This window comes from Ochlerotatus camptorhynchus, unplaced genomic scaffold (genome assembly GCF_037179485.1).
Source record: "Ochlerotatus camptorhynchus isolate MF236.1 unplaced genomic scaffold, CSIRO-AGI_Acam_v1.1 ptg000193l, whole genome shotgun sequence".
Classification (NCBI taxonomy): Eukaryota; Metazoa; Arthropoda; class Insecta; order Diptera; family Culicidae; genus Ochlerotatus; species Ochlerotatus camptorhynchus.
This window is the reverse complement of record NW_027040683.1, coordinates 4,424,596-5,001,311: the sequence shown is the minus strand read 5'-3', so window position 1 is coordinate 5,001,311 and position 576,716 is coordinate 4,424,596. Positions and strand designations below refer to the sequence as shown.

At 40.6% G+C, this 576,716-nt stretch overlaps 16 protein-coding genes across 18 annotated transcripts; 7 read left to right on the top strand and 9 right to left on the bottom strand.

The window, feature by feature from the left end:
* Positions 1-88,764: 88,764 nt before the first annotated feature.
* Positions 88,765-136,579, bottom strand: LOC135702510 (putative uncharacterized protein DDB_G0284695). Its single transcript, XM_065223582.1, has 3 exons — positions 135,315-136,579; positions 103,595-103,762; positions 88,765-89,629 (listed from the first exon to the last, which is right to left on the bottom strand). The coding sequence occupies exon 3, from the start codon at positions 89,408-89,410 to the stop codon at positions 88,916-88,918; it is 495 nt and encodes a 164-aa protein (XP_065079654.1). The 5' UTR covers positions 89,411-89,629; positions 103,595-103,762; positions 135,315-136,579; the 3' UTR covers positions 88,765-88,915.
* A 201,812-nt stretch (positions 136,580-338,391) lies between these two features.
* Positions 338,392-340,025, top strand: SecS (Sec synthetase). The gene is made up of 3 exons (XM_065223570.1): positions 338,392-338,612; positions 338,677-338,806; positions 338,865-340,025. The coding sequence occupies exons 1-3, from the start codon at positions 338,496-338,498 to the stop codon at positions 340,019-340,021; spliced, it is 1,404 nt and encodes a 467-aa protein (XP_065079642.1). The 5' UTR covers positions 338,392-338,495; the 3' UTR covers positions 340,022-340,025.
* A 64-nt stretch (positions 340,026-340,089) lies between these two features.
* Positions 340,090-465,506, bottom strand: LOC135702511 (sex-regulated protein janus-A-like). Of its 2 annotated transcripts, none has more exons than XM_065223584.1 (2): positions 465,498-465,506; positions 340,090-340,543 (listed from the first exon to the last, which is right to left on the bottom strand). In XM_065223584.1, exon 2 carries the CDS (start codon positions 340,515-340,517, stop codon positions 340,146-340,148), a length of 372 nt encoding a protein of 123 aa, XP_065079656.1. In that variant the 5' UTR covers positions 340,518-340,543; positions 465,498-465,506; the 3' UTR covers positions 340,090-340,145. The 2 variants fall into 2 exon arrangements, with proteins under 2 accessions (XP_065079656.1, XP_065079655.1); XM_065223583.1 differs by lacking the exon at positions 465,498-465,506 and adding an exon at positions 340,603-340,662.
* LOC135702430 (pseudouridylate synthase TRUB2, mitochondrial) lies at positions 340,845-342,317 on the top strand. Its single transcript, XM_065223469.1, has 4 exons — positions 340,845-341,052; positions 341,346-341,537; positions 341,598-341,951; positions 342,008-342,317. The coding sequence occupies exons 1-4, from the start codon at positions 340,923-340,925 to the stop codon at positions 342,295-342,297; spliced, it is 966 nt and encodes a 321-aa protein (XP_065079541.1). The 5' UTR covers positions 340,845-340,922; the 3' UTR covers positions 342,298-342,317.
* On the bottom strand, positions 352,312-356,844 carry LOC135702489 (heat shock 70 kDa protein cognate 4). Of its 2 annotated transcripts, none has more exons than XM_065223537.1 (2): positions 356,661-356,844; positions 352,312-354,662 (listed from the first exon to the last, which is right to left on the bottom strand). In XM_065223537.1, exon 2 carries the CDS (start codon positions 354,481-354,483, stop codon positions 352,705-352,707), a length of 1,779 nt encoding a protein of 592 aa, XP_065079609.1. In that variant the 5' UTR covers positions 354,484-354,662; positions 356,661-356,844; the 3' UTR covers positions 352,312-352,704. The 2 variants fall into 2 exon arrangements, with proteins under 2 accessions (XP_065079609.1, XP_065079608.1); XM_065223536.1 differs by having other exon boundaries at positions 352,312-354,669; positions 356,665-356,844.
* LOC135702429 (transmembrane protein 185B) lies at positions 368,214-370,373 on the top strand. Its single transcript, XM_065223468.1, has 6 exons — positions 368,214-368,442; positions 368,688-368,758; positions 368,823-368,928; positions 368,992-369,199; positions 369,262-369,646; positions 369,750-370,373. The coding sequence occupies exons 1-6, from the start codon at positions 368,405-368,407 to the stop codon at positions 369,986-369,988; spliced, it is 1,047 nt and encodes a 348-aa protein (XP_065079540.1). The 5' UTR covers positions 368,214-368,404; the 3' UTR covers positions 369,989-370,373.
* LOC135702428 (uncharacterized) lies at positions 381,060-381,705 on the top strand. Its single transcript, XM_065223467.1, has 2 exons — positions 381,060-381,323; positions 381,390-381,705. Exons 1-2 carry the CDS (start codon positions 381,281-381,283, stop codon positions 381,665-381,667), a joined length of 321 nt encoding a protein of 106 aa, XP_065079539.1. The 5' UTR covers positions 381,060-381,280; the 3' UTR covers positions 381,668-381,705.
* On the top strand, positions 382,063-385,053 carry LOC135702470 (WD repeat-containing protein 3). The gene is made up of 2 exons (XM_065223503.1): positions 382,063-382,346; positions 382,407-385,053. The coding sequence occupies exons 1-2, from the start codon at positions 382,189-382,191 to the stop codon at positions 385,003-385,005; spliced, it is 2,757 nt and encodes a 918-aa protein (XP_065079575.1). The 5' UTR covers positions 382,063-382,188; the 3' UTR covers positions 385,006-385,053.
* On the bottom strand, positions 385,123-386,366 carry Prp38 (pre-mRNA processing factor 38). The gene is made up of 2 exons (XM_065223504.1): positions 385,462-386,366; positions 385,123-385,395 (listed from the first exon to the last, which is right to left on the bottom strand). The coding sequence occupies exons 1-2, from the start codon at positions 386,265-386,267 to the stop codon at positions 385,158-385,160; spliced, it is 1,044 nt and encodes a 347-aa protein (XP_065079576.1). The 5' UTR covers positions 386,268-386,366; the 3' UTR covers positions 385,123-385,157.
* Snr1 (SWI/SNF related, matrix associated, actin dependent regulator of chromatin, subfamily b, member 1) lies at positions 389,475-390,824 on the top strand. Its single transcript, XM_065223465.1, has 2 exons — positions 389,475-389,629; positions 389,711-390,824. Exons 1-2 carry the CDS (start codon positions 389,549-389,551, stop codon positions 390,737-390,739), a joined length of 1,110 nt encoding a protein of 369 aa, XP_065079537.1. The 5' UTR covers positions 389,475-389,548; the 3' UTR covers positions 390,740-390,824.
* Positions 390,941-396,288, bottom strand: Pbp95 (proximal sequence element A Pbp95). Its single transcript, XM_065223502.1, has 4 exons — positions 396,108-396,288; positions 393,116-396,014; positions 391,633-393,048; positions 390,941-391,572 (listed from the first exon to the last, which is right to left on the bottom strand). The coding sequence occupies exons 1-4, from the start codon at positions 396,189-396,191 to the stop codon at positions 390,974-390,976; spliced, it is 4,998 nt and encodes a 1,665-aa protein (XP_065079574.1). The 5' UTR covers positions 396,192-396,288; the 3' UTR covers positions 390,941-390,973.
* Positions 415,387-440,677, top strand: LOC135702480 (nucleolar protein 6-like). The gene is made up of 6 exons (XM_065223524.1): positions 415,387-415,422; positions 415,482-416,380; positions 437,908-439,403; positions 439,470-440,092; positions 440,161-440,451; positions 440,525-440,677. Exons 1-6 carry the CDS (start codon positions 415,402-415,404, stop codon positions 440,654-440,656), a joined length of 3,462 nt encoding a protein of 1,153 aa, XP_065079596.1. The 5' UTR covers positions 415,387-415,401; the 3' UTR covers positions 440,657-440,677.
* On the bottom strand, positions 440,767-512,238 carry LOC135702488 (myogenesis-regulating glycosidase-like). Its single transcript, XM_065223535.1, has 5 exons — positions 511,841-512,238; positions 442,067-442,940; positions 441,444-442,008; positions 441,110-441,266; positions 440,767-441,033 (listed from the first exon to the last, which is right to left on the bottom strand). The coding sequence occupies exons 1-5, from the start codon at positions 512,040-512,042 to the stop codon at positions 440,834-440,836; spliced, it is 1,998 nt and encodes a 665-aa protein (XP_065079607.1). The 5' UTR covers positions 512,043-512,238; the 3' UTR covers positions 440,767-440,833.
* On the bottom strand, positions 474,773-479,507 carry LOC135702426 (histone H2B-like). Its single transcript, XM_065223464.1, has 2 exons — positions 479,376-479,507; positions 474,773-475,015 (listed from the first exon to the last, which is right to left on the bottom strand). The coding sequence occupies exons 1-2, from the start codon at positions 479,505-479,507 to the stop codon at positions 474,779-474,781; spliced, it is 369 nt and encodes a 122-aa protein (XP_065079536.1). The 3' UTR covers positions 474,773-474,778.
* A 17,963-nt stretch (positions 512,239-530,201) lies between the features above and the next one.
* On the bottom strand, positions 530,202-552,913 carry LOC135702554 (uncharacterized). Its single transcript, XM_065223624.1, has 2 exons — positions 552,318-552,913; positions 530,202-531,314 (listed from the first exon to the last, which is right to left on the bottom strand). Exons 1-2 carry the CDS (start codon positions 552,911-552,913, stop codon positions 530,267-530,269), a joined length of 1,644 nt encoding a protein of 547 aa, XP_065079696.1. The 3' UTR covers positions 530,202-530,266.
* A 1,206-nt stretch (positions 552,914-554,119) lies between these two features.
* LOC135702513 (uncharacterized) lies at positions 554,120-568,779 on the bottom strand. The gene is made up of 2 exons (XM_065223586.1): positions 568,257-568,779; positions 554,120-554,561 (listed from the first exon to the last, which is right to left on the bottom strand). Exons 1-2 carry the CDS (start codon positions 568,447-568,449, stop codon positions 554,338-554,340), a joined length of 417 nt encoding a protein of 138 aa, XP_065079658.1. The 5' UTR covers positions 568,450-568,779; the 3' UTR covers positions 554,120-554,337.
* Between the last annotated feature and the right edge of the window lie 7,937 nt (positions 568,780-576,716).

Here is a 576,716-nt window from a genome sequence, read left to right as displayed (position 1 = left end):
TTTCTTCATAATAGCCTCTAGGAAAAACATTGTTATTATGTGTAGATACTGATGCAAGCTGAAAACGTTTGTCTACGTTCAAACAACGTCATCCTTTTATTTAGACATTCAGTAGTAACGAGAAGCATAGTGTTATAACTTATACCGTCGTTAAGTTTTCTTTTTCCCAGATCATCAAGAACTATTCTGGTTTAAGTGAGCGTCAACACAAACATGTAAATAAGGAGAGAAACCTGTTCAAGTTTGTTGTTCCAATGTACATGTAGTTACGGCCCTAAAACCGATTGAGCCACCTGCACATCCCTATGAAATAACCACATATCGAAACAGTTCCAGTACAACCTCAGAATTTGAAATGAATTTTGACAATAACCTATAACTCATATAAACACATCCTTTCGTCTTTCGAATATGTTCATCATGTGTAAGCAGGTAGCAGCAGCAGCAGCAGCAGCAGCAGTAGCAGTAGTAGCAGCAGTAGCAGCAGCAGCAACAGCAGAAGCATTAGGCTGGCGGTTCCTGTCAAGTGCGCAGAGTTCGAGTTTTGCACCTCGAACTTTGCGCGTCGTTCCCGTCGAGATCATTGGCTGCTGGTAGCGGCGTCGCCTCGATGGCGCAAGCGCTCCTTGCCTGAATGATAACTACAAATCTCGATTACTTTTCGGAAGGACATATCAGCTTTTGTAAACAACGCATTTTATCGTCGGTTTGGCATAACTAATAGCTCGCCCCACATAGGGGAAACGCTCCTATAGTTGCGGTACGTTAGAAGCGTTAGGTTCCTATAGTTGTGCATGGAGACTCAATACACAACTATAGGAACCTAACGCTTCTAACGTACCGCAACTATAGGAGCGTTTACCCTACTAACACCGCTAACAGGTTGGGAAAATTTTCCCCTATCTGATGGTAGTAAATACTAGCATGCGTGGACGAGCTACCAGCTCGTTTATTTCTGCGTGTATATGGCCGGTCCCAACTTCTGAAACCCCTCTCCTCCCTCAACTACTACGTTATTTATGAAAGTTCCCCTTTATCATTGGGCAACACTGAAAGACAGCAGCACACACCACACAAAATGGGTTGGACATTTATGCGAAATTTCGGTATTGATAGTCAATATTTCACGATCAGAACATTTTAGCTTGAAATCCCTCCATTCCCTCTCTCGGTACATCTTTAATCTATTGATTGAATTAAAAAAAAATCTTAATATGGTTTTTAAGATTTCGTGCATTTTGTGAACGCACATTCATTATTTTGCATAAGAAAACGGGAACGGGGTGTTTCTGTGGTGATAAAAAGGATTTTCCTACACAGATTACAGTTTTCTGTACCAAGCACTGAAATTATCAGACGGTGCCTCTATTTATGCTTTTAGATCAACAATCAATACGAAACTAACGATTTAAAATTGGCACACTACTTGACTAGCCTTTTGGTCCCAAGCAAACGATTAACGTACCCCATTCTAGTCGAAATTCTACTACTACACAATCTTTGTTTTGATTCGCTATGAAAGTTTGACAGATAAAATGAGGGGTTAGTGGATTTTACCATGTTTCGAGGGGTGCATCGATTAGCTTGGGACCGAAGAGAGTACCAGAGCTGAGCCAAAAAGTTGAGCACGTTATTTCGGGACCTTCTTGTCTTAGAGTTACCTCTATGTTTAGATTAGCTATGAAAGTCCCTCCTACTTGGAAAATTATGCTATAGAACGGTTTATACAACCCCAGTTTTTTTTTTGCATAATTCTTCAAGTAGGAGGGACTTGCAATGCTTATCTCTTAGCATAAATAGAGGTACCGTCGAGTTTTTTTCAGTGCTAGGTTCTGAAATTCGACAGTTGTAGCTTATTTAACATTAATTTCCGGGAAAAAAGTGAACGACAAAGTCCCTTACTAATTTCTTTAGATTGTCGTTCACTTTTTTTGAACTGAATATGCACCGAAAGCGACTTATTCCCACTTCTCTCAATTTCTATATGGGGATTTTAATCACTTCCTACCAGCGAAACAGCGCCAACTCTGTGAAAAGTGGTCGGATGAAATGATTAATTCAAGTTGAACATTTCATTAGGTCCTAAGTAACACTGACAAGATTCTCTTCGTCAACTTTCTCCTTGAATCCACTCGGCCCAGGTATTTTAAGCACACATATCGATAAAAGAAGTTTTTATCTAGCATCTAATACGACAAACACAACATAAAATGATTCTGTGCTCAAGTTATTAAGGCTGTGTTCCATTTGGTGAATTTTTACTTAAATTTGACAGATGGAAAATTTTCAAATAAACCTGCTATTCCAGCAGACTTATTTCTCTCAATTCAATTGCTTTTCAGCTACATTGAAACTAAATCTCCACTAAAATGACAAGATTTGATCATTTAAACAAGGTTGAACATGTTTTCAAATTATTTTTTCAAATTCAATAGCCTTTAAAATGAAGGTCAAAGTTTTACCGAACGTTCAGCTGTTCTGATTTTGGTAAAATTTACCGAACATGGAACCAAAATCTTAGTGTGTAGGACCGAAATCATAGGTGTATTTTACTGTACTTTAAATCAATTTTATTTTAATCAATTTTATCAATTTTAAATCAACATCCAGAAAAAAATGCACGAGAATTTCACTACTCAGCTTAACGTAGTCTACGTCAACCCTGCGGTCGTGTCTTGTACACAACCCCACCATTTTTTTAATGTCTGACCGTTTGCCAGATTTGTATATTTAGACTAAACATTATTTCCTTCAGTTTTTTGGAAAATCACCTGTCTTGAGAGATAAATTGTAAAGCCAAAACAATGCACTATGGCCGAAAACGCAGAATTTCACGACAAAAATCGATATCTCGAAAACTATGCATGGCTTGGAAAGATTTTGTCTACAGGATAAGATCTTCCATTTGGCGTAGGTGATAACTATAGGGCGGTCATCTTTTTTTTTTAAATAAAAAATCGTAACTTTTTATTTATCTGTTTTAGGGGAATACTTGCTTCTACGAAGTCAAAGATAATTTAATATCAACTTTGCAACTTTGCCGGAGACATTAAAATTTTATGTCATCAGCACACAATTCTATGAACGTTTTTCTAAATTCAGATAGGGTGGTTCTGAGAAAAACAGTTTTTTTGCTCTAATTTTTTTCTCTCTGTTTTATTTAGAAGCCATCTTGAAAGAACTTCAAGATCATGAGAGGACGCATATTTTGAGATAAGGTGGGGTGTTGTTTTACGAAATTTATTCCTGTTTTTGTGTAAAGTGTGGTTTAACAAAATTAGTTACTATTTTTTCAATAAAAATTGAGATATTTCATCAGGACCAGGTCCTTTGAAGGATGGATTGAAATTTGGGCAAAATAATGTGTCACGTAATGGTGAGATAAAGGTACTGTATGATCGTGGTGTTGAACTTTTAATTTGTTCCAACAAAATTGTGACTCTTCAGAGATAAAAATCTACCTTTCTTCATCAGTACTTTCATCACTCCAAAACGAAAAACGATATCAGTCCACTCGAATGTACGATCGTAACAGCGTTTAATTTCCTCAACATTACCTACTTTCATACTTTATTCCTACATAATAGCGACTGTGCAGCCTAAAAAGTTTAATTGTATAATTTGTGTGCCCAATTCAATTAAGCGAATTATATTCGTATTCATCCGCGAAAGGTAAGAGGAAAGATAACTTCACCTCAAACTCCGGTTCCATTCTATTCCTTAGGCCAGAAATACAATCTCTGCAAATATGTACGCGAACACCAACCAGCATCCCATCCGAGAGAGCCAAACTGAGTGATTGCCATCCGTGAAAGAGATCGATATTACTTTTAAAGATAGGTGTGGATGATGGCAGAATAATTGAGCCGCACTATTGAAGATGGGAATTTCTTTCAATCCCATGGCTCTTTTCTCGTTTTTATTCTCCCCCATTCCACACTCAGCGTGCTCAGTGCTCAGTGCTCCTCAGTCTACAGCGCGCGACTATTATGCCATTTCTTGCGTGCTAAATTCTATAATAATTTGTTTCCTATTTTGCTTTAATTTGTGTGTCTGCTAATCGATTAAATGATCGATGGCAGCACCTTCGGGGGACTGGCGGCGGACTGGTCACACTTTGTCCGCTCATCCGAGATGGACCACGTGGATTTAACGGGGTTTGCTTTGTGTACCCGCGGCAGAGTGATGAAGTGTGTTGGGAAATATGTGAGCCTTTTTTTTTGTTATTGTAGTTTGTTTGCAATGATGGTGACGACGATGACGAAGACGGTGTAACTGTTTCTCCAGACAAGAAAGGCAATGTGGCAATCTGTTTACAGTTTTTCGCGTTCCTAGATAATCGCATGCGAAGTCAAATTATTGTGCAGTAATTTCAACTTTGATTTTGATTTTTTTAATACAGTCAAATCTTTGCATCAAATTGTTTGACAATTACAATTTCTTTAAAATATTCAAAATAATAAAAAATAATTTCGTTTTGATAATCAAACTCCATCAACGGTTGAATCTGTTAACATGCTGACTGAGTCCTTTCAGTGTATTATCCGACGAATACGAGTCTTTCATTCAAGTGACAGCGTCACAATTAATAAATCATCGCCCCGTTATGCTAACTTTTCATATTTCCGATCACAATCTACCCAAAAAATTGTACCCCAGCTGACCTGAATGTTTTACGCCGAGTCCAAATGTTTTCCATTAGGGTACTGCTGCTCCGAACAAGTCACAAATATTCAAACTATTTTCCCACACTATTCGATCGTGGCCGGCAAATGATGAGGATGAACGAACACCACAGGAAAGGAAACTTTTCAGCAACAAGACCGAACTCGAATGGCTGTTGAAGTCTGGGCCACATATCAGTAAATAGTGAGTGAACCGTTCGTTACTTTACTTTGCGCGCCCCGGCTGGCCCGTTTGGTTGTCTGTCGCATAATTTATTCATCTATTAGCACATACTTATTAATTAACTCACACATTGGGAGCCGCCAGCGCCTAACAGAGCTATCTATGGGAGGTGAATAGAGTTTTCGGACGCGAGAAAATAGATAAGTGAAATCCGACTGCGAATAAAACCAAATGCCAAAGATCAAGCTGTGTCTCGAAGAATGGGGCGATTACAGAATAACTGTGTTTACTGGAAGTTGTTCACATGGTTACTTGTACGCTTTTAAGATAGCAAAATAAAACAGCCTAGGGATAGTTTAAGTCAGCAGTTCTTAAATTTCCCTTGATTGCGACCCACTTTTAAAAAATCCGGGAATTCATGATCCACCTATAATAAGGAAAGATGCTGCAAGGCCAAAATGATGCTAATATTTCTTAAATCACCTAAATCGATTTTAAATGCATAATGGTCCAAAACCCGTCAAATAACCTTCAAATCTTCAACTATTTACGAGTTCATAACGTGCATATTGCTGTTATAACTAAATCTTTTCTTAAACGTATTCCGCATCATGCGCTCTTACCATGTGGAGCTATTTGCTTTTTGCTGAAGGAAGTGTTACTGCTACCTACATCAAATTTAAGCAGCACTTCTCAGAGCTAAATATTACCTGCACCTATCCTCTAAGGTAATCCTGCTTGGCTATCGATTTGGAACATTCTTTTTCGATCCTTCGGATTCTTAAAGTAATCTGATTAGAAGTCGATTTGGAGAAACGTTTTACTGCTGCTTTACTGGCGCTTAAACGCAAAATAAAAGGGCAATCTCTTGATCCCCTTTCTGATGAAATTTATTTGAACAATCAATTTTATATGCTCACGGATGATAAGAATGATCCATCATCCAGGCAAAATTTCATTAAACTTTCCCGGCTTAATACCAAGTGATGAGTTTTCACTCGGGTTTTCACTAGACTATCTTTAAATTAAACACAACTGGTTGTAGCAAGGTCCAAATCGAGAGTGATCTACTCGATCGGTTCATATATTAATAAAAACTCTCGATCTCGCTCGCAGGCGTTACATGCGTTATCATACATTTACAGTTGATCGAGAAGGTTGGTATTCAACACCAAGAAGGAAATGGTTTCTCCTATTGTGGTAACCACTTCCGATTTCCATGCTCTTCACACGAAACTTTGGAACTTCGTTTAATTCAAGTTTGCATTTAAAATTAGCCGTCGGGGTGAATGCCGTGTATTGGCTGAAACTTTGGACGGATTCAAACGTCTTCTCTGGTATCTTACTGAAACGCAACACAATTTTTCCACTTACGAAACCAAAACTGAACGAGATTCTTATTTAGTTCACTTCAAGTCTAGCCTTAGAAAAAGCTAGCCTTAAGCTCCATGTCCGAGTGAAGTGGGAACACTTCAGGAAAACTGTGTTTATTATACGTTAGCATCATTTGGTTCATGGGCCCATACTTGGCATAATTTGTAGGATAATGATTAGTGACAAACAAAGTTCGATTACGTTAATTCCACGAAGATGTATAGAAATGTAATCTAATGGGTGTCCACTAAAAAATGAGAATGATTCCAATATTTTTCTAACAGAACAAAAACGTTCGCTGAGAAATGTCACCTTAGGTAAACGAATCCTTACACCCTCCAGAAAATTGTCATACACTTTATTTCACTCTAACGGATAGAATTTTGATTTATCAAAAAGCGGAACCAATTCAATATAGTGTAGATCAACAATTGAAAAGGTACTATCAATCGTTGAATGTTTTTGACGTAGGACTACGTCTTTGATTTCTATATTGGGGTACACTTTGTGAAAACCGAAAATGGAACATGTAACAAATTAAGAAAGATTTTGAACGTTAATAACTCAGCTACCCCTGGTCCAATTTCAATAATTTTATCACCAATCGATCAGAAACATGGCTACGCAACAATGCTTCCGAATGTTGATTTTCAACAAGAAACTATTGAAAAACTGGTTAATGTCCAGCATTGTCCAAAAGCGTCGAATTAACTAACAAATCCACCAATTACCTACATACATATGCTGCTTCCCCAGCACAGTCGTCAGAGAGTAGTAAGTAGACGAAACAAGTCGAAGTGGCATTCGCCTCCGATCCTCGGGCGCGTGCGAATAGGGAAGAATGAATTGCGTAATATTTTGCACACTCATCGCCATATTCAGAACCATTCTTCGAGATAACCACCATCCGTCGTCTGGCTCGCCGTGGCGGTGTCTGACGTATCTCCGGTCTGATTTACGAGGTGTGCTGAAGGTGTTCCTGAAAAATGAGATCCGTTATGCTGTCACCTACACTAAACACGCCAAGCGTAAGCGGCCATGGATGTCTGCATCAACGTTTTGAAGTGACAGAGACGCACTCTGTTTGGTTTCGTAGGTTAAATCATCACCAACTTTGGCAAAAAAACGGCTCTTTTCAGGGCCACCAATCTTGTTATAGTAAAGAGTAGGAATAGAATTCATCTGCCTGTTTGTCCATATTCAAAACCAACAATCACACAAAATGCTCATGTAATCAAACTCAAATTATTTTTTATCAACCTTGATCAACTTTGAATCGCCACGGCCGGATATTTTCGATGGAAGAAGCAACAAACTAGCATCTAATTCGACGAAGACGGCAGGAAACATTTGTGAAGCCGAGTTATTTAAGAAAGAGAGTGTCGATCAAGAGAATCGATCAATGTAGATAGGACCTATTGAAAAGTGACGCGAGATTTGTTTTCCGTACTGAGCTCCAATGCTACCGACGTCAGGGAGGCAGCTCCTACACCTGGACCCTACAAATCGACCCATCAACTCAACCGAGGACCAACGGCTTTACTTCCCGTAGGAAGGCGTGATCAGAGATGTTATGCCTTAGAACATGCCGGTGGCGCCAACTGAGATTGGACCCAGGCCTGCTGGGGTGAGAGGTAATCACGCTAACCACCGGCGCCGATATCTTTCAAGGTGATATCACGGCGAATGAGATCGACCCAAATTTGAGTTTAGTTATCTCAGAAATAAGAAATAAAGTGCAGGAACTCAGCGATGAGTAAATTTGCCTCATATTTTCCCAAGTTTTTCCGAGGGGGACGACTCTATCTACGCTGCAGGAAATATTGTGTTTTGCTGTGGCTAGCTGCGCGTACGCTGAGTAGATAGAAAGAAGATTTATCACGATTTTGAAGATTTCCTACAAAAAGATGATGCGCGATGCAAGTAGATGCGAGAAATGAAAGAAGATTTTCGAAGATTTATTCGCTAGTGTGAGATTTATTGAGCATCTCAATTTGAGATTTAGATGTGTCGCCCCCCTCGGGGTTTTCCAGGATTTTACAGGATTTTCCAGGATTTTCCAGGATTTTCCAGGATTTTCCAGGATTTTCCAGGGAAAAATTCCAGAATTTGAGAAAAGTAAAGACTGGATTCACTCAGTCTATTGGTACTACTCCGAAACTGAATAAAATTTTCATCAATTTCCTCATTTTCTGGCAGATTTTTTAGGTTTTCCACAGGAAACCATGAGACAAATTTACTCATCGCTTAGTTCCTGCACTTTAGGCGATTATGAGTGAACTAAACTCAAATTTGGGTCGTTTTCATTCGCCGTGTACGCAAAAGGAAAAGAGCAAGTGTCGATACTTGATAGCAAACTACTCATAATGGGAGGAGTCTTTGTAGCTTTTATACCACTTGGTTGCACATCATTCTGCTTTAACCTGAAAAGATATAAAAGAGCGCTGCTGTATGCTGTATGGCATGGATCGTCAAGCAGTTCAGTTCGGTGTTAGCTCGATCTCTCGAGTTGTTTGAAAAGTTCGTGGCGATAGTGTTCGCGCTCTCTCTTTCGCGGTTTGTCGTGCGTGTGTGTGTGCCCCGTAATGGGGAAGCATCGGTCGCGAAGCCCGGCGAAGGTCCAGAACTCTGTTGAAGGAAGCTCCGGTGTGCCTACCTCGAACAGGTTTGCTGTTCTCCCCATGGATGGGAATATCCAGCCGGCTGTGTTGGAAAAACGCAACAAGAAAAAGAAGAAGAACCGAGGCTAGTCCGAAGGCACGATTGGTCGAGACGATGCCTCTGCGACGAACGGAGATTTCGGTGACGCTGCCGATAAAGAAAATGCTGCTGACATGAGCGCGGCAAGAGTGAAGCTACCTCCGCTGGTAGTGAAAAATGCCCATCTCAACGAGCTCATCGGGGATCTAGCGTCGCTGGGCGTCAAAGCCGAATTCAAATTGGGCAGAGTCGGCACCAAGGTGGTGCTCCGTACCAAAGCGGAGTATGACTTGGTCATCGCCCACCTGCGGACTTCCAAGGTGGAATTCTTCACCCACGACATCCCCGGTGAAAAACCGTTCAAGGTCGTCATCAGGGGCCTACCAAATTTCGACCCGAAGTTTATCGAACATGAAATCAGGGACCGGTACAAGCTGGCCCCATGAGCCGTTTACCGAATGACAAGAAGAGACGAGAATGTGAAGGCGTACCCGGATAGCCTTTTCCTGGTACACTTCCAGAAGGGAACGGTGACGCTCAATGCACTGAAAGCCATCCGGTCCATCAATTCCATCATCGTTCGCTGGGAGCCATACCGTGGCGGCCAACCGCTGGCACTGGTGTCTGAACTTCGGACACGGTACCCGCAACTGCAACATTAAGCCACGCTGCGGAAATTGCGCTCAAGACCATGCCACCTCCGAATGTGCTGCGGATGAAGCTGTGGCGTCCAAATGCGCCAACTGTGGTGGGGCTCACCAAGGATCCAACAAGCAGTGCCCTAAACGCGAGGATTTCAAGCGCATCCGAAATCAAGCGTCCACCAACAATCAACCAGCACGAAGGAAGGATAAGGCCCCGGCTTTCAGGACGGAGGACTTTCCGCCTCTTCATGGACAAGCGAATCCCAGGGTGCGATCCGCGCCCCCTGAAGAAACGTCTGGATCTTCTGCTAGACAAAGCTCTCCATCCCCCCCTGGATTCTGGAGGCAACCAACAGCTCAAACAAATAATCCCGATCTGTTCTCAGCAGATGAACTTATGGAGATTTTTATCAACATGACCGGTGCTCTACGTAAGTGCCGCAATAAGCCCGAACAGATCCAAGTGCTCGGTAAGTTCATCATCCAATATGGTGTCTAAACCGCTAACCATCGCTACCTGGAACGCTTGCTCTGTAAGAGCTAAACAGATTGAGCTTGCCGACTTCCTCCGCAAGCATAGCATCGACGTGGGTCTTATAACGGAAACCCACCTAAAGTCCGGTGACAGCTTCTGGTTGCCTGACTACAACATTATCCGGCTTGATCGCACCAGCTCCATGGGGGGTGGTGTAGCGGTCATCGTCAGAAAGGGAATCAAGTTTTGCACTCTGCCCCACATCCACACTTCTATCATCGAAGCCATTAGTGTGGAGGTGGAATCACCAACTGGAAACGTCCGGTTTATCGCAGTTTACTGCCCACGTCAGTGTACCACAAGCAACGGCCTAGACATCCAATTGGGGCATGAAGTAGTTCGCCTCCTCGTGGTGTGCCCTGGAAACGCTAATTATCGAACCCAAGGGAGAGATACTGCGGCTAAACGAACTACCGCAGAGAAGCCCTGCACAAACCCTCGTTGTGCAAAGGCAGGAGTGACGCCGGGTTCTTAGAGTGCTTTGCACACGCAGCTGGTAAGCTGTCACATCTGTCCTAAGCTGCCCTGTTGGACAGTTGGCTGGCTATCACGTCTGCTCTAGAACCCAGGCGAACAACAAGAGGAAGGCCCTGCACAGCTGCTCACCGTGCAGTAGCGAGTGTCACGTCGGACACAACACCTAGTGATGCGCCATAGCGCAACCGGCCCCCTCCCATGACGTAATGCTTTCGGGCGGTTCCGGGGAGGGTAAGGGCCTAGAGCACAGGGTAAGGTTTAGTGGGTTGGGAGAGCTATTTCTCCCATCCCCACACTCTGAGTTATCTTCTCAGGAGTCTGGGAGCAGATTCCCCCTGTATAAAAAAAAAAAAAAAAAATACATCCAATTTAAGAACGACCTGACCGGCATCACTCGTACTAGCTCCCGATTCATCGTTGGGGCGACCTGAACGCCCGCCATGAAGCTTGGCGGAACTACCAGCGGAACCGGAACGGATGTCTATTGTTCGACCACGCACAACATGGACTGTACACTGTGCAATTTCCGGACGAACCAACTTTCATCTCTCCGACGGGAAATCCCTCCACGCTGGATTTCTTCCTGTCGAACATCGGACTATCCAAGCCGGAGGCGCACAACGATCTCAGCTCCGACCACCAACCGGTGGTGACTAAAGTCGGTGTCAATGTGGTTCCTGCTAGAAGCTGCCTGTGTAAAGACTACCACCATGTCAACTGGGTGCAGTACGGACGAATGGTGGACAGCAACATCGATGAAAATCCACTGCTCGACACCATAGATGACATCGACCGGGCGTTGGAAGGACTCCAACAGTAGCAAAAATCATACCAATCCGCAAGCCCGGTAAGGATCCAACATTGTCTTCAAGCTACAGACCAATCAGCCTCCTTTCAGCGCTGAGGAACTTGTTCGAGAAACTCATTCTCAATCGTTTGCTCAAGTTTGTCGAGGAAAATAACATTCTCCTTCCGGAACAGTTTGGGTTCAGAAAGGGGCACTCCACCAATCACCAGCTAGTGCGGGTGATGAATAACATCCGAAGTAAACAAGCTGTATCCAAGTCCACAGCCATGGCCTTGTTAGACGTTGAAAAGGCGTTTGACAGTGTTTGGCATAACGGACTTGTGTACAAGCTTTGTAACTTCAACTTTCCTTCACATCTGGTTAAAATCACCCGTAACTACCTCCAGCAAAGGTCGTTTAAGGTATCGTTGAATGGTTGTCTTTCAGACACGTTTTCCATCCCAGCAGGAGTCCCGCAAGGCAGTCTGCTGGGCCCCTTGCTTTACAGCATTTACACTTCCGACATTCCTCCCCTCGGAGACGGTTGCGTGTTTTTCCTGTTCGCAGATGATACCGCAATAGCCGTCAAAGGAAGGATGCCTCGCGAAATAACAAACAAACTTCAACGATGCCTTAACGCCTTTGCTGATTATGCCACCACGTGGAAAATTAAAATCAATGCCTCCAAAACACAAGCGATCATGTTCCTCCATCGGCAATCGCCCAAACTGAAACCGGCTCCATCTTGTACTGTAATCATGAATGGCACAAGGGTTGAGTGGTCCGCTGAAGTAACCTATCTCGGGATGTTGATCGATGAAAAGCTCCTCTTCCGTTCGCATGTAGAGAAAACTGTAGTCAAGTGTTCTACCTTGGTTAGGTGTCTGTATCCGCTGATTTGCCGCAGATCCCGCCTCTCAAGGGTGAACAAACTGGCCGTCTACAAACAAATCATATCACCTGCGATCCTCTATGCAGCTCCGGTGTGGGAATCATGTGCACAGACTTACAGGAACAAAATTCAGGTCGCTCAGAATAGAGTGCTGAGGATGGTTCTTGATCGTCCTTTCGACACTAGAATAACAAATTTACACGAAGAGGCAGGCATTGCCAAAATAGATTCCAGAATTAACGAATTAAGACTAAATTTGCACAAAAATGTATTTTATCAGAACATGCTTTGATAAGCAATTTGTATATAGTAGATTAGGTGTATATAGTAGTTGTAGGTTAGTTGTAGTTGTAAATAGTAGTTATAAGTAGTTTCCTTTTTCAAATTTAAAACAAACCAATCCCACCAAGGTGGTCATTCTCTAAAACAGGCCTGATAGGACTAGGAACTGTAATTAATAATAATTGAAATATCAAATAAACTAAAGTTGAAAAGACGCATCTGTGTCACTTGATAAGTAATACATGTAAACCACACAATACAAGAAATAAAGATCATTTAAAGTCAAAGTCAAAAAAAGTGGGAGCTGCCTCCCTGGCGTCGGTAGCATTGGTGCTCAGCACGGAAAACAAGATCGACGGAAAATAAATCAAGGAAAAAAAAACAGTGGCAAAGGTGTTATATCTCCTAGACAAAGGGTAAGTTACAAATTCGCTGTTGTCGTTGTCGTAGGCGCCGTCGTAGTCGCTGTCGTAATCGCCGTGGTAGTCGCCGTAGGCAGTACCGTTAGTATATTTAAAATTAACCATCAACCGCTGAAAATATGAATTATCGCGTATTTCTGTTGTTCATTACATGCCAAGTGATGGAAGATTTATATCAATGCTGCTAAAACACAAACCATTCTGTTTCGACACTCGAATTCACCTCGTCAAGATCCACCTGCTAACGTCAAGTTCCATCTTGATAGCACTCCTGTCGAGTGAAGTAGTCTACCTTGGTCTCACCCTCGATAGAAAATTGCTATTCCGATCTCATGTGGACAAGGCATCCACCAAGTGTAACATCTTGATCAGGTCGCTCTACCCTCTGATAAACAGGAAGTCCACCCTGTCCCTCACAAACAAGCTTCCTGTCCACAAACAGATCATTCGGCCGGCTATTGAGTATGGTATGCCAATCTGGGAGAGTTGTGCTAAGTGCCACCACCTAAATCTTCAGAGGATCCTAAACAAGATCCTTAGAATGATCCTTAACAGTACACCGCGAACTCGTAATTCTGAGATTCACCACCTGGCCGGTCTTCAAACACTCGAGGAGCGAAAGACTTCCACGCTGGAAAGGTTCAGAGTTGCCTGTCTGCGATCAAACCACCAGATCATTCGTGATTTGGCAACCTAGTTTAAGTATTTAGGCAGGTTCCTGTGCTCAAGTAGGTAGGTTGCCTGAACCATGCGTAAAGAGAAAATCGAAACATTGAACTTCGCGTGAAAGTGGATCTTAATGAAGGCCTAAGTACTCTTTCGTAGCTTTTAGTTTTAGGATTTCAAAGATCGTCGGTTGCAGTGGCTTGCTTACTGAGCAGAAAAACGCGGTCCCAGGTCCTTTCATATTTAAAATGTATGGTAAGATCGCTTGTTTATCGTGTATTTTGTAAAACTTTTCGTTGTCGTCGGTGCCGAGTTTGAATAGTTATAAAAACTTGAGTAACGCTATAATGTGATATGAGGGGCTCGGTGGCCTTAGAGCAACCGGTTTTGCTTACTGAGCAGAACATTATGAGTCTAATCTCAAGCCCATCCCCATTCAAGATTCGTCAATCGTTTTATTTGTTAACATGACTTGTAACCAACGCTTTCACGGTTACAATCGTCCTCTGATTACTGGGGCACTTAGCATTGGACAAAATGTATATATTGTAAATAATTAAAATTGTTAGTAAATGTCTAGGTATAAAATATTTGTCTGTATATACTCCACGTTGTGTTTGAGAGACGAATGTTTTATGTCTAGTAGCTCTAGGTTGGTATTTTGCGGTTTTGTATATATTTTGCATTTGTTAATTGGTTTTGTTACTATTTTTGTCTACAGTTTGTATTAAATTCGAATTAAAATATAGGATTAGGGAATTTAGCATTTGCTATAAAATTTAAATTTAAATTTTAAATGTTCGCAATACCAACCTATGAAAATAAAATTGTTTGTTGCTGTCAAACCGTCATCGAAGAGGAGACACCGAGATGCCACGTATGCAGCATTGTGTATGGGCTTCTATTATTGTAGCGGTTCCCGAAAACCTATATAAGGATTCTGGGGACAAAAGCACAGGGTCTTAGATAGTGTGTTTGCCCGGAGAAGTTCGTCGCGGCTTGTCACAAGTTACACGTGACTGCGTTTCGAAAAAGTTAATTAAAATTCCGATCCTAAGGATCAAGAAAGTGATCGACTAGTGTCACCACACGCTCGCCAAGGGCTGGTCGATCCGTCGAGTGAGGTCATAGTGTGGTGTTTAATTTTATTCGGTCCACGGTTTAGAACAAATTCGTACTGGTACGACGCGAGTGCATGGACGGTCAGTGATTGGCACAGTAAAACGCCATTAGAACATTAGCGAACCGTTGGACATTTGTGAAGACCGTCAAATAAGTTGAAAACCTCACTCGACTTACCGTTAGACACTCGCGGTAGTTTGTCCGCGCACCTGGAACCACTCCCCGGGCTAAAGTGAATTGAAACGCTGCTGGCCTCCGTTATAAATAGGCCAATTTGCCGCCGCATCTGGAATTCCCCCGTCGAAGCCCTGCACAGCTGCGTTCGTCGATGGACACCCTGCCGATGGCTGCCACGTGAGCCCATTCATCAATGTCGACCAACGAGTGCATCACGGCCGCAACGTAAGCTCACCGGTGAAATGCAGTGAAATAAAATGCGCAAGTACTAAAACCCTAGACTAAAACCCCTTTTTTGATTTTCTCACTGCACTCTGAATAAAACTTCTGAAATAAAATGTGAAGTTCAACCTAAAATTTAGATTTAATTAATTATTTGAAAGTTCGTTGATTGTTTTGTATTCCTATTGTTCTCATTGTTCAAATAATCCGCTTTGTTGTCTCATCCAGTAATCAGAGAAAAAGGTAAGTTGAAGTTTTTCCAGGCGACTCCATTGTAACGACCCTTAACCACAACTATCATCAAAAGAGGCACATGTTATGCCCACCCCAGACGGTTGCCGTGGCTTGACCAGCAACTAGGGGCTTAGAAAGGGGTCCATCTGACCCTGAGGAAGAGATAGTTTCACCAACAATCAATACGAAACTAACGATTTTAAATTGGCTCACCACTTTAGTAGCCTATTGGTCCCAAGCAAACGATTAACGTACCCTATTCTAGTTGAAATTCTATTACTACACTATGTTTGTTTTGATTCGCTATGAAAGTTTGACAGATAACATCAGGGGTGTGTGGATTGATGCAGAACATGCAGGGGTGAGTGAAATAGCTTGGGACTGCTTGGGACCGTTGTTCTGGTACTGAGTGAGCCAAAAATAATAATGATTTTCTTCGGGACCCAGTGGTCTTAGAGTTACCTCTATGGTTTCACTGGCGCCCAACGCAAAAGAAAAAGTGGTTTACTCCCAAGTAAACTCCTTTTTCAACCGGTCTCCTGGAGGAATTTCAACGAACCTTAGTCCATTTCAATTATCGCGTAGTCATCAGTGCGATTTTGATCGAAAAGTTTATTTTGTGGAAAGGTTGCGGAAGGGAATTTGCTGGTTATTGCGGATGATGATAAAACCACTCACCGATACATTGCTTGGTTATGGAAAATGATCGGAAACACAGAACCAGTATTGAAATAGCCTACTTACTTCGTCAGATGCAGGATCTCATAGTAGAAATTGTCTCAGCAATAGAGCAGTTGTTAGGTCAACCGTCAGCAAGTGACGATCCAAATCCTGACCCAAATCCAGGTGACGATGATGATGACGGCGAGGAGAGTGAACACGAAGGTGGTGATGGCACTCAACCAAACGACAAATCAACGCAGTACAACATGCGGCCGGTATGGAGACAAAGCGAGCTTGATATGATTCACTCACTGCACGATAGGATCTTTACCCTTGAACAGGAGTTGAACAGACGGAAGGAAGGAAAGGATGCCGCTATTCAGACTAATTTTCCGCCTCAAGCATCTCCAAACCCTTTCGATTCGTTTAGTTCAGGTCACAATTTTCAACACCTCAATTTTCCGGAAAGTTTTTTCCATCCTCGAAACGAACCAGTACGCAATCCGATGGTCCCAGATTCGTTTCACCCTTTCACACCCTGTTATCCAAACGTTGCTCCGGCACCTGCTCCAGTGGTTGATCCAGCTCCGAGGCCAGTAACAAACTTCTCTGCAGCTCAGTACTCAACACCGTTTCAATCGCGCCATACTTTGCCGATATCCAAGTGGAATATCAATAAGTATAGCGGTGATGATCAGGGGTTGGGATTGAACGAATTCCTGGAGCTAGTCCAAGCCTTGTCTCTCGCTGAACACGTGACAGATCGGGAACTATTCGAGTCCGCAGTACACCTCTTCACGGGATCGGCCCTGAAATGGTACATGACACAACGGTCGGCCGGACGGTTGATGAATTGGGTGCATCTAGTGTTTGAGTTAAAGCGAACGTACATGCACCCGGACCTAGATGCGTTGATCAAAATGAAGATCTAATACCAACGGCGACAGTAGAAGCAAGAATCGTTCCATGAATACTATTTCGAGATGGAAAAGCTGTTCCAAACGATGTGCGTGCAGATTCCGGATCATGAGAAGGTCCAAATCCTGCAGCAGAACATGAGAGTCGACTACAAAAGGCAGATGACGTTCATTCCGATAGTGAACTTCGAGACACTCGTGGCCGCCGGTCAGAAGCTAGATGCGCTGAACTTCTCGGCCTATAACAAGATCTTTGGCAACGAGAAAACGATACATGCGATCGGAAACCAGGACACCGCCAGTAGGAATCGCCAGAAACCAGCCCAGCCACACGCTCAGCAGCAAAATCGTCCGTCAGGTAACCAGTACAGGAATCAACAAAACTCTTCAAACAAGTCGCAAAATCCACCTCCTGGGCTCAGCTCTAGCAACTCTCAAAATCCACTTAAACCACCGGCTAATTCAAATTCTCAAAAGAATTCGGAACAAAAATCGCCAGTTTCAGGCCCTTCAGGCATTTCTATGCGTCCTCAAGTCACTTTGGAACAGGTCGTTAACGGACATAAACCTCCGAATTCAAACACCTGCCTCAACTGTAGAACACCCGGCCATCACATGGTAATGTGCCGCCAACCTCGTCGTCTTTTCTGCGAAAACTGTGGTTTACACGGCTTCCCTACTAGCTTCTGTCCATACTGTCTAAAAAACGGACCACGAGCGAACGAAAATCGCCGTTCGCAGAACCCGAAAGCGTAGATCCACCTATTTCAAATCAGAATCCTCCAGTCTACTGGTAGCGCCCTAGCAAAGACTGCTACTCCCGTACAGAACAAATCTGTCAAAAAACTTACCCGTTTCCGAATGATAACCGTCCCTATGTAGCCGTTAAGATTTATGGTGCCCCTTTAAAAGCTCTTTTGGATAGTGGAAGTAATTTTACTACCTATCATCAGCGAAAGTGTACTCGCTCGATTGAAGCCGAAGAAACTTCATAGTCCACCCAAACACATTTACTTACGATCAGCAAGCGGCGATGAGCTCGAAATTCGTGGCCAAGTTCACCTTCCTTATCGTTTCCTCGACAGAATTAAGATTGTTCCGATCCTGGTTGTCCAGAATTTGTCCCTCGACTGTATATGTGGCATGGATTTTTGGAGAAAATTCCAGATCCAGCCCACTATACTACAGAGCGGGTTGTTACAGGATCCAGAAATCGTGGCGTCTACTAATCCGGTCATGGTAAATACGATTTTATCAGAGGAAGAGAGCCAACAGATCGAGGAGGTCAAACATCTGTTTCTCCCAGCAAGAGCAGGACAGTTGACTATCACTCCGCTCACCAAACACCGGATCGTAATCAGTGATGAGTGGAAGGACAAACCCCCGGTGAGACAATTTCCCTACATCATGTCCCCAAAGACGCAGGAACTGGTGGAAATAGAGTTGCAGAGATTACTAGATGTGGGGATCATTGAACGCAGCAGGTCTGATTGGTCCTTGAATTGTGTACCAGTGATCAAGCCTTCTAAGGTAAGACTCTGTCTAGACGCACGCAAGATCAACGAGAGAACTGTGCGTGATGCCTACCCTTTGCCCCACCCTGGTCGAATTCTGGGACAACTGCCTAAAGCGAAATACCTATCAACCATCGATTTATCCGAAGCCTTCCTGCAGATTTCGCTAGAACCTAACTCGCGGAAGTACACGGCGTTCAGTGTGCAGGGCAAAGGGTTGTTCCAGTACACCAGAATGCTTTTTGGCCTTGTTAATAGTCCAGCCACTTTGGCTAGACTAATGGACAACGTTCTGGGTCATGGTGTACTGGAGCCGTACGTTTTCGTGTACCTTGACGACATTGTCATAGTCACGGAAACGTTCGAGCATCACGTGCAGTTTCTCGTTGAAATTGCACGTCGCCTAAAAGAGGCAAACCTTAGTATAAACGTGGAGAAATCCCAGTTTGGGGTCAGCGAAAATCCCTTCCTAGGATATCTTCTAAGTACTGACGGTCTTCGAGCAAATCCGGAGAAGATTAGACCGATCGTCGAATACGAATGGCCAAACACAGTGACCAAACTTAGAAGATTCCTAGGAATGGCGAATTACTATCGTAGGTTCATCCAGGACTTCAGTGGGATCACGTCTGCCTTGACTGACCTGTTGCAGACAAAGTCCAAGGTCATTCAGTGGAATGAGGAGGCTGAAAGGGCCTTTTGCGAGATTAAGGAATGCCTTATCTCATCCCCAGTCCTCGGTAGTCCAGACTTCTCAAGGGAATTCACAATTCAAACGGATGCGAGTGATGTAGCAGTGGCTGGCGTTCTTACGCAGCAGCAGGAGGATGGAGAACGGGTTATCTCATACTTTTCGCACAAGTTAACGACACCCCAGAAAAATTACCACGCCACAGAGAAAGAAGCACTAGCTGCGCTTCTCGCAATCGAAGCTTTCCGTGGTTACTAGACTGATGCAAAATTTGAAATTTTCGCTCCACAGTGCTTAAACGGCTTCAAATCAGGTCCTGATTAGCCTCCCAAAATTTAAACTCATTTGGTAAGAAACTGACTTGGCACAAACTATTCGAAGTTTATATGGAAGTTACTTTGGGAAAGCCAAACTTTTTGTTCATTGTCTTCTACCCATTTTCCATATTGCTTTTTCAAAAACTTCTATAACTATTATTACGGGAAATTTTCTAAGCTACAACTTTGCCGAATTGCGTTTTTCAGCCAAATGTCAAATTAACTAGTTATTAATTGTTTCAGAGATTGATAATCTTATGGCAAGATTAAGCAACTGTATTGTGGGCAACACTGTATTCTGCAGTGTGACATAGTAGCCATGATATTTGTGCTCTATTCTTCGCACCAGAAACACCAATGTTGCCTGCTGAACAGTTGAATGAGCATAATCATAAGACATCAGTGACTTGAATCATTAATAACTTTTGTTCCTTACATTTGATTAAAAAGTAGTTTTCAACAAAGTTGTAGCTGAAAATTTTTTCTACAATATCTGCTATTATTTTTAAAAGCATAGTGATGTGGTGAATTGTTAGATAGATATGAACAAAAACATAAGTTTTCCCATAGTAATTCCCATATAAAATTGAAATGGTTTGTGCCAAGTCAGTTTCTTACTAAAGTAGTTCAGGAGGCTAAGCAGGACCCAATTTGGAACCGTTTAAGCACTGTGGAGCGAAAATGTCAAATTTTGCATCGAGGGAACTTGGCCACGAATTTCGAGCTCATCGCCGCTTGCTGATCGTAAGGAAATGTGTTTGGGTGGACTATGAAGTTTTTCCAGGCGACTCCATTGTAACGACCCTTAAACACAACTATCATCAAAAGAGGCACATGTTATGCCCACCCCAGACGGTTGCCGTGGCTTGACCAGCAACTAGGGGCTTAGAAAGGGGTCCATCTGACCCTGAGGAAGTAAGAGATAGTTTCAGACTACAACAGCAACTCGATGATTAAAAAGGAGCTCGTCTGCCTAGTGGCAAACGTTTTTGCTTAATGAGCAGAAGACCATGGATTCAATCCCAAGCTACTTCGCGTTATATGATTGTTAGGATATCAATTCAGCTTATCGTTTACCAAAACGAACCCTGCTGCAAACCCAACCCTATTACCCAATATCCCAGTGATTCCTCGTGGAAGTGCAGAGGTGTTCTCGGCTTCCATCAAAGCGAGTGTCACACATTCCTACCCCTTCCTTTCTTGACCTGTGTTCGGGCGCGGCCGGCGCTGGTATTGCCTAGTTTGAGATCACCAGTTTTTACACATTGAGGATTGTTGCTAGTCCCAAGCATCGTCTATTGCTCGCATCTGAACCCCCTAAAGAATATACTACGTCAATGTTAGCCACTGAATGATCGGATTAACTAAGTGGGACCAGCGATGGAATGGGTCAAGGCTTATCTTCTTAAGATTCTGGTTAGTTTCCAGAACGGTTCAGCACAATCTGGGAGAGAGCGCACCTTATTAGCAAATTGTTTATTTGTGAATGATTTTTGTTAGGCGATTCCAGTTTGTTTTCAGTGCGTTGGAAAAATAAACTCCTGATTCAGCTTTAAACTCGATCGAGCGTGCATTCCTAGCTTTGATAAGCTACAATTTTGATCACCAAAGAACATTCAGAAAGATATGCATTAATCGGACAAACTGCCATACAACCCTCTGATTGACGCTATCCAACCTGTAAATCTCAACCAGTTTGACCATTAGAGAATAATTCATACTCATTAGTCGAGTAAAACCAATTCAAATTTGACCGCAAACCCGCGACAGCAGTAGCAGCAGCAACCGCAACATCCCACAGGCTAGCCGCGCGCGCAGAAGTACCGCTATCTCGCCCTCCAACAACACCGAATCGAGTGGAGCCGACAACGACGATGACGACGACGACGACTCCAACGACGGCGCTGGCCAGAGGCAATAATTTTGATTACGCGCTCAGTATAGAGGGAGAAAAAAAATGCACACCACCAGCCACCCGGTTCCCGATCTCAAACTTGAGCCCACGACAGAGACCTCGATGCCGACCGATCGCTATTTGCCATTTGGAAACTTACATAAGTAGAACTTATTTTATCATGGCCTCGTTTTTGCCCGAGATGCAATTACCGACTCTTCAAATGCAACAACCTCTTCCTCGAGGTTCCCTGCGTCCCCCTGCTGCTAACAATTGGTTCTTGATTATGAGAGGGCTTTTTCCTCATTTTTTCCACCCGTTCCCGGTAGGTACGAACCAAAGCCCCGACCGGATAATTCAATAACTCTTTTGGCCCCGGTGTTGTGTGTGTAGACTGAAGCAGTCACTGCCGCCGCCGCCGCCCGCCAGGTTGAATATTGCTTTGAACTTGATCCTCGACCAACTTGTCGGAACCGATTTTTAAAGTGTTCGGTACAAAAAACTGCAGCCCCCCCCCCCTCCCCGTTTCAGATCCATTTCAATCTCCTTCTGGCGGAGTGAGCGACGAGCGGTGAAGCTAGTAAAAGAAATAGCAACCGGAGATATTGGGGCCAGGCCCTTTCTGGAAGCTGGTCGAGGAATGATTGCCGCCGCTGCTTCTGGTATGCACTCTTTCGGGAAAGCTCAAGCATCTATTTAAAATTCCTCGTGAGACTTCTATATAGTCATCTTCTCGGGTGGATATCGGTAAGTTTTGTGCGTACGCAGCTTGTTGGCAAGTAGGCAAAACGCATTACCACGGGGCAGTGGCGTAGTTAGGGTTTTATCGTTCCTGCTGGATTATATATGATTGCGTTGAAGAAAAACCCCAAATCACGTGGGCCTTGCAACGCTACTGACTCTATCTAGAGGGGCCCATGTTGGGGTATGCTTTTTTGGCCCATAATTCATGGCTTGTTTAAGTTAATCAGTAATTAGTTTCTTGTGCATCAGAATCTTCCCGGTAGTCAAAAACAAAACAAAAACAATCTATCGACAAGGTTCAATCGCTGCTACCTCATAATTGGGGAAAGCCATGATAAATGACCATCACTAAATAGCTGCGGCAGGGATCAAGTCCATTTGGCCGCCGCAGCACAGACTGGGAATAAAACATTAGATGAGAAGTGATCTGTTGATCCTTGTTTTCAGCATTGCGGTCTCCATATTGTAATTGCATTCGGAAGAGAGCATACAGGATTAATACGCTTGGTAGAAATGCATCCACTCAGACTCAACTCACTCCAAACGGTTCTGCACTTCGACCGGAGGTAATTACGACCCGCGAGTTTCCACTGTTTTCTTTTTTTTCCACTGCACTTATTGGCTTTAAGCAGTACATAAAATAGAACACAACTGCCTCGCCATACCTTATCCCATGATACCGAGCCAAGGTGGGCTTTATTCGATTTGAATGCCCTGCCCGCGTGTGCTAATGCTGCTGCGTGGAGATGTGCGAGGCACGTCGCCGTCGTGAGTCGTTGAAGGATTGTTTACGATTATTTGCACCAGGATTGGCTTTTAACATTGCATTTTATTGAAATGAGCTGCGCGCTGCAATGTTAAACTTTTGAGCGGTAATCAAATGAAAATAATAATACATCTTTTGGGGGCAACAGCAGCAGGAATGCAACCCTATTGGTTGGTGGGAAGTGTCTTACATATTGCGGGATTATTTGTTCGGTATTAGAATTTATGTTGCACTTGAGTACTGACTGCGGGTAAATTGTTGACTCTGTTAAAGGCTTGACTGTAAAACTTCAACAGAATGGGGCATAACGTAGGAAACTTATGCCGGTAATGAGTGGTTTTCTTTGGTTCCGTTGTTGCGAAGGTGTGCTTCACTTTGTCGAGTGGAAAAGTGTTGCTACTTGCAGTAGTGGTGTTAAGTGTGTTGTCAAGTACGAAGTAGGTTCGTGCTTACGGCTTTTATGCAGCTTTGTAATCATATCCGAAAATAATAGAAATCCAAAAACAGTGATGTTCCGATTGCTTTTGCCTCCCGAAAGCAAATAAAGGCACGACATGTCACCGACCTTCGCAGGCGATGAATTCGATTATTGGTTAAGGATTTATTTTATGTATGTATGTACAGGGGTAGGTCACTCCGCACACCAATCTTTAATTTTTAAAATACCCAACCCAGTAACCAGGTATTTCTGACACCTTGACTGTTTTCGTTTGAAGTCGCAAGAATAAATCGGATTGAGGATGACGCAGGAAGTGGCGGGTGTACGAAGTTTTGGTGTTTGTTGTTCATAGGATGATAAAAATCCTGTGTTTGCAAACCAGAAACCTAGTATTTCGTGATGTGAAAAGCAACGGTCTATCAGTGGCCGGAAAGAGTTGGAATTGGTGGGGAACATTGTTGGCAGGGCTGGTAGCGATCACTGCTATCAAAAATAGTGATTTTGGTGACCATGTTGAAGAAATAAGTGACCAAATAGTGACTTATAGTTGTTAAAATGGTGACTAAAAAGTGACCTAAGAGAAGAAAAGTAGTCGTTATGATGGCACACAAATGCTATAATACTTCAATAAATTTTCAAGAATCTGGAGTCAAATTCCATGCACAGTTTTAAAGGCTCGTGGAATTTTATTATTATTTCTAAGGACCTCATTTCAAGGGAGTTCTGGGGAAAAAAACCTTTCAGAAAAAAACATCAAATGCTATCAGCTTTTAGTTCTGAGGAATTTTAGATGTCATGTGAAGCCTGATAGTTTTGAGTAGAATTTAAAGAAACCCTGAATTTAATTAAAGTAAATTTTAATGAAAACTCTTAGAAATTTCTGAGGAGCACAACTCCTGTGAACTTCAGAAAAAAATTCCAATGGTATTTTGAGGATAATTTCATAACGTTTTAGGTAGAAAACGAATCCGGAGCATAAGTCATTGGAATTTGTTTTTGAATACTAAATGGAGGATTACAATTAAATCTGAGAATAACTCCAGGAAATCTTCAAAGGAATTCTGGAAATAAATTCAGGAGAATTTGCCAAACAAATGATGAGAAGAAATCGAAGGAATTTGTGAAGAGAAATGCCAAAGAATTCTTAGGAGACTTTCAACGTGAGTAGAATGCCAAGGAAAGGAGTGAGATTCAAAAGAAAATCGGAAATGAATTCAATGAATATCCGGAAAATCTTTCTAAAGTGTTCATATTGTGTATAATTTCAAGTTAATTCCGAGGAAAACTAAAAAATTCGGAGGATAGCTTCTTCGAAATTTTGAGGAATATTTCAATGGGAATCTCCCTTGAAATGGAATGGACTATTCTGAGATCCTCAGAACTACTTGAAAATTCCCAAATTTTTCCTGAAGTTAATGAAACTGCCTTGAAGTTCTTTTGTAGTTTGAGAAACTAGCCTGATGCTCACAATATTTCTCATCAAATACTCAAACTTCCCTGAACTTTGTAGGAATTTCTAAAGTATCCTCAATTTTTCTAACGATCATGCATTTAACGATTCGCTGAAGTTCCCTAAACTTCTTTAAAATTTATGTAACTTCTCTAATGTTAGCGGAACTGCTCTAATGTTAACGGAACTTTTCTGAAATTCTCCAAAGTTCTCTAAAGTTTTTGCAGTTCTCATGCAGCTTATTGTACTGCACTGAATTTAATTGAAGCGCCCTAAAACTTATGCGAAGACCTCAATTTACTTTGCAACGTCTCTGAAGTAATGTGAACATCTGGGAACTGCATTAAATTTCCCACTAATTTTATGACACTAATGGAACTGACCTCTCGAATTTCGCTAATGTTCATAAAAAAAGTTCGCGGATCTCCTCTTAAGCTCCATAGATTTCTAAGAAGTTCTCGAAGTGTTTCTGAAGACCACTGTCCTTCTGTAAAGTTTTCGAAGTTTTTATGAATTTCTGGAACTATTGTGCTCCCGCAATTTTCATGGAATTAGAACGAAATAATTAATATTGCTCTATACTGTTCACTGAAGTTCGCGAGATTTTTCTGAAGTTCATGGTACAGCCCTTAAATTTCGACACTTACTTAAAAATGAATTTCTTTAAAGTTCTCTAGCCTGCCCTGAATTTATCAGTATTTTTTAAGAACCCGCAACTATATTGAAATTAATTGATGTGCCTTGAAGTTTCCACAATTTTCCTTAAGTATTATAACCATTATAAACGCTCACTAATTTTCCCTGAACTTTTTTTTTCCTTGATTTGTTTTTCATCGATCTTGTTTTTCGTGCTGAGCACCAATGCTTCCGACGCCAGTGAGGTAGCTCTCACTACTGGATCCTACATATCGACCCATCAAATCATGAACTGGAGACCAACGGCTTTACTTCCAAAGATGTTATGCGTCAGAACATTCCGGCAGCGCCGACTGGGATTGCACCCAGGCCTGCTGTGGTGAGAGGCAATCACGCTTACCACTACACTACTGGCACCGCTGTTTCCCTTAACATTATCTATGCTTACCTGAAGTTCACTAAATTTTTTTAATAATCCGGCAAGTTTTCTGATATATTCATAATTCCCTGACGCTTCTGCACTCCTTGTAAGTCGCTGCAAATTTAATGTTAGTTAATGGGATTACTCTGAAGCTATCTGATCGAGCGCGAAGTACTCGGAACTTCGCTGAATATCATGAAACCACAGACAAACAGACATAACACATTGAATATTTTTAATGTAAAACATCGTCGCTTAAACACTACCGCCATCTGTAGAGTATACTGTTATGGCGGTATGTAAACGTCAAACGCAAGGGTTATTGACTATGAGCGCCACAGGTTGCGGTACTACCAACTAAAAACATTTAAATTGACCGTTAAATGCATGTTCGATGATGAAATTGCCAGAGTTATGTCTGTTTGTCTGTGATGGAACTATCTAAAAATATCTCAATTTATTAGAAGTTCTCTGGAATTTCTTGAAGATATCGCTGCTTGCTAAAAGTTCTCACATTTTCTTTAATTAATGGAACTTTGTTGATGTTCTCGAAGCTCCCCTAGAGCTCCCAATTATATTGAAGATATCGGTGCTGATCGCTTATGACGTTTTCGGATCAATTGTAGAATTCTTGAAGTACCCCATAGTTCCATCGCTGCAAATTTTCTTAAGTTAATGGGATTATTCTGAAGCTATTTGATCGTCCTCGAAGTACTCGGAATTTCGCTGAATATCATGAAACCACAGAAAAACAGACATAACACATTGAATATTTCAATATAAAACATCGTCGTTTAAACACTACCGCTATCTGTTGAGTATACTGTGATGGGTAGTAAGCAGAACAGATGGCGATAGCGTGAAGACGTCAAACGCAAGGGTTATTCACTATGAGCACCACAGGTGGCGGTACTACCAATCAAAAACATTTAAATTGACCGTTAAATGCGTGTTCGATGAAGAAATGGCTAGTGTTATGTATGTTTGTCTGTGATGAAACTATCCAAAAATATCCGAATGTATAAGACAATCTCTAGAATTTCTTGAAGATATCGCTGCTTGCTAAAAGTTCCCACATTTTTCTTTAATTAATGGAACTTTGTTGATGTTCTTTTATCAACTTAACTAAATTTTTTTAAGTTCTCGAAATCTCCATGATATTACACCCCTAAAATACTCTCACGTTTTCCGGATGTTCACATAACTTTTATCACGTTCCAAAAAATTTCTCGGGGCTTTTCTGGAGTTTCCGGAAATTCCCCGAGTTTCTCGAAACTTCTTTACGGTTTTCACAATTTCTTTGAAATTATTTGAACTACCTTTTGATTCTATGATATTCTCGAAGCTCCCCTAAAGCTCTCAATTCTATTGAAGATCTCGGTTCTGATCGGCAAAAAATGGAATTCCCGTAAACACCTTTAAATTTCTCTGAAATTCTCTGGACTTCTGTGAAGTTCTTCCCGGAAATTCTCGGAACATCTAAAGGGAAGCACATCATGGAATTATCCTGAATTTTTCCAAATTTACGATTATACATCTTTAAACTGCTCCAAAAGTCTGAACTTAAGTTACGTTAACTGCTCTTAAAGGGTGATACGGTCAAAATTTGGTCAATATCAACTTGACGTATTTCTTTCAATTTTGCATTTAAAAAACTTGAACACCCCTCATTTTGAAGGTGTGTGTGTTTGTAGAATGTTGCTCCTATTTTGATTTTGGAATTCACTCTTCAGTTGTCAAAATGCCGTCCAAGCAAGAAGAGCAGCGTATCAAAATTTTGCTCGCGCATCGCGAAAATCCGAGCTACTCGCACGCAAAGTTGGCAAAATCGCTAAAAGTTGCCGAATCAACCGTTACAAATGTAATTAAAGTGTTTGGGGAACGTTTGTCGAAAGCCAGGAAGTCTGGATTGGGGGGAAATCGAAAACCGGAAGCCGCTGAGACGACAAAGAGAGTTGCCGGTAGTTTCAAGCGAAACCCTAACCTCTCTCTCCGAGATGCCGCAAATAAGCTGGGTGTATCGTCTACAACCGTGCATCGAGCCAATAAACGAGCCGGACTATCGACTTACAAGAAGGTAGTGACTCCAAATCGCGATGATAAACAAAATACGACGGCCAAAGCGCGATCCCGGAGGCTGTACACGACGATGCTGACGAAGTTTGACTGCGTGGTAATGGACGACGAAACCTACGTCAAAGCCGACTACAAGCAGCTTCCGGGACAGGAGTTTTATACGGCAAAAGGAAGGGGAAAGGTAGCAGATGTTTTCAAGCACATGAAACTGTCAAAATTCGCAAAGAAATATCTGGTTTGGCAAGCCATCTGTACCTGTGGCTTGAAAAGCAGCATTTTCATAGCTTCCGGGACTGTCAACCAAGAAATTTACGTGAAAGAGTGTTTGAATAAACGTCTGCTGCCTTTCCTGAAGAAACACGGTTGTTCCGTACTGTTTTGGCCGGATTTGGCATCTTGCCATTACGGTAAAAAGGCCATGGAGTGGTACGCCGCCAACAACGTGCAGGTGGTTCCCAAGGACAAGAACCCTCCCAACACGCCAGAGCTCCGCCCAATTGAGAAATACTGGGCTATTGTCAAGCGGAACCTAAAGAAGACCAAAAAAACTGCTAAGGGCGAGCAGCAGTTCAAGGCAAACTGGCTTTCTGCGGCGAAGAAGGTGGACAAGGTGGCTGTACAAAATCTGATGGCAGGGGTCAAGCGTAAGGCCCGGCAATTCGGATTTGGAAAAGCGGAAGCCTAACTGAATATTTTTCCTGAATTTTATACTAATTGAACTTGAAAAAGAAATTTAATTTGATTTTTTAAATAAACGATTTCACCGATTTACACGCGTTTTCCCTTGACCAAATTTTGACCGTATCACCCTTTATGTTCTGAAATTCCCCAAAGATCTCTAGATCTAGCTTTTCTGAGGTGCTTAGAACTTCTTCAAAATTTGCACAATACCCCTCAAGTTTTCTATATTTTTCAGGATCGCTTGACACTTGTGAAGCTCAATAGTGACTTTAGCGACTTTGCCTAAAAAAAAGAGACTTTTTACTGATTAGCTTGAAAGAAGTGACCAAGTTACTAAGAAGTGACTCGCTACCAGCCCTGATAGTTGGAGACCGACTATAGAGGATGATGAATGTGACTTATGCAGTTTGTTTTAAGTGAGTTGCAGCATTATTTGAATTAAGGGTACTAATGGGGTCTGATTAACTGCCTCTTGAGCCCTCTCTAGAACCTACATTTCGGATTTTAAACTATAAGTGAACCGATAAGTGAACTGCTGGTCTGAGTTGCTCTGGTGTAGTTGATTAGACGATGTTCCTGAATATGCAGTCAAACAGCACGTAATGTTGTGAACAACTTCAATGAAAGTTGTCTAGCAGTACTTCGATATAACAATCCAATGCCTACTAGATTGTGCCGAAGGTGTACCTATGGATGTGCCGAATCTAATTTCGACACAATGCGCTGAGTGACTTACATCTTAATGTATGTATGTATTTACAATCCAACTTTTTTAATTATTTCAAAATTAAATTTAATTTTCGAAGAAACAATCACGCAGCAAAACCGAAATACGTCAATTTAGAGCACGGTCTACTGCGATCAAATGTCTGCTAAGGATTTCTTTTAGATTAAGGAAATTCGACGACTTCCGTGGGAAATATGAACTGTTCGGCGTCAAAGTAGTACAGGGTGGAACGGTCAAAAATTGGTTAGTCGTGATTAAGTGCATACTGATTATGTTATTATTGAAATGTTCAAACTTCATTTCTTTTTCAAGTTAAATGACTGCAAAATACAGGACAATTATTTGATTATGCTTCCAGTGACAGGAAGCGAGGTCTGGCTAAAACAGCATGAAACAACTGTGTTTATTCAAAAAAGGCAACAATCGTTTTGGCAAACATTTATTTTCATAAATATCTTTGTTGACAATGCCAGTTGTCACGACAATTTCCCTTTTCAGCTCCCAGGTGCAAACCGCCTGCAAAACCAAGCATTTTTTCCGGGAATTTTGACAACTTTTTCTGCTAAACTTATCTTGAAACTTTCCTTTTCCGGTAGCCGTGTAAACTCCTGGGAGCTGCTTGAAATCCGCCTTGACGTATATTTCATCGTTCATTATAACTCAATCAAATATCTGACGCAATCAATTTGGACGAAATAATTCAAAACAAATAATTTGGATTTCGCTTATGCGCGAGCAAAATTTTGATCCGCTGTTCCTCTTGCTTCGACGCCATTTTGACAACTGAATGGAAAAAGTGGCAAACACAAAATAGTGGCAACTAAAGAGCCTGAATTTATAAAGAGGCGACATCTTATCCATTTGACAGGTCTTCTGCTCGATTGGAATGACTTTTCCTATGAATTTGACAGACAATCGATTGTTCCAATTTTGACATGTCGTCTCTTTATAAATTCAGGCTCTTTAGTGGCAACATTCGTCCTTACGCACAGACCTACAAAATGAGGGGTGTTCATGTTTTTATGTTTTTAAATGTACGATTAAAAAAAAAACGCCAAATTTAAGTCGAACAATTTTTGACGCTTCATCGGTTGGCCTAGTAGCTCCAAGTGTAAGTTAATTTAAGTTTTTCTTGTATTTCCATGTAGAGTAGCTGTGGAATCAGCACCAGAGCTCCAGCGAATTTTGGATTCAAACTAGAGTTGTTCAGAGATGACAGGCGTTTCATGTATTCAGTTTCAGGGATAATAAACACCCGTTTAGAGACTTCCGTGGCGGTTCTCTATTCGTATCATACGAAAGACAACATAGCAAGAAGACTGCTAACTCTTCCGTTTTCCCATACGTCCGCCATGAGACAGGCACAATAGCGTCAACTACCGGTCAAAGGTGCTCCGAACGATTTTTTTTTATCAATGATTCCAACCCCAGATGAAAGGTGTGTGTATGCATAATGCAAATGTATATTTATATGCGTTGTAACCCACCTTCGGTCAACCGCAATGCTACGTGCTACTGTATCTGTCGCTTAGATTCTGGTAATATAACCAGTCTTCTTGATATGTTGTCTAGTATGTCTGGATGTCTGGTATAGGGGAAATGGATGTAATGTCGGCCTAAATGCCCCTAATTTGGGCCCATACATAAATTCAGCAATCGACTACATTTTCAACAGCGACCAAAAATATCCATTAGTACCGTCCCAATGACGCGTTCATCTAAATAAACTTGAGAAATAGTAGATTTTTAGCAATGGATTCAATCTTATATACATAGGCCAACATTAGAGCCATTTCCCCTACTTAGAAAACATCTTCAACGAGGTGGACGAAATGACTTCACCACTACTATTCAAATTTGCGACCATGGATGGGAGAGGGAAGGATTGTGTTGAGGGGTACGCCATAACCTTTAGTGCCTACGCAGGCAGGAGCTGTTATTACATTAATTGTATTAATTACAGCTGTAACTACTTCAATTACACACTCTGATGGTTTTAAGTCCATTAAATACACTCACAATTTCGTAATTAAAGTACGTTAGCTACATTGCATTATCATTAATAACATTTTGAGTACTTTTAATTACGACAGTATAATGTTCATTACCTTTATTACAACTTAAAAAGCATTAATTACATTAAGTCCTTTAGCTTGGACTTTAAATCCGATGCACCGGTTCTAGGTATTATGCGCCCTTCGAATTGTGTTCAATATTTCTGATTTAAAAAAAAAACTGAATGGCAAAACAGACGTGACGTCAATGGAACATCATTTGATTATAGCGAATTTCTGTAAAGGTTGTTGTAGAACTTCAATGAACTTTTTTTGTAGTTCAGGGCAATTCATAAAAATGCAACAAATTTTAAAACAAGTGCTGCTAACTTTTTTTAGAAGTCCAGCTAATTTTGTAGTAGCTTTGCGAAATTTGTTGAACATGGGTGGGAAAAGTTCAGCCATTTTTTTGCAAAATTTCAGTGAATTTGTTAGAAGTAAGCGGTGAAAGAACCAATATTGAAAGTAAGGATAATTCTGAAGTATGTAAGATACAGTGTGAACGTGTGTGCTCGGCTGAGAAAGCTTCAAATTAAAAAGAATGTTTCAGAAGGAAATGTTAAAAAGCTCATCCTGGATGTGAAGACTCGTTGGTATTCAACGTACTACATGGTTGATCGATTCCTCGAAATAAGGAAAACTGTATCCGACTTACTTCTGGATGACTCAAATAGTCCGCCAATGTCTTCTTCAACGGAAATCGAAATTTTGACATAAATGCTGAGACGTAAACAAACATGTCATGTCAAATTAAGTGCTTCGAGACTGAAAAATTTGAAAGTACGTTTGATTGAGCTGAATTTTGCGATTCAATTTTATGTCAAAATTAACGCTAGTATTTATGAGATATACAGCAATAGTCATCATTGAGGATAATCAAGGAGGACGTCTAAGGGGCACCGCTGTTTAGTCTCACAGGTGAGCTGAACAGTATATGTTCACCGAAGCGGGTCAATTCTTGAAACTACATCCACGTTTTCTCTCGCTTTTTGGAAAACATACTGCGTCGGCAAGATTCAACAATGGCAACCAAGGGATCAAGACAACTGAAGTCTCTCACGACGAAGCTCAGAGGTCTTCGCACTTCGTTCAGCAACATTAGACGGTTTGTTAGTGAGTTTAAGGAAGGGACAACAGCAAGTCAGATCAATGTTCGTATTGGTCGTCTCGATGAGTTGTGGGAATCCATTAATGAGACTTCTTGGGAGATAGAATCTCATGAAGATTTTGAAGACAACGAAGCATTTCATAAGGAACAGGAAGAGTTTGAAACCCGTTTCTACGATGTCAAATCTTTTCCTGATGGATAAGGCGAACGAATTGCAAGAGATTCCCTCCCAAAATCAATCTATTCGGGGAGGCGATGCTACTTTGCATGGTGCGGTTGATCATGTCCGTCTTCCGCAAATAAAGCTTCAGAGTTTCGATGGGAACATAGATGAGTGGTTGAGCTTCAGAGACATCTACACTTCTCTGATTCATCACAAAACCGATTTGCCGCCAGTTGAGAAATTCCACTATCTCAAAGGATGTCTGGTAGGAGAGGCAAAGGCTCTGGTTGATCCGCTACAGATCACTTCGAACAATTATCAGCTAGCATGGGATACGCTGCTAAAGCGTTACAATAATAGCAAGCTCTTGAGGAAAAGACAAATCCAGGCGTTGCTAAAACTGCCGTCTCTCGTCGAGGAATCCGTTGATGAACTACACAAATTGGTGGAAGGATTCGATAGAGCTACTCGGAACTTAGATCAGGTACTCGAACCTGCTGATTACAAGGACTTGCTATTAGTGGAGCTCCTCAGTTCTCGTCTTGATCCAGCTACGCGACGAGGGTGGGAGGAATTTACGTCTACCAAGGAAAAGGATACATTCAAGGACTTAATGGATTTCCTCCAACGGCGAATCCAGATCCTTGAATCGCTACCAGTGAAATCGGAAGCCAAGCGTGATTCTACATCACAGGAAAGGCGGAAACCTGTCTACCAGAAGGTTAGCCACAATGCTACTCAGTCCAACAGTGCACAATGTCCGTCCTGCTCTGAAACTCATGGATTACACATCTGTCCACACTTCGTAAAGATGTCGTTATCCAGTAGGGAGTCTTTTATGCGTAGTCATTCTCTTTGCCGAAACTGCCTAAAACGAGGTCATATCGCAAGAGATTGCTCATCGAGATATTCTTGCCGAAAGTGTAAGGCCAGACACCATACGATTATGTGTTTCAAGCCAGACGGAGTCAGCTCGAACCAGAGGTCGTCCGGAAGTGAAGTTTCGGGTGAAGGCGCTAAGCAAAACGTAGCTGCTGCAGATTCTCAGGTGTTGAATGCTGCTTCAACAAAATCGGTGTCATCTAATGTGGCAAAGATTACGTCATCCCAGGTGCTCTTAACTACAGCAATAGTCATCATTGAGGATAATCAAGGATCCCGCTATCCAGCTCGTGCCCTATTAGACTCTGGTTCGGAATGTAATTTTATTTCGGAAGATCTGAATAAGTTGATGAAGGTCGCTAGCATCAAGGTCGATATCGCTATTCAAGGTGTTGGACAGACGAACACGAGAGTCACCCGACGGATTCAAGCTACGGTCAAGTCTCGGATTTCGTCGTATTCTCGTTCTATGGATTTCCTAGTATTGCCAAAGGTCACAGCATGTTTGCCTACTGCCACGGTACAGACTAACAGATGGGAGGTACCGAAAGGAATTGAACTTGCGGATCCAGAATTCTTTCGGTCAAGAAAGGTGGATTTGGTGTTAGGAATCCAAGCATTCTTCAGCTTCTTCTAATCTGGACGGGAGATTCCATTGGGCAACGGACTGCCTACACTCACTGAATCGGTTTTCGGATGGGTGATGTCCGGAGAAATCAGTAGATCAGCGGAAGGTTCAAGATTCTCGTGTAATCTCGCAATATTTGACAATTTGGAGGAACTATTGTCTCGTTTTTGGTCCTGCGAGGAGGTGGGAGCCGTCAATAACTATTCTCCAGAGGAAACGCGCTGCGAGGAGCAGTTTGGGCGTACCGTGCGAAGGGAAGCAGATGGTCGATATACGGTATGATGGGATACCTTCAATAATTCCGTGCAGTTCGTCCTTGAGCGACCTTGCCAAAGTCACTGCATCGCCTGACCAGTCGTTGATGAACCGTTTTACTCCGCAGGAAAAGGCAGAACTATCCTGGACCTCTTGTAGTCACCTCGTGGACACTCTTATTTCACAAGGTAACACACATGCAGACTGGTGCTCTTCGTATTGATCTTTGTTGATCTGATGGTCTTCTCTTCTTCGTCAGTGGTATGTGTTGATTGCAGCGAAATCCTTCCAACGAATGAGTTACCGGTATGGTTCTCGCCCGACTCCGACACTGCTCCTCAATCAAACAGTTCGATTGCGTGGTGTGGCTGCATCCGTATGGACCAATCTCGTCATTCGCAGACATGTCTGTCTCATCAATTTTTCTAAGTATGTAGTTCTTCTCAGACCGTTTGAGTTCATGACCCGCGAGTTTAGTGGTGAAAAATACGTTAAGGTTTCAAAAATCAAACCACTGGTAAATTGCCTCACATCACAAATATCATCACATTCAAGTGACCTACCAGAGATACTTTCAGTCGAAGACAGATTCTTAAAACAGATTAAGAAAAAGTTTGGACAAATTGAGCAGTCTTCTCCAGTTGCAATCGCCACAATTTTAGATCCCAGATTCAAGACTCTTCACTTCCAAGATCCAGCAGCTCGCAATAAGGCGATGGTCAAAATTTGAGCAGCTTTGTCAGATGATTTCCGCGATGAAGCGGATGTTTGTGAACCTGGTGTGATTCAGGAAAAAGCTGATGATGACTTTTGGGGACACCACAAGACTCTCGTCTTAGATAATCTAAAGAAAGCAGTAGGTACATGCTGAGCCTGGTGATGAGCTGGCGTTGTATTTGGCGATACCTGTTTGTTCACTAAATGTGAACCCGCTGGAGCATTGGGAGGACATGAAATGAGTTTTTCCATCGCTATATCAGCAGGCTAGAATGGACTCGCCGTAGGACGTGTTTGTTTTCGAGGTCGTATTTTTTATCGCATGTTGCTGTCACTTATTTTTGCTTATGTTTCATAGTGGAGGTTCTTGAAATAATTTTAGTTTAACTGCAGAAGGATATAAATCATCGACCGTGGTTGGAGTAGGCCTCAAAACTGGCCATTATCACATATGGCTGGAGTAAATTGGATAATTCGGGTGAGACGGTTCCTTTTTGTTTGTTTAATTTTATTTTAAACAGGGTTTGAAATTAAATTTAGAAGCTCGGCTAGCTTGGCGGCTGCCGCTTTTGCTTACTGAGTAGAAGATCGTGGGTTTACTCCCAAGTTCCTCGAGAGCAAAACAAGTACTATGATCACATCGCCTGCTTAAGTGAATCCTGGCCCATATCCTACCAAAAAATATCCTTCCTTTCCCCGTAACGGAGAAGATGGGCGTGGCAGGCAATGGTAATTGTCATGCTGGTCCTGTTCTGAACTTTGATTGGAGAACTATTCACTCCCAAATAGTGTTCCTTAAGCAATCATAATAAGAACGTTAGTCTCTACAATAAATCAAAAAAAAAATAAGAACGTTAAGTACGCAATCTACGAATTACTCCATTGCACATGCAACGCAACGCAACGCTATATCAGCAGGCTAGAATGACATGGTCACCATGGCAACTTCTGTTCCATACGAAAGACTCTCTTCAAAGGCATGGTCTATAATTACTGAGGCCAGAAACCGATTGTCAGCTAAATATTTGCAGAAAATAGTATTTCACGACCGGAGAATTTCGACGAGCTCCTGATTTATTTCTACCTTTAATTTTATTTCGATCACACCATCGAACCTACAAATATGTTTACCCTAGCATGGACTCTCTATCTCGCAACAACGAAACCTAGATGCTGACTCCTGCACTGGGTCGCGACATTCTTCTATGCTGGTGAACCGTGCCTTGGTGGTAACTTGCAACAACCATAGTATGCCCCCATTTTGAACTGGATGTTCAAGTATTCTTTTCCAACAAAGACGCCATCTTGCCATACCTTTCTTTCCAGAATCCCAAAGCACCGCAACGGTCCTTTGAGGGGAAAGAAAAAACCACCAAAACGGCCCTAAAAAGGGCCGCCATAAAGAGTTATTCAATGAAAGACTTTAGTAAGAATAATTTCACATGAACTAAAAAAGAACTACATTGGACATATATAGGACAATGGATTCTACACACCGTAAGAAATCAACAGCTTATTTGATAATTACGAAAAATGTTAAAAATTTCGCATTAATGGCCCTTTGCTCATTTTCAACTTCTCTTTAATTTTCATACTGCCGTACTCTAACAGAACAGGGATGTAAGATCTACCACCGATTCCTAGTCCTGACTACTTCAAACTAGGGGAACAGGATTTTTCAGTAATCCAAGGAACACATCTTAGTCCTTGTTACTTTTTATGCCTTGTTGATAGTGACAAGACTCGGCTTTGTCTACCGAGGATGATCTTGAAACAAGGAAAAAAATGAGTTAGTTGTCTTCATCTATGTGATTCCTAATCTTCTATTCGTTGTTCCCTAGTTTGAAATGGTTAAGACTAGGGTTCTGATGCATGGTCTTTATCGGTGTCATACCTTAATTTTAGGTCCCGAACAGAGGAAAAAACACCCATTAGGCTGTCCAAAATTTTAGTTGCGCTTTGTATTATTTCGTACAATGCACGCATTTTCTATTCTGAGTATACGAATGTTTGGTTTTTGTTGACGTGGGAATACGTCTGTAATTTCTATATGGGAGTACACTTTTTGAAAATCGAAAATGGAACATGTAACAACATTATGAAAGATTTTGAACGTTAATAACTCAGCTGCCCGTTGACCAATTTAAATATTTTTAACACCAATCGATCAGAAATATTTCTACGCATCTGCTCAATTTAAGACTTTATCATTTTTCAAAATGTCACTATTGAAAATTGCACGAATGTGCAACTGTTGCTATGATAATTAAAATTATCACCGATTGCCTACGAAAAGGGATTTCCCTAACACAGATTTCAAAGTTAAATTCCACCTAGTCTCAATCACCGCGTGGTGAGTTGTGGTGTTCTCCAGTACAGAACGAAAGTCTCTCGCAAGCAGCTAGCTATCCAGTGGTCGGCATCAGCAACAGCAGCAGTGCTTTCGGTGCGTGGCGTTGAACATTGTTCTCCAGTACACAACGAAAGGCTGCAGCCCACATGGGCATCCATAACGGGAGACAGAAGCCGCACCGCTATTGATCGGAATCAGTAGCTCTTCGTGAGCCGCTGTGGGCTATCTATGTCAAGTGCGTCATACAAAAGAGTATAAACAGAGAGAACTCTGCTCAAATTCCTATTTCTACTGCTGCTGTTAACAAATAAGATTTATTATATAAGACCACGTAGTCCTACGTCACCATTGCGTACAACCCCATAGGGCTGTCCCTTTTTCAATAAACACGAAATATCCATTTTTATTTTACGAATCATTCGATCCCAATACCAAATAAATTCAGTAGCGAGCGTACTATTTTTAACGAGAAAAAAAAATAAAAAGTTCAAATCTATTTCGATGCAGAAAACAACGAATGGATTCGTAGAACAAACAAGTGATTTCGTTGTATAAACGAAATCTTATGTTCAGTGGTAAAACAAATAATTGATCATTATTATGCTTAAATATGACGTATCTCAAGTCAAGTGAGCTGTTCTTTTTCCGAAACTTTTCAAAAAATGACGCATCTCTCTAAGCCTATGCCACTGAACTACGCACGCAGTGAAGCTACTGACTTGACTAAATTATCCGAAAGGTTCCTGAATGTTCACTTTAGACCCAAGATGAAAACAATACGTTTTCAAGATCCTATTCTCAGCGTTCCTGTGCTGTCTCACTTTAACACATTTTCACCCAATTTCATCACGCCTCGTTGAATTGGCCAAGCCAAAGATTTATCCGTCTTTGTTTTAAATACTTGCTATGACCTATCCAATGGGCCTAGTATCCATATTGTTACCCAGCAAGAGTCCACCTCTCGCACGTTGCTGGAGCGAAAATTCCAATTTAACAAGTTGCCAAAAGAGAAAGCCCATGCCGAGGTCACAAATGCCCAACACAACAGCACCTCTAATATAGTCATGTATGGGCCACGGAGAAGACGCCCGCAATAATCCGATGGGGGTTGCCTTTTTAGCACTGAATGACTGACCGTGTGGTTGGCTTTATGAGCACGCTTTTCTTTGGCCCATGGGTTTGAAATATGCACGTTTCATCGTTAGTTAGGTGGAGATTTGGGCGAAAGTAGTGATGTGTGATGCGACGGACGGCGGTCGACGAAGGTGAGGGAGCAACGGGCGATGGTCATCATTATCATTTGTTATGTTGAAGACAACTGAAAATTGGAGAGAATGATTACGCGCGAGCACAAATTATAACCCGCCCCTGCTGATGATGGTGATGGTCGCAAAACTGTGCTGCTTGACCATCGTCGTCGACCAGGTCTCCTAGCAGGTAGCTGGCCAATTTTCCGACTCCAACAAAAAAAAACAAGGCACTCATTCGGCTCCAGGCAACAAGGTATCAATCTTCGGTGAAATGGCACAAGTTCGGGCGATGGAAAGATTAATTTGCCTATAACCTATACATTGGAAATGCGGCTGACTGACTGGGTTCGAAGGGTGCACTGCCGTCTGGCAGGAAGATTCAAAGCTCATTTTGTATCGCAACTTTCTAATTATACTGCGAAAATGGTTTCAAACAGTCATAAATTGGCCCTCGCCGCTCCACCACCAGGCCAGATTCCGACGGACGACTCCCATTGACGCAGGGAGTGCCAGTCAACCAACGCAAGGAAAAGCAAGTGATACGAAACAAGATAAAACCATGTCATCATATAATTATAACGGCTCTTCTTGCGCTCCGTGAGGTGAAGAATGGTTTGTCTTCCTTCTTCCCGATGGGTGGCTGCTGGTGGCGATGCCGCGATAGTGGGGCACTCAGTTCACCTAGTTCTTTTTTTTTTTCTTTCTTCCCTGTACAATCTTTGGATTCTATGGAAGGGGCTTGCTCAAGGGATAGTTCTTGGGCGTACCGTTCGATAGTGAAAATTAGATAATTTGTGCAGGGGTAGATCAGGTTTGATATCGTGATAGCGTTTGAGACATTGTTGGTTCTGGAAATTACGTTGTTTCATAATTGGCTTCTGCAAAACAAAACAAAAATAATGCAGTGGTTATCGGAACAAATTAAACTTGAGTTGTACATATTTGTTGGAGAGTCTGAGTGCAATTGTAAACTGAAGTGATTGATGTTCCGATCAAAAGAAAAATGTAACGTATTTTTTCGAAGAGGAAGGGGGTTCTCAAACCTCTCAAAAACTATTAACGCAGTTTATGCAGATCCGCTTATTAGATACGGGGCCATTCAATAATTGAGTAATTCGCGTTGAAACCACACACTTAGAAAAATTCATGTAAATATAGGTGCTCTGAGACTGACATATACGAGCGTCAATTTTGACATAAAATTGAGTCATAATAGATGGAAAATGCAGCTCAATTAAACGTATTTTTCGTCGAGTAACGAACTTTTCAGTCTCGGAGAACTTAATTTTACATGGCATGTTTGTTTACGTCGTATCCTTTATGTCAAAGATGGATTCAGTCACTTGTAAAATTAAGTATTTCTAAGTGTGCAGGCACCCATTGACACATGGTCTTTAATTATTTAAATATATCCGCTTGGTTGGTCGAAAATGATGAAAAAAATTGATTGCCACTTACCTTCGCTAAAATTAATGGACCCCTCGCTCGCCAAGGGGCCTTACAGTTTTCAAAACAGATGAATTTCTAGCAATTCTTAGCATATTTATCATGGTAGGTTCCGATTCTACACGCTGTAGTTTCATTTTTACATTTTTGATGAGTACTTAAGGGGGTTAGATTTTGTAACTGTTCGTTTTTCCGGCAAGTTCAGTAGCAAGAGACCCCTCGAGCTGGGTCTCAGGATCGGCTTACTACTTGGTAATCACGAGGAACTTCGCGGACAAAATGTGTAGCGTACGGTCACCCGACTAGAAATACTGTGTAGTGTGAATTTATTGATTTAAAGATTTACTTTGACTTTGAGGGTTTTTATTTAACAACTTGGTGTGTTCGTGGGATTGGGTTAGATTTCTGCAGTTTATTTTTCTGTTTTTGGGTGTGGATAAAATTAACTGTGTTCTTCGGTACGTACCACTGCTTATTCTGGCAATATGGCGACGTCCTGCGAGCGCTCGCTACTGCTGCTGCTGACGAGCTGGCAAGCTGATTCCCAAAACAGTGGGTAATTACTGTTTAACCGCACGATGGTTTGGCGGGGTTTGTCGATGGTATGTGGCTGTGTAAGTCTTTCATGCGTCCTCCCTCGTTGACAGAGATTGACACGGCCCAGGACGATACCAGAGTGACCGTGTCAAGAGGGGGAAGGTTCCTCTACGTTTAGGGATTCGCCCCCGAGCTGGAAAAGCCTCCTTACGGGCGGCTGACCCAGAGGTTGGATTGGTCCTTTGCGGTTAGACGTAGCAAACCGAGGTCTACTACGCCGAATCGTGTGCACCTGGTCGAGCTTCTCACCAGACAAAATGGCGACTTTCAGTCGAATTAACAAAATACAAAAAGGTCATGTGAGGGTAATGGGAGGTATTAGAGAACCCTAGCAACACACATGTTCTATATCAGTTTATATAACCTTTATATGACTGGATTTGGTTGTAAAGAAGTTTACTCAACATAATTATATGAATTGGTGCTACTTGGGAAGCCGTACTAATCTTCTAGTCATTAGTAGTGAGCTAGATTTAGTTAGTTTTTAAGCGTAGGATAGGTCATTAGCGTACCTGACGAATCCGCCGTCTTCTCCCTTTTTTGCTGGACACCACTCACTTAGCAATGTGAAGGACACTTTTAATATGGCTCATGTGCACACGAACGTCTGTAACTTTATGAGCAATGGCGCTCCTCCTTATTCTCATCAACCCCGTTGTAGCTTCTTTGTTGCTGTCTGTGAGGTTGGGGGATGGGGGGGATGGGGGGGGGGGGGTTTGTTATCACCACCTTTGTAAATGTTGACCCACTTCGCCTGCTGGTCTACTCTTCTATCCTTTAGTTGTTGTACCCACTGGCTTGCATGCGATTCACCCCACTTATTTTGTACAAAATTCAAATTCTACTAACCTATAACATTTTTAATAGACAATAGATACATTTTTACTAACATTTACTAGCCCTACTACTAACCCTAAATTTAATCCAAAACCACTTAACTTTAGAGACGTGACTGTACACAAAATAAATGCAGAAATAAAAAAATTAAAGGGTTGTGTCCTAGACACGACCGCAGTATGACGTAGAACCTATCTATCCATCTCTATCCATGATGCATGATATATGCATTTAGGTTAACATCCAACTTCCCTCCCTTTATACATATTTTGCAGAAAAAATACATCCGAAGTCTCTCATTTTTTACATATTCTGCACAAAACATACTTTCTAAGCCCCACAACTGACAGGATTTCCCACCATTAAATTATGAATGGGGGCGGGGTAGAACTTTTCTTTTGTGCAGAATATGTAAAAAAGGATGGACTTTGGATGTTAATATAATTGCATATATAGAGGTACCAGATATGTCAGTTGTTGGTAATTCATCGAGTGTATGTCTCCTGTTAAGCATTTTTTTGAAAATGTTGGCTCTGCATGTAAAAAATTAATTTGTTATTAATTAATTAAATTAATTGTATACAAAATTGTGGTTTGCCTAAAATTTATTTCCCGGAAAAAAATGATCGTCAAAGTCCATGTATTTTTCGGGTAATGTTAAGGGGAGAGGGGGAGAGGTTTAAAGGGGAGTGGGTTTTACATGCACGTTTTTTCAAGTCTCATTCCTCATTGTGGTGGACACGCCGGGATCAACCTTTAGTCGCTGACTTAGTCCTGCTTGCTACAGGACCTAGTGCCACGCCGTCCGAAGCGGTAATGAGCTGAGGCAGGAGAGCAGTGCTGATTTATATCTTTTCAGGTTCAAGCAGAATGATGGGCGACCAAGTGGTATTCGTTTATTTGTAACCAAGACGGGTAGAACAATATTCGCGTTTGGAAAGCGTCGGATGACAGTATCACGGAACATCACGGACTCCTGGAGCTGCGCCGATCATGCTTCCCATCGACACACTCGTCTAGGAAACGAATTGGACGACAAAAAGAACAGGATCGTTCCTTTGTTCTCGAGTATCGCTAATTCATTTGGGTATTGATACTCGCTTTTCAAGATTTTGACGTAGGACTACGTCTTTGATTTCTATATGGGGGTACACTTTGTGAAAACCGAAAATGGAACATGTAACAAATTAAGAAAGATTTTGAACGTTAATAACTCAGCTGCCCCTGGTCCAATTTCAATAATTTTTATCACCAATCGATCAGAAATATGGCTACGCATCGATAACAATGCTTCCGAATGTTGATTTTAACAAGAAACTATTGAAAAACTGGTAAATGTCCAGCATTGTCCAAAAGCGTCGAATTAACTAACAAATCCACCAATTACCTACATGCATATGTTGCTTCCCTAGCACAGTCGTCAGAGAGTAGTAAGTAGACGAAACAGGTCGAAGTGGCATTCGAGTCCGATCCTCGGGCGCGTGCGAACAGGGAGGATGGAATTGCGTAATATTTTGCACACTCATCGCCATACTCAGAACCACACGCTCCCAACGACCACACCACTGTGTGGTGGTTTTTTGGTCGTCAAAATTAGTAGCACTGCAGTAGCAGCAGTAGCAGTGCTTTCGGCGCGTGGCGTTGAAAATTGTTCTCCAGTAACAACGAAAGGCTGCCTGCAAGCAGCGAGCTGCAAAGCCCAAATAAGCAACCATCAAAGGAGGAAGTAGCTGCACCGCTATGCTAGGATTTGTTTTACTTCATATTTCACATAATTGCTTTCGAGTGTTAAGACATCGTCTCCCGCAAAGTTTACATTTTTCCCTCTACCATCACATACATCAGGGCTAGATAGATGTCCACAGGATCTATAGAATCCACGCAATTTCAAAAAACCAAAATGCACAGCATTACGAAAAGAGGTCAGGTTTCGACCAATAGCAGATAGATTTTAATTCTAAACAAGCCAAACGATTGGACATTTATCTACCAATCTGCTAAAATGAACACTTAGTTAATTTTCAATAGGTCACTATTGAAAAATACCAAATGTCCAACTTTTGCAATGGTGATCAAAATTATCACCGAATGTCTGAAAACTGCGCATTCCCTAACACAGACTTAAAAACCGAATTCGATGCGGTCCCACTGAACGGTGCTCAATCTATCACCTTAAGTGGTGGTGTCCAGTCCAGCAGCAGCAGTAGTAGCAGCAGCAGGAGTGCTTTCAACAACAACAACGAAAGGCTGCCTGCAAGCAGCGAGCTGCAGAGCTCATATAAGCAACCATAGAGAAGGAGGAAGAAGTCCCACCGCTAGGCTAGGATCGGAAGCAGTAGCTCGTCGTGCTCAGCTCAGCATTACTCAACCATCACTACAAAACGGTCCTTTTCAGGACCACCATACATTTGTTAAGAGTATTATTTGGACATTTGTCAAGGTCATCAGTTCCCGCAAGCAGCTAGCTATCAAGGCTCAACCTGGTCTCTATAGAAGGTGTGGAATTGTGGGCCCGAATGTATTGGTGAGATTAATCATCGTCGGACCATTTTCCAGAACACGCTAGTAGGAGAGGTAAATATCCAATAGAATTTGAGAGAAGTGGGAATAATTCGCTTTGGGTGTATATTCAGTCCCCAGAAAGCCAATACAATCAAATTTGTGAGAAAATTAGCTCTCACGAGTTCAATCTCTCGAAGTCCCTCCTTTTTTACATATTCTGCACAAACGATACTTTCCGCCCCACCCCATTCATATAATTCGGAAGGAAATCCTGTGAGGGGTGAATTGAATACACTTTAATACCAAATGCACAAAACTTAAAAATTCATAAATAACAAAAAATTCAAAATACACCTACACTCGGGTAGATGAATCGAAAATACTCAAGTTGATAGTCCCTTGGATTCTCTTCATCAACTTTCTCTTTGAAATAAATACTACAAATTTGATACGCTTACAAATAAACAACGGAAAGAGTTAAGATAATTGATGATTGATCAATTAAAAGAACTAAATGTTCACATTTGTTCCGTCCACTAGCGGTCCTACGTCAAGCTTCCGTTCGTGCCCCTAGCACAGACCCTTCTACTCTTATTATGTTGTAGAATATCACCTTGTTCTTTTACAAAATTTCTACATAAATTGGTACTAGACCAGTACAGCATGCCAGGTCAGCGGATCAGCCGATTTCAGACAACACATTTTTGTAGGAGTTGTCATTTTTCCATAATATTTTTTTGAAAAAAATCGGCAGAAAAAGTTTGGCCCTTCTCAAATGTTAGTCTAGATAAATTTTGGAAAAACTGAGAATGCAAAAGTGCTTATTTAGTCAAAGTCTACACATCCAGAAAATTTCATTGAAATCTGAGAGGGTGTTGCCAGCTTTGATTCGATTTGGCGCGAAGTGCGTCTAAAGCGAAGGCTAAGTTGTTACGTGAAGGCGAAGTTGTTACGTGAATCAAGACCAGATGGTTGGCCGACTGAAGTTCGGAATCTCACTACGCGGTGCTAGTGTGCTTGAATTTATGATTTTCTCATTTGTGTTGCATCTTAAAATCCTTGCCATCAAGAAAGTTTTTTTTTATATATCTTTATTAAGGAGACTTTTAGCCCTGGGCTGGTTCGTCTCCTCTCAAGAAAGTTGCTGTCATGGGCGAAGTTGTTCATTGGACCTAATGATTGGTGGACAGAAGTTTGGAATTTTCTCACTACGCGGCGCTAGTGAACTTGAATTTGTGATTTCCTTGTTTGTGTTATATCTTGAAATCCTTGCCATCTAGAAAGTTGCTGTCATGGGCAAAGTTGTTCAGTGTATCAAGACCTAATGATTGGTGGACAGAAGTTCGGAATATTCTCACTATGTGGCGCTAGTGTGCTTGAATTTGTGATTCCCTAGTTCGTGCTATCACCCCTATTCTGTATTTCGTTCAAAACGAAATTCTCATACAAAAAAAAAATAATTTTTTGCATAGGAATTTCGTTTAGAACGAAATACAGGATAGAGGTGTATATCTTGAAATCCTTGCCATCTAGAAAGTTACTGTCATGCGCAACGTTGGTCACGATTAGTGGACAGAAGTTCGGAATTTTCTCACTACGTGGCGCTAGGTGCTTGAATTTGTGATTTACTAGTTCATGTTATATCTTGAAATCCTTGCCATCAAGAAAGCTGCTGCCTTTGGCGAAGTTGTTCATTGGATCAAGACCTAATGATTGGTAAACAGAAGTTCGGAATTTTCTCACTACTAGTGTGATCGAATTTGTGATTTCCTTGTTTATGTGATATCTTGAAATCCTTGCCACCTAAAAAGTTGCTATTTTCAGCGAAGTTGTTCAGTGGATCAAAACCTAATGATTGATATGCAGAAGTCTGGAATATTCTCACTACGCGGCGCTAGTGTGCTTGAATTTGTGATTCCCTAGTTTATGTTATAACTTGAAATCCTTGCCATCTACAAAGTTGCTGCCTTTGGCGAAGTTGTTCATTGGATCAAGACCTAATGATTGGTGGACAGAAGTTCGGAATTCTCTAAATACGCGGCAATAGTGTACTTGAATTTGTTATGACTGCGGTTCTGTTGCCAATCAAAAATCCAGATATTTGAATAGATTGAGGCAAAGAACTTCCACTTACGGCTTACGCCGCCGTAATAATTCACAAAAGCAGATTCACTGTTTTGAAATGCTGATGCCGAAATTATTCGTGCGCTTGGCGATGACAGTTAAATTCGATTACGCTTGCACGGTACGAAAAAAGGACCTAATAGAAATTTCTGAACGCTTGAGTGTAAGTGCTAGAATGCAGTTAACTCCTTAGTCACAATGGCGTGATCTGGTTTGTTGACGTCATTGTGTCTTATAAGTTATCCTCATTCTTGCCTATCACTTGAGCGTGTGAGTGCAATAATTGAGTTCATGCAAAGTTAACTGCAAGAAAACCGTGTACATATACGCATACCTATACATATAACCAGGGCTGTCATCTGATCGCTCTATGTGCGCAATGTACTGATTTTCTTAAATAAACAAAGTGAGAATCCAGCAAACACAAAGTTTGCTTGTTTTTCACCCTGCGCAAGTGTAATGCAGCGGAGAATAAAAGACAGACACACACCCAGAAATAATGAAAGCTCAATGTGTAGCCATCGCTCTGACGCAAAGAGCGCCACTCAGTGTAGGGTTGCAAATGGGAAACCCAGCAAAAAGACAAAATTTTCCTTCGTTATGCTCTTCTCCATCTCCTATGCATGCAGTCGTGTTTAGCAAAGTCTGCAAAGAATTCAAAGAAGACATTAGCGCTTGTTGTATTATATTCGCTCCCTGCGCCGCACGGAGTGTACCGCTCATTGTGTGGATCGCTTTGTCACAGATTAGTTGGAAAAGAGTGTGCGAAGTAAATGGGAGAACCACACACTCTTTGTCGAGTGTTGTGAGATGCATGCACAAAGTTGCTTTGATAACGCTCTGAGGTGCTTTCCAGCCCTGCATATAACTAACCCAAATGTGCAAATTTCGATGAAATCATATGTGCTTCACCAAGGTCGAAAAACTCGCGAGCACACGGTCACTTGCAGCTACTCAAAAGTGAATCGAACGGACTCATTTCAGATAGGTTAATCAACGGTGATAAAGCTACCGTGATCTTGTTTCAAGTAAGTCAAACACTTTCAGTATTTTTTTCAATACTGGAATTTCCACCAAGTCTAGAAAGAGTTGTAATTGAGTTGCTTTTATTCAGTTAAACTTGCTTGTTGGATTTTGTTCAGTTCTAATGTTATGACAACTAACTGAACATCAGACGGAACTGAGAGCAATCGCCTCACTCGGTGACAAAAATGGAGAAACCGTGCAAGTTAACTTTTTCCGCTTTTGGTTTTGCGGTGCACCACAACTTTACTGTCGTATATCGAGATGTTTTTGAATGTAGATAGCTGGTGCATGTTTCTTTACAAACAAATGATGTTGAGCTGTCAATTACAAAAAAAAAAAAAAGCGTGAACGACATTTGACATAAATGCTCGGTTAAAACAATGCCCTTTATAGGAGTACCGACCCAAAACAACACGCTGGTGTTGGAAGCAATGTTACAGCAATATTTCATGCACACTAGCGCCGCGTAGTGAGAAAAAATTCCATACTTCAGTCCACCAACCATGAAGTTTTGGTTTACTGAAAAACTTTGCCGGAGACAACAATTTCCTAGATGAAAATTATTTCAGGATATGACACAAACAAGGAAATCACAAATTCAAGCACTCTGGCACCGCTTAGTGAGGAAATTTTAAACTTCTGTCCACCAACCATAAATTCTTGATCCACTGAACAACTTCGCCGAAGACAGCAACTTGCTAGATGGCAAGGATTCCAAGATATCTCATAAAAAAGGAAATTGCAAATTCAAGCACACTAGCACCGCGAAGTGAGAAAATTCCAAACTTCTGTCCACCAACAATAAGGTTTTGATACACTGAACATTTTTTCCGAAAATAGTAACCTTCTATATGTCCAGGATCACGAGATATTCCATGTTGGTCCCTATTATGTCAAATCACATATGCTACGTGTACTCCATTTACGCGAATTCGATTTAGAGTGTATGTAGCAAAAGCTATTCATGATCCATCGAATAAAGCAAAAAAAAAACGATTTGTTTACATTTCAGACTTAGGTCATTATGGTTCCATGACTAAATTATAATCAAGGTAGCCATGATAAAAGAGCAGCAGTATATAGAGATGGGCGATCCGCTCACGAGCTGTTCTATAGATCCGATTCTCTAAAGTGAGCTGATGACCCGCGGTTCATTTTTTAGGAACCGCAGCTCACCAGCTCACTGATATTACAAGTCTAAACCATACATTCCATCACTCATAGCGGAACTTTTAAAAAAGGACACATTACTCCACTTACGCATTGAACAGTTACCGCGTAAACCAAGACGCGCGCGTAATAAAACATGTGCCTACTGATCGACAGCACCAACGGTAAAAGCAAACTTCCAAGCGGCTGTTTGGGAGAGAGAGAAATCGACTCGAATGATTCACTGGGAGCTGTTTAGGATGACAACTCTCGGACCCGTCCAGCTCTTCGGATCTTTTTTTCTCTCTCCATTCTTCACGATTCAGCTTCGGCTCCGGATCCGTATCTGAGCTGATGATCTGGAGCTGATGCCGAGAATAGTGAGAGAAATTCTGTTGGAGAATTAACATCAGAAATAAAATTTGAATTTAGACTGGATTGCATAGCTTGAGAAAAGGCGTAACATCGTGTGCCACGTTATCAATCAAATTATCGCGTGTGACATAGGTGTAGCTCTCTCGCATACATTTTTTTGTTTTACTGCTATGTTGTTGGCACATTTTGCGCGCATTTTGGTTTACGCGATGGTTGATCAGTTGTTGCGTTAGTAGCGTTTTCCATTGAAAAGTAAAGCCATGTTGTAAGGTACGGATTTATTGGTTTCGACTACTTTTACGATGTTATGCAGTTTTAAGCACTAAAACCACTAATTAATTTTCCGATTTTGAATTTGTGTCATAATTTCTATAATTTCAATGTAAGTTGAAGAGCTGTTCAAAAGAATCGACTCCCTTTAGTGAGCTGGATGGATTTTATCCATTCAGCCAAATGAGCTGTATCGCCCCCCTCTAGCAATATAACGAATATAAAATAATGACTCTAGTTTTACCTTCTAACAAATAAAGATTCTTAAACTCAAGCTATTTTTTTTCCTCAAGAACAAATAAGAAGGTAACAATTATGTATACCATATCTACAGCACGTTACTGAATTCTTTGACTTCCTGATCAACCTTCCATTTTGGGAGAATATATGTGGGACGACAATAGAATTTATCGTTAAATATTAACTTGATCAGCTTGAAGTCTTGAAAAATGTCCTCTGGATACTGGATACTGCAATCTTCGATTATCTGGAGATTTTTTTGAATAATTCCTGATCAACCTGCCGAATTGGAAGAATATTGAAGTTTTTTTTTAGAATAATAACTATGGTAAGCAATGTGGTTAATGAGCTTGAGCTTGAGCTTGATTGACCGCCCACGGTTGCTACTCTGTTATTGCCAGATCAGCTGTAATTACACAGAGAACCAATAGACGATGCTTGGGACTAGCAATCATCCTCAATGTGTAAAAACTGGTGATCTTAAATTAGGCAATACCAGCGCCGGCCGCGCCCGAACACAGGTCAAGAAAGGAATGGAAAGGATTGTGTTGACATGACACTCGCTTTGATGGAAGCCGAGAACACCTCTGCACTTCCACGAGGAATCACTGGGATGTTGGATAAGAGGGTTGGGTTTGCAGCAGGGTTCGTTTTGGTAAACGATAAGCTGAATTGATGTCCTAACGATCATATAACGCGAAGGAGCTTGGGACTAAACCCACGGTCTTCTGCTCAGTAAGCAAAAACGTTTGCCACTAGGCAGACGAGCACCTTTTTAATCACCGAGTTGCTGTTATTACCATGTAGTCATATTAACAAATAAAACGATTGACGAATCTTGAATGTGGATGGGCCTGAGATTAGACTCATGATGTTCTGCTCAGTAAGCAAAAACGGTTGCTCTAAGGCCACCGAGCCCCTCATATCACATAATATCGTTGCTCAAATTTTTGTATCCATTCAAACCCGGAACCAACGACAACAACGAGTTTCGCAAAATACACGATACACAAGCGATTGTACCATAAATCTCTTTGATATGTAAGGACCTGGGACCACGTTTTTCTGCTCAGTAAGCAGGCCACTGCAACCGACGATCTTTCAAATCCGAAAACTAAAAACTACGAAAAAGTACTTAGGCCTTCATTAAGTTCCACTTTCCCGCGACGTTCAATGACAGGGTCCTATCCAGGATTACATCTGAAAAATCCAAATCTGGCCAACGCCCACCCTAAACCTAAACCTGTTCTAATCCACCTGAAATGACTAACGAATGGAAGACTTTGACTACCCAGCCATGCAATAGTCTCATTCCGTGCCTTATGGCAACTTGATGATTCTATTGCGCTCATCTTTTGGCACCACCCAGGGGAGACTTGGTCCTGTACCCAATGCTTAACTTATCTCCATTCCACTCAGCTACTCGCAATTTCTTGTGATATAGTGGGCGGAATATTATTATATGAGACAATTCAATGCAGACGTCTTTCCAAATTTGGCAGATCGACAGGTAATCGGTGAGTTACCACGATAGTTGCTATTCAACAACTCGACAACGTCCCATCGTCAACGCCTGCTATGAGAATTTCCCATTGCAGACGCCAACGAAATGACGTCATCGAGCTATCGATCAACTACCCTGGTTATCGCCTGGTACCTTATAGCACGATGCTAGGAGGCGAACCGGAAGAATCGATGAGCTACCTCTCCCCCTATGGTAAGCAATGTGGTTAATGAGTATAATAATTCCAAATCAGACTTAACATGGAAATGACTTTTCACTTTACTTCATTTATCATAGTAAATGGCGTGTAAGTAAATTTTAGTTTAATAAATCGCACAGATTAGCAGAATTTAAATGAAAATTTTGATACGGTTAACAGGAACTGCAATAAAAAAAAAAAGTAGAAGGGTCTGTGCCTAGGGGTACGAACGGAAGCTTGACGTAGGACCGCTAGTGGACGGAACAAATGTGAACATTTAGTTCTTTTAATTGATCAATCATCAATTATCTTAACTCTTTCCGTTTTTTTATTTGTAAGCGTATCAAATTTGTAGTATTTATTTCAAAGAGAAAGTTGATGAAGAGAATCCAAGGGACTGTCAACTTGAGTATTTTCGATTCATCTACCCGACTTTAAAAGGTGTATTTGAATTTATTTTTGTTATTTATGAATTTTTAAGTTTTGTGCATTTTGGTATTAAAGTGTATTCAATTCACCCCTCACAGGATTTCCTTCCGAATTATATGAATGGGGCGGGGCCGACAGTACCGTTTGTGTAGAATATTTAAAAAGGAGGGACTTCGAGAGATTGAACTCGTGAGAGCTAATTTTCTCACAAATTTGATTTTATTGGCTTTCTGAATATACGCCCAAAGCGAATTATTCCCACTTCTCTCAAATTCTATTGGATTTTTAACACTTCCTACCAGCGTGTTCTGGAAAATGGTCCGACGATGATTAATCTCACCAATACATTCGAGCCTACAATTCCACACCTTCTATAGAGACGAGGTTGAGCCTTGATAGCTAGCTGCTTGCGGGAACTGATGACCTTGACAAATGTCCAAATAATACTCTTAACAAATGTATGGTGGTCCTGAATAGGACCGTTTTGTAGTGATGGTTGAGTAATGCTGAGCTGAGCACGACGAGCTACTGCTTCCGATCCTAGCCTAGCGGTGGGACTTCTTCCTCCTTCTCTATGGTTGCTCATATGAGCTCTGCAGCTCGCTGCTTGCAGGCAGCCTTTCGTTGTTGTTGTTGTTGTTGTTGAAAGCACTCCTGCTGCTGCTACTACTGCTGCTGCTGGACTGGACACCACCACTTAAGGTGATAGATTGAGCACCGTTCAGTGGGACCGCATCGAATTCGGTTTTTAAGTCTGTGTTAGGGAATGCGCAGTTTTCAGACATTCGGTGATAATTTTGATCACCATTGCAAAAGTTGGACATTTGGTATTTTTCAATAGTGACCTATTGAAAATTAACTAAGTGTTCATTTAAGCAGATTGGTAGATACATTTCCAATTGTTTGGCTTGTTTAGAATTAAAATCTATCTGCTATTGGTCGAAACCTGACCTCTTTTCGTAATGCTGTGCATTTTGGTTTTTTGAAATTGCGTGGATTCTATAGATTATGTGGAGATCTATCTAACCCTAATGTGTTGGTAGAGGGAAAAATGTAAACTTTGCGGAAGACGATGTCTTAACACTCGAAAGCAATTTTTATGAAATATGAAGTAAAACAAATCCTAGCTAGTTTTGCATGATGATTTTGTTTGATTTTATTTATTTGTAAAGTCGCCGGGAAATACCAGCTGGCGATTTGTTATTTATGATAACTCCTTACTTGAAAACAGGCAAAAACTTACAAACAGGCTGCTTTTTCATGGTATACAGTGTGATAATTCAATAATCAATAAATTATCTCAACATTTTGAGGCAAACCATTCATAAATTTTGGTAACATACAAAACATTCTATAATCCACATTAAATTTCATATGTAAGCGCTGATTGAAACAATCTTTTCGACGTCACTACAAGGGTGATTGATTAAACGAAAGAAACGAATTGTGCGGAATGAAAGCCGAGGAAAAACTAATTGCACCAATATATTCAGGCCTACAATTCCACACCTTCTATAGACAGGTTGAGCCTTGATAGCTAGCTGCTTGCGGGAACTGATGACCTTGACCAACGTCCAAATAATACTCTTTAACAAAGGACCGTTTTGTAGTGATGGTCGAGTAATTCTGAGCTGGGTATTCAACACGGATGAGGTTGTCGAGCTGTATGTCGTTTGGAGCGAGAGTGACACGCTTGGCATAGATGACCGACCCGCAGCGACTCACGAAGAGCTACTTATTCCGATCCATAGCATAGCGGTGCAGCTTCTTCCTCCTTTGATGGTTGCTTATGTGGGCTCTGCAGCTCGCTGCTTGCAGGCAGCCTTTCGTTGCTACTGGAGAACCATTTTCAACGCCACATGCCGAAAGCACTGCTACTGCTGCTACTAATTTCGACGACCGAACACAGTGGTGTGGTCGTTGGGAGCGTGTGGTTCTGAGTATGGCGATGAGTGTGCAAAATATTACGCAATTCCATCCTCCCTATTCGCACGCGCCAGAGGATCGGAGGCGAATGCCACTTCGACCTGTTTCGTCTACTTACTACTCTCTGACGACTGTGCTGGGGAAGCGGCATATGCATGTAGGTAATTGGTGGATTTGTTAGTTAATTCGACGCTTTTGGACAATGCTGGACACTTACAAGTTTTTCAATAGTTTCTTGTTGAAAATCAACATTCGATGCGTAGGCATATTTCTGATCGATTAGAGATAAAATTATTGAAATTGAACCAGGGGCAGCTGAGTTATTAACGTTCAAAATCTTTCTTAATTTGTTACATGTGCCATTTTCGGTTTTCACAAAGTGTACCCCCATATAGAAATCAAAGACGTAGTCCTTCGTCAAAACAAAATCATGTAGAATTTTTATTGTGTTGAGGATTTACTATATTTAGCGGCGCCGGTGGTAAGCGTGATTGCCTCTCACCCCAGCAGGCCTGGGTTTAATCCCAGTCGGCGCCGCCGGGATGTTTTGAGGCATAACATCTCTGATCACGCCTTCCTTGGGAAGGGAAGTAAAGCCGTTGGTCCCCGGTTCATGAGTTGATAGGTCGATATATAGGGTCCAGGTGTTGGAGCTGCCTGAGCATTGGTGCTCAGCACGGAAAACATGATCGACGGAAAACAAACCAAAGGAAAAAAAAAAAGATTTACTATATTTTATAATTCCGTCTGTGAAAATTAGCGATTAGTGTGGCAGCGATTGATGATGGTCCCACCTCTTACCCCTACAAAGGTTTGAGCTGGACGAGTTATCTTTGAAATAATTAAATATATACATTTTAACCAGGTTTGCAAACAAAATTGAGCTGGTTACAATTACTGATATAAATGTCCTGTTAAATATGCTATAGGCATCAAACCAAAAACATTCAAAGGTGTAACTAGTTATCAAAAGTCCAAGTATAGTCCTCGACAATACTTCCATTTACACGTGACCTGGGATTTACACGTTTAAGCTTCCGCAGTGCCAGGACTATATCCAAGGAAACGACTTCCAGCCAACCCTTTACTAATTCAAGGCTTTTGCCACAATTTCCACGTATTAGTCATTTATACCTGTATTCCGCGCGCGTGGCTCAAACCATTGTAGACTACTCAAAGCTATTTTTACTATTACTACTACAAAATCAAAAAACTAAAAATCCATCATCACCAACGAGGCAAACAATGTAGTTTTTTGTATATGCTACACAAATTACTAAAATGTCTTTATGACAGTCTCCATACAAAACAATCCGTTAGAGATAACTTTGTCAAGATATATAATTTATCCATTCATAAAATTTAACAGCTCAATAAACAGCTTTTACATGTGAAATGCAGCGTCTCTTAAATTCTGTAAGTGTAGTTGCACGCTTGATGTGTCTAGGCATCGAATTGAAAACATTTATACGTTTGAAAAATAATGAATTTTGTGAAGCATTTTTCAAAAGATGTGGTGTTCTTACTTCATCCGCGTTTCTAGTGTTATATCTATGAAAATCACTTCCTCTTTCAATCCGATCACACAAATATCGAGGCAGCAAACCGTTAACTACTTTACAAATGAACACCATAGTCAAAAACACAATTCTTTGCTTCACTGACAGCCATTGCAAAGCGTCCAGCATGAAAGTTGAGGCAGTGAATCTATTACATCTTAAAATCAAACGCATTACTTTATTCTGCAAGCGTTGTAATCTCGATATTTGTGTTTCATTGGCTAAAAATAAAATGGAAGGGCAAAAGTCTAGATGAGGGGAGATGATTGATTTGTATAACTGTATTTTACTACCAATAGTTAAATCGTTTTTCAAGTGACATAGAATTCCATGCTTCTTGACAATTTTCTTGATGACATTGTCAATATGAGAATTGAACTTGAGTTTGTCATCAATAATCACGCCAAGATATTTAATTTCCTGAACGCGATCAATTGCCTCATCATCAATAATAACAGAGACATGATCATCTACTCGATTCCGAGAAATTATCATGAATTTAGTTTTACTTATATCCAATTTCAATTGTTTATACTTCAACCATCTACTTAGAGAACGCAAATCTTCATTCAAGCGTGAAACGGCTTCTTCTAAATCTTTAGCTGCAATGAATAACACAGTATCGTCAGCAAAAGGATTAATATCACAAAACCGTAAAACTCGTCGCATGTCATTAATATACATAATAAATAAAAAGGGTCCTAATACACTTCCCTGAGGCACTCCAAGGTCATTGTCAACGGGACAAGATACAAAATCATTAAAAACAGTCCTTTGTGTTCTGTCAGATAAATAGCTTTCAAACCATTTGTATGCAGAACCCGAAATTCCAAAGCGCAGATTTCCCGATAACGTTTCAAAATTGAGCGTTATATCTAAACCGCTAACATAGATTTAGCTTCGCTAATTAACGATTAGCGGATTAGCGAAATTTTGCCCACCACTGAAAAATAGTAATTTCTAAGTGATAGTAATTTTCTGCGCCAATCATCTGGAAAGTCAGCACTGGCAAAATTAAAGTCCATTTCTCACCGGTAGTACATTGACCAATTTCACATCGGAAATCAAATGTGCCCTCATTTCTCCACAACTTATATCGGTCATAGATCAACTCATCCATTCGGGCACAACCTCTAAAATGAAATGCCCCAAACAAAGCCATCACTTGTCCACTCTGCCATGCAGGACAGCAGCAGCCGAAGACGAGATTTCATGCCATCAACTCACACTCGTTTAACCTAATTTCTTCGCACCTTCCTGCTTACTGCCGCGGCGGCTACTGTCGTGTCGTGGAGCAGATCAGTTCCACCTGAATCTGAAGCAGCCGATAGAGAGGTGAACGAATGCAAGAAGGGTAAAAAAAATTGTGCCACAAGTCAAACGGTGACGCGACGCGCGTAGGTTCAGCGGCATGACTCTTCGATACGGTGGGTGCTGGGGTGTAAGACTCATCAAGAAGAGGAAAGACGGATGGAAGATGTGAACAACCAAATCAAACACACAAATAAATTTACCGCTAAGTTCCACTCCTACAGTAGGATAACAGTTGTTTATTGATTTTGTTGTTTTTCCGTTTCATTGCAAACATTTCTGAAATGTTTATCAGAATGGTTACGGAAGAATAAAATTAAATGGAATTTTTATTGGAAACGATCCATTTTGTTCGGGAATGATTAAGGTAATTTAATAATGATCACAATAGATCAATTGCTGGTCGAAAAATAAAATTATTAACTATGATCCTCTATGAAAAATTCAATTCCATTCAGTTCAGACTCCAGATGTGACACTTTTGATTATTGACTGAATGATACCGGAAGCGAATAACTTAACCACAAATGGTTATATTGCCGCGATTGAGTTCTATATACCGATTTAAATTTGCTGAGCTCGACAAATGGCCTGTAACTAATATGTACTATGACAACCGATGAAGTAGATGAAGTCAATCCAGCTAGCAAAAGTAAGCCAGCTCTTCTTAAAACAAAACAAAAAATCCACACCATCAGCGAATTACATTCAGTGTGAGAAAAAGATACTATACAACTTATTTGCAGCCTCTTCGCTTCGTCTTTGATCTCCACATGCGTCATCGCCGTCGTCATCGTCCATCCCATGTCTCATCATCCATATACCTATACGAACGAGTCCATGTGTGGATGAACCCGCGCTCGTCTGAAACTGGGACAGAAAAGGGAACCAACGAACAAAACATGTTGTCGGGGGCGGGGTGAGGTAAGGGGTAGCATCGCGAGGTCACCCAGCACAACCAACCAACCAACCAACGGTACATCGGTTAGAGGGTCTCTTCCAGCGCGCGCGATGTCGATAGGGGCTAACCAAAGGAGAAAAGCGCGCTTGCCTCGATATGTGTAGCTCATTGGCACCCCTACCTACCACCTTCACTGTCGACGAGAGATCGTGGGTGAGGTGGAGGTGGATGAGGATGTCTTTCTGAGAGAGGCTTTTCTCCCGATTCGTTATGCGTGTGCATCGTCGCTGTCGATCAACTTGATCAAGTGGGGCTGTTTTCGTGATCTATGCGTCGTCGGCATCGTCGTGGCCAAGCGTATCGGATTATTGGGTATGGGAAATTTAACAGGTTTTAAATTAATTCAAACTAGAATGTTTCAATAAAAGTTCTGTTCGGATGGCACTGTGGAACATCATTCGGCAGATAACAAACTCTTTGAACTATTATGTTAAACATGGCAGTTCAAATGCTGAACAGATTCCAGCTGATTCTGTACAAGTATCCTTCTAATTACAGATATTTTAGTTCTAGTAGGGTAACTGATGATGGGTATTTTTTTTATGAATTCAACATATAATTATGAAAAATGCGTGATTAGGGGAAAGATCTACCTTTCTTGTTTCTAATAATAACATAAAAAAGTTAAATATTATGAACAAATGATTTTATAAAACGTTTTTATTCAGCAAAGAATTATGATGTTGGTTGGACCTATACTGATCTTGGTTGGACCTAAAAAATGATGATGGTTGGACCTATTTTTGCAAATGCTAGTTTAGCCCATATTTGTTTAAAAACTTTGTTTAGAGCTTATTGGTATCATGAAAAAACCCTTTTTATACAGTTTTTATGAATTTGCTACTTAAAAAAATCAAGAAATTTGAATTTAACTTCGTTTTTAAAAAAGTTCACTTTCCACGCATAGGCTATTCATCAGGGCTCATTTTCTCGGAAATCATTGACCCGATTTGGAAATTTTTTAACGTTAATCTATAGGTATTGTGGTCTCATTGAAAGCTATCGAATATTTTTCAACTGATTCCAGAGATATGGCCGGAACAAGTTCCAGGGTATATGGAACATGGACCTAATTTTGACATGGAAGGAATAAAACCTATCATGCAACACTTCACATTACTTCGAAATTCGATAACAAGATCAATAACAAAATTGAGTGCCTTGGACCACATTGGCCACTTCCGGGCATGTTCTGGGTGCCCCCGGGGAATTTAGGGGCTTAAAATGACAGAATATCAGAACTTAATTCCGGTTTTATAGTTTTTTCTCCTAGGAGTTGTTTTGTTTCGGAAATAAGTTTCAGTTATTAATTTTTAGTTTGTTAACATTTTATGAGAAGTGCTTAATGTAAATTCATATTAACAGATTCTTTCAGCGCTTTCGTGGTAGTTTGGAAATCGGTGGTTACCCTTTCAGCCAACCTGACGATGGAATTCCTCCTTTAAATTTACACCCAACTAGTGACGCAAGGTCTTTAGCAGCTTCCAAGATCTTTTTGGTCGTCTTGGGACTGCCAGAAGCAGCGCACATACAAGCCCAATCCCCTAGCTGGTTCTCTAAATCAACACTCAACACTATTTCCCTTCCATATTTCTTGCCGTGGCTTCCCTTAATTTTTGCGTGAAGTGTCGTTTTCGGAATATTGTACCTTTTCTTTGTATCTGGTAAGTGATTTATTTCTTACTAAAAGAACAGCCTCTTGAAGATTTTCGACCGTATAACTCTTTTCTTTAGCCATTTTTTCAATCGAAGAAACTGATCACTCGGCCAAAACGAAATCGAATTTCAAATCAGCTGCGCATGAAGGATTTAGACAAACCGATGCGCACCTAGCGGTCGTCTTAGGAAACACATAAGTCCAACCATCATCATGCGTAGGTCCAACCATGATCATATTTATCTATTCGAATTTCGTCAATTACTCAAACATTTTAGTGAAACCAATGGATAGATGGCATACTAAGGTGTTGTTTACACCTTAAAGCAGTATTTTACTGCATGAAAATAAAAATAAATGTAAAAAATATTCCTTTTTTGTATGTGTTAATGTAAGGCATGATGACGAGCTAATGCGTGGAAAATGAACTGTTTTGAAAACACAATAAAACTCAATTATTTTGAAGTTTTTTCAATAAAACACCCATGCAAATTGAAGAAAAAGAGTTTTTTTATGATAGTAAAGTGATATTTGAAAAAAAAAATCAGCGGAGATTGATTTAACTAACGATAGAAAAAAATGGTCAAACCATCATCAGTTTTTGGATAGGTCCAACCAGAATCAATTACCCTATTCAGTACATAGTTCTAGGAATGTTGTAAAATTAGATTCTGAATTTCTGAACATAGATTAAATTGGTACTTAGTAGCTGCTTTAGACAATAACGCTAAATTAATGGAATTTTAATTATTGTTTCTGCAATGTTTTTCAATGAAGCGCATGCTTACCACTAGGTTTCAAAAAGGAAGTTCTAGGTTTATGTGGAAATATTATAAATTGATTTTGACATTGACATTGATTTGAGCAGAAAAGCAGGTATGCTGATAGGGCATATTTCATAGTATGCTTTGCCAGATTTCGAAGCGTTGGGAGAAATCTTCCATTTTTGTAAATAAGAAAAGAAAATATCCAAACTTGTCTGCAGCCTGCTGCAAATAACACGAAGACTTCTTCCTTTAGCGGAAATGCCTGTGTCATCGGCGAACAAAGATTTGTGGCAACCCTGAGGTAAATCATGGAAATCCGAAGTGAAAATATTATACAATATAGGCCCAAGAATTCTACCATGAGGAACTCCAGCTCTCTCAGGTACTGGTTCAGATTTGGAATTATGATAATTTACCTGCAGAGTTCTGTCAGTTAAATAATTTTGAACTAGTTTCATAATATAAAGTGGAAAATTAAACTTTTTCAATTTACCAATCAAACCTTCATGCCAAACACTGTCGAATGTTTTGTGTAAGTCTAGAAGAGAGACTTTAGTTGAGCAGTCTTCAGATTTGTTTGAACGAATTAGATTGGTAATTCTTAAGAGTTCATGAGTAGTTGAATGCCCATGGCGAAACCCAAACTGCTCATTATGGTGTTTCATTTTGGAAAAAGATTGATATTTTTGATAGGCAACCCCCTAGTTCAGTTCATAAAATAAAAACAAACATCTGTGCAAAGAATCAGCTAAATTGGTCAACGTTAAGAGGTCGCGCCAACGATTTCAATTTTGTTCGGGATTTTCGCCAAATTAGTATGGGAGAAAATGATGACCCACTAAAATAATTCTAACTTTTTTTTCCTAATGAACAGATTTGCATGACATTAAAATATGTTATATTTAAAACTATAATGAACAACTTTGTTGAAGACTACAAGTCAATTTGATGCTTCAGAAAGCAGAAATTGGCTTTCGGAGCTCAGATTGCAGATAATTCATTTTGACATTGACATTGATTTGAGCAGAAAAGCAGGTATGCTGATAGGGAATATTTCATAGTATGCTTTGCCAGATTTTTTTACCTCAATGTTTATAAACATATTGTGCTAACGGCACAGGTGGTGTAGTGGTAAGCGTGATTACCTCTCACCCCAGCAGGCCTGGGTTCAATCCCAGTCGGCGCCGCCGGGATGTTCTAAGACATAACATCTCTGATCACGCCTTCCTTCGGATGGGAAGTAAAGCCGTTGGTCCCCGGTTCATGAGTCGATGGGTCGATAGGTAGGGTTCAGGTGTGGGAGCTGCCTTCCTGGCACGTCGGTAGCATTGGTGCTCAGCACGGAAAACAAGATCGACGGAAAAAAACAAACCAAAGGAAAAAAAACATATTGTGCTGTCATCTCTAGATACAATAGTGCCATGGAGTTTAGAAGTGATACGGAGAAGTGGTTGATCGGTCAGGTTCACCGGAGGAAAACTTCCGAGTAACCGAGAAGTACTACAGCTCTTTTTTTCATCGCGCACAATCTCGCTCCACGATACGACATCGATCGTCGCCTGTGTTTTAAAACACTCGATAAAGTTTTATTGCACACTTAAGAGTATGGATTGATAGCTGCTGTTTGATTAATGCGTTTTCCGGCCCTCTCCTTGATGTCCGGTTCCTTCAGACTCTTACCGTCATCACATGCGTCGCTGTAGAAGCTCAACATGAATCCTGGTCTTCCTTTTCTCTCTGCGCTAAAATAAATTCGCGATCTTCTGCTTCCGTAATCATCTCCAAGGCATTCGAATGATCCATATCGAAAAGGTTGTCCAATCCTTCGTTGAAAGCTTTTCTTTGCTGAACAAATTTGTCGTCAATGCGAGAAATACTTTTTTTTTATGTTTGTCCACCGATCATGAAGTTTTTCCAAAACCTGGTTATCCTCATTGGGATACGAGCCCTGACGCAAACTTGTTCTTCCAATTGAACCACTTTCCAGCAGCAATATCGTATCGTGAAGCGAGATTGTGTGCGATGAAAAAAGAAGAGCTGCAGTATTTCTCGGTTACTCGGAAGTTTTCCACCGGTGAACCAGGTAATGGGCTGACCAATCAAGCGCTTCTCCGTATTGTCGTATCCGAGGTCGTATCCCACGTTGAAACGCACGTCCTGCTTTCATGAAATAAGCACACAGAATGAATCCAATTCGCATCTCAGTTATGTGACCGAACATTCCGGAAATGCTGCCAAAACGCATAGGCTTTGCGTTAATTACATGCCTGGTTGCCAAACATGATGCAGTGAGCGTTTGGGTTGTGCTTACATTTAACCGTGTTGTTATTTTTTATTTAAATATTCAATTCTGTATAATAAATATGTACCTGGTTTTATCTACAATATATTTTAGAGTTCAACTAGAAAGTTACTGTCTTGGACAAAGTTATTCAGGAGATTATAGCCTTGTTGCTGGTGGACAGTAGTTCAGAATTTTCTCACAACGTAGCGCTAGTATACATGTGAAATTCTTGAATGTGATATGTCTCGAGATCCTGACCAGATAGAAAGTTACTGTCTTTGACAAAGTTTTTCAGTAGGTCAAAGCCTATTGCTTGGTGCTCAATAGTTCAGAATTTTCTCACTACACGACGCTAGTATACCCGTGAAATTCTCATATTAAATATCTCGAGTTCCCAACCAGATAGAAAGGTACTGTCTTCGGCATAGTTGTTCAGGATGTCAAGGCTTTTTCGCAGGTGAACAGTAGTTCAGAGTTTTCTCACTTTGCGGCGCTGCTATACATGTGAAATTCTCGCATATAAAATATCTCTAGAACCAGATAGAAAGTAAATGTGTTCGGCATAGTTTTTCAGGAAGTCAATATTTGTTTGTTGGGTGACAATAGTTCAGAATTTTTTCACTATGCGGCGCTAGTATATACGTGCCTTTCTCGCATATTTAGCTCGAGATCTTGATCAGCTAGAAAGTTGCTGTCTTCGGCAAAGTTATTTAGGAGGTCAAGACTTTCTGGGTGGTAGACAGCAGTTAAGAATTTTCTCACCACGTGGCAAATTTTTCGTTGAGATCCAGCAAAATAAAATACCAAGCTGCTCGGTGGTGCCCATCTCGGCAAACAATCTAAGTGTATAGGTTCATCCAAAGTCATAAAGAAAAGGCCTGATAATATGAAATTATCATCTCTTTCATTATACCGTTATTCCTACGCTGCTAGGAGTGTGACGTCGAATTTATGGTTACATACAACTTATCCTAATGCTAAACGAGAAGAATATACTCAGTTCGTCTAAAATGTGTAATGTAATGTAAAATGTATAAAATATATACATACGAGTTAGCCAGTCGAGCCATAGGACTATCTCAGTCGTGAGATTGTTTTACTCAGTTGTTTGGGAGAAATTTCCAAAATCGTAGTTCACTCAACGCTGAGTAACCTACACTCCCGATCATAAGCTTAAGTACACCCCCAAAATACATGCAAATGTGTTTTGTTCAAAGCTCTCTCATTTTTCGAAAATTATATTGAGCAATTTGCTTCTTCGTATTTCCATTCAAAATCTTTCAAATGTTCTAAACAACGAAAATTGGACGTAAAATGACAAAAATAATTAGGAAATTCTCCGCTTAGGAAATTCTCAACGACTCTCCCGACGACAGTAACTTTCTATCTGATTAGAATCTCGAGATATTTTACATACGAGAATTTCGCGTGTATACTAAAGCCACGTAGTGTGCGTTATCAGAATTTTCTGAACTATTGTGCACCAAGCAATAGGCATTGACCTCATGAACAACTTTTTCGAAGACAGTAATTTTCTATCTGCCGGCGCCGGTGGTGTAGTGGTAAGCGTGACTGCTTTCTAACACCCCAATGGGTCTGGGTTCAATCCCCAGCCGAGGTCGGTGGGATTTTTCTGAGGCATAAAAATCTCTGGTCACGTCTTCCTTCGGAAGGGAAGTCAAGCCGTTGGTCCCGGCCCATGGGTGTTGTGAATGGGTGCGATATCCTACGCAGGTGTGGAAGCTGCCTTCCTGCACATTCGGTTGCCGTCAATGGATGGCAATCGATGTCCGTCGGTGATTGGCACTAGATTGCGGAACAGAGACCGACGTTAAATGAAGGGAAAAAAAAATCTACCTGTTCAGGATCTCGAGCTATAGCATACGCGAGAATTGTACACGTTTACTAGCGCCACGTGGTGAGGAAATTCTGGGCTACTGTAAACCAGCCAAAAAATCTTGACCCCCTGACTAAGTTTGCCCAAAACAGTAACTTTCTATCTGCTCAGGATCTCGAGCTATTGTATATGCGAGAATTGCATATGTATACTAGCACAGCGTAGTGAGAAAATTCTGAACAACTGTCCACCAACGAAAAGATCTTGATTTCCTGAACAACTTTGCCAAAGACATTTACTCACTATCTGGTCAGGATGTATCACATGCGAGAACTTAACATGTATACGAGCGCTACCTAGTGAGAAGATTCTGAACTACTGTTCACCATCAAAAAGTTTATGATCTCCTGAACAGCTTTACCGAAGACAGTAACTTTCTATCTGGTTAGAATCTAGAAATATTAAATATGAGAATGTTACGTGTACACTAGCGCCACTTAGTGAGAAAATTCTGAACTACTGTCCATCTGCGAAAAAGCCTTGACCTTCTGAACAACTATGCCGAAGACAGTACCTTTCTATCTGGTTGGGAACTCGAACTATTGTATATGCGAAAATTTCACTTATATACTAGCAGTGAGAATTTTCTAAACTACTCTCCTCCAGCAAATAGGTTATGATCTCTGGAACAACTTTACCCAAGACAGTAATTTTCTATCTGGTCAGGATGTCGAGATTTTCCATGTTGTAGTCAAATCCCACGTAGTACGGACACCGTTTACGCGGTTTCCATTCACATTTTCTCTATTATCCGCATTGTTTGGGGGTAAACTGTGATACAAGTTTAGCTTACAAGTTTTTTAAGAAATACCCGTTGGTTTCATATCGATTGGTAGCTCGGCTGCAAAATGGCATGGAAAACTCACACTGTTGTACAAAGTACAACGCGCGAGTACTCGTGTTACAAAAGTTGGCGCGAGTAACGGAGGGTTAACGTTGACCAATTTAGCTGATTCTTTGCACAGATGTTTGTTTTTATTTTATGAACTGAACTAGCCTATCAAAAATATCAATCTTTTTCCAGAATGGAACACCCTACTGCTCATCTGCAAAAATTGAGTTTGTATTGATGTGAAGCATCATTCTATTTAAAATTATCTTTTCAAAAAGTTTACTTATTTGAAGATAGTTAACTGGTTGGTCGGTAGCTAGAAGCTTCAGCTAGATTTTTATCCGGCTTCAAAATTGTAAAAACTTTTGCATTTTTCCATTTTTATTTTGTTCTTTTGTCTCGGGTTTCCTGTTCAGTCAAGTTGGATTTTGGCTCCGTACTTTGAAAAATAGGCTTAGATTTTATAGAATTACCTTTGCTGAATCCATACGTGGTGCTACATTTTTTTGCATGTACAATTTTTTAGAAATTTGGGTTTAAATTTTCGAAAGGATGTATTTTTATAGAAATTTGGGTTTCCTTTTTAGCCTTGGCGTGGATTTTATAGATTTTATTCTCATCGAAATTTTATCTTTCTGTTCTGCCGAACTGAATTTTGGCTCTTATCTTCAAAAAATAGGCTTGTAGTTTATAGAATGGACCTTGCTGAATCCATACGTGAAGGTTGAACCGGGTTTTTAATTCGAAAAGTATTATTTTTTATGAATTTTATGAATTTGAGTTTTCTTTTCTGCTAAGTCTAATTTTGATACCGTCCTTTGAAAGTTATGCTTGGATTTTATAGAATGGACCTTGCTGATTTCATACTGAATGATTATTTTTTAAAGCCAAGATGGATTTTGGTTCCATACTTCGAATATAAGACTTGAATTTTGTTGAATAGATCCTCCTGAATCCATACTCTAGTTAGATTTTTCGATGCGCGCACAATTATTGCGAAAACTGGCTTTACATTCACAGAGTAGGTATTTTTATATCAATTTGGGTTTCCTGTTCTGCATGTTTTATTTGAATAAAGAGGAACGTTCGAAAACAGAACGTTTTTGATAAATAGCAGATTTTTAGCGATGGGCCCAATCTTAGATCCATAGGCCAATATTAGATGCATATCCTCTATTACGTTTGTGATATTTCGCTTGATGGTTTACCCGGAATTTATCAAAATGCAATAATTAGTTGTTTTGATTCGATTCATCTACATTATTACCAATGTTCTTCCTTAAAAGGATACAAAGACTCATGCGCAAATGTCTTGTTGATAACTCGAATGTTACACATAATAAAGTCAACATTTGTGGCTCTCCATGTTCAGTTCCCCATTCAGCAGCTATTTGGCATCCACTCTGATTTCTCGATGAACATTTTAAATGGTCCTATCTGCTTTGATCGATTCTCTTCATCTCCTTGGCTACGAATTGGACCTTGTTGGCTTTATACCAGGCTACCGTGTCCTGGGAGTAATGAACCGACGCCAAATCTGGCCAAAACAGTACTTAGGCGTCGTGTTTGCGGATCATGGGTAACATACGCTTGTTTAAACACTCACGCACGTAAACATCGATTGGCATTGTCTCCGTTGTCACAAACGGTTTGGAAAGCATACCACACTCACAAATGGCTTGCCAAACCATAGCCTTTTTATCGAATGTTTCGGTGAAGATCGACTTATCCTCGTCGTCAACACTTCGACCATCACAAATGGTGTAGTACTGGATCCAGAGGGACCCTATCCCTGTCAGCCACATATAGATGCACCATAGCTCAGATGATTTTGACATGTTTGGACACTCCGACACTTTTGGGCATACTGACAGCGGCAAAACTGACGGAGGTACGACAGAACAAAACAGCCTACTCTTTCACACTTGCATCGCAGTGCTGAATGCAATAAATAGTAGTCTGATGCAGTCATCCTCACCTACTATATTCATCACATTGATGTGAGCTTCGCGGAAATTCGTGATTGTTGCCCCCGTGACTGGATCAACAGGAAGAGTTTTGTATTCAAATTTAACGTAGGGTTTTTGATCTAATTTCCGTCCTACTAAGCACAACCCGCGCTTTACCTCTCTTTTCTGAACGAGTTTAAACAAAAAATAGAATATTTCTGTCAAAGATGACTTGCAAATTTATTCACTTTTCCATAGGTACCGTTGGATTTGATAAAGAGTCACAAATTGTTGAGATATTGTCTAAAATCTAACACTGCTTCTTGATTCTAAATTCGTTCTACGAGTTTCAATTCCGTCCTAACGCATTGAAACGCAATTAGATTTTCTTCGTCCTACGGATAAACGTAGAAAAAGGGGATTCGCTTGGAGCGCTTCTTTTGTTTTGAGAACAATGAGCGTAAATATTCATACAATGCGCTCTAACAGGATTTATGTTGTAGCTAATGAACTAACGCATCGGAACAAACCTATTATTGATTTGTGCACGGTGAAATCATTGATATTATTGATCTTTTCTGATCGATAGAACGGAAATGGGCGATTACGACGAAGTAGCGCTCTACCCTATGATTCATCGTCCATAATCACGCACACCGATTTCCCGCACAGCAATTGGTCGTATAACTTCCGAGCCCTCGGTATGACGGATGCGGCTTGTTTTTCACTCCACTTTGCACACCTAGAAATACCTAATCTTACACGTGACGGAATCCATCTTTGACACAAAGGATGAGACGTAAACAAACATGTCATGTAAAATTAAATGCTCCGAGACTGAAAAGTTCGAAAGTACGTTTGATTGAGCTGAATTTCGCGTCTATTATGACTCAATTTTATGTCAAAACTGACGCTCGTATATGTCAGCCTCAGAGCACCTAAATTTACGTCAAATTTTCTAAGTGTGTGGCTTCTTCTGCTTCTTCTGCTTCTTATACGTCTTTAGACCCATTCTTGCCTTGACCAGCTGGACGTTACTCTTCGAGGACCCCACTTCATAAGCCACCGAAGCACTTTTATTGCGAGAAGTGCTGCAAAATCTCGACAATACACCACATGCGTGCACAGAAATCTTGTGAAGGAGGGGCAATTGTTTTTTTTCTATGGTGCATTTAATCTGGGGATAGGGAGTACTCCAAAGTGCGTGGCAGATGATGATGTCCACCCACCACTGTTTCCCTATTGTTCAATTTAGCTAATTATATTTATTTTTTACTCCGGTGGTGGTTCATCTTCTTCAATGAAAATTGCTTTCAGACAGCCAATGAAATCGGCAATTTAATCCCATCGACAATGTCGATGATGATCAGTTCGTCAAATGGTTGCAATAGTAGGGCTTTAACCGAAATGATACATTTGCTGCAATGTTGTTGCCTTGGTGGTTGTATAAGAATCGCATTCTCCTTTCGCATGCACACTAGGACTAGAGTGATGCAAAATTTGAAATTTTCGCTCCACAATACTTAAACGATTCCAAATCGGATCCTGACTAACCTCTCAAAATTTGAACCCATTTGGTGAGAGACTGAGATGGCACAAACCATTTGAAGTTTGTATGGGAATTACTATGGTAAAACCAAGATTTTTGTTCATGTCTATCTAATAATTCACCATATTGGTCTGCTTCAAAAGCTTTCAACTGTACTTGAGGGAAATTTTCCCAGCTTCAACTTTGCTGAAGACCACTTTTTGATTAAATGCAAGGATCGAAAGTTATCAATGGTTCAATGCGCTGATGTCTTATGATCATGCTCAATCAACTGCTCAGCAGGCAACATTGGTGTTTCTGTGGCGTTGAATAGGACACAAAAATTATGGCTACTATGTCACACTGCAAAATACAGTGTTGCCTGCAGAGCAGCTGCTTGATCATGTCATAAATTTACCAATCTCTTAAATAATTAATAACTTTTTCCTGTCTCATTTTACATAGAAACGACCTTGAGCAAAGTTGTAGCTGAGAAAGTTTTCTATAAGAATGGTTATCGAACTGTTTCGCAGCTCAATATGGAAAAAGACTAGAAGGCAATGAACAAAAATTTGAGATTCCCCATAGTAATTTACATGTAAACTTCAAATGGCTTGTGCGAAGTCTGTTTCTAACCAAATGAGTTGTAACTTTGGGAGGCTAATCAGGACCCGATTTGAAACCATTTAAGCACTGTGGAGCGAAAAAGTCAAATTTTGCATCAGTCTAATGCACACTATGTCGGAAAGTACAAGGTTCAAACAGTGCGCATAGCAGTAAACAAACAGTATATTGCTCTTGATCAATCCAATCTTGATCAAAGGTGTTGAGTACTGATGAAGTCTGCAAGTAGTAGACGAAATAGACCTTTTTGACGTTTACTCGTCTTTCTCTATCTAGCACACTGGGATGAATGGATGGTTTGTTTTCCCACTAATCTGTTTCCCTCTTGCTCGCACTCCTTCAATTTAAATGGTGCATTAGTGTGCGCCGATTAAACGTCAAAAAGCTCTATATGCGTATCTGTCAAAAGAAAATAAACCAACACACTCAAAGCTCTTCATAAAAGTATATTACTGTTTTCGTCCTTGCACTTGGCTTGAACTCCAGCAGTGCTGCCAGCCATTGGGCGGCTGGCACCGTCAAAATATACTGCCAACACCTGCTCCCAAGAAATCTGCATCGCTGTCAGGACCTCAGCAATAGTATTGAATGTGGTCGTCGCGTCTGTTTTCAACACCCGTCTCACACCCACGAATGTTTCCGTCGGCCGATCATTATCAATATAGGGGAAATGGCTCTAATGTTGGCCTAAAATTGGGCCCATCGCTACAAATCTGCTATTTATCAGTTTTATCTTGATGAACGCGTCATTGGGACGGTACTAATGGATATTTTTGGTCGCTATTGAAAATTTAGTCGATTGCTGAATTTATGTATGGGCCCAAATTAGGGGCACTTAGGCCGACATTACATACATTTCCCCTACCTGATGACAATCGCCAACTGCTCGTCTCATCTGCAATGATTACCACTGGTTTTCTTCGCAAAGATTTCGCAATGTTCCGCAACATTACATTGTGCAACGATGTAATCATGTCATTTTGAATACGGTTACTTGTGTACTGGCAATTTTTGGCACCTTCCGCCAAGTGTTTTTCCAGCACAGGATCGTAGTTAGCCACCAACTGGGTGGCACACTTTCCGCTCCTTCCGAATGTGCATGAAGTGTTCGGCCACCTTTGCAAAGTATGCGCATAATATAGATGAAACGTTCTATTATATAGCTAGTTTGTAGCAGCTTTGCCTTACTAGCAGCAATCATCCCTCTTTTTTTGGTGGTCCAGTTCTTCGTCGATACCCTTCCTGATTTTGAAATTCTTCCAAGCGTCCGTACTACCAACATGGGTATCACTGCGATTGTGTTTGCCCAGTATCCGGTCGCTTTCTTCCAATTTCGGAACCCTGTAGGAATCGTCGTAAAAATGTTTAGTGGCATGCTCTTCTTTACAAGTTAAAAATATAAACCAAAAAAAATATATTCTTCAAGGTACTGGTATCATCTTTTATGCAGTTACCTTTCTGAAATTTTGTACAGTACGTTTTTGTATATTTTGAAGGTATCGTTACAGTTTATTTTTGACTATTTCAAGGTTTTGTAAACCCTTATATGCTGTTGTAGTTACACACTTAACTATTACCGTTGCGAGTAGTTGAACTTGGTCATTTTCAGCGAAAATTGTAGTTCTATTTTTTTTTATTTAGACCTAAATACCAAGGCTTAAACGATCATTAAAGAGGTTTAACAAATATGTAACGACTGGAACAAACGCGCACAAAACTATTTTGACAAGCGAGTACATGATTTTTAACGGAATGACGACTTATGCGAAGGATTGAGCATGTCAACCCTGTCCCAAAGTACCGCCAGTCGTGGTTTGAAAATAATGCCGAACATTCAACATGTTTTAAAGATGATATAAAGGATAAACTCGCATTTATTGCAACGCACATAAACAGCTGTACCTTTTTAACCACGGTAACAAATGACTTTAAATTTCCAGAGAAGATTCTTAGACGAATTTTTAGTAACACAACAATAGACCAAAGTTCAATGGCAAACTAATAGCCAATTTTTAATTAGGGAATCCAAAAGCTGTATTTAGACTTTGTAGAGTTGCGAAAAAGTCCATCCTCAGAATTCCTTGAGGTTCTTTTCGAAATGTTTAGAACTCTATGAGCTTTTTTGAAATTCTTCTCAGAAGTCCTCTGGAATTATTTTTAGAACTCTTCTTGACTTTTACTCAGAACACCTTGCAACTAAAATTCCCTTGGAGTGTCAGAAGATTTTCCTCAGTATTATCCAGAAATTATTCTCGGAATTAGCAAGAAATTATCGGTACTCTCTTGAAATTTTCCTCAAATCCCTTTAGAATTTCACTCAAAATTTAATTTTCTCGGTACTCTTTTCGGAAATATGTTGGAACTATCTGCAGGATTCACTAGAAATTTTTCGCAGAGTTTTCTTAGAATACTCCCCAGAAATCCTTTGGAACTGACAATTCAATATCCTTGAGGTTCTTCGCGGATTTTTTTAGAACTCTCCTAAGGGCTCTTTTGATATTCTTCTCAGAAGTCCACTGGAATTATGCTAAGATCTCTTCGTGATTTCTTCTCAGAACACCTTGGAACTCAAATTCCTTTAGAGTTTCAGAATTTTTCCTGAAATGAGCTAGAAATTATCCTCGGAATTCACTTGAAATTTTGTTTAAAATCCCTTTGGAATTTCACTCAAAATTTGATTTTCTCGGTATTCTTTTCGAAATTATCTTGGAACTATCCGCAGGATGCACTAGAAATTATTCGTAGAATTTTCTTGGAATTCTCCCCAGATATATTTTGGAACTATCCTAAGAAATCAATATCTTTGAGGTTCTTCTCAGAATATTTTAGTACTTTTTTTTTCTCATCACACTTTGGAACTGAAATTCCCCTAAAATTTCAAAAGAATTTCCTCTGTATTCTCCAGAAATTCTTCCCAGAATTAGCTTGAAATTATCTTCGGAATTCCCTTGAAATTTTCCTCAACATCCCTTTGGAATTTTATTCAAAATTTGATTCTCTCGGTATTCTTTTCGAAATTTTCTTTTGGAACTATCTGCAGAAATTATTCGCAGAATTTTCATGAAATCATCCCCAGAATTTTTTTTCTTTTGGAACTGTCCTCAGAATTCAATACCTTTTACGTTCTTAGATCAGGAATTTTCAATAAAGCTTGCCCCTCCATGCAGTAGAATGTTGCAAATCTTACACCAGAAATTTCCAATACAAACTTGCCCCCAGAAAATTTTACACCAGAAAATTTGAATTGACCAGAACGATGCAAATTTTCCACCGTTAATGTTCAATTAAAATTGCTGCTCCAATCTTCTAATTGGTCCCGATTTCGTTTTTCCATTTTCCACCAGAAATTTTCAAATAAAGCTTGCCCCTATTTTCATATTTTTCATCATAAATTTTCAGTAAAGCTGCTTCCCTCCGATCATCAGAATGGTGCAAATTTTACACCAGAAATTATTACTAAAATTTGTTTCTCTGTTCACCAGAACGGTTCAGATTTTCCACCAGAAATTTTAAATTTAGCGTAATTTTAAATAAAGCTTGTGCCTTCATTTACCAGACTAGTGCAAGTTTTCCACCAGAAATTTTCTGTTCATTTCATTTATCTAAGCGATGCAAATTTCGCACCAGAAATTTTCAATAGAGCATGCTCCTCCATTCACCAGAACGGTGCAGCAAAAATTGTCAGTGAAGTTTGTTTCACCATGCACCTTTGTGGTGCAATTTTCAGGCTTTTCCTCTTCATGCCATTCGACTCAGCTCGACGAGATCGGAACATGTCTGTGTGTGTGTGTGTACGTGTGTATGTGTGTATGTGTGTGTGTATGTAACGAAATGAATGCGCTCACGTTTCTCAGCAACTGCTAAACCGATTTGGACAAACTCAGCGCCAAATGATAGGTCTTGGGGTCCCATTGAACGCTATTGAACGGTTTTGGAATCGGTGAACCGGTTCCGGAGATATGGCCGGAATAAGATCCGGTGAATATGGGCCTTCACGCTGGATTTAACGGAAAACGTATCAAAACCATCATGCGACACATCAAATTACTACAGAATTCAAAAATAAGATCAATGCAAGTCGTGTTATGTGTTCCAGACCACATTGGACACACTTGGACATGTTCCGGGTACCCCGGGGAAGTTGCTTGAATATGAATTGAATTAAAACCCATTAAATCACATTAAAATACGATGATAAGGTGATTGGTAGCCTCACCAAATAGACTACACCCGGATATATTCCGGGTACCCCCAGGCAGTGGCGTAGCGTCACTGGATGACACGGGGGTGGGGGGCTTGTTCACTGATAATGACAATAAAATAAATAAACTTGAATAAGTAAGAAGGGTCTGATCACACCATAGGTGGATAAATTCGGGTTCTTAACCTTAAATTTACCCTTTTCTATTAACCCTCCATGAACAACCTTGAAAAAAAAATTACACCAGAATTTTTTTGTATTCACCAATGTGGTGCAATTTTTTGACCAAAAAATGTCATTGAAGTTTGTTCCTTTATGCACCTTTGTGGTGCAATTTTCAGGCACCATCTCAAAGGAATTGACGCAATAAAAGGATTTCAATTTTATCTTCAAATCAAGCTATCAAGAAATTAGATATTTTTTATCATAGCTATGAAAATGTGGAAATAAACATCTTATATTATAAAAGGTGGGGCAATTGCCCCACCCTGTGCACGCCAGTGCAATGCACTGCGATATTAAAATTTCTGCTGTGGTCACTCATTTGAGCTAATAGTCATCGTCAAGGCAAACCATGTCGATTGTCATTGACAAAACAGTCACTGACAAACATGTGCAGATTGTTTATTAGTTAAATTTGAAACGAAATTAAATGACTTGAGCAAAACAATTACATGGAGCCGTTAAAGAGAACAAGCATCTACGTCCTCAGCTACTTGGATAACAAAAATGTGCCGCAGAATTCTTTGCTACACACAGCGTAAATATTTACGATTTTTTGACAAAACTCAGGTAATCATGACAGATGCTAACGCAGTAGGTCTCTTTTTCTCATGCGCGTTGTTTTCAAAGATCAAAATGTCATGATTACCTGAGATTTGTCAATCATGTAAATATTTACACGTCGTGTATTGAAGAATGCACGAAATAACACTTTTTGTTACCAGGTAAATCTTTGTCATTGCCGAAAAAATGAATGAGATTTTGACAAAGGTTTTCTTGAGGATCAAGTCTATGATTGACTATGTGAATTACAGGTTTGTCAATATCGCGCGAAAGTCTGTCAATGACTATGACGAATCTCAGCACTGCTTGCGAGTGAAAGCTTGCACGATTTTCCGGTCTAGATTTCGGTCAGCAGAGTTCGGTTTACGTCCAGATTTTTGCGTGTCCTGGAAAGTTGCTTCATCACCATACTTCCGAATCGCGTTTCGAACGGCTCCGATGCTTACACCTTCCAATTTCGCTAACTGACTCAGAGAAAAGTTGGGGATGGTACACCATTTGTGTACGATCTGTTTGCGCTTTTCCGGAGAAATGCTTCGCATTGTCACGGAAATGTAAAGAACCGACATTTGCGATACATGAAACTGTTGGTCGAAATGTAAACAATGATTCAGCGTGATAATCAGCTGTTAAAACGTCATCTTAAACAAGCAGGGGTGTTCCAAAGTCGTGCTTACACATTCTGGGACACCCAATAATTCCCAATGATTGGAGTAATAGTTTACAGCATAATTATATTTCTATGTGAAAAATAACACTTGCATGTTTTTAAATTTTATCGACAATTCTCGAAACCATGTCTTGACGGCGAATCGGATATGTTTATTAAATTTAATGCAAATATATTTTTTACTTACGATTAACCATAATCTAACGGGTTCGTCACCTGTCGTTGAAATCCTTCGTTATCGTTCAGGAGGATTTTCATTCCGTTTTCATTTTTCACACACTGAGCACTGCCCATCACTTTTCATTTTCACTCACAGCTAACAACCGATGATGACGACGAGTTCGATGCTTTGGCTCTTGGCTGCAGGCCGGGACAAGTGCAATTTGACCACTTAAAATTCAGCAAATGGGCACAAGTCACGTCCTACATTCGGAGCCCTAACCTTTCTTTTGCTTCTACTTGCTATAATCCTGTTGGGTGGCATCTTTCGATTGCCCTAATTTGTAGTCCTCGACGAGTCTCTTTAATGTTAATTTATAAATCTAAAGTAATAACATGCACTATTGCGCGCGCGGTTGTTAAAATGTTAATTCGATATTAATTTCCCTGTGTTACTTTGTTTAATGCTGACGCTGATTACCGCAGCAGGTACGTTAGTATAGCCATTTGGCAACGATTATCCTTCGGAAATGACTCGAAGATATTTTTTCCTCGACATTTCAGTCGAAAGGAAACGCGCATACCACATGCGAAGATGTCGAAGGAGAATTGGTGATGAGAAAAACAACGAATAACAGTTAGGTTAATTCATTCTTCCTTTTTTCCTTGTAATTCAAGTCATCGTGCAAAGAACGAACGAAGATGGCCTGGCCAAAACCAAAAAAAAAAACAACCTGAAAGACTTCACCAGAAACAGCACCTTTTCGTGAAACTTCGTTTCCAAGGAAAAGACGACTTCCAATCGATTGGAAGCAAAAATTTTAAGACACTAAAAATAATAAGACGAAGAACGGACGAAACCGCAAAAACCAGAATCGGTCGGCCCAGGTACAAGACAAAAGGTGCATCTTGCACATGTTGCCTGATGCAGTTTTCGTTTCCAGAATGTTTTGGGTTAATCAAGAGAGCAGTGCGGTTGCACTGTGCTCTTGATTAGCAACAACAGCACAGGAAGAAGACAACCATCTACTTCCTGTCCTGCAGGCGGCAGCAGTTGGTCGCTTGGCAGCTGATCCTCGGAACAACCATATTCTGGACCTTTCAGCCGTCAGGTATGCGGCCGGGTACTAATTAATCTTGCCCTCGGCTATGCGCGGTAGCGCATCACATAACCAAAAATGTAAGATGATTTAATCTGCTCCTGACTGGAACCGACCGAATGAGGGGCTTATCTGCTGCAGCGGTTGTAGATTTGTTCGTCAAACATTTTCAACGTGCCATTTATAATTTGGCAATGCGTTTTCCGTGCAAGCGGAAACAACCACTGAAAATCATTATCAGCCTTCATGCGGGCCTTTGTTTCATTTCACCAGTAGAGGAGACCATGGAAGAGCTTGTATGAGGTGACTTTGATTTCAGCTTGATGGAATGACAAGGCGTGTTGTAGATCACAACCTTAATCACTAGGTGCCATCAAGCGTTACCACCGTGGCGGCGGCGCTCAGTCTCGGTGCAGAGGACACGAGGCGCGGTGGGGGTAACTTTGTTTTAAGGGGTCAATTTGAATTGCTATAAAATCTCAACGATCGCAGTGTTGCCAGTGTTAGCGATGAGCGGAGGGATACTGTACAAGTTCCATATTAGACACTTTGTTTTGACGGAAGATATGTTTTGAACTCTAAATAGTTGGTTCTGGTTTTCAATTCTGTAAAAAAAGTTAGATTTAGATTAAATTTGCGTCCTCTTGCTTGAGAATGGGACGTCAAATTCAGTTAGGAGGTAAACAATGTTAACGTCGTGTAATTTTAAAATTGAATTGATAACGATTCTCGATGAACATTTCTTAGACTTTCTATTTTGATAACCACTGCTATGCAAACAGGTTTTGGAGCTATTTTTACCTCATAATTTGTTAAATGAGGTTCTTATTACGTCGGGAAAGGTTTTGCAGCTGAGTTATTATCGAAAAAGAAAGTCGAAAAAGAGAATCCATCAATGCAGATAGGACCCTTTGAAATGTTTATCTAGGATTATTGTGCGAGGAAATAGGGACACAGAGTTGCAACTGGAAGTAACAGTTAACAGTTGCGTACATTTTTCGATTGAATAAACGATGAAATAATGTGCAAAGTGAATATTATATCGTATTGTGGTATCTGCAACGAAACTGCTTGATGTTGCATTGCAATATGAAAGCGTACATCCACGGTAAACCGCAACAAGATTTTCGCTACGTCACCACAACAAAAGAGACCTCCGATGAGGTTTTGAAGTGGTTTGTTGGTAAGTTTATGTTCTTTGGTGGATCAACCTAAATGGACCTTGTGCATTTGGCGACAAGGCTTGATGAAACTCATTCCGCCCGAAAAATTTGTTTTTCGGAATTATGAAGTCATTTGATTTTATGGTGATTATAAGTTACAGGAAGATGTTGCTCCCATTCAGTGATTTTATGATAGCTGCATTGTCAGTGATCATAAAAGCGCTGATTGTGACATTCTGAAACCAAAATCTCAAAGAAAGTTCACCCAATGGGCTGTTTACACATATGCCCCATAAAGGGCTGTTTACAATTATGCTAGTTCAGCTCAGCCAGCTCAACCAATTAGCACGAATTCCACGAATATTAATATTAACAACAACACAGGCAATAATGAGCATCTTGCTACGAATGAAGAAAAACAAATGTTGACTTCGATACTCAAGCTCTGAACCATTCGGCGATTTTTTTAACTTTTGGTTAAAATGTGACAGATGGAAAGTTATTTTCTTTTTCTTCTTCTTTGCCTTTATTTAACGTCGGTCTCTGTTCCGCAATCTAGTGCCAATCACCGACGGACATCGATTGCCATCCATTGACGGCAATCGAATGTGCAGGAAGGCAGCTTCCACACCTGCGTAGGATATCGCACCCATTCACAACAACACCCATGGGCCGGGACCAACGGCTTTACTTCCCTTCCGAAGGAAGACGTGACCAGAGATTTCTATGCCTCAGAAAAATCCCACCGACCTCGGCTGGGATGGAACCCAGACCCATTGGGGTAAGAAAGCAGTCACGCTTACCACTACACCACCGGCGCCGGCTTGGAAAGTTATCGATCCGAGCATGGTTATTTCTGACAGACAAGAAGTTAAATTTTGACAACCGTGGCCCGAAACCGGTCGATCGACAGCACGGGGATTTTCGAACATAGAAAATAACTTTCGAAATGTCACTTTTAACCACGAGTTAAATTTAACTCAGCAAATGGTTCACAGCCTCAGAGGTTGCCATGATCAAGAGAATGTTGTTATGTAAAAATTCAAATTCATACAGGTAGTTGGTCGATCTGTTAAGGTTGTCTTCATTTTCAGCTATGTTGAGTGTAGAATAAGGGCCTTATTACGGGTGTCACTACACGGTGATAAGGAAGTGATACTCATAATAAGATCCGTGATTGCCGTACAAACCAAATGGGAATCACTTCACCGTGACGACAAGTGACAAGTTTTCACCGTGAAGTGATGTCCGTAATAAGCCCTTAAATGATTCTTATCAGCACTGCCAGTGATAAGCATATTACGCTATAGAGGATTGTCTGTACATTAGGGTGGGGGCTGTTCATAAAATACGTAGACATAATTTAAGGGGGAGGGGGGGCAATTATACACAGCCCATACAAATTAAAAACAAAATTGTATGGACAATTGTCTACGCAGGTCCCCCCCCCCCGGTCAAGAATCCCAAAAAAATGAGTACGTAGTTAATGAACAGCCCCATGCTTCTTTTGAAAAAGAATGTTAGATTTCCATTGAATTGAAATGGATACGAAGCCGTAATATAAAAACGATACAGCCGACTCTCCACCAGTTCTGTTAAGTTTCTTATAGGCCGACCTCCAGTTTGATTCATAGGTCCAAAGTATGAGTTTGTTCAAAAAATGGTAACGATTGATGAAGATTTAAAGGTCGCGTAAATGTTTTGAAGTTTATATGAAGATTTTGGCGAATTACTATGGGAAATTATTGAATTTCACTTGCATAGCTCTAACTTTGATTCTTGTTGTCCAAACGTTAAAAATAATAATATGTGGTTACCCGTTTTTGTAATTTTTACACATTACTGCCAAACTAAGCGTAACAATAGCAAGCTTGTTGGTCATTGTTATAGCAATCATTAGAGCGATATAATTGAAATTTAAAATGCAAATTTCAAACCTTTTGCACGACCTCTAAACCTTTATCAATCTTTACCAATGTTTGCACATGCCGAGTGGTAAATCACTCCGCACAACAATCTTGGATCATATTTTTTGTCAGTTTGCCACAAGTGTGCCGCAAGTGTGCCGATTGTGCGGGTTATATAGCAAGCTGCAATTGTTTGTAAAATTCCCATCCCGGCAACCCGGTATTTCTGACACCTTGAATGTTTTGGTTTGAAATCGCAAGGTTAAATCGGATTGAGGATAACGCGGGAAGTGGCGGGTGTGCTAAGCTTTGGTGTTTTGTGTTGATATGATAATAAAAGTCCTGTGTTTTAGGGTTTTAAAATGCCCTCAAAGGCAGACCAGAAACCTAGCCTTTCGTGATGTGAAAAGCAACGGTCTACCAGCCGCCGATAAGAGTTGGAACCGGTGTGGAATATTGTTAGAGACCGTCTATAGAGGATGATGAATAGACTTCTGAAGTGTGTTTTGTGTGAGTTGCTGCAATATTTGAATTAAGGTACTAATGGGATCTGATCAACTGCCTCTTTCTCTTTAGCCCACTTTATAACCTACATTTATTTAGATCTACAAGTGAACTGCTGGTCTGAGTTCTTCTGGTATATTCAATTAGAGGATGTTCCTGAATATCCAGTCAAACAGCACGTAATGTTTTGAACAACTTCAATGACAGTTCCGAAGAACTTTGAGATTTGGGCGTAATTGCTTTTGTAAACAAACACGTCAATCGCCGATTTCTCGTGAATAAAAGAAACAATCTTGCAAACAAACTATACCAAATGATAGAGGAACCATTCCTCTACCTATTTGTGTTATTAGTTTTTGAGATTGACTTCGCGAGAAATCGGTAAATAACGTGTTTGTTTACAAAAGCAATTACGCCCTAATCTCGAAGTTCTCCGGAGTTGCCTAGCAGTGGTCCCATTTTATTTACAACAATCCAATGCCTACGAGATTGTGTCGAGTGTGTGCCGATCGATGTACCCAAGCTGTTCCGAATCTAATTTCGGCACAATGTGCTGAGTGACTTACCTCTTGGCAAAAACTCATATTTTGGGGTTAAAAATTAAACTGGACGGTGGCCTAGAATAAAACTAACAATTTTTTTTCAAAATTAATCACCCTACAATCAGTTGAATTTTTCATTAGAGAATTATCTCACAGATGGAATGATTATGAATGTATCATAGACATCATTTCTTTTCCCGATAAAATCTTCAGTAGCTTTTATACGAAATAATTCTCATTAAGACTTAGTGAAACTTGGAAAATGAACCGATAACAACATATTTTTCTTTGATTTATTTGTTAATAATAAACAATTGCACAATGATTCATCAGCGAACAATATTGAAAATCTGGCAACACTGTGTTTCCTCCGCAGTTGTCATAAATATAACGATAATTCAGTTGGACGCACGAAAAATGCCCGTCATTTCACTAATGATGCTGTTTCTAGCCTTATTTACATAAGTTTTAGATTTAAAAAGACCGTATTAATCACCTTTTCCTACAGTTAATTCGACTTTGTTAAGAAATTATCTTTGTGTTAAATCTTTCCGATCACAAGAGGGCTCCGAATGTTTTTTTTATTGTTCAAAAATGAGAAAAAAATTAACTAGATATTTTACCCAAAATTCGATCAGTCGCTCATCATTTAGCGAACCCCAATCATTTATCTCGTTCTCGAACTGGAAGCGACGCGATTCGCATTCAAAACCCGATATGGGATCGCCACCGATCGCTGCCCGAAAAATTCCCACGAATTTCCATCCAAGCGCCCCTTCCGTAGCCGACCCGACCCGGAGGCGCTTGCTGGGATCAAAAGGACCGAACCGGCGTGTCCTTCGATTTGTTAGCGGGAAAATTCGGTTGAAGACTAACGCACAGAGTGATAATCATTTTTGGGCCAGCAAAGCATAAATTTCGTATTGATGAATGCCCAACCAAGCGGCTGTGGCGGTGTAGGCAACGGACGTGGTATTTTTTTTAGCCGGGGTTTCAAATTTTGATCGATCCCCGTCTACCTGACCTGGGTCGAAACAGAGACGGATATTTACAAATATTTGAGAAGACAACCGTCGTCGTCGTCGTCGTCATCGGAAAAAAGGAACGATAATATTTGGTTTCTCCTCGTGTTTTTTTTCTGTAGGCATGTGTTCACCGGCCCATACGGACCAAAATGGGCAAATTATGGGTTCATGAAGCTGCCCATCCAACAACACGATTGGATCGGGCTAATTATTCAATTGAACGCCAATTGCGCGCGCGAGAGCGTGGAATGCGAACATATTATTTGCGTTTGTTAGGAAATTAGAAATGATTTGGAAGTTTTGTATTCCTTTTCTTCTGTGGTTGCTTCCATATTCTTCCTCGTTACCTACTCAATCAATTGCCTTTCGCGCGCCTATTGAACCCGGTATTTAAGGCCTGAATCGGTCGGTTTGAGAAGCGTAAGTAATACGAAAATTAGCCCAGAAAAACGGTAATAGTTTGAACCGGGCGGGTACGGCGCACGTGTTCGGACGCACAGCGGCAGAAGCACGTGCCGGATTCAAAGTAGAAAATTCTGACAGTGTGCGAGAAGCCGCTATTGAAACGCCCTTCAGGAACGTTCGGCTTCTAAACCTGACAGGATGGTTTGGCAACACTGTCTATCCTGATGGATTGTCGGTCTGTTACCATTTTGATTGAACGAAGTTGGCTGCAGATGAACTTTTTTGTTTATGTTAATTAAAACTTTACCACAAGTGATATCCTTGAAGTGGATAGCAAGTGCTTGAATTTTCATATCGCAGCAGGTAAATCTGAATTTTGTGGTGAAATTCCCCGATTAGAAAGTTGATATGGATTAGCATTGCATTAGAGGTAAAATATCATGAAATAATACCAAAAAATAGCATGCCGAATACAATTTTTAACAACAAATTTTGATATTAGCATACCAAACAAATACCTAAAGTTTAATGCTTTGTTATTGATTTGATATCTTAATTGCTTAATTTTCTATTGGAACGATATGGCACGAGCAAATTTCTGATATTATTTCTTGATATTATACCTCTTATATCGTGCTAATGCATATTATTTTTTGATCATAATTATGCATGACTGAGCTATTTCCATCAACCCAGGTATCAATACCAGCACAGGCGTTAACATGGCAGGTAAAAAAGCACGATAACTTATCTTAAATGGCCATATCTTCTTCTCAACCGCCATAAATTGGTTGGCTTATCTTTTCGCGCTAAAGGTGACCATGGCCACCCATGCGGTGAGCACTAGCAATTTTGCCACGCCAAACATGGATACCGGGTTCAAGGGAATCATCACTCGTGTAGCCGCACTAAAAACGCGGCCAATAGAGATGATTCATTGATGGGAATTTCGGTCCAATTTACGACAACGACCAAGAGTGCCAGACCGCACTGACCACCATCAGGGGCAGGCGAAATGCAGTGGTGATCAACCGGTCGGTGATCTTTCTTTGAAGAATTGTGCCGAACTTACGTTCTACACTGAAGACGAGACAGCCTCAGACAGGGAGGTTGAGGTTATGCAAATTAGTTCCACCCTTGTGGCGGTCTTATTCGTCACCGTGGTGGCGTCCGCGCGTTTCAATTACCACAACATTTAACGCTTTCAACCTGCGGTTGAAGAAGAAAAATGACTTCTATTCTGCACCCTAACTCTATGCTATATTCTGGGTTGGGTTCGGCTCCAAGCGGAACGAACAAAACACAACTCATGCACGCTCTCTGTCTTGTGAGGATCGTGTAGGAAACCCCGCCTGGCACAAGACTGGAAGATACACGGCTCTAATTAAGTTTTTCCCAGTTGTAGCTTGTAATGCACTAGCAATTACATCTGCTGGGTTAGCTTTTCCGTGGCCTCCTGTTTACTGCATGTTTGCGCTCGGTGCAACTTTGTACCAGGCCTACTTGTCCACGTTCAATCGAACCACAAGATCTGTGTAACAGATCTATTGATCTGCTTCGGGGTCGTTGCCGCGCCCGGAAGGGATCGTGATGAATCATTAGGGTGTGATATTGTGTGGAAAGAAGCTCTTTTAATTCCGCACCACACCGCAAAACTGCACCGGGCTGCAATTTTTCTCGACCACCACGTTTTTTGCTGACTGCTGCAGCCAATCCAATCTATAAACAACAAAAGCCAACCATCGAGCGATAATTTCAACTCAGTCATGATTGTGCTCCAATTCAGAGGCTTATTATTACCAACAACAACACCAGCCATCCTACTGCGATCCAGGAAGAACTTTTCGGAATCGCTGCTAGCTGGCCAACCACCACCGACACCACTGACTGGTGGAAATAGGATTCCGTTAGCTGGAATTTTTACGATCATAATACAACCTCTTTCTCTCGCCGCACTCTCCACTGACTGCAAGCCGAGCCCTAGCGTGCGATCACAGAGCTATAGCCGAGTTTGTGTTTTCTACCATTTGTTTATTTTATTCACTTCGCCTCCAGAGGAGAGGTTCCCGTCATATATTCATCTTCGCTTCCTGCTAAATAATTTTCGTTCGTTTAGCAGAAGTTGCTGACTGTATAATCTGTTTCTATCACCATCCATCCCACTTGGGCTCCGGTCGATCCATGTGTCCAAGTTCGAGACACGTCGCCGTCGTGGCACACACTCACCACACAATTCAATATGATGAAGTGTATCGTTTTTATTATGGACAGCCTTCGCTCGCGGCACTAACGGTGAAAAAATTGACTAATTAGCGGGTCTTCCCTCTGCTTGCCGCGGGACGCTACGAAGAAGACGAAGAACTTCTCCACTTTGATCGATCTCACACCGGGATTGTTCGCGGTGGTGTGGGAGTGCGCGAAAACGTGCGAGCTTTGTTTTGAACAAACACGCATCGGACGTTTCTGAAGGGGTCAGCGAGTGACAGCTGACTCAGCGTGGAAAAGGGCAAATATGATCACACATTAGCTTGGCGGAGAGTGGGGCAATCCCAGCCTTCCAGACGGCATATGCGAGTAAAAGGAGGCACAAGGCTCGTTAGTTACCGCTGGGGCTGCTGTTATCGCATCTTTATGGTAATAATTGACCGCGCAGTGGCGCATGGAATACATTAGATACCGTCCCTTTCTCCCGTGCGCAACAGTAAAGAAAATGCATCACGAACCACGTGCAGAGGGGTTCAGTTTCAAACTCTCTCGCCTTGAGGGCAAATTCGGCACGGAACAGCCCCGGTTCTCGGCAAGTTCGCAGAAATCGCAAATCGGTTTCCGCGAATCCGCTTCTTCTGCCTGGCTGCCTCCGAAGGGTTTCCAATAAACCAAACTATTACGCGCCTAATTTGAGAGCTCCGATCGACCCTGAAGGGGTCCAGAAACGGAGCTTGAAACAACGGTTCTTCGGACCACGTTGTTGCCGTATGGCACAAATGAAGCGATTGACCTTTTGCCATTTTATGCTTTATTGATAACGATTCGAAAGCCTCTCTCTCTCTCTCTCTCTCTCGCTCCTGGGGGGTGGGGGATTAGTCGGTTAGTTAGTGTCAGTCTCATGAAGTTAAGTCGGTAGGTAAGTCGTTGTTGCTGTACACATGCGATGACGGTCATGCCGAGTTAGTCCGATTAATGGTTATTAGAGACTCGTGTTCCACGGGACGGGCGTAATCCGTTACCGCAACCTACTCTTCTGGCGATGGATGCTAATTGGCCCGTTGATGTTGTTGTTGTTGTTGTTGTTGATGCTGATCCAGATCACGGTGGTTCTGACAGTTTGAGACCTTGAAAAACAAAGGAGGCTCGCCGGACGGACAAGTGCATAAGGCGCACGGTAAGATAATCCGCATCTCTGAAGCGTCGTCGACCGTCGAGCGAAGCGAAATATGAGGATCCAACCGAAGGATCCCTTTACTGACAGTGGAAACCTGGCTCGAAATGGGACGCTTGAAAGCACGCTATATACAAATTTGTGTTTGCGTCCATTTCGGGAAGCCACTGTCGGTGAAAAGGAATCCCTCGGATTTTACCGCCTGACTAGCCTTTCCTATCGGATGGGTCAAACAATTGTCCGATCTGCGGTTTTGGAAAACTGTTCACTGTTTACCCAAGTTATGGACGAAATTTTCGAAATCTCACTTTATGACTTGATAGAATCTGCTTTGCTGAATTTGTTTTTCCAACTAGATCGTACATTTGAAGCATTTGAAAATGTATTTTTACTTTGATTCGAGCAGGGAAAACAGGCTTAAATGCACCACGGCGTAAAATGGCCCAACGTCACAGTTTACTCATTTCTTGTTCAGGAACTATTTATGCAGACATATTAGTTCAAGTTACTAGCTATGATGCTCACCATATTCACGAGTTGAGATTGGTAAAGCGATCACCGAGTTGGACTATTCTACTCCACAGGTGCCTGTTAGACCTTCTTTCGCTAATTGAATAAAAGCGAAAATACATTGTGAAATACTAAAAATTTTGCTTCATTCGTATGTTTTAGTGGGGGAAACAACATCAATGAAGCAGCTGTTATCAGAACATAAAATGCTAAGTTCATCTGAAATAATGATCAAGATTTTTGTTTGAACACTAATGGCGACTGGGAATTGGAAAGTTATCTGATAGGAGGCACACAATTTGAAGTTTGGCAAATGCTATTTAAATTTGATTTTGGCTACACGGTCATTGAGAATAACCCAGAGAAAGAGTCAGTTCTACTCAGTTGTATGGGAAATTTCTAAAAATTGCAGGTACTCAGCGCAGAGTTTCTGCAGTTTTTAGAAATTTCTCCATACCTCTGAGTAGAAGTAACTATCTCTCTCTATCTCTCTCAGGGTTATTCTCAATGGCCGGGTACTGTCAATATTCTTTATTCAACGTTGTATATGGACTTCCGATATAGTTGTCCGATTCGCGGAATTCCGGCTCAGGCAATAAGTTTTACAAGAGATCACAGCAAAAAATGACGTTTGCTTGTTGAGATTCAGCGAAACATTTTCAGAGACCAAACACTACTTTTACTGAGATCTTAGCGATTCGGCAAACCAAAGGAAGTTTAAGAAGTCCATAAACAACATGGAATAAACTCTCACAGTACATGGTCAGTGAGAATCTCAGCAAACGAACATCATTTTTGCTGAAAAAGTCCCAGTAAAGCTTGAAAGATACTCTGCCGAGCACTTGGTTTTATAAATATCGGTGTAAAACTGCCAATATTTGCAAAAGAAAATTTAGCGAATATGACATGTAAACAATTGCCTGACATCAATCACGCTAGTATTTTGAGGTTTCGCCGAAAAGAAAATACAAAATGCTTAACAAATTGTTTTGGTTGTCAAGACGAGTTTTGCTCAGAGGAGCTCCTGGCAAACAAGTCTCGCGTAATATTTGAAAATGGCACAATAGCTTTTGTAAACAAAAGTTGTAAGGTCCTTTGTATGCGAACCGAAGTACGTCTGCGCAAACCAACATCATCGGGTAGAGGAAATGTTTACCTTTCCGATAGTGGTATTGGTTTGCGTGGGCGTTCCTCGTTTCGCGTGGAAGGGCCTTGCAAGTTTTATTTACAAACAAATTTGTGCCGTTTAAAAACGTTACGTCTGAGTTATACCTACTGAAATCTATGTAAAAATGACGTTTGGTTGCAGAGTCTGGGAAAATGTTTGGCTAAACCTCAGCAAGCAAACGTCATTTTTGTTAATATCTCAGCAAGCAAGCTTTTCGTCTAGCTCGCGGATGTACAAATCTCAACAAAAAATTGTCATATTGAGGGAAGCAAATTTAAGTGTGCATGAAATGTGAACATTGAGATATCAATCTCACAAAAATCACAAAATCGCGCAGACTTAGTTTTATTCGATGTCAGTTTTGCTGAAATCCTAGTTGAAATTGTTGCTGGACACTCGGCTATGCAAATCTCGGCAAAATTTTATCGAGTTCAGGAAAACTAAACTACACACTTAGTTTTTTCTACCGAGCTCGGCTGTGCAAATTTCGGCAAAAAAAGTTTTGTTGAGATCTCAGCAAACATTTCATTTGTTTGCTGAGATTCAGCTAAGTATTATCCGAGACTCAGCAATCAAATGTCACTTTTGCTGAAATCTCAGTGAAACTTATTTTTGCCGAGATTTGCACAGCCGAGCTCGGTAGAAAAAACTAAGTGTGTAGATTTGTAAAAAGGAAGAAGACAGTTTTAATTTCTGCATACACTTAGATTTCCTTACTAACACTTTTAGCTGCAGATAAGCTTATACTGGCAAAAAGTAGCTCATAGAGCTAATTTTTCCTGTATAAGCTGGTCTGCAGCTAATTTTTTTTTGTAGGGTTGTGGCCCTCAACACTGGATTTTTTTTATTGAGATTTCCTCATCCGAGTGCCTGTCAACAAGTTTAATAGAAAGCTCAAAAAATAACGCCAGCTTGTTGAAATTCAGTGAAACATTTTCCAATGCTAAGAGCAACCAAACGTCACTTTTATTGTGCAAATCTCGCCAAAATTAGTTTTTTTAGATTTGTTTATTCTGTGCAGCGATTGATCTGAGCCGACTCTCACTCATTAGTGAGGTTACAATATAGTCACGTCGTGTAATAAGAGTCTCCTTGCAAATCAAATGGAAAGTCAGGTCACACGAAGCGACTGTTGTCACCTCACCTCGCAGAATAAGACGAATACCGAAACGTCAAGATGCGTGCTTCCTGCAAGAAAGTTAAGCAGTGCCTATTGCAAGTTGAATATTTGCTTCAAATACTATCACCCTTATTCTCGTTTTCGTTCGAACCGTATTTTCCAAACCACTTAATCGTTTTTGCATGGAAAATATGTTTTGAATGTAAACGAGAACATCAACTTGCAAAAAGGTCTCAAAAATCGATGCAATATTGCATACTCCAGGACAGGGTTACTTCCACTAACTTAATATAAAAAATTGTTTTTCGAAACTATGAAATCATTCGATGTTACAATGATAATTAGAACTTGTATCTTACAAGAAGAGGTTGCAAAGTATGTGTTTGACACATAAAACCAGTCAATATTGCTTTCACAGCGTCATTATCAGCGATATTACGATTCATGAGCTTGGATGGAAAATCATTTACATTCATTTCGTGCATTCATTTACATTCATTTGCCTCTAACTTTTTTCATCAACAGAATTCCGTAAAATAGTGTTTCAAGCTTTTGTTGGCTTTTATATTAGCTACATCTTTTGTAAACAACTTCTCTGTATCTCTTATGCATGATGAATTAGAGCTATATGAACCCACCATGGTTTTTCAGTGAATGTAAATTGCATTCACTGAAAAACAATAACATGTTCTGCAAGCTCTATTTCATCATGCATAAGATATTCAGATTTTAGTTATAAACAAAAGTTGTAGTTAAAATCAAAAGCTACAAAAGCTTCATACATCATTTAACGGTATTCTGTTGATAAAAAAAAAGTTAGAGGCAAATGAATGTAAATGAATGCACGAAATGAATGTAAATGATTTTCCATCGCTGTTCATGAGCGCTCACTCTGAGTGAACGCTCACGTACAATACAATCGCTAGCTGTGACGCTCTGGAAGCGAAATTGACAGGTTCTATGAGTCAAACACATACTTTACAACCTCTTATTGTAATAAACACACTTGGTTTCGTTTTCACAAGCTCAGCATTTTTTGCCGAGATTTGCACAGCTGAGTGCTCGGCATTAAATTGTACTGAGATCTCCGTAAACATGACGTTTGTTTGCTGAGACTTAGCAAAACATTTTCCGAGACTCAGCAACCAAACGTCACTTTTGCTGAGATCTCGGTAAAATATGTGTGCCTGGAGCTTGGCTGTGCAAATCTCGGCAAAAATAGCCGAGATTCGCCAAACAAAATTAAGTGTGTACAAGTACAAAATATCAATACAACACCTAATGATTTCATAAAAAAAAACAAGTTTTTATAGTAAGTGAGTGGAAGCAACCCTGCTGCTAACACCCATTGTTGGCCAACAATGAACAGTTGTCTGATAATTCAACCACTTTTCCGGAAAATTATTCGACCCCGCCTCGATCGTTAGTTGCAAACCAGACAGAATCAGTGTTCCGGGATGATTGTCCGCACCTTCACCTTGGCACCGGATGATCGACCTGTAAGGAAAGACTGGGTTCGCTTGCACCACTTACGCTGATCCTGTTGGGACCCGGTTCAAGAAAAAAACCTACCATCATTACCGTTTGGGTCGTTCATCGAGGACGAGTGGCTGGACATTCCGGGCGACATGTGCGAGCCGGATGATTGATGAGGGTGAGACATACCGGAGAGTCCTTGCTGCGAGTGCCCCTGTGACTGGGACAGCGATGTGATCGTGTGCGATGGTTGCTGCCCCAGACCGGACACGTGATGCAGCGAAGGGTGGTGGGCATCCAGTGGGACCGGCTGCAGCGTTATGAGCGATGCCGGTGGAAGCTGATGGGCGACATGTGCCGCCGGTTTCCCATATGATGGATGCATCACAAGGTTGTTGTTTTCGTTGAGATGGTGGCCGCTCATTAAAGGGTAGCTCATGCTGTAGCTGGTCGATGTTGTCGTGTAGGCGCCGCTCATGCCTACTGTGTTGAGCAGATGTTGCTGCTGCTGGTCGGCTTGCGAAACCGCCTGCTGCTGGGAAGATGGATGCTGATGTTGGTTGCTTGGTAACATTCTGGACGGATCGGGATTGCTTAACTACGCGTGTATTTATATAACTTAATATTTGGTTGAGTTGACAGCCTAGTCGCTCCGGTAAAGGTGATTGCAGTTGCCGTGCAGAGTACGATTGCAGTGCGCTTACGAGTCTAGTTTACGATAAAACTACCAATATATATTGCTCGATGAGGAGTATCGTTAAGATGTATCCTTAAGATTAGACACGATGAATATCTGCAAAGAGAAGAGAGAAAAGTAAATCAGTTACTTGTTTGTTTACAAAAGCTAATCAACTGGTGCAAATGGCAATGGCAAGCGTTTCGAATCGATCATGCTATTTGTCAGCATTAGTTCGCTTTTCTCGGTTCAATCCACCCGGTCACCCAGGTTGTCCAGCATCAGATCCAAAACCCGAGGAAGAGAAGTTGCTTCTCTCACAAACGGGGCATGTATAACTGTAAAATCAACTTCACCCATGAGATCACGACGAGCGCGCGGTGCGGATCCAGCCCAAGCAGGGCTGGAATTCGTTCAATGTTTACAGGGTCACGTTCGCTGCTGCCGCCGTCATGTTCGGGATGGGAAAAGATCGAGGAGGAAGAACGGGGTAAATCTGCATACTTGCCATGCCTCACAACACTGCTGACTGGAGAGTCTCTCCGGCGAAGGAGATCACGCAGAGTCATCAACTCAAGTACACACCAAAGTGATTTATTTTGAATTATTCCCACTCGCGCTTTGTGCATGGGATCGGACGTCCCGATCCGACCAGCGGCGATCATAATATGGCACAACAGCAGCGAGTCGGTCGTCTTCGGTGCACGGAGGCAGAACATCTTTAAGATTGGTCATTGCACTTTTCGATTATATCATCAACGTCAATGTTGCCCGGGAAGAATTGCATCGATGCATTGTTGCCCGCGTACTGCACCTTGAAGACAAAAAGCTCCAGAGGAAGTGCCCTCACTACAATTTCCTCAATTAACTACCCAGCATCTCTCGGTTTCCTCCACAGGGCAAAGCCCCGAGTGGTGGGTAGTTTATGATTTTGTGTTGTCCGGGCTCGCCCTGCAGGGCAATGATTTACTGAAAGTAATTAAATTTATATAGCTCATTCTCGCCGTGCGTTGATAATTGCTTTACGACGTCGACGATCTTGGCGAGATGGGGACAAGCCAAGTTTGGCAAGATGCAGTTGCACTGCAGGTCCCGTTGCCGCGTTAACTCTTCTGTGTGGAAAACTGTGACAAAGGTGAACGACCGGTGCTGCAGTAGAGAGCTTGAGGCGCGATTGCAATTACCTCTCGCGACGCGCCGATCTCGGTTCGATGAGAAGAGGCGTAATGTCACACACAATGCCCAACCCAACCGAACACAACAGTCTTCGCCCTCGCCCTCACCCTCGCCGCCTCAGCACCCATCAGCGAACGAAACCAGTTCAACCGGGTCGAAGCGAGTCACTGTGTACCTACTCGGAGCGGTGTGTCAGCGCAACGATATACTATTATGCAACGGCTGTGGACTCTGGGGCGTTCAATAAACCGGAAGAGGAACGGCTTCGCTCCAGCGTGGAGAACGAGCCGAGAATCCGGAGAAAAAAAAAGGCCATAAATAGTGCCCCGCGCGCGCGAGCTCAATAGAGGCGTACGCGCATATTTAATTCAGCTGATCAAGCGAGAAATCACAGAGATCGCGGGCCGCGGCCATATATCACCAAACGGCTCGAGAACATCGCTGAATAATGCTCACAATCCGTGAGCTTGCACACTAACAACGGATCCACGCGAGTGGATATAAATCACAGTCGCACAGTTATAGGTCGGAACCTCTTTCTCTCTGTTCCCGGAGAGGGCTTAAATGGTGATTCTCGTTGCGAAGAATAGACCGCCGCACAAACGTAATTGGCAACGATCTAATCCCGGTCAGTTGAAAGAACTTTCACCCCGGTGCACACTTTGCATTTCCCGCATGTGGGGCGCTTAGCGGTACATTTCTGAAGGGATCAACTGATTTGACAGTATGACAGCGCGGCGAGCTCATTCAAAATCCCGCTGCAGCCTTGGCGGGCTATTCTTTCTCATTTTTCACAATCAGTCAACTTGTTTATAAATACGTACGTGTGCAAAGCGAATTTTCTCACTGATCTTTGACAAATTTGATCACATTTAACCGCAAGCTGTCGTCGGCGTTTTCTCACATATCTCCGCCATCGGCGGATCAACGTCGTCGCCGTCGTCGCAAATAGTGTGTGTGTTTTTGCAATTACGTTCGAATATTACGGCCTCATTACACTGCGCAAAGTTCCAGCAGTGCGGTAGAAGAAAGGTAAAATTTACGATCCATCCAGGTTCAATGTCAACGGACTTATCTTTTACGGGAACATTTAGAAACATGGCTCTTGAGCTAAACACCACTGTTCGTTTAGTTGGCAACAGTGCGGTCACAGCACTCCCACATCTGTCAACTGCTCAGCTATTTCATTTCCATCATTAGACTCGTCCGCGTTAAATCCAATGACGTCCTCGACAGCAGGGTTGCCCTTTATTGTCTAGGTAGAGAAACATGGAGAAGTAGTACTTTTTGCATTCCTCCAATCTGGGTGGTCACTTTTTAATTCCTGGATTTTCCCGGTTATAAACGTTTAAAAAGCCACTAAGCCGCTACTGAGCCGGTTGGTCATCAGACCGAATAAAAAGAAGTTCTATGTTTATTTGATACACACTCAAAAGTTGGAATCGAGTTCCAGCAAAATTAATTGCTGAACTACTTCCATTTAGATTTTTTTTGTCGAGATGGATTAATTTTTGCCTTACTCTTGTTCAATCGGATCGTTAAGTTAGTAAAAAAATTATTCTCCAAAAATCATATCCAAAGGATGATCGAAATATGCTCAACTAAAACAAGAGAACGACGTGTTGCGAATTCTTTCATTCGAGCTAAAGACGACAACAAATGCTTAAGTCCTGCTCAAGCTCCAGCCCTGTTTGTAGATCTGGACCTATCAGAACGGAAGTACATTGTGCTTCGAGGTGTTGTAAACGCCATGCATAAAAATTGTTTTCCTAACTCTTTATGCATTAAAGTAAGCTAAGAATAAAATCATTCCACAAAACCTTTCGGTTACAGAAACAACAGAATGTGTAATGGCAAATTTGCAATGTTTGAAAAATCATTGCTCCGTAATTTATCTGTAGATTTTAAATCTATTGATGTAGAATAAATCTTTAAAGTCTGTAATTACAAATATCGCAAACAGATTTTAAATTCGTCAACAAAAGCTTGAGCTATGATTTTCCAACAATTGCAAGTTTCCCGTTACACATTTTACCGGAGGCATCGTGTTCGGAGTGTTAACAAAAGGACAACCCTACCCGACGTCGCTGTTGTTGTCAGATGATGCTGGATATTTTTCCACGCTCACCACCTCACGAAAGAAGTTGAACCTAACCTTATAACTGTTAAAACTCATTACGCCCATGTCAGGAGAGGCTACGACACCAGCGCAATCGGGAACGCTGCCAACGATTCAGTTAATGGATAAGAAGAGCCTCGTTTTTACTGGAGCTCCTCCACCAGCCATGGCTTGCTTTATTTAATACGTTCTTTGCTCCTCCGAAGTGAAAGAGCGAAAGAGAGACCTTCGCTTTTCCGCTTTCCACACGGTCCGCGCTGGAAACATGAATCGGTAAGTTAATCATCCGGATCATCACTCCCATTTGCCTATTTTACTGAGCCATTATTTCCATTTAAATTTGTGCTTTTACCTCGCTTGTTTGTACAATGCTGCAGCATTCGTTCTCTGTTGTTTCGCTGCTTCCGCGTACCGAGAGCCGTGGGTAGGGCACAATTTAACAATTAAATTTATTTGACTTTTATGGGCTGCGTTAGAAAAAAACAGAACGCGCGAGCCCATTACTGTCCAGGGGAATTTGTAAACAAATTATAACTCGGGATTAACTGGATTCCCAGCAGCTAGACAACTCATGGGAGTGCCTTTCCCTGGTCTGCCGCGGGAGGAAGCAAACGCACTGTAATAAGTATGATAATTTTGTTGTTTATATGAAAATTCCCATCTCCATTAAGGTGTCACCAGGCACGTTGTCGTCGACGACAACGACGCCGGTGCTGCCCCCTCTCTATGAGAATCTGCAGCCGCCCATTAGCACTGAACGCAGTGCGCTAGACACACATTGCCGGGAGTTCATTTACCTCTGACCGTATGACAATAGCGATATCGCAATTGATCGACCTCGTGAGGAGCCTCGCACTTGGCAATGGAATCAGAATGATGATGATGATGATGATTTCATCACGCCAACGCCAACTCTTCTATTGTCGTCGTTGTTGTTAATGGCTGCTTTGTGCAGAAAAAAAGGCGCACTGTCATGGCTGCAGCAACCCACAACGCTGGCAGTAGGCTCTGACTCAACTGAGATTGATATTTCACGATACAGGAAACCGTTAGACCACTCGACTAACGCGAGATGAGTAGTAAAGTTAATCCCGCATTAATTTAATTACAATTTTAAGTACGCGCCGCGTAACGAACTTATTGGCCGGGGTTTCGAGAAGGGTAGTGGATTTGCAATTTTCCCTGGCGAAGGTCATTACGACCCTCGGCGGGTAAGTGCCGTGTGAAATGTGCCTCTTCAGCCGATATCGTACGCATCCCGGGATGAGAAGCCGTAAAATCATGCTGATCCACGGTGGTCGGTGGGTAGCCGCCGCGGCGGGAGGGATGCTGAGAATATAAAGCCATAAAGCTTATAGGCGCGATCCCACGTGAAGTTTGCTTCTAATTTTCCAACAAATAGTTTTTACTGCCCGAGCAATGGTGGTCGATCGTGCCGTACCGAAGTAGGTTCATATAGTGAGGCTTCTCCCGATCGTTAATTAATGGCGTAATTGGCACTAGCGTCAATTATTTCGCGCTGTTTATTGAAATGGATCTATCCAACTGCTCGGTCGGCCGCTGGCTGCGGGAATTAAAGCATCATTCCTGGTGCTAGAAATGGATGTGGATTTAGAGAAGAAAGTAAGCGTATTTTTAATCGTTTAGGTGACTGTGTAAATGTAGTGTAGTCCCGAACACTGTAATTAAAGTTTTGCTGTCAAACATACAACAGGATACCAATCTTTGAATGCTGTCAAAACGATAAAATCGGTTGGCAAAAATATCATCCAGCAGCACACGATATATGCTTGCGTGTGTTTTGTCTATTTTCTTAGCATTTGACAGTTCATTGTGGGTCAAGGGGTGGTCACTCTACACACTCATTTTGCGCCAAATTTTTTTCTCAGTGTGCCTAAGCTGTGCCGCAGCTTTGGCGGCAGTGCCAGTCATCAAACAGGCTTCGTTTGTTTGTGAAAATTCAGGCAAGTAAGGCAACCCAGCTTTTCAGACAGATTGAATGTTTTGGTTTGATCGAGCCACTTAAAAATATTAGTAAATCTATAATAAATTCAATTCTATTTCATATGCAGCGCTTGGATTAAAAGAAAATCTATAGAACACGGCAAGAAAAAAATACTCAAAATTAAGTTAATAAAAACTCAACGTTGGGTTCTATCACTTGAGGTCCGCCGTTGAGTGAATCAGAAAAGCGGCGTTGGTTAAAATTTACTCAACTATTGAGTATTAATAAATGAACTCAATTATAAGTTTATTTTCATTGAGGTTGCTCTTATGCGCCTTTAACCATTTCATCTTCACAAGCGTTGATAGACGAGTGGTCAACACACTGGTCCCGTAATCTCAACGTCCAGGTTCGGTTCCAGTTTGCTCCGTTTTATTATTTTTTGTCAACTTGGTCAACGTGGATTCATGATCAGGATTACTCAAAATTGAGTTTTCTTCTTTAACTTAATTTTACCTAGCCCCACGGAAGCCACGTGATGAGTGAAAGGAACTCAATTTTGGGTACTTTTTCTTACCGTGTAGATAGCTTGTGAGTAAACATTTAATGTATGAAAAAGTAAAAGCGGATTAGTTTTCTGTCGAAACGTGATGGTGTAAATTTTCATACATGCCAAGTGCATTATTAATTTTCTGGAAATATAAGGCATTCACGAATTGGAAGTCCGTTTTACTTAGCGTGGAAGTGAAATACCAACTATCGACAGATAATCACGGAGATGAGCAACATTAAGGTGGAGAATTTGTGCTGGTTGCTGGAGATTATCAGCTTCCGAACGAGTAGGAAAACCGTTTGGGATCGTTGGAAAAAGGAATAGGTTTTCAAAACCTGTTTGATGGAATCTGTAAATGCCCAGGTAAATTCTTTGTATTTTTTTCGCTCGAAAATTTGCATAGGGGAAATGGCTCTAATGTTGGCCTATGGATCTAAGATTGGGCCCATAGCTAAAAATCTGCTATTAATAAATTTTATCTAGATGAACGCGTCATTGGGACGGAACTTATGGATATTTTTGATCGCTATTGAAAAATTAGTCGATTGCTGAATTTATGTATGGGCCCAAATTAGGGGCATTTAGGCCGACATTGACATTACATCCATTTCCCATAGTTTGAAAATTCAATAGTCACGGATGTTATTGTCTTATACCCCGTTCACATTACAGCCTATATCACGTAATATACGCTGTCTTGCAATAAGCACTCATACATAGGATTTCCAGTGAAAACTATCTGGAGCGCCAGATTGATTGGAACTGTCATGGGCTGCCGGTCGAGTACGAAATCCAAAAGACATCAAGACGTACAACGACGAGTGCCGGAAGATTTTGATGCGCTATGCAAACGACTGGGAGAAGATTGCTGGCTGGATGTCAGTCTAAAAACACCGAAATTTACATGACGTTTTAGATACTTTCTAAAAGCTTTCTAAAATTCAAAATCTTTCAATTCCCAAAGATGAGAACATCTTGCATGATTTTAGTACTATTTGATGTTATTTAGGCATAAAATAGAACGTTGAATGGACTACTCTAGTAAGGAAATACCATACCCGAATGATAGAACTATTTCACAAATTATTTGGATGATACCCTGAACACGTCGTTACGCAAAATTAACATATAAATTTTATTAGGGTAATAATTTAAAAAAAAAATCATTATTTGATTCACCTTGTCTATTTCCGACCGAAAAATAGAGCATCGCTGGAGATGCTCTTAAAGGCAGAATTTTCCACAATGTGATGCGTTCCTGAAGGGCTTTCATTTGACAGCTTTATCCAAATATTTATCTCACCAGCATAAAAAGTCAAGCTCTCGAGTGCTTATATTAAAAACCAGTGTTTTCGTTGATTTTTGGCAAATATGATAACAAGTGGTGTGTTTTCCTACAATCAATTGCACGGATGCGGCTTCCTAGTTGAAAATTCAGGTCATCTTCGTAAGTTTAATCAGAAACGGTAAATTTCCTTGATAAAAATTCCCAAAAGCAAAAACCCTGACCCGCCGATTGGAAAACTCCATTAAAATCCAACAAAAATCAGTCATCCGAAAAACTGCTGGCCTCTGACCTGAGCAACCATTTACAACTTCCTCATTAGGACGAACAAGTGGAACTTATAGCCGAGCAGTTCCCGTTCACGCCACCACCGGTCGCCAGTCGCGGCAGTTTTATTGCTCCCTGAATCCAACCCGAAGTGGTGTCGTTAATTACACGCTCCGAAAGGAAATGCATTCTACTGTTCGATTTTTTGCTGCTCCGTCATTGCACTTCACCCAGATGTAACAACAACACGATCATCAGCACGGTTCGATGTAAGGAAAAATGAACCATATAATAAACAAGCGCGCTGTTGCTGCTGCTGCAACAGCAGACCTGGTTGGTGGTGGTGTGAATTAAGACCCTGTCCCATCGTTCCGTCAACGCTGGCCGGTGTTGCTGCACCCATTTTTGAAGAGTTTAGTACGGTTCTGAATCGGTACGATTGTGCCTCAACAACCACCGACAGGTGAGTTCAATGACCTGGGGAAACTCGCGCTTTTCGTTAGAGAGAGAGAGAGAGAGTGCGAGATTGAGTACGTAGATGGCGCACGCGTATGATTTGACAGATGATGATGGTTGCTGTTTAAAAGTTCTGCTTTTCGGGAGATTCACCACCTCCCATTCAGCGTCGGTTTTCATCAGCGTGTCAACATTCCACTTTATTCGTCTCTGGATGATGATCATGACGAGTGAAATTGGAGAGAAATGATGATGTAGCTGTAAATTTAAACGCCGCTCGTAAGCAAATTAACAGGAAAAAAAAGTCAAACCTCTTACGAACGCGACAAACGACTGGGACTCTGTGGTTGATCACACAAACACATACACGCACACACAGCCAAAACTCTCGTGGTAAAGAGAAGTGGATTGTTTATGCCGGTAATTATCGCAGAGCGCTTGTTAGTGAGCATACAGTCTGCTGCTCGATGCCTCACCAAAGAAACGGCTAGCGTGGTGATTCAAGGCACCAGATTCATAAATCTATCGCGCAAGTCAGCCATGTGTAATCGGAATCATGTGTGGGCGACATTTTTCTCGTCGTCGTCGTCGTCGTCGTTGTCGTCGTCGTCGTCGTTGTCGTCTTACTGCATCGCACTACTCTACCGGTATGTGGGAACAAACCGTAAGCTTTCGACTGCATAGCATGTGTTTACTTACAACGGAGAGGCTTTCAGCATGTGATTGAATATTGAGCAACGACGACTGACTATTTCGCCAACGCCAGGCACCCAGACACGCTAATTAATACTTTGAACTTGGGAGGGTTCGTGAGATTGATAAATGCCGATAAATTATGAGATGAAATGCCAAATAGCTTGTAAAACAAAACGGCACTCTCCAACTGAACGATTCTCGGGGCAAGTTTTGCAGTCATTACCACTTTAACAAGCCTAATGAATATTGTAATTAAAAGGTGAGCTCTCCAAAGTGCCAACAAGTTATGACAGAATGCGTGGTACAGTCATTTCCTCTGCTGGGATTTCTATTGTTTCACCAAGTGCAGAGAGTTCTTTCTCTGTCGACGCGTGGGCGTTTGATCACCGCTCATAGCAGGATGGTAGCAGTGGTGGTGGAGCTGTGCAAATATCCAACCTCCCACCCCCCCCCCCCCCCAAGGCTACAACGACTAGAGAAACAATGGAATTACCTGGCAGCGGGCACGCGTCAACGGCGTCAACTTTCTCAGCAACAGCAGCACCGTAATTCTTCTAAGCCCTCGCGCCAAGATTATGATGCTGATGATAGGAATTTGGACTAACTGTTCCCGAGAGATTGTAAAGCAAAGAGCAGACTGCGTGCCGGCGGCAGGTGAAATGGATTTAAGATCGTTTTGTTGCCACTTGCGGGGTTATTATGTGCAAATTATGCAGCGGGTGTTGGTTTTAACGGTTTAGCTGATGGTGATAATATTTCTCCATTATCTCATAAAATGCTATTAGAAAAAGTGATGCACTTAACAGCGATGGATTCGGGCGGTTTAATTTTTTTAATCTAGAAATGGACACCATGTGAGTATTAACGTTGGAGTTGATATCTAATCTCTATGCTTGGTATTAGCATATGATTGAGCAATGTGGGACCCTCGGGAGCCTCGTTGTATATTTTTCTATGTATACCAAATACATGACCGGTCACAGTTATTACATTAATGCATGGTCCCTAAGGCCTTTGAACATATCTTATGAGGCCTTGGAAGTTAACCCCCAAAGTTTCCTTATTTGATCCTTGAATTAGACATTCAAGCTCTCTGACAACACAAGTTGACAAGAGAGATCGATCAAGAAGGTAGACGCTTATAATTCTATGAAACTCACGAGGAACTTATCGCATAATCCCGGATACCGAGTTTATGAAAATATTATTAAAAGGGCCTTACAAGGATAATCCAAAAGTTTACCTTGACCCACAATACCTCTGACGTTAATCCATAAGACTTCTGAATTCAACTATAAACTGACCAATATAGACTTTGAAGCTGCACCAAAAGATACCAAGAGTTGACCCATAACATCTCTGAACACAGTTTTCCATACGAGATATCTTGAGTTAACTATTGAAATTAACATATGAGAGCAATTAGTTTAATCACTCATTCATACATCCTAAACAATCAATATACTCATCTATGCCATAACATCAAAGCCACTGAAGCAGAACCACAACATATATGAAGTTAACTCATAAGGATTCTGGAGTTAACTTTTAAGTCCTCTGTACTTATCTCGTAAGTCCTTCGATTTGAACTTCGTGCTGCAAAATTTCGATCATTCACGACAAACCGCCAGCGAACCGGGAAAACCAGGAATTTTAAAAGTAATCGGGAAACCCCAATTAAAGTCCGTTGAAATACTCTATTTTTTATAACTCAAAACGCTCCTCATAATTTCATTGGAATTCTTTTCAGAAATCCTTTGGAGTTTCCTTCTGAATTTTCCTGAAACTTACCGAAGTATTTAATTTAAATTGCGCTCCATAATTTTTGGAGCTATTCTCAGAACATAATCCATCTGATATTTTGATCTTGAACTACGTCTTTGTTTTCTTTTTGCGAGTACGAAAAATGAACATGTAACGAAAAGTGGTCAGGTTTTGAACGATTATATCTCGGCTATGTCATGATACATTTTCAATATTTTTCCATCAATCGATAGGAATTTTTGCTACGTATCGGCGAAACTAATGATTTCCAACAATATGCTTTTGATAAATTGGTGAACGCCAAGGAACTTCGTATAAAGTGCGATTTTTACGATGAACTTTTGTTGCCCGAAAATATTCAATACCTGATCGTAGCCAACATGCTTTTTAAGTAATTTGGTGCTCCTGAATAGACATTTTGCTTTCAAAATTATGTATTTAAAATCTAATATTCTAGGGAGGTTCTAACGTTTGTATTATGTGGTATTTTATTGCAAATATCATGTTCAGTTGAAAATAATAAGAGCATTTTTTCTGCGTCATTGTCCTGGTCAACCTGATATCTTTAACATATATTTGAGAGATGTGAATTAAATTGTTGAACTGTTGAAGATCTTCAGAACAATATCTGACCAACCTGAAGTCATTAAAAAATATCTAAAGGACTTCACGGAGATCGTTGATCAACTGAAGGCCTTTGAAACATATTTCCTGCTCGGCTAGACATCTTGAGAGAATATCTGAGAAAAGTGACTTGAATGTATGGACAGTGGAAGATCTTCAGAACATTTATTGATCAACCTGAAGTCTTGAAAAAATATCCAAAGGACTTTACGGGGGTTTCTGATCAACTGAAGTTCTTCTGAATAATTCTTAATCAACCTGATATCTTTAAAAACATGTCTCTGAGATATTGTGACTTGAGTTTTTGAACTGTTAAAGATCTTCCAATAGGTTCATTAAAATTCCGACCAGTTCACAGAACTTCCACCAAGTTCACAAAACTTCCGACAAGTTCATAGATCCTTCGACAAGTTCATAACATTTACGCCAAGTTCACTTATCATCCTACAAATGCACTGAACTTCAGACAAGTTCACAGAGCTACCTGCGAGTTTGCAGAATACCCGATTCTGAACTTACGACTCCAACAATATTAAGAATCTCTTTTTTTTTCGTTTTCTTCATTCCGCGGACGCCCGGTAATCTGACCGTTTTAATCCGAACATTGTGTAGTTTGAACCCCACTAATCTGCATGTCATGCAAACTTACAATTGCTCAAACATCATTTAGCACATGGAATGGAGTAAAGCTAAATGGCTGCGAAACGGAACGCAGAATCAAAACAAAACAATAAATGAGGCTACCAGCAACTTGCTTTTCTAGATACTAGAAATTCATTTTTTTAACCTTAGTAATATGCACGAAGTGTCGTTCAGATTAACGGGAGTATTTGGTATTTCTTTTCTTATCTGCATCCTCTTCACGAGCTCATACAACTTTCATGCAGTTCACAGGACTTAATAGAAATTCATAGAATTTTCAATATGGTCGTAGAACTCCAGAGATGTTCATAGATCTTACGAAATGTGCATGGAACTTCTGGGATTTTCATAGAACTTCCAAGCAGTCCATGAATCTCCCAAGCAGTTCATAGAACTTCCGAAATGTTCATAGACTTGCACAGCATGCATAGAACTTCCGAGATGTTCAATGAGGGTCGATAGGTAGGGTCCAGGTGTGGAAGCCTTCCTGGCGACGGTAGCATCGGTACTCAGTACGGAAAAAAAGATCGACGGAAAACAAATCAAGGAAAAAAAATCATAGAACTTCCTAGCAGCTCATAGGGCTTCAGAACAGCTCATTGAACTTGCGAGATGTTCATGAAACTTTCCAGGTGTTCAAAGAACTTCTGAAATGTCCATTAAACTTCCGAGATGTTCTAGAATTTCCGAGCAGTTCCTAGAACTTCCAAGATGTTCTTCCTAGCAGTTCATAGAACTTTCGAACAGTTCATAGAATGTCCGAGCAGTTCATAGAACTTCTGAGATATTCGTAAAACTTCCGAGCAGACTATAGACCTGCCAAGCAGTTCATAGAACTTCATAGGGCTTTCGAGAAATTAATAGAATTTTCCAAATGTTTGTAGAATTCCCGATATATTCATAGAAAATTACAAGCAGTTCACAGAACTTCCGATATGTGCATAGATCTTCCGAGATGGTCAAGGAACTTCCGAGATGATCATGGAACTTTCGAGATGATCAAAGAACCTCCGAGATGTATTATTATGATTGTTTTTATTAAAAACACGTCTCTCATTGAACTTCCGAGCGGTTCATAGAACTTCTGAGTAGTTAACAGAACTTTTAAGATGTTCATAGAACTTCCAAAATGTCCCTAGAGCTCCCGACCAGCTCATAAAACATCCATGCAGTTCACAGGGCTTTCGAGAAATTCATAAAAGTTTCGAAATGTTTGTAGACCTCTCGAGATATTCATAGAACATACGAGCAGTTCACACAACTTCCGAGCAGTTCACACAACTTCCGAGATGTTCATGAAACTTCAGAGATGATCATAGAATTTTCGAACAGTTCATAGAACTTCCAAGAAGTTTATAGAACTTCTGAGAAATTTATAAAACTTGCGAGATGGTCATGGAACTTCCGAGATGGTCATATAACTTCCGAGCAGTTCATAGAACTCTCGAGATGTATTATTATGATTGTTTTTATTAAAGACAAATCTCTCATTGAACTTCCGAAATGTCCCTAGAACTACCGATCAGCTCATAGAGCTTCTGTTCAGTTCACAGGGCTTTAGAGATGTTCATAGAACTTCAGAGATGATCATAGAATTTCCGAGCAGTTTATAGAACTTCAAAAACTTAAGGGATGGTCATTGAACTTTCGAGATGATCATAGATCTTCCCAGCAGTTTATAGGACTTCCCAGCATTTAATAGAACTTCTGAGCAGTACATAGAGCTTCCGAACAGTTCATAGAGCTTCCGAGGTGTTCGAAAAACTTCCGAGATGGGGGCGACCCCGGCGTAGTGGTTAGAATCCATACCTCTCATGCCAAAGTCACGAGTTCAAATCTCACCCCCAGACAAGTCACGAATGACCCAAGAGCGTTAAAGTGACTATAATACCAACAAAAAAAAACTTCCGAGATGTTCAAATAACTTCCGTCACCAGACCCCAAAGCGATTCGAAATAAAAATTGAAAATCAATAAGCTGTGCCTCCATGTCATCAAAATGAAAGCTGTCAGCGTGAAAGTTTTGGAATACTTTCAAAGTAGTTTTCCATTCTAATGACTTCATTAGAAGATCTTCAATGTTAATGATGATCCGGTACTTGTATCGATGAATCGCTACATTTTACTTCACTCCAGTGTCCCATTTTCTACTCATCTATAGCACAGTGTGTGAGTTTACGATATGACATGGTGGTGGCCCTGTCTGAACTTAACAAACCTGAAGTGCTAATCCACAAACTTAAACTTGATCGAACCCAAGCCACCACATCCGGGCCTCCTGTTTCCAAGAAGAGCCCACAAATTGATCATTTTTTTTCTTCTGCATTCAACTCAGTAGATCACCACCATCGTTCGATGCCCGTCAGATCAAATTAGTTGCACCCGTAATGCCTGACGCCACCCAAAAACCCAATGTCGATCGAGCTTTTGTTTAGCCTAGACTGGCAAAAAAGCGCACGAAATTTGATACACCGCTACCTTTAGAACGAGTTCGTGTACGATCCTAACCTATGAAACCTATCAAATTACTTGAAGGTAACAATAAAGGATGCTTACCTCTTGTTTTCAATATGTTGATGGTGGTTGTTGTTGTTGTTGTTGTTGCTTATACTATAGGCATATGAATAAGTTGAAGAAGTTTCTGAAGTTGCTCTTGCTTTCGAAGATCTCTGTTGCTCAGTCTTAGCGATAATGAGGCGGCAAAAGTGATGAACTAAGCAAAATCTGAAATAGAATGAGAAAAGGAAAAGTTTTAGTTGATTTAGAAAAAAAAAAACAATACTATAGGAGTGATTCAAAGGTCGTCACATGATACGGGTGAACCTTCCCAGTTTGCGGGTAATGCTGAATGCCAACTCCACGCATAGGCCGGGACAAGTGCAATATTAGTTTTTAAAAGTCAAAATGTTGCCCCTGTCCGTACCGATGCGTAGATTGATAGGGGGCAAACTGGGCTGTGCTAAATGTGAGAACATAACTAAACAAGCAAAACCGTAAGCTTTTGAAAGACACAAACGCTCGAAACTACCCGGAATTTGCACTAATAAATTTAAATTTGTTTCCGGTCGCTCCCGCGAGAAAACTGTCTGAGTCAGTCGTTGACGAAGCGACGCGTCAAAAGAGAGAACACTGGCGAAAAAAAAACAAACAACGAAATAACTGAAGCATCTGTTATCGACGAGGGAAGTGTTTAACGATTCGGTGAAAAAATAAATATGTCACTTCTTCCTGTCAACTTTTATTTTCTTCCATTTTGACAGTTTGACCGACAAACCAATTTTCGCATTGCGGGAGATCCGTTGTTGATCGTTTCGCTCTGCGCCGATCGATGTCAGCGTTCGTTTCCGCCGTCAATAATTTCGTCACCACAAATTGCGGCAATGCAAAACCCGGGAAACCGAAAAACGCTAACCAAATTGCAATAAAAAACGGAAAACACTCGTTATTCCAAGCAAATGAGCGTGATCGAGCATCGATGCTCGCTGTCGTTTCATCCCGTCGATATCGCATGCTGCAAACTTTGCCAAATTGAGCCACTTTCGGTTGGTAGCACTGCACTTCGCACCACTTGACAACTTTCTTTGTTCGCGATCAGTTTCAATGTCAAACTAATACTTTTTCTGCTTTCCAGATTCGTCCGGAACGATTGCTGCCCTCAATGTGGCAGCAACCGTTCGGGTAATTGCTATTATTAAACACAAAATTCCTGTCCAAAAACTTGTCAGAACTACCTCAGCAACTGGTTATGGATGTCTCAAATCACACAGTATACGGACCCTTATGCGAAATATTGCAATCGTCTTTCTCACTCTCTCTGTCTCTTCCACTCTCGTGCAGACAGAACCCTATTATTTAGTGAATGAAACCTGTTATTTCAGCTCGGTCGAAAAACGAGGCAAAAAAAACTTTTCGTCCTTTTTCTCAGCGTTGCGTTCCGCTCCGGTGATTCTCTGCTCTGCTGTTGGTCGATCGACGTTGCATGGGAATGTTGTGCGGTGTTGCATAGCAACCACTGCCTGCTGCCCACCGCCGACGAGAAGAAGGAAGACAGCGTCCGAGGTTACTCGTCGTCTGAGATTACACGCTCTACTGTATAGGAAACGTGATACCTTGAGAGCTCGGTTAGAATATGCCATGTACCCATCACCTGCCACGCATACTGCAACAGGTTCCTCGGATGTAATTCAATCAGTGGACATTGTTTTGATGAATGCTCTCGGTTGAGATTCTGAACAACAGACAAAAAAAAAACTAATATGCTTCAGTTTGGTAACAATTCAGGCGCACTCGTAGGCTTTCGTTTTAACGTGTAGCTGTCAAACTTTGTGCCTCAGTGGAAGCATTTTGATTTCCGTTGAATGTTTACTTGAATTAGGGCTGCAGTAGATTGTTAAGTGTGATGAAAGAATAGTTAGATCAGGTTCTGCTCCCGCTGCCAACAAAGTTCACACATCATTGCTGAGGTAATTATTATGCTATGAGAAAAGAGACAACAACAGTTATAATGCGGAAAGAATCTCGCGTAAGCAATTATTGTGCTGTCAAATAGTGTAATCAATCGAGCATATCACGACCAACAATAGAAAAGAGCATATCAGCTTTTGCTAACAAAACTTCGGAAACCCTTTACTCGTGACTCAAGGCTCGCCTACGCAAACCAACACCATCATTGGGTTGGGGAAAGTTCCCTCTATCCGATGCTGTTGTTAATTTGTGTTCGATTGGCGAGGAAAGAACATTCAAAGGTTTGTTTATAAAAGTTGATAGTACAACTGTTGGTCTACAATATATTGATTGGTTCCGCTTTTTGATAGATCGAAATTCTATCCGCCAGACTATTAACATAGCGACTATAAACAGCAGCACCCAGGGATTTGGTCAGCCCCTGCACGCATCAGTATTTTATCCATCAATAATTCCACATAACCGTAATCCCAAATCATTCTCATTCAGCTTCAAGATGGATGTTGTTTAAGGTATACTTTGGTGCAATAGGAGCACTGAAAAAGCGCATGAATATTTATTTTTAGAATATTTTCCGTTAAAGTTAATGAAAAATTCACTATTTTGCCACACAAAGAATTTTATGGACGTTTCTGGACAGGTTTGCAACTGTTTCGAACGACCGGAAGATTTCGAAAATGCCTTGTTAAATGCCTTGTTAAATTGATTTCCTATGATTTCCATCCTAAAATCAAAATGTGAATTTTACGAAAAACGATGAACAATTCTTACAGCACAAACTTGCACACAAACATATTGCTAATCGTTCATTTTCGTAAACAAACTAATTAGTTCCTTGTGTTGTGTCTTTATACATACATCCAGAGGTGTACCGAAGAAGCTACCATGTGAGAAAGCTTTGACAGATTGGATTGGAATGACCGCAGGATGAATGCGATAAATGAGATGTAAAGAGGGTAGCCCCAGAGAAGCCCCCCTATTCTGCGAGTCACGTGACTATCTCTCGCCGGTTGACTCTCCATTTGATTTGCACGGCGAGTCACCTAACCGGTGACAGAGTGTCGTGTGACTCGCACCGGAGGATCAATGAATCACCTGTTTACATCTCATTGGAGTGCGATGGTCTGTATTTTCCAAGATCATTTACAGGATGAAAACTAGGATTTAAAATTAGGATGAAAACTAAACATTCGTAGTGATCTTTCGGCAAGTGTTTTTTTTTTAATTTTGAACAAACCCACCTCATCGTCCGTGACTAACTGTGGAATGGTCGACTTTTCCTCGATCGAACAATTGATCTACCGCCACCCTTCCTTTACCTCAATTAGATCTCCAATTGTGCACCTCGAGACCACAAGCTCATTAGCCACCGTTTCATGCTTACACAATGTTGCACAGAGTGCAAACACACGACATTGAAGGTGGTCAACGGCGACGCGCCGGTCAGTTAAAGCAGTGTGTTCCTACGTAAATACGTTGTAGGTACACTTTTGACACACTTCATCTTCGTCGTGTCCGCAGTGGGAGACCAACCATCCGCACTCTCTTTGGTCTGGAGTCGTGATGATGCAGCATCCCGTTATGCCCCAAAATGTCAGACAGCAGCGCCATCGGCAGCAGCTTGGTGGCGATCGCTATCACTGACGTTGGCTCTCTGTGTCCGCTTTGCTTTTCGCTTGACCATCGTAGGTACCTACGACGAAGCCGACAACTGGCAGCAGCACGGCGTTGCTACGATACCGTTAAAAACGTGACAAAAACCAGCGAGAAAGCACTTATCGACGGCCTACTGCGATCGATTCGTCGTCCGCTGGCCAATATTGGTCTCGGTGTCCTGTGTCTGGTGACTCTTTGTGCTGTCTGTTCAGCTGTCCATCCGTCCAGTGTGTCCCCCTGGGAGATCTCTCCAAAAGCCATTTAATTACTGTTTATTTTTGATCGCACATTCGATATGGTGATCGCGCGCCATCGGTAATCCTCCGCCGATGACATTCAGCCAAAAACGCACGTACGTCTGACTTTCCTCCGCATTCGTCTGTCTGTCCACGTTCGAGTCTGCGATATTATTCCGTTATATTTAACAGTATCTTTTTGATTAGTGGTTTGACTCGTGAGCCCGTTCTCTGCCGTCTGTCTACCCACATCCCGGCGACCTTTATTGGCGGTCGGTTTGCAGCATCGAAATTATTTTTTGGAGAAAATTTGCCTGGGCCATGCCCATGCATGAGGCGGCGTAGGGCTGAACCGCCCCATCTCTGACCGCCACCGACCTCCTACCTACGCATTTTCAAATTTAAAACATTTACCAGGAAATTATATAAATTAAACAACGAGATTCGTCGAGCCTTTGGGAGTTCATGGGAAAACCTGCGACTGCATCAACTAAATTTCCGACGTGTAATCATGAGTTTGTTAATTTGGCCATGTCCAGAGATGGGGTTCACCGTATAAACGGTTTCGTGGCGATGGAGGAGAAAAGCATAAAGCGAGTTAATGTCTATTTCCGGCCAGCGGCATTGCTTTTGCAGGGCCCAAAAGTCCGAAATTATTCTGAAAGGTGAGAAAATTGCTTGTGGACCGGTGCGGGTGGCATTGACAGGCCTTTAGAAATGGAGAACATTCGCATGAACGACGTTTCGTTTGCTTAAAAGGACACGATTGACGGAATCCTTTTTCTATCCAGCTTTCCACGCTCGGCAATGGCGGCCTGTTGGTATGAATAAATGCATCCTTCACTGTGGCTTTTGACGCTAACTGGAAGACGTTTGTAGAGTCGGTCTATAAGAGCCACGTCAAGTGAAAAACAGTGGAACTCGCATCACGGTTTTCTAAATAATCCCTTCCCTTTCACTTGGCAACAGAGGCATTCTGCATCAACTTCAAATGACTTCCAGCGAGAAAACAAACGAGTGGCTGTAGTATTCCATAACAATTTGAAGCTCACTGCGTGTTTATGATAATTTTTTCGATTATATTTTTTTATTTTACTAGCTGAGTGTTCCCGGCCTTGCTCGGGATTCAATATTAGCTTGAGTTTATGCGCCAATTAAAAAAGCATGCTATATTGTACGTAGCTCCCCCCCCCCCCCCCTTATCTAAGTGGCTACCCCTATGACCTCCACATGCCAAATTTGATTCCATTTGCTTGATTAGTTCTCGAGTTATGCAGAAATTTCTGTTTAATTTGTATGGGAGCCCCCTTTACAGAGGGGGAGGAGTCTCGAACCATCATAAGAACCTTTTCCTGCCCCAAAAACCCCAGCATACAAATTTTCACGCCGATCGGTTCAGTAGTTTCCGAGTCTATAAGGGTCAGACAGACTGACAGAAATTCATTTATATATATATACTAGCTGAGTGTGCCCGGTCTTGCTCGGGATTCAATATTAGCTTGAGTTTATGCACCGATTTAAAAAAAAAGCATGCTATATTGTACGTAGCCCCCCCCCCCCCTATTATCTAAGGGGCTACCCCCTATGATTATCTCCTTATACCCCCACAGACGCCCCCACATGCCTAATTTGGTTCCATTTGCTTGATTAGTTCTCGAGTTATGCAGAAATTTCTGTTTCATTTGTATGGGAGCCCCCCTTACAGAAGGGGGAGGGGTCTCGAACCATCATAAGAACCTTCCACGGCCCCAAAAACCCCTGTATACAAATTTTCACGCCAATCGGTTCAGTAGTTTCCGAGTCTATAAGGGTCAGACAGACAGACAGACAGAAATTCATTTTTATATATATAGATAGATATATATTTGATTGCAATACCTTTCGTGGAGCTTTCATAGCTTTGTAATGTTTGTTTACTTTACACGATAGGTAGCCGGTTTGACTGTTCCAAAGGTAAACTTGGCTTCACTCTTCACGTGACTCTTGACTTTTAACATTTCTAGATAGAGCTGGAATTAGGGCGTAACAGCTTTTGTAAACAATGACTTCTCTCGATGATTTTTCGGAAGCCATGGCTCTCCCTGGCAAATCAACATCACCATCGAGTAGAGGAAGACTTCTCCTACCCGATGGATATATTGGTTTGTGTAGGCGTGCCTTGAATTCCGAGAAATCAACGAGAGAAGTCATTGTTTACAAAGGCTGTTACGCCTTAATTCCAGCTCTATCTAGCTCTATCATTTGAGAGCATTTGTTGTTCCATTTTCATCTGTTCTTCGGAGAGGGAAAGGGAGAAGTGAAAATCCGAAACTACAGACTCCATGATGTTAGTGACAAAAAGCACAGCGTTGGATATATTTATACCTACCATACTGATTGAAAAATAAATGTAAACAAGTTAAAAGGAAGGGTCTCACCCGAATGATCTGTAATTAGCCAACCTTCTCGTGTTTCCTAAGCTGGATCGAAATGCATCTCCCAAATGTAGTACCATTTCTTTGATCCAAATAGCCATGGTGACGTGTAATAAGTGGTCCCAATTGCTTGACGGGGATAAATATGAAATGGTCCGGCCTCTTGTAGCACTTATTTGAATTGCTTCCTCCTAAGTGCTTGATCGACTGTTGTGGCTCCAGCATTTGTTGGAAATTCGGTCCTGGCGGGTTTTCCACTAAAGTAGTTTGTACCAAATCGTCAACCAGTTATCGAGCAAAAAATTACAGCGGAAAACACGAACGTGACACTCGACGTGACATTTGTTCATTGATTTAAAATTCATACAACTTGCACTTGGGGGCCTCCCTTAGCTCAGTCGGTAAAGGCGCAGCTACAAAGCAAGACCATGCTGGAGGCGGCTGGGTTCAATTCCCGGTCCGGTCTAGGAATTTTTCGGGTTGGAAAATTTCTCGACTTCCCTGGGCATAGAAGTATGATTGGACTTGTCACACAATTATACCAATGCAAAAATGGTACAGGCATCGAAAGCTCTCAATAAATAACTGTGGAAGTGCATCTACAACACTAAGTTGACAGCACGCAATAAGCTAATATGCGATATGCAATAAGCTTGAAATGCGAAGAAGAAGATAGAAGAAGAACAACTTGCAAACAAACTCTCTAAATTACCAAGATAACTGATTATCGAGAGGATACAGTATTTTGTTTTTGTCTGACGTTTCGGTTCGTTCGAAATCTTTTTCAAGGGACAGGGATGCCAATTTAAAGACATTTATGGACTTTGAAGACATTTGTAATTCTGTGAAGACATTTCATGTAGGTCATGAAAAATGTAATCAAAACCTGTTTTTTTTTCAGAGTAATACTTGATTAACTTGAAGTCTTGAAAAAAATATCCAAAAGACTTCATTGAAATCTTCGATCAGCTGGAGATCTTTTAATTAATATTTGACAAGATTAAATAAAGTTGAAAAATAAGCATTCTTATGGACCTTTCAGGTCACATAAAAGATAAAAGTGATTCCCGATTACCAGAAATTACCAGGATGAGCCATCAGCTTTTTCTCAATTCCCGTTTAACCAAAAACGGCGAGGAAATTGAAACGCTACCCGAAAGAGCATGAAGCATAAGACATTTTCAAACAAGACTTTTCTTAAGGCTTTTGAAGGTTAAACCATTTTGAAATATTTAAAAAGATAAAATCCTCTCACAATTCATTTCTCTGACATTTGAGAGCGGGCAGGTAATAATCATTTTGATCATCAAAAATCGGTATAAATCGGAATAAAATATCAAAAATCGGTTTTTCGACGAACCTTCCCAGGTAACATTGCCAGTTTTATCGAGGTTTTAAAGAACTCTTCAAGCCTAAACCATGGTCTCCAAGAACGTTATGAAACCAGAATTGTTGCTTGGGTTATATGTATATCGGTTCAAGTTCGAAAATAGGTACAATTATCGATAAATCGGTATACCTGGAAACGCTGATGGGCAGTAAGCTCAACACAGATGGCAATATTGTGTAAACGCCAAAAGTAAGGAAATAGACTATGCGCCCCACAGGCGGCGGTCAAATGCACGTTTGGTAAAAAAAACATACAAATGCTATGTCTGTTTGTCCGTGGATTAAGTGTCAGCATTTCGATGGTTGATAAATTCAAACACGACAAACAATGTCCATTTGTCTGTGACGTAATCGTCCCATGGTTTCAATCCCATTTGCAGAAGTCCTTCAGTTTGTGCTAAAATTAGCTCGAATGTTTCCCATGACATTCGGCTGCGATTAAAACCAGATGCCTGAACAAATTGCCAAACGCTGCTCTGTTTTAACGTTCGCGCACATAAAAGATCCAGATCCAGTTTTTAAAGACTGTCCCATCGCCGCCGTCGCCATCGATATCTTGCCAAGAATCGCCGTTCGATGGTGCAATCGTTGTTTTTTTTTCGTATCACTTTGAAGTTTGTGGTGTGTGAAGTAATAAACTTTAAATGGCTTTTATTCGAGAGATCAATCAAGCGAGGTAGGGTTCGCTTTCCGTTGCAAGAATTTGACAATCAATAGCTCGGAAATGGTCCATTTGAAGGTCTACCTCGTGGAAATTTATGACAGCCCCATTCCAATCGACGGATGATCTTCTTCAGAAAGCACCAAACGAAGACAAATGGGCTACCACCCGACCACCACTACAACCGATTTTGACCCCAGCTGCGCCCATGCCCATTCCGGAGCAGCCCCGGTCCGGGTTCGAGATGGATTGATGATTAATGACGGTGCGCTGCGCAGTAGTGGTTGGAATTTGCGCAATCAGCGGGCTAGAATCAATAAAAACTTTTCTCTCTTCCCGTGATAGCTGGCTGGTAATTAGGTATGGAGCCCCGCCAAGTTCAACGATCCCTCGGAGATGGGTATGGGGTCAAATCCATCCAAACCCACGGTGAAGCCGGGCCAGGTTTCACGTGTACATGCTAAACGGCTCAATTGTCGAGAAACAATGACCGACCGGCGGCGGTGGTGGCCGCGGCGCTTCACACCACACTGGTGAAGAACAAAGTAAACAATTAAACCGGGAAGGTCCGTTATTGAAATTTATCAGCATCAGTCCGCGAGTAAACGTGTATAGCTGCTGCTGGAAGTACGTTGGCTGGTGGCCAAAAAAAAAAATAACACACTGAACCGTTCGATCAGTTGGCCGGCCCATCGAAGAAGAAGCCCCCAAAACGAACGACACCATCCGAAGCGAGGAGGAGGTGAAAAAGTGCACATTATCATATCCATAAATAAATAAAAATAAATAACAGAGTAAGTAGGGAATGAATACGAAATGGACAGCTTCCGCGGGGAGATCGCGATCACCACCATCGTGGAGATTTTCCCTGGTCAAGATGAGAGTTGAATGGCCTGTTTACGAAGTTGTCTGCTTAAAAACCATTGAGTAACAGCTTACGTTATCGATGCCCGATCGAGAAAGAGAGACAGATGCAGAGAGAGAAATCAAAAGGTGTCAACGTAGGCGGCGAATTGGGAGCATTACAATTGTGTGCTGTGCTCTGTGCTCGGACGGAAGATTTACATATTTACAGTTAGCGCAAGCACAAGAGCGCACTCGCACATCGCACGCTGTGCGCCGGAGAGAAATCCGTTAGGAAGTCGTGTCTCTGCTTCCTCCCGAACAACTCTCCCATCCGTCCGTCCGTCCCTTCTATTGCACCGGATTGTTTCAAGTTCGACCAATTCAAGTTCAATAGCGTGAGGGACAGCCTCTCTCGTGCCTTTGTCTGTCTCCGGTTCGCTCCGGTCGTCGGTTTGAAAATAAATAATTTATTTCTTTGGACTCTCTTCAGGTTCACAACCTGAACCGAGGCGGAACAAATGAGATATAGTCGAAGAACGTCCCTAGGTAGAAAACAACTGTCCAGATATTCAAATGGATCCCGGCATGAAAACAACTAGAGCTCGTTCTATTGAGCGCGATCGAGGACAATAACTCCGCGGCGGTCTGCTTCGATGACGTCGTCGTCATCATCCGCGGGATCAACAAACAAGAGGAGGGCGATGCTCTAGAAATGATGTTTTGCCATTCGGGTACAAGCTTGAAGCCTGGCGAGAGACAGCAAGATTTGAATAACTTCCCTACAAGAACGACGGCCATCTTCAGCGGCAGCGGGTGAACTTGTCCGGTGGTACTTGCTCAAGTGCGACACTCGAACGATTTGAATGCGGTCGGGGCGGAAGAGGGAACCACAAACCGAAGCCAGGAAAGGAACAAGTAAGATGAAAGCGGAGTTATTTATGATTGTTTTCAGCGATGCTCGATTCATTCGAAGTTATGAATAGGTAAATTATTTCTTGCCGTTTTCGTTTGTCCGATTCTCACACCGTGTGCGCTCGGTCGCTAGGTATATTAGAATGTCAGTCAACCTACTGCTAGTCTGGGTCGCCACCATGGAGAGGAATGGATTCCGATAGTTATGACTTGTTTTTATGGTCGGTTCGAACGGTGAATCGAGGACACGAATATCAACGGGTATGAGTAATGCTGAACCATTAGACAGCATTTCAAGCTCCGGAAATCCCATGAAGGTGAGATTTTCGGTGCTCAAGCCGCGAGGAGGTCATGTCTGTTGAGAAATATTGCTATGAGAAAAGCTACTTGACTCTGAGTCGTCAAACTGGGTCGACAAACAGTCTCCATTTCGGATCACATGGTAACTATTGAGAGAACGGATCGGGACGACCACTACAAAGAACGTTCACTACACGTGAGGAAATCTAAAGGAACGATGACAATCAACTTGATGGGCTAATGTGACAGACCGCAACGGAGGATGGCCGCTCACGTGAGGTGTTATTCTCCCCAGTGTTAGCAAAGTTTTCAGCTGAAAAGAAAACTATACTACACACTCAGATAAAACTGATTTTACGCGAGACGGAATCCGTCTTTGACATAAAATATGAGACGTGAACAAATATGGCATGTAATATTAAGTGTTCTGAGACTGAAAAGTTCGTTACTCGACGAAAAGTACGTTTGATTTAGCTATAGTTCGCATCTGTTATGACTCAAATTTATGTCAAAATTGACGCTCGTACATGTCACAATCAGAGCACCTAAATTTACATGATTTTTTTCTAAGTGTGTAGCATAAACAGCTACCTACATCAGTCGAGAGATACAAACGCTCTTTCGTGCATTCTCAACTCCTCCACTGCAGTGCAGAGCACAGTACTGCTTCACTGGGGTGAGTCACCGCGGTGAAGATTTAGAATGCTGCTAAAATTCGGTCATTTAGGACCATATATTTTTTTGAAAATGGTGTTTGAGACAAAGATGTAGCTAGAAAAAATCAACAGTTACATGTGAAAAGGGCATACAAGCTTTTTGTAAACTAACCTTTGTAGACCCTTTTCTCGCCAACCGAGGGTCGCACACGCAAATCATCAACATCATCGGGAACGGGATGATCCCCTTCTCGCTAATGTTGATGGTTTGCGTTGGTGTCATTTGAGTGGCGAGAGAAGGGCATAAGAAGGTTTGTTTACAAAAAGCTTGTATGCCCTTTTCACATGTTCTTCTTGAAATGTGCTTAAAGCTGCACCACACTACCAAAAGATCTTGCAGGTAGTGTTGCGGTTGATTTTATCGTGTACCATCAGCGTAGCGTTTGAACCCATAGCAGATGAATTGCGTCTGTTTTGAAATGTTTTGCTGTCACGTACGAGTGAAATGAACTTTTTACATCAACGAACACGCGTTATCAAAATAAGAAGCGATCCTAAAAAGCAAAATATCCGTGCTGAATTGCAAAGCCGTGCATCTGATTGATTGCGAGAATCTCGAACAAATTGCTGTGCAAGTTATACTACCACATCAATCGCGTTTCCTGTGTTGCATCTACATTCATCCCAGTAATTAACTCGACACCTACACCAAGCACGCCGACTCCGTACATAAGCTTCTTGAAATTGCTAGCCCTCATGATACGACTATAGGTTGGAACTTCGATTCTTACTTCTCATGCTTGCTGTAGTTGAGTCCTTACTGTCTGCAGGACTTAAGCAAATCAGCGATCTAGTCAACGCGATTGGTAAACTTCTCGACTAGGTGCTCGTCAGTGATTCAGATCCTATTGAGCTGTTTGAACCACCATCTGCCATTTTGAAAGTTGATCACCATCATAAGCCGTTAGTTTTGAAAGTTGATATCCGTTCGAGCGTCTATCCGTCATCGTATCCAGAAGCACGCAGTGAGTACAATTTCGCACGGTGTCGATGCTATTAATGCGAGGATCTCAGCGTTGGATTGGGTGCAATTACTTAACCTACATACCTTAACCTACTTCATTGATGCCGCCGTGTCCGTATTCTATGGCAATATTTATTAAGTAATCCATGATACTGTTCCGGTAAAGGTTCGTAGACCTTCTATGCATTTCCAACAACTGAAACAACATCGCCCTCCTCTTGTTAACCGTAAACGTTACTTTCGCTTCAGGACTGCTGAAAACAAGTATGGTGCGCAGCTTGCAGAAGCCGAGTATAACAGTTTACATGAAGTTCGCTTTCGTGAGTATATCGATAACCTCCAGAGTGGCTTCAAAGAAAACACATCATGGTTCTGGTCTTTCATAAACGCTCGCATCGCCGGATTCCTGAAAGCCTGCATCAATACACCGATCTTCAAGTCAGGTAACATTCACAGCGTGGAAAAGTATCGACCTATCTCGATCTTCAATGGTTTGGCCAAAGTTCTCGCAAGTCTTCTGCAAGACTAGTTGTATCCAGCTGAGCAACCTATAATCTCAGATTTCCAGCATGGATTCATGAAAAAAGCGCTCGACGATATCCAACTTGATGTCCTACACCAACACTCTTGTGCCGCCTTGGTCTTCCGCCGTGGGTCGATAGCTGGTTAAAATCATATTTGTCCTCCAGGAAAGCCTTCGTTAAGGTTCATGATGCCAGATCCGATGTGTTGTATATACCATCGGGAGTTCCACAAGGGAGCCACTTAGGACCTCTTATTTTCGTTTTATTTATTAACGACGTGTGTGACCACTTCAGTTCCTGTAAGTTGTTATATGCTGATGATTTGAAAGTCTACCGTGTGATCAAATCGATCCTAGATTGTTGTGCTCTACAAACTGACATGGAGCGGTTAACATCGTGGTGTCCGATGAACGGAATGCAAGTAAACACTACCAAATGCCAACCAAAGTAATTACCTTCACCCGTAGTCACTCGCCGATCAGATTTGATTATTCGATGAATCAATTGCCGCTTGAACGCGTTGATTCTGTTAAAGACCTTGGTCTTATCTTGGATAGCAAACTTGGATTCAACGAGCACATGTATATGTTAACTGCAAAGGCCAATTCCTTGTTTGGCTTCCTACCTACGTCGCAACGCTGCGCAATTCTATGATGTGCACGCTTTGAAAACATTGTACTACTTCTTGGTTCGTAGCGTTCTTGAATATGGAGTACAAATCTGGGCTCCATATCATGCTGTGCACATATAGCGCATCGAAATAATCCATGGACCAATCCCGGACTAACCTACCAACATACGAACACAGATGTGCACTTATTGGACTGTAAACACTATCTTCCTGCAGAGACTGTTTCTTTTTTGACATGATTAGAAATCATATTAAATGCAGTAGTGTGCTCCGGGATATTATTTAAAAAAGTATTATAAACTAGAATATTAATATTGACAACAACACAGACGCTAATGAACATCCAGCCACGAATGAAGACAAACAAACGTTGGCTTCGATGTCCAGAGGTTGCCTCGATTAAGAGAATGTTGTTATGTCAAAATACAAATTCAGGCAGGTAGTTGGTCTATTTGTTAAGGTTGTCTTAATAACTAAAACGCAAACATCACCAACAACATGATTGATAAAACGGGTTAAAATAATTGCAAAATATGCATTCAAAGAGAACGTGCTCGGGAGCTATTGATATCCATATTGTTTTAAACTCTAGTTAATATATGGAAATAAATCTAAAATAAAGAATATAATGAATTAACGAATCTATGAAAACTCCCTGTCACGAATTGAATAATTTCAAATTTGACTTATTTCTTCCAAAATTCGGATAAATGTGGGTGCTTAGTGGAAGTATTAATCGAGTTGAAGACACGTAAGAAGTCTGCACATATAGACATTTCGTCAAGGAAGGGCGTATTTGTCAAGGATAAGCAAATAAGGTAGTGGAATTAAATGGAAATGACTAATCGTTATCTCTTCCTTTATCTTTGAAAATTGCTGTGCTATTGATACGGTGCTGGTTTTAAATATTCATAATTTAACCAAGCTTTTCACGCTCGGTAATGACAGTCTGCCCGGGTTTTGAAATGCATCGTTCATTCTAGTTGTTGACACTAACTGGAGGTTTAGACTTTTCACTCATTCCTTTCCCTATTCCACACACTTAATTTTGTTTTTTCGAGATTCCAACAGCCGAGAAGTTCTGCTACTTAATATCCTGAGATTCAGTAAAGCAATTGCCGGGACTCAGTTAACAAATTTACTTTATGTTGAGATGTCAGCTAACAAACAAATATTTTGCAGAGATATCAGCTCAAGTAAGTGCCGCGATTATCGGCTGTTGGTGATTTCATCGAGCTAGGACAGAGGAAAATGAAACGATTTGTGACAACGAGTTAGTGTCAAAAAGTACAATGAACGATGCTTTTTAAAACCCGTGCATGCCGCCATACGTCTTTTCAATAGAAACTAACCGATCGATTCAACCTGGTGGTGAATAGAATAACGTCAAAAAGAGTGTTGAGAGCAGAATTTTTTGCCGTAAGACTTAGGAAGTGGAACACCTTTTCACTTTTTTTTATCTACAGTTGATTTGCTTTGTGAAAAATCCTTATTCTGATGTAAACAAACGGGTTGGGTAACGCATCCTCTTGAACTCGCCTGGTGCTCTCTACATTGGCGGTGCATTGAAAACGCCTACTACCGAGTGTGGAAAGCTGGATACTTAAATTTCTGGCAATGCTGCCAGCAAACGCTGAAAAAGCGGTTACTAGACGGCATCCTTCGCCACCTCAGCAGTTCCTCAAAACTAGTAACTCCCAAAACAACTGGACACACAACTGGAAAGAAAAAAAAAAGCAATAACATAATCACCCTGGACACATCCACCGACAATTATTCAAATTCAAACAATAATTAAATTTAAATATCGCCTGCTTCACAATTCGGTTCGATTTGGGCGTCGCCACCATCCGAGCGTCGCGCGTTGAAGCTCACTTGGCCCTCCTGCTGGAGAGCCACCACCACGCCACCATCTAATAGCCAAGCCCCAAAAAAAAAATTAAAAAAAATCGGGATCAGTGAAGCGGCAAATTGCTACCCGACACGCAAGGCAACGATAAGTCCGACGCGGGGACTTGTTTTGCGAGCTGTCATTCACTCCCCTTAATTTTTGACAACCGAGGGGCGCTTCAATTGCATCTGCGCGGTGCCTCTGTCCGCGAACCCCACCGAGTTTGGGCGTATCAAATGGCAAATTACAGACGACGGCCGGGCCACGGCGATTGGGCCAGACGAACTTCAAATTATACCGTGAACTTGAAAGAGGCAACCAATTTCGGGACTGCGTCTGCCTAATGGTGATGATGGTAGATTGGTTTGATTTTTTCTTTCCATCTGAGGTGCCCCAGGGTGAAAAGACGGAACACATTTCTCTGCGCGCTTTCTTGGCTGCCTGACGAAAAGTTGTGCCCCTTGGGGGAAAGTAACTAAATGCTCTCGAAATGATAATCGTACACACGATCGGTGATCGTTTCTTGCCATCGGGGAACGATTCCTTCTTGGTATGACCGGAGGGAACCTTTGCTTACTCGAGAAGAACGTTTTGGGCTAAACATTCGACGGAATGCTTCCGCTGGGGCGCGTAGCCGCGCGATTAAAAATGCCATGTGAGCGAGCACGTTGTGCCGCCATATTACGCACGCATGCACGCAGCCCTCCCGTCTAAAACGATTGTCTACAAGGACACTGAATGTTTGTTACACACTCGCACATGCTTTTCAGTCGGTTGAAGCAGTCGAAAAGTTGCGACACATGCCGTCAAAACGGAGAAAGAAGCGCAGAACAAAGTATATCAGTCAATTAATTTCAATGACATATTTAGTATAATTAAAACAGCCAGTGAGTATTCCGCTCACACTACCACAGCGATATGAATGGCGATTTTGAAATCATAAGCAGAGCCATTCGTTGTCACCAGTGCCAGCGTCGTCGTCGTCGACGGTGGCTGTGGTTGAATTTTAAAGTGCCTCCGCAGCCAAACAACAAAGGGAAATTATTAGCAACACCATCGCGCATTGCCCGCGCCGCTGCGCGTCGTGGCGGTGGAACAAAAACAAAGCAACCACTGGCAAAGGAATAATCGTAACAACACCAAGCCTACTTTGAACCACCACCACCACCGAGCAAACGGCTGAGGACTGATGGATAATATATATTGATAATTATATGGCTTGGATCGAGCTTCTCGGCAGCCATCCTTGCCGCCATCGGTGGGCACAATATTGCCATTTGGGTTATGATGAGCGCGGCGGTACGAACGAGTCAATCAACGAGTGACACACAATACCGCGCGGCTTTGATGAGGTTTTTGAGGTTTATTTATCTCTAATTCATGCGCTGATATGATTTTTTTTGTTCAATAGAGTTTGCTGACACCTAGCGGTGGAATATCCAACTGTTCGGTAACGTAATACTTCGTCTTCCGACAGTTCCCATCATAAGCTTATGTTTCAGGAAGATTTTTTTTATCGAAATTTGGCTCAATTTCGGCTGTGGTTTGGTGTTCAAAGAAAGAATCCATACTGAAATGGAAGTCCAACAGACAGATGTCGCCACTAGCACTAGCCTTTTTTGTCACTTATGCGGTGTTTACATTCACTAGCACAGTCAGCAACAACCAGCGCTAGTTAACTAGCACAACCAGCTCCACCAACTAGCACGAATTTTAGATGCTCCTTAAATCTCATGCTGGTAGATGCTGACGCCCTGTTTACATTGTACTGACTACTTTTTAGTACAGTTCTAGTACACTAGCGCTGCCACACAAGCATAGATGTAAACACCCCATTATGACCTGTTTACATATGTGCTGGTTGATAATGCTGATTAACCAAAATTTGTGCAATCTGATCATGTTTTTGACAGAAATTGTTAATCAGCACTGAAACACTGTTTACATCATGCTAATAACCATGGTTTTGCAAACCACAGCACGTGAATCAGCACAAGTGTAAACACCCACACAAGGTCTAGAGCAAATCTGGATCAACAATAGAAAAGGGCCCATCAGCATTTGTAAACAAACCGTTCTAAAGCCTTCTCCTCAGAAAACGAAGGCCACCCACGCAAACCAACACCATCATTGGATAGGGGAAAGTTTCCCCTATACGTGGGTGGCGTTTGGTTTGTGAGGAAAGCGCTTTAGAACTGTTTGTTTACAAATGCTGATGGGCCCTTTTCTTTTGTTAATCCAGAAATCTCATTAACCAGTAGCCATTATAGTCACTATATTCATAGTCACCTGTCACTTGCGGGAGTCAATCGAGCATGACTGTTTCTTTTTGGTTCAACGTGGTGGAAGTATTGAGATCGTGACAATAATTAAATCGGGTAAAAATTAAATCATTTTAGGTGGTAGTTTATCAATGCGTTTCTGAATGCACATTTTTGCCATTTTCACAGGGAACATCGATGCGGTCAATGCGTAGACGAAAAAAAAATTTTTTTTGTTAGCTTGTTTTACGAATAGAATGGAAATTTGTCAAATGGCATTGTAGGTATGCGTTGACAAGTGTATGTAGATCGATATTATTTTGAAACATTTCCCAAGGGTTGGTAACTCTACACACTTATTTTGTGCCAATTTGTGTACCACAGCTGTGCCGGCAGTGCCGAGAGTGCCAGTCATTGGAGTGACTTTTGCTTGTGAATAATTACGTGTTTAGTAACGCAGTTAATTTCACAGTTTGATTGTTTTGTTTTGAAGGAACAACACAACAATCAGTGGAATCCGAACCAAGGCGATGATCTAGAGGCAGTCCGGCTGAACAAACTGACCCGACCGGAGGATCCACTCGAAAAGGTGATGGAGTTTGTCTGGTCGCTTCAAATCCTTTTTTAAGATAGCATCGAAACACATCTGATGGCATCCCATCAAATAATTTGAGCTGACTAAAGGCTGAATAAGCTATTTGCAATTAAAGACTGGCTTGTTCAGTGGTGTCACCGAGAAGCAGGTGGACGCATTAAAAATGTGCACACAAAAAGTGATTTCGCCAGCGGTTATGTTCACCTATGTTTCCTTCATTGCCTTTCACCACCACACCACTCAGTCTTCATCGACCGTCACTAGTCAGTGCCACCGGAATGATCATGTGCCCGTGGAGCGACGGTCAGCGAAAGTAAGAATCCCGCAGTCGCTTCCTTATTCCTTCCCTGGCCGCTTCTTTTATCCCACAAGAAACTACAGCGAAACGAACGCAATTTTTGCATTTGTTTATAACACAATACATGTGATGTTGATCATCAGCGATTACCCACACACTTATAAAAACTGATGTAAATGTAGGTGCTCTGAGACTGACATATACGAACGACAATTTTGACATAAAATTGAGTCATAATAGACTCGACATTCAGCTCAATCAAATGTACTTTCGAACTGCACTTAATTTTACATGACATGTTTGTTTACGTCTCATCCTTTATGTCAAAGATGGATTCCGTAACGTGTAAGATTAGGTATTTCTTAGTGTGCAGGTTTGGGTCTAGATTGGACGGAATGAATTACTGCTTCGGAAAAGCCATCCAGCTTTCCATGCTCGGTAATGGCGGCCTGTTTGTATGAATAAATGTATCCTTCACTGTGCATTTTGACACTAACTGGAGGGCGTATGTTGTTCCATTTTCTTCAGTTCCTTGGAGAGGGAAAGGGAGGGGTCAAAATCCGAACTTACAGATACCACAGTGAAGGATACATTTATTCATACAAACAGGCCGCCATGACCGAGCATGGAAAGCTGGATAGGATTTGCGCTGTCGGGGAATCCAACTCAATTTTGGAGAATAAAATTCAAGGTTGCGTTTAAAAATGCGAAAATTTGATTTGCCAACAACAATGATTTGACACATGTGCTGTGCAGGCGCAGAAAAAGTTCAGTGTTGCCAGTAACTTTAAAGATCATGAAAGCTTCTTACCATGGGTGTTGAACTGTGTCAATGAGTGTGCCCAGGTGTGCCCATATCGGTTTTTGGCACACTTCGTGGAGTGACCAACCCCTTGACATTTCCTCTTATTCCGTATAAAATGGTTAGCATTTATATTGATTCTGCTCAGATAAAAAATGTTTATTTGCGTAAAACGAAAACGTTCTGCACAGGCTTGAACATTTTCCCGAGGTGCGAAATTTTATTTGGCTGAATTCGAAATTGCCTGTTTGCGCCAGACTATGAACATAGTGAATATAGTAGTCAAGCCGATGCAATCCCTGCAGCATACACGAAGTGACATTTTCAGCTTCGTAAATAAGTGGATCGTCAGCTAATAAAAATGCATCCGTGACTTATGCCTTTCTAAAGCAGGCCTGCCCAACAATTCCGAACTTGGTTATTAAATGGCTGTATCTGTTCGATGAACATGTTCAAGCAGCATTTTGTTTATTTCTCATTCATTATTTGCTAAAATTCATAATGATGACTAAAATTGTACTAGAATGGAATCAGAGATGCAGAGACCAACTACAGTAACTACATCTGCCAGATTAATACCGACCGGTGCAATGTTGAGGACCATGAGTGATTTTAGAAATTCTATGAAAGTCCTTTACGACTGGAACTTGAAATCATATCACATTTCGAGATCGATTGAAAACCAGATATGCATCTACAAAGTTGCACAGCTTCATCTGATGTATAGATTGTATGTCTGTTATCCACTGACTTGTGCAACATGATGAATTTTGATAACTGAATCTCAGTAATCAACTGAACACAAACATCAACACAACAGAAAGAATGACCGAAAGTTGCCAATTGTCACAAAACGACCCAATCATTTCCAACGCCAACCTCGCTTTAGAACTATACGATTTCTCATCATGACCTTCTAGGGTGATCACTCCACAATTGGTACCTCGTCGTCTTCGTCGCCGACTTTAGTGTACACTCACAAAGCTCCCTTCCTTAATATTAAGCTCCCGGTCGCCTGCTGAATGTGTATTATGATAATTACAAAAATAAAAAGTATAGATAGAGTCAACGCGAGGAAAACCTATCCAAGTTGAAGGCCAGAGTAGCGTTCACTTTCGCGCGTGGCATATTCTTCGTCTGACTGGTGGTTGGGGTCTTGAAACTGCTACAGCGGAAGATGTCTCACCACCAACCGGACCGGCAGCAAACAACAATAGACTGTTCTAAGTAGAATCCGGTCGCGGGCGGGCATACGTGAGAGAGCAAATTTAAGCAAGCATAGTTTCGAGGCCCCTGATCCTCGCCGGACAGAGGGCGGACGACGAACCAGAAGCACCACAATGACACACGATCACAGACACTCGGGGGGAATGGACTACGGAAAAACCGGGTGCGGCAGCGGCGGCGGCGTTCTACTATAGTGCTGCGCACGATCGAGGTAGTTGGGGTGCGGGTGCGAGCGAGGGAGTCGTACGGAAAGATACAGAAGAAATAACATTATAAATGATGGTGCTTTCCGAACCGTGAAGCTCGTGGTTCGTGTGCGGGGATTGTGATGACTAAAGAGTTGTGTAGCACACCAACACAAGTAAAGTCGGTTTCAAGAGCTGAAACAGTGATTTTTTTTTTGTTGCTGCCTACTAATGAGAGTGGTACAAAAAGCCTGTACATTTACGTCAACGAACAGGACGGGGAAGTGCTTAGTTCAGCGGTACTAAACGCACTCCACGTGTTATTTACTGCTCTAATGATGACGGAACAGATCGCGTGGTTCCTTTTATCAGTAGGCGCTGCGATCGGCAGGTGTTTCAAGATCCATGCAATCCATGGACAATCATTTGCAAGGTCTGGAATGAACTCCGATCATCGCCTACAATTTCAATGCAGCCTTTTTCCAAAACCACATTCCCAGATTACAACGATAGTGTCACCATCGTTCATGGCTGTGCCAACCAAGAAAGACAGCCCAAGAGCTCGAGGAAGTCGAAGAAGAACATTCATCAAATATTTATTATCTCCTGCTCTGCCAGTAGAAGTTTACTTTGGCCGTCCGCCGTCGCCGTCGTCGTAGTGCGAAGAGTCGACGAGCGCACGAGCCCAGGCAAACGCCATTCAATTCTAATTTGTACAAAGAGTTTCTTTCACCGCGATCTCTGGATCGGGGATCCGGGAACCAGGGGGAGGCGCGACTTCCCGAGAGACGCGAGGTGGAATTATAAAATGGGATGATAAATATAAATTGATATCATATGGAGGAATGCTATGTAGAGTATGTACCTTCGGCGCAACAATCGCCTTGGATCGCTAGCGCTTGCGTTGAAAAAGTAGGAGCGACCAGCTGCTCGTAGCTACTTCGAATACCAGGCCAAGTGGCTCTTGTTTGACTTGGAGGAAATCAACCGCAACCGGGTCTTGATGTTTGCCGAAGGGTTTCTCTACATATCATTCTAGAATGTAACTCGTTTGATCGATGTTATCGCTGAGCGCGGGTTGAAGGAATGGACGCGGGGATTGTTGATTTGATTCGATGGAGCTAATTACGTTCGGATTGGGATCGGGGGCTCTGACAGTTGTAACAACCGGTGAACACTCGTGTTTATTTCAGTTACCATGGAGACGTAATTTGTGATTAGTCCCGGTCCCTTTCAAATTGTATCATTATTTATGAACGGCCTTATATTTGAAATGACGTTTCACATTCATCAAGTGATGTCCGATTTTCATTCGAATAATCGTTTAATCGATTAACGAACCGAAAAGTAAACTATTTATAATCGGTTAGATCATGCCGATATAAGCATTAACATCTCCACAGGATCATCACCGATCGTTTCAAACATGTGCTGCACTCTTATTGGTGGAAAAATGGCAGCACAGCGAACGAAAAATAATCGATTAGTTGTTAATCGAGTATTTAAAAAATGGGACATCTCTGATTTTGGTGTGATTGTTTTGATAAAAATGAGCGCAAAATTTCATCTCTTCCGAGGGGGCAGCAAAACCACAAAATTACCTTGAATACGGAGGGTTCTCATTGGATGAAAGGGACCGTGAAAGAAGACACTAAAATAGAAAGTTTTTCTTCCGACAGTTTCATCTTAGTATTTATCTTTGGTTGTAACAATAATTGAAAATTCTTCACTTATCATTTGCTACCAATCGGTTGGTAATGGTAATCTTTTGCTAGTAACATTTGAAAAGAAGCTATCATTAACGATTGATTTTCTATATAGTATGCAATAAATATGCGACTACGTTACTAAATAGAAAATCGATCGTTAATGATAGGTTCTTTTCAAATGTTACTAGGAAAAGATTACCATTACCAACCGATTGGTAGCAAATGATAAGTGATGAATGCTTCAATTACTGCTACAACTGTCAGAGCCCCGATCCCAATCCACCCGTAATAGGGATGGATGTAGGGAAGATGGGTTAAGATCATCACCACCATTTTGATCCATTCGTGCCTTTTCCAAAATATTGCTTCCCGCTCCATCTAGCGTTGAAAAAGGTCAGCAAGAATCATCCGAGGGGTGCGAATATAGGAAAAATAAATGTCAACTTTTTATCATTATTTACATTTTGAATATTACATGAACATTTATCTGACGTTGACACTGTTGTCATCAAACAAAATAATATATTTACAACAAATTTAGTAACTCAAAATGAGCTAGAATTTCATATTTTGCTATGCTACATATGAATTACCTATGACAAAAATTATAAAATTTTCTGATTTATCAATTTGTTTATGTTTTTTCATCAATTTTCAAAAAATACTTGTTCTTTTACAGGCAATGTAAGAAGAACTACCAACGAGGTAAGACGAACCATGACGACTTTTTTGGCAACCACTGCATCAAATTGGACGCAACAAACACAAAATAAAAGGTACCATGGTCACATAGATCACAGTTGGATTCTTTAGGGGAAATTGCATATTCCGAATCTGCATTTCAAATGGAACCGAAATCAAAAATTTCATCAATTTTGGAGCACTGGAACCAGTGTTGTCTTATTTCATCAATATCACGTGGCAACTGTCGAGCAACATTTCTCGATTCTCATTAACGAAAACCCTATTGAATTGCTAACCGACAAAATTTGATGCGACACGACGTGCGTTGCTTTGCTTCGTCGATACACTTTGACAGACAAAGTAGTCCGGTAAATTGTTTGTTACAGGTTGAGATTGTCGCAGACTGTTATTTTTCTTCTTGAGCAACATTTTTTTCCTCATCGTTTCGGTTGTCGCTTCGTTGTGCTTAGTGGAATAAATACCATATCTAACGAAGAAAAAAATGGTTCCGGGTGCCCGTCTTCGTCAAAGGAAGAGGCTGACAAGTTTTGCAGTCCTAGCGCAGGAGTGCTGCAGGATCACCGGCTATCATTACTATTGTGTCATTGATCCCGACAGTGGTTGAACATATTTACAGATTCTGAGAATTTGATGTGACTCTTCTGGATGGCTGCGGGAGGTAAAGGGTTCTTTCCCAGTGGAAACTCTGCCAAACAGTCGCGATTCATTACTAACCATTTCAATACGATTCATGAAACGTGCTATGAAGCACAACCCTCCGTTGAACTGCTTTGAATGCGAAGGTAAAAAAAAAAATGCTTGTTTAATCAACCAAATGCTGTGAATATCAAAATGTTCAGATTGATAATTCACATTTTGTGAGTAACAAGCAAGCTCTGAACAATAATCGCAGTCGAGGTGAAACACAAGCTGATATCCTTGCTAGGTTCCGCATCGCGGCATGAATGCCACATTCACGGAATCAATGCTCAGTATGTACTCAACGAGGAATATTCTAATTAAAAAAAGACCTTAATCTTGATGCAATAAAATGATAACTAAATAATAACAATCTGCACTATTCCTTACAAAAGTCCGAAAATAATTCAGTTTTCCAGGATCTAAAGACTATCATTTACTACGTCAAAGCAACATACTTGGCGAATCTTTTCATACTTCGTTTGGACTTTGTTCATGTGGGAATTCTATATTATTATTATTAGCATTATTATAATCATTCTAATCCCCAAAGTCTTCCGATTGCCAATTGATGATTAATAACCGATGGAAATCGAATGCCAAGTAGGCGGCTTCAGCACCTGGGAACCAAAAGAGCCCAATTTTGATCTCCAATTAAAATTCACTTCACCTAAAACTATCAGCAGTGAATGAAGCACTTGTGATACAGATTTTGTTTTGTCGCACGTCGTTTGATGGACGATGTTGCAATGGTCGTCATAGTAGCTCAAACTTTTGCAGTGACCTAGACAATTTTCAGCACTGAGTCTGGAACTTTTTTAAATAAGTGTGATTACATTAGCAAATATCACCATCTTAGCACCGCTCGGTGGTACTTTGTACGGGAGCGAACTGTCAATTGGTTAGTTTGATGTCTAACAGTTAAATCAAGCGTAACTATTCAAATCGATGTATCTGATTTTGTAAACAATCACTTCAATATAGCTTCAAATCTTGATTGAAAAATCTAGATGGATGTAAATGGGACTGAAAAAAAATCGTTGTACTCAGAAAGCAAAGTCCTTTCAGATGATAGTGATCCACATATTTTTTTTTTCAAAATTACAGAACCCAATTGAATATTTTTGGAATCGGTCAACTGGTTGGACCAAACACCACTATTTTGATAACTATCTCAATTATATTTGAGGAACTTACCTTAGCCTCTTAGGATAATCAATAGTAAAATAATGTAATCTATTTCATATTCGCATTTCAAGCTTATTGCTCATCGCATATTAGCTTATTGCGTGCTCTCAACTTAGTGTTCTAGATGCACTTCCACAGTTGTTAATTGAGAGCTGTACCATTTTTGTATTAGTACAATTGGGTTGTTTTACTTCGAAAAATATACCTCATTTTTGTACATCATCTGATAGAATTTCGTTTTCTGAGCATAACGATATTCTTATCGATCCCGTAGATATTCATCTCGATTTTTAAATCAAGGTTTAAATTTTTTATCGTTGACACTAAATCTATTCGTTGACAGCTCGGTCCCATACAAAGTCCCACCAAGGGGCGCTAAGATGGTGATTTTTGCTAATGTAATCGTACTTATTTAAAATAGTTCCAGTGGCAAGTACACAATCATACTGTATGCCCAGGAAAGTCGGCAGGGTCTGGCTTTGTAGCTGCCCTTTTACCAACTGAGCTAAGGTAGGCCCAAAAGCTGATCTATCACACGCACAAAATCGTGGTCCACTGTTCAAAGAGGCAAACAAAGACTGACACCAACGACAGCAACAAACTTTGACTGATCATTGGCAGGTGAAAAATATGTTTTTAAAGTAGCTCGGTGAAAAATTACCGAGTTGAGTGTTTTCTGAATTCCTTCTGTGATACCGTAAAAAATAGTTACCGACTCTACTAAACAAAGATTGGTATAATCGAAAAATTACAGAACTCAAGTAACAATTTTGGATTGATGAGGGTTCTGTAGATCATGATTTAGACTTGTAGAATGCTTTAAAACCTTGACAAAACTTGCAATGTTACTTGGGAATCATTTTGGTGATAAAAGCTACCGAACTTTGAATAATTTAAGCATGTAGGCAGTGATAATCAACATTTCAAAGTGTTTTTTCGGTATATGCTGTCCTGCAGCTAAAAATGAATCGCATCATTGGATCAGTTAAAAATGACGTTTTCTGCCACTCTAACTTGCTAGGTGAGAAACAGCGGATAAGAGAAGAAAAACACACACCCAGAATAAGAAAATTCAAAAAGTGAATACCGCTCCGACCGCTTCGACGCAAAGAGTGGCACAATGTGTTGTGCACTTCTGCATCTCCTATGCATGCTATCGTGGTAAGCAAAGACTGTAGAGAACTCACAGAAGATCCATGCGCCCTGCGTCGCACCGAGTACCACGCTCATTGTGTGGATCGCTTTCTCATAGATAAGCTGGAAAAGAGTGTGCGAATAAAACTGGGAGAACCACACTCTCTTTGTCGAGAGTTGTGCGATGGATTGCAAACGCTCTGAGGCACTTCCAACCCTGCTGGTAAGAATTTAAGAGGGTTATCATGAGAATTCCAAGTAAATGCCGTCAACTCCAAAGGTAAGGATCTTTGATGGTGATTATAAATAAGTTCTGGCGGTATTTCTGAGGAAAATTCCAATAGAATTCTTAAGAGAGTTCGTTGGAAAATTCGAGACGAATGCCAATGGAATCGAATGTCAAACGGATTCTGGCATTTTGAGAATAGTTTCATGGAAATTTCAATAGCATTTTAAGATGATTTTTTCGAGAATACTGCAGTTCCACATTTGAGGGAAGTTAGAAAAGAATTCAATAGATTTTTCAATAGAACTCAGGGGAGAAGTAGAAGATTATTCTGAGCAGAATTTTTAGACACTTCTGAGATAAATTGCATTTGAGTTCTAAGAAAAATTTTAAACATAATTATGGAAGGAATTTACTGCCAATTTTCGGTAGAATCATTTAAATTCGATGGCAATCTTAGAGAGATTTCCAAAAAATTTGTGGAATTTTCTGCAGACAAATTCTGTACTGTTTTATATTAATTTTAAATTAAATTTCAAAGAGAATTTCAAGCTTTTAAGAACAGGAATGATGCTTGAAGACATTTCAAAGAAATCTTGCAAAAAAATCGGAGTGGCTTATTCAGGTAGTTAAGACATAGACAAATGCTGAAGGTTTCCGACGCAGAAACAAATTAAATATATATGAACAATGCTGCTGTCGTAGTAGAGACCTATTTAACCATGTACCTTCTTCGGTTCAATCTTAATCGATGTAATACTTAACGTTAATGCACATCACCCAACCAGTAAAACTGCAAAAAATCCATGAAAAATTTAAAACATACACACTTATCCAGTCAGTAATTTTTACCAAGTTTTTGAATTGCGGAACTGTTCGGTAAAGTTTAAAAAATCTGTGAAAAATTCAAAGATGCGAAAATGTGTTACGAAAATTTGATGAAAAATAAAATTTGTCAATTTGATCGAATCTTTATGAATAACGGAAATTTGAATTTTAACCGAGTTTTTCAGTAATTCAAACACCCAGTAAAAACATACTGACCCCTGTAAAAAAATATATGAGTGTGTACCCACGTAATTCAAAGGAAATTACTAAACAAACTCCAAAACTGCTTTAAATGCGATTACGTTAAGAGGTTTCAAAAATTTAGAGGAATTTATAAAACATGAATTTAAGTTTTCGATATTTTACTATCAACATCAAACCGAATACGCCTTTTTAACAGCGATCGATTCAACCTCTGGAGGTGAATAGGAGAACTTCAAAAAGAGTGTTGTGAGCAGAAATGTTTACCATGAGACAAAAGAAACGGAACACTTTTTCACTTTTTCGGATTACTTGATTCATTTGAGATGCTCCAAAGCTTGATCTACAGTTTGAAAATTTAATTCTGTATCGATTTCGGAAGGAATTTCTGGTAGAATGCTTTGAATGCTCAGGAATATTTTTGTTGAAAAAAAACGGAAAATTCGAATTGTGCTCAAGTGGTTATGATCTTCCGGATTTCTTGCGTGAGTATATTTGAGGTACAGATCAGTTCAGATTTGTGGAAAATTGTAAAATAAGACAATTACCAATGGAAATTGGCAAGATGTGCAATGAAAAATGCTTTAACTTGCGTTGTGAAAAATCCTTATTCTGATGTAAACCAAACGGTTTAGTTGACGTTTCCTCTCAAAATCACCTGGCGCCCTCTACATTGGTGGAGAATTGAAAAAGCCTGTTGTAATTGTCTGGGTCACCCTTTTAATGTCACTATTTGTAACATTATTACTATTTCAAAGTCACTATTTGGTCACTATTTCCGTAGTTGTAGCTGCGCGCACGCTGAGTAGATAGAAAGAGGACTGTTGAGGATTCTGCAGATTTCTTGCAAAAATATGATGCGCGATGCAAGTAGATGTGAGAAATGAGAGAAGATTTTCCGAAGATTGATTCGCTAGTGTGAGATTTGTTGAGCATCTAGAATTGAGATTTAGATGTGTCGCCCCCCTCGGACATTTGCACAAATCGTCATCTGAGTACTTATGTACTCAGCTAGATGTAAGTAGAGATTAGAACTGTCAAATTTCGGCTTATCATTTAAATGCTGGGTCCGATAATCCAAAATAAGATATACCTAGCTTGTATCTTAAAAGTCACCTTCTACTCCATCACCTGATCATTTTATATACCTCTCAAAGCACAAAAGTGAGCTTCAAAAAACCCACTGTTCAATAAATAATATTACCCAAGTTAACAAGTTTAACGAAGATTTCAATCATTGTCATTAGTGGCAGCAACTTCAACTTCAGTCGAAATCTGTTTCAGTTCCCTTAGAAAAGCTATACCGTGGAACCCACGCTAATTCGAACGACACTTCATGCATATTAACGGGGTTTTCAATTTGGAGCTTTAGCAACACTACGAGCATCAGAAAAGTGTGTTTCTTGTAACCTTATTTGTGTTCCGTTTCACAATGTTCCATTTCGTTTTACAGTCAAATTTCGCTCGTTAGGCTATGTTTAGGTGGGCTACGTTTTAGTTGGGCTCCCGTTAGTTGGGCTGTAGCCCACCTAAATCGAAGTCAAATGTCATTATTGACAGTGCTATCACACCTCACTATTCCGTAGGTATTCTATATAAATTCGGTTGAAATCCTCTTAGAAAAATGTCTTGGGAATTTCAAATCAATTTCAAGAGTAACCTTGGAATGTTTCCATAAGTTCTTCGATCTTTCCTAAGAAGTCTCCTGGAATCTTCCTCGAAAGTCACAAGAAAATATCATCTGAATTGTAATTCTCATTAGAAATTCTTTGAAACTGTTATCAGATTGATATATGTTACTTGGATTTTTTAACAGAATTCTGTTGAAACTCTTTTACATATACCCTTGGAGTTTCTGTCAGGATTTTCTTGTAATTCTCATCAGAACTTTGTATTTTCTATTCGCAGAGTTATTTTTGAAATTCCTTCTCATTTCTAAATTTTCTTTCGAATTTTCCGTAAAATGTCGTTGTAATTTGTCTCAACACTCCGTCAATATTTTTTTAATTCTGTTGGATTCTCCTCAAAACTCCCATGACACTGTCATCTGATATTGTGAGTTCGACTTCTCTGGGATTCTACTATAAACAACTGCTAATTTACCTCTTCTTGATGCTGATTATTTTCAAATTTCTATCACAATTACCCTGAAATTAATGTCAGAATTCCTTAAAAGTTTTCAAAGCTTTGGAAATCTTGTCCGAATTTACTTGGTTCTGTGGAGTTTTGGACATTTTTGGGAAATATTCTCTAAATTCTCTTTGAGGTCTTGTCAGAGATTCTTTGAAATTATCAAGGATATTTGCTCACAATCGCCTTGGACTTCTGTTCAGTATTACCATTTGATTATATTTATAACTACCTATTACCATAGTCTTCCCTTATTAAGCCTTTGAATTTCTTTTCAAAATTACTCTCTAGTCTCCTTGGAACAAAAATGTCATCATCGAGCAGAACCTGTTTGCCGGAATAAGAATTGTCTCTATCTTATTTGGATTACAAAATAATGCATAGCAGAAGAAGATCATATGATTCCTAATATATATAACTCTTGCCATCATCTAGAAACCCATAACTTCTCAAACGGTTTAAGAATGACCAGATAAAGTGCTTAGTCACCAGGCTAAATTTGAACTCTAAGCAGTTTAAAATACTTCCATGATTTACACTTCTTAAAGACAAAGTAATACAACTTAAGTCCTAGATATCTTTTTTTTTTTTATTAATAAAAAACCGTGCATTTCGTAGTTGCTCTTTCGTTATTGATCAGAACTAATCCACTTCCAAATATAGATAAATCACAGCGCCGGCCACATCCTCACGGTCTTTTGGGTAGGGAAGAATGATTAGATCGAAGGATGATTAGATCGTAGAAGAAGACAAAGCTTAGTGAGCAGAAACGGTAACCACTCAACTAATACAACTTAGCCCTAGATTGTCCATAAATTTAGAAACATACAATGCTCCTCTTTTCTCTGAAAAATGTGTATATGTAGACATTTTTTGCCAAAAACAGCGAGTCAATATTTAACACATGCCTTCCCATGCAAGATATGTTGAAAAAGGTTGGAATACATCTAACTGATTAAGTATTGTCTCCGGAATTAAATGTCCGATCGGGGGAAAATTCAATGAACAAAATAGACATTTTCTCAGTTCATCGAGCTAAGTCAGTTGTAATATGACACTTACCCCTGAGCCTTAAATCTAAAATCTGTTTTTTAAGTGACAATATAGTCTTTTGGTACACCTAGGATTAGAACAAAGCAAAAAAACCCAAATATTTCTGAAATTTTGAGTTCCTCTTTGAAGCTATCTGAAGGTAAACGTATTGTCACATATTTTTTAACAAATAATTGACAATATGTTCTTGACATTTGTTTGCCACGTTATAATATATAATATATTGAAACTCCATTATATACGTCCCTTTTGCACTTACTTAAGTAAATATTCCATGATCTAATAGCACTAGTCGACAGTGTCGAGTATTAAAAGTTATCAACGCTTATCATCATTCACATGTTTATTATGTTGCAAAGTAGACATTATAATTAATTAAACATGAAATGTCCGGATTAACAGACCATATGGTATTCGGAGCATTACGGTATCGTTTTTTTGGATTAGATAGGTCATCAACATGATCATTTGGAGCAGGACTAATCAAAGTTCAATGATGGCTAAAACATGCGAATATCTGATAAATATCTAGATAGAGACTGATTTGATCAGGAACAGAAAACAAAACAAACATTCCTGATGAATGTGGGCGTCTTAGTGGAATACCTGTATAATGAGAGAGAGAAGGATTAGTATTTTCCATTTAATTCCACTACTTTATTTGCTTATCCTTGACAGATACGCGTATTTCGTCTACAATGTGCAGACTTCTTCAGTGTCTTGTACTAATACTCGACTATTAGTACAAGACACTGAAGAAGTCTGCACATTGTAGACGAAATACACGTATCTCTCAAGGATAAGCAAATAAAGTAGTGGAATTAAATGGAAATTACTAATCCTTCTCTCTCTCATTAAAACAAACATTGTTCCCTAAGAATTTTCCTCAAATCCAAACGTTAACCTTCAACTTACTCCCATAGAATTCCAACACTTTTCTCCCCCTGTCAAATCCCATCCGCCCATGAGCCGATCCGCAGTCCTCTCACGATCGCTCGTTCGCGCGATCACATAGGTTCATTTGGACGACCCACAACAAGCGCGAGCAACAAATGCGAGCGCTGACAAACTCGCGGACACAGAACCCTCCTTCACCATTCTCCATCCGTCAAAGCCAAACACCCAAAGCCGCACTTCGTACGGGCTGAATGTAGTTTAGCTTCCAGAGAGCGAGAGCGAAAAAATGCCTAATAAAAAAAAATTAATTCGAATTAAACGTTCCGTGCGGGGAACGAACCTAAGCTAGTATATACTTCTGTGTAGCCGTTCTTCTGATTGCCTTCTGGTTCCGACTTCCCTGTTTGTCTGCGTTCGCTTTTTTTATTGTTTTTCAGGAACTCACTTTTTTCACCAAAGAACCGCTTCTTCTATGAAACTCACTTTGAAAATGCATGGTGAAATTTAACATTTGGAAAAAAACGCCAAACAAAGAAATTACAAGATCAGACTTACCTATCATAAAGCGTATCTCGATTGCTCCTGGTTACGAATCCGTTCGTGTATGTGTGTGTGTGTATGTACACGATATACTTGGGATTAGGTGTGAATTGAGGAAAAGTAAACTTTTCGTTTCCGTAAAATGCACAGCTCTCGGTAAGTGGAAGTTTTTTTTTGTATTCTTCAGTTACTTCTCACTTGATTATCGTTCCGAAATTGGAAAATTGTTCTTCGATTATGTCGGAATTTAGTGTCGGTAATTGTTTCTCTTTAAAAGCGATTATTGACGATGAAAATGCGTTTTGTTGTATTATCGTTATCTTGGTATTATCGAGTTTTTGTTTTTAAATTAAAATTAGGGGGTTGCGATTTGATTGCGGTGCACTTCTACGGGCTAATGAAATACTTGTTGATTTGAATCGTTTGGACGGATTGTTGTGTGTCAATTTTGTTTTTGATTTTGTGCAGAACTTAGCGGTTTAACTTACTTAAAGTACGGTTAAGTTGGTGTACATTTTATAAGCATTCAGTTGAAATCACAATTATCAGTGTTGAAATAAATATTTTAGAACGTTTTGTAAGGTTTAAGTACTTAGGTCTAGCAGTCCACTTCCAGTACGGATCGTTCGCTTCACAGCTTCAACCCAATTCACTCGGGGTTCGATCTTTGGTATGCAGCAGTTCTTTTTGCACTTTTGCACTTCTTCCTCTAGCATTTACTGACCGGCCGGACGACGGAAACTTAGTGAACCAAGTCCGAGATAATCGTTCCACACCGGTTTCTTTCCAAGAGAGCACACACCGAGTCGGAGCAAAACTCAAAACTTCTTTTGTGTTGTTCCCCACGCTAAAAGTCGCTTCCAGAGAGCTGTTCATGTATTATTTTCCTGCTTCTCTCCCGGCAGCCGTATTTTTTTTTTGCTTTATTTAACGTCGTTTCGGTTCGACAATTTTTCACTTAAACACCACAATAAAGCACAGAGTCGGAGTCCTCGCAGTCGGCCAAGTACAGTTCACTAAACTACTAAACGCACTGTCTCGCTAGCTGATGCGCCTACTACTATTCTACTACCATCTCCGCTCGTTGTTGACGTTTTGCAGTGCTGCGCGGGCCACTCGGATCACCCTCACAATAACTCACTGACCCTTCGTTCCAGTCCAGCCAGCTATCTGGTAGTCCTAGCGCAGATTTTTCCTTTTCTGGTGCCCTAGGTTTCAAGTTCTGATCAGGCTGATGCTCCTGCAAAAGCGTCCAGCTTCGACAACTGCGCGCGCACTAATGAAACAGCTTTAGCCGAGCGGGAAACGAAAATGCTCTACCACCGACCGACCGAACGGACCCCTAGCGCAACAGCAGCAGGCTCTTTTGTGCCGCTCTCTCTCGTCGGCCGATAGTTTCCCTCTCGCATCATATCTTCAGATCTGCGTAGCTGCGATGCTTCCCCATCGTTGGTAAGAGAAGGAGCGAACGATAACGAAATGGAATGGAAGGCGAGGATGTGTGGTCTTCGGTGCTCCCTCGTCTCGCTCATCACAGTTCTGGTTGTATCGAATTATGCTGCCGTTTGCACCATCATCATACACATCGTGCATGGAGAACATACACCGGAGGCGTCTTGGGCGGCTGTGCCGATGTGGTGGTGTTTGTTGTTGAGCATAGGAGCAAGTCACACAGCAGGGATGTTCGAGCTTTCCTGTTTGCTTCATATTTTAGAATTCTTCGAGGGAATCTTGCGAAACACATAGGGAAATTTACGTATTCTCGGCAACCTAAGCAGCGACCATCATTCTATTGCCTTTTTCTCTAAGGAACACACACATGTGCAGTATTGGTTTGTTTACAATCGTTTGCTGCCAGCTGCTCTAACAATTTCTGTCGAAATAATTGTCAAAAACTGTTTTGAAACGCTTTTACAAAGCTCCAAACTTCTCTAGTGAGAGCGACTATTGTGGGTCACATCTTTTTATTCGGCAACCTTTCTATTTGAGCTGCGTGTTAAACAGCTGTGCTTTCATCGGCAACTTGAAATCAGTAGCATTTTGTAATGCGTGTGTTTCATTTCAAGAAAACCTTGCTAGATTGCTTTTCTCAGTGGTAAAAATATAATCAAATTGAAGCTGAAAACCTAAATAATCATTTGAATGCATTCAGCGAAGTGTTTTCGTAAGAAAATCCAGTGAAATTAGCGTTTCAATTTGGGCTGCCGAAAATAGTATGTCATGCCGAAGCCAAGTCATTTCCCCTAATAAATTTTACAGAATTTACAAATTATTTGTCTATTTATGAAACTTAAAAGTTTTTCAAAAACATTGTAAATGTGATTTACATAGCTGGAGATGCTTAACTTCAATGTCAGACTTAAAGTGGACACATTTTATACGATAGATGAAATAATAGAGTTGTTAGTTCCAATGTAGTACGGCAGTGTGAAAATTGTATATAGAAATTAGAACGCGAGAAAAGGACAATTTTGAGGAAGGTACGAATCGGGTCAACAATCCCCTTTACCAAACTCATCCGTTGATGAGGGATGGTGAGGGGTGTTTCCCCTCGCCACCACTGACAAAAGGGATGGTCGCCGATTCACTCATGTACCACCGAAATAGGGTAAGATATCGTAACAAATTCTCTCTTCATACCTGTTTTCTCAGACATGGAATGGCAGTTGTTCCATCGACAATCCGGCGCTACATTAAAATTCAAATCCCTATTCAAAGATTTTTGCTGGATTTCATAGAACTTCGGCGAAGTTCTTCAAACTTTCCTGGTGTTTCTAGAAAACAGTGCTAGTTCACATTGCTTTTCTAATATTATATGATTTTCCTTGAGGCTAGCTGAACGTCCAAGATTCAACAAACCATCATTGAATTTTCAATCATCAAAATCAGTTTTCTCGTTCAAATTCAAAATTCTGCCAATGAAAATGTCATCACTGTGTTCCGGTAGGCCAGTAGAATGCAATGATGACATTTTCTTTGGCAGAATTTTGAATTTAAACGAAAAAACTGCTTTTGATTTTTTGATGATGATTGAAAAAAACAATGATGGTTTGTTGAACCTTAAAGTTTGCAGAACTTTCCTGGAGTTTGCAGAACTGCAAAGAAGTTCATAATTCTTTGCTAAAATTCACAAAATTTTATTGAAGTCCGTAGATACAGGATACAGAAGGACATTGCTCATCCTTGAAGTTCGCAAAACGTCCCTGAAATTTGCATAATTTTCCTGAAATTCGTAGAACTTCTCTGATGATCGTAGTATTGCCCTGAAGTTTGCTGCACTTTACCTGAAATTTGAAGAATTGCGTCTTTAAAGTTTGCAGAATTTTCATGAAATTTGTTGAGCTTACCTGAAGTTCAATGAATTTCTCTGAAGGTTGTTGTTGATTTCTGTTTCTCTGCAGTGTTTCCTGATTTCCTTGGGGTTTACAGAACTTTCCTGAAGTTCGTAATATTTTTCTTGAGCTCGGAGATCTCCATTAAAGATCGTAGAACTTTCCAGGAGTATGTAGAACTTACAAGTATTACAAAATTCCCTGAATTAGAATTTCCTTGAAGTTCGCAAAAATATCCTGAATTTCGCCGAACTTGAGGGGCGTTTGTAGACCTTTACTGAAGTTCAGAGTTCCGCTTGAGTTCAAAGAACTTGCAGAAAATAGGCAAAACTTCTCCAAAGTTTAAAGCAGCTCCCAGAAATTATCAGAACCACTTCACCATACTTCACTGGAGTTTGCATAACTTCTATGGGGTTCGTAGAACTTTATTGAAGTCAGCACACCCAACTGAGGCATGTAAGAGTCTATTACATTTGTTATAAGAAAAAGTGTAGAGAGTGCAAGAAATCGACCTTTATATTTGATATTCATGCCACTTGTATTGCATGTAGAGTTTTCCTGAAGCTCATAGAACTTTTCGGATGTTTGAAAAATGTCCCTGAAGCTCGCAGATGTTTCCTGAAGTTCGCAATTCCTTCCTAAAGTTCAAAAATCTACACTGAAGTTCGCATAATTTTCCTGAAGTTCGTAAAACTTCTATAAAGATGGTTGTAATTGTCTGAAGTTCGCAGAACGTCTTTAAGATGCAATTCCTCAGCATGTTTTTTTATAACGAGCTTACGGCTGAAACCCCGCTCGATTCGGCAAATTTGTTCTCGTCATTCTTTCGGGGTGTGCTAAGTAATAACCGATCACCTCCGTCTGAAGTGTACTTGGACAGTTTGCCTCGGTATGATTTGAACGTAGCGCTTCTCGACTTTTCTCCGGAAAATGTGCTGAGCAAACTCCAATCGCTCGCCACAATTCTTTTTTAACGTTACATGGCGGAAGGCGTTTTCCCGAGTGCTTGGAAAACTGCTGCCATAACTCCCATACATAAAGCTGGTAGTATCCACAACGTAGAGAACTACCGTGGCATATCAATTTTGAGCTGCTTGCCAAAGATTTTTGAAAGCCTCGTCTTCGATTCGTTTTATCCACACGTTCATCATATTATTTCCGAATTCCACCACGGATACGTGAAAAAACGCTCTACCACTACCAACCTGATGGCATATGTTTCCTCGTTGGTCAACGCACTGGAAATGAGACAACAAATCGATGCCATCTATATCGACTGCTCTAAAGCGTTCGATAGAGTGCCGCATTCTTTGGCGGTGGACAAATTGGACAGATTGGGCCTACCCGCCTGGTTGACTCCCTGGATATTTTCCTACTTAACTGAGCGCAGTGCCTACGTTCGCCTTGATGGAACGAGCTCTGACCCATTCGATATCACATCTGTGCCTCAAGGGAGCCATTTGGGCCCACTTCTTTTTGTGCTATTCGTCAACGATCTTTGCGAAACGATTAAATCTCCGAAGGTAATGTTTGCCGATGATTTGAAGTTCTTTCGGGTAGTTTCATCGTTAGTTGATTGCTGTGCCATACAAGCTGACATCGACGCGTTACTACACTGGTGCAGGCTAAAGGGAATGGATGTAAATGCCCGAAAATGTAATGTAGCAGAAAACTTCAAATAAATCCATGATTTCAGAGTTAACAAGTCAATTATGCTTTTGGTACGATACTTTAGTTAATAAGCTACCGAACGAAGTCAATGAGAACGCGTGATATGAAGGTGTGCACCCATTATTCCCAAAAACAAAAGAAGCGCTCCGACCGAATCAGTTTTTATCTTCATCCGATAGGCCGAAGTGAATTCATTGGCGTTTCAATGCGTTAGGCCGAGTTTAGAATCCATAGGCCGAGTTTGGCGTCAAGAAGCAGTGTTAGACTTTTGACAATATCTCAACGATTGGTTTCTCTTTATCAAATCTTACGGTACGTACGGAAAGGTAAATAAGTTTGGAAGCCATCAATAAAAATAACATTCCTTTTGGTGCTAAACTGCGCTAGATTAAGAAAGACTAAGTGCGGGTTGTGCTTAATAGGCCGGAAATGGGGTAGTTAACCCTAATTTCTTTCTATCGAACAAGGATTGCGACCATTTTCGATTATAGAATGTTGACAACTAGTATCGACAGAGTAAGCACTGTTAAAGATCTGGGTGTGCTACTTGACAGTAAGCTGAGGTTTACCCAACACATAGCTGCAACGACCGCCAAGGCGTACGCAGTGCTTGGATTCATCAAAAAAAAAACGCAGCAGTTTGAAGACATTCATTGCTTTAAACGTCTCTACTGCGCGCTCGTACGCAGCATACTTGAATATGGAGTGCTGGTGTGGGCGCCATACCATGTCGTTCAGATTAACCGGATCGAGCGTATTCAAAGGAACTTTCTTCGATTTGCACTTCGTTTACTTCCGTGGAATGATCCGGTTCGATTACCACCCTACGAGCATCGCTGCGCCTTGATACATCTACCGACCTTGGCTAGTAGGAGGATTTTGTTGCAGCGGCTTTTATATTAGATATCCTGAAGAGCAACGTAGACTGCTCAGTACTGCTGAGCAATATATATGTAAACATTCCGGTCAGAACGATCCGGCGTGCAGATTTTCTCCGCCTTCCTGTGCACCGCACTCTTTATGGACAGAACCATCCGTTTGATGTTTGTTGTCGTCGTTTTAATGAAGTATTTGTCCTTTTTGATTTTAATATATCTAAGACAATGTTTAGAAATAGGATTAGTGAATAGCAATATCTGTCTGTACGATCAGTTCGAAGACCAGTAAAATAAAATAAAAAAAAAGATGTGCAGAATATTTTTAAACTTTACTGCAGTTCTCTGAAGTATGTTAAACCTATCTATAGTGCGGAGAACTTCCTTGAAAGTCTCAGAAATTTCATGAAAGCTTGCTTAGAAACATGTGAGTTTGAGGAGTTTCATTAAGCGTGTGCTCCTGTATCATATCGGTTCGTTGGTGGATGTTCAGCTTCTTAGTGGCAGTTTAAAAATCAAACTTGAACATGTATTACCGACATTATAGACCAAACGGTTCTCGAACAGTAATTTGTAATGGTTGCCAGAATTTATTTTCGATCTCGCCTATGAGCAAAACAAAAATCTCTAGATAGTTTTGCAAAATCCAAGCTACTTTTTCACCCCTCGAGATTATTTTGGTGGCAAATGCCTGCTAAGTACATCTAGGCCAAATTTATGCCTAAAAGGTTAGGGGTTAGCTTGGCCGGAGGGTAGTGGAAGCATCAAGTTTGACAATTATCCTCGCAATTATCGCCAATGACAATACGGTTTCTAGTCACGATCGATAAGGCTCGTAACTACTTTTCTATCGGAATGGTAGGCTTACACAAATAGCTACCTGTTGAATTTTATGCATATGTACACGCCATGGGTCAATAAAGATGGTGAGGTTTGGACAAAATAGTCCACAATGTAGCACAGTATATTTATAATCGATTCATCCGTATACATCAGAATCACATGCAAGCTGTGACAGGTTTTTAACCAGCCACCTTTCTATACGTTATTTTTGATCATGAGTATTGGAGTTGCAACTAGGCATGGAAAATCATTTACATTCATTTCGTGCATTCATTTACATTCATTTGCCCCTAACTTTTTTCATCAACAGAATTTTGCAAAATAATGTATGGATTTTTTGTAGGTTTTGTTATTAACTACAACTTTTGTTAACAACTCAAATCCGTATATCTTATGCATGACGAACCAGAGCGAACAGAAGCCACACTGTTTTCAATGCATGTATTTTACATTCACTGAAAAACAGTAACATGTTCTGCCCACTCTAATTCGTGATGCATAAAAGATACAGAATAGGCAAAAGTTATAGCTAATAACAAAACCTACTTAAGTTCTGTACATCATTTTGCGAAATGCTGTTGATGAAAAAAGTTAGAGTTAAATGAATGTAAATGATTGCATGAAATGAATGTAAATGATTGCATGAAATGAATGTGAATGATTTTCCATGCCTGGTTGCAACCTCCATTGAACGGAAGTTGAACACAAATAGAAATACCCAACAAACAATTGTATCTGTAGACTGACAGATACAGGCAATAATTAAGTGTATAAGCCAATTTGTGGCTGTATAAGATAATTGGCAGCTAACATATTTATTTGGGTATGGCTTAATTGGAAATTTATGACTGATTAAGCATTTAAAAATATCGAGAAAATATACATCGCGTGCAAACTAATAGCCAATCAGAGTTGGGAGAAAATGCTATACTAATGTCAACATGAAGCTTTAGTGCGCTAAATTATTAGATAGATAAAGTTCTGAAGAGGATAGATCGATAGTTCCGTTACAGTACGGCAGAAGTTGAAATTGAGCGAAGGGCCATTAAAGTGACAAAACTAATCAAATGCGCACTCCTTTACCTAACTCACATTTTGATGGGTGAGGGCATTTGAGGGAATACCTCGAATTACCTCACCCATCAAAGTGTGATCTATCCTCTTGAGGAGTCTCTAGCTAATAGCGCACTAAAGCTTCATGTTGATATTAGTATGGCTTTCCTTCCAACTCTAAAAATACCTATTTGAAAACTTTTGTTCATCATTTGTTTTTCTTAGCCTCAATATGAAAAATGCAAATTTAATTACAAATACTTGTTTAATATATACTCAAACAATATTTTAGCGGAATGCTTAAATAAAACAGCAAAACATGTTATCTTCCATTTAATTTATGTGATGTTAAAACGCTCAGGAACAATTCTTCCGAACAAATCAGGTGGTGGTACCACCAAGTAAGAAACATTTAAATTGACCGTTAAATGCGTGTTCGATGATCAACTTACGAGAGTTATGTATGGTAAATTAAGAGCTGGTTACTCACTGATTTTCCATACAACCACCCCTCATCTCAAATGTATGTGCACCCTTGAGGATGACCCATAATTCTAATTTAGGGATGTACACACATTTAAGTTCTCTCTAATTAATACTAGGGTGCGGGTTAAACTTCTCTGCAATCAGCTCGTCGTAAAATTTCAAAATACTGACCGGTGGATCTAAACCTTCCAATTTTTTGCAATAGGTCTTCAAACTTCCCCGAAAGTCAAGACTTATCTGAAGTTATTGCTTCTCTGAAGCTATTGGTACTGTTCTAAACATCTCCGATATTCAATAAAGTTCTGTCCATGGTTCGAAAAAGTAGCGTAAATTTCTGTTTAGCATGATGCACATAAATAGAGCGTCACATATCATATAAGCTTACATTATATATCATGTAAAGTTCTGAGACATTTCATGCAATGTAGCAAATATTGTATACAAAAGCCCATTGTTGTAAACAACCTTGTTTACAAGTTGCTCGGTTGCGTGATATGAAATACAAGTTTACGTGAATGAATGTTTACATCAATATTAAAATTCAGAATTGTTATCTGTGTAGTTGTTTTGCATTTCTCAGACCTTTTTAATGTTCCCGAAGTTCCCGTAATTTTCCTGAACTTATTTGAACTGGCTGTGAGCCTGTTCCAGCGGTTGTAAATTTCCGCAGGCCATCAGATGCGTTTCGATTATGTATTTGCCGTGCTCGTTGTCTAACGGGTGGGGGAACTCGATCACGTTCTTAAGGGGATCCTCCGGCTTAGCCAGTTTGTCCGGTATCTGCTTATCTAGCTAGGGTGCCGCTGGAACATCGTTTTGGTTAGGATTGTTAGGATGTGGGATAGGATTCCATTGCTTGTTGTTTTGTTTCTCCAAAACAAAACATTTGAACTGTCAAATTAACAGGGTTGCCATATATACTATTAAAAAAGCAAACAAATTCAGTCTGATGATGACCTATAAGCTCAACAGCCTACAGCCTAGAGTTACCCTAATAAAAATGTTATGGTTAATTTGCTTAACGACGTGTTCAAGGTATCATCCAAACCATTTGTGGAAAAGTTCAATGAATTGGGTTATCGTTCGTTTATGGTAATTTTTTATTAGGGTACCTCTATGGTGCTACGGTCGCATCGAAATATGGTATACTCGGACGAAATTTCTGCGCTGTCAATATCTATCTCAGAGGTGTATTTAGATATATTTCAGATATTTGGATTTTGCTCAGACAATATATTTTATTTAAACAAACACATCAAAAATGTTATGCTGCTTATCAAATTTATAAAAATGCTCAGTATTGCTCAACCTTGACATTTCGATTGCAGCCAGCCTAACTCTAAGGTAACTCTAAGACTAGAAGGTCCCGAAGAAACGAGCTCAACTTTTTGGCTCAGCTCTGGTACTATTTTCGGTCTCAAGCTAATCGATTCACCCCTCGAATAAGAAAATCCACGAACCCCTCATTTTATCTGTCAAACTTTCATAGTGGATCAAAACAAACATAGTGTAGTACTAGACTTTCGACTAGAATGGGGTATGTTAATCGATTTGCTTGGGACCAATAGGCTTGTCAAGTAGTGAGCCAATTTAAAATCGTTAGTTTCGTATTGATTGTTGGTAGCACATCGACCAGTATTCACTCACATGGAGGCGGAATGTTGATTGCGGTCAAAAGGCATATAGTTTGTGAACCTATTTCACCGATAAATTGGGAGCAACTCGATAAGTTAGCGGCACCGGTGGTGTAGTGGTAAGCGTGATTACCTCTCACCCCAGCGGGCCTGGGTTCAATCCCAGTCGGCGCCGCCCGAGATGTTCTGAGGCATAACATCTCTGATCACGTCTTCCTTCGGAAGGGAAGTAAAGCCGTTGGTCCCCGGTTCATGAGTTGATGGGTCGATAGGTAGGGTCCAGGTGTATAAGCTGCCTCCCTGGCATGGGTAGCATTGGTGCTCAGCACGGAAAACAAGATCGACGGAAAACAAATCAAGGAAAAAAAAACTCGATAAGTTTCAGTTTGTGTGAAATTTGGACACCGCTCGCTCTATCTTCTTCTTCTTCTTCGCATTTCAAGCTTATTGCTTTTCGCATATTAGCTTATTGCGTGCTCTCAACTTAGTGTTCTAGATGCACTTCCACAGTTATTAATTGAGAGCTTCCGATGTCAGTACCAATGCATGAATTTGTATATTGTGTGACAAGTACAATGATACACTATGCCCAGGGAAGTCGAGAAAATTTCCAACCCGAAAGATTCCCTTCGACCGGACCGGGAATCGAACCCGCCGCCTCCGGCTTGGTAATACCGTGCCTTTACCGACTAGGCTATCTGAGACCGCTCGCTCTATATCATTGCCATTTATCTTCCTCCCAAATCTTCCCTCGACCTGTTTTACGCTCATGTGATCACAGTGCAGCTAATTTCGGAAAAATCTTCAAAAGTTGATGTGATACTGACACTTCCAAGTCTACGGTGGCAATCAGACGAAGACGTGAACGGATTTATCCCGACAAACGTTTCCTCGGAAATCGAACGTTGCCTCACAGAAAATATGTTTGCTTCTGGTTTGCGTCAGGGCTATGATGTGGTAACGGCAGACTCCTCGATCTTGTGTTTGTCAATCTACCGGAGCACTTTGACCTCATTGGACCTTCAACTCCACTTTTACCAATTGCACCATTTATCTTGCTTCTTGACGAAAGCTGTAATGGCACAATCACACACAATGGGGATGTGAGATTCAACTTTGATTTGCAGTCGTGTGATTTTAGTCGTTTGGATGACATGCTCTTAAACATCGAATGTGATGCTCTACTGCGACAGCAAACATTGGACGAGTCTGTATCAGCTTTCTATGATAAGCTTTACGCAATGTTAGGGACCGCGTACCTCAAAAGAAACGAGTTGCTTCAGTCTATTACAAGCCATGGTCCTTAGGAAAGCACGTTTCATTAAGTCCGATAGTGAGCGGAAAAACGTACGGGAGGTGGAAACCACGTACAAGGCACTTCTCTTATCCACGTACTAAAGTTACATGGCTAAGATTCAATCAGATGTCAAACAAATTCCTTCATGTTTCTGGAATTTTTGAAGAAACAAAAAATGGGTAACTCGCATTCAAACAAACATAAATTACGACGATACCACCGCTAGCTCTGATTCGGAAGCGGTAAGCCTTTTTGCCAAGTTCTTCGCGAGCGTATTTAGCGCCTGTTCCTCGCTTCAACCACTTTGCCCATGATGCTTCACACGACATAAATCTACCCGACATTCAGTTTTCCGTCATCGAAGTACTGAAAGCCATCGAAGAACTCGACGTTGGTAAAGGCCCTGGAATGGACAGTATACACCCCTTACTGCTAAAGAATAGCTCCACCGCACTTACACCTCTCATAACATCTTTATTCAACTGTTTGCTGCATGACTGGATGTTCCCAGTGGCTTGGAAATCAGTTTCTATAGTGCCGAACTAGAAATCCGTCAACTGCAATCGAGTCACGAACTATCGTGATGTTTCTGTCATAACGTTTATAACGCCAACATGGTTTAATGAAACAACGCTCCACAACTTCAAATCTGAAGTGTTACGTGAGCACTCTGTCTCGCGAAGTCGAACATGGACGGCAAGTTGATTCGATTTATATCGATTTCGCTAAGGCCTTCAACAAAGCACCACATATCTTGGTCATTGACAAAATGATACACATGGGGTGTTCGGAATGGATCACGTAGTGAATGTGGCACACGTTCAACATCACGGTGTACCCCAAGGAAGCGTTCTCGGGCCGCTGTTGTCCAATATCTTCGTGAACTCTTCTTGTAAACTCTCTTTTGTCGACAACTTAAAGATTTATCGTGTCATCACTTATTCAGAAGACTGCAGGGCATTGCAGGAGGGCATAAACGTTATGCTCGTTTGGTGTACCGATTATGGAATGCTATTACAACCGGCAAAGCATTTTCTGCACTCGGACTTATTCGCTTCAGATATTACTGATGGAGGCGAACCAGCCTCAGGCTGAAAGCCTCCTAAATAAAGATAAATCAATCAATCAATCAATCAGATATTACTGATGTGTATGCCATCAAAACATTAAATTGTTCGTTAGTGCGAATTCTACGCGACGCCAATCTTAGCAGTTGAGCGTGTGCAAAGAAAATTCATACGATTCGCTCTACGTCAGCTTCCCTGGAATGACCCAGTAAATCTTCCATCTTACCCCGACCGATGTCGACTGATCAACTTGGAAAGTCAGTCAGCGAGGCGAATTAAAATGCAGCGCGTGTTCAATGTCATCACAGGAGGTATTGACTGCTCCGCACTTCTTGACCAGATACCGATCAACATCCCTGCACGTCCCTGTTCGCCTCTACTAGTATGAACACCCCAATCCGCATGATTCTTGACTTCGGGCTTTTAATGAAGTTGACGACAAATTAGATTTTATCATGACCATCACTGTATTTTCACATAGGATAAGGAATCTAGTCTAGACAAAAGAATTAAGTAGTTCAGTCTGTGCGACTTAGTTCAAGGTGGTGATCATAAATAAATAATAGATAGGATTAAAGTGTATTTGGGGTAAACTTTGAATATAGATGACATTTTGCGTTCTTTTGTGCATTTTGTAGAAACTTCAGTTAGAAAATCATGTATTTTTTTTTCAAATTTCATTGATCTGTAAAAGATTGGGTTGAACAGTGCCGATCGAGGAAAAATTTTAAAAGTACTCTTTTGAACGATTTATTAACATATAATACTAAAAACTTGAAATTCTGGCAAATTTATTTCTTTTAACTCTTTATTTGTTCCAAATTCAAAATAAATTACATTTATTTAACCTTTTAACCTAGGTGCTCCAGTTACTACAGTAACTTACCAGTCTTAATTGATTCCTGATCCGTTCATCGCTTGCAGCCAATTTCCGACAGCCCTACCTCATCAGCCATCACAATTCAACCGGACACTGGGACGCACCGAAGTTGGCCTCATGGAAGCCCCTGTACCTCCCAGAACAGTCGAGCCATTCCAGCCAGCGTTCAGCAGTCGTCCCGGCCCTGCGTGTGGGAGTAGTGCAGGGGTCTTCCAACTCGACAGCATAGGCAAGTCAACTTCTGTTATCGATTCAACGACTCCTGATCCGCTCATTGCTTCCAGCCAATATTCGCCTGCACCATCAACGCATCCTTCGCAAGTTGCTCAGACTCTAGGACGTATTGAAACTATACCTAATGACTTGCTACTGTATTATCAGAACGTCGGTGGTATCAACTGTGATGTCGACGATTTTCGCGTAGCTACGACATCATTATTCTCTCGGAGACATGGTTGGATTCACGCACGCTCTCTCGTCAGGTGTTCGGCGACGATTATGAAGTTTTCCGTTGCGATAGGAATGCTGCTAATAGTCGGAAAGTTAAAGGTGGAGGTGTTTTAGTAGCTATAAATTCTCTGTTTAGAGCGAGGATACTAGAAAATAATGCTTGGACATGCTTAGAGCAGGTGTGGACGTCGATTAAACTGGGCGATCGTACCTTGTTTTTCTGTGCGGTTTACTTTCCTCCCGACCGTATACGGGAGCGTGACCTTATCGAAACCCATTGCCAATCGGTTTTCTCTGTTCTGGATACCGCCAAAGCAACCGATGAAGTTATTGTGTTTGGTGACTTCAATCTCCCGAGGATTTCATGGAAAAAAAACTCGCAACGGCTTCCTCTATCCTGACATGGATCACTCTGTCATCCATTCCTACGCTTCGCTCCTTCTGGACAATTACAGCTCAGCCACTCTTTCTCAAATCAACCATGTTATTAACCAGAACAACCGCAGTTTGGATCTTTGTTTTGTAAGCGCCCAGGACATGGCTCCTTTCTTATGCGAGGCGCCAACTCCTCTGGTGAGACTGGATCGTCACCACCCGCCGCTACTGGTGACGTTAAGTACTAAGCTGATGCATGATTTTAATACTTCACCTGCCACCGTTTCCTACGATTTTCGCAACGCCGACCATGGTAGTATAGCCGAGTTACTCTCCAATTTAGATTGGGACGACTTATTGGACACCGTTGACATTGAGTCCGCCGCTCAAACTATTTCCAATGTCTTGGCATATATCATTGACAGACACGTTCCGAAAAAGATTCATCATCATACGACCCTTCCACCATGGCATACTAGCGAATTTCGTCGACTGAAATCCAGAAAGAGAGCCGCTCTTAGAAAGTTCACCAAGCACCGCACACTATCCCTTCAACGTCACTATGTCAGGATCAATCACGCATACAAACGAGTTGCGAAACGGTGCTTTCTTCAGTATCGACGTGGATTGCAGAGAAAGCTTAAGTCACGTCCCAAGCAGTTTTGGAAGTTTGTCAACGAACAACGTCATGAAACTGGTCTGCCGTCGTCTATGACACATAATGGTAACGTGGCCTCATCTACGCACGATATCTGTCAGTTGTTCTCTGAAAAATTTGCTAGTGTCTTCACGGACGAGAGACTGAGGGACGACCATGCCCGACTGGCTGCCAGTTACGTACCACTCTCTGGCCAAACCATGAGCAGAATTGACATCAATCCCGAGATGTTTTTCAGGGCTTTCTCGAAACTCAAGTCGTCGTACAATCCGGGTCCTGACGGAATTCCATCGGTGTTCCTCAAAACGCACTTGGACAGCTTGTTGTCTCCACTGCTGCACGTTTTTCAATGGTCTGTGGACGTCGGAGTTTTCCCATCCTGTTGGAAGCTAGCGCACATGTTTCCAGTACATAAAAAAAGGCAACAAACAGGACGTTGGCAACTACCGTGGCATCACTTCGCTTAGCGCTGTTGCTAAATTGTTCGAACTCGTTGTTATGGAACCGTGACTCGCTCACTGTAAGCCGTATATTAGCTTCGACCAGCATGGTTTCATGGCTGGTCGCTCCACTGCCACTAACTTGTTGTGCCTTACTTCCTACATCTCTAACAGTATGTCGGATCGTGCTCAGACGGATGTCATTTATACTGACTTATCTGCTGCCTTCGATAAATTAAATTACCGCATATCAATCGCTAAACTGGACAGGCTTGGTATCCACAGCTGCCTTTTGCAATGGTTTCAGTCGTACCTCACCGATCGCTATCTTACTGTTGTCATTGGTGATCACCAGTCCCGTACGTTCGCTGCCACATCCGGCATACCTGGGACCGCTGATTTTCCTGATTTATTTCAACGACGAGAATCTGGTAATCGACGGACCACGATTATCTTACGCAGATGACCTTAAACTCTACCTCCGAATTCACTCAATTGAAGACTGTTGCTTCCTTCAACGTCAGCTGAATGCTTTTGCTGATTGGTGTATTCTGAATCGTATGGAGGTTAACCCGTCCAAATGCTTGGTTATCTCTTTTTCGCGCAAGAAGGAGACTATTATGTTCAAGTATGTTTTGTTAGGCACTGAAATTGAGCGCGTCAGCCAAATTAAGGACCTAGGCGTGATTCTGGATACAAAACTCTCTTTTAAGCAGCACATCTCGCACGCCGTCGACAAAGCTTCCAGAATTCTAGGGTTTATCTTCAGGATTGCCAAAGACTTCACGGATATGTACTGCCTTAAATCGTTGTACTGCTCCTTGTCTCGCTCCATATTAGAATACTGCTCGGTTGTCTGGACTCCTCACTACAACAACGGTGTCGAAAGAGTTGAGTCTGTTCAGCGACGGTTCCTGAGATATGCGCTAAGTAAACTGCCGTGGACGGATCCCTTCCGATTGCCTAGCTACGAAAGTCGTTTGCAACTGATCCATCTGGAGCGCCTGTCGGTCCGAAGAGATACAGCAAGGGCATTGCTAATTGCGGATATTTTGCAAGGACGCACCGATTGCCCTGTCTTCCTTGAGCACATTGACATCAATGTTCAACCCCGAGCCCTACGGAATAATTCAATGCTGCGCCTGCCCATACAGCGAACTAATTATAGCATGTTCGGTGCAATCGGTGGTTTACAGAGACTCTTCAATAGGGTCTCCGCACTTTTTGATTTTGACCTGACTCGCCAGCTGCTTCGCCGGAGGTTTAGTTCGTTTTTTTCTAGATCAGTTTAGTTTGTTTAGTAATGTTCCTTTTTTTTACGAGATGACTATCTATGTACTTATTGATATTGTGTTTTAGTACTTTTCATGTTTAGTTTAAGTTACATCATTGGGGAAAATAACGCCTGTTGATGTTCAGTCATATAAATAAATAAATAAATTGTTATGATATATATCTAAGTGTTTTTACATTGTTCCTGCCTTGGCAATTCCGTTTTTTAAACAGGTTTGCATGTCAGTATAACAATTGAAATTTTAAAACAAAAAACTAAATCTTATCTAAGTATAAAGGGAATTAATCGTTGCAATTGAGGATTGCAACTGACTTCTAGAAAATCGTTTTTTTTAGTGTTACTTTTTATGCATTTATTTCTCGTACAGTATATTTAAGACAATTTTTTAAAATTGTAAAGTGAACAACTAAGGTCTAGGCTATCTCTTTTTTATGATAATTTATGAACAATTTTCAGTAAACAAAAACGCCTTTTACCAAAGTGAATTACATGAGTTCAACATAAATGGCCTTCCCAGTTTTATCACTGTAGATAAATGAAATCATGATATTTCAAATCCAGCTTAACTAATAAAAATGCACTAGCGCCATTTTTATATATATAATTTTTTTTTCCAATTTAGTATTTTTCAATGAATATCGTTTAAAACTTTTCAACAAAATGTGTTGGCAACTAGGTTGCTTGGGAAAAAATGAGCGCCTTAAAAATTTAACGTGAAATCAATGTATAAAAAGTTACTTACTGATTTTTAGGGCCACCCTAAGCTACTTAAAATCAGTATAAATCAAGAACCATAAGAGATTGAAAATGGATTCCTTCAGAAAAGTTGTTTCAAATAACTTGTTCAAAACATTGTCGTACATTGGTCTATCTCGAATAAGTAAAAATTTGATATTCAGAACTCATTAACTATATGGACCATCCTAATGTCGTCGACATAAAATGATTGACCAAAATAAATGAAAAAACTTTTCCCAAGACACCATACACCTAAAATTAATGATTTAGGCACAAACAATTTACTTCACCTAAATGGGGCTTCTAGACCACTGTACATTGTGCTCCGAAAAAGTACCTCTTTCAGATGAGGTATAAAAATTGATACATGTCTTAAATTAAACAAGCCAATTATCAAATCAATTATTCATGCCACTTTTTAAGTGACTTTTCAAAGAGCTCAATACTGCTCAACACTTTCAAAGAATCGTTCTGTGCAATTCTCTATCCCTCTCACATCAACACGTTGCCGCTGTTCTATCACTGTTTGCTCCGATCATCAGCATCATCATCATCATCATCATCAAGTGGTTGTTGCTACACTTTTGCGTTGCGATCTTTGATATCCCCCTGTTTTCCAGAAACTAACACACGCATCCACTCGTCACAAAACATACTCACACACGTCACAGTTCGCCTGTTTGTATTAGACTGCCCAAACAGCATAAAAAAAATTATGTTCTACGTTTTTCCTCGTTTCCCTATGTTCCAAAAAACGCAACCCATCCCAGGCGCAGAGAGGGACCCCAAACTCGTATTTTACGGTCGTTTCAACATTTTTGGGGTTCGCTTGGTTCCTGTTGTTCAGGTTTACTGAATTTTCAATCATCACATTCGTCGCTTTCCCAGTAAACCCTTCTCCCCCCGCCATCCCCCTTAGTTCCTGCCATTTCAGCTTCGAATTTTGCTCGCAAGTTTTCCTCTTATTGTTCCCACAGCTCGGTTCGATATTCAAACTTCCCGAACAGTCAATTCTGGGTCGGGAAGTGGGGGGAGATGGGCAGAGAGAGGGAGAGAGTGAGTGCAAGGCAAGGCAGCCACCATAGAAAGTAAGCGATCCTATAAATCATGAACTAAAAAGATGTTTTGAACGGGCCATGGTGCTGGGCACGTTTTCTGTATGGTATTGTTCGTTTATGCCGTCTTAGAAATGTGAAATGTGACTGCCTGAAGAGGGTTCATCGGAATATTTTTAACGAGGGAGCGGAGAACGCGTGGTAGTTTGTCTCTTAGCAGCTATAGATACCTACACAGTGTTTAGCCTTTTCTCTAGGATGAGATACATCTTGAAAACAGGAAGGAAGTGTGTGAGTCATCTTAAGGCACATGGAAGAAGAGAGCGCAGACGCGCTGCGTCGTTCCAACACGTGGTTTGGCTTGTTGGGTTCGAATAGGTGCTACACGAAAAATATTCTCTAATCTCAAATTTTTATATTTTTTCCACGAAAAATCTTAAGATTTGCAAGAGAAGAAGCTCTTAGGTATTGTTTCTGAACGCTTTTTTTTTTCTTAATTGCATGGTTCATAATCTAAGCAGGGGGAGTGATGAGTCTCAAATCGCTTAAAAAATGAAAATTTGAAAAATGGTAATCTAAGTAGTAAGTGATGACTTCAGATTGCTAATGTTTTCCTTTTGTTGTTACAAAACGCCGAGAGCTTTTTCTAATCTGAAGTGATGCCTCAGAGATCACTTTAAATTTGCACGAATTTTGTAGAAAAAGTACAAACGTATTTGAAAAAGGAGTTATCAAAATCAAGATGCAATCAAGATGATCAAACTGATTTGTATTGCTTTTACAAAACCACTATTCAGTTAGCCAATCAAGCCAAATAACAGCACCCACTGCATTATGGTCTAGAAGCCGTATTTAGGTGGAATAAATATTTTTTGTCTAATTATTAGTTTTAGGCACCCAACAAACATTGGAAGCAGAATAAGAGCTTAATCAGGCTAACATATGCTTCTTCTGGTTAAAAATAGCTAATTCAGCCTTAAATCAGCTCTAATTTTTTTATATCTATATTAAGGAGACTTTCAGCCCTGGGCTCTAATTGTTTTTTGGGTAGTTCTAAATATCAACTTTTTTAGTTATCCAGATAGAGGCATGATTTTTGACAAACTTGTAGAACAAGTTATTTTAAACAACTTTGTTCAAGGAAGCAATTTTCTATCTGTACTGGTTTGCGATTTATACTGATTTTTATTAAGTTACTTAGGGTGGTTCTTCAAAAATTTGATTTTCAACAGTAACTTTTTATAAATTGATTTCTCGAGGTATGTTTAGACACTTTTTCAATTGTTTACGGTGCACATTTTTGCCGAATCAACCTAGTTGCTACCTCATTTTTTGGAGTGTTATAAATTATTTTCACTGAAAATACGTCAGTATGCAATGTTTATATCTAAAACTAACGGAAGTGGATTTTTATGCATTTGAAAGATCGTACATTCTTTTATCTGTGGTGAGCAAACCATGAAGGTATGTTTTGTTTAGCTCATTTGATTATTTTTTTTAAAAAGACAGTATTTTCCGATGAATATTGTTAACCAACAAAAAGTGATAGCAACTTGGTTGAAAAAGTGTCTAAAACATACCATTTTCTAGAAATCAATGTATAAAAAAAATACTGTCTTGCCCCCAGGAGTCACCCTATAAAGGGTGTATTCGATAAAAAAGGCACACCGAAAATCTTCTGTAACTTTTGAACCGTATTAGTAAAAAACCTGAAAATTGGAGTAAAACTTATTCATAGTGTATTGTTAACATCTGTCAAGTTTCAAAGTTATTCATACAGTAGTTCCAGTCATGTCAAAATCCAGAGGTGTCCCACCGATAGATGGCTAAAAAGCTTGGAATTGCAGATACAACCAACCGGTGAACACACGTGTTTATTTCAGTTACCGTGTGGACGTAATTTGTGATTAGCCCTGGTCTCTTTCAAATTGTATCATTATTTATGTATGGTCCTTATATCTGAAATGACGTTTCACATTCATCTAGTGATGGCCGATTTTCATTCGAATAATCGATTAATCGATTAACGAACCTAAAAGTAACATATTTTAATCGGTTATATCATGCCGATATTTATTTATTTATTTATTTATTTTTATTTAATACATCCATCTGACAATAAGTCTTAATGAACCAGAAGCCATAACAAATACTAAATGTATCTGGAGTTAATAATACGTCTCTGGAATTGAGCAGCAGGTTCCCCAAACTCGAACAACTCTTCAACTGTAGAAAACGTGCGAATCATACTCGTAACAGGTTCATGTTGTCCAAAAGAAGAGCGGTGTGAGTCTTGACGCAATAGGAACGTTGAGCGTAGAAATCTGCTTGGCGCACGAAAGTTCAAGCAAGAGAGTAAGTGGGTAGAGTCAATTTCACCACTTAATAACTTCGCGACGAATGTTGCCTGTTGAATTTGTCGCCGTCGTTGTAACGTGTCCATGCTTAGCAAGCGACATCTCTCAGCATACGGAGGTAAGTTTAGTGGATCTCTCCAAGGAAGTTGTCTTAATGCTCGACGAATGAATGTTTTTTGGATACGTTCTAAAGGGTGATACGGTCAAAATTTGGTCAAGGGAAAACGCGTGTAAATCGGTGAAATCGTTTATTTAAAAAATCAAATTAAATTTCTTTTTCAAGTTCAATTAGTATAAAATTCAGGAAAAATATTCAGTTAGGCTTCCGCTTTTCCAAATCCGAATTGCCGGGCCTTACGCTTGACCCCTGCCATCAGATTTTGTACAGCCACCTTGTCCACCTTCTTTGCCGCAGAAAGCTAGTTTGCCTTGAACTGCTGCTCGCCCTTAGCAGTTTTTTTGGTCTTCTTTAGGTTCCGCTTGACAATAGCCCAGTATTTCTCAATTGGGCGGAGCTCTGGCGTGTTGGGAGGGTTCTTGTCCTTGGGAACCACCTGCACGTTGTTGGCGGCGTACCACTCCATGGCCTTTTTACCGTAATGGCAAGATGCCAAATCCGGCCAAAACAGTACGGAACAACCGTGTTTCTTCAGGAAAGGCAGCAGACGTTTATTCAAACACTCTTTCACGTAAATTTCTTTTTTGACAGTCCCGGAAGCTATGAAAATGCTGCTTTTCAAGCCACAGGTACAGATGGCTTGCCAAACCAGATATTTCTTTGCGAACTTTGACAGTTTCATGTGCTTGAAAACATCTGCTACCTTTCCCCTTCCTTTTGCCGTATAAAACTCCTGTCCCGGAAGCTGCTTGTAGTCGGCTTTGACGTAGGTTTCGTCGTCCATTACCACGCAGTCAAACTTCGTCAGCATCGTCGTGTACAGCCTCCGGGATCGCGCTATGGCCGTCGTATTTTGTTTATCATCGCGATTTGGAGTCACTACCTTCTTGTAAGTCGATAGTCCGGCTCGTTTTTTGGCTCGATGCACGGTTGTAGACGATACACCCAGCTTATTTGCGGCATCTCGGAGAGAGAGTTTAGGGTTTCGCTTGAAACTACCGGCAACTCTCTTTGTCGTCTCAGCGGCTTCCGGTTTTCGATTTCCCCCCGATCCAGACTTCCTGGCTGTCGACAAACGTTCCCCAAACACTTTAATTACATTTGTAACGGTTGATTTGGCAACTTTTAGCGATTTTGCCAACTTTGCGTGCGAGTAGCTCGGATTTTCGCGATGCGCGAGCAAAATTTTGATACGCTGCTCTTCTTGCTTGGACGGCATTTTGACAACTGAAGAGTGAATTCCAAAATCAAAATAGGAGCAACATTCTACACACACACACACCTTCAAAATGAGGGGTGTTCAGGTTTTTTAAATGCAAAATTGAAAGAAATACGTCAAGTTGATATTGACCAAATTTTGACCGTATCACCCTTTATTCTGATGTTCCAGGAAAGTTGGTAGGGAGTCCAAACAACAGATGCAGTCTCGATAATCGGACGAACGAGAGAACAGTACAGTGCTTTTAAACAGTACGGATCCGAAAAATCTCTTGAGATTCTTGATATAAAACCAAGCTGACGATTAACCTTAGTGATTACCATTGAACGGTTTAAGTCAAACTTAAGTTTAGGGTCCAGCATTACACCTAGGTCGCTTACTTGTTCTACTCTTTCTAGTACAAATCCATCAATTGAGTAATCGAATACGATTGGCGTTCTTGTGCGATTAAATGTCATGACCACACATTTTGATATACTGACGGAAAGCTTGTTTAAGCGGCACCAATCAACAAATTGGTCTAACATTGCTTGGAGCTGACGGCAATCCTCGACGTTCTTGACAACAATGTATAGTTTGAGATCATCGGCATATATGAGCACACAACCACTCGGCAAGAGGAGCGTCACATCGTTTAAGAAGATTGTGAACAGCAATGGTCCCAAATTGCTGCCCTGGGGAACACCGGAGGTTGCAGCAAATGGTGATGAAGTGCACGAACCCAGCTTGACACGAAGTGTTCTGTTGGAAAGATATGATTTCAGCCAATCAACCAAACCATCCGAAATTCCCAGGCGAGACATTTTCCGAAGAAGAATACCATGATCGATGCAATCGAATGCCGCTTTCAGATCGGTATAAACGGTATCTACTTGAGCCCTATTTTCCAAGTGATTTATACATGTTGAGGTGAACTCCAGCAAATTTGATGTAACTGAGCGTCCTGGCATAAATCCGTGTTGCGTTGCTGAGATGTAGCTCTTGACATGAAAGAAGATAGCATCGTTCACAATGATCTCGAATAATTTTGAAGCTGCAGATAGACTTGTTATGCCACGATAATTTGTCACGTCACGTTTGTCGCCCTTCTTATGGACAGGGAACATAAAGGAATGTCTCCATATTTCGGGGAAAACTCCTTGGTGCAACGAAGCGGTAAAGATGCGAGCTAGGGGATCAGCTAAAACAGCAACACAGCGGCAAAAAATGATTGCAGGTACACCATCAGGACCCGGTGAAACAGATTTCTTCAACTTCCTAACAGCTTTAACGACATACATATTGCTAACCACAAATGTACGCAAATCGATGAGACCCTCAGGAACATTGCAAGCCGCTCTTTCTACTTCAACTGCGTTGGCGGCTGAATCCGAAAAAACAGAAGATCACACGATTCGAGCATAGAAGTAGACTCCAAATCGCCAAAAAATACGGATGAAGGAATATTCGACGATTTTCGCTTGGAGTTCACAAACTTCCAGAAGCTCTTGGGATTTCTACGTAAATTGGTCTGGACACGCAAGACATATGACTTGTATAGGGTTGAATTAAGCTTACGATAGGCGTTGCAAGCGCGATGAAAGTTGCGTTTCGTTTCAGAAGTTCGATGTCGGCGAAGTTTACGCTGCCAGGAATTTTTATCGCGTTTCAAAAGCCGCAGGAGAGGAGAACTCCAAGCAGGAGATATAGGAGGTTTTCGTCTTGGAGTGTTATCGGTGAGCCAATTGCAAATTATGTTGCAAAATTGTGCTGCCATATCGTTGACGTCATTTGTTGCCAGAATACTGCTCCAATCACAGCTCATCAGGAACTCGTTGAGCATGACGAAGTCGATTTTTGAGTAGTCGAGCGTATGTTCACCAGCATCAAGGGATTCCACACGGTCAACACAATCGGATTGAGTTGGTAAGGAGAATAAAATCGGTGGATGATGCAAATCAATAGCCAGCAATGGGGACACCGCTTCGTTAACTACAATGTTGCAATCGGAATCACAGAAAACCAAATCTAGGATGCGCCCCAGGTGATTGCGAATAGAGTTGTATTGCCGGATATTCAGGAAGCTCGTTCCATCCATCAGAGCAGCACTGGCAGCAGACGTCGTGGAAGGATCAAGGTTTAAGATTCCATCATCAAGACAATCCCATGCTATGTGTGGTTGATTGTAGTCACCACAAGCAAGCAAAAGGTCACCATCTGGAGTTGCATCACGTAATTCACGAAGAGTAGCTAAATGGGCTTCGTCACTGCATGATATAAGCATTAACTTCTCCAGAGGATCATCACCGATCGTTTCAAACATTTGCTGCACTCTCATTGGTGGAAAAATGACAGCACAGCGAGAAAAAAATAAAAAATTAGTTGTTAATCGAATAATTAAAAAATGGGACATCTCTGATTTTGGTGTGATTGTTTTGCTAAAAAAGTGCGCAAAATTTCATCTCTACCGAGGGGGCAGCAAAACGACAAAGTTACCATGCATACGGGGGGTATTCATTGGATGAAAGGGACCGCGAAAGAGGACACAAAAATAGAAAGTTTTTCTTCTGACAGTTTCATCTTAGTATTCATCTTTGATACAACTGTGTCTTGTGTGATAAGTGCCTTCAAGGAGCGTTTGAGTGCCCAAAAGAAGGAAGGGAATGGTGGTAAAAGTGGTCCAATGGGCAGTAAAATGGCCAGGAAAGTGGTGCAGCAGTTCAAAAACCGTCCAAACATGTCAATTCGAGATGTCGCTAAAAAGTCCAAGGTGTCAGTCGGTTTTGTGCAGAAAACCATGAAGCGTGCTGGGTTGCAAGTTTACAAGGTGCAACAAGCCCCAAACCGAAATGAAAAGCCAAACCCGCGCCCGGAAACTTTACACGAAGTTGCTCACCAAATCGTGTTCCTCAACTTCCTGGGCAAGAATATTTCGTTGCAAAGTCTATGTTCGATGTTCCGGAGGATGTACGAAAGAAGAAATTATCGAAATTTGCAATGAATTTCCTGATCTGGTAGGCGAATTGCGGATGTGGTGAAATAAGCGCTCCCTTCATCACTTCCGGAACGGTGCGATTTACACGGAAGCGTGCCTTAAGAAGCATCTCTTGACTCTGTTTTGGCCTGATCTAGCATCCTGCCACTACACTTGGAATGTGTTGGAGTGGTACCGAGCCAACGGAGTCAATTTTGTGCCAAAAGATTTGTACCCAGCAAATTCACCGGAACTTCGCTCAATTGAAAAATTCTGGGCAATTAAGAAGACGAAACTTCGCAAACATCCCAAAACTATTAAAACAGAGCTAGAGTTGAAGAAAATTTGGGTACAAACAACAAAAACACTGGGAAAATTGGTTGTACAAAATTTGATGGGTGGAGTGAAAAGGGAGGGTGCGGGCATTCGGGATGGGAGACGAAATTGACTAAAACAAATTTTGTAAATCATAACTCATTAGTAGTTTTTCATTCCCTGGAAATTTCAGGAAAATCCGATAATCGGTTTCATTTTGGTGAGTAACCATTTTTTATCGAATACACCCTTTATTACTTATTTAAAACAAGCATAAATCCTGATCCATTAGCGAAAAATAATTGCTTCCTTGAGCATCATCCTTCATCGATAGAAGTCATTGTTTACAAAAGCTGTTACGCCCTAATTCCAGCTCTATCCAGAATTCATTGTTGAAACTTGGATAGCATCTAGTGAGCTGTTTTGCATAGACAACTACAGTTTGACAGCTGTGCGCGCTATGCGGCATACTTAACAAGGCAATATACTTTCGGCTGCAAACATTTAGTTCGAATGTCAACTAATAACTCCATTGCTATCTAACGATAGCGCGAAGCAGGATATCGCAAATTGTACAGTGTAAATACGTTGCAAGCACATCAAATCACTAAATTTTGTTTTGTAATAGGTTTTAATCTCACCAGGGGTAAGCCACCTTGTGACTGTGCTGATTGTGTATTTTGCGTGCCGGAGAGTGTCGACCAAGCTGTCAAAACATCACCCGAAAAATTATGCTTACTGGCAACCATAACATCCATAGCGCTGAAAATGATAGATCCATCTGCGACTCCTACACTAATGTTATTTAGTGAATAAACAACAACCGAGGCACCAGCTTTTGGAGTGGAACCGGAGAACGACCGTCAGCTGATATCACTGACTTGTTGCGCATCTGCAGTGCCTCGTGGAGTAATCGGTTTCCCGGTATGTTGAAAATTAAGAAATACTGATGTAAGTATTAATCCTTTAGATCTAAAACCGTGACTAAAACAATGCTCCTTTTCAGTCATGGAAAATCATTTACATTGATTTCATGCATTCATTTACATTCATTTGCCTCCAACTTTTTTCATCAACAGCATTCCGCAAAATGTAGCTTGTAGCTTTAGTTGGTTTTGTTATTAACTACAACTTTTGCTCATAACTCAAATCTGTATCTCTTATGCATCACGAATTAGAGCGGGTAGAACTTGTTACTGTTTTTCAGTGAATGTAAAATACATTCACTGCAAAACAGTAGTGGCTTCTGTTCGCTCTGGTTCGTCATGCATAAGAGATACGGATTTGAGTTGTTAACAAAAGTTGTAGTTAATAGCAAAACCTACAAAAGTTCAATACATTATTTTAAGGAATTATATTGATAAAAAAAGTAAGGGGCAAATGAATGTAAATGAATGCAAATGATTTTCCATGCCTGCTCCTTTTATCTATACAGCTCAGCCGTACCACCGGTGAAGTGAAGCCAAACGCACTGAAGAAAAAAATTAAATTCTGAGACCTGTCCACCGGTAGAAAGTTCGATTACTTTGGAATGCCACCGCAAAAGCAACAACCACTGACTGAGTCTTTGATAAAACACGAATGGTATGCATTGCACCTTTTTCCCCTGGTTTTAGATATATTGGATTTTTATTTGATTCATTGTATTGACAATGATATGACGTTTCTTCGAATTATGTTAACAAATAGAGCGTCTCTTCAAAATCTCCGGTGCAATTCAACAAACCAACTGCCGTGGTTCTCTCTCCTTTGAAAGAAAAAAAAACCAACTACATTGATCAACAAACGTAAACATTATTGGCAGTGTTGTCAGAATTGATGAAAAGCTTTCATTTGGTGGAAGGGTGTTTGAAGAGTGCTTTTGCTGTGTTTAACACAAGGTGGCAGAGTGACCTACCCCTTGAATCTCACCTTTGTTGAGGCTGTGTCCCAATAAAGCTGTCCACGAGACAGTTGCGATCAGCTGACTTTTTATTTACCAAGAACTTTTGACCGGTCACAGTAGAACTGGCAGTTTATTCTCATATGAATTTCTGCTTTGTTTAAGTTTACAATCAGCGCCATTAACACCAGATCACTCACACACTTTAGATTTCTAGCTGTCAATTCCTCTGAGAAACGTGTCTTGGATCACTTTATTGCCGCGTTAAATTTAGCAGTCAGTAATGCTGTCAGTGTCAAATGTGTGCAGTTTTTGTTAATAGTTAATTTTGGAACGGAATTAAATGAATTACAAAAATCAATTTCATTGAGACAAAATTAGATCTCAACAAAAGCAAGAAATATATGTCACACCAATTAAAATGCTCATAATTAATTTCCTTTGGTAGAAATAGTACTATTTATAGCGGATGAACGCTAAAAAAAGTGCGCTTTTACGTTTAATCGTGTTGTTGTCTTCGGCGCACTTTTTCCATTATTCCTAACGAAACAGTCCACAAAGGATATTAAGATGATACAATGTAAAAGTGTACTTTTATCAGCAATTCCAAACTAGTTAAAAATGCAAAATACAATATTTTCGTGAAGAAATTCCTTACTACTATAAAACTTGATTCAAGCATGAGCGATATCTACCAATGCGGCAATTCACTTTTTGACGTAGGACTACGTCTGTGATTTCTATATGGGGGTACACTTTGTGAAAACCTAAAATGGAACATGTAACAAAATTATGAAAGATTTTGAACGTTAATAGCTCAGCTGCCCCTGGACCAATTTCAATAATTTTATCACCAATCGATCAAAAATATTCTTACGCATCTGTAAAATTAAAGACTTTATTATTTCTCAAAATGTCACTATTGAAAATTGCACAAATGTGCAACTGTTGCTATGATAATTAAAATTATCACCGATTTCCTGCGAAAAGCGATTTCCCTAACACAGATTTCTAAGTTGAATTTTATCAGGTTTCACCAAACGGTGTTTATTCAATCACCGCGTGGTGAGTGGTGGTGTTCTCCAGTACACAACGAAAGGCTGCCTACAAGCAGCGAGCTGCAGCCCACATGAGCATAATCCATAGAAGGAGGAAGAAGCCGCACCTCTATTGATCGGAATCAGTAGCTCTTCGTGAGTCGCTGTGGTCCATCTATGTCAAGCGCGTCCTACTAAAGAGTATTAACTCCTACACAAAACATAAGCTCCTGCTGCAGTTATTAAATAAGATTTATTATATAAGACCACGTAGTCCTACGTCACCATTGTGTACAACCCCATAGGGCTGTCCCTTGTAGTTTTTTTTATACGATATGAGGAAACCATAGACAAACAGACATAACACATTGAATATTTCTCATTGTAAAACATCGTCGCTAAAACATTACCGCCATCTGTTGAGTACACTCTGGTGGGTAGTACGCAGAACAGCTGGCGGTATTGTATAAACGTCAAACGTAAGGGAATTGACTATGCGCGCCACAGGTGGCGGTACTACCAACTACGATACTTTTAAATTTACCGTTAAATGCTTGTTCGATGAACAACTTGCGAGTGTTATGTCTGTTTGTCTGTGAGGAAACCTTTACTCAACCTCTATACAAGCAAATCTGGCAAACTTAGTCAGCTACTTATGGCTGTTGTGACGGTTGGGACAAGCTCTTATTGCATATCTATTTACACTTCTATACAGCTGTTATCCTGCTATTTAGTTGTGTATGAACTTGAAAAGTGCTTACTCAACCCTTACTCGATTATCCAATAATCAATACACAGCTTTCTCTTGACGCCAGGCTAAATATTGCTTACGCTTTTTTTTTTTATTGTTGGAGGAATTTATTATGTTTATTTTATTGCGAATCAAATTAATCGAAATTAGTAAGCAACACCACCTCCTGGATATTTTTCAAGACATTAGGTCGATCAGACATTGTTCTGAAGATCTGAAACTGTTCAAAAATACAGATGTCGTCTTTGAGATATGACAGATTGAGATGACAGATTGTTCAGAAAGTATTTCGAAGATCTCCAGCTGACCCGAGATTTCAATGAAGTCCTCTGAATATTTATTCTATTCATGGTTGATCATTTACAGTTCTTAATATAATCAACTGTTCAAAAAAAATTGTACCCGTTCCAGATATTCTCTCAAGATTGCTGGATGAACAGATATCATCGAGGAATGGTTTTTGTAACATTAAAACGTTGAAATGCGCCTTAAACCTTTGAAAAACACACCTTTATTGCGTAGTTACTCAGATTTACTGTCCTGTAATAAATTAAATTAATAAGTTTACTTGAATTTCTCGGATTTATGGCATACATCCATTATGGGGGCTAATATATGACTAACATCCATATTCGGATATTACTTTATGGCTGATGTCTTTTATGGGAACTCTGTATGGTAAACGACCGCATGGTCAACCGGTGGAAACAAACGATTTAAAATTAGCTCACTGCTTGACTAGCCTATTGATCCCAAGTACATCTATAAGCGTACCCCATTATAGTCGAAATTCTAGTACTACACTATGTTTGTTTTGATTCGCTATGAAAGTTTGACAGATAAAATAAGGGGTTCGTAGATTTTCAATATACTATAGAGGAAGAATATCGCTGGTGTTCCCTTTGTTTCGATGTTGAATAATACCGGGTACAGAACTGTCAAACTGAATAGTTTTTTTCCCGCTTTGACAGTTGTGTCCCTATTAGATGTAAGGAAAAGATGTTTCGACAGCGACAGCAGCGCTATTCTTCCTCTATAGTTTATTAGCTCTATTAGATTTTCCTATGATTCGAGGGGTGCATCGATTAGCTTGCACGGCGAATGAGAACGATCCAAATTTGAGTTTTGTTCACTCATAATCCCGAAAAGTGCAGGAACTCAGCGATGAGTAAATTTGCGTCATGGTTTCCTGTGAAAAACCTCAAAAAACTACCGGAAAATGAGGAAAATTGACGACCAATAAATTGAGTGAGACTGAGTTAAAAAAAATCTTTACTTTACTCATGTTGGGGAATTTTTTCCTTGGAAAACGAGGCAAATTTACTCACGGCTGAGTTCCTGCATTTTATGTGATTTATGAGTTAACTAAACTCAAATTTGGGTCGTTCTCATTCTTTTTATTTATTTTATTTATTTGTCGTCAATCAGTGTAGACCGTTTTACAATTGTTATCTTAAGTGCTATTTTTACAATTTTGTCTTTGTTTATATTTTTTATAATATGTCTTAAGAACAAGTTAAAACATTACTTCTAGTTGACGTTATGCGAGGAATTAAAATATTGCTTTAATTTGGTTTTTGTCATTGTAAAGTCAATGTTATAGCAGTGCTTATTATATGTATCCATCATTTGGTTTAAGGGTCCAAATTCGGCATAATTCGTACGATGACGATTTGTAGCAAATATATTTCTATTTCGTAAATGCCTAGATGGTGTATATAAATTTAAGGATGACAATAATGGCGAACACGAAATTATTGCGACACCGAAAATGTCATGCCAATTTTCTTATAAAGGGTGATACGGTCAAAATTTGGTCAAGGGAAAACGCGTGTAAATCGGTGAAATCGTTTATTTAAAAAATCAAATTAAATTTCTTTTTCAAGTTCAATTAGTATAAGATTAAGGAAAAATATTCAGTTAGGCTTCCGCTTTTCCAAATCCGAATTGCCGGGCCTTACGCTTGACCCCTGCCATCAGATTTTGTACAGCCACCTTGTCCACCTTCTTTGCCGCAGAAAGCTAGTTTGCCTTGAACTGCTGCTCGCCCTTAGCAGTTTTTTTGGTCTTCTTTAGGTTCCGCTTGACAATAGCCCAGTATTTCTCAATTGGGCGGAGCTCTGGCGTGTTGGGAGGGTTCTTGTCCTTGGGAACCACCTGCACGTTGTTGGCGGCGTACCACTCCATGGCCTTTTTACCGTAATGGCAAGATGCCAAATCCGGCCAAAACAGTACGGAACAACCGTGTTTCTTCAGGAAAGGCAGCAGACGTTTATTCAAACACTCTTTCACGTAAATTTCTTGGTTGACAGTCCCGGAAGCTATGAAAATGCTGCTTTTCAAGCCACAGGTACAGATGGCTTGCCAAACCAGATATTTCTTTGCGAACTTTGACAGTTTCATGTGCTTGAAAACATCTGCTACCTTTCCCCTTCCTTTTGCCGTATAAAACTCCTGTCCCGGAAGCTGCTTGTAGTCGGCTTTGACGTAGGTTTCGTCGTCCATTACCACGCAGTCAAACTTCGTCAGCATCGTCGTGTACAGCCTCCGGGATCGCGCTTTGGCCGTCGTATTTTGTTTATCATCGCGATTTGGAGTCACTACCTTCTTGTAAGTCGATAGTCCGGCTCGTTTTTTGGCTCGATGCACGGTTGTAGACGATACACCCAGCTTATTTGCGGCATCTCGGAGAGAGAGGTTAGGGTTTCGCTTGAAACTACCGGCAACTCTCTTTGTCGTCTCAGCGGCTTCCGGTTTTCGATTTCCCCCCGATCCAGACTTCCTGGCTGTCGACAAACGTTCCCCAAACACTTTAATTACATTTGTAACGGTTGATTTGGCAACTTTTAGCGATTTTGCCAACTTTGCGTGCGAGTAGCTCGGATTTTCGCGATGCGCGAGTAAAATTTTGATACGCTGCTCTTCTTGCTTGGACGGCATTTTGACAACTGAAGAGTGAATTCCAAAATCAAAATAGGAGCAACATTCTACACACACACACCTTCAAAATGAGGGGTGTTCAGGTTTTTTAAATGCAAAATTGAAAGAAATACGTCAAGTTGATATTGACCAAATTTTGACCGTATCACCCTTTAATGTTTAGAATCAAACCAAAATTTTAGGGTAGTTTTATACATATATTTACTTCAAAAATCAAAAGAAAAGTTAATCGATGGAGCCTTGAGTGTAAAATTGAACGCATTTTCGCTTGATGCCCTCCATCAAAGTCTTTTCAGTGTCATCCGGTACCAGTTTCTCAGTTTTTTTTTTCCGTTTTCTTAACATGTCCTTCTCGTCTTTGACTGTCTTCTTGCTCTTCCGAAGTTCCCGCTTCATTATTGCCCAGTACTGCTCCACCGGGCGCAGCTCCGGACAGTTTGGCGGATTCATGTCCTTTGGAACAAAATGGACAGAATTGGCCTCATACCACTCCAGGACACTTTTAGAATAGTGGCATGATGCCAAATCTGGCCAAAATAGCGGAGCTTCGTCGTGCTGCTGCAAGAACGGCAAAAGGCGCTTCTCGAGGCACTCAGATTTGTAGATCTCGCCATTTACTGTGCCCTTTGTCACGAAAGGCTCACTCCTCAGTCCGCAAGAGCAGATGGCCTGCCAAATGAGATATTTGGAGGCGAACTTCGACATTTTCTTCTTCTTAAATTTGTCGTCCACATCGAACTTGCTCTTGCCGGTGAAAAACTCCAACCCCGGAATTTGCTTAAAATCGGCTTTTATATACGTTTTGTCGTCCATCACACAGCAGCCATATTTTGTCAGCATCTTCTCGTAGAGCTTCCGTGCCCGAGTTTTAGCCGTCGATTGTTGCCGCTCATCGCGGTTTGGGAAGTTCTGTCCCTTGTAAATATGTATGTAGTCCAGCTCTCTTCTTTGCATTCTGGACGTAGCTCTGCGACATGCCGATCTTTTTAGCCAAATCACGGCTTGAGACGTTGGGATTTGCTTTAATCATCCGCTTCACCTTTCCCTCCGTCTTTTTGTTCTCCGGTCCCGGTTTTCTTCCAGCTCCTTTGCCGTGGTCCAACGTCAACCGCTCCTGGAACCGCTTCATCACTCTGGAGACGGTTGAATGGTGGATGTTCAACATTTTTCCCAACTGCCGGTGCGACAGGTCAGGAAATTCCAGGTGTTTGGAAAGAATTTGTTCTCTCAACTCGCGTTGGTTCACCTCCATTTTCGTTGAATCGAAAAACACGGCTTCGAGTTTGACAGCATGTACACAATACACATCAATGAGAAAGTATGCAAAATTTGGTTGATTTTTACCCAATGGTAAAAAAGTTATGCCCTGTTGAATGTGTCGCAATAATTTCGTGTTCGCCCTTTAGTTCTATTTAATCAATTCGATGTGATACGATATCGTTTACGAAAGAAATCATAGCAAATTCACGACGCTCTTTTAATGTTTGGATATTTATGAGCATACACCGAGCTGTGTACGATGGCAGAGGAAATACAGTCCAACCTAACTTGCGGAGTGCATACAATAGAAACTGCTTTTGAACGGACTCTATTCTTTCTTCGTGTTTTATTGAAAAAGGAGACCAAACTATGCTGCAATATTCTAATATTGACCTTACATAAGCAATGTACAATGTTTTTATCGTATAAGGATCGTGAAAGTTATAGCAGAAACGTTTTATGAAACCAAGCATGTTGTTAGCTCTGTTAATAATTGTGTTATAATGATCGGTGAAAGTAAGTTTTGAGTCCAAAATAACACCTAGATCCCTGACTCTATCACACTTTTCTACGATCTGGTTTCCTAAAGTGATTGTTATATCGGGTAGGATTTGTTTTCTACTAATGGTAATGGAGTTACATTTTTTTTATATTTTATTGTAGCAGGCTTTTTTGACAACAATTATGGAATATCTGAATTTCCTCTTTGAATGTGATGATGTCTTTGGCATCTTTTATTTCCAAAAAAAGTTTAATGTCGTCAGCATATATTAAAACTTTCAATTTCTTAATAATGAAAGATATGTCATTGACGAAGAGAATAAATAAAAGTGGTCCTAAATGGGAGCCTTGAGGAACTCCTGAAGTGACATCAACGGGATTTGATATCTTTCCTTTGTATTTTACTATTTGATGGCGGTCAGTTAAATATGATTCAAGCCACTTGAGGAGTGCGTAATGAATTCCCATTTTTTGAAGTTTAAAAAGAAGCATGGGTATGTCAATTCGATCAAACGCTTTGCTGAAATCTGTATACAACACTTCTACATGGTTTCCGTTATCCATTGCATTCAAGGAATAATTAATTAATTCGAGCAAATTCGTAGTTGTTGAACGGCCTTTAAAGAAGCCATGTTGCATAGTAGTTATTCTGTTTTTAATTTGAAGAAAGAGTTTTTCATTTACAATCGCCTCGAAAAGTTTCGGAATGCAAGAGATAATAGCTATACCACGATAATTACGTATGTCGGATTTTTTACCCGATTTAAAGATAGGCACTAAAAACGATTTTTTCCATATTTTAGGGAAGTTTCCGGATTCCAGCTGAGCAAAAAAGTTAAACACGTTTCTTCGGGACCTTCTGGTCTTAGAGTTACCTCGATGGTATGGCTAACGTATTTATGAGTAATGGGCTGCCATGGCATAAAATCTAAACGGTAAATATTTAGCTGCGTGATCTGGACTCACTCAATATGAAAGAGTTCCGAGTAGGTACTTAATTCCAGAATATGAATCATTTAAATATATGTTATAGGATAACCGAATCTAAATCGATTGCGTGTAAAAGCTATGACCTAATGAAAGGGACATATGATCAGTCTTGTAAGTGGTCACCGTAGTCGACATATTTTCTGTGATAATCGACTGCCTTTGCTCACGACAACGAAGCGAGTGTCGTAAAAACGTCAACAGTTTCAACCCCTGCATGTGACATGTGCTACAGAACTCTGGACGACAAAACTGTAACTATTGAGTTACAGTTCAAAATCGGACAAAAACTTCAGCTAAAAATGAAATCAGTATTCATCCATAGTAAAACGATATAGTGGTTCACAGAATTTCGTGAAAATTTGTAGTTTTGTTCCTTATAGCAAAATATTAGACCCATAGCATGGTTCAAAAGTTATAAATTTTTGAAAAAAGTCAATTTTGAAAAAATATGTTTTTTGTTGTTTGTTTTGTCTACTAACAAATACCCACAAACGATTTTTTTTAATGTTCCTTTATCGAAAAATCCGTGCAAAGGGAAAGGCGAAAAAAAATTTATTTCTAAACAAGCTTAAAAAGGAATTAAGCTCTTTCCTTTGTTTACGATAGTACAGGGCGCAATTTTGAAACATTTCAATGAACGGGCGAAACAATGATGTTTACCAATAAAAGCGAAAATAGTAAAAGGCTCATCTTTAGCTGAAACGTAAACACGGCGAAAAGTGAAGGGTGACACTTTTAAGGAAATCAAAACAAGGCGCATAGTATTGGGCGAATTGTTGTTGTCATACATGTTCGGGGTGATTTAATGAAGGCGTATTCTTGACGTTCCACATTTACGGGCGAAATTATAAACATGACGAGTTTTCAAGAGAAAATGATTAAAAGGGAGATTTTAAACTCAACACTAATAAAAATGGATCAATTTTACGATCATACATTTAATTCAATTGGATAAAATATTGCATAACCTTCAATTAAAAATTAAATAAATACGTGTAAACTTGCTCGGTTTTTCGCAACGTGGTTTACATTTTGCTAGTTACGCCCTAATCACAATTTGCTCTGAATATGAAGTGCTGTATAGAGCAGATATAATGCTAAAAAGGCGAAATAGCGGGCATTTATAGAGCTAGTATGGTAGCCCGTTACTAGCACTGCTAATGTTTACTTAGGACTGATGTGAGAAACGTCAAAAATTACCGCTTCCGAAATGATTTCCTATTTTTTGCAAATAATTGGGCTGAGTAAACAAATTCCACCCACCGTGTAACAGCTGAAGTAACCGAGGATGCCAAAAATAAGTACACACTTAGAAAAATTTATGTAAATTTAGGGGCTCTGAGACTGACATATACGAGCGTCCATTTTGACATAAAATTGAGTCATAATAGACGTGAAATTCAGCTCAATCAAACGTACTTTCGAACTTTTCAGTTTCGGAGCACTTAAGTGTAAGATTAGGTATTTCTAAGAGTGTAGTCTCGTAAACGGAATAAAAAATGAAAACCAATGATTTCTTTATTATGTTCAGATACCTTTTGTATCATGTTTCATCATTTGTGTTTCATATTTATGATTAAGATACGGATATAGATGCTAGGAAACTTACCTGCACACTTAGAAATTATTATTTTTACACGAGACGTAATTCAGCTTTGACGTAAATCATGGAACGTAAACAAACATGGCATGTAAAATTAAGTGTCCTGAAACTGAAACATGCAACTCGACGAAAAGTGCGTTTGATTGAATTGATTTTCTCGTCCTTTTCAACTGATTCTTATGTCAAAAGGGCCGCTTGCATGTGTCGGTCTCAGGGCACTGCAATTTACATGTCTTTTTCGTAGTGTGTGTAATGAGACTCGAACCTGGACGTTCTGGAACAACAATCATGTGCCTGTGCTCCCTATGCTATAGATCATGATGGTAATTGCTTTGTAAATTGGCTCATTTAAGGGGGTAGTACACTTTGAACGTCCAAAAAGTAAGGCATTTTCGTTAATTTTTTAAAGCAATAAAACACTCAGGGAGGGCAAATATGTTACAACCCATTTATTAGTCATCCTTCGAACTACAATTTGTATTTTTTTGAACTTGATTGGCGTCTCCCCGTGGCCGGTGCACCAGGTCGCGCGGGCGTCCTCGCGCGGAAGTCGGAAAAAGGCGTGGGAAAATACTCGTTTCCATGTGATCCTGGAACATAAATCGAACAAAAATCCTGATTAGTAATAAAATTTGGGTTAGAAATACGTATTCCGATTTTTTTTTAAATTATTTTTTTCAAAAGTTGTGGCCTTAGGAAAAAAGTCCATTTTTTTTCACCCTAAAAATGCTTGCAAAATCGTGGATTAAAAATGTGGATACGTATTTCTAAGCAAAATTTAATTCTGAACAAGAAAACCTAGGCGATATCCGAATTTGATGATAACTGGCTAGAGGTATTTCCCACCCCAGTTTGAAAAACCCCGTTTCGAGATAAACGCGTTTAAAGATAAAAAATGCTCTCTCAGCGCGCCGGTACATGTTTTAGGAAATCGCTTCGTAAAGCGGTAAGGAATATTCTGGCGGACTTGGAGTCTTTTCTTAATTAAAGTATACATCCCAAGGAACATTTTAAGCAAAAAATGCATTTTTTTTAAATTAAAGTGTACTCCCCCCTTAAGCACACGATTGGTGAAGGTCATCCATTTCGCTTTTTCATGGTGTCATATATCATCATCAAGATAATTGTAGGCACACTTTCCTGATGCAAGCACTGAGTTTTATTTTCAAATGAATAAATTACGAAGATCTAGAGATTTAAGGATGAGCATATACGAAGTGGTTAAGCAAATCGCGTGTGAAAAGTCATGCATCAATTGTTTACTCAATCATCTTTGTCAAATTTATATGTTGGTGTTTGTGAACATGTTCGAGAGACACAACTCATTACAACTCACAAATACTGGCTACGTGATTGTCCTGTCAAAATATTATCAAGCATTGTTAATGCTCATATAAAGAGGATTATGTGCATGAAGCATTAGAAGTGCTGATTGAAGGCTTTTAGCATTAGCAGTACTTTCTAAGGGCATATTAACGCTAGTAATACTGAAATAAAGCCGATTAAAGGCTACATACTAATGCTTATGGTTACTTGGGTAGCTTATTTTTTTTATAGCAAGGACCTATGCATTCTTTCAGACTTGCTGCCGGATTCTTCGAATTCATATCTATGGTTCTTCGATTAAAACGAGTTAAATGTTCTCACGACTATTAACGAGATCATTGAGAAAGGAAGTAAACTCAAAGAAATCTTCTGAAAATATTCAGACCGCTGACCTCTTAGGTTCTTACTCGTAGACTTGCCCTCGAGATCTTCGAAGTTTGTCTTGAACACTACCCGACGTCTACAAGACTTTCAGACTTTGAATTTTCATACTTGATATGTAGACCTTTCAAATAAATTTATTGCTCTATGAACCTAACATAGCGGAAAAGGGAATTGTTTTTTTTTTTAACTAGTGCGTTTATTTACTAGGCTCATTCGTATGTGACACTTTGCGGAGCCAAAAATCAGTAATGTTTAAATTTACATTTTAAACAGCAGTTACTATTGGGTACCAATTACTCGTGGCGGGCTCGAGGTTAATGGGTAACAATTTTGATTGGAAGGACCTAGGTAGGAAACTGGTTTCAAAAGCCTCCTTCAGATGGGCACGGAAACAGGAGGATATTAAGACTGGGATACAATGGCTGGAAATTGTTTGGAAAGGAGGGGATGGTCACATTAAACTCTAACATCAGACAAATAAAGGAATTCGTAGATCGCCCACATGTAGGGAAGATCACGGATTCCCAATACATCTCTTACTTCACGGAAGGGTTGTCTACCTCGGGCCACTAGGATATCCAACAGTAGTGCTCTGGAGACGTCATTACCCGGGCAATACCAAACTACGTGATCGATGTCATCATAACCGGTTCTGCACCTACTTATATTGCTGTCATCGAGGTTTATTCTGTAGAGATGTGCGTCTAGCGAGTAGTGGTTGGACATAAGTCTTGACATCACGCGAATGAAGCCCCGACTTAAATCCAGACCTTTGATGGAATTGAATATTGAACAACGACCAAGTTCATCTTTACTATTCAAAAGTCCATGTCATACTGATAAACAAAGAAAGTTTCCAAAGAACGCATTTCCCGACATGGGTGTTAATTCGACGAAACTTGCGGAAACAAAGATTGACATTGCAGATTAACTGTCGCCCTTTCAATTAAACCAAACCTGTAAACAGGAAACCGAAAACGGTAGCACTATCATTCCGAAACAATAGAATTTGCCTAGCCCGGTGGAGCGAACTACTTAACTAAAATGAGGTCTTTCTATGCATCTTGGAGATAATATTTGGTCGTTTCGTTCTTCCGTCTAATTGAAAAACCGTAATCGTACGATGGACTGTGGAACGATCTCGATTCCGGCCAGCGACGAACGTCGCGTCGTTGCGAGCCATTTCGTCGATGTTGTTATGTTTTCGTTGTAAAAGCTAAAAATGCATGCAGGTGTAAAATTTAAATTATTTCTCGTTTCTGGTGCGTGTTTCACCGGTTGTTTCTTTTCACCTTTAAGCCATCGCCCTTTTTGCTTTATCTGCATGTTGTATATCTTCGAATCTTCCTCTCTTTCACCGTTTTTGGCTAAGCCTGACGGACTCACTGTTGGAGGGTTGTTAAATGGCTTAATACTATTTTTGGAAACTGCTGGGAAGGCTTTTGCCGATATTTTCGAGCGATCCGATCCGAACAAGGCCACACCATACCGTAGAGAGTGCTACTATAGCCATGGACGTGCTATTCTGCATATACATGGTCGCAGCACATTCAGCAACCATAGGGGGTTCGGATTTTAGGAGGAAAAGTAATTACCTTTTTAGTGGCAAAAGGTAAACGAAATGTCGAAACAAACAAAAAAAAAACCGGCTGCATTGCGAGGAAGAAGACATTCTTTGGATTTTATCTGGTTTAAGCTGCAAACGCACCTACCTTATTTGTTTTCTCCATTAATTCCGGGCTAATCGGGCACACACTTGGAGAGGTGCAGGTCCAGCAAAGATGCATGCAAAGAAGCTATAGGCCAAGGGAGAGGGAGCAATATAAGCTGAAGTAACCGAGGTTTTTACGCTGGCTTTCTCCTGCACTAAGCTAGCTGGGCCTATTTCTAGGAATTTCACAGATGAAGTGATTTATGGGGCTTAGCTTGAAAATTCGTCGGAAAAATTAAAGAGCTTGTAAAATTGTAAATCTACACGCACAATTGTCTTCGGGAAGGTACCTGCGCGATCAGAACTCTGCGGCAGGCCATGGATTTACAAAGTAGGTGGGTTTTTTTTCGTCGGTAAGTATATGATTCACTGAACGTGATTGCATAGAATTTTAAATTTGCAAAATGTCCCATCACCTGCTCGGCTATATGCCAGTCGCAGTTGTCGAAGGTCGGCTGTAGAGGTGTACAAATTGTATAAATCACTTTTCACTTTTTGCAAACGAAATAGATTTCTAATCTAATACAAACGCAGCCAGTACGAGAAAACATCCTGGAAAATGATTAGATTAGATCATTTTTCTTGTCAAAATTGATGTACATCAAAACATCCAGGCCTACTGCGTTGCATTTGCCGCAAAGATGATTCTGTGAAATGGTTCAAGTTTAAATAAATATAGGGGAAATTGCTCTAATGTTGACCTATAGATCTAAGATTGGGCCCATCGCTAAAAATCTGCTATTTATCAATGTTATCTAGATGAACGCGTCATTGGGACGGTACTAATGGATATTTTTGGTCGCTAATTGACAATTTAGTCGATTGCTGACAAATTAGGGACATTTAGGCCGACATTACATCCATTTCCCCCATTTAAACAGCGACGTATTTCGTTATATGGTTTATATAATATAGTATAATTGAAGGATCTCACTAAATACCCCAAATGTTCCCCAAATTCCCAATTTATAGATAAAAATGGAATGATCTCACCAAAACTGACTGTTATTATCAACTTTTCCGGACTTCTCTATTCCACGATTTTTTCCAATAGCTTTAGCCTTTAGCTTTTGTCTGTTGTCCTGCGCCAAACGCTGTTTTCTTCTTAACGCGTTTGCCAATCAGCACTAACTGTAGTTCAACCACCTCTCGTTATTTGAACCAAAAAATCACTTCGCGGCTTGCAAAATGACCCGAAGGATCAAAGAATTTGTCATCGTAACGATGTTTTTCACAGATCACACTTTTCACACCGGCCAGAAGGAAAATGTTCGTTTCATCTTTATGCAAAAGATTGAGAGCACCCGTACCAATGAGTTGCTAAAGCTATTTTAGCAACCTCCACAATAACGCAGGAAAAGCAACAATCAATACGAAACTAACGATTTTAAATTGGCTCACTACTTGACTAGCCTATTGGTCCCAAGCAAACGATTAACGTACCCCATTCTAGTCGAAATTCTAGTACTATGCAATGTTTGTTTTGATTCGCTATGAAAGTTTGACAGATAAAATGAGGGGTTATTGGTTTTTCCTATGTTTCGAGGTGTGAATCGATTAGCTTGGGACCGAAGAGAGTACCAGAGCTGAGCCAAAAAGTTAAGCACGTTATTTCGGGACCTTCTAGTCTTAGAGTTACCTCTATGGCAAAAGCACCGGGGGTTGCTTTTCAAGTGCGGGAAATAACAATCTGCCTCTCGGTGAACAGCGGGTTGACAACTATAGCAGCACGATAGCAATCGACCCAAGCGTTGCTATCTGTGAAATGTCATTGATGTTTTTCATTTGAAAATTGTTGAAAATTATATATGAATGAATTTTGATCTGGGACAAAAATGTGGACCTAAGGGATAGCAAAGCGGTCCTCTGGAAGACCCGGAACATCCGTAAATGTGGGGAAATAGTAAAAAGTAATCTATATTTCTGTAATCAACTTGTTCTGATGTTGCATGAATGAATTTTAATTTAAAACCAGTATGCGCACTCTGCTGGCCACGCACCAAGAGCTCCATGATTTTTTTGAAATCACTTATGCTGCAGCTACATATATATATATTAGGATCTAGCACTAGCATATGCAATCAGATAACGGAGTGGTTCTCTGGAAGATCTTAATCATCCACAAAAGTAGTCAATTTGCATAAAAGAGCTCCACGATTTTTATTTAAATCTACAGAAAAACAGATCTAATTGACAAAGATCACTCTCACTCACTTTAAACTTCATATGGATGTTGAAAGCTTTTAATTTTTTATTTTAAAATAAAAATACGAACAGTAGCTAAATTACCGGATGAAACCTCTAATTGGAACTGCCCGAAACATCTCTGAGCTTTCTTTAAGCTCTGTAAGTTTATTAAACTTCCCGCAATTTACTGAAGTTAATTGAATTACCTTGAAATTTCTTGGTCTTCCTTGAGGTTTCCACAATTTTCCTGAAGTTTTGAAAACTTCATTGCAGGTCTTGGCACTTCGTCAAAAATCTTTCATTCTCCCTGAACTTTTTTGGACTTCCCTTAGGTTTTGAATCTTTCCTCAAGTTCACTAATTTTTCCATTGTTCCGGAAATTTTAATTATGTTCATAAAATCCCATGAAGACCCCATATTGTTTCTGAAGTATAGCAAAATTCGTGAATTTTTTAGAATATCCCATAATTCCTAAGAAATTCTTGAATGATCCTGCCATTAAGTGATTAAAAGTTATCGGCGAAGTTCCGAGAACTTCCCGAAATACAATGAAACTATCAAAAAATCTATGTACTTCTCGGAAAGTCTCTAGACGTCCTTGAAGATTTCTGAACATTTTAAAAGATCTCATGATTTTCATGAACATAATCTGATTGTCGTTGAAGTTCCTGCAATTTTTTGCAGTTCCTTAAACTGCAATGAAAACAATAGAACTCCTTTAAAAAGATCTCACATATTCCTGATGCTCATGTACCATCTCTTATGTTTCTGGAATTTAAATAAAGGTCTTGGTACTTTGATGAAGTTTCGAAAATTCTCTGAGTTTCTCGGAACTCCTTAAACATTGCTTCAACTTCCTTGAAATTAGTTGAACTACCCTTAGTTGCTCTGATCTGTCCTTCTGCTCTCGAAGCATTCCCGAAGTTCTCTCAATTCTATTGAAGTTCTTGGTACTACCCTGAACTAAATAGAACTGTCCAAAAACCTTTAAAGTTCATTGAAGTTCTCGAAATATTTCAGAAATTTTATTAAGTTTTCTGAACTTCCTTAAAATTTTCGAATCTTCTTAAAAAAAATTTCGAAGTTGATGGAATTGACCGGCATTCATCAGAACTTTCCCCTACAAATCTTCAAACTTCCCTAAAAGTCTGAACATTCTTGAATTTCTCGAAGTTATGAAGTTATTGGATGTACCGTTAATATCTCTGAAATTCCCTTAAGCTCTATAGCCTCACTTCTTTGAGATACTTGGAATGCCAATTTTCCTCGTTTCCACATCTCTGAAATTCTTTTGACTTTCCTAAAGTTCTCTGGATATCCCTGAATTTGTTAGATTTTTTTTTAATTCCTGCTGTTTCCTGAAGCTACTGGAACCACTTTGAAATTCCTGAAGCTTCCCTGAAATTCTCAGTATTTCTTTTCATTCCTCAGAACCTCCTGAAGATTTATTTATTTATTTAATTAAATCTTCAACATAATATTGTACAGATATTTTCTAGGCTAGGTGTAGAATTATATGTCTGTAAGTAGACTTACTAATGTTAAAATCATATACATCAAACGTTTCATTAAACACACGACAGCACAAAGTCCACGGTTCGTTGAATCCATAGTTGGTCCGATGGGTAGGTTGCAACAGAAGCGTGTAACTACGTAGAACTCTTTGAGGAGCATTGATGTAGATTTGGCTCACAAGAGAGTTGCAATCCACGTCACCGTTAAGCAATCCAAACACGAAGAGTCGCTGAAGTAGTTTCCTCCTTGCTGCCAACGTGTCCAGGTCAATCAGCTTGCACCGTTCTTCGTAAGGCGGCAAATTTACCGAATCGTTCCAGGGCAGAACACGTAAAGCGTATCTTACGAAGTTTCGCTGAATGGTTTCGATTCTGTTAGCTTGAATAGCGTGAAAGGGTGCCCACACAACAACAGCATACTCTAGAAGACTGCGGACGAGAGCACGGTATAGTGATTTCAGCGCGTAGATGTCCTGGAATGCGTTTGTGTTTCGTTTCAAGAAACCTAATGTGGCGAATGCTTTAGCAGTTATCATGAAGATGTGCTCATTGAATCTGACTTTAAAGTCGATGATAACACCCAAATCCTTAACTAAAGAAACGAAGAGCAAACTACTGAGTCCTATCCTATAGTCATGTCGTAAGGGCTCACGTGAACGGCTGAAAGATATTGCGCAGCATTTTGTGACATTAACCTGCATACCGTTCAATGTACACCAGCGCAAAAGGGAATCAATATCCTTCTGGAGTGCGCAACAGTCAAGTCTTGACTTAATTGTACGAAAGATCTTTAAGTCATCGGCAAACATAAGTTTCGAAGAACACAGTTGACTACACAGATCGTTCACGAACAGGATGAAAATTAAAGGCCCCAAATGGCTACCTTGGGGAACACCAGAGGGTATCTCGAAACTAGGCGAATTAACACCGTTAATGCTCACATAGGCTGAGCGGTCAGTTAAGTAAGACTGTAGCCACTTCGTGGCCCAATTAGGTAATCCCATACACCTCATTTTGTCCACTGCAAGCACATGTGGAACCCTATCGAACGCCTTACTGAAGTCCACGTAGATCGCATCAACTTGTCGTCGTTTTTCAATGGAGTTGATCAGCGAGTTGACAAACACCATTAAGCTGGTTGTTGTAAAGCGTTTACTCACGAAGCCGTGCTGATGTTCGGTAATTATTGGCCTAACCGCTTGATATACAACCTCATATACGATCTTCTCCAGAGCTTTTGGGAGGCAGCTTAGAATCGAAATTCCGCGATAATTTTCAACGTTGAGGATGTTTCCAGCTTTGTGAATAGGTGTGATGGACGCAACCTTCCACATTATGGGGAAAACACCACTAACTAGCGAACGATTGAAGATAATCGACACAGGTGAAGCGAGATATGCATGGCAAACAGTCTGGACCACGGCCTTTAGAAGGATCTACAGATGAAAGAACTTTCATCACCTCTTCAACAGATACATCCAACTGCGGCAAATGCAAGTTGTAATGAGCTATGCTGCTCATCCAGTCACGACGATCATCCGGAGAATGAGCGGGAGGGGTAGTCGAAAAAACATCCTTGAAGAATTTTGCGAAGAGATCAGAAGCTTCTTCCGCGGAGTCAGCACGAGCTTCTTTATAGGACACATCGAGTGGTATACCGCCATTCCGCCTAAGTTTCTTCACGTAGGTCCAAAAAGACGATGGATCCCGCTTTGCCTCCGACTCAATGCGCAATACATATTCATGGAAAACTGTGTGCCTCTTCGCTCTCACTATGGCAGCGGTCTTAGAATCCTATGCTGAATCTAGGGTAAAATTAACAGGCTGCTTAAATGTTCCATGTTGGTTTCAATCAGTGATTACATGTATCCTGATTTTTGAACATGATAAAAGTTGGGATGGTTTTATGGCTGTAAAGCTGTAGTTTTCATGCAAATCAGGTAGACTAGATCATTTCCAAGTATCAAAAATGAATTATGAAGGCTAGTTTGATACCTTTTTCAGAAGTACACACAGTACGCACATATTATTAAAACGATTGTTAAAAACTCATGTTAAGAAAAATACTCATTGTCCTCCTTAATTTCCAAACCTAAAATGAAATGTCCTCCTTTTCAAGTTTTTGATATGGTAACCCTAGTCGTGCGTGTCTGTCGTGAATTTGGTCTGAGCGTTTAATTGACAAATAAGAAAAACTGGCTGAATAAAGAAAAACGGTAGATTTTGTCCAGCAAATTTTCAATAAGAAAAAAAATTATAAATAGTGACGGAAATGAGGTTTTCTTATCTTGGTGTTCGTTGCGTGATGAGGCTGGTAAACCATTTAAATGTGATTCTACGTACAATTTGTCACGAAATTTATTAATCAAGCATAAGCAAGAAGCGGAAGATAGTGGAATTAGTGCACCAGAAGAGCAAGTGATCGGAGGAGATGCTCCAGTAGCTAATCGAATTATTTGCCATATCCATAAGGCTCATAGCAAAGACATTATATCAAGAAGACTGGCAACTTTGCCAGAATCCAAGCGACAAATACAATAGCGCTGCGCTTGAGTGAAGGTGGAAGCAACGCATAGAAAAATGAGCAAATACACAAACCTTTCTTCTGAGGATGTAATCTTTGCTATCAAATTCGTTCGATGCATTTACCTTTGAGCGGCAAATGACACGATTGTACCTGTCTCATAGCGTTCGTATGAGAAAATGGAAGAGTTGCCAGTCTTCTTGATATGTTGTCTTCGCTCATAGTGAAACATATCTAGAACAGCGTTTTTTTCAGTTTGCTGCTGGGACAATTTGCCGAAAAGGGCAGTTTTGGGAATCTCCAAAAATATTTTAAATGGGGTGTTAATATGTAATGCTCTTTAATTTTACCCATAGCATTTCATATGCACCATTCTAATTTCACTGCTTCGGAAACATGCACGGAAGATTGTTGTATGATCAATGTAAGAGTTTTCATAAAATGAGAAATTATTTAAAAAAAAAATGCCAAACACGTTAGTTACACTTTGCCATCGCTGCCCAATAGTGATAACAGCACGCGAAGCGTTTTTATAAATACAAATCCACTTGGGGTTGCGGCACGGTAAAATACACACAAGACAATTCCATGGCAGAATATAAATCCCTATTTTTTTTATTAACTCTCCTTTGTTCTCAGCAGAAACTACAACTCTTTATTCCCATGGTGAAATTTCAAAAGGTAACTGTAAATCTCGCTGTAACTGTAAATGTACAAGAAAAGTCGGTGTCTTCCACACGAATAAAGCACAAGGATGACACGCAAAGATACCGGTATTATTGATGACGAGTGTGTTGATTTTGTATACGGTTTTACGTGAGAAGGTGAAGGAGATAAGAGTTTTTACTTTTTATTCACACAACAGTAAATAAGAAACAGCGTTGGAGTAAAGATAGTCTCCCGACTCAAATACAGTCGTCAACGTTAATATCGAATGGAAAATTGGAACGCTCAGACCAAATTCACAATTCGACAGTGAGCATGTACGCGCGAAACAATTTTCTAGAATCTGTTCAATGCAGAGTTGTAACAGGTTGTATTGGCTATCAAAAGCAACAGAAAACACACCGAGAAACGTTAATTCTAGCGAGTTATAAACAAAAGAGAAAATCGACGAAGAGAATCGATCATCGCGTTTGTCGCCCTTATGCACTGTCGAATCGCACTTGCTCTATATCCAGAGGACCAACCAGTTCTTTCACTCCAGTTTTCTCTGGAGTGAGCTTCTGTGAGTTCACTGCAGAGTGTTCTTGAGCTCTTATGTCGCTCACTAGTTCCCACCAATATAGAGTGATCTAATCTCACCGCGCAGTTCATTCCAAAAACTACACACACAGTAAAGCAAACCCCACACTTATAAATATATTGACAAGAATTGGAATTATTGACAATAATATTGATTATTTGAATACATAAATATTGTCAATATCGATGTATTGATGTCAATATAAATTGTATTGACAATACTATTATTGTCAATGAAAGCAATCGTGTAGGGCCCACTTAAGGGTGTAGTGAATAACATACTGAATGTAGTGCTCTTTCTAGAACGAACAGAGCGAGAAGATTAGAATGTTAGCTCTTGTCTCTGACAGAGGAGAATGACAAGTATGCCAGCGGGTCCAGGGGAATCAATAAACTTAGGAGCCAGCCAGTCTCCATTCCCTTTCGTGGAGAATGATTTCCAGACATTTTTGGGACTGTCCTGAAGCTATCGGTACTTGCCCTTAAAGATCATTAAACTTCCCCGTAGTTCTAGACGTTATTAATGTTCTTGGAACTACATTGACATTTTCAGAACATCCTTTAAAATTTTGAAACTTCCATTAAATTTTTAGAATATTTCTGGTCACATTCACAACCAATAATGTTTGAATTATGTTTTATATATATTTTAAATTTGACGGTATTTTTCTCATAATATTTGATTTATCACCTGGAGCGGAGCAATATTTATTTACATTTAAGTGCGTTAGTTGAAAATTGGCATCCAAAAATCCGTTAAATGACTGTGCACTTATTACGTAAGATTTTAAAAATAAATTTGCTTATGCTTTCTTACAAGGGAGCCAGGTAATCTCAGAAATACCTTACGAAATCATGAAGAATACAGAACATGTTAGTGTTTCATATAAGATCTTACTAAGGGGGAGCAGGAATAGAAAAATCCCTAGAAAAATCGTTCGTAATAAGTGCATGATCCCTAATTAATCTGGAGTTGTCTTCAAGGATCACATGAGCATTCATGAGGTCGTCAATATAAAATAAAACTGTTTTGTATCTAATGGGTACAACAAATTTTGTATTTAATGAGCACTGAACATTTTTACACAACATTTTTAGGTGAATTTTTTTTTTTAGTCGTGATGAGCAGAGCAATATTTATTCACCTTTAAAGGTGCATACGTATGTATGTATGTAAAGGATACCACTCATTGTTGCAAGGCACAGCCATTAGACAGTGGATAGTCGTCCAAGTATGACTTGATCACACCTGCCTGTATTCAAAATAACACTGTATGAAAAGCCAAAAACGAAGAGGCGGACCCGTAAGCAGATACACTTACGTGCAATCCGCGGAATCAGGAGAATCTCCTTCCAATGATAAAATCCTACAACCCGATATAGAACTGGCCATCATACGAGGGAACGTCCCAATGAGTGGGGAGAAGAGCCCACCGTCAATTCACGAAATCTTAATGACAGGGAGTTAGCAATTCCACTCTCCTCATCCAAATCGCTTCAATCCGGTGCCCTGGTAGTCCCATCCCTACCCTATTTAATGTAAGGCCTGTACTCAAAAAAAATGCACCAGAAAAAAAGTGTTCGCCAAAAATTTATTTTAAGTCGGATTATTTTGAAACTTTCAGGAAATGAACTAATACATATGGATTATGTTTCGGCATAATTACTTTATTCAATTTCCTTTCCATCGATGAAAGCCCGCACCTTTCCCTTAAGACCCCTTATTACATTTTGTGCAATGGTGGAGCCGACCTTTTTGGTCACTTTCATCCATTCTTTCTTCAACTCCAGCTCGTTCTTACACACCTTGGACGATTTTCGAACTTTGGCCTTCATTATGGCCCAAAATATTTCCACCGGACGAATCTCTGGTGAATTTGGGGGGTTGGCGGTTTTTGGTACAAAAACAACGTTATTGTCTCTGTACCAATCCAACGTCGATCGCGCGTAATGGCATGATGCCAAGTCCGGCCAAAATAATGTCTCGCCTCCGTGGGACCGCTGGAAGGGCAACAGACGCTTCTGGAGGCACTCGGTGCGGTAAATTTCGCTGTTGATGGTACCCATAGTGATGTACGGTTTACTCAGTTTACCGCATTGGCATATGGCCTGCCAGAGCAAGTATTTTTTGGCGAATTTGTCCACTTTCTTCTTCCTTATGTCTTCCGGAACATCAAGCCGTGATTTGGCAACGCAGAACTCCAGCCCCGGTATCTGCTTTGCGTCTGCCTTGATGTAGGTTTCGTCATCCATAACCACACACATCGGTTTCGTTAACCACTCTCGATACAGCTTCCTTGCGCGGGATTTGGCCGCCGTGTTTTGTTGATCACGCCGGTTCGGTGCCTTCCGGACCTTGAATACACGAAGCCCAGCTCGTTTCTTGGTTTGCTGAACGAACCAGGCGGAACACTTTGCCTTCAGAGCCGCGTCGCGAATCGAAAGGTTCGGATTACGCTTGAAATAATCCAACACCTTCCGGGCCTTCACAGGGTCAGCTATCTTCGATTTTCTTCCACTTTCAGCCCGTCGCTCGGTCGTTTGGGACTCCTTAAACGATTTTACCACCCGAGACACAGTTGTATGGGTGATTCCCAGTTGTCTTCCGATCCATCTCCTGGTCGCAGTCGGATTTTCCATGACGGCGCGCAAAATTCTCCGGCGACATCTCAATAACCACTGAACCGATTGTTATGAAATTTTGCACATGTAAACAATTCACTCCAAACTATTTATACCCAGATTTTCATCAATTTTTACCCACGGATAAAAAAGTTACACACGGATAAAAATTGTGCATTTTTTTTCGAGTACAAGCCTTATGTATACATCGGCAATATCATAATACAGTAATGCCACCATAATCGAAAGGAAACTTATAAATTTATCTTACCTTTGCTGGACCATCTACTTACCAGTGTCCTTAATGGTGGTAAGCTGCAATCGGAATTATCCCTTTAAATCCAGATCACGAATTTCGAGCTGTGTTGATGTCACCGGCGATGTTAATCAATCTTAATCTTGACAAACATTGGTCCAATCAGGGCCGGTATTATCTTTAAACCGAGTTGTAGCTTACCACCATAAATGTATAAACTGCGCATTTTTTAAACAATTTAAAATAATCAAAATTTTTGGTAATCCACAATGCACTGTCCGTTACAATGTTTTCCACGGATTTGCAGAAAACGGTTTGCTTTTCTTCCCATATCCCACTTTACTAAGTTGCTGTTCTCCCATCACATTCCAAATTCTTTGAAAGCTCCTTAAAACTAACTTCAAAGAGTGGTTTTTATCCCTACGTAAAACATGCCAAAGTAACTAATACGCCCCACCCTAATTCTCCTATTAATATTTTTACCGTCTAGTAGCTTCCTTGCATTAAACTTAATATCTTTAGGTTTTACACAGTACTCCTCAAAATAAGTTTCTCATTGTTAGCTATTGTAATTCTACTTTTCTTTGTCAAAAATGCTACTGTGGTGCCGTACTGTAAATCTCATAATATCACTGTTTTATGCATGAATTTATCCAATTCCCAGCTTGGTTTTAACTTCTTGCAAAATTCTACTATAATCTTAGATGATGTAACAGCATTTGTACATCTCTGCCTGCAAATTACTTAGGTATCTGTTCAATGAATATGTTTTTTTTTTCCTCTGTTCGGGACCTCAAACCACTGTGACCAGTAATTTGATCGATTGTAGCATATCCCGTGTCCTTAGTTTAGTGCATGTCGTATTACTCCATCCCTATTGAGAAATAATGAAGTATTCGGTTTTGAAATAGTTGTCATTCTTGCCTTCATCGCAAGGAATCGATTCTAATTCAAAGGTCCCGCTATTTACACCCTTCGAAGAATGAGAGCACCCTCCAAAAACAAGCCCCTTTGTCAGTGAAAATTGGATTCCTTAGCAACGGATTTAAGCAATGACACTGATAATGACCATGCATCAGAACCCTAGTATTAACCACTTCAAATTAGAGACCAATGAACAATCACATAGATGAAGACTAACTAACTCATGTTTTCCTTGTTTCAAGTTCATTCTCGGTGCACAAAGCCGAGTCTTGTCACTATCAATAAGGCATAAAAAGTAACTAAGATGCGTTCCTTTGATTACTGAAAAATCCTGTTCCCCAGTTTGAAGCAGTCAGGAATAGGATTCGGTGGTAGATCTTATATCCCGTAATTTATCACGAAAAGGTGATCTACCCACATTACGGGGCAATGTAGATGTTAAATAAACTCCTAAATATGCTATACTATCACAAACTTTAACCCTCCGTTACTCGCGCCAATTTTTATAACAACACGAGTACTCGCGCGTTGTACTTTGTACAACAGTGTGAGTTTTCCATTGCCATTTTGCAGCTGAGCTACCAATCGATATGAAACCAACGGGTATTCATTAAAAGACTTGTTTTTAATTAAACAAGCTAAAATTTTATCACAGTAACCCACAAAATGCGGATAATAGAGAAAATGTGAATGGAAACCGCGCAAAACGGTGTCCGTACTAAGTGGGATTTGACTTAATTGGTTACAACATGGAAAATCTCGAGATCCTGACCAGATGGAAAATTGCTGTCTTCGGCAAAGTTGTTCTAAAGATCATAATCTTTTCGCTGGTGGAGAGTAGTTCAGAATTTTCTCACTACGTAGCGCTAGAATACATGTGAAGTTATCGCATGTGATATATCTCGAGATCATGACCAGATAGAAAATTACCGTCGTCGACAAAGTTGTTCAGAAGGTCAAGGCCTTTTCGTTGGTGGAGTAGTTCAGAAAATTCTCACTACGTGGCGCTAGTATATACATGCAATTTCCGCATATACAATAGCTCGAGATCCTGAGCAGATAGAAGTTACTGTCTTCGGCAAACTCGTTCAGGGTGTCAAGTAGTTTTGGCTGGTGGACAGTAGTTCAGAATTTTCTCACTACACAGCGCTAGTATAAACGTGAAATTCTCATATAAAATATCTCGAGATCCTGACCAGATAGAAAGTTACTGTCTGAGGCCAAGCTGTTCAGGAGATCATAGCTTTTTTGCTGATTAACAGTAGTTCAAAATCTTCTCACTAGGTAGTTCTCGCATGTGAAACATCACTAGATCCTGACGATATAAAGAATAAGAATTTTCTCACCACGTAGCATAGATGTACATTTCTCGCATATGCTATATCTCGAGATCCTAATCAGATAGAAAGTTACTGTCTACAACAAAGTTATTCAGGAGGTCAAAGTCTTTTGGCTAGGTGAACAATAGCTTAGAATTTTCTCATAAACTCTAGGCTTTAAACTCCTGAACAACTTTGTTCAAGAAAGTAACTTGCCATCTGGTCAAGAACGTGAGATATTTTATATGCGAGAATTTCACATGTATACTAGCATCATGAAGTGAGAAAATTCTGAACTACTGTCCACCAGCCAAAAGACGTTGACCTCCTGAACAACTTTCTATCTGATCAGGATCTCGAGATATAGCATATGCAGGGCTGGTAGTGGGTATGCGATGTAATAGTGGTGACTTTAGTGACTAAAATCACGAAAATAGTGACCAAATAGTGACCTTTAAACCATTGAAAAGGTGACCAATAGTGACATTTATTGATCGTAAAGATATGGATCAGTTCCAGTATTTTTCATACTTTTTAACAATAAAACAAATTTGACTTTGATTTAAGGATCACAAAAATTTATTATAAAAATAAAAGTATGAATTGAACAAGCAAGAGCACAGTCCAATTCTAACCTCCATTTCCTCACTCTGCAGATCACGAATTTGTTATTAGATTTTTGAGGCACAGAGAAAAATGTTCAAAGTACCGATTTTAGACAATTTTTTTACAATTTTAGGACATCAATTTTTGAAGATCTAGGATCATACATATCCTTCCAATGCATTTAGCAACATGAAGAACTGCAGTCTAGAATTAAAGTTAGATCTAAGTTAACCTTTGTAGTCGCTATAACGAACTGGGTATTTTTCATTCCTCCCAAGAATAGAATCTTCTGTAACACCTCACATAACACATAGAAAAAGAATCATAACTCTGGGATCTAGACAACTTTTCTAGATTGCAGTTTAAGAAAAAATCTCATTATTATGGCACGAGTAAAATTTTCCCAGATGGAATGATCACGGGCATAAAACAAAATTGAAAGCGTCTAGGACTTAAAATCTCGATCGTGAAAAATTAGAGATTTAGGAATACATTTTAGGATTCTAATTTTTCTAAGTATGGAAAAATACAATACAATTTAATGGACTTAAAAAGGAATTCAAGAATCTGTGACATGATTTTTTTCTCGATGTTTGGACAAATACTAAAGCTACCGGGGGTCGAAGATTTTTCAAATGTCTGGATTTTGAACAAATGTCGATAGCTTGAAAATTTTCCTAGACCATGTTTTGACATCATTGAACCAACGGTAAAGGTAATTTTTACCTGAAAATTCAGGTAACCTCTTCAAAATAGGAATTCAATAAGGTTCACGTGCCGCACATAAAATGCAATGACATGGTAATAAATTCCACTGGATTCACTGGACCAGTCCACATGTCATGCTGGTAAAGGTTAAGTGAAATTCAAGTAAGTTTTTCGTGATTTCATTTCATGGTATGAACAATTTCTTGTCGTATTCGTAATGCAAAAATGGCAATAAAAGAAAGCGTCCTTTTGTCGTTGTTGGACGAGTTGGAATTACCAGGCTTCTTCATGTTTTCAAGCGTAAGTTTTATAATTTTTATAAATTAACACTCATTTATAAATTAAAAATGAAATTGCAGAATTCGGGAACTGATTGTTCGAGGTGCTAACAATCAACAATTGACGAACGAAATCATCAGTGCCAATTATTAAATAATGTAAATTAGTGTTTTTTTCCTAGAATGCAATCATTTTATTACTCAATTAAATCGAAATATATATATATATCTATAGTCTATCACCAATTCACTTTATCATTACTAAAAAATCCAGTCGCATTTACTTGCTAATGTCCGTAGCTTTTAAGTGATGCCAATTTGAAGATCATCGGAAAGTCCGATAAAATTTACGAGATAATCAATTTATTTCTATGTGAATCACTCAAATGTAATCTCTCCCCCAAAACACGTATTATAATAATTATTCACCTGAAAAGTGTGATGGAAAATATCTGCGTACCTTTTCAGGTGAATTTTGTGTTGCATTGTAGGCTTGGACAACTTTCAAGATCTCAATGTAAAACAGCCAGAATATTGGGTCTAGAGCTTTTTTAGAAATCTCTGAAAATTTATGATAGGTCTATGACAATTTCAAGATAAAAAAAAAAAAAAATATTAGATTCCGTCAACAGTTAACGTTTCCATATGTTCGCAACTCTTCTTATCAGACTTTACTCTGAGTTGTTAAATTCAAATTTTTACTCTCAACATTGGTCGTAAAAAAGTGACTGTAGTGACTAAATTTTAAGGAATAGTGACTTTTTGATTAAAAAAATGACTTTTTAGTGACTGACTTGAAAATAGTGACCAAGTCACTAAAAAGTGACCTGCTACCAGCCCTGCATATGCGAGAAGTGTACATGTATACTAACGCCACGTGGTGAGAAAATTATTAACTACTGTTTACCAGCCAAAAAGTCTTGACCCCCTAAACAACTTTGCCGAAGACAGCAACTTTCTAGCTGATCAAGATCTCGTGCTATTGAATATGGGAGAAAGGCACGTATATACTGCCCAAGTAACAATTTGGGTTTTATAAGGGTACTGTAGACCATGATTTAGACTTCAAGAGTGCTTTAAAACCTCAATAAAACTTACAATGTTACTTGGGTAGCATCGCATAGTGAGAAAATTCTAAACTATTGTCACCCAACAAAAAGATCTTGACTTCTTGAAAAACTTTGCCGAATACATTTTCTTTCTATCTGGTCACGATCTAGAGATATTTTATATCCAAGAGTTTCACATCTATAGTAGCGCCGCAAAGTGAGAAAACTCTGAACTACTGTCCACCTGCGAAAAAGCCTTGACATCCTGAACAACTATGCCGAAGACAGTACCTTTCTATCTGGTTGGGAACTCGAGATGTCTTATATGAGAATTTCACGTGTATGCTAGCGTCGCGTAGTGAGCAAATTCTGAACTATTGAGCACCAAGCAATAGGCTTTGATCTCCTGAAAAACTTTGTGGAAGACAGTAGCTTTTTATCTGGTCAGGATCTCGAGATATATCACATGCGAGAATTTCACATGTATACTAGCGCTACGTAGTGAGAAAATTCTGAACTACTGTCCACCAACGACAAGGCTATGATCTCCTGAACAACTTTGTAAGAGACAGTAACTTTCTATCTTGTCAAAATCTTGATATATTCCATGTTGTAATCAATTAAGGGGTTACGCCTACCTGCAAACTTTCAAAAAATCGATTTTTTTATTGTCCTAATCGAAAGTATATAAAGTCAAGAATATTTCCTCAAAAGATCAAATTGATCCGATGAAAATTGTGAAAGTTATGCGACGTACAAAAATATTCAATTATAGTGGACTAAACCCAACTTGAAACTTTAAACGCGATTATCTCGGAATCATATTTTCAAAACCGGTGCACTATGGGGCATTTTCATACAACCAGGCGGTCAAAAATATTTCTATCATTTTTTCACAATTTCTGCTATTATTCTTGCTTTGTTTCATCAATATAAGGTGTGCGTTATCACTTTTCAACATTTTCACAACCAACTTTTGAAAAGGCCCTAGCTTTTGATTAATTAAAATTTAATTTTTACGATTTTATAACGGTTACAGTTTCAAGCTTGTTTTCAGAGAATAAAATCTATTGAACAAAGACAGCCTACCATGGTTTTATTGGGGGGAACACCGTAAAAAATAAAAAACAAAACCTTTTTTTTTTGGAAATATGTTTATTTTTTTCAACAAATCTTCTGTAAAAAAAATACAAAAAGCTATGATACAATAATCAAAATCAAATATGTTTCAACAAATTTCTTTTTATTCCTCTGTTACAATATCATCATGAACAAATTCTTCTTCAATTTCATCGACTGCTTTCATAAGTTCCTCCAGAATTTTCAAATATCATGAAACTTTTCACGATGTCGGGATAATCCAGGGATACTTTTTTCTGTCGTCTTTTTGCCATCCAAATGGAACTGATCAGTGGGTCCGATTCATTAATGGCACGAATAAAGACATCATGTAAATTTTCTACTCTTGATCGTTTTCTTGCATGATGGGTTCGATATTTTTTCAATTGTTTATGTTGACTTTCTGCGGCCTCTTCCGCTAATGAACCAAGTGGTGCTGGTGAATGTATGATTATTTCTCCGGCATGAGCGAGAACTTTATGCACGGTTGCAGGAATTTTGTACCAATCATACAATTTATTTAGGACAGAGCCTATATGTTTCCTTGCAATATGCATCAAAATTTTCCGGGTTTATTGGTTCTTGGCAGTTAATAGCAATTAATATATTCCGGAATCTGAAAATTAACTCTTCATCAATGTTCAGCACGGAGCTTAAAAGCTTGGGATTTCCAAATGTTCTTCGACAAACGTTTCCTGTAGTAAAGGGCAAACACGAAATTATTGCGACGCATTCAACAGGGCATAACTTTTTTACCATTGGGTAAAAATCAACCAAATTTTGCACACTTTCTCATTGATGTGTATTGTGTACATGCTGTCAAACTCGAAGTCGTGTTTTTCGATTCAACGAAAATGGAGGTGAACCAACGCGAGTTGAGAGAACAAATTCTTTCCAAACACCTGGAATTTCCTGACCTGTCGCACCGGCAGTTGGGAAAAATGATGAACATTCACCATTCAACCGTCTCCAGAGTGTTGAAGCGGTTCCAGGAGCGGTTGACGTTGGACCACGGCAAAGGAGCTGGAAGAAAACCGGGACCGGAGAACAAAAAGACGGAGGGAAAGGTGAAGCGGATGATTAAAGCAAATCCCAACGTCTCAAGCCGTGATTTGGCTAAAAAGATCGGCATGTCGCAGAGCTACGTCCAGAATGCAAAGAAGAGAGCTGGACTACATACATACAAGGTACAGAACTTCCCAAACCGCGATGAGCGGCAACAATCGACGGCTTAAACTCGGTCACGGAAGCTCTACGAGAAGATGCTGACAAAGTATGGCTGCTGTGTGATGGACGACGAAACGTATATAAAAGCCGATTTTAAGCAAATTCCGGGGTTGGAGTTTTTCACCGGCAAGAGCAAGTTCGATGTGGACGACAAATTTAAGAAGAAGAAAATGTCGAAGTTCGCCTCCAAATATCTCATTTGGCAGGCCATCTGCTCTTGCGGACTGAGGAGTGAGCCTTTCGTGACAAAGGGCACAGTAAATGGCGAGATCTACAAATCTGAGTACCTCGAGAAGCGCCTTTTTCCGTTCTTGCAGCAGCACGACGAAGTTCCGCTATTTTGGCCAGATTTGGCATCATGCCACTATTCTAAAAGTGTCCTGGAGTGGTATGAGGCCAATTCTGTCCATTTTGTTCCAAAGGACATGAATCCGCCAAACTGTCCGGAGCTGCGCCCGGTGGAGCAGTACTGGGCAATAATGAAGCGGGAACTTCGGAAGAGCAAGAAGACAGTCAAAGACGAGAAGAACATGTTAAGAAAATGGAAAAAAAAAACTGAGAAACTGGTACCGGATGACACTGTAAAGACTTTGATGGAGGGCATCAAGCGAAAATGCGTTCAATTTTACACTCAAGGCTCCATCGATTAACTTTTCTTTTGATTTTTGAAGTAAATATATGTATAAAACTACCCTAAAATTTTGGTTTGATTCTAAACATTATAAGAAAATTGGCATGACATTTTCGGTGTCGCAATAATTTCGTGTTCGCCCTTTATTGGTACCTGCTCCACCCGATCGTGGTTGATCTACTCTTACTCCAAATTTTTCGTAAAGCTGTGTCGTCACATGTTTTTCTTTGTTCATATAGTTCTTTGAACGGTTTCGTTACCTTCCATTTTTTGATATCCATTCTGTATGCAATATGCAAAAGGCATTCGAAAAATCTTATCCAAGCATGAAGTGGAGATATGCCGTAATGCAAGGCTTCTTCGTTTGATATAAATCCTTCCTCGAATTTCTCTGCATCATTCATTACATTTGGTGTTGCCCCACATATTGGACAATTCTGCATCGACGAATTTCCAGTGATATAAGTTAAGACTTTTCCGTCTATCATACTGAGAACAAACTCAAAATCAACAAGTATAAACTTGTCGTTTGAGAGTTCAATTTTCACTGGCGTTAGTTCACTCATTTCTTTTTCTACATCCTGTTTTGTAGCCAGAATAACTTCTTTACTCTCTTTAATGAATTCAAGGATGAATGGCCTACAAAATCGAAAACTTTGAGGCATGGGATTAAAGCACATAATTTCCTTTCGATCATTGTACATGAACAATTCTTCACTCTTATTTTCAATGCACTTTCTTCGATGAATTCACTAGGAGGGGCGCATATTTTTTTTCACTGCTCCGATCACATAGTACGGTGGAAATCTTGAAGGTGATTCACTATGTATTACTTCGTATTGAAATCTACTCAATCCAGCCTCGATAAGTACACTAAAAGCCTCTTCTGGTGACATCATTCCTCGTTGATCAGTTAGTTGAGCCAGCATGGTTTTAGAGCTTTTTTGGTTTTTTAAAATATGCCCAATAACTTTAACTAAATTAAAATCCTTTCGATTATAAGCGGTCCGTCTTGCAAATAACAAAGCTTTCTCGATGGTATCGAATTTTGAATCAACTGCTTCTTTATCGATGACGCGACGTTTTCCTCTTTCACTCAAATCCAAGAAAGGTTTTGAAGGTCGTCCACGTTTTGATCCCGAGGCCGAGGTTGAGGCAACACATTGCTCCTGTTCGATGAATTCCTCGATGCCAAATTCTCCATGAAGCCAATTCCGAAAATACGACTCAAATCGTTTTTCCACCGAGATGTTATAATTTTCACAAATGAATTCAATGGCTCTGTGAACATTGTCACTATGGCTTAATTTTGCGTCTAATAGATTAATAATGGTTCTATTATCCATGCTCACACTTGGTATCAACCGTAAATTTGAATTACACTGTAGTAGTTTAAATAAAAGCTACACAAAATACACTATGGCTTCAAATTGACACTACAGTAGGTTAAGTACAGACTTAGGTATAAATTAAACTCATCCGCGCATATGTGTAGGTACATACTTACGTATATGCTTCTATAATCGTCATAACCCAGGTACTTACTTTAGAATAAAGCATAAACGAATGTAGTTTTACGTTCATCCAACAGTGAACTTTATGATAATGATGACTTCTTTTTGTACAAAAGCTTAAGCCCTTTTTAAAAGTTGGTCATGAAATATTAGAAAATGTTCTTTATCAATATATTTCAACTATACCAACCGAATATAACTCCAAAAGTTGCAAAATAATTGTTGAAAAAGTTTGTTTCCAAGCCGGCTCTTGTACAATTTGAAATCTCCCATAATAACCGAAAATTTTCAAATCGCTTATATTTCCAATGGGGCAGGTTGGGGCAGGCAAACTCTTCAGTACTTGTTAGAGTACACTCTAAACTTCATCCAGAGCTGAGAATTAACCTAGGAATGTGCGGGACTCGAAAGTTTGTGATCAATAAAGTTAAATTTTCATTAATTTTCAATTATTTTTTTTCTATTTTTATTTTTAAATTTTTTGTCTCCATCAAATTTCCAAATGGATTTTATTTTTGGAAAGCTTATTAAATTACCTTTCCAACGATGTATAATGATGTGGTAGTTATATGATAAATAGTGGATGAAATTTTATTTGAGTGGTAGTGTATTTTTGCGGCAAAATTTGTACTTTTCTTACTCTTTTTTGACTTCGGCATCCGATATCTCAGAAACTAATACTGCTAGAAGCTTGAAACTTTCAGATTCTCTTAGTTGAAATGTTTACTATCGACCAAAAATAACGAAATAAGGATTAGTGAAAGTCGATTTTTTGATTTTTGACCGCCTGATATCTGATAGTGCGGTGCCAAAAATTTCTCGAAATGTATACATTCGATTCGTCCGATTCGTTTTGATTTCTGTTCAGTACTATTTTGTGCAGTCCACGATCGTTCGGATTTCGTCTATAATTTAATTTCGATTTTTTACAGCCGATCAAAGGCAAATTTTAAGGATCAAAAATCGGCACTTCAACTTTGCAAGGCCACCATTTTGTCAAAAAATTTAAAAAAAAAAAACCGAACGATAAAGGACTAGTTTAACACATGCTTAACGATTTGGCATGGTTTTTTTTTATTTCAGATGATTACATCACAAACCGCAGTTGGCACCGCAAAAAGCGTTTTTTAGAACATCGTCTACGGGGAGCAGCCGTGCGGGGCACCAGGACCTCGTTTTTACAGCATCGACTGATAAATGTACCATTTAATGTGTGTTCAATAAACGGCAGAAAACCGATTTTCAATATGCTGCGTCGTTTTCGAGAAAAAAAAATCCAAACTTTCGCTTTTTTTCGGTCTTGCAGGTAGGCGTAACCCCTTAAGTCAAATCCCACGTAACGGGTGGCAACTAAAATTTTGGAATTTTTTCGAGGCCTCTATGCTCAACAACAAACGAGCTCAGAGAGAAATAAGAGTGTGTATGTGTTAGCTTTCTCTCTCCTCTTTCTGCTAGTATTTTCTGTTGTTTATGTTTGCTCAGTTTTGCTCAAAATGCCGTCGAAACAAGAAGTATTTCGCGAGCGCGTTGTACAGTTCTACGAACTGCACAGAAATCTCGGCAAAAAGTATACGGTACAACATTTTAAAAGCGAAAATGTTGCGGCTTCGACTGTCTACCATATCCTAAGATCCCCAACAACTGCTCGCAAGAAAGGTAGTGGAAGACCAGCCAAAATTATGGACGCAAAAGGACTTCGTTCTCTTTCTCGTGCCATGGTTCAAGCCCTCTGGTTTGGCAATCAATCAATATGTGTACCAGAACGAATGTTTGAAGAAAATTTTGATCCCTTTTCTACAAAAACATCATGCTGATGGACAATACGTGTTTTGGCCGGATAAAGCGTCATCGCATTACGCCAAAAAAACACAATCGTTCCTGAATACCCATTCGATCCCATTTGTACCCAAAAACCACAACCCGACAAATCTGCCTCAGTGTCGCCCAATCGAAGATTTCTTCGGGGTTTTGAGCTCCTTGGTGTACAAAAATAACTGGAGAGCCACGAATTGCAAACAGTTGATTGGTAGAATCAAGAGATGCATACGCAAAGTTTACATGAAGGCCGTACAACGCTCCTGTTCCGACATCAAACGGAAGCTTCGCCGAACATCCGATTACGGACCGTTTTCAAATGTTCACTAATTTTTTTTCAACAATGGACAATGTATCTTTAATTTCAATAAATCAGATCTTCTTCAAGTATGTTTGTCATTTTTTGACAGCTTAAGAAAGAAATTCCAAAATTTTAGTTGCCACCCGTTAGTATGGTCACAGTTTTCGCGGTTTCCATTTATATTTTCCCTATTATCCGCATTTTTTAGGTATTTGCTGTAATCAAGTTTTTTGATGAATACTCGTTGGTTTCAGATCGATTGGTAACTCAGCAACAAAATGGCAATGGAAAACTCATGTGTGTTGTACAAAGTACAACAGCGTGAGTAACGGAGGGTTAAATGTATTTCCGTTTGAAATGATTTCGTTAGTTATTACGTAATTATTACGCGGAGTGTTTTCTGGTTAATTTCAGAAGATTTCAATGATAATTCAGAGCAGAATTCCAAGTTAATTCTGGAATTCAAATTATGAGGATTTTGGATAACGAAATTTTTTTTTATTTTTTTTTTCCTTTGGTTTGTTTTTTCCGTCGATCTTGTTTTCCGTGCTGAGCACCAATGCTACCGACGTGCCAGGAAGGCAGCTCCCACACCTGGACCCTACCTATCGACCCATCAACTCATGAACCGGGGGACCAACGGCTTTACTTCCCATCCGAAGGAAGACGTGATCAGAGATGTTATGCCTCAGAACATCCCGGCGGCGCCGACTGGGATTGAACCCAGGCCTTCTGGGGTGAGAGGTAATCACGCTTACCACTACACCACCGGCGCCGTTAACGAAAAATTAAAACCCCAGAAAAGAATAGTTCAGACTCGGTTTTCACAAATATTTGTTTCCAAAGTCCAGCATCTTCAATATTTTCATTTAATGCCTCAAATATGGGCAGAAACTGGCTCAAAAAAATTAAACTATTTTACCGATGGGCACATACTATTTTAAAACTGATGCGTTCATATTTTCCATAGCACATAACATAACTCAGTAGATATTTTTTCAAACGTTTGTTTTTTAATTTGAAATGATTACATTCCACATTCAAAGCAGTAGATTGTAGATCTAGATGTAGCGAAAATCTTTTTCATGTTGTATGTTTTGTTGCCCAATTTTGCTCATTTGAGCGCAAAGTAATCTGGATGGGCGACCAAAAATGTATCTTATGCACTTTGGCGCGCAGTTTTTAGAAGAGAAACACAAGTAGATAGATATGTATTGATTTACCGGTGTAGATTAGGGCTTGATTCGCTGAGTTTGTAAGATATTTGAGCAGTTTTGAACTTTTTTTCGTATACAAAAATCAAGATACATGGCATCGTTGCCTAGGATATAACGTTTGCTTTCCTTCCAAATGTGCTCATGAGGAAGTAAGGGTATCCTCCAAACACCCGCTGCTCAAACTTGATATGAAAACACCCCACACATTCCGCAAAAGTTTCCTGAGCTTCGTTTTAGGGTGTCTCACTGTGTGCGGCTGGGGATTCCACTGCTTTCGACTGTTTTCATGAGGAGACATTTAATATCCACCAGCATGTTGTAATTTGTATCATTATTCGTAAATTTCAGCTGACCGCGTGCCAAAAAATGACATTCATTAAAAATAAAACCGTCCAGCTGTCCAGTTGTTAGCTTTCACAACAAGGAGATCCCAATCATTCACAATGATCAACAAAAACCCGGCATGGGCCCGTATAAAAGAAGTAAATTTTCTTACAGCACACCGATAGCACGTGGTCAATCGATTAAGACAGCCAACCGGTGGTGTCCGGATGGTGGCTGTTGTACACATTTCCGAGTTGCAGCTGCCATCGTCATCAGCAGGCACAAGGGAAAAAAATGAGCCTACCTTTTATACCAAATTCCTCTTCCTTTTGGCACCCTTGTTGCTTTCATCCATTTCTTTCCCATTTCGAAGTAACTAATTGAAATGGGAAAAAAAATAAAAACAAGTTCCATTCCGAGACACAATCCCTATAGAAGATATCTAATGCCGCTAGCCTTCAGCGCAGACCGTCATCAGCGGCGCGGCACACGGGAACGTCTTGAGATCCGATAGAACGGCATTCACCCCTCCGGTTTTATTTCGATTTCATCCCCCTGTCGGAATCGTATATCGCCATTTCGGAGCGCGCCGTGCAAATTCGAATCAAAAGACGGCCAAAAGGGTGCACTGCTGTTTCATGCTTACATAAATACCACCATGTCCATATGTATAGCCAAACGGCGGCACAAACGGTTTTCTGAGGCATCAAACAAGTTTAGACCTGTGTTTTAGCCTTCTCCATGTCGTTGAAGGACACACCACTGTGGGACCCTAAATTACGAACGAAATTCGGAAGATGAACCTGAAACATCGCTCGCAACCTCAAACGCGTGTGTTCCTTCTGAGAACAAAACTACGGCGCAATTTGCTGTGTTCACTGACGGCTGCCGGTGAACGGGTTGTTTTCGTTTTGAGTTGAAGCAAGAGCTTTTTGTTGGATCGTAAGATCTATTTCTAACCTAAAGCATAGCGAAATACATGGTTCTTATACAATGAAGTCGTTTATTTTGTTCATTGCAGAAAATTTGCGATAGATAAAATTTCACGTGAGTACAGATAGCAAGTTTACCAATGAATTATTATGCCGGAAAGCTAGGACGAGGGGAACCAAAAGTTCACTTTTCCCATAGTACTTCCCATATAAACTTCAAAGGGCTGCAACAAAAATTTAATGTGCTCAAATTTTTGGAGAATTATCAAGGCCTGAATTAGTATCGATTGAGCTTGGCGGAGCAAAATCGAAATTTTGTCCCACCCTAATATTTTTTTGCGAAACTAGCTTAATCTATGAAACCCCATATTATTTCAATATATAGAGCCGATCATTTCCAATTACGCTGAAACTTTGCACAGTTGTTCCTTTTTAGTAAAGGCGCCATTTTGTGCTCTCAGTTTTTCATATTGAATTACGACTACTTTTTGAAAAGGGCCTGTGTAAAAATAGTACTGATGAGTTTAAAAATATATATTGACGAAACGCTTTGTTCGATTGATTTGGGGTCTAGAGCAAAGTTGTAGATATTATTTTGGCAATTGTGTAAAAAATATACACTGTAAAAAAATTCGTTTGTATCAATGAAAAAAATTATACTTATTATTAAAAAAGTTAATTTCTCAAAAAGTACATTTTTGACGTTTTAAGCCTCATTGAAGCTCATAATGTTTGCTACTAACTGGCAAAGTTTGGTGATGGTAAAAAGTTATGGTTTTTTGAATATTTCACGATTTTTACATTTTTATTAAAAACACATTTTTTTTAACCATGTATATTTTTTCAAGAATTGCATTTTAATTTTGCACAACTTTTCCGAAGACACCATAGCAATCAAGCAAGCCGTTTTTGCAATGTATTAAAATGTTCATTTTATAAGCGCTTTTCTAAATAGGCCCTATCGGAAAAGTAGTCGGGGTTCGCTATTACAATTTGTAATAGCGAATCCCGACTACTTTTTTATTTTAAAATCTCAACTTAAATCCACAAAATACATTTATCTGCTCTTTTTTACTTTTCTTTTATTAGAAAACCTTATGGACAAATGATACATAATTTATTTTCATTGTAATACACTTACTTTCTATTTTTATTTACATCACTTCTTAAATACATCGAATATTTTGGCATCATTATCATTACAGTTTGAGTATCGTTTGGCTTTAATTTTATTTTCTGATACAGGAATGAAAGAATGAAACTTTTGAGTTCCTTGAATCATTTTTGCATTATTATATTGCTCGTTAAGGTGTGAAGCCATACATTCGTATTCCTCTGTTGTGGCAAAACTAAATGATAATTTTGTTAATTCTTCTTCTTTTCGATTATTATAAAGCTCTCTTGCATTTTTTATTGGATGTTCACGTTCTTTGGCCAAACTTGCTCTAGTAGCCATACGTTTTATTGTACCTCCAATAGCGTCACAAGGACCTTTCCCATGTGATGTTGCAAAGAAATGCCATTCGGCTTCAATTCCATACTTTGATTTAAATTTACAAAGGCTAGCAAAATTTTTCCGGTTCTTGTACTGTGACGCGGCTCCATCGGACATAAAATAAATCTTGTTGATATTTTTACTTTGGTTAATGCGTAAAAAACTTATCATTTTAGAAATAAATAAGTTAACAGCCACTGAGTCATTCCTTAACTCTTCAGAAATTATAATAAAACTTAAATGTTTAACTTGCATATTTTCTCTAAAATATATAACAAATGGATGAATGGTAGCTTGTTGGACATTCCAGTGATGAGACTGAACTTCATCCTGTAACACAAAGCTGTAGTTTTCGGAAAAATCGCAAGTAACTAAAAATTCACCTTCTTGCAAATTATTTCGTGTAGTTTTCAAAAAAATAGATTGCTGTGTTTTTATGAAATCATGTGGTATCAAACTTGTCAATTTCAAGCAGAAAAATGAAACAAACTCGTCTGCAGGCTTTACAATAGTTTCTAAATCACATCTATCCGTGGTAACCCACTGTTCAAATGAAAGCTGATCAATGCATTTTTCCTCTAATTGTTTTAATAAAATGTTTTCTAATGCGGAAGAGTCTGGACAATCTTCACAACACCGTAGATAGCAATATGTTGTCTTGTTTTCACAAAGTAGGCTGTCAGTGAACGTTTTTACATCATTTAAATGGTTAAGTTTTTTCAAACTGTGTAAAATTAGATTGATGTTTTCATGCGTTGTGCACACGCAAACATTGTGGGTTCCAGAGCTGGTTAAAAGTTTACATTGCTTAAGGCGGAGTTTTGCAAATCCAATTTATTTACATTGCAGTGAATTTCATTGAATCGTTTATAAGCTTCTCTCAAAGTCATCATTAGTAATCTTTTTTGAATGGCTTGTCGTTTTCCTTCTTTCTGCACAGACACATAATCTTTTTGACCAGGCATTGCCCGGCTTATATCATCATCTTCAAAAAAAATCGATGACTGCCAATTTTGTTTCATCACTTAAGGCTGTGCCATATTTTGCGGTTTTTGACGAATGACCTTCCTTTATCAACTTAGCCTCTGTTGCAATATATCTACTAGCATTAAATTGATCTATAACTTTTTGTGTTGACCATGAATAAGGCAATAACGATAAAATTAATAATTTTTCACTTCTTGCAGTGGATGCATTGGAAAACTTTTCCTTCATGTTTTCTAAAACTTCTTTGAGTTCATTCACTTCGTCAGCCTCAGGCTCGAAGTTGAAAAGATTCTTTCTAATACCTTCGTTGATTTCACGGTGCTTCTTTTCGGGGTAGTGGATGTAGTTGAGTTTTCCCACGTCTATCGGTGATACCTGGATTCCTGCAATGCCTCGGTTGAATATCTCGATGTTGACTGGTTGAGTAAATTCTTGGTACGATTGAACTGAAGTAACTGATGTCATTGATGGTACGACAGGTACTATCACTGTAGTTGGCATCTTTGAGCTTCCGGCAACATGCTGTTCCTCGTTTGAGATGAAAAGAGTTTGTTTATCAACACGAAGACGACAGGACGTGCAAATGCGAAAACCAGTATTCAATCCTGATGCTTCAGAATATCCAATCGATTTTAATTTCTGGATGGTAATATTCGAAATATTCCTCAGCTCTTTCGAGCACTTGACTTCCTCGAACGGCCGAATGCACCTCATAAAACATGCTCGTTCACTCATGTTGCTTCCTGTATTAAAAAAATTAAAAATAATAATCTTTAAAAATGATTTCATTGAAATACAACTGAAGGTTATGCTTACCTTTTAACCAAATGGTGTTACACTTATTTCCTATGATAACTTTTTAAGATGTATGCGGTAAAAAGCAATCTTTGTGATCAACTGCTTGTTTTCACCATTCAAACTCATTTAAGTATCAGATCGATAGGTATAATTTCTACATTAGGTACAGACAGATGTTTTTGGTGTTCACTACTACAGTGTTGAGTATTTGACTTATTACCGTTAAGATCACTGATACAACTATGCAAAATTGAAGACAATGAATAAAAAAGAAAACTAATCGCTAGTTTGAGCATCATTTCACTTTTATTTAGTTCTAGCTCAATATTCATCAAATGAATTTTTTAGTTTTGTTAGTAACGATACCTTTTCATGGTATCAGATGTAATGAATCCTAACTTTTCAATAGGGCCTGTGTAGAAAAACACTAATGAAATAAACATATCTATATTGCAAAAACGGCTTGCTTGATTGCATTGGTGTCTTCGAGAAAGTTGTGCAAAATTAAAATGCAAAATGTAAATGTAAAATTCGTGAAATTTTCAAAAAATCATAACTTTTTTGATTACCATCACCAAACTTTGCCAGTTTGTAGCAAATATTATGAGTTTCAATCTTAAAACGAAAATTTTCAAAAATGTACTTTTTGAGAAATTAATTTTTTTCAATAAGAAATATATTTTTTTTTTCATTGAAACAAACGAATTTTTTTACAGTGTATATTTTTAACATTATTGCCAAAATAATATCTACAACTTTGCTCAAGACACCAAATTAATCGAACAAAGTGTTTCAGCAATATAAATTTTTTAACTCATTAGTACTATTTTTACACAGGCCCTGTTAGAAAAGTAGTCGTGATTCAATTTGAAGAACTGATAACACAAATTGGCATCTTTACTAAAAAAGAACAACTGTGCAAATTTTCATCAAAATCGGAGCCGACAAATTAAAAAAAAATTAAAAAATTCGTCAATCTGTAGAGAATTGCTCTATAATGACTTCACCTTCATTGCATCAGAAGTAGGCTGGCTACCCGAGCAAAGTCGGTAAACCAAATAAAACCTAATTTTGATTTCAATTGATGCGACAGAAGTCTGATAATAATGTTGTGCTTCCATTCTGCACTCAAGATTTTTTAAATGAAAGCTACTTAAATGGAAGCTCTGCTGTTAACGTCTTGTTTAAAATTTAATTTAAGTTCATCTATCGATGAACTAACGATTATTTATTATTTGTGTTGATTAGTACATTTAATTTCATTCGTGACTTGCCCGGGGTGAGATTTGAGCTCAAATCTTGCAGCGTGAGAAACATGTATGTTAACCATTTACGCCAGGCCCGTATTCAGTTAAACATTATGAATGCAAAATCAGTAATTAAATTGATTTAATTGAAAGTTGCCCTTCGCTCATTTTCAACTTCTATTCAATTTTCATACTGCCGTACTCTAACGGAACTATCCACCTACACTCTTCTAAAGATCATTCTCTAGCTAATAAATCATCACACTAAAGCTTCATGTTAGCATTTCCAACCAACTCTGAAAATCGTTAACTTCGCGTATGAAGTAACATAAAAAAAAAAACACTTTGAATGTAACAACTCAAGGCGGGAGTAGCCGTCAACAATGCTGATGATGGTACAGCACGCAACAACCACCCTACTGCTTTCTCTCTGAGATGATCACGTTGGTCATGACGAGAGGAGCAACACAATAGTTGGGTAAAGAAGAACTGCATTATAACACACCATCGACTGGAAATGCTCTCGCGACGTGGGGCTTTAGGTAGTGATGAAAACGTCGCTAGAACTATTCCACAGCCGCAGTCAGTTTATGAGCAACAAGAGGGACGCACATTTTTGCCTGTGGACTTGGAGACATACTTCAAGTCCCCGCGTACATCGTACGGGCTAGGCAAAAATGTGCGTCTATCTTGAAAAACTGTCGCTTTAATGGCCCTTCGCTCATTTTCAACTTCTATTCAATTTTCATACTGCCGTACTCTAACGGAACTATCCACCTACACTCTTCTAAAGATCATTCTCTAGCTAATAAATCATCACACTAAAGCTTCATGTTAGCATTTCCAACCAACTCTGAAAGTTAGTTTTCCGTTTGATTCTACAGTTTAAAATGTTGCTCTCATTTTTGCTGTGTTAAGTCAACCAAAATAAGATCAACTAGAGTATTCAAAATAAGTTACATCATAACAGCAAATTTTGATTTCAATTTGATCTCCAGCTTTGCTTGGCTAGCCAAGAACCATTTTAAACAACATCAAATATGAATTGTAAACGAAATCTACTGTGAAATTCGAATCTTGTACATGGTAAATCGGGTTACTTTGGTCACTTAGTTTTCAAATTGGACGTAATATTTACCATAACCTAAAAATTACAGCATAATTTAGTAAATCGACTCTTAAAAACATCAACAGTTATGATGTTTGAAATATATCTAAAAGCACAAGAATCGAAATTGGATTATGCGGTTTATGCCTACCGAAAGCACGTGTTTGGAACATGATATGATTCAAATTTCTAAATAGGAATACATCAAACCTGAAGTACCATTTTTCTTCTCTTTTTAGATTTTACCTGGGAACAAAAACCTTCCCCAGTTCACTCAATAATACAGCGGAAGTCCCTCTCTGCCATCTGAGAAGAAAAACTCATCCCGTTCCTATTCGTCCATCCATTCCACTCGTACCCATACCGTTGTCACACTAACTCTTGAACAATTAAACATAATTTAAGGGTGTCAAATTTATTACCCAAATCCCCACAACCTAGCTGGGTCCCGTTTCTTTCTATTGCCGCGTCCTCTCACCGAAGGATCTGAATTTAATCAAGCTTCTATTATTCCTTTGAAGCTGATGTCACGCATGGATGGGAGAATAATAAGCCTCGGGACCTCAGGAGATAGGGAATCCGCCTCTGATTCACCCTGAATTGGAAAACGAGAACGGGCTTCCTCCTATCGGTGGTGGCTGGTTCTTCTAACTCAACAATAAAGAAATGTAAATTTTTCTTTTTTCTTCGTTACATATGATAAATTGGGACCTTGTTCCCGGGTGCGCTCGATGGTGCCTCTGTTTGTTCACCATTGAGGTACGTGTTGATGGGATGTCAGTTCTCACGATGAGGTTTGTGAACAAAATTATAGATCTAAATTGAAATAAAATGAACGTGCAAAGGTTGAGTACGAACTCGAAATAATCCATCTGAGATCTGACCCTTTCCTAACCGAGCCGAATATCGATGATGTTTTAGGAATTCGAAGAGAAGAAGGGAAATTTAAATTCTGTATAGTGATGATTGTGAGAGACATTATCTTGATCCCACTCACTTAGATTGCGATTTTTTAAATTATTTGTCAACTTTTTGGTCCAATTTTTACAAATCTGAACAATGGTAATAGTTTAAATATTTCTGTTTACTTTTTGTTTTATTTTCTGGTGATTTTTCAACTGACAGGCTATTGGAAGGTCCGTAGGGATCGTTTGTGTTTTGTGTTAGCTCCGAACGTGATGCGCGATAATTTAACACTCCGAACACGCTGCCTCCGGTAAATTGTGTAACAGAAAACATGCAATGTTTTTAAAAATCATAGCTCAGCCATTTTTTGATGAATTTCAAATCTATTGATGTCATTTGAAACTACATACCTACTTTAAATTTTTATTATATCAAAATTAAAATCTATTGATAAATTGCAGAGTAATTATTTTTCAAACATTTCCAATTTCCAATCCAGTGTTAATTGAATAAATTTTTCGCTAACATTTTGTTCTCGAGTGGAACGGTCCCGTTCTAAGAATTTAATCCAATGGAATTAGAAATTTGCAGATGCTTTATCCTACTGCTGGAGACTTCTAAAATCAATGTTTTGTCAGCAACATTTCTGGAAAGAAACTTACTTCCATAGACAAAATGGCGTATCTTGTAATACAAAAAAGTTTTGTAGTGACGGGAAATTGCTACCAAAAAAAATATTGACAAATCATTGATGTTTAGAAGTCTCTATACAAAACCGTACAAGTATTTATTTATTTATTTATTTATTTATTATTATTATAGTCCATCTGACTTGGTAGTCTCAATGAAACACTTAAATCTAAATGTAGTCACTCATTAAAAATAAAAAAATTGGCCGACAGCAAACGATGACGAAATCTGGAGGCATTGATGTCAAAGTCAAATAGTTCAGATACTTCGTTGAATTGATGAATCATGGCGACAAAGGAACTGTTTGCAGGAACTGTTTTGACCAGTAAATCAGGAACATCAAATGCTGCGAGCAAGACTTTAGCAACGAAGACGACCTGCGATACGTTTTGTCGCTCAGCAAGAGTATCCAAACCCAGTAAACGACAGCCAGCGGTCAGCATACGGTGGTAAAATCAGCGGGTCACTTCAAAGAAGATAGCGCAGTGCGTATCTGATGAATTTGCATTGAACAGCTTCGAATCGTCCACTCCATACTACTTGGTAGGGATTCCAGACAACATACGCGAATTTCAGTAGTGAGCGTACCAATGAACAGTAAAGGGCTTCAAAACACAGAGGATCACGAAATTTCTTAGAGACCTTGAACATGAATCCAATCTGACGATTTGCCGATTATGGAAGAACTCTCTCTCTCTCTGCAATGTCGCATCTATGGTCATTGTAAACAGCATTCGGGGTTAGAAGGTGATAGCTCTATTGCAGATCCAGCAACCTATTTCAGAATATCTGGAGAGTCACGCTCATTCCGAGGTTACATTCACTTACAATAAGCCCTGCATCTACCTCTATCAATTGGATATTAGTATTACACACTTACTTCAACTTTTAAAATGTTCTTCTGAATCCTGACCCGTATTTAGTTCTTTTTTTAAGTATTTGGACAGGTCTCACCTATAGTCGCTATATTTATGGTCTGGCAGACAGAATTTTGATCTATCAAAAAGCGGAACGAATTCAATATATTGTAGACTAACAATTGAAAAGGTACTATCATCTTTTATAAACAAAACGTTGATTATTCTTTCCTCACCAATGGAACGCAATATATCGGTATCATCGGATAGGGGAAACTTTCCCCAACCCAAAGATGGTGTTGGTTTGCGTAGGTGAGCCTTGACTCAGGAGCCTTGATGTGCTCTTTTCTGTTGTTGGTCGTGATTTGCTCGATTGGTTCCGCTATTTGACAGCTCAATTGGTTCGCGAGATTCTATCCGCCAGATTACGAATATAGCGACTATAGTCTCACCATGTTAATTTGTTCCTCCAATCCATGGGGTCCGTAGTTTTGTTTTTCTCTACGCTTTGCATCTCATTTAGTGATTCACCAAATTAGTTGACTCCTATAGGATACAAGGAACTTCACAAAGAGGTTTTTACGATAAACCAACTGAGTGTACATTTAGGAGGATTGAGTTCTTCATTTTTCTTCTTCTGCATCGCTTCGAACTCGTATATTGATCATTCCAATGCTCGAATCGGTTGAAAAATACACTTAATCTTCTAGTTTACTCGATGTCTATCCATTACAAGCAATATTTTGATAATTTGTTTATGTTTTGAGAGTTGGTGAACAGGTAGATTTAGGTTAAAGAAACGCCAATGCACAATAATGACTGTTTCGTTCTTCATGCTTTTTCATATAAGGTGACCAAACAACGCTACAATATTCTAATATTGACCTCACCAAAAAACCAACCTCACCTATTGACCAAAAAACATGTATTTCATTCTGAAACACATTCATTTCGCTATCGCTTCCTATTTCTAAAAATAGCTTCTTGTCATCAGCGTATATAAGTGCTCTGATATTTTTAAAAATAAGAGATATGTAATATGGGACCTAGGTGCGAGTCTTGAGGAACCCCTGACGTGACTTGAATTGGCTTAGATGTTTTCTCATTGAATCTTACAATTTGCTGGCGATCAACTAAATACGGCATATTCCAGGTGAGGAGCTTCATTTTCATTCCCATTTTTTCTAATTTTAAAATCAACAATTTTTTATTTATTTATTTATGACTAAACAGGTGTCATTGGCCCCAATGATGTAACCTAAACTAAACAAGAAAAGTGCTAAAACTAAACATCAATAAGTCAATAGTCATCTCGTAAAAAAGAAACATTGCTAGACAAACTAAACTGATCTAGAAAAAAAACGAACTAAACCTCCGGCGAAGCAGCTGGCAAGTCAGAGTCTCTGTAAATGCGCTGAACATCCTATAATTTAATTAGTTCGCTGTATGGGCAGGCGCAGCATTGAATTATTCCGTAGGGCTCTGGGTTGAATATTGATATCAATTTGCTCAAGGAGAACAGGGCAATCGGTGCGTCCTTGCAAAATATCTGCAACTAGCAATGCCCTTGCTGTATCTCTTCAGACTGACAGGGGCTCCAGATGGATCAGTTGCAAACGACTTTCGTAGCTGGGCAATCGAAAGGGATCCGTCCACGGCAGTTTACGTAGCGCATATCTCAGGAACCGTCGCTGAACAGACTCAACTCTTTCGACGCCGTTGTTGTAGTGAGGAGTGCAGTCAACCGAGCAATATTCTAATATGGAGCGAGACAAGGAGCAGTACAACGATTTAAGGTAGTAGATATTCGTGAAGTCTTTGGCAATCCTGAAGATAAACCCTAGAATTCTGGAAGCTTTGTCGACGGCATACGAGATGTGCTGCTTGAAAGAGAGTTGTGTATCCAGAATCACACCTAGGTCCTTAATTTGGCTGACGCGCTCAATTTCAGTGCATAAGAAAACATACTTGAACATAATAGTCTCTTTCTTGCGCGAGAAAGAGATAACCTAGCTTTTGGACGGGTTAACCTCCATATGATTCAGACTACACCAATTACCCTAGTTTACAGCATTTTTGAACTCGGTAAGGTGATAATCATTTCCAATGCAAAATCCTACGCTGAATTCAATGCCGTGGTCAGAAAAAATTAAAGTAGAGCCATTTTTGAGATATACAAAAATTTTGATTTTTTGAATTTTGGACAAAAGTACGATTACTAAAATGTCAATATCTTTGGAACTAGTGCACCAATTTTAAATCTTTTTTTTTTATAAAAATGAAGTTAAATAAATTCGCTATCGTTCACTTGAATATTATGTCTTAATTTAAAATTTATTTTTGAAGTCATTTAAAAATTTACAGCATTTTTTTTTATTTTTCCTGCGAATTTTCCATAAAAATCTTGTTTTAATCAACATTTTTAATGGGATAAAAAGATTCTTAAAGTCCATTCAAAACCGGAGAAAATGAGCCTTTAATGGATGAAATCGGTTGGAAATTGTCAAAGTTATGAGCATTTTTGTAAAACACTTAAAAATGTTGCTGAAATACAACAGCTTTAGAGTTCCTTTTCTAGGTGTCGTTGTAAGCATCCAAATCGCATGTAAAGTTTTCATGGGAGATTCTTTTCTCTACATATCAATTTGATTAAAGCATATCAGGATTTAAAACCGAGTTGATACAAAAGAAATTTATTAAGGTTTTATTAAAAATGATTGAGAATCGAATGACTTTGTCTTCGATGTTTTGAACTTGTTTCTCGAATCAGAAACCAACAATAGTCACCCATCATTGCTTCATCCCAAAACCCTTGGTAACGACGTTCCATCATCTTCATTTGTTGGTGAAAACGTTCGCCGTGCTCATCACTCTCGTCACCAAGATTTTCCGGGAAAAAATCCATGTGAGAATGTAGGAAATGTATCTTCAAAGACATATTCACACCTGTGTTCAGTGAAATAAAAGGATTTGAAATTAATTATATGTAACAAACACAATATTTTTGATTTATACCTATTTTCTCATAATTTTTGAGCAATTCATCGACGGCTTCCTCATAATCTGGGCTTCTGAAATTTCCTAAAAAGGTTGTGACAACACGCTGGAACGATTTCCACGCTTCTTCCTCATCTGGTGTCAAAACTGTATTGAATGCGGAATCATTGAGCAGTTTTTTGATCTGTGGGCCAACAAATACACCTTCCTTCATCTTTGCGTCAGATAAATTTGGAAATACTGATTTCAAGTGGAATGCCGGCCCTTCTTTTTGCAACGCTTTGACGAAATTTTTGAATAGCCCAAGTATTATGCGTTCTTTTACCACAAGAGGATCATTTTTAACGTTGCCTTTACCAATTGTGAAATTATCCCGTTTTGGCCAATCTTTTCGGACGTAGTGTTCCTTACGAGCTCGACTGTCCCATTTACACAAAAAACACATATATTTTGTGTATCCCTGTTGCAATACAGTCAACATGGCAACCACTTTAAGATCGGAACAAATTTTCCAATTGTGTTGATTGTAATTTATCAAATTGAGCAATAGAGCCATTGATTCATACGTTTCCTTCATATTAACGGCATGAGCTAATGGAATAGAAGGTTTCTCATTCCCTTGATGCAGTAAACGGCTTTCAAGCTCAACTTGCTGCTATCGATGAATAAACGCCATTCAGCTGGATCATATGGCTCACCAAACTCTTCAAACAAGCCGTTTACGTCATGGCAAAAACATGCCTTGTCCTTTGTAGAATAATATTTGTCAAATTTCTTGTGACGATTCCTGTGACAAGAAATTTTGCCCTCCTTGCTCAGCATGTTGTGTTCTTTCAACCGTGATGCCAGCAATTCGGATTTCTCCTTCGATAAGTCGAGATCTCGCACCAAATCATTAAATTCGGATTGTGTAAACAGTTTTGGGTTTCTTTCCAATTCCACCTCGAAGTCTTCCTCGCATTCCTCCTTGAATTCCTCCTCACTTTTTGTAACGGTCGATTCAACAGAGGGCGCTCGTTTCCGCTTTGGATAAACAGGATACGGGACCGAACTTGAATGTGGAACAGGTTTTGTCATAGAAGCCACTTGTGGATACTCAACTGTTTTGTGACGTCCTTGTTGCTTAACTTTTGTCAAGCAGAAATAACAATCCGTTGCATGACAAAACGGTCGACGCCATATGGTGGGCATGTCAAAGGACAAATAGCGACTGACAGATAACAAATTAAGACATTAACACTTATCAAAAATAGATGAAGTAAGATAATGTCGATCAGGAAAGAACAAAGCACTACCATGCTGTACATAAATTGTTTATATGAAAGTTATTCAAAAAATCAATTTACGTTGCGCCTGACATCCACCTAGCCAAGCACGTTTTGCACGAACTACATAATACTTTTGGAATCCACGGTTCGTCAAAGTCTCCAGGATCAATTTTAAAATAAAGCCTGTATGCAGTTTGCAACGAAGCAGTGAAATTGACCGATTTTGTAAATATATAGTTGCCACACGCGTAACAAAACTTTTGAGGATCATTTTTACACTTGAATTCACGTTTTGTCGTATACATCGTTAAGCAATGTTAAAGAAAGAAAGCTGTCAAATTGAGTTGGTTGCGTTAGGTTCTCGCCGAGCGGTCTCACAAACACTAGCGTAAATTATATTGTTGAAAATATCCCATTTAATTTTGCGTGACAGCTGGTAGTGTTAGTGAAATGCACCGTATGCGTACACGTCCGCAGAAAGGCTTACTGGAAGTGGTGCATGAACCTAGGAGCGGGACAACGGCCAATCTTGGAACATTCAATTTCCATGATTTTACAAAAAATTTCATAACTTCGACAATTTCCAACCGATTTCATCCATTAAAGGCTCATTTTCTCCAGTTTTTAATGGACTTTAAGAATAAATTATGGAATGATCTTTTGAATCTTTTTATCCCATTAAAAATGTTGATTAAAACAAGATTTTTATGGAAAATTCGCAGGAAAAATAAAAAAAAATGCTGTAAATTTTTAAATGACTTCAAAATTAAATTTTTAAAAAAGACATAATATTCTAGTGAACGATAGCAAATTTATTTAGCTTCACTTTCATAAGAAAAGATTTAAAATTAGTGCACTAGTTCCAAAGATGTTGACATTTTAGTAATCGTACTTTTGTCCAAAATTCAAAAAATCAATTTTTTTGTATATCTCAAAAATGGCTCTACTTTATTTTTTTCTGACCACGGCATTGAATTCAGCGTAGGATTTTGCATTAGAAACGTTGGTCAACCACTAAAGTTTACACTTTTTATGTTGTTTTGTAAACTAGTGTTACCAAATGCATTCAACTGACGTTGAAGGTAGCAACAGTCTTCAATTGAGTGAATTCGAAGGAAGAGTTTAAGGTCATCTGCGTAAGTTAATCGTGGCCCCTTAATTAATAGATTCACGTCGTTGAAGTAAATCAGGAAAATCAGCTGTCCCAGGTGACTACCCTGGGATATGCCAGACGTGGCAGCGAACATGATCACCAATGACAACAGTAAGAAAGCGATCGGTGAGGCTCGACTGAAACCCTAGCAAAAGGCAGCCGTGGATACCAAGCCTGTCCAGTTTTGCGATAGATATGCGGTAATTCAATTTATCGAAGGCTACAGATAAGTCAGTATAAATGACATCTATCTGAGCACGATCCGACATACTGTAAGAGATGTAGGAAGTAAGGCACAGCAAGTTAGTAGCAGTGGAGCGACCAGTCATGAAACCATGCTGGTCGATACTAATATACGGCTTACAGTGAGCGAGTAACGGTTCCATAACAACGAGTTCGAACAATTTAGCAACAGCGCTAAGCGAAGTGATGCCACGGTAGTTGCCAACGTCCGGTTTGCTGCCTTTCTTGTGTACTGGAAACATGTGTGCTAGCTTCCAACAGGATGGGGAAACGCCGACGTCCACGGACCGGCTGTGGGATATCAATTCTGTCAAACGCTTTGCTGAAGTCCGTATATAGAGCTTCTTGGTTACCTCTGTCCATTGCATTTAATACGAAGTCCATACATTCCAAAAGGTTTGTGGTTGTTGAACGGTCTTTAAAAAATCAACACGTTTTTTATTTATAATTGATTAAAAGAGTTTTGGAATGCACGAAATGATAGCAATCCCACAATAATTTCAAATATCGTATTTTTTACCAGATTTATACATGGGTATTAAGTAGGATTTTTTCCATTCTTTTGGGAATATACCAGATTCAAGTGACATATTAAAGAGCCAGAATAATGGGGTTGTGAGTTCAGTTGCTAAGTTTTTCATAAAAATAGGTGAAATTCCATCTGGTTCCTGAACCTTTAGTGGCGTCCAAATCTCTTAGGCCATTCCAAATATCATGAACGCAAATGTTATTAGCACCAACAGAAGTTGAAAATAAGAAAAATATCACGATCATTATCTGTGTATGTTTCTTGAAAAAAAAAAGTGCCAGAAATATTACATATATCATCAGAATTATTACCTTTCATTTTTGATGCAAAGCTGCACGATTTCATTTTAGTTTTGACGTAATTAAAGAAATTTCTTGGAAATGATTTAATTTCCTTCTCAGTTTGTATCAAATCACATCATTAAGTTGATCACAAATACTTAAATACTTGTCAAGATAATCACGATTTTTATATTTTGTGTATATTTTGTGAGCTTTTTGTTTACGATATGATTATGGAATCAAATCGGATATTTGGAGGAATAATTGCGTCGTCTCTTTTTTAATGCAATTTCCTCGTGAATTGCGTCAAAAAAAATTTTTTATAAAAAAAAAACCTCCACTGCACATTCAACATTTACCTGATCCTTCAAAATCGTTCGCAAATTTACTCCATTGAATTTATTTTTAATATAATCATAATTAACAATCTTGTAATCGAGCACATTTTCATACTCACAGTCGTTGGGGTGTTGACTGTCATGCACAAATATGGAATACTCGATTGCTGAGTAAAATGCTTCATTCTTCCATAAAGGAGAAATAGATTTACACAGAAATCTTCATGTAGGTATTCGTTAACAACAAATCTAGTAAACAATTCTGTTGGACTTTGACTATATGTTTAGTATTACTTCTGCGTGAAGTCAACGATTTACATAGTTTGAAGATGCTAATTTCAAATAACAGACTTAAGTGGTAATTTTTATACGATAGATGAGGAGGAGATGAAAGTATAGAATTGATTGTTCCGTTTAGTATACGGCGGCAGTGTGAAAATTGCATATAGAGAGTAGATAGCGAGCTAGGACAACTTTAAAGAAAGGTACAAATCGGTTTTATCATCTCTCTTTACCAAACTCTCCCTTTGGAGAGGGATGGGGAGGGGTGCCCCCCCCCCCCCCCCGCCATCACTGGCAAAAAGAGATGAACGCCGACCGCTCAAGTACCAACAGTGTGTTTGAAACAGTTCTACCGATTTTTACCGCATTTGAGTTGTTATTCGAAGGAAGGCATCCAGTCGTAGGTTTGGAAATTGCAGCTATTGTTACCCCTTCCACGGTATGTGCTCCTGTCATCGTCGACTTGACGATCTCGAGGGGATACGGGTGGGGTAGGTGCTGATACTGTACCTTTCGACCAATGACAGTAATTGATGATATGCTCCCATCCAGAGTTTCAATTCTGTTGGTTTTTTCATGGTTTATTTGATTTATTCCTAAAAACGCATTTTTTTTAAATACATTGTAATTTTTTGTTTTAACCAACGACTGGGAGAAGAAAACTCTCATTATCTGAATCAGGAATAAAATCGAAATGCTGATTGAAATCTCCATATACATGAATTTTGAATTCAGGGGGAAATTGAAATACGATTTCTTCAGCTATTTGGAAGAAGTTTTCATATGAGGACTTACAAGCGTAGTAGCGTAGTCAAATTCTTTTACTTTCGATGAGACAATCAGTTCTGAAATTAATTTTGAAGAAATTGCAATAAGAACTACACCACCTGACATTCTTTGGGTTTCGAGTAAGTCACGATCATCTCTGAAAACATTATAATCATTTCCAAAAGTTTCCTTACTTCTAATGTTCTACTAGTTTCAGTACTCAAAATAACTGAAATAGAGGAGCTTAGTATATTTTTATGAATTTCTTTCATTTTTTATAGACTTTTCATTCGATTAAATTTCTGACAATATACCACAATTTCCGTAGCAGACTCATCAAGTAGGTGAAGTAGGCTGCGCTGAAAATCTGACATGTTGTTTTTTTCAGCTGTGTTTCTTCCGTCCGGAAATTGAACAATAAGTTTCAACATACTTTAAAGTATGTGCCAAAACTTATATCCAATCATCCAAGAAGTGATCAGTTTCGATTTTGCGTCGGTCGTTGTGTTTTTTTTTTTCCTTTATTTGGTTGATGATCCGGTCAAAATCTTTCGGAGGCCGTTTGCCCAACCTGCTACCAGAACCAAACATCAAAGTGCATTTATTCACAAGCTGTGCTTATTCATCTCTGTCTACGGCTCTTTGTGAGACAACTGGCTCTGATCATCGCTAACGTGCAATCTGAAAATGTACACTTGAACGATCGGGGCTGGTCTTTTTCACGATGCGTGCACAGAGTGACATGAAGAAGAAAAGTGATATTTAGTTATTGTGTGGTTGGATTCGCTGGAGGAGGAATTGTTTAAAAATGACTAGAGAAAGAGAAAATTAAGCATCGGGAATGCACTCCCAGATATATTGATTTGGTGAGTACGTTCCAATTGAAGATTGTTCGCTCTAAATAACCCTTTTTTGAATACATTTCATTAATCAAACATTATTATTTGCTGGGTTTGGGGGGCAGCCTAAGGGTTTCAAAGGATTTGTAGACTGGACAAGGGTTCGTGGATTTGCCAGTCCCTTGTCACGTGTTGATAGACGTACATCTTGTCGTTTGTCTTCCAAAGGTCTCCAATGAAGTTGATTCGCCCTGCTGCAACAGACCATCAGGCAGAACTTTACAACCAGTGAAGTATCTGCAGTCATAGGTAATCCTTGCACTGATGGTGGGCTCTATTCACATCATCATATACCACAATTTCCGTAGAATGTGTTTCAGACGAAAATTTTTGTTTGTTCGACAGATCTTAGAATATTATTAAAAATATCGGATTCATTACCAGTCACAGTCTGCCTCAGAAACGTGCGTGAACGAGCTCAATGTCTAAGTCAGCTGAGGCCCAGTGGAATCGACTAAAGACAACGACAGCATCACATATGGATCGAATACCAAATCAGCTACAATAAAAAAAAGACGCAGCTGTGAAAACTCCCACTGACTGCTTGTGTTTATTTTTGGATTTATTTTTATTTTATTTTGTCGAGACAAAAAGTTAATTTCATGTCATTTTAATATAAACTTTGATTGGCTCTTGGCAATTGGCCGTACCCTCAAAGCCCGACATAGGAAACTTCAGGCAGCTGTATCGGCCACACAAAGATGGGCGTCCCAGGTGGGATTCGTGCTCTCAGCCGACAAAAGCGTAGTCTCTCACATCTGCCGATCCTCACACCGTCCATTACAATCAGCCATTAAGTGTGATGGTACCACAATACCTTTCCGGAAGACGGTCACAATACTTGGGGTGCTCTTGGACCGGACGTTAAGCTTCGCTCCTCATTTTTACAATGTACGGAACAGCTGCCGCACAAGACTTAGCTTGTTGCGGACACTTTCCAGCCTTCATCGTAGTAACAACAGGAACATTATGCTTAGGGTAGCAAAAGCCATCTTCAACAGTAAAATCTTCTACGGAATTGAGATTTTCTGTACGGCTAGTGACCTCTTCATTGCGTGGCTAGATTCCACATATAATCAAGCCATCCGTATTGCAGCTAGGCTCCTACCGTCCACTCCTGCGGACTCGGCATGTGTTGAATACGGTGTCCTGCCTTTCCGGTACCAAGTTGCCGAGACCCTGGTAAGCAGAACAATAAGCGATTTGGAGAAGACTGCCGGAAACGAAGAAATATGTCTCCTCAGAGAGGGGAACAGAGCTCTAAGCAACCTGGCCCATCAGGAGCTCCCCCCAGTGTCGAGACTACATTGGACCGGAACCAGAGGATAGGCAGAACCAAGCCTTCACTTTGACCTCTCGGTTGCTAGACGATTCCAGTCTGGTAACAAATCACGAGAAATGCACGCATACGTGACTGAACTGCTTCGTACAAAATACTCCCACCACGACCACAGATATATGGATGGCTCTAAAACCTTGGGAGGAGTCGGCCTTGGAATAGCAGATCCCGCTGCCAGTTTTTTCTTCCGACTCGTGGACCAGTGCTCTGTGTTCTCTGCGGAAAGTGCGGCAATCTTCCACGCCATTACCATGCACGCCAGCAAACCGCCAGCTCTGTATCCTTTCGAACTCTGCAAGTGTTCTAACAGCTTAGGAATCCCAGACATCCAGACATCCTTGGATCCAAGGGATCCAACTGGAAGCTCCGTCGAACTACATTCATATGAATCCCGGGCATTGCGACATCCGGAGGAATTGTGAAGCAGACCATCTTGCGGCTACGGGCCGATCTTGAAGGCTCGCTATTAAAACCGTTCCAGGACCAGATATGAAGACTTTGATGAAGTTCAAACTTCATAATGCTTGGGCCCAGGAGTGGGCCAGCAAAAGGGAACCGTTCCTCCGTAAAATCAAAGAGGAAACCAACAAGTGGCAAGATTCCCCAAACCGTCATGACCAACTGATTCTTTCTCGTCTCCGCTCAGGACATACTCGGACGACCCACAATATGGGAAGTGCGACTTCGTTCCGAAAACACTGTGATATTTGCAACACAATGATGACGGTAGAGCACCTCTTAGTGAATTGCCCAGGTTTCCAGGGAATAAGGGATCTTTATGGGATCCCGACGAACATTAGAAACGCCTTGACCAATGACCCTTCAATCGAAGCAGCTGTTATATGTTTCATCAAGGACTCCAACATGTATAAGAACATCTGACCTAACTCTCTGACAAGAACAAACCATAACCGACCCACTGCATCGAACCAGGACCAACCCCTATAATGGACTCTGAATACACCACCATAACAATTAGCCGACCAAATACACCAAACCTGGAACATCTACTAACTGCGACAGCACCTCGACATCCAACTCTGATAAACAAATACTCTGTTACTAGGGAGGTCTCTTCTGCACTGTCCACTGAATTAGTGGGTCCCTTCTAGATACCCCACCGCATTAACTCTATAACTAGGGGATCCCTTCTGGCTCCCCACCGCTATTTCAAACTCTGTCACTAGGGGGGACCCCTTCTGGATTCCCCAATATTCGTCAAGAGATGAACCAGCCTCTGGTTGAAAGTATTAAATAAAGACAACCTAACCTGTTTAGATTGATTTATGACATGTATGTATATGATATTGTAGTGAAAAATAAAGCTTATGCTTATGGGTTTCAAATCCATTTCACTTCATTCTTATAATTTGGCCGATTATTATTTACCATATGACGATCACATGATAGCGATCAACTTATCAGCATTGTAAATGTATCCCTTCTATAGCAATTATCTAACACATTTTCAATCATAGCGTTTTCAATGGATTTTCTAATAGCGAAAATTTATGAGACTTCCACATTACGGGAATAGGGTAAACGACGGCTTCGGCAATACCTTATTCTATTATCGTCAGGGAGGTAAACAGCGTCCTTGAGAGCTCAATGTTGGCATGTGGATACATTGTGTTTCAAAGCATCTATTGGCCAAATTTGACTGCTCTAGGACTTTGTTTACCCCGAAATTTCCCCTATGTCATATTGTTTAAGTGTAGCAAGACCGAAATCACGCTTATGGGTTCATGGTTCACGAAAATATGATTTTACATTAAATTTTATATAGCATTGAACAGGCGTGACCATGGATTTGTGATTACATTCTTGAAAATCCGATTTAAAGGATCACGTTTACGGGAACAAAGTCATGAATTCAGATGAATCATCAGTTCACGAAATCATGGTTTATTTTTGCGTGTGTTGATCCAGGCCCGTGATATTGCCTCCTCGTTGTAGATTAGACTCCGACATCTTTTGTTGGACATCATAGTGGACAGCGGTGTCTACAGATTGTTGAAGATGATACCAGTTGTCACGATATGGTATTTGAGACGGAAAGCTTGGAATTTGATCACGGAGGAATCTACTTCGGCCATCATCGGATCACAAACGAAGATTCGTTTGTGACCGGATAGTGGTCCGAGCTCAGATCTTGGTAGACGATAGGTTGCTGATCGACGGTAGCGAGGGTTTCATGAAATTCTCCAAAATTGGTGTAATCCGATAAAGTTTGCGCCAGAAATTGATGCGCCAATGTTAATCAGCACCGAAAAACTGTTTACATCATGCTAATAACCATGGGTTTGTGAACGGCAGGCTCGACAGCACGTGAATCAGCACAAGTGTAAACACCCCATAAAGAGACTTTAAGCCTTTGGCTGGTTCGCCTTGGTGTCCGCCAATGTAATTCCCATATGCATGAGTTCATGGGTCTCCTTGAGCTCACTCGTTCAAGGCGCATCTATAAAGCAGGGTCCGATTCCCGAACCGGTCTAAGAAATTTTCGGGTTGAAAAATTTCTCGACTTCCCTAGGCATAGAGTACGATTGTACCACTACTGACAACTAATGCAAAAATGGTACAACTACAATGGTACGCAACTTGGGAACTGCACTATGTTGAGGGCCGGCGTAAAGTCCCAGTAGAGACGTAATAAAGCCAAAGAACAAGATGAGTTCATAAGGTCATAGGAAGGATGATCAGAAATTGGGGCCACATTATGTAACCAAGACGAAACGATGTTTTCATACTATCGTTCATACGAAAAACGCTTTGTTTCTACTTCCCCAATGAGTTCCCTGATTTAAAATCGGCGAACACCGATTCAACAACAATAGAACGCGGATTAAGGTACGACATACACGTACCTTAACCATCATCAGCTCAGTGATATTACTTTTCATAAATATCCCTCTCTCGCGATAAAGGGGACGAATAATAAGATCACTCATTCGTCCGCGCACACGTTGCTGGTTGTAGGTAGGTATGAATGGGAAGTAATAATAACAGTAGTAATAAGAAATCGTGAAAAGGAACTCCACTCGACTCGAAAGGAAGCGGCGAATGGTGCGGGAGCAGAGCGAGGTCTACTTTCTGAACATCTGCCCCTTTTGTGATCGCGCAGTCCTATATATCAACATGGTGCTCAGATGGCGACTGGCTGATGATTGTTTACTGTGGTGATGGCCGTGAATAAACGTGAACTAGTGCAGAGTTAAGACGGTTTTTGGGGTACAGCGGAGGGCATGTTTTTTTTTATTTATTTAAATGAATATGCGTCCCATCTTGGTCAGTCGATCGACAGTTGGTCTAAAATGGGGTAGATTTCGACTGTTGCTACGGAGCATGTTTTGAACTTTGAAACGAAACGATTTTCTTTCCACCACCACCACTTGCTAGCAGGGAATCTAATTGTCCCCAATCCAACCCAATGCTGGATTGTAGCGTGCACCCTGAAACGTTTGAACCCCTTTTTCTTCGATAAATAAAAGGGGAAAACAAGTTTTAAGCTGGGATCGACACCAACGAACGTTGTGCTGTTATTCAGGAAAAGTCTAACAATTTCCTCAGAATAGGGGTTGGGAACAATCGGTGGCATTTCTTTCTGGGTGAGAATGTAAATGTTGTTTGAAATTGAAAAGGGAGCGTTTTTCTGGTTTTGATGCACGCACATGCAACAGTCTTTGGGAATAACATGGTTAGACACGTTAGCCAGTCGGTGGAGGGAATTTTCGATTACAGGTTCGAATTTTGTAACGAAATACTTGTGCTTGGTGCACACCGATGGTATTGTTGTTATGAAATTGCATTCTGCTGGTAGGTAGGTTTTTCAGGGTCAAGTTTAAATGATACCACGATGGAAAGCAACTGGTGGTATTTCACATTTATAGTGAAAACAGACAAGCGAGAATCATAACAACTGGGTTGTAACATTTGTTTTGATGGGCTCCCGCATTTCCCGTAATTTTCCCCTAAGGAAGCTTTCAGTAAAGTTCAAGGTAATTCTGCAAACGATAGAGAAGAGAAGTTTAACGAACATCAGGGAACTTTAGGAAAGTTCTGAAAATTTAAAGACGTTCTGCAGTGTGCAAAGTGCAGTTTTGTAAACTTCAGTGAAGTTGGTCAAACTTCAGGAAAAATCTGTGAGCTTTAGGGCCATTTTGCATGCATCCAAAAAGTTCTACGAGCAGGGAAGTTAAGCAAACTCCAGTAAAGCTCTGCAAACTTCAAACAGGTTCTGAGAATATTAGGGAACTGCTTCAAACTTTTGGGACGATCTACATTTTTTCGGATAGCTTATTTAACTTGAGCGAAATTCTTAACTTCAGGGAAGTTCTATAAACCTTAAGGGTGTTCTGCGAACTTCAAAATATGTTTACGAATTTTAAGGAAATGTTAGCTCTACAAACTCCAGGAAAATTCTACGAACTTAAATGAACATCTCCGAACCCCTAGGAAATAATTTTAAAATCTAGAAAAACAGTGAAGTTCAACAACCTTCAGATAAGTTCTAAAAACTTCATAGAAGTTCTAAACACTTCAGAAAAATTCTGGAAACTTTGGATATGTGCTTCGAACTTCAGAGAAATGGTTCAAACTTTAAGTACTGCCATCTTCTACCTTCAAAGTAGTTCTTGAAACTTCAGGAAAATTCTGTGAACTTCAGGGATGTTCAATGTTTTCTTGGTAAGTTCTACGAACGTCACGAGAGTTCAGTGAAGCCTAGCATAATTATATGAATTTCAGTGTAGCTTTGAAATTCAAGGAAATTTCTTCGAACATAATAAAAGTTATTGAAACGTCAGGAAAGTTCTACAAAATTTACGAATGCTCTACACACATTGAGAAAGCACTGTGACCTTTAAGAAATATCTCAGACTTTAAGGAAAACAAAATAACAAAAATCAGAGACATTCTGCGAACTTAAAAGATGATCTAAGAACAACAGGAAAGTCTGAAGAATTTCATCAATGTTCTACGAAATCCATGAAAAAAAAGTGAAAATGGATTTGAATTTCAATGTAGCTTTTAAATATGAGCTGTCTCGCCGGGTGGTCCATGTCAGAGGAAACAGGTACATAGAGGTACCGTTGATTGCGGTTAGAGTTTAGGCGGTATTCTGTTTCCCAAATCCTATCTGCCTGTTAATTACTAGTAAGAATATTAATCGCAAATGGTATCTTTATTACCTCTCTGTATGATAGAGATAATTTTTTGCGATATCTCTTTCTCTTTTACGCTACCCTTATGACATTTTATCGAGGGCATGAGCAAGGAGGGCGCTACAATGAGGGTTCGCCACATAAAGAAATATCATGAATACGGCTCTGCCCACAGGACATCTTAGCTTCTGATTGAAGTCAACATGACTTCAAAGGAAAGTTCACAGTATTTCTTGAGAAGTCTAGATCTTTTTCAGGGGAAATAGCCTTGAAAGCATCCATATCTCCTGAGATAATTCCTCAGAACTTCTGAGAGAGTTCCACAGGACTTGTGAAGGATGTCTACAGGATATCTGAGAGCAGTGCACAGAACTTATCATTGTAACAAAAAGGTCTACTCTTAATTGACGACAAATAAATAATTCAATAAACTTCTGAGAAAGCTTTACAGGACTTCTGACGGTAGCTCAAAGGACACATTTGAGGAGAATTAGAAATGGTAGTTATTTCAGACGGATCCGAGTCTTTTCTACGAATGTCATTTGGCTGATTTCCATTTGGACGGTTGCCTACGAGCGCTTTGGAATATATATCATTTGATAATATATCAATCGTTAGCACATCAATTCAGCATATCGCTTACCAAAACGAATCCTGCTACAATCCCAACCATTATATCCAACATCCCAGTGATTATTACGTCAACATATTCCTACTTATTCCTTTCTTGACCTGCATTCGGACGTGGTATTGCCTAGTTTTAGATCACCAGTATTTATACATTGCGGATGATTGCTAGTCCCAAGCACAGATGCCAGATTTTTTTTTCAGAAGTCTGCGAAAAATGTCTGTAGTTGGGCTGCATAAGATTAGCATAAGTTTTGTGTGTGATCGGGAGAGGGGTCATGAGATAGATGCAAAATTTTAAATATGCCAGTAAAAGTCATGTTCGAGCAAAAAAGACCTGCTTTTAACGAATTGAACCTAATTGGAGTTGGGAATGCATCCATTTATGCCGTATACGTTAAAAGCAATAAATAAAAAAGATAAATTATGATTACACGACAAATGAGGTCGACTCCAAGTTGAGATAAGTTCACTCATATTCAATGTTGGGAAAATATCAAAAAATCACATCTCACCAACGCCGAAGATCACGCTTGATTTTCGTAGACAAAAATCAACATACAAACATCTGCGGTTGATTTGCAAGCTGTGATATCGCAGCTCGGAATATCAAGCAAACAAAACTCACCAACTGAAAATCTCACCAAACTGTGGTGAGTTTGAGTTTCATGATTTTCCCTTTACACCCGAATGCAACCGAAACTTCCATAACGGCTTGCAGCAGTCCCTTCGTGTCTGCCATCGCTGAAGATTAAAAAGAGATAGAAAACTATGCTTTCTCTTTCTAAGAAAACGATGTGCACCGGAATCATTTTTGTGTCGAGTCAACTCTCAGCTTGATTTTTGCATGCTGTGAATAGTCTCGCAATATCAAAGGAGCTTGTAAAATCAATATCAAGCATGATATTTTGGTCCAATGTCACGCGTGATATTGAAAGCGCATGAGAGCGGAATAAATATTATTTGATTGATGATTTTGCCAACACTGCCTATATTCTTCAAAACGTAGTTAACTCATAGACTGAGTAAAACTTTACGAAATTTTACAGGAATTTATTTTTCTAAGGAGATCGAAGTGTGCTCTACTTCTGCAAGCATGTTAAAATTTCTGAGTGTCAAATTTTAGGCTTAATATTTTCCGTCATTGATTTTTTCATCGCGTCTTAGCCCGAAACAATGTGTCACTCGATAACATAGTTCTAGAAAAGAACTTTAGTGCAAAGCAAGTGCAAGTGATCGGGTAAAATGCATTTCAAAGTGTTTAAAGGGTGATACGGTCAAAATTTGGTCAATATCAACTTGACGTATTTCTTTCAATTTTGCATTTAAAAAATCTGAACACCCCTCATTTTGAAGGTGTGTGTGTGTAGAATGTTGCTCCTATTTTGATTTTGGAATTCACTCTTCAGTTGTCAAAATGCCGTCCAAGCAAGAAGAGCAGCGTATCAAAATTTTGCTCGCGCATCGCGAAAATCCGAGCTACTCGCACGCAAAGTTGGCAAAATCGCTAAAAGTTGCCAAATCAACCGTTACAAATGTAATTAAAGTGTTTGGGGAACGTTTGTCGACAGCCAGGAAGTCTGGATCGGGGGGAAATCGAAAACCGGAAGCCGCTGAGACGACAAAGAGAGTTGTCGGTAGTTTCAAGCGAAACCCTAACCTCTCTCTCCGAGATGCCGCAAATAAGCTGGGTGTATCGTCTACAACCGTGCATCGAGCCAAAAAACGAGCCGGACTATCGACTTACAAGAAGGTAGTGACTCCAAATCGCGATGATAAACAAAATACGACGGCCAAAGCGCGATCCCGGAGGCTGTACACGACGATGCTGACGAAGTTTGACTGCGTGGTAATGGACGACGAAACCTACGTCAAAGCCGACTACAAGCAGCTTCCGGGACAGGAGTTTTATACGGCAAAAGGAAGGGGAAAGGTAGCAGATGTTTTCAAGCACATGAAACTGTCAAAGTTCGCAAAGAAATATCTGGTTTGGCAAGCCATCTGTACCTGTGGCTTGAAAAGCAGCATTTTCATAGCTTCCGGGACTGTCAACCAAGAAATTTACGTGAAAGAGTGTTTGAATAAACGTCTGCTGCCTTTCCTGAAGAAACACGGTTGTTCCGTACTGTTTTGGCCGGATTTGGCATCTTGCCATTACGGTAAAAAGGCCATGGAGTGGTACGCCGCCAACAACGTGCAGGTGGTTCCCAAGGACAAGAACCCTCCCAACACGCCAGAGCTCCGCCCAATTGAGAAATACTGGGCTATTGTCAAGCGGAACCTAAAGAAGACCAAAAAAAACTGCTAAGGGCGAGCAGCAGTTAAAGGCAAACTGGCTTTCTGCGGCGAAAAAGGTGGACAAGGTGGCTGTACAAAATCTGATGGCAGGGGTTAAGCGTAAGGCCCGGCAATTCGGATTTGGAAAAGCGGAAGCCTAACTGAATATTTTTCCTGAATTTTATACTAATTGAACTTGAAAAAGAAATTTAATTTGATTTTTTAAATAAACGATTTCACCGATTTACACGCGTTTTCCCTTGACCAAATTTTGACCGTATCACCCTTTAAGATTAGCATAAGTTTTGTGAGTGATGGGGGGAGGGGTCATGAGATATGTAGATGCAAAATTTTAAACATGCCAGTAAAAGTCATGTTCGAGCAAAAAAGACCTGCTTTTAACGAATTGAACCTAATTGGAGTTGGGAATGCATCCATTTACGCCGTTTACGTTAAAAGCAATAAATAAAAAAGATAAATTATGATTACACGACAAATGAGGTCGATTTAAAGATGAGATATGTTCACTCATATTCAATGTTGGGAAAATATCAAAAAATCACATCTCACCAACGCCGAAGATCACGCTTGATTTTCGTAGACAAAAATCAACATACAAACATCTGCGGTTGATTTGCAAGCTGTGATATCGCAGCTCGGAATATCAAGCAAACAAAACTCACCAACTGAAAATCTCACCAAACTGTGGTGAGTTTGAGTTTCATGATTTTCCCTTTACACCCGAATGCAACCGAAACTTCCATAACGGCTTGCAGCAGTCCCTTCGTGTCTGCCATCGCTGAAGATTAAAAAGAGATAGAAAACTATGCTTTCTCTTTCTAAGAAAACGATGTGCACCGGAATCATTTTTGTGTCGAGTCAACTCTCAGCTTGATTTTTGCATGCTGTGAATAGTCTCGCAATATCAAAGGAGCTTGTAAAATCAATATCAAGCATGATATTTTGGTCCAATGTCACGCGTGATATTGAAAGCGCATGAGAGCGGAATAAATATTATTTGATTGATGATTTTGCCAACACTGCCTATATTCTTCAAAACGTAGTTAACTCATAGACTGAGTAAAACTTTACGAAATTTTACAGGAATTTATTTTTCTAAGGAGATCGAAGTGTGCTCTACTTCTGCAAGCATGTTAAAATTTCTGAGTGTCAAATTTTAGGCTTAATATTTTCCGTCATTGATTTTTTCATCGCGTCTTAGCCCGAAACAATGTGTCACTCGATAACATAGTTCTAGAAAAGAACTTTAGTGCAAAGCAAGTGCAAGTGATCGGGTAAAATGCATTTCAAAGTGTTTATCAGCATCTTTTTCGTCAGAACTGTTATTAGGCGATTGGCAAGTTGGGCCAATGATTCTGATTGGATTGGAGATGGATTTTGCAAGAGTTTCTTTGAAGATCCGACGGAATGGTTTGAAGTGTTGAGCTAGAACTAGGAGATGCAACAGTCTTCCAAGTTTTTGCTTCACGGGCAAACCATCGTTCATTTGGTGAGTTTGTTCCTGTTTATATATTCACCTGTTTCGGTTTCTACAACTTTGTCTTAGACATCATTTCGAAAAGCCGCTTTCGTGCTGTATTTTGATGAGAAATCAAATGTCCAGTGCGCTATTGTCAAAGGTTGGGAACGAGTGGGTATGATCAAGTTCCAACATAGATTTGCCAATTGGTTCATTCGGCAAGAGAGTCGTCCTAGTGCTTTTTTCTGGTTTTAGACGTTTGATGTTTTGTAACTTAAAGTTCCATTTTTGTGATCATGATTTGTCTGAAGAATTTTTCAACTAGTTTGCAAATAACCCGGAAAAGTCTTGGAAGTGCTTTTGGATTACCAGTAGTTCAGCACCCAACCAACATGTTCAGCTTTATAAGCCAACTTTTGCAGTGTTGTGCTGTAAAGTAGCTGAAAAAAGTTACAGATACAGCTACAAGCAGAAGCTAGCAAAATAGTTTTGTAGAGCATTTACTCAACTTTTCACAACCATTATATAATTTGTCATTCACACTGAATAACAGAAGCCAATAAACGCTAATGTCACTTCTATACACATACTAATCAACTTTTAACTTTTAGCTTCAAAACAAATCTAATATAGTGAATATATTACTCATTTGATGGCTCCTACACAACCAACCACTCTTTCTGAATAACAAACACATCAAAAGTGCTTTTTCAACAACTAAACAAACTGTACTCAGTAAATAAACTGTGTTAGCGCTACTTTGGAAGCATGTTTACAGTCAACTTGGTTTTTTTTTAGACGTCTGCAGTTTTACAGGTTTTACTCTGCTCCTTTACAAAGCTGAATTAACTAGCTGAGAAAAGTGATTCATTTGCATTATTATACAGCCTCTACTCAGCGATATTGCTGTAGAAAGTCATGCAGTTTATTTTACGTCAGTTTGTTGGCGTAGCTAAGTTGGTAGTGTCGAGGTTTGCCAACGCGGTCGTCTCGAGTTCGATTCCAGGTTCCGGTACTGGATAAATAATTTGGTGGTGTGCTTGTAACTAATTTCGATTAATTTGATTCTCACAGGAACATAAACTCAATCAATTCCTCAAACAAAAAAAGCGTAAACAATATTTAACCCGGCTTCAAGAGAAAGCTTGTGTAGTGATTATTGGATAACTCGGAGACGGTTGAATAAGCGTCGTTCAAGTTCACACACAACTAAACAGCAGGATAACAGCTGTCTAGAAGCGTAAATGGAAGTGCAATAAGAGCTTGTTCCAGCCTTCCCAACAGCCATAAGTAGCTGACTAAGTTCGCCAGATTTTCTTGTATAAAGGTTGAGTAAAGGTATCCTCATATCGCATAACATTTGAATACAGCTTGAGGCTGTATAAATGAAATGAGTAAAATGTTTACATTGCGAAAATTGTTAGTTGGGCAGGCCAGTAAGAGTACAAAATCATGAAACTGGCTGAGATCTTCCATTTATTTTAATTTATATGTTCTTAAATTTATAATATATTTTCGTTCTATAACTCTCTACTGAAATATAGATTTCACCTGTTTGTGTTCAGCGTTGGAAAATTTTGAGAGGTTTTATGAAACATACAAAAGGAAAAGTTCGCGAGTCATTGTGAGTTTTAGCGAAAGACCCTTTTTTGAGTTTTTACACAAGGGAGGATAGAACTAGGGTTCCTTCCTCCTTTTCCTTTCTCATACGGCATTTTATTCAATTTGCTCTATTTAGTACATTCAGGCTACCGAGTTATTACATGTTATAGCGGTATCTTGATGGTGGTTTCTGTGTTGCAATTATTTGATAACCGTTATAACATGTTATAACTCTCCAGTCTTTACAGCGTTTAAGACAAGAGTTAGTGCTCATGTCCTAACAACTCGAGGAAAATGGAGCATCATTTATCTTTTTTTTTAGATTAGATGCTCCCAACGACCAATCATTTATAACAACGGAACGTACGGTACGAGATGTCCGCGTTCCATCCATTTATTGGATTCTGAAGCATCTTTGATTTAAAACAGGCTCCCCGTTTCTGAATCATCTTGCCCCTTTAATGCTGCAGCCGGCCGTTTTGATATATTATGCGTATCTCTGACGTGCAATTCCCAATTATGATATCACTTGAAAGTTATGTGAAATTCTAATGAATATTTTACTTTGGATATGTGATTTATTCTTTTAGTGTAAATTTCTAGAATGAGTAGATTTTTTGTCAATTTTTGTCATACTCGAAAAGATTTATGAGGCTCGGAAAATTTTACTCATTCTACAAGTAAACTACGTTTTCTACAGTTTGAGTAATTTAAATTAAAATTTGAGTTAATCTTATATGGCATGTAGTGTGGAAATCAGTTAGTTACTTAGTACTGGTCCTTTTGCACGCCAGCAGTGGGGGAACGAGCACATCTTAGTGAGAAATTCCACCACCTAAATATGGAGAAATTGAGAAATTGACAGAGTTATTAACAAATGAGCAATTAGTGCTAAAAATTGAAAACATGGAAACCCTGCTTTAGATAATATTGGGGCTGAAGGAGATAAACAATTGTTATTCATTTTAATACGCTTAAATATATAGATTTTTACACATATATTTTATCATAAACTAAGCAGATGCAGTTTTACATCTCTGTTTTGCCACATCTCCATGTAAAGGGAACGCCATCGGACCATCGGACATGAATTAATTTTTCCGCTACGAAATTGCCAAAATGCTCCAGCTTTTAAAAAAAACTCGTTTACCGGAAGTCGTAATGCATCGCATCTTTCGGTTCCAAAAGTTGAGCCCCAACCGACTGCAGTCATCTACCTAACAAACATATCACAAAGTGCATCAAAAATCGAATCAAGCTGCTGCTGTTGCTGCTGCATCAATGTAAAGTGCCTTCACCGTTTTTTTGTTGTTCCCTTCTGAAAACTGTGTGTGCATCAGCTACCCGTTCGTGTTTTCGCTTCATGCTTTGTGGATCACATTACAAGATCCCCCCGAAATTCGAGCACACGGAAAGGAACCAAACCGCACACAACTCTTTTTCTTTGTTTTCGTTCATTTTTGGGCACCATACGGACATAAATTGCAGCGTGGAGATCACTAAATAAGTTCGAAAATGTGGTCTCTCTGTTCGTGGTTTAGATTGAACGGATTAAGACGACGGAGACCACGACCATGGGCCAATGCCAGAAGGAGAAACAGGTGCGGGAAAGAGTTATATCCCATCCATCTATAATACACAAGCAGAGAAGGAACAGCACATCAACCTGAGAATTTTGCGAACCTGTTCCGAGACACTGCCCCAAGCGAACTCATCCAGTATTTTTGGCATTTCAGTATGCTTTTCGGCCACCCGACCGCAAAGGGTTCAGCCCGCTTATCTAAAGCCCTCAGCGAGCGCAACCCTGAGGCCTGAAACACGGAGCAACTCTTTTCCTTTCCATCCTAAAACGAACACCAACGATAATAAAAACGGACAATGGACAACAGAAGGAGAAAAACGTTTCTTTATGGGGGCAGATGTTGAGCGCACCGGCATTATTATGTTTACCTGGCCAGTTGCTCCTGTCTGACGCTGCACATATTCGCCCTTGTGGTCGATCTCCATCAAACGTTCCAAATGTACAAACTGAAAAGGGCTTTCGGTTTTGCTCCGTGAAGGAGCATAAAAACAGATATAAACGCATTTCCCATCCCAGCTCTGTTCTCGTGTGGAGCCTGATGCTGATCCGAAAAAATGGAACCAAATTTCCTCACCACGAACGAAATGGTTTTACTCTGCCGATGGATCTGAGGATTGCGTCAGCTGGCAGCTGGAAGTTTCGTAATGAAAGAATTTCACATCGCTCATGCCATCGCATTTCATCGTCGAATGGCATTGCCAATTGCATTTTAAAAATGCCTTGAAAACGACGTGTATGATATGAGTTTTCAATATTCTCTAAAGTTTTTATTTATGTATTGCCGTCAATCAGATTTAGACTATTTTGTAACAATTTTTGTCAAGTATGATGTACTATTTTCACGTGTTAAAATTACGAACATAATTAAACTACTGAGTTTTGATTTGATTTTTGTTATTGTAAAGTCAACAGTTTCGCAATGCTTATTGTAAGCAGTCATAATTTGATCTAGTGGTACAAATTTAGCATATATAATTTGTACGATGGTTGTTTGTAGTATATATATATTCCGATTTCGCAGTTGCCTAAAAAGTATGTAAAAATTTAGCTTTGATAAGGATTTTTTTTTTATTATGTTTTAATACTTTTTTTTTTGATTTCGAACTCAAAATTGCTAAACAAAATTTTCACGCATATTTTTCCTATAAATAATTTGTTTTTCCATTCAACTACATCTCAGACTTCTTCTTTTTCTTCTTACTTACATTTTAAGCTTATTGCATATTTCATTATAGCTTATTGAGTGCTCTCAACGTAGTGTTGCAATGCACTTCCATACAGTAATTGAGAGCTTTCGATACCTGTGCCATTTTTGCATTAACGGGTGTTCAATAAAAAATGAGAATGATTTCAGTGCCGTCCAGCGCTCTTGTGAGAGCATCGCGACTAAGTTGCGTCGTACGGCTGACCAGGGCCCCTTCTCCAATATTCATTGACGGTTAACAAACTTCATTGACGGAGAATAAAAATTATGTTTTTAATAAAAAAAATACTGAATTCGTTTACTAGCTATATGACTGAAAAAGTTCTAATTTTTTATTAAACACCCGTTAGTATAATTGTGTGGCAAGGTAAGTACAATCATTCTCTATGCCCAGGGATGTCAAGATATTTTCCTACCCAAAAATACTAGACCGGACCGGGAATCGACCACCTGACTTAATATTAGTAATTAACTACCGTAATTCGGGGTAAAATTGGTCGCTTTGTATCTTAAATATCTAAATTAATTTCTACAGTAAACTAAATTGATAAACTAATCGTATTTACATTACCTTACCAATCAGGCTAAGACCATAGAGGTAACTCTAAGACTAGAAGGTCCCGAAGAAACGTGCTCAACTTTTTGGCTCAGCTCTGGTACAATTTTCGGTTCCAAGCTAATAGATTCACCCCTCGAAACATATGAAAATCCACGAACCCCTCATTTTATCTTGTCAAACTTTCATAGCGAATCAAAACAAACATTGTGTAGTACTAGAATTTCGACTAAAATGGGATACGTTAATCGTTTGCTTGGAACCAATAGGTGAGCCAATTTAAAATCGTTAGCTTCGTATTGATTGATGCTAAGACCTTGTTGTCCTCTGCTGTCCGAAGAAGTCTTCTCCACTCTACTCGATCCATGGCCACACTTTGCCAGCCTCGTAGTCTGCGAAGGGTCCGCAGGTCGCCTTCTACTTGGTCGATCCACCTTGCCCGCTGCGCGCTTCTTCTTCTTGTTCCTGTTGGTTCGCTTTCTAGAACCATTTTCGCTGGGTCGTCGTGCGGCATTCTTACGACGTGCGCAGCCCACCGTAGTTGCCCAATTTTCAATTAGACCACCGGTCTAATCAGCGTCTTGTAGATAGTCAACTTCGTGTGGCGGCGAATTTTATTCGACCGGAGCGTCCTCCGGAGTCCAAAGTAGGCACGATTCCCTGCCATAATGCGTCTTTGAATTTCTCTGCTGGTCTCATTTTTGGCGGTCACCAGTGAGCCCAAATACACGAACTCATCGACCACCTCGATTTCGTCACCGTCAATCTGAACTCCGGGTGGGAGGCTAACATTGTCTTCCCTAGAACTTCTTCCTTTCATGTATTTTGTCTTTGATGCGCTGATGGCAAGTCCAATCCGCCTAGCTTCAGCCTTCAGTCTGATGTACGTTTCAGCCATCGTCTCAAAGTTCAATGCCATGATGTCGATGTCATCGGCGAAGCCAATAAGCTGGATGGACTTCCTGAAGATCGTGCCACTCGTGTCTATCCCTGCTCTTCTGATCACACCTTCTAACGCGATGTTGAATAGCAGAAACGAAAGTCCATCACGTTGCCGTAACCCCCTTCGAGATTCAAAGGGACTCGAGAGTGTCTTCGATAGTCGAACAACGCACATCACTCTATCCATCGTCGCCTTGACCAATCGCGTCAGTTTATCCGGAAATCCGTACTCGTGCATAATCAGCCATAGCTGATCTCGATCGATTGTGTCGGATGCGGATTTGAAATCGATGAACAAATGGTGTGTGGGCACGTTGTATTCGCGGCATTTCTGCAGAACCTGCCGAATCGCGAAAATTTGGTCCGTGGTAGCGTGGGCACCCATGAATCCCACCTGACATTGCCCCACGAACTCTCTTGCAGGTGACAGGTGGCAGCATAGAATTTGGGAGAGTACCTTGTAGGCGGCGCTCAGCAGTGTGATTGCGTGGTAGTTGCAGCAATCCAACTTGTCGCCCTTTTTGTAGATTGGGCATACGACAACTTCCATCCACTCCTCCGGTAATATCTCCTCCTTCCAAATCTTGGCAATTACCCAGTGCAGCGCTCTAGCCAGTGCTTCACCACCGTATTTTAATAGCTCACTTGGTAGTTGATCTACACCAGTTGCTTTTTTTTTCTTCAGCCGACCGATCTCCTCCTCAACTTCTTGAAGATCAGGGGCCGGTAGCATGCCGTCTTCTGCGCGTGCTCCAAGGTCTGTTGCCGTGTCACCTTCGTTTTCTGCTGCATCACCGTTGAGGTGCTCGTCATAGTACTGCTTCCACCTCTCAATCACCTCACACTCCTTCGTGAGAAGGTTACCGTCTGTATCACTTAACATTCAATCTCGTGCGGTGTTGCAGCATTCTCGCCCGTGCTGCATTCTGCTCCTGTTCTACTAACAGTTTGCATTTGCCGTCAAACCATTCATTTCTTGGGTCCGGGATCACAGTACTAGTGCCGCTGCAACAGTACTACTTATGGTGGAATGGATGTCCCTCGAGCCATCTTCAAGAGAAGCTGTGCCAAGCTGCTCTTCCGTGGGTAGTGCAACTTCCAGCTGCTGCGTGTAGTCCTGGGCAAACCCGGCGTCCTGTAGTTGCTCAATGTTGGGGCGCGGCGTTCGACTTCAACGGGTGTTATGCACCGTCGAGAGTTTTGAGCGTATGCATACTGCAACTAGGTAGTGGTCCGAATCTATGTTCGCACTGCGGAACGTGCGGACGTTGATAATGCCGGAGAAGAATTTCCCGTCGATTAGAACGTGATCGATTTGGTTTTACTGTGTGTTGGTCAGCTGATCTCCAAGTGGCTTTGGGGATATCCTTGCGGGGGGAAAATGTACTTAAAACTCCCATACCCAAGGAGGCTGCAGAGTTCACCCATCGTTGGCCGTTGTCGTTCGATACGACATGCAGGCTGCTTGGCCTGATTGCTGGTCTATACATTGCCTACCTGAGCGTTCATGTCGCCGATGACGATTTTGACGTCCCGTTGCAAACAGCCGTCGTACACCTGCTCCAGCTGCGCATAGAACGCTTCTTTCTCGTCGTCGGGTCTCCCTTCGTGTGGGCAGAGCACGTTGATGATGCTATTGGCGCATCATACCAAGCACTACAAAGCCGGTTCCCAGCTCGTTGGTGGTGCCGCAGCTCTGGTAGAAAGTAGCCGCTCGATGCCCGCTTTTCCATACCTTTTGTCCCGTCCAGCAAAGTGTCGTGACCGGACCTGCAGTGCTACGGCTTCGAAGTTGCGTGGTTGCAGTTCGTCATAGATTAACCTATCGCAGCCCGGGAAGCCAAGCAATTTGCAGTTCCATGTTCCGAGTTTCCAATCGTAGTCCTTATTTCGTCGCGTAGGTCTGTACCGATTTTTCGGATCCGTATTTCTTTCTTCAGTATTTGCAACTTTATGTTTTTTTCCAGGGTGGCTTGTTAGGCCTGCCCCAACCCCCTGTCTCGCCGGGGGACCATCGTGCACAGCTCTGTTTATAGTCCCACGCTGGCACTAGGACGGTGATCATCCGCTCCTAACATGGTGAACAGACGCCGTTTTGAGCCGCACCTCCATGGTGAACAGACGCTCGGGTTTGGTGAAGCATTTCCTCTATGGTTACCGCGCCAGTGGTCGCGTCGCACCTCTTCACTTTGCTATTGCCGGACTGGCAACATTGCCCAGGCTACGCCACCCAGCTGTGTCCATGTTTCAGCTGGTAGCCTTTTGTTATCATATGACTCGGGGAGGCGTGAAGTAGGAACTTGTGAGGACCAGAGCTAGGTATTCCGCTACTTCCTCACCATTTTGTAGCCCAAATGGTATTTACAATGTGTCTCAAAATTGATCGTGCACCATAGAAGAATTTTTTTTAACATAGTGAAAAGGCATTCTTTTTAAATCGTGGCTGGTGATTGAACAGATTTTTATAGATTTATTGCTATAATTTTGGTCTTTATTGGAGGAGCCTGTATGAAGTTAGATTTATTTTAGTAAAACGCTCGATTTTCAACTTTTTACTTAGTGGACGAATTTTAGTAAAATTAGTGGCATGATCCTTATTACGACGAAAATTGAGCAAAATTTCAAGAAGTTATGTTATTTTATTTGAAGAAAATAAGGTCTTTCTTAAATTGCTCTAACTTTTTGTAAACTCAACCAAATACGCCCAATACTGAGCCAATAATTGATAAATGTATGCTGAGTCATCTGCCAATAATTCAGAGACGTATCTTTTTAACTTGTGTATCGCACGCTTTCTGAGTATCTGCTTCCAATCTATCGGGAGAAAATTGCATGGAAAAACGCTGGATCGCACAGCGCAACTATTACATATAAACAACCTTTGAGGTTTAACTTTGCCTGCATAAATGCTGCCATAATTCTGAATGGGTTGGGATCAAGCAAAATTTGTTTAAACAATTCAGTCTGCAAGTTTTCTTCATAAAAGCCATTTTTTTTATTGGTTATCAAGCTGGAGCTGCGTGACAGCTTAGTTTTCAAGACTTGACCCATTTGAATAAATTTTGCTTCTATCTTTGACAATACAACAGAAGGACTAGCCTATGTCGGCCGCTTGAACACTGGATTCCGTATGTATTGTTTCAAGATAGTTATAGAAAAAATGCTGTGACGTGTGCGCGTAGATACATCCGCGTAATAATCCGATTGAAGAAGTAAATCCGTGTCGAACGAAATATCTAAATTATGTAAGTTACGAAAACCACGCGAATTCCGAAAGCCGTGCGAGACAACCGAAGCGAGAAAAAGGCTTATTATCATTTAAAGAGTGCCACCACAATAAATGTGATAGCCTATGTTGGCAAGTTGATTAGCTTTGGTTTCCTCCCTAGATATTCTACTTATTTACTACTGAGCTTTGTATCAAATTAGTTAAATTAAAGAACGTATTAATCATTTCAAGATTTCGCGACCGCACCGAACAAATTCTATAATACATAAGTTCAAAAGCGTTTGACAAGCTCTACCGAATTGCGTATCACTTCTGCGTAAGCTCCGTAGACGTAGGCGCGTTGAATACGACAGTCGGCAAAGGTTTAACCTGTACCAACACCGCTTAAGGAACGACCTCGAGTCAGTAAAACCGTTTAGAGCTAAACATCTAAATTACGTAAGATACGAAAATCGCGCAAATTGTGAACGCCACGCGAAACAACCGTAGAGAAAAAACAGCTTATTATCACTTAAAGAGTGCCACCAAAATAAATGTGAAAGCCTATGTTGGCAAGTTGATTAATTTTGGTTTCCTCCCTAAATATTCTACTTATTTTACTGTTGAGCTTTGTTTCAATTTAGTTATTTTACCGCACGTATCAATCATTTCAAGATTTCGCGACCGTACCGAACAAATTCTATACTACAGAAGCTATAAAAAAAAACTTTTGGTGAGCTCTACCGCATTGCGAATCACTTCTGCGTAAGCTCCGTAGACGTAGGCGCGTTGATTCCGACAGCCGCGAAAAGTTAAACATGCATCAATACCACATAGGAAAGATCGATTTTACGTAGGGCTTAGTTCATAGATTAACATTGACTCCTGTTTACAAATGTAAGTACTTGAACACTAAGACGTAAGCTAAGTCAAATGCTTTTACCGCATATATGAGAGATTTCGCGTATTGAGAGAATAATATATTATTCGAGTACAACAAACTCAGGTGGATACAAAACCTCCAAAAGTTTAAAAGTTATTAATTGTCACATACCTCTACTTTTACTTATTTCCTAAACTATTCCTCTGCTTGTTAATCTGCTTAATGCTATTGGTCTGCTTGCGTTTCCTTTTTAAAGTTCAAGACAAAAATACGTATGGGTATGTCACAATAGAAGCACGCCACAGGGGAAATCCAGAGCCATAGTTCAAACACTTATCCCAAATCAAAATGAACCACATATAAGATTAGTTACAATACCATGTACAAAAATGATGTTTAACATTGTTTCCTGAGTAATGCTTCAATGAAAACAACAATGAAAGCTTGTCACGCAAATAGAAGGAGCACCGTTCGGCACTTTCTGAAATATTTCAATAGTATAATTCCCTTGCAAACCCAAATAAATCTATCTGCGTAAAAATAAATAAAATAAGAGTGATTTGCGGCAAAACCCGCCAGTATCACACCCAACGTCAGTGCCTATACGTAAGCGTACTACGACGCGGCTATCAATCAAAGGAGTAACAAGTGTGATACTATCACTGCTAGACTAGATCTTTGGTTCTCTCATGCAGTGGTTTATAAGAGAGGGAAAGCTTAGTAATCCCCATTGCCTTAGACTTAAAATGATCTTTATTTCTTGTGTTTGTGTGGTTTACATTTTATGAATTTTTCAAGTGACACAGATGCGTCTTTTCAACTTTAGTTCATTTGAGATTTTAATTATTATTTACAGTTACTAGTCCTATCAGGCCTATTTTAAAGTATGACCACCTTGGTGGGATTGGTTTGATTTGAATTGGAAAAAAAAGGAGACTACTTATAACTACTATTTACAACTAAAACTAACCTACAACTACTATATACACCTAACCTACTATATACAAATTGCTTATCAAAGCATGTTCTGATAAATTACATTTTTCTGCAAATTTAGTCTTAATTTCGTTAATTCTTGAATCTATTTTGGCAATTCCTGCCTCTTCGTGTAAATTTGTTATTCTAGTGTCGAAAGGACGATCAAGAACCATCCTCAGCACTCTATTCTGTGCGACCTGAATTTTGTTCCTGTGAGTCTGTGCACATGATTCCCACACCGGAGCTGCGTAGAGGATCGCAGGTGCTATGATTTGTTTGTAGACGGCCAGTTTGTTCACCCTTGAGAGGCGAGATCTGCGGCAAATCAGCGGATACAGACACCTAACCAAGGCAGAACACTTGACTACTGTTTTCTCTACATGCGAACGGAAGAGGAGCTTTTCATCGAACAACATCCCGAGATAGGTTACTTCGGCGGACCACTCAACCCTTGTGCCATCCATGATTACAGTACAAGATGGAGCCGGTTTCAGTTTGGGCGATTGCCGATGGAGGAACATGATCGCTTGTGTTTTGAAGGCATTGATTTTGATTTTCCACGTGGTGGCATAATCAGCAAAGGCGTTAAGGCATCGTTGAAGTTTGTTCGTTATTTCGCGAGGCATCCTTCCTTTGACGGCTATTGCGGTATCATCTGCGAACAGGAAAAACACGCAACCGTCACCGAGGGGAGGAATGTCGGAAGTGTAAATGCTGTAAAGCAAGGGGCCCAGCAGACTACCTTGCGGGACTCCTGCTGGGATCGAAAACGTGTCTGAGAGACAACCATTCAACGATACCTTAAACGACCTTTGCTGGAGGTAGTTACGGGTGATTTTAATAAGATGTAAAGGAAAGTTGAAGTTACAAAGCTTGTACACAAGTCCATCATGCCAAACATTGTCAAACGCCTTTTCAACGTCTAACAAGGCCATGGCTGTGGACTTGGATACAGCTTTGTTACTTCGGATGTTATTCATCACCCGTACTAGCTGATGATTGGTGGAGTGCCCCTTTCTGAATCCAAACTGTTCCGGAAGGAGAATGTTGCTTTCCTCGACAAACTTGAGCAAACGATTGAGAATGAGTTTCTCGAACAATTTGCTCAGCGCTGAAAGGAGGCTGATTGGTCTGTAGCTTGAAGACAATGTTGGATCCTTACCGGGTTTGCGGATTGGTATGATTTTTGCTACTTTCCAGATGCTTGGAAAGTAGTGCAGTTCCAAACATCTGTTGAAGATAGCGGTTAGAAGAGACTGCACTTTCATGCTGAGTCTCTTCAAGATCAAGTTGAATATACCGTCAAACCCGGGAGCCTTCATGTTCTTGGTGCATTTCAGCGCTGAGCAAATTTGTTGTACTGTAATCATATCCGCCGGAGGCACGACACAAGGGGAGGTATCTAGGTTTTGAACGCATTGCGCAACCTGATCATCGAGCGGACTTTGGATAGTCGAGCCAAGCAAATGCGATGAAGCGACATGCTCGCCGATCGCATTTGCTTTCTCCTGGGGGGTAATTAAAAGCCGATCGTCATCATTTTCGACTTTCAGTGTTCACTCGGCTGTCGACAAAAGCAGGCCACTCTCGATGTGTGCTACGCGATCGTCTGTTTACTCGGCAGCAACCATTGTGTGGTCCTCCTCATTGTTCTTCATCAGCAGTTCTTTCGGTCGATGCGTCGTCGACTTTGGAAAGCAACGGTTTCGTGATGAGTGTGTGAGTGCTGACCACATTTTGCGTCCATTGCTGCAATGGACGCGCTCTGACCCTCGTTGGCGTACAACAATTTGCCATACAATGAAACTACTGGAAGCGGCTTCAGTTCTGATGGAGGAGGCTTTTTGGATAGCGGAAGATAAAGTGTTTATTGTGTTGTACCTTTTGACTATAGCTTTAAGATGTATTGTATAGTGACCAAGAATCCTCGGCTCTGTTAAGTTAATTCGGTTGAGCCTTATCAAATAAATTAATAAACAAAAAAAAAAAAAAAAAAAAAAATCATTTTCGACTTTGAGAGGTGGAACGGGTTTGGGATGATTTTTCAGGACCTTGGCTACCTTCCAGAATGGTCTGGAGCGGTCATCCAGATTCTGGACAACACGCCCGAAACTTTCATTTCGGAGTGAGTCCATTCTGGAAGCAATCTGCCTATTCAGATCGGCCATTTCACGTTTTTTGCCCAGATCTCCAGTCCTCTGAAACTGGCGTCTACGAACATTTCTCAACCGAATCAGTAATTGGGTGTGGGAATCAATAGCAACAAACTTACCCCTCACAGGAACTTGTCGAACGTATGCCTCGTCAGCCATGGATATGGCCTGTTGGAGCCCTTCCAACGTCCGGTCGATGTCATCTACGGTGTTGAGCAGTGGATTTTCATCGATGTTGCTGTCCACCATTCGTCCGTACTGCACCCAGTTGACATGGTGGTAGTCTTTACGCAGGCAGCTTCTAGCAGGAACCACGTTGACACCGACTTCAGTCACCACCGGTTGGTGGTCGGAGCTGAGATCGTTGTGCGCCTCCGGCTTGGATAGTCCGATGTTTGACAGGAAAAAGTCCAGCGTGGAGGGATTTCCCGCCGGAGAGATGAAAGTTGGTTCGTCCGGAAATTGCACAGTGTACAGACCATGTTGTGCGTGGTCGAACAATAGACATCCGTTCCGGTTCCTCTGGTAGTTCCTCCAAGCTTCATGGCGGGCGTTCAGGTCGCCCCCAACGATGAATCGGGAGCTAGTACGGGTGATAGCGGTCAGGTCCTTTTTGAATTGAATTCCTAGTCCATTGCTTGCGGTACACTGGCGTGGGCAGTAAACAGCGATAAACCGGACGTTTCCAGTTGGTGATTCCACCTCCACACTAACGGCCTCGATGATAGAAGTGCGGATGTGGGGCAGAGTGCAAAACTTGATTCCCTTTCTGACGATGACCGCTACACCACCCCCCCTGGAGCTGGTGCGATCAAGCCGGATAATATTGTGGTCAGGCAACCAGAAGCTGTCACCGGACTTTAGGTGGGTCTCGGTTAGAAGAACCACGTCGATGCTATGCTTGCGGAGGAAGTCGGCAAGCTCAATCTGTTTTGCTCTTACAGAGCAAGCGTTCCAAGTAGCGATGGTTAGCGGTTTAGACACCATACTGGATGATGAACTTACCGAGCACTTGGATCTGTTCGGGCTTATTGCGGCACTTACGTAGAGCACCGGTCATGTTGACGAAAATTTCCATCAGTTCATCCGCTGAAAACAGATCGGGGTTGTTGTTTTGCGCTGGTGGTTGTCTCCAGAATCCAGGGGGGGATGGAGAGCTTTGGCCAGTAGAATCACCAGAAGTTGCTTGAGCGGAATGCACCCGCGAATTCGCTTGCCTTTGCTGAGGAGCACGAAGAGGCGGGAAATCCTCCGTCCGAAATGCCGGGACTTTGTCCTTCTTGCGTCCTGGTTGGTTGTTAACTGCCACCTGTTTTCGGATGCGTTTGAAGTCCTCGCGTTTGGAGCACTGTCTGTCGGAACCTTGGTGAGCACCACCACAGTTGGCGCATTTTAACGCCACGGCTTCATCCGCAGGGCAGTCGGAAGTGGCGTGGTCTTGAGCGCAATTGCCGCAGCGTGGCTTAATGTTACAGTTGCGGGTGCCGTGTCCAAAGTTTAGACACCGTTGGCACTGAGTCACATCGCGATGGCCGCCACGGTATGGCTCCCAGCGGACGATGATGCAATTGATGGAGCGGATGGCTTTCAGCGCGTTGAGCGTCACCGTTCCCTTCTGGAAATGTACCAGGAAAAGGCAATCCGGATACGCCTTCACATTCTCGTCTCTTCTTGTCATCCGATAGACGGCACTTGGGGCCAGCTTGTACCGGTCCCTGATTTCAGCTTCGATAAACTTCGGGTCGAAGTTTGGTAGGCCCCTGATGACGACCTTGAATGGTTTCTCACCGGGAATGTCGTGGGTGAAGAATTCCACCTTGGAAGTCCTCAGGTGGGCGACGACCAAGTCATACTCCGCTTTGGTACGGAGCACCACCTTGGTGCCGACTCTGCCCAACTTGTATTCGGCTTTAACGCCCAGCGTCGCTAGATCCGCGATGAGCTCATTAAGATGAGCATTTTTAACTACCAATGGAGGTAGCTTCACTTTTGCCGCACTCGGGCCGGCAGAATTTTCGTTGTCGATGGTGTCGCCGAAATCACCACTCGTCCACTCGCACCATCGGACTGGCCTTGGTTTTTCTTCCTCTTCTTGGATCGCTTCACCGTGGCGGAGGTGGTATTCCCAACATCGGTGGGAAGAGTAGCGTACCTATTTGAAATAGGTACACTCGTGCTACACTCACCACTGTTCTTTTCCGCTTTCTCACGGAGCCTGCTCCGGGAGCGCTGTCTTCCCATCACACGATGCGACCGACACTACTGACGACGCGAATAAACGTTTGGAATAACTATCGAACAACTCGACAGAGCGAGCAAATACCGGACTGTCAACATGTATCCCTATTGCCTGCCCATGACGCCATTTTATCGCGGCTTGAGCCAGCAACGCCGACCATAAACCTACCGTCTCCAACACTCCACTATGAAGCATGAAATTAAGCCCGCCCACCAACAGCAAGGTGCAAAAACTAACCAAGGGGAGGGAGTTTTCTTCATAAAAGCCATTTTAAAACCTTATGAATTTGTTAGCCACCACCATATTACAATTATTTTGTTTATTTTTTTACAATCTTCGATTTTCAATGTATATATTTCTTTGGATATAACTTTATTTTAGGATTTTTATACGATCAGTTTTTATTTTAATTATTTTGATAAGATCGGATGGTATAAGACAGCAGATTGAGTATGGTGAATTCGATTATGTTTCAATCCATTATAAATGAAAACATAATTCAATGTAAATTATCTTTTAAACTGTTTTTATTCTACTTGTGTTAAGTACGTCCTATGCTGAACAGTTGAACAGGCATCCGAAGTAACCAGAACGCCCGCTTATTTGCCTTTTTGAAATATAAAGCTGACATAAGGCTTCCAAGCTTTATATTAGCCGTATATCAGCTTTAATTTGCAAAAGAGATGAATTAGCTTGTTGGTTACTTGAGATGTACGATATCCCTTGAATAAATTTAAAACAATTTCAAACTCGTACTCACTCAACAACACGGCTAGTTCGAATCCCCAATTTCCAATTGTTACGTCTTCCAGTCAAACGACTTTGATTATAACAATACATTCGGCATAAAAAATATATGTATACATACATACCGACATATAAATTCAAGAAGCTCCGCCGAGCGTGACGAAGATGGAACATCTGCTTGGTTTTCGAACTGCCGGTCGGTGGTGCTATTATTCTGCATATAGCGCGTCTCCTCATCAGGCAGGCAGCTATTCATACCCATAACAATCTACCTATAAGAAAATGACATTGGGTGCGTCCCAGCTAATAACAAGTAAAAAAGAATGACACATAAAACTGCACGCTAACAATACGAAACTAAACTCGTTCTCCCGATCGAACTCAGCTGATCGGGAACAATACCTATGATTCCACCGCCGTTGTAGAATGAATAATTACGGTTGCTAAAATCGAAATATTCTAATTGGCTGTCTGCGCCAACACGTGTAATGTGGGTTCATTTTGAAGGCAAACGTCGATTTTTGCATTTCCCGCCAAAGCGCGTAGCTAAAAAAGCAGGAAAACAAGGGGGTTTGAAAAAGTAATGCGCAATTATCTATCCCTATGTTTGCAAAATTTATGCGAAAAAACCCGTCACACCAGATTATGCGGAAAAAAGCAGGGGTTGAAATTTTTCGCATAGAACCTGACCGCTAGGAGATCAACTGGTTCTAGATCCAGTATAGTAGCAAGTTCTTTGTCGGAAATTGTTTCCTGTTCACTGTTTAGGACTGTTGTTTGCTTCTAGGGTGACCCTTTTCATTCAGTTGTACAATGCCTCCGTGAAGTTTGAGCACATCTTTTCGGGAAGTAGGTATGCGTGAACCATCGATGGGAATGGGGTTAACCAGAAGCCGGATGAGGGTTGAAGATAGCACGGAAAATTATACGCTAGAATGCAGATCAATTGTCGGATAAATGCATTCTTCTTTCAATTGTACTTTGGATGGATGAGTTGCATAGATTGAAAGGTTGTGTTTTTAGTTTATTTTGCTTTATCCCAGAGGTTCCCCACAAAATCGTTCGTTTGGAGATGAAGTTAGATATTTCTTAGTTGATTTTAGATTTTCCGGCAAAGGGATTTTTTGGAGCACCCTAATGTGCTGTTTACATCTGTGCTTGTTTGCTAGCGCTAGTGTACTTTATAGCACTTTACTAAAAAGTAGCCAGCATAATGTAAACAGGGCGTCAGCATCTGCCAGCATGAGATTTCAGGAATCACTGAAATTCGTGCTAGTTGGTTGAGCTGGCTGAGCTAGTGAAATACAGTGTTTTCCCGATTTTGTCATCTCCCGATTTTGTCTACCCCCGATTTTGTCAGCTTTTTTCTCGATTTTGTCAGCCTGCAGATTTCACTAAATTTTTGAGTTTTTAAACATGAATTCTCAAACTCTACGCTATGAATAATTGTTATTCTTACACTTCGCTGCAATGTGAATGTTAAGGGAAGCGGGAGTAAAATGTACATACGGGGTATAATTAACAATTGACTATTTTAAGGGCCTTCCCGAATAAAAAATTACATTAGCCCAACGTTTGATTTTGAAGTCTACATCAGCATCAAAATCGAATGTATTCCTGATGTCAAACATTAGAAAACATTATGATTTAGTTGTATTTAAGCAAGACATCAACCGGTGGACACTAACGTTTAAAGTAAACAACACAAAACGTTTAAAGTAAACGTTGTTAGAATGTTTTCAAATGTAGATGTTTACTAATGTTTTTAGATACACAAAACACTAGAATCTTACTTTTCAAATGCTTTCAATAATATTTTCAACACATTAGAATTAGAAACATTACACTACACACATTGTTGTTAGATAACATCATAAAAATGCGTACATAATAGTCAATGCTGAAGCTTCCGTTTCCCACCAGTCAGTTAACTGACCTTAGCTAACCTAATATCATTGTGGCAACTCTATATGCGGCAGGGGAGCTATGCCATTATAGCGCTAAGAGTTATTAGACCACTAACATAGGCGCCAATTTGTGGGTGACGAGGCACTGGGTGACATTACAGCGAGCTTGGCGATTGTTATAGCATTTTTAAGCGAACTACCATATAGAGATCGAAACGAACTTAAAATCCCATACAAAAAACTCGATTTTTCACCAGTGTGTAAAATGTAATTGACAAAAATTTCACTTCGCCTGGAACAATAAATAGATACGATCCGACATCGAATTATGTGGATCTCTTCTTTATCGCTTACGTTTACTTTGTAAAGCCTAGTATACCTACAGATCGAAGCGAAACGAAATTTGAAGCACGCGAAAAAACATGAAATTTCGCTAGCGAAAAAGGTTGTGAAGAAATGTTTGTGGAACATTTTCCAGTTTCCATCTGAAACGAAATCGATCAGTTTACACCTCCGGTGAAGTGAAAATCTGACAGATACGCTCTTTCTCGCTTAGCTGCTGCTCTTTTCGCGAGCGCTGCATGCGTGAAAAAAGTAAACGTAAAGGGCCACCCACATTAAGGCCGGCGCACAATAGATACGTTTTCGGATTTTTTTGACAGATAATGCATGGGCTAACTGTCAAAAAACCTGAAAACGTATCTATTGTGCGCTGGCCTTTAGATCCGTTTGCGTTGCGTTGACGTAAATTTGACAGTTAGACAATAGATTTAGCTGTAACTTTGCCACAACGCGTCCGATCCGGATCTAATGTGCGTGGGCCTTAAGCGAAAAACATGCAATCCACAAAATTCGATTTCGCTGGATCGTATTTGTTTACAGTTCAAAGCGAAGTGAAATATTTGCCAATTGCGTTTTTCACGCAGGTGAAAAATGTAGTATTTTGTATGAGATTTTCGCTTCGCTTCGATCTCTATACAGGCCTTAAACGCATGCAAGCTGCTCGCGAAAAGCACAGCAACTAAGCTAAAAGTTAAAGTTTCGATACAGGGCGTATCTGTCAGATTTTCACTTCTCCGGAAGCGTAAACTGATCGATTTCACTTCACTTGAACTCAAGCTGAACATTGCATTAGCTCCTAAATACCATTAAATGATTCTCTTCGTCGACTTTGTCTTTCGTTAACAACTTGAGCAGTATATTGTTGTGTTTGTCGTATTAGATGCTAGATAAAACCTACTTTTACCGATCTGTGTGCTGAAAATACATGGGAACGTCTTTACATGGCCATGGGGATACAAAGAGAAACTCGACGAAGGTTTGCAGAATCATAGCTGTAAAGTTTACTCTTACATCTCCTTAAAATAGAAAACAGTTTTAGTTGAGCAGCATTGCCAATAGGTAGCTAGCCACACGAAATACAGTTACACAAACCTACGGAATTACTAACAAAATGATTCTCCTCTATTCCATTTACGATCACCTTCTGGGTTAGAAGTTGCCAAAGCGGAGGCAGAATTGTAGCCAGATACTGATTGACAAACTTGGGCATGTATGAAATTATGTACTTCAGAACTAAAATTTGCAACAACTTAACTTTAACTTACCTTTAACTTTAACATAACTTTAATTTTAACTGTAACATAACTTTAACTTAATTGAACTTAACTTTAATAAAACTTTAACTTAACTTTAACTTAACTTTAACTGAACTTTACCTTAACTTTAACTTTAACATAACTTAATATTAACGTTAACATAACTTAAACTAAACTTTAACATAACTTAAACTAAACTTTAACATAACCATGGGGGCGACCCCGGCGTAGTGGTTAACATCCATACCTCTCACGCCAAAGTCACGAGTTCAAATCTCACCCCCGGACAAGTCACGAATGACCCAAGAGTGTTAAAGTGACTATAATAATAATAAAAAAAAAAAAAATTTAACATAACTGTCACTTATTTTTAACATAACTTTAACTTAAATTTAACATAACTTTAACTTAACTATACCTTTGCTTCAACTTAACGTTAACTTTAACATAACTTTAACTTCCCTAATAAAAAAAATACTATAAACGAATGATAACACAACTGATTGAACTATTCCACAACACGTTGTTAAGCAAATTAACCATAAAATTTTTATTAGGGTTATCTTTAACATAAAATTTAAAAAAAATCAACTTAATTTTTACTTAACTTCAACATAACTTAAACTTTATTTTAACTTAACTTTAACATAACTTTAATTTTAACATAACTTTAACTTTAACATAACTTTTACTTTAACATAACTTTAGCTTTAACATAACTTTAATTTAACTTTTACATACTTTCAACTTAACTTTTTCTTAACCTTAACTTTAACATAACTTTACAATTACTTTAACATAACTTTAACTTAACTTTAACTTTAACATAACTTTAACTTAATTTTAACATAACTTTACCTTTACTTTAACATAACTTTAACTTAACTTTCACATAGCTTTAACGTAAACAAAACTTTAACTTAACTTTAATTTAACTGTAACATAACTTTAACATTAACTTAATTTTAACATAACTTTAGTTTTACTTTTAGCTTTAACTTAAACAAGACTTCAACTTAACTTTAATTTAACTGTAACATAACTTTAACTTTAACTTAATTTTAACATAAATTTACTTTTACTTATATAAGAAAAAATCCAAAAGGCTTGGTTGCCATCATAATGAAGTAATGAATTTGAGTTGCTAGCGGAATGCATTAATAAAACAGCAAAAAAGGTTATCTTCCATTTAAGGAGAGAAGTTTTCACTTCTAGGTCAAGAGTTCTTCTAGGAGCTACTTTTTTCTCCGGATAAGAAGAGAAGTTTTCGCTTCTAGGCCGAAAGTACTTTCGGATTCAAAAATGAGAAGAATCTGGAGTAACCTACGAGCTTAGTTTTATTTTCCATTTTGTACCAGGTGATCTTAAATTTATGTGTTACATTAGCGATCTATAATTATGTAAAATCATTTCCTGTCACTATGGAATTTTCCATGTCCCTATCAATACCAAACTTTAAGCTAATTTCTGCTAGTTATAATCGAATTTCGAATTAGGACTCACGAACTTTTTCCTTGATAAACTTCGTGAAATATCGTGAAATTTTTCCAACGCTGCTCACATTCTAGCTCACATGCTGTTCCACTGGAGGCTTTATTCCAGAACATACTTCTTATTTTTGAACATAACATTTGATACTGTCGTGTGAATCCAATCTCGAATCGTACAACGAAGGATCAGAGCAGGATCTTCTGCGAGAGTTGAGGTACATCAACAATTTTGCTATGCATAATGAACAATAAAGAAGAAAACAAGCTTATCATAGGGGGCGGCCAGATTTGGCTCCCGGTTTTGCCGAGTATCTCCGGGACGGAAATTTTCACATTTTCTCCTGCGTTTTTTCTCAGATATTATTGTCAGTCATTAGTCTTAATTGGAGTGGACTGGATTGGGCGGAATTTTCTCGAGTTCTATACAGATCTAAGGCGCCTGATAAAGCGCTTCCGCTGAAGTCTGCGGTGGCTGAGAATCCTATTTTCAAAGTATGACAGTTCTTCAGGGGAAGGCATAATAATCAGTGATACGATAGACTTGGGTTATATCTTTGAGGACACGCACTTCTGAGTAGATCAGATGATTTAAAACTGGTTCGACGATGGTGCTACAATGGTGAATGTAAATAAAATTACAAAAGTCATAACTTTCAGGGCTGCCAAACACCTTGATAAGCATACTTTAGTTGTCCTTGATAGGTACGTTCGGCAGAGCGCTTGGCACAGCTTTTGACACAACTAATAACTCATCACGAATTATGGTTTGCAGAGTTGAACACCCTTTGGAATATTGCATACAATTCGACTAAACTTTCAGTAAAAGTTTTGTGTTAAAACTTATTGAAAAATTACGGAGTTGAAAAAAAAAACAAATGTCCAGATAAAGGTTTTCGTATTTAAAGACATACAAAAAATAAAATTCAAGAAAATTGTGATAGTTACCTACTTCATTAAGAAAATCTTCGGCCGGAAACAGATTCGCTTCTCACAACTGGAACTTAATCTTTTGTATTTTCAATCTGTAGAAAAGATACACATCACTTTTAAAAAAATATTGTAGGATTTCGAGATTTTTCAAATAGTCAAATTCTTTAGAAAGCAAACATTAGTAATTAACTCAATGGAGATTTCCGTAAAGCTCCACCACGGTCATAATAAAGAAATTTTACAGATTTGTTTACAGACTTTTGTCAGTCAGATACAGATTAAAAAGATTTTTTGCTATAAAAATACAGATTGAAAGTCGAAAATATGTGGCATCACTGTGTGCGTGTGCGTCTGAGCTGCAATGATGAGCGTCCATGCAAAATGCTTGGTGAAACGTGAAACGCTTGCACCTGTCATAGTAAACGCGTTGCGATGCGTCAGCAATAGCGTCAAAGCACTCCTTGAAGTGCTTTCACGCGCGTGTATGCAAAATTCTGTTGTAGTGCCATTGAAATTAAATGGTGATCGAAAAAGTAACTGTGATTTTGGTCGTATTCTATAAATGAATATGAATAATTACGTTATAATAAATAGTTAAATAGTTATATAGTTAATAATTAGTTAAATAGCATCGGTAGATCGGACGTCTAGAAGTTTAAGTACATTTTAAATATAACCGGCATTATTGTTTTGTTAAATGTTACATGTTACATGTTAAACAAACTGTTAATTAGAAATTGTTAAATGTAAAATGTTAAATGTTAAATGTCAAAAGTAAAATGTTAAATGTTAAATAGTAATTGTTAAATGTTGATTTTTATTTGCTAAATGCTACATAATAAATTCTAAATTTCAAATGTAAAATTTAAAATGCTTAATGTTAATTGCTAAATGATGAATGCTAAATGCTTAATGTTACATGTTACATGTTAAATGTTACATCTTAAATGTTAAATATTGCATTTTAAAATAAAAATGATGCATGTTAAATGTTTATTGTTAAATGTTAAATGTTAATTGTTAAATGCTTAATTTTGAATGCTAAAGATTAATTACTAAATGCTAAATGTAATATGTTAGATGTTAAATGTTTAATGCTAAATTTTAGTTGTTAATAGTTACATTTTACATGTAACACTTTAAATGCTTAGTGTTAAATGTTAAATGCTAAATGTTAGATTTAAAATTTTATAATATATATAAATATATAACAATTAGTTAATTATAAATGCAAAATGTTATATGTAAAATGCTGAATGTTAAATGTTAATTGCATAATTGGTGATTGAAAAATGTTGGATTTTAATTGTTAAATGTTAAATGTTATTTGCTAATGTGAAATGTTTAATGTTAGATGTGAAATGCTGAATGTGTATGTCAAATGCTAAATGCTGAATATTAAATGTAACATGTTAAATGTTAATTGTTAATTGATAGATGTTACATGTAATATGTTAAATGATAAATGTTGAATGGTAAATGTTAAATGCTAAATTTAAATGCTAAATAATGAATGCTTAATGTGAATTTTAAAACATAAAACGTTTAATGTTCAATGCTAAATGATTAATGCTAAATGATTAATGCTAAATGATTAATGCTAAATGATTAATGCTAAATGATTAATGCTTAATGATTAATGCTAACTGATTTATGCTAAATGATTAATGCTCAAATGTTAAATGTTAATTTTTTTTTTTTTTTGTTTATTAATTTATTTGGTAAGGCTCAACCGAATTAACTTAACAGAGCCGAGGATTCTTGGTCACTATACAATACATCTTAAAAATATAGTCAAAAGGTACAACACAATAAACACTTTATCTTCCGCTATCCAAAAAGCCTCCTCCATCAGAACTGGAACTTCCAGTAGTTTCATTGTATGGCAAATTGTTGTACGCCAACGAGGGTCAGAGCGCGTCCATTGCAGCAATGGACGCAAAACGTGGTCAGCACTCACACACTCATCACGAAACGGTTGCTTTCCAAAGTCGACGACGCATCGACCGAAAGAACTGCTGATGAAGAACAATGAGGAGGACCACACAATGGTTGCTGCCGAGAAAACAAACGATCGCGTAGCACACATCGAGAGTGGTCTGCTTTTGTCGACAGCCGAGTGAACACTGTAAATGTTAATTGGTAAATGTTAAATGAGAATGTTAAATGTTAGATGTTAAAAGTTGAATGTGAATGTTAAATGCAAAATACTTAGTATTAAATGTTAAATGTAACAGTGTGACACTAACATTACGCGTTCTAAAATGTAAAATGTAACATACGAAATGTAAAATGTTTATTGTTACAGGTTACATTTAATATTTGAAATGATAAACGTTAAATGTTAAAAGCTAAATGTTAAATTTTAAATTTTAAAAGATAATATTAAATGTGAGATGATAAATGATGAATGCTAAATACTAAATAATAAATGCTAAATGTAAAATGGATTAGCAAATGGACAACATCGACCCTTATCTGACGATGTTGTTCATTTGTCATCCATTTTGAGTAGCCTTAGTTTCAACGGAATTTGAGTAGATCCTACTGAAAATTGGGTAGTTTAGAATAAGTGTGAAGACCAGTGATTTTGACTGACAACAATGCGAGCTGCGCTTTCAAAAACGCGTTGAGTATGTCATAGCACGCATCACTCGACGCTTTATTGAAATACAGCAAACGCGAACAACACGCGTTGCTCGACGCTCCGCGTTACTATGTCATCGGCCTAACACTGCTTCTTGACGCCAAACTCGGCCTACGGATTCTAAATTCGGCCTAACGCATTGGAACGCCATTGAAACGTCAATTAATTTACTTCGTGCTATCGGATGAAGATAAAAATTGATTCAAACCTTCATATCACGCGTTCTCATTGACTTCGTTCCGTAGCTTATTAACTAAAGTATCGTACCAAATGCATAATTGACTTGTTAATTCTGAAATCATGGATTTATTTGAAGTTTTCTGCTCGATAGACCCAAAATGGGCGCTTAGGTCGAAGTAGTTCTCTACCCTGTCCTTTTCGGAACCGGGATTTCTCAATATGCTCATGAATTTATTGCTTTTTGTAACTCAGATCCGATATGGCTCTACAAATAAGAATTCGAACATTTGTAACGTTTAAACATTAGATTATTATCCTTCGAGGATTCTAAAGAGGGAAAACTAATCTTAATCTACATGCGCAGATATGTCGCGTGTGGGCGTGTTAATCCTACTCGAGCGCATATGCATCCTAAGTAAATAGTGCAGTCTTTTCCTTGGCCTTGGTATCGTCATCAGCTAAGACTTATGCAACTATGCGGGTTAGCTTATTGAGTTCTCCAAGCAGGATCTCACGAACACTACACTAATAACATAATTTTACACACACTAGCGTATACTGTCATGTGCACGGTAAGAATCAAACATCCATTTATGAGTAAAAGTGAACCTATTGTCAATAAAAGCGGCACCACTAATTAATGAGTAATTCATAATGCCAATTAAGTAGTAACTGTTAGCTACTGTTAGCAGAAACTCATTGTTATTAAAATAATTTAGTCAATGAGTAAAGCCACCTTTATCAAAAATAGGTTAACCTTTACTCACAAAAGGGTACTTGACTGTTACCGTGCAAGCGTAGGGTTTGTTTTTGTTTTGTTGTTGAAATTTCAAAAAATTTCTCACAGCTAACAAAAAATGTCATCTCACTAACACACGCAAATCGCACCAATACGAACCCACCTGGAGAGGACTATAGACTTGATCCTAAATTAATTGCCTCGCGGTAACAGCGTCCAAACAGAAGCGAAGAGGAGATTGATATCGTACCGTGATAACGATCGACGTCAAGAATGCGTTCAACAGCGCAGCTGAAAAGCCATTGCCAAAGCGCTACATAGAATGAGGCTCCCTGACTACCTGTGCAGGATTCTGACGAGTTACTTCCAGAGCCTGATTCTGGTCTACAAGACAGATATGGGAAAGAGATCGATTAGGATCACAACGGGAGTTCCATAAGGCTTCATCCTTGGTCCAACTCACGCCTTTGCCTCGAAGCGCGTGTTAAAATACCTAGGAGTGATGATCGATGACCAGCTAAACTTCAACAGCCACGTCGAATATGTCTGTTAGAATGCTTGGAAGGCCATCAACACAACCACCACCGGACGCACTTCCTGTCTGGCCACGGCTGCCTCGGACACGCTGCGTCACCCCTCTGTCCGGAGTGTGGCAACGTGGATGAAACGCCGGAGCATGTGGTCTTCGACTATCCAAGGTGCAAGACAGTGCGAAGGGAGATGCCCGTCCTTAACGTGGAGAATGTCGTCGATGAAATGTGTCCAGAGGAAGACACTTGGAATGGAGAGAGGAGCAGCGATCTAGCAACGCCAGCTAGCACTGAGAGTATGAGAAGTGCCAGCCCCCTCGAAGTAGTCGCTTCAGCGTGGTCCCGGGGGGATCCAGGCAGAGGAGAGCGAGTTGCTAGTCTTTTTGATATGTTGTCTTCGCTATAACGCTGTATGAAAGGCCAAAAACGGAGGGGCGGACCAGTAAGCAGAGACACTTACGTGAAATCCGCAGGAAAATAAGAATCTCCTTTCAACGATACGATCCAATAAATTTTTTATAATTACTTTATTTGTTCTGGCTCAATCGAATAAACTTTACAGAGCCGAGTTATCCTTTCCGTTATACATTATTACCAACAATCAATACGAAACTAACGATTTTAAATTGGCTCACTACTTGACTAGCCCATTGGTCCCAAGCAAATCGTTTAACGTACCCCATTCCAGTCAAAATTCTAGTACCACACTATGTTTGTTTTGATTCGCTATGAAAGTTTGACAGATAAAATGAGGGGTTATTGGATTTTCCTATGTTTCGAGGGGTGATTCGACTAGCTTGGGACCGAAGATAGTACCAGAGCTGAGCCAAAAAGTTGAGCACGTTTCTTCGGGACCTACTTGTCTTAGAGTTACCTCTATGTTATTACTGTCTTATATTTAAAGTTAAATATAGTACTCGCGGTGATCCAATAAATCAAAGAACACAATTCGCAACACTTAGTTTCCCACAGGAAGCTTCTTAAAAGCCTTCTCACTTTTTTCAATAAACAATACAAAATAATTGCCCTTCCAGTGAGTTGAACTCATTTAAGGGAATGCGTTTGCTGATTTAGATTTACAACTTTTAGCTTTAAAATTGACAACATAAATGTTTAATTTACAACGTGTTGAATGTTGGCTGAAGATTGATGTGTGGCAGGGTTCGTTGAAACTTGAAGCTGGTGTTCCACCAGTCTGTTGATCAGCTATGGATTTCAGAAGTATCGGAGGGGTTGGATTTCATATGTGCAGGTTGCAAGATCTGATGAAGAGCTGGTGTCCCGCCAGACCGAAGAACAGATGAGAATCCCAGAAGCTTCTGAATAGACAGTTGCTGAAGCTGCAGGCGCAGAGATGGTCGAACATCGGAACTGAAACAGATGTTATACTTCTTTTATGGGCGCAGTATCAATGGCGGCTTCGGCCAAACATTACCTGATCAAGAGCTAGTGTTCCGCCAAATAGAAGAACAGATGAGGATCCCAGAAGCATCGGAATAGACAGTTGTGAAGCTGGTGTTCCGCCACACCAAATAATAGATGAGCATCCCAGAAGCATCGCTTGGCAGTTGCGAAGGTTCATGTCGGAACTGATGAAGAAGAGCTGGTGTTACGCCAGGCCAAATAACAGATGACGATCCCAGAAGCATCGAACTTGACAGTTGCTGAAGCTACAGGCGCAAAGATGGTCGGACATCGAAGATTACGAAGGTTCTTGTCGGAACTAGAACAGTTTGTTGCACATCTATTAGGAGCGCAGTATCACTGGAGTTTCGGCCAGACATATACCTGGTGAAGATCTGGTGTTCCGCTAGACCGAAGAACAGATGAGGATCCCGTAAGCATCGGAATAGACAGTTGCTGAACCAACAGGCGCAAAGATGGTCGGACATCGGAGATTGTGAGGGTTCATGTAGGAACTGGAACAGTTTGTTGTACTTCTATTAGGGGTGCAGTTTCGCTGGCGGAATCGGTCAGACATATACCCGAGTAGCACACTTTCATCAAAATAAGTTACAGCAACTTGTTTATGACTGAAATAAGTCGTATATAAGTTTCTACAATTGATTTGTGACAAGCGTGCTACTAGGGTACCAGCATCTTACCTGATGAATAGCTAGTGTTCCGCCAGACCGAAGAACAGGTGATTATCGCAGAAGCATAAGAATAAACAGTACAGGCGCAAGGAATGTTGGACATCATTTTCCGGGAATACACTGACGTTTGAGTAACTTTAGTATTAGAGCTTCAGGGTAGATATCTGGAGAGATGGTCCTTTAAATGTTTCCTCAATGGGCCTACACTCAAAAAATATTGAAATCTAAATAGTATAAAAGTTATGCTAAATCGCAACTCTCCATACCGACGCAAAGGTCGGTATAAAGGGAGAGAATGCAAACTTAGTATAAAAATGGTTTATGCGTGCCATAGTATAAAATCGAAATATACTTTCAATGCATAGATGCGGTTTATTCGAGAGAACGTATTTTTCGCTTCTTTATTTTATTTATGGAAAATATTATTGTTTTCAAATAAAAATAAAAATTGCCTCAGGAAGCTTTTTAAATTAGTTTATTTTTTTGAATATTATATAAAAAAAAAATACTTACAATTTCGATGCTGCCCAGCAGATCACAGTCGCAGTAGAAATCCACCGGGACAAAGCTCTTCACCAGCACGAAGCTCCGAAGGGAATCCAGATGGTCTTTTTCCTGTCATTTTAGTAAACACTGATCGAATTCCACTTCGTTATTCGGACTTAGTATAGTTTTGACGAAAATTTTAATCGAACCAATGTATACATTTTGAGAAACCATAAAGTCCATAAAATTTAATCTATATCCGTTTTGTAATATTTTTGAGTGTACATCATTTTTATATATTTGTGATAGGTTGTTGTATAATATGCTACCAATATGGACGATTTTTTTTCTTCCCGTATTCTGTGTATTGCCTCGATAATGTTAAATGCCCTTCCTGTCTTGTTTCTCGGCTCCGTAAAATTCTCGTAAGTGAAATGATGTGGTGTGTGCGGTGTGTGGCGTCATCAGTTAGGATCATTCGGACTAAAGGGTGTCCCACATCAAATTGCATCATGGAAAAAAACGGTGTAGAAAATTACCCATTGGGTATTTTCTCTTGAAAATTTGGGTAGAAGTAGTTAAGAGTGTATTGTTTACACTGTATTTTAATCGCTGTCAGTTTTTCAAAAGTTGAAAAAGATGCCGACACCCGAAAAGCAACGTTGCGAATTGATTTTGCACAAGCAACTGGAAAACCCTCAACTCTCTCATCGGGACATTGGAAAACAACTCGGAATCGTACAGTCAACGGTGAGTCGTGTGATTACACGTTACTACGAAACTCTGAGCATCGAACGGAAGGAGAAATACGGTCATAATGGAGGTTCTATTATTTATCATGATCACAAGCGTGTCGTTAAACCGTTTAAGTGGAAGCCCAATGCTTTAGTCAGGGATGTGGCCAAAAAGTTGAATCTGTCCAAGTCTTCCGTCCAGAGAGCCAAGGACCGGGAGGGACTGCATACGTACAAAGTGCAGAAGGCTCCAAATCGTGACGAACGGCAAAATACGGTGGGAAAGTCACGGGCCCGGAAACTGTACACCCAGATGCTGAAGACGTTTCATTGTCTCATCATGGATGATGAGACTTACGTCAAGGTGGACTTCCGGCAGCTTCCCGGGCTACTGTTCTTCACCGCCCAGCACAAGTTTAACGTTCCGGAGGAAGTGAGGAAGCAAAAACCTTCAAAGTTTGCCTAGAAATACATGATTTGGCAAGCGATCTTCTCATGTGGCAAACGGAGTGCACCGTTCGTGACTACCGGAACTGTTAACGGGGAAATCTACCTCTAGGAGTGTCTACAGAAGCGTCTGCTTCCTCTGTTGAAGCAACACGAGAGCCCTACGATCTTCTGGCCGGATCTAGCTTCGTGTAACTATTCAAATGTTGTCCTGAAGTGGTACGAAGCCAACGGGGTCACTTTCGTACCCAAGGACATGAACCCCCTAAACCCCTCCGCCCCGTCCCCCCCCCCCCAACGCACCGGAACTAAGGCCCATCGAAAAAAACTGGGCCATTATGAAGCAGGCACTACGGAAGCATCCCAAGGAGGTCAAATCTAAGGAAGACATAAAGAAAAAGTGGGTTTCCGTACAGAAGAAGCTGCAGCCAGATGTTGTACAGAACCTGATGAGTGAAGTTAAGCGTACGGCTATGGTATTAGAGTTGAATGAAATAAATATGCCAATAGCTTACTAATGGGTTATATTGTATTGTCTGAGAGTTGGAAAATTATAGGTCAACTATATAATTTTCTACAGCGTTTTTTTCCGTTATGCAATTTGATGCAGGACACCCTTTAAGGTGAGGATCTGTTCACAGGTGAGTTCACAGTGAACTTTTACCAGAAGGATAGAATCCTTAGAGATCGACGGTGGGATGCATAGGAGGTTTTCCAAATATAGTCTTTAGGTACCTATTTTGTATTATCTGTAGTTCTTTTAATAGAGTCATGGTGCACATTCCCCAGATGGCAACTAGGTATTGAAGCCGGGAGTGGAAGAGAGAAAATTATAGTTCCAGGTTCTTGGAATAAAGGCTGCGATTTTCCTCACTGCACCGCTAATAGAAATCAGTTTACACTTGAGGGTATTAACATTTCATGCTGGAATTAAGCGTCAGGCCAAGAAATTAATACTCCAAAACCTTCTCAATTACAAGTCCGTGTACTTTGAGTGATCTGTGAGGTGGAAGGCGTTTTCGAGACGAGTGAAAGATCGTATATTTCGTCTTATTTAAATTTAACGAGAGGAGGTTAGCTTTGAAGAATTCCTCGAGTGAGACTATGTCCATTTGACAGTGCAGGTCCTCTACGTTTTATCCATGATAGCTTATAGATGTGTCGTCAGCAAATAATCGAAGTTTTCATTTTAGTCGTAGCTTCGACATGTCGTTAATAATTAACAGAAACAATATGGGCCCCAAGCTACTATCTTCGGGCACCCCAGGTTTTATTGGGCAAAAAAGGCTTTTGTGTCATCCAATTGCTACAAACTGGGTCCGATTAGCATGATTACTTTGGAATAGAGACTTGGTGATGCCTCTTATCCCCAACGTATCCATGAGCATATGATGGTCGACGCTGAATTGAACGCTTTTTTAAGGTCGATGAGCAAAGCTCCTGCTAGTTTTTTTTTAATTAAGTTGTATGAAGGAAGCGTTTATTTTGACGGGTCCAGAAGTTTTGTTGATATCCAAGTTATTTATAAGAATCATTACTTCATTAGTAGTGGTTGGATTTAAGTATACAGAGTTTTTTTGGTTGACGAGAGTGCCAAATTTGTGGATGTTACGATCACTGGCGATACCTGCTGCTAGCCACTATTGCAAAAGTGATTGATGGCAGATCTGAACCACATCAATAATTGACTGGTCACAGTTTTTAATCGATGAAATTCGAGTGCCTCCTGGATTTTTCCCGAGTACTTTATTAATAAATTTCCACGTCGTTTTTATATCTGTTCTCTCCAACATTCTGCTGTAATATTCCTTTTTACTTTGAGCTTTTTCATCTATAGTAGTTTAGATTAGTGTACAAGTGACTCTTATATTCCAATTTTGTTAGGAAAACGACGATGCCTCCTGAGTGCATTCTCTTTCAGTCGAATCAGTTTCAATAAATCAAAATTCATCCACGGACAGTGACCTTTATTTTTTGCCTCCAGTGAAACAGTTCTTGTGCAGTGATTCAATAAAGAGTTATATACAAAGCAATTACATGTCCAAGCCTATCGTCCGTTTTCATGGTCGAAGTAAACTGTGCGACCGATTGGATAAACATCCCATTGAGTCGCTCATGATCGATGATTTGTTTAGAGTATATCGACAGTGAGCATTCATAAGGGCGTATACGCGATGATCGATTCTCTTCATCGATTTTCTCTTTGCATTGCTACAGCTAAGCGAAACAATTTTGTAGAATTTATTCAATGTAGAGTTGTAACAGGTTGCATTGGCTATCAAAAGCAACAACAAACGCACCGACAAACGTTAAATCTAGCGAGTTATTAACAAAAGAGAAAATCGATGAAGAGAATCGATCATCGCGTATACGCCCTTATGAATGCTCAATGTCGATATGTTCTTTGACGCAACAGTGGTTTGCTAGGAAGGACGCATCAATCTCCCTGAAACTGTTGGAGTAGAATTCACACTGTCACAATCGAATCCTTAGGATAAAGAAAATGGCAATGTTCATGCCCTCCTAGACCCCACATGTCGTCCATATCCAGCTTGAATGATACCCTGATGTCTTCAAAATACATAAAATATATGAATCAAAAGAGCCATCACCAACCGTAGATATTAAGTGCCGTAATGCGTTCAACTCTCAGCCGTCCCATAATAGAGAGCAATAAATGCGTACAATTCAAAATCACCCCAGTTTTCTGCAAGCAGACAAACGCATGTTTGTCTTGTTTCACCCCAATCAATGTCTACACGCAAAGGGGATGAATTTGCCCTTGAAATGACTGGATCCCCCCGCCATCCCATTTCCACGACGAGTGCAAATCCTCGGACGTGTGTTAGTGTGATTTGGATGAAATTTAACGACTGTTGGTAAGATTTTCATCATTTTCATTGCCACCGGTTTTACGCATTGCCGTCGTGCGTCGGTCGGTTGTAGCACACGTGGTTAAGGGTCCCGTCCCGTGATGGTACGCATACAATCACAACTGAAATGTGCAAATACGTATTTTCCCCTCTGATTTCCAAAAGGGATAATTTTTCCGTTTTCAAAAACACACACGGCAAGCTGTAAGGAAAACGCGGTCACCACTGCCGCGTTGTTAGTCCACGTGTACTTATGAGAGATGCGAACCAGTAGGCAGAATCCCTATAATTTCACAACGTAATCCCTGGTAGCTCCCCGCTCATCTCAGTAAGCTCTACACAGCATCCACCGATGCTAAATCTTCTTTGTTCGATCGCTGGCTAAGCTTGGCAGCCAACAGGATGCTCTTTACTTGCCGAAAGAAGTACCCGCTGCCACGGATTGGGTTCTCATCAGGTAGCTAGAGGAACACACGCACAAAATCAAGCACACAAATCTGTAGCGCAGAACAAAGAGAGTAGGTACCTAAACCAGCAAGAAAGGAAACACCTGGAAACTTGAGAAGATTTTTTTCCCTTCATTCGGTGATCCTCTCCGCTTTCATGATGAAGAATTTGAACCTCCCAAACGATGCTGAATAGGCGTTTAAACATTATTGGTAGTTTAGTTGCTGAAGTGAAATGAAAGTTTGGCACTTTAATTTTCTACGAAATCCGTCGGAGTTTCGAAATTACGAAACGGACATCAACAATTGCCCGTAACTTGAAATCAGGATGAAAAATGTCTTGACTTCCCTGGGCATAGAATATGATTGTACTTGACATATTCACAAATTTAGGAACGTAAACAAACAATCGAAGTGTCACGATTGAGCTTTGCGCATAATACTATTTGGCAACGCTTGCTGCCAGTCAATGGTGCAGAATAGCACTGCCAGCATTGAAAAGAACCCACACCGCATCACCCAGGTTGAGTGGTAAGCGTGATTTCTTTATCATCCCAGTCACAGTGGTCTGAGATGATAAAATCATGAATATAATTGAATTGTTTATAAACAATTAACTAAATTAAAAATGTGTGTTCAGAGCAATTGTTCAATTAAATGTTGTCCACAATTCTATAATTTCAAAAATGTATCAAAGCTTATCATGAAAAAAACAATAATAACCTATTTTTCCCCCTTAACAGATACCAAGTAACCAACAAGCCCGCTAATCACCCTTTTTGCAATATAATTCTGATATACGGCTGATATAAAGTTGTGAAGCCCTATACGGATAGAAATCTCCTTATACCTTTTGGCAAATTTCTATTGCTGATTATTCATAAAATGTATGAGTCAACTAATAAGCAAAAAGTTAATGAAGATCATGTGTCAAATGAAATGTATAAGCGGTCACATATACCTTTTATGAATTCTTATAGGATCTATGTGGTTTGTCTTATGGAATGTATAAGGGATGTTTTGGCAAACATGTATAAGTGGAACATGAATAAAATAATTGATTTTCGTTTCGTGTATAACAACTTTATTTTGCCAAAAGGGCGATTAACGGGTTTGGTGGTTACTTAGATAGAATACTTTCTTCTGCAAAATTGTAGAGCTACTCAAAATATGAAACTTTGTTCGAGATACCAGTTTTCTATGTCTAAAGAATGTCTTCAATAAACTGTTTGAAAAATAAAGGGGTAACGACATTTTTCCTATTCTCTATCTCCGCCGTTTGCTTGTAATAAAGAAATATACGACCGCCCGTGTTCTGACTGTTTTGTTTTGCTCTGGACGATGGTTTTAAAAACAATGTACTGTTGCCACCTCTGATTCGGAGGATTCATTAACTTGGGGACAAAATCGGCAGCATACCACTCCAGAACCACCTTAGAGTAGTGGTAGCAGGCCAAATGACTTTGCCCCTGACTTGTGGACGAACGGCAATACACGCTTTTTCAGGCATTTTTCGATGTAAACTTGGGATGTCATCGTCGAGAATGTGACAAATGGTTCCTAGAATGGTTCCGTTTTCAGGCCACAACTGCAAATCGCTTGCCAAATCATTGCCTTCTTCGCGAACTTGTCGGCAAACACGAACTTGAATCTTCCCGGCATATCCCCATGTCCAGTCGCGATGTAAAACTTTTGACCGGGAAGCTGTTTTAAATCGAGTTTGACGTATGTTTCGCAATCGATCAAAATGCAGCCCAAGGGGTAAAACTGCTCCTAATCATGAACAATTTTGGAGTTGCTTTTGCGGCACCTCGAGTCACTCACATTGCATTCTCACTTTTCACATTCACTGTCATTTGCATTCTCACTTTTCACATCACTGCAGCATATGAAGGTGCAGTCGAAAAGCTCACTGATAAAATTTCAAATATTGTTTTTATGTGTCCCACACATGAATTTTTGCAATGTGATCAACAAATGATATCTATGTGTCGGACACATATTTAATATGTGTACACATAAAAGCCATGTGTAACCACACATATTATTCATTTGACTCATAAATTTCATGTGTGCTTCTGGGTGGATTCTGTTTATGTGTGGTCACATGAAAATCATGTGGAATTTGACATGGAAATTCGTCAATAAAAATGTGTGGAATTTTATTAGTGTACTGTTAAGCAAAACAACAACAAAACAACCGGCTTGATGTGGTAGAAGAACTCAATCCGCCTGACCAAATACTCCAGATCCGGTAAATTATACGTACCCCGCCGTCCTCCGATACTTGTTGAAATGTTTTCTGCGATACACCACAGAGATTCTGCTGCGGCCGTCGAAGAAAGTCTTCGTTGAAGTTGAATATAACTTCTCTTAAGAAAATATTTCTTCCAGACAGAAAAATGATTTTTTTTTTAACTATTATTTATTATATACGGAGTATGTTTCGTTCTTCGGTTTCTTGTCAGCAAAGTCTATTGCGATGATCCTGTACTTGGTTAGATCGGATTTACTCTTGAGAATCTTTAGATTTCCTTCCATTCTTTCTGAACTGTCTGCAGTAGCTTGGAGCGAACACAGAACATTTGTTCTTCGTCTTGAAGTCCGGATGAGGATCGTACTCACCGGAAACATTGGCAGAGGCTGTGTCTTCATCGTCCTCCTCCTCTTCGACTTCAGCAGTGTAGACTGTGTTGATGCTCTGACTGAACATTCTGCGGTAGTGGTTGGCAGCGTTTCCTTCGGAGCTGGAACTGCGAATCTGGTGTATCTGTTTTTACCCAACAGGGGAGATATTTCCTATATATGCCAGGGATTTCCCCCAACGATTTCACGTTCTCCCCGGTAGACATCTGAAAACGATTCCTGTGGTTATTTTACAAGAACAAATCGCATATGTTCACCTACCTACAAATAATTCACATTCAACGTTTTGAAACGGAGGAATACGAACAAAAAGCACCTCCAAAACAATAACAGCAGCAGCAGTAGCCAACACAAATAAGCAAATGAAAATCCACGCCAATGCGCCCCCTTTCGAAGCTTTTCCAGCATCGTTCAAGTCATTTTCTGAACAAAATCTGGACTTCACATCGTTTCAATAGCCGAACAATTCTATTTTGTTTACAAACAAGACTTACGTCTAATATGTGAAAGGGATAAACAGAGTAAGCCAAGGAGTAACCTGAAAAAAACATCGATGAAAGTCGATTAAATTTTGAGGTACAGTGAGTTACTCGCTACAAAAAAGCAACTCAGAGTAAAGCTGTCTCACCCCTTGGTGCAGCCCTTGTGTTTCGTCAAAACACGGCAGTACTAGCAACAATCAATACGAAACTAACGATTTTAAATTGGCTCACCACTTTAGTAGCCTATTGGTCCCAAGCAAACGATTAACGTACCCTATTCTAGTTGAAATTCTATTACTACACTATGTTTGTTTTGATTCACTATGAAAGTTTGACAGATAACATCAGGGGTGTGTGGATTCATGCAGAACATGCAGGGGTGAGTGAAATAGCTTGGGACTGCTTGGGACCGTTGTTCTGGTACTGAGTGAGCCAAAAATAATAATAATTTTCTTCGGGACCCAGTGGGCTTAGAGTTACCTCTATGGTACTAGAGTCGGTGTATAATGAGTCACGCCAAGAGTGAAGCCAAGTCTACCTATTGAACTGTCAAACCGGCTACCTATCGTGCAAAGTAAACAAACATTACGATGCTATGAAAGGTCCACGAAAGGTATTGGAATAAAATATAAAATATGATCGAAGAAATAATCATATACACGCAGTGAGCATTAATTTGTCATGGGATACGTTTGGTAACGATCAGTAATGAGAATTTTTGCTATTTTTTGTCAAGATGATTGGACAAAATCACTGATATAATGATTTACAACAGCCACTATTTTTTTTGCTCGCTAGAAGTCATTTGAAGTTGATGTAGAAGTTCTCTGTTGCCAAGTGAAAAGAAAGGGAATCTTTCGAAAACCGTGATGCGAGTTCAACTGTTTTTCTCTTGGCGTGACTCATTATACACCGACTCTAGGCAGTACAAGAGCCTTGCACGTTCGGATGTTTATTGGCACCGTTTGAAAGTTGGCGTTGTACCAACCGGTGAAAACTAACGATTTAAAAATAGCTCACTACTTGACTAGCCGATTGGTCCCAAGCAAATCGATTAATGTACCCCATTCTAGTCAAAACTCTAGAACTGATTCGCTATGAATGTTTGACAGATAAAATGAGGGGTTCGTGGATTTTCCTATGTTTCGAGAGGTGCAGCGATTAGCTTGGGACCGAAGATAGTACCAGTGCTGAGCCAAAAAGATGAGCACGTTTCTTCAGGACCAACTAGTCTTAGAGTTACCTCTATGGTTGTACCATCTGGCCACGTCTCGGATCGAAAGACCGGGGTTAGTTTTAACGCACCTCAACACCTTGCTGCGCAGCTTACGATCCCTGGTTCCAGTTTTTTCGTAGGTCCGCTAATTCCTTTCCACACTCAGGGTTTCCTTGTAGGTTTTGAGCACTCGACAAATGTTGTTTTCGGCATCTTCAGCTCTTTAGCCAGCTTGGAACCGGACCACTTAGGACTTTCCAGGTGTTTGTGGACAATATGTTTTCTTCTTTCGAGTTCCATTTGATGTTATTTCTGAACGCGATCGACTACTTTGATCAAACTTGAACCACTTGTTCTCTATAGAAGTGTAAACAAACCACAACCAGAAGATGGCAGATAAGCTTGAGCTTGAGCTTGAGCTTGATTGACCGCCCACGGTTGCTACTCTGTTATTGCCAGATCAGCTGTAATTACACAGAGAACCAATAGACGATGCTTGGGACTAGCAATCATCCTCAATGTGTAAAAACTGGTGATCTTAAATTAGGCAATACCAGCGCCGACCGCGCCCGAACACAGGTCAAGAAAGGAATGGGAAGGATTGTGTTGACATGACACTCGCTTTGATGGAAGCCGAGAACACCTCTGCACTTCCACGAGGAATCACTGGGATGTTGGATAAGAGGGTTGGGTTTGCAGCAGGGTTCGTTTTGGTAAACGATAAGCTGAATTGATGTCCTAACGATCATATAACGCGAAGGAGCTTGGGACTAAACCCACGGTCTTCTGCTCAGTAAGCAAAAACGTTTGCCACTAGGCAGACGAGCACCTTTTTAATCACCGAGTTGCTGTTATTACCATTTAGTCATATTAACAAATAAAACGATTGACGAATCTTGAATGTGGATGGGCCTGAGATTAGACTCATGATGTTCTGCTCAGTAAACAAAAACGGTTGCTCTAAGGCCACCGAGCCCCTCATAATACCATTCAAATCCGGAACCAACGACAACAACGAGTTTCGCAAAATACACGATACACAAGCGATTTTACCATAAATCTGACCTGGGACCGCGTTTTTCTGCTCAGTAAGCAGGCCACTGTAACCAACGATCTTTCAAATCCGAAAACTAAAAACTACGAAAAAGTACTTAGGCCTTCATTAAGTTCCACTTTCACGCGACGTTCAATGTTTCAATTTGCTCTTTACGTATTGTTCAGGCTATAAATAGGCCCTTTTCAAAAGTTACGCGAGAAATACGCACAATCGTCGCCTACCTCGCAAAACTGGTTCCAAACGACAACAAAGGCATAAGCAACGATGGATTGTTGAACTTTGCTGGCTCCGGTGGTGTAGTGCACAGCAAAAAAAAAATGTAATAACGATCTGTCTCTGTCTTATCTCAAATACAAAATGCCAATGGTATGAATGTATCTATATATAACTTGGAAATGACGTATGTACAATCAAATAAACCCGTAACCCACTCACTTGGTGAGGCTTCAGAATCGTCCAGTGGGCAGTGCGCTCTACACTCCAAGTTCCCTTTTTTCAAATTTACCGCAAATTTTATATTTTACCCATTGCGTGTTGATTATTCACAATGAAACATTGTGACAGAAGTTGAGGTTACTAGTGTATTAAATAATCTAGGTCCTATTTAGGATTATCCTATCCTATCCAAATCTGGCCAACGCCCACCCTAAACCTAAACCTGTTCTAATCCACCTGAAATGACTAACGAATGGAAGACTTTGACTACCCAGCCATGCAATAGTCTCATTCCGTGCCTTATGGCAACTTGATGATTCTATTGCGCTCATCTTTTGGCACCACCCAGGGGAGACTTGGTCCTGTACCCAATGCTTAACTTATCTCCATTCCACTCAGCTACTCGCAATTTCTTGTGATATAGTGGGCGGAATATTATTATATGAGATAATTCAATGCAGACGTCTTTCCAAATTTGGCGGATCGACAGGTAATCGGTGAGTTACCACGATAGTTGCTATTCAACAACTCGACAACGTCCCATCGTCAACGCCTGCTATGAGAATTTCACATTGCAGACGCCAACGAAATGACGTCATCGAGCTATCGATCAACTACCCTGGTTATCGCCTGGTACCTTATAGCACGATGCTAGGAGGCGAACCGGAAGAATCGATGAGCTACCTCCCCCACAACCAGAAGATGGCAGATAAGGTAGACAAACAAATATAACACATTGAATATTTTTCAATATAAAACATCGTCGCTAAACACTACCGCCATCTGTTGAGTATACTGTGATGGGATACAGACCATCAATGAAATCTTTTTTCGTTAATAAAAGTCAAAATGGCGGGAATGGAGGTCGTATTCAAGGACGGTGGAGCGAAAATTCTCCAAGATTCGGAAGTGCTCGCGAGTGGAAAACGGTGCGGTTTCCAATACGAGGTGGATTTCTACCGCAAAAGTGTTAAAAATTCGGCACTGTATTCGTGTGGAAAAATGCTTAAGAGCCATGAACTTTGGCATCAACACTTTAGGCGGTGGGAATAACGATGGCAGCCGATATTATGTCAGATTCATTGATGACTGGAGCCGGTCACGATGGTGTACACAATTCGATCGAAGGTGTTTCAGGCTGCCAAGATTGGCTACCGGATTTCACGCCTGAAGTGTGACAACGGTGATGAGTACCGGAATGCAGAATTTGACAAGTTTTGCAAAAGAGGCATCAAAATTCAGTTACCGTACACGTCGAAACAGAACGGTGTGGCTGAGCGGATGAACCGTACATTGGAAGAAAAGGCCAGGTCTATGCTATTCAGCACGGGTGCAAATAAGAAGTTTCGGCGTGAGGCGGTGGAAACAGCAGCATACCTGGTGAACAGGAGCCCAGCAAGTGCGATCGTTGAAGGTAAGACACCCTCTGAACTTTGAGAGGGCCTGATGTGTCGATCATGAGAATGTGGGGGAGCCCTGTGTACAGTCACATCCAGAAGGAGCACCGGAAAAAGCTGAACAATACAGCGTGGAAAGAAGTCTTCCTTGGGTATCCCTGTAATGGGTACAGGGTTTGGGACCTAAAAGTTGAAAAAGTTGTTGCAGCCAGGGATGTAATCGTTGACGAGTCGAATGATGCTTCGAATAAGTTTGAAAGCTCGTACAATCCGTCAATGGAAATGATTCGTATTACACTCAAAAAATTCCACACGTTTGATTTTTTAAATGCACTATCACATTTACTTTAAGTGTATTTCACCTTGGTTCAATGTGTTATACACGTTAATTTCTAGTGTTTCATACTTTGAAATGTTGAAAATCTTTCACTATCTATTCAAGTGTATTGCACATTGAATCACACTACTGTTCAAAACAGATGGATTTAAAGTGTTTTGTATTTCAATGCGATGTGAATTGCTTGCTCAGGAAGGTAAACATCGAAAACAAGAGTTGTGACTTTATCCTATCAACCCGCCTCATATATGAGAACAACCGTGGCACAGTGAGATCGAACGAAGACTCCGGCAGCAGCACACCCCAACCCCATGATCGAATCCCAAATCAGACCCATTAAAAAGATATGTGAAAGCTCTGGCCTCTGGAAGTTTTGTTTATATATGTCGATTCATTTTAGCGTCGGTAAAGTAGAAGTCGATAAAATTGAATATTGTAGAATATTGAACTATGATGTGCAAAGCTATTGATATCACCGTATGAGGCACATATGTAGAATCCAAGTGTGTCACAATTCAAATCCATAGTGCTCAGGCATGGTTCATAGCATAAGATTCACACATGAAACGGATGTGTTTCACAATAAGCACAAAATTAAGTGTGAGACACATGATGATGACGTGTGGAATTTTTTGAGTGTAGGCATTTGGCGGACTATAGAGATTAGTGACGTTTAACGCACGCACACTAGCGGGTGCATCGCCATTCCTCTGACTAACCTAAAAAATGATATCTGTCAAAATGAGTTTGACGGCGATTTGTTATATATTTTCCTTGGATTTTCACTGACACGCTCTCACATATCGCACTAATACAACCGGACGTGAAAATCTCTATGATCGCAGTGATAATGAAATAGAAGAGGAAGGGCAAGATTCGGAACAAGAAGAAAGTTGGGAGCAGGAGCAAGAAGAAGGTTTGGAGCAAATTGAAACTGACTTGGAGGAAACTTTTGATGAGTTTGAAGACTGTGGTGAAGGTGCTAGTGATGATGAGGGTTCAGCAGAGACCAGTAGGCAGATCGTGCCTTCGGTTGAAAAAAGCGGACATAAATGAGCTCCCCCAGTTTGGCAAAAAGACTATGAGATGAATTCTGCTGTGTGGGCTTTGAGTGCCGTGCCCTACGTGGAAAATTTCCCAGATACGCTAGCAGAGATGAAGAAACGTGTAAATGGGTCTTCAAAATCAAGAAGGGCGATAATGGACCTCCTCATCGGTAAAAGGCCAGGCTGGTAGCTCGTGGCTTTAATCAGTTGGACAGCTACGGCTATGCTGAGACGTATGCTCCAGTGGCGAGACTGGATACGGTGAGGACAGTGCTGGTAGTGGCTAACCAGGACCGTCTACAAGTTCATCAGCTGGATGTTAAAACGGAATTTCTCAATGGTATGTATTTGTATGGTTAAACCTGAGGGATTGCAGCAAAGATCGAAGGATGTTTGCCTTCTGAATCGTGCCTTGTATGGACTCAAGCAAGTCGAGGTCGTGGAACGAGAGGTTCCACCAGTTTATGGTCACGCTCAAGTTCAAGCGTAGTGAAAACGATCATTGTTTATACGTAATAATGGAGGATGGAAAACTATTGTTTCTTGTATTGTACGTGGACAATATTCTCATCGTTGGTCATGACTCGAAGGCGATTATGGCGTGCTTGAAGAACTAATTTGCGATGTTGGATCTTGGTGATGTTAGCTGCTTCCTCGGTATGAGTATCGAGAGAAATATCGAGAAGCGGTTGATGAGGATTTTGCGGAAAGGTTATTTGGAGCGAGGGGGACGACTCTATCTACGATGCAGAAAAGATTGTGTTTTGCTGTGGCTAGCTACACGCACGCTGAGTAGATAGAAGGAAGATTTATGTCGATTTTGAAGATTTCCTGCAAAAAGATGAAGCACGATGCAAGTAGGTGCGAGAAATGAAAGATGATTTTTCGAAGATTGATTCGCTAGGGTGAGATTTTTTGAGCATCTAGTATTGAGATTTAGATGTGTCGCCCCCTTCTTCGTCACTTTGGCATGAAGGACTGCGCAAACCAGTTGCTACACCAATAAAGTGCTATCTGAAGTTGCAGAAAGGAAATGATGCGGAGGGGACAGGTAAGCCGTATAGGGAGCTGGTGGTTTATCTGGCATACGTTGCGCAACTTTGCGACCAGATTTGTGTGCTGCAGTGAACGCGTTCAGTCAGCTACAGAGCTGCCCCACCAATGCACCAATTGGTGCTACCTTAAACGGATTCTTCGCTATGTGAAAGGAATTCTTGATGTCGGAGAAAACTGGTATCTTCAGTAAAGTTTCATATTTTGAATAGTTCTACATCTTTTTCCTGAAAAGTATCCTTCTATTTCTTGGAGGGAAAAAGTTAGGATTATAATTTTTACATAGTGGGCCATGATTTTTTTTTTTAATGATAGAATTGTGCGCAATGCTAATGTTAACAATTCCTCTGAACACACTGGTCAAATGCGGTCAGAATGGATGTTCTATTAGTCATCAGGATCACAAGCGTGTCGTGAAAGTGTTTAAGCGGAATATCAATGTGGCCAAAAAGCTGAATCTGTCCAAGTTTTTCGTTCAGAGAGCCAAGGACCGGGAGGAACTGCATACGTACAAAGTGCAGAAGGCTCCAAACCGTGACGAACGGCAAAATACGGTGCACAGAAAAAAATCTGAATTTTAACTATCGCGTAAAATCTCCCTTCGTTTAATTTTGAGCTATACTTGGCATAAACAGCGAAATCGTTTACAAGCTTGCATACAATATTGCTAATTTATGCGATATTGCGCTTAAATTTACACGAAATATCGCGTAAATTTATGCCAAATCTAGCGTTAATTTTATGTGCGCTATATCCCGCAGAAATTTACATGAATTTTTCGAACGGTGTGGGAAAGTCATGGGCCCGGAATCTGTACACACAGATGCTGACGAAGCCTCATTGTCTCATCATGGATGATGAGACTTACGTCAAAGCGGACTTCCAGCAGCTTCCGGAGCTACTGTTCTTCACCGCCCAGCACAAGTTTGATTTTCCGGAGGAAGTAAGGAAGCAGAAACTTTCAAAGTTTGCCAAGAAATGCATGATTAGGCAAGCGATCTGCTCATGTGACAAACGGAGTGCGCCGTTCGTGACTACAGGGACTATAAACGGGGAGATCTACCTTAAGGAGTGTCTACAGAAGCGTCTGCTTCTTCTGTTGAAGCAAAAGCTTACTTATTTTATTGTCTGAAAGTTTAAAAAAGATCGGTCAACTAGGTAATTTTCTACACCGTTTTTTCCGTGATTCAATTTGATGTGGGACACCCTTTATGTGAACCGTAGACAAATCTTGATCACTGACAAAAATTTGCCTGCGAGCAAATTATTTTGCTGACAGAAGCTTTAAAATCTCAAGTAGTATCTTTTAGTTAGCGAATGTTTGCTCAAATTATCTGTACCTATGAACTTAATTTAGAAAATTTTATGTTAAAATAACACACATATTTTTATTTTTTTTTAGATCTATTATGTTGAATAATAAGCATCCTATATTTGCGCATTATTCAATCTCTCAAATTCTTTGCATTACTTTAACTTGACACCATTAATTTCAGATTGTAAAATGTGCATATTTCATCCTTCAAACATCTCCCTTCATCTTTGTGATTGATTATCTCCGGCTCAATGCTTAATTTCACACTCTATTATCATCTCAATTTTTTATTCATTAAAACCACACGACGAAATTCTAGCAACTTCCATCTTTCTATGATGCCACCGGATTACAAATTACATATCATTTTTCACTGACCCTACCCTCTTGCGGCCCATTTGCCATGTAACCAAAAAAATGTGAACTCGTTTTTTAGTCAATACCTGGTTTATTACAATTTTGAACTCAAAACGTGTAACGGTTCGGTAGTTCATTTAAACCCTTCTCACCCCCTTTTTCACCAGCGAGGAGTTCATAATGCAACTTTCACACTTCCCATTAATGGTAGTTACTCATACACATCTGGAGAATCGGGGATTAATCGCTCACCCCTGCTGAAACCCGAACTGACCAGTCAATAACTGACGCCTCTCGGGGTGCCATGCCGGTGCCGGAGTGATCAGCCAGATAAAGCAATTGAAATTTGAATTTGTCACGCGTGGCTTTTCATCGCACCACCACCATCAGATTTGAACGGCCCTCACCACAAACCGAGGATGCAGCTTCTGGAAGGAAATTTACCCTCAAATGTTTGTTCATCACTGCGCCATAATTGTTGGGTTCCACGCAGTCCCTTGTTTTTATTCTGCTGCGCTCTAAATAGGAGCACACTTGAAAAATCATTCGGCTGTAACAATATTATTGTCATTGCCGGCGGACAAGTTTCCTTCGGTTTCTGAATGTCAACCAACCAGTCTTCCCGAGAGGGGGATGTGGGATTGAATAGTAATAAAAATAATCATAATGCGTAATAAAAATCATATCACACTACTACCTACGATGCTGGCACGGGGAATGGAAGGGTATAATGCCGCACCCCTTAATAACGTTTGTCGATAAAATAGCGTGTGCTACTGTTTTTACGATTTAATACTATTTTGGAAAACAACGACGACGGTGCGATGAATTTCGAGCAATACATTCAACATATTTAATAGGTAGGTATATGGCGGAAGCAACCGGTTGCATCGTTTACAGTGTGGGTCAAAAGACGGATGTTATTTGTTTTTCCTTTTTGTTAGGATTCAACCAAACATCCGCTCGCTATGAAAAAAGATACCAAATTTATTTTCCGGCGTTAGAAAAGTTAAAGATTATGCATATAGCTGTTGTTCTAAAATTTTTGTCAATTTTAAAGTGTCATGTTTGATTTTTTTTTAATTTCTACACGAAACAAATTTAAAAAATATTTAAAAAAATGTATTTTTAAAATTTATGTTTATAATTTTTTTTTTCTCCAATTGCTAATTTTTTTAACAGTGTATGTATATTTTTCGAGAACACATTAATTACTTCCAACAACTTTTTTTATACGTGATTCGTTTTTTGCCTGAAAAAATTTTTGTAGCTTACTGTCTGATTGACCCAAACCCGAGTCGAAACGTAGGGACAAACAACAACAATTTTGCTCAATTTAGAGTTTATAGGACTGCAATGCTGAAACCCAAAAATTAACTATATTCACAGTCGATCACTCTATTCCAGTATTAGGAACTGAGATAGAAGAAAGAATTTGGGGTCGTGACATAAACATGGACCCGGATGGTCATGGGACCGTCCTCCGGAAGATCCGGAACATTCGTAAAAGTGGTCAATCCATAAAACTGATCCAAGAGCTCCGTATTTTTTTCTAAAACATTTGAAACTGTAATATAAGAAAGAATTTAGGGTCGTGACCAGGGCTCTACATTTTCGAAGCTCTAAAATTAATTCGAAGTTTTGTATCTATCATACAACGTGTTCAACGCATCATTCCTATAACACCTAGCTAGACTATCAGCTCGAAACGAAAATGAAAAAGAAACACGCTTATTTAGAACGAAAGGCTGGCTGTGGATTGTCTCGTCGTTGCTTTGCTCATCACTTTCAACGGAAGTAACGTCGATTATTGAGATGAAACGAAACCTCCTTATGGCTTTCAATCCCTTTCACCGACACTCTATCACCACTCTTTCAATTTGTTCAATATGCGTTATGCCCCGTTTTCGTTACTTTTTTTTTATAAATATGTGGATGGAAGATAAATTTATCGTATCAAGACCAACAATTGAAATGGCCTTAACTCCATTTTGTTAACAAACCTTGTAAGGCCATTTTCTCGCGAACCGAAGTCCGTAAAGGCAAACCAACATAATGAACGGGTAGGGGAAATTCTCCTCTACCCGATTGTGGTTTAGGTTTGCGATTGAAGGTTTCGGTTCGCGAGAAAATGACCTTACAAGGTTTGTTTACAAAATGGAGTTAAGGCCATTTCAATTGTTGGTCTTGATATGACGTGTAATCTTCAAGTATTTCCACGTGAGAAATACTTTAAATATATATTTTATGTTGCGTCATATACGTAATGAAACCTCTGTTGATGTGTTTCACGATAGACGAAACTATCAAAGTCAAGCACTCTTTCACTCGTCCGCTTCACCGAAGCTTAAAAGAAATACCGTAAAACGGGGTATCTTTGATAATACGGGTAACTTTGATAGTATAATATAAAGATTAAATTTACTCGCTGTGCTTTTTCCAAATTAGAAACATTGGTTCCATATTGTAGTTTAGGGTATTTCCGTTGATATCGTATATAATTTTTATATGTATGTGTTACATATTTTACAAACATATTAAAAAACAATTTTCGAGTTTTTCGCCTTTTTGAAAAAGCACTCAAAGCGTCACTTATGAAATGTATTTCCGATACAACCATTACAAATTCAATATTGTATTCTTATTATTTATGAAGTTTTCTGTTTATATACTCATTCAAAGTTTCATATTTAAAGTACTAAATTGTTTGAGTTTCACTCATTTTTTTTCTACATTCATCGAGCATTATCAAAGTAACCTCAATTCTAAATAATGAAGTTCGGTCACAAAACTAAAAAAGTAGTGTAAATGCTTTAATTTTCGTGCAACATATTACTAACAAATTAGCTCTTGGATCCTCAGTACTTGTTTTAAAAATATAATATTTGAAAAACATTCATTGCTTTGAAAAACATGTAGAATATACTTTAAAAAACTATCAATGTTACCCCGTTTTACGGTACCAATAAAGTCACAGGCAAACGAAGGACAAGCTATTGAAAATTTGCTACATAAAGGATATTAAGTATTTTTGCTTGCATTTTAACTTCAACTCACCGGTCCCAAGTATTGCGTACCCCTCGAATGTGATAGGGTAAACGCACCAGTATTGACCATGTTCGAATTTTGGCCACCTTACGATATTTCACGTTGTTTCCAGTTTTGAGATGTTCAGTTGTGTTCAGTTTGTTGGCAAAAATCATATTCATTGGTGTACATAAACATTTCGACCCGAGGGGGACGAAAGTAATCCGTTATAGTTTTTTTAACGAATTTCAATAAAATTTGCTTAATTTTCTCGAATTTGTTTTGGATAAATTCGATTCGTTATGAATTAACGCGCGCCTTTCGATATTATCCGATTTCATCCACTATTCATCGATAATCTTGAATGTGTTAGAATTATCGAGCATTATGCTGAATTTAATTATTTTTAGTGTGTAGCGTGATGTGAACTATCACTTCCTGAGCACCTGCTTTTATGATTGATTTATGATTTTATGAAGGTTTTCAATTCAAACTTCAAGTTCCAACTCTGGAATCAACGAAAATATCTGCACGGAGGGTTGCTGACCGGCGCCGGTGGTGTAGTGGTAAGCGTGACTGCTATAAAGGGCGAACACGAAATTATTGCGACACATTCAACAGGGCATAACTTTTTTACCATTGGGTAAAAATCAACCAAATTTTGCACACTTTCTCATTGATGTGTATTGTGTACATGCTGTCAAACTCGAAGTCGTGTTTTTCGATTCAACGAAAATGGAGGTGAACCAACGCGAGTTGAGAGAACAAATTCTTTCCAAACACCTGGAATTTCCTGACCTGTCGCACCGGCAGTTGGGAAAAATGTTGAACATTCACCATTCAACCGTCTCCAGAGTGTTGAAGCGGTTCCAGGAGCGGTTGACGTTGGACCACGGCAAAGGAGCTGGAAGAAAACCGGGACCGGAGAACAAAAAGACGGAGGGAAAGGTGAAGCGGATGATTAAAGCAAATCCCAACGTCTCAAGCCGTGATTTGGCTAAAAAGATCGGCATGTCGCAGAGCTACGTCCAGAATGCAAAGAAGAGAGCTGGACTACATACATACAGGGTACAGAACTTCCCAAACCGCGATAAGCGGCAACAATCGACGGCTAAAACTCGGGCACGGAAGCTCTACGAGAAGATGCTGACAAAATATGGCTGCTGTGTGATGGACGACGAAACGTATATAAAAGCCGATTTTAAGCAAATTCCGGGGTTGGAGTTTTTCACCGGCAAGAGCAAGTTCGATGTGGACGACAAATTTAAGAAGAAGAAAATGTCGAAGTTCGCCTCCAAATATCTCATTTGGCAGGCCATCTGCTCTTGCGGACTGAGGAGTGAGCCTTTCGTGACAAAGGGCACAGTAAATGGCAAGATCTACAAATCTGAGTGCCTCGAGAAGCGCTTTTTGCCGTTCTTGCAGCAGCACGACGAAGCTCCGCTATTTTGGCCAGATTTGGCATCATGCCACTATTCTAAAAGTGTCCTGGAGTGGTATGAGGCCAATTCTGTCCATTTTGTTCCAAAGGACATGAATCCGCCAAACTGTCCGGAGCTGCGCCCGGTGAAGCAGTACTGGGCAATAATGAAGCGGGAACTTCGGAAGAGCAAGAAGACAGTCAAAGACGAGAAGGACATGTTAAGAAAATGGAAAAAAAAAACTGAGAAACTGGTACCGGATGACACTGTAAAGACTTTGATGGAGGGCATCAAGCGAAAATGCGTTCAATTTTACACTCAAGGCTCCATCGATTAACTTTTCTTTTGATTTTTGAAGTAAATATATGTACCTACCCTAAAAGTTTAGTTTGATTCTAAACATTATAAGAAAATTGGCATGACATTTTCGGTGTCGCAATAATTTCGTGTTCGCCCTTTATCACCCCAATGAGTCAGTGTTCAATCCCAGCCGAAGTCGGTGGGATTTTTCTGAGGCATACAAATCTCTGGTCAAGTCTTCCTTCGGAAGGGAAGTAAAGCCGGCCCATGTGTGTTGAATGGGTGCGATATCCTACGCAGGTGTGGAAGCTGCCTTCCTGCACATTCGATTGCCGTCAATGGATGGCAATCGATGTCCGTTGGTGATTGGCACTAGATTGCGAAACAGAGACCGACGTTAAATAAAGGAATTAAGAAGAATAAGAAGAAAGAGGGTTGGTGATCGAATTGACTACCGGCATTGATGGCCAAAGGTAACCAAACCATAGATACAGTCGATGCTAATGTTCACCGGATGCCAGGGTTGTCCAAGTCGTAGTCGCTAATCTTGAAGCGCTAATACCCAAGGCAATCATGAATTCAGTTGCTCTTTTTTAAATATTTCTAGATAGAGCGGAAATTAGGGCGTAACAGCTTATGTAAACCATGACTTCTCTCGATGAATTTTAGAGAGTCAAGCCTCGCCCATGTAAATCCACACTACCATCGGGAAGACTTCCTTTACATGATAGGTATGTTGGTGTGTGTGGGCGTGCCTTAACTCTCTAGAAGTCATCGAGAGAAGTCATTGTTTACAAAAGCTGCTATGTCCTAATTGCAGCTCTATCTAGATTTTTCGATTACTTTTTCGAAGAGACGTATAAGCTTTTGTAAGCAATTCGTTTGATCGTCGATTTGGCGTAACTGGTAGCTCGCCTAAACATACTAACATCACTGTCAGGTAGTGTTGGTATGCGTGGGTGAGCTACTAGTTACGCTAAATCGGCGATCAAATGCATTGTTTACAAAAGCTGATACGTCCCTTCAAAAAAGTAATCGAGATTTGTTTTTGAACAATGATTTTCGAGCTTGACCAAAAATACAGAAGGGCGGATCAAACCAATTGTAATGATCTTATCTCGCAAACCGAAGCTCACCTAACAAACCGAACACCACTATCGAATAGGAGAGAATTTACCATTAGATGGTGGTGTTGTTGGTTTGGCTCGCGAGAAAAGAGCATTAAAAGCTTGATTACATAAGCTCATTCGCTTTTTTGTATTGCTGGTCGAGATTTCGCGATGCTGCTTATAAGAATAAACGGCTGTCACCGTTACCTGTCATGATAATTTTGGAAATGTGACCCGATAACAGATATGTGAACAATACAAAAAGATGTTATTCGTTTTTAGAGATTTAAGCTAAGCGAATATAATCGATAAAATGGATTTGTCCAACTATGAATCGATTCATCGATCTATAAAGTTAGTTTTGGAAAATTTTGAATAAATCTTGGACTCGTTTCGACCACAAAATGCACGAATATTGTAATTTAATCGGTTTTCTGAGGTGTGACCAAAATAGGAACCTATGGCCAATACTGGTGCACTTCCCCTATAAGAATGAATTTGGGGTCGTGACATAAACATGGACCTGGATGGCCATGGGCGAACAAAAATATGTCCATCATGTTTTGCAATTTCTGGAATGTTACTTGCTTCACTTAGAAATTTTTACAGAGATCTGTAAAAGTTTACAGAAATCTCAACAGTTTCACAGATTTCCTGTAATTTTTCACAAATATCTGTAAATTTTTCACAGATATCTGTAAAAAAATTACAGGAAAAATATGTTGAGATTGTTGAGATTTCGGTAAAATTTCAGCGAAATCTGTGAAATAATCTAAGTGTGATCAAAACACTTTGTTGATAAATATGTTTTAACATTTCACGACTAACTTTCGACAAGAGCTTAACTTCAAGTTGTTTTAAATTTAATGATAACAATTTGAATACGGTTACAGCTTCAAGCTTGATTTCAAAGAACAATTTCTTGAAAATAATTTGATCTTTAAAACATAAATAATTAACAAGTGCTTTTGTACAGGGTACACCGTAAAAAAGTAAATACATACATTTTATCAGGTTTCCAATTTTCAACCTCGGAAGTATATTTATTAGCTGTAACAAATCCTCTGTAAATGGAAAACATAATATGATATAGTAAAATTGTTACAATGAAATATAATTTTCAACAAATTTGTCGATCAGTTCTTCTTTTCTGTTAGCGGTGCCGGTAGTGTAGTGGTAAGCGTGATTACTTCTCACCCCAGCAGGCCTGGGTTTAATCCCAGTCGGCGCCGCCGGGATGTTCTGAGGCATAACATCTCTGTCACGCCTTCATTCGGAAGGGAAGTAAACCCGTTGGTCCTCGGTTCATGAGTTGATGGGTCGATAGGTAGGGTCCAGGTGTGGGAGCTGCCTTCCTGGCGTCGGTTGCATTGCACACGGGGCCAGGAACCGAAATTAGCAAGACAAAACCTCTAGCGCATTGGGTTTGCATTATATTGAAATGGTGTTTTTCGAAAAGTTTCTCGGTTTAACATGCGCCTTCATTTGGCAATGGAAATTAGTTCCAATTTTCTCCGCATAGATGGTGCTGCGATACTAACTTTCTTATCTCACATGCTAGAGATGTTATGTCTTCAGCAAAGTTGTAGAACATTAAAAAATATAAAAAAATGCCGTAGGACTCAAAGTTCTAGGTCTTCAAATAACAAAGATATAGTGAATATTGTAAAATTTAATAGAAATTTACGTTTATTGTACTATTTTCCATGCAAATGATAAATCCTTCATTTTTAACGCCGTGTATCTTTTAAGTCGGATAAATTGCAAGTTTTAAGGAAGAGTTCCCAATGTTTTGAGTCGATACAAGCGAAATATTAGCCAAAATAGTGAAAATTACCACGATTTTCATAATCCGGTTTCTCAAAAAGTAGCAAGTATTAACAAAAAGTCGCTTACTTTCTGAAATGTACCATTTATCATCAATCAAATATGAAAGTTTGCCGGACATATAATTTTATATATTTAAGATATCTGAACTCATAGACTACAATGTTTATTCAAGCAGCGTTCGCCAACGCATGGCTTGCTGGCTGCATGCGATGGAAACGATGGAATATGTATCTTATGCTTCGCTAGCTGCACGTTGGCGAAAGCTGCTTGAATAAACATCATGTTCTACAACTTTGCCGAAGACATAAAATCTCTAGCATGTTAAATAAGAAAGTTAGTATCGCAGCACCATCTATGCGGAGAAAATTGGAACTAATTTCCATTGCCAGATGAAGGCGCATGTTAAACCGAGAAACTTTTCGAAAAACACCATTTCAATATAATGTAAACCCAATGCGCTAGAGGTTTTGTCTTGCTAATTTCTTTTCCTGGCCCAGTGTGCATTGGTAGCTCAGCACGGAAAACAAAATTGACGGAAAACAAATCAAGGAAAAAAAAATCTTCATGGACAAAATCTTCTTCATTTTCATCAACAGCTTTAATAAGTTTCTCCAATACATTGTAGTTATTAGTATCAGTTATTGAACAGTTTAAAGAAATTTCAAAATACCATGAAACTTTTCATGATTTCGAGATGATTCAGAAACTGTCGTATTTTCGCTATCCGAATTGAACTGATCAGTGGGCAGTGATGGATCGCTCTTTTTGAAATTTTTCATTACTTTTTATTAAAGAATGCTAATGTAAAATCCAGTAGAATTTTAAGTTAACCCATTGTAAAATAGATAGTTAAATACTATTAATCTTCCTATCAAAATGCAAAATGTCCGCACCGTAAAGCCACACTCTTTGTTTTCACTGAAGGTACATTCGAGAGCGCTCTCAAGTGCAACTTCAGTGGAAGCACAGAGTGTGGCTCTGCGGTGCGGAAATTTTGAATTTTGATACGGAGATTAATAGCACTAAACTATCTTTTTTAAGATGGGTTGACTGAAAATTCAATAGGATTTTACGTAAGCATGCTATATTAAAAAGTAATGAAAAAGAGCGATCCATCCCTGCCAGTGGCCTTGAGTCATTCATGGCACGAATGAAGACATCATGTAAGTTGTCTACTCTTGATCATTCTCTTGCATAATGGGTTCGATATTTGTTAATTGTAAATGTTGACTTTGACTACCTCTTCCACTAATGAACCAAAAGGTGCTGGTGAATGCATGATTATTTTACCGTGGGTAATGTTGACGAAAAAATGTCTCAATCATCCTGCCATCCTTGTGGCAGCACTTGATGATATTGAGAATATCCAGTTGAACCGTCCATACCCCACGTACATAAAACAACCAGTTTTGTAGAATCCAGATCATTGCAATCCATATAGGTACTCATTGAGTTCTGCATCAATTATTTTAACGTTCCACTGTATTTTCCATCAGCGCCGGAAGTGTTTCTGTTATTTTCGATGCGGTTTCTTGGATGAATTCACAAGGTTGAACACGAAAAAATCCGGACACACTAAAACCAACAATCAATACGAAACTAACGATTTTAAATTGGCTCACTACTTGACTAGCCTATTGGTCCCAAGCAAGCGATTAACGTACTCCATTCTAGTCGAAATTCTAGTACTACGCAATGTTTGTTTTGATTCGCTATGAAAGTTTGACAGATAAAATGAGGGGTTATTGGTTTTTCCTATGTTTCGAGGGGTGAATCGATTAGCTTGGGACCGAAGATAGTACCAGAGCTGAGCCAAAAGGTTTAGCACGTTATTTCGGGACCTTCTAGTCTTAAAGTTACCTCTATGCTAAAACGCTGCCAGTAAGACATTTCTAGCTTAAATTTTTTCAAAATTTCACTGAATCAAGCTAAGAGTGTATAGAATCTCAGTAGGCATCGGTTGTCAGGATTAGTTCATTTGTTTACGTCATGGCTTCACCGGAGCAAGCAAGTTGCCATTCAATCCTGCACGCACGAAACGAAAATCGACGAAACGTACTGCCTGGCAGTTTTTGATCCAATTCCTGGGCAGAAATTTTAGTCGGCGCCGCCGGGATGTTCTGAGGCATAACATCTCTGATCACGCCTTCCTTCGGAAGGGAAGTAAACCCGTTGGTCCTCGGTTCTAGAGTTGATGGGTCGATAGGTAGGGTCCAGGTGTGGGAGCTACCTTCCTGGCGTCGGTAGCATTGGTGCTCAGCACGAAAATCGACGAAACGTACTGTCTGGCAGTTTTCGATCCAATTCCTGGGCAGAAATTTTATACCTCGGTTGACCGGAAGAGTGCCCCGGATGAATGTAAAATCAAAAAGAAGTCGAAATTCCCCTAAAAGTTCCTTGGCTGGCAAGCAATCTGCAGTTGTGAGCTGAAAAGCGAAACTTTCGTTACCTCTGGGACCATGAACCAGCCAATTTACCAGGAGAAGTGTCTACGGAAGAGATTATTGCCTTTTCTGGAGCAGCATGAGGTGGATTGCTCATTCTGACCGGACTTGGCAAGCTGCCACTGGCCACTACTCAAATTCCACCAAATAGTACAGCAAAAATGGCGTCACAGTGTTCTTGATTTGTCTTCCGTCGATCTTGTTTTCCGTACTGAGCAGCGTTGCCAGCAGGGTTACTTCCACTCACTTGCTATAAAAAAATATTTTTCGGAATTATGAAATCATGATATAGTATAATGCTAATTAGTACTTGTAAGTTACAAGAAGAGGTCATGAAGTATATGGTTGACACATAAAATCTGTCAATATTAATTTCAGTGCGTCACAATCAGCGATTTTACGACTCGTGAGCGCTAATTGTGACGCTCTCAAAGCGAAATTGACAAGTTTTATGAGTCAAACACATACTTTACTACCTCTTCTTGTTCCTTACAAGTACAACATAGCATTATTGCATCTAATGATTGCATTATTCCGAATAATATTTTTTTATAGCAAGTGAGTGGAAGTAACCCTGGTTGCCAGATATACCGATTTATCAGTATTTATACCTATTTTACAGATAAGGTTTCTCAGAATACCGATTTTTAAGTTTTAATACCGATTTATACCGATTTTTCTTTTTAAATAATCAAAATGATTACTACACGTCCGCGTTGAAACTACTGTGAGAGGCTTTTATCCTTTAAATCATTCAATGTTTTGAGCCTGCTCTAAAAAAAACTTCTTCTTTAAAAATTTCCTATGCTTGATACTCTTTCGACTAAAGCTTCTATTTCCTCGCCTTTTTTGGCTTCCAAGATGTCGAGAAACAGCTGATGGTGCATCCCGGTATTTCCTGTAAATCGGGAAATACTTTTATTCAGTGAACAAATAAATCCATCAAAATGTTAATTTTTCAGCTTCTTGAAATTTCTCTTATCTTCTCTTCGAAGTTTCTTCCAACTTTCCCTAGGAATTTTCGTTCACCTTACCCTGTAAATTATTTTACAATTCCTTCCGGAAATCTATTTCGACTTCCCTTGGAAGCTTCTTCTGGTTGCCCTTGAAAGGTTCTTTCGTTTTCTCTCTTAACTTACCAATCAGGCTAACGCCTTGTTGTCCTCTCCTGTCCGAAGAAGTCGTCCACACTCTCCATGGATCGAGCATGGCCACACGTCGTCAGCCTCGTAGTCTGCGAAGGGTCCGCAGGTCGCCTTCTACTTCGTCTTATCCCGTCAGTTTTTTTCAACTTCCCAGGAACTTGAGGAATGCTTCCAGAGATTTATAGTAGTTCCATTAGCTTCAGGAAAACTGCAGGATCTTTTCAAAAGTTCTGAAACTTCAGAATAGTTCGAACTTTTGGGTAAGTTTAAAGATATGTAAGGGTGGTAGCTCCGATAAATTAAAGGCAGTTTCATTAACTGGTGTTAAAATTCATGAACCCGGGAATTTCAGGAAAGTCCAGAGAACTCCAGTGAACTAAAGGAAACATCTGAAATATTTTGGAAACTTCACAAGTTCAAAAAACTTCATGGAAATTTAATGGTTTTCGGGACACTTCCATTTGTTTCAGGAGAATTGAGATAACTTTAAGAGAGCTCAGAAACATCAGGACACATCAATTCATGAAAATTTCTGAACCTTTAAAGGAGTTCCGAGAACCTCAGGGAATTTCCAAAAACTTCAGCAACGTTTCGAGAGGTTCATGAAAACTTTGTAAACTTCAAATCAGCCCTATTAACTTATGAAAAATTGCAAGAACAAGGAATTAAGGGATGTTCCGAAGTGCGTTTCAGGAATGTCCTGAAAATTTCAGAGAAATTGTGGGGTTTCAGGGATGTTTTATAAATATCTGGAATACTACTGGATCATTTGCGCATGTAAGAAACTTCAGGGAATATTGCTAACATCGCCCAGAAATCTATTTCTTCCAGATTTTTTCCTCACTTCTCCTCTCTGGCGTTCGCCTTTTCCAGAAGTTTCTTGCAATCTACCTTAGGAAGTTTCTCCCAGCGCCTCCAAAAAGATTCTTCCATCTTCTACAGGAAGTTCTCCCAGAAGTTTCTTTCATCCTCTGGAAGTTTCTCCATAAGTCATTCTCGGTAGGTTTTTTTTCCGACTTCTATTGGAAGGTTTTTCCAAGCTTGTTATGATTTCCCCTGGAATTGCCTTCCAATTTCCAAAACTTTTCTGGTTTCCTCTGGGTGTCTTATCTGATTTTTTCCAAAAGTTTGTAAAGTTTTCACTAGAAGTTTCTCAATATTTGTCTTGGAAGATCCTCATCGGACATTTTTTCCGACATTTCGGAGAATTCCTGCAAACTTCCACCGCAAGATCTTCTTTATTCTTTCTCTGGAAGTTATTTTGATATCATTAAGAGACTAATTCAAATATTCCCGGAAATTTCTTCCGACTTACTACTTCGTTCTTAGTCCAAAAGTTTGAATTTTCGGCAAAATATAAAATTAATTTAAATAGTGAATACCGATAAATACCGATTTTTTAAACATTTGATACCGATAAGCTAGAAAACAATCTGGCAACGCTGGTACTGAGTACCAATGCTACCGATGCCAGGGAGGCAGCTCCCACACTTAGACCCTACCTACCATCAACTCATGGAACGGGGACCAATGGTTTTACTTCCCTTCCAAAGGAAGGTGTGATCAGAGATTTGTCACAGTGTCACATACTGAAAAAAAAGGGTGGAACTGCAGTTGACCTAAAGGATTTCAAGCGGAAATGGAATTTGGTAGCCAAACAAGTGGGAACAAGGCTCGTGCAAAAGGTGATGGGCCGTGTATGAAGAAAAATTCGAGTAATGGTAAGAAGGAACACTGAAACAATGGTCTTACAATAAGCGTAATACCTACTAATGTATGAACTGTGAAAAATAAAACGCATTTTTAAACCCCGACAAGATTTTCGTGTTCAACCTTTATAAGAAACAATTTCTGGAAATTAATTTAAATCGATGTTTAATCGATAGACGTCTTCAGGCTTAACCATGAATTCAGAGATCTTTGAAAAACTTTAAGGAATTCTAAGCAGTTCAGGGAACATCGTAGAAATTAAGGAAACTTAGTAGAAATTCTAGATCTTCTGAAAAATTCGTCGAAACTTTATTTAAGTTTGAGGATCTTCGTAGAAGTTAAGAGAAAAGTATTTAATTTTAGGGATCCTCATTATTTTGATATCCATATCATATTCGATATCCTCCATATAATTTCAGGGCCTTGGAATAGTTGCGGAAATTACGTACAATTTCAAGAAATTATAAAACAGCAAACAAGGTTATCGCCCATTTAAATCCACTTAATTTATTTTGGTATCTATGACAGATACGTATTTCATCAGTGTCATTCCCACTAAAGAACTTATCAAAATCTAACCCCTTACCTACTTAATGTCCAAATGAACCTGATGAACATTGATGCATTTTGTATACATTTGACAACTGGTTTAACACATGAAATGCATTTCAGTTAGCGAATGCCATTTGCTTAGTGAAAAGTAAGCATGTTTCAGTTAGCGAACATCTGATGTATTAGATTTAACAGGTATGGACGAGTGCACCGATGGATTTGTGTTCACTCACTCAAGAAAAAGTGTGGGCAATGTTTACTAATCATGAATACTAAATGTTCATTATTCATTATTCATGAGCATTTAGTGTTCATGATAGTAAACATTGCGTGTTACTTTTTCTCGAGTGATGAACTCAAATACATCGGTGCACTCGTCCATACCCCTGGAAAATACAAACTACCATAAAAATGTCAAAAAAAATAATCGCAACAATGACGTCAACATGTTAAATACTATTTAAGGGATTTATAAATAATGTTATAAAACAAATTCTGCGGTTTTCAATCAATTTGGTTTAAAACTTATTTATATTTTTAGCATCATTTTAGCATGATTTTATAAACGATTCAGTCATCCGACATATCCAAACTTTTTCAACCGTCCCAGTAAGTAGTGTCACCCCAAAAAGGACCCTAAACGGTACCGGTTAGTCAGCGATATCCCCCGAGGGCAAATCAATTCGTTTGTACCGAATTGAAATTTATGATTGTCAACAACGGGAGAGAGGGCAGTTGAATACGTAAGTGAATAAGAACAGAACCGAAACGTCATCATCATCATCAACGCCCGAAGTGCAATTCCCATTACAGTAACGTTTTTCCCCCTGTTCGTAGCCCGGTTTTCTCGGGACAAGGTTCAGGGGCGACGGTTTTGACCGCGTGGTATCAGAATCATGCTGCTTATGAATGACCATCAATGGATGCATGGCGAAGGGTGGAGAGATCGCCATTCTTTCCCTTCGACTCGGGGCTATCGATTGCAGGTCCGGTTGCTACTGTTCTTGTTTTTGGTGGTGAAATCAAAGAGGAATAAATGCTTTACCACGTTACGATTGAATGATTTTTTTTATGTTTGTGAAAATTGGGAAGTTGTTTTTTCTGGCAGCGTAGAAAACCAGTTGCATAATAAATAATTTGTATTGGTGTACCTGTTATTATAAATCATTTAAATAACTGTCGACGGCTGATGCGAGCAAAACAGCCGGAAATCGCATTTTTTTTTAATTTCGATTAATAGCAGATTTTGGAACAGCTGCTTGAAGCTGGTGACAAACATTCACCGATGTTCGGTTCTGTTGAAGTAAAAGTCTCTTCTTTTAAAAACAAATACCTATACCTGCTTCAACAATCGATTGTGAAGGACCTTCCAGCATTCTGCTGTTCTTGTCTACCTGGTTGATCTCCAAAGTGGATCTGGAGTATTGAAAACGCGTGTAATTTCATGCCAGCTGATGTGTGTCTCGCAGCTTCTCGTTTTTTCCTTTCGATCACCTTCCTAATCCTGTTTATCTTATTCTACTTCAATCACGAACCCGATTCAAGAACATCTGGTGCTATTTGGACTCGATTGTATGCGATCCTCGAAAGGCACGACAGTGCCAGTACTGAATGTACAGTGTTGTCCATGAAAAGGTGACCAAATTGTGTTGATTCTTTCTGAGATTTAATTTAATTTAATTCTGATAACTTCCAAAATTTATGTTCCATAGTGCATGGAAGTTTGTACGACTAATTTGCTTCGTGGCCTACTTAAGAATACAGCTGATTCAAGATAGTGAATAAAAATAATGTTTTGGATAGTTAAATAGATACAAATATCAATTCCAAATTAATTTTAAGGTTTATCTTAGTTTTCTTTTTGTTTAGCTGATTTAGTCAGCCTTGTTGAAAATTATTTAAGAACTTAAGATGACATCTAAATGTGTAATAATGATTACTATGGGAAAATTCTAGATCTGCTCAAATTTCCAAGCCCATATTTCTAATGTCAAAATCTAAAACTATTCCGAAGGTAGGGTTTTCTAAAAAAATTAAGATCTAAATCTTCCAAAATTAAATCCCAGAATCTTGATAAAAATTCAAAGTCTGGGGTCTCGAATTTTTTCAAAGATAGATCCAAGGAGGTGGTCACTCCGCACAATTGGTCACTTACCATGTGCAGATCCGTAAAAATTGTCCATCCATGATACTGTTTCTAGATCTCCGTAGTTTTGTCGAAAACACTTCTAACTGTGATATATGAAAGAATTTAGGGTCGACCCGAGTAGCACACTTTCATCACAATTAGTTACAGCAACTTGATTATGACTGAAATTAGTCGTATATAAGTTTCTACAATCGGTTTGCGACAAGCGTGCTACTAGGGGAGACATCAACATGAACCTGGATCACCATTGGAACTTCCTCCAGAAGATCCTGATCATCCGTAAAAGTGGATCATCGATGAAACTGTGAAAAAACCGTGGTTTTTTTTTTCGAAAACTCTTGGAACTGCGATTTAAGATATAATTTAGGGTCTGTCCTTTAAAATATCCGGAACATCCGTAAATTTATCATACTGTGAAACTGATCCTAGAGCTCTGCAATTCTTTTTTAAACACTGTGATATAAGAAACCTCTGGATCATTTTTACGGATGTTCCGTATCTTCCGGAGGACGGTCCTATGGCCATCCATGTCCGTGTTTTTTTTATCTTTATTAAGGAGACTTTTAGCCCTGAGCTGGTTCGTCTCCGGTACGTGTTTATGTCATGACCCCGAATACTTTCTTATATCGCAGTTCCACATCCTTTCGAAAAAAAATCCATAGTACTCTAGGATCAGTTTCAAGGATTGACCATTTTTAAAGATGTTTACGATTTATGTCACGACCGCAAATTAATTTATATATGACAGTTCCAAGTGATTTCGAAAAAACCGTGGAGCTCTAGGGTCAGTTTCATACAATGACCACTTTTACGGAATTTTCGGATCTTGCGAAGATCTGGGTCCATGTTTATGTCACGATCCCAAATTCATTCTAATATCGCAGTTCCTAAAGTTTTCAAGAAAACCACGGAGCTCTAGGATCAGTTTCGTAAATTTTCCACTTTCACAAATGTTCCGGATCTTTCGGAGGACGGTCTCATACCCATCAAGGTCCATGTTTTTGTCACGACCCCAAATTCATTCTATCATCTCAGTTCTTAGTGTTTTTTTTTTTCAAAAACTGCGGAGCTCTAGGATCATTTTCGTTGATTTAACAATTTCACGGATGTTCCGTTTCTTCCGAAGGATGGTCCTATGGACATCCAGGTTCATGTTTATGTCACAACCCCAAATTCTTTCTATCATCACAGTTCCTAATGTTTATAAAAAAAACGTGGAGCTTTAGGATCAGGATCGTAGATTTACTACTTTTCCGGATGTTCCGGATCTTCCGGAGGACGGTCCCATGGCCATCTGGGTCCATGACCCAAATTCATTCTTATATCACAGATCCTAATGTTAAAAAAACGCGTAGCTCTAGGATCAGTTTCATGGATTGATCACTTTCACGGATGTTTCGGATCTTCCGGAGGACGGTCCTATGGACATCCAGGTTCATGATTATGTCACAAGCCCAAATTCTTTCTTTCATCACAGTTCCTAATGTTTATAAAAAAAACGTGGAGCTCTAGGATCAGGATCGTAGATTTACTACTTTTCCGGATGTTCCGGATCTTCCGGAGGACGGTCCCATGGCCATCTGGGTCCATGACCCAAATCCATTCTTATATCACAGATCCTAATGTTAAAAAAATAAACACGGAGCTCTAGGATCAGTTTCATGGATTGTCCACTTTTACGGATGTTCCGGATCTTCCGGAGGACGGTCCCATGGCCATCCAGGTACATGTTTATGTCACGACTCCAAATATTTGTTTATATCACAGTTCCTAATGTTTTCAAAAAAACCGCAGAGCTCTAGGATCAGGATCATGGATTGACCATTTTTACGGATGTTCCGGATTTTTCGAGGACCGTTCCGTTGTCTCCAGGATCCATGTATAGGAACCATGACTGTATTCTGGCTAATTGTGAATATTTGTGCCCATTAATCTAAATTACAGATCTTGCGCCACTTGCAAAACCCTACAAACACACCTTTAAAAAAAACGTGTAACAACTCTTTTTGCTTTTTAAAAAAGTAGACGACTCTATTTTCAAGTTTTTTGCAATCAAAATCATCTAGAAACCCTACACTGAAAAAAGTTTTCACTTAGTTTCTATTAGGAACGCACATAGTATTTTTCCAAAAACAAAAACAATGATTTTTACCTGAATATCCCATACCATTAGAAATTCTATCTGAGAAATCATATAGATTTCATTGGTCAATTGGAAATCATATAGATTTCATAACGTTCATGTGATTTAGTGGTGCAATTTCCAATTATGGGATCACATGAAAGTTATGTGAAACTCACATGGATATTTTCCACTGGTTATGTGATTTATTTTATGAGTGTAGGAATTCTAAAGGTACCATAATTTTTGAAATTCATTAAGAAATGACTAAGTTGTGCCATTGCAAACTTGCCGTTACACGTTTTTCGGAGGCTTCGTAGTCGGCGTAAAGTTTTTTACCCACCGTATTCGGAATGTTAAACGCTGTCCAGACTGGAGAGTTATAACATGTTATAACGGTTGTCAACTAATTGCAACACAGAAACCTACACTATATAGATAGCACTATAACATGTTATAACTCTGTATTCTGAACAAGGCATTAATGGCAGCGTTTTTAATATGTCCGGATTGTTAAGTCTCCAGAATAAACCTCCACAGGCTCTAAAAGAAGCTTATCAAGAAACCTCTAATAGAAGCCGTTAACATAAAGCTCCAAAAGAAGCTTCTAAAAGCCTTTAAAGAAGTCAATCTGTAAAAGCTACGCAGTAATTTTGCGTTTTTTAAAGTTGCTTTGCATTCTGAAATATTTTTTGTGAAGAGAATCTTATAATGAACTCCATGCAGAGAATTTATGGCCTGCTAAAAAAAATATGGGACTTCCAGCGATAAACTAAAATTGAGTTATGATGAATTCTGAAAAGAATTCTGTGAAAGAGAACATTCCAATAAAATCCTGTTAAGAGTTCTGAGCAAAACTTCAAGGTAACTAAAAGTTGTTTAGACATGGACAAACTTTGAAGATCTCACGCAGAATCAATTTAAAAATTTTAGAAGAAAAAAACCTACTGTCTTTGTAATGACACATTTAACCTAATGATCCTTTCGGCTAAATTGTATTTGATTTTATACTTAAATTAAATCTAAATCACAGAACCAGAAAAATTTCCCAAATTCCGGAAAAATCCGGTAAAAATTATAAACGGCAGTTACTGATCACCATGAATACTGTCACTCTTCGTACTCTGCGTCAATCTACTTAAAACTATTTTACAAGATGCTACGCAAGCTGATTTTTCAAGGAAGGTACCCAAATAACTTTGAAAGTTTTATCAAGGATTTTAAGCGTTCTTCAAGATCAAATCATGGTATGCAAGACTATGATAAAAACCAAAATTGTTACTTGGGTAGAAATCTATCAATTGTGAGAAACAACATCGATATTGTCAGTTCTGTCAGGCTAATTAGTTCCTGCCATCTAGTTAAATTATTTTTTTCAAAACCATCTTCCCCCTCCTTCTCCTCCTCCTCCTCCTCCTCCTCCTCCTCCTCCTCCTCAGCAATAATGGTGCTTGGGGCCTCCCTTAGCTCAGTCGGTACAGGCGCAGCTACAAAGCAAGACCATGCTGGAGGTGGCTGAGTTCGATTCCCGGTCTAGTCTAAGAATTTTTCGGGTTGGAAAATTTCTCGACTTCCCTGGGCATAGGGTATAATTGTACTTGCCACACAATTATAATAAATCAAAAATGGTACATGCATCGAAAGCTTCCAATTAATAACTGTGGAAGTGCATCTAGAACACTAAGTTTAGAGCACGCAATAAGCTAATATGCGATATGCAATAAGCTTGAAATGCGAAGAAGAAGAAGATGAAGAAGAAGTGCTTCTGGGCAGAGGAAATTAGTCCATAGTGCGCTCCTGGGATACAATGGCCTGGTGTGGTTTTTCGTGGCTGTATCTCATTATAATTTTAGGATTTTATTAGTAAGTAGCAGAGACGGTGGATAAGAGTAACAATTCAAGCTGAACAGTAAGAATAGAAGCTGCTTATTGGTTGATTTAAGGTGTACAATGCTGATTAACACCAGGCTGAATATATTATTGTAGTGCATGAAGCTAATTGTATCCCCATAATCCAACCGCAATAAGTTATTTGATCAAAAGATGTAACAAGCCTTAATTAAGCTTATCACTACTCCACAAATCTGCAATGCGCTACAAATATTTTGATAGCCTGATTGTAAAAAGTCGTAAGTGTCACTCGTTGCCCTTCCGGTATTGTAGTTATTCTAAATGCAATGCCTACCTTTCTAATCCCAGCACTAGAGACAAGAAAGAGGAACTTTTTAGGAATGGCTCCAGGTATTTCTGTGTTTTCGCTGTTATATTGCACTGAATTTTCAGACCGCATTTCAAAAATATAACTCAATTATGGCATTAAAATAGCATCAACATGACCATCGAAATAAATCGCGCACTTGTGTCCACATTGTGTTAACTGCACTTGAAAATGAGATGAATGTTTTACTGTCACCACGTTTTTTTTACAATCCTGCATTTCTGTATAGTACTCTTCTGGTTGCTGTTATTCAACTTAAATTTTACGTGCTTCAAGTTAATGATCATACCTTTTGCCACACACACTTAAATTTTTTCGCCGAGATTCCAACAGCCGAGTAGTACTGCAATTTATTTTTCTGAGATTCAGTAAAACAATTGCCAAGACTCAGCAAGCAAATATGATTTTGCTGAGATATCAGCTAACAAACAGATATTTTGCAGAGATATCAGCAAAAGTAAATGGCGAGGTAATTGGCTGTTGGAGATTTTGCCGAGCTAGATTAAGTATGCACATATGCTTATATGTACAGTAGGTATGGTTGACGCCTGTGAATCAGCGACTGCTGGTTCGAATCCCGAAATGCAAAGGTAATTTTTAGACTTATCATAACAATATAAATATGTAAATCCAATTAGTCAGCAACAAGATAAAGCAGTCCCATATATATCTATAAGATATGAAGCGGTCTTCTATTACTTTTTGACGTAGATTACGTCTTACGGGAAGGTACTGGGGGTAAATCAAAAATCTAAAATTGCGACCGTTACGAATTTTTAAAATAAAACTAGAAAGATGAACAAGGGTTGGAAATGCCTTAAAAAGCTTATAATTTATAAAACTGTTGAGCTTATGAATAAAATCACCAGATTTACACGCAGAAATAAATATTTTAAACGCTATAATATTTGAGGTAAAATTAATAAGATTTTATTTTGTTTTGGCTGCAAAAAGAAATCATTATTATTTCAACAATCCAGTATCTTTGTTTCTAAAAACACATGGATTGTTAAATCAAAAAGAAAATCTTTGCGAATTAACAAGAGCTTTCATGGTTTTGACGTAAACTGTCAAATTTGGCAGCTGGGTCAACAAAAAAAATGTTTGTTTTTAAAAGAGATTTCTTGTTGATTCAATAATATTTATTTTATTAAGCCTGAAAATATACGCAGTAGAAATAAAAATATGTTTATTGATTCAATAATGTTTTGTTTTCTTTTAGTAACAAACAGAATTCCAATTGAATTTAAAAAACCTTTCTGAGGCAAAAAATTTCTCCGGTTCATGAGATGATGGGTAGGGTAGGTAGGGTAGGTAGGGTCCAGGTGTGGGAGCTGCCTTCCTGGCGTCGGGAGCACTCAGTACTCAGTACGGAAAACAAGATCGATGGAAAAAATCAAGGAAAAAAAATAAAGAAAAACTGCTTATATTTAGCAACTGCAGCATACTTACTTACCTCAAGTCTCAAGATTTTTCAGAAATCTTGCACTTATTTCCCGAAATTCACTGTTAAAAACAATATTTACGTCGAACGCGGAAAAGAGCTGAATCAAACAAGAACAGTTTTGTGTTATTGTTTATATTTTGGTCCGGGTGAAAACGAGGGAATGGTTGGTAATTATTTTTGCATTCATGGCCTGGGGAATGGACACAACAAATAAATGCTAAATTAAAATTAACTATTGTTGGCTTAATAAAATAATATTGTTATTTTAACTTTTAGTTATAGTTGAAGAGTGGCTTATTAAAACAAAAAGAATCTTATTTTGAATTTATTTGAATAAGCATTATCGAAACAATAAAATGCAATATAATTTCAACCGGAATTGTTTGTTTAAATACAAGTAAAGTTGTTTTTTTGCTCAATGCAAACAATTTTCTGTCCGTGTAGATGTTTAAAAGCTGAACAAAAGTCAACGTGGTCTATATTCAACTATTGTTCAAACTAAGAGTGAATTAAATTTGATTAAACAACACTTGTTAAGCATCAAGTTGTTACCTGGGAGACGAACGGAGTGAATAAAAGTAAAGCTGGTAGCACGGCCAACTAAGTTATTTTGTCTGCAAAGTTTGGCAACCCGCGATTTTGTGTTTACTTCCAGTGACTTTTAACTAATTTGAGTGACTGTAGTCTGCTTCAGCGTCACGGTAAAACGAATACTTTTTCTATCGTACAAATATGTAGTCATTGTTTTAAAAATTCCATTGCATCCTTCTGTAAAAATACACCGAATAAAACGTGACAAATGTCAGTTTTGTTCTGGTTTCCCAAAGACAGCGTCGTCAGAGAAAAGTTGTTTCAATTCTGTTGGTTTCCTCCTGGTAAAAGCATGACGGAAAACTCTCGATTATGTAGCGTAATTAATCTACCATGTTAGATAATTGAATCGTAGTTTAGATGAAGGTCGATTTTAAACTGTCCAAGTAGCAATTTCGGTTTTATGAGGGTTCTTTAGACCATGATTTGCACTTGTAGAATACTACCTCGATAAAATTTACAATGTTTCTTAGATGATTTGTTATATTTCAGCTACATTTCAATTGCAATTAAGATTTATACGTGGCATTGGATAGCGGAAAACTGTTAGCAGCTCCGAGTGCAGTTCCTGCTTTAGAAATTTTTGCGGATTTGAACGAGGGAACAGATAATGAAATTTATGGCCTGACTTGATTGATGATTTATACTTTTCATACGCAAACTTATATATAATTATTTAAATCTCAAAAATTAAAGTTCAACTTCAATCTCAATTGGAGACTCGTAAGGCGCTCGTGTTTACAGCATTCCCTCCATATATGCGGTGGATGGTACCGTCCACCACCCTCAACTTTGTTGTTGATTTTTTGTATGTGATTAGTCTTAACCATAAACTAGTTATCTACAGAAAATCAGCTCAATTCGTTGAAGGACAGCCGAAAAATAGCAGTGAGTGGACGGTACCACCCACCGCATTTTTGAAAGGAATGCTGTATTTACATTGCATGATTTAAACCACGCTTAACGGTTAGATTGGCACCTTTGGCTTCAGTCATCGTGCGTCTCTTATTTAGTATCGTCTATGGTTAGTAGAAGTGCTGACCTAGCATTGCTGCACTTCAAATTTGATGTGTTTTGGACTGTCCTACCCTACATAGATTGATGTCATACCAGCTGAGATTCATCAAAGTCGTCAATTTTCCAGCGCTGGTAAACCTTTACCAGCTGCAGATTTGTTGAGATTATGTTCGTTTGACTGACAGTCTAAATCTAAATTGTACATAGAATTTTCAATTTTGCACAAAATCATTTGTATTCCATCCCTCATCAGCCATGTCGGCTCCTGAACGCTGCAGCACACGTACCAACGATGATTTCTGCATTTCGTCTGACATAATGAAGATTGATGAGAAAGTGTGTGCTGGCGGTCGAATTGAACAATCTCACCGACGACGGCCTACAACGAACGACGAAATCAATTTTACCTGAAAAACTACTTTTTTTTTCAAAAGGCAACAATCAACACTGTATGTTGCTCTTTCCCTGGGTCTAAAATGAAGAATGAGGAAAACGTGTTACGCGTTTGGAGGTAATAAGCAATTCCTGCCGTAAAGGTGTTCCTATCCGGCAATCGGGCAGATGAAAAGCAAAAGGACCGGTGTGCCATGTGCGGATAATTTTCCCCCTGAATGGAGTGGAAGCCAACCATCCAGCAGCCGGTCGAGAAAAATGGTAGAACCTAAGGGTGGGTTGCCGCTGATGTTGTTCTAGGGAAGCACATGTGTGGCGAGATTATTGGGCGCCAAAACAAGACTCGCTTCGCTCGAGGATAACGATCGAAATCGGTTTCTTCCTGTTTGCATCCTAATGTATTCAACGGAACATATGATGGATAGGTTGAATCGAATCGAACCGATTATCCTTTTTTGTGCACATGTGCGTATACTTCAAGGAATTAACGTAATTACAGAAACAGCGAATCTGGTTAATCTTAAAATGAGTAAAACATAAACCTGCTAAATAACTATTAGGATCGAACTCCTCCACTTCTTTCACAGACCTGGATACGCGTATGTGTCAGAGATATCTTGCTCTAGATCAAATGTCTCAAAACAAGTTTCGTTTAAAAAGTCAAAGTGTTCGTTTTATTGCTCTAAAGTTTGACTTTCAACCCTAAATTTTCTCAGCTACCGATGCATGGGAATGAGCCCCTGCTTCTTGATCTCATCATCAATGCAGCTGCGAATCGCGATAAAGCCGACAGCAACATTTCGAACGGCTTATAATCGTAAAAATGATAATAATTAGCCATATAGAAGGTGCAGCAGGTGTCATAAATTATCATGATGCATTCGATGGTCTCAATTTATACCAGCCGCAGCAGATATCAGGGCGCATCTGTCTCTTCAGGGTAATGTGACGTTTTGTGAACGTTAAATCAACTTATTCAAAGCTCCAAACGTATAAGTGACAACTACGTGCGACGTACCCTAGTCCCAAACAAAGTGAAATGAGTTTTATTGATCAAGTGAGTAAGCATTCAAATGCAAGGAAGTGCTATTCGAATGGGACCTCATCAAGCGAGGGGATCGAGAAGAAAATGACTCGGGCTGGGTTTTGGTAAACCCACACCTTAAATGATGATCGATTGGGGCGAGTGCACTTAACAACTTCACGATGAACAGAAGCTCGCGTTTTTGCATTTTTTTTTAACAACCAAAATATTTACTACTTTCTTCCTCAATTTTGAAGCGGGGTAACAGGTGCGTAACTGTGCTTCTCGAAACAGCAGGGTGAGATGGCTTGCGATGCAATAAAGAGTTATTTGACTAATGTATAGTTGTTTTTCTCTAATCGAAAGAATTGAACAAAGGTGGGAAATAAGTTGCACAAAGGATTGCAATACATAAATAAACAAATGTAGTACAAACTCTCACTACTTTCTATGAAAAAATAAATTGGTGAAAAGTATTTGAGTTTTACTGCATAATAACTGCTCAATTTTATTTATGCTTACTTCATGTCAGATTTTTGTTTTGTTTCGTCAAAACACGGTCGCACAAGAGCCTTGCACGCTTTTTGGCCACGGAATTCTGCTTCATGTGCCGGTTTGGATGTTTACTGGCTTTGTACGACGTGTATCCTTCCCTGGCAAGGATGTTCCGCTCTGTTTGAAAGTTGGCGTTGTACCTTCTGATCTCGGATTGAAAGATCGGGGTTGGCTTTAACGTACCTCACCACCTTTCTGCGCAGCTAACGATCCCTGGTTCCAGGTTTTTTGTAGGTCCACTGATTCCTTTCCACACTCAGGGTTTCCTTGTAGGTTTTGAACACTCGACAAACTGTTGCTTTCGGCATCATCAACACTTTAGCCAGCTTGGAACCTGACCACCCCAGATTATCCAGGTGTTTGTGCACAATATGTTTTCTTCTTTCGAGTTCCATTTTACGTCATTTCTGAACGCGATCGACTACTTTGATCAAACTTGCACCAGTTGTTCTCTATATAAGTGTAAACAAACCACTGTCAAAGATTCTCGATTCCCAACACAGAGGCGTGCTAGCGGTGCGCGAGGGGCGTTCCAATTTACTTTAAGTCAGCCTTTATTAAAACTTATCGGCATTTTATCAGAAAGATGTAGCTCGAATCACAATCAATGGGTAATATCTTTCACCGATGCTTAATAATGTTTAAATCACTAAACAAAAATATTAACAAAGCGGCGGACAGAATTGCACTATATTCAATGCAAATTGGTTTTGTTTTCATTTACATTATTTCGTAGCGTTTACTTTACTTCTCCCGTAAGAAAGGCACGGGAAAGTAAAGTGTAGTATATCACGATATCACAACTACATTTTAAGTAGTTGTGATATCGTGATAACTTTTGGTTCTTCTTCTTCTTCATTTTTATAAATGGATGGTGGATTTTAGTGTTCGTGAGATGGTGCTTGGAGATCTCTATGGAAATGTTGCCTGTGTGAATGTTGGGATTCGTGCGAGAGGACGCGAATCAAATAGGAATGTTAGGATTCGTGCGAGAGGACGCGAATCAAAAAAAGAATAAATAAATAAAATAATGTTAGGATTCGTGCGGGAGGACGCGAATCAAAAATAAATACATAAAATAATGGTGGGATTCGTGCGAGAGGACGCGAATCAGTATGGAAATGTAGATTCGTGCGGGAGGACGCGAATCAGACTTGAATTATTTTAATTCGTGCGAGAGGACACGAATATTTTTTGCATTGTTTTAATTCGTGCGAGAGGACGCGAATCGGAATGAGAATGAACGATGATAATTTTATGGATGTGAATAGCAAACATCGAAAACATGCGCGCAATATGTTTCGTAGAGAACAGTGCTCATTGACTGTGTACAATACACGCGGCACGTTCAGGACGTCAAAAAAGCTCCGGCACAATATGACAAAATGGGTAATTTGGTGCCGGAAGATCGACCAGAGGATACATCGACAGAGTCAGATTCAATGAATTTGGGGGCGCAGGAGGGATTGTTGATGCTGCCCATTGCGAATGAAACACCTACTACATCGGATTATACTACTAACACGAGAGCTTTAAGAAAGCGGGATAACATCAATCGACCGGCACGGTATGACACCAAATATGTATACCAAATCTATCAGTAGCGTAGAGGTAAAGAAGGATGTAGTATATAAGACATGCCAGAGAAAAAAAAAGCTCAGCACGGAAAACAAGATCGACGGAAAAAACAAACCAAAGGAAAAAAAAAAAAAAACACGACCTCATTATCACTAACTTCTTTGTTTTCGTCGCATTTTTGAATAACTGTTTATTGTTGTTTTTGTGTCTCCTAAATTATCTAACACAGTCAGGAGTGCGTTATTTGGACAATTATTTCGTGATATTCGTCCGGACTGTGGTATCGTAGTGGCTTGTGAGTTATTTACGCGTGGTATCATATTGACTATTGTCATCGCTCACTCCTACCCGCTCGTTGCCTCTCGCCTGAAGCGTCATCTGGAAGCAAATTAGGCAATCTTTGAGGTCATATAAGTGTTGCAAACATCTTGGCGCTTTAATCTTAACTGGTTATCACCGTATTTTTGGACAACTCTTGCGCAACACGAGAAAAGGAGTTCAGATGCTACACTTTCGGCGTGTAGTTCTATTGAGAGATCGGTTTGGTTGGTGAATTAGCCCGGGAACGTGTTGATATTATGTCCGTCGCGAGTTTTGGTGGTGATTCGGTGGCCGACGTTGCCGTGAATCAGCAAGTTTTCCACTTGCAAAAGTCCCCGGCTGCTGGTCTTTCGCCGGTGTCGGAGATTGCGAGCGATATGAAAGATGCCTCGCTGGATACGCCCAAGACTGGACGGGTGGACAGTTGGTGGCCGCGAACGGTTCCTGGGGAAAGCATTAGACACGAACCTCCTCCCAAATGACCATGGCAATGTAAGAAAATTGTGCTCGTTGAAGGAAGTATTACGACAAAGGTGCATCACGAAATGAGATGCAAAGCTTAGAGAAAATCAAAATTATGAACCAAAGGATTGGAGGATCAAATTAACATGGTAAGACCAGTCCAAATAAATCTTACAATTTAAAAAAAATATAAACTAAATACGTGCTAGGTTTGGAAAGCATATTTTTCGAACCTGGAAGCGTGTATGTTATACCAATATCCATTTGATAACGGTGATACATACATACAGGGTTTATTGTAAGTGAAAGTAACCTCGGAATGGGCGTGACTCTCCAGACATGCTGAAATAGGTTGCTGGATCTGCAATAGAGCTATCACTTCCTAACTCCCGGACTAAAGCTGTCTACAATGACCTAAATGCGACATTGTAGAGAGAGTTCTTCCATAATAACACTGCCAGCCAGTGGGGGTTAGAGGGAATACACACTCTCACACACACACACACACACTCTTGCGCAATCGAGAAAAGGGCTTATCATTGTTGATCGATTCTTTTCATCGAATTTTTCTTTCGCGAATAACCCGACTGCAAATGAATTTCCCAATCAGTGTGTTCCCAAGTAACCAAAAGTTCCGCATTCAACGATTAAAATCACTTCCAAGTTCCATAAAGTTCAAATAAAGTTCCGGCAAAACCTTCAAGTTCCATAAGGTTCAAATAAAGTTCCGACAGAATTTTCAAATTCCATAAAGTTGAAATAAAGTCCCGCCAGAACTTTCAAGTTCCATAAAGTTCAAATAAAGTTCCGACAGAACTTTCAAGCTCCATAAATTTCGAATAAAGTTCTAACAGAACTTTCAAGTTCCATTGTGTGGCAATTGTGGAAACGTATTCCCGATCAACTTCGACCTATTATTATCCCACGTATTTTTACTGAAAAGTACCAACAAGTCAATTGCATGAAAAGATATTTTACAGACGGGTCCCGTCTCAGTGGATCCACTGGCTTCGGTGTCTTCAATGAAAACTCTAGCGCCTTCCGCAAACTTCAGGAACCTTGTTCCGTTTTTGTTGCTGAGCTGGCAGCAATCAACTTCGCATTGGGGATGATTTCCAACATGCCCGCAGACCATTACTTCATCTTCTCGGATAGTCTCAGTTCGATTGAGGCTATTCGGTCGATGAAACAAGGTAGGCACTCATCTTATTTCCTTTCAAAGGTAAGGGAGCAGATGTGTGTGCTGGTCGAAAGATCATATATGATTACCTTTGTATGGGTCCCCTCACATTGCTCAATCCCAGGCAATGAGAAGGCGGACTCTCTCGCAAAGGTGGGCGCGCAGGAAGGCGAATTATATGACAGGCAAATTTCACACGATGAATTTTACCATTTAGTGCGTCAGAGTACCCTTTCGAGTTGGCAAACCGATTGGGACACTGGAAATCTTGGACGGTGGTTACATTCAATTATTCCTAATGTTTCTTCGAGAGCGTGGTTTAAAGGCTTGGGCTTAAGTCGTGACTTCATTCGGGTGATGAGTAGACTTATGTCCAACCACTACTCGCTAGATGCTCATCTCAATAGAATAAACCTCGTGGACAGCAACATCTGTCGGTGTGGAAACGGTTACGATGACATCGAACACGCAGTTTGGCAATGTACGGATAATGACGCCGCCAGAGAGCGACTTTTGAATACCCTCGAGGCCCAAGGAAGACAACCCTATGTTCCTATCAGAGACGTGTTGGCAACCCGTGATCTCTGCTATATGCAGTCCGTTTATGTGTTTCTTCAAATGTCTAGTATAAGAATTTAATTCCTTTGTCTTTTGTCTCTCTTTATTAGTTTTTGTTTGTCTTGTCCCCCCGTCTCGATGATTCTCATCGTCGCCCACTGGTCACCATAGCCGGTCGAATTCCAGACGAAGCTAGAACAACACTACCATTCATACTGGCGACAACGCTCTGATGAGACAACGAAACCCTACCCCAAGCTCCTCCCCTGATCCTATCCTTCAACAATGTACCCCTCTAACCTCGAGTAAGCCGCGAGTAATCGGCCCAACTCCTACTAGACATAGAATTAAGTGAATTTTGTTACAAACAGTGAACAATGAATTATCGGCTCCGTAAAGCTAACGCAATTGAGCCTTCCAAATAAACGAAATGGATAAAAAAATTGTGGAAACAGTAAGAGTCTTGGTAAACTAATCGAGAGAAAAACAAGATTGAGTGGATGATTGTGTGAGTGATAGTGGTGACAGTGTATCATATCACGAAGAGAGTTCTCCAGATGCACAAAAGTGTGCGTGAGACCGCGCGCTACATTTTAAGTAGTTGTGATATCGTGATAACTTTTGGTTCTTCTTCTTCTTCATTTTTATAAATGGATGGTGGATTTTAGTGTTCGTGAGATGGCGCTTGGAGATCTCTATGGAAATGTTGCCTGTGTGCAAGCGCTTGGCGAATTTTGTCGGTGTTAGGTGTATGTTTTGAAATTTGGAGGACAGAGATTCAATACACATTGACGGAAGAACACGGTGACTGCTCGTGTGACCAAGTGAAAATGTTGCGGAAAGGTTACGACATAAAGTAAACTCTTTTTGTTCATACGGGCCATTATTTGATAACATAGAGCTGCCAAATTGATACGGTTTCCAAAGAAAATATAGATTTAACTTGTAGGATAACTATTTTGTTGAAAATATGTATTTTCGGCTTAAACGAAAGAAGTGCATCTTGCCCCAACGGTTCATATTACCCAAGGTACCCCTAATGCGGTTCGTTAGAAACGTTTTTTTTTCCTCTGTTCGGGACCTAAACCACTACGACCAGTAATTTGATCTATTGTAGTATATGCCGTGTCTTTAGTTTAGTGCATGTCGTATTACCAACAATCAATACGAAACTAACGATTTTAAATTGGCTCACTACTTGACCAGCCTATTGGTCCCAAGCAAACGATTAACGTACCCCATTCTAGTCGAAATTCTACTACTACACAATGTTTGTTTTGATTCGCTATGAAAGTTTGACAGATAAAATGAGGGGTTAGTGGATTTTCCTATGTTTCGAGGGGTGAATCGATTAGCTTGGGACCGAAGAGAGTACCAGAGCTGAGCCAAAAAGTTGAGCACTTTATTTCGGGACCTTCTAGTCTTAGAGTTACCTCTATGGTATTACCAACAATCAATACGAAACTAACGATTTTAAATTGGCTCACCACTTTAGTAGCCTATTGGTCCCAAGCAAACGATTAACGTACCCTATTCTAGTTGAAATTCTATTACTACACTATGTTTGTTTTGATTCGCTATGAAATTTTGACAGATAACATCAGGGGTGTGTGGATTCATTCAGAACATGCAGGGGTGAGTGAAATAGATTGGGACTGCTTGGGACCGTTGTTCTGGTACTGAGTGAGCCAAAAATAATAATGATTTTCTTCGGGACCCAGTAGTCTTAGAGTTACCTCTATGGTATTACTCCATCACTATTGAGAAATGATGAAGTATTCGATTTATTTACAGTTGTCATTCTTGCATTTATCGCAAGGATCCGACTCTAATTGAATGGTCCCTCCAAAGGCGCACCCCTTTGTCAGTCAAAATTGGATTCCTTTGCAACAAAATTAAGGAATGACATTAGTAATGACCATGCATCAGAACCCTAGTCTTAACCACTTCAAACTAGGGAACAACGAATAGAAGATTAGGAATCACATAGATGAAGACTAACTAACTTTGATGCGGACAACAGCGAAGCAATGAAAAGTCTAGATAAACATTTCAAAAGGTCCTATCTGCATTGATCGAATCTCTTCATCGGCTTTCTCTTTCGTTAATAACTCAGTTTCAAAACCTTTCCCTGTTGTATTTGACGTTTTGGACGCTAGATAAGAACCTCCTTTATCAAACTATGTGGTAAAATTAGTGTGAAAGCTGTTTGTATAACAGTGGTCATCACAAGAGAAAGTCGATGAAGAGAATCGATCAAAGTAGATAGGAACATTTGAAATGTTTATCGAGAAGTGTATTTGTGGTGATGCAAATTATGGTTTTGATGACGCATGGCTTCAAATATTTTGTATATCCAAATAAAACATATTACATACTAAATACGCACAGAGCATCGTCTGCTGACCATTGCCGCGGGTATATCGTGGGAGTCCCAGGTACCTGGTTCAAGCTTCAGTTGGCGGCGGTGGCTCTTCTTGACCTTCTACCCCCTGAGTAGTAAGTGTGAATAAGGGCGTCTATGTGATGTTTTGCTGTACCTGTTGTGGATATCTAGTGCATCATGTTCCCTTAGCTTGTTGAGGACACCCTGTCTTGTTTCAAAAGTTACCCTTTTTGAAGTACTAGTCTTCACAACATAAAGGGCACCATTAAGAAACATGAGATTTGATCAAATTATTCGCAGTTCTACTTGTCCAACGCCCCCGGCTGGGTGAGGGATAGAGGATGACACACACACACACACACACACTCATAGATGAAGACTAACTAACTCATTTTTTCCTTGTTTCAATAGCCGAGTCTTGTCACTATCAACAAGGCATAAAAAGTATCAAGGACTAAGATGTGTTCCTTTGATTACTGAAAAATCCTGTTCCCCTAGTTTGAAGTAGTCAGGACGGTGGTAGATCTTACATCCCGTAACGTACCACGAAAAGGTGATCTACCCACGTTAAGGGACAGTTAGAAACGTTGGAAGCCTATTGGCAAATCAAAGTTGGCACTCGTGGAGAATAGAAGAACTATGAAAGTGATGATAGTTTCAAAATTTTCCACGGGGAAGTATACGAGTGCAATCTTAAAATGCTTTTATTTTGTGAATGGAGCATTTTATTTAAATCTGGTTGCTGCTACAGTGGTAGAAAAGCTGAAGTCTAAGAAATTATGTTTTCTGTATTATATGTCTATTGAGTAGTCCTTAAGTTTTCTACTAACGTAGCACTAACCAGATTTAAATAAAATGCTCCATTAACAAAATAAAAGCATTTTAAGATTGCACTCGTATACTTCCCCTTCTATTCTCCACGAGTGCAAACTACACACTACGAAAAAGACATGTAAATTTCAGTGCCCTCAGACCGACACATGCAAGCGGCCCTTTTGACATAAGTATCAGTTGAAAAGGACGAGAAAACCAATTCAATCAAATGCACTTTTCGTCGAGTTGCATATGTTTCAGTTTCAGGACACTTAATTTTACATGCCATGTTTGTTTACGGTTCATGATTTACGTCAAAGCTGAATTACGTCTCGTGTAAAAATAATAATTTCTAAGTGTGTATGATTTGCCAATTCTTGTGTATGGACGTCCCAACAACAATAGATTCCTAACGTTTCTAACGCATCGCATCAATGAGTCTGTTTCCCCTACTGATCTAAGAGGAAGAGGAGACAACTGGCTTGTTTTTGTCTGTGACGTCTTCTTCTCTTCTCGCCGCAACGACCGTGCAAATACTATTTCATTATGGGCGACGCAGTCGACTGTCAAAATACAAGAAAATAGATTCCCTGTTATAAAAATTCTCCCGTTTCTATATGTTCACCCGACCAATCAGGAGCTGGTTCGCGATTAGACAGAAAATTGGTTCATAAAAGTCTCCCTATTGTCTCCTTTTCCTCTTAGCTACTGATCTTAACAAAATAATATCGAAAACTAATGTTTAACACGAACGATACGATTTTTTTTTTGATAGCTTGACAGGAGGGTCGTTCCTATGTCTACGCTTGTCCACGGAGGGAGAGGGCAAGTAAAAAATCATGCTTTTTCTGCCAACGTGGTATATGGATGGCCCCTTTTGAATTTTCTGTTGCAACTTTTCAATTTGTTGTTGTTTTAGTGGTTTTACCGGCGAAAAAGATATTTTCTATCGCAAATTTTTAATTTTCAATTGCTAATTTTCAATTGCTAATTTTCAATTGTTTATAACTCCTGAGCATGCAGGTTTATTGGCAATTATGATAATTTAAAGTGCAATCAGATTTTAACATGGATACAAACGAATGCCTATTGAGTTAGTTCATCTCAATTGATAAAATATTCACGAAAACTTTTCGGCACATATATGGAAACACAAACGAAGTGACAGACGGAGCGGCTCGAAAACTTTGGTGACGCACCTGCTATTGCAATTTTTCAGTGTACCACATGGCAACACCACTACTACTGGATTGGACCACATGGCAACACTACTAATGGATTGTACCACATGGCAACACACAAATGTACTAGAATGTTTTGGTTCTATCTCTTTCACTCTACTCTAAACTGAAATGCATAAAAAAAATTACAAAATGATACACTCTTTGCACACTGTCAAAGATCATATTGCACACAAAATCAACAACTAACTGGTGGCTGATGGCACAAGCTTCTAAGAAAATTCTATTACAGCGAACCACATTATTTTAATTGATTTCTTCGCCACTTAGTGTATGGTGTTTGTGTGTTTGTGTATGGAAAGGTGTTATTCTTGAGCAGTGCCAGGCCAAATAGTAATGTTGGTGAGTCCACGCCAACGCGCCCCTACTGTAGATCGACTGCAGCTCGGTTTCGACAATCGTGCAACCAACCCAATGCGCACCGGTCTGAACATCTTCATGTCAGTAGTGGTGAGTGGGTAGAAAACTAAAAATAAACGGAATAAACAAACAAGTTAGAGGAAAAGTAGATAACATTGAAAGTAGAAAAGTACATCAATCATAGCATCGTGTTGCATTTAGTTTTCAATAACAGTTTTCAAGTTCAAACAATTAAAATAAAAGAGGTACTAGTTGATTATTGATACTATTGAATTTATTAAAACACAAAACATACATGGATTGAAATTGAATTATACTTAGAATAACTTTATTTACTTAGTGATTAATGCCTACAAAGTGAATTCCCCGTGATTCCTAACCTAAAACTAAGCCTACAAATTGCCAAGAGTGTAAGTTAAACCCTCTTAATCTATGTAAAATACGCCCAACTTAATATATTATAGTACGGTTGAATAGTGCGGGCAAATGTTGTGATTGCACGAACAAATTTGCCAGACAGTCGACAGTAGACGATTAGGACCAGAGCTAGAACTGTCTATGCTGACGGACACGAAACACATAAAAAGGGACTAAACGTAAGTTCATCGAACACTTGAACACAAAACATTTATAACATAAGGTACAAACACGGACCGTTTTGTCTGAAACAAATGTAAACATCACAACATGTTAAAACCAATTATATTCACAGGAAAATAATAATCAACCGGATAGTAACACCCCAGTACCGGTCGTTTTATTTCCGGGATTATTATTTCGAAAATTTCCCGAATCGTTGGCAATTTCCAACAAGTAAAAAAAACAAAAAAAAATTAACTCGGCCTTCTCCTCTTTGCATGAAACTTTGGATAATTTTTAGTAAATGGGCAATCATTGACATTTTTACAAAAATTCAACCATTTTTGGATCATGTAATTTATTTCAAAGTGGCGTCTTTGACATTTTACAATAAATCGTAGAACGAAACCATCACTTCTGATAGAAATGACGTCTGGGACATTGTTATTGAGAAAAGTAAAGTCTTTCTGGGGAAACTAGTCTTCGCTAATGTTTTTTTTATAATTATCAGTAAAAATTCCAAAAAAGTGTTAAACAAAAATTCCAAGATCTCTCGAAAAGTTTTCCTAGTCCGAATAGTCTGAAAAAATATCTAAGTGTTGAAAATCTTTAAAAGCATTCTAAGGAATTTACATAGTTGAAGATGCTAATTTCAAATAACAGACTAAAGTGGTAATTTTTATACGATAGATGGAGGAGAGGTTCAGTGTTCACTCGGCTGTCGACAAAAGCAGGCCACTCTCGATGTGTGCTACGCGATCGTCTGTTTTCTCGGCAGCAACCATTGTGTGGTCCTCCTCATTGTTCTTCATCAGCAGTTCTTTCGGTCGATGCGTCGTCAACATTGCAAAGCAACCGTTGCGTGATGAGTGTGTGAGAGCTGACCACGTTTTGCGTCCATTGCTGCAATGGACGCGCTCTGACCCTCGTTGGCGTACAACAATTTGCCATACAATGAAACTACTGGAAACGGCTCCAGTTCTGATGGAGGAGGCTTTTTGTATAGCGGAAGATAAAGAGTTTATTGTGTTGTACCTTTTGACTATAGTTTTAAGATGTATTGTATAGTGACCAAAAATCCTCGGCTCTGTAAAGTTAATTCGGTTGAGCCTTATCAAATAAATTAATAAACAAAAAAAGATGGAGGAGATGAAAGTCTAGAGTTGATATGTATCAACTCTAGACTTTCATCTCCTCCATCTATCGTATAAAAATTAACCCTTTAGTCTGTTATTTGAAATTAGCATCTTCAACTATGTAAACTTCACGCAGAAGTAATACTAAACATAAAGTCAAAGTATTCTGAGGAAGCTCGTCAAAATTTATTTAAATCTGGGTAAGCTGGAAATTATTCCGCCTAATGACCCTAGCTATACATTTGTCACTGAACAGTTGTGGATACTTGTACGTAAATTATTCCATACACTTAGAAATTCCTAATTTTACACGTGACGGAATCCATCTTTGACATAAAGGATGAGACGTAAACAAACATGTCATGTAAAATTAAGTGCTCCGAGACTGAAAAGTTCGTTACTCGACGAAAAGTACGTTTGATTGAGCTGAATTTCGCGTCTATTATGACTCAATTTTATGTCAAAATTGACGCTCGTATATGTCAGTTCTAAGTGTGCAGTCACAATCAACTTATTGTGATGGACTCGTGCTACTTGGGGACCATTTGTCCTAATGACCTTCGACGCCCCGTAACGTGGGTAGATCACCTTTTCGTGGTACGTTACGGGATGTAAGATCTACCACCGATTCTTAGTCCTGACTACTTCTAAATAGGGGAACAGGATTTTTCAGTAATCCAAGGAACACATCTTAGTCATTGTTACTTTTTATGCCTTGTCGATAGTGACAAGACTCGGCTTTGTCAACCGAGGATGATTTTGAAACAAGGAAAAAATGAGTTAGTTAGTCTTCATCTATGTGATTCCTAATCTTCTATTCATTGTTCCCTAGTTTGAAGTGGTTAAGACTAGGGTTCTGATGCATGGTCATTAGGGTGTTCCAAAATTGCACTATGTCTAGAAATCTGGGGGCTCAACCTCCAAATGATAGCTAAGGGTGTTACAAACAAACTTTTGTATGGCGGCAACTCTGGTAAATGTTGTTTAGAGGTCGCCCCGACGAGATTTTTGAAAAAACTCCATTTTTTATAGCTATTATCCAATAAATATTTTTAGTTCTTTAAATTTCAGTTAAATCTCACCCTTTTATATTTTTCGCAGATTTTCAAGGGTCAAAACTATAAGAGAAAAAAATGCTACGGCATGTTCTGTGTCCAATTTGTTAGCTACAATTTTTCAAATTCTCTAAAATGATGTTTTTTGTTGTACATCACTGCATTTAATTATCAAAAGTGGGTATCAAAAATAGCGCTATTACCAATAAAATGCAACAGAAATATGGGAAATTTTATAAACAAAAGCTTTGCCCGAGACACTTTAACCTCATCTTTAACCGTTAAAAAGTTATTTGCGATTTGCTGTGGAAAGAAGGAAAGTTCAGAATTTCAATACTTGCAGTATGTTCCCACCAGCAAATCAAACTATCATTGAAATCGATAAATACAAATCACCTACTTTGTTGCAAATCACTTGATAACATTTGTTTCGAAGTTTCTAGAATTCAATAGGAGGATATATGTGCGGAGAGGGATCACACAATTTATTGCCGTAGCAAGCAGAACCAAAAAAGAAAATCATGTCACCAAAAACCAAGCTCAAGTCGGATCTCATCACCGGTATTGCGAGGAAGCATTTGCCCAGAAACCGTTTGCCGTCGCAGTTGGTCGTCATCAGGTACTTTCGATTCAAGCATGAAACCCAACAACTTTCAATCGGAAAAAGCATTCAAGTTGTGGCTATAGCTATGGTATACCGAAGCTGCTTGCATATCAATGGTACACTGCTTGAGAAGCTTTTCGGAAACTCAACCGAAACTTTGTTTGTCACCTGCTGGCTCCAGAATTCTGCAGGGACAGTATCGATGTGGTTCACGCTTATGTTGAAGAAGTAACTCAACCGCATCCTACACATCTTCAAAGCTGGCAATAGCTCTGATTTTTCTTCTTGAAGGCCTTACTTTGGCGTTGCCATGTCAACGAGCTTGGCAACCCTCCTAACAACGTTTCGCTTGAGCTGGTGCGAAAGTCCGACTTGATTCCAAATCTCCACAGCTTTGGTAGCCACAACTTGAATGCTTTGTCCGATTGAAAGTTGTTGGGTTTCATGCTTGAATCGAAAGTACCTGATGATGTCCAACTCCGACGGCAAACGGTTTCTGGGAAAATGCTTCCTCGCAATACCGGTGATGAGATCCGAGTTGAGCTTGGTTTTTGGTGACATGATTTTCTTTTTTGGTTCTGCTTGCTACGGCAATCAAATGGAAACTAATAAATTTTGTGATCCCTCTCCGCTCATATATCCTCCTATTGAATTCTAGAAACTTCGAAACAAATGTTATCAAGTGATTTGCAACAAAGTAGGGGAATTTACGTATTCTCGTCAATCTAAGCAGTGTCCGAACTTCTATTATCGATTTCTCAGCGTCACACACATACATGACAGGTTTGTTTGTTGACATTTATCTGCTGCTTGCTGTTCTACCAATTTCAATCGACAGAATTGATCAAAACGGGTTGAACATGTTTTTACAACGCTCCAAACTTCTCAGGTGAGTGTGACTATTGTCGGCAGTCTCTTTTTCTTCGGCACCCTTTCCATTTGAACTGCGTGTTAACCAGCTGTTCTATTATCGGCAACTCGAAATCAGCCGTATTTTGTAGTGTGTATATTTCATTTAAAGAAAAATATGGCAGAACAGGATTGCACAGTCGTAAAAATGTAATCAGATTGAAGCTGAAAAGGTAAGGAATCGGCTTAATATATTCAGCGAAGAGTTTTGATGGGAAAATACAGTGAACTTAACGTTTCAATTTCGGTTGCCGAAAACAGTCAATGGGTGCCCAAGCCATAATTTACCCTATGTGATTTGTATTTATCGATTTCAATGGTAGTTTGATTTGCTGGTGGGGACATACTGCAAGTATTGAAATTATGAACTTTTCTCTCCACAGTAAATCACGATTAACTTTTTTACGGTTAAAAATAAGGTTAAAGTGTCTTCGGCAAAGTTTTTGTTTATAAAATTGTCCATATTCCTGTTGCATTTGATTGATAATAGCGCTATGTTGGATACCCACTTTTGATGATTGAATGCAATGATGTACAACAAAAAACATCATTTTAGAGAATTTGAAAAATTGTAACTAACAAATTGGACACAGAACATGCCGTAGAAATTTTTTCTCTTATAGTTTTGACCCTTGAGAATCTGCGAAAAATATAAAAGAGTGAGATTTAACTGAAATTTAAAGAACAAAAAATATTTATTGGATAATAGCTATGAAAAATGGACTTTTTTCAAAAATCTCGTCGGGGCGACCTCTAAACAACATTTCCCAGAGTTGCCGCCATACAAAAGTTTGTTTGTAACACCCTTAGCTATCATTTGGAGAGTGAGCCCCCAGATTTCCAGACATAGTGCAATTTTGGGACACCCTAATGGTCATTATCGGTGTCCTTCCTTAATTTTGTTGCTAAGGAATCCAATTTTGACTGACAAAGGGCCGCGCCTTTGGAGGGTGTTTCAACACTCCGAAAGGTATAAATAGCGGGACCTTTCAATTAGAGTCGGATCCTTGCGATAAATGCAAGAATGACAACTATCGAATACTTCATCATTTCTCAATAGTGATGGAGTAATACCATAGAGGTAACTCTAAGACTAGAAGGTCCCGAAATAACGTGCTCAACTTTTTGGCTCAGCTCTGGTACTCTCTTCGGTCCCAAGCTAATCGATTCACCCCTCGAAACATAGGAAAATCCACTAACCCCTCGTTTTATCTGTCAAACTTTCATAGCGAATCAAAACAAACATTGCGTAGTACTAGAATTTCGACTAGAATGGGGTACGTTAATCGTTTGCTTGGGACCAATAGGCTAGTCAAGTAGTGAGCCAATTTTAAATCGTTAGTTTCGTATTGATTGTTGGTAATACGACATGCACTAAACTAAGGACACGGGATATAAAGGGTGATACGGTCAAAATTTGGTCAAGGGAAAACGCGTGTAAATCGGTGAAATCGTTTATTTAAAAAATCAAATTAAATTTCTTTTTCAAGTTCAATTAGTATAAAATTCAGGAAAAATATTCAGTTAGGCTTCCGCTTTTCTAAATCCGAATTGCCGGGCCTTACGCTTGACCCCTGCCATCAGATTTTGTACAGCCACCTTGTCCACCTTCTTCGCCGCAGAAAGCCAGTTTGCCTTGAACTGCTGCTCGCCCTTAGCAGTTTTTTTGGTCTTCTTTAGGTTCCGCTTGACAATAGCCCAGTATTTCTCAATTGGGCGGAGCTCTGGCGTGTTGGGAGGGTTCTTGTCCTTGGGAACCACCTGCACGTTGTTGGTGGCGCACCACTCCATGGCCTTTTTACCGTAATGGCAAGATGCCAAATCTGGCCAAAACAGTACGGAACAACCGTGTTTCTTCAGGAAAGGCAGCAGACGTTTATTCAAACACTCTTTCACGTAAATTTCTTGGTTGACAGTCCCGGAAGCTATGAAAATGCTGCTTTTCAAGCCACAGGTACAGATGGCTTGCCAAACCAGATATTTCTTTGCGAACTTTGACAGTTTCATGTGCTTGAAAACATCTGCTACCTTTCCCCTTCCTTTTGCCGTATAAAACTCCTGTCCCGGAAGCTGCTTGTAGTCGGCTTTGACGTAGGTTTCGTCGTCCATTACCACGCAGTCAAACTTCGTCAGCATCGTCGTGTACAGCCTCCGGGATCGCGCTTTGGCCGTCGTATTTTGTTTATCATCGCGATTTGGAGTCACTACCTTCTTGTAAGTCGATAGTCCGGCTCGTTTTTTGGCTCGATGCACGGTTGTAGACGATACACCCAGCTTATTTGCGGCATCTCGGAGAGAGAGGTTAGGGTTTCGCTTGAAACTACCGGCAACTCTCTTTGTCGTCTCAGCGGCTTCCGGTTTTCGATTTCCCCCCGATCCAGACTTCCTGGCTGTCGACAAACGTTCCCCACACACTTTTATTACATTTGTAACGGTTGATTTGGCAACTTTTAGCGATTTTGCCAACTTTGCGTGCGAGTAGCTCGGATTTTCGCGATGCGCGAGCAAAATTTTGATACGCTGCTCTTCTTGCTTGGACGGCATTTTGACAACTGAAGAGTGAATTCCAAAATCAAAATAGGAGCAACATTCTACACACACACACCTTCAAAATGAGGGGTGTTCAGGTTTTTTAAATGCAAAATTGAAAGAAATACGTCAAGTTGATATTGACCAAATTTTGACCGTATCACCCTTTACTACAATAGATCAAATTACTTGTCGCAGTGGTGTTAGGTCCCGGACAGAGGAAAAAAATGACCTTCGACCTAATGACCGGACACCTGATATCAGTGCTGATAAAAATCCTTTCTTCTACACTCAATTTAGCTGAATATGAAGAAAACCTTAACAGATAGACCAACTACCTGCATGAATTTGAATTTTGATATAAACAAATTCCCTTGATCTAGGCAACCTCTGAGTATCAAAAATAACATTTGTTTTTCTTCATTCGTGGCTGGATTCTCATTATCGCCTATGTTGTTGTAAATATTGATATTCGTCTTCATCTTGGTCGGGATGATATTGACGATCAAATGCAAAATGATTATTTTCATTTTAAACAAATATAGCGCTGAAGAACGTGGTTTTTAGACATAAGTCGACGGCAAATTATTGCCTCAAGCTGAACTGATGATAATATCGATGATTAAGGCAGTGTGGTCGACAATATTCAAAATAATCATTTTGCCCAAAATTTCGATGATTATTTTGCTTTTGAGGATCACTTCTGATTTTGACAATTTTGGGTTTGATAATCGAGCACTGGTGAATATCACCAAACGCGTATTCGTTGATGTATAATAAACTCATTTGTTCATTTCGCTCGTTTCGTAACTACGAAGATGTTCAAAACAAACGCAATTCATCGACACTGGGTTGAAGCGATACTCCTTGCATGTGATGGTAAATGATAAAAACAGACACTGCCTGATATACATCCCAAGCTACAATTTATGTTTTCTCGCGGTTTCAAAGTGGCTGATAAAACCATATCATAAAATGGTTTTAACAAGCCGGTTTTAGACCGCTATAAAGTTCCCAAGTAACATTGCAGGTTTTATTGCGGTTTTATAGCATTCTACAAGTCTAAACCGTGGTCTACACAATCCTCATAAACCAAAATTGTTACTTGGGTTATGTCATGACGAATTGGCCCAGTCAATATCATCATAGCAATTTCGATAACATTTCAAAAACAACACGTGAAAAAGGCAACATTTTTGTAAACAATTCCTTGTCGGCCATTTTATCGCCAACCGAAGGTCACCCACGCAATGATTCCCCTGCCCGTTGATGGTGTTGGTTTGCGTGAGCAACCTTCGGTTGGTGAGAAAAGGGACTATAACCTTTTTATGTTTATAAAAAGCAGAGTTAATGTACACGTGCATCCATCCGCGTGATAGAGACACGCTTTCTGTAAGATCGTAGGTGCCTGGTACATTTCGAGACGCATTATTTCGCGTTTCTTTTTTGTTCCTACGTGCCTCATTCGTGTCACATGTGCTGTGTCTCATGAGCTAAGCTCGGCGAGCTTCAGGGAGATCGGCAGCGTACCTACGTCCTGCGTGCATGCTAAAAGTGGCTGGTTGGTGCTAAAGAAAACAACAGAGAACTGTTGATCGAGTAGTCCTGTCACATTCTCGTGTTGCTGGTACAATTGATTGATTTCAATCAGTTGGTATTCAGTTTTTGAGGGTTGAGAGATTTTGGTTTTATAGAAGTATTTCAAGCGGAAGATGAGTTAAACGATTACGTACCAATTACCGGCGGGGTTATTTGTTACCGATCCATGCGCATGGAATTTTCATGGTTCAAAATATTGATTAAGCTCCACCAAGTTCAAACGATTTTAAATCAGCTCCTGATCATTCTCACAAAATTTGTTCTCATTAGGATGCGAACTCATACTGCACTTGGCCCTTTGAAGTTTATGTGGGAATTGAAACATTGAACGTTAGGATAATTAGTTATTAATTGATTAGGAAGATGATGTTCTTCTGACATGGTTCATTTACTACTCAGCAGACAACATTGGAATAATAGGACAAAAAATCGAGGCTATTATGTCATAAGGGCAAGATGCAGTGTTGCCCTGAAAACAGCCGATTAATCCTACCAGCAAGTTATCAACATGGAAATTAATTAATAACAAATTTTCTTGACATTCAATTAAAAAGTGGGTTTCAACAAAGTTGTAGCTGGGAAATTTTCACGTAAGAGGGGGGAGGGGCTCTGATGGACAACTTTTCCGTAAATCATTATGTTGCAGGGCTAGAACGATGAGGACAAAAAATACACTTTTCTTATAGTAATTCCCATATAAACTTCAAAGAGCCAGTGCAGAATCAGTTCGCCACCAAATTAGCTCAAATTTTGGGATATTGATCAGCCTGATTTGGATCCGATTGATCTTGGTGGATCAAATTGATAGGTATTTTGCAACTGGCAAAGAACCAACAGTTCGGAGGGCCCTTTAAAAAAACTTCGTTGTTGAAATTGATTCGTGTGACTTCATCCATCAGCATTTTTAGCCTTTCAAGCTGTAGCCGACATCACTAGTTAATTCAAACATGTACTTAAATTTGAGAACTGTTCAAATACATTTATACAAAAAGCAAGGTGTGTTCGTCCCAAGTATTAGTCAACCTGAAAATTTGATGAGAAATAAGAAAACTGGATTGTAAATTTTGGGATTAATCCAACATATTTGTCACACTCAACGGTCAGTATCTGAATCGAAAACCATGTTTTCCTAAATGTTTATTTAGTAGGCTCAATATCTTTGAAAGCTCTGCGAAGCCGAAGGACTAAATAAATATTACAATGGAGATCTAAATCGATTTCCTATATTTTTTTTTGTGCTTGCAACGCATCGAATCTCGACAGATCCGCAAACCCTTTCTGCCGGTTAAAAGGCAAAAGAATCATTAAACAATGACGATGCTCCTTAATAAGTAAAAAAATCTCCTTAAAATAGATCGGGTTGCTCCTTAAATGATTGATCAAAATACTTTAAAAATCTTAAAATGCTCAGTAAATATTTAAAGTACGCTCCCTAAAATAGAGACAACTGTACATTAAGCATTTGAAAATGCTCCTTAGTACGCACCGCTTTGCACAATTTTGAAGTGTGATTGTATCATATATCATCGGGAAAGCTGTTGTAGATAGGTTAATAAGTACCATGAAATCAGCTGAAATGTTCAGTAAATCATTGTGTGCATTTGTGCATTTTTACTGCACATTTCAGCTGATTTCATGGTACTTATTAACCTTTCTACAGCAGCTTTTCCGATGATATATGGTACAATTACACTTCAAAATGGTGCAAAGCGGTGCATACTAAGGAGCATTTTCAAATGCTTAATGTACAGTTTTCTCTATTTTAGGGAGCGTACTTTAAATATTTACTGAGCATTTTAAGATTTTTAATGTTTTTTGATCAATCATTTAGGGAGCAACCCGATCTATTTTAATGAGATTTTTTTTTACTTATTAAGGATAATTTCATCTGTTTTTTTGAGCAAAAGTAGGGCTGCCCTTTCTGCCGAGGATGCTGATGTACGTTTTTGCATGCTTTATCGGCCTCCTGAGGGCACGTCCATTATCACCACCTCTTCATGCAGCACCTCTACCACTTCCTCTGTTGATTTGCTGGTGCTGTCTGACAATGCACCTACAGCCACTACACCAGGGTACCAACTGCTATCCGAGTTGCAAGGAATTTTGTAGTTCTTCGAGAACCGTCGTGGTACTTCAGGGAACTTTATAAAAGTTCAGGAAACTTTCTTGAAGTGCAGATTTTTCTTTAAAGTTCAGCTAACTATGTAGAAGCTCACCGAACTTCAGTGAAATTCGTAGAGTTTCATCGAACTGCTTCGGTAACTATTCTTCTTCGTACCTGAAAAAGTTATAAGGCAACGACACTTCATACACCTCGCAGCTCGTAATTGACAGTATGGGCTGAATGACGCTATTCATACTGTCACTAATGTGATTAGTAACACTTATGCTTCGTTTGACTCTTTCTTTGGTATTATTATTATATTTTGTTTTATGCATTAAGACCAAAATATGTCAGATGAATCATGAGCTAAATTTAGTGAAATTATTTGAAGTTCTGAGATCATGAAAAAGTTCAGAAAACTTCGTAGAAGTGGGAACTTTATACAAGTTTAGGTATCTTCGTAGAAGTTTATTGTTTAATGGCAGGGAACCTCTTTATTATTCAGGGACCTTTTTTATAACTTCAGAGCTTTGATGAAACCTCATGGACTTGACATAGTTCAGAGAACTCCGCACAAATTCAGGAAATTTCGTGCGTCGAACTTTGCGGAAAATCAACCAGAAACGTAGACGTGAAGCAAGCTTTGATGAAGTTTTGTGGACTGCGTAATAATTCGAGGAACTGCGTATAACTTCATAGAAGTACAGGGCATTTTGAAAAAGTTCAGGGAATTTCGTAAAGATTGAAAACTTCAGGGATCTTTGTTTCAGTTTAGGGAACTACATAGCAGTTTGTCAGAGATCTTAAAAATCTCAATGAACTTCCTGAAGAGGAAGATTTTGGACCATCGTTTAATTTCAAGGTACTTTGAAATTTGAGTAAATTTTCTAAAACTTAAGGAAATTTTGTAGATATTCAGGAAACGTTGCATAAGTAACAGGATATTCTTTCAGATATGCTCCCTAGACAGCCAGGAAGTTTTAAAAGATCAGCATTAGCTGATGTTCTTCTGATCTGAATTAGCGAGTTGCTAAAAAAAAAAGGATGACTGAAGAATGTGCTTAAGTTTTTTTTTTTTTTTATCTAGTTCGTTTATTTGGAAGGCTCAATCGCGTTAGCTTTACGGAGCCGATAACTCATTGTTCACTGTGTGTAACAAAATTCACTTAATTCTATGTCTAGTAGGAGTTGGGCCGATTACTCGCGGCTTACTCGAGGTTAGAAGGGTATATTTTCGAAGGATAGGATCAGGGGAGGAGCTTGGGGTAGGGTTTCGTTGTCTCATCAGAGCGTTGTCGCCAGTATGAACGGTAGTGCTGTTCTAGCTTCGTCCGGAGTTCGACCGGCTATGATGGGTGACCAGTGGGCGACGATGAGACTCATCGAGACGGGGGGACAAGACAAACAAAAACTAATAAAGAGAGACAAAAGACAAAAGGAATTAAATTCTTATACTAGACATTTGAAGAAAAACATAAACGGACTGCATATAGCAGAGATCACGGGTTGCCAACACGTCTCTGATAGGAACATAGGGTTGTCTTCCTTGGGCCTCGAGGGTATTCAAAAGTCGCTCTCTGGCGGCGTCATTATCCGTACATTGCCAAACTGCGTGTTCGATGTCATCGTAACCGTTTCCACACCGACAGATGTTGCTGTCCACGAGGTTTATTCTATTGAGATGAGCATCTAGCGAGTAGTGGATGCTTAAGTTTTTGAATATCATAAGTTTTCAAATGGATAGATCAACTTTCAACACGGTATTTTCCAAATTTAAACCATTCACTCGCCATGGTGGCGCTTGGTGGTCACTTTGTGGAATTGGTGCCGATACTCAGGCGCTTCCTTCTGACACTGTTGGTATACAAAGGCAAGGTCGCCCATTATCAAACCGAAAAGGTTATTTCTTCTTAGCGATTACGGACATCGACGCGAAAACGATACCATCGAAACCCGCAGAGCAATGGTCAGCAGAAGCCACCAAGATCGTACCGTGCCAACCAGAAAGCGATTTGAAGGAACGGAACAGAAGGTCGGTAGACTTGGTGATATTACTAATTGGAATGGTAAATATATCACTGCACTGGTCTACACGCTCATCTGAGTTAAAGCCAACGATGCCCGCTCATGTCATTATTTTGCTGCAGCTATTTCTAGATAAACATTTCAAAAGGTCCTATTTGCATTGAACGATTCTCTTCATCGACTTTCTCTTCCATTAATAATTCAACTTCAAAAGCATTCCCTGCTGTGTTCAACGTTCTGAGCACAAGATATGAACTGCTGCTATCAAACTGTGTAGCAAAATTAGTACCAAATGCATTTGCGTAGGCGTGGTTATCAAAAGAGAAAGTCGATGAAGAGAATCGATCAAAGCAGATAGGATCATTTGAAATGTTCATCGAGATTTAGCATAGATCGCGCCATCACCCAGTGGGTCACCGCTTCTGTTATATAATTTATCTGAATGCTCGATCACATGAGGCACATTAAAAAAATCTGAACATTTTTAAAGTAATGGTAACAAAGTACAAGTAAAAGCGTATTGGTAATACGCCAAGAAAAAAAATGTTCTGCAAAAAATTATTCGAGCCATTGAATTATCATAACATTGCTGCATTCGTAGCATTCCGATATAATCTATTCAAAATACGTAACATCCCATCTAACAATGTATACCAGTTGTGTTGCCGATGAATGGTTAAATTACGTTGACATTGTGTGAACGTTTTGCAACGGTCAAATCCCCGTACTAAACAATACCGATACACTTCTTGTAGAATTTTTGTCCATTCTATATTTTGAAAATAACGTGTCTAAAGATGTTAGTCATGCAAGTGCAGTTAAGTGTTGAACCGGAAAAAAAATAAACAAAGAATATTCTAATTGACCGGCAAATTAAAGGCTTTTCCTATTAGAGGATTTCAAGAATTTAAGCACTGCAAATCTATACTACCTTTCCTCTAAAATAGGAATGGTTTGTGCAAACGCAAATGAAATGTCGGTCAAAGCAACCAAGTTTCAACAGCCTGTATTTCGCTTACCTACACCTTCCAGATCTTCGAGCACTGCAGTTCTAGCATTAATCGTAGCACATGAGATGAGGCACATGAGATCAGCGCGAGCCTCGCGCACGCCAGGATTTTTGGGTGTCGCATTTGTTTCTCGCTCGTATCTTATTCTCGCGTGTCTCTCTCTCGCTCGTCACATGTTGTTTTCGTTGCGACGGGAGACGGTTTGTTGAGAGTCTCGGCAGCACATTTTTGCACACACGAGGAAAATGTAACTCTGATAAAAAGCTTGTTTGCCTTTTTCACATGTTGTCCTTGATTTTTGTTATGCAAAATTAGCATTTGCAACTTTGTGCGTAACTCAAATTACTCAAATTCAAGCAGATGTTTACTCAGCCTGTAAGTAACTTACCTTACCAATCAGGCTAAGGCCTTGTTGTCCTCTGCTGGCCGAAGAAGTAGTCTCCACTCTACTCGATCCATGGTCACACTTCGCTAGCCTCGTAGTCTGCGAAGGGTCCGCAGGTCGCCTTCTACTTGGTCGATCCACCTTGCCCGCTGCGCGCCTCTTCTTCTTGTTCCTGTTGGGTCGCTTTCTAGAACCATTTCACTGGGTCGTCGTGCGACATTCTTACGACGTGCCCAGCCCACCGTAGTCGCCCAATTTTTGCAATGTGGACGATGGATGGTACTCCCAGTAGCTGGTGCAATTCGTGGTTCATCTACGAGCATAGTCCAGATCTCATGGCCGTAGAAGACCACCGGTCTAATCAGCGTCTTGTAGACAGTCAACTTCGTGCGGGGGCGAATTTTATTCGACCGGAGCGTCCTCCGGAGTCCAAAGTAGGCACGATTCCCTGCCATAATGTGTCTTTGAATTTCTCTGCTGGTATCATTTTTTGCGGTCACCAGTGAGCCCAAATACACGAACTCATCGACCCCCTTGATCTCGTCACCGTCAATCTGAACTCGGAGTGGAAGGCTAACGTTGTCTTTTCTAGAACCTCTTCCTTTCATGTATTTTGTCTTTGATGCGTTGATGGCAAGTCCAATCCGCCTAGCTTCAACCTTCAGTCTGATGTACGTTTTCGCCATCGTCTAAAAGATCCGTGCCATGATGTCGATGTCATCGGCGAAGCCTATCTATACCTGCTCTTCTGATCACACCTTCTAACGCGATGTTGAATAGCAGACACGGAAGTTCATCACCTTGCCGTAACCCCCTTCGAGATTCAAAGGGACTCGAGAGTGTCCCCGATACTCGAACAATGCACATCACTCGATCCATCGTCGCCTTGACCAATCGCGTCAGTTTATCCGGAAATCCGTACTCGTGCATAATCTGCCATAGCTGATCTCGATCAATTGTGTCGTATGCGGATTTAAAATCGATGAACAAATGATGTGTGGGCACGTTATATTCACGGCATTTCTGCAGAACCTGCCGAATCGCAAAAAAATTGACACCCATGAATCCCGCCTGGTATTGCCCCACGAATTGACAGGCGGCGGCATAAAATTTGGGAGAGTACCTTATAGGCCACCGCCTCAGTAGTGTGATCGCGCGGTAGTTGCAGCAATCCAACTTGTCGCCAACTTACCCTGTGCAGCGATCTAGCCAGTGCTTCACCACCGTATTTTAATAGCTCACTTGGTAGTTGATATACACCAGTTGCTACTTCTTCAGGCGACCGATTACCTCCTCAACTTCTTGAAGATCCGGGGCCGGTAGCCTGTCGTCTTCTACGCGGTCTGTTGCCGTGCCACCTTCGTTTTCTGCTCGAACACCGTTGAGGTACTCGTCATAGTACTGCTTCCACCTCTCAATTACCTCACACTCGTTCGTGAGAAGGTTACCGTCCAAGTCCTTGCACATATCGGCCTTTGCGCGAACTATTTAGCTTCTCGTAGAACTTCCGTGTGTCGTTTACGCGGTACAGATTTTCCATAGCCTCGCGATCTCGGTCTTTCTGCTGAGTAAACGGAAATTCAAATTTGAGTCAGATTCTTAGGCCGGGTAGGCGAGCTCCCTTGTTCCATATATTCCTATTTTGTAGTTTATTCTGAAGATAATACATGTTTGCATTTCTCCATAAACTGATAACTTTAACGATATATTTGTCTTTACCCTTTAAAAAATGTCCTAACGATGGAAGTAATTCAACAACAGATGCTATAGCTGAAGGTATGCAAATTGAATAATTACACAAATATATGTTTATTCCATTCAAGATAGCTACATTTATGCTCCTTGTATGAACAGCTTAATAAATTATTCCCTTAAACTGAAAGGATTTTAGCATCACAATTATTGTTGCCTCGTAAATTCACCGTAACGCAGTACTCAAGCACACATACCAATCTCCACCCAAGGTCCCAATTTCAGAGCAGCCATAAAATAGGCGTACCATTATCTTTGCATATTTATAGTTTCCCTAGAAAAGCAGGTTATAAACGCCGAAGAAAGTTAAGATTTTGTTTGCTTTATTCGCCTAATCCCCATTGATGCCTACCTGAATGTTTGCATATTGCACCGCGCTCAACACCTCCCGATCGAAGCGGCCGCCATCTCTCTATAGGGTAGTAAATCTCCTCTATGGGAAGGGACGAGTTGTAAAAGTCAAAGCGCGATTCTCGGCCCTCTTACCGGGGAGTACATTGCCCCATAAACTGCCTCCTGCCACTCTGCATCGGCCTGTGTTTGGGTGGAGGATTCTGAGAGTAATAAATGTTTACGACCTTTTTTCGCCGACTGCCTTTCATTCTTCGCTGAGATGCATCCGAGCAAGCGAGCTGGAGGATCGAACGCAATTGACTTTGCTAATTGCACCCGCAATTTTCTCACTTTTCTTTCGAACCAATCGTAAAGTGGATGGATTTTTGGAGAAGGTTAATTTTTTCGGGTGTATCCGTAATTTTTCAAGGTTGTAAAATTTGTTCGATTCTAGCAGATACCGGTTCTTGGAAGTCATTTACATTTTTTTGCTTCCAGGTATCCCGCAGGAAGGCAACTTTCATCACCAGTTCTTGATTGCTGTGGTGTGGCCGGAAAGGAAGAAATTTTCCCCAGGAAATGTTTCGAAATCATCATCATCATCATCATCGTCGTCGTCGTCGTCGTCGTCGTCATGGAGAACGTTATTTAGGGGGGACCTGTTTCGCTGTTTCGTTTCATTTGCACGCGCGGGGGTTATTAAATGCAATTTAGAGGTTCGTCGCTTGCTGTTCAACTCACTCCGGAAAATGTCCGCAGGAAGGAAGGCACGTAAGTACGTTCTCATTCTGGTTCTCCCAGCCTGCAACATTTTAGCTGCGCTTTGTGAACGCGGTTCAGTTGGAGAAGATGCATTCGTTCCAGCTGTAATTTTGAAATAATGCGTTTTTTGTTCCTTTCCTGGTCTTTGTTTTCCCTCTTTTTTCAAGTTTGAATACTGCCTATTTCCAAGCCGTTTGGCCATTGATGGATGTTTTTCCATGTTAAGATCAACACTAAGGTAAAAAAAAACGATTGAAGCTGCAATTTCCAGAATATGATTAAAGAAGTGAACCTTAGTTAAAACATGCGGATGTGATCAGTAACATAAATTTATTGAGATGATCTAATTATCTAATTTTTATCCTGGCTTAATATAACATGTGGTTCCAAAAAGGCTCTTAGGAGTTATAACATGCTATAAGGCTATATTGATGACATTTTTCTTTAGTCTGAACAATGCATTAGAATAGAAATGCAAAATAAGCGATTTTATGGCCAAATCAATACCATTTCAAACGACCCTGCGCTTCGGTCAGAGAGCGTATAGGGCGTCGTTGTGCCAATTTGGTCGTGGCACATTTCGGGTATGAGAGAGTAATTGCAGTTGGATAAAAAGTGCATGAGAAAAATGCAAGTACTTTCGCAGATTACCCGAAGTTGCGATAGTGAAGGTATGACCACAATCAATCAATTCCCTAGCATATGACGTTTGCACACTACAGCCATCTGTTGAAAGTATTACCCATCATAGTGTATACGACAGATGGCGTTCAATGTGTTGTGTATGTATGTCTGTGATATAACATCGAGGTAACGTTAGGATAAAATCAAAACATTGAGGAATATAACGCATCACTTTCAGAAATACTTCACTTCGCAACCGATGAACCATTCTGACGGCCATATGAGTACCCAAGTAATCATATAGTCACCCCGTAACGTGGGTAGATCACCTTTTCGTGGTACGTTACGGGATGTAAGATCTACCACCGATTCCTAGTCCTGACTACTTCAAACTAGGGGAACAGGATGTTTCAGTAATCCAAGGAACACATCTTAGTCCTTGTTACTTTTTATGCCTTGTCGATAGTTACAAGACTCGGCTTTGTCTACCGAGGATGATCTTGAAACAAGGAAAAAAATGAGTTAGTTGTCTTCATCTATGTGATTCCTAATCTTCTATTCGTTGTTCCCTCGTTTGAAGTGGTTAAGACTAGGGTTCTGATGCATAGTCATTATCGGTGTCATACCTTGTTGCTAAGGAATCCAATTTTGACTGACAAAGGGGCGCGACATAGCGGGACCTTTCAATTAGAGTCGGATCCTTGCGATAAATGCAAGAGTGGCAATATAGTGGACATGAAACCGACCACACCAACCAGCGAGGATGGAGTCAACATCGAATCAGGAACGGAAATTAGTGCGGATTTATCTCCCGCGGTAAATAAGAAAAACCCGGAAAAGGCGGAATCATGTTAGAACCAACCAAGAACGATCTACGGAAGGAAATTGCCGGTAAAGCACGGAATGAAATACGAAGCGTTAGAGAAAAACTCCAAGAGACTCCAAAAGAAGCAATTAACGGCGGCGGAAGAGCAGAATATGGTGACAGCTGTCCAAATTAAATATCAAAATTAAACTAAATACATGCCAGGTTTGAAAATGATATTTTCGAACCTGGAAGTGTGTATATATATAACCAATATCCATTTGATAACTGTGATTTATACATGCGGGGCTTATTGTGAGTGAAAGTAACCTCGAAATGGGCATGACTCTCCAGACATTCTGAAATGGATTGCTGAATCTGCAATAGAGCTATCACCTTCTAACTCCCGAACTAAAGCTGTCTACAATGACCATAAATGCGACATTGTAGAGAGAGTTCTTCCATAATAACACTGCCGGCCAGTGGGGGTTAGAGGGAATACACACACACACACACACACACACACACACACACACACACACACACACACACACACACACACACACACACAAATCAATACCATTTCAAACGAAAAATTTAAAATCGCAAAATCACCGTTCCGCCAGAAAATACGCTTTGACTCCCGTTCACATTTTGGTTGGTCGTGAACTGGGAGGAAGACCCAGATAAATTTAGAGTATTTAGGTCATGACGCAGTGGACAGTGGTTCACTCTAGAGTAAATGTCGTAAATTTGACACCTAGCTTGTTTTTTTGCTAAATAATTAGTTTTTATGCAACAAAATCAAAATTAACTAACAGAATAATTCCGCAAGAAAATTTGTTTTGATTATTTAATACAACAGTAAATTTTTATGCACAGGAATCAGACATGAGTACAAGCAAAACTACTCGCAAAATCGTAAGTATAAAGTTCTCAGTTGGTTCGTTATTTTTTACAATACCGAAGGTCATCCAGCCTCGAACTAAAAGCCTCCCTTATAAAGAAAACCTAACTGTTACAATTTTTGTTTACAGAAATTGGAACCACCATCAACATCCAAATCAGCTTTTCTTCCTGCCACAGCTTCAATAATTCAACTGTAGTCTTCTATTCCAACTGTGTTGAAGGCAACTGGGTTGACAGCATATGACGCTAAAGTGCTGCAGAAAAGAAACACACTGAAGTCCTTGGAAAATGTAGAGCAAAACAAACAACAAAATTTCTAAAAAAAAAACTAATCGGTTTAATTTTCAATCCTCAGCTACCACAAAATGACGTACTGGAAAACCGTTTAAGTAAAGCTGCTACTCCAGGTAGCAAAACTGTATCTATTGCTGCAGCTCCACCTTTCCCAATAGCATCAAAGTCCACGACAGTTATCACAGTTACAGAAAACACGAGCTGCCTCGGAGTTTCACCAATCACTAATTTAGTAAATAATCAACTTAAACTATATTTTTCATTCCTATCCTTTATGAATTTCATACGAAATGACAAATTTAATTGTTCGTAATATCCAATGATAGCTATCGTTCGTTTATATTGAGATTCATAGTTATATGCATGAAAAATCATACGAGGGCTGATTGACAAAGAACTGTCATTTCTTCATAGTTCGGTCGTATGAAATTCAACATAAAATCTTGTTGCAAAAAATCATACGACATTTCAATGAAATTCGTTTGATTAATAATCTCAGTGTATGGATGGCTATTAGGAAATTGTCCAAGTTTTTGGAAAAAAAATACTGAAAAATTCCATTTAAGACCTACACTGAAAAAAATCGATTTTTAAAATTTGAAGTCGATTAAAAAAAATGGCCATGTTTGATTTGGATGAAACTTTGCTTCAATTATGTTTACTACCATCCGTCCATAGATGGGCACTTTTATGGAAAAAAAAAGTTTGTCTTACAAAAACTTTTTCATGTCTGAACTGATTTTTTTTAACGTACCATTTTCACACAAAACTAAACCAGTGAAGCTCAAAATCATCTCAGAACCTAATGAAGCTCAATTTGTGATACAATTTTGTCTAATCAGCAACTAATCACTTGGACTAATCGAGAATTCCATATGAAAAGGGCTTATATCATTAGAAAATAATATAATTGATTATATTGTCTACTACTGAGGCAAAATCCGATACTTCTATAGCAACTTAGCATTCTTAGCTAAAATTATCCATAAATAAGGCCGGAACAAATCACAAATTTTTCTTTTGTCACTCGATGCTCGCACCAGTCCAGGGGGTGGCTAAAAAACAAACCAAATAAAAAGTAGAAGGGTCTGTGCCTAGGGGCACGAACGGAAACTTGACGTAGGACCGCTAGTGGACGGAATAAATGTGAAGAGCATTTAGTTCTTTTAATTGATCAATTATCTATTATCTCAACTCTTTCCGTTTTTGAATTGTAGACGTACCAAATTTCTAGTATTTTTTATTTTTTTTTTTCAAAGAGAAAGTTGATTAAGAGAATCAATCAAAATCACTTGCACCCCTGCTTTCAAGTTTGGTTACAAGATTACAACTCTGGAGAGCATTTTGTGTGGTCGTTGGGGGCTTGTGGTTCTGAATATGGACAGACAAGCACAGATAAATTCTATTCCAACTCTTTACTGATGTAAGCTTGATGGCCCTGAAAAGGGCCGTTTTATTGAAGAGGACATCCATGGCCACTTACGCTTGGCGTGTTTAGTGTAGGTGACAGCATCACGAACCTCATTTTCCAGGAACACCTTCAGCACACCTCGTAGATCAGATCGGAGATACGTTTGACACCACCACGGCGAGCCAGACGATCGGTGGCGGTTATCTCGAAGAACTTTGCTGTTCACAATGCCGTCCGAAGCTAATGCCATACAGCAGCGCTCTTTTATATCTTTTCAGGTTAAAGCAGAATGATGTGAAGTGGTATAAAAGCTACAAAGACTCCTCCCATTATGAGTAGTTTGCTATCAAGTAGCGACACTGGCTCTTTTCCTTTTGCGTACACGGCAAATGAGAACCACCCAAATTTGAGTTTAGGTCATTCATAATCGCCAAAAGTGCAGGAACTCAGCGATGAGTAAATTTGTCTCATAATTTCCTGTGGAAAACCTAAAAAATCTGCCAGAAAATGAGGAAATTGACGAACATTTTATTCAGTCTCGGAGTAGTACCAGTATATTGGTTGAGTGAATCCAATCTTTACTTTTCTAAAATTCGGGAATTTTTCCCTGGAATGAGGCAGATTTACTCATACTGCACTTTATTTCTTATTTCTGAGATAACTAAACTCAAATTTGGGTCGATCTCATTCGCCGTGATATCACCTTGAAAGATATCGGCGCCGGTGGTTATGGTTAGTGTGATTACCTCTCACCCCAGCAGGCCTGGGTCCAATCTCAGTCGGCGCCACCGGCATGTTCTAAGGCATAACATCTCTGATCACGCTATCCTTCGGAAGGGATGTAAAGCCGTTGGTCCCCGGTTGAGTTGATGGGTCGATTCTCTTCATCGACACTCTCTTTCGTAAATATAAATAACAAATGTTTCCTGCCGTCTTCGTCGAATTAGATGCTAGATTGTTGCTTCCATCGAAAATATCCGGCCGTGGCGATTCAAAGTTGATCAAGGTTGATCAAAATAATTTGTACCCCTGCTTCCAGTTTGATTACATGAGCATTTTGTTAGGTCATTGGTTCTGAATATGGACAAACAGGCAGATGAATTCTATTCCTACTCTTTACTGTAATAAGCTTGGTGGCCCTGAAAAGAGCCGTTTTGTTGCCAAAGTTGGTGATGATTTAACTACCGAAACCAAACAGAGTGCGTCTTTGTCACTTCAAAACGTAGATGACATCCATGGCCGCTTACGCTTGGCGTGTTTAGTGTTACGGATCTCATTTTTCAGGAACATCTTCAGCACACCTCGTAAATCAGACCGGAGATACGTCAGACACCGCCACGGCGAGCCAGACGACGGATGGTGGTTATCTCGAAGAATTTGCGTTTGGTTCTGAATATGGCGATGAGTGTGCAAAATATTAAGCAATGCCATCCTCTCTATTCGCACGCGCCCGAGGATCGGAGGCGAATGCCACTTCGACTTGTTTCGTCTACTTACTACTCTCTGACGACTGTGCTGGGGAAGCAGCATATGCATGTAGGTAATTGGTGGATTTGTTAGTTAATTCGACGCTTTTGGACAATGCTGGACATTTACCAGTTTTTCAATAGTTTCTTGTTGAAAATCAACATTAGGAAGCATTGTTATCGATGCGTAGCCATATTTCTGATCGATTAGTGATAAAATTATTGAAATTGGACCAGGGGCAGCTGAGTTATTAACGTTCAAAATCTTTCTTAATTTGTTACATGTTCCATTTTCGGTTTTCACAAAGTGTACCCCCATATAGTAATCAAAGACGTAGTCCTACGTCAAAATCGTTACACGGAATTTCAATTTTTTTAATAGTTTAATTCGGTGTTCGGAAGCTGCGATCGATTGTGATTCAGCCGCTGCAACAGGGCATGTAGGTAAGTTGGAAAATTCTTTTTCTTAGGATCGATTAAATTTATGTTTACATTGTAGGTACACAGAAAAAAAAAGTTGTTGAATATTACATGCAAACTGCTGCAACCAGGTCAATCCATCGGTTGTGTAATATAACGTTGAACGATGTACATCAATTTTGCGAACAAAATTACATCCATTGATGTAATATTGTATCTGCTTTTTGCTATTACATCATTATTTCATACATCAGCTTGAATTATATTGATCGATATTACATTTTTTTTGCTGTGTTCGCTTATACTTGACAAACAAGCGCTTACATAGAATGGTTCCGGCCAACAAATCCCGTAACAGAGTGAAGCGTCTCGACCGAAAAAGACTATCCTTATACAAACCCCGTTACATGGCACCTAACCCATCATTCCGGAAAGTGACCACCAAACGTACGTGGGCGTAGAACATATGAACGTACAAGACAATGATGTACAGGGAATTATCCACCAGCTCACTGTTTTGGTGTTGGTGAACCTCCAGCTGAAAGATGTCTTCAATAATGCCGTTTCCATTGAGTAGTACTGGGATTGCGGCGTCAAGTGATCACTGTATTGTATTGTATGTCGTTGTCTTAAAGGATAGAAACACGAGGAATGCTCCGAAATGTCCGAAATAAGGCTCGACTCAATACTTCGACCATTACAAGACAGACAAGAATCTGACTCAACCCATGCCACTTAGAAGACTCAGGACGATAAACAGTAGGAATAGCCTTCCTTTGATTCCTAATAGGGCTAGGACACAATCTGCGCTGGTAACATAAACTATGTTTTATTTTCTTTGTTTTGTTTATAAAATAAATGAATAAATTTATGTTTTAAATATGATATAAACATCAGTTTGGCTACTTTTCTTAATCTTGAAAATCATTAATATGATAATATTTAAAATTTGATATAAAAAATATATTGTGATAATAAAAACAACTCTTTTCGAACTGAAACAGTTTGCACTTCATTTTGAAAGCATTGGTTTTCCTTTTGACAGTTCTACAATTTGATTCAAAAGCATCAACTTTAAAAATTAACGAAGAGGTAAACTTTTGATTTGACAAGTTACACATTTTTATTTTGAATGCTTCAAACTTTCTACCAAAAAGAGCCAACGAAAACTTTTAATTCTACCAATGATTTTTTTTTTAGTAGTGATTAATTTTTGTGTGTAGTGATTGAAGGGTGTTTGAGTTTGTCGAAGAGTGTTTTTGATGTGTTTAGCACAAGGTGGCAGAGTGACTTACCCCCTGTCAAATTCGCTTCACTACACTTGAACTTAGAGAAATAATTGTAATAGAGAGCTCATTTCGAAGGAAACTTCGCATCACTGAAACAGCGCCTCTTTCAATTATGACAGCCAACGGGTGAACTAATTCACAGCAAGCGTGCGCATTTTACATGTACGATGAACTGCCAGCTGTCAACTTACCAAAACCAGATATCTACACAGAAAAAAAAGTTGTTGAATATTAACGGATCTAATGTGGGTGGCCCTTGAGAAAGCAGTCACGCTTACCACTACACCACCGGCGCCGGTTCACCAGGTGAAAACATATTTAAGTATTTCCCGAGGTATTTTCAAGGTGTTTGTAAAATTTTCGTGCGTTATTTCAAAATGCTGCCTTCACTGGACAGTGTAAGCGTCAAGGAAGAGCTGATATATAACATCCAAGTGTCACACAAGTTTCCGAATGTCCAAGTTTCAGCTGAATCATCTAACTGCATTTCTGAAGATGAATCCCATGGATGTTATTTGCATTCCATGTGCTTTGAGAATCACGGATAAATACCTAAATATGCTGATTTTCTGCAAGCTGGCTCAAATGAATAGTGAATTCCATCACTAAAGCGACGAGAAGAAAAAATGCAGAAAAACTGATAAAGCTAAGAAACTTTACATCTCCAGACTCTCAGACTTGACGAGGAATGAACCCTCGTCGTCAATTAAAATAGAGCGTAAAAAGAAAACCGGAAGTAGGGGAACTAGGGCAAGAAGGTCACCCTAACGATAGCGCGTTTTTATATGTGATTCCGTGAATATTTATAGGAGTTTGTTAATCGAATTGTAAGTTAATAACCTTGTCTCCATGTTTCATCATTGAAATTAAAATTAAACCCCATCAAAAAATGTTAATGATTTTTTTCAAAATGTCATGTCGAACCTGCTCTAAAAAATGCTACGGGGCAAGAGGGCCACTCTTATGGGGCAAAAAGACCATATGTCTAAAATGAAGTGAAACTGATAAATGTTCACTTCTAAACAACAAATTACTATTCTTAGGTATAACAGCAACTGCTTTTATTATTTATTCCACTAAAATATTGACTTAACGATATATTTTTTTATATCTAAAACATGTAAACCATGTGCGTCAAAGATTCAAATGGAAACTATTTTTGATACTATTTTATACAGTTTGTTTTCCAAAATTTCACGAAAACAATGTATATTGGAAACATTGTGTTAATTTCTGAACATTTTTGTACAATTTATTACATAAATGTAGGGGTGGCACTCTTGCCCCGTATAAAGTTTATTTTTAGGCATATACTTTTTGATTAATTAAACAAAATATTTAATAATTTATTGTTATTAATGTATCAAACAACCACCAATAGTGATGTCTCAATGCAGAAATTGTGAAAAATAAATAAATTGGAAATTCCGAAAACCTTATTTTATGATGCCTTATTCTTATAAAAAAAAACTAGCTTTTCGATGCATCAACACAAAATGATTTTTTGCATTTTTTTACGACTTCGATTCGGACAGAACAGAAGACCGTGCATAGGTTCATCGTGAGATAAAATTGAAATGATTTCATTTTCAAAATATATTGAGGGTGGCACTCTTGCCCCGGGTGACCTTCTTGCCCCTAGTTCCCCTATTGTACGTCTTAGGATTTTTCCTTAGTTTCGACAATGCATTTAGCAGAAATTAGTATTTGTACGCGATGAACGCTTCCAATAGGAAAACGAACGACGTCATCGAATGGCGCATCCGGATTGGCTGACGCAGCCGATGAAAGAGTATAAAAGTAAACAACATTGTATTTCATGTTTCATTCTGTATCCTGCATTTAACCATTGAAGAGGAAGAAGCGAATAAATAGAGGTAAAATTGAGAACAGTGTCTCATTCTTTTCGTCCGAGAACGGAGATTTCCCGAGCATTCGTGCTTCGTCCAGTTCCTGTTCGTTCATCCACTGGTTGCATGTGGTGATCGATTCATCTTCCATAAGTTCCACCTAGTGGACACTTTTAAAAGAGTTGAACTTTCCTGTTTCCCTGCTCATCAGAGCCTTGTGTTCGGCAGTTTTGCCGTGGTCCTTCGAGAGAGAGAGAGAGAGAGGTTTACTTCGCTGGTGGCTGTAGTGGTTGGCAGCTCAACGACTGGTGGCTGAAGAGTTATCAGCGACCCATCGTTCCTACGCTGTCCGCTGTGGTGTGCGCAGCCAACGGTGCATTGTCCCTACGCTGGTAGCTGTGGTGTGCACAGCTGTCAGTGGCTCATCGTCCCACTACTGGTGGCTGTGAGGTGCACAGCTGTCGGTGGCTTGATCACGAGTTGTGTCGTGGTCCTTCGTTTGAGAGAGGCATCCCGTCGCTGGTGGCTGTAGCGTGTACAGCCAACGGTGACTCTTCGATCCCGTCGCTGGTGGCTGTGAAGTGCATAGCTGTCGGTGGCTCGATCACAAGGTAGGTTTTCGTCTGTGCTGTTGTGGTAAGGGCAAATGAATCTACCCCAAGAGAAATTGAGTACATAACATTTGGTCCTTCGAGCCGGATATCAACCGGTGAGATACGTCCATCCGCGAATATTCGTGACCCTTCCTTCCAACGAGTTTGTGCCCGAATGAGTAAAAAGTGTTGAAACCTACGATCGTAGTAAAGTAGTACCCTTTAAAACTGTGAGTGTTGAGAGTGAACTGTAGTGAAAAGTGTAATCATGACGAAATTGAAGCAATTAATTCATCAACGAGGACAAGTAAAGGCGCGAGTGACAATGATCGTCCAGAAGCTAAACGAAGCTATGGATGAACCTGAAACAGCGAGCCTTTCCCAGTTGAAGGCTTATGAGAAGAAATTGGAACTACATTATTCGGAGTATGCGGTGAAGCATGACTTAATCGTGACTCAGTGTACCAGTGAAAACATGGAGGATCAGGACAATGAGTTGGACGAGTTCGACGAGCTGCACACGGAGGCGTTAGTGAAGCTGAATCAACTGTTGGAGCTACTTCGTGCTGATCCACAACCTAATAATGGAGTTCCCCAAGTGATTGTGACTCAGCAACCTCTGAAGACGCCGATCCCAACCTTCGATGGGAAGTACGAAGGTTGGCCAAAATTCAAAGCTCTCTTCAATGACTTGATCCGAAAGTGTGGCGACTCCGATGCAACTAAACTGCAATATCTGGACAAGGCGCTGATCGGTGAAGCTTCTGGTATCCTTAATGCCAGAATTATCAACGACAACAACTATCAGCAAGCATGGGAGTTGTTAGAGGAGCGCTTTGAAAATCCGAGAGTGATTATTGACACCCATATTTCCGGTTTATTGTCTATGAAACCGATAGCCAAACAAAGCTTCAAGGAGCTAAGGAACCTTATCGATACATGCAATCGCCACGTGGAAGGATTGCGGTTCATGGAGCAGGAGGTTGTTGGAACAGCCGGTCTAATCGTGGTGAAGCTACTTACAATATGCCTAGATGGAGAAACGCGGAAGCAGTGGGAGCTCACCATGGAGCACGGAGAACTTCCTGACCTCGAAGAATCCATGAAGTTCCTAAGAAGTTATTGCCAGGTACTTGAGAGATGTGAAGTAGACAAGGCGTCCTCAGCTAAGGCAGCTGTTAAGCCTCTTATGATGGGGAAAACCAGTTCATCGCAAAGAACCTCCAATCCAGCTACATCCAGTTCATCGGAGAATGTGTGTGAAATATGCGCGGGTCAACACTGCAATTACAAGTGTCCTTCCTTCTTGAGCATGAGTGTTGATCAGCGTGTTACCAAGGTGAAGCAATTCGGACTATGTTTCAACTGCCTTAGGAAAGGCCATCAAATCAGGGCTTGTCCATCAGATAAGTCATGCTCGAGGTGTTCCAAAAAGCATCATACCATGTTGCACTTCGAGCAGGTATCCCAAGCTGAGCCGAAGCAGAAAACTCCAGGTGGAACATCCAAGCTGCAGGAGATGCAGACAGCAGCAGCTGTTCCTGAGGATCCTGTGTCTACTGCCTGTTCCAGTATGCAACAACGAGCGAAACAAGTGTTTTTGATGACCGCATTGGTGAATGTTACGTCAAAGAGCGGAAGGAACTTCAAGTTGCGTGCTCTCTTCGATTCCGGGTCTCAGATCAACCTGGTTTCTGAATCTGCTGTAAAACTGCTAGCGCTTCCGAAGTATCCTGCCAACGTGCCAGTCGTAGGAGTGGGTGGCGCCAGATCTCAAATTCGTCATCGTGTGATCCTGAAGTGTTTCTCCGACTACACCGATTTCCAAGGTGACATGGACTGTTTGGTGACAGCTAGAGTGACAGGAAAGATTCCATCTGTTCCAGTTGACATCTCGGAGTGGAAGTTCCCGAGTGGTATTGTGTTGGCCGATCCAAGCTTCAACGAACCGAGAGAAGTGGACCTACTGATCGGTGCCGAGCTGTTTTTCAAAATCTTGAAACAAGCTCAGCTGAAACTCTCTGATAATCTACCCGTACTGTACGAGACTCAGTTCGGATGGGTTATTGCCGGTGCTTTAGAAGAGTCCGAGGAGGAAGTCGTCAACGTGCTGTGCGCCACAAATGAGGATCTGTTGCTGAAGAGCATTCAGAGGTTTTTCGAGCAAGAAGAACTTCCAGAAGAAAAAGTCCTGACGAATGAAGAGCAAGCGATAGAAGATCACTTCTGCAAAACTTATCGACGAGATGAGGATGGCCGATTCGTGGTTCAACTACCGTTCCGTGAGTCCATCAATGAACTAGGAAACTCCCGATCATTAGCGTTGAAGAGGTTCCTGTCAATTGAGAAACATCTAACCAATAAACCCGAGATGAAAGAGATGTACCAAGAGTTTATGCAGGAGTACAAGGACCTTGGTCATTGCCACGAGATCCGTGAGGAAGACGATCCGCCTGGCCAACAGAGCTACTATTTTCCACATCATGCTGTACTTAAACCTACAAGTACCAGCACAAAGTTACGTGTTGTATTTGACGCCAAGGTGAAATCTAACGGATTATCCCTCAACGAAGTTCTGATGATTGGACCGAAGATTCAGAACGATCTGTTTACAACCCAATTACGTTTCCGGATGCACATATATGCATTTTCTGGAGACGTTGAGAAAATGTTTAGGCAAGTGAAACTTGATCCAAGACAGACACATTACCACAGAACTTTCTGGCGTGACCAACCGATGGACCCGATAAAAGTGATGGAGTTGTTAACGGTGACCTACGGGACGTCTCCTGCATCGTTTTTGGCAGTGAGGTCCATGGTTCAACTAGCGAGAGAGGAAAGAGCCAACTTTCCTGCAGCTGCAGAGGCGATATTAGAGGACTGCTACATGGACGATATATTGAGTGGTGCCCCAACACTTGCATCCGCGAAGCAACTACGAAGTGATATCGAGGAGCTTATGATGAAAGGAAAATTTCCTATCCGAAAATGGTGTACCAACGACGACGAAGTTCTTGAAGGTGTTCCGGATCAAGACCGTGAAAAGCTAGTTCGAATAGGAGATTCTGGTACCAACGAAGCGATTCGAGCTTTAGGTGTTCTGTGGGACCCAAGATGTGATCAGTTCCTGTTTTGGAGAAGCCCGGAAGTGATGCAACCGGATGTGAAGGTGACTAAAAGGTATGTTCTCTCACAAATCGCCAAACTGTTTGATCCCGTTGGCCTCATATCACCTGTGATCGTTTTGGCTAAGTCCATCATGCAGCAATTGTGGGCTGATGGTCTGGGATGGGACGAGACCCTAGAGGGCGAGTTGTTGAGTAGATGGGTGACCTTACATCAGTCATTGGTACAACTGAACGAGATACGAATACCGAGATGTGTTATGGCTCCTGGAGCTCAACGTATTGAGATTCACGGCTTCTCTGATGCGTCGTGTACTGCTTATGGTGCATGCGTTTATTTGCGTTGTGTTCAGAAGGACGGGGCAGTGTCAGTTAGGCTGCTTTGCAGTAAGTCAAGGATTGCCCCTCTGCGTCGTCTCACAATACCTAGATTAGAGCTGTGTGCCGCTGTGGTATTGGCCAAACTGGTTAGTGTAGTGATCCCTATTCTGAAAACCGAATTCCACGATATCAAGCTGTGGTCTGATAGCCAAATTGTGCTGGCATGGATAAAGAAGAATCCGGATCAACTTCAAGTCTACGTCAGAAACCGAGTTTTGGATATTAACAAACTGACTAGTACTTACGAGTGGAAGTACGTCAGATCCGAGAATAATCCTGTGGATTTGGTGTCCAGAGGGTGTTACCCTGGTGTGTTGCATCGTTCTGATATGTGGTGGAATGGTCCACTATTTCTGCAAGATGTTAACTACGATATCCAGGAGACTCCGGTGATTCAAGATGAAGAGTTACCAGAAATGCGAAAAGTTCAAGTGTGTAACCCAGCGGTCGATGTTGAAGACGATCCGGTATTCGAGCGGTGCGGATCGTTTTCCAAGCTGCAACGTGTATTGGCGCAGGTGGTGAGATTCACTCGACTGATACGAATGGAAAAGGAGAATCGTAAACATGCAAGATACATTTCTGTGCAAGACATGCGGAAGGCATTGGATTACATAGTAAGGATTTTGCAGAGGACCGGATTGAACGAGGAGATCCAGTGTGTTCAGCGTAAGGAGTTGCCGAAGCGATTGGCGAATCTTCAACCATTCCTGGACGAAGAAGGTTTCCTTCGCGTCGGCGGGCGTCTACAAAACTCTAAATTACCGTATGACGCCAAGCACCAATTACTTCTTCCACGCAATCACCGAGTGACGGAAATGTTGATTCGTCAATATCACGAGGAGAGACTGCATGAAGGGCCATCCGGTTTGCTGGCAGCAATAAGGCAGAAGTACTGGTTGGTAAATGCTCGATCCGCCATCCGGAAAGTGACTCAAAGCTGCGTAAAGTGTTTCAGGACTAAGCCGAGAGGAATTCAGCCCTTAATGGGAAATTTGCCGGAGGAGCGTGTGAATGTAGCAGCAGCGTTCGAACTCACTGGTGTGGATTACGCCGGCCCAGTGATTGTGAAAGAAGGAAGGTATAAGCCGAAACACGTAAAGGCATACATTGCACTGTTTGTCTGCCTAACAACGAAATCGATTCACCTCGAATTGGTTTCGGATTTGACAACCGAAGCTTTTCTCGCCGCTTTGGATCGTTTTATCAACCGTCGTGGAATGGTTCGTAAAATTATGTCAGATAACGCGACCAATTTTATTGGTGCTTCGAAAGAACTCCACAAATTGTACTTGATGTTCCGTGACGAGACCGCAAGAACGAAGATCAACGATTTTCTGCTCAAACGAGAGATTGAGTGGGAATTCATTCCGCCTAGATCACCCAACTTTGGGGGTTTGTGGGAGGCAGGAGTAAAGGTTGTCAAGTCCCACATATATCGGACTTTGGGCAACGCAATTTTGACGTTTGAGGAGTTCGGAACAGTATTGACCCACATCGAAGCCATAGTGAATTCCCGACCCTTGTATGCACTGTCTGAGGACCCGAACGAGCCGCTTCCGATAACACCTGCTCATTTGATGATTGGAAGACCATTGGAACCGATTTTGAAGCCGTCGTACTCCGATGTAGCAGTGAACCGTCTGTCTCGCTATCAGTATATGAAAAATTTGCGTGATCGGTTTTGGGCAAAGTGGTCGCATGATTATCTATCAACGCTTCAATCGAGGGCAAAGTGGACAAAAAGTGAACCGAATGTGAAAATGGGTACTATTGTGCTACTGATGGAAGACAATCTACCAGTTCAGTCATGGAGGTTGGGTCAAATTGTTGCACTTTACCCGGGAAGGGATGACGTGATCAGAGTCGCCGACGTGAAGACTGCAACGGGAGTATTCCGGCGCTCCATTCGGAAGTTGGCGCCTCTTCCTATTACCGACAACGACCAATCGAAGATTTCCGCTTTTGGAATGGTATTCCAACCGGCGGGAGTATGTACGCGATGAACGCTTCCAATAGGAAAACGAACGACGTCATCGAATGGCGCATCCGGATTGGCTGACGCAGCCGATGAAAGAGTATAAAAGTAAACAACATTGTATTTCATGTTTCATTCTGTATCCTGCATTTAACCATTGAAGAGGAAGAAGCGAATAAATAGAGGTAAAATTGAGAACAGTGTCTCATTCTTTTCGTCCGAGAACGGAGATTTCCCGAGCATTCGTGCTTCGTCCAGTTCCTGTTCGTTCATCCACTGGTTGCATGTGGTGATCGATTCATCTTCCATAAGTTCCACCTAGTGGACACTTTTAAAAGAGTTGAACTTTCCTGTTTCCCTGCTCATCAGAGCCTTGTGTTCGGCAGTTTTGCCGTGGTCCTTCGAGAGAGAGAGAGAGAGAGGTTTACTTCGCTGGTGGCTGTAGTGGTTGGCAGCTCAACGACTGGTGGCTGAAGAGTTATCAGCGACCCATCGTTCCTACGCTGTCCGCTGTGGTGTGCGCAGCCAACGGTGCATTGTCCCTACGCTGGTAGCTGTGGTGTGCACAGCTGTCAGTGGCTCATCGTCCCACTACTGGTGGCTGTGAGGTGCACAGCTGTCGGTGGCTTGATCACGAGTTGTGTCGTGGTCCTTCGTTTGAGAGAGGCATCCCGTCGCTGGTGGCTGTAGCGTGTACAGCCAACGGTGACTCTTCGATCCCGTCGCTGGTGGCTGTGAAGTGCATAGCTGTCGGTGGCTCGATCACAAGGTAGGTTTTCGTCTGTGCTGTTGTGGTAAGGGCAAATGAATCTACCCCAAGAGAAATTGAGTACATAACAGTATTTTTGTTCCCCTTAAATGAGTACCCTTATAAGAATACCATACCTGAACCATAACCCATATGATAGAACTATTCCACAAATGGTTTGGAGGATACCCTGAACATGTCGTTAAGCAAAATAACCGGACAAATTTTATTAGGGTATTCGCCAAACTCTTTGTCGCGCGTGTAATTTGACGTTAACCCTGATTTTTAACGAAATAACAAAACCGCACAGCTCTGCCCGAAGCTCTGATGTCAGTTTGCTTTTCTTTTTGCTGCGATGCACAATAACTGCACCGGGCTGCATCTGAGCTGAAGATGCATCAGTTGAGCAGCAAGCATGCACGTCGTATTTTGTTTTTGTTTTGAAGAAGTTTTCCCTTCGTAAGTTAATCAAGTTATACGAAAATTAAAATAATGAACGATTTCACTCTGAAATCGATCGCAACGGATTTGGTACCGTCCAATTATCTCTCAGTGGCCAACAACGCACGTGTCAATCGAGACAGACAGATAAAAGTGCTGCTGGAAAAGGTATTGAAAATTTAATGTTATAGCAATAATTACCATGATAGTTTACTGTTTTACATAATGGCAGAAGAAGCTTCCGGAGAATGGCTGGGACAATTCCACAATTGAATATTTCGTTAACGAACTGGCCCTTATGGATAGTAACAATTTTCCTAATCGATGTGGCGTTGGTGAACGCGAAGCCAGAGTTGCATGTGGTAGGTATTTTTTCGACACCTTCCTACATACAATATAATTTGGTTTGATTGTTTTTAGAATTAGTTCGCCGTCGACACTACAATTTTGCCCACGGTATAGGGAGATCAGGTAACCTTACAGACGCTCAGCCTAAAGCTGCAGGTTCAACGATTTTGAATAATCTCACAAATGCTTTGGTGCTGGATCTGATTCGGAACATGGGAGTCAGTAGTTGTAAGCGAGCCTTGTTGGTTCCATTGGCCACTGGTATGGCTGTAATGATGACGTTAGTTTCGCTGAAAGCGAAACGACCAAACGCGAGGTACGTCCTGTGGTCCAGAATAGATCAACAATCGTGCTTCAAGAGCATTCAATCTGCTGGTCTCACTCCAATTGTCATAAATACGGTACCGGTGGAGGAAAAAGGAGATCCCGTTGTGGGAACCGATCTAGATACATTTCGGGATAAGATTAGCGAACTAGGTCCTAGTAATGTGTGTTGCGTTCTAGCGACGACTAGTTGCTTTGCACCTCGTACTTGTGATAATATTATAGAACTGGCACGAATATGCCAAGAACAAGACATTCCTCACGTTGTCAACAACGCTTATGGGTTGCAAAGTACCTATCTCACGCATCAATTGGAACAAGCCGGCAGAATTGGGCGAGTAGATGCTTTCATTCAGAGCACGGATAAGAATCTACTGGTCCCCGTTGGAGGTGCTATCATCGCGGGATTTGATAAGACAGTTGTCGACCATGTTTCCAAACTTTACCCTGGAAGAGCGTCAAGTTCACAATGTTTGGACGTGTTAATGACTCTACTGTCACTTGGAAACACTGGTTACAAAAATCTGGTTGTTAAACGAAAGGAACTGCATCAGTATCTACTGAAACAAATGATTGAAGTGGCCGAATGTCACGGTGAATCGGTGATTTCTGGAAAGAATCCCATCTCGATGGCTTTCACTTTAAAGACGTTCGGCCCGAGCCAGCAAATGATTGGATCCATGCTACATAGGAGAGGCGTTTCCGGTTGTCGGGTCGTAACGGGAAAGGATGAAAAATCCATTGCAGGAGTGATGTTTAAGGCATGGGGTGCTCACCAAGACGATGCATGTGGGTCTTATTTGACGGCCAGTGCTGCACTGGGTATCAACGTAGAAGAGATAGACTGTTTCATCAGCAAACTGGAACAGGTCTTGAAGGAAAGGAGAATCAGCGAACCCTCCTAATGACGGTTGTAAACTAATTCCCAATATGAGTTGAGTATTGCATCCTAGAAAACTTAAAAGACCGACAATTTTTCTAGACAAATAAAACCCACTCAATTTATTGATACAAATCTAGCACCACACATTAGTACCCCTCATCAGAAGTGTGAATCTCATAGCCACCGAACTGGGTCAACAGAATCCGTCTCGTTTCCTGGTGATCCGCCTTGCCATAACCCTGCGAGTATCCGTAAACCTTTATCAGCTTCTCCTCTGCCCGATGTTCGATCCGACCCCCACCGAGACACTCCGTCTCCAGTCCCAGTCCAGCCAGTGACGAACTAACCTCATCGTAAATATCCGAATGCCAATTAGCGTGGGCGAATCCACGCACAATGTTCTTGCTTGGCTCGCTGCCATCGGATTTCTCCTTCCCGTAGACTTTGATTAGCACATACTTAAAAATTCCCTCATCGATTTCCACCAACGGAACAGCTTCCAACTTAGCATCGACCATCGTACTCACTTGTCGGACTGTCGGTCCTGCAGATTGTGAAACGATTAATTTTATACAACGCAATAATTCAGTAAAATAAACTCACCAGAAAATGTTCTACCAAAATTTAATCTAAAAATATTCCGAACCAACGAATGCAGCATAACGAAAGCCAAAAGCCGCACACGATTTGATTTGACGTCTAGAAATGTCAAACTGCCGTCAGAGCTGTGCGTCATTTTATCCTCTCCTGATCTTTAACGAAGCGCACGTGCGGAGTTATGGACAGCAAGCGCAAAAGGGAACCAGCATAAATCAGCTAATGTAAACAAAACCGCCGAAAAACATGCTACTCGCTGCTATTTTTTTGCGTAACACATTTTAACTAAAATTTTCTGTAACAAGCAGTGATTAGTGTGACAAAATATGTCGCTCGTGAAGATAAAAGACGCTCCCACCGTTTGGAAGTACCTTAACGGAGTGGTAAATGTGTACAAGCCGGCGGGCCTCACAGTGCAGCAAGTTCGCCACACAATCATCGGGAATCTTTGCCGGGGTAAGCCTCCTACATTTCCATTAAATACCTACTATATTGTTTATACTAATATAACAATGAAAGTGAAATATTTACAAATCGTTGAATTGCATTACATTTTCTAAACTGCTACCCTGGCCATTAGTCTAGAATTCCTGGAAAATGTTTTTAATTTGCGGAGTGATTCCCTGGATTTCGGGAAGAATTTCTATAATAAAATATTATTTTCTTAAAGAAGAATACATACGAATGAAAACGACCCAAAATTTCGACTTGTGACAGCATTGCATGAAACCGTCATCTTCCATCAACAGATCTCAACCAACTGAAGGTCCGGCCTCCGCTGGAGCGAGTCACCATCGAAAGTGGCACCGATTCCAAATATCTCGTCCGTACGACGGAAGACCTCTCCGACAATGTCCTGGTCGTTGGACCTCGCTATCAACCGGAAGACATCCGAATCCGAATGAGCGCCAACCATGGTCGCCTGACGAGTGGCGTTATAGGTAGAATCAACCTTCGGCCATGTTAAAAATGAATCATACTCAATTCCAATCTTTTCGCAGTCATAGGAATTAACAAAGGGCTTTCAATGGCCTACCGAATACAACAGAATCGACCCCTGCGAGTGTACCGAGTGACCGGATTTCTAGGTAAAGCCACCGAAACTCACTTCGGTGATTCGAGGGTAATCGCAAAGGCCACGATGAAGCACATCGGATCGGATAAGATCAATCGATTGCTCGCGTCGCTGCAGGCCTCCCATCAAAAGAAGATGTTCGAACTGTGCGGAGTTGATATGCAGTCGCAAGCTGCTTACGATTTGGCGGTGAAAGGTACCATCCGCCCATCGGCCAATACCCAGCCGATGATCTACGGTATCCGATTGGTAGAGTTTAGGAGACCATTTTTCACCATTGGTATGTACTCTGTCTTTTATCAATTCAATTGCCTTAACATTCATCTAATTTTGCAGAAATACACGCCATCAACGAAACGGAAACCTACCTGGGCAACCTCATCCACGAAATCGGTCTAAACCTAAAATCGGTGGGACACTGCGTCGGTATCCGATGCATCCGGCATGGACATTTTGAGCTGAAAGATTCGCTACTACGCAAAGATTGGAACCTCCAGTGCATGCTGAACAGTATGGCCCAGTCTAACCAGTTGCTCAAACAGCACCCGGAAATGTTGCAACAAATCAATTCCGAGCTTGTCGATCTGGAAGACGATCAACGTCTAGCGGAGGATAAGCAAGGATAAATAAAATCCTATATGTAGAAGCGAAGTAAGTCTCAATCGAACAATGTAATTTATTGATCACCTTTCCTTTCCCAAGTGCGCAAACTGGCACTCGTTTACGACGTTCGATGAGCAATACTTTGCAATGTGATATCAATCACCCTCACACCATTCCCTTTTTCGGGCGTGTCTCGTTCTCAAGGGTGTCGCGCGGTTCCACCGGTATGGTTTATTGCAATGCACTATTCTTCGCATTCGCTTTGATCGCGACGATCTGTGTGTGCAGCAGCAGTTGAATGCACTCAGGCGAATATAAAACAAAAATAGTAGAAAAGAAACTGCCTGCTGGATTCAAAGAGCATCGTGTGCTGGTCCAAATTTTAAACTTTATCATATTACAGGCTTCAGTCGCCCTTATGTTTTAAAATTACTTTTATAGCGTTCCCAATGAGGGCAAGGGCAGTCAAGGAAATCTTCAATCCGAAAAGTTCCTACTACTAGCTTTTACTGACTAAGATAAGGCGTAATAGGGATGGGTGATGCATATATACATGTGACAAGCAATGCATAAGGTATCCGGGGAAAAAAAGATCAAAATATTAGGATGGTTTCAGTTTAAACTTAAATGCTTTTGACGCTCATTTTGGCGTATGAATTGTATTTCAGTTAAGAAGCGTTCGATAGGAGAAAAGCCAATAGTTTTCAGTTATCAAACGATTACAAGGTGAATGATTCATCAGTTACCCAATTTCACCATAACTCATCATCAAGCGAAGTTCCACCCGATGACTCATCCCAATAAAATGCAGTGAAAACGAAGCTAACTCAGAGAATGAGTCACTTTTACTCAGTTGTGAGTCACTTTTACTCATTCGTATGGAGAAATTTCTAAAAGCGTATAGGTCACTCAGCGCATGAGTAAACTACTGTAACAGTGCAAATAAAATTCACGTAATATCCACCGTATTTTCCATCATACTATTCAGGTGAATATTACGTGTTTTGGGCGAGAGATTACATTTAAGTGATTCACATAGAAATCAAGTGATTTTCACGTAACTTTTATCGGACTTTCGGATGATCTTCAAATTGGAATCATTTAAAAGTTACGGAACATTGCTAGTCATACTGGATTATGTAGTAATGATTAAGTGAATTGACGATATTACACTAGATGGATATTTCAAGCTATTTGTTTCATTAAATGAATAAGGGCTATACATTCTTAAGAAATGTTATTTTTTTACTCAGACAGTCTAGCGAACAATAGAATTAACTAATTTACATTATTTACTAATGAACTCGAAGTTAACGTCCGTTTACCGTAGGACCACCCTTGAAGTTCGTCAATTGAATATTGTGAGCACCTTGAATAATCCATTTCCGTGTTCTGTAATTTCATGTTTAATTTTAAAATGAGTGTTAATTTATTAACATTATAAAACTTACGCTCCAAAATGCTTGGGAATCCCACTTCGTCCAACAACGACGAACGCGCACTTTCTACAGTCGCTATTTCTTTTAAATTGCAGGTACAAGAAAATTTTCATATCATGAAATCACGTAAAACTTAAGTGAATTTCACTTAAACTTCGCCAGCGTAACATGGCGACTGGACCCAGTGAAACCAGTGGAATTCATTACCATGCTTTTGAAGGTTATGTGTGGCACGTTAATCTTATTGAATCACTATTTTGGAGAGGTTACTTGAATGTTCTGGAAAAAAAAATACGTTTCCCGTTTGTTTGTTCAGTGTACATTTTTAGAAATTTGTCCATACCTTATGAAAATCTTGGAGTCACGTGTGACGCATAGGACGCCGAGGGGCATCTCAGGGGAAGCATAATATGGTTATCGCTTCTTATTTTAGAATTCTTCGCCTTTTCCGAATGTCTCTCTTCAGTCTTCAGTGGCATATTTCCATCTTGCTGGAAATTTGCGCACATGTTTCCCGTTCACAAAAAGGAAGGAAACGAGCTGTGGATAACTATCGAGGAATTACATCGTTAAGCGCCGTTTCGATGCTATTCGAGCTAGTGATTATGGAACCGTTGCTGTCCCATTGCAAGCAGTATTTAAGTGCTGATCAACATGGGTTTACTGTCGGCCGCTCTACAACCACCAATATGCGGTGTCTCACATCGTATCAGTGTTGGAAAAATCATTTTCAAAAAAAGTTCTATCACAGCTCATTGCAGAGATAAATCCCAAAGGAACTTCTCACAAAAAGTTCGCGAACGAGAGATGATAAAAAGTTCATGAAAGCGTAGAGCGAGAGAAATTTTCATTTCGTATCGCGAAAGATCTTTCGTCTCTCCATCTCACATCATTTCACACGTACTCGTGATTCGAACCAACCAAATATCCTCTCAGCTTTGTTCTTTTTTTCCAGCGAGTAAAGGTAGGCGATGATCACGCGAGAGTGTCTGTTTGTTTTCTTCTCGTTCTCCGATATTTTTCGCATCCTTCACATTAAATACCATTTCCAGAGAACTTTGAGATTTGGGCGTAATTGCTTTTGTAAACAAACACGTCATTCAGCGATTTCTCACGAATCAAAGCACAATCTAGCGAACTATACTATACCAAATGAATCATTCCTCTACCTGTCTGTGTTGTTATTTTTTTATATTGAACTTTAATTCACGAGAAATCGGCGAATTAAGTGTGTGTTTACAAAAGAAATTACGCCCTAATCTCAAAGTTTTCCGGATTTATTTATAGTTTTAGTTCTCAATGCAACCAGCTAATAGTAGATACTTGTAACTATTCACCAAGAGTCTAATCTTTGCTGACCAAATCATCATTTGTGGCTGTACTCTTCGACAAGAAGAACTATGCTATTAGTGCGAAGTACAGTTAGACCACTGAGATTGGCGCTTAGAAATGTTTAGTGTTAGCTAGCAAGCATTCTGTTGATTAGTCTTACTGCATTGAGAACATGCTTATTAGGGTGGTTCAAAATATCGGCTTTGCTTCACTAATTTCAATCGATTTTTAATCAGGTCCAGATAATTCTCCCAAAATTTGAGCTTATTGGGTTGTGATCTCATTCTGCAATGGCCATCTAAAATTTATAAAGGTATTACTATGGGAAAAGTGATTATTTTGTTCACCTCGTCTTTAAATTTCGCCATAATGATCTACCAATAAATTTGCCTTGTGTACTCATAGGAAATTTTCTCAGCTACATTTTTTTTTTTCTAAAGACCACTTTTTAATTTAACGTTGAGGAAATTAGTTATTAATTGATTTCTAATCTGCTAACTTTCTGATTTGATCACTCGACTGCATTAGGAAGAGGACAGCAATGTAACCCAGTAGCTCGCCCGGTAGCTTGAATTTCCACACAACCTTGAATAAAAATATTAAATTTGCTGGTCACTGGCCATAAAGCTACTGTACCTTTTTTCATGGATCTCAAACTGCAAAAAAAAATCTATTAAACATCGATTCTAAAAAAATAGTAAATAGCTCAAGGTACATGGTACTTTGATTAATTTTGTGTTCATTTCCAGCCAACTGGTAATAATTTTTTGTTTTCTTTTTTTTCTGCCTATATTTTTTACAGTTTTAATGGACATTGAATAACCTGTTTAAATTTTTTATCATCCTTAATTGCACACTAAAAAGATGTTTTTGTCAGATCCTTGGTCAGCAAATAAAGCGTTTTGAAGTTCAGCAGTGCAGCAGTCCCGCATACCTTATGGTTTTACATAGGGAGGGTCTAGACCCTTTCTAGTTTTACATTGTTTTACAGGATCCCAGTTCATATCATTCGATTGAAGATGAACCACTACAACCATTCAATCAATTCTGTGTAAACGAATTCTCACATGACCATAATTTGAAGAGCCCCTTTCTCATTCGAAGCTCATTGTCACTGTCAATTGAGTCACTCAGTATCATTTGATATACGACAGTGGAGTATGGAAGAAATCCAGGAAAATGGTCCCGAACAGACAAGTCGACCCGATGTCGGATCAATGTAAGGCTAATTTAAGGTCGATGTCGACCCAATGTCGTGTTAATGTCGGGTCAATTTTGGGTTTATGTCGGGTCGATGTCGGGTCAACATCGGGTTGGGGTTTGATAGAAGTCAGGTTGGTGTCGGGTTGGCTTAGCTTTTTCGCCGGAATGTCGACCAGAGCTCCGTTTGTGTGTAGGTTACACTCAATCGAATGATATATAGCGTTTCTCAAATGAGAATGATCCATGCCTTCGTCAAATGACTAAGCAACTGATATCACCCATTCGGAGGAGGTCCCCTTTGATAGCGAATAGCTACACTGAAAAAAGTTTTCACTTAGTTTCTATTAGGAACGCACTTAGAATTTTTCCAAAAACAAAAACAAAGATTTTTAGCTGAATATCACCTAGCATTAGAAATTCTATATGATAAATCATATAGATTTCATTGGACACATAACGTTCATGTGATTTAGTGGTGCAATTTCCAATTATGGGATCACATGAAAGTTATGTGAAATTCACATGGATATTTTCCACTGGTTATGTGATTTATTTTATGAGTGTACTTTTCTCATTTTCATCAAAAATGTTCAAATGATTTTGAGAATTTACAGCACTGGTAATAGCACAGTGAAAAAGTTCACCACCACCTATACCTATTCCCAACCATCCCCCTGCATATAATTATTGCATAAGAGCTTACAGGAACGATATTACGAACACTAGTGATGAGAGGAGCCATGCATTAACTGTATTTCGTGAAAATGAGGATACATTAGGCGCTCCTCCTTCCGCAACCCCCTATCCTGAGGAACGGTTTTAATATAAAAATTGCTAGTCACAAAATCTTACACTACCCTCCCCGTTCCTCGTTAATGTCGCGTTGACACTTGTGCTGATTCATTCATTTTTTTGCCAGAAACCAATGCACCAATCAATCAGTTGCACAAAACTGTTCACATCATCCTGATAACGGCTACTTTAAACAACAGGCGCCAGTAGACAGCCAGACAGCCAGGTACCAGACTTATCAGTCTTTAGAGATTGTATTGATTTACTCGGGATAGCTTTCTGTCTATAATCTTTCCCTTGTGAAATGTGCAGTGCAATTTTCAAGAACGAATGTGGTGTAAAGAGATAGAGAGAAAAAATGATCTGATATTTTTCGTATCCTCACGTTGGTGATTCGAGTTAAAAAAGTTCGCGATATCTCATTCTCTCATCCCAGAAAGTTCGCTCAGGAAATATTGGAGTGTGAAACTAGTGAGGGAAAGTTCCCAAGAGAAAACGTATCGCAAGCGAAAATGATATTTTGGTGAGAATTCCATCACTGCATCGTATATAACCTAAAGCATGTCAGATCGGGTTCAAACGGACGTTATTTATTCAGACCTATCTGCAGCATTCGACAAGTTGAGCCATCTATTGCGATTGCTGAACTCGGCAGGCTCGGTGTATGCGGTAATCTTCTGAGTTGGTTTCTTACCGGTCGCCAACTAAAGGTTACCATAGCAGATTGCAGATCAGCTAGCTTCTTCGCCACATCAGGTATATATCAGGGAAGCCACATGGGACCGTTGATTTTTATACTCCCCCTTATTCTGCGAGTCACGTGACTCTCTGTCACCGGTGAGGTGACAATTGTCACCTCGTGTGAGGTGACTCTCCATGTAAATCAAATGGAGAGTCACCTCACACGAGGTGACTATTGTCACCTCACCGGTGAGAGAGAGTCACGTGACTCGCAGAATAGGGGGGACTGTACCTCAACGACGTGCATCTGGTCATCGAAGCTCCTCGGTTATCATATGCAGATGACCTCAAAATATTCCTACGAATCCGCTCCGTTGCTGCCTGTCACTTTCTTCAACGTCAACTGAATGTATTCGCTAGTTGGTGCAGTTTAAACAGAATGGTAGTGAACCCAGCCAAATGCTCCGCTATTTACGTTCTCACGAAAACAACAACCGATAATCCCCCTTATTCTGCGAGTCACGTGACTCTCTCTCACCGGTGAGGTGACAATTGTCACCTCGTGTGAGGTGACTCTCCATGCAAATCAAATGGAGAGTCACCTCACCCCTGCATGTTCTGCATGAATCCACACACCCCTGATGTTATCTGTCAAACTTTCATAGCGAATCAAAACAAACATAGTGTAGTAATAGAATTTCAACTAGAATAGGGTACGTTAATCGTTTGCTTGGGACCAATAGGCTACTAAAGTGGTGAGCCAATTTAAAATCGTTAGTTTCGTATTGATTGTTGACACTACTACCAACAATCAATTCGAAACTAACGATTCTAAATTGGCTCACTACTTGACTAGCCTATTGGTCCCAAGCAAATCGATTAACGTACCCCATTCTAGTATAAATTCAAGTACTACACTACACTGAACGAAAACATCCGCAATACTTTGACTGATTATTGTATTGCTCGAGCCCTTTAACAATATGCTGTTGAATTTCGGATGATTCCCTTATGGTTGAATTCGTCATCAACTGATGACCAGCCATATGACCACAAACGAAGTGACAGACGGAGCGGCTCGAAAACTTTGGTGACTAACCTGCTATTTCAATTTTTCAGTGTACCACATGGCAACACCACTACTACTGGATTGTACCACATGGCAACACTACTATTGGATTGAACTAGCATTTTCACCAAATGTACTAGAATATTTTGGTTTTATCTCTTTCACTCTACTTAAAACTGAAATGCATAAAAAAATGACAAAATGAAACGCACTCTTTGCACACTGTCAAAAAATCATTGTACACAAAATCAACTTTGTTCAAATCAAAACAAAAAAACTAACCCATCTGGTGGATGATGGCACAAGCTTCCAAGAAAATTCTATTACAGTGAACCACATTATTTAAATGGATTTCTTCGCCAGTTAGTCGTCTGTCACTTCGTTTGTGATATGACTGTCCTACAAATAAAGGATGACATTTATTTGAAAATTGGCTGTAAAACATACAGGACACAGAGGACAACAATTTAAGAATAGAATGACTTGCAAATGTTTGAGATTAGATTATTAATTCGATTGTTTACATTTCCATATTGAAAAAGCCATGAACAGTCATTCATCATGGATACAAAAATTATGTGTTGGCAGAGGAAGCTTCCTCCACCACAAATAGAAAATTTACGGTTTCCACGCTTTACCAATGTTAGGACCACTTCTGATAGCGATGTCTATGCATACACCTCTTTTGCTCAAAGCAGCAAATGACGTTCGATAGAATTATTTACATCATCGTTTTGAATGATTTGCGTAAAGGGGCTGAACCAATACCAAGTGCATTTCAATTTAAGATGACTATCATTCTGCAGAGAACATTACGGATTCCAACTGAAGGCCCTTTCCCTTCTCATAACAATGTTCGTCCTGTATCCGAGAGCTATCATTCGAAAAGGCGATTTCGATGTTTCGATTTGAATGATCTGAGGTTTCATTCGAACAGCGGACGGTGGTTTGGTACAGTGTATATTTGTTTTGGGACCGAAGATAGTACCAGAGCTGAGCCAAAAAGTTGAGCTCGTTTCTTCGGGACCTTCTGGTCTTAGAGTTACCTACCTTACGCACTACCATCAGATAGGGGAAATTTCCCCCTACCTGATAGTGGTATTAGTATGCGTGTGCGAGCTATCAGTTACGCCAAATTGACGATCAAATGCATTGTTTACAAAAGCTGATACGTCCCTTCGAGAAAGTTATCGAGAAGTCTTGATTTTTAAAATCTGATATCTTAGAAAATGTTCGATAACCTTGTTGAATATTTATGTTCTTTCCAGGTACTTGTAAATAGGGTATATGACGGCTTCGGTACTTATTTACATATTATCGTTAGGGGGGTAAATGAATTTTTGTAGTTTTCATTTTTGGAAAACCTCCATGCAAATCATCGCTCAACGACTTCATTTAACCCCACTGACATTATTCTAAGGTTCAGAAGTTCAAAATCTATCCTTGTGTAGTAGCCGTACTAATCTTCCTTAATTCCCATGTAAAGTAGCATCCAATAATGGGCACATGACTAACATGTGTCAAAACCCAACAATATAGATTCATACTTCCTTGTGTGTGTCCTAGATTTTATGACACACTTTATGTATTCAAAACTGCGACCTCACAGTCAGCAGCTAAACCTTTTCCGTTTTCCGTATTTTGAGACCTTCGTAATTGTTACCACATGAGCATCAACAATAAACTCTATTTTACAAACATTGTCACCAACGCTTCGCTTCGCTCACCGAACTTGCCTTCTCCATATTTCGTTTAAATAAAATCATTCTATGTTCACACCAAGAGTATGACTGACGTCTTACTAAATCCGAACTCCGATCCTGCCTCACTTGTTACAAAATCTGAAAAAAAAAATCATTTCATAATTTTGTTCTAGGTTCTCCAAATCGTCTTGGTCAGACCCCCTCTAATATGTGAGTCGTGTGTACGGCTGATTCCGAGTTGGAAATGGAAAGGTTGCCGAATAAAAAGAGGTTGCCGACAATAGTCACACTCACCTGAGAAGTTTGAAGCGTTGTAAAAAGATTTTCAAACAATTTTGGACGATTCTGTCGATTGAAATGGCTAGAATAATAAGCAGCAGACAAATGTTTGTGCGCGTGACGCTGAGAAATTGCTAATAGAAGTGCGGACGCTGCTTAGATTGGCGACAATACGTACATTCCCCTATATAAGATTTGCTAACAATTTCAACATTTTCTCAAAACTCAAACGATTGCAAATGATAAAATAGTACTTATCGTATACAAAAATGTCCACAGAATCGATGACAGAAGGTATAACAGACGGCAGAGCACGGAAAATGCCCGTTTTAGCCCAATTTTTCCAAGATTGGTGGTGACTCAAACTAAACAGCGTTCTTCTTTCGAGAACAAATCACTATGTACTAGATAGTTGGCCATGAATTATAAGGCCCAAGTATGTAAATCGAGTTGAGCACAAGGGGTAAAGTCACTCAGCACATTGTGCCAAAATTAGATTCGGTACAGCTTGGGCACATCCATCGGCACACCTTCGCAGTGATGCAAAATATCATGACACTCACTCGACACTCTTCAACGCATCAACCGACTGTCGCTGACAGAACGTTTTGTCACGCAGTGAGAGGTAGAGCCATGGCAAACAACAATCACCAGTAGAGGTCGCTGCTTACAGGCAAAACGTAACACTCGCTGCTGATGATGCAAAGCACAACGAAAACAGTGGAGACTTCTGCAGTACGGTGATGGGAAAAAGCGAAACGACAGAAGAAAATGAAAACAATGCCTACGCATTCCAAGATCGTCTCGGCACGCGCGACTGTGTGAGTTACAAACAAAGCTGGCAAAATTAAACGGAAGCTGTTGGGCTCTCTCACCCACACACTCACATAAGCAAGCAAAGCTTCAAGCCGAGCACAGATAAGTGTCCAGATCGGTGATGGATCAACACCGAAAACGACATTCACCCACCAGTTGCTTTTTACTTATTTCGTCAACTTGATGGATGGTCATCGAGTGCTTCGACAAGCACATTGATAGGAATGTTGTACCAAGCGTTACTACCATCAGCTGTTTGACGATCGTGATTGTGATAGGTCGCAACTCTGGACAAAAGTCACCGCGAGTGAGGTGACCGAAGTGACTCTCCGTGCTAATCAAATGGAGTCACCTCAACAGTAAAAGCGATTTACCTCACCTCACTCGCGGCGCAGAATAAGCCTCTTTGGGCCTTATTACGGGTGTCCCTTCACGGTAATACGAAATAAACCAACTTCTAATTTGCACGGAGAGTCTCCTCACTAGTGATAGCGAGTCACCTTACCTGACTCGCGGCGCAAAATAAGAAGGCCTGTTCCTTCGATCGAAATAAGGAAATAGAGGTGGTGAAATAACATGAATTTCACATGCTCTAGGAAATTATTGGGGGTTCAGTGCCCTAAAATAGCACCGGAAGTTCCATCAGCTCCGAATAGCATCCTCAACCGACTGTAGGCGCATGGTCATCATCAACTTGTAAATACAAATGAATTAAAACATAAGTTTAAGATTCTTAACTCGTTTTCGTGTGTTTATTTTGATCCATCTTTCCGGTTTGAGAATACGTCTTTTTGGTTCTTAGCTATTCTTGTGTTTTTCCCTGTCTGCAATAAAAGCCGGATCTATTTCAAGTATTCGATTGCTTCGCTTCCTGACATTTACGCGTTTTAAACTAGGTAGAAAGGGAGGAAAAAATCTAAACTAACAAAAACAAAATTCAATTCGATTGCTTGTTGCAAATAGCGCGGAATGATTTCTGGTTAATAAGTTAAAACTGTTCTTTTATAATCAGTAACAACAATACTGGTTTTGAATCGGAATTGAATCTCGCCAAGTTAAGAATTCAGCCACCTGCTGCTGCTGCTGTTATTGATGTTGTTGACGAGGTCGAATGGTTTAGTCGACTTCCTCGATGGTTGGTCCGGAACCGGTACCGGCTCCTGGAGTAGCACCGGCACCAGGGGCTCCTGGAGCACCACCTGGGAATCCGGGCATGCCTCCTGGAGCACCACCGGCACCCTGGTATAGCTTGGAGATGATGGGGTTGCAGACGGATTCCAGCTCCTTCTGGCGGTGTTCGTACTCTTCCTTGTCGGCCAGCTGGTTGGCATCGAGCCACTTGATGGTGTCGTTGCACTTGTCCATGATGAGAGTCTTGTCGCTGTCGGTGATCTTGTCCTTCAGCTTGTCGTCCTCCATGGTAGCCTTCATGTTGAAGCAGTACGACTCCAGAGCGTTCTTTGCGGAGATGGTTTCCTTCTGCTTTTCGTCCTCGTTGCGGTACTTCTCGGCTTCGTTGACCATACGCTCGATGTCCTCCTTGCTGAGACGGCCCTTGTCGTTGGTGATGGTGATCTTGTTTTCCTTGTTGGTAGACTTCTCGAGGGCCGTAACGTTCAGGATACCGTTGGCATCGATGTCGAAGGTGACCTCAATCTGAGGGACACCGCGGGGAGCTGGTGGGATTCCGGACAGTTCGAACTTGCCGAGCAGGTTGTTGTCCTTGGTCATGGCACGTTCACCTTCGAAGACCTGGATCAGTACACCGGGTTGGTTGTCCGAGTAGGTGGTGAAGGTTTGGGTTTGCTTGGTGGGGATGGTGGTATTGCGCTTGATCAGAACGCTCATGACACCTCCGGCAGTTTCGATACCAAGCGACAGTGGAGTAACGTCAAGCAACAGCAGATCCTGCACTTCCTCGGACTTGTCTCCGTGCAGAATGGCGGCCTGAACAGCGGCGCCATAGGCGACGGCTTCATCGGGATTGATCGACTTGTTCAGTTCCTTACCGTTGAAGAAGTCCTGGAGCAACTTCTGGACCTTCGGGATACGGGTGGATCCACCGACGAGGACAATGTCGTGGATGGTGGACTTGTCCATCTTGGCATCACGGATGGCCTTCTCGACGGGTTCCATCGTGGAACGGAACAGATCGGCGTTCAGTTCCTCGAAACGGGCACGGGTGATCGAGGTGTAGAAGTCGGTACCCTCGAACAGCGAGTCAATCTCGATGCTGGCCTGGGTCGACGAGGACAGCGTACGCTTCGCGCGTTCGCATGCTGTGCGAAGACGACGCAGGGCACGCTTGTTCGTCGACAGATCCTTCTTGTGCTTGCGCTTGAATTCCTGGGCGAAGTGATTCACCAATCGGTTGTCAAAGTCCTCACCACCCAGATGGGTGTCACCGGCGGTGGACTTGACCTCGAAGATACCATCGTCGATGGACAGAATAGACACATCGAAGGTACCGCCACCAAGATCGAAGATGAGCACATTGCGCTCGCCAGCGGTCTTCTTGTCCAGACCATAGGCAATAGCGGCGGCGGTCGGTTCGTTGATGATACGCAACACATTCAGTCCGGAGATGGTACCGGCATCCTTGGTGGCCTGACGCTGCGAATCATTGAAGTAAGCAGGCACTGTCACCACGGCGTTGGACACCGTCTTGCCCAGATAGGCTTCGGCGGTTTCCTTCATCTTGGTCAGCACCATGGAACTGATTTCTTCTGGGAAGAAGTTTTTGGTCTCACCCTTGTATTCAACCTGAATCTTTGGTTTGCCTTCGACCGAGACGACTTCGAACGGCCAGTGCTTCATGTCAGACTGGCAGGCTGGGTCATCGAACTTGCGACCAATCAGACGCTTGGCATCGAAGATGGTGTTGACGGGGTTCATGGCGACCTGGTTCTTGGCGGCATCTCCGATCAGACGCTCTGTATCGGTGAACGCCACGTAGGACGGGGTCGTCCGGTTACCCTGGTCGTTGGCAATGATTTCAACCTTGCCATGCTGGAACACACCCACGCAACTGTAGGTGGTACCCAAATCAATACCGACTGCTGGTGCCTTGGTGGCTGCCATCTGGAATGAAAGAACGCGCGATAAGTATCATCTGGAAACTAGCAACAATAGTATCATTCGGGTAAACTTTCTAAATGACTGACTCCAGGGTGTCCATTTTAATCAAATTGTACAATCCCCGGTTTAAAAAAAACGTAACCCATCACCTTTGCTTTAAACAAAAAAAACGTTCGTTTACAGGTAATCAAAAATAAATGAGATTTGCCAAAATTCCATGGAATCATGAATTCGTACAAAATCAAAGAGTCTCCTGCAAAAATTGAGCCTTAATGTTTTTAAGTATGTCGGACCAAGCTGCAGAAGAAACGTAGTATTAAGAGTTCTTCAAATCTTTCTAGATTGTGATGCAAAGATGTGTTACTAAAATATTTATCATTATCCAAATTGTCCTGGAGTATTATGAGGATTTTTCATACTTTACTACAGTGAAAGCCATAATATGACAATAATTGTTAACAGATGTGTAAACAAGAGAATATAATTATGGATATGATATAAAATTGATCGATTCCAAGTAACATTGCAGGTTTTATAAACGTGTGCAGGATTCTTGAAGACCAATTAATGGCATACAAGACTAAGATAAAACCAAAATTGTAACTTGGGCTGAGTAGGGGAAATGTCTCTAATGTTGGCCTATGAATCCTAAGATTGATCCCATCGCTAAAATTATCAAGTTCTTCATTTTTTCTTACAACATTGCAACATACGGACAATGCAAATGGGTATTTATGATACACGCTTTCCTTCGAAATTTATGTATGAGCCCAACACTTTGGCCGACATTAGGGTCGATAACCCTATTTATGATATTTCTCGGTGTTATTTGGGTTTTCCCGCATATTTCCCAGAAAATTCTAATTCCAGGTTTATTCGGATTTCCCGGATGGAAGGACACCCTGCGACTCTCTTATGGAGAAAAATGCATGCTTTACAAGACCGTTCCAATAAAATCAATGAACCAACGTGTGCCTCATTCAAGTTTTAAACTGCAATGCAGTGATTCTAGAGAGATAATCTATGTTTAAAGCATAGATATAGTTCAAAGGGGAAACACCCCTTTAAAACCGAACGAACGATATGTGACACATAAAGCATGGCATGGAAATACTTAGGTATACTCTTGAACTCATACCATGCTGCTGCTATAATAAACCTAACCTCATTTCCAGTGTCAGATTTTTGTTCGTCGGATGGTAACAGTGTGTTGGTGTTCCTTGCCAATGCATAACCATGCCACCGCGCATTCCCCGCTCCCTTTTACCGCAGCCTACCGGATACCGCAAGGGGATGGGTTCAGCAATTTAACACATAAAGCGCTATAGCCAACACGCGCTCGATAGGAAAATCGAACAAAGCAAATTGCATTAACCACCGATTAACCCTTAGGTACATTACCGAACCGAAGGCTGCTGTGTAATAACCATTCCCGGAAGAGAACACACTGACAAAGAGCGCTTTATTCGTAAAAATAGACAACCTTCTAGAAATTCATGAATCCAATTCCATAAAAGGGATAACCAGAACCACCGAGCTCGGGGTCAAGGAGCGTCACATTTTCCGCACGAGGAACGGCATCTTTTGAATCACACTACGGAACGTATGTAACACTAAACCGAAATATTTAAATTACATAAGCCTGGAATTTGGAACAATGTCACTATTTCCTCTACTACGTCAACCAAATCGATTGAAATTGAGGTTAAGTACTCCCTTTTTTTTCCATGAAGTTGAGAAAACTTCCAGAACCTTCTGGACTGAAGCGGAAATTTTCCACCTCGTCATGCGAAATCAGAAAATATCCGAGAAATTGCGGAATTATGCTGGAATCCAAGCGGAAATCTAATCCAGCAGCCCCCATCGCGTGCGGAAAGCCATTTTGTTTCCATGTGGGAAAACGGTGGAACTCAAGCATGAGTCATTCAAAAAATTTCACACCCTGCATCGGACAGCAAATTTTGCACTTTTCCCATTTTCCGAATTTGGCGAACTTACCTTTGATTAGATTTAAGTTTATCACTTTCTGTTTCTTCCTAGATGAAAATCGTTCTCCGCACTTCCTTCTTTTCTTGAATGGAGGATCACACACGCACTTTCAGGAACTTAGCACTCCACTTTTTTACGAACGAGAGCTGTTTGCTCTTGATGCTGTTCAGTGTTCAGTAATATAATGTGAGCGAGCGGGAAGCAGCAGCCGATATTTATAAATTACCGGTTGTTCGAGACGTTTCCACGCGCGGATGGTTCATGGTGTGTGTGATCGCGGTGTAGTGCGAAAACTTCCAGTGAAGAGAGAACGGGAGACAGAGCCGTGCGTTTTCGGGAGAAATTCGAGAAAATGCGAGAATGATGAAAGGAAATGCTGCAGAGGCAGAAGAGCAGAAGAGCGACAGCGAGCCGTGTTGCCACATTTTTTTCCAATGTCAATCTGTATTTTCCAAACCCTGTAGGTTTCTTATGGCTTGTTTACGTTTGGAACCAGTTATGCGAGGTAGGCGAAGATTGTTCGTATTTGACAGCCACCTCCCCCCCTTGGTATTTTCACCGTAAAAAATCTGATGAAAATCTGTATATAATATATACAGATTTTTGTCAGATTTTTTCCGGTGAAAATAATAATAATCCCTAATAAAGGGGTACCATACTCTAACGATATCATAGATGGTACGACCATCCCACATAAAGTTGGGATGATATCCCGAATTGGTGGTTAGGCGCTTCTTATGGTTATTGTTTATGCGGGATAATAATAATCCCTAATAAACGAGTATACTCATATATGGTGCGACCATACCAAATAAAGTTGGAATGATATCCCGAATTGGTGGTTAGGCGCTTCTTATGGTTATTATTTAAGCGAGTTTATTATGATCTTAGCGCGGATCTACGTAAATCGCCGTTGAGTTCATTCAAAATTGATAAAAAGTTTGTTCAAAAATTTAGAATCATGGCAAGTAGTTAAGCTTGAAAATTGATTTTGAAAAATCTGTATATGTGGCATCACTGCACGCATGAGACCGCGCGCTATCTTTTTAAGTAGTTGTGATATCGCGATACCCTTTTGTTCTTCGTCTTCTTCTTCTTCTTCTTCATTTTATATAGATCCAAGCGGTGTGGTGTTGGTGTTGTTGTTGTTGGATTTTAGGTTCGTGAGATTGCGCTTGGGGCTCACTAAACACGTATACGTTGCGCGATGTTGGAAAATTCCGAAAATTCACCGCTGGAAAGGCAGTGCTGCCGATTCTACGCGTGCCACATGCGATCTATAATGTTCTAGAAATTCCTCTGAAACATAAATGAATCATGAAAAATAGAGTTAATCAACCGATGGTTGTTTGACGCAATGTGATGTAAAAATATGTGACAATGTGAATTTATCATCTCTTTCGTACTCCCGGTGATTAAATTATTGATGGGCTATGACGCCAAACTCAATCTTGCATTTACCCGTAAAAAAAGAACGATAGAGGTACAATGAAATGTATTGTAATCATACAATTTTAAATACAATAACACAATCCACAACGATAAAACAACCATAGAATTAGTTGTTTCCACTATAGAATCTACGGTAAATGGGGAAATCTACAATAGAACAAGGGGCTTGTTATGTATCTTAACCATACAAAAAATCACTTTTTCCCGAACAAACTTGAGCCATTTTCTAATCATATTATTTCCTTTTATTGTTGAAAATTCATACTATATGGAACGTATTGTAGATCTATTGTAATGACAATATCTTGATGGCAAAAGATTTTGTTGTGATTTTATATTGTTTTATGGTAATTGTATGGTTATTTCTTCCGGGTAAACCTCGATTTAAACAGTGGAGGAACAAAAGATACGACAAATTCTCTGGGCCTCACTAGTAATCCTACACAGATAAAAATTCTGAATTTTAATTGTGATGTTAACATTCATTCACGTAAACTTGTATTTCATTTCACGCAACCGAGCATCTTGCAAGCAATGTCGTCTACAAAGATGGGCTTTTGTCGGCTTTTGTATACAATATTTGCTACATTGCATGAAATGTGTCAGAACTTTACATGATATATAATGAAAACTTATATGATATGTGACGCTCTATTTATGTGCATCATGTTGAACATAAATTTATACTACTTTTTTAGAAATGTGTATATATACTACACACTTAAATTTTTTCGGGATATTCCAACAGCCGAGTAGTTCTGCAATTTATTTTGCTGAGATTCAGTAAAACCTCGGGTAAAACAATTTCCAAGACTCAGCTAACACCTCGGCTAACACCAGGGCTAACACATAAAATATGGTTGTTAGATCTCAGCTAACAACTGTGAATGACTGACCATCAGCTGGAAAGGAATCTGCAGGAATCTGCGCACTGCTTACCTCCACGGTGGTTAGTGATTGAATGACACGAGAATGCAGTGTCCAGTTCGTTGTCCTCGCAACGCTCATCATGGCTGACTACGAGTCCCTGCGATAGTGCTGAATGTTCAGCACACTGCACGGAGAAGCATTGGGTGCTCTTTGCACCCACACATATCTCCCCTTCACTCATAAAATAAAGAATAAGCTAATATTTGTTCCATTAACCAAAGGCAGGGTGGTTTGTTGACCCATCTAAAGAGCCTGAATTTATAAAGAGACGACATCTTATCCATTTGACAGGTCTTCTGCTCGATTGGAATGACTTGACTTTGACAGACAATCGATTGTTCCAATTTTGACATATCGCCTCTTTATAAATTTAGACTCTTTAGACCCATCAATATGGGTATTTTGACATAGGATTGCGTCTTTCGGCAACATATTGGGGGTACAATTTCAAAAAACCAAAATCAACCGCTTTACGAAAAATGCTCAGGATTTGACCACTTATAACGCAATGTTTGTTTTGATTCGCTGTGAAAGTTTGACAGATAAAATGAGGGGTTATTGGTTTTTCCTATGTTTCGAGGGGTGAATCGATTAGCTTGGGACCGAAGAGAGTACCAGAGCTGAGCCAAAAAGTTGAGCACGTTATTTCGGGACCTTCTAGTCTTAGAGTTACCTCTATGTTATAACTTTGTCAATAGCGGATGGATATTAATTCTGCACGAATGTGCAACTGTTTCTATAATAATGAAAATTATCATTGATTGACTGCGAAAAGCGCTTTCCCTGAAACTGATTTAAAAATCGAATTAACTCCGGTCTCACCGAATGTTTGGTGAGTGGTGGTGTCCAGTGGTCATCATCAGCAGCAGCAGTAGTGCTTTTGGTGCGTGGCGTAGTAGATTGTTCTCCAGTACACGACGAAAGGTTGCCCGCAAGCGCGAGCTGCAGCCCACTGAGCGGTCCATTCGCCGAAGAAGGAGGAAGAAGTTGCCCCGCTACTGATCGGATTTCAGTTGCTCGTCGTGAGCCGCTGTGGGCCATCTTTGTCAAGTGCGTCACCGTTCCAAACAAAATACAGCTCGCCAGCCTTATTTGTGTAAAACACCTTAATAGCTCAGCATTACTCAACCATCACGATAAAACGGTCCTTTCCAGGACCACCATAAATTTGGTAAAGAGTATTTTTTTTTTACGTAGGATTACGTATTTCGGCAACATAAAATCAAAATCGACCGCATTAAGAAAAGAGGTCGGGTTTTGACCACATATTACCAACAATCAATACGAAACTAACGATTTTAAATTGGCTCACCACTTTAGTAGCCTATTGGTCCCAAGCAAACGATTAACGTACCCTATTCTAGTTGAAATTCTATTACTACACTATGTTTGTTTTGATTCGCTATGAAAGTTTGACAGATAACATCAGGGGTGTGTGGATTCATGCAGAACATGCAGGGGTGAGTGAAATAGCTTGGGACTACTTGGGACCGTTGTTCTGGTACTGAGTGAGCCAAAAATAATAATGATTTTCTTCGGGACCCAGTGGTCTTAGAGTTACCTCTATGATATTACCATAGAGGTAACTCTAAGACCACTGGGTCCCGAAGAAAATCATTATTATTTTTGGCTCACTCAGTACCAGAACAACGGTCCCAAGCAGTCCCAAGCTATTTCACTCACCCCTGCATGTTCTGCATGAATCCACACACCCCTGATGTTATCTGTCAAACTTTCATAGCGAATCAAAACAAACATAGTGTAGTAATAGAATTTCAACTAGAATAGGGTACGTTAATCGTTTGCTTGGGACCAATAGGCTACTAAAGTGGTGAGCCAATTTAAAATCGTTAGTTTCGTATTGATTGTTGATATTACTCTGTCAATAGCAGATGGATTTAATTCTAAACAAGCCAATCGATTAGAAATTTAGGTACGAATCTACTAAATTGAACACTATATTAATTTTCAATAAGTAGCTACTGAAAATTACACAACTGTCCAACTATTGCAATGGTGATCAAAATTATCAGCACTCTCTGAGGTGCTGCTACTGTCACTACTAGAGATTTCTCGGTTATCCATTATCTCAGAGTCGATTGGTTGTCGATTGGAACATTATTTGGCCGGTTGGTTCGTCAATCACTCAAACATATTTGTCATCATTCGCCATTCTGTTTTCGTTTTAAACGAGGGGGGCGACACATCTAAATCTCAAGTTTAGATGGTCAACAAATCTCACACTAGCGAATCAATCTTCGAACAATCTTCTTTCATTTGTCACATCTACTTGCATCGCTCATCAATTTTTTGCAGGAAATCTTCAGAATCGTCATCAATCTTCTTTCTATCTACTCAGCGTGCGCGCAGCTAGCCACAGCAAAACACAATCTTTTTTGCATCGTAGATAGAGTCGTCCCCCTCGGTTTTAAATACCTTGTATTGTAATACTGAGGTTGCTCTCAGTGGTAATTCTAGGCTCCGCTCTCGGGTCCACGCGATCAAAAGATCGGCTGGGCGATTTTTTTCCCATCCGCTCTATTAATGCGCGATGTTTTCGATCCGCTCTCAGATGCGCGATCGTAAGATCCGATGATAGAAACTTATTTTCCTTGTTTCATGCGCGACCTTACCGATCTGCTTTTCAAATGCGCAACGTTTTGATCCACTTGCGCGACTTTGTAAGTCCGCTTCCCCAATGCGCGACCTATCTGATCCGCTCATCTTTTGCACAATCTTAGAAGATTTGCGTTTTATGCATATACATAAAATTGAAGCGTGATTTTTCCATCCGCGCAATCTTACCTCACTTTATTTATTTGTTTATTTTTTTGCTGCGTTGAAAACTTTGGGTGATTCTTTTCCGGCTTCTAATCGAGGTTCTGATTATCCGTTGCAACAAAGGTGGGTTGTTGCAACTGCCGAGGCAACTCCTGGCAGGATCGCCATTGTGAATGACTGACCATCAGCTGGAAAGGAATCTGCAGGAATCTGCGCACGGTGGTTAGTGATTGAATGACACGAGAATGCAGCGTCCAGTTCGTAGTCCTCGCAACGCTCATCATGGCTGACTACGAGTCCCTGCGATAGTGCTGAATGTGATGAACTACATCGGTGCACCCCTCGTTACTATATGTATCTTGGTAGCGCATATCATTATAATAACCTTGGCGCTCATCACCAATAGTTACCCTGTTGTTTTTTGCTTTCCATTCTTGAATAAAACGTGTAAATTTGCAACCGCGTGTTTTTCTCTTTCGAAAGTATTTCGTGTCTGTTCCGGGTTATTCTTTTCAGCCGACGTAGATCCACTGTTGAACCTGTCCACCTCGGCCTACAGGTTATGGGCCCAGTGGAGGTTGTGAGGAAAAACTGTTATTTATTTCGTAAAACGAGGAAACGTTTTTTCGTCGGAACGAAGAAGGCACTGCCATCGGCGGGTGTACAGTCGGTGCAAAAATTTTTGGTTGCTGTTGTCGGTGTGTGTGACTGTTAGTACAACAGCCAGGAAAATGGACACAATCAGCAAGTTTTCGAAGCTGAGCAATCAAAACTGGCAGTCCTGGAAATTCAGGATGGAGATGCTCCTGACCAGGGAGGAGCTGTTCTACGTCATCGATGGTGTCAAGCCGGAGTCTGTAACGGCCCAATGGACCAAGGATGATAAAAAGGCGCACGCAACTATGGGGTTGTGCATTGAGGACAACCAATACAGCCTCATAAAGACAGCACAGTCAGCCCGCGAGTTCTGGGATAATTTACAGAAGTATCACGAAAAAGTCACCGTGACTTCTAGGGTGTCCCTTCTCAAAAAGTTGTGCAACTTAAACTTATGAGAAGGAGGTGATTTGGAAGCGCACCTATTCGAGTTGGATGATCTCTTCGAGCGATTGGAGAACGCCGGGCAGGATTTGGAAAATCAGCTGAAAATCGCTATGATTTTGAGGAGTTTGCCAGATTCCTACAGCAGTCTGGTGACAGCGCTTGAAGGCAGGCCAGATGAAGATATGACCGTCGAGCTGGTTCGGTCCAAACTCTTGGACGAGTACGAGCGCAGAAAGGAGCGGTATGGAGGATCATCCGGTGACGCAAAGGCGTTGAAGAGCAGCGTGAAGTTGCACAGTGCAGTGAAAGACAAATCCGAGATTGTGTGCTTCTTTTGCAAGAAGTCGGGCCACATGAAGCAAGATTGTTTGCGATTTCAGGCCCTGAAGAACAAAAGTGATAAAGACAAGCGAGATGAAAACAAGAAGACATATCGCCAGGGTGATCGCCCGAAGGCCAAGCAGGCCACTGAGAAGAGTTCCAGTGCTGTTTTGTTTATGGCCGGAGAGAAGAGGCAAAGTTGCTGGGTTGTGGACAGCGGTGCTAGCAGCCACATGTGCAACGACAGAAGTGTATTTACCTCGCTCAGCGAAGAGAGCGCTCCGGAAGTGATTCTCGCGGACGGAACTGTAGTGCAATCGGTAGGATGTGGTACTGGTGTGGTGACCGGCGTAGATGGCTGCGGAAATACAGTGGATATAAAACTCTCGGAAGTGTTGTTTGTACCGTCGTTGAACAGCTGTTTGCTTTCGGTGGTAAAGCTGGCTGCTAAGGACTTTGTGGTGATCTTTAGAAAAGACGATTGTGACATTTGTGATCTGTCGGGTACAGTGAAGGTGAAAGGCATCCGATCTGGTAGCTTGTATCACCTGAAAACGGTGGAAACAGTGATGAAGAGTGAAACCAAGCAGCACAATGAACTGTGTCAGCACCAGTGGCACCGCCGATTCGGACATCGTGATCCGTCGAGTGTTGATAGAATGAATAGAGAGAATCTGGTGGCAGGGATGACGCTGAAGGATTGCGGAATCAGGTTGACCTGCGAAACGTGTTTGGAGGGGAAGCTGTCGCGGACGCCGATCCCCAGAGCAGCCGAACGAGCGTCTACGCAAATTCTGAATGTGGTGCACACAGATTTGTGTGGGCCAATGAGAACCGCAACACCCAGCGGCAACCGCTTCCTGATGACAGTCATAGATGACTTTAGCAGGTATGCAGTCGTGTATATCCTCGCCCGGAAGTCGGATGCTGCCGACAAGATCATCGAGTATGTCAGGTACGTGCAAAATTTGTTTGGTAGAAAGCCGCGAGTTATACGCTCTGACGGAGGCGGCGAGTATGATAATAAGAAGCTTCAAACATTCTTTGCGAAGGAGGGGATCAGAGCCCAGTTCACCACCCCCTATACGCCACAACAGAATGGCGTGGCCGAAAGGCGCAATAGGTACCTACAGGAGATGGCTACAACAATGTTGCTCGATGCGAAACTTGACAAAAAATACTGGGGTGAAGCTGTACTGGCTGCCACCTACCTGCAGAACAGGTTGCCCTCACGCTCAGTGGACACAACACCTTTTGAGAAGTGGTATGGGAGGAAACCTGACGTTAAGCACTTGAGGGTTTACGGGTCACAGGCGTGGGTTCACATCCCGGATGTGAAGCGTGGGAAATTTGATAGTAAAGCGCAGAAACTCACATTCATAGGCTACTCCGAACAGCATAAGGGATATCGGTTCGTTGATTTAGCGACGGAAAAAGTCACTATTAGCCGTGACGCTAAGTTTTTGGAGTTTGACAGTTTGCCTCAGGGTGAGTTGGAAACTGATTCAATTACTGATGGGGTAGAGTGGCTTGCTGGTAAGGATGGTGGACGTGATCGGCAATCGGTGGCCGAGCTGGTGCCAGATCTGATGGACGATAGCGATGCCGAAAGCGAGGATGAAGCATCCCACGACCCCATGGATCAAAGCGAATGCGAGCAGTTCTTCGATTTGAGCTCCACTCCTTCTCTTGATGACCCCCTAGATATGAAACAAGAGCCCGAAGGAGACCATCAGGGTGAATCGAGTAGCAAAGGTGTCCGTAAAACCCGTAACAAGTTACCTGACAGATACAACGATTTTGAGGTAGGAGTTGCCACTCATGCGTTAACGGAGCCAGCAACATACAACGAAGCGATGAAGTGTCCGGAGCGTGATTTGTTGAAAGAAGCAATGGATGATGAAATGTCGTCGCATAAAGACAACGGTACCTGGGAGTTGGTACAACTACCACCCGGGAAGAAGGTGATCGGGAGTCGCTGGGTATATAAGGTAAAGGTGAACGAGTCTGGACAAGTGGTACGATTCAAGGCGCGAGTCGTGGCACAAGGGCATACGCAGCGTTTCGGAGTGGACTTCAGTGAAGTGTTTGCTCCGGTGATCCGTCACACCACTTTGAGGACACTGCTTGCCCTAGCAGGCAGGGATAAGATGATTCTTAAGCACCTGGACGTCCGTACAGCGTACTTGTACGGTGTTATCAGCGAAGAGGCTTATATGCGCCAGCCGCCTGGCTACGTGGTCCGCGAACAGGAGGAGAAGGTATGCCGTTTACGTCGGAGTATTTACGGCCTCCACCAGTCAGCGAGGTGTTGGAACAAGAAATTATCCGAAGTTCTGAAGGGAATAGGTTTCGTAGCCAGCTCCGCCGATCCGTGCCTGTATACTGCTATGAGAAATGGATCTACCGTTTATCTGATCGTCTATGTTGATGACATCTTAGTCGGTTGCACTAACGAGGAGGAGCTAACTCAAGTATACAACCAGCTTAAGAAACACTTCGATATCTACTGTCTGGGTGAAGTCAAGCATTTTTTGGGCTTGGAGGTTACGAAGGACGTGGATGGAGTATACAGCTTAAGTGTGTCGTGTCTTTTCGGATATTTCGCATCTCTGAAGTAAACAACAACTCATTGATCTTGCTTCACTAAAGCCAATCACAAGACTGTCTTTTATTTTTATTTCTCTGTTTCTCTCCTGTTATACAATCGTTCTCATCCCACCTTCCTCTCCCTCTATTACTCCTTTGTCGACTTCTCACTCTCTCTACTTCTCTCCCTCTTATTATTCAGTTATTTCAAAACCCTTTTCAATCCCGTTATGATTTTTCCGAGTTTTTCTCAGTAACCCTCTCATCTTTCTTTACGAGCTTCTCGAATTCAATCATATTTTTCTTGCTATCCCTCTTGATCCCTACAAAGTGTTCAGTCGTACATCAAGAAATTGATCTCGGAGTTTGGCATGGAGAATGCCAAAGTGGCGCGAAGTCCTATGGATCAAGGATACCTCAAAGACACCAGCCAGAGTGAAGCGATGAAGGATATCACCATGTACCGTAGTCTCGTTGGTGCCCTGATGTACGTCGCTGTTTGCGCACGGCCAGATATTGCCGCCAGTGCTGCAATTTTAGGACGAAAATTCAGCGGTCCGACTGAAAGGGACTGGACAGCAGCGAAGCGGGTGCTCCGCTATCTGAAGTGGACAGCTGATTGGAAATTGAAACTCGGTGGATCACATAACGGTGACCTTGAAGCTTATTCGGATTCTGACTGGGCAGGAGATCCAGGAATGCGAAAGTCGACGACTGGTTTCGTTGTTTTCTTCGCAGGAGGAGCCGTCTCCTGGGCGAGCCGGGCGACATGCCAAGAAGTTCTGTGGTTACGGCGATTGCTCGAGGACTTAGGCGAGAAACAAGAGAAGGCCACCACAGTACACGAAGATAACCAAGGATGTCTGGCCTTCGTGCAATCCGAAAAGAACAGCCGAAGGTCTAAACACATCAACACGAAGGAGTTCTTCATACGTGACCTTTGCGAGAGAGGAGAAGTCAAGCTTCAGTACCTCCCGAGCGATGTAATGCGGGCAGACGTGTTCACCAAACCATTGGGGAATGTGAAGCACAATGGCTTCGCAACTCTAATCGGTCTTCACGGCAATCGAGGGGCCACCGCTGAGGAGGAGTGATGAACTACATCGGTGCACCCCTCGTTACTATATGTATCTTGGTAGCGCATATCATTATAATAACCTTGGCGCTCATCACCAATAGTTACCCTGTTGTTTTTTGCTTTCCATTCATGAATAAAACGTGTAAATTTGCAACCGCGTGTTTTTCTCTTTCGAAAGTATTTCGTGTCTGTTCCGGGTTATTCTTTTCAGCCGACGTAGATCCACTGTTGAACCTGTCCACCTCGGCCTACAGAATGTTCAGCTCACTGCACGGAGAAGCATTGGGTGCTCTTTGCACCCACACAACAACTACATATTTTGCAGAGATATCAGCAAAAGTAAATGCCGAGAGTTAAACCGAACTTTTTGTCAGTGCGAACCTCAACCTGAGGTACACACTAAGTTTTTTCTACCGAGCTCGACCGTGCAAATCTCGGCAAAAAAAAGTTTTACTGAGATCTGAGAAACTAAGTGTGTAGGTTTATAAAAATAAACGATCAAAGTGACGTTTGTCAGAAAACAAGCAGAGCCGATCTTGATACCCAATCCGAGGTTGCAACTGAATAATAAACAAATTCGTTATAAGTGTGTAGGCCTCACCTGTTTATACCTCATTGTGTAGGACGGATCCTTCCTAGGCTTTCTACCAAAAAGAACCAATGCAAACTTTTAATTCTACCAATAGATTTTTTAATTATAGCAACGATTTTTCTTTCTGTGTGGCAATCTTTATTGTTCTTTGCCAAAATTCAACGTTACGATGGTATCAGTATTTAAATATTTTTAGATGAATATTTATAAAGAAAACTAGAAGAAATTAGAAGAAATTTAGTATGGCATCTTTATGGATTACTATCATGCGACCGATAAAGAAATTATCTTAAATGTAAGTACCCTAATAAACTGGTACCATACACTAACGATATCATAGATGATTCGACCATACCACATAAAGTTGAGATGATATCCCGAATTGGTGGTTAGGCGCTTTTTATGGTTATTGTTTATGCGGGTATCGATCAATAAAGGTTTTTAAATATAATTAATCGAAATCAAAGAATCTTGAAAGTAAAGAATTACCGACATTAATCTTTATTTTTGTATAAAGAACTTTGAAGAAGTTTCACGAATGGTTGGTCGGGATAGGACTTTTTGAAATGTTTGTGTAGTATTGTTTCAAACAGACATTGATCCTTTTGAAAAAGTACTCGAGAGATGCTGGTCGCATTTTTTTCACTGGGACCTCAGAGAGAAATTCAAAACAAAAACCTGTCAGTCAGAGTCGAATGTCAAAAGTTGTTGCATCGCATTATTATTTACGCGTTGAACCCTTTTCCTACAACAGCATCGAATTTTCCATCGTCGCCTTCATCAGAACCAAAAGAGTGTGTGTTGTTTTCCGAGCTTTTCTGCGGTCACCGTCGTCAGCAAAAGAACAGTAGTTTTTTGTAGTTGAGTTTTTTCGTTTTTGATTTCAATCGCTGCCGTGGACAACCATGCCCCCGAAGTGACCGTGCGTGCTCGTCAGGATTGCTCGCCGTGTGTCTGCTACGATGAATCTTCAATCCTTATTTCAGGACTTCAATCCGAGGTAGGAATATTAGTTGTACTGCTTTCGATTTCTTCTTGATGCTGGTGCTGGTTGCATGCCTTGTTTTTCAAGGTTCACACATCGATCGGAGCTGTCCGAATTATAATTAAACGAGTACATGCAACAACAAATAGCAGCAGTCTTAAGAAGAATGTGGCATTTTTGTTTATGTTTCGCTATGCGACACGAACGAGATTCAAGTGCCATCAGATTTGCCTGATCATTCTGTGTCTGTCCTCTTGCAGTAAATTCGTAGTGCATTGCTGTTTGTTTACATTTACCGTCCTATTTTGTCTACGTTTGGACGAGATCATAGGTAAGATCTGGATGCCTGGGATTCATTGTTGGGCTTACAATAATTGACGGATTGATTTTTGTAGATTGGCCCTACTGGGTGATATTCATTCCGCTATGGGTATGGAAGTCGATAGCCACACTAGGAGCGATCGTCGGGGCGATAGTATGGTGTCGGTATCCACACTACAGGTAAGATTGGGTGCTGGTTTTCACTGTATCTTGAGGTGTAATTCTCGAGTCGAATGATTTCAGGGTCGAGGGAGATTCCTATTCGCACTTCAAGGCCATGCTGATATCGCTGTCGCTCCATCTGATATTGCTGATGTTCGAGCTGTTAGCTTGTGATCGACTGATGTCGGGGCGACACCTGTGGGTGCTGGTGTTCATCCCGCTGATCTTTGGTAGCGTTGCCAGCGTAGGAGCCTGCGTTTGGGCTGTAAAACACGATCGATCGTTTGAGGTAAGATTGATACACCTTTATAGCATTATAGATCATGCCTAAACTCATCTCCATTCATAAAGCTGGAACTGTTCTGTGCAGTCAACGCACTGCAGTTCGTGTTCCTGCCCCTCAAACTGGACGGATTCGTATCCTGGAGTTGGGAAGTGGTATTCGTACCGCTGTGGATTGTCCTGTGTCTCAGCTTGGTGGCAGTACTGTACAGTATAATTTTCTGTGGAATCCTCCTTCGAACGCCGGAGGTTTCAGCCCAGCAGAAGAAATCGGCCATCAATTCCGCGATCGGCAACTGCGCCACCGTGCTTCCAATCCTAGTATTTCAGGTGCTGTTGGCCGACAAGTTGGACGAGGATCTCGATTGGCCGTTCATAGCCGTGGCTGGACCACTACTGCTTGCCCTGTTTGTACTGATTCTGTTGAGCTTCAACGCCAAGGGTGGCAATAAGTGTAAGTATATTTTACAGCACTGCAAGATGTAAGGAGCAGTGATGCTCGTTCTCGATCTCGAAACTTGAAAACAATTTCAATTTAACGATTCATTTCCTTCCAGGGTGGTTCGGCATACGGAAAAACTTTTCCCAGTTCCTGCTCGGAGTCCTGCCGTGTCTGCAGGAGTACGGTAACATATCATATCACACGGAGAGTGCCGGCCAAACGCAGCCCCTGGACACGACCGTGCAGTTGGAAGAGTTTGAAAAGTACGACAAAAAGGGAAAGAAAGCGCTGAGCAAAAAGAATGACCATCTCAAACCAGTCGTGCCGATCATCAGCATCGACCTGCCAGATTAACGGGTGAGAAAAAAGAAGAGAGAGCGAAAAGAAAGCTGAACTCGGTTAAGCAAGGCCCCTTTTTACTCACAATACGTTACTACTTCTAAAGCTAAAGCTAGGCACAATTTCTAGGAAAAGAAAAAAAGATAACTAATTTATTGGATCTGTTAGGAGCTGAGTGGAGTGTCGCTTTCCGTGTTCCAACTTGCTAGCGGAGCGGCAAAAGGTGGCAAGGAAGACTACTTGCCGCACGCATTGTGATTGATGGAAAACTCCTTCGTTCATCTGAATTTAAACTCGCCATATTATTTCATTATTCATTTTGTTTTTTAAAGCTAACCATTCATATCGTTTATTGGACTATTTTCCCCTGTAAGATTGTTAGAACTTTTTTTATTTCACTGTCGAGGAAATAGGATATCGAAACACCCTATTTATTTAACCGCCAATATAGATTTAAACGTGGTTAATTTCAACTCACAGTCAACCGCTAGTTGGTTGACAATTGAGGATCCAAACAAGAATTGTACCTACATAGTAAATGAAATGAAAAATTTAATAAAAAAAATATATTCAAACAGTGCGTCATAATTTTGTTAGGATAGTAAGAATCCGCGCGGCTGGTATTAAAAAAAAAACAAATGCGCCGCGTATCCGTGTTGTTGATGCACCTTGGTGACAATATCCATTTAGTAGTGGGAAAAGAGGTAGACAATTCTTTGAATTAATAAATAAAGCGTTTTTCCTAACCAAGCAAAACGACGACGAATGCCACTGTGCACTTTTTTTTTGTAAATCTAGAAATGCTGATTAATTTGATGGTAAGCTCGTATTTTTCTTGTTTGGCTTAACGATAAAATTGTTAAGCATATTGGGTAAAAACAAAGCAGAAGATGCGGTGTTAGAATAGAAAAAAAGCAAATAACTAATGTGAATAGTGATTTGTTAATAAAGTGATATAAAAAATATTCAAACCGCAAAAAAGTGTTCTACCTATTAACGCATAACAATCCAATTAGAATAGGAAATCAAGCAAAGATGTGATTGTTATGCTTTTATGGGCAGTTTACCTTTAAAGAAAATACCCTGACTTAATTATTCTAAAGGATCTTCATCAGTTCTTCGTACCAGGCATAATTTACTTAAAATTAAAGCATATACAAATGTCCTTTTAAGCTGGGTTTAGATAGGGCAAGTCAATTGATCAAGTCAGTTGAATTCAACTGACTTGAACGCGAATTGAACGTGTAAACCATGCCATTCAACTGACTTGATCAACTCACTTGAATTGAAAAAATTCAAGCCAATTGAATTCAACTGACTTGATCAATTGACTTGCCCTGTCTAAACCCAGCATTAAGTTTTTTTTGTACCTATAAACGAACTACTGCCACCGACGAACCGACATGCCACAGGAGCATTTCGTTTGTCCACAATTCGAATTGTCAAACGAGCGATTCGAACTTTCAAACGGGCAAACAAGATATGCCAAAGGAGGTGAGACGCAAACCAAGGCAGTATAAATTATACGTGGGTACGTGTCCCTGCTTATGGTACACAGAGAAAAAAAAATTACCCTAAATTTAAGTTCTTTTTACTTAATTTTGAGTAATTTTGAGTTTTGCATCCCACTCTCACTTTTTGCTGTTGTCAAAAACGGAACGAGAGATTCGACTTTCTCATGACTATCGTTCAATAAGCTACTAGTGAGTATACACGGTAACCGCAAAATACCCAATAATAACTACAAAGTAAGCATTTTCGAGGGAAACTGGGACTACCCATTAAATGAGTAAAATTTTACCCATTTATGAGTAATTACAACTACAAAAATAAGTAGTAAGTATTCATTTTTGAGTAACAAATACTCATAAATGGGTAATATGTTTACTCATTTAATGGGTAGTCCCAGTCTCCCTCGAAAATGCTTACTTTGTAGTCATTATTGGGTATTTTGCGGTTACCGTGTATGAGATATTCTCAAATTTGAGTCAATTGAACTTAATTTTAGGTAGAAAATACATACGAGTAAGTAATTATTTTTGCCGTAGCCAAATGCAAACTACTATAAGCGGTTTACTGAAAATTAGCTTATTGAACGGAACATGGGAGATGAGTGAAAAGAACTTAATTTTGGGTAATTTTTCGGTTCCGTGTATGACACGATCGGATGAGTACACTGAAACAAAATCTATTGTCAAAAATACTATATTGCTGGTTTAAATTAAATACCGTCACCAATATATTTTTGCAGAAAACAATAACATTTAATTTTACTATAATTTCTATCACAATTACTATGCTTTTTGAACAAGCATAGTAGTTTTGCCAGAATCATAGTAAATTTGTTAGCATTCATAGTCAACTATACTGAATTCATAGTAGATTTAACAGTAATAAGCGTGGTTATATTGAAAATAAGTGTTTTCTGCAAAATAGTATGCCAAACTATGGTTCTTGTTTCAGTGTAGATGTCGGTAGTGTTTAACCTGGAGGGGGACGTGTTGTCAAATCAGCCTACTGATCATTCTTGTACGAAATTGGTTCCAAACGTAAACAAACCATGTAGGTTTCTTATGGCTTGTTTACGTTTGGAACCAGTTATACCTATGGTACTAGAGCTGAGCCAAAAAGCTGAGCACGTTTCTTCGGGACCTTCTGGTCTTAGAGTTACCTCTATAGTAGTACCAACAATCAATACGAAACTAACGATTTTAAATTGGCTCACCACTTTAGTAGCCTATTGGTCCCAAGCAAACGATTAACGTACCCTATTCTAGTTGAAATTCTATTACTACACTATGTTTGTTTTGATTCGCTATGAAAGTTTGACAGATAACATCAGGGGTGTGTGGATTCATGCAGAACATGCAGGGGTGAGTGAAATAGCTTGGGACTGCTTGGGACCGTTGTTCTGGTACTGAGTGACCCGCATAAACGCGAACCATAAATTGACCTTACCTAAAATGGTTAAAAATTGTTTATAATCCCTGCTAAACTTTAACTGAAATGATTACGGAACTTTACATGAACGTTTAATGATAAAGTTTCAACCTTATGTATTATGGTTTTTTTGAACTGGACCTTACAAATAATGGGTTGTTAAGAACCATTACCGTTCCAAATTCTTGTTTTCTCCATACATTTTCGGAAAGAGAACTATATTAGAACCTTTTAACTTATGGTTTGAGAACTTTAATGGTAATGGTTATGGTAGTCAGTAAGGTCCACGAATGGTTTTGTAACATCGATCAACTTTATGTGGAATATATCGCGAATTGGTTGCCTGTAATTTACTGATTACCAATTCACGATATATTCCACGTAAAGTTGAGCGATAATACAAAACCATTAATGGACCTTACTGGCTACCATAACCATAACCATTAATGTTCTCAAATCATAAGTAAAAACGTTCTTATATAGTTCTCTTTCTGAAAATGTATGGAGAAAACAAGAATTTGGAATGGTAATGGTTCTTAACAACCCATTATTTGTAAGGTCCAGTTCCAAAAAACCATAATACATAAGGTTGAAACTTTATCATTAAACATTCATGTAAAGTTCCATAACCATTTCAGTTAAAGTTTAGCAGGGATTATAAACAATTTTTAACCATTTTAGGTAAGGTCAATTTATGGTTCGCGTTTATGCGGGGAGCCAAAAATAATAATGATTTTCTTCGGGACCCAGTGGTCTTAGAGTTACCTCTATGACTATACTATGTTTGTTTTGATTCGCTATGAAAGTTTGACAGATAAAATAAGGGGTTCGTGGATTTTCTTAGGTTGCGAGGGGTGCATCGATTAGCTTGGGACCGAAGAAAGTACCAGAGCTGAGCCAAAAAAATTGGGCATGTTTCTTCGGGACCTACTAGCATAGAGGTAATTCTAAGACTAGAAGGTCCCAAAGAAACGTGCTCAACTTTTTGGTTCAGCTCTGGTACTCTCTTGGGTCCCAAGCTAATCGATGCACCCCTCGAAACATAGGAAAATCCATGAACCCCTCATTTTATCTGTCAAACTTTCATAACAAATCAAAACAAACATAATGTAGTACTAGAATTTCGACTAGAATGGGGTACGTTAATCGATTTGCTTGGGACCAATAGGCTAGTCAAGTAGTGAGCCAATTTTAAATCGTTAGTTTCCACCGGTTGCTACTAGTCTCAGGCTGTGTTCCATTTGGTGATTTTTTACTTAAATTTGACAGATGGAAAATTTTCAAATAAACCTGCTATTCCAGCAGACTTATTTCTGACAGACAAGGAATCAATTTTGACAGACGCTTTCTCGAAAATCGGCCGATCAACAACAGAGGGATTTTCGAACATCTTAATTTATTTTCGAAGTGTCAAATCTAAGTGAAAATTTTCCAAATGGAACACAGCCTCAGAGTTACCTCTATGGTACCAGAGCTAAGTCAAAAAGTTGAGCACGTTTCTTCGGGACCTGACAGATAGCACATGAATATTGTACTGGTTTCCAGCAATAGAAATACGTTTACTGCACTCCAAACCAAGCGTTGGTTTCCAGTGTAAAATCGCATTGCTGGACATTTTTCAGCTATTCAAATTGCTGGAAGGCGGATTCAAAATTTGGTGTGTAGATACAGCCATTTGAAAAAGCAAGTTTAGAAAGTTTGGACAGGCCTGATCTAGACCAATCAGTGGCGCGACCGGCAAAAAAGTAGAAATGCCCAGTCGTTTGTCAGGACAATATCTATCAAACGGAAAAGTGTTTACCATTAACGTCGCGATTGTTATTGCACAGGATTGTTATTGTTTTGAACGCTTCAAATTTTCAATATTTTCCGTGTTTATTTGCCACTACCTACTGTTTTTTTTTGTACTTTGTTTTAATCCCTAACGTGTATAAAGTGCGTGGAAAGTAGAGTTCTACGCAAATACTGAATATAAGGTGCTATTTGTGGTGCTGTGGAATCGCAACAATACAGAAATCCTCGATCGGTTTCGCTTACCTCGCTGAAGAAAGATTGGAACGCCATCTTCATCTGAACGAAAGTCTCGTAGTAGGGAAATATCAGGAGGTAAGTCACTCTGCCACTTTGTGCTAACACCCACAAAAACACAATTCAAACACCCACAAACACTAAAGCCCTACAGTAAAAGTATGGACGTCTGTCAAAAGTTGTTCCAATCGAACCGTCAAAATGCACCGCTTTGCTCGATTGGAACAGCTTTTTTCAGTTTTGTGGTGACAGTCGTCCATACTTTTACTGTAGGGCTTTAACAAACACCCATGATAAGCAAATGTTTTAATCAATTCTGGCACCACTGCAAAGAATGTTTACATTCGCTTCGAGAAAAAACTGTCGTACCGTCCTGCCGGTAAAGAGAAACATTCTGGATTTGGAAAACCTCCAATCCGAAAAAAATACGAACCCGGTTAGGATCCACGAATGCAGCAGCATAAGGAGGAACAGTTGCTAAAAAATATGAAGATGTCCTGCAAAAAACCAAGACATCCGGAACGGAACAGTTTCTAATTGTCAATTCTATTTAGGTTCTAACCAGCAGCAGCCCAAGCACGGTCGCACAAATTGATTGCAAATTTTGCCCTTAGAGTTGAAACTATTGCCACCAACTGGATTCTACTGCGGGTTGGATTGCTCCCATTGTTTGATCTTTCTTCCCGGATAGCACGTGCCCATTCGTCTTCTTCCTGCAGCGAGAGGGCCAAAGTCCTTGATATAGCTGACAATCCTTTTCAGAAAACACTCCAAAAGCCCATCGGCTGCGGTCGAATTAGCTCCAAAAAATCCTCCCGCTGGCTGGTTGTGCTTTTTCATTAAAGAGCATCAGTGGAGTTGGAGGAATCTGGGAATCTGTCATTTTCAGTGTTCTATTATTGTCCATTCTATATGCGCAAGTATTGGATGACAAAACAAACCAATCTTTTAGGCTGGAGCGAAAATGAGGATAACAAACTTCGCACTTGAAAATAAGATTACTCAAGTGTGCGTGATATTGCGGATTTCACACCTGATTAGACTCCTGCGCTAAAAATAAGTACACAGTAATATTTTCGCACTGGTCATAAAAGTTAAATATTGAGCTTCTTAATGTTTTCTAGAGCTTTAATTCAACAGTGTAGCTTGCTAGTAATGTTCTAAAGCTGTTACTGCTTTCAAATAAGTTGATTTTTAAATTGTCTGGCCTGTGCGAAACTATTACTGTGCAATTACTTTTTGCACAGGAGTCTAATTTGGTGCAAAATGCGCAATATAAACGTCAGAAAGGTCAATGGTCGAGGATACGGTTGTCAATAAATTCATTTTTTCGGTTGATGAAGAAACACCCAGAAACACCTTCCGACACCCAACAACACACATGAAACAAAATTTGTTGTCATGACCCTTATTTAATAAGCACAGACACAAGGTGGTAGAGTGACTTACCCCCTGGGAAATATCGAATCACCGTCGCGCCACCTTTGTTGCAGGTTTTCTCAGTCGGCAGAGCTGAGCTACCATAGGACACACAAAACAGAACACTAATGGGCAAGTGCACCAACAAAACAAAATGGGGCCGAATGTTAGTTTAGCATTGTTTTATTCGCACCCAATATCCCACATTCCTTCCTTAACGCTTCCTGTCACCTTCCTCTCCCTATCCTTCTTCCTTTTTCTCTACTAATTTCCTAGCTTATCGATATTACTCACATACATATCTTCTTCTTCTCGGTGCGGGGCACCATCTTCGTTGCCGTACACATGACACACAGCACCGCGCCGTTCTCTTGCCTTGATCTATTCTCGACGACTCCGATGATGGCCTATCGCCGAAACAGCTCCAAAGTGGGTCTCGCACGACACGCCACCGTCGCGGGACTAAGACCCTGAAAGTACTCGCCTGGTATTGGTGCTTTGTTCAAGCCAAGGTAGAAAAAAGAACACTAGAAAAGTGGGCTAGTTTACTTGTCTGAAGGCATTTTCCTCGAGTTGTTTCTTACTTCCGTGGAGGGCCTCTTTCGCTCTGAATCCGGTCTGGTCCTCGCTTCTCTGCGTCAGCAATTGGCTCTATTCCACAGGAAAACACGTTAGTTGAAAGGCGAATTACTGAATGGTTTTCGTTACCTTATAATTTGAAGACAGTAGCCACTGAGCAGTTGCTGTGTTAGTGCTACGTCTGAACGGTAATTAGCAGATCGGAGATCGCCGGATTGTTTGTTGTGAAGCAATAAGCATATTTTGAGCGTTGTTGGAAATCGCAGTAAATGCGCGTATTACCTTTTCCGATTTGTTGCAACTTTCCTCCCGGGATGCGTTCTCGCCGTGCCGGACGAACGTTGCTGGACAACCACAACGAATTCTTCTCACCGTGCAGAATGTCACTGGGCAAACGTGCAAAATGTCGACGAATCAAACGCGGATTGACAATCGCACTCCCATCGTAGAGAATCGAGAGACCGCACTTCTCCACCGAACAATTTAACGCCACGCCTAGCGCCACGCGCTTCTTTCAACCAGCCAATTTGGTGTATTTGGTTAACTGCACTCGGTGCGAGCGACTCACTCACCGACGAACAATTACCTTCTGCTGACCGGAAATCTTCCTGCTGTTGGTGTGCGTGAGGGATTTCATCCACCAAGCAAATTCCTAGTATGTGCGACATTTTCCAGCGGGTGTGTGTCATAACAGCCCTGTTCTTCTCTCACTTGTGTTTACGCGTAAAATATTTCGATTACAGTTGCTTCGATTTAGTCCCGGTTGCCAAATAGAAGAGTCAGAGAGCGGGGACTCAATCGAGATGAAATCGAGCCTAACGATTCCACATGCTTATGGGGTGTTTACACTAGAGAAGGTCTAGTATAAGAGAGGAACGGATTCAAAACAAACTACCTTGGCAACCTATGCCTGTAGGTGGTTTCAAGCAACACTATTAATGCAAACAAGATAGGCGCTGCCAATCGGGCTTTAACAGTTCGTTTGGCTCAAAACTAGCCAGTCCGCTCCTCTCTTATACTAGACCCTCTCTAGTTTACACTTATGCTATTTCACTAGCGCTATGAGCCAGCTGCTACCAGAAAAGCTCACCAGCATAATGTAAACAGGGCATCAGCGTCTACCAGCATGATATTTCAGGAGCAACTGAAATTCGTGCTAGTACACTAGCGCTTGTAAATCCGTACAGATGTAAACACCTTAAGGCCGGCGCACAATAGATACGTTTTCAGGTATTTTGACAGTTAGCCCATGCATTATCTGTCAAAAACCCGAAAACGTATGCATTGTGCGCCGGCCTTTATTAAGGATGATCGTGCAGTCGTTTTTTTCGGTCAGGAGAAAGGTAGACAGCGCCTATACTGAGAATGTTTTGTGGAAATTCCACGACAACCCAGAGCTGTTCCAGTCTAGGTTCCAGTACACTGGACATGAGCGAGGTGCTTAGGTAGCTGGTTAGTCTCGTTGAGACAGCAACCGGATCACCCCCAACGCCGAATTTTGACTGTTCAGGGGAGATCGGTCAGTTCTGAAGACGAAATAAAGTGACCCGAAAAATTGCGATGAATAGATCCGGTCATCCAGCCTCCGCAACAGCCAAAATGATAAATTCAGAGGCCATTCGATGAGCGATCCTGATGGGAGCTGGAAACCGAAGGAAATTTAGGTACCGAAAGTTCAGAATCGCAATCATACTAGTTTGGAGTTGCAGGCAGGAAGTGCCCGATTTGTGGTGTTGTTTTGCTTGACAGCAACTTTTCGGCTTCGCACCTCCATATCATAGAGGTAACTCTAAGACCACTGGGTCCCGAAGAAAATCATTATTATTTTTGGCTCACTCAGTACCAGAACAACGGTCCCAAGCAGTCCCAAGCTATTTCACTCACCCCTGCATGTTCTGCATGAATCCACACACCCCTGATGTTATCTGTCAAACTTTCATAGCGAATCAAAACAAACATAGTGTAGTAATAGAATTTCAACTAGAATAGGGTACGTTAATCGTTTGCTTGGGACCAATAGGCTACTAAAGTGGTGAGCCAATTTAAAATCGTTAGTTTCGTATTGATTGTTGTCCACACACTTAGATTTTTTTGCCGAGATGGGCACCACCGAGCAGCTCGGCATTTTATTTTGCTGGAAATTCAGCAAAAAATATGTTTGTTAGCTGAGATCTCGGCAAAATTCCCGTTTGTTAGCTGAATCTCGGCAAGTTTTTCACTGAGATCCAGCAAAATAAAATGCCGAGCTGCTCGGTGGTGCCCATCTCGGCGAAAAAATCTAAGTGTGCATATGTTGCTGTGATGCAAAAAGTGAGAAAGCAAATGACAGTGATCTTGCTCGCCTCAAAACGAAGTCTGAATTTGCTTATGATTGCCCCTTGACCCTAGCCCATAGAATGTGTTTCGGTATTTTTCTAACAAACAGTATCAGTTTCAGGGTCACCACATTCAGGGTATCAACTCAATGAAGAAAACTAAATTCCCTGATATTCACTGATTTTCCAGTAATTAAAAAAAAATCAAGGTACAGTGCTTAGCCATTTTTCGTAACACGACCTACTAACCGGTGAAAACTAACGATTTTAAATTGGCTCACTACTTGACTAAGTTGTTGGTCCCGAGCAAATCGATTAACGTACCCCATTCTAGTAGCAATTCTAGTACTACACCATGTTTGTTTTGATTCGCTATAAAAGTTTTACAGATAAAATGAGGGGCTCGTGGATTTTCCTATGTTTCGAGGAGTGCATAGATTAGCTTGGGACCGAAGAGAGTACCAGAGCTGAGCTAAAAAGTTGAGCACGTTTCTTCGGGACCCTCTAGGCTTCTAGTCTTAGATGATTGATGTTACTATGATTGATAGGAAACTGCAACCATCTCGATATAAATCAATAAAAAAAAACATGCTTAATTGGGTTCTTTAATTTTCAAAAATATATCGGTTTTTATATATCACCTGAAAGAACTTCGTTTTCTGAGCACAGCGATATTTTTTTCGAACCCATTTTTTTTTTTAAATCAAGATTTAAAGCAAAATAACAACTTCACTGTTTGACACTAAATTGACAAACTGACAGCTCGCTCCCATACAAAGTGACACCAAGGGGCGCTAATAAGGTGATTTTGCAAATGTAATCGTTCTTATTTAAAGTAGTCCCAGTGTACCAAAATTGATGAAATTTTGGGTTTGGGTTCCATTTTTAATGCAGAATACTAGGCAGAATACGAATATTCATTTACCTCAATACCCTTAAAGAACCCAATTGCTTAAAGTTTTCAGTTAGTTCATGGCGAGGGGCGATCAACTCCATAAATCAGCTGAATTGTAAATACACACTTCGGGACATACACAAAAAATACGTAAATGCGTACACGCTGAAACTAAAATACCTTAATAAAAATACACAAAAATACCTCGAAAATACTTTGTACACGAAAAATACATATCATAATGAATTTAATACACTTTAATGCAAAAATACACTAAACTTTAAAATACATAAATTCGATCAAATACAAAATACACCTTTTCAAGTCGGGTGGATGAATCGAAAATACTCAAGTTGACAGCCCTTCGGTTCATTGTCCGTTTGTGAAAATAAAATTGTTTTACCAAAAATAAAATATTTCAAATCTGCTTCACAAAGTGGTCCATTCAAAAGCTTCAATGCGTCTGAATGTATGCAATTAACCACTTCATTCGAGCAGTTAAAATGACGTTTACTACCACTCGAACTTTGAAATAAAACATTATTTTGACATATTTTCTTCTAGAACCACAAAAAGAGTAGCCAAAATTTGCGCGTTTCATTAGTTTGTCCAGTTTTGTGAAATCGCTGGTAGAAAGTCACGCCAAAATTGCTTCACTGCTGAAAGATCAGATCATTCGAGCAGTTTAAAATGACTGGACACGTATTTTAATATTAGCGTTCTTGCACAATATCGCGATAACTTGCCTTTTTTCAATGAATTGTCAATTAGGAAAGTCACATGTCCCATAAAAATGTCTTAAAAGATGATTTACGTAAACATTTGTGTTCACCCCAAACTGCTCGATCACGACAGCGTTGAGATGCTGCTGGTGGTAGTTAGAAGCTCGAAACAACACAAGATTCATCTGACGCTCGGCTAGAAAATCAATATTTTCGCTGAACTATCGCTTGGCAGCATCCAATCAAAAACCAACAACTAATTGCTCAAAATCCGACTCAAAATCATCCGCTCAAGTGAAAATTACGTGCACGTGGACAATAAACACCCAGGCGCAAGTTTGTGAGATCGAATCACGCCTATATATAGTCACATTCGTTGAATCCCAGCATCCAGCATCAAACACGCAGAATGCCATCGAAGTCAAAGACGACCGCGAGCGGTATTCGAGATGGTGATTTTTGATGTGAAAGATTTTTTTTTTTCGCCATTTGGGTTTAATTCGTTCATTTTTTCGCAGAGGACCTCTCGACGGAATCGGTGGAAGTGCTCCGCGAACGTTTGAACCAGATGAAGCGACTGATTGCGGAACGGCAAAACACTACCCCCAGCGGTACTGCTTCCGATCTGTGGTCCCCGCAGACCCGGTCCAACTGCAGTGGCATCATCGACGGGAACTTTCTTTCGATGGCGTTCGGCGGAGCGCTGATTGTGATCCTGTCGGTATCGGTGTACGCATTCTACAACCTGTACCATGCCGTGTTGAAGAAGTTCCCCTCGCAGCACACGGAGCTGTAAATCATCCTTTTTGAGAATATCCTTGCTCTTGAATAATAAATCAGATAATAAATCAGCCTTCAAGTAGGCAATCTTCATTTCCCTCTTCAACTGCTGTAACTGAATTGATAGAATGAACGGAATGAACACTAATGGTGGTAAGCTCCGATGGGTATTATCCTCGGATTAAATCCTGACTAAGAATGTCCGGCAGTTTTGATGTCGACATCAGATTTAATCAACACGACTCTAAGCAAAGATTTAGCAGATCATTCAAACAGGGTCGGTATCAAAAGTTACTTCGAGTTGAAGCTTAACTACCATAAGTGACTTGTTTACGTTTCTTGATGAGAAGAATCATCTTATGTGTGAGTATGAGTGAAGCACACTCAGCGCCTCAGAGGGAAAACGTCAAACGTGAGCTACCAAACAGCATGTTTTTGTTCACGCTGCGGTGCGGTTCTGGATAAGTTTCCTATTTTTCGATTAAAATCCGGGTAGTTTTTATGAAAATCGTCGAAAAACGGAATCAATAGAAGGAGATGGGTCTTACGAAACAATATTTGGCATTCAAGCCAGTGTCAAACTTCAATATCATCGCCAGCGGACGAGCGAATGTTGCGTTCGTTTCCGTCGGCGGTGTGGATGGCCGATTTGTGGCCGTGGCCGGAGCCGAGCAGGTCCTGGTTTGGAACACTAGGTAAGCTTCAGAGGAATGGTGTTAAACTGAAATCGTCTTACGTTGGTTTGTTTTCCGTAGGCTCGGAGAAAAAGCGATGGAACTCGTGCGGGACAAACAGGAAGTAACCTATCTTCGACCGAGTCCGGATCAGAAGCATCTGGCCGTGGGCTATACGGATGGGGTAATTGAGATGTTCAGCTTTGAAAGCAAGCAGTCGGTGTGTACTTTTGCGGCGCACCGATCAGCAGTTAGTGCGATGAATTTCGATCTAATTGGGTTGAAGCTAGTTTCCGGCGGGTTGGATAACGATCTGGTCGTGTCGGACGTCGTAGCACAGAGTGGAAAGTGTCGACTGGTGGGGCACAACGGAGCCATTACGGAGGCTTGCTTCATGCAGCGGTATCACGATGTGGTGCTGTCCAGTTCCAAGGATACCCAAATCAAGTTTTGGAACATTGAAACTGAAAGCTGCTTCAAGACGATCGTTGACCATAGGACCGAGGTTTGGGGAATAGCACTGATGAGGAACGATGATTTTTTGGTGGCAGGATCGGGAGATTCTCAGCTTTCTGTATATAAAGTTGCTGAAAATAGTAGCAACCCAATTGCGGAGCCAACGGGAGATCTGGATGATTTGCTACTGGAATCGGAAGCCACGAGTCCATTCAGGTGTACGCAGATTGGGAATATCCAGCGGTCCGGTTACGGCAGGACGATTAATTTAGTAGTGGAAAACAATGGACAAATCTTGGGGTGCCACGGCACGGACAAGAAGATTGAATTGTTCTACTTTTACAATGACGATGAGGCCTTGGTTCGTCTAACGAAACGATTGAAGAAACTCGACGCAAAGTCCAAAGGCGAGGACAATACGAACACCAATTCAGTGGAGCGTCAACTCTCGCTAACTGACGAAATCAAACGTCTTCCGGCGGTTCAGGTGCCGGAGAAAGTCAAATCATTCGATCTGCTTTTGGGAAGCAACAACGAGCTTCGAATCTGTGTCACCTACGTCAAGAACTTTGTCCAGGTATTTACATTGAACGTAGCGGAGAAGCACGCAGAGGCGAATGCCATTCATACCATTCGCCAGCCGGGCCATCCTTCGGAGGTCCGCAGCGTGGCCTTCAGCTCGGATAGCTTGGCAATCGCTTCCGGCAGTGGTGAGTCGTTGAAACTTTGGAGCAGGGCCTCGCAGGCTTCGTTGAGGACAATCGAAACGGGTTACGTCGTTAGTACTTGTTTCGTGCCAGGAGATCGTCACGTATTGGTTGGTCTCAAAACCGGACAGCTGCTAATTGTGGACATCGTAACGGGAGAAACTATCGAGCGAATTGCGGCCCATGAGAAAGAGCTGTGGAGTATAGTTCTGATGCCAGATATGAGAGGATGTGTAACTGGAGGCGGCGATACGACGGTCAAATTCTGGAGCTTTGAGTTGATCGCGGATCCAACCAAGGACGATAAAAGCGAAGTCAAAGTACTCTCCCTGCTGCACAAGAACGTTCTAAAACTCGAAGAAACCGTGTTGTGTGTGCGTATTTCCCGCAACAGCAAGTACATCGCTGTGGCCCTTCTGGATTCCACGGTGAAAATCTTCTTCCTTGATACACTCAAGTTCTACCTCTCCCTTTACGGCCACAAGCTCCCGGTCTTGTGCATGGACATTTCGTACGATTCGACCATCATCGTGACAGGTTCCGCCGATCGGAGTATCAAAATCTGGGGCATGGACTTTGGTGACTGCCATAGATCCTTGATCGGGCACGACAACTCCATCATGGGACTGGAGTTTATCCCCAAAACTCACCTATTCTTCTCCTGTGGCAAAGACGGCAAACTCAAGCAATGGGATGCCGATAGTTTCGAGAAGATCATTACTCTCCCAGGACACGTCGGCGAAGCGCACAGTTTAGCCGTAAGCCCAAATGGAAAATACGTTGTCAGCTGCGGTTCGGATCGAACCCTCCGCCTATACGAACGAACCGATGAACCTCTGATCCTGCAGGACGTCCAGGAAGAAGAACGAGAAGAACTGGAGAACAAAACCCTCGCCACTGGCGAGGACTCCAGCGTTCCTGGTTTGCCAGGCCTCAAACTACCTTCCAAGAAGACAATCGGTTCGGAAAAAGCTGCTGAGAATATCCTCGAGTGTTTGGAAGTTAGCAAAACGTTCGAAGAAGAGGAAACGAAGAACATCATCCCGCCACTGATGTTTGCCTATGAAGCTACCAATACCGATGACTTCCTACTGGCAGTCCTCACTCGCATCCGTGCTAGCGATTTGGAAGAAGCCCTTCTACTTCTTCCTTTCTCAGCAGTATGTGAACTCCTCGAACGGATCCCGAAGCTCACACAAAGCCGCAAAGATCAGACGGAGATCATCTGCAAAGTGGTCCTGTTCCTGTTCCGAATCCATCAAAAGCCTATCGTGAACAATCAGATTCTCCTGCCGGTGATTCAGGATATTATCCACAATCTTCAAGGTGCGATCGTTGAGCTGCGGGACATGGTCGGGGTCAACTTTCACGGAATGCAAATGCTGCAGCGAGAAGTGGAAGCCAACCAGGGGGTTGAACTATTCCGAGATGCCACCAAGAGCAGACGGCAAAAGGATATGAGACGCAAGCGGAAGGAAGCAGCCGCCAAGAGAACGTTAGTTCAGATCAGCACGTAAATTATATACAGATTGTCTATTCTATTTGAACCAATAAAGTTATCGAAAGTTTAGGACATTTCTCACCTTTCTACCGAAAGCAATCCCACCAATTTTCATCTTGTACACACATTTGTTCAAAGAAAGGAGACAATGCAACTAAACACATACATTTATCGACGACGTCGATCGTAATCTCGATCGCGGTCCCGTTCGTAGTCTCTGTCCCTCCGATCACGGTCCCTGTCGCGTTCCCGGTCTCGATTCCTCTCCCGATCGCGCTCTCTTTCGCCGTGCCTTCGATCACGGTCCCGGTCTCGATCGTCCATTCTTTCACGATCATGTCTTCTCTGATGATCGCGATCTTTTTCGCGTACTTCTCGCTCTTTGTAGCGATAATCCGACGGGGGTCTGCAAAAAAAAAACAAAATCTGTTAAATCTTTCTTCTACGGTCGCTTTTAAAACGGAAAACTTACTCCCTTCTGTCGTAGTCCCGCTCCCGTCCCCTATCGTAGTCCCGGTACCGATCCACTCCACGGTCCTTATGCTCTCTCGGCTCCTTCACTTTCTCCACCTGCTGTCGTTCCCTCGACTCGGATCGGTCCCGCTTCCCACCGTCCCTAATCCGAATCGTCTCCAGTTTCTTCTCTTTCTCCTTTGCCTTCAACGCTTCAGCCATCTCCTCCAGATTTTCATCGTCACTCGGCATCTCCTCGTCCAGATCGTCATCCAGCGCCGACACCTTCGGTTCCAACTCATTATTCTCCTCCAGCACGTGCCGCTTCTGAATGCGAGGCAAAATTATATCGCACGCGCGTTCCTCCCGCAGTAACTCGTCGATAAACTCATCCATATGAACCAACTCGTAGTGTCCCATCCGATTCTGGCGTCTCAACTTTCTATTGTCATTGTACAACGGTTCCAGATACTTGTAGCAATCCAACGACGAACCCGTCAGCCGTAAATAGAACGCCCCCAGCGCTCTCACATACTTGAACTCTTCGTTCTTGATAAACTCCACCACGATATCCTTCTCCGGCTGGATCTGTAGCATCTTGAGCGTCAAACATAGGAACGGTGTCGGTTTGATGTTGCCACCGAAAACCCCACCCAGGTAGCGGATGTCCATCGCTTTGTCCACCAGCAGTTCCGCCGTCAGAGCAAAACATTGCTCCTTCCAGTACTTGGAATCGTAGATACGCGAGCGGATGATCTTCTCGATCAGATATTGCGGATTGGTGCCGTGTACATTTTTCGCGTCCTTCACCGTACGGTTGGCCATCGTCCTCCGGACCGACGAAGCCGGATATTAGAGCAGAAAACTTTGAAAACCGGGAAAATTTCACGGGAATAAACAAACTGGTTGGAAATAAACAATTTTTCGCTCGCGACTCTCGCGAAACTACCGACGGCGTTTTTGTTCGAATCAAACTGTCAAAACGACCAAAGAGGTCACTCGAGGGGAGCTCAATTTTTCTTACAGCGGCACTAGTGTTCATTACCGGACTAGGGATGCTTTGGAAAACTCACTTCGAAACTTGGTTCATAATTTACTAAGGCTGTGGTCCATTTGGTGAATTTTCACTTAAATTTGACACTTCGAAACTAAATTATAATGTTCGAAAATCCCTCTGTTGTTGATCGGCCAATTTTCGTGAAGGTGTGTGTCAAAATTGATTCCTTGTCTGTCAGATATAAGTCTGCTGGAATAGCAGGTTTATTTGGAAATTTTCCATCTGTCAAGTTTAAGTGAAAATTCGCCAAATGGAACACAGCCTAAGGCTGTGTTCCATTTGGTGAATTTTCCGAGGAATTTTCACTTAAATTTGACAGATGCAAAATTTTTAAATAAACCAGCTATTGTACCAGACTTATAACTGACAGACCTGGAATCAACTTTGACAAACACCTTCTCGAAAATAGGAAGATCAACAACAGAGGGATTTTCGAACATCCTAATTTATTTTCGAAGTGTCAAATTTAAGTGAAAATTCACCAAATGGAACACAGCCTAAGGTTCTTTCACACCTAATTTATGGCCGTAAACCCCGTAAACCAGCAATGCTTTCAGCCAATTATGCTTGCTGAATGACCAGTAAAATGATCTTTCAATAAATTGACAGTACATATGTATATTGCTGAAAATCTACACGGAACCCAGGGGGTAAGTCACTCTACCACCTTGTGCTAAATACATCAAAAACACTCTTCGACACACTCAAACACCCTTCAATCACTATGAGAACAATTTTTCAATATTTTTTGGCAGCACTGCCTAGAGCCAAGAATGTTTACATTCGTGTGATGCTCTTTTTTGTTTTTGTTGCATTTCTCTTAAGTAGAGATCACCCTCCAGCAATCGGTAGGATTCCACAGAAATCTGATCGGGACACGGACTCGAGAATCCCGGAATTGGGGATAATGATTCAACGTCAAGCTCAACATTATAAAAACAGGGCATTTCAGCCTCTAATAAGCTAGATTATCCGTAACTATATGAAGAAAAGAACGGATAATAACCCAACAAACATTGAATGCTGAATAAGAGCTTATTCAGGCAAAAATATGCTTCTTCAGCTAAAAAATAGCTTATTCGACTATTAATCAACTCAAATTGTTTGTTGGGAATCATCCAGTCAATGATTGACCGATGGCTGTAGAAAGATATTTTTAATTTGGTAGTCATTCCATATACGCACTACCAAATAAGAGAGATCCGGCCTACAGCCAGCGGTTAATTCTTGCAGGACGAGTCTAAGGGGCACGATAATGAAGGTTGATCGAATGGTTGCTGAGCAGATGTGGGCTATTTCATTGGATTATTCAGAATATTCTTGGTTCTTCCCGTTATGCCACTCAACAAGTTCATATATAGCTATGAAGACAGCTACGAAGAAAAAGTTGGTTATGTGTATTTTGTGTGGATGCCAGAACTAGCGCTACTTGAAAAAAAAATCCATTACCGTATTCGTGAACTACTATGAAATATGCACCGGTTCCCGTTCACTAAGGATATTAATACATCAAACGACCAAATGCGTGCTTCGTGGGTGGCATAGTTGGAATCCTCCCGATCTCCATGCTACTGGTCATATTCGCATCGATCCTTACTCCATGTCTTCTAACGAGAGGGTCACTACTCGTTCCGACTCATTTCGCGGGTTAATGGGTTGTCGGCTGCAATATCCGATGTATTCTTTGACGTCCCGGTCATATCAAAGCAGGATCTAACGTCTCCAGGTAGTTGGTAGTCATGAAGACAATTTTCGCTTCCGTCGATGCCACTCCGTTCGTTTAACAAACCACTAAACGATTCAAGCCCTCGAATGCTGCCTTTTGCACGCGATAATAAAGCGGCGTCCCTGGCGGCGTCTATGTGTTCTAGCAGTATGACCAATTACTGAGGTGTCACGCGTATCACTTGATTCTGGCTGCAAACAAAGAAAATCTCAGTGACATTCACTACCCTTCTCGAGACGTTCCTACCAACTACCTACGAAACTAACGATTTTAAATTGGCTCACTACTTGACCAGCCTATTGGTCCCAAGCAAATCGATTAACGTACCCCATTCTAGTCGAAATTCTAGTACTACACTATGTTTGCGTTGATTCGCTATGAAAGTTTGACAGATAAAATGAGGGGTTAAATGATTTTCCTTTGTTTCGAGGGGTGCATCGATTAGATTGGGACCGAAGAGAGTACCAGAGCTGAGCCAAAAAGTTGAGCACGTTTCTTCGGGACCTACTAGTCTTAGAGTTACCTCTATGGTACAATCCAGTAGTAGTGGTGTTGCCATGTGGTATACTGAAAAATTGCAATAGCAGGTTAGTCACCAAAGTTTTCGAGCCGCTCCGTCTGTCACTTCGACTGTGGTACAACGCAAGACTTTTTACCCAATATTCACTTTTCATGAAACAGTTACATTTCACTTACTCAAAATTGGATACTTCTCAAAGAACTCAATTTTGACTGGTTGCACTTAGCTGTCAAGATGAGTACAAATTAATTAATTTTGAGTTGATTCGTACATTGGCCTCTGATGGCCATCTCCAGGAGTGGATGATCTTCCGACAGGGACCATCGAAAACGAGATCGAAAACCAATATTATAGTTAAGGTAATAAGTAACCTACTTTTCAATGAACAAAAATCCCAATATCATTTGATAATTTATGTAAATATTGTTTTAAAGCTGGCTGCTTCCTAAGATTTCGGATTAACCTCGGGATTAACGGAGCTGGAGCGAGAGTTGTTGGTACGTATCCGGAATGAAACCAAGAGAGGTCGCTAAGCTCAAATTTGAGTTTAAAAAACTCAAAATTTGAGTAGTTTTTTTCTTCTGTGCATTCGTTTGAAGGGCGAATTTCCTGTTCGATCTATCTGTCTGATCCCACACTGAGAAAAGCAAGCAATAAAATTGTCACTTTGACAGACCATCATACAAAAGTCGGTATTTTTGGTGACGCTAGTTTTGTGTGATTGGAAATAGTTAACGATTTTTCACTGCTTTCCTCCCTAAAACCTTCAAATTTGTGCATCTTGTGAATCCTAAAAAATCAGTATGTCGCTGAAAACCTACGGCGATAAGCCGGTCAGCTTCCAGCTGGAGGAAAATGGTGAATATTTCTGCATCGGTTCGGAGGTGAGTGTTTTTCTATTTTGTTATGGCTGCCACAGGGGAGGCGTTACGCCCTGATGCTTACCATGTTTTATTAATTTGTAGGTGGGCAACTACCTCCGGTTGTTCCGTGGGTTGCTGTACAAAAAGTACCCAGGAATGATGCGTCGGACTCTCAGTCCGGAGGAACGCAAGAAGCTACTCGACTCGGGTATCAGTAACCAATTCCTGGCCAGTTCGGTTTCCCTGCTCAGGGCGTCCGAAGTGCAGGAGATTTTGGATGGAAATGATGAAAAGTACAAAGCTGTATCGGTGACTACGACTGAACTACCGGCTCCCAGGGAGAGCAAATCGAGCAAGAAGCAACCACCGTGGGTGCCAACCATGCCCAACTCGAGCCACTTGGATGCGGTACCACAAGCAACTCCTATCAATAGGAATCGGGTTCAGAACAAAAAGATTCGCACCTTCCCAATGTGCTTCGACGATACGGATCCAACGCTGAACATTGAGAATGCCGCTCAGGCTGAGATCTTGGTTCCGATTCGCTTGGACATGGAAATCGAAGGGCAAAAGTTGCGCGATACTTTCACCTGGAATCGGAATGAATCGATGATCACTCCGGAACAGTTTGCGGAAGTTCTGTGCGACGATTTAGATCTGAATACGACTCCATTCGTCCCTGCCATAGCGACTGCTATTCGGCAGCAGATTGAGGCATATCCAAACGAACCGATTTTACTAGAAGATGGATCCGATCAGCGGGTGCTGGTTAAGTTAAACATTCACGTTGGTAACACCTCGCTGGTGGATCAGGTCGAGTGGGACATGGCCCAGAAGGATAATAATCCGGAGGACTTTGCCATCAAACTGTGTGCGGAGCTTGGATTGGGTGGGGAGTTTGTAACGGCAATATCCTACTCGATTCGGGGACAGCTGTCCTGGCACCAGCGAACCTATGCGTTCAGTGAAGCACCACTGGCCACGGTTGAGGTTCCGTTTAGGACACCGAGCGACGCCGATCAGTGGGCACCGTTCCTGGAGACGCTTACCGATGCCGAGATGGAGAAGAAGATTCGCGACCAGGATCGAAATACTCGACGTATGCGTCGGTTGGCGAATACCTACACGTAAGCCGGATGTCCGAATAGATTTTTTTCTTAAGTTAAGATTTGTTTAAGGTAAGTAACGATTTACGGTCTGTATTAATAAAGTGAGCAAAATATACTGTCTGTATGAAGAAGATGCGTCTTAGTTAGTCTACGCCGAACGATGCCATTGAGGTACTGTGTAAAAATAGTGAGTCAACGCAAATCCGATTGAAACGACGTTTTATTCAGAAAATACAAAATCGTAATAGCCTCGAAACTATTCTCTTGGCACTCGTCGTTTCGCCGTGCTTTGGATGATGACCTTTCTCTGCGTCGTAGAAAGCGAATTCGGCGAACGTTCTTCTTCTTCGATCTTGATCGGTGATGGCATCGTCGAAGATTCGCTAGGCGTCGCTGCCAACTGGGCTAGGAATTCGTTTTCCTCATCGTCAACAACGTCCTCGCCCATGTCGGCATCATCGTTTGCCAGCATGCTTATCACATCCACCGCATTAAATTGCACATCGAATTGCTCCTCAGATAGAGATTCTTCTGCTTCTACTTTAAACTTTTTGATCGGCTGTTCTACGCTCAGCCGCTGACTAGAGGGTGGTCGTTTTGAGAGCTCTGAGTTACAGGATGAAATCGACGTCATGGAAGTGGATGGACTTAGTGGCCGCTGCCGTGTTGGTGTGAGTCTGGGCTGCCTGAAAAGAGCATCCAACAGCGAGAGGGCCTGGTTTTGAATGCAGTGCTGCTGCTGAGGGCTAGCTTTCGTCTGATCACGTGGCGGCCGTTTCGGTTGCCGAATCTTTGGGCTATCTAAGCACGTTTGCTGAAGGACCAGAGTTTCTACCATGTTTGACTTGGACATAGCTGGAAAAAAATGGAAAGTTTGAGTTTACGCAATGCTTGAATATCAAAACAGGAAAATACGTTTAGTTCTGGCGGTGTACGTTTTGATTTGCACCGGCGACTGGCGGGGTGTAACTGTCCTGGACGATGATGGCGTTTGTGGATCCTGTGCCGGTGTCAGTATCCTTCGAGGTGTTTCAAACTGTATCGTGTCCGTGTTGCCATTTTCAGAATAATGTTCGTCGTGACGGAATGACCAGTACTCCAAGGGGTAATGCTCCGAGGTTTGGGTGCCTTCAATCAACAACGGAGCATCCTGTATTTCATCTACGTAGTAGTAGCAGTTGGACTGTTCGTCGAAAACTCTAGATGGAGTTTGGACTATCAACGAACCGGTCTGCGCGTCAGAGTACGGTTCAAAGAAGACTGGGAGTTCTGCGGGTTGTGCAGGTTCATCGTTATTTGGGTTTGTAATCTTAAAAGCTTTGGATAACTGGAGAATGTTGCTCGCGGTTTCGATTATTTGCTGAATGCACGCTTCGTCCACCGCATTTTCCGTCTCTGGTTCTGTGGGATCCACAGGTTCGTCCTTGATTTCGACTTCATCATCATCTATTACAATGATTTCGTCAATGTGTGGTGCAACTAGCTCTGTTTTAGGTATATCTTCACTAGATTGAGTGGCTTGGAATTGCATCCTAAAGGGATCACATTCTTTCCACAAACTCCTATGCAACTCTACATCTTCGCGATTGGACTCATCCACATGCAACCAGCGCCAAGCATGCGATGGAGACCTTAACGACTGCTTCAGTCTATCACTATGCCTCGAAATACTGTGCGTCGATCGACTGTAGGTCCTCCTGGGAGCTTCACATAATTCTGGATTCCAATCCGGTTCATCCAAAGACTGCGAGCTGTGGTCTTGCTGGGATGACTCGAAGCTCGCACTAGGTTCCACGTAGGATTCCGATTCAGGAACGTCATCCAGCACCGATTCGTCCAGATCGTCAGATTTCTTCGGACTAAGGCAATCCGTTTCTTGCAGCTCTTGAATAACAAAATCGCCCACGTTGGTGACATTTGTAACCTGCGTGGAACTGAGCGAATTGAGTTGTTCAATGGAATTTTCCGCGTCGGACGAAGAAGAGCTACCGCTGGAGTCTGCGGTGACGGTGATGCTGGATAGTTCCATGTCCAAACTGTGTCGGGAATGGTCCAGAGAAGTTTCCATATCATCGATGTAGGACTCGGGAGTGTCCATGCTGTTGGTTAACTCGGGGCATTCTTCCAACGGTAGCGTATTGACGACTTCCGGAGGATCATGTTTGGGTTCGGTCTCTTCGGTCGTTTCTGATGCTGCAGTTTCGTATTCGGTTCGAGAAACGTCTTCGGGTGGCAACTCAGCCAAGGTTTCAAGGTTGAGTTGGTTGGTAGCTATTTCTTCGATCTCTGCTGAATGAACTGATTCGTAAGGCGAATTCGTCTGGTCTGTGACTGTAGACAAGCATATATAACGATGTATAATTAATACCTAAAGCTGTAAATTACTAGTCTAACTTACCTTCCTGCATCACTGGTTCTACATCTTCCCGGTTTGAATCTCCAAGCTCCAGTTTTGGTTCCGCTTGTTCCAAACGACCGTCTCCAGTGCCACTACCGCCCTCCTTATTCTGATACAGCTCGTCAGCCATTTCGTTGATTTCGACAGTCGTTGGTGCCTCGGTAGTCAACGGCAATTCCCCGTTTGATTTCTCCTCCGTTTGCTCAGACTCGACTGACGGTAGAATACTTTCCGGTTCCGCTGGCACCCGAACGGCCGGGAGGTCTTCCGGATTGATGATGGTTATATGCGCGACGAACTCCATCGGAGCTGGCAGTTTCTCCGCTTCTAAAGTAACGGGCTGTCCGTAAACGGGAGCGCTCGATTCGAAAATATGCACCTGCTCCGGCAGAATGGAGTATTCGAGTTGATACGGAGGTTGTTGTGGAACGACTGGAACGCTAGCGACCGGGGGTGAACATGATGCGACAGTCGCCGAAGTAAATTCGCTCGAAATTTGACTGGACTGCAGCTGGGAAGGTTTGCTTGGGATCAGTTCAGAAGATGCCCCGGTGATTTTTTTGACGGAAATGATCTGCACTTTGGGTGTTATCGGTTGACGAATCGATGGATGCCGACGGTTGATTTCCAATTGCTCTAGGCAGACGGTCGCATCGTTAAGCGTTGGGCGATTTGGATTGCTGGTATGACCGACTTTAGACAGCCGCTCACTTTGACACAATTTATTTAATTGTTCCAGGGCTATCTGCTGCTGTTCGAGAGAGTTCTGAGGGTAGTCTTCTTGCTTTGGTGGCTCATCGGCGTCTATGAAGGTGGCTTCGGCTGGATTCTGCTTAACCAGTAGCATCGTCCAGTAGAACAGCATTCGGAAGCGATTGCGAAAGGTGTTCAATGCGTATTGGTAACTTGCTTCGTTGGTTTGCCCCAGTTCGATTTTGTCTTCTTTGTTAGTAGCTCTGGGTTCACTGGGATAGGTAGCATTTAGAACGACGCCCCGCAAACCAAGCAATGTGTTGTAGTTAGGAGGAAACAGGAAACAAAACACTGCACTTTGCAGAAAGTTCTTCAAGCCTGGATTAAGCCTAATGGAGAGACTGCTCCGCAGAAGTACCTGTTCATGCGGAGTAAAGCTGTCCATGTAGACGCTGACACGGTCTAAGTTGGTCGTACAGTTTAGCAGGTGGAATACTGCTTTATTGAGACAGAAAACCTTGTTATTCTCTATGGCGGGCGATTGATCTCCGAAGCGATAGTGGAAAGAGTATTTGAATTTTTCGTAGAACTTTTTCTTAATTGCACATTTGATGGTATCCGAGAAGACACGACTCGGTTTGCTTTCTACGACTTTCGACTTCCGTTTCGATTTGAACTTCTTCTCTACCTGCACTGCACCGGATGTGGAAGGTTCTTCTTGCACTTCCGCCGATTGTGCATCATTCGATTCGTTACGGATCTTTATAAAGGTTTTCATCCAGTTTTCGTCGGTTACCTTTGAGGACAGCTTTTTTCCCTTCCGTGGAACATCGTCCAGCGTAGCGTCCGGATTCTTTTCCAAAAACTTTTCAATCGTATAGTAGCGTGTTCGACAGCTCAATCGTGAATGGTTTCCCAGCGCTTTGGAGCATGCTGCCCAAGAAATTTTCCTCGGTCCTTCATCGGTCAAATTCTCCTTAATAAAGTTCATAAGACGCATGTCTTCTTCAATGGTCCATCCCGAGTGTTTGTTAACATATTTCAACGTATGGTTGTATCGTGCCCAAATCTGTCGATTAGACCTTCCTGGCAGCAAGTTTGGTGGAACAAACCGGAAATCGTCACCACACTGCTGAACGTACGCAAGAATGACGCAATCTTCCTCCGGTGTAAATTTGGTATGCTTAGTTGGCCTCATGAGGGTGAACATGTACCGATTGTAGCACTGGATCTTATTCCTCAGTGGCATGTTCTCCACCACCTTATTCCAAACGATATTCTTACCGATTCTATTCTCATCTACTACCTTCACCAACCGCGCATCTTCTTCTGGGGTCCAACGTTCCCGCTTGATCTGAGCCAGCTGGGAAAACGTTGTCTGAAAATGTACAAAACATTGATAAGGCGATCTTCCCGGTACTTCCGCCGCAATCCGAGCCCAATCTTGGTTGCCATTCCTTTGCACCGCATCCAGTAGGGTCGACTCATCATCTGCCTTCCAAGCATCTCGTACCAGCCCCGGAAGCATGTAGTTGTTCCACAATCCGACACAAGCAGCCACCGAGTGCCTTCCGCTAATTTCAACATTTGAAATTCGCAACCAATCAATCTCAAACTTTTGCCCAGGGTACTCATTTGCAAAACGCTTAACCGTCTCCCACAAATCATTGACATCTCTCTTCTTCAGCGATTCCATCTCCAGTCTCAAGCGCTCCGCTTCCAAACCGTTTCCCAGCTTCTTAATCTTCAGACGGTTCTCCCTCTCAATGAACTCAATTATCTGCAACTTCACCCCCTTCAATATGTTCACCTTATCCTTAACAGTCCAATTACTGTCCGTTGATTCAAACATATCCAATGGAAAGAACTCCTTTAGAACATTCTTTCTATGCAAGTAATCCTCATTGTGCGGACCAGGATACAAATCCTCGTCCTTAAAGTACGGCTGACCACAGATGTATCCAGACGTTCTGGCTTTCCCCACCAGCGGTTTCTTGTTGCTCTTGTATTCTTCAATCTGCTTCCCGATTTCCACCTGCCGATCTTGACACTGGGCCAGCAGTATCTCCAGCTTATTCTTCAGCACTTTCAGCATATTGTGGTAGCCGCTGTTGAGCTTCAACGCATTATCGGTCGTTATGTTCACATTCTCGCATATGATCTCCTTTGCTGTGGCCGTATAGTCCACTTCCTTCTGTTCCTTTTCCTAATAGAAAAATCAACGTCTCAGTATTATAATGACGGAAACCAAAAACAGAAAAAAAAATCAAGGATTATCCAATGCGGATCCATTACTTACCTCACCATAGTTGGATTCATGTTCGCTTTCCGATTCGGTAAGAAAGCTTGGGCAGCTTTCCGAGTCGGAACTACCTTCAGACATGTTTGAACACTTAATTTACAGTATATTTCATTGGAAAAATGCACTTTTACAACGATTTGCAGCTACATAGTATTATGAGAAGGAGCTATCCGAAATTTAATTTATTTACGTTTGCAAGCCGCAGCTGTGTTGTTTACATTTTTGACGCGTGAAAGAAATAAAAATGGGTACTTGTCTAGAAGCTCGAATGAGGGCGAAATTGCTCAGCAGAGAGCAAACTTTAAAAAGGACGAAATTGGATACGCAACACCGAACAATGAAGGTTTCAGATGATTATAAATATTATCGGTACAATTGAAAACCGGAAAACACACATGAATATCGATTTTATTATTGTTCTGTACGTTGAACATAGGGGTCGAAAATAGGGAAATAGTGCGCTGTATTCACACCAGGATTCACATAATTATGCGTTATAATGATACGACGAACAGAACGAATGTAAAATCGAATGTCACGTGTGGGGTTTTTCTGGAGTAACGCATTTTTCCTATACCTAATATGTACATGGTGGTTAACACATTTTCAGACTATCCTCACCCTCTCTTGCGTTACGTAATATTTGAATGAACCCTTATGGAATGTATAAGGCTAATATTTTGGTACAATAGTATAAGTGAAACACATTCAAGATAAAAAAAATAATTTTCGTTTCGTGTATGTTTTCCGAGTGTTTTTCTAAGCTGCGCAAAAGATTGCAAAGATTAGTAAAGCACTGGAAAATTTTGCAAAAAATCATTTGAATACACCAAAACCACAAGGTTTTTGCTTTTTAGTTGAAGAGTAGCATCATAGAGGTAGTAGCATCATAGACCAGAAACGTGCTCAACTTTTTGGCTCAGCTCTGGTACTTGCTTCAGTCCCAAGCTAACCACCCCTCGAAACATAGGAAAATTCACGAACCCCTCATTTTATCTGTCAAACTTTCATAGCGAATCAAAACAAACATAGTGTAGTACTAGAATTTCGACTAGAATGGGGTGCATTAATCGATTTGCTTGGGACCAATAGACTAGTCAAGTAGTAAGCCAATTTTAAATCGTTAGTTTTGTACAGGACACGGAAATTAATTATTTTATTCATGTGTTTCACTTATACATTTTTGCCAAAACATCAGCCTTATAAATTCCATAAGACAAACCACATAGGTCCATTACATTGACACATTATCTCCATTAACTTGTATGCAAGTAGACGAGGAGATTACAGGAACATTGGGGTGATTAATCCCGTTTAGTTTTTTGCTGAAGTAATTAGTTATGATAATGCTTTTTTAATCTTATCTTTTTATAGAATATGTTCGGGTATCCCGGTATCCCTTAGCTCAGGTGGTAAAGGCACAGCTGCAAAGCAAGACCATGCTGGAGGTGACTGGGTTCGATATAAGCATTAACTTATCCAGATGATCATCACCAAACATGTGCTGCACTCTCATTGGTGGAAAAATGACTGCACAGCTAACAATAAATAATCAACTAGTTGTTAATAGAGTAATTAAAAACTTTGACATCTCCGACTTCATTCCTAGTTGAGCACTCAGTCGGTTAACAACGTCCCGGTCTCAGTCGCGCGGCATCTAGTTTTTTCGGTGTTTTTTTTCCGCCCGAGCGGTTTTTTCACCCCCCATTGGGTGCCCCAAGTGACCAGTGTGCAACAGAGGAAGTGGAATTCCATGGGCCGAGCCCCTTGGAGTTGCCATCCATCTTTAACTCATCCCGGTAATCCATAACCGGAGGTAACGGCGAGCCCATCATTTCATCGTATCATCATCGTGCCGACCCACCAACACCAACCATCACCACCAGCAGCAGCAAACGGACGATCTAGCTGCACCGGCTGATAGGTTGTTTACAACCGGCATAAGTATTAGACAATACATTTTGCAAGTCCATTGCCTCCCTATTGTAGTTTAATTTTGCCTCGTGGCGCGTGACTCTGTCTCTCACCCCTGGTAGGGGAGTATGGGTCATAGTGAGACAACTTTTTGCAAGTAGATATAAGTTTTTTTTTTTTTTTTTTTTCGATTTTTTTTTTCTTTTTGATTTGTTCGTACGTCGGGCAAAAAATTTAATTACTAGTAATTAAAATTAATTAATTAGTGAAGGTTTTAAATTTTTTTTTCCTTCTTAAGTGGTTGCGCACCGCTTTTGCGCAACACTTATGGCATCTTCCGATGCCTACGTTACGCGAACCAGATACTATGAACCGTCTTCGAAAGGACCATGGGTTGTCTTTTTTCGGCCCAAAAATAAACCTTTGAAAACTCTCGACATTACGAGAGATTTGCTGCGTAAGTATCCGGGAATCTCGGTACACAAAGAAAGATTCAACAAACTGCGTGTAGAAGCACCGACTTATGATGTGGCAAATAAAATTGCTGAACACGAGCTTTTTAGTGTTGAGTATAACATCTACATCCCTTCTCGAGATGTGGAGATAGAAGGCGTGGTCTCCGACGCGAGTCTGACTGTCGAGGACTTGAAACATGCCTCGGGAACTTTTAAAAACTCGACATTCGCTACCGCGCTAGTGAAGATACTGGATGTAAGGCAACTGCATTCAGCATCTTTGCTAGACGGTAAAAAAGTTTATAAACATTCAGACTCGTTCCGGGTGACTTTCGCAGGTTCAGTTCTCCCAAACTTTGTTAAAATTGATGGTGCTTTTTTTCCGGTGCGGCTGTTTGTACAGAGGGTATATAATTGTACCAACTGCAAAAGGCTGGGACACTCGGCCAGCCATTGCGGCAACAAAACTCGTTGTGGCAAATGTGGTGAAAACCACAAAGAGGATTCTTGCCACAAAGAATCAGTAAAATGCGCTTACTGTGGCGAGAATCCTCACCCCTTGCAGGAGTGCCCCATGTACAAGCAGCACTCCGATAAAGTGCAGCGTTCAATCTCTGGACGCTCCAAGCAGACTTATGCTCAAATGGTGAAGGCTGCATCAGCCGTCCAAGATGCAAACCAATTTTCGATTTTATCCTCTGAAGAATCGGACTCTGACTCATCCGATGAAGGTGATTCTACGGTGGTACACGCACCTTCAAAAATGGACGGATCCTCAAAAAGAAAATGCCCCTCCCCGAAAGTGCGCCGTAAGAAAACTAAAATCACCTCCAGAAGATTGCCAAATTCCCAGGGTAATGGGGATGAAAAAACAAAACCGAAGGCTCCTGCTGATCCAATCCCTGGATGCAGCAAGAATTTTCCGCCATTGCCCAACAAAGATAAAAGAAATAAAAAAGCTGCTCCTCAAACTTCTCAAAAGAAATCCAAGTCCGAACGAGGTTTGCTAGCTTTTTCGGACATTGTGGAATTCATATTAAACATGTTCAACATACAAGACCCTCTAAGAAGCTTAGTTTCTGCCTTGCTTCCAACGTTAGAATCATATCTTAAGCAATTGACTGTTTCATGGCCCCTCCTTGCATCAATCATATCTTTCGATGGATAATTCGTCGAACGAGGTTGAAGATATGATCACTGTGCTACAGTGGAACCATAGAGGTAACTCTAAGACCACTGGGTCCCGAAGAAAATCATTATTATTTTTGGCTCACTCAGTACCAGAACAACGGTCCCAAGCAGTCCCAAGCTATTTCACTCACCCCTGCATGTTCTGCATGAATCCACACACCCCTGATGTTATCTGTCAAACTTTCATAGCGAATCAAAACAAACATAGTGTAGTAATAGAATTTCAACTAGAATAGGGTACGTTAATCGTTTGCTTGGGACCAATAGGCTACTAAAGTGGTGAGCCAATTTAAAATCGTTAGTTTCGTATTGATTGTTGGTGGAACTGCCGTAGTCTAGTGCCTAAACTAGACTCGTTCAAATTTTTACTTCACAATTCTGATTGTGATATATTTGCTCTCTGTGAAACATGGCTTTCTTCCGATAAAGAACTCAACTTCCACGATTTTAACATTATTCGCCTGGATAGAGACGATTCTTATGGAGGAGTACTTTTAGGGATCAAAAAGTGCTACCCTTTCTACAAAATTTCCCTTCCTGCTCTATCAGGCGTCGAAATCGTCGCTTGCCAAATAAATGTGAAGAACAAAGATCTTTGCATAGCTTCAGTATACGTTCCACCAAGAACCTCCATTAGCCGTAGTCAACTCTGGAATCTAGTTTCGATTCTTCCATCCCCAGTATTAATTCTGGGTGATATGAACTCCCATGGTACTGGGTGGGGCGATCTATATGACGACAATAGAGCGGCTATTTTTTACGATTTATGTGACGATTTCAATTTGACTATTTTGAACACTGGTGAAGCGACACGTATAGCAAATCCTCCGGCTCGAGAAAGCCGACTCGACCTATCTTTGTGTTCAAGATCGCTATCATTGGATTGTCAGTGGAAGGTTATCAATGATCCCCATGGTAGCGATCATTTGCCAATCATCATTTCAATTAAGTGTGGCCCTCACTCTGCAGAACCATCTCGGGTTCCATTTGATCTTACAAGGAACATCGACTGGCAGAAATATGCAACGGCGGTGACAATCGGTGTCGAATCAATAGATGCGCTTCCACCATTGGAAGAATATCGATTCCTAGCCGATTTGATTTACAAAAGCTCACTGGAAGCACAAAAAAGAAAAGTTCCAAGTGCACCCTTTAAAAGGAGACCAGCCACACCTGGTTGGGACGAAGAATGCACAAAATTGTATGTAGAAAAATCTGATGCTTTCAAAGCTTTTCGTAGACACAAAACCTCCACTTACTTCGAGGAATATTCAAAGCTTGAGACAAAGCTGAAACAATTAATCAAAGCAAAAAAACGCGGTTATTGGCGCAATTTCGTCGAGGGACTCTCACGAGAAACCTCAATGAACACCTTGTGGAGGGTGGCTCGCAACATGCGTAACCGCTCATCTTTCAATGAGAGTGAAGAATACTCCAACCGATGGATATTCGATTTCGCTAAAAAGGTCTGTCCGGACTCAGTTCCAGCACAAAATATTCTTCGAGAAGCGTCTCCTAGCGGCGGCTCTCTGGATAGACCATTCTCAATGCTGGATTTCTCTATGGCTCTTCTTTCATTGAACAACTCCTCACCGGGAAGCGATATGATTAAATTCAATCTTCTGAAAAATCTCCCAGATATCGCTAAAAGACGCTTGCTAGATTTATTCAATTCCTTGCTAGAAAACAACATTGTACCGCTTGAATGGAGACAGGTCAAAGTAATAGCCATTAAAAAACCTGGCAAATCAGCGTCTGACCATAACTCATACCGTCCGATTGCTATGCTTTCGTGCATTAGGAAATTGTTGGAGAAAATGATCCTTCGGAGACTCGATCACTGGGTCGAATCAAATAACTTGCTATCAAATACACAGTTTGGGTTCCGCAAGAGCAAAGGAACAAACGATTGTCTAGCGCTGCTTTCCACAGATATTCAACTGGCCTTTGCACACAAGGAGCAATTGGCTTCAGTATTCTTGGACATTAAGGGGGCTTTTGATTCAGTTTCCATTGAAATTCTGTCAGACAATCTGCACAGATGTGGACTTCCTGGAATTTTAAATAATTTCTTGTACAATTTGTTGTCAGAAAAGCAAATGAACTTTTCCCTTGGACAACTGACAACTTCCAGAATTAGCTACATGGGTCTGCCCCAAGGCTCATGTCTCAGCCCTCTTCTTTATAACTTTTATGTCAAAGATATCGACAACTGTTTGGCAGAACAATGCACGCTAAGACAACTTGCAGATGACGGTGTGGTTTCCGTAAGAGGTCCACATGCCGTGGACTTGCAAGGACCATTGCAAAATTCCTTAGATAACTTGTCTTCTTGGGCTATGAATCTAGGGATCGAATTCTCGCCGCAGAAAACTGAACTGGTAGTGTTTACTCGAAAGCGGTACCCAGCCCAAATGCAGCTTAATCTTTTGGGCAGAAACATTACCCAATCATTGTCTTTCAAGTACCTTGGGGTCTGGTTTGATTCAAAGTGCACTTGGAATACCCATATTACGTATTTGAAGCAAAAATGTCAGCAGAGGTTCAACTTTCTCCGTTCAATTTGCGGCACATGGTGGGGTGCTCATCCGGGAGACCTCATAACGCTTTATAAAACAACTATTCTCTCTGTTCTAGAGTACGGCTCTTTCTGCTTTCTCTCGGCAAGAAAAAGTCACCTAATAAAATTGGAACGTATTCAATATCGTTGTGTGCGTATTGCCCTTGGCTGTATGCACTCAACGCATAACATGAGTCTCGAGGTTCTGGCAGGAGTAACACCCCTCCAGAACCGTTTCTGGGAGCTCTCTCTCAGAATACTAATCAAATGCGGAGTGACGAACACACTTATAATTGCAAATTTTGAAGAAATTCTTGGGCTGAATACACAATCTCGATTTATGAGAATCTACCACCACTACATATCGTCGGATATGTGTCTTCCTTGTTATACTCCAGACCGTGTTCACTTCACCAATCGCAGTTCCTCAATTGAATATGATCTGACCATGAAACAAGCAACTCATGGGATTCCCGATCAACTTCGACCTATTATTATTCCGCGTATTTTTACTGAAAAGTACCAACAAGTCAATTGCATGAAAAGATATTTTACAGACGGGTCCCGTCTCAATGGATCCACTGGCTTCGGTGTCTTCAATGAAAACTCTAGCGTCTTCCGCAAACTTCAGGAACCTTGTTCCGTTTTTGTTGCTGAGCTGGCAGCAATCAACTTCGCATTGGGGATGATTTCCAATATGCCCACAGACCATTACTTCATCTTCACGGATAGTCTCAGTTCGATTGAGGCTATTCGGTCGATGAAACAAGGTAGGCACTCATCTTATTTCCTTTCAAAGGTAAGGGAGCAGATGAGTGTACTGGTCGAAAGATCATATATGATTACCTTTGTATGGGTCCCCTCACATTGCTCAATCCCAGGCAATGAGAAGGCGGACTCTCTCGCAAAGGTGGGCGCGCAGGAAGGCGAATTATATGACAGGCAAATTTCACACGATGAATTTTACCATTTAGTGCGTCAGAGTACCCTTTCGAGTTGGCAAACCGATTGGGACACTGGAAATCTTGGACGGTGGTTACATTCAATTATTCCTAATGTTTCTTCGAGAGCGTGGTTTAAAGGCTTGGGCTTAAGTCGTGACTTCATTCGGGTGATGAGTAGACTTATGTCCAACCACTACTCGCTAGATGCTCATCTCAATAGAATAAACCTCGTGGACAGCAACATCTGTCAGTGTGGAAACGGTTACGATGACATCGAACACGCAGTTTGGCAATGTACGGATAATGACGCCGCCAGAGAGCGACTTTTGAATACCCTCGAGGCCCAAGGAAGACAACCCTATGTTCCTATCAGAGACTTGTTGGCAACTCGCGATGTCTGCTATATGCAGTCCGTTTATGTGTTTCTTCAAATGTCTAGTATAAGAATTTAATTCCTTTGTCTTTTGTCTCTCTTTATTAGTTTTTGTTTGTCTTGTCCCCCCGTCTCGATGAGTCTCATCGTCGCCCACTGGTCACCATAGCCGGTCGAACTCCAGACGAAGCTAGAACAGCACTACTATTCATACTGGCGACAACGCTCTGATGAGACAACGAAACCCTACCCCAAGCTCCTCCCCTGATCCTATCCTTCAACAACGTACCCCTCTAACCTCGAGTAAGCCGCGAGTAATCGGCCCAACTCCTACTAGACATAGAATTAAGTGAATTTTGCTACAAACAGTGAACAATGAATTATCGGCTCCGTAAAGCTAACGCGATTGAGCCTTCCAAATAAACGAAATGGATAAAAAAAAAAAAATCTCCGACTTTGGTGTGTTTGTTTTGATATAATAGAGCGCAAAATTTCATCTCTACACTGACAATATTTCAAAGATTGTTTTTATGTGTCCCACACATGAATTTTTGCAATGTGATGAATAAATGATATCTATGTTTCGGACACATACTTAATATGTGTACACATAAAAGCCATGTGTAACCCACATATACTATTCATTTGACACATAAATTTTATGTGTACTTTTGGATGGATTCTGTTTATGTGTGGTCACGTGAAAATCATGTGGAATGTTATAATAAAAATGTGTGGAATTCTATTAGTCTACACACTTAATCTAGCTCGGTAAAATCTCCAACAGCCGATTACCTCGGCATTTACTTTTGCTGATATATCTGCAAAATATCTGTTTGTTAGCTGCCAGTGGCTGAAAGTCACTCTAATAAAGAAAAAAATAAGGTTTGTTAGCTGGTATCTCAGCAAAATGATATTTGTTAGCTGAGTCTTGGCAATTGCGAGGGGCACGCAATAACCTTTAACTCCTACGCAAGCCTTTTTTAAGTACAATAATTACAGTTAACTACATGATTAATTACTTTAATTACGAGCGTCGGAAATTTTTTGATTTAATTACTTTTAAGTACAAATTTCAGCTTTAATTACAAGTCGCATAAATTAAGTACATTAACTCCATTAATGTACAACGAGAAATGTACTTAAATTTCCCCCAGCGTACCGTTAGACCCTTTCGTTATTGGCCCGTGGAACAAAAATTTCACAGGCCCTTTTGCTACGTTAAGGATAATGTCAGTTGGTGATTGGTGCCAATTCACATACAACGATCGGTTCGTGATTGGAAATGTAGTCGGATTTCAATACTGCCGAGGTGTTGGCAAGGCAATGAACTATATCCTGAATCACGCCCCTGTAAAAGCACCGGAGAATGCGACAATGATGGGAATGTTTGTTTGTGCTACCTGGTTCAACCTAAGAAATAACGAATTTAATTTGGAGGATGCGAACGAAAACAGAATTACAATAGAAAATTCATTTCAAAATTCGATTAGCTATAAAAACATAATTTCTCAATATTTGTCTTTAAAACAAATTGAATTTTGTCTTGAATCTATTGAAGTTTCTGAATACATCTGAAAATATTTTGATCAATTCATGGTTCCGGAGTTATTTCGGTCCCCGTTGGGGTCGCTTTTGGTCGGCATTCGGCTTTATTGTTCTGTAATAAGTATACACACGATGAACATCATGTTTTTTTCTCTCAAACGATGTAATTGGACCAGTGGCAGCTATTTCGATGGTTCACAATCACATTGGGCATCCCGAAAATGTTCCGGTGCCCCAGGGAAGTGGCCAATTCTCAACAAGAACCAAAACCCATCATGCGACATATCAAACAACATGATTTTACAAATCTTGGCCAGTAATGGCCTTATTGAAAGTCCATGGTCACACTAGCCCTTCCGGGAATGTTCCGATGCCCCCGGGGAAGTGGCCAATTCTCAACAAGAACGAAAAACATCATGCGACATATCAAAATTCATGATTTTCCAAATTTTGCCTGGTAATGGCCTTAATGAGACTCGACGGTCACACTAGCCCTCTCGGGCATGTTCCTGTGTCCCCGGGCAAGTGACCGATTCTCCACAAGAACCAAAACACGTCATGCGACATATCAAACTTTATGATTCTGCTGAACTCGGCCAGTAATGGTCTTTTTAAGAGCCCACGATCCCATTGGCCCTCCCTGGCATGTTCCGGTGTTCCCGGGTGTATTTTCAATTATCGACAAGAACCAAAATCCTTCGGGTGACATATAAACTTCATGATTCTGCACGGCTAATAATGGTCTTAGACAGTCCACAGTCCCATTTAATTGTCACCCCCCCCCCCCCGGTTAAATATCCAACTCCCAATAAGAACCGGAACCCCTCGCGTGACATATCAAATTTCATTATTTTACGAAACTCCGTCGGTAATGACCATATTAAGAGTTCAAATTTGCTATCCCAGACAGCTGAACGGACACTGGAGCTGGCGAATGCTTTGGACATTCACACGCTGAGCTACTTCCGGGAAAAAATCGCAGCTGGTATGCAATTGTCTTCCCAGCACGGATAACTTGAGTGTGTCAAGTTGATCGGTAACGATTATTTCGTGTCCTGTGCACATGGGAATCATCGTTTCCTATCGGTTTGGAGTTCTGCCCATAGTATTGTTTAGTTGACCTATGGAAAGACGAAAAATAGGGAGGCGAATTTCGTAAATGCTATCGCGTCAATTCTGAATACGGATGTGATTCCATCTTCCATTGAATCTGTTAATTCAGGCACAAACTAATATCATCATCTATCGAACTGTGCTGCGAGCATGGCTTAAAATTCGAACATTTTTTGATCGGGAGGAAATTTGCTCGAGGAATTGCTTGAATTTAAGGAAATGTAAAATTTGAAAACTTGTCGTCACAACTAAGAGATTCCCATTTCATTTGTATAGCAATCACGGCCCTCATTATGAGTATCACTTCCTTTTCACTATATATTGTCGCTAGAGTTGTAAACCGATATAACCCACTCGTGACAATCGATTTTATTCTAGTTCTACATTAAAGCGCATTATTCAACGAATACAGTGCACTAGATACAATTATGTTGAACGTACAAAACGAAAGTGAAATCGATTGTCGCGAGTGGATTATTTCAGTTTCCAACTCTAGCATGGTGCTCTAAGAAATTGTGTATAAGTATTCGCCGAATTGGTCATGTTTGTAGCCTAGTAAAACATTAATATGCGTATTTCAGGGTGTAAGAAGAGTTTTTGAATAAATAAATTCATTCGAGTATGTGTTAAGGGTTTTCTTCATTTTTTTAAATAGTTCAAGAATAGGGATTTGGGTACGTTTTTAATTACATTTGTGTAACTTTAATTACATTAATTACAGAAAATCAATTTTTAATTACATTAATTACGTAATCAAATTGAAGTACGTGTTTTAATTACAGTAATTACACTGGCACTGCTTTGATTACGCGAAATTAAATTTAATTACATGAAATACTTAATTTTCATTTTTAATTACTAAATTACATAGTTAAACACCTTGTACTTTAAATCCAACGCAGTCAAAAAGGCTATTGCGTGCCCCTCGGGCAATTGACCACTTTGTCAAGCAGTTTTAGCGTGACTATATTGGCGTGACTATATTGGCGAATTTTCATGCAAAATTCCACATGATTTTCATGTGACCACACATAAACAGAATCCACCTAGAAGCACACATAAAATTTATGAGTCAAATGAATAGTATGTGTGGTTACACATGGCTTTTATGTGTACACATATTAAGTATGTGTCCGACACATAGATATTATTTGTTGATCACATTGCGAAAATTCATGTGTGGGACACATAGAAACAATCTTTGAAATTTTATCAGTGTAGCAGAGATGGGAGTTCTAGGGGCCGATCTCGTGGCAGACGTCAGATTGAAACAGATGATAAGATTTTGAAGAGTCAGTTGCATCGACGACCAAACGCAATTCTCAGAAAAGACGAACCACAATAGGCAGTGACGACAGCGATTCCGATCTGGTTTCTAAACGAAAGAAACCAACGTCGAAGCGACGGCTGTCCGTCTTCGTCTAGTTCTTCCTCGTTTGTTTCTTCGAATGGCGAAGAAATCAGTCTGGAGGAACTGGTCAAGAAGATTCCACTGCCACCAGGAACTTCCGTCGAAAAATTGCTTCGAGCCTGTTTTACTTTCGTATCAGAGAACAAGGAAACGCACGTCTAGTTAGTTCTATGAGCTTTATTGGACTGTCCGTTCTTTTACTCTCTGGGTACAAGGTTGTTATACAATCGGGGAAAGCAAGATCAATGTAAACAAGGTGATACATAAGAAATAACAACTTCTTGATTAATAATATAACATCCCCTTTTCGTTATACAAACAAAAGAAAAAAAACTATTTCTCTACAACAAAGTCATCGAATTTCCTTGGTAGTTTTCTTTCACGCTTCGGTCGGCAATTTTGTTTTGGAGTCGTCGATTTGTCCATACGAACCACCTCTGTTGCTGATGAAATCGCCAACTGCTGCTCACCTTGATATGATTCATCTTGAACCTCACGTATTTCGACCTCAGGATCTTTCGACGAAGCAGGCGACGACCTGCCTGGCGTGTCTCTCAAATCATTTTGCACTGCTGCTGCCGTTGTCGGTTTATTGTTGTTTGTTGTTGTTTCGGTTCCAGGATACAAACTTTTGTTCGAAGAAGTTGGGCGAGAACTTGGTTCATTACGCGGCTTGATATGTACCAAATCACGGCGATAGCAGGATCCACCAACATCCACAACGTACGAGCGATCATTTAGCTTCCGATTTACGGTTGCTGGAGTCCAAACTTTACTTGTATCCGGCTGGAGCTGCACATAGACTGGCGAACCCGTTTCCACAGCAGGCAGAGCTCGTGATTTCCGATCGTAGTAGTACTTCATCCTCTTTTTATTTTCCAGGATATCCTCCGGGACGTTTCTTACCACATTGGGGCAATATTTTTCTGCTGCAGCTGGGACACCGCATCTGGTGCTTCGAGAGAAAAGTCTGCTTGCAGGACTGCTGCCGATTTTGTTTGGTATATTTCTCCAATGTAGAAGAACATACCAAAAGCTTTGACCTGCTTCATCTGCTTTCTGGATCAGACGCTTTACTATTTTCACGGCGGCCTCAGCCTTGCCGTTGGCTTGCTGGTGATTCGGAGCGGAAGTAGAGTGCTGGAAGTTCCACGATTTGGCCATTGCCTTCATTTCCTGATTAACAAAGTTGGTTCCGTTGTCTGATATGACTAGCTGGGGAACTCCATGGCGTGCGAAGTTAATCTGACAGGTCTTCACAAGGCAGTGGGCTGACAAGTCCTGCAGTATGTCAACCTCGATGTAGTCGGAATAATGATCGACCGTAACAAGAAAATTTCTGCGTTTGCCCGCGTACTCCGCGAAAAATACGTCCATCGACACGATCTGGAATGGATACACGGGAACTGCAGTACTCTGCATAGGAGGCTTTGCTTGGCTGCTGGCGAACTTAGCACACACGGCGCATTCTTTAACCACATCCACTATCTGTGAGCTCATACTCGGCCAAAATAAGTTCTCCCTTGCTAGTCTCAATGTTGATTCAATCCCGTTGTGACTAGTGTGCACCTTGTCTACCATGGATCGCTGGAGAGAACTAGGAATAACAATCCGATCGTTCCTGAACACTAGACCATCTTGGGTTGAAAGCTCGCTCCTATACTTAAAGTACGTTTTCGCCACTGCTGGAACACGTTCGATTGAATTTGGCCAGCCGTTACAAATATAATCGATGACCTTCACAAGAGCAGGGTCTTCAGCAGTCGCTTCGATGATGGTGCCCAAACAGTTGTCCGACACTCTCAAATAACTGCTTAGATTCCAATCTTCCAATTCGCGGAACACCTTGAAGATATTCACCTTCCGAAACTCCACCGAGGCGCTTGCATCGTCGTATGGTGCTCGGGAAATAGCATCCGCTACGATGTTCTCCTTGCCGGTGACGAATTGAATTTCCAAACTGTAACGTTGTAAGTTCAACAACATGTGCTGCAGTCTTTTAGGTGCGGTAAGTAGAGGCTTTTTGAAGATGTTAATCAACGGTTTGTGATCCGTTCTGATGATCGTTTTAGGATTTCCGACCACCAGCTGATCGAACCTGGTGCAGGCGAACAAAATTGCCAGGAGCTCCTTTTCAATTTGAGCGTAGTTCCGCTCAGTTTTGGTAAGCGTTCGCGAAGCGTATCCGATTATGCCATCCTGCTGAAACACTGCTACACCCAAGCCAAAGGAACTCGCGTCGCATTCGATCATCAACGGCTGACGAACATCATAGTATCGAAGCGTTTTAATGTCCGAAACGAGAGATTTCAATCTTTCGAACTCCTTGTCATGAACGTCACACCACACCCACGGTTCCTTCTCGGATATCAGCTTCCTCAGATTAGTACAACTTGCGCTCAAATTTGGAATGAACCGACTCAAATAAGTGGTCATGCCAATGAAGCGGTGAAGCTCGGCTCGATTCGAGGGGACAGGATAGTGCTTGATTGAAGCAATTTTTGACTCATCTGCTTGTAAGCCCTGGTTTGACAGGACATGACCATAAAATTTAACGGAGGTCTCGCAAAGGGTTAGTTTCGAACGATTTAATTTTACATTATTCTCCCTCAATCGAACGAGTAGGCTCTCGAGATTACGGTTGTGATTTTCTAGTGCCTCTCGAAACGTCCTACCTCGACCATAAATCAACAAGTCGTCAGCCAAGCATTCCACACCGTCTAGGCCCTGGATAATTTCCTGCAGCTTGGTTTGAAAAATTTCGGGAGCCGAAGAAATGCCAAAGGGCAACCTCAGCCACCGATACCGTCCGAATGGGGTCCAGAATGACGTCAATTTACTACTGCGTTCGTCCAACTCCACGTGCCAAAATCCCTTCCGAGCGTCGACAGTAGAAAATACTTGCGCCTGGTCCAACTCCGGCAAAATCTCGTCCAGCGTCACAAACTGAAGGTTCGGGCGCTTCAAAGCCTTATTCAGTGGAATTGGATCCAAGCAGATTCGAAGAGACTCAGAGCCTTTTGGTCCACGTTTAACAAGTAATAAATTACTCACCCATTCGGTGTGGTTGTACTCCCTGGTTATGATGTTATCTTTCTCGAGGTTGTCCAGCTCCACCTTCAAAGGGGCTCGAAGTGCTATAGGCACACGCCGGGGTTGCTGGATCACGGGTGAAACGTTGGTATCGATTTCCAAGCTGACCTTGCCAGGCATTTTCCCGTAGCCGTTGAAAATGTCGCTGTTTCGCTCGACGATCTCCTCAGCCCTAATACGGTACACTTTCAGCATGTCTTGTTCGGTTTCCGACTGCAGCGGTTGGGCGGGAACTACAGCAACCGTGTTGCAAAACTTCACCAGTCCCAGCGTAGTGCATACCTTCAACGACAAAAGTGGTCTATGATCTACTCCAACTACCTGTAGGACCAGTCGATACTTTTTCTCCTTGTGCTTGCAGAGTATTTTCACCTGTCCTAGTACGGGAATGGTACTTCCACCAAAAGCTTGGAGTTTGAAAGGCGATGGAAGAAGCTTGGGGTTGGGGTTGCCTGAAAGCTTGCACAACCAGTCGTGACCAATGAGACTGGTATTAGCTCCTGTATCGAGTTCGCACTTGATCTTCATCCACTTATCGTCGACCTTCAGCTGAATCTCCGCTTGCACATTTCCGCCTTGCTTGGAGTTGTCGAAAATTTTTCCAATTTCACCTTCGATCTCCGACTCCTCTGACCGCTCACTGCATCCATCGTTCGAACTGTCTTCATCCGTACTCCATCCAGCGTTCTTTACTTCCTTGATCCTTCGTGAGCTTCGTCTCGATGATTTTTCCTTCCCAGCACGGCACACTCGTTCGAAGTGGTTCTTTCCACTGCACTTCTTGCATCTCTTGCCGTAAGCTGGACAGGATCCCTTCTTGAAAACGTGCCAGTCACCACAAAATTTACACTTGCGTGACTTAGATACCTTGAGCATGTTTACTTCCACTCGTGGCTCCAACGACAGTGCCTGTGAGTGCTTCGCCGTAATTTCCTCCATTCTGCATAAATCCACTGCCTTCGTCGTCGTGATGTCAGTCATCGTAAGCATTTTTGTCTTGAGGTGCGGCCACTTGCTCGATGTCACGATCTTGAAGGTTAGCATTTCCGTCTCCAACACACCGAACCGGCATGGTTTTGCCAACACCTTCAGACGAGACACAAAGTCGTCAATGCTCTCCGTCGACAGCTGTGCGGAGGTGAAAAATTCTAACCGATCAACGATGACGTTTCGGGTACACACCACTTTTCTCTTGATGGCTTCGAGAACGGTGTCCGAAGTTCGTTTATCCTCCGCAGTGAGTTCAAAATTGAAATACTTTTTTAGCGCAGGAGTTCCAACAATCGATAATAGGAAACTCACTTTCTTGGGATTGTCTGCGTCGGGCCAGTTGTTCATCCCAATCGCTGTCGCATAATTTCGCCAGTTGCTTTCGAAAAAACAAAAATTCTCCTCCATGTCCCCGTCAATGGCAAGAGGTGGAGGAAGCGGAACGTTGGGTGATAGTGCTACTGCGGCAACTTCCTCACCGGGCTGCACTCGCTGATCCCTCATCTGCTTCACAAGCTCGCCGAATAGCTTGTTCTGGTTTTCCAACAGCATTGCTATTTGATCCATTTTGCTTGGATAACCTCACTTTTTTCTGAATGGGTGAACCAACAAAAAACAAAATGACGTCGTGGGGCTTCCGCGTACACTCGTAACGCGCCGCGAGAGGGAAAGTTCTATTCGCTTTCGGTCTTCACCGGTCGGCCTCCACGTAAATCGATTTGTTCCCCGGTCAACTTAAACGATTTCACGATCTGAAACTTTTTTACGAATTTAAACCGCGAGAACTTCTGACACCATGTTTTACTTTCGTATCAGAGAACAAGGAAACGCACGTCTAGTTAGTTCTATGAGCTTTATTGGACTGTCCGTTCTTTTACTCTCTGGGTACAAGGTTGTTATACAATCGGGGAAAGCAAGATCAATGTAAACAAGGTGATACATAAGAAATAACAACTTCTTGATTAATAATATAACAGAGCCAAACCGGTCGTAAGGCTCGAGAAGCTCAGCTCGGAAAAGATCAAATCGTTGACTTCTTCGGAGAATGAAGACGAAGCATCCTCCGCCGGATCGTCGACCGTGTTCGATTTCAACTATCGTGTGAAGTTAAACAAAAAGCAGCGCCGAAAATCGATGGTAGAATTGCAGCAAATATATCATATTAACAATATGATCCACTCATGCCTTTTTCCAAATGCTGCAATGGTGACCCGCAAAATATTGCTTCACGTAGATGGTGCGTTGAAAAAGGTCAGCAACAAGCATTCCATTACAATCCAGGGGTGTGAAAATAGCTCTTATTACAAAATTAAGAGTCAAATTATTTTCATTAATTACATTGTGTATATTACTTTAAAATTTGTCTGACATATCACTGTTGTCATCAAGTAAAATAAAATGTTTAAATACATTCATTTGAAATATTAAACAAATTTTTATTTGATTTACCCCTCGTGACGATAAACAAATACATTGGTAGCCTTTTTGGCCACAGAGGTGCTTTCATCGCTAAAAATTCGGTTCGCCAGGTAATAGTACGTTCAGACTACAGAGTTATAACATAGAGGTAACTCTAAGACCACTGGGTCCCGAAGAAAATCATTATTATTTTTGGCTCACTCAGTACCAGAACAACGGTCCCAAGCAGTCCCAAGCTATTTCACTCACCCCTGCATGTTCTGCATAAATCCACACACCCCTGATGTTATCTGTCAAACTTTCATAGCGAATCAAAACAAACATAGTGTAGTAATAGAATTTCAACTAGAATAGGGTACGTTAATCGTTTGCTTGGGACCAATAGGCTACTAAAGTGGTGAGCCAATTTAAAATCGTTAGTTTCGTATTGATTGTTGGTTATAACATGTTATAGCGCTATCTTGATGGTGGTTTCTGTGTTGCAATTATTTGACAACCGTTATAACATGTTATAACTCTCCAGTCTGTACAGCGTTTAAGTGAAAGAGTGGATCATATTGTTAATATAATATATTTGATTGAAGTCGATCAAAGAGGTCATCCGTTCCGACACGGACACGCTAACGGATGCCTCGGTGGGACAGGAGATCATGCGTTCCAAGACGCATGCCCAGCGCCTGCAAAGCAGTTCAAACTGAAGCTTCTCGGGTCAAAAACCGTCCCACGAAAACGGTTTACCAGCGAGTCTGATCCGGAGTACGTTACAGCGAAGAAAAGTAAGTTGATTTAATTTTAATGACGACCTTCCTTAGACGGTGAATTTTCAAGCACTAGTGCACTAAGCAGGTCTTTCCCACGGCGCAGTATATTACTGCCAACGGTGCCACCTCAAGCGGTAATGCGATTCGGAACCGGGTTGACGTTGATGCTCAAAAGTGAGAAAATGTCAGCTGGTATCACGCTGCTTGCAGGTGCTGAGGGAGAACCTTCCAAAACTTCTAGTGTTTGGACTGGTGCATGGCACAAAGAATGCACCAGGAACCGACGGAGAATCGCAGGTGCTGGGATCAATGTGATTGGTGAGGCAGAAGGAAACAAGTCAGCACTTTCATTATCACGACGTTCTTATGCATAATCTAGTGTGACGAAACGTTGGATCATGCGTAAGAACACCGTGAGAACAAAAGAGTCGACTACATTCCTTCTGCTCCACATATAGTAACGCACACGGTTCCCACGCTGACTGTTTCTTACTTTCTCACTCTTATCCAAATTTCCTTCGATGAGTGAGAAAACCTCGTAGAAAACAGCACCCCGTCAACGCGAGCGAGAACGCGAGTTGCCAGATCATTGCACACACAACCAACTTGAATCAATTCAAGAACCACATTATTTTAATTAATTTCTTCGGAGAAAGTCGTCTGTCACTTCGTTTGTGCCTATACCAACAGCAGCGTTTGACAGTAGGCACCATGTCCCGGGCCCAAACCGTTTATTTAGCTGTGCTGGGCCCACTGTCACCGTATAACATGTTGCCTACGCGCCTGCCACTGGGCTGGTTTCATCCATCCGAGTATGACAAACCGATAGGACGGTCATTGATTCTTGAAGCCACCGTGAATTCACTTTCATGCACTTCTTTCTTATAATTTCATAGAGCGATAGAAACCCAACTGAAAAACACCTAGAGAATAATTGAAAATACTATTCACTTGATAAATTTTCATCAATACCACAAAGTTACCATGGCCGTACAAACAACCGCATAAACGGAGCTGAAACTCGTAATTTTTACATCAGCTGTCCATAACAGACGTATAATCGAATCAAAGAACCAAAAAATCGGTTTCAAGCCAACTTCAAGCAAAGTGTTCTTGGCTAACTTTTGTGCCACCGGAGTGGTAAAAATGGGCATTTTCGGATCAGGTCTGTTTGTATTTACCGCATTTACCTATTAATGAAATAAACAAAATTTACCAATTGAATGAGGAGGGGTACTTGTAACAAAAATTGTTATTTTTACCCATTAATGGGTGTTCACCGAACACTGTGTTCTCCGGAATATTTCAGTGTCTACTAAGCTGAAATTTTTTCCTCTTCCTTTTATTTTTCATTGGGGTTGTTCACAGTGCCACTTTTGACCTAACCTCGCCACCAAAACAAAAACAATGTGCGAAAGACGATCATAGCTCAGCACGGTCATGTTTCTCACGTTTTGCTAGGAAATAACTTGTAATAATTTAACAATTTAGAAATATTCGTTATTTTGACTGATAAAAAATGAAAAAAATATCCTCAATAGTAAGTAGTTTAATAATTCTGTAAAATTTGTGTGCTTTAATAGTTTGACTGATTTGTAGAAGCAGAAAATATCGAAAGCCTCGGCCAAAGTAGCACAGGAGGATGATAACGATTCAATGATCGAGAACGGGACGGATGAGGACTCAAATGACGACGATTGTGGGCGGCCGGAGCCAGAAAGTGACAGCGGTCAAGAAAGTGGTGGACGCTTTGTGCGAGCCCCGGCTGTCGGATCTTCGGAATCGAAAGGCGCTAAGCGTAAAGCCATTCCGAGCGACGAACACGACGAGGAACACCAACGGAAGATCAAAGCCATGAAGCAGCTGTATAAAGCACCGACGGTAGAGGAAATCAATCGGCTGAAGGAAACGGAAAATTTCTACCACTCGAATCTGTTCCGGCTGCAGGTGGAAGAGATGCTCACGGAGGTGAAGGTGAAATTCAAGGTGTTAAATTATATTGAGCGTTGGTTGGGCGATTTCCGGAAGTTTTTGAGGACGGTAAAAGATGCGGACAATGAACGATCTCTGAAGGATGTGGATTATGAAGGGGTTGAATTTCCACTGGCATTTCCCGACGGCTCGCAAGTTCTCACCAAGGAAAGCTTTAAATTCGTTCAGCAACGGATCGTGCATCAGATTGGATCGAGTCGCTTAGGAACATCCTATGGCAAGCCACTGAAAGTAGATTTGCTGCTGGAGATTCCGGACAAGTGTTTCCGGAAAGAAGATTACCTCAACTTGCGGTATCATGTGAAGAGGGCACATTTCCTGTGCCATCTGGCAGAAGCATTGGGCAAACAGTCAAAGTATTCTTTGGCCAGTGGGATGCGCTTTGTTCCGCTAAAAGGGGACTTCCGGAAACCGGTGCTGGAGCTGACGCCGAATGATGAAAAATTTGCCAGTCGCGTTGTGTTTGTGGTGCACGCTGCTCCGATGGGTAAATTTGCACCAAACAGGTGAGTTTTGCAATTAACTGAGATTTATTATAGTCTACTCATATAGGTATAAGTCAATCCTAACATTCTTCGAAGAAGAACATTTGATCATCTTTGGACCGCGGTTGATACTTTCTATCAAGCTTGAGCGTTTTGAAAGTTGCACCCTGGGCCTCCGGCGGCGGCTGGGAGTTCGAAGGTGATGCGATCATGTAATTGTTGAAGTATACATTCTTGATGAACCACCCGCCAAGCCAAACTTTTTCTTGGTACGCTTTCTCGAACAGCCACACTCCTACATCCGAGAGCGTTGTGTTCTTTTTGTAAGTGTATGAGAACACTGGAACCCGATTCACGTGCGTTGATGTGGAAGGATCCCCACCGTACAGGTACTCTCGAGTGTTAATCATCCTGATGTAGTACAACGGTTCGCTATACTCTGGGATGCGTTCAATCCGGTAAGCCGAATTGTGGGGCACCGTTAAATGGTCGTATATTCCCATGTAGCGTCCTCTCCCTTGATAAATGTAGCCCGTTCCGTAGACGAGCTTCCGCATGGATGCACTCCGGATACGGACACAATCCAACGGGCCCGTTCCGATGTCTACAATAGACCCATTGGTTTGAAATGAGCTTATGATAGCTGCAAGGGCCAACAGGTATTGGAGTACCATGCTTACTGATGGGGGTTACCTCGCCAACTGCCCCTATTTAAAGTCTACGTTGTGGTTCGAATGGAAGCTATGCTTTCCAATCGTGCAATTTGATTAACTACGGTCTCGACATGCTATATTGTTTATTAGCATTAGCATTTTATTTATTATGTATATTAATGATTTGCGACGCGTTTTACGATTTTGCGACATTAATCTTTTTGCAGATGATACTGTGTTATTCATTGCAGCTAAGGATTTAGAAGTTGCCGTCTCACATTTGAATGAAGATTTGCGTTCTCTAAGTAGATGGTTGAAGTGTAAGCAGTTGAAATTAAATACAAGTAAAACTAAATTCATGGTAATTTCGCGGAACCGAGTAAATGATAATGTCTCCCTGGTAATTGATGATGAGGCTATTGATCGCGTTCGGGAGATTAAATATCTTGGCGTGATTATTGATGACAAACTTAAGTTCAACTCTCACATTGACAATGTCATCAAGAAAATTGCCAAGAAGTATGGAATTCTATGTCGACTGAAAAACGATTTAACTATTGCCAGTAAAATACAGCTATACAAATCAATCATCTCTCCTCATCTAGACTTTTGCCCATCCATTTTATTTCTAGCCAATGAAACACAAATATCGAGATTACAGCGTTTGCAGAATAAAATAATGCGTTTGATTTTGCGATGTAATAGATTCACTTCCTCAACTTTGATGCTGGACGCTTTAAAATGGCTGTCAGTGAAGCAAAGAATAGTTTATTTGACTATGGTGTTCATTTTTAAAGTAGTAAATGGTTTGCTGCCTCGATATTTGTGTGATCGAATTGAAAGAGGAAGTGATTTTCATAGATATAATACTAGAAACGCGGATGAAATAAGAACACCACATTTCTTGACTTGCGCTTCACAGAATTCATTGTATTTTAAAGGAGTAAATGTTTTCAATTCGATGCCTAGACATATTAAACGTGCAACAACATTAGCAGAATTCAAGAGACATTGTATTTCACACGTTAAAACTGTCTTTTGAACAGTTATCCAGTGATTTTTTTTTTTTTTTTTATGAATGGACGAAGTATGTATCTTGACGAAGTTATTTATAACGGATTATTTTGTATGGATAGCTGTCATAACGACTTTTTAATAATTATTGTAGCACTGCAAAAACTATTTTGTTCGCCACGATGGTGATGATGGATTTTTTTTTTATATTTGAATTAAAGTAGTAGTTAAAAAAAAAAAAAAAGTAGTAGTCTACAAAGGTTTGAGCCTCGCGCGCGTATTACGGATATAGAGGACTGAATTTAACATTTGATAAAAAAAAATGCAACTTTGAAGCTTATTTGGAAGATACTTTGAGTTAGTATTAAGTTTTCTGGCTGAATGTCGGGGGTTCGTGAGCATTCCTGACATTGCTGAAAATTATAATAGCATCATTGCGGGGTTGCTAGTGTATAGGATGCTTTGTTGATTGTTCATTAACTCTTGATTGCTTGTAATACTTATGAATATTCTAGGTGGACAAAAAGGCGAACTAAGAGGTGGACGCCTAAGCTTTTTCACATTTATGTATATTGCTGTGAAGCAACTGTAAAGTCTAGAGGGAATTTATATCTGTAACTGTAACCAGCTCGTTTTTGTTTGCTAACCTGGTTAAAATGTTTATATTTAATTATCTTAAAGATAAATCGTCCAGCTCAAACCTTTGTAGGGGTAAGAGGTGGGACCATCATCATCATCATATTTATTCGTACGTTTTGGTAGCAATGTTTGATGGCAGACCGTTCACAGTGGGAGAAATTCGGCAATTGTTACCTTAATTGATTTTCTCGAAACGTAAACGGCATCAACCAATAGAAGAGCACTTTTCTTATGCAAAAATGTCCAGGAAATCGATTGCGCTAGGTCTCGTAGACGGCAGAGCACGGAAAATTTCCGTTTTACCCTAATTTCCCTGTGATCTGTGAGTATAACCCAATAGTTTCCACTATTTGTCGTAACTAAACAACACACAAACACACAGAAAATGGCCAAGTAATCGATTGAATAGTTTTCATATTTTTTTTTTCTTTTCGTTTATTTGGCAGGCTCAAATGTTATAAAAATAACTTAGCGGAGCCGAGTAACATAGAATACCAATTATGGTACTCAAAATACAAAAAAAAATATATACAAATATATTTTATCATATGATTTTTCTGGGTGGCGATCGAAGCGGCGACAAAGCGATCTTCTCCCGTGCACGAAACTTCTTTCTTTCCCGAATTTGTTCCTCATTTTCATTGAACCCAAATCGTGATCATTGCTGCTGTTTCTGAACATCGTTTTCCGTTGCATGCTCTCCGCTACTCTCGTCGGTCGTCGGGGTAGTCACGTCCATTTCGTTATCTTCATTCAACATCTCCAACCACGTGTCCGTTTCCTGATCGCTAATGACAAACGACGCACCTTCCACCACTACACCAGCATACGTACTGCTGCTGTTTTGTTTTCTTTCACTTTGCTTTCCTTTTTCCTTCAGTTGCTTCTCCGGTTCCTTCCGAGCCTTCCGCTTGGGACAGGAAAGCTTCCGGTGTCCGTCCGCCTTGCACAGAAAACATTTGTCTTTGTTGCCATCATAAAAAATATTTCCTTTGCGATTGAAGAAATGTAATGACGTGGGGATTTCCTTCTTCACATCCATATATACACCGCGTATCCCTGTATATACCTCAAAACCAGTGGCGTCGCGTAACCTCACTTTTTACCTGTTCAACAACTCTGAAAACGTTATTTAGGGTCATGTTTACATTCAAATCAGTTTCAAAAGGCATAGGGTCTTCTAGTTTCACTGATTTGTATCCAATGGAACCAATATTGTTTTGTTTGTTTACGTTTTGAGACTTGTTGAACAGGTAGATTGAGGTTAGGGCGTCGCCACTGCTCAAAACACAGATCAGTTGGAAATTTCTCCCGGATGATGCGTTTAATTTTCCCATATTTCCCCAGCACTTTATCCAGCTCGTTGTCGGGTACCTCTGGTGGCAAGTCATACACACGCACATATTGAATGAATTCACCAGCATGCGACATGCGTACCTTTGCCGTCGTTCCATTCGCATAATGGAAGATTAAATCCTCCGAATTGAATGTCAGAGTATGGAGCATCGCTTGCCCCGTAACGTGGGTAGATCACCTTTTCGTGGTACGTTACGGGATGTAAGATCTACCACCGATTCCTAGTCTTGACTACTTCAAACTAGGGGAACAGGATTTTTCAGTAATCAAAGGAACACATCTTAGTCCTTGTTACTTTTTATGCCTTGTTGATAGTGATAAGTCCTCGGGTTGCCTGGACCGAGGATGATCTTGAAACAAGGAAAAAATGAGTTAGTTAGTCTTCATCTATGTGATTCCTAATCTTCTATTTGGTGTTCCCTAGTTTGAAGTGGTTAAGACTAGGGTTCTGATGCATGGTCACTATCGGTGTCGTTCCTTAATTTTGTTGCTAAGGAATCCAATTTTGACTGACAAAGGGGCGCGCCTTTGGAGGGTGTTCCAACACTCCGAAGGGTATAAATAGCGGAACCTATCAATTAGAATCGATTCCTTGCGATGAAGGCAAGAATGACAACTATATCAAAACCGAATACTTCATCATTTTTCAATAGTGATGAAGTAATACGACATGCACTAAACTAAGGACACGGGATATACTACAATAGATCAAATTACTGGTCGCAGTAGTTTTATGTCCCGAACAGAAAAAAAAAATTGAGCTTCCTCTGATTTGAACTTCATGAAGACTCCCCTTTCCTCACCAATGCGATAAACAGCTTCCATTTCAGCCGGATCCGCGTCGAGTGCTTTGGCGAAATTTACTATCTTTCCGATGTTTGGTTTGGCATCACAATGGCTGAAGCTAAACTTGATGGTGTTTTTTACTTCACACATCTTGCACCGTAGCAACAAAAGGCACCGAACTGCTAGCAACGAACAAAGAGCAACTATATAATAGCGAGTCTCGAAAACAGGCTATCGTGTGGTTCACAACGAAATAAAAAATCGACTGCTGCTGTAGACAGCTGTGGGACAACTGTAGTTTTCATATATGAAACTGTTGAATTTAAATAAATGTTAAAGGGACGGAAAAATCGTGTTACAAGCAGAAAGACAAGAGCAGATGATAGCATCAAAAACATGGCTTCTTCTTCTTCTTCTTCTTCTTCATTCCTTTATTTAACGTCGGTCTCTGTTCCGCAATCTAGTGCCAATCACCGACGGACATCGATTGCCATCCATTGACGGCAACCGAATGTGCAGTAAGGCAGCTTCCACTCCTGCGTAGGATATCGCACCCATTCAAACACACATGGGCCGGGACCACCAACGGCTTTACTTCCCTTCCGAAGGAAGACGTGACCAAAGATTTTTATGCCTCAGAAAAATCCCACCGACCTCGGCTGGGATTGAACCCAGACCCATTGGGGTGTGAGAAAGCAGTCACGCTTACCACTACATCACCGGCGCCGGCGCTCTGAAAAACAAACAACCAAATCAAAACAAACTTCGTTGGACAGATTGTGACCGCTGAGTCACTTTATTTTAGCGGTCGAGTCAGTCGACCTACCCGACTGTATCTTGTCGACCTCGACTTCTGTAATACCGAAATAGACCTGTCGGGCAAAGTGACGCTCGATCAAGGGGTAGGTCATTCCGCAAACCAATCTTGGGTCATCTTTTTTGTCACTGTGCCGCAAGTGTGCCGCAGGTGTGCCTACTGTACCGGTCATAGAGCAAGCTGTGATTTTTAGTAAAATACCCAACCCGGCAACCCGGTATTTCGGACACCTTGAATGTTTTGGTTTGAAATTACAAGGATAAATCGGTCTAGTGGCAACCAAGGAGGGGAATGCAATGTCTAAAAAAGAAAATAACATCGAAAATACTACCACCGTCGGACGTATGTGAAGAAAAAATGTGGATGTGGTTACTATCCCATGGGAACTGATCGGACCTGATTCTACATGTATCTGATCGGTTGTAGATGATGCTTAAATTCATAGTATTCGTCCGTCAGCCGATTGAGCATGACGTGCAAAGTGGCGGATGTGTGCAATTTTGGATGTGAAAAGCAACGGTTTATCAGCGACCGGAAAGCGCTGAAACCGGTGGGGAACATTGTTGGAGATCGAATGTAGAGGATGATGGATATGACTTCTGTAGTCTGTTTGTGAGATTTGCACCATTATTTGAAGTAAGGGTACTAAAGACTGGAACGCGCAAAAATTGGTCGACAAAAAATCGTTTCTTTCAGTCAAAATTCATATAACAAAAATCTTCTTATTTTTCTTTTGGTAGTTCAATTCATATATTTAAAGGAAAAAATGTTCGTTTATTCTTTTGGTTTGCCAAATCCGAACTACCGTGCCTTCCGTTTAACCCCTTCCATTAAGTTTTGCACAGTGGTCTCATCAACCTTATTCGCCGCCGAACGCCAGTTAGATTTAAACTGCTGCTCGTTTTCCATGGATTTATTAGGTTTTTTGAGATTCCGTTTGACCAAGGCCCAATACCGTTCGATAGGGCGGAGTTCTGGGCTGTTGGGAGGGTTGTGGTCTTTGGGTACCACCACCACGTTGTTCGCATCGTACCACTCGATTGCCTTTTTCCCATAGTGGCAGCTCGCCAAGTCCGGCCAGGTCTATTATGTTGCTTTAGGAATGGTAGCAGCCGCTTTTCCAGGCACTCCTGGACATAGATCTCTTGATTGATGGTTCCCGTAGTAATGAAAATGCCGCTTTTTAGACCACACGTGCATATAGCCTGCTAGACGAGATATTTTTTCGGGAACCTCGATAGTTTGATGGTTTTGAAAATTTCAGCCACCTTCCCTTTTCCTGATGCGGTATAAAACTCCTGTCCCGGAAGCTGCTTGAAATCCGCCTTCACACAAGTTTCGTCGTCCATGACGACACAGTCGAACTTTATGAGCAGATTCGTATACAGCTTTCGGGACCGCTGCCTTACCGACGTGTTTTGTTTGTAATCTTGGTTCGCCACCTTCACCTTCTTAAACGTCGGCAACCCGGCTCGTTTCTTGGCCCGCTGCACAGCAGTATGGGAGACATTGAGCTTGCCAGCGACGCCCCGGATGGAGAGGTTAGGATTCCGCTTATATTTCACTGCCACCTTCTTCGTCATCGCTGCCACGTCCAGATTACGATTGCCGCCGCTTCCAGACTTCCTGACCGTCGACAGACGCTCTCCAAACACTTTTAAAACGTTTGTCACGGTCGATTTGGCCACATCCAGCAATTTTGCCAACTTGGCATTCTCTTGCTGCGCGTCGGATTCTCTTGCTGCGCGAGCAAAATTTTGACGCGCTCCTCTTGCTTGGACGTCATTTTGAAAACTGGAGAGCAAACGGTGAAAACTCATCATAGCAACCTTTGTATATACACTCAACTTCCAAATCCGGAGAACTTCGAGATTAGGGCGTAATTGCTTTTGTAAACAAACACGTCAATCACTGATTTTTCGCAAATTAAAGCTCAATCTCGAAAACTAACACAGGGTGTCTACTACCTGGAAAAACCTGGAAAACCGGGAATTTACAGGGAATTTTATTTTTTCTGGAAAAACCTGGAATATTCAGGGAATTTTGGTTCCACTCAGGGAGTTTTCCAATTATCACTTCATTCGTAATTCAAAAGAAGTTTTTCGTTCAGTTTCTCGAAACGTTTCTTAAGAGCACTGAAGTTGACAAGCATCTGACAGCTAAGACAACGTGTGCGAACGAGACAAGTTCATTCAGAGAGTCTTGTCACGCTCGCTCTTCGCTGATTTGTATGTGGAGGATCAAAATCGTCGTAAAAGGAAACAGTCGAAGAAGAGAGACTGGCAACCGTCAAAAGGAAGCATACGAAGGATGTATTGTATAAGAATAAGCATGCCAGACAGCAGGTCTGAGAGCCTACATAGAATTTGTTTGAGCTTCAGAGAGGGTCGGAGATCTACTGAGAAATTTGTTGAGCTTCAGGGTAGTTCGTAGATCTTGAGAACAGAACTACAAACAAATTAAAAGTAATTAGCAGAAATTCATAAAAACAAAATCACAAGAGCGGTCGTAGATCTTCAGATAAATGTTCAAAAAAATTTTCAAAACTTCAAGCAAGCAACAATAATTTCAAATCAATTTGTAAAACTATAAGCGAAATTTTGCAAATCTTCAGGGAAATTCGCATAACTTCAGACAAGTCCAAGAATCTACAGTGAAATATAAAGTATTTCATAGAAGTTTGGAGATCCTCGAAACATTATTCAACAACAGAAAAGTTCGTAGATTTTCAGAACAAAGCTACAAGACTTCTGAAAAAAACACAAGAATCTCAGAAATGTTAATGGATCTTCAGTAAAAATTCAGAACTTCAGGGAAGTGCGGTGATTTAAAAAAAAATATTTACACGATTTCAGGAAAATTTGTAGATCTTGAGAAAGACATTTAAAACTTCAAGGAAGCTCAAATATTTTCAGATAAATTTTGACAACTTTAGGTAATCTTCAAGGAAGTTTTCAAATCTTCAGGGTAACCCGAGAGGAATTTACAAAACATCACAGAAGTTTGCAGATCTACTGAGAAATTTATTGAGCCTCAAGTTTTTTTTGTGTAGATCTTGAGAATATAGCTACGAAGCTTAAGACAACTATACAGAACTTTAAAGATATTTGCAGGAATTTGACAGAAAGTTTCACAGTTTCACACAAATGTGAGATCTTCCGAAAAATTCGTTAAATGTCAGAAAAGCACCTCAATTCCAAAAACAAATCGCAGCGAAGTACAAAAGTACAATATTTTGCAGAACTCCATGGAAGTTGGAAATAGATAGATCTAAAGAACTTCAGAGAAGTCCATAGACCTTAATATAAGCCTGTAGAAAGTCAGAAAGTTCGTACGTTTTAAAAAAAAATTGCAAAACTTCAGCAAAACTTACAGATCTTAGGGAAAGTTCGTCGATCTTTAGATCAAGAATCCACAAAGAAATTTAAAAAACTTTAGAAAAGTTCGGAGATCTACTGTGAAATTTATTGAACTTCAGGGCAGTTCGTAGATCTTTAGAGCAGAAACACAGTATTTCGGAAAACTTTACAGAATTTGAAATAAATTTTAGGAACTTCAGAAAAGTTCAGAGGGTAGATCTTAAATCTATTCAAAAATTAGCAGATGTTTAAATAAATTTTTAGAATTTTACTGTGGTTCTTGGATTTTGAGAGACATTTACAGAACTTCAGGAATGTTCGCTGATCCTTAGAGATATTTGCACCGCTTCAGAAAAATTAGAAAAACTTCAGAATACTTCCTAAAACTTCCGGAAAGATCAAAAATTTCTAGATAATCTTTTAATTCTTTAGAAAATTGTATAGATGTTCAGAGATATTTGCAGATATTCATTGAATCATGAAAATCTGCAGAGAAAATTACAGAACTTTCGAGAAGTTTGTAGATTATTAGAAATTTTGTGAACATCAGAGATACTTGTTGATCTTCAAGGATCTTAAATCTCCAGGGATTCAGGAACTTTGTAGATTTTTAGGAAAATTTGCAGAACTTCTGAAGAACACACAGAGCTTCAAATAAATCTGTAGAACTACCGAGAAATTTGCAGATCGTCAGGAAAGATTGTTGATCTTTAAAGAAATTTTACCGGAGAACAGAAACAAAACTTCAGGGACGTCAGAAGGTTTGAAGACCTTGAAGAATTGAGTTGTTAACAGAAATTTTCAGAACTCAAAGAATCATGTCGCAGCTCTTGAAGGACAAGATGAGCCAGATCCCTGCCGGTGTTCCTCCTGAGCAACCATTTCCTACTCCACAAAGTTCACCTTCTCCTTCTCATTTTATTTAAAATAATAAAAGCAAATACGTCTGCCGGAACTAGAGCAATTTTCTGGTAATTCATGATGGAAGTATTTACTTTTGATTCCTGATAAAGTTTTGTTTTGAAATCTAAATTGACAGTTCTTTCGACATGTGCAAGCAGGGGGGCAAGCAGGGGTGTGACGAAAGTAAATTCGAGTAGATTTTTCATTATGGCGGCGGTCAAAAGCAGACCAAGAAATCAGATAGTCTAAACGGACCTTAAGGACATGTGAAACCATGATTTATTCTGTCTTGATCTTCCAAACAGAGTTGGACTCAAACATATTATCAAAATGATATTTTGTTTTTGAAAGCATATTGTTATCAAATTTTGATATATCGTTTTATCGAAATAGTATAGACAGGGTTCTTAATTGTATTTATATTCTTGAATTTAAAAAATACTACACAAATACCTAAAAAGAATGTAATATTGATTGATGTAATGCATGCTACTGTATGAATAACTAATGTGATTTCAAAAACCAAATACAATATTACACCCATGGATATAATTTCTTTTCGCAAATTATGTGTAGGATAAATGCACCAATAGTGGAGGTACTTTTACATTGCACTAACGTGCATTTGCTAAACATAAATTGTACAAATTAATATTAAACAACCTATGTGCATCTGTTCTGCTGTAATATTCAATACCTTTTTTGCTGTGCCGACTTATAAGTACCAACGCCCAAGTTTGAACAATCGAAAATAACATAAATCAATAAGTACATAAAAGGGATTCCAGATGGATAAATAGATAAAATAATAATGTGTATAATTTGTATGCACCTGGAATTGTTTTTCATCCGACCTGGAAAAACCTGGAAAACTCAGGGAATTTGATTCCTTGGATTGAGTAGACACCCTGTAACAACACAAATAGGTAGATAAATGACTCCTCTATCATTTGATATAGTTTGTTGCGAGATTGAGATTTTATCCGTGAGCAATCGGTGATTGACGTGTTTGTTTACTAAAGCGATTACGCCCAAATCTCAAAGTTCTCCGGAAATGCAGCATTTCAGTTTTTTTATGCATTTTTAACAGTCAATCAATTTGAAGTTGACCAATTTTTGCGCGTTCCAGACTTTAGAGGGGTCTGATTAACTGCCTCTTTCTCTCGCTAGAACGTACATTTCGGATTTAAATCTATAAGTGAACCGAAAAGTTAACTGCTGGTCTGAGTTCCTCTTGTATATTCAATCAGAGGATGTTCCTGAATATAAAGTCAAACAGCACGTAATGTTGTGAACAACTTCAATGACAGTTGTCCAGCTGTGCTCCCATTTTTTACAAAAGACCTACGAGATCCTCACGATTGTCAAACAGCTGATAGTAGTAACCTTTGGTACATTCCTATCAATATGCTTGTCGAAGCACTCTCCATGACCATCCATCAAGTTGACGAAAGAAGTAAAAAGCAGCTTGCGAATGTCGTCTTCGGTGGTAATCCATCACCGATTTGGTCATTCCCGATAATCACGACACTCATCTGTGTTCGTTTTGAAGCAGTTACTGCTTTGCTTGGCTTTTGTGAGTGTGCCCAACAACTTCCGTTTAATTTTGCCAGATTTGTCGCGTGTACCGAGACGAACGTACTGCAGAAGTTTTCACTGTTTTCGTTGTGCTTTACATCATCAGCAGCGAGTGTTACGTTTTGCCTGTGAGCAGCGACCATTACTGGTGATTGTTGTTTGCCATGGCTCTAACTCTCACTCTGCGTGACAAAACGTTCTGTCAGCGATAGTCGGTTGATGCGTTGAAGAGTGTCGAGTGAGTGTCATGATATTTTGCATCACTGCGAAGGTGTGCCGATGGATGTGCTCAAGCTGTACCGAACCCAATTTTGGCACAATGTGCTGAGTGACTTACCCCTTGTGCTCGACTCGATTTACATACTTGGGCCTTATAATTCATGGCCAACTGTCTAGTACATAGTGATTTGTTCTCGAAAGAAGAACACTGTTTAGTTTGAGTCACCACCAATCTTGGAAAAAATGGGCTAAAACGGGCATTTTCCGTGCTCTGCCGTCTGTTATACCTTCTGTCATCGATTCTGTGGACATTTTTGTATACGATAAGCACTATTTTATCATTTGTAATCGTTTGAGTTTTGAGAAAATGTTGAAACTGTTAGCAACTTTTATATAGGGGAATGTACGTATTGTCGTCAATCTAAGCAGCGTCCGCACTTCTATTAGCAATTTCTCAGCCTCACGCGGACAAATGACGTGTTTGTTAGTTTACATTTGTCTGCTGCTTGCTAGTCTATCCATTTCAATCGATAGAATTGTCCAAAATTGTTTGAAAATCTTTTTACAATGCTTCAAACTCCTCGGGTGAGTGTGACTATTGTCAGCAACCTCTTTTTCTTCGGCAACCTTTCCACCTACGTGTTAACCAGCTGTTCTATTATCGGCAACTCATAATCAGCCGTATTTTGTAGTGCGTATATTTCATTTGAAGAAAAACCTGATATGACAGGTTTGCTCAGTCGTATAAATGTAATTAGATTGAAGCTGAAAAACTAAGGAATCGTTTAAATACATTGAGCGAAGTGTTTTGGTAAGAAAATACGGCGAAATTAGTAAATGGGTGCTGAAGCCATCACTTACTGTAGAGAAATTGGTATAAAACGGACATTTACCGTACTCGGTTGTGAGTAATACCTACTACAATCGATTTCTTGAACATTTTTATGGTATATTGAGCTGAAGTTCATCAATCATATCCTTTTCAAAGTCATGAAATAGATCAAATTAACAGTGTGCAGTCCTAATTATATGAAAATTGTGGTAAAGCAGGATTTAACAGTGCCATTTATGAAAACTATTGACGGCAATCGATTCCTTGGCCATTTTTACATAACCTTCCCTTATAAAAAATTACCATAAACGAACGATAACCCAAATAATAGAACTATTCCACAAGTGGTTCGGATGATACCCCAAACACGTCGTTAAGCAAAATAACCATAATAATTTTATTATGGTTAGCGTAGATTTGATGAGCGTTTGTGTGGTTTAGTTACGACAAATAATCGAAACTGTTTGGTTATACTCAGAGCGTAAAATTATTGACTGCTTAGGCTGTGTGTGAAAGCACTGCTCTATTCAATTCATTGCTCTATTCTAACCAAAAAAATCGCTCCGCAGTGCTCAAACCAACAATCAATACGAAACTAACGATTTCAAATTGGCTCACTACTTGATTAGCCTATTGGTCCCAAGCAAATCGACTAACGTACCCCATTCCAGTATAAATTCCAGTACTACACTATGTTTGTTTTGATTCGCTATGAAAGATTGACAGATAAAATGAGGGGTTAGTGAATTTTCCTATGTTTCGAGGGGTGAATCGATTAGCTTGGGACCGAAGATAGTACCAGAGCTGAGCCAAAAAGTTAAGCTCGTTTCTTCGGGACCTTCTGGTCTTAGAGTTACCTCTATGCTCAAACTGTTCCAAATTGGGCCCTGATTAGCCTCATGATGTAAACAGAAGTAAATTGCTCAATTACTCAAAATAAAGATGATTTGTCATCTTGTTATCACTTTGAAAACCATCTAGCACCATTTTATAGTATGGTGCGTGTTGAGTACATCAAGTTTCGTTACGTTTTCCGTCGAAAATTGTGAGTATCAATATGTTTGCCTTAAAAAGGCCAAAATGAACATTTATCGAATATTGCCGTCCTATACAACCAATTCTTCATTACCACCAGCATGATACAACCTTTCCTAAGTAAATTCATTTAATTTCCACTTTCATCTTAGTGGAAATCGTACATATTCACCATTTTCCGAAAAATGCAGCTGCGCAGGAGGTAACCCCTCCCTGTGGGTGCAAACCTAGGTGCAAACTTGTTATGCATAATTTGCCATGAAAACATCCATACCGAAATAATAACAAATAGTTTTCAAACAGGTTTTCTTACACGATTCAAGCAAAAGTTTCCACGGGAAATTATTAGTTTTTCTTTATGGATCGATTTGCCCCAAAAAGCGTCTGCACAGATAAACAGACATAACATATTGACTATCTTGTAGGTATTGCTCGTAGCAGAGAAAGCAGGATTGATTTAAACGAAGTTTATTACTGTAAACACAGCTTGATGGTTGGATTAGAACTAATTAGAACTAGGTGAAAATTCACTATTTATACCCTCCTAGTTGTTTATTGGTTACCATGGAGTCCTTGGTTATATACTTGCTGCCATGGTATCCTTTTGTTATTTACCTAGGTTGTTTATCCGTTGCCACGGCAACCTTCAAACAAACGGACCTGGCTTCGGCGTATCCTCGGCTACTTTGTTTCACACTCCCTCTCAATCCGACATTCCTAGGTAAGACGTCAGTTGTTGGAACCGGGTGGCTTCCAAAGGTTTTGTGAACAGATCCGCCAGTTGATCACGGGTTCCAATCGGCTCGATGTGCAGTGTACCACTCTCCACCAGATCTCGTATGAAATGATGTTTCACGTCAATGTGCTTGGTCCTCTTGCTTTCTAGATTTTTGGCCATGCCGATGCATCCTCGGTTGTCTTCATAGATTGTCACTGGATTGGCAATTACTTGAAGGTCGTTCAAAATGCCGCTGATCCATACGGCCTCTGCTGCTGCTGCACTAAGAGCAACGTACTCAGCTTCACTTGACGACAATGATACGGTGGATTGTTTCTTGCTACTCCAGGATACGGTGCATCCATAGACCTTGAAAATGAAGCCGCTCACAGATTTTTGGTCATGAAGGTCGGCCGCCCAATCGGCATCGGCATAGCCTATGAGCGGTACTGATTCACTGTTCCTCTGGTATTCGAGACTCAGGTTTTTTGTCCCGCTAAGATACCGCACCACTCGCTTCAATGCATTCCAATGTACGGTTGATGAATCCTGCTGGAATCGCCCGAGATAACCGACAGGGTAACATACATCGGGCCTGACACAGAGCATAATGTACATCAAGCTGCCAAGCAATTCGCGATATGGTTCTTCAGCGCTAGGCCCACCTCGAGGTAGTTGTAGACCTTTTTCCATTGGAGTCTTGATCGGATTGCATTCACCCATTCCAAAACGATCCAGTACCTTTGTAACGTTGGATTCCTGTGACAGTCGCAAAGATCCACCATTACGGTTGTAATTGATCTGTATACCAAGAAAGTGTCGCAATTCTCCGCAATCGGTCATCTCTAAAACAGTAGATAGCTTCTGTTTTAGCTTGTTGATGGTGTCCAAATTTCTTCCCGCAATCAGAAGATCATCGACGTACAGGATGATATAAAGCTCATCATTCTCCTCGTACCTGACGTACAAGCAGTAGTCTCTCTTCGATCGTACGAAACCCAGTTTCTCGATCTGGCTAGTGAACTTCTGATTCCAACACCGTGGTGACTGCTTAAGTCCGTAAAGCGAATTTTGCAGCTTGCACGCCATCCCTGGTGCTGACTTCGTACCGTCTGGAGGACAAATGAAAATTGATTCCTTTAGCTCGCCGTGAAGAAAGGCCGTCTTTACATCCATCTGGTGAAAGAAGAAGCCCTCGTGAACACCAACCGCAAGGATGATTCTAATCGTCGCAAGCTTGGCCACTGGAGCGTACGTCTCTTCGTAGTCCAGTCCAGGTTTCTGCAGAAAACCCTTCGCGACAAGTCGGGCCTTGTACCGTACTATCCGTCCGGCCTCGTCCTCCTTAATCCGGAAAACCCACTTGGTTTTTAATGGCTTCACGTTAGCGGGGCATGGTACCATCTTCCACACCTGATTTTTCTCCATTGACTGCAACTCGTCTTGAATGGCTTGCAGCCACTCGTCTCGGTCTTCCCGAACTAGCACATGCTTGTAGGTTTCAGGAACATCTAATGTGAAGGAAAACGCAGCAGGGGTTGCTTGGAAACCAGTAATATAATCGAGCAACTTACCCGGAAACTTGCGCTCCCGTTCGCTACGCCTTGACGATTCTGCATGAGTTTCGTCACTATTTATTTGCGAAGGGAGCGCAGCGACTGTTGCTTTATCTGATATGTTGTCCTCTGGATCTTGGAGATGTTGTCCATCGTTGTCCAAATCTGATTCTTCATCGGCAGGTTCGTCTTCGGGCTCAGCTGCTTCCCCCTCTTGCTCGTACGAAGGTAAAACGACTAACGGCTTCTTCTCTTTTCTAGGCTCAGAAGCGTACGGGAAACAGGTCTCGTCGAAACGAACGTCACGAGCAATCACTACCTTCCTGCTTTTTCTATTCCATAGGCGGTATCCATTGGTTGCATAGCCGATCATGAGGACTTCTTGACTTTTAGCATCCAACTTTTTTCGGAGTTGCGTAGGGATCCATGCATACGCCTTGCATCCAAAAACACGAAGCTTCGACATGTCCGGCTTGGATCCCATCCAATATTCGGCCGATGTTACTTCTTCCAGCAACGCTGCGGATGGACTGCGGTTGATCAAATACACCGCTGTAAGAGCTGCTTCATTCCACATCTGCTTCGGCATTGACGAATCAAGCAACATGGTCCTCACTTTTTCCAGAAGCGTTCTGTTGAAACGCTCAGCCACACCATTTTGTTGAGGCGTGTAAGCGACAGTTGCCTCCACCTGAATACCTTTCTTCTTGTAGTAGGCTTTCTGTGCCGTTGATCCATATTCCCGACCTTGATCCACGGTCAGTTTCGAAATCCGCGTGCCGAAATGAGCGGTTACCAGTGCTTCGTACTCCTGGAATTTTTCGAAGACCTCTGACTTCCGTTTCATGAGGTAAATCATAGCAAAGTGGGTTTTGTCGTCGATAAATGACACAAAATATTTCGATCCGTCCCAGGCTGGTGGATCGATTTGACCGCATACGTCCGAGTGAATCCGCTCGAGGGGTAGCTTTGCTCGGGTTCGTGTTGCATTGAACGGGTCTCGACACTGTTTGCCTTGAGCACAGGCATCGCAGAACCGATTTAGTCCAGGCTTGAAATCCACATCAGTGGCCAGCTCCTTTTGAACGATTTTGGCCATTCCACCTTGGCCAAGATGTCCTAAGCGACGATGCCAAAGTTCGTTGCGATCCACCTGGCAAACGTTAGCAACTGGATCACTCACCTTAATATCGAGCTCGTATAAGTTCCCCTTCATTGGTGCAGTAGCGATAACATCGCCATCCTTTTTCAGTACAGCTTTATTCTTGAGAAACAGCACTTCGACACCGACGGCCGCAAGTTTCTTCACTGACAACAGGTTTTCGCGGAGATCCGGCACGTAGAGAACATTCCTCACTTTCAGAAGCACGCCGTGGTTACTGTAGCCATTGATTTCGCCTTCGTCCTTTGCTACTAGGTTTTCACCATCCTTCGCCACATTGATCACCACCGGGGTCGGGAGTCTTTCAGTCGAGTCGAAAAACGTTTTTACATTGACCAAATGATCACTCGCCCCAGAGTCCAATTTGAAATTAATTGTGTTACCGTTTGATTTTGTTGACTCGTCGCGGCTCACCATAAAGCTAATTGCTTTCTTTCCAATTGCAGCATGCACTTCCTTCTTTGGGTTGGGGCAGTCCTTCTTCATGTGGCCTGGTTTGCCACAGTTGTGACATTTACCCTTGAATTTGCCACCACGTCTGTCCTGGTAGTGTGCTGCGAAAACCGCTGGTCTGTCCTCAACAGTTTCGCCCATCCGATCAGTACGTTTTTGTTCTTCCGCAAGGAGCCGTTGCTTCACCAAATCCAAGTTCAAGTCTTCTTCCTTGATGTTTTCCAGCGCTGTGACGAGGGGATCGTATGAGTCCGACAAGCTAAGGAATAGCTGAGGCACGAGATCTCCATCCTCCAGGTTCGTACCAGCCGTTTTGAGTTGCCTCACGAGATCATCGAACGCCAAAAGGTGAGACCGCATCGAAGCTCCCTCCTTCATCCGTAGGCGTCCAAGCTGCTTTCGTAGGAGCGTTTGACTGGCCACAGACTTCTTGGCAAAAACTTCACGCAAGCTTGACCACATCTCTTTCGCGTTGCTTTTGTCCCGGACTACTTCCAGAACATCATCTGCCAAGAATCCTACGATGTAGCTCTTCGTTTTCCGATCATCTTCTTCAAACTTCGCTTTAACTGCTTCCACTGTTGGTACGTTTTCCGTCAATGTCCGCAGCACACCAGCTGCATCCAAAAACATCTTGACGCGAAAACTCCAATTCTCGAAGCCCGGTCCACCGGAATACTGGGGAATTCCATGCGCAGCTTCCTTCGGGGTGCCCATAACCTCTTGTAGGTATTGCTCGTAGCAGAGAAAGACAGGATTGATTTAAACGAAGTTTATTACTGTAAACACAGCTTGATGGTTGGATTAGAACTAATTAGAACTAGGTGAAAATTCACTATTTATACCCTCCTAGTTGTTTATTGGTTACCATGGAGTCCTTGGTTATATACTTGCTGCCATGGTATCCTTTTGTTATTTACCTAGGTTGTTTATCCGTTGCCACGGCAACCTTCAAACAAACGGACCTGGCTTCGGCGTATCCTCGGCTACTTTGTTTCACAGACTATTTATCACTGTAAAACATCGTCGCTAAAACATTACCGCTATCTGTTGAATACACTGCGGTGGGTAGTATGCTGAACAGATGGCGGTAGTGTGTAAACGTCAAACGCAAGGGAATTGACTATGCGCGGCACAGGTGGCAGTACTACCAACTACGATACTTTTAAATTGATAGTTAAATGATTGCTCGATGAACAACTTGCGAGTGTTATGTCTGTTTGTCTGTGGCGTCTGTTTTACTTGGAAAATTTGGAAACTATCCTCCTTCTAGTAGTTCTCACTTCGAAATGTAGGTGGCGAAAGCTTGGAAAAGTTTCACTGCAAGACGCCAATCACAAAACTGAAAAAAAAGCTGTTCCAATCGTTCATGCGGTGCATTGATGAATCTACGCGAAACTGCACCAGTGCATGCGACACCTAGGTTTGAAATCCAAAACCACAAAAGTGATGATGTACTAAAAAATATTCCATACGATTTGACAGCTAGCAAAACGTCATTATCATTTTCACATCATTTCCATCTGCTGGCCGACCGTAACGTAGATTCATCAATTTTGACGGTTCAATTGGAACAACTTTTGACAGACGCCCATACTTTTACTGTAGGCCTTTAACCAAACGGGGCAATGAAAGAGCCAACAAAAACATTCAGTCACTCACGAATAGGCGACTCACACCGTTGGTCTTCGCTCACACAGTATGTAATTGAGACATTTTTCCATAGAAAATGTACGTTCAGTGATTCAAAACAAGGATTGGGTACCATCAAGAAAAAATAAACGTGCTGATTAAGTGCTCTGCACGCTATTTCAAAACTACCCAAATTTGGGTAGAATCCACCCAGATCTGTCAAAACTGAACCTACCCAAAAATGGGTAAACTATGTTGGGAGTGACAAGTTAACAAATTAACAACGTCGATCGGATTTATGTTGATGTTGTTCATTTGTCAACTTGTAACTCCCAACACAGTTTACCCATTTTTGGGTAGGTTCAGTTTTGACAGATCTGGGTGGATTCTACCGAAATTTGGGTAGTTTTGAAATAGCGTGTGCTGTCAGTGACTCGTTTACTTCCCAATCATTCAGACTCTCACGAGGCAGTGAATGATGAGGCGGATGGCTGTTCACATTCATATGAAAATGAACCATTGAACCTGACTGTTTTGCGCACTGGTTATTCTCACAGATCATAGGAAAATTGAGGTAAAACCAAGGGGTAGGTCACTCCGCACACCAATCTTAGGTCATCTTTTTTGTCAGTGTGCCGGTCATAGAGCAAGCTGCTATTGTTTGTCCAATACCCATCCCGGCAACCTGGTATTACTGACACCTGGAATATTTTAACCGTTAAAACGGCCAAAACGACAGCAACCTGAGTTATCATTATCAGCGGAATCACAACATCAAATTTAGATTTCAATTTGATCTCAGATTTTGCTCGGGTATACAGTCACATACACAATAGCACGTAATTTTGTGAACAACTTCAATCACAGTTGTCCAGCAGTGCTCCTATTTTATTTACAACAATCCAATGCCTACGAGATTGTTCCGAAGGTGTGCCGATGGATGTGCCCAAGCTGTGCCAAATCTAGCTGAGTGACTTACCCCTTGGGTAAAACCGAGGGGGACGACTCTATCTACGATGCAGAAAAGATTGTGTTTTGCTGTTGCTAGCTGCACGCACGCTGAGTAGATAGAAGGAAGATTTATGTCGATTTTGAAGATTTCCTGCAAAAAGATGAAGCACGATGCAAGTAGATGCGAGAAATGAAAGATGATTTTTCGAAGATTGATTCGCTAGTGTGAGATTTGTTGAGCATCTAGAATTGAGATTTAGATGTGTCGCTCCCCTCGGGTAAAACGGGAATTGTCCGTGCTCTGCCTTCTACGAGACCTACTGTGTTACCTGACTTATAACGAATATACGTTGTATACGAGTTCCCCGAAAACAACATTAAAATTAGACGAGCTATACGTTGTATTCGGGATACTCGTATACAACGTATATTCGTTATAAGTCAGGTAACACAGTAGCGCAATCAATTCCCTGGACATTTCTACATAAGAAAAGTGCTCTTCTATTGGTTGGAAACGTTTGTGTTTTGAGAAAATCAATTAAGAATAACACTTGCCGAATTTGTCTTCGGTCTAGGAATTTTTCGGGTTGGAACATTTCTCGACTTCCCTTGGCATAGAGTATGAATGTACTTGCCACACAATTTTACTAATGCAAAAATTGTACAAGCTCCGAAAGCTCTCAATTAATAACTTTGAAAGTACATCTAGAACACTAAGTTGAGAGCACGCAATAAGCTTGAAAGCAGAAGAAGAAGTCGGCCAGAGAGTCCACCAACGCTCGCTTTTCCTTTCTGCAAGAGTAACTACAACGAAGCTTAATGGTCTTCTGGGAGAAATTCAGTGCGTTTTTAGAGGAACTTCAGAGGACGTTCACTAAATACTTACAGTAGAAGCATATAAATCTTCTGCTCAACGTTTTGAGTACTTCTATGAAAACTTCACCGTAAGCTTAGGGCGAGTCTAGGAAAAGCCACGGTAAACTCAAAGGATTTCGAATATAACTCTTTAACAGTTCTAGGGTGTCGCAAAGTTGAAAGGACAATGTCGTCTGAAAATGCCCAGATCTGGATTCAGAGAACATTTATAGCAAGTCCAAAAGCATTCTAATACACTTTTCCACATTGTTTATTAGTTCCCAAACCGCTCAACATTCCTCAATGTAGAACATGTGTTCACTGTTGAGCGGAACCTGCCGCCTCCGGTCCAGTTTGAGCACCTTGAACCGTGCATTCATGGCCATTGGCGGTGGTTCCGCATCCACCAACGATGCAATAACATACTCGTTGTAGTACGCGTTCCTAATGTACCAAGCACCGTTCCAGATGTGATTTTCGTAAGCCTTCTCGAAGCCCCACACTCCGTCGTCCTTGCGCGTTTTATTCACTAGATGGTGATAGGAAAAGATCGGAAGCCGAGTCATGTGCTTTGCCGTCGACATGAAGCCCGCGAAGACGTACTCCCGCGTGTTGATCATCTTGATATGGTACAGCGGTTCTTCGTACTCATTGATCCTTTCGATTCGGAAGGCTGAATTGTGTGGAATTATGTTGTTTTCGAATACCGCCAGGAAGCGGTAGAAGTCCTGATTGTGGTAGTAACCGGTTCCGAAGACATGTTTCCGTTGGAACACACTTCGGAAGCGAACGCAATCCAACACTCCAGAGCTAACATTTACGCGATCGCTACGGCACGCTGGAGCGGCCATCAGTAACACTACTGCTAGTATGAGAAAGAATATTCTTGGCATGGTGTTTCGTGATGACTGAACAAATATTCGCTTGCCATGTTTACCTATTTGATCAAATCTTTGTTTACCTTTCACATACAATTCGATTAGATCCGGTGTTGCTATGCTTCGGAGCTTAACATCACGTTTGTTATCAGATTTCTTTCAGAGAAAAACAACGTCCGACCAGCTTTGATTGGACAGGAGGTCAGTTCAGATGCCGAACTGCTGTGTCCAACGCCTCACTACAACTCTTCCATCCTGTCGGACTTGCGACTGTTGAAGAACCAGGAAATCCTTGACAGCATCATCCAATCAGATAATGTCCGTCAAGCCATCATTCTGCTCAAGGTATGGATCAGGCAGCGTCGGTTCGATGCCGGTTACTACGGGTTTGACGGCGCCCTCGTAACCTTCTACATCGCATATCTGCTGCAGACTCGCAAGGTATATAACTCCATGAGCAGCTATCAGATTATTCGCCTATTCTGGAACCAGTTGGCCAACAGCCATTGGGATACCGATGGAATCAGCATGGAAGCGAATGCCAATCTTGAGACCTACCGGAAGCAGTACGAAGTCGTGTTTCTCGATAATTCCGGTCTTTTGAATATCTGTGCGAATCTATCGGGTGATTTGTACCGCCGTGTGAAGCAGGAAGCTACCGCGGCTATTCTTCTGCTCGACAATCACAAGGTCAATAGCTTCCTACCGCTGTTCCTCAGCAAATACCCAGTCTACACTCAGTACGATCACATTATGAGCATTGAGAAGTCGGACTTGATCAAGTCCGTGGTGGAAACTTTCGGTTCCGATGAAGATAAGCTTAATTACTTCGCCGATCCGTACGCCCATTTCCGCAAGATGGTATATCAGCTATTCCGACGTGGTCTCGGTCTCCGAGCATCGTTTATCGTGCCGATTCAGATCCAAGACAGCACCGATTTGATGCTGACCTTTGGCATCTTGCTCAACCCCGAGGAAGCGTTTGCCGTCCTGGACAAGGGCCCGGAAGCGATCGACAAGGCCGCTTCTGATGACTTCCGAGACTTTTGGCGTGGCAAAGCCGAACTCCGCCGATTCAAAGACGGTTCCATAACGGAGTCGGTCGTATGGGGTTCCAGTTCGGACCCGCTCGGGGAGAAGCGATTGATCTGCAGGAAGATCGTGCTATACCTGTTGAACGCGCACTTTGATATCCCGGACACGAAGGTTACCTATGCGGCGCAACAGTTTGAGATTTCCGTAAGGCCAGATGGAAGCGAGTTGCACGAAACGGTCGAGGAGCGCTCGTTGGCATGCATCAGGACGTTCGATAACTTGAGTCGAATAGTGAAGAATTTGGACGATCTTCCCCTTACGATCAATTCGCTGGCAGGAACGGATGCCGTTTTCCGGTATGCAGATCCGGATCCACCGAGGCCAACTGCAAAGGCTCTGTTGGTTAATGAGCAGTTGATGTTCTTGGCGTCGCATGTCGTCAATGCAACGATCCAGCTGGAGTCCAGCGGAAAGTGGCCCGATCAGCTGGAAGCGCTCCGAAAGCTGAAAGCGGCTTTCCATCTGCAAATTGCGAATTCCATACGATCGTATGCTGGAAAAAGTGCAGAACTGGTACCGCAGGCCTATGAAGATTACCTGGATATTATGTACGGTGGGTAGAAAAATTCCGGTTGTTCTTTTGATGGTTTCTATTGTTTGAATTTTTCGTCTTTCGCAGAAAAGTACCTCTTCCGTCTTCGAATTATCCACCAGCGTGAGATCATACTGCAGCGGGAGTATCTCTCGGAGAACAAGATCACAAAACTGTACCGCGATTCGGACAAAAGTATCCAGCTGGAAATGCAAGCCATGACACTGCCCAAACTGACCGCTATCCTACACGGCTTGCATCAGCAGCACTTCTCGTTCGGGTCGGTTGCCGCCATGGCCAAACGGTGGCTGTATTCGCAGCTGATCGATCCCTTCCTGTGGCCGGACGAGTGCACGGAGTTGATTGTTGCTTCGCTGTACCTGAAGCAAGATCCGACTCTGCAACCGCAGGCAGGGTTCCTGAGGTTCATGGAGCATTTAGCCGGTACGGATTGGAGCAAAGAGCTGGTGCTGTTGAATTTCAACGACGAAATACCGGAGGAAAAGGTGGAAGAACTGGAGAAGCAGTTCATGGACAAGAGGGCCAGCTTTCCACCGTTGGCGATCGTGACATCTTGTGATGCGGATAAGTATGGACTGTTCGCCAAGATGGCCCCCAGCCAGGAGGTGTTGAACCGGGTGGTGTTGCTGGCGAAGAATGTCGTTGGGATGATTGAAGATAACTTCAATACCATTCGTAACAAAGTTCATGTAAGTTTAGTCTTGTTGCGAATACGAGCGAATTCAGGTTCTAATTACCTACGCCGCATATTTCACAGATATTTTACAAACCATCTTACAATGGTTACAACTTGATAATCCATCTGGATTCAACCATTATCCCTGCAATTGGAATAACCAGCATTGAAAATTACACCACAAGCAAGAAGGAATACCTGGTGGAACCGGAAACAAAAGATCCGGCTGCTGGGTTCAATCCGGTGCAGTTGTACCTGCACGAACTCCGGGAAGGTTATCGCAAGTATGCGGTATTCTTTTACGACCACTGTGGCGGCGATCGGATCGCAGTGCTGTGGAGACCCGATGCCCTCGAGGAGAAGCCTTTCACGGTAAATAATATTCTCCACACAAAAGTCCGCCAACGATCATTAAACTTTATTTTCGATTACTATTTATTTACAGACTAGCAACATAAACGGTCGTATACTTACAAAGAAGGAAACCCTAAAATTGAATACGGAAGCTCTGATACGGGACTTTGAAATCATCGGTAAAGGATTAGTGCAAAGCATCGAACGGAAGTCTTCGATATAACTAGTGAACAATACAAAAAAAAACGTTTTCGATCAGCCGAAAAAGCATATAAAAAGTATGTGACATCGTTTTCATTTACAAACGCTTCGAATCTCCTTACAACACTATGTACAGCTTCAGAAAATACTTGACTCTTGATCACTGCTTATCACACGAATTTCGAACTGAACTTTTCTACTATCGCATTTGGAACGTAGTCTTGATGAAGTACGGCAGCGTATCCATCGGGGCCAGATGGTTGTAAAACCATCGACCGCCTTCGTATACTTGGTTGGTGTTCCCATCCCGCCACGTGCCTTTTGGTAGATAAATGTCTCGCTTTGTGGCAAATTCCGTCAGGACCGGAGCCACCAGAATGTCCTCCCCGAGCAGGTACTCTGTGAAGAAATGATTGGTGTTACTAGTTTAGAGCTGTGGTGGTTGAATCCAGGGGGGGTTGTTTCGATGACTTACCATCGCTAATTTTCAGAGCCTCTTCATCTTCCGGATCGAGCCACCAGATAGGTGGGTTGACGGGGGTGCCTTCCGCCACTGCCAGACGCATCCGTTGCAGTATGTAATCGGAGTATTCCTCGTGTAGCATCGTGAAGCGCTTCGTTATAGTGACACTCTGAAATGAAAGTGAAATGAAATCGGTTAGCAGCTGTATCAAATCTTTTCTGTCCATGAACCACGTGAACATTTCTTGAAAGGAATTAGATTAGGGATAACACACTTTGTTTTAAGGAACTATGCACTACTTGGAATACGTCAGAATAACGGAACGAAAACATAATTCACAACTCACCTCATCATCAATTTCCCACGGAGTCTTGGAAAACTGCATACTCGGCATAAAGGTATTCGCCTGCAACCATCGGATGAACAGCTCCTTCGTTAGTATGTCGCTGCCGTACATATTCCCGCCGATCATGTCCGGCAGCACGAACGCGTATCCGTTCAGATTCATCTGCAGCAAGGTCGGAATTAGCGATTGCAGCCCATTGTTCCTACCCCAGCGAGTGTCGAAGTCGAGCATCCTCACAAATACCGGCAAGTCTTGCGTAGCCCACCCGGTTCGAATCTCGATCATCGGCCCAAACTCGGCACACATTCGCACGAAGCTCGTGGTCATACTCGCCGGTAGCAGGGCCTTCGGTCCTTCCACATCAGGATCCACCGGGGCCCAACTGGTTTCACCGGCGTCGAACTTGAAACTATCGATTCCTTGCTCCCGTAATTCAACGAGTCGCTGTCGGAACCATTCCACTGCTCCGTGGTTGTTGAAATTGATGTACGAAGCTTCGTCCTCTCCGCTGTTCCACCACTTGGTGTTGTAACCAATGCTCTCGTTGTGCGATTTTACTAAGAACCTAGATAAAACGGACTTCATTAACAACTCTCAACCCCAAATTATAATCGATCCTTTACCCTTTAGTCAGCGCCTCCGTGTACCATGGCTGGCAGTTCTTGTTGATGAACGGATGAATCCAAAGTGTTACTCGAAAACCCATCTCCTTCAGCTGCTCCGTCAACTCGGTTACATTCGGAAATGTTAATGAATTGAAGACCAACGACCCGTAGCAGTTCTCCCAGAAGTCATCGATGTCCAGTTGTGCGTTCTTGAACCCGTAATCATTGATTTCCTTGGCAAAGTCCAACACCGTCTGTTGATTGATCGGTCTCCTGTACCGTACCCAGGTCGACCAAATTGGATGCCGCACCATACGTTCATCGGGTATGTCGACTGGCTTGTTCAACACCTTATCGACCGCCTTGAGGTGAGCTTCTTTCACATCCTTAGCCACTCCGATCCGATAGTTGAATACAAACGACTCGTCGTACGTGTAGTAGGGCAACTCTTTCTTCGCAGTCAACCGTAGCGATTCCTCATCTTGATCGATAAACAAGGGAACCTCTTTCTCTACGTAGAAAAATACTCCAGCGGAGTTCAGCCAATATCGCTCCACGATCGCCGCACTGTGCAACTCCTTAGGTACATAGGCGTAATCTTCGAAGCGCAACCGTTGAATCGGGTAGAATTGTTCCATTTGTTCCGGTCCACCGTACCACTGAATCTCCCGATCCTTCAACTTTCCGTTGGTATGGATCAGGTCCGACACGATCTGACCGGTGCGGAGCGTTCGCGTAATGCTGATCATCGAAAATTCTGTTGTATCTTCGATGTCTTTGATTTCAATACGTTGCCCATTGCCGTCCAGGCGGAGACCGCGAGGGATAGTTTCGATCTCCGAATCGTCGGTGAAGTCATGGTCCAGGGTGATTCGCTGAACTGAGATGCCATCTGTGAAGGAGATAAAGATAAAGAGGTATATTTTAGTGTCATAGACTAATACTAAGACCAGGGGATCCCGAAGGTCAATCTTTTCGCTCAGGAAGTATCAGACCTTCGGTCCAAAGCTAATTGAAGCACCCCTCGAAACGTAAAAAATCCACGAACCCCTCATTAAACTCTGCCAAATTTATAATGCGAATAAAAACAAACACACACTTTGCCAGATTCTAGTACTTGGGATCAATGGGCTATTCAAGTAATAAGCCAATTTACAATCATTAGTTTCTTATTGGTTGGTGGTTTGACCGTGTTAACAGGATAAGTACATTTCAAATTAGTGCTATAAAGTTTTTCTAGGTCCTGAAATGTTGTTCTCTTTAAAGTGTCCACACTAGTTCATATGAAGACCAAACTACAGATACATGTTCAAGTATTGAACCTAAAGAGCAATATAGCCTTCAAGCAGTGATAGCCTGTGGAATCTCGAGCAATCTTGGAAATGAATCCCAATTGACGATTTGCTGATTCTTTTGACGTAGGACCATAGGTAGGACTACGTCTTTGATTTCTATATGGGGGTACACTTTGTGAAAACCGAAAATGGAACATGTAACAAATTAAGAAAGATTTTGAACGTTAATAACTCAGCTGCCCCTGGTCCAATTTCAATAATTTTATCACCAATCGATCAGAAATATGGCTACGCATCGATAAATGCTTCCGAATGTTGATTTTCATCAAGAAACTATTGAAAAACTGGTAAATTTCCAGCATTGTCCGAAAGCGTCGAATTAACTAACAAATCCACCAATTACGTACATGCATATGCTGCTTCCCCAGCACAGTCGTCAGAGAGTAGTAAGTAGACGAAACATGTCGATGTAGCATTACGATGAGGTTTGGTAGTTCAGTGGTTACCGTTTCTGCTTACTGATCAATCCTGGCCTGTCCCCTTCCGTGCAATTTTTCACTTTGCCTTATTCTATCCCCACTAGATTTAAATAAAAAAACAAATTCCGCTTTAACCGATCGCATCACTTCCCGCATAAACGCGAACCATCACATGACCTTACCGATAATGGTTATAAATTGTTTATAATCCCTGCTAAACTTCAACTGAAATGGTTATGGAACCTTACATGAACGTTTGTGTGATAAAGTTTTAACCTTATGTGTTATGGTTTTTTGGAAGCGGACCTTACAAATAATGGGTTGTTAAGAACCATTACCATTCCAAATTCTTGTTTTCTCCATACATTTTCGGAAAGAGAACTATATTAGAACGTTTTTACTTATGGTTTGAGAACATTAATGGTTATGGTTATGGTAGTCAGTAAGGTCCATTAATGGTTTTGTATTATCACTCAACTTTACGTGAAATATACCGTGAATTGGTAATCAGTAATTTACAGGCAACCAATTCGCGATATATTCCACATAAAGTTGACGATGTTACAAAACTATTCATGGACCTTACTGGTTACCATAACCATTACCATTAATGTTCTTAAACCATAAGTTAAAAGGTTTAAGTAAAGTTTTCTTTCCGAAAATGTATGGAGAAAACAAGAATTTGGAATGGTAATGGTTCTTAACAACCCATTATTTGTAAGGTCCACTTCCAAAAAACTATAATACTTAAGGTTAAAACTTTATTATTAAACGTTCATGTAAAGTTCCATAACCATTTCAGTTGAAGTTTAGCAGGGATTATAAACAATTTATAACCATTATCGGTAAGGTCAATTTATGGTTCGCGCTTATGCGGGTTACCACAGTTAATCCTAATCAAAAAATAACCTACCTCACTTACATAACTATCCTTCCCGAGACAGCCGTGGAGATGTAGAGGTATTCTCGGTCTCTAGTAACAACCGGACGTCGAACTAATCATCCTCCCCTCCCGAAAAGACCGTGAGGACGTGGCCGGCGCTCATTTGAATATTTGAATTAATGTGTAATGTAAATTAAAGATGGAAAGCTTATTCCATGCACCATCTATGTAGTTCCAACAATCAATACGAAACTAACGATTTTAAATTGGCTCACCACTTTAGTAGCCTATTGGTCCCAAGCAAACGATTAACGTACCCTATTCTAGTCGAAATTCTAGTACTACGCAATGTTTGTTTTGATTCGCTATGAAAGTTTGACAGATAAAATGAGGGGTTATTGGTTTTTCCTATGTTTCGAGGAGGGGTGATTCGACAAGCTTGGGACCGAAGATAGTACCAGAGCTGAGCCAAAAAGTTGAGCACGTTTCTTCGGGACCTACTTGTCTTAGAGTTACCTATATGGTAGTTCTCTGTGCAAGTGGATTAGTTGTGATATTTCACGGAGGAGCAACAACGAAGTGCACGGTTAGATAACGTTAACCCGACGGCAAACACATTCATTGATACGTTGGATGATAGAAGAACATAGCAGAAATAGTGCGAAATAGGAAACCATGGTCATCACAAAAAAGTAGAAGGGTCTGTGCCTAGGGGCACGAACGGAAGCTTGACGTAGGACCGCTAGTGGACGGAACAAATGTGAACATTTAGTTCTTTTAATTGATCAATCATCAATTATCTTAACTCTTTCCGTTTTTTATTTGTAAGCTTATCAAATTTGTAGTATTTATTTCAAAGAGAAAATTGATGAAGAGAATCGAAGGGACTGTCAACTTGAGTATTTTCGATTCATCTACCCGACTTTAAAAGGTGTATTTTGATTTTTTTGTTATTTATGAATTTTTAAGTTTTGTGCATTTTGGTATTAAAGTGTATTCAATTCACCCCTCACAGGATTTCCTTCCGAATTATATGAATGGGGCGGAGCGGAAAGTATCGTTTTTGCAGAATATGTAAAAAAGTAGGGACTTCGAGAGATTGAACTCGTGAGAGCTAATTTTCTCACAAATTTGATTTTATTGGCTTTCTGGGGACTGAATATACACCCAAAGCGAATTATTCCCACTTCTCTCAAATTCTATTGGATTTTTAACACTTCCTACCAGCGTGTTCTGGAAAATGGTCGGACGATGATTAATCTCACCAATACATTCGGGCCTACAATTCCACACCGTCTATAGAGACGAGGTTGAGCCTTGATAGCTAGCTGCTTGCGGGAACTGATGACCTTGACAAATGTCCAAATAATACTCTTAACAAATTTATGGTGGTCCTGAAAAGGACCGTTTTGTAGTGATGGTTGAGTAATGCTGAGCTGAGCACGACGAGCTACTGATTCCGATCCTAGCCTAGCGGTGGGACTTCTTCCTCCTTCTCTATGGTTGCTCATATGAGCTCCTGCTGCTGCTGCTTGCAGGCAGCCTTTCGTTGTTGTTGTTGTTGTTGTTGTTGTTGAAAGCACTCCTGCTGCTGCTGCTGCTACTACTGCTGCTGCTGAACTGGACAGCACCACTTATGGTGATATAATGAGCACCGTTCAGTGGGACCGCATCGAATTCGGTTTTTAAGTCTGTGTTAGGGAAAGCGCTGCTTTCAGACATTCGGTGATAATTTTGATCACCATTGCAAACAGTTGGACATTTGGTATTTTTAAATAGTGACCTATTGAAAATTAACTAAGTGTTCATTTTAGCAGATTGGTAGATAAATTTCCAATCGTTTGGCTTGTTTAGAATTAAAATCTATCTGCTATTGGTCGAAACCTGACCTCTTTTCGTAATGCTGTGCATTTTGGATTTTAGAAATTGCGTGGATTCTATAGATCCTGTGGAGATCTATCTAGCCCTGATGTATGTGTTGGAAGAAGGAAAAATGTACCAGCTGGCGATTTGTTTTTTTTTTATGATAACTCCTTATTTGAAAACAGGCAAAAACTCACAAACAGGCTGCTTTTTCATGGTATACAGTGTGATAATTCAATAATCAATAAATTATCTCAACATTTAATGGCAACCCATTCATAAATTTTGGTAACATTCAAAAAATTCTATAAACCACTTTAAATTTTATATGTAAGCGCCGATTGAAACAATCTTTTCGACGTCACTACAAGGGTGATTGATTAAACGAAAGAAACGAATGGTGCGGAATGAAAGCCGAGGAAAAACTAATTGCACCAATATATTCAGGCCTACAATTCCACACCTTCTATAGACAGGTTGAGCCTTGATAGCTAGCTGCTTGCGGGAACTGATGACCTTGACCAATTCACAAATAATACTCTTTAACAAATTATTGGTGGCCCTGAAAAGGACCGTTTTGTAGCTGTATGTCGTTTGGAGCGAGGGTGACACGCTTGCATTAGATGACCGACCCGCAGCGACTCACGAAGAGCTACTAATTCCGATCCATAGCATAGCGGTGCAGCTTCTTCCTCCTTTGATGGTTGCTTATGTGGGCTCTGCAGCTCGCTGCTTGCAGGCAGCCTTTCGTTATTACTGGAGAACAATTTTCAACGCCACACGCCGAAAGCACTGCTACTGCTGCTACTGCTGCTACTAATTTCGACGATCGAACACCACCACACAGTGGTGTGGTCGTTGGGAGCGTGTGGTTCTGAGTATGGCGATGAGTGTGCAAAATATTACGCAATTCCATCCTCCCTATTCGCACGCGCCCGAGGATCGGAGGCGAATGCCACTTCGACTTGTTTCGTCTACTTACTACTCTCTGACGACTGTGCTGGGGAAGCAGCATATGCATGTAGGTAATTGGTGGATTTGTTAGTTAATTCGACGCTTTTGGACAATGCTGGACATTTACCAGTTTTTCAATAGTTTATTGTTGAAAATCAACATTCGGAAGCATTTTGCGGATGCGTAGCCATATTTCTGATCGATTGGTGATAACATTATTGAAATTGGACCAGGGGCAGCTGAGTTATTAACGTTCAAAATCTTTCTTAATTTGTTACATGTTCCATTTACGGTTTTCACAAAGTGTACCCCCATATAGAAATCAAAGACGTAGTCCTACGTCAAAAAAGATCACGATCGATCGTGCAGTGCTGTACTTGGAAAATGACTGATTAAAGTTATTGACGAAGAGTGGTTATTGAAGTACCAGCTAAGCAAGAATGAAAATGAGATAGCTGTTAGAATTAGTAGCTGTTAATCATTTGTGGAATGATGTCATATCAGTTTTCCCGTTGCTATCGTGTGCGACAGGGATCCGTGTGCCTGGGTAATCCTTCGGGGCCCAATTGCCAAATGTAGATTGTAGACCTTTTCTATAGTTTGGACGGATTCCAATTAGTTTTACCGGTGTAAAGATTCCAGTCTCGCATAATTTAAGTGCAAGTGAAGGAAACACGCCTGTCATCCGTGTGGCTGTGCACTTGCCACGATCGTGTTAGACCGTGTTCGTCAGAGTTCATTGAAGTTTAGAGCCGTTCAATTCCAGTAAGTGTGGAAACAATTGGCAAATCAAAGTTAGCACTCGTGGATAATAGAAGAACTATGAGAGTGATAATGGTTTCAAAATTTTACACGGTGAGGTACACGAGTGCAATCTTAAAATGCTTTTATGCAAATGGAGCATTTTATTTAAATGTGGTTAATGCGACGTTAGTAGAAAACTTAAGGACTATTCAATAGACATATAATATAGAAAAAATAATTTCCTTCCCTGGGCTTTGGCAAAACCTTGAGGTAGTTTAATTAGACTACCAGGTCCCAGGGCTGATCTGGATCTTTACCACATTGGAAAGATGCACACTAGTGTTGCCAGATCAGTGTTGATGCTTACCAAAAGTGCATTTGAACCCGCTTATAAAAGCATATTAACAGATTAATCATCATCGTACATTGTTTATTGCTCTGTACTAATAATAAATGATTAAGCACAGCGTTTGATATTTTAGTAGGAATGCTGAATTTAGTCGCAGTAGAAATCAATCCTTTATTGAATTGGATTTATTTCTATGGATATGCACGTTTGGAAAGTATCATCACAAAGATTCTGCACTCGGTCTACAGCTTATGGGCGGGAAGCGTTGTGTTTGTTTTTGTTTTTTTTTTTATCTATTTATAGAGTCAATTCTTAGAAATACGAAGCGAAAGACAAATCAAGCATTAAGCACAAGACCTTCAAGAAAACAAACAACACGAAGTCTGGAAATGGCAATGTTTTATTCAAAATGTCAAATATTTCAAGAATATCGGGTGAGACCAATCGAACTGAGCGCTCTTTCGGTCATCTGGAAGGGTTGTGCACGAGGAGCGATTTTAATCCCCCCAGTTTTGAAGACATTCCGGAGCGAGGATCCATTATCCAGAAACACAATACAACAAGAGAAGGAAGTAGTATTGAAGGTAAACAAGGAGTACATGGGAACGTCGAAAACTGTAAGCATACTCCGATCTATTCTAGTACTCTTGTATAAAACCTATTGTAAACCGGCTAGATCGTAGTCGTCGTCACCGGGAAGCATAGTCATGTGAAGATTGCCAGATCCGTGACCACTCATGATAAGGCACACAAGGCTCTCAACATTAAATACATTGCACGGGTTGGGTCGCACAGAGGGTTGATTAGATGTAAATAGCTTTGAAACACCCGCATAAACGATAACCATAAGGAATGCCTAACAACCTATTCGGGTTATCATCCCAGCAATATGTGGTACGGTGGCACGATTTGTGGTATCGTTCATGTATGGTGCTCCCCCCACCCTTTATTAGGGTCGCTGACGCTCATTGCACGCTCTTTCGTTCTCCGGCTGATTGAATGGATGACGGAGTTTGACGTCACACTCCTTCAGACGTTTAGGCGGCGGGAGGGTGAGAGGGATAGTTGTTCAGTACACGGAGACAATTTTACAAATGTATTTCTAATAGGTAAATCACAGTTTAAAACTCACTAATAATCTCTTTCAATCTCTTTTAATTTCTTTTTCATTGACGGTGTGATGTAATCGATGCGCTCTGTGACGAGAGCGCAAACCAAACGAGGCCATTTTTCAACGATACGATAATAACTTATGCGCTTTTCACACAAAACCTACCCAACCCTTTCCTTTCTACAATCCCTGAGCAGCTGGTTTACCATAAGTATACCTCGCAGAACTTTTTTAACCCCCATGGGTAAAGATGCTGTGTTGCTCACTCCTCTCCCCTTCCCTGGTGTATTATGGATGGTGTGAATATTCACATCGGTGACATGGCCCCTGACCCCCTTGTACATCATAAAATGAAAATGAAAATGAAATATAGAAAAAATAATTTCCTTTCAATTTTTTTTATGTGTACATAGATTTTAGCTTTTCTACCACTGTACCAGCAACCAGATTTAAATAAAATACTCCATTTGCAAAATAAAAGCGTTTTAAGATTGCGGTCGTATACTTCCCCGTGTAAAATTTTGAAACCATTATCACTCTCATAGTTCTTCTATTCTCCACGAGTGCCAACTTTGATTTGCCAATACTGATGCTGTATATCTTAGCCATTTCGCAAAGGTGGGCAATATGAATTCAAAGTATATGAATCGTTACCTTTGGATATCGATCAAGGATTGATTTGGTGAGTTCGTTTCATTTGAAAATATCCTTATATAGTGTGTCAGTAAATTGCTCATAATGAACAGTGCTGGAAAATTTAACATTTTTTTTTCAGCACCTGCCTCAAACCAAATCAAACTGAACTGAACACGGTACATATTAGTGTTGTTTGGAATTTTGCTGTTTTTTGATAATTACCGCATATAATTGGCGTTTTCATTATGGATTTTAAATATAAAAATTAAAACTAGGCACAAGTGAGTGAGTAAGAAATGAAGCCATTCAGCATCCAGTAGCATTTGTTCCACCATACATAATCTTGCAGTTTATAAACACTGTATGAACACTGGACAATGCTTGTCTTACACAAACAGAAGTTATTACCCTCATTTCAAAAGTTGTTTCACTAAATTTTAATATCAAAACACTGTCAGCCTTGTTTAAATAATCGAATCTTGCATTGTGGTGAATTTTCCCATGTTTTGAAGACTTAAAACGAATGAATTAAAATGCCTGATTTTTACCGAACAGTTAAGCTGTTCAAAGTTCATTACAGCGGTCGCTCAAGCTGTGCCTGCAGGGGATGTGGGGGTAAAATTGACATGGAAGGTAAAATGAACACTTGAATTTTTCAACGGTGAAATCAAGGGGTTTCCAGCAACAATGACTATTTGTCACTACCGTCAAAATTACTCTGATTACTCAGTGATTACAAAGATTATTGTGATTACACGGTTACTGGCAATAACTCATGATCAGGGCTCTACATTGTCGAAGTTCTAAATTGAACTTGAGTTATATTTCTTTCATACAACACATATTATATGTAATGCCTAGCTAGACTATCAGCACGAAACGAAAATGAAAAAGAAGCACGCCTAAAATGAAAGAATGTGGATTATGTCGTCGTTACTATGCTCACCCTTTTTAAATGAAAGTATCGTCGATTTTCGAGTGAAACGAAACCTCATTATGGCTTTCAATCGCCTTCACCGACACTTTCAATTTATTATGCGTTATGCCCCCGCTTTCTTTACTTTTTTTTATAGACAAATATGTGAATGGAAGATACATTAAACATAATACGTGTAATCTTCAAGTGTTTTCACGTGAGAAATGCTTTGAATATATATTTTCATTTTCCGTCTTATACTTCATGAAACTTCGTATGAAAGACGAAGCTATCAATGTCGAGCGGTCTTTCACTCATCCGCTTCACCCAAGCTTGAAAGAAAGACGAATGAAGTGACGGGAGAAAGAGAGGCAAATGGTTAAAAATTTGTTTGTAGACGCCGACTGGGCTGCGAAGTTGCTCGACTTCAACAGAAAAAGAAAGCTACCAGTCTCTTCATCGCATCGATTTTATTGATTGAAGCAGATATTGTGACGCCCTGCTCACGATTACTTGATAATTACCATGAATTACTCATGATTTCTTCTGTGACGACTAGTTGATTACCATTGATTATTTATGATTACTTGTGATTATTAACGATTACATCTGATTACCTTGAATACTTATGATTACATGATTTTTATCGTGTCATCTCAAATTGCAACCAAATTTTATGCAACTTGTTTCTATAAATCAAAAAAATAATAATTAAAGAACAATATGGTGGTTTGAAAAAAGCTGTACCAAGCCTGCATGACGGCATAATCTAAAAAATGAAAATCACGTAAAAACAGAATTGAATGTACTTTGCGAAATCAAAGTAATCTTAGTTTACTTGTCACTTCAAAATTTGTTAGAAACCCCTTGGGTGACATCATCAAAATTCTGTAAATGTAAACAATGGAAGGGGTATGAAACGCATCGACTGAATTGCATGTGTGCTGAATTGGATTTCGTCAAGTGTTCATTTTACCTGCTATACTCATGTTACCCCCACTTCCCGTATACAAATACTCGAACGCACGCTGACAAATTGTTAGAATATTTAAATAGTAACTTTTTGTTGATACCGGAACACTCGGGATACCGGGAAGGCCATTCTTGTGAAACCGCGTTAAACTTAGTGTTGACTAAATGGAAAGAAAATTTGGAGCATAAATATACGATTGTTGCTGTGTTTTTGGATCTAAAACGCGCTTTTGAGACAATTTCTAAGCCCTTATTGTTGAGAACAATCAAGCGCTTTGGAATTTCGGGTTCTGCATACAAATGGTTTGAAAGCTATTTATCTGACTGAACACAAAGGACTGTTTTTAATGATTTTTTATCTTGTCCCGTTGACAATGACCTTGGAGTGCCTCAGGGAAGTGTATTAGGGTCTCTTTTATTTATTATGTATATTAATGACATGCGACGAGCTTTACGGTTTTGTGATATTAATCTGGATGGTTCGAAATCATGTGTACGGGTTGCAGACGAGATTTCGGCCTCGTTCGTGACCATAGATGGGTTGAAGCAGGAAGATGCTCTTTCGAACTTGCTATTCAACATCGCCCTCGAAGGAGCGTAGGAGAGCTGGCGTGCAGAGGAACAGTACCATCATCACTAAGTCGCACATGCTCCTTGGTTTTGCGGACGACATCGACATCATCGGAATCGACCGTAGAACAGTGGAAGAGGCGTTCGCGCCTTTTAAGAGGGAGCAACGAGGATTGGTCTCACGATAAATTATACCAAAACGAAGTACATGGTCGCCGGTAGAAAGCGTGGGAGCAATAGTGGTGTTGGTAGTGAAGTGGTGCAAGATGGCGAAAAATTTGAAGTTGTGGACGAATTTGTTTATCTTGGTACTTTAGTGACGTGCGATAATGATGTTACCCGCGAGGTGAAAAGGCGCATTGCAGCCGCGAACAGGGCTTTCTACGGGTTGCGTAGCCAGCTGAAGTCCCGCAGCTTGCGTACGAAAACGAAATTCGCGATGTACAAGACGTTGATTCTGCCGGTAGCCCTTTATGGCCACGAATCGTGGGCATTGAAAAAGGGCGATCGGAGAGCTTTCGGTGTATTCGAGCGTAAAGTGCTGCGAACAATACTCGGCGGTAAACTGGAAAATGGCATCTGGCGGCGTCGCATGAATCACGAGTTGTACCAAGTATATAACGGCATGGATATTGTGAAGCTTATAAAACACGGCAGGCTACAGTGGGCTGGGCATGTGGTACGAATGCCGGAAGAGCGTCAAGCGAAGTCAATATTCAGCAGGAAACCCGGAAGAGGACGTCGGCTTCAGGGTTTGCAAAGAATTGTGTTTTTGACTATGGTGTTCATTTTTAAAGTAGTTAACGGTTTGCTGTCTCGATATTTGTGTGATCGGATTGAAAGAGGAAGTGATTTCCATAGATATAACACTAGAAACGCGGATGAAGTAGGAACACCACATTGTGACTATGGCATGACCAGACACTCCCGGGTAACTAGCTCAGTAGCATGAGACCCCTGAACTGTGTCGCAGGGCCGGCATGTTACAAGGTATTCGGAGGGGCTACGCGGACAAAGTATGAAACACACAGGAATATTCACATTTTTTAACATTTATTTGCCCTTTTCTGTGGCGTGTGGGTGTGGGTTTTCACATATATGTGGCGTGTATGCGAGAGTTTATAAACGGTACGGTACTCACTGTTGCAGCAGATTCTCCTTCGGCGGCGCGACGCTGGTGTTGGCCCACACGGCTGCTCCTGCACTACAGTGTGGCCGGAAACTTGCGGCGCGGGCTGCAGACAGTGTTGTTGCCGCTTTGGGAGAATGGCGGATCTGGTGGCGTTCATCAGCCACATACAGCTCAGCAGGCGTTGCTGGCTCGTTTCGCTGGCAGGCGTCTTCCGTCGTTGACGGCATCGGCTGACCGTGGCATGGCCACCTTGGTCGAGCCGAGACGGGACCCTCCTTGGCAATTAAGGCCACCGGTCTGAGGAAATCGTCCCTGACGGACGATCGAGTATCATTTACTGTTAGGCTCGTAAGCCATCTTGACTTCCGAGCCGAGCCGTGTGAGCCCGTTTTATTTACGGTACGAGGTCCTATTGTAGGGTTATATTTCCGTCAGGTTGGCTGATAACAATGAACGGAGGCAGTCCAACATTCCAGAAACCCCACAAGGGGGGGGGGGTTGAGGGGGGGGGTACACTAAATGGCACTGCACTTAAAAATACTGGTCTTTTGCACACGGACGCCTGTTTGTTTGTGGTCAATCTTCCACTGAAAGATGGCCTCTCCAATATATCATTCTCCCTCTTTTCGCACAACCATTTTTGTGCGAGATGTTGTATAATAGTTTTTTCAGTAACGTTTTTGTTCTTTGCAGCGGCACAAACCCTCTCGCTCTTGTGTGTGTCTACTGTTTTATGTTTAACAAAACGTGAATGTTTCCACACAACAACAACTCATACAAACGAAAATCCACGGATTGTAACCAACTGGTTACAACATCTTTTGAATAATGCTTCACAAAATTCATTATTTTTCTAAGGTATAAATGTTTTCAATTCGATGCCTAGACACATCAAGCGTGCAACTACAGAATTTAAGAGACGCTGCATTTCACATGTAAAAGCTGTTTATTGATTTTTTATGAATGGATAAATCATGTATCTTGACGATGTTATCTCTAACGGATCATTTTGTATGGAGACTGTCATAAAGACATTTTAGTAATTTGTGTAGCATATACAAAAAACTACATTATTTTCCTCGATGGTGATGATGAATTTTTAGTTTTTTTGATTTTGTAGTAGTAATAGTAATAGAAATAGAAATTTTATCAGTGCATGACGTCAACGTTTTTGGGAAGATCCCGGGCATCAGATCTACTCGCTGCGTTTATGGACGCCCTTGCCGGTATCTCTTCGAACAAGTTGCTGCAAGTGTCCATGGATGGGCCCAATGTGAATTGAAGCTAGAGGTACAAAAAGGTGGCGAGAAGCTGATAGATCTGAGAAGCTGTGGGCTGTATATTTTGCATAATGCATTCAAGGATAGTGCTCGCAGTATCAGTTGGGATGTTGTCAAATGTTTGCGTGGTATCTACAATATCTTCAAAGATGTACCATCAAAACGAGCGTTTATTACGATGTATTCTGGATCTACCATATTCCTGCTAAAGTTTTGCGGTCACCGATGGTTGGAAAATAGTGCTGCTGTTCAGAGGGCAATCAAAATTACTCCGCAAATACGAAAATTTATTCAAGGCGTCCAGAAAGACAAAATCGAAACAACGTCAGCTTCCTACCAAGATGTTAAAAACGGTTTGAATGACTGACTTGCTGCTGATGGCTAATAGTGCGATCAGACTACAGGGTGCGTGACGAATTTTTGCAGTAAATGGCATATTTGAGAAAAAATACACCAGTTAGTTATTCTAGCAATGAATTTTGTGCGATTTATTTTCTTTCGCAACATATGGAAGTTGTAAGTAAATTTATTCAAAAAAATTGCCTTCCCTTTCGACGACTGTAGTTAGACGCTTCCGGAAACTGCAGTATGCACGTTTTAAAATGTTTCGATCCATAGATGTCATCACTGCCTTGATTTTAGCTTTTAGCGACTTAAGTGTGGTGTGAGGGGTTCTATTGGTATCCCGTTGGACGACGCCCTATACAAAATAATCCAACGGATTGATATCGGGACTGCTTGGGGGCCAAATTTCTTCCTCCCAAATTTACGAAATATTTTCCGTAAGCCATTTTTGTGCTTTATTAGCAGTATGAGCAGGTGCTCCGTCTTATCACTTTCCCAAGCCTTTTTTAATATTATACACTGTTCTTTCAGACACATTTACCGACCGAATTATTTCTTTCAAGCATACTCCGGCGCGCAACAAAGCGACAACGGCTGACAGATTGCTCTTTTGTTTCGACATCTTTACGTTTACTCAACATTGTTTGTTTAAATCTTACACCTAATAGTATAAGCTATCCAGTGCTGCCAAATATATCTAAATCATGATGCACAAGCATGAGAAATTACTATTTGAAATTTACTGCAAAAATTCGTCACGCACCCTGTACAGTTTTATAACATGTTATAGCATTATCTTGATGGTGGTTTCTGTATTGCAATTATTTGACAACCGTTATGACATGTTATAACTCTGTAGTCTGAACGTGGTATTAAGCTAGTTTTCTTCATATCAGTTGCTGTCGAAGTTGAGCCATTTCAATACGAATTTCAGACGGACAATCCTATGGTGCCTTTTTTGTGCACCGCGATGTCTCAAATGGTTAGAGGCATTATGGAAAGGTTCATTAATATTGATCATCTGAACAATAATGCACAGGTAAATGCACGTTTGATCAATATGATCGCAAAAAGGAACGACTGGACGTTTTTTTGGCACAGGTTATTGGTCGGCGTATCCAGAACTATTGCTGGTTGTGAAAATGATTGGCTGCTTATCGCATGGCAACGCCAATGCAGAGAGAGGTTTTTAGGTCAATCTATTTAGATAGATCTGGAATTAGGGCGTAACAGGTTTTGTAAACAATGACTTCTATCGTCGATTTCTAGGAACTCAAGGCACGCCCACGCAAACCAACATAACCGTCGGGTAGGGGAAGCCTTCCTATACCCGATGGTGCTGTTGATTTGCGTTGGTGAGCCTTAACTTTCTAGCAATCATCGAAAGAAGTCATTGTTTACAAAAGCTGTTACGCCCTAATTCCAGCTCTATCTAGAAATGCAGACTATCTTTTTGAAAAAAAAAATTGCATCAGCATCATTCCAGCATCAAAATGAAAGCATATTGAAATCAAGTTTTGATATCAACATCAAACTGAAATCCTAATTTGATTTCAGTTTATGCAATTGATAAATTTTGTTTTGATTTTGCTGTACATTTGCTCTTCAAAAATATGTTGTTGCGGGTTTGATTTCATTGCCTTAGCATAACATCACTCTCACTGATAGCAGAAATAGTTTTCAATGTGATGTCATAGGAAGATATGTTTGCTCTCAATTTTGATATTTTAACCGTTAAAACGACCAAAACGACAGCAACCTGAGTAATCATTATCAGCGAAATCACAACATCAAATTTAGATTTCAATTTGATCTCAGACTTTGCTCGGGCTGTGTCCATGATCGGGGGAAAAAAATTAAATAATACCACTGAACTGTTAAAAAGTTCATCTAATTGAGATTAACCACTAACGGTGCAAATCCTGATTGACGGACAAAAGTTGGCGCTACTTAGTGGCGTAAGATAGAAATTTTGACATGATGGTGCTTTCAAAATTCTTTCACGGTGAGGTATGGGAGAATAGTTTGATATCATATGAAAAAGATCGACATAACTTCAGAAAGTACTGAATCACTTGAGAATAGTTCAGAATCACTTCAAAAATTACTGAATCACTTCATAAAAATTCGGAATCTCTTCAGAAAGTACTGAATCATTTCAGAGCGCACTGAATAACTAATGAAAAGTTCGAAATCACTTCAGAAAGTACTGAATCATTTCAGAAAAGTTTGGACTCACTTCGGAAATGCTAAATCACTTCAGAAATGTTTTCAATCAATTCGGAAACTACTGAATCATTAAGGAATGTTCGGAATCACTTCTGAACGTACTGTATCGATTTAAGTGTGGAATCACTTCAGAAAGTCTTGAATCACTTCATAAATGTTGAGAATCACTTCACAAAGTACTGAATAACTTCAGAAAAGACCCAAAACACTTAATACATATTCGAAATCTCTTTGGAAAGCACTGAATCATTGCGAAAAGTTCACTTGAGAAATGTTCGGAATCACTTCGGAAAACACCGAATATCTTCAGGAATGTTCGGAATCACTTTGGAAAAGTTCATGATCACTTCGGAAAGTACTAAATTATTTCAGAAAGCACTGAATCACTTCGGAAAGTGTTGAACCACTTTAAGCTCGGAATCTCTTGAGATAGTATTGAATCACTTTACTGCCGCTCTTCGCATGTCGGTCCCATGACAAAAATCAGCAAGCCGAGAAAATCGCATTGTAAGCTTAATTCGTACTATTGCTTCTACGTGACGAGACAACCAATTTGGCTGTCTTTCCAAACTTTTTCAGAACAAAGTTTATGAGTTCATCCAGTATTATGAAAATATGGGTGATCAGCTACCATTTGCACTGTAAAACTCAGTTTTGATAAAAATTGCTTTGGGACTGACATGCGAAGAGCGGCAGTTTAGAAAATTTCGGATTCACATTGAAAAGTAGGTACTGAATCATCCCAGAAAGTTTGTAATCATTTCCGCAAGAACCGAATAACTTCGAAAATGATTAAATTAGCTAGGAATGCACAGAATCACTCCAGAAACGTTTAGCCTCACGTCGGAAATACTGAATCGCTTCAGAATGTTCATAATCACTTCGCAAAGCACTAAATGATTTCAGAAAGTACTGAATCACTTCAGAACTGTTTGGAATCGCTCCGAAAAGTACTGAATAATTCCAGATAGTTTGTAATCACTTCCGAAAGTACTGAATCACTTCAGAAAGAACTGAATCACTTTTGAACAGTTTGAAATCAATTCTGAAAGTACCCAAGTACCAATTTTTTATGAGGGTACTGTAGACCATGATTTAGACTTGTAGAGTGCTTTAAAACCTCAATAAAACTTACAATGTTACTTGAATAATTAATCACTTCAGAAAAAAAACTTTGAAATTCTTCGGATAGGGGGAGAGGTAGCTCATCGATTCTTCCGGTTCGCCTGCTAGCATCGTGCTATAAGGTACCAGGCGATAACCAGGGTAGTTAATCGATAGCTCGATGACGTCATTTCGTTGACGTCTGCAATGGGAAATTCTCATAGCAGGCGTTGACGATGGGACGTTGTCGAGTTGTTGAATAGCAACTATCGTGGTAACTCACCGATTCGATCTGCCAAATTTGGAAAGACGTCTGCATTGAATTGTCTCATATAATAATATTCCGCCCACTATATCACAAGAAATTGCGAGTAGCTGAGTGGAATGGAAATAAGTTAAGCATTGGGTACAGGACCAAGTCTCCCCTGGGTGGTGCCAAAAGATGAGCGCAATAAAATCATCAAGTTGCCATAAGGCACGGAATGAGACTATTGGCTGGGTAGTCAAAGTCTTCTATTCGTTAGTCATTTCAGGTGGATTAGAACAGGTTTAGGTGGGCGTTGGCCAGATTTGGATTTTTCAGATGTAATCCTGGATAGGACCCTGTCATTGAACGTCGCGTGAAAGTGGAACTTAATGAAGGCCTAAGTACTTTTTCGTAGTTTTTAGTTTTCGGATTTGAAAGATCGTCGGTTACAGTGGCTGCTTACTGAGCAGAAAAACGCGGTCCCAGGTACTTACATATCAAAGACATTTATGGTAAAATCGCTTGTGTATCGTGTATTTTGCGAAACTCGTTGTTGTCGTTGGTTCCGGGTTTGAATGGATACACAAATTTGAGCAACGGTATTATGTGATATGAGGGGCTCGGTGGCCTTAGAGCAACCGTTTTTGCTTACTGAGCAGAACATCATGAGTCTTATCTCAGGCCCATCCACATTCAAGATTCGTCAATCGTTTTATTTGTTAATATGACTACATGGTAATAACAGCAACTCGGTGATTAAAAAGGTGCTCGTCTGCCTAGTGGCAAACGTTTTTGCTTACTGAGCAGAAGACCGTGGGTTTAGTCCCAAGCTCCTTCGCGTTATATGATCGTTAGGACATCAATTCAGCTTATCGTTTACCAAAACGAACCCTGCTGCAAACCCAACCCTCTTATCCAACATCCCAGTGATTCCTCGTGGAAGTGTAGAGGTGTTCTCGGCTTCCATCAAAGCGAGTGTCATGTCAACACAATCCTTCCCATTCCTTTCTTGACCTGTGTTCGGGCGCGGCCGGCGCTGGTATTGCCTAATTTAAGATCACCAGTTTTTACACATTGAGGATGATTGCTAGTCCCAAACATCGTCTATTGGTTCTCTGTGTAATTACAGCTGATCTGGCAGTAATAGAGTAGCAACCGTGGGCGGTCAATCAAGCTCAAGCTCAAGCTCAAGAAAAAACTTTGAAATTCTTCGGATAGTATTGAGTGACTCTATCCTGACTCCAGAAAGTTTGTAATCGCTTTTGTAAAAACAAAAAAAAATCCGGATAGAACTGAACATCTTCACAAAACTTCGGAAAGTACTTTATCAATTCTCTCAAGTTTGCAATCACTTCTTCAAGAGCTGAGATCATTTTGTAGTAACTTCAGAAAAGTTTGGAATCCCTTCAGAAAATATTAAGTCACTTCAGAAAAATCGGAATAACTTTGGGCATCACAGAATCATTAAAAAAAAGTTCAAAATCTCTTCTGAAAGTACTGAAAAACGATAGAAAATCTCGGAATCAGTTTGAAAAGTGCTGAATTACTGCAGAAAAACTTCAGAAAGTACTGGAATCACTTCAAATAGTACAGACATATTTGAGCATGAGAATGATTAACCGCTCGCGGTTGCTACTCCGTTATTGCCAGATCACCTGTCAGAGAAGCAAAAAACGATGCGTTGGACTAAATGTAGGTCAATTAGACCGTCAAAAACCGAGAGATCCTCCTCACTTTCAGGAATTTTTCAACAGTTTCTCAGCAGGATTTCCTTCAGGGAGTATTGATTATTATCGCTAAGCTACTCAATTGTGACACATCGAAAAAGATCTCGACTTTGGCAACATAGTTGAAGTACAGCCAACTCTACACAACTCGATGTCCAGTTATTCGATATCCAGTTATATAACCATAATAAAAATGAGTGTCATGGCTACTGAGATAGCGAATTTGTATGAGATTGTTATTCTATAACTTGATAATTCTATAGGTACATCGAGTCGTAGAGAGTGCACTGTAGTTACGTTTCCAAAAACGAGATCTGTCTATACTGACATTACATTCCATTAGGAAAGTTTAGAATCACTTTGGAAAAGTTGAGAATCCCTTCAGAAAGTACTGAATAACTTGAGAAAAGATTAGGATCACTTTGGCAAGTACTGGACCATTTCAAAAAAAAAGGAGCTAACAGAATAACTTTAAACAGTACTGAACTTTACAAAAGTTTTAAATCACTTCGGAAAAAATGGAAGCACTGGATTCGTGTATTCAGCTCATAGCATATTTAATAACTTCAGAAAAGCTTGAGTTCAGTAGGGAAAATGTTGAATCGCTTAAAGATAGACTCACTTCCGAAAATGTTAAATTTTCTGGACTGATTTAATACTTTCGGCAGTAATGTCACGAGTTCTTGGGAACGTTTAATGCAAGAACCTGTTATAAACGTGAAAACGTAGCACTGAAACAGTAAATGTATTGCCTAATAAGGTTTCCAAAGGTAACATCTGTTGTAACAACACAAACATCTCTGGTTCTTATTCCAAAGATTTGCGTAGCGACGATTGATGGTAATGATTTGTAAAACGCCAAAGGTGTTCTTAGTAAAACGCATAAAACGAATCCATATTTATGAAATGACGGCTTCGGCATGCCAGACTATTTTCGGCAACCCAAATTGAAAAATTATTTTTACTGGATTTTCTTACGAAAACACTTCGCTGAATGCATGCAAACGATTCTTTATGCTTTCAGCTTCAATTTGACTATATTTTTACCACTGAGAAAAAGCAATCTAGCAAGGTTTTCTTGAAATGAAACACACGCACTACAAATTGTAGCTGATTTCGAATTGCCGATAATAGAACAGCAGATTTACATGCAGTTCAAATGGAACGGTTGCCGAAGAAAAACTGGTTGCCGACAATACTCGCTCTCACTAGAGAAGATTGGAGCTTTGTAAAAGCGTTTCAAAACAGTTTTTGACAATTCTTTCGACTGAAATTGTTAGAGCAGCTGGCAGCAAAAGATTGTAAACAAACCAATACTGCATATGTGTGCGTTCCTTAGAGAAAAAGGCTATAGAAAGAAGGTCGCTGCTTAGGTTGCCGAGAATACGTAAATTCCCCTATCTTTATTTTTTGTTTTTTTGATTTTAACTATCATCATATCCATAATCTTCCCCTTAATTGGCCTAGTACTTGTGACTTAAGAAGGGGGACCGAGTGCCTCGGAGAAACAAAAGTTCGTTGCGCCTTTGCGCAGTTAGCGCAGTAAGGGCTTCTTACTGCGGAGGTTTTGATTTGATAACATACTGATAGTTTTGGAAATTTTGTTTTGCCCACGAATGTTTAGGAAAATTCTAGAAATTGCGCACCAAGCGCACGGCGCCGCGTCGCGCCGCTCGCGCGTTCACGCATCGGGAAAGACACGGGAAAGACGAAACGAGGAAACGAGTTCGGACCAAGAGCGCGTAGCGACTCGCTTCGCGCGCGAGCGGCGCGTCGCGGCGCCGCGCGCTTGGTGCGGCGCGTTACAAAAATTGCTATAACTCGGCTCCCAATACTGGTGACAAAAATGTTGAAACGGTTCTGTATGGGAAAAAAGTCAGGGAACAATTCTAAAAAAAAAGTAATCTTGTATCGCGCGGGGAACACCAAAACAATTGCATTTGTTTATAAAAAATTGTAATTATTATAAACAAATTACATTTTTGATGAATAAATTTTAGTGATTTTGGAAAAAAACATGTCTTCTTGTGATTATATCAAAACTGGAGAAAAATTCATTGGCCCGATCTAGAGATAAGATTTTTTTTCGAAAAAGGGTCAAAAAAACTTAATTGTTTATAACTTTTGTTTAAATGCGAATTTTGCCGAAATATTTTGGGTTATTGTTTGTCGTGGTAAGAGCAATATATAGACGTATTTTGAATGGAATCCAATGATTTGTGAAAAATCAGTGGTCCACTTCAGGAATTTTGACTCACAGCATTACGAAAAGAGGTCAGGTTTCGACCAATAGCAGATAGATTTTAACTCTAAACAATCCAAACGATTGGAAATGTATCTACCAATCTGCTAAAATGAACACTTAGTTAATTTTTAATAGGTCACTATTGAAAAATACCAAATGTCCAACTGTTACAATGGTGATCAAAATTATCACCGAATGTCTGAAAACAGCGCATTCCCTAACACAGACTTAAAAACCGAATTCGATGCGGTCCCACTGAACGGTGCACATTCTATCACCGTAAGTGGTGCTGTCCAGTTCAGCAGCAGCAGTAGTAGCAGCAGCAGCAGCAGCAGGAGTGCTTTCAACAACAACAACAACAAAAGGCTGCCTGCAAGCAGCGAGCTGCAGAGCTCATATGAGCAACCATAGAGAAGGAGGAAGAAGTCCGACCGCTAGGCTAGGATCGGAATCAGTAGCTCGTCGTGCTCAGCTCAGCATTACTCAACCATCACTACAAAACGGTCCTTTTCAGGACCACCATAAATTTGTTAAGAGTATTATTTGGACATTTGTCAAGGTCATCAGTTCCCGCAAGCAGCTAGCTATCAAGGCTCAACCTCGTCTCTATAGAAGGTGTGGAATTGTAGGCCCGAATGTATTGGTGAGATTAATCATCGTCCGAACATTTTCCAGAACACGCTGGTAGGAAGTGTTAAAAATCCAATAGAATTTGAGAGAAGTGGGAATAATTCGCTTTGGGTGTATATTCAGTCCCCAGAAAGCCAATAAAATCAAATTTGTGAGAAAATTAGCTCTCACGAGTTCAATCTCTCGAAGTCCCTCCTTTTTTACATATTCTGCAAAAACGATTCATATAATTCGGAAGGAAATCCTGTGAGGGGTGAATTGAATACACTTTAATACCAAAATGCACAAAACTTAAAAATTCATAAATAGCAAAAAAATCAAAATACACCTTTTAAAGTCGGGTAGATGAATCGAAAATACTCAAGTTGACAGTCCCTTCGATTCTCTTCATCAACTTTCTCTTTGAAATAAATACTACAAATTTGATACGCTTACAAATAAAAAACGGAAAGAGTTAAGATAATTGATGATTGATCAATTAAAAGAACTAAATGTTCACATTTGTTCCGTCCACTAGCGGTCCTACGTCAAGCTTCCGTTCGTGCCCCTAGGCACAGACCCTTCTACTTTTTCCTGAAATTACGAGAAAGTCAAGCAAGACAAATGTGAGATAAATTAGAAAACACAAGTGATAGTGCTGGGAAAATGTTGACGGAACTTTCATAATCAAACTAATCATAATTTCAAGAAGAAAGGATAGAGTACGGTGCTGCTCGATAAAGTGCAAATGTTTTGCAACGTACTATATAAACTAGATAATACACTATGTGAAACAACGCCATCAACGTCGCGGGCGAATGCATCGTTATTTTAGGCAGATTTATATTTTTAGGGCGCCGGTCAATATTGGGTGCGACTACTTAGCTCAAATTTTAGGAACACAGCACTGGGTATAATAAAGCTCATCACGTTGTAGCTTCTTAGGTTAAAATAACGTAGTTTTGTGGATTGGAATTTTTCTGAAAACCGACTGGAAAGTCAGGGAATTTTGTTTTCGACTTTGAGTCGACACCCTGAATGACTAATACGTGGAAATTGTGGCAAAAGCCTTGAATTAGTAAAGAGTTGGCTGGAAGTCGTTTCCATGGATATAGTCCTGGCACTGCGGAAGCTTAAACATGTAAATCTCTGGTCACGTGTAAATAGAAGTATTGCCGAGGATTATACTTGGACACTTGATAACTAGTTACACCTTTGAAGGTTTTTGGTTAATGCCTATAGCATATTTAACAGGACATTTATATCTGTATTATTTTATTTATTTATTATTTTATTGAAGAGGTTTTAAATTTTAACAAATTCATTCGCCTCTAATGAATAGGAAATATAAAAGGTACTACGTTCAGTTCGAGGTCGAATATTATAAATCACAAAGTGGTTATATTTTATCAACTAGTTGACTTTCTCTCAGGAATAACAACAATTTTTCTTCAGCGTTGGGATCATTGCCTAGGATTTCTCGTATGGATCCAGGTAAGTTGACGGTTTTCCGACAGTTTTCGTAGACTGGGCAGAAAACGAGCAGATGTTCCACAGTTAGGCGACACTGACATACTTCGCATTGGGGGGGGGGGGGGGGGGGGGGTTGCTGGTACTTCCTATGTAATGAGTGTGCGTGAGTTTGGTATGTCCGACTCTCAATCGGGATAAGATCCTTTGATCTTTCCGCTTTTCCCTGTCGTTCCATTTCTCTATGTTTCCTTTCACTTTTCTCAAAAATAGTTCGGTTTCGTTTGACCACGTAATGTTCCAGGCATATTTTATAGATGACACTATGTGTTTTCGAATATCGCCGCCGGGAACTTTAGTCCTTTGTCGCTGTCTGGTTCTACCGTAAGCTGCAAGTCTATCGGCTTCTTCGTTGCCGGTGATTCCCTTGTGTCCAGGAATCCAGCAGAATGTTACGAATGGGGTTGTTATGCATATCTATAGACTGTATCCAAGGGTGCCGCGATTTTCCACTTTCAATAGATTTCAGAGCACTAGCGGAATCGGTGAAAATCACTGCGGCGGTATTCAACGGGGATATTGATTCTAGGGCTATCTTCAATGCGGCTGTTTCTGCAGAGAAAACAGAACATCGGTTGGGTAGTCGGAGTGATATACTTATATCTGGACCATGTAGGCCAAAACCCACTCTGTTTCCGGCTTTTGAGCCATCTGTATATATTTTAATGTGGGATCCATAGTTTCTCGCAACAAGTGAATTAAATTCTGCTTGTATTTTCGATGGGGGATCAGCCGTTGAAAGTATGTGCTTAAGTCGCCAATCAATTCGGGGGATGGGGTCATTCCATCTGCGATCACTTACTCGCATCAATGGTAAGGCTGTTGCGACTTGATTTCCAGTAAGAGTGTGGTACAGATTTTTAGCTACCGTAATTAAGAGGTTTTTAGAAGGTTTGGAATTTCGCTCATTGTAGAATATTGAGCGTTTACTAATAACGAGTGCAACCAGATAATCGAAAGGCAGGACTCCTGCCTCAGCGCACGCTGATTTTGATGGTGATGAGGAAGAAGACCAGAGGCTTCACGAACCATTTTGTTGTAAAATGGTGCAAGCGACTTAATCAATTGGGTGGAATTTCGGCATGTGATTTCTACACCATAGAAGATTTTTGCCAAAATTAAGCTGCTCCCACGTTCATGATTGTGTTTCGATTACTGGTGGACTGGCATCTACCAATAGTTTGCAGTAAGCAAATTCTCTTTTTTAAATCAGCTCTTAGCTGTTCAAAGTGGTGATTAAGCGAAAGATGTCGATCGAGATACACGCCAAGTATTTTAACGACTTTTCGGTACGGGATGCGCACGTTGTTCACCGTGACTTCACGTGACCAAGGAATATGTCTATGGTTACATATATGGGAGATTGAGCATTTCTCTGCTGCCATTTCGAATCCGCTAGAGTTAGCCCATCTAGCAACTGCTCTAATAGCTGCTTGCAGTTTAATACGGACTCGGGTAGCATTTGTCCCTACAACGACTAAGACTATATCGTCTGCATACACGAATATCTGAACATCTTTGGGAAGACATTTGAAGAGGGGCTCCATGGCGATCAAGAACAGTGATACGGCCAAAACCGATCCTTGAGGGACTCCATTTTCCTCTATATGAGAGCACGACGACTGATTTCCGACAGCAACTTGGAAAGTACGATCGGACAAAAAGGATTGGATGAACTTTGGTAAGCTACTATTCAATCCCCATTCCTTAAGCTGGCGGAGAACGCCTTCACGCCACACCCGATTGTAAGCTTTTGAAAGATCGAGAGTCGCTATGTCGATGTGCATGTTTTCACTCATAGCTTGGTCGAGTGCATTTCCTAGGTCCGCCAAGTATGTTGATGGTCCACGACCGCGGCGAAAAGCATGTTGACCGGGATTCAGGAGGTTTTTTTCTTCAAGGTATGTTATCAAACGACGATTCACCATTCGTTCCATAATTTTTCCGTTGCAGCTAGTTAAGCTGATTGGTCGAAAATCACGTGATTCTTTGCATCTTGCTCCGGCTTTTAGAATTGGGATAACGGTACTATGTTTCCATTCTTCCGGGAAGAGTCCGGTGATCCAGAGCTGATTATAGCTGTTACGAAGTTTTCGTTTCACATGAACAGGAAGTCTCTTTAGCATTGGGTATGCAACCAGGTCTGGGCCACAGGATTTTCCGTTGGCGTGGTCTAGAGCCCACAGTAGTTCTGACATAGAGAAAGTCGTGTTGTATGGTTTATTAGTGGTCGGTGAGGTGAGCGAAAAGTTTGTTGGATGTTGTTCTACTTTTGCTTTTTTGGCCAAAAAAGATTCTGAATACAAGACTGACGACGAAATAGAGCTGAAATATTTTCCAAGTTCATTGGCAATAAGCTCAGGGTCATCAGTTTGATTTGATCCAATAGTAAGTTGAAAACCGGAGAGGCGTCTTTTTCCTCTTAGTGCATTCAATCGCTGCCAGACTTCTTGAGTGGTTGACTGTGGGCTAATGCCATCGACGAATTGTTGCCACGAGGTCTGCTTAACGTTTCGTATTGTTGATCTACATTCTCTTCTTGCTGCTCGCCATTGTTCCATTTTTGATTTGCGGTTCGGGTTATCTGGTGTTGTACGCTTCCACGCTCGTAAAGCCTTCCGCCGTGATTTTATTGCTTTTTTAACCTCATCGTTCCACCACGAGACAGCAAGCTGCCCTGGTGTGCTTGAGGTTCTTGGTATGTGTTCCTTGGCCGTTGCGGTAATGATCTTTCCCAACTCCACGGCTGTGTATTCACGATCGATAAATATGCGGCTGTCGATATCTGCCTCGAAAGCTGACCAATTTGCACGATCGAATAACCAGCGTCGCCTTCGTCGTGTCCTTGGAGGGCTGTCATTTCCGAGAATATCGATAGGGTAATGATCGCTACCAGCTGGGTCGCGATGAACATACCAACGGAGTTGACCGATAATACTACTCGAACATAGTGACAAATCTATAGCTGTGTTCCTCTGTCCACTGGTGTAGGTGTCGCTCCCATCGTTCAGAACTATAAGATCGTATTTTGCGCAGATACGAATGATAGCCGTACCTCTCGGGTCATCACGGGGTGATCCCCAAGCTACATGATGTGCATTGAAGTCGCCAAGAATCAGGAAAGGTGGTTCTAACTGGGATATTAAATGATCGAAGTCATGTTCCAGATTTGGGTAGGGTTGTACTGGAATATAAAGGCTGACGACTGTGCAGCGAATTCGTTGCTCAAGTCTAGTTGCCAGTGCAAGCATAGGTGTGTTTAGCGGTACGTCAACATGCTGTGCATCTACTTGTACAGCGAGGGCCGTTCCTTGGTATATGTTGCTACCGGTCAGCGTACGCCACGTATATCGACCCCGGAGCAAAGAATCCAGATTACGTGTAGCGTGCGGTCGAAGGTGGTGTTCTTGTATGGCCAAGACTGTTGGTGCATTATCGCCGTTGATCATGATGTCCAAGTCACTCAGGTTTCGGTATAAGCCATTGATATTCCACTGAAAAGCAATTCGGCGGCGATTTTCTGGTATTCCATCGGAAGTATTGTGCGCATATACTGGAGATAATGGTAAAGGAGGTCTTCTAACTTGTGAAGAGATGTCAGATGTCCGGGACGCGTTCTTGTGAGGACTTGCTATGTCGGAGTTTCGGCAAGTTTGGATTTCTTCCGGGGTGGAGTTGTCGTGGTAAGATAGATTTAGATTGGTTTCTAAAAGGTGGCATTTTCGAGTAGGTTGCAATGGATAACAGCTTATTAGATGTTGAGAAATACTTGCCCTTGGAAAGGGGTGATCCACGTCGACTGCCGCCAGAGGCTCGTCGAGCAGACTCGGAACATCCCTGGTCAGGGTCGACGTGGAAGGCCTCGTGCTTGGCGAATCAGATGTTTCGGCAACAGTTCTGTTTGATAACGTGCAAAGTCGAGCTCTGTGGTGGTATTGTTGATCGTAAGTGGTTGAATAAGGTACAACTGCTATCAGCGGCACAGTTTTTGCCCTTGATGAGGGGCTGTCCACGTCGACTGCCGCCAGAGGCTCATCGAGCGGGCTCGGTACATCTCTGGTCAGGGTCGACGTAGAGAGCCTCGCGCTTGGCGAATTCGGTGTTTCTGCGACTGTTCCTTTTGACGACGTATCAGGTTCCACTTGCTGATTAGTCAGTTGATCATAGAAGGTAGAATTAGTCAATGCTGTGATTGGTAAAGATTTCCTTGAGAAAAAAGTCGGAAGAATTTTTCCATCCAGTCCTGCTTCCTTTTCTGAGTGTTGACATCGATGATCGATACTCCGAGGATAAGTAATTGCTGGTGCTGAGATGCTTTGATGGGGTTCCAAATCATTTTGCACTTCTTGGTTCATTGTAGAGCGAGCTCTGTTTAGCTATGGTTTCGTTGGGTGTCCATTGTCTTGTCCGTGTGCATTGCAGGGTCTATCATGTTGAAATACATTTTGATACAATTGGTCAAAGGTTGGGTCGGTAAATTGGTCACTCGTCCCAATCAATCGTATGTGTTTCAGCATCGGGTGGCAAAGAAGGACGCTTGACATGACTATGACTGGAATCTGTTAAAGTTATTTCCATCGCGTGTTTCCTGTTTTTGCTGCGCGTTCGCATATCGTACTCGTTGAATGAATTGTTCGCATTTTTCATCATGGTGCTACGTGTTGCTGGTGGGACATTGTTGGTTCGGTCTTTCCGCGACAGTCGTTGTGAATTCTGGCATGTTTTGACTGACGAGTTTTCTGTTGAAGTCACTGGTTTCGATGGTGTTTCCTGCTGAGCTTTCCTTTGCGAATCGCTACGAGTCTGATTTCTGTCATTCAAGATAGTGTTGAGTTTAGATTTCAATGATTCCACTTCAGCACGCAATTCTGCGATAATTTTATCTTTTGTAGATTCAGCCTGATCTAGCCTTTTTTGTATTTTACTGGCCATGGTGCTTTTCGTAGTCTCCTCAAAATAAATTTTACGAGCTTCGGCGGTTGAAATTTTGCAGTCAACTTGCATACGGATAATGTACTCTTCGTCCTTGTACTTCTGGCATGTACGTGAGGTGCACGAATGAGAGCCCTTACAATGTTTGCAGTAAGGTGCGTTCTTGCATTGTTCTCCATCTGCTAGGTCGTGTGTCTCAGAGCATTGCAGACAAATACTCGTTTGATCGCAAAATTTGCGGGGATGACCGTAAAGCTGGGTTTAGATTAGGCAAGTCAAATGATCAACTCAGTTGAATTCAATTGGCTTGAAAAGTTGAGCCTGGTTCAACTTTTTTCAATTCAAGTGAGTTGATCAAGTCAGTTGAATGGCATGGTTTACACGTTCAATTCGCGTTGAATTCAATTGACTTGATCAATTGACTTGCCCGGTATAAACCCAGCTTAAGAGCCACACTTAAAACAAATCATCGGTGCAGGGTAATAAGCACGCACAGGGACACGAAGCCTACCAAATAGTACAAATTTTGGAAGGATAGTTCCAGTAAATGTTAACACTATAAGTGGAGTGTTTCTTACAGCATTATTAATCCGCTTAGTAATACGCCGGACAGATTTTATACCTTGGGGCATAAGGTACTTTCGAAGCGAGTCATCATCAACGTCTGTAGAATTTGGTTCGTAGACCACTCCTTGCACGACGTTCAGCGTAGGGTGGGGGATTACTTCGACCATGGTACCATCGGTGAGTTGGGTGATCTGGCACAATTTGTTGAACGCTGCCTTTGAGCTAGTGCGGAGTAAATAACGAGTTCCACGACCTTCCTTACTCATCGTTACTTTCGTTGCCTCATTCAAGCCTACCGCTAAATCTGTCGATGCACTGATGATGAAAGGATTGGGCAGCGGTATCTGCTTTTTGTTTATGCCGCTTGCGGTATCCGAAGCAGTATCATCCAATTTGCGACGCATCAGTAGCACCATTGTTTGGCCTATCTCATCTGCACTTAGCATCCAGTCTGGTAGTCTTGTTGCTCCTACTGTCCCCCCGGGGTCACCTGGTTGACCCCCTGAGGAGCCAGATTGATTCCCGGCCATCAGGCCAGGATGCTAAGATAACCTAGCACACAGTTGATTTTTCTTCTCCGATACTTCACTATTCCGATAGGTACCGTTTTCGGTATTGACTTCGACTCGGGCTATCAACAGTATACGATATGCACTATTCACAGAACAATGGTAGGCAAACTAAACAAACGAAGCCACGCTTGTTTGTTCACACTCTCAGCAATAATGTTTTTGGGGTTTTTAAGTATTAATTTGCACTAATAGTCACATATATTTGGCAGTAATCGTTGGGCGATCCGTATATCACTACTTGGTCTAACTTTTAGATATATATTCGAAGAGTTAGTCAGAAAAAATAGTGACTAAGCGCCACAGAGACGCGTATTGACGATTATAGTATCCCGAACTCGATTGATCTGTAATTGTAACCAGCTCAATTTTGTTTGCAAACCTGGTTAAAATGTTTATATTTAATTATCTAAAAGATAACTCGTCCAGCTCAAACGTTTGTAGGGGTAAGAGGTGGGATCATCATCATCATCATCATCATCATGAGTGTGCAAAATGTTACGCAATTGTATCCTCCACATTCGCCCACGCACCAAGATCGTGTTTCGTCTACTAACGACCCTCTGATGACAGTGTTGGGCAGCATCAATGCTACATCGACATGTTTCGTCTAGAAACGATTCTTTGATGACTGTGTTGGGGAAGCAGCATATGCATGTACGTAATTGGTGGATTTGTTAAGTTATTTCGACGCTTTTGGATAATGCTTGATATTTACTACTTTTTCAATAGTTTCTTGTTGAAAATCAACAGTCATTGTTATCGATGCGTAGAAATATTTCTGATCGATTGGTGATGAAATTATTGCATTGGTCCATTGGATAATTTCGTTACATGTTCCATTTTCGGTTTTCACAAAGTGTACCCCCATATAGAAATCACAGACGTAGTTCTACGTCAAAAATGTTGAAAGCGGAATTTCAGTCAGACTAGACAGAACCATTTATAACTAACTGATCAGTTGAATGAAAAATTAATTTTGGTGTTCTGTCAGTTTCAAAGTTCAAAGAAAGCCGCAGGAAATCTAAGGGAATGAAGAATATTAAGGTAAACATTCCTTTAGTTTACCAAAGTGTAACACATTCCAGACTGTCGAGCGTCAATCACAGACAAATGGACGTACCATCATGCAAACCCGATGAAGTAGTTGCCCCCCGTATGAATAACTTGTTTTCATGTTTGGTCAACCGCCAAACCGCCATGTGTGAGCGCGATGGGAGGTTAACCTATAGTTTGGCCACATTGAGATGGATTAAACTATCTTAATCCTCTCGGAACGACTAGCAGCAGCAACTAGTACCTTCGCACCTACTTGAGCTGATCCCTCGCACGGGAATGAACACGTTTGTGGGGACGTTATGAATGCATCCCAATTTCGTTGCGGTAGATTTTCTTACGCTACACGCGTCATTTGCTGGTAAATTTGTTTACGGTCATAAATTACTTTCATATTCCGACGTCCCACATCTTTGCGTTTTGAAGCCTCTCCCCCGTCCCCGAAACGCGTGCCAGTTTGCGGTTGAGGCCACCGAAACTCCGTGGGATGTGTATGATTATTAATATTTTTGTTTACTAACAGTGAGGCAGCATCTTTTACCCTCACATTCCGCTCTGCTCTGATGCTCCAAATTTCGTTTAGAATGCACCGTATGGTATGCAGGTCGTTGCATTTCCTCGTGGAAAGGAAACCACTTTTGGCGGGAACTAATGTTCTATTAGGGAACCAATAAATCTCAATAATTTTCCCTTTGATTTGCATTTTTTGGCACACGATCGACAGTGCACACTTGCCCCATTACTTTCACCAACGGCTAGTGCCTCCTGTTGGTTGGTAATTGCCAATTTAGTGGGATCTCCTCTCTTTTCGGTTCGACAAGCCGTTTGGGGTCATTAAAAACGAAAAATTACTCATAAATAAATTGAAATTGCTTCTCCTCTTGGTATCTTCTACTGATGGTCATACGACACACATGCCTCTAGGGAAGCCGTCTTATTATAGGCTAACTCTTTCCTCGCTTCATTGAGTGAGAAGTGTAAATACACTTTTATTGCGATTGATTTACGAGAGAATGTGTTTTATTAGCGTTTGGATGTTTGGAATATCGTCGTCGTCACCTAATTAAGCGGATGGAGGACATGAAGGAGCTGTTTACTGATTCGATCGTATTTTTAAACATCGTTTGTTGTCAAGTTGTGAGTTCAAATTATGCAAATAGATTTGACGACGGATCGTTGATGGATGGTTGATTTATGAAGATTATAGGGTAGAGGCACTAGGGACGGACGAAATGACGCTCAAACTCAAGCTCTGAGTTGAGCATATATTTAAGATTTGGAATTGCGATAGTCAGCCCATTATAATACTAATAACATATAAAGAGAGAGAAGGATTAGTAATTTCCATTTAATTCTACTACCTTATTTGCTTATCCTTGAGAGATACGCGTATTTCGTCTACAATATACAGAGCTGGGAATCTGATCATTTGTTATGAAAATAAAAACTTTTTTGAAACGCGTTCAATACAAAAAATCTTACCGCAGATTATATTCAATATTCTAAATATAATATAATGAAAAATCAACTATTTGAAAAGTTTAGTGGAAGTGAAAGCTCAATTTTCAAACTAGTGTTTTTTTTTTTAATTAAGGTACACAGAGGTGGCAAAACGATTGGGACATTGAAAATCTTGGACGGTGGTTACATTAAATTATTCCTAATGTTTCTTCGAGAGTGTGGTTTAAAGGCTTGGGCTTAAGTCGTGACTTCATTCGCGTGATGAGTAGACTTATCTCCAACCATTACTCGCTAGATGAGGATTTTCATAGAATAAACTTGGCAATGTTCGCATAATGACGCCGCCAGAGGGCGACTTTTGAATACCCTTGAAGGCCAAGAAAGACAACCCTCCCTATCAGAGACGTGTTGGGAATCCACGATCTCTGTTAGATGCAGTCGATTTATGTGTTTCTGCAAATGTCTAGTATAACAATTTAATTCTTTTGTCACTCTTTGTTAGTTTTTGTTTTGTCTTGTCCCCCCGTCTCGTCTTATCGTCGCCCACAAGACCGATCTGCGCTTCCAGAGCTCGGCCGTTAATGGCCCTACAGGAATTCAGCGAGGCCTATCTGGTCGGTCTGTTCGCCATCCACGCCAAGCGTGTCACAATTATTTTATGTTCCATTTTCGGTTTTCACAAAGTGTACCCCCATATAGAAATCACAGACGTCAAAACCGTACGGGCGTGTAGTGTAATGGATACAACCTCTTATTCTTTTTGTCAACATTATTTTCATAAGGCAAATCAACTGATTTCTTATTGCGAACTTTGCTAACGCTCCTTTCGAACATTTAAAAGTTCAATATCATCAAAACTTCTTTCACGTTGGAAATCGATTTGTGGCCCTGAAAAGGGCCGATTGATTGTTTGGATGGTACGAATCTACTTTGAGCTGGTGTACTTGGTGACGGCCTTAGTTCCTTCAGAGACAGCGTGCTTGGCCAACTCACCCGGCAGCAGCAGACGGACCGCAGTTTGGATTTCGCGGGACGTGATCGTCGAGCGTTTGTTGTATTGAGCCAGACGGGACGACTCAGCAGCAATACGTTCGAAGATGTCATTGACGAAGCTGTTCATGATGCTCATGGCCTTCGACGAGACTCCGGTGTCCGAGTGGTCCTGCCATTTAAATGATCTTTATTTCTTGTGATTGTGTGGTTTACATGTATGAATTTGTTAAGTGACACAGATGCGTCTTTTCAACTTTGGTACATTTGAGATTTTAATTATTATTTACAGTTCCTAGTCCTATCAGGCCTATTTTAAAGTATGACCACCTTGGTGGGATTGGTTTGATTTGAATTGGAAAAAGGAGACTACTTATAACTACTATTTACAACTACAACTAACCTACAACTACTATATACACCTAACCTACTATATACAAATTGCTTATCAAAGCATGTTCTGATAAATTACATTTTTGTGCAAATTTAGTCTTAATTTCGTTAATTTTGGAATCTATTTTGGCAATGCCTGCCTCTTCATGTAAATTTGTTATTCTAGTGTCGAAAGGACGATCAAGAACCATCCTCAGCACTCTATTCTGAGCTACCTGAATTTTGTTCCTGTGAGTCTGTGCACATGATTCCCACACCGGAGCAGCGTAGAGGATCGCAGGTGCTACGATTTGTTTGTAGACGGCCAGTTTGTTCACCCTTGAGAGGCGGGATCTGCGGCAAATCAGCGGATACAGACTTCTAACCAAGGCGGAACACTTGACTACGGTTTTCTCCACATGCGAGCGGAATAGGAGCTTTTCGTCAAACAACATCCCGAGATAGGTTACTTCGGCGGACCACTCAACCCTTGTGCCATCCATGATTACAGTACAAGAGGGAGTCGGTTTTAGTTTGGGTGATTGCCGATGGAGGAACATGATTGTTTGTGTTTTGGAAGCATTGATTTTGATTTTCCACGTGGTGGCATAATCAGCAAAGGCGTTAAGGCATCGTTGAAGTTTGTTCGTTATTTCGCGAGGCATCCTTCCTTTGACGGCTATTGCGGTATCATCTGCGAACAGGAAAAACACGCAACCGTCTCCAAGGGGAGGAATGTCGGAAGTGTAAATGCTGTAGAGCAAGGGTCCCAGCAGACTGCCTTGCGGGACTCCTGCTTGGATGGAAAACGTGTCGGAAAGACAACCATTCAACGATACCTTAAACGACCTTTGCTGGAGGTAGCTACGGGTGATTTTAACCAGATGTAATGGAAAGTTGAAGTTACAAAGCTTGTATACAAGCCCATTGTGCCAGACATTATCAAACGCTTTCTCAACGTCTAACAATGCCATGGCTGTGGACTTGGATACAGCTTTGTTACTTCGGATGTTATTCATCACCCGCACTAGCTGGTGATTGGTGGAGTGCCCCTTTCTGAACCCAAACTGTTCCGGAAGGAGAATGTTATTTTCCTCGACGAACTTGAGCAAACGATTGAGAATGAGTTTCTCGAACAATTTGCTCAGCGCTGAAAGGAGGCTGATTGGTCTGTAGCTTGAAGCTAGCGTTGGGTCCTTCCCGGGTTTGCGGATAGGTATGATTTTCGCTGTCTTCCAGATACTTGGAAAGTAGTGCAGTTCCAAGCATCTGTTGAAGACAGCAGCCAGCAGAGAGTGAACCTTCATGCTGAGATTTTTCAACACTAGGTTGAATATTCCGTCAAACCCGGGGGCCTTCATGTTTTTGGTGCATTTCAGCGCTGAGCAAATCTGTTCCACTGTGATTCTATCCTCCGGAGGGATGGCACAAGGGGAGGAATCAAGGTTGAGTACGCATTGCTCAACCTGAACTTCAAGCGGACTTTGGATGTTGGAGCCAAGCAAGTGCGATTTGGCAATATGCTCACCAATCGCATTTGCTTTCTCGTGAGGGGTGATTATGAGCCGATCGTCATCATTTTCATCTTTTAGTGGCGGAATGGGTTTAGGGTGCGTCTTTAAGACCTTGGCAACTTTCCAGAATGTTCTGGAGCGGTCGTCCAGATTCTGGACAAGCCGCCCGAAACTTTCGTTCCGGAGTGAGACCATTCTGGAAGCAATCTCCTTGTTCAGATTGGCCATTTCACGTTTCCTCGCTAGATCTCCAGTCCTCTGAAACTGGCGTCTACGAACATTTCTCAGGCGAATTAAGAGTTGGGTGTGGGAATCAATAGCAATAAACTTACCCCTCACAGGAACTCGTCGGACGCACGCCTCGTCAGCCACGGTTATGGCTTGGTGGAGTACTTCCAACGCTCGGTCGATGTCCTCCACGGAGTCAAGCGGCGGGTTGTCGATGATGTGCCTGTCTACCACGCGTCCAAACTGGGCCCAGTTTACGCGATGGTAGTCCTTGCGCAGGCTTGGAGCAGCAGCTACGTTGTATCCCAGTTCAGCCACCACCGGTTGATGGTCGGAGCTGAGTTCGTTTAAGGCTACCGGCTTGGACAAGCCGGTATTTGAAAGAAGCAGGTCTAGCGTCGATGGGTTGCCTGCCGGTGAGATGAATGTTGGCTCGTCCGAGAACCAAACGGAGTACAGCCCATGCTGCGAATGGTCGAACAGCAGACGACCGTTCTGGTTCTGCTGGTAGTTCCGCCATGCCTCATGACGAGCATTCAGATCTCCTCCAACAACGAAGCGGGAACCGGTACGGGTGATGGTGGACAGGTCCTTCTTAAATTTAGCCGCTAGTCCACTGCTGGCGGCACACTGTCGAGGGCAGTAGACGGCGATGAACTGGACGTATCCAGTCGACGACTCCACCTCCACACCAAGGGCCTCGATGATAGAGGTGCGAATATGGGACAGAGTGTGGTATTTTATTCCTTTCTTGACGACGACCGCAACACCACCCCCCCTGGAGCTGGTGCGATCAAGCCGGATAATGTTGTGGTCAGGCAACCAGAAGCTGTCGCCGGACTTTAGATGGGTCTCGGTTAGAAGGCCCACGTCGATGCTGTGCTTGCGGAGGAAGTCGGCAAGCTCAATCTCTTTTGCTCTTACAGAGCAAGCATTCCAGGTGACGATAGTTAGCGGTTTAGACGCCATACTGGATGATGAACTTACCGAGCACCTGGATCTGTTCGGGCTTATTGCGGCACTTACGAAGAGCACCGGACATGTTGACGAAAATTTCCATCAGTTCATCCGCTGAGAACAGATCGGGGTTGTTGTTTTGTGCTGTTGGTTGTGTCCAGAATCCAGGGGGGGATGGAGAGCTTTGGCCAGCAAAATCACCGGAAGCTTCTTGAGAGGGGGCGGGTTGCACCCGCGAATTCGCTTGCCTTTGCTGGGGAGCACGAAGAGGCGGAAAATCCTCCGTCCTGAATGATGGGGTTTTGTCCTTCTTGCGTCCTGGTTGATTGTTGCTTGACGCCTGCTTTCGGATGCGTTTGAAGTCCTCGCGTTTGGAGCACTGTCTGTCGGAACCTTGATGTGCACCACCACAGTTAGCGCATTTTATCGCCACGGCTCCATCCGCAGGGCAGTTGGAAGTGGCGTGTTCTTGAGCGCAGTTGCTGCAGCGTGGCTTGATGTTGCAGTTGCGGGTACCGTGTCCAAAATTGAGGCACCTCATACACTGCGTTACGTCACGATGGCCGCCACGGTATGGCTCCCACCGTACGATGATGGAGCAGATTGATCGGATGGCTTGTAGCGCATTGAGCGTCACTGTCCCTTTCTGGAAGTGCACCAGGAAAAGACAATCCGGGTACGTCTTCACGTTTTCGTCTCTCCTTGTCATTCGGAAGACAGCGATTGGGGCAAGCTTGTACCGGTTGATTTCAGCTTCGACCATCTTGGGGTCGAAGTTTGGTAGACCCCTGATGACTACCTTGAAGGGCTTCTCACCGGGGATGTCGTGCGTGAAGAATTCCGCCTTGGTATCCTTCAGATGTTTCACGGCCACTTCGTACTCCGCTTTTGTTCGGAGCATCACCTTGGTGCCGATCCTGCCGAGCTTAAACTCAGCTGCAACGCCCAGCGATGAAAGATCGCCAATCAGCGTGTTGAGTGGGACTTGCTTCACCACCAGTGGAGGAAGCTTCATTTTTGCTGCACTCGGGGTGGCAGCAGTTTCGTTGTCGACGGCGTCGGCAAAATCACCAATGACGCTGACGTTCGTCGCGGTGGCATCGTCCCGTCCACTCGCACCATCGGACTGGCCTTGATTTTTCTTCCTCTTCTTAGACCGCTTCACCGTGGCTGAGGTGGGATTCCCTACATCGGTGGGAAGAGTAGCGTACCTATTCGAAATAGGTACACTCAAGCTACCCTCACCGCTGTTCTTCTTCTCCGTTTTCTCTCGGAGCCTGCTCCGGGAGCGCTGTCTTCCCATCACACGAAGCGACCGACACTACTGACGACGCGATTAAACTGCGAATGTTTGGAACAAACTAGAAACTTTAGAACAACTCGACAGAGCGAGCAAAGACCGAACTGTACTGCTTGACGTTCAAGCAGAGAATCGAAGCTCCCGAGTGGTCCTGCTTCAACACCTTGTAGATGTATGTAGATGGCATAGCTTTCCTTCCTGCGCTGTCTCTTCTTCTTCTTCTCTCCCTTGACGATGACTTTCTGCGCCTTTCCAGACTTCTTAGTGGCCTTTCCACTGGTTTTCGGTGACATGATGAAAATGTTCACTTCGGAAGAGAATAACTGATAGTCGTTTCGACGGTGGTGTCTCGTTTTGTGCCCGTAGCATAAGAAGCGAAACTCCTCCCCTTTTCAGTGTTTTGCTGTATGTATTGTTCCCTCCCTGTATTAAAAATATGCTACTCGACGCAGGTATAAGTATACCCTCGACGAGTGAAATAAACCGACCTATATGGTCGGTCTGTTTGCTATTGACGCAAAGTCATTCTCTGCTTGATCGTCAAGCAGTTCAGTTCGGTGTTAGCTCGCTCTCTCGAGTTGTTTGAAAAGTTCATTGCGATAGTGTTCGTGTTCTCTCTTTCGCGGTTTGTCGTGCGTGTGTGTGTGCCCCGTAATGGGGAAGCATCGGTCGCGAAGCCCGGCGAAGGTCCAGAACCCCGGAGAAGGAAGCTCCGGTGTGCCTACCTCGAACAGGTTTGCTGTTCTCCCCATGAATGGGAATATCCAGCCAGCTGTGTTGGAAAAACGCAGTAAGAAGAGGAAGAAGAATCGAGGCCAGTCCGATGTCACTGCGACGAACAACAGCGATGTTGGAGATTTCGGTGACGCTGCCGAAACCGTGAATACTGCCGAAATGAGCACGGCAAAAGTGAAGCTACCTCCATTGGTAGTGAAAAATGCCCATCTTAATGTGCTCATTGCGGATCTAGCGACGCTGGGTGTTAAAGCCGAATACAAGTTGGGCAGAGTCGGCACTAAAGTGATGCTCCGTACCAAAACGGAGTTTGACGTGGTCGTCGCCCACCTGAGGACTTCCAAGGTGGAATTCTTTACCCACGACATTCCCGGTGAGAAGCCGTTCAAGGTCGTCATCAGGGGCCTACCAAACTTCGACCCGAAGTTTATCGAATCAGAAATCAGGGACCGGTACAAGCTGGCCCCAAGTGCCGTGTATCGAATGACAAGAAGAGACGAGAATGTGAAGGCGTATCCGGATAGCCTTTTCCTGGTACACTTCCAGAAGGGAACGGTGACGCTCAACGCACTGAAAGCCATCCGGTCCATCAATTCCATCATCGTTCGCTGGGAGCCATACCGTGGCGGCCATCGCGATGTGACTCAGTGCCAGCGGTGTCTGAACTTCGGACACGGTACCCGCAACTGCAACATTAAGCCACGCTGCGGAAATTGCGCTCAAGACCATGCCACCTCCGAATGTGCTGCGGATGAAGCTGTGGCGTCCAAATGCGCCAACTGTGGTGGTGCTCACCAAGGATCCAACAAGCAGTGCCCTAAACGCGAGGATTTCAAGCGCATCCGAAATCAAGCGTCCACCAACAATCAACCAGCACGAAGGAAGGATAAGGCCCCGGCTTTCAGGACAGAGGACTTTCCACCTCTTCGTGGACAAGCGAATCCCAGGGTGCGATCCGCGCCCCCTTAAGAAACGTCTGGATCTTCTGCTGGACAAAGCTCTCCATCCCCCCCTGGATTCTGGAGGCAACCAACAGCTCAAACAAACAATCCCGATCTGTTCTCAGCAGACGAACTGATGGAGATTTTTATCAACATGACCGGTGCTCTACGTAAGTGCCGCAATAAGCCCGAACAGATCCAAGTGCTCGGTAAGTTCATCATCCAATATGGTGTCTAAACCGCTAACCATCGCTACCTGGAACGCTTGCTCTGTAAGAGCTAAACAGATTGAGCTTGCCGACTTCCTCCGCAAGCATAGCATCGACGTGGGTCTTCTAACCGAAACCCACCTAAAGTTCGGTGACAGCTTCTGGTTGCCTGACCACAACATTATCCGGCTTGATCGCACCAGCTCCAGGGGGGGTGGTGTAGCGGTCATCGTCAGAAAGGGAATCAAGTTTTGCACTCTGCCCCACATCCGCACTTCTATCATCGAGGCCATTAGTGTGGAGGTGGAATCACCAACTGGAAACGTCCGGTTCATCGCTGTTTACTGCCCACGCCAGTGTACCGCAAGCAACGGATTAGGAATCCAATTCAAGAAGGACCTGACCGCCATCACCCGTACTAGCTCCCGATTCATCGTTGGGGGCGACCTGAACGCCCGCCATGAAGCTTGGCGGAACTACCAGAGGAATCGAAACGGATGTCTATTGTTCGACCACGCACAACATGGACTGTACACAGTGCAATTTCCGGACGAGCCAACTTTCATCTCTCCAGCGGGAAATCCCTCCACGCTAGACTTTTTCCTGTCAAACATCGGACTATCCAAGCCGGAGGCGCACAACGATCTCAGCTCCGACCACCAACCGGTGGTGACTGAAGTCGGTGTCAACGTGGTTTCTGCTAGAAGCTGCCTGCGTAAAGATTACCACCATGTCAACTGGGTGCAGTACGGTCGAATGGTGGACAGCAACATCGATGAAAATCCACTACTCGACACCGTAGATGACATCGACCGGGCGTTGGAAGGACTCCAACAGGCCATATCCGAGGCTGACGAGACATGCGTTCGACAAGTTCCTGTGAGGGGTAAGTTTGTTGCTATTGATTCCCACACCCAATTATTGATTCGATTGAGAAATGTGCGTAGACGCCAGTTTCAGAGGACTGGAGACCTGGGCAAAAAACGTGAAATGGCCGATCTGAACAGGCAGATTGCTTCCAGAATGGACTCACTCCGAAATGAAAGTTTCGGGCGTGTTGTCCAGAATCTGGACGACCGCTCCAGACCATTCTGGAAGGTAGCCAAGGTCCTGAAAAATCATCCCAAACCCGTTCCACCTCTCAAAGTCGAAAATGATGACGATCGGCTTTTAATTACCGCACAGGAGAAAGCAAATGCGATCGGCAAACATGTCGCTTCATCGCATTTGCTTGGCTCGACTATCCAAAGTCCGCTCGATGATCAGGTTGCGCAATGCGTTCAAAACCTAGATGCCTCCCCTTGTGTCGTGCCTCCGGCGGATATGATTACAGTACAACAAATTTGCTCAGCGCTGAAATGCACCAAGAACATGAAGGCTCCCGGGTTTGACGGTATATTCAACTTGATCTTGAAGAGACTCAGCATGAAAGTGCAGTCTCTTCTAACCGCTATCTTCAACAGATGTTTGGAACTGCACTACTTTCCAAGCATCTGGAAAGTAGCAAAAATCATACCAATCCGCAAGCCCGGTAAGGATCCAACATTGCCTTCAAGCTACAGACCAATCAGCCTCCTTTCAGCGCTGAGCAAATTGTTCGAGAAACTCATTCTCAATCGTTTGCTCAAGTTTGTCGAGGAAAATAACATTCTCCTTCCGGAACAGTTTGGATTCAGAAAGGGGCACTCCACCAATCATCAGCTAGTACGGGTGATGAATAACATCCGAAGTAACAAAGCTGTATCCAAGTCCACAGCCATGGCCTTGTTAGACGTTGAAAAGGCGTTTGACAATGTTTGGCATGATGGACTTGTGTACAAGCTTTGTAACTTCAACTTTCCTTTACATCTTATTAAAATCACCCGTAACTACCTCCAGCAAAGGTCGTTTAAGGTATCGTTGAATGGTTGTCTCTCAGACACGTTTTCGATCCCAGCAGGAGTCCCGCAAGGTAGTCTGCTGGGCCCCTTGCTTTACAGCATTTACACTTCCGACATTCCTCCCCTCGGTGACGGTTGCGTGTTTTTCCTGTTCGCAGATGATACCGCAATAGCCGTCAAAGGAAGGATGCCTCGCGAAATAACGAACAAACTTCAACGATGCCTTAACGCCTTTGCTGATTATGCCACCACGTGGAAAATCAAAATCAATGCCACCAAAACACAAGCGATCATGTTCCTCCATCGGCAATCGCCCAAACTGAAACCGGCTCCATCTTGTACTGTAATCATGGATGGCACAAGGGTTGAGTGGTCCGCCGAAGTAACCTATCTCGGGATGTTGTTCGATGAAAAGCTCCTCTTCCGTTCGCATGTAGAGAAAACAGTAGTCAAGTGTTCTGCCTTGGTTAGGTGTCTGTTTCCGCTGATTTGCCGCAGATCCCGCCTCTCAAGGGTGAACAAACAAATCATAGCACCTGCGATCCTCTACGCAGCTCCGGTGTGGGAATCATGTGCACAGACTCACAGGAACAAAATCCAGGTCGCTCAGAATAGAGTGCTGAGGATGGTACTTGATCGTCCTTTTGACACTAGAATAACAAATTTACACGAAGAGGCAGGCATTGCCAAAATAGATTCCAGAATTAACGAAATTAAGACTAAATTTGCACAAAAATGTAATTTATCAGAACATGCTTTGATAAGCAATTTGTATATAGTAGATTAGGTGTATATAGTAGTTGTAGGTTAGTTGTAGTTGTAAATAGTAGTTATAAGTAGTCTTCTTTTTCAAATTTTCAAGCAAACCAATCCCACCAAGGTGGTCATTCTCTAAAACAGGCCTGATAGGACTAGGAACTGTAATTAATAATAATTGAAATTTCACAGGAACTAAAGTTGAAAAGACGCATCTGTGTCACTTGATAAGTTATACATGTAAACCACATCAAGAAATATAGATCATTTAAAGTCGAATTGACGCAAAGTGTGTCACAATTAAGCCAAAGGACATTCAGCTGGCTCTTCGTATTTGTGGTGAACGCTTTTAATTTCTCCGTCGAAATCTATCAAAACCGGCCCTTTTCAGAGCCACTAAAAGATTCCACATGAGAGTTGAGAAGGAAATTTCTGCTGCTTTTACAACTGATCGCATCACAGTAAATCCTGATCTAAAATTGCAACCAGCAAGTGCCCTAGAACCAAAAGCGGTGCGATGCTATGACGATGACTGTAAGAGGCTTAGAAGCAGAATGGTAAAAGCCAATTCTCTTTTTCGATTTCCTTTTTTTGTGATGACCATGGTTTCCTATTTCGCACTATTTCTGCTATGCTCTTCCAACGTACTAACGTATCAATGAATGTGTTTGCCGTCGAGTTAACGTTATCTGACCGTGCACTTCGTAGTTGCTCCTCCGTGAATGAATCACAACTAATCCACTTGCACAGAGAACTACATAGATGGTGCATGGGATAAGCTTTCCATCTTTAATTTACATTACACATTAATTCAAATGAGTGCCGGCCACGTCCTCACGGTCTTTTCGGGAGGGGAGGATGATTAGTTCGACGTCCGGTTGTTACTAGAGACCGAGAATACCTCTACATCTCCACGGCTGTCTCGGGAAGGATAGTTATGTAAGTGAGGTAGGTTATTTTTAGATTAGGATTAACTGTGGTAAGTGATACGATCGGTTAAAGCAGAATTTTATTTAAATCTAGTGGGGATAGAATAAGGCAAAGTGAAAAATTGCACGGAAGGGGACAGGCCAGGATTGATCAGTAAGCAGAAACGGTAACCACTGAACTACCAAACCTCGTCGTAATGCTACATCGACATGTTTCGTCTACTTTCTACTCTCTGACGACTGTGCTGGGGAAGCAGCATATGCATGTACGTAATTGGTGGATTTGTTAGTTAATTCGACGCTTTCGGACAATGCTGGAAATTTACCAGTTTTTCAATAGTTTCTTGATGAAAATCAACATTCGGAAGCATTTATCGATGCGTAGCCATATTTCTGATCGATTGGTGATAAAATTATTGAAATTGGTCCAGGGGCACCTGAGTTATTTACGTTCAAAATCTTTCTTAATTTGTTACATGTTCCATTTTCGGTTTTCACAAAGTGTACCCCCATATAGAAATCAAAGACGTAGTCCTACGTCAAAAAGACTAAACTTTAAAATACAATGCAGCATCCTTTGAAAAACGCATTACTGCTGCCAGTGTTGAGGGATCATCACCCAGCATGGCGCGTATGCTATTTGGAAGCCCGTGGAATTCCAGCAGGTTCTGATACTGAGGGAATGTGCTCGATTGAGGCTGGAGTTCTACAACCGACGCAAGTCCTGTGGAACGGCGCTCCACCGAAATTGTGGTGTGACCGGTGGTTCTCAAACGAGACGCTATGATCTGAACTGGTTCAACTGTCCATTTCCTCGTCATCCCTTTGATCCGTCTGATGAAGAGGGAGCGGTTTTGAGCCCACTCTGCGTCCCAAGCTTCCCGTACTTTGCTCACGATCCACCACTTGACACCGTGTAACGGTACTTCGTTAGTATAGCGAGGGGCAGATGGTCCTGCCCCAGCCAGAAAGTCAGCTTCGGAGTTGCCTGGTATTCCGCAGTGCCCCGGAACCCAGCAGAATACCGTGTTTGGTGGCGCGGACTTCATCGTCGCCTGTACCCAGGGATGAGTCGGGGCTTCGGATGTCAGGGCTTGTATGACGCTGTGCGAATCCGTGAGGACCGGGATCGGTCGGTTGGAGAGCGTTGAAGCAGCGATGAAGATGGCAGCAGCAGCAGAGAACATTGCGGCGGTAAGCTGCAGCTGGTTGGTGTGATGTTTCCGGCTAGACCGATACCGAGAGCGGGATCCGTCCGTGTATCGGTGAGTGTGCGTGGGGTATTTTTCTCCTAACATTTCAGCTACAGTCCTAGTCATGGCCACGGAATTGTCTCTGGCTTTGAACCTGTCCTTAATCCGGCTTTCGATTTTCGGTAATGGCGTTTGCCAGCATTTGTCTCCATGTCAGTGGACCCTGGCCACTGGGGGGAGATCTTCGTTGGCAGCCGTGCGGAGGAGTCTGTTCCCCTCGTCGAGGAGGAAGATCCCTTGATTTCCGGATGTCTTCGAGATAAAAGCAGCGGCTTTGGTTGCGATAGCTGCGGTTATACGGAAGTGGAAAGGCAGGATGCCTGCGTCGATGCATGCAGCATCAGCGGGCGTGGATGGCAGCAGGCCAGACACAATCCGGACGTATGTGTTGTAGACTGGTGCTAAAGTAGCTAAAAGCTTATCCACTGCGATGCAGGTCATCTCCAACCCGTATAGAAGGCGACTGCCGATAATTGCACTCGCCACGTGAAAACGGATGCTGCGGTTGTTCGATCTATTATGTCGGAAAATGGTCCGGATGAGATTCACTCGGCTGCGGCAATTTTTTTAAACTGCACTGAAATGCTGTTCAAAGTTGAGGAATCGGTCAACGAGAACTCCCAGAACTCGAACGGTCTCCTTCAGCGGTATGGACTGGTCGTCGATTTTGATCGGTGGTCCGCTAATTCTATGTCGAGAAGGGCAGACATGGCACCTGATGCTTTTAGAGGCTGATAATTCAAAGCCTACTGAGTGGGCCCACCTGGCGACGGCGGAGACTGCCGCTTGGGCTCTCATCCTTGTACGTACTGGCGTGACGTACCTAGACGAACACAAATATGTTCTTCGGAAGTTGACGGAAGACTCGCCACGAGGAACAGAGTAACGGCGATAACCGATCCTTGTGGGACACCCGTTTCCTCGGGGAAAAGCCGGGATTTGGTGTTGCCGACTGCGACTCGGAATGAGCGGTTGGACAAGAAGTTCTGGATGAAGAGAACGATGGGTCCGTTAAGACCCCAGTTGATTAGTTGCTAAAGGACGAGGGGCGTCCACGTTCTGTTGAAGGCCTTCGATATGTCGAGCGATACTACTATCTATATACTAGCAGACCACTGTTGTAGGCGTTCTTGAGAACTTCCCATAGAGTTGCGAAATAGGTGGATTTTCCGAAACCTAGTTGGAAAGCGTGCTGTCGGTGATCAAGGTAATTTCCAGCTTCGAGGTGTTGCTTCAGTCTTCGATTGACCATACGCTCTAGGACTTTGCCTATACAACATGTTAGCGCTATTGGACGGAACTTGCTGACTCCATGGGTGGCTACCAAGCTTTCCTTCCATACTGCTGGGTACCCGTTAGTGAGCCAGAGCTTGTTGAAGAGGTCTAGCATCCGTAGTTGTCCTGGTACCGGTAGCCTCTTGAGTAGAGGTTATCCGATTTCGTCGGGTCCCGCCGACTTCCCGTTGCTGCAGCGAAGAGAAAGCTTGGTTTATACCGGTACTGGCGGTGTCGGGCGGTACTATGAAGTCTGCGATGGATGCGGTCGAAGGCTTGGTTTTCTACTTGAACTTGTTGTCATACTTGTCAATAGTTGCGAGCTCGGCGAAGTAGAAACCGAGATCATCAGCTGCCGTTTCCGGGTCGGAAACCGTGGAACCATTAACCTGGATGTGAAGTGGAGTCTTGCGTCGTTTCCCACTATGGGCGTTGATTCGCTGCCAGAGATCGGCCGAGGATTGCGATGCGTTCATCCCTTCCAGGAGCTCCATTCAGCTGGATCGCTTGGCATCACGGATTTCTTGTCGGCATTGGTTGTGTAGTTCACGGTAGTGACAAAGGGCCTCCTCTCTGTCATGGTGTCCGATGGCGAGCCGCTTTACACGTCGAAGTGGCTTGCGCCGGGCTTTGACAACCTTCTTATCTTCATTCCACCAGCGGAGCGCTTTTCTCCCCGGTACGCTGCTGGTCTTGGGGATGGTGGCCGTTGCTGCTACGTATATGGCGTCCGAGAGGTTCTCGATACTGCCCGATACTGTCCGATACGTCCTCAACTAGGATGCGTGGTTCAGGTAATTTCATTAGGGTCTCGCTGAGTTGACAGTTGAGGTTGCCGATTCGTCCACATGGCAAATATACATACGCAGACAACGGTGATGTTGACTGGTTCTGTAAGTTGAACCCCGAGTATGGGTAATTGAGAGTCCAAGTCGATAACCCGGAAAGGTAAAGTTCTACTGCTTTTCTTTGTCCAGCTGAATCTTCCGCCGAGGGAGCGATTCATCTGTTCTACGGAGGCTTTGTTTACCTCCTGCAATGTGATGACCCAGGGGGGATCAGCTTGGCAGAGACGCTCGACGTCTCCAATCCGAGACTTGTTCAGTTTGACAATGTGATAAATTTTAAATAATGATGAAGTAATGAAATTGGGTTTTTAGCGGAATGCTTAAATAAAACAGCAAAAAAGGTTATCTTCCATTTATTCCACTTAATTAATTTTGGTATCAATGACAGATACGTATTTCAACTACAATGTGCAGTCTTAATCAGTGTCATTCCCACTAAAGAACTTATCAAAATCTAACCCTAGGTAAACATATCAAGATCACAGATATAAAAATGAAACTACAACGTGTAGAATTGGAACCTACCTAACTAATAAAAACCAAAGATTTAAGTAAGCTAAAGGAAGAACAACTCTAATAGAAAATGGAATTAAATGGAAGATTTGCTGTTTTATTGAGGCATTCCGCTAACAACCCGATTTAATTACTTCATAAGTACAAGCAATTTTCAGGTACCTACTGCATAATGTGTACTGCCAGTAATCGGAGTGAAAATTCGCTAATTAAAATACATTTCATCTAACAAACCGGTTTAAAATAATTCAAAGTACGTCACACGTCAAATTCAAGTAGTGCTTCCTGGAAAATAGAGGAAAAATTTACTCATTGACTGGGTAACCAAATTTTGACGAAGGACTACGTCTTTCGGAAGGGTGCCAATTCAGGGAAATGTAACGAAAATAGGTCAGACTTTATATGCTAATAACATGGCCAATAATCAACGGATTTTGATGATTTGTATATCTATCGATTCACCAGTGTTATAAAATTTGTGTGGTATGTCACACATTATAATTGTTAAATATTTAAATAGTTGAAAATCAAGAAATATGGAAACTTCCCATACATGTTATTCGACCGCAAGGTGCTCACCCCTAACACAGCCATCAGAAAGTTGATCCCTAACGACACAAACCAAAGCCGCACAGTCATTCAACGTTGCGATCGATCTGATCGGAGCTCGGTGAAAACTGATTACGTTAGAACTGTGGAAGAGGTAGAGCAGCCGAAATTTCTTCTACAAAAGGGTCTGCCAAATCGCTTCCACTTTCACCGTTGTTGTCGTCATCGTTGTCGTCGTCGTTGTTGGCTTGGCGCTAGTGTCTGTCCCTAGCAACAACAGCAATCGGACGTGGCGAATTGATCGTGTGCAGGTTGCCGGTAATGAAAACGTTTTCTTCATACGCTGCAATGAGCTGCAGACGCCACGTCCGATTGCTGAAGTAGCGGAAAGGGATGTCGTTTTCAAAATGCTTCTGTCAAATCGCATCCACCGCTACCATCACTTCCAGCCTGACAGTGGAGTAAGTAGGAGCTTGGACATAACATTTAACATAGGGAGGCGGTAAGGGAGGGAGTAACGAAAATCTTCATCACTGTCAAATCGCTTCCACTTGTTCAGTTAGACAGTCGAGCTGGACGAAGCTATGAGGTATCACTCAGGGTCTAGACGACTTATGTACAAGGGCCATAGAAGGAAGAATTGTCGATTACTTTTTCGAAGGACGTATCAGATTTTGTAAACAATCCATTTGATCGACAATTTGGCGTAAATAGTAGCTCGCCCACGCATTCTAACACTACCCTTAGATAGTTAAATTTTTCCCCTACCGTAGGTTACTCATGAGTTATGGAATTCACTTTATTCCAAAACAAAATCCGAAACAACAAACTAGAAAATCGAACAAAAATTTCGTAGTCCTACGTCAACAATGCGGTCGTGTCTTGTACACCACCCTCAACATTTTTTTTTGCAATTTAGAGTGAAATTCGACTCAATTTTGAGTTACTCGAGGAAAATCGAGGAAAATTTTAGTCACTCAGTGAGTAACCCCCAAGGGCTTGATACACTGCCATCTGTTCGTAATCAGCTCAAAAACGTGAACACATATCAAGCAGCTACATAATTCTGAGTTCGTCTCACCGGCCGTGTACGACGTCTTACGGTTCTAACGATGTTTATTTATTTGTCGTCAATCAGTGTAGACCGTTTTACAATTGTTGTCTTAAGTGCTATTTTTACAATTTTGTCTTTGTTTATATTTTTTATAATATGTCTTAAGAAAAAGTTAAAACATTACTTCTAGTTGACGTTATGCGACGAATTAAAATATTGCTTTAATTTAGTTTTTGTCATTGTAAAGTCAATGTTATCGCAGTGCTTATTATATGTATCCATCATTTGGTTCAAGGGTCCAAATTTGGCATAATTCGTACGATGACGATTTGTAGCAAATATATTTCTGTTTCGTAAATGCCTAGATGGTGTATATAAATTTAAGGATGACAATAGTTCTATTGAATCAATTCGATGTGATACGATATCGTTTACGAAAGAAATCATAGCAAATTCACGACGTTCTTTTAATGTTTGGATATTTATGAGCATACACCGAGCTGTGTAAGATGGCAGAAGAAATACAGTCCAACCTAACTTGCGGAGTGCATACAATAGAAACTGCTTTTGAACGGACTCTATTCTTTCTTCGTGTGTGATTGAAAAAGGTGACCAAACTATGCTGCAATATTCTAATATCGATCTTACATAAGCAATGTACAATGTTTTTATCGTATACGGATCGTGAAAGTTATAGCAGAAACGTTTTATGAAACCAAGCATGTTGTTAGCTCTGTTAATAATTGTGTTATGTGTGTAATCGGTGAAAGTAAGTTTTGAGTCCAAAATAACACCTAGATCCCTGACTCTATCACATTTTTCTACGATCTGGTTTCCTAAAGTGACTGTTATATCAGGTAGCTTTTGTTTTCTACTAATGGTAATGGAGTTACATTTTTTTATATTTAATTGTAGCAGGCTTTTTTGACACCAAGTATGGAATATTTGAATTTCCTCTTTGAATGTGATGATGTCTTTGGCATCTTTTATTTCCAAAAAAAGTTTAATGTCGTCAGCATATATTAAAACTTTCAATTTCTTAATAATGAAAGATATGTCATTGACGAAGAGAATAAATAAAAGTGGTCCTAAATGGGAGCCTTGAGGAACTCCTGAAGTGACATCAACGGGATTTGATATCTTTCCTTTGTATTTTACTATTTGATGACGGTCAGTTAAATATGATTCAAGCCACTTGAGGAGTGCGTAATGAATTCCCATTTTTTGAAGTTTAAAAAGAAGCATGGGTATGTCAATTCGATCAAACGCTTTGCTGAAATCTGTATACAACACTTCTACATGGTTTCCGTTATCCATTGCATTCAAGGAATAATTAATTAATTCGAGCAAATTCGTAGTTGTTGAACGGCCTTTAAAGAAGCCATGTTGCATAGTAGTTATTCTGTTTTTAATTTGAAGAAAGAGTTTTTCATTTACAATCGCCTCGAAAAGTTTCGGAATGCAAGAGATAATAGCTATACCACGATAATTACGTATGTCGGATTTTTTACCCGATTTAAAGATAGGCACTAAAAACGAGTTTTTCCATATTTTAGGGAAGTTTCCGGATTCCAGTGACATATTGAAAATCCAAAATAATGGAGCAGTAAGTTCAGTTGCTAAAGTTTTCATAAAAACTGGCGGAACACCGTCAGGGCCAGAACCTTTAGATGCATCTAAATTGTTTAAACCCTTTAAGATATCATGAACCTTGATTTGACTTACGCTGATGTCACTTGAAAATTCTGGATATGATACAAAATATTCACGGTCACGGTCCTCTTCTGAAAACGTAGTATATATTTCTTGGAAGAAATTTGCAAACAAATTGCATATATCATCCGAGTCCTAAATTTGCAATTTTGTCAAAAATGAAATGGAGTGTTTCATTTTCCCCAACGACTGGAAGTAAGATGCTTTCATTGTCCATATCAGAAATAAAGTCAACATTGCGTTGGTTAAAGTCCCCATATATATGAACTTTTACTTCAGGGGGTAAACTAGACAAAATTTCTTCCGCTTTTCCAAAAAACTTATCATACGTGTCCTTATGAGCATTGTTTGGAGGAAAGTATACCGAAGCAAAGACATGTGTTTCGTCTGCTACCTGCGCTTTTACCCATACATGTTCGAATTCTTTAAATTTAGTAGCCATGATAATTTCTGAATTCAATTGGGTCGAAATCGCTATTAATACTCCACCTCCCGATTTTTTTCCAGACCATTGAAAATTGCGGTCGTCTCTATAAACGTTATAATTGTTACCAAAAACTTCTTCACTTCTCACACTATCATCCCAACTTGTTTCATTAGCCATTATGACAGAGTAAGTAGAACTTAATATATTTTTGTTAATTTCATTCATTTTACCGGCGCTTCTCATGCGGTTAACATTTTGGCAATATACCAAAATTTCTGTACTGGTCTGAAGATTAGGTGAAGAAGTTGATGGTAACCTGTCATTCATAAAACTATTATCAAAATTATTTACCCCTGATCCATGTTCCGAATTTGTTTCGTTCTGCAAAGTGTCGTGATCTTCGTTATTTTCTTCCTCTATGGAGTGTGTCAGTTTTGTAGAAAAAACGAGTGCCTCTCCTTGATGTAGAGAAGTCGTCAAGTCCTGGATAATGTCGGGGTCTGCCGGATCATTGTCTTCCTCCAAGGGGTGCGTCAATTTCGTACAAAACACGAATTCCTGCATACACACGCCTCGCATGATGCAGTTGCAGCCATCCCGTTATGCAAGTGCGCTGGAACGGTACGTGGGTATACATCGCACGCCGGGTAGGGGTTTAAGATTTCCCCTCGTTGGAATTGCATCGTGGGTCGATAGTTAGCCTGCGGCGGTCTGGAAAACCGATATTTCGCTGCCGCAAGAAGCTCTCGATCAGGTGGCAGTAGGTTGTTTCTATTCTGACTAACACTGCTGCGGAAACTTTACGGTTAGTGTTGTTGTTTCGATGATTGTTAGATATGTTATTTTTGTTGTTGTTGCCAAAATTGTTGTTGTTGTTGTTGTGGTTGTTGTTATTTTTGCTGTTGTTGTTGTTGTTGTGGTTGTTGTCGTTGTTGTTGTTATTGTTGTTGTTTTTGTTGTTATTGTTGTTGTTGTTGTTGTTGTTGTTGTTGTTGTTGTTGTTGTTGTGGTTGTTGTTGTGGTTGTTGTTATTGTTGTTTTTGTTGTTGTTGTTGAGCAAGTTTTGTTTCCTTCGCCTTCTAGCCTTTCCAGCTATTTTTTGCTGTATCAAACGGCGTGATTTTCGGTCATCGTACTCGGTCCAGTCTGCCTTCCATACCTTCCTGGTACCAAGTAGACGCCACCCTGAGTCATCGTTGTTGTTATTTAATTCCACCTCCAAGCTGGGGCACGAGTCAGATGGCGATTGCAAAGGTGCAGCACTCCGTGTTGAGGCTATATTTGCTGACAGTGACTTCAGCTCGTCAAGAATATCGAGTTCCAGCACAGAGTTAGAGCTCATGGTACAACTTGCCGCAATGTCGAGCGACAGCTGGTTCAGTTGATTTATTTCATTACTGATATTTCGGAGCTCGGTGGATATATCTGACGTCACAGTTCTCAATGACGTAGACACACTGTCTTTTGTTGCCATCATAGCTGTATCGAAAAGCGATGTAGTGTGATTTTTGAGGGCAACGACACTGCCAGCTAAGGTGCTGTTTCTGTTAATTGCAGACAGTTCATTTTTTATGCCTACCAGCAGTACCTCCAGGCCTTCGACAGCTTCGTGAACAATTCGAGGATTTTCTTGCTGCATCGCGAAACGATGTGTCACTTCTGTGTTGGCATGCAGTTGCTCCGTTAGAAGTTTTTGTTGAGCCGCTAATTGATTGAATTCTAACTTTGCTTGCAGATGCTCTTGACACGAGTCGCAGCATGGTAGAAGATAAGAATTAAAATCCCCTACTTTTTTATTGTCCTTCCTGCGTAGTGAATTCCTCTGCACGGTCACTCCTACGCAGGCTGCATGAAATGTGCGTATGCAGCCAGTGCATTTCCACATCAGCGAATCAACGGAAGAGTCAAATGAACAAATTTCACAATTCATATTGAAATGAACGGAACCAACAGCTATCGCGCGAAATTACTACAGCGAGAACGAAACGTACGCAAAAAAAGCACAGAACGCACGTGGCTAGGAACGATTAAAAAACGCGTCCAAACCGATTGACGATCGATCGACTAAAAAAGACAACCGCCACATCTACAGACGAACTGAAACAACACGCAATCGGTTTGTCTCTCTCTGTTCTCTCGATAGTCATAGCAAGCAAGCACATGACTAGTTGATTGCGGCTAAAAGTTTGATAAAATTTTCAATAGTTCACTAATGACAACTTTCCATAATCCTTATACCAAACAAATCTTACATCAGATATCAATCACATGGTGTGAAAAGAATTGAAATCCATCAATAAATAGCCAAGTTATAAGCGTTTGAAACCTGACAGTATTTCGTTACACAATGTTTTGACTGGGACATTGTCCACAAAGATGTAGTCCTACGTCAAAAATTCTTTTCAGATTTATAATTAAAAATTGGTATTGGGATCTGGGGCATAATAAGCACCTTAAGTTGATTGCTAAATTAAACATTCAAAATGACTGACATTTTCCAATGTAGTTAGATAATACTTTACAGTAGAGTGCGAACTATATTAACAAACTGATTGGGAAGAGGAAAAGCAGGGTTTTATAAAATACGATCTACGTTTGTGGTCTCAGTCGATGTACGAATCATAATGAGCACCTTACTAAATAGTAGATTTTAACTCATTAGAAGTGCATATATCCATCAGGAGCACGTACACACTTAATCTAGCTCGGTAAAATCTCCAACAGCCGATTACCTCGGCATTCACTTTTGCTGATATATCTGCAAAATATATGTTTGTTAGCTGATATCTCAGCAAAATGATATTTGTTAGCTGAGTCTCGGCAATTGTTTTACTGAATTTCAGCAAAATAAATTGCAGAACTACTCGGCTGTTGGAATCTCGGCGAAAAAATTTAAGTGTGTAACAAAAGTTCCGGATGCCGTAAACGGAAACCAACGAGCTGCGTCTCGGTGTTGAAGATATTGGTTTTTCCGTTGAGCTCCACCAGTTGATATGCAAGGCTTCACAGGTAGTGATCCTATAGCATCGAACCTTTAGCTTTAAAATGTGGGACACAGGTCTTTTTCTTCAGCGGGGAAGGAAACAGTTTTGAACGAACCAATTTGTTTCGATTCCTGTCCCGACGACACTTCTGCTTCAGATACGTCTGTCTCGGAATGCCAAGGTTCTGGCGACTCGTTTCGTGGATGTTTCCACGACCTATTCTGCCGACATAGACCGTTTCCGACATATTCTGCCTTCCGGATTTTCATTTGTAAGTTCGCAGGATCACTACCGTAGGTTATCAACGTAGTTGACAAGCCAGCAGAGAGATATTTCAGGTTAGATTATGCAATAGCGTATGCTCATTTCGCTCCTAATCAACTAAAACAAGCCAAAACGCGTTCATTTACCAATTAGAGTTACAAAACAAAATTTTAATTGGTGTTAAATTTGAGAGCTCGGATAAATCGGATAAGAATTGGATTTTTACAGCCAAAGAAAACAGGTGCCCTCTAGGTGACAATGGGCTCTGGAGGGTAAAGCGTTATTAGGCGCATACTGCAGAAAGTTCATTTCTCCTGACTATCGAGGTTTCCACTCCAAGCTATCGGTCTCAACAAACCTTGCTCCTTACATTGCGTCATGTTTTTTGGAATATGCAGAAAGGAGCGCAAGGGGACGTTGTGTACAAGGATCAAAATTCTGAGCAATAAACATGCACCCGATATTCGAATCGTAAAGGAGCGGCAGATTTGACTCCTGATCCGCTTGAAATTTTCTCGACTTTTTTGGGCATAGATCAAACGAATGGATAATGGTATAGGTTTAGAAAGCCTAAAAAAACTATGAAAGGGTTAACAAAATACGTTGAATAAGGTGAGGGTAGGCATTAAGTTCCAGTTGGTTCGTAATAGCCACGAAGAATAAGAAAAGGCAGAAAATGCAGAATTTGATGTTGTTGACACAACCACTATTTAAATATTGTTGGCACTGTCCAATGTTATGAGTAGCCCGTGGTAAAATAATAAACCATTTATCGTCTATCGCTGCCCCCAATTAGGCAAGTACCGTTCATGTCCCACATCAATCTACCTAATTAATGGGCCCTCCCAGGGATGTTAATGATCTATACCTGGTCCGAGATGGAGCTTGTTCTTGTCAACTGAAACATTCAAAGTGCATCAGCAAACACCTGGTCATCAGTGTAAGAACGAAATACACCAACTAAGTCGTCCCATTTTCCTTTCAATGTCTCGTTGTGCTAATTTTAAGTCAATTCCACCACCAAAAAAAAAGCGAAACTTAATGATTCTACCTCCCAAATTACCGCCACAGTGCTCCATACGCCTCCACTGTGGAACAAACCCCAGTCAGTGTCGTGTCGATATGCCGTAAACCGCACATTTAGTGCAGTGGTGAAGATGCGGAGGCGAGTCTGATCCAAATCCATCCAAAACAAGCAACCATCAATCACTCAAATTGTAAACATACAACAAGCTTACGTCTGTTGGTCGTATCTTCCTCACCAAACGACTCTGAGGGTAATTGTTGCTGCTATACCGCTGTATGGAAAGATGATCGTGCAGAAGAAATTGCAGCCAAAAAATCGTTTAGCTAGTCAAGATCATGTCCCTCGGTTTGCGATCGGTGGAAATCCGTGTTCTATGTACGCGGGAAGATCTCTCCCATGGAGGAAGCAATGTCACGTTTCTGACAAGCGAAAAACATCCATCAGTCACAGACTGCACAGTAATGCATCTTTTGAGTGATGTGTTATTTTTCACGTGAACAGTCGGCATGGGCGCCCGCCGACCTGCGTTCGCTCAAGATCGCAGCGATGAAAGGAATATGGTTTTCGTTGCATATAAATGATCCTCAAACATCAATTAATCCTGCCAGCGAGCCGAGCCGTCGACAAGCCAGCGAAGGGAGAGAAGAACCCTCCGTATGACCTACTTCGTAGATGAGTTCTCTTGGTACACTTTCATAATTTACGCTTGTTACACTTAAAATGAAAAGAAATATTGCTCGGGAATTCATGGTCAGAGTTATTGAGTCATAATGGGGAGATAGTGTGCTTCGTTTGATTTCGCTACCTTTGTTGATTATTGGGTAGAGAGCTATGTTGACCTAAGTGCATATTTTCAAATATCAATCATATCTGTGATTTCTATTTCACCATAAACATTCTTCTTATCTTATGCTTATTTTAGGGGAATTCAGAAACGAGCTCTGAATAAGAGGGATGGTTCGAAGGACAATCTTGAGAACACTGCAAAAAAATCCGGTAAAGAGTTCTGTGTGAATTATCAAGGTAGTTATAATAGGTATATACACATTTTAGGACATTTATGACGATCTATAATCGGCAACTAATCGCTTGGATTAATCGAGAATTCCATATGATAAGGGCTTATATCATTAGAAAATAATATAATTGATTATATTGTCTATTACTGAGGTGAAATCCGATACTTCTATAGCAACTTAGCATTCTTAGCTAAAATTATCCATAAAGAATTAGGTACGAATAAAATTTAAATTGAGATCATCTTTCGTATCAACTATGATTTGGGAAGTCAACCTATCGCATCATAATTCTATATGCCCTTCTGTTCTTTATACCTAAACCATTAACATTATATACCTACCACTTCATTCTACCTATGAGCACTATAAAACTAAGGTTGATTTCATACAAGCAGCAGTCAATCTGATAACGAAAATTGTGAAGACAAGTTTTAGTTAAATTATTATCATGGACCAAAGTAGTACATTAAGGCTCAAAGAATTGAAATGTTGTGCAAATATAAATAATCCGATATGCAACCGAAGTAAGTTACGGATCATATAGTCAACGATTGTAGAAGAAATACATTATATGGGATATAACCACGAAATTTATGAAACGATGAGCATTTGTGAGTCATTCCGTAGCGTGATATCTCATAATAGAAGTCCAGTTATGAAAAAAAAAACGCCGATCGGTTGGAAATGAAGTAAATATCCAACTGTCAACTAGTGGGCAGCAGCATAGTGATGATCCAGGTCCATCAACGAGTGGCCATCAATCCGTAGATGAGCAAGGTAAGAACAGTCATCCTGATGATTCTTTCAACTTTTAACTGCAATCTCCTAATTGCACAATTGCTAGTCTGTGTAGATTTCAGTCAAATCATGGATTAGAAGCAGAATGGCATTTATTTTGCAACTTCTCATGGAAAAGGTCCCTGTGATGCCATTGGTGGCACTCTCAAGCGAATGGCAAAGAGAGCTAGTCTTGCTCGAGATTATGGAAACACCATAACAACTCCACGAGAATTATATAACTGGGCAGTTGAACAAACAGATAAAAATATCACAAAACTACGTTTCCAGTACATATCCACTGAAAAGTACATCGAAATGTCGGAAAAACTCGAAGAGCTATATAATAGCACAAAGACAATATCTGGCACACAGAAATTCCACAGTTTTGTACCTATAACTGGTGACAAAGTAGCGGCAAAGAGGTATTCTCATTCAGAAGATGAACCAAAAATATTTAACTTGATTGAAAAAAGAAAAAAAAGCATGTATGAAAATAGGTTTAAAACATTGAACATATATAAATAAATGATATATGAAAAATCTTGTCTTTTTTATCTCACATATTATCAGATTTTGCCTCAGTAGTAGACAACAGAATAAGGGAATGATATTTTTTTTTGACAAGGTCTACATGTCCAGAAAGTTTTATTGAACTCTGAGAGGGTGCTGCCAATTCCGAATATGATTTGGCGAGAAATGCCCTTTTCATATGAAATTCTCGATTAATCAATGAACTTAAGGGTTGATTAGACAAAATCGAATCGCAAATTGAGCTTCATTGGATTCTGAGATGATTTTGAGCTTCACTGGTTTAGTTTGGTGTGAAAATGGCAAATTAGTCGTATATGTTTCCTGTTTTCAAAGCTGGCAATAAACGGGATATTGAGAACTATCGAGGTATCACCAGTCTTTCGGCAGCGTCCAAACTGTTTGAGATCATCTTGAGAGAATTTGTCCTGAATCGCTCGAAGAACTACATTTCAACAGGCCAGGATGGATTTATTCCCAGGAGATCGGTAGCTACTAACCTTGTGGATTTCACCAGTCCATGCATCACCGCGATGGAGGATAAGGCACAAGTCGACGTCATATATACTGATCTGTGATCTGATTTTGTTATGCAAGCTTTCCCGACTAGGAGCGTCTGAGCAACTTAGGTCGTGGTTACATTCCTACTTGACTGGACGTACCTGGGAAAGTAACCAAGGTCCACTTTTGTTTATGTTATTCTTCAACGATGTAGCAGCTTTGTGTGTGTGTGTGTGTGTGTGTGTGTGTGTGTGTGTGTGTGTGTGTGTGTGTGTGTGTGTGTGTGTGTGTGTGTGTGTGTGTGTGTGTGTGTGTGTGTGTGTGTGTGTGTGTGTGTGTGTGTGTGTGTGTGTGTGTGTGTGTGTGTGTGTGTGTGTGCGTGTACAATCTAACCCCCACTGTCCGGCAGTGTTATTATGGAAGAAAACTGCTTTTTATTACCCTTAAATTAAAGCAGGTTTAGTCCGGGAGTTAGAAGGTGTTAGCTCTATTGCAGCTCCAGTGACCCATTTCAGAATGCCTGGTAATTCACGACCACTCCGAGGTCACTTTTACTTACAATAAGCCCCGCATGTTCACTCTACCTTTATCAAATGGATAATGGTACCATAAACACACTTCCAGATTCAAAAAATATTATTTCCAAATCTGGCACGTATATAGTTTTGAAATTTGTTCAACTGCATTAAATCGATTTGAATGGACAGTTCTTATCAATTTTGTTTCGAATACCTCTTGATTCATCTGCTGGCAGCACTTACTGGCCCGTACCGGCGACCAACTCATCTGCCCGCAAATGCAACAACGCCTAAATCTCAAAGCTCTCCGAACGTCCCCTCGAAAATGCAATCGAGATATGTATAAGAGCAATCTTCAATTGGAACGTACTCACCAAATCAATACATCCGGGAGCAAATTCCCGATGCTTATTTTTCTCTCGCAAACCTGTCGTCATCGAACGGCAAAAAAAGGAAACTCGGTGAGCAATTTTGTGACACGGAATTTTCACTGAACATAAATCGCGAATTCACGAATTTCACCACATCCAACTGCGAAACACGTTCAGAAGCACTTTTGGTACAATTTCGCTCAATTTCTTTCGAAAACACAACAAAAAAAGTTACAAGCGAGCCAACATCAACACCGATTGTGCCGAGCTCTTTCACGCCCTTGCAGCGCGTAAATAAACTGAAATTAAAAATTATCACTCGCGATGCCACTAATTTCTGGTCCGGGAGAAAATCAAACAACGCAGATCGCGACATCTCTTCTGATGCTTTCAAACATGTTGAATCACGTTTTCTTTCTCTATTCTAAAACTTCCCGGAAAGCGAGAAAACTACCAATCACACACGTATAAACGTCCGGGAGGCAGAGCGCCAGCGATAATCCGGCAATTGCAGCCGAAAACTATGAGAGCGAACGCACGTAAAAAACAGAGAACAAACTTAAAACACAACCGTATCCAAAGGCGTTCAAAACTGCACCCGCACTTTAGGTGAATCATCCTGTCGCAAAAAAGCCATGCAGGAGACGGATTCTTCATAGCCTTTAACTGGTTTAGCGCATTGGTCACAGGCGGAAGTCATGCTGACTCAGTTTCCAAAAGTGATTTAGAAACAGCGGTGGAGATGCTCTAATACGCAAAGAGGAATTGGATTCTCAAGATCGCCCAATTCTAGACAGTATACACTACAATATGTCTGATTGGATAACTTTTTCACTGTTTTCACAACACAAAATATGCTCTAATTAGACGATTATCGCAACGAACTGCACTTTCCACTAACAACCAGAACAATATTACAGGTATACCGTACGGAAAAAAACGAATAACGATAGCCCGTGTGATAAAAAATCGGCAAATTTAGCAGCGCACAATCACGACGATGTGAATAACAACAACTGTCAAATCCTTCTCAACGATGTAGCAGCTTTGTTGGGAGTTAAATGCAAGCTCGTTAATGCAGATCATCTTAAGCTATACGTCATAGTTCACTCGATTGAGGATTGTCATCGTCTTCAAGCTCTGTTAGATTTGTTTGTCGATTGGTGCCGTCGCAATAAGCTCATCATCAGCGTTCCAAAGTCTGCAGTGATGACGTTTCACCGCTCTAAGGCCGACAACATAGTAGAAGCGATTCGAAGCGATTCGATTCGTTGGCAATAAGCGGAGCGCTTGCGTGAAAGCACCCTCTATGAGCGTTCTATGGGAATCGCCCAAACCAGCCATAGTGAAAGCGATGCGAAGAGGTGTAAAGCGTTCAGCAAAGCGACAGAGCTGTTCGTGTTGTGTTTTGACGCCTTCGAACGCAAGTGGACTGATTCTAGTGAGGAAAAATGGACACCGAAAATTTGAACAAATATTTTGCACTGCGCGCGCGACTGTAATGTTTTCAAAAACGCTTTCACTATGTCATAGGTTGCTTCGCTTGCCGCTGCATTTCGCTTTGCCAATTGCTATCGCATCGAATCGCTTCGAATCGCTTCTACTATGTTGTCGGCCTAAGAGTTCAATCCTTTACGACTACTGCATCGACAATGTAATGCTTGGCAGAGTAGAACGTATGACTGATCTTGGTGTTCTTTTGGATCCAAAGTTGACCTTCAATCTTCACTATTCCTCGATCATCTCTAAGGCGAATCGTCAACTGGGATTTATTTCGAAGATTGCACGAGATTTCAAAGACCCTCTCTGCTTGAAGGCACTATATTCGGCCCATACTTGAGAATGCATCTGTGGTCTGGTCTCGATATGAACTAGTGTGGAATCTCCGAATAGAACGTGTTCAGAAAAGATTCTTGAGGATGACTTTGCGCAGCCTGCCGTGGTGCGATCCAATGAATTTACCTTATGCAGACCGATGCATACTATTGGACCTGGACACATTGGAACACAGAAGAAAAATGCAACAAGCCTTATTTGTAGCGAAACTTATAAATGGCGATGTGGACTGCCCTCAACTGCTTTCACAATTAAACCTCCGTGTTCTTCAAAGGATGTTGCGGCAATCATCCTTACTACAACCAAAATTCCATGAGCCAATGTCTGCGATGATTCGGGCATTCTCCGATGTGTAAGAACCATTTGAATTCGGAGAAACATCGAACCAATTTCGAAACCGATTGAGAATATTGTGATTATTTTTGTAATTTGTTTATCTGTTGCTTTTTTGTGTATTATCTAAGTTTTATTCATTAAGACAACTACTGTCAGATGAATTACAATAAATAAATAAATAAATAAATGAATTGTCCAGGATGAAATTTGAACTCGTGATTTTTAGCGTGAAAGGCATGGATGCGCCGGGACCGTTTCCAGGATAAATGTTGCTGTCGTAGTCATGATCCGTAACTTCCTCGATTTCAACCGATAAAATTGCCAAAATTCCGGAAATAAGACGGGAAACTGATAATCGGCATTCGTTGGCCGTTTGACGTGAATGTCGAATTATAAAAAAAATTACCGAACATTAAAGTAAATTTACAACAAAATTGATAGAAACAGTGCTTCAAAATTATTTGGAAATTTCACTGTCATTTTTGTAATAAATGGAATACATAGGGGAATTTACGTATTCTCGTCAACCTAAGCAGTGTCTGCACTTCTACTAGCATTTTCTCAGCGTCACGCACATATATGATGTGTCTGTTTGTTTACATTCATCTGCTGCTTTCTTCTCTATCCATTCCAATCGACAGAATTTTTCAAAACGTTTTGAAAGCGTTTTTACAACGCTCCAAACTTCTCAGGTGAGTGTGACTATTGTCGGCAGCCTCTTTTTCTTCGGCAACCTTCCCATTAGAACTGCGTGTTAACCAGCTGTTCTATTATCGGCAACTCGAAGTCAACCCCATTTTGTAGTGCGTATGCTTTATTTGAAGAAAAATGTAGCATTACTGGATTGCTCGATCGTTCAAATATAATCAGATTGAAGCTGAAAGGCTAAACAATCGTTTGGACACATTCAGGGAAGTGCGTTGATGGGAAAACATAGTGAAATTAACGTTTAAATTAAGGTTGCCGAAAACAGTCAATGGGTGCCGAAGCCAACATTTACCCTATTTGGGTTGTTTCGGTGTTTTCAACGCTGTTATATTCTTTAAATTCATGTCTATTTTGACGTTTTAAAGCCAAGTTGGAGATAATATCATGATATTATCAAGGCTATTTTAGCATTTTAAAGCCAGTTTGGAAAATCTAGACCATTTTGTTTAAACTTATGTGTATTTGAAAGCTTATAAAAATTCTAGCTTTTCTTAAATGGACACAACTTCCTTTAATTTTTCGCATTTCATGCATATTACTTATCTTATATATTTAACTTATTACATTGCGTGCTCTCAACTTAGTGTTCTAGATGCACTTCCACAGTTGTTAATTGAGGGGGTCAGAAGGAATGGGGTGTAAGTGACTTTGATCGATTCTCTTCATCGACTTTCTCTTTCGTTAACAATTCAGCTGCAACCACATTTCTTGATTCGTGTGCCATTCTAGAGGCTAGATGAGAACCTCCTTTATCAAACTATGTGGCATAAATAGCGCGAAATAAGTTTACAAAGCTGTGGCTATCAAAAGAGAATGTCGATGAAGAGAATCGATCAAAGTCACTTACACCCCTTTCCTTCTAACCCCCTCAATTGAGAGCTTTCGATGCCTGTAACATTTTTGCATTAGTATAATTGTGTGGTAAGTACAATCACATACTCTATGCCCAGGAAGTCTAGAAATTTTCCAACCCGAAAACTTCCTAAACCGGACCGGGAATCGAACCCAGCCCTCCTGCATGGTCTTGCTTTGTAGCTCCGCCTTTACCGGCTGAGCTAAGGGAGGCCCCATGGACACAACGGACACTTAAAAATTGAACAAAATCGTTACACTTTTAGTTAAATTTTTGAACCTTCTTTCACGCAATATTTATGTGGTTTGCGCATAAGAAACGATTTTCTGGCCAAAAAGTTTTATTTAACAGTTTTATGCATTTTTTGACGAAAAATTGTGATTTATTTTCAGTGCGTATTTTTTTTTCTGAAAACGCAATCCTTCGCACAAATTTGTTTCAGACGACATTTCGACTAGATGAGCCGTTTTCGGGCTATGATTTATTGAAAAATATCGACTACGAAAATTATGCGAAATTTCATGGAATTCAGAGAGGGTATAGTAAAATCGATTCGTCAGCTGGCGTAGTTTTACCATAGAGGTAAGGTTGGTTTTACTCTTTTGTCAAAGTGAAAGTGGTCCTAATACCGCCAACTTTTTTTGTGGTGTTAGGACTACTTTGACTTTTTATGATTATTAGATTATTGTCGTTTTCAAGATTATTATAATAGTTATCAGACCGTTTTAGTAATGTACAATTTTTTGACCAAAAAATGAGTTAATGGTACCCACAATTATGAAACTGTCAGTGCCTTAGTGAGGAAATTGTTGCATATTCAAGAATAAAAAAAAAATTTTGGTCAACATTGCATAATATATATCTCGTATTTTCGGTGTTATTTGCAGAAGCATGAACATTATTGGAAGGCCTATTGAGCTGAATGGATCGAATGTTGTAAAGTAAGAGATTGGATTAAAAAATGAGATCCTGGGAAGGAAATATATGGAATTAAATAGCAACATTGAAGCTACCAGACTTGACGTTGTAGAATTTTCACAATCCCATATTTGAAAAAGAAATCAATTTTTTGTGCATTGGAGAGAATCTCGATTAGAATATATGGTGAAGAGAACTCCTACACAGGAAAAAAACTGAATTTTACTGATGATGCAACTTCCTTTTTCACATCAGAAACTTGCAAGAAATGTTGCTTACAAATATGGACGGTTGCATACAATTTATGGAATATCTCAACACATAAAATAAAACAGCAAAAAAGGTTATCTACCATTTAATTCCACTTAATTAATTTTGGTATCCATGACAGCTACGTATTTCGACTATAATGTGAAGTCTTCATCAGTGTCATGTCACTGATAAATTTTGGAAAGTATTCTTTTTGAATTCCGAGAATATCTCCAAGAAAATACTAAAAAGATGTTCATGGGTTTCGTGAGAAAAAAAAAAAACAAGTGAATTCTATGGAGATTTCCTAGGTAGTTTTGAGTAAAACACAGGCGAAATAGCAAAGAAAAATATAATTTTATACTCAACCTTCTCCTATTTCCATGAAACTTTGCATAATTGTGTCTTATAAGCAACCATTCACATTTCAGCTAAGATTAGGCTTTTTAAAATCATACAAAGTGTTTTAAAATGGCGTATACGAATTTTTTACAATAAATCATAGGACAAAAAATATGTACGATAAAAAAAGTTAAATTACTATAAATAAACAAAAAAAAAGTGTTAAAAACTTAAACATCATAAAATTGCAATTTTCAATAGTTTTTTTTTAATATTTTGTATTAAAAAAACTTGTGAAAAATCCTAGCTTTTGCGAAATTTTCAAATTGGTTACTTAAAAATTGGCAACATCTTTTGGCAAATTTTCGAAATTTTTACTCACTATTTTTTCTCAGGAAACGAGTTCAAAATCTGTAAAATCATAGACGAATTTTACGATGATTTGACCAGTGGGCAAAAACTGATCCAGAACTGCATTTATTTCATGCCGCTATTAGAAGAGGATTCCCAGGTAACAATTTTGGTTTTATGAGGGTTCTGTAGACCATGATTTAGACTTATAGAATGCTATAAAATCGCGATAAAACCTGCAATGTCACTGGGTCTTCATTGCGTAGTTCGAAATAAAGAGTTTTTTCATACAAGCGTTCGTACATAAAATGTTTTATTCCGTGCTGCGTAATGTGGCCCAGGTATCGTCTTGCGTAGACTACTGGAAGTGACCCATTTTGCTTGTTTCTCCCCATGTTTAGAAGAAAGCTCGATTACTTTTTCAAAGGGACGATAGAGGGAAATTTACCCTATCTGATGGTAGTGTTAGCATACGTAGGCGAGCTACCAGTTACGCCAAATCGACGATCAAATGCATTGTTTACAAAAGCTGATACGTCCCTTTGAAAAAGTAGTCGAGAAATAAATTAACAGTTATTGGCTTTAAATACGACTGCTGGTGACATACGGCCATAAAATGCTCTGAATGGTATGGTAGAAAGCCAAAGAAATCAGCTGCAAATAATTTCACACTGTGCAGACCAACGAATTAGAATATTTTATCCCTTTTCCCCCAAAACAGGTTATTTGAACTGAGTTGGTAATAAATTCGAACACTGCCGCTAGATTTCAGACATAAAACACATAATTTCCTATGTGAAAAGGCCAACGAATCGATGCTCATCTGCAACATCTCACGGCAAAAGTCCCTATGATGCTATTGGTGGTATTTTAAAATAAATGGCAAGAATATGGAAATACCATTACAACCCCAAGAGAGCTCTTCGATAGGGCAGTTAAACAATCAGAGAAAAGCATAAGAACATTGAATATCTGCTTTATAGGGGAAATGGCTCTTATGTTGGCGTATGTAAGCTTGGGCCCATCGATAAAAAATCTGCTATTTATCAATTTTATCTAGATGACGGTACTAATAGATATTTTTGGTCGACATTAAAAATTAGGCGATTGCTGAATTTATGTATGGGCCCAAATTAGGGACATTACATCCATTTCCCCTATCTACTGAGCAACACGAGTAAAATTCAGAAACTCTAGAAGATTTGTTTCACGACGCAAAGACAATATCTGGTAAACACAAATTGCATCGTTTTAAGCCCACTACCGATAATCAAATTGCAGCTAAGATATATTCCAATTCAACGGAACATCCAAACGTTTGTACTTTGTTCGATAAGGCCAAGAAATATTATGTAGAATTATTTTAAATCAGATGTCTACCATGTTTTATTCCAGTGGAGATCATGTTACCTTTTGTTTGGAGAATGTGGAGTCGAATTCGATGCAGTGTTTGTAGAAGAAGGCATCTCTCGATATTTTGTAATTTCGTATTCCTGCACTCAAAAAAAAAAGCATTGTACACTTAGCTTAACGTCTAAGGCTTCAATGCTATCAAAAACAGCAAGCTTTTTCCTGATCTGGAAATGGCCTTAATAAAAACGTAATAGTCATCCAAACCATTCGTGGAGCAATTCTATCATTTCGGTTATCGTTCGATTATGGATTTTTTATATAAGAGCAGGGCTGGAAAGCACCTCAGAGTGTTAGCAAAGCAACTTTGTGCATGTATCTGACAACAGTCGGCAAAGAGTGTGTGGTTCTCCCATTAACTTCGCACACTCTTTTCCAAGTAATCTGAGAAAGCGATCCACACAATGAGCGGTACACTCCGTGCGGCGCAGGGAGCGAATATTAAACAGCAAGCAGTAATGTCTTCTTTGAGTTGTTTGCAGACTTAGCTTACCACGACTGCATGCTTAGGAGATGAAGAAGGGCATAACGAAGAAGAATTTTGTCTTTTTGCTGGGTTTCCCATGTGCAACTGAGTGGCGCTCTTTGCGTCGGAGCCCTCGAAACGATGGCTATACATTGAGCTTTCGTTATTTCTGTGTGTCTTCTGTCTTCTCTTCTCCGCTGCTTTACACTTGCGCAGGGTGAAAGACAAGCAAACTTTGTGTTTGCTTGATTCTCACTTTGTTTATTTCAGAAAATCAGTACATTACGCATTGAGTGTAAGACCCTGGTTTGGAGGAAAATAAACCGCTTGGTATGAAGTTAATCTGCTTAGATTTCATTCAGTGAAAACACAAAACAGTTCTTGTTGAATAAGTTTTCCCTTTAAAAGTGCCTATCTTGAGATGTATAGACGATTTGTAGATAAATGGTCTGTCTTTCTGTAGAAAAAAAAACAGTTTTTAAAAAAATTGAGTTTTTGAGAAAATTAAATTAAAAATATTCATCTAATTTTTGTTCAGTGTTGTAATTTTATTAATTTTCTTTTATTTTCTTATTAATGCTCATCCAATTTTTGATACATCATCTTTTGAAAATATTTTTGCAGGACTTATCAATTTTGTCCAATGTTGTCCAAGAGTGATTTGTAGAAAATAATATGATAAAAAAATGTCAAAACATTTAAAATGTTAGACGTTAAGCACCTCCAACTACGTAATTCGTTAACTTTACGCATGGCGTAATACAAACATTAGTTAAAGTATTAAATAATACATTAATTTGCATTGAACTTTTATATATTTATTTATTTATTTACTTGTCTTCGCATTAATCGTAAGAAATTACTGTTAACTAATCCTATTTCTTAACACTGTCTTGGATATATTAATATTACATGCTTGGATATATTCATTTTTCATGGAAGTTCTATTGAAATTGATCTAGTTTTCAACGATATAAATGTATATGCACGTGTAAATTTCAGCATAAATTCATTTAATTTCAGATAGTTAAACGTGTAATTTTATATGTTGAAACCTGATCCACTTGGTAGTTGATAATTTAAAAAATATTTTTATCTGTGTAGATTTTTTTAAAGAAAAATAAATATGCAAAGTTGTTTGAGTAGACAACAATTTTACACCCACAATTTTTCATCGGAATCTGAGAGGGTGCTGCCAACTCCATAGTCGAGTTGGCATGAAATTCTTCCATACTAGGTATGTGCAAAAATTACAAAAATGTAAATACAAAGTTTTAAATTTGACCAAAAGCTATTGTTTAACGGTTTTTAAGCTTAGTGTTCAATTTGAACATTTCACAAAAGTTAGTATTTTTCAATAATTTTATTTACTACCTAAATAAATATTCAAAAATGATTGAAAATAATATATTTTCGTTATTTAAGCTTTCAACACTTTTTCGATTTTTTACCAACAATTGGTAATATTTTATAACCTTCATTTTTTTCCCTAGAAATACTTTATTTTTTCTTACAACTTTGTCTCAGACGTTTTTTTTTTCGATTAGAAGTGATGTTTTCGTGATATGATTTATTGAAAAATATCGAATACCGTTTGTGCCACTAAGCAGAAGATTCATTATCTTAGTACTGTCTAGAGCCTTGTTCGAGCAGTCCTCTATTGCTCTAGAAACAAACGAGATTCCATTTTAATAATGTTCGGCACTAAATCGGGTCTCCCGCCAAAATAGACAGTCTCGGGAGACTATAAAACCACTAAACACTCTCTTAACCATTATCCATTAGTCTTAAGTCATCTGTAGTCTCTAGTCCTAAATACAGTCCAGTGAAGCATACCTAAGTAACATTTCAAGTTTTGACAAGGTTTTAAAGCATTCTACAAGTCTAAATCATAGTCTGCAGAACCCTCATAAAACCCAAATTGTTACTTGGGATACCTGACCAGAAGATAAGTGTTTCGTTACCATGTTCAATAAACAGACTGTCACAAAGAACAATTGCAACTATTCGTTTGTCCACCTGAGAAGAAATCAGTGCATTTGTCCAGCTAAATGTGCGTTAATATGTTGGTCCTTCGAGCCGGATTTGTCGGTACTGTGTCTCGAACAATTACGTCGTCCATAATTGATTGTGTCTGCCTGTTGTGAAACAAACAAATACTTAATTTTATGTTATTTTTTGGTAAGATTCAATGCGGCCAAATTTGAGCAAAAATGATTGCCGATAACAAACAAATTTGTTACCTAAGTTTCAAGTCAATCGAAGGAGACGTCATCCAATTTTCACTCAATAGTGCACCTACGACAGAAGTTTCGTTGGTGGGCGTTGGCCAGATTTAGATTTTTCAGATATAATCCTAAATAGGACCTAGGCTGTTCTTTCGACTCCATTTCCGCGAGTTTTGATCACAGGACTTTAAAACTTGCAGGATGTAAATAATGCACTATGAACTAAATCCACCCAAATTTTCATTAAATTCTACCCAACGGTTAAAAAGTTAGAGCAATTTCATAGTGTGGCAATTTCATCGTGGACACCCTTTAGATTATTTAATACTCTAGTAATCTCAAGCCCGTGCTCTGTCACAATGTTTCATTGTGATTAATAAACACTCAAAGGGGTGAAATATCAAATTTAGGGTGAATTTGAAAAAAAAGGGAACTTGGAGTGTAGAGCGCACTGCACACTGGACGATTCTGAAGTCTGCCTAAGTAAGTGGGTTAGGGTCTAATGATGTCTGAATGGACAATACAGTGCAGGTGGATATTTTATTTTATACGCTCTATATTATAATCTTTGAATCAGCTTTAGGTTTTTGGGTTAACAGAGGTAGAACGCGGAGGGACCGCTTAGGGAAAGCATATTGTTCACACTTGAAATGTTCAGAGCGGCTGAGCTGTTCGGTGATAGTTTGACCAACAATCAATGCGAAACTATCGATTTTAAATTGGCTCACTGCTTGACTAGCCTAGTGGTCCCAAGCAAATCGGACTCCATTCTTTTCGAAATTCTAGTACTACACTATGTTTTTTTTTATTCGCTATGAAAGTTTGACAGATAAAATGAGGGGTTCGTGGAGTTTTCTATGTTTCGAGGGGTGCATCGATTAGCTTGGGACCGAAGACAGTACCAGAGCTGAGCCAAAAAGTTGAGCACGTTTCATCGAGACCTTCTAGTCTTAGAGTTACCTCTATGGTTTAACCTTCCTTACAAAACAAATTTGGCTCTAGAACAATTTTAAACTTATTCTGCATTATTCACATGTTGCAATTATTGAAAAGAGCTTGATATAAAGTTGCTTAATACAATTGTGCCATGCCAAAATCTTACCGAGTAGTTTAGCTGTTCTGATTTCGGTAGAGTTTGTTGAGATCGGGTATAGCTTCTGAGTATGAACAATTACAATGACATTAGTGCACCCACCACCCATTTCGTTAAAACTTCTATCAATATTTTCACGTCAATATTTGCATGTAAATATTTTGAACAATAATCAGTGGGTTCATCAATACAGGGCCGCTGCTCACTAAAATTGTTATAATCAATGGAATATTCTGAGTAAAATCACAACCTTCCTGACAAATGTTGCCGATGAATCTATCTGCTGCTGTTTGGTTGAAATCTTAAAACACGAAATCAAATTTTTCATTATTGACAATATTTTGGCGCTAATAAAAAAGGAAACTCTCATCATTGACTTAATTCTAGGTGAACATTTCGAAAGGTGCTATCTGCTTTGATCGATTCTCTTTCGTTAATAACTCATCTGAAAACCATTCACCCATATTCTTGTTTTCGTTCGAGCCATTGTAACCACACACGCAACATTGGTAGGGTTTGAACGGTTCAAACGAATACAAGAATATGGGTTATTATCTGCTGTATTTGCCGTACATAGCCGTGGTTATAAAATGAGAGATTCGATTGTGGGAATAGGTTAAATCAGATGGAACCTTTTGAAATGTTCTTCTAGAATTGAGTTACAGAACATTGCATCTTGCAGCGAGCCTGGCCGTTTCTTCTATCACTTCTATCCATTTTTCAACAGCCAATCGAACACACATTCTCCAGCACAAAACTCACCTCTGATCAAACTGAGCACGTACCGATGGTCGGGTTGTTCCTCCAGCTGGATCACCAAATCCCTGCTGCCGAACTTGTAGCTCTTCATGATCTCTTCGTCGTCCCGCAGGATCAGCACTAGAGCCGTAGCGAGCACCGCAGCTCCGACGATCACTGCCACCACCGAATAGACTAAACATTTTCGCGTCACTCTTAGCGCCATACTGTCATTGCTTTAACACACGGGTTCGGTTTAATCTCAATAGTAGGTTACGGGGTTACCCTTCGGTGGCACTGTTGAAAATTTAAACACAACAATCACTACCAATCACGAAACGAAGAAAGTAAATATTTCTGATCGACCGATTTGTTTGCTTCCCCGTCTCTGTTCGGGCTTGAACTGCCTGCGACCTGGTTGTTGATGGATGGATGGTGTGCGATGCTTTCCGATCGAATAAGCAGGATGAATGTTCTCTCCGCGGGCGGATTTGTTCTACTGCCAGTAGGATATATACCTGAGTGATCTCGTTTCGGTGTTTGTTTTTAAAAATAACCTCGACTCTCATTCAAACAAATAAATGCCGTACACATAGTCGACGAATACGCCGAAACAAGCGTTGCTTCCTGCTGCTGTGTATATTTTCTATTGAACCATCGGCGTTTCACTCATAAATGTTCGGGAAAATTGTTGAGAGCAATTAGGAAGACAAACACGTGATGTTAACGGATCGTTTTCTTTGACTCTGAAATTTTCCGATTTTTCTCGCTGTTCTCTTGCAGGGATGAGGAGCAAGTAGAGCGGAGTTCGATTGCGCGCGCGATCACGATGTGCGGAATCACGTGACTTCAAGTGCTGCTGGGAATTGGCGTGGTGACTGCACGGTGCAGTTACGAAATGTTAACAGAGACAGAGAGATGATCGTTTCATGACCGGTCAAAAAGCTGAGCTGATGGTCAATGGTAAAATTTTTGGACATTCGGTAAGTTTATGACACTAGTATCTCTCTAGTATCTGATAACAGTGTTGAAGAGAATTTTATAACTCAGATAATGGAGTCTGGAATTTCAAACGGACATACTGTTGTGAAAATATTAACTAGCATTATCCATAAAATCCAGTTGCTGTGTAGAAACAAGACTGATACCTCTGACCCCCGAAAATTGTTAGAATTCTTTTCAGTATTTATTTGTAACTTTAAATTCTATACGAATTTACGTCAGAACCCAAGTAATAATTATGGTTTTATGAGGGTTCTGTCGACCATAGTTTAGACTTGTAGAATGCTTTAAAACCTCGATAAAACATGTAATGTTGCTTGGGAATTCTATATTCTTTAAATTGTTTGAAACATGAAAATTGTTCCATGTCCCAGAGCCTTGAATATTTTCCAGGATTGATTAAAATGATTTTTTCGTTCAAATCTTAAAGATTTTTCAAAATGAAAATTCTTCATTTTGAGTAATTTTCTCCGTCTTAGATTGTTGATGCAATTTTTTTCTATATCTAGGATTATGAAAATGTTACAAAGTCTTAAACCTCGAAAAAAATGTTTCAGTCTTAAACTCTAAACAAATGTAAATGTCTCAGAATGAAAGAAATTTTCTTAAATCCCATAATTTTAAAAATTCATATAGAAATGTAGTGTAACAACATTATCTTGATTCGAGATTCACTTTTTTCCCCTAGATTTAATTTGTTTCATGTTCAAGATTTCTAAAACAATGTCATAAATCAATCGCCCTTTGCAATTCGGTAGCACACACACAGTTCCCACAGTTAAGAATAGTTACGAGAAATTATTATTAGCATGTCCATTATTGTGGGATGAACGAATTAATGAATTTATCAAAACATTATCATTAAGATTGATGGTTCGTTTTTTAATATATTAAGGGAACCATGTAGTATTTTTTTTGCTTTGAAAAATGCTTCCTCTAGTTTTGCTACTAAAGATAATTTTCTCACCAATAAATTAAAAAAAAGGTTTTTGATCAGGTCTTCAAAAAATGTAATCATTGAACCAATATAAAAATCCGGGAAATTTATTAGATTTGAACCGAAGACACCAAATCAAGAAGACTGGCAACATTGCCAGAATCCAAGCGACAGATACAATGGCGCTGCGCTTGAGTGAAGATGGAAGCAACGCATAGAAAAATCAGCAAATACACAAACCCTTCTTCTGTGGATGTAATATTTGCAATCAAATTCGTTCGAAGCATTTACCTTTGAGCTGCAGATGACGCAATTGTACCTGTCTCATAGCGTTCGTATGAAAAAATGGAATAGTTGCCAGTCTTCTTGATTTGTTGTCTTCGGTTCAAATCTAATAAATTTCCCGGATTTTTATATTGGTTCGTTTGAACCGAGAAAAACGGGAAAAACAGGAATTGTAAAATGAACACTCACTGACCACCCTAAAAGTTGCGCTTTGTTCATTGCCAGCAGCTCGGTCGCTTTTTTCGCTGCCGTTAGAAGCGACATGTGTGAAATAAAGAATACCATCAAGTTCAGCTTCAGCAATGGAAGTGAACAACCAAACATGGGTGAAATTGTCAATTTCGTGAAATCAGTAGATGTGGAACCGATTCAAATGGAAGCTCCTTATCGGATTGCGAAGGAGAAAGGACTTTTCATAAAGTTTAAATCCGAAGAAGAAGCGATACTCCATGCCTTGACTTTTAACTCGGAAGATTAAGTCCCATTATGCGATTGGAAAAGCAGCAGCATTTCACATGCAGGGGACTACGTTCAATATGGCTTTACACCGGACCTTTGTGACCATGCGCTAGGGTTAGTGTGCTGGCAGGGTGTCGACTACCTGGAAAACCTGGAAAACCTGGAAAATCAGGGAAAATCAGAGAATTCATGTTTGGACCTGGAAAATCAGGGAGACTCAGGGAATTTAATTCAAATTCAGCGAAACTTACTAATAATTATGACTGACCTCGCTAGTTTCAAACAACTTAATTACTCGGTGTAGTTTGAGGATAGTTGTTCATTTCTAATTTTTAATTAGAGTTGCAAACTGGCGTCTCTTAATAGATGTTTCACCCGGAATCTTCAAAAATTGTAAATGTCGATTTTTTTTTAGAACAGGCTACCCCCAAGGAACAGGATGAGTGAAATAAATATGCATAGAAAGGTCAACATCAACAGAAGTGAACAAGGCCAGTTACGATATGGAATACCTGTATTTTGGAAGATATACTGAACAGCTAAGTAGGTATCAAAGATTTCAAATATTGAGAATTAACATTAACTGAACATACCAAACTCGTTCTGGCTGGGTTCCATTTGGTGAATTTTAACTTAAATTTGACAGATGGAAAATTTTCAAATGAACCTGCTGACAGACACAAAGGGATTTTCGCGCATATTAATTTATTTTCGAAGCGTCAAATTGAAGTGAAAAATCATCAAATGGAACACAGCCTAAGCAACCTATAATTAAAGCACATCTCAGGAAAGTCACCCTAAAATGCTACGTCATTTATGCATTTTGTAAACCTTTAAAGTTTTAATATTGTCATGTTGTTACTATTGAAATGGAATTAACTTACAGAATTTTAGAGGTGAAAGCGCTGCTTTTACGATTTTCAATCGATTAGCAATTGGTTAAGCGTATAATCCGGAATAGTTTTCTTGTGAAGCTGGGTCACAACAAGCTCAAAGAAAAAGAAAATTATAATGGGATTAAAGACAAGTGTTTCATATGCAAGATGTAGCAGAACTGAGTGAATTGCTGCCCCTAGCGTGGAATTCGGAAACAGTTGCAAAAGGACTTCTAAGGATGAGAAAATGTCCATGTCAAAGACCTCTTCTCGTATCATGGAGTAAATCGAGGTAAGAAACGGATCACGGAAATTGCTGAAAATTGTATGCGATTATGCAAGCCTTTTTTGTAGAACCATCTCGGTAGGTTGCAGTTTCCTTCACACATCGCTGTCAATCATAGTAACATCCCGGTTACTGCTTGCACTTATAATCTGGCGCTTACCACATTTAAAATTTGTGAATTAAAGAAAATTGCGGTGCATGTTTTTGGCAACACGTGATTCTGTCTTTTTTGCATTCTATAAAATGTATCGATCGCTTTACTCAATTTGAGATTGTACTGGACCATTTTTCATGGGTCACACTGGTACATACAAAGATGAATACTAAGATGAAACTGTCGGAAGAAAAGCTTTCTATTTTAGTGTCCTCTTTCACGGTCCCTTTCATCCAATAAATACCCCCCGTATTCAAGGTAATTTTGTGGTTTTGCTGCCCCCTCAGTAGAGATGAAATTTTGCGCTCATTTTTATCAAAACAATCACACCAAAATCAGAGATGTCCTATTTTTTAATTACTCGATTAACAACTAATCGATTTTTTTTGTTCACTGTACTACCATTTTTCCACCAATGAGAGTGCAGCACATGTTTGAAACGATCGGTGATGACCCTCTGGAGATGCCAATGCTTATATCGGCATTATATAACCGATTACAAATATTTTACTTTTCGGTTCGTTAATCGATTAATCGATTATTCGAATGAAAGTCGGCCATCCCTAGATGAATATGAAACGTCATTTCAAATATAAGGACCGTACATAAATAATGATACAATTTGAAAGGGACCGGGGCTAATCACAAATTACGTCCCCACGGTAACTGAAACAAACACGAGTGTTCACCGGTTGGTACATATCTGAGGAAAGCTGATGAGTCCTGCCAAAGACGTACTAGGTACTGTACCTGGAATTTTTTTGGGATAATCTTCTGGAAAATCAGGGAATTTGCTGATCTTCATTGAGTAGACACCCAGCCTGGGGAAATATGGGAAAGTAAAAGTGTCATCCGGGAGAAATTTGCGGTTAAGCTGTGCTTAGACATGTACACAGGTGTACGTGGTGTGTACATGGATGTGAATATGGAAATTCACACCTAGCTACATTTCATCAATCGGAAAGGGAATATATGTTAAGACGGTAATAAGAATAAATGCTTCCTTTGAAATACGGAGGTGCATCGGATGAACTCCTGCCCCAAGCGGAAGACCCGGAAGGAACAAGAGAAGCAACACCACGACGAAGAATAGCAGCAGCACAACTGAAAGCAAAGCAGCAGCAGTTCGTCGTATGTTGGTGTAGTGGTGGAAGGTGCGTCTTTGAACAACAACGACCAGGAAACGGAGAAATATGTGGAAGAAATGGAAGAGAATGTAGTTGATATGACCGAGACGATCGCGATGGCCCAGTAGCGCAGAGCAATCGAGTGAAAAAAAATTGGGAAATGATACATTTTTAAATTATTTACACACTGGTCATGTATAAAATAAGGTTTCATACATCAATCTCGTATACATATCATAGAATAAAACCTTATCTCAAGTGCACGACTGTCTAGGGATTTGTTAATTTATTTGTAACCTCATTGTCCAGAAACGCAAATTTACAAAAAGGAAGTATCCACACGCTGATTATTTGACGACTGAACAAATCAATTATGAGCTAATGAGCTCCATGCGAAATTATTCAGAAGATACTGGGAAGGACATTCAAACAAAACTTCGGTTGTTGCGTAGGCTATTTCAAACAGATCAAAAAGAAGGAATGGAACACAGGCCTCCATACCAATTTGAGCAGGAGGTTAATATGATCACGAATCGCGTTCAGCAGATCCGACAAGCAATAGAAGAAGAGTAGGATCCAAAGCTAGTGTCCCGGTTAAGACATTACTATTTATGGGTTAAAAGAGGGGAGACGTCAAACGTAGATATGGAAAATACGCATAACGAACTTCTCAGGACGATTAAAGATGACACAACAGACCAAGATGGAAAACCTAAGGATCCGAATAAGACTGAATCAAAACCTAAACTACTACCTACACGACCAAACCACAACAAGAATGATTCAAAGGGGAATGACAAACAGCCAACCTACCGTGCAGCAATTTTTTGTGGACCTCAAGAACACATTGCAGCGATTGGGAAATCTGAGAACCAAGGACGACCAAAAGAACACGAGTAAGGATCGTGGGATGATAGAACGAACGAAACCAGCCAAACCAGCTAAAGACAAGTCACAAGCCACAGATTCCGACAGCTATGAGCCGGATAGAGGGAGGCAAAGCCGCAGAGGACAAGAAAGAAGTAGTAAACACGAAGGGACCTGAGTACGATCGAAGGATCGATGAAACAACGAGGGTAGGAGTACCAGTAACGATATAACCAGCGGATCGGTTAGATACCGTTGAAGAATGAGCAGAGATTTTCAATACTTTCGAAGGATTGACCACTGGAAGCTCTCCTTTTCCGGAGACAACAGAACTGTATCGGTAGATAATTTTCTGTATAAACTGAAGAAGATAGCGGAACTTGAACGAGTTTCAGGGCAGAGTCTATTAAGAGACATTCGCCTGATCTTCGAAGGACAAGCCTCGGATTGGTTCTTCACATACGTTGATGGGTTCGAGGATTGGGATGACATCGAAGAGAGAATACGATTTCGGTTTAGAAATCCAAATCAGGATCAAGGGATTCGGCAAAGGATTCATGAACTGAAGCATCACAGGGGCGAATCTTTCAACGCTTTCGTGTCGGAGATAGAGTGTTCAGTTGCTTTCAAAACCACTTTCGAGGCGGCGGAAGTTCGCCCTTATTTGGAACAACATGCGCCCACACTACCGTTAAAAAATCTCCATCGTTCGAGTTCGAGACTCGGATCACTTGATCAGTTTGAACCACAGAGTCGACGGACAGTCCTCCACGGAGGTGGTGCTTAAGCTGTCCGTTTGTCGAGCCAAGGAACGTTTCAGAAGACGGAAAACCAATAGCCACATTTTGCGCGCTACATAATACTTTTTTTTTTGTATTCAATGTTACTCGGCTCCGTTGAGTTGTTTTACGAAATTTGACCCTTAAATAAACGAATTGGAAACAAACAAACTTTTATGTATCAGAATCAATGTAGGATCCGTCACCCTATATGCTATAAACTGAACAATTCCTAGACCCCTTCAAGTCCGCTCGGCGCAGCGTGTCTTGTCACTTATCACTCTAACTCTTCGCTCATAAAAACACAGATATCAATTTCTCGAAACAACCCATCGCCTAATTATGGCAATAAGACTGTCAATTAGTATACTAGACAAGACCGCCACTGTTTTATCACCACACACCAGTCACCAACCAATATAATTCCACTGATTACCGGCCCGAGACGATCTGGATTGATTTATGGCACGGTCAAAATCATAAATCAATTGCGATTTACAATCCCCATCGGACAGAGTGTTTGCACTCCTTTTCACTCGACGCACATACAGAATTTTCTTCGAATGAGCCAAGTCACAATTTCTAATTCCCCTCCTAATAATGATGTATCATGTTTAAGTAGCCAAATAGCATATCTTCAACCAACCGACATCTTCGGTGGTTCTACGCGCCAGCGGTAAAGCATATGATGTGACTACTAATGGCGTGTTTTCATTTCACTCTCACTTTTCGGTACAAGATCACTTAATTCGTTACACGCAAACTTCTGTCATCGTCTGCGCGTCTAACTTCACTGTCGTCTTCGTCGTCGCACCGTTACAAACCCTCCCCACAAGCGATTCCCACCCGCCCTTTAGGGAAAAATTTCCCTCCTTCTTGATTTACAATATGTACACATACATTTGACTGTGCTACCGCGACGAGATCGTGGGACCAACTGAGCAAAGCTCAAAGATCGACCGCCAACCGAAACGAGCGAACCTGTTAGCGCGCGAACGGTCTTAACCTGAATAAAAGAAGAGATCAACCGCAGGATACGGTTCGGGGAAAACGCGTGCGTCTGGGATGGGTGACGGAAAACGCCTATCCGTCAGTTCCCGCGGAGTGGGTGGTGATACTTAAAGTACGAGTCATTGACCACATTCGAGCGGTATTGCACATGTTGGGTGAAGTTTTTCGCGATGGAATGGAATGTTGCTTTGAGAGAAATTTAAAATTCTAGTCCACTTGGGTCAATGATGGAAGATGGGCTAGGTTAGTGGGGGCTGTCCGTAAACTACGTAGACAGTTTTGGAGAGGTTTTAGACTCCAACTTATTTGATATTTGTATGCACCGTAGAGACTTGTCCACCGCCCGTCCTCCCACAAACGTCAACGTGGTTTATTAACAACCCCTAGGGAAAATAAGTATGATTTACAGCAGTTAGAGATTTTCAGAAATGGGTTTCATAAAAAAAATCTTTTCACGTGAAAATTTGTTTTCCTTCGACACATTCACTGTCATTACTAAGACACAAACACAATCGCTTACAAATGGGAAAGTTAGTGATTCGGTCGTAAATGTGGGAAGGAATTTCCGTTGGTCAGATGTAAGTCAATCGGACGGCTTAAAAACATCTGAGCTAATTTGACGCGTAAATTGACTGATTTAATGAGCTGAAAATATTCGAATTAAACATAACGTAGTTTTGTAAACGCTTACACTCCCAGCTCATTCAAGTGAGTAATTTAATTGTATATATAGGTGGTGTGATTTATTAGAGCTAAGTTGACACAACACACAACATCATCCACATTACTGACCTCATTTGAAAAACTGTTCCATATGTATTATACTTACACTTATCCACATATACGGATAATTGTATAACACGTTTATGTTGCTTAGCTCATCGAGCACACAACATAAAAAACTTCATGATTTTTGTAATACATTCGACAGTTTTCATAGGATTTCTGATGTCTTTATCTTGTTGGAAAGGATACTAGTTCCCCATTCTTATAGTTCAATTTGTCATGTCACATGGTTTTGTCGAGTCGGTAGATAAGCACAAAAACATAAGAAATGGATGAATATTCAAATTAAATTACGTCCCCTAATGCAACACTTACAAATAATGAAGTAATGAAATTGGGTTGTTAGCTTACCTTACCTTACCAATCAGGCTAAGGCCTTGTTGTCCTCTGCTGTCCGAAGAAGTCGTCTCCATTCTACTCGATCCATGGCCACAATTCGCCAGCCTCGTAGTCGATCCACCTTGCCCGCTGCGCGCCTCTTCTTCTTGTTCCTGTTGGGTCGCTTTCTAGAACCATTTTCACTGGGTCGTCGTGCGGCATTCTTACGACGTGCCCAGCCCACCGTAGTCGCCCAATTTTTGCAATGTGGACGATGGATGGTTCTCCCAGCAGCTGGTGCAATTCATGGTTCATTCGCCTCCTACACGTTCCGTCATCCATCTGCACTCCACCGTAGATGGTACGCAACACCTTCCGTTCGAAAACACCAAGGGCGCGTTGGTCCTCCACGAGCATAGTCCAGGTCTCGTGGCCGTAGAGGACCACCGGTCTAATCAGCGTCTTGTAGATAGTCAACTTCGTGCGGCGTCGAATTCTATTCGACCGGAGCGTCCTCCGGAGTCCAAAGTAGGCATGATTCCCTGCCATAATGCGTATTTGAATTTCTCTGCTGGTATCATTTTCGGCGGTCACCAGTGAGCCCAAATACACGAACTCATCGACCACCTCGATTTCGTCACCGTCAATCTGAACTCGGTGTGAGAGGCTAACATTGTCTTCCCTAGAACCTCTTCCTTTCATGTATTTTGTCTTCGATGCGTTGATGGCAAGTCCAATCCGCCTAACTTCAGCCTTCAGTCTGATGTACGCCTAGCTTCAGCCTTCAGTCTGATGTACGTTTACGTTCTCAAAGTTCCGTGCCATTATGTCAATGTCATCGGCGAAGCCAAGGAGCTGGATGGACTTCCTGAATATCGTGCCACTCGTGTCTATCCCAGCTCTGCTGATCACACCTTCTAACGTGATGTTGAACAGCAGACACGAAAGTCCATCACCTTGCCGTAACCCCCTTCGAGATTCAAAGGGTGTCCTCCCGGATACTCGAACAACGCACATCACTCAATCCATCGTTGCCTTGACCAATCGCGTCAGTTTGTCCGGAAATCCGTACTCGTGCATAATCTGCCATAGCTGATCTCGATCGATTGTGTCGTATGCGGATTTGAAATCGATGAACAAATGATGTGTGGGCACGTTGTATTCGCGGCATTTCTGCAGAACCTGCCAAATCGCGAAAATTTGGTCCGTGGTAGCGCGGGCACCCATGAATCCCGCCTGGTATTGCCCCACGAACTCTCTTGCAAATGGTGACAGACGGCGGCATAGAATTTGGGAGAGTACCTTGTAGGCGGCGCTCAGCAGTGTGATCGCGCGGTAGTTGCAGCAATCCAACTTGTCGCCCTTTTTGTAGATTGGGCATACGACACCTTCCATCCACTCCTCCGGTAATATCTCCTCCTTCCAAATCTTGGCAATTACCCAGGGCAGCGCTCTAGCCAGTGCTTCACCACCGTATTTTTATAGCTCACTTGGTAGTTGATCTACACCAGTTGCTTTGTTGTTCTTCAGCCGACCGATCTCCTCCTCAACTTCTTGAAGATCAGGGGCCGGTAGTCTGTCGTCTTCTGCGCGTGCTCCAAGGTCTGTTGCCGTGCCACCTTCGTTTTCTGCTGCATCACCGTTGAGGTGCTCGTCATAGTACTGCTTCCACCTCTCAATCACCTCACACTCGTTCGTGAGAAGGTTACCGTCCAAGTCCTTGCACATATCGGCTTGCGGCACGTAGCCTTTGCGCGAACTATTTAGCTTCTCATAGAACTTCCGTGTGTCGTTTACGCGGTACAGATTTTCCATCGTCTCGCGATCTCGGTCTTCCTGCTGACGCTTCTTCCTTCGGAAAACCGAGTTTTGTCTGTTCCGCGCTTGTCTGTATCGCTCTACATTCAATCTCGTGCGGTGTTGCAGCATTCTCGCCCGTGCTGCATTCTTCTCCTCTACTAACAGTTTGCATTCGCCGTCAAACCAGTCATTTCTTCGGTCCGGGATTGCAGTACCTAGTGCCGCTGCAGCAATACTACCTATGGCTGAACGGATGTCCCTCCAGCCATCTTCAAGAGAAGCTGCGCCAAGCTGCTTTTCCGTGGGTAGCTGCTGCGCGTAGTCCTGGGCAACTCCGGCGTCCCGTAGTTGCTCAATGTTGGGTCGCGGCGTTCGACTTCGACGTGTGTTATGCACCGTTGAGAGTTTTGAGCGCATGCATACTGCAACTAGGTAGTGGTCCGAATCTATATTCGCACTGCGGTACGTGCGGACGTTGATAATGTCGGAGAATAATTTCCCGTCGATTAGAACGTGATCGATTTGGTTTTCTGTGTGTTGGTCAGGTCTCCAGGTGGCTTTGTGGATATCCTTGCGGGGGAAAAGGTACTTCGAACTACCATACCCCGAGAGGCTGCAAAGTTCACGCATCGTTGGCCGTTGTCGTTCGATACGGCAAGCAGGCTGTTTGGCCCGATTGCCGGTCTATACATTGCCTCCAGTCCTACCTGAGCGTTCATGTCGCCGATGACGATTTTGACGTCCCGTTGCGAACAGCCGTCGTACACCTGCTCCAGCTGCGCATAGAACGCTTCTTTCTCGTCGTCGGGTCTCCCTTCGTGTGGGCAGCGCACGTTGATGATGTTATAGTTGAAGAAACGGCCCTTAATCCTCAACTTGCACATCCTCGCGTTGATCGGCTGCCAACCAATCACGCGTTGGTGCATCTTACCCAGCACTACAAAGCCGGTTCCCAGCTCGTTGGTGGTGCCACAGCTCTGGTAGAAAGTAGCCGCTCGATGCCCGCTTTTCCATACCTTTTGTCCCGTCCAGCAAAGTTCCTGCAGTGCTACGACTTTGAAGTTGTCTGTCTCGCCGGGGGACCATCGTGCACAGCTCTGTTTAGAGTCCCACGCTGGCACTAGGACGGTGATCAGCCGCTCCTAACATGGAGAACAGACGCCGTTTTGAGCCGCACCTCCATGATGAACAGACGCTCAGGTTTGGTGAAGCATTTTCTCTATCACCGTACTATGGTTACCGCGCCAGTGTTCGCGTCGCACCTCTTCACTTTGCTATTGCCGGACTGGCAACATTGCCCAGGCTACGCCACCCAGCTGTGTCCATGTTTCAGCTGGTAGTCTTTTGTTATCATATGACTCGAGGAGGCGTGAAGTAGGAACTTGTGAGGACCAGGGCTAGGTATTCCGCTCCTTCCAGGTTGTCAACTCACCATTTTGTAGCCCAATGTTGTTTTATTTAAGCATTCCGCTAACAACCCAATTTCATTACTTCATTATGATGGCTACCAAGCCTTTGGGATTTTCCTTATTAGAGAGTTGAATAGATTTTTCTCCTTTAGTTTACTTAAATCTTTGGTTTTAGTTAGTTAGTTCCGATTCAACACATTGTAGTTTCATTTTTATACCTGTGATCTTGACTTTTATACCTAGGGGATGAGTACTTAAGGGGGTTAGATTTTGAAAAGTTCTTTAGTGGGAATGACACTGATGAAGACTGCACATTGAAGTCGAAATACGTATCTGTCATGGATACCAAAATTAATTAAGTGGAATTAAATGGAAGATAACCTTTTTTGCTGCTTTACTTAGAAATAACTAATTCTACACCTGACGAAATACATTTTTTGACAAAAAATATTAGAAGTAAACAAACATGTCATGTACAATTAAGTGCTGAAAGACTCAAATATTCGTTACTCGATGAAAAGTACGTTTGATTGAGCTGAATTTCGCGTCTGTTATGACTCAATTTTATGTCAAAATTGGCGCTCGTATGTGTCAGTCTTAGATCACCTAAATTTACATGATTTTTTCAATGTCTTCCAAACCGCTAAAATGAACACTTTATTAATTTTCAATTGGTCACTATTGAAAATTACACAAATGTCCAACTGTTGCAATGGTGATCATAATTATCACCGATTACCTGCAAAAAGCGCTTTCGCTAACACAAATTTCAAAATCGAATTGAATCCGGGCTCACTGAACGGTACTTTTTCAATCACCGTATGTGGTGGTGTCCATTGTTCTCCAGTACACAACAAAAGGCTGCCCGCAAGCAGCGAGCTGCAGCCCACATGACCATCCATTCCCCGAAGAAAGAGGAAGAAACCGCTCTGCTACTGATAGGAATCAGTAGCTCTTCGTGAGTCGCTGTAGGCCATCTATGCCAAGAGCGTCACGCTCGTTCCAAACAACATACAGCTCACCAGCCTCATCTAATAGCTCAGCATTACTCAACCATCACAATAAAACGGTCCTTTTCAGGGCCACCATAAATTTGTTAAAGAGTATTTTCTGGGCATTTGTCAAGGTCATCAATCGGATGTCAGTTATCATATGCTTAAATCTTACATACACTCTTAGAAAAAATCGAGAACTGTATTTTTTTAAAAAGGTTACCGACTCAACTGTAATTTGCTTTATTATTGTTTCAAAGTGGCGGTCACTGCAACCCATGCAGTGTTGCAAATTGCTCCACCCATTCGGAAGGATTCGGCGCTACACTGAAACCGGAAGCATTGGATGAAGATTCCAAATGCTGTTTTCAGATCGTCGCCAACGGGAATGGAACTTGGACCGACAGAAAAAAAAACATACAACAACATCGGCCATCTGTAATCGATATTTATTAAGATAACGAAAATTAATTACTTAAGGAAATTATCTACGATTTGCTCATCTTGGCATGACAGCCTCCATAATTTCACCTTTTTATTTTCCACGAACACGAATGTTTTCAAAGTCGATCGAAAATCACAATATGGTGAGTTTGACGTTTACCGAGACCGTTACCGAACTCAGTAATGGAACGCTTTGTTTACCGAAACTTCAGTAAAATATTTCACTGAAATCAGTGATGAAGCTGATTTACAGACCTGCCGGTAAAAATGTTTACCGTTTTAATTAAATTAAAATTAAATAGCCGAAATTCGGTTATTTCATTTACAGTTTTCATCAATAAAGCGAGAAAACAGCGAAACATATGTAATTTTTAGCATTACCGATCTAAGACGGTATTTTTTTTTACCGAACTCAGGGTCTCTGTTTAAGTGTGTACCATGTATTTTTAAGGCAACATTGGGGGTGCAATTCCAAAAACCAAAGTCGGTTGCGGCGTAAAAGTGGTCTGATTTTGATCCAGAGATTAATATTTAAAACAAAATTTAATTAATAGGAAATTTTTCTACGAATCTGTTAAAATTAATGCTTTATCATTTTTCAAAATGTCACTATTGTAAGCACGAATGTGCAACTGTTGCTATGATAATTAAAATTATCACCGATTGCGTGCGAAAAGTGCTTTCCCTAACACAAATTTCAAAATTGAATTACAAAAATTGAAATCACCGCGTGTGGTGAGTGGTGCACTCCAGTACACAACGAAAGGCTCTTCGCAAGTAGCTAGCTATCAAGGCTGTCCTCAACCGCTGATCGGATTCAGTTGCTCGTCGTGGACCATCTATGTCAAGCGCGTCACCCTCGTTCCAAACAACATACAGCTCGCCAGCCTCATCCGTGTTGAACACCGTAATAGCCGAGCTAATAGCTCAGCATTACTCAACCATCACGACAAACCAGTTCTTTTCAGGACCACCATAAATTATTGTTGTTTAAAAATTTAATGTTCATTGAACGTTCGTTCGCCTTGCTGCCAGCCACATCACCTCCAAAGCTCTTTGATCATGTACCCAGCAACCAAACGTTTGTGGTCAAATGCGTAACAGTTTTGAAGTGGTACATACAAATTCGCGCAATGACCGAATACCACATGACCTTGCCAATTAACCAGAAACACTTCGAATTAATTAAGGTTTTCTCCCAGGATGCTAGAAAAAAGCAAAAAAATCTCGAACTTATATGATTGATCGCGAATATCTGGCGATTGGAAAATTTTAGCAAGAAATTCCTCCAATCATTTTATTTATCTATTGAATAAACCAAAAATTCCATGCGTTTTGTATACGAAAATGCGTAATTTTGTCATCAGAAAACAAAGCGTTTTCGTGATGGGAAAAAAGTGGTTTCCCTAACACAGTCGCCGAATATTGATACCGAGCACGTAATTCTACGTCAAATCTACGGTCGTGTCTTGAATACAACCTCTTACTTTTTATTTCACACCTCTCCGACTAAGATCTCGAACGTTCAAAAGAGATTTTGAAATAAAACAACAATATATATAGTTGAAGATGCTAATTTCAAATAACAGACTGTAGTGGTAATTTTTATACGATAGATGGAGTAGATGAAAGCATAGAGTTGATAGTTCCGTTAGAGTACGGCAGTGTGAAGATTGTATATAGATATTAGACAAGCGAGCTAGGACAACTTTTAAGGAAGGTACAAATCGGTTTTTTCATCTCTCTTTACCAAACTCCCCCTTTGGAGAGGGATGGTGAGGTGTCGGTTTTCATCTCTTTTTGCCAGTGGTGGCGGGGGGGGGGGGACACCCCTCACCATCCCTCTCCAAAGGGGGAGTTTGGTAAAGAGAGATGAAAAAACCGATTTGTACCTTCCTTAAAAGTTGTCCTAGCTCGCTTGTCTAATATCTATATACAATCTTCACACTGCCGTACTCTAACGGAACTATCAACTCTATGCTTTCATCTACTCCATCTATCGTATAAAAATTACCACTACAGTCTGTTATTTGAAATTAGCATCTTCAACTATGTAAATCGTTGACTTCACGTAGAAGTAATACTAAAAACATATAGTCAAAGTACACAACAATATATACCTTAACTCACCTAAAACATAGTATAGTGTAGCATATGCGACCGTAGAAATCGTGAGCGACTTTCTCAAACACATCGAAACTAGTCACTTGCTAAGCCTGCATGTTCAATCGCGATCGCGATAACTATTTTTTTTCAAACAGCATCAAGTTCCAACATTTACAAACGCTTCATCACATATCACGTTACAAGTGGGAATCAATAGTGATAATAAATTCCAAAGTACGGTGATAGAGGAAATGCTTCACCAAACTCGAGCGTCTGTTCACCATGGAGGTGCGGCTCAAAACGGCGTCAGTTCTCCGTGTTAGGAGCGGCTGTTCACCGTCCTAGTGCCAGCGTGGGACTCTAAACAGAACTATGCACAATGGTCCCCCAACAATTCACGCTGAAAAAAAATATAAAGCTGCAAATACTGAAGAAAGAAATACGAATCGAAACAATCGGCACAGACCTACGCGTCAAAATAGGGACTACGATTGGAAACTCGGAACATGGAACTGCAAATCACTCGGCTTCCCGGGCTGCGATAGGTTAATCTATGACGAACTTCAACCACGCAACTTCGAAGTCGTTGCAGGAACTTTGCTTGACGGACAAAAGGTATGGAAAAGTGGGCATCGAGCGGCTACTTTCTACCAGAGCTGTGGCACCATCAACGAGCTGGGAACCGGCTTTGTAGTGCTGGGTAAGATGCGCCACACGAGGAAGTGCTAGTTGAGGATTAAGGGTCGTTTTTTCAACAACAGCATCATCAACGTGCACGAAGGGAGACCCGACGACAAGAAAGAAGCGTTCTATGCGCAGCTGGAGCTGGTGTATGACGGCTGTTCGCAACGGGACGTCAAAATCGTCATCGGCGGCATGAACACTCAGGTAGGACGGGAGGCAATGTACAGACCGGCAATCGGCCAAACAGCCTGCATGCCGTATCGAACGACAACGGCCAACGATCCGTGAACTTTGCAGCCTCCCTTGGTATGGTAGTCCGAAGTACCTTTTTCCCCCGCATGGATATCCACAAAGCCACCTGGAGATTATCTGACCAACACACAGAAAACCAAATCGATCACGTTCTAATCGACGGGAAATTCTTCTCCGACATTATCAACGTTCGCACGTACCGCAGTATGCATGCGCTCAACACCCGTCGAAGTCGAACACTGTGACTCAACATTGAGCAATTACGGGCCGCCGGAGTTGTCCAGGATTACGTGCAGCTGCACTATCCACGGAAGACCAGCTTGGCGTAGCTATTCTTGAAGATGGCTGGGGGACATCCGTTCCGCTATAGGTAATATTGCTGCAGCGGCACTAGGTACTTCGATCCCGGACCGAAGAAATGACTGGTTTGATGGCGAACGCAAACTGTTAGTAGAGGAGAGAATAACACAGCACGGGCGAGAATGCTGCAACACCGCGCGAGATTGAATGTGGAGCGATACAGACAAGCGCGGAACAGACAAAACTCGGTATTTCGAAGAAGAACCGTCAGTAGGAAGACCGAGATCGCAAGGCGATGGAAAATCTGTACCGCGTAAACGACACACGGAAGTTCTACGAGAAGCTAAATAGTTTGTGCAAAAGCTACGTGCCGCAAGCCGATATGTGCAAGTACTTAGACGGTAACTATCTCACGAACGAGTGTGAGGTGATTGAGAGGTGGAAGCAGTACTATGACGAGCAACTAAACGGTGATGCAGCAGAAAACGAACGTGGCACGTTAATAGACCTTGGAGCACACGAAGAAGACGACAGGCTACCGGTTCCTGATCTTCAAGAAGTCGAGGAGGAGATCGGTCGGCTGAAGAACAACAAAGCAACTGGTGTAGATCAACCACTGGCTACAGCGCTGCACTGGGTAATTGCTAAGATTTTAGAGGAGGAGATATTACCGGAATTGTGGATGGAAGGTGTCGTATGCCCAATCTACACAAAGGGTGACAAGTTGGATTGCTGCAACTACAGCGCGATCACACTGCTGAGCGCCGTCTACAAGGTACTCTGCCAAATTCTATGCCGCCGCCTGTCACCATTTGCAAGAGAGTTCGTGGGGCAATACCAGGCGGGATTCATGGGTGCCCGCGCTACCACGTCAATTGACGTGGAACTCTGCTCATGTTTAGAAACTTCTCCAAAGACACATAGTTCAACTCAAAATGTCTGGCGTAATCCCACACAATTTTCACCATTTGAACCACTGTGCCATGTGTGATGGGTTCGATAGGTAGGGTCGGTTGTTGGCACTCAGTTACGGAATAGAGACCGACGGAAAATAAAGGAAATATGAAAAAAGCTTATATTAAGCTGATGAAAAATCAATTACGTTAATTGGAGCTAAATTGACAGTTTGAACCACTCTACTAGGCATAATATGGCACCCAATATACAAATGCAAATATGGCGAAGCCTAGTTCTCAATTAACTTGGATGATAATTTAAATTACATACTACAAAGCCTCCTATCTTATCCTCACGTGATACCTAAAACAAACATTTCTGATAAAATGGATCATCGCAATAAGCAATCCTCATTTCGCAATCGGTATTGAATCCATCCCTAGTAGTTACTTAGTCTGATTGACTCAGCAGATTTTCGGGCAATAACGTTTCAATTTTGAAAAGATCAAGGTATGAATAGAAAACAATCTTTATTTCACATTGTCGACATCATTTGTATGTTTGTTTGTTTGTTTAGACACTAACCGGACACGCTTAAGTTCATACAACTATGAAACATAAACACTCGCACATCATCCTCGCATGCAAAAACCTAAAATAAAAGACTCATGGCGCTAAAATTAGAATGGATCATTGGTCTGTGCCGTGTCGGCTACCAGATCAAACTGTTCCATTAGTGTGCTGAGATTGGCGCTCAGTTGCTGGATCTCGATACGCTGGCTATAAATAATCTTCACCTGCTGATAGATTCGTTCCTTCAGCTGTCGAATCTGCTGGTGTAAATCGCCAGCGGTGTCCACCTCGTTGTCACCACTGGGTGGGATGGACCGGGGGAGGATGGACGGTGGAATGTTGCAAACCCGCTTGTCGACATTGTAGATTATTTTGCGCTGATGGACCAACTTGAGCAGCTGTTGGTACGTATCACAGTCCAGCGAGTTGTGCTCGACGTCGAGAATGCGGAGCAGGTTGTAACGTTGCGAGATGATTCGGACGTCCAGACGTGTTATGAGATTGTCCCGGAGGGAAAAGTTACCCAATCGAGGAAAGTACCAGTGTGTGAGGAAGGTTCCGTTGAACAGGAAATTACCGGCCAGGTCGAGATGATACAGATTCGGCAGGTTGATGTTGAGCGTTGCGGTGATGGTTTTGATTCGGTTGCCACAGAGCAGCAGTTGCTTCAGGTACGTCATCCCGGCGAATATGTCGAATGATACGTGCTCGATCAGATTGTCGCAGAGATTCAATTCGATTAGGTTTACCAGTGACTTGAAGCTCGAAACATCTCGGAGTTTGTTCACATGAATCCTCAGATATTTGATGGAGTACTTTGTCCTGGGTTCAATGTCGACCGATGTGATATCGTTATCTCGGAAATACAGTTGCTCGATCGTGTTTGGCAGTGTGAGACGACTGATCTTCGTTCCACGGGCAAAGATCCTCAGTACGCCAGCTTTGAACAGACCGAGATTCAAAAAATGTGAAAAATATGGTATTGATCCGTTGAGAAATCCAATCTGCTGAACTTTCGGGAACTCCACCATTTGAAGATCACGATCCGATTGGATTGTAACATTGTGTAGTTGACACCAGGAGAGCACATAGTTATCGCAACTGTACTGTTTCAGCAAAAGTCCCGCCGAGAACTGACGGCTGATCAAGAGCACTCTGCAAGACAACAATGACACCTATTAGGTATATACTTTCGCCGTGAGAAAACCTTACGTCTTACCCAAACAACACCAAACTATTCATCGCACCGCAGCTCTCCCAGTTGCATCCCCTTAGTGGAATGGCTTTCAACGAACTGAGTACTCAGTTACCCGAGCGTGGAGGAAACTCCGTGAAACCGTTGTTATTTTTTCGTTCATGTTCTATGCTCGCCTATTAACGAGCATTTAAATTCAATAAATTCATCTAAGCGCCTAAGGTCACGACGAGTGAGTCTGCAATGAGTCGAAGTTCTCGCGAAAAAACCCACTCAACACTGGATCCGTATACCCGTGTCACTAGTCCCACGACGATGGGTAGCACTCCGGCTGCGAAAGGGTCAAATTCCGCTCCGTTCCATGCCGCACACCTGTGGTATAATTTATCCAAGCATCTCTCAGGCAATGTGGTGCTTGCTTGCGTGTATTGTTTTAGTATATAACGACACTAGCCCGTAAGCGTCGTTGACTTCTAAAACTGTCTAATCTCTGGAATGGAATCGCTGTTCTCCCGGTCGATCGGCGTGTTTTTACTTTCAATTTTCCTTTCGACTGTGGTCAGGACACTCGGGAGGCGAGCGTGTTCTACAGACCAAATCTAGACCATTGTAAACGAGCTGAAAGTGCACTGCAACACAACATTTAGCACAGCCTTGCTTTTCGTCACCGGATTACGATACGACTGAATGAGACTGCTATAGGCTGGCTGGCATAAATTGAGAACGTCAACCGTCGCTATTGCCGTTGCTTAGATGCCAGTGACCAAACCAGACAAATCACGGACGTTTAGGCATGGGAAAGTTCAGCGTCTCGTGGGCTTAGGCGCTTTCGTTATCTAATTATTATGCATTGCTCATGATCATCTTGAATTTTAAGTAGGATAACGTCAACGCGATTGCATTTATTTACTACATAGACTTCAATTTTTCGAGTATATTGGTTGTTATGTTGAATTGTGCATTTGAATGAATTAATTTAATTATTTTCCCTTAGCTGGGTAAAAGATCATCATCTTTACCAGGGCTATGCAGTCAAAATCGGAGTCGTGGAGTCGGAGTCGGAGTAGGTCGTTACTCCGACTCCGACTTTAATCAAAAATAATTTTAAACTAAATTTTCCCGAAGGTTGGTCCACTTGGATCAATGATCAAGTTTATTGAATTGGAAAAGGTCGAATGGACAAAAGATCGAAGATACAAAAGTTCGAATAGACAAAAGGTTGAATGATGAGAAGGGGAATAAAAGGTCAAATGATGTGAAGGGGGGCAAAAGGCCGAATGGATAAAAGGTTGAATTATGAGAAGCGAAGTAGGATTTGTCTCCGAATTCTATGAAATTTCGTCCATAGGTAAAGTTCATGGATTCATAGCCAAAAAATAAAAATTTAAAAAAAATCAGCGTTGCTGATTTTTCCGGAAAACTCAAGTTAAAGTTTTCCAATTTCTTCGGGCACCACCAACTTTAAAAAAAAATCATAACTTTTGGAGCAAGCATTGCACAGCCAAAGTTAATACTTGAAAGTAACTTAAATTTTTTTTTTAAATCCATGGAAATTTTCACCTTTGAAGAAAATGAAAAAGAAAAGCCGTGGATAACCGGTCTCGAAAACCAAAATTCTACTTTCTCTCGTTCGTGTGCGTGTACAGTAAACGCGTTTGACGCATGTCATATGTACACTCAAAAATATTATTAATTGAGATTAGATTAAACTTTAGTCTTTATTATATATAGGTGTGTTTTTACATAGCTGCGATTAAAATGAAATCTATCGGAGATTAAGATTTATACATGATTATGAATAACTTGCCGTAATTCCCTGGGCTTTGGCAAAACCTTGAGGTAGTTTAATTAGGCTGCAACAACCCCACATTCTAACATCAATCCTTATAGTGAATTATTCGTAATGGTCCTATACAATGTTAACATTAAATATCAATTGCAACAAGAATGGTATAACTCAACTAAACGCATAATTAACGTAAGTCAGTTAGGCAAATTTTCATATCAGCAAAACGCGTTTTTTTTAATCAAACAAACGTTGCATAAGGTGTCCATTAGAGGCTAACATGACAAAATTTAGTTAAAGTATGAACGACTGAATAAGTTATTAATAGTACAAAGTAGGGTCTTAAGAAAGGCACAGTAGGAGTAAGAACCATAATAAGAAGATCCAGTAAAAAAAATAGCAAATATAGAATAGTTACCAGCGCAAGCTGGTTAAGTATGAGGGGATGCAAAGGCCTCAAATTCCAATATCAATCTGAGTAAGAAATTAACCAGTAATAGACCCCCATACGGTAGGAGAAAATACACAACTTAACAGCAGCAGTGACAATGTCGCACATTTCAGGGTCAGTTGTTTATAAACAGTTGCTACCGCGTCGTCTGCGATGCGCGCTAGCTTAACTCGGAGCTTCGCGAAAGGTACCATCAAATGTCCCCACACTTCATATATGTCATACCTCGGAAATGGTGCACGATCCAGATAAACTTCGTATCTGTAGTTCAACTCTACCCTGTGGTTGTTGTTGTTCATCTGCACGCCCATGGGATCTTGCCGAACAGAAAATTACTTAGTGTCGTCATGCGTCATGCACTTTTGAGATTGAGCAAGGCCTTATAATTGATTGATTGATAGGTCACCCATCATAGCGACGACGATGTTGAAGACCATGGAAAGGTGACCACTATTAGTACACTCGTATAATGGCGTCAATAAGGTAGCGGTTACACGAACACGTGTTTGTCTCGAGCCGTTTTGCCAACAAGAAAATGGTGGTCCTCGGTCCACTCGTCGCTCTGTTCCGCTGTCCTCGAATGACCTCCGGCTGGGGAAGAGAAAAAGATCCCGTAGAATGGACCGACCCACCCAGTTATTACATGCACGTCACATAATTTAACCTTTTACAAATGTTATGCAAATAAACTATTACCTTTTTCTTACTGAACACTTTTATAACTTATAATTTTTTTAGGTTCTGAATTATTTCTGATCATTCAGACCTTTCAGAACGAGAAACGATTTTATTTTAACCTAAATGCTATCCTAAATGTTCATAATTTTTATTCTGCTAGCATTGGCTCTACCTTAACGTACTATCGGCAACACAACGTTATACGCGAGTTATCACTATCGTCAGCCTACAGTTCCACTAAATATATGTTCACTGAAAGAAGAGCAAACGTTAAAATATCTCACACCACATGTAGAATCACATACAATTTTTAATTTGAATAACCGCGAGCACTACAACCATAGAGGTAACTCTAAGACCACTGGGTCCCGAAGAAAATCATTATTATTTTTGGCTCACTCAGTACCAGAACAACGGTCCCAAGCAGTCCCAAGCTATTTCACTCACCCCTGCATGTTCTGCATGAATCCACACACCCCTGATGTTATCTGTCAAACTTTCATAGCGAATCAAAACAAACATAGTGTAGTAATAGAATTTCAACTAGAATAGGGTACGTTAATCGTTTGCTTGGGACCAATAGGCTACTAAAGTGGTGAGCCAATTTAAAATCGTTAGTTTCGTATTGATTGTTGCTACAACTCCCTACGGAGATCTTGGGCAGAATTGAATCGAACATCTAGATTGCCGAGCATAGTAACCCGAACCCAAACAGTTGACCCTTTGTTTCCAGTAAAACATTTCCTTCCGTGGCATCAGCTTTGGTTTCGCTTTTTTCTGCAGCGAAGCGAAGCGGCGCAGTGTTTTCCGATGGTTCAAACCGCTGCAAACAAAGTGGCTCTCATGAAATAATGGTGAGATTGTGCTAATAGTCCAGGGTGGCAAGTGAACGAGGAAAACCAGGAAAACCGGGAAAAAGTCGGGAATTTATTTTCACCAAGAAAAACCGGGAAAAAACCAGGAATTTCATAAGTCCATCAGGAAAATAATCTTGTTTGCCTAAGACGGTCAGGAAATCTCTACGAACCTTCAGAGAAGTTCTACAAATTTCAGAGAAGTCTTACGAACTTCAGGGAAGTCCTTTAATCTTAAGGGAAAAACTACGAATTTTACAGAATTTTCTACAGATTTAATGTAACTTCTACGACATTTAGGAATTCGGATTTGCCGGAAAAACCGGGAAAAATGTGGGAAAACTCAAACCGCACCGGGAAAAATCAAATATACTCATCCCGAGTAACAATTTAGGTTTTAGGTCTTGAAAGCCATAATTTGGTCTAGAAGGACCCTTTAAACCTTTATAAAACATGCAATGTGACTTGGAATCAACCAATTTTATATCATACACATGATTATAATCTCTTGTTTACACATCTGTTTACAACTTTGTGTATTATGTCTTGGCAAAGTATCTAAAAATCCTTAAAATTACAAAAACCTCTTATTATTTTTTCTCACGCGCGAGTCAAACGGTGATTTTTCATTCGGTGCCATTGGAAGAAAAGTGTTTGCATTCTTTTGTTACAGTTTTCCGAGTAAAGTAGTTCTAGTATACAATCTGAGCAAGACATATCCAGTAACGAACCTACTTGAATATAGAGAGCCAATAACAAAAGTTCGATCTCTTTTTTTTTTTTTTTTTTTTTTTTTTTAACTTTTTATTTGTTCCAATTTCAAAATAAATTACATTTCATTTTAACCTAGGTGCTCCAGTTACTGCAGTATCGTACCAGCCTTAATTGTTATGATATATATCTAAGTGTTTTTACATTGTTCATGTCTTGGCAATTCAGTATTTTAAACAGGTTTTTTAACCTGCATGTCAGTATAACAATTGATATCTTAAAACTAAAAACTAAAACTAAATCTTATCTAAGTATAAAGGGAATTAATCGCTGCAATTGAGGATTGCAACGATTTTTGCCTGAAATTATTAATTATTTTGTTGGACATTTGTGCTAAAAAGTTCGATCTCAAACTCCTTGTATGCCCGATCATGCCTGGCATGGACATGTTCGACACCGGACACAATCAACCAACTAAAAAAAATCACGAGATGATTGGTCCAGAGATAAATTAAAAATTAATTAATTAATTAATGTACACAAGATTAGTCATGACATCTTAGAATACCTTGAATAGTCTGTAAAACATAAAGATCGGAATCCATACCTATCACGCCAAAATCATGAGTTCAAATCTAACCGGGATATGTCACGAATGATCCAAGAGTGTTTAAGCGACTATACAAAAAATTAAGATCTGAACTTCAGGTATTTCGGAAAACCTAATAATCTAAACCAATGATATTATGGGGCATCACGAAGGCTTACCCATTCTATTATTAAGTCGAATCATCGAAGGTATACGTTGAGGCTGAAGTTGAGGCTGTAGAACTTCAAGAACAGATAACCGGGATGATTTGGATAATCAAACAACGTTGTTTTTTAAACACAATTATCAATTTTATATGATGTAATGAGTCTCAGTGAAGCACAAAATGCTCAAACATTCTGAGTGGAAATCTAACAAGATTTCGATTAACTTGTAAAATATCTCCAGGACAATTTGGATAATGTGTGTGTGTCATCCTCTACCCCTCTCCCAGCTGGTAGCGTTGGACAAATATAACTGCGAATAATTTGATCATATCTCATGCTCCTTAATGGTGCCATTTACATGTTGTGAAGATCAGTACTTTAAAAAGGATAATTTTTGAGGTAAGAAAAGTGTCCTCAACAAGTTTAAGGAAAAGTATGAACTAATGTCCACAGCAGGTACAGAAAAACATCACATAGATGTCCTGTTCGGCAATAACCTATTCAAAGAGCTACCGCAGCCAACTGAAGCTTGAACCGGGTACCAAGGAAATCCACAATACCTCGGCAACAGACAGTAAACGATGCCCTGTCGTATTTAGTTTTTGAAGAAAGTTGCATTTATAATTGCATAGTAGGTCATATACTGGAATAAAGTCGAGTATTAGTACAAGACACTGAAGAAGTCTGCACATTGTAGACGAAATACGCGTATCTGTCAAGGATAAGCAAATAAAGTAGTGGAATTAAATGGAAAATACTAATACTTCTCTCTCTCTCATTATTAATTTTTACTTAATGGATGGATGTCACTAAATTTTAAGACCGATCCTGTTCTTCTCCAAACATAATGTAATGTTATGCTGACCGCACACTTTTAACACTCCTTTTTCTGAATTATATACAGTTCTACAGTATACCGATTCCATATACCAAGCTTCCACTACTAATCCGCGCACATCTGCTCCCAATCCTTGTAAGTTCGTTTCTATCCAGGGAAAACGGTTTTGCTTCAAGTGATCCTTCGTTAGTCAAGATCTCCAGGGCAATTAGGAGAATGATAAACATTTTAGTAATCTTTTTTAGTAACCCACAAAATGTTGTTTGGCTTAACTAACTTCAAGCAGTGGCGTTTCCTTAACCTCAATCTACTTGTTTACCAACTCTCAAAACATAATTATCAAAATATTGCTTGCAATGTATAGACTAATAGTAAACTAGAAGATTAAGTGTAATTTTCAACCGATTCGAGTATGAATATGGCATTAAATCTGGTTTTGAAAGGTGGTGCACAGGTAAAAAGTGAGGTTACGGGACGCCGCTGACTTCAAGATCTAACCTCCAGGATGATATGAAGAACTTTTAATACTGCGATTCTCCTGCTCACGTTCCTTGTATTGATATATGCTTTTTACGACATACCAACATAACATTTAGGCTAATTTTTTGCAGGAGACTCTTTGATTTTATACGAATTCCAGATTTTATGAGCTTCTGGAGATCTGGACATGTTAATGTAGATCTCATATCATATTTTTTTTTCTGCCTAGTAGACGTATTGTAGAGCAATTCTGCTAAAACATATGGTTATCTATAAACGGTTATTTTGGAATGCCTTTTGTTTAACGCAAGGATGTTTGGGTTTTTTTTTAAATAACCGGGAAAAACCGGGAATTGAAAAATTGGATTTGAATGGACACCCTGTTAAAACTTAAGGATAATCCTATGACACTTATGGATTTTTTCCGAGCTTCAGAGAAGTCTTCAATACTTCCGAGAAGTCGATTGAGCTATAGGTAGTTCTACGAAATTCATGGGAGCTCTCCAAACTACAGGAAATTTTCAAGAAATTAAGGAAAGACCCACAAACTTTTGGAAAACCCTTCGATATTTAACGCCTTATGAACTTCAAGGAAGCTCTTCTAAATTCAGGGTCCTCATATATTCAGTTAAGTCCTTCAAACTTCCGGGAAGTCCTCAGATCTTCGAGAAAGTTCTTCGAATTTGAAGGAAGTCTTACGAACTTCTGAGAATTTCTACGAACTTCGTTGTACTTCTACGATATTTAATTAATTAATTAATTTATCTTTATTAGGGAGGCTTTCGGCTGGTTCGCCTCCACTCTACGATATTTAAGAAATTCCTATGAAATTCAAAAAACTCCGAACTTCAGGGAAGTCCTAAGATCTTAAAAAAAAAAGTCCTTCGAACTTCGGGGAAATCCCATGAAATGCACGCAATACAAACTTCAATGAACCCTTCAGGAAAGACCTTAACGCTTCAGGGAAGTTCTACGAACTTTAGGGAGTTTCTATTAACTTCAGCAGTCAGTCTTTTTAATAATAAGAGTTATTAAACCAGCGTTGTTTATGAAATCTTTTAATCATATGATTTTGAAGTCATGTTGTAATCAAAATTCCGCTAAATGAGATCCTTAATCGTCGACAATTTGCGGAAAATTTAAACAAACTGAAAATCCTTAAAATTGTTAGAACAAAGGTTTGTATAAGGGGGTATTCCCGATCTTTTTTTTCAAAAAATCAAATTTTTTTTTTCACTTTTTTTTGTACTTTAGACTATATACTTTCATCCCCCCAAGCCGTTTTCCGATCAGCAAATTCGGTGTCCAGGCATAGCTGACTAATGGTAAGAACCCCCAAAATGGTTTTAACTAAAGTCAAAACTTTAAACGCGTTTTTCTCGAAACCACATTTTTTTTTATCGGGCGAAGATTTTTCTCAGAAACTATAAGAGATATTGACTTGAATCTTTGCGCATTTTGTTCCTTATTAAATTCTTTGGAGCTTCTCCCACTTTCAGCCAAAAATATTAACATTTAACATTGTTTGAAGCACCTTAAAGCTGCAAAAAGCGGGCTAAAAATCGCCTGTTTTTTCATATGGCCACCATTTTGTTAATTTGCAAGATTTTTTGCTGCCAACGGGAGAAGCTCCAGAGAATCTTATGCAGATTATTAATTTCATCACGAAATCTGTTTCAGATAAGCCGTTCCAGAGAAAAGTCTTCGCCCGTCCAGGCGTTTGCGGCGAACAGGGGTCTGTTTGCCGCCATTTTGTGACGTCAATAATGTCTTTTTTATGTCGAAAAAAATTTATTTGTAAACTTTAATGTTCAATAAACAAGAATCCCAAAGAGTTATGCGCATTACTATTCATTTTCCTTGAAAAAAAATTAATTGAAAAACAGGCCGAAAAAAGGCAAAAGATTGGGAATACCCCCTTAAAGAGTCCTCATTCATATCACAGTTCGCAATTTCACCTTGAGATAAACTAGCCTGTTGGCTAAAAATCTCAATAATAAAGTTAAAAAAAACCGCTGTTTCAAAAACAGAAATCTCAAAATTTAGAGGCTAATAGATCTCTAAATTTCAGACATTAGATAGGGCTCGGCACTAGTCCGTCGTATCTCAGCTTTTCTTTGTCATACACCCCTAAAATCGCTAATTTTACGGGTTATCGCAAATTTTTCAGTGTCAATCGTAATTAATCTTGTAAGCAAAGATGTCTTTGCAAAAACATGAGTGAAAACGCTTAGTAATTGTAGTTTTAGCACATAGAACGGAAACAGGCGCCATGATACGACGAAGTAGCGCGGCTCCCTACTAGCTTCTTTACAGCAAACAATCAGATAAAGATTTCACGGGTATTCACAAGAACCTTAATACCTATTTTGGTTTGTGTAATTCCGCATTGTGCATTGTTTTTTAAATACATGGTTTCAAAACCAGGAAATTTTTAAATCATTGACCAGGAAAACCAGGAAAAAACCAGGAATTTCAAAATGGAAATTCACTTGCCACCCTGTAATAGGTTTTGTAGAGCGCTGTATAAACCTACTAATTATTTACATACATGGTGACAGAGTCTCCTCAAAATATTCACTGTAACCATCGGTTACAGCCCGAAAAAAATAACAACAAAAATACATTAAAAAACAATTTAACAATAAAACGAAAATTATTGTCTTAACAATGATTTATATTGTTACATCTACAATAAATTTACCTTGATTTATGTTGTACAAAACAGTAAATTTCATGGTAAATGGAAAATTTACAATAAAAAAAGGGGATTGTTAAGTATCTTAACAATGAAATTTTCGTGATTTCCCCATACAATTTTTTTTTCATTAACATTATATATTATTGTTATTTTACTGTTGGTTGGCGAATTTATTGATTAAAAAAATAACAGTGTACTTTAGAGTGCATGTGTTGGCTTGACATATCTACTTTATCGACGTTAAAAATAAATCGAAAAAATAAAACATCGGTTGGGACGAGGGGGGCGACTCTATCTACGATGCAGGGAAAATTGTGTTTTGCTGTGCTTTGCTGCGCGCACGCTGAGTGGATAGAAAGAAGATTGATGACGATTCTGAAGATTTCCTGCAAACATATTATGCATCGCGCAAGTAGATGCGAGAAATGAAAGAAGATTGTTCGAAGATTGATTCGCTAGTGTGAGATTTGTTAAGCATCTAGAATTGAGATTTAGATGTGTCGCCCCCCTCGGGTTGGGAAGGGAAGAAGTGGTATGTCTTGTTACGGGTGAGTCCTTTTTTTTACTGGTTATGGATTGAGATTCAATCCGGAACTTGTGAGAATTGGAGGCCAACTCCCCTGCACTCAATCTCCCTAGGTCACGTCTCCTTGGTGGTTGAGCGTCGTTGATAAGTTAATGCATTCGACTGGAGAGAATCGCCCATGAAATATGCTTCCACCTGAGAGTTCCTTCCTGACATATTCAAGTGGTGGAATTTTTTATTATTATTGTATGATTATTGACTGCACGGAAAAGGTCTGCATTAAGCGGGATTTAGATAAGGCAGGTGAGTTGAATTCAACTCAAACCGATCTGGTCGTAGGCGTTCAACTGACTTGGAAACGAATAGAGCAAGTCCGATATCGGTCAGATTTCTAGACGTTCATTTCGCAGTTCAAGTGAGTTGAACGCTGAATTGAACCATCTTAACCCAGCTTTAGATAGGGTCTAGGATAAGAGATGAGCGGACGCGGACTGGCTGGTTTTGAGCCAAACGAACTATCAAAGCCAGAGCCATGAGCAGCGCCTATCTTGATTTCATTGGCAGTGTTGCTGACCCTCTCATAGTCTGCATGCTTCAATCAGATTTATTGTTATGGTTCGTGAAGTAAACCATAATGAAAACACACCAATATTTAATGTAACAACAATTTTTATTGTAATAGAGTTGTTCATTATTGTTCATGATCGAATCATGTTAACAATATAATAAATGAAAATACGATAAAAATCATTGTAACAACATTTTATTATGTACATTCATTGTACAGCTAGGTAGCAGTTTTGCCGTTTTCGGAAGGGTACAACATTATAACAATCATTTTTATTGTCGACAATAAATATTAATGTTAGAGCATTGTTTCCACTGAAAATTTCACTGTATTTTTTTTCGGGGGCCCTTAAGTACAATCAAGCGCTTTGGAATTACGAGTACTGCATATAAATGGTATGAAATCTATTTGTATGACAGTACTCAATGGACTGTTTTTGATGATTCTGTTTCCAGTCCCGTTGGGAATAACCTTAGAGTGCCCCAGGGAAGTGTATTAGGGCCCCTTTTATGTATTATGTATATTAACGACTTGCGACGTGTTTTGCGACATTAGTCTTTTTGCAGATGATACTGTGTTGTATCATTGCAGCTAAGGATTTAAAAGTTGACGTCTAACACTTGAACAAAGATTTGCGATCTCTAGGTAGATGGTTGAAGTGTAAGCAGTTGAAATTGAATTCAAGCAAAAATTAAATGCATGGTACTTTCATTGGAAGTGACATTTTCGGGTTATGATTTATTGAAAAATATCTAATACGCCATTTTGACGTTTTTGCAAGATTCAAAATGACCGAATTTTAGCACAAATGTGAATAACAAACAATTACGCTAAGGTAGAGTCTGATCATCATGTGGCGTAGAACAGCTCAGTTAATAGTTTGGCATTTGAGTTTGATATCTTTTGAAATTAATCTAATCTTCAAAGATAATTTTAATCATGCCCATATGTTGAACTTTTCAGCATTTTCTCCAAAATTGGTACTTTTAATCAGCTTAATTCATTAGCATAAGTTCTGGTTTTCATGCATCTACATCATGAAAATATTAAAGTTTGCATGATTATTAATAAAAAATATCGATACATAATGTAAAAAAAAAACATTTAATTCACCATTTCGTCATTTTTTCACCAATTTTATTTTTGTTTGCCAAATAACTCGTGAACAGCAGGCTGTGGATTTTTGGCGTCCTCAGAAGAGTGCCTACTATGTCAGAGTAAAAAGATTTTCGCCGTATTTATGCAGATGAGTTGCGAACTATTTATCTATTTACGCCAGTAAATAGTGTTCGTTTTAGCCATAGGTATCAAACCTCGGAAATACTTCGTTTGAGAGATATTAAGTTTATCGTCAAAATTGCACTTCTAGCTCACTGTGCAGCCTGAACTTGTTAAAAAAAACATGTTCGCATTCCGGAAACCCCGATATAGACAGGCGCACGTACAACATGAGCCCTCTCCCCGCACAGCACCTGGTCATATCATATTTTTCGAATTTTCAAATTCTTCAAACAACTCCAGCCGCCATTTAGTAAAAACCCCCACGCACAGTCCAATAACGGCTGTGTGTATTACATTGCCCATCAAAACACGTCGGCAAATTATCTACATTACTCGCGCCAGAGTGTTCTGCTTTCCGTTTTTCTAATCCCTCCTAATCTTCTCGATGACAGGCAAAATTTCCCCGATCTTTTTCTGGTTTTTTTTTCTGCCAGGAATGAAAAATGTAAGCTACCTTTCAACCGCTTTTTCCACTCGAACGCGTTTGAGGTGGAATGATCTACACACATTATAACCGTACATTTTCGTTCTTCAAGCAGCAGGTGATTTATAGTGGTAGTTTTTCCTCGTTTATGACAGGAAGCGTCATCTCGCCAGCGCAGTTTTTTTTTGGCGGCTATGGGTTGATGTGGGACACTGTGGAATTTTATACTTTTTTTTTTAATATTTTGTACTACATTAGATGAAAGGTGGTGCAAAGCCGGTTGATTGACGGGATCTATTGAAAATAAAAGAACGCCATCCAAAGCTGTCGATCTAGTGGTTCATTATGAAAAACGATATTCTCTCTGTGCAATCAAACGATTGAAAAAAAACAGACACGTGGATCAGCAGAAATCTACAAAACATGCGAACTCATCAAATGATTTCGTACATGTAATGTGATCGTTCCCCTTTGGATTGCGCATCGGCTATTGCATTGCTATTTTCGGTTTCAATAATAGAAGGAATGGTTAAAATCAGTATTTTTTAACCGAAAGATTTTGGCAAACGCTAATCATGTTATGCCAGTGCCGAACATGAACGTAACTACCCTAACCCGGTATGAGATGTTTCTCCTGTTGCCGATCTCGTCGAAGGAACGCGCACGAAAATTATAATAAATGTGTGTTTTTACTAGCGGCAACGGTAGTGGCTGGCCGGTAGCCAAAATGCTTAATTAATCTTTGGCGAGTGGGATACAGGCATGGAAAATGAGCGAATCGTGTTATATAGCTGCAGCTATACTCTATAGCAGCATGGGGGTTCTCAACCTGAGCTATGGTGCAACCCCTTGTTATCAAAGTGGGGTTCTATCGTATTTTGATGTAGAAGTACGTTGTCTATATTCGTAGTTCAGGGAACTTCGTAGAAGTGCAATGAACTTCATAGTAGTTCAGCAAACTTTGTAGACGTATAGCACAATTCTAGAAAGTTCGTAACACTCCATAGAAGTGCAGGGAATTTTGTTTGAGTACACAGGAACTTCTTAGAAGCTCCATTACTTTCTTGGAGCTCAGCAAACTTCGTAGTACATAGTTCAGGGAATTCCTTAAAAGCTCACGGAATATCATCGAAGTTCAGCAAACTACTTAGTACTTCAGAGATTGTAACCGTTGGTTCCAATGTTTACTTGTTGGCTCCTCCACAAGTCCAAAACCTCCCTCCCTGTAACAGTCCCACCTGAAATAAAATAAATAAACTAACACCCTGGAACAGTGGCTCTCATTTGTACACTGAACGAATTTGACATATTCTTGTTATGTGGAAGTCTAGTAAATTTGCGCTATAAGATAATCCATTGAAAATGATATGATTGAAAATGTGTCAAGTAAATTCTATATGAATATCTGATACATTTACAATGTTGATAATTTGGTAACTTTTATATGATCGTCATATGATAAATGAAAATCGATTAAATTACAATAATTAACTGAAATGGATTTGAAACCCATAAGCATAAGCTATACTTTTCACCACAATATAATATATGTGTCATAAATCAATCGAAGTAAACTTTATGTGAAAATAACATGAAATTTACTTCTTCTTTTGACACATATATTTAATCGATTTCTAAAAATAAATTCGAAAAATAAACATCAGGCAGTGGGAGCTTTCACAGTTGTGCCTTTTTTTATTGTAGCTGATTTGGGATTCGATCAAGATCTGTTGAGGTGTGATGCTTTCGGTGTCTGTGCTCGATTCCACTGGGCCATGGCTGACTTCAAGATTGAGCTCGTTCAAATAGCATGAAGTAAGAACAGCTCTCCCGACATGGAATGTAGTGCAACTTTATGCTCGTTTTGCTAGACTGAAGAAAAATAGCACTGACAAATTTATGTTCCGTTTCGGCGGTGGTGTGTTTTGTTCAAATCTTTCTTAATGCACCTGTGTGCAATAAATCAACGACTAAATTATATGATTTGATAGAACTGGCTCATGAAGTTCGAGTACTACTTAGGGCTGGAATCTGAATTAGCCGTGTAGAAGGCTTACAATTAGAATCATAGCAAAGTAAATATTACAGTAGAATCATTTTTTTTTTCAATCTCAATACATTCTTTTCTGGAACCAATTATCATATGAATGAGTGTACGTTAACATCGTTGAAAATTGTTTTAATAATTTATAAAGAACAATCATGTAAGATGTATTTTATTGGGAGCAATATTTATCCCAGAAAAACATGCAAAAACAAATGCTTGCTGTTGGATTTCTTAAAAGGCATTTCTATATGACTATTTAATGATTGGGATAGATCTGTTTACAATCTTTAAACGTCAAAAATCTAAGCAAGCTATTACAATGAGATATACATGTTTTCCTATACTGCAAAGTTAAATGACAGTCCAATAGTTTCTACATGTCTATTTACACGCGACATATCAACAAACGTCAAAAATCAGTAAAAGCAACTCCAATAAAATATACATGATTATCTTATAAGATATATATTTTAGCGAGTATTTTAGTGAGCAATATTCATCATGAAAACAGGTATATTTTACTGAATTTTCTCATAGTGCAAACTTATATGATTTTCCATTAGTTTCTAGATGTCTGTTCCCACCCATGACATATCAACAGTTTTTCACCATGAAATATATCAGACAATATTCATATACTTCTTATCTTCGCTAACCACATTCGAAGCAAAGTATTATCAAGTACTAAGTATGTGAAATTACGATAGAAATCATTCCATATCGCAGTCATAGTTTTTAAGTGATAATCCAATGGAATCTATCAATCATCACATAGAATGAATAAATATGCTGACATTGCTATGTTATAAGATGGATCCAATAAACGGTACATGTCGATTTGTTTCAGTGTAGGCTTAGCAAGTGAGAGAGCCTGTTCCACTCTCACGATTCTCCATGTGTGTGTTGCCAGTGTCAAGGAGTTTGAACGAACGGGCGAAATACTTCCCCGCCAAGTTGTTTAGCTCAATCACAGGTGGCGCATGAGGAAGAAAAATGAACCAACCAGGCCGAAATGTCAAACTTCGGCATTTCATCGGCCCTGTGGTGCCGAAAAGCAGTTAAAATAAATAAAATTCCAAAAGCAGGAGGCTATCTAATTTCAACTCTCGAAAGGAGAAGTGCGCGCGAAAGTCAAATTGATTATTTTGCGACTTCGGTGGAAGTGGCGTGACCATTGTGCTAGCAGGTGGTCAAAGGAACAAAGGAATTTTCATTGTTCTAGTGGTAGTCTTTTGTGTAAATTGTAAGTTCCAGTAGTGGAGAAGAAAGGAACAGTGTTCTAATGTAATTTTTGAATGTTTTGTGAAACTAGATTAAAAAAAAATTAGAAGGAGAAAGGAGATTCCTACGAATAGGAGTAAAGGAACATAAGGAAAAAGGTAAATTCTATACTAGTCTATGTAACAAAAATAGAGGAAAGAGAGTGACGTCACAATAAGGGTCTAATCTGTGGTGGGCAGGTCCAGGAAGTGGGCCTTTTTTCTTTCTGTTTGGAATTATTTGGCAGGATAAGGAGAAGTACGTGGACGACTGGCGTGAGTGGCAAACGGCGTATCATACTCATCGGCAGACCGCCGATAACGTCCACCAGTCATCTCGGTGGAACCTCCAGACGGTCCCAGCATTGTTCATGCCGGCATCCTTTGTGCGGAGCACAAATACCAACCGCACCGCCGTCGCCATCCCGCTGCCTAGTTCACCATCGTTGCTGGCAGTACGGCCACCACACAGCCGTTGACATCCCGCTGCCCAGTTCACCATCGTCGCTGGCAGTACGTCTATCACACCGCCGTCGCCACCCGATTGTCCAGTTCATTGTATTCGTTGGCCTTTCGGCGATTGCCTCGCTGAAGCTAGTTTCCATCCGCAATGAATACCGGCCAGCAAACAACATCATCAGCTCCACCACCCGTCGACAACCGCCACCATCAGTAACACAACCAGATCACCAACTACATCATCAACCAGAAGCAGTATGCCCGCAGGTAACCCTTTTCAATGTGACGTCACAAAATAAATGTTAAAATGAAAAGTTGCATCTATAGCTTTATTAGGTAGAGCACGTCCTTAGGTCATAGCACTTCCACTTCTTGTTGTTGTTCCGCTTCTTTCTGGGCTCACAAAGGAGACATTAAGCCTCGCCGTTCCCGAATTGATTTGGAAAGCCTTCGTATTAGTTTTTTTAAGCACACACTTTGGTACAGCCTGGTGGGTTTATTTGTGTCTGAATCTAGCAACACCTTTGAAAGGGTACCTTCATTTCACGTGTTCCTACTTGATGTCAACGACCTTACGTGGATGAGAGTTATAAGCAGTTTAACGACCCTGATATCCTTCAATCCCTGAGCTAGCAGGTAACAAGATGTTCGTATCAGTTTAGGGAACTTCGTAGCATTCCAAAAAGTTCAAAGAACTTCCTGGAAGATTAGAGAACTTCGTTTAATTTCAGAGAGCTGTTCAGAAATATTCGTAGAAAAGTTTCAAAGTCTTCCCAGAAGTTCAGAGAAGTTTAAAGGTGCTCTGAGATATTGGTAGAATTAAAAAAAGATGTGTAGGATACTTCGAAGAAGTTGAGAAATTTTCCTAGAAGTTATGTGAATCTTTGTAGGCGTTCGGCGACCATTATATGAGTTTCAGCAAATTTGTATAAATTCAGAAATTTTGGTAGAAAATCTTAAACTTCTTAAAAGGTAAGGAAAGTTTGTATAAGCTATAGACAAATTTAAGAAGTTCAGAGAACGTCTAAGAAGTTGGAAGTTCTTAGAATTGAGTTCAAGTTCAAGTACGAAAATTCTAGCAAACCTTGTTTATATACACAGATCTTCGATAATAGGGGAAATGGATGTAATGTCCTAAATGCCCCTAATTAGGACCCATACATAAATTCAGCAATCGACTAGATTTTCAATAGCGTCCAAAAATATCCATTAGTACCGTTCATCTAGATAAAATTGATAGAAAGTAGATTTTTAACGATGGGCCCAATCTTAGATCCATAGGCCAACATTAGAGCCATTTCCCCTATATCAATAAATTGCTTTGAATATATTTCAAGACTATATTATTATTCTGAAGATCTTCAACTCACCAAAAATTCAAATGTCGTCTCTCAAATATTCTTCCAAGCCGGTAAGTTGATCGGGAAGAATTCAAAAAATATCCAGCTGATCGAAGGTTTCAGTTCAGTCTTCTGTATATTTTTTTCTAGACTTCAGGTTGATCAAGTTATTCTGAAGGTCTTCAAAAAATTCAACGTTCTTCTCCAAGATTGGTGGTTGATCAAATAAATCATATCATGTGAATTATATATTTCTGGCAATTTTTTCAAGACGTCAGATAAAAAAAAAGATCTTAATAGGTCAGAAAAAAATTCAAAATTCATATTTAAAATATCTAGCTAATCGAAGATCTGGATATTTTTTCCAGACTTCAGTTAATCAAGTTTATTCCGGAGTTTTTAACTGTTTAAAAATTCAAATGACGTGCTCAGATTTTCCTTCTAGTCAGCAGGTTGATCGAAAAATATTCAAAAAATCTGCAGCTGATCGAAGATTTCTGGGTATTTTTTCTAGACTTCAGGTTGTCGCATAGATCTCCAGCTGCTCAAAAAATAAAATGACTTCTCTCAGATAGTTTCCCTGGTCTTCAGGTTGATCAGGGAATACTTAAAAGTTCTCCAGCTGATCGAAGATATCAGTAATGTCCTGAGCTCTGAGTAACTCCACTTTTTACGTTACTGAATAAAATCTGCGTGAGGAAAAAAGAGAAAGCAATACAATTTTACTCAGTCTGTGAGTTATTTTCATTGACCGTGTAGGCACTCTCTCGAGCTTGCTTTGAACGCTCTGAAAATGATCCTATCCATGTGGCTTTTTGAAGTAAATCTTTGACGTTATCTGGCACACGATCAACCGAACTAGGCCAACCCTGGTGAATGTACTTGACGATGATCTGCATTGAATGGTCATTTCCAGTTTCTTCCATTATCTCAGTGAGCATTGTGTCCGAAATGCTGAGAAAGTTACTAAGTTCCCTCCCCTTGGCTAGTTTTTGCACCTTGCTGTTGGTGGGCGGGCTTAATTTCATGCTTTATAGTGGAGTGTTGGAGACGGTAGGTTTATGGCCGGCGTTGCTGGCTAATGCTGCGATAGAATGGCGTCATGGGCGGGCAAAGGGGATTACTGAGCTTCCCCTCTCTGATAAACCACTGCATGAGAGAACCAAAGATCTAGTCTAGCAGTGATAGTATCACACTTGTTACTCCTTTGATTGAGAGCTGCGTCGTAGTACGCTTACGTATAGGCACTGACGTTGGGTGTGATACTGGCGGGTTTTGCCGCAAATCACTCTTATTTTATTTATTTTTACGGAGATAGATTTATTTGGGTTTGCAAGGGAATTATACTATTGAAATATTTCTGGAAGTGCCCAACAGTACTCCTTCTACTTGCGTGACAAGCTTTCATTGTTGTTTTCGTTGAGGTATTACTCAGGGAACAATGTTAAGCACCATTTTTGTACATGGTATTGTAAATAATCTTATATGTGCTTCATTTTGATTTGGGATAAGTGTTTGAACTATGGCTCGGGATTTCCACTGTGGCGTGCTTCTATTGTGACATATCCATACGTTATTTTGAGGGACGACATAGTCGAAACGTGTGAGTGTAGTTAGAGCATATACCCTATATAATTTAAAAATCAGCTAGGAAACTAATTTCAAGGTGAAGCATTTTAGTCACTTGAAGGTGTCACCTGGGTCGATCTAAGATATAATAAATATAGATCAAAGTCAAAATTACTTGAAACACGATAAATTTTAGATTACATAGCAGTTTAGGTACTTGATAAAGCATGAGTTATGATTGATTAGGTAAATTAGAGATTTCAATTATTTATTAAATTAGGCTAATGAGATATCGTAATCATCAAATGAACTTAAATAAGAAAATTTAGACAGCCTAATAACATAAAGTAGATAAACAAAAGAGTTAGGATGCGGGGGGTCTGCTTAGGAAGGCAACTAGCCTTTAAAGCAACCGGCCTTTATCCTCGGCTTTGGATTGACTTGCGCTCCCATTGCCCCACCAAACGCTGCAACATGAAAATGAAAATGAAAATGAAATGCTGAGAAAGTTACTAAGTTTCATCGAACACGCTGAATATATTAAGTTTTTCAAATTTTTCCACAGCATTTTCGTTCACAAATGGGGATCGAGACAAAGCATCTGCCACTACGTTTTCCTTACCCGTAGCAAACTCGAATGTCAAGTTGTAACGTTGAAGATTCAGCAACATATGTTGAAGACGTTCAATGATTTTTTGAATATATTGATTTCACTGTAACCTTCGGATGACCAACAACCAACTGATCTAAGGGAACACAAGCAAACACAATAGCAAGTAGCTCCTTCATAATTTGAGCGTAGTTCTTCTCAGTGCTCGTCAACGTTCGTGACGCATATCCAATCACTCCGTTGTGCTGGAAAACTGCAACACCCAAACCATAGCAACTAGCATCGCACTCTATCACTAACGGTTGCGTCACGTCATAGTACTTCAGCGTCTTGATGTCCGATACCAAGGATTTCACTGCGTTAAACTCATTTTCTTCGGCTGCTGTCCACTGCCACATAGGTAGCTGACTCGGAGATTAGTTTGCGAAGATTCTTCAGGTTAACACTGAGGTTCGGAGTGTAACGGCTCAGGTAGTTGACCATCTCAACAAACCAATGGACCTCCTTTCTGTTGCATGGCGTCGCAAAGTTCTTGATAGACGATATCTTCGCATCATCTGGTCGTAAACCGTGATCTGTCAGCATATGACCATACAATTTTACGGAAGTTTGACAGAGGTTCATCTTTGATCGATTTAACTTTACGTTGTTTTCTTGTAGACGAATAACGAGCTGTTGCAAGCATTTGTTGTGATTTATAAGCGCTACACCGTAGATGAGCAAATCGTCAGCTAAGCATTCAACGCCTTTTAGTCCCTGAATGACTTCCTGCAGCTTGAGTTGACAAATCTCTGGAGCTGGAGAAATTCCAAACGGCAGACGAGTCCATCGGTACCTACCGAATGGTGTCCAGAAAGTAATCATCTTGCTGCTCGGTTTGTCTAGAACGACGTGCCAAAAACCCTTTTTGGTATCCACCGTGGAAAAAAAATTCGAATTCGCTCCTCACTTTCTTCCGATGTAGTATCCGTTTCTGAAGACGATTCCTCTTGTGAAGTACTCTCTTCCTTCACCACCTTGATCTGGCGATTCGGCTTCCGGTTCTTTGATTTCTCTCCAGCTCGACACATCTTTTCGAAGTGTTTTTTTTTCCTTTGCAACGATGACATCTCTTGCCGAGTGCAGGGCACACACCTTTAACAAACTCGTGGCTGTCCCCGCAGAACTTGCAGCGTTGTACTTTCAATGGCTTCGAACGCCATTTCGGGTCCCTGAACACCTAGCTCCTGCGAGCGCCTGGCTGTTATCTCCTCCATACGACACAAATCGACAACCTTCATCAAACTGCTATCAGCAATTAATTATATGATTTGAGTAGTAGATGTCGCCCCTTCAGTTGTAGGAAAATCATTTTTGCAGTATGGAGAATATCAGAATATCCACGATTTGTGACTAAACATGCTTTCACAGAAGGAAACAAATAAACGAGTGTTTACCTTATCACCATAGTAATGTACTCGTGCAATTTTTGTGCATCTAAAACTGCCCATAAAGACGATAATGAATAAAAAATGAAAATTCTCATTCCTTTTCAAATGGTTTTCTACCATTCCCATACATTCGAAGTGACTGGCCCTCTGGATGTGGATGATGTCAAAAACAACAAAACATGATTAATAGTCAACATCTTGGTTCTCAGATGCTGCCACTTGTTCGACGTTACCATCTTGTACGTAATCAGGTCCGTCTCCAACGTTCCTAGCTTGGTCGAATTAGCCATGACCTTGAGTCGTGTAACAAAATCGTCGATGGCCTCATGACTCGCTTGCGTTGCCGAGAAAAAATCCAACCGATCAACGATCACGTTGCGCTTTGTGACCACTTTATCTTTGATGGCAAGCAGAGCTGCTTGAGGATTTGCCTTCTCGTCCGTGGTAAGTTCAAAATTGAAATATGTCTTCCTCGCTGGTTCACCAACCACGGTCAACAGGAAACTGACCTTTTGAGCATCCTCCTCTCGAGGCCAACGGTCCATTCCGATGGCTTCAGAGTAATCGTTCCAGCTATTTTCAAAGAACTCGAAATTTTCTTCCATATCCTCCACCAAGGCCAATGGTGAGGGTTGCGGCGCCTGCACACTGGCAGCGCACGGTTGCTGCACTTGATGCTGCCGACGCTGCTGCGGTTGCGAAGCACCTGACGATGCATGCACTTCCTGCAACATCTTACGCATCACGTTGGTCTGATGCTCCAGGAACATCTTGAACTGGCTGGCATCCATTTTGATGAGGACTACCACCAATTTTCACTTTTAAAGCAAAATGGCCGCTGACACCAAGCGACTCACTAAAACGATTGCTTTTCAACGAAATGTTTGATTTTTTCCGCGATTTAACTTCACCGTCACAGAAAAATCGATTTGAAGCTCGCGATAGCTTCTGACACCATGTTTTGGTGTTAATAAAACGCGTAACTATCTTTGTACTTATCTTTATTAACAACCAGAATATTCATATAATAAACTACCGCGTTGACTGCGCACTAGTGAATGAATGGAAAATGAAACAATGACAGAGAGAGTGCGTCTAGAGGTGGTGATTTGATTTCATGTGATGTCGTTGGAAGGATCGTTCATGTAATCGATTGCTTGAAATACTGTTAAATAATTTAAGTACAGGGAGAAATTATAAGCACACTTTCAACATGCCACCATTTGTATCCCAATGAAATTTAGCACCTGTTCATCTATGTGTATTGCTGTTGCGGACGACAGGGTCATACATAACCGATGTACTCAGTTGTATCAACCGGTGGAGACTATCGATTTTAAATTGGCTCAAACCGAGGCTCACACTGGACTAGGTCCCAAGTACATCGATGAACGTACCCCACTCTAGTTGAAATTCTAGTACTGCACTCTGTTTTGATTCACTATCAAAGTTTGAAAGATAAAATGAGGAGTTCGTGGATTTCCTACGTTTCGAGGGGTGCATCGATTAACTATGGTTTTATGCTGGTGTTTAAAATATACCGGATTTATACACCGGTATTTGTTGAGATCGGTCTTCCTGGCGGGTTGGAAACCTCTGTTCCATATAGATTAAAGCGCAGCGCTCAAAAGCATAAACCACTTGGCGATCAAACAAAAGTGAAAATGCTCACATTTTTCCGAGCGTGTTCGGATCTGTCTTCACCGCGAATAACAGAAAGATACCTACGTGGAAAGGGCGGCAATCCACGGGAAGCAAATGCGTTACATGACAGGTCCCAATTTAATCTTTTTCTCTGGCGAGAAGAACGTATCTTGTTTGTCAAAATGAGAACAAAAAGTAATAACCCACGTTATGGTCGCGGTTCTTTATAAGATGTTATTTACGGGCAAGTTGACAGATAATAAGTCCGGCAAGTGTGCTCTGGGAGACCGGGGATAAAGTTGCATTTTTCAGTAGAATATTATTTCGGAAATTTATTGCTACAGCTGAGTTACTTCCGATTTTATTTCTTTAAAATAACATTGTTTATGCACTTAGGTGCTTTAGGCTTGTAAAACATTAAGTATCAAAGTAGCTATTTTATACCTACTCATTTAATAAAAAAAAAAACTATCACATATTCACAGGACTATTCGCTATGATAAAACTGGTTCACTTTCAAATGTCATTTTCTGGTAACTTCCACACCATGTTCTGATTATTTTCTACCAAATCAACCTTTGTCGTCGTAGCTCCTGGGTTTGGCATCCCATCGGTACAGTCTCCGTTTGACAAGTGCCAAAGCATAGTCCTCCGGTTCACTGGATGGCACTGCTACTCGATCGAACACTATTTCGTAGTCCACACCATACACCACGAATCCGGTGGCAGTCTTTTCGATCCGTGATGCTCGTTCGATGTTCCGCACATCCGAGATGGCTTTGATTTTGTCCACGTCTGGAAATGTGAGGGGAATTTAGTGCTGGAAGATTTGTTTGAACAATAAAATATGATCACATGGCTTTTTTGGGCTTCAGAGAATTCAAGGTTGCAAATATAAAGGCTTTTAATGTAAAGTCCAGAGCACGCTCAGGACGCGGCCAGATAATTAAAAAAAAATCTCTGGGGTGTGTTCGGTACGCTTCAGACCAATCCATAAGACGTAATGGGTGAGACTGGAGCTTAGTAGATTTCTTTATTCAGGACACATGGTAACTTCTACGTCATTATCCGAAACATCGGGGACAAATCTTAAATCTTAAGGACTTTGCATGGGATTGCTCCAAATGAGTTCCGACAGTGATCAAGTATAAATTCAGAATACATAGGGTATACGTCCCTAACCTCGGTCTAATATGCAGCCATAGATTACGTTTTTAATCATAACTCATCAATTAATTTACCTGCAAACGATATTCTACTGCTAAATGGTATGCTTAGATATGCTTATCATGTCGTTTGCTATCAGGAACCGCAAAAAGTTGAAAAACTTACTTTTTTTAAGACAAAAACTCACCAGGGAAATGTATGTAATATCGGTCTATTGTCCCCAAATTGGGTCTATTTATGGATGCAACTTCGTCCTATCTTGTTTGATCCTCAAAAAAACGCTCTTGGTAACGTTTTCTTATGTATTTTTTTTTATCACTATCACTGTTAACTTAATACTCTTCATTCCTCAAAACATTTCTTAGAGAAAATTTTACGAAAACTACATTAAATCACTCAAGTTAAAAATTAAAAATTAAAAATTTCGCTTATCGTCTTTCGACCGCAGAATATCTAAATCAAAACATTGTGATGTTCATTATACAGATTTGGCAGAAAAAATCTCCCTTCCTGTTCGTTCCTTATCATCCAAATGCAAACCACATTGTTGACGTTACTCTTATTGCTATATGCTGTCAAATGAATTTCATGGGCCAAAGTTAGGAACATAGAAAAGAAATGTGTCCCTAAAGTTGGGTCCATGATTTACTTGTGAAAACGTTGTTAAACAATTAAAATAAACATAAAATATTCAAACAGTAACTGTGAGTTTTACGTCTAGTGTGTATTATCAGGTAATTCCATTCAATAAATGCCATAATCAGGCCATTTGATGATCGTCAGTGCAACCTTCCCATCTTAACCTTAGAAGTCATGGCGGCTAAAAACTCCGAACAGAGTGATATTCTCAACCAGTTTTATTACTTACGAGAGCTGAAAATGTATTGAAATGTTGTGATATAAATTGATTTGTGTGTGGTACACATTTATCAATCATCAGTGATCAATATTTTCCTTATTTTTTGTGTAATATTCCTTAATTAATTATTTATTTGCGTGATAGGCCGAATGAAAGGACTAGACCCACATTACATACCGTAACCCTATACTACAAGGGTAAACCACTGGAAGTAAGGACTCGGACTCAAAATGGGGTAAGTCCAGATGACGATAAATCCAAAATACCCCGTGCGCAAATCTAAAACAAGAATTCCAGAGGGCTCAAATGGTTGGTTGATTGCCTTTATTAACACTCCGAATACGGTGAGTAAAAAACTTTACGCCGACTATGAAGCCTCAGAAAAGCGTGTAACGGCAAGTTTGCAATGGCATAATTTAGCCATTTCTTGATGAATTTCAAAAAGTGTGGTACCCAAGGAATCAAAAATATCTTAAAATGACAAGCGAGCAACGAACCGAATGATAATGCTATGTCAGAAGTGGAAAGCAATAATGATATAATCTTCTTCCTTTTTAATCATGACAAGCAGCCCGTACGACACAGCTCATTCGGGGCGGTAGAAGGAAACGAACAAATTGTTGCTTCACGAAGTAAAGCCGAAGATGATACACGTCTGTTAATGGGATTTTTTTTGTTATGTCTTTTCTCGATTCAGATCAAGCAATGTCCTCATCCGTGTATATTGCAACAAAGCAGGCAAGCAATATATCATTATCCTTCTGCCACTCTGATCGAGCCATGTTACAGAACGAGTTTGTCATGGTAGTCGTAGCAACTGTTTTGTCTGTATCGTTGATTGCTTTATGTGTTTGGATTCGCTGGTGGTACCTCTAGAATTGCTATAGTCTGTAGATTATTTTGATTTTAAAAATATTGAAATAGGGTTGTCTACTTTCTTTAAAAGTGAAAAGAGTCGTTACACGTTTTTTTAAAGGTGTGTTTATGGGTTTTGCAAGTGGCTTAAGATCTATAATTTAGATTTTTGGACACAAATGTTTATAACTAGCGAGAATACAGTCTTGGTTCCTACATATGGATCAAGGAGACAACGGAACGGTCCTCGAAAGATCCGGAACATCCGTAAAAGTAGTCAATACACGAACCTGATCCTAGAGCTCCGTGTTTTTTTTTTCGAAAACATTAGGAACTGTGGTAAGATAAGAAAGCATTTGGGTCGTGACATAAACATGAACCCTGATGACCATGGGACCGTCCTCCGGAAGATCCGGAACATCCGTAAAAGTAGACAATCCACGAAACTGATAATAGAGCTCCGTGGTTTTTTAACATTAGGAACTGTGATATAAGATAGAATTTGGAGTCGTTACATAAACATGGACCTAGATGGCCATCGAACCGTCCTCTGGAAGATCCGGAACATCCGTAAAAGTTATCAATCGATGAAACTGATCCTAGAGTTCTGTGGTTTTTCGAAAATACTTGACACTGTCATATATACATTAATTGGGGGTTGTAACATAAACATGTACCTAGAAGGCCATCGGACCTCCGGAAGATCTGGAACAACCTTAAAAATGGTCAATACACAAAACTGATCAGAGAGTTCAACAGTTTTTTTCAAAAACACGTGGAACTGTGTTAAAGGAAATAGTTTGGGGTCGTAACATTAGCATGGGCCCGAATGACCCTGGGACCGTTCTCCGGAAGATCCGTAAAAGTGGTCCATCCATGAAGGTCCCCCCAAACTGGCGCGTTTTTACGCCGCGGTAGCGGTAGCGAATAAATCACGTTAACCGCGGTAACGAAATTCGCACCGGAGCAGCAGTTTCTTCGCAGCGTGGTAGCGAACGTGAGATTCGTCGTCGGATGAAGAAGATGCGCTTTTGCTAGTTTCTTTACAAGCAGAGGAAAATGCGTTGAAGTATTTTGGCAATTTTCTTGATTTAATTGATATTTGTTTACAGTTTTGTTTGATATTACAGATTTCTCACCACTGGTGATCACGGAAGTTCATGGAATTTTAAAGAAAGTTTGTCATTCTTTAGAAAGTATTACAAAACCTAACTTCCCCTGGAATGCATATCATCAGAAAAATTTGCAGATCTTCGGGAAATTTCATAGACAGAACATGAGGGAAGTTCGCATTACTTCTAAGAAATTTGCAAAACTTCAAAGAAGGTTTGTATATCATCAGATAAATTTGCAGAACTTCAGGAAAATTCTTAGATCATCAAAAACTTAACAGAATTTTAAAGAGGTTCACAGAACTTCAGAAATGTTGATAGATCATTAGAGAAATTTACAAGACATAAGGGAAGCTCACAGAACTTCAGGAAAGTCCGTAGATCATTCAAGTTGAAGATTGAAAAATATATCTTCCGAGGAATTTGTGAAAGTTCAAGGAAGTTCATAGAATATCAAGGAATTTCGTAGAACTTCAGGGAAATGTGAAGAACTTCATACCTGTGCCGTGTTGAGATGTTGGATATTTCCAATAATCATACTGAAGTCTTGGGTGTTTACGATAATTTCTGAGCATGCTGGTATCTTTTTAGATTTTTTCGAAGAACTTTGAAATCTCGGAGAGTCTATTGAGTTCGCTCTTAGTTTTCTCCCGATATTTCAGATGAATTATCGCAGGGATTTTGTTTTTAGTTCGTCTAAATGCTTCTCCGGAACTCACCTAAACATGGACTTGGATGGCCATTGCACCATCCTCCGGAAGATCCGTAAAAGTAGTTCATCCATGAAACTGTGAAAAACCGCGTTTTTTCGAAAACTCTTGGAACTGTGACGGTCCTCCAAAAGATCCGGTACAACCATAAATTGGTAAATCTGTGAAACTGATCATAGAGCTCTGCAGTTCATTTTTAAACACTTTGAACTGTGATATAAGAAAGAATTTTGGGTCGCCACTTAAAAATGGATCCAGATGGGACCGTCCTCTGAAAGATCCTGAGCATTCGTAAAAGTGGTAAATCCATGAACAGATCCTAGAGCTCCACAGTTTTTTTTTTAATATTAGGAACTGTGATACAAGAATGAATTTGGGGTCATGACATAATTATGGCCCAAATGGCTATGGGCATCAGTGAATCAGCGAACTTATTTGTACGAAATTACTCGAAATTTTTGTATTCTAAGTGTTCAGCATCAGCTGAGGATTTAAAAATGCCTGATTTGAAGCTTAGTCAAAAATCTTTAATTGAACCAGCTAACTTTAACTGCGTATGTGTGTCCGTGCACATTTAGCAATATAGTTGTATTCGTGCAACCTGGTGGTGAGGAGATCTAGCCCTCACGTGTGGGTTGGGAGAGGAAAAATATAAACATTTCAGAAGACGATTAAAAAAACACGGTCTAGTATCAGTTTCATGGAATTAGCACTCTTATGGATGTTTAGGATCTCTTGGAGGACGGTCCCACAGCCATCCGGGTCCATGTTTCTGTCACGACCCCAAATTCATTCTTATATCACAGATCGAAATGTTTTAGAAAAAAACGCGGAGCTTTAGGATCAGTTCTATGGATTGACCATTTTACGGATGTTCCGGATCTTCTAGAGGATGGTTCCTTGGTCTTCTGGGTTCATGTTTATGTCACTATCTAAATTCTATCTTATATCACAGTTCCAAGTGTGTTCGAAAAAACCACGGAGCTCTATTTCCAATATTTTTACCAATTATTCTACAGATACCACAATTTTTGAAATGCATTAAGAAATGGCTGAGTTATGCCATTGCAAACTTGCCGTTACACGCTTTTCAGAGGCATCGTATTCGGAGTGTTAAGGAGATATCTAGACAGACTCAAAAAAGGACTTCGAAAATTTTGACAGTAGACTAAAACATCCACAAGAAATCAAAGAGCATGCCGGGGAACTCAGGGAGTTCTTGGACAAATACTGATTAATGCGGGACTACGCCCATATGACTACAAGGGTAAGTCCTGTAGACTTTGGGAGAGAGTTCAGTGGACTTATTGTAAGTGAAGAGGATATCTAGAGCAAGTTCAGGTGGTAAAAAGGTATTAATGACAAACCTGATGGAGATAAATCCAGAGTACCTCACGTGAAAGTTCAAACTAATTATCAAAAAAACATGTTCCAACTCTTAGAAATATCATCTTGGACTATAGACAGTGCTCAAACGGTTCCAAATAAGGTTCTAATCACACAGCTAAATCTCAATTTTAGAATCTCAAAAAATCTCACATTCATCAATCGAATCAATCTTCGAACAATCTTCTTGCATTTCTCGTATCTACTTGCAGCGCGCATCATCTTTTTGCAGGAAATCTTCAGAATCGTCATCAATCTTCTTCTCAGCGTGCGAGCAGCTAGCCACAGCACAACACAATCTTTCCTGCAGCGTAGATAGAGTCGTCCCCTTCAGTTCTAATTGGCCTCCCAAAATTTGAACTCATTTAGTAAGAAACTGACTTGGCACAAACCATTTGAAGTTTATATGAAAATTACTATGGGAAGTCTAAACTTTGATTTCATATCTATCTTAACATTCACCATTTCACTCTGCTTTGTAAACTGTACTTGTACAAAATTTTCTAAAGACTGTACTCGAAAAAAAATGAGATACATTGATTAGTTTGTAACTTTTTGCAACATTGATGAAATTTTGACTGAAACTAGCTAAGAGTGTAATGTTTACGCTGGCAGCATTTCATCACAATCTGTCAAGTGGTTATAAAGATGGCATCGGAGCAAGAGCAGATCCGCCAAAAAATCTTGTGCGCCGCTGTGGAAAATCCTACTGCGTCCCACAGATGGATCCGGAAACACCTGAGAATCCATCATTCGACGATTTCCCGGGTGGTGAGGAGACCCAAACGACCCAGCGGCGGGCAGGCTGCGGCAGAAAAGCGAAGACAGCTGACCCAGTGCTGGCCAGGAAGGTGTTGAGTCTGTTCAAGCGTCGGTCGAATCTTTCGATCCGCGATGCCGCGAAGAAGGCGGATGTTTCCATCTGATTTGTCCAAAAAACGTGCCGGCATCTACGACTACAAGGTCCAGAAGGCACCGAACCGGAACGACAAACAAAACACGTTGACCAAAACTCGCACCAGGAAGCTGTACCGGGAGTGGCTGACAAAACCGAGGTGCATCGTGATGGACGACGAGATTTACATCAAGACGGACACAACGTAGTTGCCGTTACGTTACCACATTGCACACTGGGCCAGAAATGCAATCTAGCGGAGCAAAATTAATATTATTTTTTGCGCATTGGGATATATTAAAGTTCAAAATTGTTGTTTTTTCGGTTTTTCAACAATATCTTTAAAATTTTAAGCTTAAACCATAATGTTTCTACACACAAGTTATTTATTTAATGCATTTGCATAAGAGAAAAATATAATATTATATGTTTGTCAACAAAATCCAGATACAGAAAGAAAAAACCATATTTTCTACATTTTTTTCTTTAACTCCATATAATTCGGAACCAGTAGGCCTTGGAAATTTTAGGTCGTCAAAAGAGTTGTTTATTTTGTCAAGGCAAACAACTTTGCCCATGACATCAAGTCTCCAAAATGTCAGAGAAAGAAGTTAGATTGTGGTGCCATCTTTGCGGAAGAGTTTTGAGCTATTTGTTCATGTCAATAGATGGTCCTTATTATGATGAAAACCTTTATCGAAGACACCAAGTCGTGGAAATGCTTCGTTTCGGAGTTATTAATTTTGCTCCACTAGATTGCATTTCTGGCCCAGTGTGCATTGGTTGGCCGTTCCTGAGGAAGTAAGGAAGAAGGTGGACAAATTCACCAAAAAGTTCTTGGTTTGGCAGGTCAACTGTGGGTGCGGCAAGATGAGCCAGCCGTACATCACGACGGGTACCATCAACGGGAAAATGTACCGGGACGAGTGTCTCCAGAAGCGCCTCCTACCCTTCCTGAGGTCTCACGGAGGCGAGACGCTGCACACTGGGGACAAAATCGAAACAATGTGTTAAAATTCAATAACATCGGTGCTCGCTGGAACAAGAGACTAAAAAATAATCATTTTTATAGAAAAAAGTCTCAGAAATCGATTGGAGAGGGTTTCATCTTGGGCACGATAGGGTAAGTTGGGGTTTTTCACAGTTTTGTCCTAAAATCTCCTATTTTGCATGATTTGAATGCTGTATCTCAAGATACCGATTATATAGACGGATGATTTCTTCGGCAAAGTTGATCAGAGGGTCAAGGATGGTTGGATGATGGACAGAACAATTCGAAATTCCTCCACTAGGTGGCGCTAGTGATTATTGGAAGTGAATATATTTGTGCTGCTGTATCTCAAGATCCTGACTATTTAGACGGATGATTTCTTCGGCAAAGTTGATCAGGAGGTCAAGGACTGTTGGATGATGGACAGAACAATTCGGAATTATTCCGCTAGGCGGCGCTAGTGAGCATTCGAAGTGTATATGTTTGTGCTGCTGATGATTTCTTCGGCAAAGTTGATCAGGAGGTCAATGATTGTTGGATGATGGACAGAACAATTCGGAATTCTTCCGCTAGGCGGCGCTTGTGAGCATTCGAAATGAATATGTTTGCGCTGCTGTATCTCAAGATCCTGACTATTTAGACGGATGATTTCTTCGGCAAAGTTGATCAGGAGGTCAATGATTGTTGGATGATGGACAGAACAATTCGGAATTATTCCGCTAGGCGGCGCTTGTGAGCATTCGAAATGAATATGTTTGCGCTGCTGTATCTCAAGATCCTGACTATTTAGACGGATGATTTCTTCGGCAAAGTCTGTTGGATGATGGACAGAACAATTCGGAATTCCTCCGCTAGTTAGTACTATCTATGATCTTCTCTGGCTAGTACGTCCCAACTGTAACTTAACGCCTGTTCTCAACTTAGTGCTCTAGATGCACTTCCACAGTTGTTAATTGAAAGCTTTCCAAGCCTGTTCGATTTTTACATGTGTATATTGTGTGGCAAGTACAATAATATACTATGCCCAGGGAAGTCGAGAAATTTTCCAATCTGAAATCCTAGACCAACCGGGATTCGAAGCCAGCCACCTCCAGCATGGTTTGCTTTATAGTCGCAGGCTCTACCGACCGAGCTTATGGAGGCCCCCTGATCTATGAATGTAATCAAACTAAAATGCGAGATGGTAGCCTAATTAACAAGTTTTGACGACAATTTGGTGAACCTAGAACGTCTTAAACATATCGCATTCAAACGTAAATAATGTGCATGATATGTTTAACCCTGTTTGGAGATGTTTTAATACAAAGGGCTTTGAATCAGTGAACCTGGATGAGAATTTGATCTGAACTTAAGGACAATTTTGAGAACCGTGAGTATCTTATACACCTCAAAATCAACTATAAACGAACAGCAGAAACTGTATAAATGTGTTTCGGAAAGTTTTGTCGGTGAGATCATCATGTTTTTTTTAAACTTTATTTAAGAGATTTTTAGCCTTAGGCTAGTTCATCCCTTGAGATCAACGTGCAGATTTTAGTTGATCCAGTAAATCAAATAATCTGACCTCTAGAACAATTTGAAGAACCTAAAACTTCTACTTCTACTTCTACATACACCTTAAATTGATGTTGTTTGGAGATGTTTAGTTGCTAAGGACCTTGTATCAGTTATGGTTGATCAGATAAATCATTTGATCTGAGCTCAAGACAATTTGGAGAACATTGATTATAAATCAAAATAAATCAAAAACGATCCGCAGAAACTTTATGAACGTATTTTTGTAGGTTTTGTCGCTGAGGACATCGTGCAGTTCATGGTTGAGCCAGTAGATCAAATAATCTGAACTCCAAAGCAACTTGGAGAACCTAGAACATCTCATACACCATCAATTACAACGAAAATGATGTGCATTATAGTCATGGACCTGGGTGCATAAACTTGCAATAATTATAAAAATTTGCCGAAAAAAATTCATTCTGTTAAAAAATGTCAAAATAAAGCGGAAAATATGAACCTCACTGTTTAAAACTTCTTTTGAGTTTTCAACATTCCTATATGGTGGACGTCACTTATCCGTAGAAACAGTGAAAACATATTACTCTTTCTCCGAAAATGTATAGTTACGTCACTTTGTCTCCAGGCTTCCAAAACACATTTTTATCACGAAGAGAGTGTTTTCTGGTTTATCTTAGGGTATAGATTATGAATATGAAGAACGTCACTTTGTCATCTCACGGCAGTAAGGGCCTTGTACCGGTTATGACTGACCTGGTACATTATTTGATCTGAGATCAACGACAATTTGGTGAACCTTGAGCATCATATATACATCAAACTGATCATGAGCGATGTACAGAACCTCTTTGAACATGTTTGAGCAAGTTTCGACGCTGAGGACATTGTGCAGGCCTTGGTTGTCAAATGTTCTAAACTACAGAATGCTTTGGATGACCTAGAACGTCTTTCAAAATTGGTCATACACGTAGTTTCAAAATTGGTCATACAATTCCGGAGATACGGCCGGAACAAGTTCTTAGTGAAAATAACCAGCTTATGAGTAAGTTCAAAACCCATCATGCTACACAATAAATTACATCAGAATTCGAAAACAAGTTCATTAACAATGATATCTAGTACCCTGAACCAGATTTGCTGAATCTGGATATGTTCCGGGTTGCACCGGGGAAGTGGCCAGATTTGACTTTTTTTTAAATCAATCATGTGCCACATCAAATGACGTGAAATTTTTTAAATAAGATCATTGGTAGTCATGTTGAGTGTAAATAAGGTCAGACCATAGGTGAATAAATTGGGATTTTTCCTATACATGTAAGCAAGTTTGGTCTCTTAATATCCATTAAAATATAAACTACAGTAATGACCTGATTTTATCAGTCCATTCACGCATTATTCTTTTAATGTTCAGTAATTTCCATCACTAGCGCCATCTAGCGAGAGAATTCCGGATTATTCCTTGACCTCCTGATCAACTAAACGGGTAGTCGCTGGTGTGAGACAAGGATGTATACTATCACCGCTACTGTTTCTCATCGTTATCGACGAGATCATGGTAGGTGCAATTGACCGTGTACCGAACCATGGGCTGCTTTGGCAGCCTATCACCATGGAGCATCTCAACGACTTCGATTTGGCTGATGATGTTGCTCTACTAGCACAACGGCGCTCTGATATGCAGAGTAAGCTCAATGACGTAGCCAAACGCTCCTCTGCGGTGGGTCTCACCATCAACGTCAACAAGACCAAATCTTTGGATATCAACACGGGCAACCCTTCCAAGTTTACGGTAGCGGGGCAAGCAGTGGAGAAGGTCGAAAGTTTCCAACATCTTGGCAGCCAAATAGCGTCGGACGGCGGGACCAAGAGCGACATAGGTGCACGAATCAAGAAGGCTAGGGCTGCCTTTGCGAGTTTACGAAACGTATGGAGATCCAACCAGATAAGTCAACGCACCAAAATCCGAATTTTCAACTCGAACGTGAAATCTGTGTTGTTATACGCCAGCGAGACGTGGTGTGTATCAGTGGAGAACACTCAAAAGCTGCAGGTCTTCATCAACCGATGCCTGCGGTATATAATTCGTGCCTGGTGGCCTCACAACTGGATCTCGAATGCCGAGCTCCATCGTCGATGTCATCAGAAGCCGATAGCAACAGAAATTCGAGAGCGAAAGTGGAGGTCTAGTCTAAATTCTATTACTACACTATGTTTGTTTTGATTCGCTATGAAAGTTTGACAGATAAAATGAGGGGCTCGTGGATTTTCCTATGTTTGGAGGGGTGCATCGATTAGCTTGGGACCAAAGATAGTATCAGAGCTGAGCCAAAAAGTTGAGCACGTTTCTTCGGGACCTTCTGATCTTAGAGTTACCTCTATTGTAGGTCCATCGATGTACTTGGGACCGATAGGTTAGTCCAGTGTGAGCCAATTTAAAATCGTTAGTTTCCACCGGTTGATTATACTCTCTTAACTTTTCAGTAGGAAAAATTGGTGTTTCTGACTTGTAGGATGGAGCACAAACATCATGGCTACTATGTCATACTGCAGAATACAGCTGTTGCACAAAACAGCTGCTTGATCATGCCACAAGATGATCAATCCTTTAAAGAATTAATAACAATTTAATTTGACGTTTGGTTCAAACACGACCCTGTGCAAAGTTGTAGCTGAGAAAATTTCCCATAAGAATAGCTATAGATTTTTTTTTTAAATACAATACAGAAAAAGGCTAGAAGACAATGATCAAAAGTTTGATTTTCCCATTTAAATTTCCATATAAACTGTACTCAGTAAATTTAGTGAGTTAGAAATGGAGAAAAAAAAGTTTTTTTTAGATTTTCGGTATCTTTTTCCAATACTTTTAGAACATCAACATGAATTTTTATTCCCGGGGCTGTAGGCTTCCCGTTATTATAAGTAAAATGGCGTACTAGTGCCTCCTGGTGAGTGAATTCTGAACTGTCCACCAGATCTTATCTGAACACCTGAACCAGCTCTTATTCATGAGAACAACTTTTCCAAAGACAGCAACCTTCTATCTGCACAGCCGTTGAATGTTACTAGTTTTTGGAATACATACAGTATTGACCCGATTTTGTAAGCCCTATTTTAAAAAATCTGTTCTAATGCTCTACCAAAGTAATGCGTTTTTTCAGTGGTCTTATTGCACCTAAGTATACCCAAACATCCATCTTGAAGATGAATGAGAAAGATTTTGAATTACGGTTATCTAACATTATTGAATGGGCTGACAAAATCGGGTCATTACTGTATTTAAAACGATGGACACTTTAAAATTGACAAACAATGACTTTTTAACTCTGCCAAATTTGTAGCTTTTAACAGATAGTATGCAAGGTATGAGGTCATTAAGACAAATGAGTGTCAGATGAACCCAGATTATTACTTCCATTGAACCGAAGACAACATATCAAGAAGACTGGCAATTCTACCATTTTTTCATGTGACCGCTATGAGACCGGCACAATCGCGTCATCTGCCGCGAAAAGGTAAATGTTTGAACGTATTTGATAGCAAAGATTACACAACCACAGAAGAATGGTTTGTGTATTTGCTCATTTCTCTATGCGTTACTTCCACCTTCGCTCGAGCGCAGCGCTACTGTATCTGTCGCTTAGATTCTGGCAGTGTTGCCAGTCTTCTTGATTTGACATCTTCGATTGAACCTATATTAGGGTACCGTAAAACGGGGTAACATTGATAGTTTTTTAAAGTATATTCTAAATATTTTTTACAGCAATGAATGTTTTTCAAATTTTATATTTTAAAAACAAGTACTGATGATCCAAGAGTTGATTCGTTAGGAATATGTTGAACGAAAATTAAAGCATTTGCACTATATTTTTAGTTTTGTGACCGAACTTCAGTATTTTGATTTGGGGTTCCTTTGATAATGCTCGATAAATGTAGAAAAATATTAGTAAAATTCAATCAATTTAGTTCTTTTAATATGAAACTTTGAATGAGTATATAATCAGAAGACTTCATAACCAATAAGAATACAACATTGAATTTGTGATGGCTATATCGGAAATAAATTTCATGAGTGATGGTTTGAGTGCTTTTTCAAACAGGCGAAAGACACGAAAATTGTTTTATAATATGTTTGTAAAATATGTAACACATACTATATAAAAACTATATATGATATCAACGGAAATACCCTAAGCTACGATATGGAATCAATGTTTCTAATTTGGAAAAAGCGCAGCGAGTAAATTTAATCTTTATATTATACTATCAAAGTTACCCGCATTATCAAAGATACTCCGTTTTGCGGTACATCTTAAACGGAGGTTACTCCCTATTACAAATTTGAATGCTCCAGTTTGTTTGTTAGGAATGTACTGAAACGCATATATCTATGATCCTTGAAAAATAAATTCAAAATCGTCCACATTCGTCAACAATCGATGACTAATGCGTCATAGATTGACAAAAAGATCCCTTTGAAAATCGTAAACATCCGTGACTTTATCCGACGGCGTCATTACCGTTAAATACCCTTTTGATAAGTAGTTAGTTCGCGCAGTCACATTGTACCTACAAGCCCACAAACAGCGAATGAGGAGTGAGTAAGTTGATCACACGGTCAAGGTGTTCACTTAGTCAGCGTGCGCCCCTTCGTTACCGCACCGCTTAAGTAGCAACCAACGCAAACTCCTACCAACATGAGATGAATGAGCAACTCAGCTCGTTAGATGTTGCTGTGCGGCTCAGTTTAGGCGCGTTCGTTCAAACGAAACTCGCTAATGATCGGTTTTTTATTCAGCCATTCCCTTCTTGTTCACACTAGGTATTTGTTGTTCTATCAATAATGACACAATTTGCAACTTTCATACAAACATAGCATGGACGTTATCTAATCTACATTGAAATGGTGAGGCAAGCGATTACAGTTCAAACAGATAACAGCAAACTTCCTCGCTTCGATAAGTCAACCTTATCGTTTGGAATCTGCTAAAAAAAACACCTACCTCTTACCACAAAGTACCAATGATTGGTGGCACCGGCTTCGGTTTGCCTGGACTGACCCCGGCGGATGAAGTTTTCACGTTGGAGTATTTTTTCGTTCTTTTTCATCGATACCACCACGAAGAACAGGGATACGCATAGAGCGAACAGCAGACAAGTTACCAGAAACATCTTGCCCGGGGCGCTGATCACCATCTTTCCTTCGTCGGCACTATCCGCTCTTCACCCGAACGATCGCAGCAACCAGCGCCGCTCTCAGCAGAAGCTCCAAAGATCAGGCACTGTTACCTTCTGTCTATACTGTTTCTTGTCATTTTGAAAATTCAAACGGACAACGTTCATTCTGTCACATCACAACCTCTCACTAGCAACGATTATCACTCGAAATCACCTCGTACAAGATCGAATCGCTTCTTTTTCCTATGAAAACAAAAACTACTATCTTTTTATGATCAAAATAAAAATACACGTCCGTAGGCCAATGATGACAGGATCTCTCTCTCTCGTGTCGCGTGGATCGTCGCCGCAGTGACCAGTGTCAAATTAGCAGTTCAAAGAAGAGAAAGAGTGCGAGTGTGGTTATCGTGATTCGTGTAAGAGGAACGCAGAGAGATCTGCTCGGAGTAATGGCCATGTGGTTTCGCGAGCGAGTGCCCGTGTGCGCGCGCTGAGATAAGTGTACGGTGATGGTGAGGTGAGCATGTGTAGATGCGAGAAATCCGTTCGATATGTAGGGTGGAGAACGGCTTCGCCCCCCCCCCCGAGACCCTATTTCGAGCATAACAATAACATTCAACGCTCATTTGTATGATGCTTCACATTAGAGAGGGTCTAGTACACCATGTTTTGGATAGATTTTTGATTCATTTTCTTTAGGAAAACCCCGTGCTTGGAATAGGGTCACAGGGGGACTGAAGCCGGTCTCCACCCTACCTATGGTATTTTTTGCAGCCACAGAAAGAAGCACACAATAATATGCGATTATCTAATGCGGGGCTGCGAGCGCACAACGCAAATCGCTGTTTACGTTCGTGGTAGGCTGGTAGAATTGAGCGATGTTGATGTGAGTGGCAATCTGAATCTAGGTTGGAATATAAAATAAAACTTATTTAGAAACGTTAATAAAATCTGTCGGTCATAAAGAATCATACTATCTCTTAAGAGCAATTTTTTGTCATTTTAGTACTCTTGGGTCATTTATGACTTGTCCGAGATTTGAACTTGTGACTTTGGTGTATATTTTGGGATGCTGATTTAATGTTTGGCGTCAAAAGTCATATTTTTTTAACTGGTCCCCCTAAAGTGCGATCTTATCTTTCAAATACCAATATGAACCCGACGACTGATTATTTGTTAAGCTATATTAATTCATGATATTTATTTGTTTGTTTGGGTGATGCTGAATCTTTTAACCTGGACCAAAGTACCTTAAAAATAAGGTAACGTATATCAGTATTTTTCGCTCACATTCTCAGTGGTCACATGTTGGGGGCTGTTCATTATTCACGTAGATAGTTTTTTTCTTTTAATTCTTTTTAATTTATGTTTTGACGGTCATTTTCGTAGACTGTGACAGACTTTTTAAGCATGTCTAGATTACACTGTACGGACAGAGAAACTTGGTAAAGACTAAAATAATTGACAACGTCAGAAATATGACAGTTTATCTGTAGATCGTGATCACTTTGAAAGGCAACGAGTAAACGGAAGAGTTTAAAATTCATAGAATTTTGATTCAAATCTAAAGTGGTAAAATGCCAATTGGATCGCGGAAAAGAAAAGCTATTATAGCTGCTACACGGAAAGCCGAAACAACTCAAAACCGAGATCGAAAGTACTTAAAAATAAGTACTCTCGCAAGACTAATGTTTTGGGTATAATTTTGTTCTCATTGATGAGTACTTTTAACTTAAGCTTGAAGTATAACGATGTCGTCTTACTGTACATTAATTGTACTCAAGCAGCGGTTTTGAGAAAACTCTTAATTTTGAAGACATTTATCTCAATTTTAAATTGTTTCGTATCCCGTGCTTTGAAAGTATCCAAAATCGAGTGTTGCGATTGCACTTCGTTTTGGATGAAAAATCTCATCGTACGCCATGTTTCTTTCAGTTTCGCTTTGTCGGAAGCAAAAGTTTAATAATTTAGTTAATTGAAGTTGAATCAGTGTCGAATCGATATAGTAAAATAACATTACTGCTGGATCAACGGACTGTTAGTTGTTGTAAGTTTACGTCATGCATTTGAAATCAGGGTCAGACAATTATTGTAATTTCAATTTCTTATAGACATGATACGATCCAAAGCGGCAGGATATGATGTGCTATTCCGGTGATAGATGGAAATATACAGCACCGTTTATTTCTGGGATCAATACGGATCCATTCGTACATTAGGCAGTAAAGCAGGTTTGTTACCTTTAGTGAATTTTCTGTGCAAATACCTAACGTAAAATTCATTTCATGATCCTAAACAGTGAACTGGTGCAATCGTGATTCCAACTCCAGGCAGCAACGGGTGCTTCGAAAATATTCATCAGGAGATGGGATCTCAACTCTGGTATTATGTTAGCCAATCTCAAGGATAAATAGTTTTCCTTGAAGAAGTACTCTTCTCACCGCACCGTTGGTCAGCGATGGACGATTTTTTTAAATTTGTTTAAATCTGTTACATTTTTCATAAGAATAATAAAAGTTATATGTTTGCTTATCAATACTGAACGTAAACATTGAACATAAATTATAACGCAATTAATGAATCATTTTTAAAGACAAAACCCCATTTTAAGTAGTTTTCATCCAATCATCACTATTCTTGAAACAGTTACATTTTACTCAAAACGAAGTCTTCGCAAAAAACTTAAAATTGTATACTTCGGAAATAACTCAATTTTGACTGGTTGCACTCAGGTGTCAAGATGAGTGCAAAAGACTTAATTTTGAGTTGTTTCGTGTATAGCTGCTGCTGAGAACTTTGTATGTAGAAGCAATGGAAGACTATGAACCACCCACGAAACGTAGGCGTATGTAGGTTTGTAATTATGTCAAAAAATGGGATAGCGATGGTTTCCATGTGAAACTGATGACATAATTGGCTGTTGAGGATCCAATCAAATTCAAATAGTTTTTACGTATGAGTAGAGAAAACTTCGAAGAATTGTTGCAACTTGTTGCATAACTAAAATTGATACACACACATCTTCGCAAAAGTATTTCCGCATCGCAACGTATTGCAATCACTTCGCGTTTCATTGCAACTGGAGAATTATTCTGCTCGCTTGCATTTCTTTTTCGATTTTTGCAGCCAACAATATCTTCAATTGTACCATTTAGCAATGCTTTAAAGTCAATATACCTGAAGGTGATTATATTTATTTCTGTTCAATATAAAACATACACACGTTTCCACAAGTAGTCCTGATTGTCAAAGCGTTCAGCTATTCCTCGCCATGCAGCATCACGAACTGGAAGCTTATTATAATCTGCAGCACCAAAATTTCGTACAGAATGTTGCTCCTCCACCAGCTGGATAAGCAGCAACGTTTCTTCATCCGACCTCTTATGGGCCACAGTTCGGCGATTCCGCTTTGCATTTGATTCACTGTTTGAACACAGACAAACAGACATAACTCTTAAAAGATTTTTTTAAATATATCGTCAAGCGTATTTTGCATGCACACTAGCCCCTCTATCATCTACATTCTCAAGCATTGATGTGCAACCGGAGCATCCCTCGTTCATACAATTTTGACGTAGAAATACGTGTTTGTCGACTATACTGGGGTGCAAATCAAAAAATATGTGTGGTGAAATAGTGTTAGGTTTTGAACGCTTGTAACTTTGTCATTTATAGATGAAATTAAAATCCAAATAGGCCAATCGATAGGATATTACTTAACAAATCTGCTGAAATAAATACTTTTCCAATTTTTAATCAACACACTTTTTAAAATTGCGCAAATAATAATTTTATCATTGTTTTCATGAAATAAACGTTTTTCCCAACCCAGTCATCATAAACGAGTACCACTTGGTTGCACATCATTCTGCTTGAACCTGAAAAGATATAAAACAGGGCTGCTTTCCTGCCTTTGCTCATAACCTGTTTCGGACGGCGTGGCACTTAGTCCTGCAGCAAGCAGGAGCAAGTCAGCGGATAAAGGAGAATCACGGCGTGATCACCTTGACAACTTTGAGGTGGGATGAGACTTGGGTCCCGTATGACTTATCGAAACTGGAAAAAATTAGATATGAAAAACATCCCCCCTCCTATAACGACAACCCGAAAAAGACAATGTCTTTGAGGATCACTTTTTTTTTTTCGGGAAATTATTGTTAACCAAACTACAATTATAAGTAACAAATTGCTTAAGAGGCATATGATGACATGCATTTTTAACAACTGACTGTTATTCAGATCTGGTACCTCTATATATGCAATTAGATTAACATCCGAATTCCATCCTTTCTGTCCCGCGCCATTAATAAAAAAATGCGGTAAATCCTGTCAGAAGCGAGGCTTAGAAAGTATTTTTTTGTGCAGAATATGTTAAAAAGGAGGGACTTCGGATGTACTTTTTGTGCAGAATATGTAAAGAAGGAGGAACGGCGGATGTTAACCTAAATGCATATACCGTGCATCATAGAGAAAGAAGTGCGTGGGGAACTTGGAACGGTAGATGTATCTGTTAGCGGAAGTGAATAATCACTGAGATTATTTCTAATATAGTAGTTTGCGGTAGTACACAATGCCTCTCAAAAATAATTACGAAAGTGACTCCTACTTATTGGAAACAGTGCTGTGGTTGTTGGTAGTCGCGGGTAGTCGATGACTACTTAGCTCCAAACCGAAAAAAATGGTTTCCAAAATAAAATAAAAAGATTTATAGACGTGTTAATGAGAGCAATATATAACCGAAAAAGTTAAATACTTAAAATACATTTCACTAGGTAATGTTACCTTGCGCCACTGATTCACAAATCTCTGATATACATGTTCAGGTGAAAATTGAAAAATCTCTAAATTTGAAATGTTGCGCTCCTGGTAAACATGTTCAGGGAAAAATTTATAAAAATCGTAACATTTGAAGTGCCCTTAAAATAAACGAAAAGGAAAATAAATAAAATAAATGTAAAATTTGAAATGATTTGCGCTCCTTGTACGCATGTTCAGCATGACAAAAAAGTGATAAAAACCTTGAAATTTGAAATGGCCTGCGCCTCTAATAGTCATGTTCAGAAAATAATTGAAAAATAATAAATTTGAAATCACTTGCGCCCCTGATATGCATGATTAGGGATAAAAAATCGTTAAATTTGAACTCATCAAGTCATTTAGAACTTTTCAAGTTCCAAAGACGAATAAAATTAGAATCATTCGGTCCTTTTAGAAGTGATTTTTAAGTGGTTCAGAGCTATCCGAAGTGATTTAGACATTTTCTTTGTGATTTAGTACTTTCCAAAGTGGCGCTGAACATTTCTGCAGTGATTCAATAATTTTAGAAGGGATTCCGATTATTATTCAGTGATTCAGTACTTTCCGAAGTGGTTAAGAATATTACATTCACATTGAATAAAGCTGCAATTGTAGCAGTAAAAGTTCTCCTTTCTGCCACCACGCAAAACATCTAGGCCAATATTGGTCGCATAACTGTTGTGTAAATCCATTTTATGTACTTAGGTTTTAGGCCCCAGGTTTTTCCAATGGTTGTTCTGCACTGGCCAAAGGCCATGCATGCTTTTTTGACTCTGAATTCAATTTAGCTTGACTACTCACATCGGCCTAACAGCCAAACAAAACTTAAAAAATAAGACAGTAGATGTTCTGTTTGGATTAACCAAATGACTATCATGGTGAAACCAACGTTTAACTACTCTAAGAGCGTTCTGCAATTGATGTATACAGTGCGTATGCACTAACCAACTATCAGAATGAGATAGTCGTCAACTAAACCATATGTAGGAAAACCGCTGTTCCCTCAACAGCGTATCTGTATAGAGATTCCACAAAAGTGGTGGCATAACTCCTCCTTGAGCGCATCTATGGACACTCAATTTCAAAATATCTCACGTAACATTTGAATAGGGCCTATGATCAAAATGTAAACAAACCGATTTTTGATACCATTCTGTAGCACTGATAATTAGCTACAAGTCGTATAGGAATGTTCCGCATTATCGATAAAAATCATTAAAAATAACTTGATTTTAAAAACGGCCGATCCACGAAATTTTTCCAATCATTCATGCTAAAACGGCCTAACCTCGGGCCTAACCTCGGGCGTAACATATATTTTTTTTCGTTCGATGAGGTTCCATTCATAAGCCTAGCGTAAGGCCGATGATTGAAAAATTTCAAATCAAAGCTAGGCCCTACTGCTTGAGGCAGGGCCGATGATTTATTTGACGTTAAGAAAAGGCTTAGCAAAGGGCCTACAATTTATGATGACAAGCACAACGGCTTAACAAAAAGGGCCTAACCATTTAAAGATTCACAAAAAGGCTTATTACTGTGATATTAAATTTTTATCGATTTTCATGTATTTTTGAAAAAGTTTCGCATGTTTTGGATGTTGTGTACTGAGATATAGTTACTATTGTTATTGTGAACAATATAAATGCCTAAAATACTTCAATTTATTTATATAGGAATTAAATACTGGCGGAAAAATTTACAATTCATTTTCTGGATTGTTTACATTTTGGACATAGGCACTTTTCAAATGTTACGCGAGATATCTGCTTGGTGTGGAGAATAGATAGCGGTTCTTGATCATCTGGTAAATGCAATTGGTAATAAGGTTGTTGGTCTAATTACCATTCTACTAAGCATAACCTGCACTTAACCTCTTTTTTTTTCGAACGGATATGAACCCAATTAGGGTAGAGAACTACTTCGGCCTAATCGCCCATTTTGGGCCTATCGAGCAGAAAACTTCAAGTAAATCCATGATTTCAGAGTTAACAAGTCAATTATGCGTTTGTTACGATACTTTAGTTAATAAGCTACCAAAAGAAGTCAATGAGAACGCGTGATATGAAGGTTTGCATCCATTATTCCCAAAAACAAAAGAAGCGCTACGATCGAATCAATTTGTAAGAAAGACTAAGTGCGGGTTGTGCTTAATAGGCCGGAAATGGGGTATTTAACCCTACTTCAAATTTATTTACTTTTCTAACCGTAGACTGTAGATGTTCAAGGAACATTAGAGCGATTTTCGTTGTGTGGTAAATGCCACCTTTGTCACCTGCAAATATTTTGCAACATACCATATCAACTGGATAATACACTATTTGAAACGGCATAAGGGCGCAGGTCAAAATTGGGTGCGACTACCTAGCTCAAATTTTAGGAACACAGCACTGATAGGAAACCAAACGTTTGATTTGAGAAAAGTCACAGTATTCTATTTAGCATCATTCTACGAACACGCTGTTAAGTACATAATGGTGATGCATGATAATTTTATGTTATGGAGAACAAAGAGGTGATTTAACCCCGTATGATCGTTATACCCCTTCCTCTCGTACTTCGCTGACATATGAACCAACATTTTGTTCAATATTGAAAGTACCGTCTTCTGATAGGGGAAACAATTGCCTGTTGCTTTATCATAAAATGCATCCTTCACTCTCTTCTCTGCTTCAAAAACCTAATTGAAAACTAATGATGGAGCTACTGAAAAAAATAACGTATTTCCGTTTATCCCACAATATGCATGGCGTTTTTGTGCATTATACTGAGGTGCAAATCAACAAAAATGTGTGACGAAATAGTGTCAGTTCCTATTGTAGTCGATGTCAAATTTAGTGCACATTGATCACAGCAAAATAGATCAACATTGATCAACCCTATGTAGTTATGTAGGGAAAATTCTGTCAATTCTTAACCATTCCAATAAGTTTAAATACATTATCTCATGCGTAAGATGAACGGTGGTCGATTATGCTAACATCAATTTGGCGTAGTTCTACGTCATACTACGGTTGTGTCTAGGACACAACCCTTTATTTTTTTAAAACCAGTTGTTTTTCCTCGTTCTATCAACACGTCAGCTGTGTTGAACAAAAACAAAACAGATGCAAGTCAGTGATGCCGGTTCTAGCAAATTTGATTGTAATGAATCACTAATGCGTGGTCTTTCTACCACCGTTAATCACTTTAATGTGCACACAGCAAACAAATATAATATGTATCAATCAATGCTATCCATAATGATGTATTGTAATTGGTAATGTCTTGTTCAGACTACAGTGCTAACATGTTTCAACGGTGCTATAATAATTATCAACAAGTAAAACGTCATCAAAATAGCATTGTAATAATTACACAACAAGTGGAATGACCAATGTGCAGCTGTTTGTATGTTATATTCACCAACTCTGTATTCGTTCGATTAGTAAGTGGTATGTGTTTCCAGTAGGATGCCTGGCCCTCTTATCATTTTCAAGAGCCGAAATCCA

Excerpts from the sequence above, each read along its gene's own strand:
- LOC135702510 (XM_065223582.1), bottom strand. The coding sequence starts at position 89,410 with ATGTTACCAAGCAACCAACATCAGCATCCATCTTCCCAGCAGCAGGCG.
- SecS (XM_065223570.1), top strand. The coding sequence starts at position 338,496 with ATGAACGATTTCACTCTGAAATCGATCGCAACGGATTTGGTACCGTCC. Across the intron at positions 338,613-338,676 it reads TAAAAGTGCTGCTGGAAAAG|AAGAAGCTTCCGGAGAATGG; the intron begins GTATTGAAAATT and ends ACATAATGGCAG. Across the intron at positions 338,807-338,864 it reads CGAAGCCAGAGTTGCATGTG|AATTAGTTCGCCGTCGACAC; the intron begins GTAGGTATTTTT and ends GATTGTTTTTAG.
- LOC135702511 (XM_065223583.1), bottom strand. The coding sequence starts at position 340,660 with ATGCTGCATTCGTTGGTTCGGAATATTTTTAGATTAAATTTTGGTAGA. Across the intron at positions 340,544-340,602 it reads TTTTGGTAGAACATTTTCTG|GACCGACAGTCCGACAAGTG; the intron begins GTGAGTTTATTT and ends CACAATCTGCAG.
- LOC135702430 (XM_065223469.1), top strand. The coding sequence starts at position 340,923 with ATGTCGCTCGTGAAGATAAAAGACGCTCCCACCGTTTGGAAGTACCTT. Across the intron at positions 341,053-341,345 it reads CATCGGGAATCTTTGCCGGG|ATCTCAACCAACTGAAGGTC; the intron begins GTAAGCCTCCTA and ends TTCCATCAACAG. Across the intron at positions 341,952-342,007 it reads GAGACCATTTTTCACCATTG|AAATACACGCCATCAACGAA; the intron begins GTATGTACTCTG and ends CTAATTTTGCAG.
- LOC135702489 (XM_065223536.1), bottom strand. The coding sequence starts at position 354,669 with ATGGCAGCCACCAAGGCACCAGCAGTCGGTATTGATTTGGGTACCACC.
- LOC135702429 (XM_065223468.1), top strand. The coding sequence starts at position 368,405 with ATGAATCTTCAATCCTTATTTCAGGACTTCAATCCGAG. Across the intron at positions 368,759-368,822 it reads ACGTTTGGACGAGATCATAG|ATTGGCCCTACTGGGTGATA; the intron begins GTAAGATCTGGA and ends TGATTTTTGTAG. Across the intron at positions 369,647-369,749 it reads CGCCAAGGGTGGCAATAAGT|GGTGGTTCGGCATACGGAAA; the intron begins GTAAGTATATTT and ends ATTTCCTTCCAG.
- LOC135702428 (XM_065223467.1), top strand. The coding sequence starts at position 381,281 with ATGCCATCGAAGTCAAAGACGACCGCGAGCGGTATTCGAGATG. Across the intron at positions 381,324-381,389 it reads CGCGAGCGGTATTCGAGATG|AGGACCTCTCGACGGAATCG; the intron begins GTGATTTTTGAT and ends ATTTTTTCGCAG.
- LOC135702470 (XM_065223503.1), top strand. The coding sequence starts at position 382,189 with ATGGGTCTTACGAAACAATATTTGGCATTCAAGCCAGTGTCAAACTTC. Across the intron at positions 382,347-382,406 it reads GTCCTGGTTTGGAACACTAG|GCTCGGAGAAAAAGCGATGG; the intron begins GTAAGCTTCAGA and ends TGTTTTCCGTAG.
- Prp38 (XM_065223504.1), bottom strand. The coding sequence starts at position 386,267 with ATGGCCAACCGTACGGTGAAGGACGCGAAAAATGTACACGGCACCAAT. Across the intron at positions 385,396-385,461 it reads CGGGACTACGACAGAAGGGA|ACCCCCGTCGGATTATCGCT; the intron begins GTAAGTTTTCCG and ends TTTTTTTTGCAG.
- Snr1 (XM_065223465.1), top strand. The coding sequence starts at position 389,549 with ATGTCGCTGAAAACCTACGGCGATAAGCCGGTCAGCTTCCAGCTGGAG. Across the intron at positions 389,630-389,710 it reads ATTTCTGCATCGGTTCGGAG|GTGGGCAACTACCTCCGGTT; the intron begins GTGAGTGTTTTT and ends ATTAATTTGTAG.
- Pbp95 (XM_065223502.1), bottom strand. The coding sequence starts at position 396,191 with ATGTCTGAAGGTAGTTCCGACTCGGAAAGCTGCCCAAGCTTTCTTACC. Across the intron at positions 396,015-396,107 it reads ATGAATCCAACTATGGTGAG|GAAAAGGAACAGAAGGAAGT; the intron begins GTAAGTAATGGA and ends TTTTTCTATTAG. Across the intron at positions 393,049-393,115 it reads AGAACCAGTGATGCAGGAAG|TCACAGACCAGACGAATTCG; the intron begins GTAAGTTAGACT and ends GCTTGTCTACAG.
- LOC135702480 (XM_065223524.1), top strand. The coding sequence starts at position 415,402 with ATGAAAAAAATATCCTCAATA. Across the intron at positions 415,423-415,481 it reads TGAAAAAAATATCCTCAATA|AAGCAGAAAATATCGAAAGC; the intron begins GTAAGTAGTTTA and ends ACTGATTTGTAG. Across the intron at positions 440,093-440,160 it reads CCATTCGTAACAAAGTTCAT|ATATTTTACAAACCATCTTA; the intron begins GTAAGTTTAGTC and ends CATATTTCACAG.
- LOC135702426 (XM_065223464.1), bottom strand. The coding sequence starts at position 479,507 with ATGTCACCGAAAACCAGTGGAAAGGCCACTAAGAAGTCTGGAAAGGCG. Across the intron at positions 475,016-479,375 it reads TCTACATACATCTACAAGGT|GACCACTCGGACACCGGAGT; the intron begins GTTGAAGCAGGA and ends TTTAAATGGCAG.
- LOC135702488 (XM_065223535.1), bottom strand. The coding sequence starts at position 512,042 with ATGGCGCTAAGAGTGACGCGAAAATGTTTAGTCTATTCGGTGGTGGCA. Across the intron at positions 442,941-511,840 it reads CGTGCTCAGTTTGATCAGAG|ATGGCATCTCAGTTCAGCGA; the intron begins GTGAGTTTTGTG and ends TCTCCTTCACAG. Across the intron at positions 441,267-441,443 it reads CGTGGGAAATTGATGATGAG|AGTGTCACTATAACGAAGCG; the intron begins GTGAGTTGTGAA and ends CTTTCATTTCAG.
- LOC135702554 (XM_065223624.1), bottom strand. The coding sequence starts at position 552,913 with ATGGATGCCAGCCAGTTCAAGATGTTCCTGGAGCATCAGACCAACGTG. Across the intron at positions 531,315-552,317 it reads CAGCATCTGAGAACCAAGAT|AGTGCTCTTGATCAGCCGTC; the intron begins GTTGACTATTAA and ends GTTGTCTTGCAG.
- LOC135702513 (XM_065223586.1), bottom strand. The coding sequence starts at position 568,449 with ATGGTGATCAGCGCCCCGGGCAAGATGTTTCTGGTAACTTGTCTGCTG. Across the intron at positions 554,562-568,256 it reads TTGGTACTTTGTGGTAAGAG|ACGTGGACAAAATCAAAGCC; the intron begins GTAGGTGTTTTT and ends TCACATTTCCAG.